Here is a 576716-nt window from a genome sequence, read left to right on the forward strand (position 1 = left end):
GGGAACCAAGGGGATAGTGGAGATTGGGATAGTGGAGTGGATTAGTCACTTAAGACTTACTCCTCCCAGCTGGGAGGGTCCAAAAAATATAACTTTGACCAATGCTTTGTGAAATAGATTTGTGAGGGTAGCACCTACATCTTTGAAGAGCCCTGTAATTGTTCTTCCCTGAACCTCAGATCTGACAGTGGGAACCACAGTCACTCAACTACAGATTTTAAATTGGATCACGAGGTGACAGGGTCCATGTGGCAGTACTCAACCATCAAAGACAGGGTGGCTGTAGCTACTGTAATGGACAGCAGAGGCAAAGCAGCAATCAGAATAGTCTGACTCATGTAGAGCTCTGGCATTGACTAATCACGGTGTTCCTAGAAGTGAAATTGATAGGAAACCTACGGCATTCCTATTTAATCTATATAAGCAGGAAACTTCTAGGTTGAATAGACAAAAGACTAATTTGAATTATAAAAAGAGAGAATCATGGCCCCACTCCTAGTACAAAAATCTGTATTAGGGTTCTCTGGAGGGAACCAACTAACGGAATATATATATATTATATATATATATATATATAATATATATATATATACACAATAAACTCATATATATATGAGTTTATTAAGTATTCACTCACATGATCACAGAGTCCCACAATAGGCTGTCTGCAGGCTGAGGAGCAAGGAAAGCCAGTCCAATTTCCAACACTGAAGACCTTGGAGTCCAATGCTCAAGGTCAGGAAGTATTCAGCATGGGAGAAAGATGTAGACTGGGAGGCTAGGTCAGCCTCTTTTTTCACATTTTTCTGCCTGCTTATATTCTAGCCATGCTGGAGCTAATTAGATTATGCCCACCCAGATATAGGGTGGGCCTGTCTTTCCCATCCCACTGACTCAAATGTTAATCTCCTTTGGCAACACCTTCACAGAAACACCCAGGATCAATACGTTGTATCGTTCAATCCAATCAAGTCGAACTCAGTATTAACCATCACAAGTTATTTTTGTTCCTCTAGAGAACCCTGACTGATGAGGGAACCCCCACCTACTTTCTTTTCTTATTTACATCAGTCACCTACTTTCTTATTTATGTCAGTTACTCTGTTTATTTACTGCTTTGGAAGAAAACTAAAGTAAAAGTAACCTAGAATTGAGTCCAAGTCATCATTCTCACTTATTGTCACCCCAGGCAAATTTCATGATCTGTTCTAAAACAGTTGGTTAGACTGTTGGTACCTGGAACATGTTCAAGTCAGAGATTCATCACCTAGAAGAATCATAATTTTGAAATTTTTGGTAGTTCAAAATGCAAATGAAATTAGATTTTTATAGTGATATAAATGTAGTTACCTAAATCCTCTCTAAAGATGTTCAGTAAGCATCAAATATGTCTAAATGTAAGTTAAAACTTGAGGTCTCATTTTTTAAATAAATATAATGATTTTGTCCATTTTTCCATACATGGATTTGTCATTATAGGAATCAAAACTTTCTGTGGCTCGTTATTACAAGTATCTTTACTAAGTAAATTCCTGTACCTTATATCATTTCCTCTAACTAACCAAACTTCTTTAGAATTTTTAAGTATTGATTTTATTTTAACCACTTGTTTTGGTAGTTATTAATATAAATACTTAAAGCTTTATAATACCTAACCATTTGATGCAGTAAATTTTGGATATTATTTAGATTAGCTATGAGTTTTTATAGCATATTATACATTTATCTTCTACATTCTGTTTAATTCCTTTATAATTCTCATTATGCGGAATAGAACATTAAAGTGCTTATTTCATTAAAATTATGAGGTTGCTTACAGGAGTGTGAAATAGGGAATCTGGATTGAACTTTCTGCTTAAGTTATAATAGTCCATAATGAAAGCTCCTCCAGCATTAAGCAATGTTATAGCATTGTTCTTCGTTGCCTAAATGACCATTAATCTGCTCTTCTTTAACTTTTAAAATATTTCTATCTTTGTTCTATGTCAGTGTTTTGTAACCAGAATAGAGGTAAGCCAATGTATACAGGTAACCTACAAGTTCTCAATGAGAACAGTTAAATTTCCTTCTCCATCTAAATTATGTTGAATATATGGACATACATGTATGTATGTACATATGTATGTAGATTTATATATGCATACATATGTACTCATGCCAAATAACCTGAGTGGTCATTATAAACAAGAACGTCCATGAGATTCCAGTGCTCACACTGCATATCAGTTTGAAATGAATTGTTTAAGAACTTCGGTTATATGATCTTTCATCATTCATGATGTGCTCCCTAAACAAACCAAATACAATTAATTCAACATTTTCTGTCCCAAGGGAGGTTTCATGGAAATTTGTATGGAGAAAAAATGGAGAGGGAACTCAGTCATCACATGGAGTGCAGTAGGAGCCATGTACCAAACTGAAAAGGCTGTAGTCATATCAGGTAGTGCCATTTTTATGCCTCAAGTACAGAGTTAGTTTGTGCAAAATAACATTACCATTAAATCCATTTAATGGTAATTTTATGTGTGCAATACTTCAAATATGTTTTGGGATAAGCTAAACCTATAAAGAGTGTATAACTAAATATGTATTTATTTGGACTTAAGAAACTATATAATAAAAGTAATTTAAGTCATTACTGGTGGTGAGAAGAATACTTTGCATCCTTCCAAGGGAATATTCACCTTTCTCAAGCATGAGAAATTCTGCTATAGTCTATGTGTACTCTCTGTGGTTTTGGGGTTTGTTACAGTGCTGGAGCAAGACACAAGAATCAATTTGTTCCAATCAGGAGTTAGCAAATATTTTTGTAAAGGGCAAAATAGTAAATATTTGGGGCGGTGCAAATCAGAGCCTCTGATGCAACTACTCACATCTAGCAAAAATGCAGCATAGACAATAAATAAATGAAAGGGCATACTTGTGTCCTAATAAGATTTTATTTACAAAAACAAGCACTTCACTAGATTGGATCTGTGAAGTAAACTTTGCTGACCCCTAAAACTAGCTGAGTGCATCAGGAGATGCACTAATAAAATATTTCAAAAGTCACCAGTTACCCCAGCTTCTACAAAGGATATCCTAGTACTATTAACACAGTATTCCAAAAGAAAACAAGCACAAAACTATCAAGTTGTTTCTTACTTTAACTTAGAAATGACTGATTATTTAAAGATGCTGAATAAAATCTACCAGAAGTAAAAGAGTTAATATTCTCAATACATATAAATGATAAGTAGCAGAGGTGATGGATATCCATATATGTATACATTCTATGAATATAACAAAATATCATATGTACTCCATAAATATCCACAAATATTAAGTATCAGTGAAAAAATTTTAAAAGATACATTTTATACACATCAAAAAATTAAGTGACATAAATTAGTCACCTTATTAAATATTTAAAAATAAACATTCACCACTCTTAAAGTCAGCATTTCATTTTTCTCCTTTAAACATAAATTTTCAGAAACCTTTATGGTTATGATCTTTATGAATGTAGCCATTTTTTTTGGATAAAAGCAATGTGCTAAGGTAACACATTTTAGTAATGAGAGCAAGCCACCTTTCTGATGTCAGCATCAATGTGTCTAATGCAGTCTAAGTAACCTGGTTCTGAACAATAGCTTCACATCTTTTGAACAATGATTACCTTTAGAACAATTAAATGTAACACAAATCAGGCACTTTCTCCTCTTGCCAACTCAAAGGTATTAATTGAAAAGCTATAAAGATAACCAAAGAAAGTACATATTATTTTTTAAAAAAGTTTTCATATTAAATATAATTAGTTGATACACTGTGAAAACCAGATAATTCAATTCTTTCGGCAAAACAGCAAGTCTTCTATGCAAAATACATTTACGGAATTATGAGGAAATCTTGATGGTTAAAGAATTTTAATGAGTGACATATGTTATTATTACTTAAGCAATTTTACAGCAAAGATAATTTGCTATATCTAATGGTGTACGTGATTGTGTTTTATTTTGTTTGTAAAATAGACACAAAGTAGTGAATCCTTTATATCAATGTATAATGGTTATTACTTCCACTCAGTTAAGTTTTGAGGTTTAGCTTTCCATTTTATTTTTTAAATTCTTTATAGACAATTGTAACTTTCTACTTTGCCATACTCATTTTTCTTCTTTATTTTCCCTACTGATACAATTTGGCTGTGTCTCCACCCAAATCTCTTCTTGAATTGTAGTTCCCTAAGTCTCCACGTGTCATGGGAGGGACCTGGTGGGAGGTAATTGAATCAGAGGATGGGTTCCCCCATGTTGTTCTCGTGATAGTGAGTGAGTTCTCACGAGTTTTTATGGCATTATTAGCTCTGGCATTTACCCTGCCGGCACTCATTGTCTTTCCCGCCACCCTGTGAAGAGGCGCCTTCCACCATGATTGTACGTATCCTGTGACCTCCCCAGTGATTTGGAACTGTGAGTCAATTAAACCTCTTTTCTTTGTAAATTACTCAGTCTTGGGTATTTCTTTTTTTTTTTTTTTTTTGCATGAGTTATTCTTTATTTAGTTTTAAATTATCTGTTTATTGATAACAATCTCTGTTTTATAGATGACCTAGTATTTTTCAGCTTCAAAGATGTGTGTTCTGTGGTCAGTTGTCCAAGTTAATGATCCCTCAGCGTTTGCAAAAGGTAAAAATAATAGGCACTCAGTTGCCTGCTCAGGATTCCAGCCTGCTCAGGATTCCCTTGTTCTTGATTTTTTTTTTTAACGGTCCATATTCAAACTTTTGTTCCTTGGAGTCCAATGCATATTTTCTCCCACTTACGTTTCAGTCTGACTTCCCAATATCCTTTATTCAAGGAGCTCCTGAAATCCTGCCCTGATTAATTAGAATTGAGATTAAAATTCTCTCTGGTTCTGCCCCACTGAAACATGCCATTCCAATGACAGCTTCCTTCAACCCTTTGTCCACAGATAATATTACATGTTTAGTCACTTGCTCTATATCTATATTTCTTCACTGTTCAATGTCCACACCCCTTATTTTTCAATGAGATATTTCTTTGCTAGATTTTAAGTTCTAAGAGGGCAAGGACTGTGTGTTAAACAAGTTCATTGCAGGTTAGAAGGCAAGCCCAGCAGGTAGGTGCTGAGTAATACTTTCCTGATGTTTTGACCAATCACATGTAAGCTCTTTTCATATAATTAGGATGAATCTAATTTTATTTTATTTTATTTTATTTTATTTTATTTTATTTTATTTTAATTATTATACTTTGAGTTCTAGGGTACATGTGCATAACGTGCAGGTTTGTTACATATGTATACTTGTGCCATGTTGCTGTGCTGCAACCATCAACTCGTCAGCACCCATCAATTCGTCATTTACATCAGGTATAACTCCCAATGCAATCCCTCCCTGCTCCCCCCTCCCCATGATAGGCCCCAGTGTGTGATGTTCCCCTTTCTGAGTCCAAGTGATCTCATTGTTCAGTTCCCACCTATGAGTGAGAACATGCGGTGTTTGGTTTTCTGTTCTTGTGATAGTTTGCTAAGAATGATGGTTTCCAGCTGCATCCATGTCCCTACAAAAGACACAAACTCATCCTTTTTGATGGCTGCATAGTATTCCATGGTGTATATGTGCCACATTTTCTTAATCCAGTCTGTCACTGATGGACTTTTGGGTTGATTCCAAGTCTTTGCTATTGTGAATAGTGCCACAATAAACATACGTGTGCATGTGTCTTTATAGCAGCATGATTTATAATCCTTTGGGTATATACCCAGTAATGGGATGGCTGGGTCATATGGTACATCTAGTTCTAGATCCTTGAGGAATCGCCATACAGTTTTCCATAATGGTTGAACTAGTTTACAATCCCACCAACAGTGTAAAAGTGTTCCTATTTCTCCACATCCTCTCCAGCACCTGTTGTTTCCTGACTTTTTAATGATTGCCATTCTAGCTGGTATGAGATGGTATCTCATTGTGGTTTTGATTTGCATTTCTCTGATGGCCAGTGATGATGAGCATTTTTTCATGTGTCTGTTGGCTGTATGAATGTCTTCTTTTGAGAAATGTCTGTTCATATCCTTTGCCCACTTTTTGATGGGGTTGTTTGTTTTTTTCTTGTAAATTTGTTTGAGTTCTTTGTAGGTTCTGGATATTAGCCCTTTGTCAGATGAGTAGATTGCAAAAATTTTCTCCCATTCTGTAGGTTGCCTGTTCACTCTGATGGTAGTTTATTTTGCTGGGCAGAAGCTCTTTAGTTTAACGAGATCCCATTGGTCAATTTTGGCTTTTGCTGCCGTTGCTTTTGGTGTTTTAGACATGAAGTCTTTGCCCATGCCTATGTCCTGAATGGTACTACCTAGGTTTTCCTCTAGGATTTTTATGGTATTAGGTCTAACATTTAAGTCTCTAATCCATCTTGAATTAATTTTCGTATAAAGAGTAAGGAAAGCAGCATGAGATTGGAATAAATACACCTACTGTTACCTTATTATGTTTATACTTTCATTCTTTCTTTCGCCTGTTAAATTATTTTTTATGTAGGTCATTGGCAAATATTTATAATTATTTTACATTAAATTAGCCATTAAAGGTATTTTGAGTTGATAATATGCTTGGCATTTTACACTTGATGCTTACATAGAAAGCAGTCACGTATAGAATGATGAATTTGCAAGAACATCTAGCCTTATTGGGGCAGGGCATGGAGGGTATCAAGCTTTTATTAACATTGGCTATAATTTGAAGTAAGTAACCTTAAAATAAGTAAATGTTCATTGAAAATATTCAGTAATACAGAAGTATTAATATATAAGTGAAAAGTACATTTTTCATACCTATCTCTCAAGCTTTTACACACTTGTTATCTGTCAGCACATCAATATATAAAATTTACATTCTGCACATGCAAGTGTAAATGTTTATATATGTATCTGTGTTGTATTTACATGTATAAAAATACATAGCAATATATTTCTTCTTACAAAATGAAATCTGACCTTGTATATTGCTCTTTTTTATTTTTTCCCCATTCATCAAACACAGTAGTGTGGGCATCCTTGTACAAAAGTACGTCTCATTTTTACATCAGCCAGTTACTCCAAATTGAAAATAACCTTTACTTTATTAAATTATCTCCCTATTGATAAAATATAAGGCATCTGTTTTTTTTTTTTTTCCCCTAAAAATGATGAAGTACAGAACACCTAAGTGGGGAAGTATCTATAGCTTTGAATTTTGCAAGCAGAATTTTTGAGTCAAAGTGTGTGCACATTCACATGTTGACTGACAGCAGAAAGTAGTTTGTCTTCCAATTTGCTTTCCACTAACTGTGTATATTTCACCACACTGCCACATTCACTATTCATTGCCTTTTTTTAAAAAGACAGTTTTTTGGAGAAATTTTGAATTGTATTGATTTCAGATACATTTTGTAATCACCAATGTAGTGTCACATTTTTACATGATTCTTGCTCTTATTTATTTATTCCTCTATGAATTACCTTCATTTCCTTTGTCTATTGCTCTATCATATTGTTTAGATATTGTTCTAGTTGATTTAATGTTGTTAATATATATTGACCATTAAGCCATAGTTTACTATGTTGGTTTTCTTTTTGCAACTATTGTGGCTGTGGTCAGCCACAAATGACTTTTAAAACAATTATATGTAGTTTTATTTGTCATTGTTTTGTTTCCAGGCCACATATCTTGATGAGAAAAGAGTCTCTCAAGTCAAGAAAATAAAAACATTTTATTAATTATATATTTTATTTCAATATTTTATATGTAATCATTGAAACCTATTTAATGAATTGAGTACATTTCCTTTTTTCATTTTTCTTTTTCTTTTGTATTTGTTATGACTGGCTTAAGCCACAACGATTAGACTTGTATCATATGTATACATTTATCTGACACATATTTGGTATGCTTTTGTTTTTGTGTGTTTTATTTAGTTCTTCAATAAAGATTTGTATTTTTCACAAAAAAAAACTTAAGTATTTTATGTTTGGAATAAATATACATATTTTGTAGTTATTTTCTCATGAAGGAATTTTTTTTTATTAATATTGTCTTACTAAGAATCACAAGAAAACTATTGGAGTGTGTTAGAATTTCAACCACTTCAAATAACAGTTTATTTGAGTATCTAATATTTTCTATGTATTAATCGAATAATCTACCATTTGCCAATGATAGAGTTTTTTTTTATTCCTTTAATTTAAATCTAGAGTTACTGATTTTATGACATTTGCAATGTACTTGATTAATTCTGGTATTTTTAAGTATTTTTAAGGAAAGTGTGAAATTCCTTTACATTTTAGAATATTTAGAATAAAATTCCTGAGAAAGCCATTTTAAAATAAACTCTGATTCTTTGGGGATGTCCCTTTTTAAGTGCTAATTGATTTTTTCTCTTTGTTTATAATCAGAATTATCTGATGTATTTCTCTTTTTTTATGAAGTAGACTTTATTTTGCTTTCAATTTCAATTTTTTGTGTGTGTGTTTAGAATATTACTGTAACTAAATTCAAGACTTATTTGGATGTCACCAGTTTTTCCATCAATATCCTCTCACTGATTTAGGATTTAATCTAGGCTATATCATTGCTTATAATTGCTCAATTTCCACAATGTCTTAATCTATGATTGTTTAGCTCTCCTTTCTGGTTTTCATGACCTTGAAAGTCTTGCGGCATACTGGGCAGGTGTCCTGTTGAAGGTCTCTAATGGAGCTGTGTTGTTTTTTTCTCCTGATTAGACCAGAATTATCAGTCATTTGAAATAATACCACAGAGGGAAGTGCCTTTTTCATCACATCATACCAGGGAGGTAATAATGTCCACATGGAATCCGTGATATTAACTTTCATCATTTTGTTGAGGTAGAATGTGCCAAGTTTCAGAGGCACCTTTTGTTTTTTTTCACTGCACTATTTTTTGAAAGATATCAGCAAACCTAGCCTAATCTCAATGGGGATGTGTAAAGAAAGGATAAGAGTTGATCTCCACCTCCCAGGAGCACAGTATCTCCATATGCTATTTACGATTCTGTTTTTTTGTTTTGTTTTGTTTTTGTTTGTTTTTTTAAAAAACACTTCTTTTTTATTAAAATAATTGGTTTTCAAATATTTATGATTTATTTCTCTTCCATTGACTGTTAACTTCACAAAATACCTCCAGAAATATTGATGAAGACAGCTATGCTTATTTGACCTATTGCAGGAAGAAAAACTATCACCTTGATAGATTACAAGTGTAGTATCTCAAGAAGGAGAAGCCAGAGGGAAAAGGAGATGTTTGTTAGGATCTTATACCTTCATGAGTGATTTTAAAGCTAGTCTTGTCAGGGGGAAAATTGGTTGAGATTCAACAGGGTCTAGGAAGTAGTTTTGGACTGATGGGCACCATGAAGCCAGGATCTTGCAATGAGTATTGATGAACATTTTTGTTAGTTTTGCTTAAAAACCTATTTCAGCTGGTTATTGGTCTTATTTTCAAAGAGCAAGTATTTTCTAGAACAAGTAATTGCTTTATTTTTGCTTGTTCTTGGTATTATTTAATAGAGGTACAAGGAAATATTCTGGTTGCAGTTTTATTTAACAAAGTGACCAGAAATTATGTTGATTTTAGTTCTTAATATTTTGTTGTTTTGCTAGCTTCTTTGCTGCTAAATGCAGATTTCATTTATCAGACTAAAACAATACATCTATGGCTACAAAATTTCTTTAGAGTATGATTTTGATATTATATGATTTGATATATAGTAAGATTCATTTTTAAATAATATCTAATTTTAGCTTTGATTTCCCCTTTAGCGCAAATAATAAAGCATTTTTATTTTCAAAGATTAATTTTGGCTATTTTTAATTTTAACTTCTAATTTTATTCTATTAATTCCATTAATATAGCATATATATTTTGCTTGCTTTTTTTTTTAACTAATATTGTAAATATGGGTATTTGGGAAAAAATCATATTCTATGTTTACTGGAAATTTTAAATATGTTATTTCATAAAATACTTCTATTCCTAATATAGGTTTGCTTTATATGGTTTGTGGCTTTTTTTTTTTTTTTTGGTACACACATGCTTACAAAGGCTCTATCTTAATGATAGATTATACCTCTTTGCTTTTTGTTCCAGCTATTCCTCTCCATTTCCATTCCACTTCTTTATCCCCTAGATCACCAAAAGAGGGACAAGTTCTTTAGGGTCTTAAGACTCTTAGGAAACAGTTCCTTTGCTTTTGGGCATTCAGCCTCTCATTTTTCCATCAGAAGTACTCACAGTTCTCCACAGAACACGCTGTAGTTTTTCAGAACAGCCAAGTCTCATTCTAATAAAAACAACAAAAATCAGATGTCTGGTTGCAGAGAAGTACCACAGTGACCAGATTTTCTATTACTATATGGAGTATTTTTACTTCGTATAATGAAGGGTCTCTAATCGCTTTTCTGATATTGGAGTCTGCTTTTTATTTGTTTAGTTATATATCTCATTCAAGAGATTTTTCTAGAATAAAAGAGCCTGTCTTAAAAATGTATTTTTTTTTTATTATACTTTAAGTTCTAGGGTACATGTGGATAACGTGCAGGTTTGTTACATATGTATACCTGTGCCATGTTGGCGTGCTGCACCCGTCAACTTGTCAGCACCCATCAACTCATCATTTACATCAGGTATAACTCCCAATGCAATCCCTCCCCACTCCCCCCTCCCCGTGATAGGCCCCGGTGTGTGATGTTCCCCTTCCCGAGTCCAAGTGATCTCATTGTTCAATTCCCACCTATGAGTGAGAACATGCGGTGTTTGGTTTTCCGTTCTTGCGACTGTTTGCTGAGAATGATGGTTTCCAGCTGCATCCATGTCCCTACAAAGGACACAAACTCATCCTTTTTTATGGTTGCATAGTATTCCATGGTGTATATGTGCCACATTTTCTTAATCCAGTCTGTCACTGATGGACATTTGGGTTGATCCTAAGTCTTTGCTATTGTGAATAGTGCCTATTTTAAAACAGATATCTGATATTTTCTCTGAAACATCTCAAGAGTTATTGGAAGTTCTACTGTCTTTCAAGATTTCAAAAATTCTTGGGACCACAGTAGACTTCAGTTTCAAAGTAACCAGTCACATACCTCCAGCAGTCTGTATATTTATTTCCCCAAGATTCTCCCATGCTCATGAGAGCAATTTAATATAGTAAGTGGTCAGCCATTAGAGGTAGATGGCACCTGTTTCGTCTTTATTGTTCTACAACTTACTGCCAGGCCTTGCACAATTTACTTAATTTATTTACAATTATATTTCTCTAAATACAAAATGAGAATAATACCAGGTTTGGCCTTGTGCCACTGTTGCCAGGATTAAATGAGATAAAATCTGGAATGAGATTTGCAAGAGCTTAGCACAGGGTGAGGACTCAAGTTAAGAGAGCTATTATTAGTAATGTAAGCTCAATCCTAAGATAATAAATTCATACCCGGCATATATATCTTGTTCCAGGATCATTACCTTTTTCCTGGGAAGAGATCACGATCATACCTAGAAGCAAAAGCCAAGAACCCATCGGTATCTGAGAAAGCACATGATAACAGAAGACAGGGTACAGGAAGCAGGTGCTAAGGGATCTACTTAATTCTGAAGGATGGCATGTGTCTGGCCTAGGGCTATTTTTAACAAGCTCAGCAAAACTACAGCAGATCATATTCTATAGCCTCTTAAAGGAACTGCCAGCACCTTTCAGGTTTCAGGACCAATGGGAACTCCGTGCAAAGGTATCTGTTCTCATTTCTGGAGAAATATGTACTTTAATTATGACTGGAATTCCTTGTCATATATTTTAATAATATCCCCACTGTCAGTCTATCCATAATAATTCAAACGGTGAAAATAGTCTCTACTACTAGATATTTGCCTTCTCTTTCACACTACTTCAATTTCTGAGAGTTAGTTGCTTCCTCACATCAGCAAGTTGAGTCAGCAGATAAGTGACCACGTGCGCATTGCAAAAGTACCTCTTTCCTGTAACAAACCACAGTTATCTCTAATTAAATGTATAGTAAGCACTTCAAACTCAACTCAACATCTCCAGGCATAATCTCTTGATTCCTATTATCCTCTGCCCTCAAACTTTGTCTTCCATTGTTACCCATCATAGAAAATGGCATCACCATTCATCTAGTTGCTCAGGGTTAGAACCTTGCAATCACATTTCATCCATCTTTCTCTCCTACCTCATAACTAATCCCTCAGTGAATAGCAGTCAGAGTAAAGGTAACAAGAGCTACCTTAAGCATATGTTCTTATTTCACCCTTCTCTCTACCTCCACCACCATTGAAGTCACACCATCATTTCTAACCTGGACAACTTCTGTAGCCTCCTAACTTGCCTCATTGCTTCCTCTATTGTATCTCTCAGTATATTCTGAACATACCAGCAATTATAGAATTTCTTGACTCCTCAGTGACTTCTAAATGGCAAATCAGATAGTGTTACTCTTGCTTAAAATCTTTCAGTGCTTTCCTATCACACGTTGAATGAAATTCTTATTATGGCTTATAAGAATTTTGGAACACGGTCTTATCTCTAGTTTCCTCTGTGTCATCATTTCTTAAGCTATTTAGCTTAAGAAGTGCTATTTCTTAAGCACTCTCAGCACACTGTTGTCTCAGGATATTTCCACTTGCTATTCCCCTGTCCCAAAATCCTATTCCTTACATGGCAGGCTCACTTAATTCACTTCATTTAGATTTCAGTTTACATATCCTCTTATCAGAGTATCTGCTTTTCTGCTTATATACCCATAACATTTTTTCCCTAAAACTGTGTCCGTTTCTCTCTATTCTATATTATACTATTTTATTTTCCTTCACAGCATTTATTACTTTTCAACATCTTATTTGATTTGATTTGATTTGATTTGATTTGATTATTATCTGCCCCTACCCATACTAAAATGTAAGCTCATTGAGAGTGGGGCTGGCTCTTTACTATCCACTTTGGAGTTCACAACATTTATAACACACCTTGAACTGGCCCCACTGTAGATACTCATCAAATAAATTTTCTGTTTATTACTCATTTTAGTTTTGTTTTCTCTTTGTAGTAATTAGTGTATGCTCTGCTAAGGGCCCTAATTAAAACTGTTATATGGAGCTGACACAGGGTTATTAGATATATTTTTGAAGCTTGTGTATTTCAGAATGCTAGGGACACCTCCTGTATTTGCATTATTAAGAAACTCTGCAACTGTACACATTGGCCCTACAAGGAACAAGATTGCTGCTTGCGCGGATCAACTGCTGCTTTGCTGCTGCATGCCGGGCAGGTGGGCAGGCGGGCGGGCAGGCGGGCGGGCAGGCGGGCGGGCGGGCGACGCTTGCCGCCGCCGCCGCCGCCTTGCCCGGCGCGCCGCCGCTTACTTCCGCCGCGGCGAGATCAGATCAGGTTTTCGATCGGATTTCAATCAGTCGAGTCAGATCGGATCAGATCGATCAAGCAGATGATCATACTAGAGGTCATGATTCTATTGAAAGCCATTGCCCCTTTCCCCAGCCCCTGCCTGCAAATAAGCAAGTATAATAAAAACATAACTTGGAACCAGTAAAATATGTGATTAATATGTAATAAACAGATTGTGTCAGCAGAACAATATCATGTCAGGTAGATGAGGTTAAATAATACGTGGAATTGAATTTATAAAATGTATTTGAAGTCATGAAAAGAAATGGCAATAACCGACAGCAAACTACACATGTTCACAGTATTTTCTTCTCTTAGTGTCTCAGGGATTTTATGAATTGGGGAAACTTCAGGAAGAGACAAATGCTCTGTATGTTTTCTTTCCTTCGTCTCCACGCAATGAGGTGGCAGAGATTTCAAATTGAAATGCACTTTGAAGTCATCAGGACAGAAGAGTCATCAATTTTAAGGTCTTTAATGCCCTGGACCATTTAATTTCCTCTTTCTTAGGCCTCTATCACTCATCTCAACTTTCTCCACCTTCACTATTCTGGCATTTCACCTTTGCTTTTTTCCTATTAAACCCACTAAAAGGCCCACAAATCATAGCCTCTGATGAGTCATTTATCTTTCATACTTCAGTTTCATCATCTATAAAATAAAAATACTAGCAATCTTTTATGTGTTTTACAAATATAGTATGGCATAAGGCAAATAATATATGTGGAAAATGATTGAAGATGCTATGAGACAATAAGAAAGTAAGGAAAGTGGAGGAAGCCCAATCACCTGAAGAGCTGTCACAAATAGAGGAAGAAGGTGAAGCAAGGGTCTAAAGAAAAAGATAAGCAGCAGATAGTGGAAATCAGGTGGTAGGGAAAGTGACTGCACCTAGTAACCTAAGGGAACAGTATAGAAATAAATGAAAAATCTTGTGAAATGTCAAGATAAATACATAATCTTTTGCTCATCAAACAGAGCTAAGCACTGTAATATGCTAAATATGTGTTATTATTTATATGCATTGGAAATTAGTTAGTAAAAGCATAAGCTGGCTTACTTACACTGAGTTAGGAATTAAAATTAAGTCATGATTGCTATGGCTGTGTTTGTGCTTAAGTGAAATTGCATTATGATTAGGTTAATAGAATAAGACGTTAAGTGCAAAATCCATTAAAGTCTTGAGCTCTCAACTCTTATCAAAGGAGTAAGGGAATGAGTTAAAAATAATAGGCAATTATAGCCTACCAACAACTACTCTTGGGAGATCTTTGTGTAAGAGCCAATAGTAGAGGTTGTTCAGAACAGGCAAATGGATGACTCAGAGTAGAAGCTGGTCTCATGGCCTGAGGCTTCCTTTTCATGTTTCTCAAGTCAGAAGTACTTTGCACACTTCTCTCAGTAAAATATATCCGAGGAAATCCCGAGGAAAATCAAAGCAGGCTGCAAATACTAGATTATGACATAAACAGATTTCTTGATTCGTTCAGAATTAGATGCTAGTGAGATTTCAGACTACTGCTCCCCTTCAGGGAGAAAATCACTAAATAAATTCCTCTCACTTACTTTGGGACTACTTCTTGTTGAAAAGTGTTACTCTAATGATCTTTGTGCACTGGCTTTGTTACCTAGGCTTCAGGGTGCAAAGCAGTAAATTCCAAGAAAGTAAAATGAAACTATTTGTCTATTTTATACGTTAATTAGATGAAAAAGCTGTATCTCTATAATGCCAGGAATCCACATTCCAAACTCATAGAAATTGGAGTCTTTTATTTTATTGACTGCTACCAGTACTTTTTTTTTCATTTTTGGATTTTTTTTTTTTTTTTTTAAGTTTGACACTAAACTCAAAGCCTGACATAAAGAGTGAAAATTGGCCACGCATGGTGGCTCACACCTGTAATTTCAATACTTTGGGAGGCTGAGGTGGAAGCTGAGGTGGAAGGATTAGTTGAGTCCAGGAGTTCCAGACCAGCCTGGACAATTTTTGTCTCTACAAAAATTACAAAACTTACCCAGGCATGGTGGTGCATACCTGTAATCCCAGCTACTCAGGAGGTTGAGGTGAGGGAATCTTTTGGGCCTAGGAAGTTGAGCCTGAAGTGAGCCATGATTGTGCCACTACACTCCAGCCTGGGTGAAATAGTAGGACTCTGCCTCTAAAAAAAGACGGAAAGTTGCAGAATCATATTTTGGGTTTTTTTTTTCTGCATAAAATAAAAGATTTATATAAATAGAACAAGATCAAATAATAAATATATAAGTTTTATTTGAAAATTTTATTTTGTATGGTTTATTGACACAAACCACATACCAGAATTTGTAGAAATAATCCAAGTGGTATAGAAACCAACTATGTTTTTATAGTCACGAGATGGTAAAGATTTTTCTATGTCAATTTAATGGATTTAATTTTTACAAAGAAGATATTATTTTATAGTATGAACTAGATTAAATCTTGGATTTCTATTTTGCTCTGTAATGTAAAACTGAATTAATATTTATTTCCACGGGTTCATTAAATCAGCAAATATTTGTGGAGTGCCTTCTAAATGACAGGCACTGTTCTAGGTAACGGGGTTAGGGAAGAAAACAAGATGAACAATACTTTTATCTTAACAGAGCATGTGTACTAGGAGTGAAAAACATTAAATTTAGATTAGATAGACAAATAGATAAAATTTAAATTAGATAGGTATAAAAGTTATGATGAAAATAAATAGGGAGATGGGCTAGAGTTTGTGGTGGGTTACTTTAGGTTGAGTGGCCAGACACTCTATTTTTGAGTCTGAATTATGAGATTTGGACAAACAATATTCTCAGCAGGGAGTGACAATGACAATGCCTGAAGATAAGAACTAGCTAGTTTTACAAAATAGGAGAAAAGTCAGTGAAACAAAGTAAGCAGAGTGAAGAATGGTATGACATGGCGCTAGGGTGTTGGTAGAAACTAAACCTCACAGAGCCTAATAGGACAACATAAGAGGTTAATTTTATTCTATATTCAGTGTTTTATCAATCATATATTGCTGGGAAGCAAACCAGTCCAAAACTTAGTAGCTTAAAAAACCATATTTGGCTGAGTTCAGTGCCTCACACTTGTAATCCCAACAATTTGGGAGACTGAGGCAAGAGGATCACTTGAGGCTAGCCTGGGCAATGTAGCAAGACTCCGTTTCTACAAAAAAATTAAAAAATTAGCCAGACACAGTGATACATGCTGTGGTCTCAGCTAGTGGGGAGGCTGAGGTGGTAGGAACTCCTGTGCTTAGGAATTTGAGGCTACAGTGATCTGTGAGTGTGCCGCTGCCCTCCCACCTGGGTGACAAAGTGAGATCTTGTCTCAAACAATATTGTTTAATTAAAACAAAAAACTATATTAATTTATTTTGCTCAAAAATTTGCAATTATCCATGCAACATCAGCTGAAGTGTTTCAACTGGGCCCTGAAAGATTCAAGATGGTTTACTCACAAGGCTATCAAGTTCTTATGGGTTATCAGATGACAGCTCAATCAAGCTGTAGTCCAGGCACCTACATTCTTCTTCACGTGAGCCTCCCCACAACAGGTCTCTTGGACTTGTACAAGCATAGTTGCTAGGTATTAAGAGCAAGCATCCTAAATGAACAAGGAAAATGTACAATGCTTCATGGCCTACTCTCAAAAGTCATAGAGCATTAATAATCACAACCTTCCCATATTCAAGGGAAAGGAATACGTCTTGATGGGAAGACCTTCAAAGTCATATTGTAAGAAAAAGAAAGTAGCTGGGCATGGTGGCTCACACCTGCAATCCCAGTACTTTTAGAGGCTGAGGCATCAGGATTTCTTGAAGCTGGGAATTCAAGATCAGTCTGAGCAACAAAGTGAGACCCTGTCTCTACAAAAATAAAAATTAAAAAATCAGCCAGGAGTGGATGCATGCCTGTGGTCCAAGCTACTTGAGAGGCTGAGGTAGGAGGATTGTTTGCACTCAGAAGTTTGAGCCACAGTGAGCTATGAATGTGCCACTGCACTCCAGCCCAGGAAACAGAGTGAGACCCCGTCAGAAAGAAAGATAGGAAAGAAGGAAGGAAGGAAGGAAGGAAGGAAGGAAGGAAGGAAGGAAGGAAGGAAGGCAGGCAGGAAGGCAGGCAGGAAGGAAGGAAGGAAGGAAGGAAGGAAGGAAGGAAGGAAGGAAGGAGAGGAAGAGAGGAAAGAGAGTAGAAAGAAAGAGAAAAATAATGAATAAAAAACAAATGTGACAGGAAATCTCTGAAAACTACAATCTGCCATAGTCTATCTTCAGGCCACAGTGATTTATATACCTCTCACATGTAAAATACAGTCATTCCCCCAAGACTAAAGGTCTCACTTCATAATTACATAAGCTCAAAGTTCAAAATCTTATCATATTAATCCAATTTAGGTAAAAAGTAATTTCCCTTGAGTGCAATTCCTCAATTACAGCTCAATGAGCACTCTTTTTTACAATGTGATTCATGTCACACATCTCACCTAAAAAAATATTTTTTCTCGTTCTCCAAATACCCAAAATAAAGTGGTGGGACAGGCATTGGAAAACTGCTGTAGACACTCCTACACAAAAGGGTGGGGAATGGGAAGGAATACAGTAGTCACTTGTCCATATCAATCCTGAAATGCCAGGCACATGCTGCCAATTCTTTGATTAGAGTTCAGTCCTACTCCCTGGAAATTGTTCTCTATGGCTCTTTGCTGCACTCCAATATCTCCTCATTCTGCCCTGAGTCCACCTTCCATTTTCCTAGGCCTTTTTACACCTATTTCCTACTTGTAAAGGGGGCTTAGCAATATTCCATTTTGTGCTGTTTCTTTCCCTTCTTCTTATAAGTTGATACAATTATTTTAATATTTGTGGGATTTCTGTGTATTTGTGTACAATTCATTCCATCAGACAAAAGCCAAAACCACAAATCTTGTCAAGACAGGCCATTCTCTTTCTTGACCTTGCCATGAGATTGCCTTGGGACACCATCCTTTAGATCCTTATAAGCCTTATTGTATCATGGGGGGAGACACTTAAAACACATTGTTATGCTCCTTAGAGGGGTGGTTTGAAAAATTATATAAAGAATCATCTTAGATCTCTCTGAGGTCTTAAGTGTGAGTTGTACAGTATAATTGATTTTCTCCCTTAAGCCAGTCCTTCATTTGCAATCTAGAAAGAGTAAGAAAGATAAACTGATTTATTTTCCAACTAAGAAAGTTCTGAATATTTTATATTTAAGACTTAATTTTTAGCTCATTCCTCTCTCTCTGACATTTTATCATAGGCAGTGAAAAGAATCCAGGTGACACTTCCAATTTTCTGCTTGAAAATTTCCTTAGTTTGATCGTCATGTTCATTTCTGTATTTCCCATTTTGCCTGCTACTTGAGGTAATAGTGTTGTCAAAGTTTCCATTGCTACTAAACATCTTCCAATCACATTTTCCTACTTTCCTTGAGCTGCCAGAAACAGCTTTCTCAATATTCTTTAGGCTTCTGGTAACACTTTTCCAAAGCTTTTCTGGCTTCCATCAATGGCCTATCTCAAAGCCAATGCTACATGTTTAAGGGTCTGTATAGCAACACCCCACTTTCCAGTACCAAAATTTATATCAGTTATCTGTTACTGGATTAAAAAAAAATCCCAAAACCTAGTGACTTAGAAGAAAAACAAAAATTTCCTTTGCTCATAATTCTGCAACTTGACCAAGTATGGTGAGGAAAGCCCACCTTTGTTCCACCTGTCAAGATGGCTGACTTTCTTGGCTGGCAAATTAATACTGGCTATAGCCTGAAAACTTAGCTGAAACTGGAGGCGCCAGATCTCTCCATATGGGCCTCTCCATAGGTTACATGAATTTATTCAGACATGGAGACTGGGTTAGACAGTGTCCTAAGGGGATCAGGTATGACTTTAACTAATTTCATTACCTGTAATGTCACTTCCACTGGAATCATAGGGCCATCCATATTTACAGGGAGGGGACATAGACTCCTACCTTCCAGTGGTAGGGATATCAAGTTACATTCACAGAAGTAAATGTAGGATGGGAGACTTTAAGTCTTCTTTGGAAAATAAAATTTGCTCAAATGAAAAGACATCAGATGGCTTTGAGCTAGATTAGTAATGTGATCTGATTTTTGTTGTAAAAGATTCCTCTGGTTTCTATGTGGAAGATAGATTAATGTGTATCAAGATGGAAATTGAGGATATCACTAAAGAGGCTATTGCCAAAGTTTAGGAAAGAGATAACGGCAACTTGAATGGAGAGAAGAAATAGAAACGGAGACAAGATTGGAGATAATGTTGTAGAGCTTCAATCAGTGGAAATAAATTAGATGCAGCAATTGAGAGAAAGAGAGTAATCAAAAATTACTTCTAAATTTTGCACTTGAGAAACTGTGTGAATTGTAATTCTATTCACTGAAATGAAGAAGGCTAGGGAAGAAACAAGTTTTAAGTCTGTTTTACAAGGAGATGAGATCAAGAGCTCGGCATTGTATGTGTTAAGTTTGAATTCTTTATTTAATATTCAAGTGGAGATGTTAAGTAGGCCATTATGTTTTATGTTCCTAGAATTCTAGGATTCAAGAGGAGATGTCAGGGATAGAAGTACAGGGTGGTGGAGTAGAAGGGGATAACTTTTGTTACCCATGTAAATGCCATGGGTAATGATGAAATAAAGCAATTTAGATAATTGATGTAGAACCTAATGGGTAGCCCAGGATCCTGAAACATGCTAATATTAGAAGACTGGGCACAGAAATAGGAGTCAGTGGAAAAGAACAAGAAAGGGAAACCAGTGGAAGTAGGGGCTATCCAAAATGCCTACTATTGTAGAAGCCAAGACAAGTGTTTTAACTACTATGACTCTGTAGTACAAACACTCCAAAACTTAGGTCATTTAAAAATAAATATTTTTCTGTGAATCAGCATTTGAGCCAGGCTCTTACTTTACTCTGCTCTAAGTGTAAGATGGGATAACTTGAAGGCAACAGGCTGAAATCATATAGAAACTTCCCCTCAAGTGCCTGGTGCCTGTGTTGTGAAGATTCACACTTCGAAGTTGGGCCAGCTGGAGTTTCTAAATCCTCCTCTCTATCACTAAGTAGTATTTCCATGTAATCACTCCAGAATGGTGGCTTTAGGGTAGCTGTACTTATTACATATCTGTTTAGGCTCCCGAGTTGTATGATCCCGAGACAGAGTCAGGTGGGTACATATCAGCCTTCATTACTTAGTCTTATAGGCCCTACAACATTGAGTCCACCACATTTTATGCGATAATGCAATTTAAAAGGTCCAAAGAAGCTGAGGAGAGGAAACAAAGATCCATCAATCAATGGAAGAAACATAGATCTCCATCTCTCAATATTACTTTGTTGGAATATGTTGGTGCAGTCATCTTTGGAAAATATAATCTGCTACAACTAACAAAGTAGATCAGGTAAGGTCAACAGTATTGGATTCCATTAAGATAGCTAGTAAGGTGAGCCTATTAGAATGAGTGCTGAATTTCCCAGCTGTTAGAGATCACTTACAACCCTAGCCTGACCAATGGAAAATAATGAAAACAGCATGGGGAAGAGTAAAAAGGAAGGGCAAGAATCATCTGCGATTATAAGAATAATGACTATAGATGACTTATTTTTTAAATTATAATTTAAGTTCTGGGGTATATGTGCACAATGGGCAGGTTTGTTACATAAGTGCCAATATGTCACATGTATCATATTGGTTTGCTGCACCCATCAATTTGTCATTTATATTCGGTATTTCTCCTAATGCTACCCCTCCCCTAGATCTCGACCCCTGACAGGCCCCAGTGTGTGATGTTCCCCCTCTGTGTCCATGTGTTCTCATTGTTGAACTCCCACTTATGAGTGAAAACATGCAGTGTTTGGTTTTCTCTTCTTGTGTATCATTCAGCACATAGGCATGGGCAAAGCCTTCATGACAAAAACACCAAAAGCAATGGCAACAAACGCCAAAATAGAAAAATGGGATCTAATTAAACTAAAGAGTGTCTGCACAGCAAAAGTAGATGACATTTAAGAAAGTTTTCTGTTGAAGGGAACTAAGAAATACAGCAGCAGATCAAAGATATATAAGTTAAAGGAAATTAATTTTTTAAAGAGGGAATATTTGCATGCTGATGGAAATCCTTTAAGAGAGAGATAATAAATTGCAAAGAAAAAAGGGAGTATGGTGGGCACAGAGTCTCAGAGTATTGCACAGCTTAAGATATTGGACTTTAATGAGAGAGGAAATCTATTTTTTTATTTAAAAAATTATTTGTCTTTTTTCCCTCAAGTTCATTAATTTGCCCAGAGAGTGGATTCTATTGATAGCCTCCTGAGGAAAGTAAGTTAGAGGTAAAAACAAAATTATGGTTTTGTGAATACAGTGGAAGAAAATACAGCCCAAGATATCAGCAACATTATTTTTGAGTCATGTATTTTTAAGTTTAAAATTAAGGTAACAGCCATCACAGGCAAGATCAGACAATTATTCCTTCATTTTAATCATATTTCTGGTTCTAATGATCTGAAAAAAAACTTTACTCTTCCCTAATTTAACTAATCTTTACTCTACTGTTTAGTTCTTGTATTTTTTTAAAAAAAAGATAGCTGAAAGAATACTAATTGTCAGGCAAATTAGATTTATAACAACAAAAAATTTGACATTTTTAGATACATCTCTTTTTGATCTAAATTATTAGGTTCTAAGAGAATGTATAAATTTTAGGTAATACTAAATTGATGTTTTTCAACACTTTATATTTTACTTCATATGCAATATACTTTTTACAATATTAATTTAATTAATCTTGTGGTTTATGTGTGAATGTTAAGTTTTATAAATCAACAATGTTTGCTACTTCTTTATCTTTTTCTTTTTTTCCCGTAGAATCATGAAAGCCTATAACAAATGCACGTGCTTAGTGATGGTACTAAAGACAATGTATCAATATACAGAGTTTTGTTTTTTATAATGATTATGTCATTTTGTTTGTTATGTTCAGACAAATTCCTTTTTTAGTTATTTGAAATCTGTTAAGTCATCTTATGCTGACAACAATATGTGATAGGTGCTATTTCTACAGTGATTTAAACTGAGATACAAAGGGCTTAACTAAGGTCAAACAGCTAATAATTTTGGATGCAAAGTCTATGCTATTAACCACTTATCTGAACTGTCTCTCTGATAATGATGAAGTTATTGATGATAATTGTAAAGAAAATGATGTTGAGAATTGTGTAGCTGAGCGTTAATTAAATAAATGAGGCTTAATTCTAAGAATAAAATACTTAAAGCAAGGTAAAAGAGAGTTATACAGAGGAAATTAGCTTGAAAAGTGAGCTAATGCCTCCAGAACACAGGGTGAGTGACAGGAGATGAGACTAAGTAACTAATTTCCTGAAATGAAGATATGAAATACAATCTTTCATGCTATTAATGGTGTATAGCTGATCAAAATTCGATTAAACAAAACCAAACTCTGAGTCTGAGTTCAAAGGCCAGAAAATATCAATGTCCCAGCTAAAGCAATCAGACAGGAGGTGTTTCCTCTCACTCAACCATTTTGTTTTATTAGGTCTTCAGTTGGTTGGATGAGGCCCACCCAAATTAGGGAAGGCAATCCACTTTACTCAGTCTACTCATTCAAATATTAATCTCTTCCAGGAATACCCTTGCAGACACGTACAGAATAATGTTTGGCCAACTGAATGACCACCCCTATGGTTCAGTTAAGCTGATACACAAAATTAACCATTACAATAATATGGTGACTTTACTAAAAATTCGACAGAAAAATTTTTGCTAATTATCATGCAAATATAAGACAGATGTTTGTAAATTCACAAATTTATTTTACCTACAGTTAAATGAATAGATCCTGTGCACAATCCAATGTACATACCTGTGAAACCACTATCCCAATGAAGAAAAAGAAAATTTTTGTCATTCCAGAGGGCTAACCCTCTTCCAGTCAACCTCCACACTCCTACATAACCACTTTTCTCCCTTCTATTATTACAGATATGTTTTCCTTCTTGAACTTCATGTAAAGGCACCATGCAATATGCAATTTTTGGTTAATGGCTTCTTTCATTTAATATAAGGTTTCTGAGATTCTTGTAGGTCATGCTATATATTAAATCATTCCTTTTTATTAGTGAATAATATTCCATTGTAAAGATAGGTGGCATTTAAAAAAATCTATTTATCGGTTGACAGACATTTAGGTTGTTGCCAGTTTGGGGCTATAATGAAGAACAGCTTCTGTGAACCTTTTGGTACTTGTCTTCTTGTACACATATGTTTACATTTATCTTGGGTACATAAATAGGACTGAAATTGCTAGATCATAACTTACACATATGTTTAAAAGGAAATACAAAGCAGCAAAATACTTAATTCATTTAAATTTCTACCAACAATTTATGACACTTAAAGACATTCTACATACAAAATTTGATGTCAACACTTTTAATGTTAGTCATCTGACCTAGGTAAAACAGTATCTCATTATAGTTAAATAATTATATTCTCAATAATCAAAATTGATGTGGTGATGTATTTGACTGACAAAAAGAACTTACAGTACTTGCAGTACCTAGTGGGAATTTCTTGAATTACTGATATGTTTTGGCTGTGTCCCCACACAAATCTCATCTCGAATCATAGCTCCCATAATTCTCATGTGTTGCGGGAGGGACCCAGTGGGAGACAATAGAAACATGGGGGTGGTTTCCTCCATACTGTTCTCATGATAGTCAATAAGTCTCATGAGATAAGATGGTTAAATAAGGGGAAACCCCTTTCACTTCACCCTCATTCCCTTCTTGCCTGCTGCTATGTAAGACATGTTTTTTTTATTTTCTGCCATGACCATGAGGCCTCTCCAGACATGTGGAACTGAGAGTCCACTAAATTAATTTTTCTTGACTTGGCAATGAGGACTCTTTTTTGGTTCCATATGAACGTTAAAGTAGTTTTTTTCCAAGTCTGTGAAGAAAGTCATTGGTAGCTTGATGGGGATGGCAATGAATCTATAAATTACCTTGGGCAGTATGGCCATTTTCATGATTGTGCTTCTTCCTATCCATGAGCATGGAATGTTCTTCCATTTGTTTGTGTCCTCTTTTATTTCATTGAGCAGTGGTTTGTAGTTCTCCTTGAAGAGGTCCTTCACATCCCTTGTAAGTTGGATTCTTAGGTATTTTATTCTCTTTGAAGCAATTGTGAATATGAGTTCACTCATGATTTCGCTCTCTGTCTGTTATTGGTGTATAAGAATGCTTGTGATTTTTGCACATTGATTTTGTATCCCAAGACTTTGCTGAAGTTGCTTATCAGCTTAAGGAGATTTTGGGCTGAGACGATGAGGTTTTCTAAATATACAATCATGTCAATCCTAAGTCAAAAGAACAAAGCTTGAGGCATCATGCTACTTGGCTTCAAAGTATACTACAAGGCTACAGCAACCAAAACAGCATGGTACTGGTACCAAAACAGAGATATAGACCAATGGAACAGAACAGAGCCCTCAGAAATAATACCACACATCTGCAACCATCTGATCTTTGACAAACCTGACAAAAACAAGAAATGGGGAAGGGAATCCCTATTTAATAAATAGTGCTGGGAAAACTGTTTAGCCATATGTAGAAAGCTGAAACTGGATCCCTTCCTGATATCTTATACAAAAATTAATTCAAGATGGATTAAAGACTTAAATATTAGACCTAAAACCATAAAAACCCTAGAAGAAAACCTAGGCAATACCATTCAGGACATAGGTATGGGTAAGGACTTTATGTCTAAATTACCAAAAGCAATGGCAACAAAAGCCAAAATTGACAAGTGGGATCTAATTAAACTAAAGAGCTTCTGCACAGCAAAAGAAACTACCATCAGAGTGAAAAGGCAACCTACAGAATGAGAGAAATTTTTTCAATCTACTCATCTGACAAAGAGCTAATATCCAGAATCTACAAAGAACTCAAACAAATTTACAAGAAAAAACAACTACATCAAAAAGTGGGCAAAGGATATGAACAGAGATTTCTCAAAAGAAGACATTTATGCAGCCAACAGACACATGAAAAAATGCTCATCATCACTGGCCATCAGAGAAATGCAAATCAAAACCCCAACAAGACATCTTCTCACACCAGTGAGAATGGTGATCATTAAAAAGTCAGGAAACAACAGGTGCTGGAGAGGATGTGGAGAAATAGGAATGCTTTTATACTGTTGGTGGGACTGTAAACTAGTTCAACCATTGTGGAAGACACTGTGGTGATTCCTCAAGGATCTAGAACTAGAAATACCATTTGACCCAGCCATCCCATTACTGGGTATATACCCAAAGGATTATAAATCATGCTGCTATAAAGACACATGCACACGTGTGTTTATTGCAGCACTTTTTACAATAGCAAAGACTTGGAACCAACCCAAATGTCCATCAATGATAGACTGGATTAAGAAAATTTGGCACATATAAACCATGGAATACCATGCAGCTATCAAAAAGTATGAGTTCATGTCCCTTGTAGGGACATGGATGCAGCTGGAAACTATCATTTTCAAAAAACTATTGCAAGGACAAAAAACCAAACACCACATGTTCTCACTCATAGGTGGGAATTGAAGAATGAGAACACTTGGACACAGGAAGGGGAACATCACATCCTGTTGCCTGTCATGAGGTGGGGGGAGAGGGAAGGAATAGCATTAGGAGATATACCTAATGTAAATGAAGAGTTAATGGGTGCAGCAAACCAACATGGCACATGAACCTGCACGTTGTGCACATGTACCCTAGAACTTAAAGTATAATTAAAAAGATATATTTTTCTTTATAAATTACCCAGTCTTAGGTATATATTTATCAGCAGCATGAGAGCAAACTAATACAATTATAAATTTAGGCCTCTTGAGTGAAGAATAGAGATCATGAAAATTTATACCATAAATATGAAATTAAGTGGATGAATTCATTGATAAATCAACATATTTGAGGACTTCAAAATAAGCAATAATTTATTTTTATCTACCTTCCCTCCTTCCTCCTTAGATTTTTTTCATCTTACTTTATTTGTAGAATTTGCCAGGATTTTTATGTTTGTCTCACCTCTGTGATTAGAAAAATTAAGTTTTTGAATTCCATTGTCCTTACTAATTGAAAGAAACTACTTTTGCAAGATTTTTCTTAGAGTTTAATCGGTACATCTGTCATGACTCAAAATAACCTTCTGATGACTTCTGATTAAAGGTGTCTTCAAAAAAAATATAAAAAAGCAGAACAAAACAAAACTAGAAAAACACACAAAAAAATGTGAAAGTGCGTCAACTTTTAAACAGGGATGGCACAATAGGGTCAGGATTCTGTCAGATAAGAGTAGGAAAAATCTGTATAAGCTTTAGATGATCTTTAGATTGATTTTCAGCTTTTCAAATGCTAGGCAAGTGTTTACACAAAAATTGTTCACTGGTCAGAATGAAACAATTCAGTGGAAAACAAATCAAAAAGATGACAAGATTCTTACCTGTGGTTATGTAAAATTAGGAAGGATTTTGCTATTGATTTACTCTAACATGCAATGTTTGACCTGTAGAGTGATGGGTGTTTTTGTTTTTTGTCTTGCTTTTTAGATGGGATTTTGCTCTTGTTATCAAGGCTGGAGTGCAATGGTCTGATCTTGGCTCACTGCAAACTCTGCCTCCTGGGTTCAAGCGATTCTCCTGCCCTAGCCTCCCGAGTAGCTGGGATTACAGGGCTGCCACCATGCTTGGCTAATTTTGTATTTTTAATAGACATAAGGTTTCACCGTATTCGTCAGGCTGGTCTCCTGACGTCAGGTGATCCACCCGCCTCGGCATCCCAAAGTGCTGGGATTACAGATGTGAACCACCATGCCCAGCTGATCTGCATAGTGTTTAATGTTAAAAATAATTCAAAATTTGAAATTGGAACATTTAACATAAAAATTCTGACCTGTTTTTCTGAAAAAAATCAGAAAGATTTGATAAGAATGCACTACATTCACACCAAGAGTCAACTGGTGAGACTGAGTAGCCACTTCTACCTGCAGATGAGCCACAGGCCCTTATTTGTACTTACCTTAAGCATGCCCTTTCCTCAGATTCTGTTCCATAAATTATTTATATATCTAGGAGACATTGTAGGAGGTAAGTGGATCATGAGGATGGTTTCCCCCAAGCTGTTCTCATGGTAGTGAGTGAGTTCTCATGGGATCTGATGGTTTTATAAATGTTTGACAGTTCCTCTTTCACACACTCTCTCTCACCTGTCACTATGTAAAATGTGCCTGCTTCCCCTTCTGCTATGATTATAAGTTTCCTGAGGCTTCCCCAGCCATGTGGAACTGTGAGTCAATTAAATCTCCTTTTTAAATAAATTACCCAGTCTCAGGGAAGTTCTTTACAACAGTGTGGAAAAAGATTAACACAGGAAATTGTTACCAGGAGTGGGGCATTGCTGTAAAGGTAACCTGCAAATGTGGAAGTTACTTTGGAACTGGGTAACAGTCAGAGAGAGGTTGGAACAGTTTGAAAGGCACAGAAGAAGACAGATGTGGGAAAGTTTGAAAATTCCTAGAGACTTGTTGAATAGTTTTCACCAAAATGCTGTTAATGATGTGGACAATGAAGTCCAGGCTGAGGTGGTTTCAGATGGCGATAAGGAACTTCTTGGGAACTGTAGCAAATGTCACTCTTGGTATTCTTTAGCAAAGAGACAGACCCTTCCCTAGAGATCTATGAAATTTTAACTTGAAAGAGATGCTCAGAAATTGGAACTTATGTTTGAAAGGGAAGCAGAGGGTAAAAGTTCAGAAAATTTTCAGAGTGATGATGTGATAGAAAAGAAAAACCCATTTTCAGAAAATAAATTGAAGCCAGCTTCTGAAATGTACATAAGTAATGAGGAACCACATGTTAATCACCAGGAATATAGGGAAAATGTCTCTAGGGCATGTCAGAGATCTTGATGGCAGCCCCTCCCATCACTGGCCCAGAGGCCTAGGGTTTAAAAATGGTTTCATGGGTCGGGCCCAGGGCCCTGCTGCTGTGTGCAGCCTCAGGACTTGGTACCCTGCATCCCAGCCACTCCACCTCCAGCCATGGCTAAAATGGTCCAACGTACAGCTTGGGCCATTGTTTCAGAAGGTTCAAGCCCCAAGCCTTGGAGGCTTCCATGTGGTATTGAGCCTAGAGGTGCACAGAAGTCAAGAATCGTGCTTTGGAAACCTCTGCCTAGATTTCAGAGAATTTATGGCAATGTCTGGATATCCAGGTAGAAATCTACAGAAATGGGAGAGCCCTCATGGAGAGCCTCTGCTATGGCAGTGTGGAAGAGAAATGTGGGGTTTGAGCCCCCATGCAGAGTCCCCACTGGGGCACTGCCTAGTGGAGCTGTGAAAAGAGGGCTACCACCCACCAGACCCCAGAACGGTAGATCCACCAACAGCTTGGATTGTGCACCTGGAAAAGCCACGGACACTAAACACTGAACATGAAAGCAGCCAGTGGGGAAAGGGGTGTGTGGCCTGCAAAGTCACAAGAATGGAGCTGCCCATGCCGTGGAAGCCCACCTCTTGTATCAGTGTGCCCTGAATATGAGATATAGAGTCAAAGGAGATTATTTCAGAGCTTTAAAATTTAATGACTATTCTGCTAGATTTTAGACCTCCTGGGACCTGTAGTCCCTTTGTTTTGGCCAGTTCAGTTTCTCCCATTTGGAATGGGAGCATTTTCCCAATGCCTGTATTCCCATTGTATCTGAGAAGTAATTTGCTTGCTTTCGATTTTATGGGCTCCTAGGTGGAATGGACCTGCCTTATATCAGATGAAACTTTGGACTTGGACTTTTGGGTTAGTGCTAGAATGAGTTATGACTTTGAGGGACTGTTGGGAAAGCATGATTGGTTTTGAAATGTAAAAAGAATGTGAGATTTGGAAGGGGCCTGGTGGAATGATATGGTTTGGCTCTATGTCCCCACCAAAATCTCATCTTGAATTGTAATCTCCATAATCCCCATATGTTAAGGAAAGGCCCTGGTGGGAAATGATTGGATCATGGGGGCAGTTCCCGCATACTGTTTTCATGATAGTGAGTGAGTTCTCATGAGATCTGATGGTTTTATAAGTGTTTGACAGTTCCTCCTTTACACACTCTCTCGCCTGCTACCGTGTAAGACATGCCTTCTTCCCCTTCTGCCATAATTGTAACTTTCCTGAGGCATCCCCAGCCATGCATAACTGTAAGTCAATTAAACCTCTTCTCTTTATAAGTTACCCAGTCTCAGGGAAGATCTTTATAGCCATATGAAAACTAATGGAGTCATATAGGCTTTTGTAAGACTCTCATCTAAAGTATATCCCTAATTTTACAGATATGAAAACATAGTCCTATAGATATTAATCATTACAATATTATTATTAAAACTAATACTTATATAATTATACTGTATGTCAATAACTATTCTGAAGGATTAATATGTATTATCTAAGTTAGCCCTCAAATTGACCCTAAGGATAGTAACTTTATTACCACTATTTTAAAGATGAAAAAACTGACTCATAAACAGCTCAGGTGACTTGTCCAAGGTCTTATATTGAGTTTCTAACAAATTGGTACTGGGACTCAGGTGTTAAAATTTTCATTCTACTAATTTTTCAGTGACATCCTAGATGCAGTTCTCTGATTATTGATTTAGCCCCCAGAAAAAGATTGGTACATTATGACCAGTCACTTAAGCAGAGGTAGAAAAATCATGAAACCTAGGGGAATATGTTATTCAATAATACAATTTAGAAAGAAAAAAATATTCTAGGGACAGATAAGCATACTGGTTTTTATTTGCTTGAAAAGTTCTCCCATATCCATCTTCTGATATCAGCAGTCTTATCTTGTTACAACAGGAATGTTTACATAAGTCAGACTTTTCAGATTCAGTAAATAGCCCATCTGTGATCGCATGACCCAGAAGCCACAGTCCTCTACTGGAATCAATTTTTAGGTGCTGTTGGAGAGCAGCTTTCTTCTGCTTCCTCCTAAGATCCTGAACGGGCAAACTTGAATGCGATGCTGACAATACTCAACTTTACCCCAAAGTAAAGAAACCCTATCTGCAAGATGTAAACAAAGAACTACAGAGAAAAATGAAAACCTGGGAAGGCAGAAGTGGGGTTCAGCGGTGTGGATGAAAGCTCCAGCTATGGAAACACTACTTCTCTTCAATTTTGCTTATGCTAGTTCATTTGGGAATTCAGCCATTTGTCATTGCCATCATACTTGTTAATACAGTAGAAAATCAGACAAGCTGAGACCCTTGGGAAAGCAGTTGGCAGTCCTAAAGTTAAACTGGTGTAATCATAAAAATCAAATTACCAGCCAAATACAGAGTCCTAGGAACATCTAGTTCAGGAGATTCAGGACTGAGATATAGATCCGGGAATTCAAAGTAGAATCACATAAATCCCAAATTCTGGGTAGGATACCTGGAAAAGGATGCAGCCCTTACGGCATTAACCAATATATTCCTGTGGTTTGAAATTACAGTTAACACTACCCTGAGACATTAATTACTAAACGGTGGAAGGGAAAGCCCACAGACATTTAAAATCAGAAAGACAAGAGGCTATTTTTATATCCACCTAGCAATGCCACAGCAAACCAATCCCAAGAGAACAAAGGAGCATTTGGAATTGCACAAAGCTACTACAATTCAATTAACTGTGAAGAGGAGTAGCCCTACCACTAAACATCTGTATGTACTTCTGGGAAATAGCTGAAGCAGGTAACAGCATGTTATATATTAACATATTAATGATTGTATATCATTTAAAAAATATGTAAACAAAAGGAACCGTCTTTGACTTCCAACCTGATTTTAAAAAGCAATTCTCAAGAGTATTATGAAATCCAATTTAAAATAAATATTAAACTTCCCTGAATTGGTTTCATTACATCAAACATTGTTTATAGATACGGCATAAAATTATTCCAGACTTAATTGCCTGTAAGCTCATGGAACGCTTCCAAACTTACCTCCTTTCATCTATTTTAGCTCTTCCCATACATAGGTTTCCTATTATCCTGACTTTACCTCTTACTGGCTTATTCTGGCTTTGCTTTTCCTTACTTTGGCCTATTTGAATTTATGGCCACTGTTTACTTTGGTTCCTTTCCTTATGGGTAGTAAATGCCAACTCTACAATACTGTTTCTATTGGGCCATCAATGGTTCTGACTTTTTTGCTAATTCGAGAGAGAAAACAGATTGAATAAATATGAATGTAGACCTACAGAAAAATCCAAGCACAATATAAAACTGCAAGTGAAGATTTGCTAATAAGACAACTTGTGCTGTTACAGACAATAGCTGGAGAAGTTGAGAAAGAAAAATCAAAAGCACACAAATGAGACTGTGCAGTGAAGAGGCCATAGAGACAATGATACTGTCTTTTTGTATCACAGTAAGCCAAAGAAGTAGAAATTCCAACTGAGCATCATTCATTTAAATTTATGATTTTTAAGAATTAATATAGATCATAAATTCATTCTTTCTAATGGTTCAAAATGCTTCTATTGGCATTTTAAATTGTGTTCCCTCTTGGAGGTTATTGGGGAAAAATGTGTCTACAAGCTTTTAATAGAACGAAGAGTGTATCTGTCAGCTCTACCCACGAATTTAGGCATTGGTGCCTCTGATCATCAATTTACTTTAGCTTTGCTCCTGACTCACAAGAATGTTAAGTACTCATGGGATTAAATTCTAGTCCCTTGGGGTTCTGTACACAAATAGGCTGATTTGGTCTAGTAATCAAATGAGATTTGTTTTACAAGAAGATACAAGCACAATTACTGAAACTAAACACAAATAAAAGAGGAGCTGGTTACCAAGACAAACAGAATGTCAATGTTTGAGAACAAGGAGTTAGAGACTATCTATAAAGTCATCTGGTATGAATTAGACAAATTTCTACCTATTTTCAGCAGAAAATCATTGGCTAATCTTCTTTTTAAACTCTAGTCATTTCATAAAATACATTGATACAACCCTGATTGAATGCCTACGTCTTTTTCACTCCCTATAAACAAACATACTACAGATTAATTCAACAGTATAAGATTCCCCAGCAGAGTTTATAACTGAGAGAAAAACAATATACCCCAAAAGGTGGGAGGATTATTGGAGAAATATAAACAAGTATTTTCATCCTAATCGGCTTTCCAATATCTTCTATTTTCCTTTTTTTTTAAAAAAATTCTTTTTGAGACAAGGTCTTGCCCTGTCACCCAGGCTGGAGTGCAGTGGTGCAATCTCGGCTCACTGCAACCTCACTGCTCAAGCAATCATCTCACCTCAGCCTCCCAAGTAGATGGGATTACAGATGTGTGCCACAATGCCCAGCTAATTCTTTTGTTTGTTGTTTTGTTTTGCTTTGTTTTTAGAAACGGGGTCTCAGTATGTTGCTCAGGCTGGTCTCGAACTCCTGGACTCAAATGATCTTCCACCTCAGCCTCCCAAACTGTTGGGTTTACAAGGCATGACCAACTGCACCCAGGAGAAAATTTTCTATTTTTCTAAACATATTTCTATTTTTCTAAACTGTCCACTCTAGGAACTGTTAGGATAAAAAAGATACAAGATTTACACATAAATCTCATAAGAAAACTAGATTATTTAGTGTAAATTTACATCATGTATTAGCTTAGTGCCATGCATATTGACGGGTTTTTAAAGTAATATACAACTTTATAATAGTGTTGTTTATAAATACAAAAAAAAACCAAACCATAAATAGTAATAAAATAATAGACTGAGAGCATCAAAGTGATATTTCCAAAGTAGAAACTAAGGATACCTAGAGGTGTTAATTATTATTAGTGTCTTCCTGAAATTCTTTTAGATTTGCTGCTGTTGTTAGGCATTTAAGATAATTTAGAAATTTCTAAATAATTATTTTTATACTTTGAAAATGTACAAAATCTATCTTAGAGCTTCATAAAGAGAGAAACTTTAAAGGATCACACCACTTTTTCTAAATCCCAACCAATAACTATACAAATATCTACAGATATTTTACTAGAAAATTTAAATCCTCATTTATTTCAGTCAGTTGTTCTTGCACAGTAATGGGTTAAATATTTTTATGTAATATACTTTAAAAGCCCACTTAACATTTTCTTTTAGATTATTTTAAAACAATTTAGGAAATCCCCAAAACTAAGGTTAGTTTGTGTGCTATTTAAATTTAACTTTATGTACCTTTTAATAAGTGATATGCTTGAATTTTTTCCAAAACATTACAAAGTATTAGAAAAGTTTCTAGACTTATGTATTTGAAATTCTGTATAACACAACTTTTTTTCAACAAATCGTTACTTTTGCACTCACTGTCAAAACTTCACTTTTACTTTGAAGAGACTGATTGTGTTTACTTTTTGGCAAAAATATTCTAGTTATTATATAACAAAATAAAACACTTACTGTAATAGAAATATAAGCAGGTAGGAAACATTCCCATTTGTAAATTAGCATCTTGTCTGTGAACTGAAAAAAAGAAAAAAAAAATTTTTGATTCATTTTTACCAGCAAACATCTGTGTGTTCAGATGACTGTCATAGTCTTGATCTATCTCATTACTAAGTATTGGAATTTTTTATGCTATTTAAGATTATGAAATCTATAAATCTCTTTAATGGGCAAAATCTGATGAAAGCAAATCAACTCTTTTTGATTGTGGAATACGCTGGCAGGCTACCTTCCTTGTTCCCCAAGGTCATGATGCTTGATTATCCAATAAATGGCCCAAGAACAAGCACCAGTGTCAATCCTTATAGTAAATATTTTAAGTACAAATCTGTTTCTTATTTTTTAGAAAAAAATAAATTGCTAAGATAATAGTTTTAAACCTCAATGGGTTTTCTTTGTGCATTAGCAAACTGAGAAATCATACTAAGCCAATGGGGTAAAAAATTACTAGAGAAGAAAGATGTTTAAAGATGTAAAGTCTGAGCAGAAAGAGGGAAAGAGAATAAAATAAATCTCAAATATAGGTGACATTCTCTTACTACGAGATTCAATACAACATTTAACTGCAGAATGAAAAATTGGTACATAAATTTTGGAAATGAAGTTTAAAATAAAAGTAGAAGGCAGGGATAATCGTAGTTGAGGGGGGAAAAACATGGTAGATATTTTACTTTTTAACTTGGATTCGATTTTGTCGGAATGAGTACTTCTATGTGCATATGCAAAATACAACACGCAATTTCATTTTATCCAGCAACAAGTTCTCTTTCACTTAGCATGATGCTTTGGAGATTCATCTGCATTGTTGGATATATTAATTTCCTATTGCTGTTGTAACAAAATATCACAAAATTACTGGCATAAAACAACACAAATTTATTTATATATATTTTTTACAGTTCTTGGTCAGAAATTTAAAATACTTTTGCTGAAATCAAGGTGTCAGGAGGCTGGTTTCTTCTGGAGGCTCCAGGGGAGTATCCATTACTTGCTCCCTTCAGATTTCAGATGCTTGTAGCATTCCTTGGCTCCTGGTTATGTCATTTTAATCATTGTTATCATTGTTTCTGTTGTCACATATTTCTCCACACCTTTTTCGTCTCTCTGATTTCCTGCCTCCCTCTTATAAGAACCCCTGTGATTACATCAGGCCCACCCAGATAATCCAGGATGATGTACCCAGCTAAAAATCATTAATCACATCTACAACTTTTAATTTTCCAGATAAGGTAACATCACAGGTTCTAGGGATTAAGACATGGACATCTTTGCAAAGAAGGGAGGGCATTACTCAGTCCACTGTGTTTCACATATCAGTAGTGATTTCCTTTTCATTGTTAAGTAATATGTATTATTGCATAGATTTATTTCTATTTATCCATTCACCTGTAGGTGAATGTTTACATTGGTTTTTGTTTGGGGTTATTATGAAAAAAGCTACTGTGAACATTAGTGCATAAGTCATTGTATGAACATGTTTGTAATTTTCTTAGGAAGACATCTAGGAATGAGATTCCTAGTTTGTAACGTAAGTATGTATTTAATTTTATATACAACAGTCAAACTCTTTTCCAAATTTCCTGTACCACTTTCCATTCCTTCCAGCAAAGTATAGGAGTTCCACTTGCTCAATATCCTCACCAGCAATTCAAATTCTCAAGTTCTGTTTTGCTTTGTTTTGTTTTTCTGTCATCTGTTCACAGTTCTTTTAGGTGTATGGTGGTATCTATCGGCTTTTTAACTGCATTTCTCTGAGGGAGCTCTCTGCACTTTATCATGCAAGATGATATACAAAGGAAGCCTGTCTGGAGAAAGCAGAATCAATAAAATGGAAACTAGAGATACAGAGAGAATAACCTCTGAGTTTCCTCTAATCATTCCTTCCTTTCTTCCCTCCCTCCCTCCTTTCTCTCTTCCTTTCCCTTCCTTTCCTCACCCTTCCTTCCCCTTCCTTCCTTCCTTCCTTCCTTCCTTCCCTTCCTTCCTTCCTTCCTTCCTTCCTCCTTCCCTCCCCTTCCTCACCTCCTCCCTCCTCCTCCCCTCCCTCCTCCCGCCATCCCTCCTCCTCCCTCCTCCTTCCCTCTCCATCCTTCTTTTCTTTCTTTTTCCTTTCTCTCTCTCTCTCTCTCTCTTTCTGTCTCTCTCTTTGTGCTTTGGTTTCCTCCGACCCGTGCCTTAGATTCTGAGGTCCATTAATTTACTGCCCTTGATTTTGTGAAATTGTTAGCTTCAATTCCTATAATGGACACAATTTTGTTTGTAAAAGCTAGTTTAGGGAGGTTTATAGATTTGCCCAAAGGTACATTTATTTCTATGTGATACCAACAACTATGCTTTTTCAACTTCACTAAGCCACCTCAAATAACTTTTCGGAGAATATTTATTTTGTCCTTCTTCATCTAATGTCTCTATTTTATACATTACATTAACTCATAATTCTTTCTTTTTAAGAAAAGGGTTCTGTTGTAGGAAAGGTAACACTTGAATAAAAGAAGAGATATTTAGAAACCAAGAAACAGAGGGATACAAATACCAAACATGTCCAAAAAGAGGAGATGGTAGGTTGAGGGTTACTCATGATCTAGAGGTGAACTTATAAAATTGTGTACCAGAATATTTTGAAAGCAAGCTAATTTTATCTATGATAAAATTATATCAAAGAAAGATTAGCATTTATATATTAAAACTGTATAAATAAAGAAGTATATATTAAACTCAGGAGGTATAGAAGCACAGGAGGCAAAGGTATAGATTGAAATGGCAGGTCTACATACCACTTCCTATGTGCTTCTTTTCCTTCCTTCCTTCCTTTTTTTCTTTTTTCATTTCCCTCCCTCCCTCCCTCCCTCCCTTCCTTCCTTCCTTCCTTCCTTCCTTCCTTCCTTCCTTCCTTCCTTCCTTCCTTCCTTCCTTCCTTCCTTCCTTCCTTCCTTTCTTTCTCTCTCTCTCTTTCTTTTCTTTCTTTCTCTCTTTCTTTTCTTTCTCTTTCTTTCTTTCTTTCTTTCTTTCTTTCTTTCTTTCTTTCTTTCTTTCTTTCTTTCTTTCTTTCTCTCTGTCTTTCTTTCTGTCTTTCTTTCTGTCTTTCTGTCTGTCTTTGTATTTCTTCCTTTTTCTTCTTTCTTTCTTTCTCTTTATTTTCTCTCTCTCTTTGTGCTTTGGTTTCCTGAGTAATAAAATGGAGATAATAGTACTAATTACCTCTTAGAGTTGTTTTGATTATTAAATTTGTTCGTATCTACCAAGTACTTAGAATAACATCTACTGCATACTAATTATTTTATATATGTTGAATAAATAAAGGTTTGTATAGGTAAACCTAACAGCGAATGGTGATGCAGGAAAAAATTTGAGGTCAAGGGCTCAGTCTTATTCAGTGATAAAAACAAACTAGGCATAGAACAACTATTTGTTGATGGTAGAATTTTTTTCAATAATTCTTTTTAAGAAACAAAGTAAATCATTTTCACTAATTTATTTTTTGAAAGTACTCACTTTAAAATTATTATTTTTGAAGTATTTGACCTTGATTATCCAAATGAATACTTTAGTTAAATGTATTAATATGCTATTTTGCTTCCTAACTTTCACCCCTAAAATATAATCATATTTTATCTTTGGATTTTAATCATGTGAACAACATCATTAATCACATAGACAGTAACAGGCTGTAAATTTTAAGAACTTTACTAATAATATAGATACAGATAAATTATTTCATAATCCAATATACTAAATATTTCCCCAAGTGGAATCTGGGAAGAAATTTGGAGCATATATCAATGCTTTCAAGCAAATGGATTAAGATAAAAAAATTTGAAATAATGCATTGTTGAATATAATTTTGAACTGAATTATGTTCATCTTTTCTTAATTTCATATTTTCTGTTCTTTCTTGTTTTCAATAAACATATTAATTTTACAATAAAATATGCATGTAAAAACATACACCAATGGATACACACTTGCGCCTACACATTAACTGGGCTGTTATTATGCTGAAAAATCATTAACCATCATTTCCTTAACAAATCCTACTTCCAATGAGCTAGTGAGACTTGATTCTATTGCAATCAGTCCGGTTGACAATCAGCTCTGCAAATTTGAATATCTGCTATTGTAACTTTGATTTTAGAGGCTCATATTTCCAGTCATTATTTATTTTCTTTATGCATATTTTTTTTAATTGAGGTATAGTTTACCATAAGTGAACGCTTTAACAAATTTATATATGTAATCATATGCCCTAATTAACCACCTGCCACATTTTAGATACATTTCTAGCTTTCCAGCAGGCCCCCAGCCAATAATAACACAACACTCCTGAGATAATGGTCGTGGAATTTTAATACACATTGCCTTTCTCTCTCTAAGTATCAAACAAACTTCTTACAGTGGCTCATGTTTAACTGCTTAATTGAATGACTGCCTTTTGAGGTAAGGCCAGACTTCATACTTCAAATGAATTCTGTATACTTCATGTAGCACATACGTAATTCACACTGTTCCAAACATATTCACTAATTTTATGACAATTTAACTTTATTTTTAATGCTCATGAAATATAACTGCCTCCCTTTTTTAAGGGTGTCCTCAGCTCCTAAAACACAACTGAGGGATGCTAACAGCCAGTTTTCAAACTAGCTTATCCCAAGGCTCTCCAAACTTGGTAACAATATATCTAGTTGATATCTGACTAGATGATAAAAAATAAGCAGGCTGAAATTTACAGGCATGATTTATATTAACTTGTATGTGATCTATAAAATAGTAGTCAATGTGCAAAAGAGAACCATTTCTGATAAACAGTCAAAGATGATCATGATAATAAAAGGATTTAAAACATAAATGAAAAAAGCTGAGGTGTAACTTAATAATAATTTTATAAATATGAAATATTATCAGAAGATGGAAAAATGTTTTTCACCTTTTTACTGAAGCCAGAACCAAAATAATGTTGATAATATAATAATAATCTGAATCTGAAACACAAGCACTTTAAATTTGAAATACTTAAAATATCCCTCACAGTGAGAATTGTTAAATATATAGAACCTCTCTCCAGAGAGCTATAAATGCAGAAAATATATCAATCTGTCAGAGATAATTTAGTTGTAGTACTTTCTGGAAACAGAATAATGACCTCCAGAGATGTCTTTTATGCCTGAGATATTTCAGCTCCTTTTTGATAACATGTGTTAAATTTTTTTTTATATACTTTAAGTTCTAGGGCACATGTGCACAATGTGCAGGTTTGTTACATATGTATACATGTGCCATGTTGGTGTGCTGCACCCATTAACTCGTCATTTACATTAGGTATATCTCCTAATGCTATCCCTCCCCTCTTCGCCCTCCCCACAATAGGCCCTGATGTGTGATATTCCCCTTCCTGTGTCCAAGTGATCTCATTGTTCAATTCCCACGTATGAGTGAAAACACAATTTTAAAAAAGTTTATCTTCAGCAAATTAATGTTTAAGAATCAGCTTACATATCTTTCTTTACCTTGTTAATAACCAATTCATAGAATATTTATATAAAACATATTTATAAGAAGTCACAATTAGAAAGATCAAAGTTTCAGATTTTGCAAAACAAAAGACATTCTTTTGTTTGGTATAAACTTAAAACCAACTTATTCTTCAAACAAAGTGTCACATGTACTCTTAAATTTAAGCAAAATCAAACTTGACAATATTTAGAAAAGTATATACAATACTATTGTTTTGCCTTACAAAGACATTTTACATAAAATAGCTAATTCCTAATCTAGTAGTAGAAAAATTGCTATAATGTTAATAGAAAATTGTGATTGTTTAAATATTAATGAGCTACATATTTTGTAGCTGCAGAGTAAGATAATCTTTATGATATGTGAAAGTATTTATTATTTCAATAATTATTTTGATTATAATAATGTTAGAAATTTGCTTTATGGAACATACTAAGAAGAAAGAAAATGAATGAATGAGAAAGTTTGTAAGGCAGATACATGAAATTTCTCTAAAAAATATATAACTTATTATACAAGAGTATTCTTATGCAAAGATACATTGTGTAGCTGTTGTCACCAGTTCTGAAAACAACCACAAGGCATCCTAAAAATGATGAAAACCAATTATGAAACGTTGCATCAAGGATTTGTATGGCAGAACTGAAAAATGTCAACAATGTAAGCAAAATTTTCAGACCGCATACACAAAAAGAAATAACATACACAGGCATCCCTACAGCCAGTGAAACCTATAACTATAGTAATTTCCTAGCGACATTCTATCAAAAACATGACTAAAGTTATCTCTAATAGAGAGGCCTTCTTGTAAACTCATCGACCCATCAGAAGTTTGGACTGAATATGTGCATTAGTGGAAATGAAATTAAGGATGACATTTTTATAATGGACCTCTAAAAACCAAAACTCTGTATCTATCCTTTTATTGTCTCTGGGGTTTGAGACATATATATTTTAAATTTAATAATATATATGAATACAGGAATACTTAGATGAATAATATTATTTATGACATTTCAATTGGAAATAAAAATAGCATGGCAGAATCCTGCTGGAGGTCTTTACCACTCCGTGAGGGAAAACTGTATATAGGTAGTAAATTCTAATAACCATAGGATTTTCATGTCCTGTCTTCGAATGACATATTTTTCCTGGATTATAGTCTTTAGTCCTTTCTTCTACTAAATATATCCAATACTGAGTGATTCAGTTTAGCACCGTAAAATTCTAGAACTAAATGTTTTTCACTAAACTTGTTGTATTCAGTCGGTGGAGAGTCACAAGAAATTATTACAAGTGGATTTTTAAAGAAGACTGACTCATGTTCAAAGTTAGCATCATTCAAATGGGTTAGAATGTTTCAGATACTCAAGGAAGATAATGAAATAACCTGAAGTCTTTAAAAGCAGTGTTTTTTTTTTTTTTTATGTTAGAAAAATCTGCAAGAATGATTTGATACTCAATGAGTCCCACAAGGTAGAAAAGTGGGTCCAAGGAACAACTAACACCCTTAGAACACAATATCCTCAAATTCTTGGTATAACATGGCCAATGACAGATGACTCCAAAGAAAATGTAAAAGCTTCATATTTCATGTAATATAATAATGCTAAACCACAGGGAAATCCTTTTCAACTAATGTTTATACAGTAATTCCTGGAAGCACAATTCTCACTCTATCCTGACTGTAGGTACAATTTTACTTTATAGGAACTTTCATCTTTTAAAATATTTTGTCTTAGTACTATTACAGTATCTCTCAATGGCTTAAGGTGCTGCTTTAATCTTTCTAGGTAATATTCTCTTCCCAAATGATGAATTTAACTCAGATCTACAAAAAACAATATAACCCAGAGACAAAATAACTATGAGAAATGCCAAAAAATTGAAAAACAAATGCAATTATAAACAAAGTATGAATTGCAAAAAATAAAATATGGTACAGAAAGTTGCATTTTTAGTCCTATAACAACATGATGAATTCCCTTCATTTTATGACAGATGATGACATTGTTAACTTCTACATAGACCCTAATACTGAAAATAAAGTTGTAATCATTGTCATTGAACAAAAGTCTAAATATTTTTACTACATGATAGAAGTATATAAAAATTAATTATTTCTTTTTATGCAATTTTTTTAGTCTTAAAATGTGTTTTAAACATTATATAATTTACAGTAATTAATTCACATTGACAAACTTGATATTTACATTTTTACTTGCCTTGCTTACCCTCAGATATTTATACCAATAAAAGATAGTTTTAAATTTATAACATTAAATGTAAACTTTCTGTTCACTAATCACAAAGAGCAACTGAGTTGAAATATTACTTATAGAATGCAAATTATGATATAATCCTCAATTTAATAAATCTACATATACTTAAATGTCAGTCAATATATGACAAAATGCATAAACCACCCAACTTACATATTTCATACAATAAAAGGTTATACAATTATTTTCAAAAATAAAAATGAATAAAAAATATAAAATCAAGATACTTGCATGGTTACCATTATATCCTAGGCCTTTATTTTTAATTTAAACTGGAAATTATATTTGACACAGAATAATTGCCTTTTAAAAAGTTGTCAAAAAACAGCCTATGAGCAAATGCTAACACCAAAATTCTGTCAGCTCTACGACTACCATCTCCACCCTACCAGCCACCCAATCTTAATTGGTGTGGACCCCAGGCATGGAAGTTTCTCAGATTGCATGATATGATGCTATTTCTGTGCTTAACAGTAATATGAGAGGAAAGTCTATATTAATAATATGAGCAGAGGTTTACTATTTGTTGATTTAGTCATTCAGTTCAATTCAGTTCATTTTTTTTTCTTGGTTGTAAAAGTAGTCTTCGTACTTTCAAACTGTTCAGCATAAACTTTTAAATCACAAACACACACTTCCTGAAAGAATTTTTATTCTTACATTAATCCTCATCTAGAAACTACAAATGTCAAAATTATTTCTACTTTGCTGAATCAGCTCAAGAATAAAGTTACATTTTTTTCTCCTCATATACTTGAAGTGTTCTAAAGATGTGTTGAATCCTTCAGTGTGTACATTTGCTATGATTTATAAAATCTGATTTACCTTTTAAATCTTTTTAGCATAATGAACTGACAAGTCATGTAATTTTCTGTTTCATAATTTAATGTCCCGGAAATATACACCCATCAATACTTTCAGAAAGCTAACTTTCCAAACAGGAATCGTGGCAAAGGGTAATTAAACTATTTACTTTTCTGTAGAAGCAACCAGGTTTATATAAACATTGGAAGTCCAGTTGAAATTTTTCAGTTGTTCTGACTGGAAATAAACACCTGTAGTTGCTCCTGATCCCATGATAAAATCTTTTTGTGAATGAGAATTGTATATTTTTATCAGAACCCTAATATAGACAAATGGCTTTTATCTTCGGCTATGTAAAAGTATATTATTGTTTATTGGTTTATTTGGTAAATGTTTATTGCTTCTTTAAATCCAAAAAGGAAACCATGGGTTTTTTTGTCTTTGAATTATGGAGCCATTTCATTATGATTGATGTTCAATTCCCAGTCTCTTTGTCCCTTTATTATCATCATAGCTTAGTAAGTGGCTGGAGAAGGAGAACCTGAAAGATATATATACATATATATATATATATATAGAGAGAGAGAGAGAGAGAGAGAATATATATATGTATATATTCTACTAAAATTACATCTCTCTATATATAAAGATAGGTACAGTGTTTCCTTAGCAAGTTTCTATCTTACAGCCTTCTCTGAACTATTGATTGTTAATTTCCTTTACTTATTCTGACTTCTGACTAAAGAAAATATCCTACTAACCACCCTACCCAAGTCTAGAATACCGAAGATGTTTCCATTGTATGTATTTGTTATCTATCATTGTGTGATAAATTTTCTAAAATATATTGGTTTAAAACAAAATGTTTATCATCTCACAGTTCTCTCAGGTTAGGAATCTTGTTTTGCTCAGTGTGGTGGTTCTGGCTCAACATCTCTCAGGAAATTGCACTCCAGTGTTGCAATTATCTCAGATCTCAACTGGGGAAAGATTTCTTCCAAACTCACATGCCTTTTGGATGACCTCAGGTCCTTGCTGGATCCTGGCTGAAAACATCAGTTCTTTGACATATGAGCACCTTAAAACACTGTAGCTTGATTCCCTCAGAACAAGTGAATGAGAGAATGAGAGTGTAAGACAAGGCACCCAAACCAGACCACAGTCTTTTGTAACCTAATCAGAAATGACAGCCCATCACTTTTGTAATATTTTGTTTATTAGAAACAAGTCATTAAATCAGCCACCCTCAAGGGGAAAGAATTACATAAGAGTATAAATACTAAGTGGTAGGGATCTTTAGGAGTCATCTTGGAGGCTGCTGACCGTACCCACGTTCCAAAAAAGAGAAAGGAGATTTTCACTTCATTCCCCAACTAAATGTCATCTTTGAATTAAAACTAAAAATTTACCTTATTTTGCTAGTTCCTGTATGTGCTCTATCTAGGTTCTAGGAAATGATGGAATATGCTTGGCTTTCATTCTAGAGTGAAGAGAACAGAAAAATATCAAAATACAACAATTTAAGTCCCATGAAGAAAAAATAAAATAAAACAGAGTGATAGAATAACACGATGGGCTGATGAAAGAGAGGCTAATTATTTTGATTAGGCAAGGTTTATATGAGAAAGTACTTTTAAGATGAGAACTGAATGATAACAAGGAATTAGCCTTATGTTTTCATAAGATTCAGGAGTAGAATCTTGCAGCAACGGGAAAAATAAAGCAAAGATTTAGGGCATGAAAATCCTTGATAGGCAAATTATAGGAGTTTCTTGAGACTGATATCAAGTTAAGAGAACCAGATCTTCTAGAACCTTGTATATCAGGGTAAGGATTTAGACTTAGTAGAAGTGCAGTGGAACACCACTGTGTATTCTGAATGGTTGAATACCTATTTATATCTATCTGTCTCTCTATCTATCTATCTATCTATCTATCTATCTATCTATCTATCTGAGACCATCTCACCTTGTCATTCAAACTGGAGTGCAGTGGCACAATCGTAGCTCACTGCAGCCTCAACTCCTAGGCTTCAGTGATCCTCCTGTCTCAGTCTACCAAGTGGCTAGGAATATAGTCATGCACCCCCATGCCCAGCTATTTTTAATTTTTGTTAGCAATGAGGTCTTGTTATGTTGCCCATGCTGGTCTTGCCTCAAGTGATCCACCCAGCCCAGCCTCCCCAGTAGCTGGGATCATGGGCACAAGCCACCACTCTCGCTAATATCAATATATATTTTTTAAAGACCATTCTAGGACTGTGTGGAAATGTATGGAACAGGGGCAAATGTGGCCATAAAAGATCGCATAGCTATTTCAATATTCCACATAAAAGATGAAGGTAGCTTGAACTAAGCAGTAAAGATAAACAGACAAATGGATATAAAATACATTTTGAAGGTAAAGCAGATAATATTTACTAATAAATTAGACCTGGGAAGATATGGTGAACATTTTTCATATTTTAGCCTATAACACATTTGAACATATTTCTATAATTTTGTAGTGTGCCAACTATGAGTCTCCTCTGATTAAAAGGAATCTGAAAATTCATTTTCCTATACCTCTCTGAAGGTTAAAAACAGGATTATAAAGTAGGTTATGCCTATCAGGCATACAGAAGACAGACTGGTACAAACCAGCAAAACCTGAGACAGCAAGTATAAATATGTCATCTTAAAAGCCAGGAGAGTGTGTGTCAAGAAGTAGGGAATGTCCAATTATATTGAATACTGCTGTGGTTTGAATACAAAGAGAATGAAGATGTGAATGTTCTTTGACAATGAAAAAGTCACAAGAGACAAGTGGACAGGTGTAATTGGAAGGCTGATTTTAGTCACATACGGCATGGAAGAGACGTTAGGAAGAGGAAATAGCAATTATAAAAATATACATTTTAGATTAAGTTTTGCTATTATAAGATCAGGAAAAATCAGTGGTAAACATGGGAAGTTAAAGGTTTATAATATACTTTTTAAAAGATGAGTAATATTAAAATCATGTTTCTATGCTGATAGGAATGATCTAGAAAAGCGGAAGATGCTGGTCATGCAAAAGAAAGAGGTTATATGCATTATGTATTTGTCAGCAACAATGTATTGAGTGATAATTATGTGTCAGTCACTGTTCTATAGATAGAAAATACGGAATTCACTTTCTATTTTTGGCTGAAAAAACAATAAGCAAGGAGTATTAAGTAAAATATATGGTGTATAAATTGATTAAAGAGAAAATAATGTTGGCAATTTTAAATAGAGTGACCAGGTAGAATCTCACTGAGAAAATGAGTAAAGGCCTGAAAAAAATATAAATTACATCATGTGGACACCTGAGAGAATAACTTTCCAGGAAGAGGGAAGAGCAATTATAGAAGTTCTAATTTAAGAACATGCTCAATTTTTTTTTTTTTAGGTTAATTATGATTTTCAATTGTTACGGGTGTATAGTAGGTGTGTATATTCATGGGGTAGATGTGATGTTCTGAGAAAGTCATACCATGTGTAATAATTACATCAGGGAGAAACATTAAGAAAGGCAATGTGGGTTCACACCTGTAATCCCAACATTTTGGGAGGCCGAGGCGGACGGATCACGAGGTGAGGAAATCGAGACCATCCTGGCTAATACGGTGAAACCCCGTCTCTACTAAAATTACAAAAAATTAGCCAGGCAAGGTGGCGGGCGCCTGTAGTCCCAGCTACTCACGAGGCTGAGGCAGGAGAATGGCTTGAACCCGGGAGGCGGAGCTTGCAGTGAGCCGAGATCGCGCCATTGAACTCCCGTCACTCCTGTCTAGGCAACAAAGGGAGACTCCGTCTCAAAAAAAAAAAAAAAAAGGCAATGTGGCTGAGGACAAATAAATCAGAACAAGGGCACAATATCAAAGAAGTAACAGGCCAGGCAAGGTGGCTCATACCTGTAACCCCAGTACTTTGGGAGGCTGAGGCAGGAGGATTGCTTGAATCAAGAAGTTTGAGGCTGCAGTGAGCCATCATTTGGCCTCTGCTCTCTAGCCTGGGTGGCAGGGTGAGACCCTGACTCAAAGAAACTTTAAAAAAAGAAAATCAGATCTCTGGGGCTTGGTAGATTATTTAAGAACTTGGAATGTACATTTGTGATAAATTTTTGGACTAAAAGCCCACTTGAAGCAAGCCCATGAGGGAATGGTAAGAGATAAACAGGAAACAGGGAGAAAAGACTACAATTTCAGGAAGTGTTACTTACAGAGATGGGGAAAATGTGAGGAGAGCTGGAAGAAAACATGAAATTAGTATGAGTTTTTAAATGGAAGAAATATCAAAATATGTGTGTGCTATTAGGAATAGCCCAGTAGCTCAAAGTCTTTTCCTATATCTCTGACCGTATCCTCTCAGTCTCTTTTTCTGTCTCCTTGATCAACTACTTAACTTCTTTTTTATTAATTTTTTTTAATTTTTGAATTTTGTTGGTACATGGTAGGTGTATTTATTTGTGGGGTACATAAGATATTTTGATAAGGCATGCAATGTGGCATAAGCATGTCATGGGGAATGGGGTTTCCATCCTCTCAAGTATTTATCCTTTGAGTTACAAGCAATCCAATTACACTTTTTAAGTTATTTTAAAATATACAGTTAAGTTATTACTGACTATAATCACCCTGTTGTGCTATCAAATTGTAGGTATTATTCATTCTTTCTGTTTTTGGTACCTATTAACCATTGCCACCTCCTTGCCACCCAGCTCCCTGGTACTCCTCCCAGCCTCTGGTAAAGATCCTTCTATACTCTATATCCATGAGTTTAATTTTTTTATACATATTTTTAGATTCTACAAATAATTGAGAACATGTCTTTCTGTGCCTGACTTATTTCACTTAACATAGATAGGAATGTAAATTAGTGCAACCACTATAGAGAACAGTTATGAGGTTCCTCAAAAAATTAAAAAGTGAAATAGCGTATGATTCAACTACTTAAAAGTGGCCCAGGTCTCAGTTCATGGACCTTTTTTCTTCTCTCTTTTTGCTAACATTTTAGGTGACTTGATCCAAACTCATGGTGTCTATATGATAATGGCTCCCAAATGTATATCCCCAGCCCTAACTCTTCCCTGAACTCTAGACTCATATATTTAATTTTGTTTTTAACAATACTACTTGGGTGTTTAAACAGTTTCCTTAAACATAACATTTCAAATACCGAATATCTAATGCATTCCCGTCCCCATCATAGTCATCCCCATTATTTAAGTAAATAATCATTCAACCCTTTCGGCTTCTTAGGCTTAAATATTTGGAATTATTCTTGAAGTTATCATTTCACAATATTCATCCTGTTCACCATTGAATAAATGTGGTGCTGCCTTCAGTATACACAACAATTTCAGTAGCTTCTTACTACTTCTTTTGATCCTCTTAGTCCCAACCACCACCTCTCACTGAAATTTTAATAAATTTTATATGGAAACCCTTTATTTGCTCTTAACTCTTTATAGTCTACTCTCAACCAATATTCAGATTAATCATATTAAGACATAAGGCATATAATTTTACTCCTCTTTGCAAAACTTTTATTCAGAATAAAAGTCAAATAATTTGCAAAGTCCTGAAAGACCTTGCATGCTCTAGAACCCTACTATCATTCTATCCTATCTCCTACTACTCTACTTTTCACCCACGCTCATCTCCTTGCTGATGTTGAAACAGTTCACATATCCATACAACACAGGGCCTTTACAGGGCCTTACATTTTGCTGTTTTTTTTTTTTTTTTTTTTTTTTTTTTCTGTCATGCTCTTTTTTCCAGATTTATGTATGGCTTATTTCTACGCTTCCTTTATCTCACTGCAAATCCCATCTTACTAGAGATGCATCTGTGACTACCCTACATAAAATATTAATTCTTCTTCTCTTGGCACTACATTTTTTCCTGCTTTATTAGTCTTTATAGCACTGGTCACCATACAAGTCACTATGTATTTACCTTTTGTTATTGTTGTTAATTCTCTGTCATTTGAATGTAAATTCTTTTTTTTTTTTTCCCTGTTCAAGTTACCTTCCCAGTGGTTAGAATAAAGCCTGACTTATGATAAGAAATCAACAAAAATAGATGAATAACTGAATAAATTTCTTAAAACACTCCCTCCATTACCTTGTCTTAGTTGAAAATTGGCCTTACAAATGGCTTATTGATAAACCAAATTACATTTATAGGTAGATGTCATTCTTGAATTATCTGCTGCATCTGGCACTAGTTTTCATTTTTCACTCGCGGAAGTCAAGAGTGACTTTCACGACTCCTTCCCAAGCTCTTGGTGTTCCTCAGAACTTTCTCTTCCCCCAAATTTCCAGTTGCCTTTGAGGGATCATCTTTCTCAGCTAGTCTGTTCAATGTTTATCCTCTTTATTGCTGTTCTAGTTTTAACTATGATAATTTTCCACTTTGCTTAAGTAAACTCTTTTATTCTCACAATCTCAACAATGTTATATTTCTATATGCTGATATTTTCTCCAAAATATTTTTCAAAATAACTCCAGTTTGGCTGATGAAACTACTTTTCAATTGTTAAGGATGAGCCTCAGAAATCAAGATTGTAGGAAATGGGACTCTGAAAGCTCCATTTTAACAAGATCTCCTGGTGCTTTGATGTGCACTAGGATATGAGAACCACTGATCTATATCTTCATATCTGGCCTCTTATTAGAGCTTCAAACACAAATATCCAACTGTTTACCTGACATTTCTACCAGTATGCACCTAACGCAGCTCAAATTACACATGTGTAATGCTAAACTCATTATCTCATCTACCCCTGAAATCTCTCCTCCTCTTAAACCCTTATCTTCAGAAAGCCAGTTTTCAAAGAGGGGTGTTACATAATGATAAAGGGATTAATATTTCAAGAAGACGTAATAATCCTTAATGTATATGTACATAACAACAGAGCATGCATACATGAGGCAAAACGGATACAACAACTGTAAGGAGAAATAGATGAATCTACTGTTATAGCTGGAAACATTTAACAATCCTCTATCAGAAGTGGACACATCCCCAGCAACTACACAATCATTAATTCCACAGTTGAAATAAAAATCAGTAGGTATCAAAACTCAACAGCACTGTCAATCAACTGTATATAATTGACATCGATAGACTACCTCATCGAACAATAGCAGGTTACACATTATTTTCAAGTTCACATAGAACATTCACCAAAATAGATCACGTTTTGGGCCATAAAATACACTTTAACAATTTAAAACAAATAAAAGTCATACAATGTCTGTTCTCAGACCACAATGAAATTAAGCTATCTCTCACATCAGTCAGAATGACTATTTTTAACATTAAAAATCCAAAAAATAACAGGTGCTGATGAGCTTGCAGAGAAATGGGAGCACTTATTAACTGCCAGCGGGAATGCAAACTCTTAGTCAGTCATTGTGAAAAGCAGTTTGGTGATTTCTCAAAGAACATAAAGCAGAATTACCATTTGACCCAGCAATTCCATTATTGCGTATATATTCCCAAAGGAATATAATTATTATTATACCATGAAGACACATGCATGCGTATGTTCATTACAGCACTATTCACAATAGCAAAGACAGAATCAACATGAATGCCCATCAATGCTAGGCTGGATTAAAAAAAAATGTTGTATATATATATATAACATGAAATACCACACAGCCATAAAAAGAATGAAATTGTGTCTTTTGCAGTGACGTAGATGGAACCGGAGACCATTATCCTAAGCCTACTAACACAAAACAGTAAACCAAACACAGCATGTTCTCACTTATAAGTGGAAGCTAAACATTGAGTACATATGGATAAAAAGAAGGGAACACCAGGGCCTCAGGGTGGAGGCTGGGAGGAGGCTAAGTATTGAAAAATCACCTATTAGACACTATACTTATCACCTGGGTGATGAAATAATTTTTTTCACCAAACCTCCACGACACACAGTTTACCTATATAGCAAACCTGCACATGCAAACCCGAACCTAAAAGTTTTTAATAAAGAATAATAAAAGAACATTATGAGTAACTTTGTGCCTACAAATTTAATTAAATGGAACAACTCTTTTAAGACATACACTTCCAAAGAAAAATTAGACAGTCTTGATAGACATATTATTTATTTTAAAAATGGAATCAGTAATTAATAACTTTCTAAAACAGAAAGTACTAGGCCCAAATGAATTCGCTAGTAAATTCTTACATATATGTAAGAAGATATTATGTCAATTATCTACAATATCTTTTTAAAGACAGGGATAAAGGAGTTAAAAAGAAATTATGTAGGCAGTGAGGGTAAGGAAGTGAGGGCAGTTACTAAGGGTAGTCCTCAGTAAGGTTTAACTTTTAATGAAAAGCAGCCCCCAAATCATTTTTTTTCTAACAAAGAGCACCTGTAATATCAAGCTGCAGACATAAAAAAGCTGGAAGCTTGCACAGGTAAATGCCTGCAGTTGTACCAATAGGAAAAAATGCACCTGGGACTAGGCGTGATCAATATGGTGACTCCCTCTTCTCTTTGTCAGCCACGTGTACAATAAGGAGCAGAAAAGATGACCTTGGCCAAGTGGAAAGCCCATTTGCTTAATAAGATTAAGGTGGGTGGACCAGCTTTCCCCAAGCTATGTAAATGTCACAACTGTTCAAACCAATCTGTACGCCCTATGTAAATCAGATATTGCCTCCTCAAGTCTGCCTATAAAATCTGCTGCAGTCTGCTGCGTTTTCCTTTTTCGGACATGTCTCTGTTGCAAAAGAGAGAGCTGCTCTCCTCTCTTCTTTCTTCGGCCTATTAAACTTTCCGGACCTTAACCCATTCCGTGTGTGTGTCAGTGTCATTAATATTCTTAGTGTGAGATGACAAACCCTGGGTATTTACCCAGACAATGATGCTGCTTAATTAGAGAAGAAAGAATACTTCATAACTCATTCTGTAAGTCTAGCATTACCCTCATACCAAAATCAAACAAAGACATTATTAGAAAACTACAGACCTGAGTCTTTCATGAACATAGATACAAAAATCTTTAACAAGCAAAATCAAATCCAACAATGGGCAAAAATAATTACACACCACCACCGAGTGGGATTTATCTCACATGCAAGGCTAGTTCAATGTTGGAAAATCAAGTAATGTAATCCATTACATCAACAAACTGAAGAACAAGAATCATATTATCTTAATAGACAGAGGGAAAAAAAGGATTGTAAATACCACACCCATTGAAGATAAACTCTCAGTACACCAGGAAAATTGAAAACTTTGTAAATTTGATGAAGAATGTCTACAAAATACCTACAGATAACATCCTACTTAAGGGTGAGAAACTTGAAACTTCACTGGTAAGATTAGGACAAGGGAAAGATACCCACTCTCACTGCTTTTCTATATTGTTCTGGAAGAAGGACAATCTTGTCACACAACAAGACAAGAAAAGGAAAGAAATGTTATACAGATTGGAAATAAATAACCCTCTATTTGTTTGAAGATGACATGATTGTCTGTGTATAAAATCTAAAAGAAAAGAGAAAAACGTAAATTCCTGGAACTAAAAAGCAACTGGAATAAGGTTGCAAGATACAAGATTAATATGTGAAAGCCAATTTCATTTCTTTACACCAACAGGTAATAACTGGAATTTGAAACGATAAAGTAGATTTCTCCAAAATATACGAATAACTCTTAAAGCTTCATATTAAACAAGTGAATAAGCTGATAAGAAAATGAGCAAAAGACAGCTTCAGCTGATGTAGTGCAGCTTTATCCTATTTGTGATCTTCCTTATTAATTCTGATTGAATCTTAACTGATGTAAATGACAACTAATTTTCATTTGTTGTATATTTCCTGTGTCTAACTCAGTGACTGGCAAATAATATATACTCAATACATTTGAAATTAATAAAAATGAAAGAGCAAATTAATTTTGGTACAGCATAGACATTTGTCAGGAATTAAACCACCAAGAGCGCTTGGAGAAAACTATGTACTACACACGCCAGTACCACTGCGAATATATATATGCTCTCTAACTTTGATGAAGTGCTAAAAATTGTTTGGAAAACTTTTTAACTGTCTCTTAACTGCTTCCTCTCCTATCCTGCTTAATGAAAATTTGCTTCATTTTTCTTATGCTCCTTAACAGTCTGCGGCATTTATATTTACCATGTAACTTAGCCTACTCTTTCATACACACAGAAACACACACAGACACACACACACACACGAAGAACTCTGAGCATGAAATGTCATATCTAAAAATATATACTTATATACGCAACTATACTTCTTTGCCTTGATTGTCAAAGAAAGAATTTTCTCTCTTTCAGCTGGAGACAGTGTTTCCCAACACCACTTCTGACACCAGATGTTTGCCTTTTCCATACTGAGCAATTCTTGAATTCTTCAGCACCAACTAGATATTCAACACTTCAATTTGATTCTAACATTACCTACAAATTCAGCTAATTGAAAATTTGAGGGTTCACACTATTTCCATTTATGTTCATTATCTAGAAGAGTTCACAAAATTCATAAAAACACATGATCTAGCCGGGCGCGGTGGCTCAAGCCTGTAATCCCAGCACTTTGGGAGGCCGAGATGGGCGGATCACGAGGTCAGGAGATCGAGACCATCCTGGCTAACACGGTGAAACCCCGTCTCTACTAAAAATACAAAAAACTAGCTGGGCGACGTAGCAGGCGCCTGCCACCTCGCCCGGCTAGTCGGGAGGCTGAGGCAGGAGAATGGCGTGAACCCGGGAGGCGGAGCTTGCAGTGAGCTGAGATCCGGCCACTGTACTCCAGCCTGGGCGGCAGAGCAAGACTCCGTCTCAAAAAAAAAAAAAAAAAAAAACACATGATCTATGTTTACTCTTTTATTATAAATGTTTCAACTCAGGAATAGCCAAATGGATGTGATGCACAGGGTGAGGTATAGGGTTGGGGGAGAGATTGTAGGTGCTGCTTCTATCCTTCTCAGGGCACATCACCCTTCCCGTACTTGCATGTTTTCACCAACCCAAAAGCTCCCAGGCTCCTGTCATTTACATTTTTCCTGTTTAAATAAAGATTTCATTATATAAATATAATTGATTAACCCTTGGCCATTGGTGATTGAACTCAATCACCAGTCCCTCTCTGCTCCCTGGAGCTTAGAGTATTGTGCTAAAAGTCCAAACCCTTTAATTTTGTCTTAGTCTTTTTGATGATCAGACCTCATCCTGAAGCTATCGAGGGAATCTTCCTGAATCTCATTAAAGTTAAAAAAGACAGTAAATGACAAGGGTTTTAGAAACTCTGTGCCAGAAAATTGAGACAAACACCGAACATTTATTTTTTTTTAAACTACACAGTCTAACCCTATATTCCAAAGCTCTTATTAGATTACATACTCTCATATTCTGTAAAATATTCTTCCTCAATTATACTTGTTTCAATATTTTCTGATAATTTTTTACCAAAATTATAAATCACAACCTTTTTACTATAAAAGTCACCCCATATTGTCATCTAACCATTATTGCCCTGTCCTCTTTTCTTCCATCAGCATAAACCTCTAAAAGGCATGTTCCACATTTACTCTTTTAACTTGTCTACCCCATACATTGCTCAATACTTTCCATTCCTGTAGCTCCAATAAACTGTCTCTTAGTGAAGTCATAAGCAACTCCTCAATATGATGGACTCATCTCAGGGAACACACAATTAATAATAGTAAAAAACTATTTTCAAAAAACAAAACAAAAACGTAAGAAACTATCTCCTATGCAGTTTATTGATACAATATTTGATCCAACTCTATGCTTGAAAAGGATGTGTGTATAGAATTATATTAGTATGTGATTGCAGGTATACAAATAGAGAGCTTTTGGAGCAAGAACAAATGTATTGTTAGTGCCAGTTTCATTTGGTTTTGTATCTTTCTTAGAAGTGATGAACTACCTTTATCACAGCAGCTCTTGCTCTAAAAAATAATATCACGGATACTTGGAGGTTTCAGATTTGCCTCATTTAAAAGCAGAGATGACTCATTCTATCAATGATCTCAAGTACTCTGATTTCTAGATCATGCCATTTACTGCATTTCCACATTTGTATCTGCTTCTAATAATGGGCAACTTCCTAAAATGTTTTTGAAAACACCACCTCATTTCCAAAGTCAATTTTTTCTTCTCATCTTTGGAGTAAAATGACTGATTAAGGAATGATGAAAACCCAAATTAAGAATTGGGAAAACAAATCTGAAAGTGTTGGCAACTTACCTAGTAGTCAAAGACATACAGTACTTGTGAGCAAAGGTATTAGCCAAAATTAGGTTTAGATAATTAATTCCTATGAAATCCTAAATACATCTTAACATATAAAGGGACCAGAGAAACAAAGTATTTGATGGAAATTCCAGCTATAAAAGCACCTGAATGTTAAAGATATCTGCAAATTTAATTCATATTTTTTTTTTTTTCCATTTACAGGTGCTCCACAAGTTAAGTAGAGGTTATGTCACAGTAAATCCATTGTAAGTTGAAAATATCAAAGTCAAAAGTCCAATTAATACACCTAACCTACTGAACATTGTAGCTTAGCCTAGCTCAGATCGTGTTCTGAACACGATCAGAACAATTAGCCTAGACTTGGGCAAAATCATCTGGCAACACACTACAGAAGGTTTTGATGTTTTGCAAAAGCAAAATATCTTTGGACCAAAAGGTTTTGCTTATTTTCCTTTGCTCGTAAAATTTAAAATTATTCTGCTTCTTTATGGCTTAAAACTTTAATGGTCATTGTTTCAAACAATCTCTAGAATAAATTGTTCATCTATTTTTAATTTTGCCTACATTGTTTTTTGTTTGACTTAGATGCATCATCTGGAGTAATTCAAAGGCTGCTTGACTTCTTAGCAGTATTACTACTGCTACAAACTCCTCATCCCTTCACTCTGCCCCCAACTGGATTAATTATTGTAATAAAAACTAAGAAAAATACGCGGAGCTCTTCGGGGGAAAAAAAAATGCATACATGTAGTTACTAGAAGCACTTTTTAGCATTAACTGGATTCTTGAATATTTAAGGTCAATATATACTGAGGCCTTTGGAATCCTGACCTGAAACTATATTTTCTTATTATCTTACTTTCCATAATTTCTGAAGTAAAATTGTCTTATAGTCTGCAAATTAACAAACATTGGTTCACATTTATCAATAAACCATACAAACATTTGTATATTTCTAAATAAACTGAAAGAAATTTATTCTATTATTTCTATTTATTTAGTAAATAGAAAGAATAAATTATACCCAAAACAAATTAAACAAGTTAGATGCATTACTTTTTAAACAAAAATAAAATATAACTCTAGTTTTATTTTTATTTTATTTTAGTTTTGCATTTCTAAGATTTGTTTTAATTGTGCTAATTGTGTTAAAATCAATTTATAATTGTATTAAAAGATACACAACGTAAAATGTATCATGTTAACCATTTTGAAATATAAAATTCAGTAGTAAAAACATTCACATTGCTGTGCACCCAATGTCTAGAACTTTTTCATTTGGAAAAACTGAAACTGTATTTTTATGAAAAAACAACCCCCCATTTATCCCTTCCTCCAGCCACTGGCAACCACCATTCTGTGTTCTTTTTTTAATTTGAGAGCTCTGTATACCTCATGTAATTGGAGTCATATAGTATTTGTATTTTCCGTGGCTATTTCATATGGCATGATACCCTCAAGATTTATTTATGTTGTCGGTAGCATGTATGAGAATTTCCTTCCTTTTTAGGCTGAATAATATTCCATTGTATGAAAATAATGCATTTGTTTATTCATTCATGCGTCAGTAGACGCTGGGCTAGCTTCCACCTTTTGGCTATTACGCATTATGCTGTTATAAACATCGGTGTGCAAACATTTCTTTCAGATCCTAGTTTTAGTTCTTTTAGATATATACACAGATGTAGAATTGCTGGATCATATGGTAATACTATTTTTAATTTTTTGAGGAACTGCTATATTATTTTTCATAGTAGCTGTACCATTTTACATTCCCACCACCAGTGCTTAAAGATACCAATTTCTCTACATCCTAGCCAGCACTTAATATTTTCCATTTATTTGATAGTAGTAATTCTAATGGATGTGAGGTGATATCTCATGGTAGTTTTTTTGTTTGTTTGTTTGTTTTTTTCTTGAGACAGACTTTCTCTCTTTTTGCCCAGGCTGGAGTGTAATGGCACCATCTCGGCTCACTGCAACCTCCGCCTCCCAGGTTCCAGCAATTCTCCTGCCTCAGCCTGCTGAGTAGCTGAGATTACAGGCATGCACCACCACATCCAGCTAATTTTGTATCTTTAGTAGAGATGGGATTTCACCATGTTGGTTAGGCTGGTTCAAACTCCTAACCTCAGGTGATCCACCCGCCTCCAACTCCTGAAGTGCTGAGGTTACAGGTGTAAGTCACCGCACCTGATCCATTGTAGTTTTGATTTGCATTTCCACAATTATTAGTGATGTTGAGGATTTTTGTGTGTACTTATTGTCCATTTGTATATCTCTTTAGAGAAAAGTCTATTCTAGTTATTTGCTTATTTTTTAAATGGGGTTGATTTTTTTTTTTCCTGTTGAATTCTAGGATTACTTTACATATTTTGGATATTAACCTCTTACCAGATGTATAATTTGCAACTATTTTCTCCCATTCTGTAGGTTGTTATCTTAATCAATTTTGTGTTACTATAACAGAATACCTGAGACTGTGTTATTTGTAAAGGAAAGAGTTTTATTTAGCTTATGGTTCTCCAATAAGGGTGCTTCAAGATTGGGTAGCTGCATCTGGATAGCTTCTGGTGAAAGCCTCATGCTGCATCACAACGTGGAGAAGAAGCAGAAGGGGAAATCGGCATATGTAAAAAGAGACCAAACATGAGAGGCACCCTCACTGTGTAACAGTCTGCTGTGTGATAACAAATCAAGTCTCATGAGAGCAAGAAAGTGCACCTGAAAAACAAAGAAACAAAGAAACAAACAAACAAAAACATTAATTATTCTTAATGTCCTAATCACATCTTAAGGGCACTGCCTCCCAACAGTACTACCTTGGGTACCAACACATGACATGCCTTTCAGTGGAGATAAACCATATTCACACCACAACATTCTCCCTCTGGCTTCCCTAAAACACACTCCCTTTTTACAATGCAAAATACAATCATTCCATCACAATAGTCCCCGAAGTCTTAACTTGTTCCAGCATCAACTGAAAAGGCCAAAGTCCAAAGTCTCATCTGAGACTCAAGGCAAACTTCTTCCAGCTGTAAGGCTCTAAAATCAAAAACAAGTTATCTGCTCCCAAGGTACAGTAGTGGAGCAGGAAGTGCGTACACATTCTCATTCTAAAAGGGAGAAATAGGAAGAACAGGGTAACTTTCTCAAAGCAAGCTAAAAGCCCATCAGGGAAGATATTAAATCTTAAGGTTAGAGAATAATGTTCATTGACTGCATGACCTACATCCTGAGCACACTGGTGCAGGGGTTGGACCCCCAAGGTCTCAGGCAGCCCCACCCCTCTAGCTTTGCTTGGTGCATTTTGCACAGCGGCTCTCATGGTTTGGAGTTTCATACCAATGCCTGTGTCTTTTCCAGGTAGGCATTGCACAATGTTAGTGACTTGACAGATTTTGAGCCCCATTTTAATGGCTCCACAGATATTCTTCTGGGAGGGAATCTCTGTAGTGTCTTTACCTGTGCAGCAGGTTTCTGTCCAGGCTTCCAGGCAGTCCATACATCCTTTGAAATGTAAGGTAATCCTACTATACCTCTGCTGTTCTAGCATTCTGTATACCTACAGAATTAGCACTATGTGGACCCCATCAAGATCTGCCACTTGCATATTCTGAAGCAGACGACAGAGCCATGGGTGGAACCACACCTGGGGCCACCAGAAAGATGGCTGTGTGGCTAAGGTGCACTGGGTAAGAATGCAGAAGCAGGGTTGTAAGGCAGCCATGGGCAGCAAACAGGGGAAGGGCATCCTGGACTTAATCCCCCAAACAATTCTGCCCTCACAGGCCTCTGGGTCTGTGATGGAAGCTGCAGACTTAAAGATCTCTGAGATGACCTTTGGGCCCGTTTCTGATTGTCTTGATGATTAGCAACTGGCTCCATTTTAGACATATTAATTGCCTTAGCAAGTGGTCTCTGGGCCACATAATTGATTTTCTCTCCTGAAAATGCTTTTTTATTCTACCACATAGTCAAATGCAAATTTTCCAAGTATTTCTTTTCTTCTTCTGTTTTCTTTAGCAGCTCTCTGTAAGCACTTAGAAGTAAACATGCACCATCCTGAGAATTTTGCTACTTAGAAATTTCTCCTACCAGATATGCTCTTCTGTCACTCTTAAGTTCAGTCTTCCACAAAGTCCTAGGGCATAGATACAATACAGCCAAGTTATTTGCTACTATGTAATAAGAATGATCTTTACTCCAGTTTCAATAAGATATCCATCATTTCCATATGCGAGCTCATCAAAATGGCCTTTCGTGTTTATATTTCTATCAGCATTCTGGCCAGACTATTTAACCAATCTCTAAGAAGTTCAAGACTTTACCTAGTCTTCTCATCTTTTGAGTCCTCACCAAAGTTGCCTTTAATGTTGTCTTCATTGCAATACAGGCTTTTTTTAGCCTGCTTCTCCAAATTCTTCCAGTCACTATCAATTATCCAGTTACAAATTTTATATTTTCAGGTATCTCTCTAACATTGTCCCTCTTCTCAGTATCAATTCTGTCTTACTCCATTTTGTGTTGCTATAATAGAATACCTGAGACAGTGTCATTTATAAAGGAAAGAGGTTTATTGAGCACGTGGTTCTCCAGGCTGGAAAGTTCAAGACTGGAGAGCTGCATCTAGAAGCTTCTGGTAAGGGCTTTGTACAGTATGAAAATATAGAGAAACAGAAGGGGGAGCAGGTGTTGTTAAGAGACCAGACATGAGAGACAGCCTCATTTTATAACAGCCTGGGTAACTAAACCAGTCTCAGGAGAGCAAGAATTTACTCTTGCAAAAAGGACATTAACCTCTCTTAATGATCTAATCACCTCTTAAAGGCACAATATCTCAACAATGTCTCACTGGGGACCAAGCATCAATGTGAGTTTTGGTGGGAACAAGCCATATTCAAATTATACCAGTTTACTTTTCACTCGATTAATTGTGTCCTTTGATGAATGAAAGTTTTTGATTTTCATCAAGGCCAATTTATCTAGTTCTTCTTTTTTGTTATCTGTATTTTTTAAGTCCTATCTGTAAAATAATTGCCAAACTCAATGTCATGATTTTTTTATTCATATTTTCCCTTAAGAGTTTTATATTTTAGCTCTTATGTTTAGGTATTTGATACATTTTGAGTTAAATTTTGTACACAGTGTAATATAAATATCCAACTTTTGCATGTAGATGTAAGTTTTCCCAAGCAAAATTGTTGAAAACACTGTTATTTTCCCATTGAATAATTTTGGCACACCTTCAAAAAATAACTGGATTATGAATTCAGGGGTTGATTTCTGGACTGTCTATTACTGCCAGTTAGTATTTATGCCTGTACCACACTGTTTTGATTACTGTAGTTTTGTAATAAATTCTGAAAGTAAGGCACATAAGACCTACAAGTGTGTTGTTTCTCAAGATTGTTTTGGCTCTTCAGGTCCCTTGAGATTCCATGCAAACTTTAGGAGGTATTTTTCTATTTCCGCAAAAAACACCACTGAAATTTTGATAAGGATTTTCACTAAATCTATGGATCATATTATGTAGTATTGACATTTTAACATTATTCTAATCAATGAAGATGGATTTCCATTTATTTATATCTTCTTTAATTTCTGTCAGCTTCATTTTGCAGTTTTTAGTGTACATGTCTTTAGCCCGTTTGGTTACATTTATTTCTAAGTAAATGAATCTTTTTTTTATATTTCCTTTTCAGATTCTTCATTATTAGTGAAAAATGATATGCAGCTAAATTTCATGTGTTGATTTTGTATTCTGCAACATTGCTGAATTTAAATTAGAACTGAGCCCTACTAGTTTTTTCCACATTTTTAGGATTTTCTGTGTGTAAGATAATGTCTTTAAAATAACTAATTTTAGTTTTATTTTTCCAATTTCAATGTATTTCATTTATTTATTTGTTGCCTAATTTCCCTGGTGAGGAGTCCATTGTTACATTAAATAGAGGGATGAAAGTGGGCATCCTTACATTGTTTGATTCTAAGTTTCTTTTTAAATTATAAACACAGAAATAAAAATGCTGAACATATTTGTTTGACTGATGTAATTGAATTTTATGTTCTAAAGGTATGTATTTTATGTTTATGTCAATTTGCAAAATAATTATAATTATCTTTATTGTGGGAATTTGGGATCAGTTACTCAATCAAATGATTGCTCAATTCTCTATTTTACTTTTCTCAATAGCAAAGGTATAACAGAAGGAGCTTGTGGAATGCTCATTAGGTTACAAACAGACTGGTAATTTAACAATTGACTACCAATAGAACAATAAAGCTACATAGGCTTTATTGTCTTGATACAGCACATAATTTTTGACTGAAGCAATAGACTTTTTTCATTTTTCTGAAAAGCTTATGTTCAAGATAATATTTGTGTAGCTCTGCAGGAATAGACATCATCTGCTGAGAGGCATTCATAAAAATAAATAATAGAGGAATTCCCTCCAGCCCTCATACACACTTTCTTTGAAAAGCAGTGACTATCACTGCATTTGGCTTTTTAAATTGGCACTGATTTCCTTTTTTGGCAAATGAAACTCAATTTTTCAAACAAGCCAACCTTCATTGTCTAATCCTAAATATACGGGCAGCTTTATCACTTACATTTGGCATGGAAGGCTATACAAATCTATTTGGCTAATTTAATTCACTAAAAGAGGTAATTTTCTAAATAACTTCTATTGGCCTAAAGAAGGTAAGATGCTGCCAGGTGGGTTTGTTCTCATTGGCACAATCATATCAGGACATAAATGGCATCCTCACTCTGGGTTTCTAGACACACAAACTATCTAACATACAACTAAGCAAAGGGATTTGTACTCTTTCTGTATTGCTGAGATTCTCTTAACCTTTGTTATATATGTTTTGATCTATATATGTGACCCTTGGACAACACAGGTTTGAACTGCAAGGGTCCACTTATATACAGATTATTTTTAATCAATATGTTTATTTATTAAGGTATGTATGAATACATAAAGTACACACAGATACTAGTCTATTTGTATGTTAATCATTTATGTTTTCAGTAAGGCTTCCAGTCAATAGTGGGCTATAGTAGTTAAGTTTGAGGAGTCAAATTTATGCATAAATTGTCAATTGCGTGAGAATTGGCACCCCAACCCCAACATTGTCCAATGGTCAACTGTATATAAATATATATAAATGTATAGTATATATAAACTATTTCTGTTATATTAATGATTAGGATTTTTAAATGTTTGTGTTTTGAAATATAACACATACACATAAAATGCATAAAATGAATCTATAATGAAACAAATTATCATAGCAAGCAACCATGTAATACTCATCCAAAAAAAGAAATAGACTCAACACATAGTCCTTTCTGTACAATCTTCACTCCAACCATCTTCCTCATCAAAGGTGACCACTACTCTGACATCTGATTCTAAAGTTCAAATTTGCCATTAGGAATCCTTAAATAAATTGGATAATATATTATGTATTCTTTGATATCTGACTTGTATAATTACTTACCTCTCAATAATACTTTTACTTGTCTGAGCAGGGTTATTGCTTGTTTTTCACTAGTTTAGTTTTTTTAAAAATTTGTTCAATTCTATTTATTGGAAATGATGTTATTTCATGCCTAACAAGTACTGGTGAGGTTGTGGAGAAAAGGGAACACTTATATACTCCTGGTGGAAATATCAATTAGTTCAGCCACTGTAGAAAGCTTTTGGAGATTTCTCCAAGAACTTAGAACAAGATTACCATCTGAGCCAGCAATTCCATTATTGGGTTTATACCCAAAGGAATGTAAATCATTCTACCATAAAGACACAAGCATGCATATGTCCATCACAGCACTACCTGCTTTTTCACAATAGCACTGCTATTTTACAATAGCAAAGACATGGAATCAACCTGAATACCCATTGGTGGTAGGCTGGATAAAGAAAATGTGGTACATATATACCATGGAATACTACACAGTCATTTAAAACAATGAGATCATGTCCTTTGCAAAATATGGATGAAGCTAGAGGCCATTATCCTAAGCCAACTAACATAGGAACAGAAAACCAAATATTGCATGTTCTCGCTTATAAGTGGGAGCTAAACACTGAGTAGGAACAACAGACATTAGGGTCTATTTGAGAGTGGAGGTTGGCAGGAGGAGGAAGATCAAGAAACTACCTATTGAGTACAATGCTTATTACTTGGGTGATGAAATAATCTGTACACCAAGCCCCTGTGACACACAATTTACCCATGTAACAAACTTCCACATATACATGCAAATCTAAAATAAAAGTTAAAAAAAAAAGAAACAGAAAATGGTATTTTTAAAGTTATTTCATTTTGATTTTTGTACCTGGTATATGCATATACATTTTATATTTGTGTGCTGAGCTTATGTTCAGTATTTTTCCTAAACTCAGTTCTTCATTTTAACAATTTATTTGGAGATTTGTCTCTACTTTCTGGTACATCATTATGCTGTCTGTAATGACACTTTTATTTCTCATTTTACAATATTTATTAATTTTTCTCATTTGTGCTTTTATTATATTGGGTTGGACCTCTAGTAAGATGTTGAATAGAAGTAATGATAAGATGTATCATTTTTTTCTTATTTTAAATAAAAGTAATTTAAAATCATACTGTAAAGTATGAGGTTAGCTACATACCATTGTACATACTCGATGTTACACTGAGAAAATATTCTTCAATTTCTGGTTTTCTAAATTTTTTTTTCATGACTAAGTGTTTAATTTGTTAAGGGAGTTGTATATGTTGAAATCAAATGATTTAATGTACTACTAAAAAACATGGGTCATTTTTCAAATGTTAAGCTCAACTTATATTTATGAGATAAACCCAAGTTGATTATGATATGCTGCTCTTCTTATATTTCATTGTATGTTTTGGTTAATATTTTAGATTTTTGCATCTGTATTCATGATTTAAATCGGCCTATATTTTTTGCCAGTGATAACATTCTTGACAGAATATGTTATCAACATTTGTTCCTATTTTTCCCAATCTTGGGAAGACTCGTGCAATACTGGCATTTATTCTTCCCTACATATTTGGTTGAATTAATTGGTCATAGCATCTGGAACTGTAATTATCTCTATAGGAAAGTTTTAGATTTTATATTAAATTATTCAGTAAATGTAGTAATATTTGATTATTTTATTTCACCTATGTCAAATTTAACAAGTTACATTTTTTCTAGGACTGTCCATATCATCTAAACATTTTAATGTGGAGTAAAATTGTTCATAATATTCTCTTGGTGTCTTCTAAATTTTAACAGTTTCTAATATTAGATAATCTCTCTTGTTTTCCTTCCCATCCTGCCTCCCTCCCTCCCTCCTTCCCTCCCTCCCTCCCTTCCTTCCTTCCTTCCTTCCTTCTTTCCTTCCTTCTTTCCTTCCTTCCTTCCTTCCCTCCTTCCCTCTAACTTTTACAAGGCATTTATCAATTACAAAGACTGTCAAAGATACAATTCTGGGGTTTATTGATCAACTTTTTATTTTTGCATTCTTAAGCTGTAATCTTATATTATTTCCTTGCAAATAACTTCTTTTGTCTTAATTTGCTCCTTTTAAAGCTTATTGAGAAGGACACTTAGATCATTGATTTTCAAATGTTCTTTTCTAAGATATCAATTTAAGCCTATAAATTTTCCACAAATTTTCATTCTGGTTTTTCTTTTATTTATAGGTTATATACAAGTATCTCAGTTATATACATCTAGTGACTCATAAGTGTGCATATAGATACAGAGGTAGAGATACAAAATTATGTATTTATGTCTAGCAGAAATATATCATGATCAAAGTATAGTCTGAATATAATTTCAATTTGTGTAAATGCCATTATGGAGTCTGAAGTTGTTGATTACAAACTAAAAATAAGTCAATTAGGACAAATTTTTAGTTAAATTCTTGAAATCTTTCATAGTTTTACAGTTTTTTTCTGTTTCTATAACCATTAGTAAGGAACGATAAACTTTCCACTATAATTATACATTTTTATTTTACTCTTTTCAGTGCTGTCATGTTTCAAGGTTTTACTATTGGCTGCATTAAAAATTCAAAATTTTAAATATTCCTAGTGAATTATGTCTTTTCTTCATGAGGTATATATTCTAATGTCTTGCTATGCATTCTGCATTAAAGTATACTTTTTTAGTTATAGTTACACTAATGTTCTTTGGGCTTATGTTTTCGTGTTCTAAATTGTACTACCCATTTATTTCAATCTCTCTCTCTATCTCTGTCTTTCTCGCTCTCCCCTTCCTCCCTCAGAAATTTCACTGTGTGAACCTAAGGGTGTGTGTTTTTTCACTTTTTTTTTTTTTTTTCATTCTCAAAGTCTCTGTGATTGGTTGATATTTCTGTTGTGGTCAATTTTGGAAAATTTGCAGAAATGGTATCTCTAAATATTGCTTCTTCCTCATTTTTTCTTTCTTCCCATATTGAAAATCAAATTACACATGTTTTTGTTCTTCTAATTGTGTTCTTTCTGTCTCTGAAATACTGCCCTGTGTTTAACATACTTCATCTCTTCTCACTTCATTCTGGAAATTTTCTTGTGATCTATTTCAAATAAACAAAATCTTTCTTTAGCTATATCTACTTTATGGTTGAACCAATCTATTAAATTCTTCATTTAGTTTCTTTTTTTTTTTTAAGTTCTAGAATATTCATTTTTTAAAAAGCCTCATGCTCTGCCAAATATTTCTAATTTATCATTTATCTCCTTGAATATAACAAGCAAAGTTGTTTAAACTCTTAAACACAGTTAGAGATCACTAGAAATCTGGGATTACCTAATTTAGTTTCAGACTTGAAATAATTTAAAACTAGGCATCAGTGTATGGGAGAGCTACACCGCTTGTTGTTTACTTAGGTTTTCTCTCTAGACTTGAGGGAGTTTCAAAAGCATTGCTCAGCTTCTCAAACACTGAGCTACCCTTTTAAGAATCAGCTTAAGCTATCTGAGAGAAATTAGCACAAATAACAACCATGAGCACGAAAACATACGTGTCCATAGAATTGTATCGTATCATTTTTACACGTATTCCTATAACATTAAATACCATTCTTGAACAAGCATGTCTCTTCCATCATGATCTTGACACATCGGATAGTGCCTTGTATATACTAACTACTCAATACATCTTATAAATTTAAAGTATTTGATAGAAGTATAAGAATTATCATTAAAATCTTTAGTGGCTATTTTTAACTGGCTATTTTAACCCTTAGCCTTCTTCAAAAATGCATATAAAACATAATTAAATGTAAATGTAAAATTATATTTTTTAAATAGATTCCAAGGCTTAAAAAAAACAATTTAACAACATCGTAAAGAAACTCATATTGTAAATTGTTTATAATAAAAATATTTCATGCATGTATCCAAATGCATCAGTAAAAAATAGTTATTTATAATTATATACAGATAATAGATATTTAAATACTAAATAAATAAATGTAATAATTATTAATAATTTTCCAATCTCTCTGTGACTTCATGAAGCTCTAGTAGTTACTCAAATTAGTGAAGTAATCAAGTTTAAGGGTTTTCGTATTCAAGTTCAGGGTCCCCTGTAGCCTTAGGCACTGTTCTTCTTAAGATACGTAGTCTTTCTCTACTTTCCCTGGAGTTAGAAGCAAATAGCAATTATCTTTGACAGTTTATACACTGCTGCTGTAATTTATAGTGGAATAATCTCTGATTGTGTTTTGTTCCATTTTAGTCACCAGTACACTGTTTAACTCCTTCAAATTATGTTCAAGATGTGATGTTCTTAATGGTTTAGGACTACTAGACAGAATTCTGTCTCTATCTGATGGGATGATACAGTCCCTGTTTAGAGATGTCGGTGCTCAGCTCCTTTTTTTTGTCTCTAGCCCTTTAAAAGAAATATATTATTTACTCTTTTCCTTTCAATGTTTAGGATCCCTTCTTTCCTTTTTTCCAAGCAGAGTTACTCATTACCGGTCCACCTTCTATTCTTCTATGTACAGTTCCACTCTTATCTTGTCTGAAGCTATTGTTTAAGCAGATAGTTGGATTTTTCTACCACTTACTTACATGTGAGTGTTTGTTGATGCTTTCCAACCCTCAAGATGAGCAGGGGAAAAAAATGGCCTTGGAAAACAATGCTAAGAGGCTGAGGAAAATATGCAGAAAATGTGCAGATTAAAATTTAGAGATATAATACAGGTACGTACGTTATCTTATTTATATAAACCTAACAGTCTGAAAAGAGAGAAAAAAGCCTTTATTTTATTCCTACTATGTTTCAGATCACATGGAAAATATGTTTATATTTATTAAGAATTATAATGTTTTAAGACAGATGTTTACAGATGAGGAAACTAAACTTGAGAGTAGTTAAGTTGGTTTGCCAAATGTCACATAGTAAGACAAATGGTCAGAATTTAAACCCAGGTCGTGTTGGCTTCTTAACTAGGCCTGTAGACTTCTATTTCATGCTTATACTTATGTTGAAGATATAAAAATATACGTATCTAAATCTATGTCTTTTCTCATTTTAGATTTTATATATGACTTCATTTGCACAGATTAAAGTCATTTTCCACTGGGCTAAATATTCAGAGCTGAATAATTTTTATAGGCAATGAATTAATGTATATGAAAACCTAATGAATATTAAGTATTACAATTAGGTAGAACTTTCATTTCTTATCCCTTTTCCTCTGCAAAGGGGAAAAAGGAGGGATTAAAAAATGCTTGATTCCCTCCTGATTTACTGTAACTGCCATTTAAAATAATGAGTTGCGCCAGAGTTCCCAAGTTGCTGTATAGATATTATTTAAATTGGACTATTGGACAAGCAGGAAGAGGAAGGCTAGTGTAGAGGAATGGGCTATTAAGAAATGATACTGATCATATTTATATTTTATAAACATTTGTTATTGACCAGGCACTTTGCAGAGAGCTTTGCATTTATTACCTAATTACTAATTTCATTGATCATTAAATCTTTTTTTTAACCCTATGAAATAGTATATAATACCTTTTTTATAAGTGATAAAACAAAATGGAGAATGCCTAAGAATAAGATTAGTACAGTGATAACATAGCGATTTTAAAATTTAATTTGGGTATCTTTCCAATTTTTGCTGTTCAAGCTTTACATCAGTGCTTCCCAAACATTAGGCAGCAAAAAATCATTGGGGGATCTTATTAAAATGCACATTCTAATTTTGTAGTTGGAGTGATTTGGATATGGTTTACTTGTCCCCACCAAAGCTCATATTGAAGTTTGGTCCCCATCGTGATGGTGTTGGGAGGTGGGGCCTAGAGGCTGGTGTTTGGGCTATGGGGATGAATTCCTCATGGGTAGCTTGGTGCTATTTTCCTGGGATTGAGTGATTCTGGCTCTCATGAGACAGGATTAGTTCTCTCAAGAGTGAATTGTTACAAAGCCAGGATACCTCTCAGGTTTTCACCTTTTTTCATGTGCCTGCTTCTCATCTTATCTTCTCAGCCATATTTTGATGTGGCACAAAAGCCCTCTCCAGAAGCCAAGCAGTCATCAGCATCATGCTTTTTGTCCAGCCAACAGAACTGCCAAATAAACCTCTTTTCTTCGTCAATTACCTAGCCACAGATATTCCTTTAAGCAACACAAATTAAGACAGTAGGTCTCAGGTGGCATCAGACATTCTGCACTCAAACAAGCTCCCACGAACCATCCTTTAAGATACAAGACTTTAGGTAACTGCTTTTCCATCAAGTTAAGTCCAATTCTTAAAGGCCTTTATATTGATTTTACATTCGTTAAAAATGAAGTATGTATTAATATTTAAATTCATTAAATAAATTTAGTAACCAGATACACACCTGTCACTTAATGATAGCAGGAGCTCTAGAAAAGATAGATAATTCTAAACTTTTGTACTTTATGACTACGAATTAGGGTCCATGTCCTATCAATGTCTCCAGAAACAAGCTCACCTTTTCTGGCTTTATACAAATGTTTTATAGAAATTGTCCCTGTCCAATTACCAGTTAGACTCTGAAAGAATAGATAATTCTAAACTTTGTACTTTATGACTACGAATTAGGGTCCATGTCCTATCAATGTCTCCAGAAACAAGCTCACCTTTTCTGGCTTTATACAAATGTTTTATAGAAATTGTCCCTGTCCCATTACCAGTGAGACACTGATCCATGAACTGTTGAGTTTGCTCTAGCCTTAAATTAGTTTTCTATAATCATAAATTTAGTGACTTTAAACACTACAAATTTATTGTTTTAGAATTCCATGGGTCAGAACTCCAGTGGACTCTAAGAGAGGTTCTGTTTGCTTGCTTGTTCAGATTGTTGGCAGAATGTTCCATCCAGCGGGTAGGACTGAGGTCTCTATTGCTGCTGGTTGTCAGTTGAGGCCGTTACTAGCTCCTGGAGATTGCTTGCACTTTTTAGCTCATGGCACCCTTCCTCTATTTTCAAAGTCAGCAACAGCTAATGGAATCTTTCTCATGCTTAAAGTATTTCCTGCCTCTTCTGTCATATCTCTCTAACTCTCTCTTGCACTCACCAGAAATAATTTGTTTCTAAGGATGTATATGAATAGATTGGGCCTATTTGAATAATTGAGGATAAGCTATCCATTTCGAAGTCTGTAATCTTCATCAGATATGCAGAATCCCTTTTTACCAAGAAAATTTACATTCGGGATTTCAGAATTCCCAGAATTATGATGTGCACCTATTTGGGGGACTATTATTCTAACACACAAACCTGTTGTGTAGGACAGGCTTATTTTAGCTAGATTTATTAGCTAAAATGAGAAAAACTAAGTGAAACGGAAGAAGAATGTATTAAAGTTTCTAAGATAGCCCTCGGAAATTCTAGGAGGGCCAGAAAACTGGATTTAGAGATTATGCAGCCAGAAGTAATATCTAAGCCAATCACTAAACTATTCACAGGCTTGATTCCAGAACAGGCATTGCACAACATGAATATGGGACTCTAAGCCCAGCCCTTCCGCAACAGTTGTTTCTCAGTCTCAGTGTCTATGCCAACCTCTGCCATATTTACTGGGTATGAATTCCTCAAAATGCCTGTTTCTTCTTTTTTTTGCCCTGCTGAACACTGAAATATTGTGGTGGTACATTTCACTGGGGAAAATGAGTAAATGTCTCCTAGCCACCAAGAAGGTGACAAATTAAATTTTCAATTTTTCTTTAGTATCAGTTTTGCCAAACACAGGGAAAAAATAATTTTTAAAAATTTCTGATCTATTAGTGTGACTCTACAACCTACATAATCCTTTGATTTAAATAAAGCTCTAAGAAAGCTAGTCCTCACTTGCCCATTCCTCCCCTTCAGCATAGAATAAGAATGCTTCTCCAAGCCTCCCAAAAGGCCTAGGGAGTCCACCTACACTATGTTAGTTAATACAGTAACATTCATAGTTGTATTTTTGTATTTTGAAAAGATTGTGACATTTAAAGACTCAATAACTCAGAGAATCATAAAAGTAAAACCTCAAATATTTCTTAAGAGTTCTCCTAATTCGGCAGCGGGGACAATTTAGGTTTCTTTGTTTATATTCGTGGAATTTTATATCAACTCAAGGTGTTTCTCTCTAGTCATAGGGCTCTGGAGCCTGGATTAAGTGACCCTAACAATAGCCTGTGTTATATACATTATTTTTAACTTACAAATCACATTAATACAGTAATTTTTGCTCGTGTCTACTATCTAGAAATTACTATGAACAATAGTGCACTGTCTGTCAGTATAGTTGGGGGATTGATTCCAGGATGCTACATAAACACAAAATTGGTGCATACTCAAATCCCGCAGTCCGGCCTGTGGAATATATATATACGAAAATTTTGGCACTATGTATAGGCAGGTTTGCATACCACAAAGGTTTTATTTGTTTGGTGGAAAAAATTTTTGAGTATAAGTGGACCTAGGTAGTTTAATTCTGTGTTGATTAAGGGTGATCCGTCTATTTATTACTGTCTTTATTTTACTGTAGAATAATAACTTGATTAATTGTTTAAATTGGGCAGACTTTGATCTGAATTATCTGTCTCATTTTCTACATCTCTCCTGTTGGGATGCTAACGTTTATCTCATGGAAGACTTTTTCAGAATTAAAAGGGATAAAATGTATATCACTTGGTTGCTATTAATACAGTATAAATTTAGAACCAAAAGTGGATTTAGTAATATTTAAAATAATTTAACAGTGACCCAGTTGGTCAACTGATGATTCAGATTTTGAAATGGAAAAGCCTAATGGCTGCTCACATTTAACCCAAGATTTCATTTAGAACAAGACAGACATTTTCATATAGAGTTGAGGTTACAAACTATGGGGGGGGGGGGGGAAGAAGGTTTTCCTGGAAAATCTAATTTTTCCTCTGAGAATTAAATCAGTGGCCCTAGCCATGAACTCTCTGGAATCATATGTAATATAAACTATAACTTAAAGGCTTTTCCATAAACAGCAAACCATGAAATCATGCCACAAGAATGACAGACTGATTTGGTCAAGCTATTCATCTTGCACATAGTTTATTCAATAGTAATGTTTGAGTTCATTGAGAAACATATCCATGAATTGGATGCTTGTATCTTGCTGCATACAAATTCATATTAGTCTCTGCACATGAAGTCAGAAGTTTGACTTGAATCCCCTTTCCTCCCAGTTACTAGTTATGGGCCTGTGCATTCATTTCATTAATAAGCAATTCCTTATTGAGGGACTGTACACCGTGTAAGGTAGGTGCAGGGTCTCTAGTTCACATGGCAGACACCAATCCCTTCTTCACAGAACTTTTAATCATGGTAATAGTAGTTGCTGAATGCTCGCCATTAAACAACCAATTACAAAATTATTTCACTAAAGTTTGAATGAGAGCTATTGAAAAAATATATTTTTTTCATACCAAATCAATTCCTAACTGCAAAGTTTTGAAAACAAAATTGATTCAAAAGAAATTTATGTCCTATGCCACTCACTGGAAAAAAAAAAAAAAGTACACATTGTATTAAGTTTAGAGATGGTTAAATGATGCCAAGTAAAAGAGGTTACTTTCTAGCATTTTCCAAGTGAGCCCTTTTATTAAACATCATTTGTAAGTTGAATGTTGCCTCTTTCAATTTCTTATAATTAGTTAGAATTTATTCGAAGCCACATCATCATATAATCTAAAATAATAACTTCACTGACCATGTGCCGTAATAATTGCTGTCTGGTTATCAACAGTGATCTATGATGATTGGGTTGATAGTGTTAATGCTGGTCTTTTAAAGTGAGTGCGTCAATATTAATATATTCCAAAAGAGTACCGGCCAATTAAACGTTCAGGGAATTTTATCCTAATTTGGTTGCTGTGCATTCCACTATGTTTTAATTTCTCAATTGTTAATAAATATAACCTAATCTTGTTGATCTACCTGTCATCAAATAGCACTGTAATTTCACATGCCAGAATTTAGCATCTTAAATAAATGTCTTTAAGATAACCATCTCAATAACTAAATACAAAATGTTTTCTGCAGGAATGAAATACTACTTACACTCCATCTGGAGTACTTTCATCAACTCAAATCTATCTTATTGCTTACAAAAATAATCATTATACCTGAAGTTTTTTTTAAGTTATCTGAAAACTTTTTTGTCATATTTTCATTCTTTATCACTTGTTGAGAAATTTTAGTAAGTTCCTGAATCAGAGAATCTCCTTCTTTCAAATTAAGTTGTTATTACAAAATCTAATCATTCATGTCATCACTCGTAGTGATTCAACACATTAAAACTATAGCTCTCTGGCACTAACATCAAGAATCATATGCTTCCCTTTAACACTATAGTATTTCTGTTGAAGCTGTTACAGTATTCCTGGAAATGGTTTAGCTTGTCTGTGTGATACATTTTCATTAAAAATATCTCATTTAGAATAAGTCATAGTGATTCAACTGATGTCTGCAAAAGACATTAACATACATAGTCAATAAGCATTAATATTATGTTTAATACAGAGTGTTTCACTCAATATATTGACATCACTTTGCGGACAAAAATATTCTGTTGATATTACAGGAAGTATTCACAATTATTTAATGTCACTTAAATATTTTGCATAATGCAAGATGTTAAACCTTTATTTTAAAAGAAAGTAACACTTGGCTTTTGTGATTTTCTTGAGCATTCAAAATGAAATGCTCTGACTTTAGAAAAAAATGTCCCTACCACTTCTATTTGACAGCATAGCCATATCTGAAAAATGATGTAAGATTCAGCAAGGTCCAAAAGAACAGAATTAGCTTTATAAGGACATGTTGGGAAAGTATTTTTTCCATGATAATATTGCACAAAACAAATACACATACTTATTAAGTCATTGAAACAGACATGAGAGAAAAGACAGTTAAAATAACTATCTGTCATAGTAATTATTAATGATGAAATCTTAGATGGGATTCTGTCCAATTAGTTTCTGTGACTCTCAAGTTCTGCATAAATTTGATAAAATTTGCTTGTTTGCATCGTGATTTTTCTGAGGCTCTCTTTCCTGGGCAAATCTCCAGATTGGCAAGCTCAAGCGGATTTTAAAATAGCCTTTCCATATATCACCCACACTTGTCCTGCTTGGGAATGGATTGACGTTTGAGCTTTGAGGGTTGTAACTAAGCTGCTTTACTCTGCAGAAAAGTTCATTTTACTTCAGCTGTTGCAGATACCGCCCTTACCTCCCACTAATTCAGTGTTTTCCAATTGTTTCAGCCTGCTTCCAACAGCTCAAGCACACCATTCGAGGTTCACAGTAAAAGAATGCCATGAAGAGTAACTTTTCCAAACTCATTCTTCACTCTTGACATGTTATATAACTTTCCTACATGGATAAAGTATAATAATACTTTTATTTTTCTTTCCAGTTCAGATAGGGAACTGCTATACTGTCCAATCTGATGTCTGTTTCTAACCTTTAAACATTTAATTTATTCTTATTAATGAGGTTTAATCTTTATAATCTAATTTGTAAAATAAATTAAAAATTTTTGAATGATCTCAATCAATCCATGTATTTTCTTTTCTAAGAGTAAAACTTTCTTAAAAAGCATAGAGAAGGTAGAAGAGGATCTCAAAATATAAATTAAAAGTACGAATCTAAAATCTGGCAGCACCTATCACATACAAAATGCAACTTAATATATTTCATTTGGGCATGACTAGTACTAATAGCAGACCATTAATGAGGTCTAGATCATAGACTCATAGAATGTTAGAATAGACCTAGAAAGAATCTATAAGCTGATCTAGGTCAAAACTCCTACCTCTTCGCTTTCAAGAAGAGGAAAATGATTCTCATAGAGCTAAATGCTTGGCTAAAGTCAGATAACTACTTACAGAGCAGAAATTAAACCCAGAGCCTCCTAATTTCTGTGCCATTGTACTTTTTCCTAAGAATAATAAGTGTAGCTTATGTAATCCTTTATTTACAGCAAAAGTAGCCCCACATACATGCCCTTTGACAGTGGATAAAGATCATCACCTTCATATTAAATAGCAAGTTTTATTACTTACACACTGATTAAGAGAAGGACTAAAGTACATGATTTTCCACTTGCTCACTAGGTTACACCCAATGATTTTTCATTGTTTTATTTCATAACCAAAACAAGAAAAGTGGTGAAATAGTATTTAGTTCATATAAGTTTCCAGCAAATATGTATGAAAATGGTTTAAGTGTATATTCCAATGAGTTAAACAATAGTTTCAGTGTTGATAATATGTTTGCTCTAGAGAAGAATATAGTAGTTGATAAGACCATTTTGTGAGCCAGAATAACTGAATTCAGACACCACAGTTTACTCATATGTTAATGAAAATAGATTAATGAAAGTACTGACCTCACAGGGATATCTGATGAAATGTGTTAATATGGCTATGTCGATATTTTTATCAACCACCATTACTATTTTTTCAAAGGTTTGTAGTAACAAACTGTTTTAAAAACAATGACTACATTATGTTCATGATAATCTGTTCTCTATGAAGGATACATTCTTTTAATAAAATATTTACTAGCAAATTGCATCTGAGGCATTTTTTGGTTGAAGTTAGAACCATAAGCAATAAGATTTCAACATTAAAAATGTATGGTATATAAATGACTTTATACTAAGCTCCAGCTAAAAATAATTGCTGATCAAGGTGTTAAAACTTAAAAATCTAAAGTAAAAAGTTTTCTCCCATATGTCCCCTATGGCTTACTGACATCATATTCTCCCTCACTTTACTTGTATGAAAAAAAAGTATATTGAACAAGATAATCTCTAAGAAATTTCCAGTCCTAAAGCTTTAATTGCATTTTTTGATTTTATGTCTCATTTTCAAAGGAAGCTTTTGCACTCTCAGAAATAGGTAACAAAGTAAATGTTTGCTAAAAAGTAAGCATTTCAGCTTTAAGTAATAGATAAATTTAAGTAATAGATAGATTTAAGTGTTTCAGGTTTAAGTAACAGATAGATCATCTTTTGGATTTTTCTAAATGTTAGGTTTCCAAAAAGAACACAGCGGCAATTTAGTATATAGAATAGCTTTGTTGAAAGTGAATGATAGGGTACCTGTGTAAACATTTAGTGAAATTAGAATCCTGAAAATTATTTTAGACAGATAAATTTAGACAGTAAATATGGGGTTAAATCACAGGAAACATTTCATAAGAAACAATGTTTACTCTAAGACCAGTATTTTCCGGAGCTTTTCATTTATGTTATAGAAGCCATTTCTCACCTCGTTAGTTGGAATTCTCCAGAGAAACAGAACCAGTAGTACGTATATATAGAGATAGCCTTATTTATTAGAGAGGAATTGGCTTACATGGTTGTGAAAGCTGAAAAGTTCCAAGATCTGTAGTCAGTAAGCTGGAGTTCCGGAAGAGTCAATGGTGTAGTCCCAGTCTGACTCCAAAGGACTAAGAACAAGTAGAGTTGATAATGTGTGTTTTAGTTCAGGGACCAGCAGGATTGAGAGCCAGGAAAGGATGATGTTTAGTTTGAGTCTGAAGGCAGAAAAAAAAGGCACATGTCCCGGTTCAAAGTAGTCAGGCAGGAGGACTTCCCCCGTTACTCAGCATTTTTGTTCTAGTAAGGCCTTCAACTGATTGGATGAGCCCCACCCACATTGTTGGGTGGGGGAAGGCAGCAAACTACTACACTCAGTCTACAAAAATGTTCATTTCATCCAGAAACAACCTCACAGACACATCCAAATTAACATTTAATCAAATGCCTTGGTGTGCCATGACCCAGGAAAGTTGAGACATAAAATTAACTATCACACTCACCTTCCTAAAAGTGACTGGGTATTATACTGGTGCACCCTTTCTCTCTCTCCACCTTGCAACCCATGGTTGAAGGTGCACAAAAAGCCCTGCTTTCTGACTTCAGGGAATGACAAACTGTCTCATCATTTGTGGTCCAAGTTCACAGGGGATCAGAACGAACTTAGTCTTCACCTGAAAGCACATCTTTGCAGCTCCTTCTCCTTCTCCACCTTGCTTCCATCACTCCCTTACTTGTTTCTCCTGAAAACACTATCTTAATAAGTCAATAGCGTAAAATTTCCTATTGCAGGTCTGCTTCTAGGGAACCAGACGTAAATAATAGCTTTGTAGCCTTTGGAAAAACTGTGGGAGAAGTCCAAGAAGGTAAAGAGTATTTATACTTTTTTCAACCTCTCCTCAGCAAATCTTCAGTTATCTATTTTTATAATTTAAACTTTAATTTTATATAAGTATATGAGTTTTACATATATACAGACTAATGTACATCAAAGTATATAGCAATTCTTACATAAATTAATATTCAATATTTTTGTTACAATTTGTAGTTATACCTATCCTCTACACTTTGTCTATATGATTTTTAAAAGTGGAAGGTCTTTATACAGCATTTAAAATGTGAGAACATGTAAACAAGCATCCAATGGAGAATCAAGGAGTGAGACTGGATCTATAAGGGAAAGAAATATAATATTCTTGATATTCTTTAAAATTGCCACTCAAAGTAGAATCTTCCAAGACTAAAGTCAACAGATCTTCTTTCCCATATCCTGTCTTCTGCTGTATCATGGTTAACTCATGTGGCCTCTCATCTATGATGAGATCTGGTATGAATCATAATAGTATGCTCATAGACATGCCCATGCTCATGGACATGCCTCTCGTATCTGTTATCTGCTTTGTTTCCTTTTTTCTTTTTGCTAAGGTAACTTTTTCCAAACCATGTCCTCAGTTGGCTAATATTTCATAATTAAGACCCTTCAGTTGGTTGACCATTATGTACGGATTTTGATTGCCTTTCTTCTGTATTTTCGCAATAAGCTAATTATCACTGCATGCACATGGGCTTATTGGCTACACAATCATTAGAGTAATATATTATAGTTAAATACTCTAACAATGTAATTATAGATGCACACAGATAGAAGATAGTATTTACAAAATGTGAATTATAAATCATTGAAAGAAACACATTCTGTTTAATTCTGAATGTAAACAAATGTAAACCAGACTGTTTAACCGTATCTGTGTATCCCATGCTTGATCTAAGGGTGTCTTGCACTACCTTATAATGAACCAGATAAAAAGTAGATTAGCATTCCCTTTTTGCTTTTCCTAATTTCATTTTATTTAATAAAAATTGCATGAACACTGAACTTATCTATTTACTCCCTTATAGTTGAAACAATCTAAAATAGTGAAAGAACCATGAATTACAGAAACCAGTAAGTACAACCATTAATTCAGAAGAGTTAGCTAAATATATGATAAAGTCCTCGGCCATTACAACTCTGAGTGTGATCCATGAACAGTAATTTCTCAAGATGCCCTAGAGGGGAGAAACTTTTTTTCATGTTCAAATAGATTAGGGAAATACTGTTTGTTATACCTACAATTTTAGACATCACACTTTGCATTGGTATATTAAATATTCTAAGCTGTTCTCATTTAAGCTGAAGCAAAGCTAATCTAAATGAGAAACAACAACAACAAAATCCTGTTTAATGTTATTTAACAAACCATTACAAACAATGGACTTTGGATATTATTTGTAACTAACACTTATTTATAAAACTTGAGTTCCATGTATCATATTTGGGGTAATAAAAGTTAATGTATTACATAAGAAAACAAAATTATTTAGGAGTTAGAGCATGGTTACTCATTTTTAAACAAAAGGATAAACAAATAATCAGTACTTGAATCTCCTTAATTTAAATAACTAACTTAATGAATAGAGCCTATTCTCAGATAGTTTTAATGATAGAAAAAGGCTTCGTCAAGCCATAAAGATTCTATTTTCACTACATATTTATCAATAAGAATTGAGGATTTCATATAGTGTACTATTTTCGTAAACTATTTTCATGAAACAAGGTAATGCTATTTATGGTTCTTAGATTATTTAAAATCGTGAAAATTTTTCAATTAACAGTAAATTCTGATGCCTTAAAAATACCTGTTTTATCAAAAAGAAGTTGGTAGAAGTGTCCTTGGAATGCTACAGGTTTCAGCCCATTTGAGCTTCTGTATAGACACTCCTTTTTATTAGGCCCCAGTCTCATTCCAGACACCAGCCCAACTTGAAATGCACCCCAAAAACTTGGATAGAGCCTGAAAACTCACCAACCAAGCCAAGTAATTATGCTGAACCCCCTTGGGCACTCCCTAATTGGATGTCCTGGGTCCTCCCAGTTCTTAGTCCTTTAATACCTGTTTTTCTCTTTCTCTTACTCCATTTAGTTTTTCAATTCATACAAAACGGTATCCAGGCCATCACCAATAATTCTATAAGACAAATGTCCCTTCTAACAACCCCACAATATCACCCCTCACCACAAAATCTTCCTTCAGCTTAATCTCTCCCACTCTAGGTTCTCATGCCGCCCCTAATCCCACTCGAAGCAGCCCTGAGAAACATCGCCCATTATCTCTCCATACCACCCCCCAAAATTTTCACTGCCCCAACACTTTACCACTATTTCATTTTATTTTTCTTATTAATATAAGAAGACAGGAATGTCAGGCCTCTGAGCCCAAGCTAAGCCATCATATCCCCTGTGACTTGCACGTATACATCCAGATGGCCTGTCTTGCCTTAACTGATGACATTCCACTACAAAATAAGTGAAAATGGCCTGTTCCTGCTTTAACTGATGACATTACCTTGTGAAATTCCTTCTCCTGGCTCATTCTGGCTCAAAAGCTCCCCCACTGAGCACCTTGTGACCCCCACCCCTGCCAGCCAGAGAATAACCCCTTTTGACTGTAATTTCCCACTACCCACCCAAATCCTATAAAATGGCCTCACCCCTATCTCCCTTCGCTGATTCTCTTTTTGGACTCAGGCTGCCTGCACCCAGGTGAAATAAACAGCCTTGCTGCTCACACAAAATCTATTTGGTGGTCTCTTCACATGGACGTGCGTGATGATATGACAGTTTTTTTTTTTTTTAGTTAATTATGTAATCGTGGAAAATTTACTTGACCTTGGACAATTTATCAAAATATATCAATCACACTTTCTTTATTCATCTCTAGAATTACTGTTAGGATCAAATAAAATATAAGAAAACATACTGAAAAGAATCAAAAAACATGGTATAATCGAAAAGATTTAAATTGTAACTTTTACTAGGAAGTATCTTAAATTCTGTTAATACTAGTGTTCACCTAGAAAACAAAATTTATTTATTCAAAATTTATTTATTGACTGGAGTGCCAAGTATGTGCCAGTACCTGTTCTAGAAGCTTTCCATATGTAATTAAGCAAGAAAGACAAATCTGTAGAATTATTATCTTGCTGGATACCACAATATAATACCTTTGCTTTTTCTGGCTGGTCATAAATCTTATGCTTTTTGCCAACTCCAAAATAAGAGAAAGTTTGCCAGAGGGATCTTAGTTGGTGAATACATTAGTCTTTTGTAACTAATTGCTGTAAAATTATTGTTATATCAGAGTCATGGGAACCAGAACAACTTCATCTTGAATAGAGGCTGGATAAAATGAGGCTGAGACCTGCTGGGTTGCATTCCCAGAAGGATGAGCATTCTTGGTGACAAAATGTTTACAGTTAAGGGAATAGATGAATAATGTTTGCTAAACAGACCCAGAACTTAACAAAGCCAGGAAATATCCTGATATCCCACATCTAAAGGACAAAAGCATTCCTTTTTTTTGTTTTTTGGAGTTGGAGTTGGAGTCTCGCACTGTTGCCCAGGCTGGAGTGCAGTGGTGCAATCTCGGCTCACTGCAAGCTCCACCTCCTGGGTTCACACCATTCTCCTACCTCAGCCTCCGGAGTAGCTGGGCTTGGTGACAGGCACCCGCCACCACACCCGGCTACTTTTTTTGTGTTTTTAGTAGAGACAGGGTTTCACCGTGTTAGCCAGGATGGTCTCGATGTCCTGACCTCGTGATTCGCCCACCTCGGCATCCCAAAGTCATGGGATTACAGGTGTGAGCCACCTCGCCCGGCCAACAAAAGCATTCTTAGTTTAAGAGTAAGTTTCTTGCCAAAGTCAACAGTTACACAAAGATTAATAATCTTTTGTCAGGAGTCCCTGTAGTGGAGCCCATTTCCCCCATGACTTTTTGCCTTTGTTTTTTATTTTATTTTATTTTTATTTTTATTTTCATTCAGTTGTTTTAGGGGGATAATGTGGTGTTTCATTGCATGGACAAGTTCTTCAGTGGTGATTTCTGAGATTTTGGTGCACCCATCACCTGAGCAGCATACTCTGTACCCAATGTGTAGTAGTTCATTTTTCACCCCCTGCCCATCTTCTCTCCAAGTCCCCAAAGTTCGTTACATAACTCCTATGCCTTTGCATCCTCATAGCTTAGCTCCCACTTTTAAGTGAGAACATAAAATGTTTGGTTTTCCATTCCTGAGTTACTTCACCTAGAATAATGGTCTCTAACATCTAGGTTGCTACAAATACCATTATTTTGTTCCTTTTTATGGCTGAGCAGTATTCCATGGCGATATATATATATATATCACATTTTCTTTATCCACTTCTTGTTGATGGACATTGACACTTGTTACATATTTTTGCAATTGCAAATGGTGCTGCTATAAATGTGTGTGTAAGTGTCTTTTTCATATAATGACTTCTTTCCCTCTGGGTAGATACCCAGTACTGGGATTGCTGGATCAAATGGTAGTTCTACTTTTAGTTCTTTAAGGAATCTCCATACTGCTTTACATAATGGTTGTATTAACTTATATTCTCACCAGCAGTGCATAAGTGTTCCTTTATTATTATTATTATTTTTAACCACATAATGCCAACATCTATTGTTTTTTGACTTTTTAACAATGGCCATTCTTGCAGGAGAAAAGTGGTATCCTATCGCAGTTTTAATTTGGATCTCCCTGATGATTAGTGATGTTGAGCATTTTTTCATGTGTTTGTTGGCGTTTGTATATATTCTTTTGAGAACTGTCTATTCATGTCCTTTGCTCACTTTTGGATGGGATTATTTGTTTTTTTTCTTGCTGATTTCTTTGAGTTTCTTGTAGTTTCTGGATATTAGTCCTTTGTCGGATATATAGCTTGCAAATATTTTCTCCCATTTTGTAGGCTGTCTGCTTAGTCTGCTGATTATTTCTTCGGCTTTTATTAGGTCACACCTATTCATTTTTTGGTATGCCTAATTTGCTTTTGGATTCTTGGTCATGAATTATTTGCCTAAATCAATATCTAGAAGGGTTTGATCCATCTTGTGTTGATTTTTGTACAAAGTAAGAGATGAGTACCCAGCTTACTTCTTCTCCATGTGGCTTGCCAATTATAACAGCACCATTTGTTGAATAGGGTGTCCTTTCCCCACTGCAAGTTTTTGTTTGCTTTGTCGAAGATCAGTTGACTGTAAATATTTGGCTTTATTTCTGGGTTCTCTATTCTGTTCAATTGGTCTATGTGCCTATTTTTATGCCAGAACCATGCTATTTTGGTGACTATGGCCTTGTAGTATAGTTTGAAGTAGGGTAGTGTGATGCCTCCAGATTTGTTCTTTTTATTTAGTCTTGCTTGGATATGTAGTTTATTTTAAGGTTCCATATAACTTTTAGGGTTGTGTTTTCTAGTTCTGTGTAGAATTGATATGAGAGTGGGGCAGGGATGTGCTGGACAGAAAAACGTGGGGTCTCTGGAGAGGGCTCTACTCTCAGGCTTGTGCCCATGGAATTAAGTGAGAACTCCTATTTTTGCACCCAAATGTTGCATTTTCCAAGACCACTCTGGCCTGCCATGCCCCATATTCCATGCCCATAGAAACCTGAGACCCTAGTGGGCAAAGACACAAGTAGCTGGACATCAAAAGGAGTGGAAGAGCACACTGACAAACACCAGTAGACACCAGCAGGCCATTGAGATGGAATGACGTTGAATTTGTCTGGGGGCAGTCAGAGGAAAGTCTGGCCACTGGGCAGCTTGATTCCAGAGGAAGACCACCTACCCATTCCATTCCCCTTCTGACTCCCAATCCACCTTACTGAGAGCTACCTCCACCACATAGAACCTGTACCCATCCTCCAAGCCCATGTGTGATCTGGTTTTTCTGGTACACTAGGGCAAGAACCCGGGACACAGAAAGCCCTGTGTCCTTGACACAAGGTAGAAGGTCTAATTGAGCTGATTAACACAAGCCACAAGATGACAAAACTGACACAGCACACTGTAACACCACTCACTAGGGCTTTGAGAGCTGTAAACACTCACCCTATATGTGGCTGTGGGGCCAGAGCCCCAAAATGCACCACAACCTGCCTGTCTGCATGCTCCACCTAGGGGGTTAAGCAGTGGGGCACCAAAGACGCGAGCCACACCCCTGTCACACACCCTGGGAGGAGGATAAGGGAACTCCTCCCATTTCAGAATGATGGTGGTATTTTTATGGGAATTGCATTGAATTTATAGACTGTTTTTGGCAGTAGGATCATTTTCACAATATTGATTCTACCCATCCATGATCATGGGATGTGTTTCCATTTGATTGTGTCATTGATGATTTCTTTCAGCAGTGTTTTGTAGTTTTCCTTGTAAAGATCATCCATCTTTCATCTTTCATTGGTTAGGTATATTCCTAAGTATTTTATTTTATTTTTTACAGCTGTTGTAAAAGGAATTGAGTTCTTGGTTTGATTCTCAGCTTGCTCACCCTTGGTGTATAGCAGCACTTCTGATTTGTGTACATTGATTTTCAGTCCTGGAACTTTACTGAATTCCTTTTTCCTCTCCATGAGCTTTTTGGATGAGTCTTTAGGGTTTTCTAGTTATACAATCACGTCATTGGCATACTGCGACAATTTGACTTCCTCTTTATCAATTTGGTTGCCTTTTATATCTTTCTCTTGTCTAATTGCTCTAGCTAGGAATTTCAGTACCATGATGAATAGAGGTGGTGAAAGTGGCCATCCTTGTCTTGTTCTAGTTCTTGGTTCTTTCAGCTTTTCCCAATTCAGTATCATGTTGGCTGTGGGTTTGTCATAGATAGCTTTTGTTATCTTGAGGTATGTTCCTTCTATGTCACTTTTGCTGAGTATTTTAATCATAAAGGATGCTGAATTTTGTCAAATGCTTTTTCTGCATCTATTGAGATGATCATATTATTTTTGTTTTTAATTCTGTGTATGTGATGTATCGTATTCATTGACTTGTGTATGTTAAACCATCCCTGCATCCCTGGTATGAAGCCAACTTGATCAGGTGGATTATCTTTTGATATGCTGTTGGATTCAGTTGACTAGTATTTTGTTGAGGATTTTTGCATCTGTGTTCACCAGGGATATTGATATGTAGTTTCTTTTCTTTTTTTCTTCTTCTTCTTCTTTTTTTTTTTTTTTTTAGATGTCCTTTCCTGGTTTTGGTATTAGAGTGATACTGGCTTTATAGAATGCTTTAGGGAAGATCCCCTTTTTCCTTTCTTTTGAAATAGTTTCTGTAAGATTGGCACCAATTCTTCTTTGAATGCCTGATAAAATTCAGCTGTGAATCCATCTGGTCCTGAACTTTTTTTTGTTTACCTTTTTAAATTACTGTTTCAATCACACTACTTGTTATTGTTCTGTTAAGAGTTTCTATTTATTCCTGATTTAATCCAGGAGGGTTGTATATTTCCAGGAAATTATCCATATCCTCTAGATTTTTTTAGTTTGTGTGCAAAAATAGTAACCTTCAAAGATCTTTTTTTTTTTTTTTATTTCTGTGAGGTAGTTCTATTTGTCATGTCAGTTGTTGCCTGAATACCATGGGGTTTTTTTCATTGTGTTGTTTTGTAGGCCCTGTGAGATTTATACATTAAACAGTTTCTATTTTGGTGTATTTTAAGATTTTGTTTCTAGAATAGAACTCCTTTTATTATTTCTTCAGTGCAGGCTTGGTAGTAGCATTTGTTTGTCTGAAAAATACTTTACCTTTTCTTCATTTTTGAAGCTTAGTTTTACCAGATACAAAATTGTTGGCTGACAATTATTTTGTTTCAGGAGGCTAAAGACAGAACCCAATACTTTCTGGCTTGTAGAGTTTCTGCTGAGAAATCTGCTGATAATCTAATATGTTTTCCTTTGTAAGTTACCTGATGCTTTTGTCTCACAGCTTTTAAGATGTTTTTTCCTTTACTTGACCTTAGATGACCTGATAACTATTTGCCTGAGTGATGATCTTTTTGTGATGAATTTCTCAAATGTTCTTTGAGCTTCTTGTATTTGGATGGCTAGATCTCTAGCAAGGCCAGGGAACTTTTCCTCAATTATTCCCTCAAAAATGTTTTCCAAAATTTTAGGTTTCTCTTCTTCCTCAGGAACTCAATTTTTCTTAGGTTTGGCTATTTAACATAATTCCAAATTCCTTAAAGGCTTTGTTCATTTTCTTTTTTTTTTATCTTTCTGTAATTATGTAAATTTGAAAGCCTTGTCTTCAAGCTCTGTCTTCTACTTGTTCAATGCTGTTGTTGAAGGTTTCCAGTGCATTTTTTATGTCTCTTAAGTGTGTCTTTCATCTCCAAAGTTGTGATTATTTTTCTTTCTAATATTTATTTCTCTAAAGAATTCCTCGTCCATATTCTGTATTTTTTAATTTTTTTTTAAGTTGTTTTTCACCTTTCTCTGGTATCTCTTTGAGGAGCTTAATATAAATCTTCTGAATTATTTATCTGACAATTCAAAGCTTTAGTTTTGCTTTGGATTCATTGCTGAGGTCTTTTTGGGGTGTTATAGAACCTTGTTTTGTCATATTACCAGAATTGCTTTTTTGATTCCTTCTCATTCGGGTAGACTATTTCAGTGGAAAGGTCTGGAACTCAAGGGATGCTGTTCAAATCTTTTTCCCACAGGTGGTTTCTTGTTGTGGTGCACTCCCCCTTCCACTAGGGATGGGACTTCCTGTGAGCCACACTGCAGTGATTGTTATTGCTCTTCTGGGTATAGTCACCCAATGGGGCCACCAGGCTCTGATCTGGTGCTGGGGAATGTCTGCAAAGTGGATTGTGATGTGATCTGTCTTCAGGTTTCCCAGATATGGCTACCAGCACTTGCTCTGGTGGAGGTGGGAGGGGAGTAAAGTAGACTCTGTGAGAGTCCTTGGTTGTAGACACATTTAGTGTGCTGGCTTTCTTGAATGCTTGTTATGCTAGCAGTGAAACTGTCACATGGACAGACACAGGACCACTGGTTAGCCGGGATGTTGCAGGTAGCGGAATTAGCTGTTGTTTCCTCCTTCCTGGGAACAGGGTTATTCTATATGAGTTTCTGTAAAGCCCTGAGTTGGTTGGCCTCCAGCCATGAGGCCTCCAATCTCTCAAGAGAGCACCAGAGATTTTTGCCTGTCTCATGGAATTTGCAGTGACCTGCCACTTCGTTCAAAGTATCTGTGATGTGAATTCTTTGGTTTTAACCAGCATTGTACCAAAAGTGGGTACATTCCTTCTCTGTCTAGAAGTAACCATTATTTTATTTCTTTACTGTGCTAATAAACTTGTTTTCACTTTACTTTGTGGACTGTCTCCAAATTACTTCTTGCATGAGATCAAGAACGCTGTGCTCTGCCTTTAGGTTTGGGGCATGTCTGTGTTAAATAGCATATAGCTCGATATTTTTCTTTAAATCCTGTCTGACAATCCATGTTTTACCATAGTAATGACATATTTAGATTTATTTTTATCATTTATTTTTGTATTCTCTGTTTGTTCCACTTTTCCTGTACTAAGAAAATACTAACAAAAGAAATTATTTTCATTATATTCCCAAAAAGTTAGAAATCAATAATTAAAAAAAAAAAAAAAAAAGAACGCTCTCTTGGGGTCTGGATTAGGAGACATTTCCAGTAACAGTTACATAATTAGTAGAAAGCACGCATTCAAATGATAGCCTTAAGTCCTATAAGTTGTGTGATATTGAAAAGTTACATTTTAATGTAAGTTTATACAATGGAAATAAACACATTCATTCAGCTAACACTTATTGAGTATCTACTAGGTTCTCAGTACTATTTCTCTCTCTCTCTATGTATATATATCAATCTTATATATATTCATATATTTATCTCATATATAGTCATATATATGATACATATATATCATTAGAAGGAAATAAAAATATTTCATGCCAAAATATAGCTGTTGATATAATGAGTACTTTAAATTAAAATCTCTTAGAGATTAACAAGTCCTGGAATAGGCTTTTTCCCTATCTACATAAAGATAAGAATGGACCTACCAAAGAGAACAATTATTCCTGTCCCCCTCTTTGTTATCTCATTATCCGTTACAGGAAAGAAAACCAGAAACGTAACTACATTTCAACAGAATCCTTTTCCAGAAACACCGTCTCTAAGATTTCCTTAATTCCATAGAGAATTATTTACAATTTTATTTCTGTTCCCTAGTAACCATTTATTGTACGTTAGTAGAATTCCTCTTTTTCACCCCCAAATTAACTCATTTTACCGGGATCCAAACCTTCATTCTATGCAAGATGGTAAATACTCCTCTGCACCTCATTGGGAAGTTGGTCTTCACTTCGTTCTGAAGTCTCCCATGTATGTGCCTTTAATAAATTTGTATGCTTTTTCTTGTATTAATTAATCTGCCTCATGTCAGTAATTTTCAGTGAATCTTTTTGAGACGGAGGTCTCGCCTCTGTCACCCAGGGCTGAGTGTTGTGGGTCTCATCTCAGCTCACTGCAGCTCCGGCCCCAGGTTCCCCGCCATTCTGGCCTCAGCCTCCCGAGTAGCCGGGACTACAGGCGCCCGCCACCTCGCCCGGCTAGTTTTTTTTTTGTATTTTTTAGTAGAGACGGGGTTTCACTGTGTTAGCCAGGATGGTCTCGATCTCCTGACCTCGTGATCCGCCCGTCTCGGCCTCCCAAAGTGCTGGGATTACATTCAGTGAATCTTAGAGGGCCAAGACCCTTGTCCTCCACACACTGGAGAAATGGACTGTGCCCCTTCCTTAGTGAAGTATATATTTCAATTCAGAACATACGCAAATCTTATGTTCCTGGTAGATATTTAGAGAAAGAATCAAGAAGGTGACTATAAGAAGACTACTTAGTACATTGCCTGGCATGAAGTTGATGTCCATTAAATGGTAACTAAAAAGAAATATTTATATAAAATAAATATGTTTTATTATCAAGATAAAAAATTACTTCTAATTTTCATATACTCTTAAAACGAATAATCCCACTAATCATGAATTTAAGATAGTATCTATGCATATTTTATTGAGGTTATTAGTGCAAAACAGGAAATATTTGGTGAGTTCATAAAAAAAAAAATTGTAACATTTTAAAGTTATACCACAATGGAATATTTCACCAAGGGAGGACTTTGTAAATGGCAACTTTTTCTCATTATGAAGTTGGCAGGTAATGATGACTGGACAGAATGCATGGTGAGATTACTAATCGGCAATAAAGCAGGCAGTGTAACATCAAATCCACTACCATTCCAATTCTGCAGAGCAAATTACTAAGAGGATGTGTTCCTGGTGGAAATTGGATGTGTATTGTTTAAGAAATTGAAAAAAGACCACTATGCAATTGTAGGCTGCTTATCACCAGCTCTCTGAAGGTAGGAGTAAAGCCCTCATTTCTAATATTTGCAAATTCCTGTGATGCTATTATTTTGTACTGTTCAATTATTTCATGCCTTGTTTATTCAACATTGCCAGAGAAGAAAGCAACATTATTACTGAAACATAAATACAACTAAGAATATATTTCACACTTATAGAAAGAAAAGGTATAATAAACACCCATTTGTTTATAACACAGAAAGAACAATGTTAACTTTCTGTCATATCTTCATCAGATAAGGATATCTTAGGTTTTGAAAACTGTGTTATAACATAAATAAAGAACATTCAGAGTAAGATTTTTTAAATTTTTTAATTTTTTATTTCAATGGATTTTGGGGGGAAAGGCAGTGTTCGGTTACATGAATAAGTTCTTTAGTTGTGATATCTGAAATTTTGCAGCACCTATCACCCAACAGCGTACACTGTACCCAATTGTAGCCTTTTATCTCTTGTCACCCCCTACCTTTTCCCCCGAGTATCCATTGGTTTTGTTTGTTCTTGTTTCTCCAGTTTTGTAGATGTGACCTTAGATTGTCTATTTTTGATCTTTCAGACTTTTTGATATAGGCATTTAATCCTGTGAACTTTCCTCTTAGCACTGCTTTTGCTGTATCCCAGTGTTGATAAGTTGTGTCACTATTGTCGTTCAGTTCAAAAAAAATTTTAAACTTCTATCTTGATTTCATTGTTGACCCAACCATCATCCAGGAGCAGGTTATTTAATTTCCATGTATTTGCAAGGTTTTGAGGGTCCTTTCAGAGTTTATTTCCAATTTTGTTCCACTGTGGTCTGAGGGAATACTTGATATAATTTTGATTTTTTTTTTTTTTAATTTGCTGGGACTTGTTTTGTGGCCTATCATATGGTCTGTCTTGGAGAGTGTTCCATGTACTGATGAGTAGAATGTGCATTCTGCAGTTGTTGGGTAGAATGTTCTGTAAATATCTGTTAAGTCCATTTGTTGTAGAGTACAATGTAGGTCCTTTGTTTCTTTGTTGACTTTCTGTCTTGATAACCTGACCAGTGCTCTCAGTGGAGTATTAAAGTCCCCCACTTTTACTGTTTTGCTGTTTAGCTCATTTCATCAGTCTAGTAGTAATCGTTCTGTAAATTTGGAAGCTCCAGTGTTAGTTGGATATATATTTCGATTTGTGACATTTTCCTGCTGGCCTAGTCCTTTTATCATTATATAATGTCCCCTTTTGTCATTTTTAACTGCTGTTGCTTTAAAGTTTGTTTTATCTGATAGAAAAAAACAGTTATTCCTGATCACTTTTGGTGTCCATCTTCATGAAGTATCTTTTTTCACCCACTTACATTAAGTTTATATGAGTCCTTACGTGTTAGTTGAGTCTCCTCAAGACAGCAGAAACTTGGTTGGTGAATTCGTATCCATTCTGTCATTCTGTATCTTTTAAGTGGAGCATTTAGGCCATTTACGTTTAATGTTAGTATTGAGATGTAAGGTACTATTCTATTTGTGTGTTATTTGTTGTCTGAATACCTTTTTTTTTTTTAATGTTGTTATTGTTATATAGGTCCTGTGAGATTTATGCTTTAAGGAGGTTCTATTTTAGTGTATTTTGAGGAGAATTTGTTTCAAGAGTTAGAGCTCTTTTTAGCAGTTCTTGTAGTGCTGGCTTGGTAGTGGCAACTTCTCTCAGCATTTGTTTATCTGAGAAAGACTGAATCTTTCCATCATTTATGAAGCTTAGTTGCACTGGATACAAAAGTTTTGGCTGATAATTGTTTTGTTTAAGGAGGATAACAGTAGGTCCCCATTCCATACTGGTTTGTAGGGTTTCTGCTGAGAAGTCTGCTTTTAATCTGACAGGTTTTCCTTCATGGGTTACCTCATGCTTTTGCCTCACATCTCTTAAGGTTCTTTCCTTCATCTTGACTTTAGATAACCTCATGACTATGTGCCCAGGTGAATTTTTTTTTTTTTTTTTTTTTTTTTGTGATGAATTTGCCAGGTGTTCTTTGAACTTCTTTTATCAGAGGTCTGGATCTCTGGCAAGGTTGGAGATGTTTTCCTCAATTATTCCCTCAAATACGTTTTCCAAATTTTTAGATTTCTCTTCTTTCTTGAGAACACCAATTATTCTTAGGTTTGGACATTTAACATTGTCCCAAACTTTTTGGAGGCTTTGTTCATTTTTTAAAAAAATTCTTTTGCCTTTGACTTTGATGATTTGAGTTAATTCAAATGCCTTGTCTTCAACCTCTGAATTTTTTTTTCTGCTGTTCAACTTGATTGCTTAGACTTTGCAGTGCATTTTGCATTTCTCTAAGTGTGTCCTTGATTTCCAGAGGGTGTACTGTTTTTTATTTATGCTATCTATCTCACTGAAGAATTTTCCTTTTATATCTTGTATCTTTTTAAAAATTTCTTTAAGTTGGACTTCATCTTTCTCTGGTGCCTCCTTGATTAGCTTAATAATTAACGTTATGAATTATTTTCTGGCAATTCAGAGATTTCATCTTAGTTTGGATCCATTCTTGGTGAGCTGCTATAATTTTCAGGGAGTATTAAATAACCTTGTTTTCAGGGGGTATGAAAGAACCAGAATTATTTTTTTGGTTCCTTCTTATTTGGGTAGACTATGTCAGTGGGAAGCTCTGGGATTCAAGGTCTGCTGTTCAGATTATTTTGTCCCTCAGGGTGCTCCCTTAATGTGGTGTTCTGCTCCTTCCCCTAGGAATGGGGCTTCCTGAGAGTTAAACTGTAGCGATTGTTTCCGCTCTTCTGGGTCTAGCCACCCAGTGGAGCTACTGGGCTCCAGGCTGGTACTGAGGAGTGTCTTTAAGGAGTTTTGTGATGTGATATATCTTCAGGTCTTGCAGCCATAGATACCAGCACCTGCTCTGGTGGAGGTAGCAGGGGAGTGAAGTGGAATTTGTGAGCTGCTGTGGTTGTATTTTTATTCGGTGTGCTGCTTTTGTTTTTTTTGGCCTCCAGCCAGGAGGTGGCACTTTCGAGACTGCATCAGCTGCAGCCCTATAAGGAAATGCAAACTTGCCCTAGGCACACCTGGTTAAGTAGTCAGGTTTCTTGGGCAGTGTGCAGGGCCATAGAGTTCCCAAGAGATTATGATTTTTGTCTTCAGCTACCAGGGTTGGTAGAGACAGATCACCAGGTGGGGGGAGAGATACGGGTATCTAAGCTCAGCCTGTCCTTGGGCGGGGCTTACTGCAGCTGCTGTAGGGGATGGGAGTGTGGTTCCCAGTCCAATGGAGTTATATTCCCAGGGTGATTATGGCTGCCTCTGCTGGGTCATACAGTTCACCAGGTACGTGGGGAAAAGCCAACAATCACAGGCTTCACTCTGCTGTCATGCAGCCTGCAGTCCTAAAGGGTGTACTCAGTCCCACTGTGCTTCCCCAACAGCACCAAGTCTATTTCCAGGTAGCCAGTGATCAGGGCTGAGAACTTGCCCCAATCCACAAGCCTCCCCGCTGAGAAAGCAAACAGACTCATAAGTTTTCTTCAGCATCTCAGGGAGCCTGCAGTGGTGATTAAGTTGCTTCAAAGGGTCTGTGGATTTTCTTAGCTTTCCTGGTATCTTCCTGCGGTAGTTCTTAGAGCAAAAGTTCATAATGTGAGTCTCCACACACTGGTCTGTCTCAGTGGGAGTTGCAAGTTAGTCCTTCCTCCTATCTGCCATCATGATTCTCTCTACTTCAGAATATAAATTTGCCCTGCAATTTATTTTAATCATGATAAACATTATAAGGTTAGGAAATATCCTTCATTACTTAGTGTAAACATAATTCAAAACTTTTAAAATATGATGTAACTTGAAATGTTGTTTGTCTTTACCTATGAGTTGAAAGTATAAGAAATAAAGCACTGTCAACAGCCAGGTACAGTGGCTCACATCCCAGCACTTTGGGAGGCTGAGGCAGGCAGATCACAATGTCAGGAGTTCAAGACCAGCCTGACCAATATGGTGAAACCCCGTCTCTACCAAAAATACAAAAATTAGCCAGGCTTGGTGGCACATGCCTGTAGTCCCAGTTACTCAGGAGGCTGAGGCAGGAGAATTGCTTGAACCCAAGAGGCGGAGAGTGCAGTGAGCCTAGATTGAGCCACTGCACTCCAGCCTGGGTGATGGAGTGAGACTTCATCTCAATTTAAAAAAAAAAAAAAAGAAAGAAAGAGAGAAAGAAAGAGAGAAAGAGAGAAAGAAAGAAAGAAAGAAAGAAAGAAAGAAAGAAAGAAAGAAAGAAAGAAAGAAGGAAAGAAAGAAGAAAGAAAGAAAGAACTGTCTACATTATACATTTATATTCTTGATTTTGGAGTATGCTTAAGCAATAAATTCTGACACCACTTACCTTGAGTTGAGCCAAACTTCACAGGTTAAGGATATAGATTTCCAAAAGAATGCCCTCACTACAGAGCTGGCTACTAATTTAAGGCTTCTACTACTCCTCAGCTTCAGTAATTCACAGAACTAAAGAAAGTGCTATTCTTATGATTAGAGTATTAGTATAGCAAAAATATACAAATCAGAACCAGTCAAAAGAAGAGATTAGTAGGGCAAGGTACGGAAGGATCTTAAATAAGGAACATCTTTTGCCTTTTCCCCAAGGAGTCAGGAGGAATCACCCTTCTGTCATATCTACATATGTAGATTATGTAGATTATTGCCAATAATATGTAGATTATTGCCATATGTAGATTATTGCCAATCAGGGAAGCTCATCTGAGATTTGTGCTCACAGTTTTTATTGGGGTTTTGTTAGGTAGACATGATTGATTCAATCATTTGTTATGAGATTGAACTGAGTCTTCAACCCCTCTCCTCTACCCAGAGGTTGTGTTATTATCACATGGTTCAAGGCTCCTAAACCTCTAATCATATTGTTGGTCTTTCTGGTATGTACAGCCTCTATTCTGAGCCATCTCATTAACACAAGCTTTCTATGGGCGCCCATGAATTACCTCCTCAGGAGAAATGTATCATCATCAAGTCTCACCAAGAATGATAAAGACATTCCGTTCACTAAAGATTTGCATCCTTTCCGAGGATTTAGAAGGTACTTCTTGGGAACTGGAGGCAAAGGCCAGCCAAATTCTTAATTACATAGGAGTTTATTTTGAAATTTTTATCCTATCAGTATGATCTAAAGTATATAAATTGTTATTTCATATTATCTTCACTATTGAGTATGGAGAAATTCAGAAATGTCCACTTATACAAAAGTTATTTCTAGTGGAAAAGCCCTGGCTATAAAGTCCACAGCACCATGTTTATGCTTCAGGTAGTAGAAAACAAAGGGCATAATGCTGAAGCCAGAGGCCACGGGTTTGAGCTCTAGTTCTGTTATATACTAATGGTGATTTTGGACTAATTGCAGCCTCTGGGTCTTAATTGGCTATTGTGAAATAGATACAGTAATAATTCTTATTCTAGCTGAATAACAAGTTGGTTGTAGTTTACAAAGAATAGCTAATGAAGATAAAAAGAAAACTATAAAACTATTTTTGTTTTTTAGAGATAGAGGCTTGCTCTGTCACCCATGCTGGGTGTGATCATAGTGCAGTGGTATGATCATAGCTCATATAAAACTCTTTATAGATGTTATTTTTAAGTCCTAGCTCTACCAGTCTTTACCTGGGTAACCTGATGTAACGAGTAAGGAACAAAGGGATACATAGATGTCTTATGACCACAATGTGCTGATGAGCTCATTTAAATTAACTTAATCCTTTAAAGAAACCTGACAAGAAGGTGTGATTATCTACATTTGGAAAGTTAAGAAAATTAAATTGGAAAAGATTAAGTACTTTGCTGAATTCACATAAGGAGTGACTATCAGACCTATTTAGGCTATACTATTCTATGTGACCTACCTAAACGGTGGACTGCAACTATATAATTCCTATGATAACTTCCAGCTGTAAAACACCGTGACATTTTCTTTTGAGAGATTACAGGTTGTGTGGTCAAAAAAGACTAGTGGCCATCTGACCTCAGCAGAAAAGAAGGCCAAGGTACTGGTAGTGGTTGTGATGTCTTTGAAAGCAAATAGTGCAATTGTTTCTCAATGGCAGATGATAGGTACTAGGTAAGAAGGTTATTTTAGCAGTTGATATAAGATATGTTATGTTATAGTGACAAAGCGCATTAAAATGTCAATGGCTTAACATAATAAAAATTGATTTCTTACTGATGCTACATACAGAACTATAAGGATTTCACTCAGACACCCAAGTGCCAAAATTGCAAAAAAGCTTAAGTTTTTGTGGGCAGGGAAGATAATACATCATGAAATAGCTTGTAAGGTTTCAGTTTGACTATTTTTTTTTTAGCTTTAAGGGGGCAACAAAGGACAATTCTATTATATGTTTAAAGGAAGGAAAGCTGGACATATTTAGAAAACACCTGTAATGAATACTGTTTCACCTACTTTCCATTTGTATAATATTCTGCAAGTTACAAATCACTGTATTCCACATTATTTCACTAATGATGACAATAATTTTGGTACTCAGAAACCAGTACACCAAAATATGAAGCATCTTTATCTTCCCAAGATTTGGACCCACCAAGGAATATAATAGTTTTCTTCCCTCTCTATAAGACCAAAGATATACCCACACGGGAACAGACCTTTTTTTGAGGTAATGACTATCTACAAGCATCTTTTAAATTCCAAAGAGAACTATTTACAAGTTAATTTATGTTCCCAGATCCATCATTTTCCCTAGTAATCGTTTATTGCCCTTCAGTGGAATTCCTCTTCTCCCCCTCCCATACATAACCTGCTTTTCTGTAACCTCATTCTGTCTGTAATCTCGATAGCGTATAAGCTTCTGTACCACATTGGGAAGTTGGGTCTTCATTCTGAATTCTCCCTTGTATACACATTAAATAAATATGTATGCCTTTTATATTATTAATTAATTTGCCTCATGTCCATGATTTTCAGTGAACCTTTATTTAGGGAGCTGAAAAACTTGGCCCCTGACAATAAAAAGCTACATTAGTAAGAGCTCAGAAATAAGCATACATGCAATATATACTTTTAGTAGGCTTGGAGTGCCTCGACTCAAATAAATTACATAAAAGTTTTGGCATTAGACTTTTGCAACCAAAGTAGTATTTTGAGGTAAAAAACTATCATAGTTATGTAAGAAATGCAAAGTTTGGGGATTTCAAACCATTTAGTTCAGGAACCGGAATAGACACAAAAATAGTGAAGCAACACAAGCAGTTGTCTATCTCTGCCACATACATATACACTTTATATATCCCATGTGAAAAATAAGTAGAAGAACCATATAATTTACTGCCCAAACTGGGACACTTTGGGAGTAAACAGGGATATTATTAATACTTACAATAAGGCAAGTATAAAGTAGGACTACCACACAAAACCAGGCATGTTTTATCGTCCTAAAAGAGTTCAGAAGGAAATTATCTTTAATGATTTAAAAATTAATTTTTCTTTCTATGTTGTAAATATATAACCATAACAGTTCAAGTTGAAAAAGGATTTATTTATCTACTTATTTATTTAACAAACGTGTGTGTACTTTATGTCAAGCACTGATCTACACTGGGGAGAGAAGTATTAATTTGCTTTAGATGAGACTTACAGAATGAAGTTACAGGTTTATAAACACAATTCTTAGTTAAGAAGCATTCAGCTGATATGTTTTGTGATACTGAAACATAGCAGATGATGATTTTTTAATTTTTGTAGAAATCTCAAAAACATTTCCCAAATATTAACTTATTTAGTTTAAAAGTCTAAACTATTTTCAGTATAAATTTGAAACTAAGTATATATGCATTGATATGTTTAAAATTAAAATAAATATAAGCAAATTACATTTTGCTTCATGATCCATGTCTCACTAAATACTGTTTGATTGCCTTAATCTATTGAATTTAAAAACAACCACCATGCAACAGAGGCAATTTCTTTAAAAAGCTTGATAATAGTACAGACATTTCATACACAAACTTAAAATGTAATAACATGAAGATTTTCAAGGTAGAATTTTCTAGCTCTACCATTGGTGGGGATCTTCTTTGACTCCCAAAGTTGGCATAACATTTAATTTAAAGTGAAAATATTTGAACTTGAGAAGATGCAGCAGAAATCTTATTGGAACTTCCCTTATCTGCTAAAGTATAAACTCCCCAAAACATAGCTGTTATTAACACTCCCCAGAGGGAGTTTCCTGCAAATTATCTGCCAAGAACATAATCCATTTATGTTACCATTAAACAACACTATAGAATCTCTCATACTCTCTCATTGGAGCCCTAAAATCTTTCCTTTCATTAAGTGGATATATAGAAACATTTACTTCCACCTATTCTATGACTTTTTCCATTATTAAGAGCTCCTTCACAAGCATATAAATCAACATTGCCTTTTCTCCTGTAAATATGTATATTGTCATTTAATTTGCAGGCCACCAACCACTGGACCCAAGTGAGAAGAGAAAAATATATATATTTTTTGCAACACATTCTTAGGTCTGTGATGTAATTTTATTTTTTTCCTTTGAAAAACTAATCTTTTCTCCTTAAATTATTTCTAAATGATTTCTAGAAAGGTTAATAAGCTGTACTATGGTCCAAATGTGTCTCGCCAATTCTTACCATAGGTTTTATATATTGACATGTGGAGACACAGTAATAAGGTTCATCTACAAACGAGGATAAAAGCCCTCATCAGACACTCAATCTGCCAACACCTTAGACTTCCCAGGCTTCAAAACTAGGAGAAATAAAATTTTATTGTTTACAAGCTAACAGTCTATGGTATTTTGTTATAGCTGCTCCCAAAAAATGAAGACAAGGTAGTATTGTTCAAGGTAGTGACTTTTTAAAATATTCATGTTACTTGATTTTAAAATTAAGAATATCAAATTTTTATTAAAAATAGTTGTGAGATTAAAAAGATTATATAATTTAAAAATGGCATGGCGTTTTGGAATGTACAGAGAGTTTAATGTAAATGTTTTGATGAATACATTATTCTAATCACTAATTCAGTTGTAGTTGTGAAGAGATTTAAAAAGTTATTCTACAAATATGGCAAAGATAAACTTAATTAGAATTACCACAGTTATTCCAGAAAAAATAAATAATATACAGAACCTAAAATATTCTGCAAAATAATCTAAAATAGCAGTAATAGCTTGACTACTCATCCAGAACATCATGCAATTGAGAAACTTGAAAGCAAGGGGCCTAGTCATTGAACACAAAACCACTTAGCTGGTGACAGTCCCACTGTCACTTGCAGCTAGCTCTGAGCTACATGTGAAATAGCAAATGAGAAAATTCACCTCAGTAGAGTAAGCAGACCCAAAAGTCCCTTTTTATCTGAAAATTATCTTTTAATGTTATCATAAGAGATATTCTGAAAGTATTTATTAATACTTACTCAGGTGGTCTGGATAGCCAATGATAAGCAATTAGAAGGGAGTATTTTTTTCTAGCAATAAGACATCCATAAAGTGTGACACAAAAGAGATATATGTCATGTCAGTCCAAAGCATTTGTAGTACACAACTGCACAAAATGTCAGGTAGAGAAGAGGTTAATTAAGCAAGGAAGAAAACAATAGGAAAGAGGGGAGGAGAAGAGGTATTTTTCAGTAACTTCTTGCAAAGAGGAAACAAAAGGAAGCTATAGATTTAGAGACTATGAACTTTAGAAAAAGCTACCAAAAGGATCTGATAAGAAAGATAATAGTATATCTGTCAAGGACAACAAATCCTGCCTTTCAAAGTTCTAATGACACAGGAGAGAATGAATCTGAGTGATAAGGCTCAATCTCCCTTTACAAATGCAGGACAAGGTAAACCACAGAGGAAATAACCAATGAAGATGAATAGAAACAGAAGAAAGTCACGTTCCTTTATCATTCAGTTTCCTTCAGGTTGCATTTTGCTATCAAATATTTTCATCCTTTAACCACCACTTTCCCTTTCACATGCCCTTGAGTAAAATGAGCATTTTATTTTCCCTGGCATCACTCCTTCTTCCTCATTCTTCTCATCTCTTTCTCCTTTTCTTTCAACTGTTATCTCATACAGAGATCCAATACCAGTCACCACTGTGTTTTAATGCAGTAAACCTTCAATTTTCTGTATGTAAATTCTGGAAAAAAATTGAAAATGTAAGTTAAAGTGTAATACATTTACAGAGAGTTTATTTTTCTTTTTCCTTTTTTTTTTTTTTTTTTTTTTTTTTGAGATGGAGTCTCACTGCAAGCTCCACTTCCCGGGTTGACGCCATTCTCCTACCTCAGCCTCCCGAGTAGCTGGGACTACAGACGCCCACCCCCTTGCCCAGCTAGTTTTTTTGTACTTTTTAGTAGAGACGGGGTTTCACCGTGTTTGCCAGGATGGTCTCGATCTCCTGACCTCGTGATCTGCCCGTCTCGGCCTCCCAAAGTGCTGGGATTACAGGCTTGAGCCACCGCGCCCAGCCGAGAGTTTATTTTTCATATGTAGCATTAACACAATCACAAAAGAAGTAGAAATCTATCATTCCAATTTTATCTTCATAAGGAAAGATTATGACTACTTTTCTCAACAGTAGTAAAACACTCAGTTGATACAAATGGGTGTGAGTTTTGGTTACATTACTTATGGTGGTCTGTCTTGTGTAACGTTTAAGGGGAATATGTAATATGTAATACTTTCCTGGATTTTAAATTAAGACTCATGAAAAATAATAGTGAATATAATTAGATTATCAAACACCAGCACACAATTAGAAAACTGTCTTTTTATATACAGAAAAATGTGTAATGTAAAATGCATGTATCATATCTGAAAATTTTATGATTTTTAAAAGTACAGATTTTATATCATAAAAGTAATAATAATAATAATGAAAACAATGCCAAGAAAAATAGCCAGAAATTTTGCCAAGTGCTTTATGATAGAACACAAGCAGAAATAATTAAGCTCAAATTCTCATCATGGTCAGTATTCTCTTAAGAAATAAGTTTTATTGGCCAGGTGTGGTAACTCACACCTGTAATCCCAGCAGTTTTGGAGGCCAAGGCTGTCAGATGAACTGAGTCTGGGAGTTTGAGACCAGTCTGGGCAACATGGTGAAACCCCATCTCTAAAAAAAAATACAAAAGGCCAGGTGCTGTGGCTCATGCCTGTAATCCCAGCACTTTGGGAGGTGGAGGTGGAGGTGGGCAGATCACCTGAGGTCAGGAGTTCAAGACCAGCCTGGTCAATAGGGTGAAACCCTATCTCTACTAAAAACTACAAAAATTAGCCGCGTGTGGTGGTGCACACCTCTAATTACAGCTACTAAGGAGGCCGAGGCAGGAGAATAACTCGAACCTAGGAGGTAGAGGTTGCAGTGAGCCTAGATGGTGCTACAGCATTTCAGCCTGGGCGACAGAGCAAGACCCTGTCTCCAAAACAAAACCAAAAAAAAAACCAAAACCAACCAAATAAACAAAACAAGAACAACAAAAATTAGCTGGGTGTGGTGTGGTGGCACACACCTGTAGTCCCAACTACATGGAAGACTGAGGTAGGAGGATTGCTTGAGCCCTGGAGTTGAGGCTGCAGTAAACCGTGATTGCACCACTGCACTCCAGCCTGGGTGACAAACAAAGCAAGGCCTTTTCTCAAAAAAAAAAAAAATTAAATTTATTGTAAAACATGCTTTTAAATCATGTAGTTAAAAAATTAACATATAGCACCTTGGCATAATTAGTATTTTGAGTTGAAAACATCTGGGAAAACCACAGAAGCAAATCTCTTTTACCTTATTCCACCCCACCCCTTCCCTTCTCCCCTGAAGAAGATCACAAAACCTAGAAAGAATTTTTTGAATTTCCCCTGAAGTAGTCATAAGATACTCATATGAGAGATGATCTCCCTGTACCCAAGGAAAAGAAACATTCTTCTATCTGAAGACAAAAGGTCACAGAGAAGAATCTGAATAACAGTCCTTGTTGCTGTAGGAACAGTGGACAACTTTCCCTTCCTCTCTGAAAGCTAGAGTCTGCGGAAATAATCTGACAATAGAGTAACAGGAGAAAAAGCATACAACGTTGTTAACGTACAAATGTGCATGGGAGCCATATAAAATACGAGAATCAAAGAAGGGCCAGATGAGGCTCAAATCCCCTCTTTATAGAGGAGAGGAAAATGGAGGATGTAGGCAATTTTTAGGAGATAGTAAATGATTTTCAAGGGAATTGATTGGGTCCAAAAGGAGACAATAATGTGTAAATAATTCTCTCTAGAAGTTGAATGGACGGAAGAATAGATTATAGCATCTGACAAAATCTATATAGGTGTGGTGACTTTTCTCAGTCTTCATTTCTGTGATATGTGTTTTATCTTTCCTGGCTAATAGAATCTCAAGGAAGTGATCGAAGGCAATTGTATTACTTAAGGAAGAGCTTCAGGTAAGGGAACTTTAGAGAGAGATTTCCCCTCTGTGTCTGGAGAGAAAAATAGATCAGAAGATCCTTGATTCTGAGGCTGTTTCTAAGGCCTTTTAAATTTCCTTTAATGTGAAATGCTCAGCATGCCAAAGTGCAAGACTATGGGGAATCATTTTCTGAGCTTCAGCACTGAGTTACCCCCAGGTTATTATCATTTGATTGATAAAGTTTAGGAAACACTACTCCAAATTATGAGAACTTGGCATTTGAGGAAACAGCAGAAGCAGAAAAGTCACTCTCAACTTCCTCTTGCCCTTCTCTCCTAAAACAATTAATAAAACCCAGAAAGTTTAGTCTTTGACCTTCTACCACTTTTCTCCCCTGGCAGGCTAGAAGATCTTCATAAGATAAATGTCCTCCCTAAACCTGGAGGAAAGGAACAGGAACATTCATATCCCTGAAGACACAGAAACACAAAGAAACATCTGAACAGACAGGCCTTGCTAAATTCCCCCCAGTTTGTTGCCATGAGATTGTACACTTGTGTTTTCCAATCATATTTCTCCATGACTATTCACTCTTCATCAAACTAAGTATAAAAATACACATTTACCTGTTTCTTTAGGTCTTTATTTCTTTATTAAGGCTCCTATGTCACATAAAATTTACACTTAATAAATTTGTGTCTTCAAGTCCAGGCACAGTGGTTGATGCCTGTAATCCCAGAACCTTGGGAGGCCAAGGCAAGTGGATTTCTTGAGCTCAGGAGTTCAAGCTACTAGGCAGGCCAAGATGAGAGGATGGCTTGAGCCCAGGGAGGCAGATGTTGCAGTGAGCCAAGATGACACCATTGCACTCCATCCTGGGTGACAGAGACAGATCCTGTCTAAAAAAGAGAAAAAAAAAAATTGTATGTTGTTTTTCTCTTGTTAATTTGTCTTTTGTTATAGAGACCATAGCTATGAACCTGAGATGGGAGGAAAAGATATATCTGTCCCTTTATGAGATAAAGCATTTTGTCCTATCATATATCTCATGACTCTTCACTCTTTATCAAACCTACTATGAAAAATACTTCTGTTTAACTGTTTCTTTGGGGGTCTTCATTTCTTTATGAAGGTTCTCCTCTCATGTAAAACTTATATTAAATAAATATGTATACTTTTCTCATGTTAATCCATCTTTTGTTACAGGGGCTATCATCACTTGATAGGTTCTTCCTGCCTTCTGCACAGACAAAATTAATCCACTGAGATGACAGCATTGCAGTAGAGAAAGAGTCAAATCGATGCAAGGCTGGCTCATTTTGGATTACTGAACTTACCACTCAAATCAGTCTCTCTGAAGGCTCAGAGGTTAGGGATTTTATAAATAATTTGGTGGATGGGGGCTAAAGAATGGATACTCCTGATTGGTAGGGGATAAAATTTAGAGGTGTGGAAAATAGTCCTCGTGCACTGGGTCTGCCTCTGCAGCCCATAGAACCAGTTGAGTTATGAGTAACAATTCTTGATGGGTGAGTCTGAAAAACATCTCAAAAAAGACCAGTCTTAGGTTTTGTAAAAGTGATGTTATCTGTAGGAGCAATTGGGGAAGTCATAAATCTTGTGACTTCTGGTCATATGACTCCTGAGCATTAAAGGACTATAGAAACTGCACCTACATCCTAGCAGAATTCTTGCCCCACCCACAGCCCTATTCTTGTGGCCTTCTGTTAGGTTTACATATGTGGTTTTGGTCCCTGAGCAAAAAGGAGGTTAGTTTTAGAGAGGGACTCTTATCATCCTTGCTTTCAAGTTAAACCAGAAACTAAATGTGCCTCAAAGTTGATTTGGCCTATGCCCAGGAAAGAACAAGGATAGCTTGGAAATCAGAAGCAAGATTAAGTGAACTGTGTCAGATTTCTCTAAGTGTCATAATTTTGTAAAGGTGGCCTCAGGGCCATTAAAATATGCCCCTTTCAGGTAGAATGGACTCTCTGTGACTAACTGAGGTGCTCAAAGTTAAAATAGAATAAGGTATCCATGGCTGGGTCAGGGAGCATTCTCTGTGTTCTCAGAAAGTTATTGTAGAAGTGTCATAGAACTTTGTTTGTTTGTTTGTTTGTTTTTTCCTACAATGAAGCCAGACCAGTTCCTCTTGTCAGTACTGAAATAGACTGTAGCTGGACATTCCACTACTGACTACCAACAAACTACCTGGTGCCAACTCATCAACCACTTGAAACCAACCAGTTAAGAGTGACAGGTGATTTAGGGCTACACAGTCATTCAATCAAGACTCTGCTTCTATTTCTCATTTCCCTGATTCCCATCCCCTGCTATTATTGCCTCTATAATCACTAACTCTCAAAACAACCCACCACCTGGCTGCTTTTGTTTTACATCACAGGTTGCATCTCCCCAATCTGCAGTTGTTTTATTTTCTTCCTTTTTTTGTTTAAGAAGATAAAGCTCTCCTTTTTTTCCTCTTTTTTTTTTTTTCTTTTACTTTTCTTTTTCTTTCTGCAGATCTCATGGTCTTTTTTTTTTAACAGGCTTTGACCATGAACCTAGGATGGGAAGAGAAAAAGACTATTTCCTCCCGTATAGTATTGAAGCATATCATCTCACAAATCCACTTGACTTTGGAAATGCTTAGAGCCACCAACTTAATTTCCCATTCACTGTCCATACATTCTATAGAAAACCTGATTATCAAAAATGTATAATCCACTGATACAGAACATATAGTCAGTCATCCCATGCAAAAGTGAGGTCTATTAAAGAGAGAGGTCCTAATGTCACTACAAAAAACATTGCTAGTCCCATGTACAAGTCAATACATTTTAAACATAATGTAAAAAAAGAATCAAGAAACATTAGATACTAGGGGAAAAAAATCAATAAAATGAATGTGAAGAATAAAAATGCAAAATGGAATAAATGACATTAGGAGACAGAGAAAAACTTTAGGATACAGAAGATAACATTAAAAAATTTCTAGATAGGCCGGGCGTGGTGGCTCAAGCCTGTAATTCCAGCACTTTGGGAGGCCGAGTTGGGCGGATCACGAGGTCAGGAGATCGAGACAATCCTGGCTAACCCAGTGAAACCCGTCTCTACTAAAAAATACAGAAAACTAGCCGGGCGAGGTGGCGGGCGCCTGTAGTCCCAGCTACTCCAGAGGCTGAGGCAGGAGAATGACATGAACCTGGGAGGCAGAGCTTGCAGTGAGCTGAGATTCAGCCACTGCACTCCAGCCTGGGTAACAGAGCGAGACTCCGTCTCAAAAAAAAAAAAAAAAAAAAAATTTCTAGATCATCATCTGAGAAAGATGGCAGATAGGAGAAAGGGCTAACATACAGTTCCCACTTGGATGGAAAGAACAGTATGTGGAAACTCACACTGTGAACTTTGGCTCCAAAAACCACCACAGAAACATACCAGGAAAACCAAAAGAATTCACAGATCCTTTGAAAGAAGCAGCACACCACTCCAAATTCCATGAAACAGGCAAAATAATGTGAGTTCCCAAAGTGTGAGAGGGCAAAACCTATCTCCAAAGAGACATCCCTGAGGAATCTGAAAACCAAATCACAGGAGAATAATTTAACCTTATCTAGAGCTGAAACTGATGTAGGGAGCCACATTGAATGTAAAAGTAGAAGAGGCAGTGGGAAGAGCCTTGTAGGCACTCAGTCTCCAGCTTGAGCCCAGGGAAGCCATCCCTGACTCTATCTCACAGGGCCTTGGGGCAAGGCAGTAAGTGGTTTTAGGGAGGGGTCACAGAATGAAAGAAGCTTTCAACTGAAATTTATAATAATTTTTACTGGGCACTAATTATGTTGAGCAGAATCTGGGGGGTGAATGGGAACTGCTGCAGATATGAGCACAGAGGTCAATAATGACATGTGGGAAGATGGAGAGGAACAAGTTCTGAAAGCCATGCTTGCTTTCTCAGTGGGGAAGCTTACAGCCTGAGGCAAGGTCTGAGAGGGATACTGTGGGAGCGAGACCTGCCTCACCAACTGCCTAGGGTCTGGGTGAGGCCTTTTGTTAGAGCTATCCCCTACTTCTCTGGTGAACTATTTGACACAGCAGAGGCAGCCACAATCCCCTCTGGAACATTACCCCATTGGCCCGAGAACCACCACCTCAACCCCCCATGGTGGCCATGAGAAACCCCACATAAAGAGAGTCTTAGCCCAGACCTGCCTAACCCTTTGCTCTACTTCCCAATAAGTTCCTCATCTTCGCCTGAGACCACCTCAGCCTGCACTTCATTGTCCACATTATTATCAGCATTTTGGCCAAAACCTTTCAACAAGTCTCTAGGAAGTTCCAAATGTTCCCAAATCTTTCTGTCTTCTTCTGAACTCTCAAACTGTTTCAAGTTCTGCCCATTACCCAGTTCCAAAGTTGCTTCCACATTTTCAGGTTATCTTTATAGCAATGCCCCACTCCTGGTAACAATTTTCTATGTTAGTCTGTTTTCATACTGGTATAAGGATACTACCTAGGACTGGGTAATTTATGAAGACAAGAGGTTTAACTGACTCACAGTTCCACATGGCTGCAGAGGCCTCAGGAAGCTTACAATCATGGCACAAGATGAAGGAAAAGCAAGGCACGTCTTAAATGATGGTGGAAGAGAGTGAGCATGCAGTGGAAACTGCCACTTTTAAGCCATCAGATCTCATGAGAACCACCACACTATCACGAGAACAACATAGTGGAGACTGCCCTTATGATCAAATCACCTCCCACCAGGTCACTCCATTGACACATGGGGATTACAATCTGAGATGAAATTTAGGTGGGGACACAGCACAAAACCATATCACTAGGGGAAGGAGGAGAGCAGCACATCAAGGAGTCACTCCTTGAGACAAAATAATCTGAACAGCAGATCTTGAGTTCCAGACCTCTTCACTGAAATAGTTTACTCAAATGAGAGGAAATCAGAAAAGTAATTCTGGTAATATGACCAAACAAGGTTCTATAACACCCAAAAAGATGACACTGTCTCTCCAACAATTGATCGAAATCTAGAATAAAACTCTGAATGACCAGTTAAAGAATTCAGAAGGTTAATTATTAAGCTACTCAAGGAGATACCAGAGAAAGGTGAAAAGCAATGAAAATAAATTCCAAAAAAAAAAACAAAAAAAAAAACAAGATATAGATAAAAAATGCTCAAGAGAAATAAATATCATAAACACAATCACAACTTATGGAAATGAAGGACACACTTAGAGAAATACAAAATGCACTGGAAACTTTCAACAATAGACTAGAACAAGAAGAAGAAAGGACTACAGAGCTTGAAGACAAAGCTTTTTAATAAACCCAATCAGAAAAAGAAAAAGAAAATGTGTCAAAACAAATAAAGCCTCAAAGAAATGTAGGATTATGTCAAATGACCAAACCTAAGAATAATTGTTGTTCCAGAGGAAGAAGAGACATCTAAAAGTTTTGAAAACATATTTCAGGGAATAATCAAGGGAAACTACGCTGTCCTTGCTAGAGATCTAGGCATCTCAATACAAGAAGCTCGAAGAACACCTGGGACATTCATCAGTCATCAAAATATCTAAAGTCAAGATGAAGGAAAGAATCTTAAGAGTTGTGAGGCAAAGCCTCAGGTAACCTATAAACAGAGATGATTTAACAAACACAAGTAAATGGATATGATACATCAAATAAACAGAATTAAAAGCAAAAACCTTATGATCTTCTCAATAGATGCAGAGAAAGCATTTGACAAAATCCAACATCACTTTATGGTTAAAATCCTCAGCAAAACTGGCATAGAAGGGAGATATTTTAAGGTAATAAAAGCTATCTATGACAAACCCACAGTCAACATTATACTGAACAGCGAAAAGTGGAAAGCATTCCTCATGAGAATTGTAACAAGACAAAGATGCCTACTTTCACCACTTCTATTTAACATAGTACCAGAAATCCTAGACAGAGCAATCAGACAAGAGAAATAAATGCGAGGCACCTAAATCAGTAAAGACGGAGTTAAGCTGTTGCTGCTTGACAATGAAATGACGCCATACACAGAAAACCCTAAAGACTCTTTCAAAAAGCTCCAAGATCTAACGAATAAATGCAGTAAAGTTTCAGGATACAAAATCAATGTACACTAATCAGTAGCACTGCTATACACCAACAATGACCAAGCTGAGAATCCAATTAAGAACTCAATCTCTTTTACAACAGCTGCAAACATCAAAACAAAACGGAACAAAAACATTTAGGAATATATCTAACAAATGAGGTGAAAGATCTCTACAAGTAAAACTACAAAACACTACTGAAAGAAATCATCAATGACACCAACAAATGTAAACACATCCTATGATCATGGATGGGTAGAATCAATATTATGGAAATGACCGTACTGCCAAAAGCAATATACAGATTCAATGCAATTTCCATCAAAATACCATAATCATTCTTCACAGAACTGGAGAAAACAATCTTAAAATTCAGATAAAACCTAAAAAGAGCCCACACAGCCAAAGCAAGATAAACAAAAAGAACAAATCTGGAGGCATCATATTATCCAACTTCATACTATACTATAAGGCTACAGTTACCAAAACAGTATGTTGCTCATTTCAAAATAGGCATGTAAATCAATGGAACCGAATAGAGAACCGAGAAACAAGACCAAATATTTACAGCTAACACATCTTTGACGAAGCAAACAAAAACATAAAGTGGGGAAAAGAAACCCTGTTCAACAAATGGTGCTGGGATAATTGGCAAGCCACACATAGAAGAATGAAACTGGATCCTCATCTTTCACCTTATACAAAAATCAATGCAAGATGGATCAAAGACTTACATCTAAGACATGAAACCCAAAAATTCTAGAAGATAACGTTGAAAAAAACTCTTCTAGATGTTTGTTTAGGCAAAGAATTCATGACCAGGAACTCAAAAGCAAACACAACAAAAACAATGAAAAACAGATTGAACTTAATTTAACTAAAAAGCGTATTCACAGCAAAAGAAAAAATCAGAAGAGTAAACATACAACCTGCAGAATGGAAAAAAAAAAAAAAAATTGCAAGCTATTCATCCCACAGTGCTTTAATATCCAGAATCTATGAGGAACTCAAACAAATCAGTAGGAAACAAACAAACAAATAATTTCATCCAAAAGTGGTCAAAGGACATGAATAGACAGTTCTCAAAGGAATATTTACAAATGGTCAACAAATATGAAAAAATACTCAACATCAGTAATTATCAAGGGAATGCAAATCAAAACCACAACGAGATACCACCTTACTCCTGCAAGAATGACCATAATTTGAAAATTAAAAAAATAGATGTTGGCATGGATATGGTGAAAAAGGAACATTTATACACTGTTGGTGGAAATGTAAACTAGTACAACTACTATGTAAAACAATATGGATATTCCTTTAAGAACTAAAAGTTGAACTACCATTTCATCCAAGAGCCCTACTACTGGGTATTTACCCAGAGGAAAAGAAGTCATTATATTAAAAAGACTCTTAGGGATTTGTTAATGTTCTCACTGTCTATTAAATATTCTTGTCCTAAAGTAAAACATCCATCAAACCCTTAGGAAATAGTTATGTGCTGTCCCCTAAAATAGACTTCTTTTTCCTTTCTCTTTTCTAATAATATTGGTATGATAATAAATGAACAATATCATTATCATATGTGTTTCTCCTTCCTGATGGAACTAGCTTAAATGCCCATCAACCAACGAGTAAATAAAGAAAATGTGGTATGTATATATAAGTGTGTGTGTGTGTGTGTGTGTGTACATACCATGGAATACTGCTCAGCCATAAAAAGCAACAAAATAATGGCATTCGCAGCAACCTGGATGGAGTTGGAGACCATTATTCTAAGTGAAGTAACTCAGAAATGGAAGTCCAAATATTGAATGTTCTCACTTATAAATGCGAGCTAAGCTATGCAGATGCCAAGGCACAAGAATAATATAATAAACTTTGGGGTCTTGGAGGGAAGAGCAGGAGGCAAGTGAGGAATAAAAGACTATTCCTTGGGTACAGTGTACACCGCTTGGGTGACAGGTGCACCAAAAATCTTAGAAATCAACACTAAAGAATTTATTCATGTTAAAAAAAAATCTTCTATTTCTATGCTGTAAATATAAGTTGTTATTTTATATTCTTATGCCTTGGCCTCTGCATCGCTTAGCTCCCACTTATAAGTGAGAACATTCAATAGTTGGATTTTCATTCCTGAGTTACTTCACTTAAAATAATGGTCTCCAACCATCCAGGTTACTGCAAATGCCATTATCACATTTTTTTATTACTTTAAATGATAACAAAAGCAACACACAAAAACACAAAGAACGCAGGTTTCTCCTTTGTGGAAGATGAGAATTCTTTCTAATAATGCTTTCTTCTATGTTAACTTTAAAACATTTTATCACTTTGATTAAATAGGTATACAAGTATAGTTTCTCAGGTGCCTGTGACCCTGTCTTTATTAAATGACCAAATCTTCTTGACAACTCTTTTAGCTTCCTAAGATCAGATTCTAAATTAAAACTAAACTAAAATAAAAATTTCATGTTATCACTCACAGCTAAAACTATCTTTGAGCCTTCCCAAAGGACACCAAGAAAATCACAAAGATGAATTTTATCTATTAAACTGGAAATGGAGTCTAGCAATAACTAGGTTTGTTTGGCCGACTCCTTATTTTTTAATTAGCTCAATATCATTGTAAGAGCTACACGAGAAGTGTCAAATCAAATAGCAACACCTCCTAGATTGAGTGTATTTTTTTAAAGTATTAATATTAGTATTCACAAATTGTATTATTTGGGGGAAGGGCTTAGAGATTTGTTTTTAACTGGTATTTGATTCTCTCTCTGTCCTTAGAATTCAGAAATACATACTTTTACTGAGTCTCATTATTTTTCATGGTAATATATTTATTTTTCTAGGTTGAATAAAAATCTGTCCTTTTTTAACAGGATACATTTGAGCAAATTAACTGTGCACCTAAGTTTATATTTGAAAATAAATCTCATTTATTCTCATTAAATAAACCTCATTTATTTTCAAATATGAACTTAGGTAGGACAAGCTTACTACTAAACAACAAGAATAAACATTGTGTGTGAAATCAACATCTACAAAGCTCTGTCCCCCAAGAAAACTGGCTTGGGTACTTGGCTTAAAGTGTCTTAAATACAAAAAAAAAAAAAAAAAAAAAAAGTTTCCCGGTACACTGAGAGCCCCAGATCTATAATATGTGTGAGTGTAGGGCCTAAATTTGCTAATATTTCATAACATACAAGGCTCATTATACATGTCTGGACTTGAGAGCAGGCAGGAAAAACTTTTTTTTTCTTATCCACTATCCTTGCAAACCCACCCTTTGTACCCATTGTCTCTTCACCTTTAGACAAAACCCTAGGCAGAACCCATAGTTCTTTCAGAAAATTTCAGGCAATAAAATGTCCTCACTTCATTATCAGGTAATTTGAAAAAAATGGTCTCTTTTTCTAGGTAACACAAGTCCAAATCTTAACCAAACTTCGAAACTTCTTGTTTTGTTTTGTTTTTGGACAGGATCTTGCTCTGTCACCTAGGTTGCATGGAGTGTATTGGCATAATCAAACTTCACTGCAGCCTCAGCTTCCTAGGCTCAGGCCATTCTCCTATCTCAGCTTCCTGAGTAGCGGGGACTACAGGTGCATGCCACCATATGCAGCTATTTTTTTTTTAAACTTCTTATGATTTTATATTACTCTATTTTCCGAGTTTAAGTCTATCTCAGAATGGAAAGCCTGCTATAGGGAGGAGGCATGATAGGCTTCTCTTTTTCTAGCTCTCTATACTGTCCACTGGCTAGATGCTATTTGGGGTCATTTCCATGTTTGGGGAATTGGTAATGAACAGTGGTAAATGATACAACTGGGTACAATCGTATGTCTGTCCTATGAATGCCGGTTCCAGAGATTCACAACTGCTGTCTTTTTCTCCAGTAGGACACTTTGCTTGATGAGTTTTTTGAAGATCCTCTATTTCCTAGGCAGCTATCACATATGTGTCCCTTTCATGGGAGCTGACTCCTTGAGCTGGCTGCTTGAGACTTCCTCCTTATCTTTCTGTCTTCTGAAGATATACTGTCCTTTTTTTGGTTGACCTCCCCCATCCAGAAAGTTTTCTCAAGATGCTCACATTCTTCTTATACAACAGGCATACCACCTTTGCTTGGCAAATGTAGAAAGAGTAGGATACCAGTGAAGGCTCAGTTGCTTGCTCTGCCAATAAAGAAAATTCGGCCAGATCCAGCTACTTACTTTTAGACTTTTCAGTCTCTCAAACTCAGGGAACATAAAACTCTCTAAATGTCTTTCTCAGAACCTTCTTTCTGAGATACATGTGAGAGGGAACATAGCCAGGAGGAGAGTTAACTCACATAGCACACTGACAGCTCTCTCCAAGAAACGATGTGCAGTTACAACCTCCTCAATGTCTTCTATATTGTACCCTGCAGGTGTGTGATTTGCCAGAGCATAACAATAGTTTACATGTCTTTAAATGTAATCAACCATTTTTTTTTTTTTTTTTTGTAAGATAGGAGCATATTTGACTTTTGAGGTCTTTGATCAAACTCTGAGACAACAAAATCATACTTAACTTTCTGTTACATCTGTCCCCTTCTATTCCTGTAAACCCAAATTAGCCTTAAGTAAATCTCATTCTTCCGTTTGCTACTTATAAATACTCTCAACAGGTTGCAACTCCCTCATAGTAGTAATTTTACTCTAGCAGCTCATGGTTCCATTTTTATGTCTAGGAGTCCTTGATGAACCTGGGACACATCTTTAATGTTGGGTTTAGGTTCTTAGAGGATCTTAGGTGAGTCTCTCTCAAGCAGACACTTTATTGACAAATGGACCAGTGAAAAGTGAAGAAAAGTTACCTCTTTCTTTTGAACTGCTTTCCCTAAGTATTTATTTGCGGACTTTTCCTTCTGCCTCCTGAATCTTTTCATGTAGGTTTTTCAGTCACTTAGTGGAATGTTCATTTCAATTTTAAATTGAAAAATTTCATTCAATTAGAACTTCTTTTGTCAACTCTCTAACCTATTTCAGGTCAGATAATCTTTAATGTGGAAACTTGGAGTGATTTTTTTAAATCTTTATTTTCTTGCTCTAATTTATTCCCTTTTTGATTACTGCTATTTTAGGCTCATCCAATGTTAGAAAATGAGCAGAGAAGGGTAAAGTGTATTTACCAAGCCACCCCGATAATTCTCTATAAAGAAATTTCCAGTGGGCTTTTCAACTTTCTTCCTTTCATAATTTCAGGGTGAGTAAAGATCAAAAGCTAGCTGAAATGACCAAACTTCTAACACGTCCTGTATAGTTGAGTTGGCACCTTACTTTGGGATAAGGGGATACTTTTACCTATCTTACTATTCTTGGCCTTGGAGTTCTCTGACTAAATTCTTAGACAATAAAAGAATGACAGCTACCATCTAACACCCTAGTAGATATTAGTGCTTATCACATGCCAAGAACTTTTCTGAACATTTTGTTAGCTCTTTTAATTCTCAACCTTACTGAAGGCCATATAATCACCCCATTTAAATGTAACCAAACTGAGATGGAGACATTAATCTAAGTTAATTGCAATGTTGAATTGAAACATTTATTTTCCTATGCTGAATCTAATGATAAGGAGGTCACCATATAATAATAAAAAGGAAAAAGAAAAATGGCCAACTGTGTGACTCATGACTGTAATCTCAACACTTTGGGAGGCCAAAGTGGGAGGATCGTTTCAGGCCAGGAAGTCAAGGCTACAGTGAGGTATAACTGTACCACTGCACTCCAGCCTGGGTGACAGAGTCAGACCCTATCAAAAACTACTACTAATAAGATATAACTATTGTGACCCCCATGGTCAAAAAAACTTAAAATTAGTAAAATGTAAAATATTTGAATTACCCTAATTAGCAAATTAGTTCTAAAACTCATAATAGTTAATTCGAGACCACACCTGTATTTCTTCTTCCTTAATTACGCTCCAGAAAGGAACACCCCAATTACAAGAAAGTATTTATGTGTGGGAAGAGAAGTGAGGGAAATGATATGGAGAGGGGCAGTGTTTAGACACAATGTATGAAGTAACTATTAGATCAACTTACAAGGAGGCAGCTTTAGGCTAAACTTAATTTTCTAAGACATAACCCCACCCAGAGTTGAGGAGCATCTATATATTGAACTGAATGATAAAAACACATAAGAAATATGAAGGTAAGAGTAGAGTATAAATTAATGTAATAGAAAACAGACAATAGAGAAAAATTAAAAATTAAAAATGTATTCCTTAAATAGATTAATAAATTTGGTGAATTCATCAAAAATAAAATAAGGAGAGAGAGAGAGAGAGAGAGACTTACCAATACCAGAGAAAAGGAGAAATAGTCTAAAGATATTGGAGGAAGAATAATGAGATAACATTTGAAATGATTCCAAAAAATTCAAGAACTTTCCCAAAATAAACATTAGGTCCATTTGACTTTATTGATGAACTCTAGCAAACATATAACAAGAAAATAATATAAATACTGAACAAATTATTTCAGAAAATAAAGGAGGAAAATTGTCCCAACTTCTCTTATAAAGCCAGAATACCTCAGATATCAAAGCCTAGTAAAAAATATTTCCAGTCTGGCATACCAGAATAGGCCACCCCAAAATAAGCCTCTTTGGAATAAGTATTGTTTCAAGCTAAAGGCAATTAAAAAGACACAGATGCAGGAATGTTTTCTGCCCTCCCTTTATTTGCCTACAAGTAGGACATATGTTTAGAAAGACAGAAGATATCCCTTCCTTCTTCTCTGTCAGGGAGGACAAAACCACTGAACACAACTTCAGACCCTTATTGATCTAAAGAGACGGCACCAGAGAAATACACATTTAATGAGCTTTATTAACTAGTCTTTATCTATCATGTGTCTGCCTTGCCACAATTTACTGCCCTTAGAATCTCGAAGTTTTTTTTTCTTTTATTTTGTCACTTCTGTAAAAATCCATTGTTCTCTGTTGAAGATGCTATATAAGTTGGAATTCAAAGCCATCTTTTTGAGAATGACTAATTTCCTGGGTATCTCCAATGTATATATGTAATATACATGTTAATAAACCTTTATTTTTCTCTTGTTATGTCTTTTGTAGTTATCCAACCCATCCCTCTAGCCTTTCTGCCTTACCTTATGTCATGCGCATCCGTGTGAAGAGACCACCAAACAGGCTTTGTTTGAGCAATAAAACTTTTTAATCACCTGGGTGCAGGCGGGCTGAGTCCGAAAAGAGGGTCAGCAAAGGGAGATAAGGGTGGGGCCGTTTTATAGGATCTGGGTAGATAAAGGAAAATTACAGTCAAAGGGGGGTTGTTCTGTAGCAGGCAGGAGTGGGGGTCTCAAGGTGCTCAGTGGGGGAGCTTTTTGAGCCAGGATGAGCCAGGAAAAGGAATTTCACAAGATAATATTATCACTTAAGGCAAGGACTGGTCATTTTCACTTCTTTTGTGGTGGAATGTCATCAGTGAAGGCAAGGCAGGGCATTTGCCCTTCTTTTGTGATTCTTCAGTTACTTCAGGTCATCTGGGCTCATACGTGCAAGTCACAGGGGATGTGATGGCTTGGCTTGGGCTCAGAGGCCTGACACCTTACAAGAAGGAAAAACCTAAGAAACTCTTGTGAAGGTCACATCCCAGTGACACAGGCTCAGTAAAAAATAAGATTAAATCAAAAGATAGTAGAATGCTTCCTGTCATCCCATCCTTTATACCATATCAACAGTGGATTACAGATGAAAGATGTGCAAGTCACAGACTCCATTTAAGAGGGAGTTCTGTAGGAAACGCAAAGGCAATAGGGGAAGCAAAAGCAAAAGTGCTAGGGAAATTTAAAGTTTCTGGTACCTGAGGTAAGAACAAACATTACATGTAGTCCAACTATTAGCCAGATTAACGTAAAACTTTGTACTAAAGGCCTATTTATTTTCATTCCTGTTACTCCATGCAACATGTCTGGTTCCAATAAATTACTACAAGATATGAGAAAAGGCAAGAAAAAACAGACTGAAGAGGGAAAACAAACGTCAGATATAACACAAATTTTAGAATTATCATACAAGGAATTTAAAATAATTATGATTAATATGCTAAGGGCTGTATCAAAAAAAGTAGACAAAATGCAAGAACAGTTACATAATGCAAAAAAATGCAAACTCTAAGAAAGAATTAAAATGAACTGATAGAAATCAAATCACACAAATCATAGACCTAAGTGCAAAATGCAAGACAATAAAACTCCCAGAAGAAAATATAGGTGACTTTTAGTTTGACGATGAGTTTTAACTACAACACCAAAAGCAAAACCCATACAAGTAAAATTTGATAATTTGGACTTTAATAAAATTAAAAATGTCTGCTTTGTGAACAACACTGTTAAGAGAATGAAAAAAAAGTTACAGACTGGGAGAAAGTATCTACAAAATATATAAATATATGAAATAATTCAAAATTCAAAAATAAAAAACAATGCAATTTTTAAAATGAGGAAGTTTTAAATAGACAACTTACCAAAGATGTACCAATGGCACATAAACATAAAAACATGTTCAACATCATTTGTATTTAGAGAATTTCAAATTAAAACAAGAGTGAATAAACTACACACTTATTGAAATAGCTAGAATTTGACAATGCTAAGATTGCAGAGCAAGGCTATAGAGCAACAAAACTATAGAGACATTAAAGGCGTCAGTGACTTCCAGGGGATTGTGGGGAGGATTAGATAGGTGAAACATGAACAATTTTTTAGAGCAGTGAACATATTTTATATAATATTGTAATGGTGGATATGACATTATGTGTTTCTCAAAACCCATTGAACTACAGCAAAAGGAGTCAATCTTAATATCTGCAAATTTTTGGAAAAGCATTTAGGAGGTCAGAGGATCTCAGGGAGGAAGGCAAACTGTGAAGTAATAATCTAACTATATTACAAATGTTTGAAACAACTGAACTAGACATTTGTATTTATAAAACTATTAATATCCTAGAGCATGATTTTCTCTGATCAGCTTATATGTATATAAATAAAAGGATTTCCATTGTTTTAATATGACACGAAAGGCTATACCTGACCTTTTTTTAGCTTTTAAGTTTGAGGGTACATGTCCAGGTTTGTTACATTGGTGAACTCGTGTCATGGGAGTTTGTTGTGAAAGGAATGAGGCACATCCCCCATATATCTCCCAACTTCCTGAGCCCAGCACAAACACATTCCTCCATATTTCTTTCAACTTCAGAAAAACATCACGGGAGATCTCTGATAAGGAATGCTAAATGTATAATGTTAACCAATTGTAATGCTGTAACCGGAGAGAATTACCTTGTCTCTGTAACTTTACATTATCCCAAGGTTTAACACGGGCTATAAAAAGCAAGCACTCTCATTGTTCGAGGCCCTCTTGTATGCTGTGGAATGGGACCCGTTCGAATCTCTGTAGTAAAGATCCGCCGCTTTTGGCTTTGACTCTGGACTCTGGTATATCTCTTTGGGAACAAACGGGTCTGGGCATAACATCTAGTTTCGCTCTTGATTTCCCTTGCTTTCTCCACCAGACCCCTGGTCAAAGGATCTACTAGATCGATCTACTGATAGGTGAGCCGCCTGCCTCCATTTGTCTGTCTGTGTTTGTTCTGAATCTGAATTCAGACTCACTTAGGTCTGAAACTGGAGTTGGCGCCGCCCCTGGCGGACGCGTATAGACAGCCAGCTGAGACCGGGTGGGAGATGTCCCCTGGCTCTCGCCTGGATCTAAATTAAGTATCTGCTGAGCCAATCAATGCATCCGAGCAGCTAACTCGACCTGGGCTACACGCGACTTGCAATTCAAGGCCGGCTGACGCGATCCGAGCAGCTAACTCCGACCCGGCTACGCTGAGCCAGCTTGTGATCTGCTACCGAGCCGCTATGACTCAGGCAATGGGAGCCGCCATGACCCAGCACCGAGCCGCTGGTATCTGTGCTACCGGAGCCGCCATGCATCTGTGCTGCCGGAGCTGCTGTGATCCCAGCAGCTGACTCTGACCCGACTGCCGGAGGCAAGTAGACTAGATATTAATAAGCCAGATTTCCTTTACAGGATTCTAACTCATATTCCTTTACAGGAAGAGACTCATGCAAATTAGTACAGGATGGGTAATACCCAGAGCACTCTCTATCTCTCCTACAAGTAATTTCTAAAGATGTAAGAGCAAGGGGCCAAGTGATCTTAGTTTGGAAAATCAGGAGGGAAAAGCTCATTACTTCCTATGTCAGCCCGAATTGGCCTGCTCTTTGATGGGTGGCCACCAAGGGATCGCCCACTTTGCTGTCATCACTAGGAGTAACGGGGTCCAAGATTTTCCTACCTGGGCGCAAGGGCCACTTGCAGGATCAAATCCATATATCCATATGGCAGGACCTTGCTGAGAACCCACCTCCCTGGCTGTCACCTTCCACTAGCCCCTGAACCTTGGGGAAGGCACCGGCTGCTTGGTCACTAAAACTAAGCAACCAACTGCCCCCCATCCTGTTCTACCTGATAGCGGGGACCCACGTTCACAGAACCCTCCGGCATTCCTCCGGCCCCAGGCCCCAGCCTCGACTGAGCTGCGGAAGGAAGGCGGACGGGAGGCCACGACGACTCCAGACCCACCCCTTGCTGAGCCAAGGAGGGAGAAGCGGATGGATGCAGCCAGCACACACGACCCCGAGAGGAAAGTAACTCTGAATGGGTGGGGCGGACTAGGGCACACTTCGCTGGCTAGCCCCCAGCCGCCTGACTCCACAGTGGCTCTACCCTTCGAAATAGGACCCCAGATGACACGGAATCCCCAGGCTCCAGTACTGGCCATTCTCTGCCAGTGATCTGTATAACTAGAAGACCCAGAGTGCTCGGTTTTCTGTGACAACCCCAAAGATTTAATGGCTCTCACTGGATAGTGTCATGTTCACCCACCAGCCCACTCTGGAATGATTGTCAGCAGCTCTCCAATCTTGTTCACAACGGAAGAGCGCAGAAAGAATACAGGTAGAAGCTAGAAAGCTGGTCCGGGACGACGTCAACCAACTGCCAACCCCGGCCCCCAAATGAGACTTTTCTCTGACCAGGCCGGCGGGGACTAAGGGCAGAAGGTAGGGGACGGCTACTTTATCGCCAGACTCTAATGCATGGCCTCCTCGGCAGCTGCTTGCAGCCCACTAATTTGGCTAAAGTATACTCTGTTCTGCAGGGAAAGACAGAGAGCCCAGCTACCTACTTAGGAAGATTAATGGAAGCTTTTAGACAGTACACCCCCATGACCCAGAGGCTCCAGGAAGTCAGGCAGCTGTTGTAATGTCTTTTGTAAATCAGGCAGCCCCACATTCAAAGGAAACTCCAGAAATTAGAAGACTTAGAGGGAAAGCGGATTCAGGACTCCTTCCGATAGCCCAGCGGGTTTACCAACAGAGATGCTCCAGAGGAAAGCTAAAATAAAGGCTACTGAAAAAATGACCAAGGTCCTGGCAGCAGTAGTACAGAAAGAGCATCTACAGCCAGAGAACACTCAACCTAGGCCTCCCCAGGCATAATACACTATATACAAAGACCAATGTGCCTACTGTAAGGAAGCTGGCCATTGGGTAAGAGACTGCTCCAAAAAGAAACAACAAGGACAGGGACCCCCTAGTTTACACCTGTGCTAGTCACCAAGACGAAGACTAGGAAGGTCGGGTTTGACTTCCTCCCCGAACCTAGGGTAACTTTGCAAGTGGAGGGCCCCTGTTCTTGGTTGATACGGGAGCACACAGCACTCAGTCCTAGTTAAAACTAATGGAAAATTATCCTCCAAGTCCTCGTGGGTACAAGGCCACAGGAGCAGAAATACCCATGGACAACACAAAGCACAGTAAACCTCGGAGCCAGGAATGTAACCCATCTCTTTTCTGGTCATCCCCTGAGAGCCCCTGTCCCTGCTGTTAGGGAGAGACTCAACTAAAAATGGGAGACACAGATCCATTTCCTCCTGAGGGGCCTGTCAAACCAACTTCCACAATCGCCCGCGGTCCGCCCTGACTATAACCCTAGAAGATGAGTGCCAGCCCACCAGGAGCAAGCGCTCTGACCAGGACATAGCAACCTGGCTCCAGCAATATCCAGAAGTTGGGCGGAAACGGGGGCTTAGGACTATAAAACACCCGCCTCTGCCTTGTTTGTTGAACTTAATGATTGTTCCCCGCGGCGGGTACGCTTAATACCAAGGCCCCTAGAGGCCAAGAAAGGAATTGCCCCTGCATATCCGCCGGCTCCCTTGACCAAGGGTCCTTCGCCCATGTCACAATTTCGCCCTGAATACTCCATTGTTGCTGGTACGAAAACCTAATAGTGGAGAATTACAGACCTGTACAAGACTTAAGAGAAATCAAGGGTTGTAGACATACATCCAACTGTGCCTAACCTGTATATCTCCTGAGTACCCTAAACCCTAAACATCAATGGTACACTGTTTTAGATTTTGGAAAGACGCTTTCTTCAGTTTGTTGTTTTAGCTCCCTCAGAGCCAAAAGCTCTTGCCTTTGGAGTGGGAATGACCTGGAAGGGGGCGTAACTGACATGGACCAGGCTGCCGAGGATTCAAAACTCTCCACTGTTCGATGAGGCCCTCCATGAAGACCTGGGTGAGTACTGACAAACACCCTGAAATAACTTTACTACAGTATTGATGACCTCCTGATTGCTGTTGAGACCCAAGAAGCTTGTATTCAAGGACCAAAAGTCTCTTACAAGCTCTGGGAAATCTAGGCTACTGGAGCCCGGCAAAGAAAAGCTCAAATCTGTAAGCCAGAAGTAACATATCTGGGGTACCTGCTAAAGTGAGCACAAGTTAACAGACGCTTGAAGTGACTGTTCTGGTGAGATCCCTCTAGGCCACAATCCACCCGCTGACAAGCCGAGGGTTCAGTCATGGATTTTGTAGACTATGGATACCTGGGTTCACAGAACTGCCCCTGTATCAGGCAACACGGGGCAGCAGCCATTTAATTGACAGACGAAGGCCAAGTCGGCTTTCCAACAGATCAAAACCGCCCTACTGTCTGCACCTGCACTGACCACCTGAAGTCACCAAGCCCTTCCACTTCTATACTTTGGATGAGAGTAAGGTGTCGCCAAGGCGGTAATAACCCAGAACTTAGGCCCCTGGTGGAGGCTGGCTGCCTACCTGTCACAGTTGTATTCCAGTGGAGCTGCCGGGTGGCCCCCTTATCTCCTAATGATTGCGCCAGCTCTGGAGGTATACAAGATGCTGATAAACTTGTCAGGTCAAGAATTGCGGGTCACACATGCCATCGAAGGTGTAATTTCAAACAGCTACTCTAGTCAGAGGTGGATAAGTAACGCCTGCAACGTACTACCTGCTGACTCATTTACTAACTTATCAGGATAACCTTCTGCCCCAATGACCTTAAACCCTGCCTCTGCTCCAACCCGGACCTGGATCGCCACACTCCATGATTGCACCGTAGATACTAGCCTGTGTGCAATGGAGTTCGAGCGGGATCTGCAGGACCCCACTCTCTGACACTGACCTCGTCTGTTCACTGATGGGGGCTTCTCACGCATCAAGGCCAGAGGTACGCTGGAGCTGCAGTGACTTCCAGAGACTGAGGTCTGGGCGAAATGCCCCCAGGGACATCGGCCCAGAAGGTCGAATCCGAAGGCCACCCCAAGCTCTGCCTTAGGGGCAGGAAAAGCCATGGCATATACAGACAGCCGACATGCTTTTGCTACGGTGCACACACATGGGGCCATTTTACAGGAGTGAGGCCACTAACGGCTGAAGGAAGAGATAAAACAAGAAGAGATCCAGCCTCTGTTGGCAGCGCTATGTAGCCGCAGTTAGCCATTGTGCACTGTCCAGGCGCATCTAGAAACCAACCCATTCCCAACTGCTCAAGGCGTCTCTGGGTAGACCAAACTGCAAGAAATGTGGCAAAGGCTCCCAGCCGCACTCCTTGCACTCCAGCTCCCTGACCCGGCCCCCGACTTAAGCATATTTCCCTGATTACACCAGAACAAGATTCCAGTGATCCTCCCCTGAAACAGGATCCAGAAGGGTGGTGGACTGATGGTCACCGACCCAAACCATCCGCCTGCAAAAAATTATAAGGAACACATCCACCAAAACCACCCACCTGGGTGCTCTCGGTATGATAGACCAGATCAGATGTTCTAAGCTCAAATTCAGATACAGCCGAGAATAGCAGCATCGTGCAAGTGCCGCAAAGTTCACCAGCTTAACGCCTACCCCCAATCCCAGACTGCAGTGGGGAACATGGCCTGAACTAGGCCCAGCATCTACTGGAAGTATTTGCCGAAATAAAAGCCAGGAGTACGGTATCGGTACTACTTGTCTTTTTAGATACTTTTTCAGGGAAGTGGACTGGAAGCATCTCTAAACCAAGAGGTTCACTCAGGTCGTAGCAAAAAGAAAATTCTCGAAGATATCCTTCCTGTGTGGCTTCCTGTCCAGATAGGGTCAGATAGTCATGGCCCGCCTTCACGCCAAGGTGTTTGCCTGTAGTCACCTCAAAAGCAACTGGAACCACATTTGAAGCAGGCCCCTAGAGTTCAGGACAGGTAGAGAATGAATCGGACCTAAAAAGAGACCTTAACTAAATTGATCTGAGGGAGACTGCTCACTGGGTGGTCCTTCTCCCTACGCCTGTTCCGGGCCCATAATAACTCCCTCTTACAGACTGGGCCTTTACCCTTACGAAATCAAGTGGCTAAGACCTCCACCCCTTCCAGCTTAAAAAGATGATCTGCTTAAGCTCCAAACAGAAAATGTCTCTGAATTCTCAAGTGTTCCCTACAAGCCTCTTTACAGAAGCACCTATCAAGAATCTGGCCCAAGCTGAAGGAACTTGAGGAGGAGACCAGTCCCCCACCGACACCTCCCCATCCATACCAGCTGGGAGACTGGGTTCAAGGTTTACACCCACAAGAGACCCTATGGCCCTTCCATCGTAGATCGGGATGGGAGAGACTTTCATATACATGGATAGCTAGGGAGACCCCTGAACTCCCGCTGCCACTGGACCATCACCAACATGGGGCTGTATACTACTCCCTCCCACATGCCTTAGCAGTCACCTTTATCTGTGGCGCGAGGCCTAGTGCACTGCCCTGGTCCACGTGGAATATCCAACGACAGGAACAGACTAACACAAGACTTTACGTCCTTCTCCTGGTTAAAATTGTTACAAGAAGGATCTAGAGCTTGGTTAAATCCTGGTAGGACTTCACAGCCTGTCTGGCTGCTTTCTGTGTGCTGCACCCCAGGCGTCTCAACACTAACTGCTGTCCCTCGCCATGGGGATCCTCTTGCGCTCCTCTGCCTGCTAACAACCTCCTGAAAACCTCTCATATGCCCCCATCCCACCCTGCCCAAAACCCCAGTCAGGAGAAGTTTCCCCTACTGCTTTCAGGAACTGGCTCCAGCCTTTGCAGTGTCACCGCAGTGCCCTAATAATTCCTACCTGCCAGGCATATACTTTTTCTGTGTAGCTGGACATTATCTAAGGACCCCATTTAGTCCTTTCTATACTAACTCTACTTCAGGGCCTTTCCTATTTAGTTCCCCGGTTGACTTTCATTTAACTACAGTCTTAGGGTATTAACTGCAACTGGACCTGCACTGCTATTCACCCCAGTCCCTAGACTAAGACCTGTGCATGAGCCATATTTTCCTCATTGCAGGAATCCTCACCGCATCCCTCATTGCGGCCGGGATGGCGGGGAGCTCCTAGGCCACACCTCCCCAGAAAGCAACAAGCTGTACCGTCACCGGTTGCTAAGTGGAGGAGCCAGCTGAGTCCTCAGACCTTCAGCTGCAGCTCACGTCCTAGCTCAGGTAACCTTGCAGAACCGGAGGGCCCTAGGACCTACCTGCTACTGCTGGGAAAAAGGTGGCACATGTGGAGCCAAAAGAAGACTGTTGTTTCTACATAAATGAATCAGGGCTTTGTAGAAGACCGGGTCCAACAGTTATAAAGTAGTTAGCACTGAAGTAAAAACACGGCACAGGCTGCAGACCAATGGTGGAATTCTATGTTTCTGTTCACCCTCTCCTTGGACCTCCCCTGCTAAGTCTAATATTTCTGCAAAACCGGGGACTTGTGTTGTTAATAGAATTTTGCAGTTTGTCAGGAGAAAGGTTTGACACTGCCCGCCTATGGTCCTCAGAGCCCAATACCAACCTGTAAACGCTGAAACAGAGTCAGATCTTATAAGACCCAAGATTGGCTCTAGAGTTACCTTGAAAAGAAGGGGGAAAGGAATGAGGCACATCCCCATATATCTCCCAACTTCCTAGCTTCAGCACAAAGCCACATTCTCCATATTTCTTTTTCAAACTTCAGAAAAACATCACCTGGGAGATCTCTGATAAGGAATGCTAAATGTATAATGTTAACCACCTGTAATGCTGTAAATCGAGAGAATTACCTTGTTCCCTGTAACTTTACATATCCTGTTTAACATCGGGCTATAAAAAGCAAGCACTCGCATTGTTCGAGGCCCTCTTGTATGCTGTGGAATGGAGGGACCAAGTTCGAACTTGTAGTAAAGATCCTTGCCGCTTGGCTTTGACTCTGGACTCTGGTGGTCTTCTTTGGAGAACAAACGGTCTGGGCATAACAGTTGCACATATTATTTCATCATCCAAGTATAAGCCTAGTAACCATTAGTTATTTTTCCTGATTCTCCCCATCCTCCCACCCTCCACCCTCTGGTAGGCCCCAGTGTCTGTTGTTACACTGTGTGTCCATGTGTTCTCACCATTTAGCTCTCATGTAAAAGTAAGAACATAGGGTATTTGGTTTTCTATTCCTGCGTTAGTTTGCTAAGGATAATGTCCTCCATCTCCATCCATATTCCTGTAAAAGACATGATCGTGTTCTTTTTTATGGCTACATAGTATTTCATGGTGTATATGACCACATTTTCTTTATCTGTCTACCATTGATGGGCATTTAGGTTGATTCAGTTTCTCTGCTATCGTGAATAGTGCTGCAATGAACATATGTGTGTATATGTCTTTATAATATAATGATTTATATTCCTTTGCATATATACTAAATAATGGGATTTGTGGGTTAAATAGTAGTTCTGTTTTCAGGTCTTCAAGGAATCACCACAGTGAGTGAGAAATCACCACACTGGAAATTAATAATGGCTGAACTAACTTATACTCTTAACAACAGTTTATAAGTATTCCCTTTTCTCTGCAACCTCACCAGCACCTGTTATATTTCAACATTTTAATAGTAGCTATTCTGACTGATGTGAGAAGGTGTCTCATTGTGGTTTTGATTTGTGTTTCTCTAGTGATCAATGGTGTTGAGCATTTTTCATATACTTCTTGGCTGCATGTATGTCTTCTTTTGAAAAGTGCCTGTTTATGTCCTTTGCCCACATTTTAATGGGGTTGCTTGTGTTTTGCTCATAAATTTCTTTAAGTTCCTTATAGATATTGGATATTAGACATTTCTCAGATGCATAGTTTGCAAAATTTTTGTCCCATGTTGCCTGTTTACTTGGTTGGTATCTTCTTTACTTTTGCAGAAGATCTTTAGCTTAATTATTAATAGATTCCATTCATCAATTCTTGCTTTTATTGCAATTTTCTTTGATATTTTCTTCATGAAATCTTTGCCTGTTCCTGCGACCAGACCAGCATTGCCTAGGTGTTTTCCAGGGTTTGTATAGTTTTGCACTTTACATTTATTCATCTTCAGGTAATTTTTGTATATAATGTAAGGAAGGGGTCCAGTTTCAGTCATCTACATGTGGCTAGCCTGCTATCTCAGCACAATTTGTTGTATAGGGAGTCCTTTCCCTATTGTTTGTTTTTGTTAACTTTGTTGAAGATCAGATAGCTGTAGGTGTGTGGCATTATTTCTGGGCTCTCCATTATGTTCCACTGGTCTATGGGTCGATTTTTGTAACTGTACTATGCTGTTTTGGTTACTATAGCCCTGTAGTATAGTTTGAAGTTGGGTAGTATGATGCCTCCAACTTCTTTTTTTTTTTTTTTTTTCTTAGGATTGCCTTGGCTATTTGGGCTCTTTGTTGGCTCCATGGCTCCATATTAATTGTAAAATAGATTTTTCTAGTTCTGAGAAAAAATGTCATTGATAGATGAATAGAAATAGCATTGAATCTATAAATTGCTTTGGGCAGTATGGCCATTGTAACAATATTGATTCTTCCTATCCATGAGCATGGAATGTGGGCTATATTTCTATTTGTTTGTTGCAGCTCTTACTTCTTTGAGCAGTTTTTTGTAGTACTAGTTGTAGAGATGGTTTACTTCCTTGGTTAACTGTATTCTTAGATACTTTATTCTTTTTGTGCCTATTGTGAATGGGAGTGCATTTTTGATTTGGCTGTCAGCTTGATTTTGTTGATGTATAGGAATGCTAGTGATTTTTGCACATTGATTTTGTATCTTGACATTTTGCTGAAGTTCTTTATCAGCTTAAGGAATGTTTGGACTGAGACTATGGAGTTTTCTAGATATAAGATGATGTCTGAAATCAGGGAAAGTTTGACTTTCTCTCTTCCTATTTGGATGCATCTATTTCTTTTTCTTGCCTCATTACTCTGGCCAAGATTTCCAATACTATGTTGAATAGGAGTGGTGAGAGAGATCCTGTGCTCTCTTGTGCTGGTCTTGTGCTGGATTTCAAGGGGAATGCTTCCAGCTTTTGCCAGTTCAGTGTGATGTTGCCTGTGGGTTTGTCATGCATAGCTCTTATTATTTTGAAGTGTGTTCCTTCAATAGCTAGTTATTGAGAGTTTTTAACGTGAATTGGTATTGAATTTTATCAAAGGGATTTTTTTTGCATCTTTTGGGATCATCATGTGGTTTTGTCTTTAGTTCTGTATGTGATTAATCACATGTATTGATTTGTGTACATTGAACCAACCTTGCATCACAGGGATAAAGATTACTTAATTGTGGTGGATAAGGTTTTTGATGCGCTGCTGAATTCTGTTGCCAGTATTTTTTTGAGGATTTTTTCATTTATGTTCATCAAGAGTATTGATCTGAAGTTTTCTTTTATTTGGTTACATCTCTGATAGTTGTTGGTATCAGGATGATGCTGACCTCATAGAATGTGTTAAGGAGGAGTCTGTCCTTCTCCAATTTTGGGAATAGCTTTAGTAGAAATATATCAGCTCTCTTTGTACACCTGGTGGAATTAGGCTGTAAATCTGTCTGTCCTGGACTTTGTTCAGTTGGTAGGTTATTTCTTACAGATTCAATTTTGGAGCTTGTTATTGATCTGTTCAGGAATTCAATTTCTCTCTGGCTCAGTCTTGGGAGCATGTGTGTGTGTCTGGGAATTCATCCATTTCTTCTAGTTTTCTAGTTTATGTTAAGACCGTGTTCATAATATTCTCTGATAGTTATTTGTATTTCTGTGGGATCAGTGGTAGTATTTCCTTTGTTGTTTCTAACTTTATTTACTTGGATTTTCTTTCTTTTCTTTAGTAGTCCAGTATATCTATTTTATTAGTATTTTTTTAAAAAACAACTCTTGGATTTGTTGATCTTCTGTATAGATTTTTGTGTCTCAATCTCCTTCACTTCAACTCTGATTTTGGTTATTTCTTGTCTTCTACTAACTTTGGGGTTGTTTTGCTCTTGGTTCTCCAGTACTTTTAGTGGTAATGTTTGGTTGTTAAATTGAGACCTTTCTAACTTTATGATGTGCACTGTATTAGTCTGTTCTAATGTTGCTGATAAAGACATACCTAAGACTGGGTAATTTACAAATAAAAACAGGTTTACTGGACTCACAGTTCCACGCAGGTGGGAAGGCCTCATAATCATGGCAGAAGGTAAAAGACACACCTTACATGGTGGCAGACAAAAGACAGCACTTGTGCAGGAAAACGCCCCTTTATAAAATCATCTGATCTTGTGAGACTTATTCACTATCATAAGAACAGTACCAAAAAAATCCACCTCATGATTCAATTACCTTCCACAAGATCCCTCCCATGACAAATGGAAATAGTGGGATCCACAATTCAAGATGAGATTTGGGTGGGAACAGAGCTGAACCATATCATTCTGCTCCCGGCCTCTCCCAAATCTCATGCCCTCACATTTCAAAACCAATCATGCCTTTCCAATAGTCTCTCAAAGTCTTAACACATTTCAGCATTAACTCAAATGATCACAGCCCAAAGTCTTATCTGAGACAAGGCAACTCCTTTCTGCCTATGAGCTTGCAAAATCAAAAGCAAGTTAGTTACTTCCTATTTACAATGGGGGTACAGGCATTGGGTAAATACAACCATTTCAAATGGGAGAAATTCACTAAAACAAAGGGCTACAGGCCCCATGCAAGTCCAACATACAGTGGAACAGTCAAATCTTAAAGCTCCAAAATGATCTCCTTTGACTCTACATCTCACATCTAGGTCACACTGATGCAAGAGGTGGGTTCCCATGGTCTTGGACAGCTCTGCCTCTGTGACTTTGTAGGGTACAGCCTCCCTTCTGGCTACTTTCATGGGCAGACATTGATTATCTGTGGCTTTTCCAAGCACACGGTGCATGCTGTCAGTGGATCTACCATTCTGGGGGCTAGAGGATGATGGATGTCTTCTCATGGCTCCAATAGGCAGTGCCCCAGCAGGGCCTCTGTGTGTGGGTTTCAACCCCACATTTCCCTTTTGCACAGACCTAGCAGAGGCTCTCCCTGAGGGCCCTACTCCTGCAGCAAATTTCTGCCTGGACATCTGGATGTTTCCATACATCCTCTGAAATCAAGGTGGTGGTTCCCAAACCTCAATTCTTGACTTCTGTGCACCTTCAGGCTCAAGACCACATGGGTCCTTCCATGTCTTTAAGCTTTCACCATCTGAAGCCATGACCTGAGATGTAATTTGACTCCTGTCAGCCATGGCTAGAGCAGCTGGGACAGAGGGCACCAAACCCCTAGGCTGCAAAAAGCAGGGGACCCTGGACCTGGCCCAAGAAACCATTTTATCCTCCTAGGACTCCAAGTCTGTGATGGGAGGGGCTGCCACAATGGTCTCTGACATGCACTGGAGACATTTTCCCCATTGTTTTGGCAATTAAAATTTGGCTTCTCAGTACTTATGCAATTTTTTGCAGCTAGTCTAAATTTCTTCTCAGAAAATGGATTTTTTTTTTCTATTGCATTGTCAGGCTGCAAATTTTCCAAACTTTTATGCTCTGTTTTCCTTTTAAAACTGAATGCTTTTAACAGCATCTAAGTCACCTCTTGAATGCTTTGCTGCTTAGAAATTTTTTCAACCAGATACTCTAAATCATCTCCCCAAGTTCAAAGTTCCATGAATTTCTAGGGCAGGGGCAAAATGCCTCTAGTCTCTTTGCTGAAATATAGAAGGAGTCGTGTTTACTCCAATTCCCAAAAAGTTCCTTATTTCCATCTGAGACCAACTGAGCCCAGATTTCTTTGTCCATATCACTGTCAGCATTTTGGTCAAAGCCATTCAACAAGTCTCTAGGAAGATCCAAACTTTTCCACATTTTCCTGTCTTCTTCTGAGCTCTCCAAACTGTTCAACCTCTGCCTGTTAACCAGTTCCAAAGTTACTTCCACATTTTCAGATATCTTTACAGCAGCACCCCACTCTACCGGTACCAATTAACTGTATTAATCTGTTCTCATGCTGCTGATAAAGACATACTGAAGACTGGGTAATTTATAAATATAAACAGATTTAATGAACTCACAGTTCCATGTGGCTGAGGAGACCTCACAATCATGGTGGAAGGCGAAAGGCACATCTTACATGGTGGCAAACAAGAGAGAGCATTTGTGCAGGGAAACTCCCCTTTATAAAACCATCAAATCCCGTGAGACTTATTCACTATCATGAGAACAGCACAAGAAAGACCTGCCCCTATGATTCAATTACCTCCCACCAGGTCCCTTCCACAACATATGAAAATAGCGGGCACTACAATTCAAGATGTGATTTGGGTAGGGACACAGTCAAACCATATTATGGGCATTTAGTGCTTTAAATTTCCTTTTAACAAAGCCTTAGCTGTGTCCCAGAGATTATGGTGTGTTGTGTCTTTGCCCTAATTAGTTTCAAAGAACTTCTTACATTCTGTCTTAATTTCATTATTTACCCAAAAGTCATTCAAGAGAAGGTTATTCAATTTCCATGTAATTGTACAGTTTTGAGTGAATGTCTTAGTCTTGATTTCTAATTTCATTTCATTACACTATGGTCCAAGAGGGTAGTTGTTATTATTTCAGTTGGTTTGCATTTGCTAAGGAGTGTTTTGTGTCCAATTATGTGATCAATTTTAGAAAATGTGCCATGTGGCAGTGAGAAGAATGTATATTCTGTTGCTTTTGGGTGGGGAGTTCTATTGATGTCTGTCAGGTCCATTTGATTCAGTCCTGGGTTCAGGTCCTGCATATCTCTGTTAATTTTCTGCCTGGATGATCTGTCTAATATTGTCAGTGGGGTGTTAAAATCTCCCATTGGAGACTAAGTCTTCTTGAAGATCGGTAAGAACTTGCTTTATGAATCTGGGTGCTCCTGTGTTGGTTTATAAATATTTAGGATACATTGGTCTTCTTGTTGAATTGAAACCATCACCATTATATAATGTTCTTCTTTGTCCTTTTTCATCTTTGTTGGTTTAAAGTCTATTTTGTCTGAAATTAGAATTGCGACCCTTGATTTTTTCTGTTTTTTTATTTGCTTGGTAGAGATTTCTTCATCCCTTTATATTGAACCCATTTGTGCCATTGCATGTGAGATATGTCTCATGAAGACAGCATACCAGTGGGTCATGGTTCTTTGTCCAGTTTGCCATTCTATGCCTTTCAATTGAGACATTTAGCTCATTTACATTCAATGTTAGTTTTGATATGTATGGATCTGATGCTAACTGGTTATTTTGCAGACTTGTTTGTGTGGTTGCATTATAGTGTAACAGTCTTCAATGTGTTTTTGTAGTGGCTGGTAATAGTTTTTCTTTATGTTGTATATTTAGTGTTTCCTTCTGGAGTTCTTTTTTTTATTATTTTTATTTTTTTGAGACAGAGTCTCACTCTGTTGCTCAAGCTGGAGTGCAGTGGCATGATCTCGGCTCACTGCAAGCTCCACCTCCCAGGTTCACGCCATTTTTCTGCCTCAGTCTCCCAAGTAGCTGAGACTGCAGGAACCCACCACCATGTCTGGTTAATTTTTGTGTGTGTATATTTTTAGTAGAGATGTGATTTCATTGTGTTAGCCAGGATGGTATCAATCTCCTGACCTTGTGATCCACGTGCCTCGGATTCCCAAAGTGCTGGGATTGCAGGCATGAGCCACCACACCCTGCACAGGAACTCTTATAAGACAGGTCTGCTGGTAATGATTTCCCTCAGTACTTGCATGTCTGAAAAGTTTTTTATTTATCCTTCACTTATGAAGCTTAGTTTGGCTGAATATGAAATTCTGAGTTGGAATTCATTTTATTTAAAAATGTTGAATATTGGTCCTCAATCTCTCCTAGCTTGTAGGGTTTCTGATGAGAGGTCCACTGTTCGTCTAGTGCACTTCCTTTTGTAGGTGATGTGGCCTTACTCTATAGCTGCTTTAACATTTTTTCTTTCATTTTGACCTTAGAGAATCTGATGATTATGTGCCTTGGGGATGATTGTTTTGTCTTGTAAAGTGTCTTACTGGGGCACTCTGCATTTCCTGAATTTGAATGTTGGCTTCTCTAGCTACATTGGGGAAATTTTTATGGATGATATTCTGAAATATGTTTTCCAAGTTGCTTACACCCTCCTCCTCTCTTTCAGGGACACAAATGAGTTGTAGATTTGGTCTCTTTACATAATCCCACATTTCTTAGAGGTTTTATTTGTTGCTTTTCACTGAATTTTTTTCCTAATTTTATCTCACTGTTTTATATCAGAAAGCCAGTCTTCAAGCTCTGACACTCTTTCCTCAGCTTGGTCTATTCCACTATTAATCCTTGTGACTGTATTATGGAATTCTTGTAGTGTTTCAGCTCTATCAGGTTAGTTATATTCTTTTCTATGCTGGCTGTTTTGCCTATCAGTTCCTGTATTGTTTCATTGTGATTCTTAGGCTTCCTTGGTTTGGATTTCAATATACTCCTCAATGATCTTTGTTCCTATCCATATTCCAAATTTTATTTCTGTCATTTCAGCCATCTCAGCCTGATTCAGAACCCATGATGCCTAGGTGGCATGGTCATTTGGAGCAAAGAAGACACTCTAACTTTTTGAGCAGTCAGAGTTCTTGCATTTGTTTGTTCTCATTTGTGGGCTGATGTTTCCTCAATCTTTAAAGATCCTGACCTTTAGATGATTTTTTTTTTTTTATCTTGTTTGATGACTTTGAGGGCTTGATTGTAGTATAAGGTGAATTTAGCCAGCTGGCTTCATTTCCAGAAGATTTTAGGGAGCCAACACTCAGGTCCCAATTTTAAACTGCATGCTCTTCCTCTGGTGGACTTCTATCAGGTTGTGACTTCTTTATCTGGTTCCTCGAGGTTAGGAATCCAAGGCACTGAGGGGAAGGGGGCAAGATGCTATTGGACCACTGGTCATTACACTCTAATAGTTAGTGTTAGCCAAAGCATTTCTTAGTGCAGTGGAAAGATCTGTCCTCGTTTGAACATCCCAGCAACAGTGACAGTGGCAGTGCTGCAGGGTGTATACTTGTCAGCTTCAGCAGGGCACTAGCAGATGCCAGGGTTTCTGCCTCATGCAACAGTTCACCACAATGGTGGAGGCAGAATGGCTAGGGGTGGAAGGGAAGAAGATATGGGCCCTGCTGGCAACTGTGCATGTGTTCACACTGGTAGTAGTGTTAGCATGGGGGCAAGGTGCTGGTGGGTACAAGTCTGTGTGTGTTATATGTGTGCCATAAGTAGGGCTGGTCACTCAGGGAGGGGGAGGGTCTGCTGTTCTCTGAGAGTAGTTTCATTCTTGTACCTCTCTTGGCACCAGAGTGGGCACTGATGGGGATGGATCTGGCTGGCTCTGTGCCTGCCAAGGATCTGACTGCAATGACAGTCCTCAGAGGGAAAGCTTCTTTTTTAAAAAAAAACAAAAAACAAAAAAACAAAACAAAACAAAACAAAAACAGACTTTGTGTTTTGTTTTGGTTGTTATTTTTAAATTGAAAGACAGATGAGGAATCATATTGAATTTAGTGCCTGCAATTTCTCGATCCAATAGTATCATAAATAAGATTAAAAGGACAAGATAAAGATTTTCAATTCACTGCACAGATACATAAAACTAGGTATTTAAAAAATTATGGAACATCATGTCAAATATAATCTGCAAGGAATAGTGATCACCATATTCTGCCTTGTCTACTTTTAGATGAAGTTGATAGTAAAATATGTCTAATAATGCCATCAACTTCTAAAAGATTAGAGTATTTTTTTTTTTTTTTTTTTTTAGACAGAGTCTCGCTCTGTTGCCCAGGCTGGAGTGCAGTGGCATGATCTTGGCTCACTGCAAGCTCTGCTTCCTGGATTCACGCAATTCTCCTGCCTCTGTCTCCTGAGTAGCTGGGACTACAGATGCCTGCTACCACGCCCAAGTAAATTTGTTTTTGTATTTTTAGTACTAACGGGTTTTCACCGTGTTAGCCAGCCTGGAGTAAGTATATTTAAACCATCATGGCTGTCTGCTTACTTGCTTTAAGATTTGAGCCTTAATCTTTTCCAAGAGTCACTGAGTGGTTCTCAGATTTAATTACAGCTGTCATTGTTAGACTTAAAACAGCCAACAAAGGGAAAACTTGGGAGATTTCAATATAACTCACTTGCTGATATATACTGTTTTTAGTACTCTGATTTGCATATCTAAAAAGAAAAAAATAAATCAACTCACATTTTAAAATGTATTTATAATAAGTGTGTTTTGCTTCCTTGAATATATACACGTACTATATTTAGGCTTACTAATATTCTAAATCCTTCCTTTATCAAGCAACTTCAAAATGTGAGTTCAAACCTAGAAAAGAGTTAAAGGATAATCCCAGTTAATACACTGCATTGGAAAAATTAACTCTATTAGATTTTAACAATTACAATTTTTGTTTGGGATTCATTATGTCATGTAGTTATCTTAAAAATAGCAATAATGATAACAACAACAACAGAACCAACAATGTAACAGCAACAAAACAACATAAGAGTTTGGTAACCAAAATATGATTGAAAGCATTTAAATATTTAAATAAATTTCTCATGAAAATGCTAGTAGTTGTTTTTTCCAATGCAGAACAATATTTTATAAAATTTCTCTTTGTCTATTTTTCTTACTCTTAACTCCTCTCATAAACAGGATAGAGTCAAAATTCTCTTTCTCTGAAAATAACATTTTCCCAATCCACCTTGTACAGACTCTTGTATCTCTTGCCCCTCTCTCTTTTCTCACACAGCCATAGCCTAACCCATTTCTTAGGTTTCTCTCTTTCTGTGTGTAGGGTGGCATTATTTTCTGACAGTCCAGAGGATGATGTTTGGCTTTCCTTGGCTGAATTAGGATCTCTTCTGGTTAATCAAATCAATTATTAGAAAACAAGTACTTCAAAGTTAGGATTCAATAGCTGTCAGCCATGCTTCTGGCCAGAGAAGGAAGATGGTATATTCAAAGTCCTGTTTGTAATGTATGAATTCAACGATAAGACCTCCCTTAGTGCTTCAACTGAATTCACTCCGTAAAGCCTCATGCTGACAGAAGATTTTCAATTAAGTTTCCCTTATTCATTCTTGTGTTTGCAGAATACCAAAGACCAGTAATTATTTGTGTAACTGATCATAAAACAATCTCTAATATGAGTACTAGGCTAGCTTCCAGGCAACATTTTGTAAACTAGAGTTATAAAAAAATCAATTAACTAAATTGCATTCAGCAAATTTTTAAATAATATTGAATAAAAGAAAATATAGAGTGTATCACATGCATTAAGCATTGAATTTCTTTAAATTGCCTGTGTATGTACGTGTGTGTGTTTGTGTATACTGGATCCCTCAGGTAAAATGTATTTCTCTCTTTTTTTTTTTTTTTTTTCTTTTTTTCTGAGACGGAGTCTTGCTCTGGAGTTGCCCAGGCTAGAGTGCAGTGGCTGGATCTCGCCACCTCGCCCGGCTAGTTTTTTAAATATTTTTTAGTAGAGATGGGGTTTCACCGTGTTAGCCAGGATGGTCTCGATCTCCTGACCTCGTGATCCACCCATCTCGGCCTCCCAAAATGCTGGGATTACAGGCTTGAGCCACCCCACCCGGCCCATTAAAATGTATTTCTTATGGTAGGTCATAGTCTAAAAAGTTTAAAAGGGTCTAGGGAGTCTCATGATTAGATGTGAATAAACAATATTTCCTATGCCAATGGGAATGTGTCTATATCTAACCTGACTTTGAAACACAGATACAAAAATTTTATCATTCCTGGCTACCTATGTCTATCTTGGGTTTAGTTTTTTTCTGAGTTTTATGGGTTGGCCTTTCTCTCGAAAAGAAAGATTCTTTCTCTCTCTTTGACAGATTTTACTTTTTTTTCCACAGCAAAATCGAGTGCACAGTACAGAGTTTCCCTGTATCCTTGCCCCTACATATGTACAGCCTCTCCCACTATCAACATCCCACACCAGAGTGATACATTTGCTGCAATCAATGAACCTACATTGCCACATTATTATTACCCTAAGTAAATGGTTTACTTTAGAGTAGATGCTTGATGTTGACCATAGCAACTACTCATCATTTATCTTCTCCATAGTTTTGCCTTCTCCAGAATGTCATATACTTGGAATTATACAGTACATGATTTTCCAGATTGGTGTCTTTTATTTAGTAATATGCATTTAAGTTTCCACCATGTTTTTCATGGATTGACAGCTCATTTATTTTTAGCATTGAATAATATTCTGTTGTCTGGGTATACCACAGTTTATTTATCCATTCACCTACTAAAGGGTATCTTGGCTGCTCCAAAGTTTTGATATCTATGAATGATACTTCTATAAACATACACATTCAGGTTTTTATGGAATATAAGTTTTCAACTCCTTTGGGTAAATACTAAGGAAAGTGATTACTAGATTCTATGGCAATAATACATTTAGTTGTTGTTTTTTTTTTTTTTTTTTAACTGGCAAATGGTCTTCCAAAGTGGCTGTAACATTTGTATTCCCACCAGCAATGAATGAGAGTTCTTGTTGCCCTATATCCTAACAAGCATTTGGTGTTGCTCTTTTGTATTTTGGCTATTCTAGTAGGTATATAATGGTATCTTCTTCTTTTAATAACCAGTTTCCTAATGACTTGTGACATTGGGCATCTTTCCATATTCTTATTTTACATCTTTACATCTTCCTTTTTTTTTTTGAGATGGAGTCTGGCTCTGTTGCCTCACTACAACCTCTGCTTCCCAGATTCAAGCAATTTTCCTGCCTTTGCCTCCTGAATAGCTGGAATTACAGGTGCATGCCCCCATGCCCAGCTAATGTTTTTTGTATTTTTAGTAGAGACTGGGTTTCACCATGTTGGTCAGGCTGGTCTTCAACTCCTGACCTGATGATCCTCCTCCCAAAACGCTATATCTTCTTTAGTGAGGTGTCTGTTCAGGTCTTTTGCCTACTTTTTAATTATTTTTTAAATTGTGTTTTAAGAGTTCTTTGTATATTTTGGATAACGGTACTTTATTAGATCTGTCTACTGCAAATATTTTCTCCCAGTCTGTGGCTTCTCTTCTCATTCTCTTCTTAGACATTTCTTTTGTTCCCAGTACAAATCATTTTCTCCAGAAGCAAAGATTCAGGCTAACCCTCAAGTTGCTAAAAGAGCCTAAGGATTTTTTTTCTTATTTTTAATTTGTGACCATAAGTTGTCTAGCATCGATGCCATTGGTGTCCAGATGTTTGTGGTTCTTCAAGCTATGCTGTAACCATCTGTTTCCTACCCTTGCCAGGTCCCCTACATGGATAGAACACTGTACAAGGCAGTTCTTTTATGGTAAAAACAGATCTGTCCTCTTTCTGTTGATGTATGGTTATAAATTCAACATATATACTTCAGGTACTCTATGCCCAACTGAATGATCTTTCAAAGTGAAGGGGCTGTAAGTTTATTCAATTTCATTCTTCTAATCACTGAACTTTGAATATACCCAGTGACAGAAAATAACCAGAATGGGCAGTGTGGAATTTATATCAGAAAATTCTATTTCTTTTAAAAAGAGGTTTGGAAATTCTATGAATTCACTTACCCATAGCATTATAACTTAACCCACAGGGATAGATAGGGGTACATTATCTCATTTGTTATCAAATTACTCTAATTATATTAAGTATTTAAATAATAAAGTTAAGCTATTATATCTTTTATATTATTTCTCCACCTTTAAAAATTGACTCTTTAAGTTATTTTGTGTATGCATGTTTTAAAATTATATTACCTCAAAAGCTTTTTGACAGCAGGCATAAAACAAATCAAAAGCTTTTTGACAGCAGGCATAAAACAAATCATAAATATGTAAATGTATCACAAACTAAAGAGGTATTTTTTAGTTGTTCTTACTTGATTTTGCCAGTTATTTGATAATTTTTAAAAATTTTGGCCAATAAGTTTTATTTTGTTAATGAAATAATTATGTTCATAATGAATTAAACAAATCTCTTTAATGTATCACAAGTAAAGTTATTACAATCATTGTAACTGACTTGGCCATGTGAAACCTGCATTTAATCAAAGTTTAACATATATTAACACAAATACTATTTATAAAATATTACTAATAATGTCTTGAGCATATTTAAATAGAGTGACAAGTTATGTCATGAGTTTAGAAAATGGTAATGGTATGTTAGGATGATATTATTTCGCTTAATATATTTAGATTTAAACTTTAGTATTTTTAAAATAAGTTATTATTATAAAATAAAATGCATTAATGAACCCCAGAGACTTTGAATTTTTATTTCCATATTTTAAGCACTGTGTCTGTAATCAGTAATAAAGAGGGAATAATAAATTGAAGACACATTTTATTTCTGAAATGTGTTTTCTACCACTGTTGTTTAACGTAATAATGAAAAAGAAACTCCAAAGAAACAGGCATGTGCTGAAATTGTTTGTATTTCCTATAAAACCATCATTGTTTAACTGTGATCAGGAAAAGTAAATCCCAGATTTGAAATATGTTGTCTTGACTAAAGCTCTTAAACATTTTTAGCTTGGTTAACTTTTTAGCTATAGGGAAATAAAATTCCAATTCCTTTAAATATATTTTTAAGAAATAAAGTTTACTACTTGCTACCACAGAAAGAAATTTACTATGTAGTATACAAGGAACAAGATGACAAGTTCCATATGTATAGTATAGTTAAGTTATAGTTTCTATGAATCTCATGCTGAAATGTTACTCTAGAGAGTCAAATCCTAAACCTAGAGTGTGGAATATTTTAAAGTATTTTCTAGAACTTATTTCTCAGATTTCAATCTCTTACCCAGTAATTGATTTCATAAGTCACACAGTGATAAGTGCCATTATATCAGCCAAGCAGAAATAAAAATAAAAACATTAAAAATCTAGTTTGGAACTCTTATATTGTGGTTCTTTCGCTTTTTTAAAATTTAAAGCAGCCACTTTTAATGCCACTAGTAAGATATTTACAGTCTTCAGACAATCTTAGGGAGTTACAAAGTTAAGACTGACCTGAGTATATAAAGAATTACATGGAATTTTTAAACTTTCTTTTCATAATTTGTTAGCTGAACTGTATTACATTTTGTTAAAACATTTTAGATTTTTCAGTTTCCACTAGTGTGCTTGTGACTCCAATAATACTGACCAGGGATGGTCTGAGTCACAGAAAAGGGAGATTTTCTTATATATAATAAACCAATTTGAGAGAAGAAGGGTAATTTGCTGTAAGTGTTAAAAGTGATTGAGAAATCAGTAAAGATCAAAAAATGAAAAGCCCATTTTTAGAAATGTTAGTATAATTTTATAATTGTTAATGACATAATAAACAATATGTTATAAAACTTATTACCAAAGAAAACCCTCAAAATAAATAAATGAACTGAAATGACAAACATGATTACAAAGCAAAAAGAGGGAGAAGTAAAATTAAAAGAAAAGAAACTACTTTGTGCATCTAGTGTTCTTTACACGTGTGTAAAACATTTTGTTCTTGTTTTCTGGTTGTTTTGTGGTTTTTCTTCTTTCCTGCCTTCTTTTTTATGAAAGTAATTTTCTCTGGAAGTATATTTTTATTTTCTGTTGTTTGTATTTTGTGTGTCTGTCAAGGTTTTTGGGTTGGAGGTTACCATGAGTCTTGCAAATAGCATCTTGTAACCCATTATTTCAAGCTGATTACAGCTAAACTGTGATTATATAAACAGACTAACAAACTAGCAAGAGAAAACTAATAAAAACTCTGCACTTGAACTTTATCTCCCTGTTTTTAACCTTTTGGTGTTTATTTTTATAGCTTGTTATACTGTCTTTATCATAAACAGTTTTTGTAGTAATTTTTTTTTTTTTTTTTTTTTGAGATGGAGTCTGACTCTGTCACCCAGGCTGGAGTGCGGTGGTGCAATCTTGGTTCATGGCAACTTCCGCTCCCCAAATTCAAACGATTACCTTGCGTCAGCCTCCAAAGTAGCTGGAAACACAGGTATGAGTCACCACACCTGGCTAATTTTTTTGTATTTTTAGTAAAGATGGGGTTTTACCATGTGTGCCAGACTGGTCTCGAACTCTTGATCTCAAATGATCTGCCCACCTTTTCCTCCCAAAGTGCTAGGATTACAGGTATGAGCCACCTCGCCCAGACTGCAGTTATTTTTTCCTAAGTTAATCTTTTAGTGTTCTTATTCAATATATGAGTCATTTATACACCACAAATACAATGCTATAGTATTCACTAGTTGTCTATGTACCAGTGACTTTTGGGTTTTCAAATTATTTCCTATTGCTCATTAACACCCTCTTCTTTCAGACTGAAGAACTTCTGGTAGCATTTCTTGTAGAACAAGTCTGGTGTTGATGAAATCCCTCAACTTTTGTTTATCTGGGAAAGCCTTTATTTTGTTGGATGTACTATTCTAGGATAAAAGTTGTTTTGTTTTGTTTTTCCTTCAACCCTTCAAATATTTCATGCCACTCTCTCCTGGCCTATTAGGTGTGCATTGAGAAGTCTGCTGTCACATATATGAAGCTCTTTTACATGTTATTTTATTTTTTCTTTTCTCTTGTTGCTTTTATAATCTTTTCCTTATCCTTGACCTTTGGGAATTTTCTTATTAAATGTCTTCAGATAGTCTTTTTTGAGTTAAATCTGCTTGGTGTTCTATAACTTTCTTGTACTTTAATATTAACAGCTTTCTCTAGCTTTGACATGTTCTGTGTTGTTATTTCTTTAAACTTTTTATCCCAATCTCTCTCTCTCTCTCTCTCTCTACCCCCTCTTGAAAGCCAATAATACTTAGATTTGCCCCTTTGAGACTGTTTTCTAGATCATGTAGTCATGCTTTATTATTTTTATTCTTTTTTTGTCTCCTCTGACTGTGTACTTTCAAATAGCTTGTCTTCAAGCTCACCATTCCTTCTTCTTGATTAATTCTGTTGTTGAGAGATTCTGATACATTTTTTAGTATGTCAGTTGAATTTTTCAACACTAAAATTTCTGCTTGATTTTTAGACATTATATCAATATCTTGTTAAATTTATCTCATAACATTCTGAACTTCTTCTCTATTTTATCTTTGATTTCACTGAGATTCCTCAAACAGAGATTTTGAATTCTCTCTGAAAAGTCATGTATCTCTGTCACTCTGGGATTGTTCACTGGTGCCTTATTTAGTTCATGTGGTGAGGTTGTTTTCCTGGGTGGTCTTGCTGCTTGTGGATGTTCGTTGATGTTTGGGCATTAAAGAATTAGGTATTTAGTCTGGTTGCAGTGGCTCATGCCTGTGTTCCCAGCACTTTGGGAGGCTGAGGCAGGCAGATCACCTGAGGTCAGGAATTCGAGACCAGTCTGACCAACATGGAGAAACCCCATCTCTACTAAAAATACCAAATTAGCTGGGCATGGTGGTGCATGCCTATAATCCCAGCCTCTTGGGAGGCTGAGGCAGGAGAATTACTTGAATCCCGGAGACGGAGGTTGTGGTGAGCCAAGATCGTGCCATTGCACTTCAGCCTGGGTAATAAGAGTGAAACTCTGTCTCACAAAAAAAAATAATAATAATTAGGTATTTATTGTAGTCTTCACAGTGTAGCTTTATTTGTACTTATCCTTCTTGAGAAGGTTTTCCAAGTATTCCAAGAGGAATGAGTGTTGTAATCTAAGTTTTTGGTCACTGCACCTACGTCTGCATTAGTGACTCCCCAATAATAGTAACACTATGACTCTTGAAGAATTGTAGAGGTACCTTGGTGGTCTTGGGTATGATCTGGGAAAATTCCCTGGATTACCAGACAGATTCTTTTGTTTTCTTCCTTTACTTTTCCCCAGACAAATGAAGTCTCTCTCCATTCTGAGCTGCCTGGAGTTGGGAGAGCGGTGATGCAAACACTCCTATGGGCACCACCACTGGGACTGCGGTGGGTCAGACCTGAAGCCAGCACAGCACCAGGACTCACTCAAGATCTCTGGTGACTATCACCTGGCTACTGCTAATGTTTATTCAAGGCCCAAGGGCTCTACAACCAGCTGATGGTGAATCCTGCCAGGCCTGTATCTCTACCTTCAGGACAGCGAGTTTCCCTCTGGCCCAATGTGCTTCTAGAAATACTGTCCAGGAAGTAAATCCTGGAGTTGGAGACTTAGAGGTCTGATCTGGTGGTCTTTCGTTTTACTGTTGCTAAGCTGGTAGCCAAGTTGTAAGACAAAGTCATTTTTACTCTTCCCTCTGCTTTTCTCAAGCAGAAGAATTCTCTCTCTGTGGCCATCACAGCCGGGAAGGCACTGCATCACAGCTGAAGCCAGCATGGTACTTTGCCTGAGACCCATAGCAGCTACTGCCTGGCTATCGCTGTTGTTTATTCAAGGCCCAAGGGCTCATTAGTAAACAAATGATGAATCCTGCAAGGACTGGGTTTTTCCTTTCAAGGCAGTAGTTTTCCTTCTCGTCCAGAGTGGGTCTAGACATGCCATTCGGAAACTAGGGCCTAAAATGAGGGCTTCAGGCCTCTATTTTTTTGCTTTATTTTGCTGTGGCTGAGCTAGTATCAAAGCTGCAAGGCAAAGTCTTCCTTACATTTCCTTCTTTTTTCCTCAAGTGGAAGGACTCTCTTCTGGAGCTCCAAACTGCGCTGCCTAAGGTTGAGGGAGGGTAGATGTAAGCTCTTCCTTGACTGCCCTAGCTGATGTCTTACTCAGGCACATGAACCCCAAGTCCACTGGTGCTGGGCCAAGCATAGCACCAGGATTTGCCCAGAAATTGCAGTTCTTGTGGCCTAGACTGCTTTCGGAGTTTATTTAGGACCCCAGATTGCTTTAGGTCCCCATGGTGGGGTTAGCCAGAATTTAGTTTCTCACAGCTGGGCTGGATGATTCCTCTCTGGCTAGTGCTGGTCTGATTGTTATCTCTGTGGCACCAACTGAATTTCTGTTCTCTATTGCTTTCCATTGTGACAGGGAAACACTAAATTCCAATGCAAATTTGCACATCATTGCTCCTTCCTTAGCTCAAGCACACAGATTCTCTCCCTATGCCACATGGCACTGCTGGGAGAGAGGGGAGGGACAGTGCAAGAAATTCAAGCCTATTTTTCCAGTGCTCTTCAGTGCCTCTTTGCTTGTTCTGATGTCAAAGTCAGGTGCTGTGATTGCAGACCTGATTTCTTATGAGGCTATTTTCTTGCACTAGTAGTTGTCCAGTTTGGTGATTTTAGTGGGGCAGGGGTGGGGGATCATCACTGGAGGGTTGTATCAGCCATTTTGTTCCACCTGAGAATATATATCCTAAAGAAGATTTTGTAGAAGGAATCATTATTGTAAACAGTGGGATAGAGGAAAAATTAATTTTCAGGTAAATAATACAATGAATCATTTTGAATTTTCACCTCTTCATAGGCATAAAAAAATAAAGTGTTGTATTAAAAAAAAAATTAAAAAGGAAGACCAGAAGCTATGATTTATTTATGTTTTATTTATTTTTTAAGAATCTATGCACTCTTGACTCTGGAAATTAATGTTTGATTTGTTTTTATACCTGGTTTCACACATAATTTAATATATTAGGCCATAGTGTGTATTTATTATATTCAAATAAATGAACCTATTAATTAAATGTCATATTAATCTGTCCACTATTCATGACAAAAGTGCTACAATTAAATAAGTGTTGAAGAAATCAACCTTCCAATGCAATGGAATAATTAACAATTATAATTTCTGGTGACATAGTCTTCTTTTTTTTTTTTTTTTTACATATTAAGACTTAAAATTTCGACCTTTTGTATCAAATTTTGGCACTTTTAAATCATAGATGTTTAAAACTATATTAAGATTCCTATATTATTTATATGATAAATAATATTTAAAATGTATGGCAAAAAATATACAAATGTCTTTTCAGTGTATGGGTTGTAATGACATATATGCAGTGTGCTATTTATAGAATTTAATAACTAATGATGTTTACTATGAAGACTCATTCATTATATTCAACAAGGAAGTTATATTTATAGACAACAGAATTTATCCTGGCTTCTGATTCTTTCAGTGACAAATGTAACTCAATTTTTAGTTAACAATTTTAATTTCTTCCTGAAAATTGTGTCACACACATATTTAGTAATTTTAATGGGAAAATATGATGCGGTCAATTCCAACCCGACATACTCAAATACTTCTTCACAGTTAAAGAAAAATATTATCAATTGAACAGTAAAAATATATTTACATAAGTAATAAACAACAACATGGAAGTAAATAATACAGTTTGAACATGAAATTTATTGAAGAAAGAAGAAAAAATTATATATCAAGTGGAGGTTGGTAGGAGTACAAATAACTATCTTTAGAGGGTAATAAAGAGTGATTAACTCTCTTGAAGATATCTAATATCAGAACCACATATACTTAGTAATAATAGAAATAACAATGACATTATTAGTTTCTCACAGGTTTTTAGTAGAAAAATTACTGAAAGCTAAGTTTTTAGATCTATGCTTCCTGTTAAGAGACATCACAATAAAAAGCAATTGAAAATATGATTCTAAAAAATTGCACAGACAAATGCCACATTCATAAGCATTACTGTAACTGTGAATTGACAATATGCTGCTATACATATTACTTCATTTCTACTATTGTGCTGGGAAGAGCAGAATAAGCCTGATTGTGAATTCAACGTAATTTTTCCCAAGTAAAGATTATAAGAAGGAGAAAGAAAAAAAGACAAACAAAAAGCTACTGAAACAAAACAAAAAAATATTGATAGCTCCAGGGAGTTCTTGATTCAATACAGATGTCTCTTAGGGATTGTTTCACACAGTGCTTCACAGAAATAGTTTGATGCATATTCTAAGAGGATCACTACATAATTTTTTGAACTTCAGATTGTTGTTATAGCGATATTCATAGATAGAAGTAAGAAATACAAGAAACATATAGTGTATGTTTAATAATTACACTGACTGACAAAGAAAGGAGTTTGCTCTTTGACATCCTTTTCCTTATCAAAGCAATGTGCATAATGAGATGGTTAGCTAGGGTATAATAAAAGATCTGGAAGAGATAAAGAATCTGCTCCAGGAATACAAATCAGTTTTGATCAAATAATTTCATCACCTGGCTGGAGTAGAGAGAGCAAATAGGTGGTAAATAAAACAAAAGAACAATTAAGTAACCTATCCAAGGTCATGTAGCTAATGGATGATAGATCTGAAATTTTAATTCAAGTTCTCTATCAATAACCTCTCTCTTTCAGAGGCCTGGTGCAGTGGCTCACTCGTATCCAGCACTTTGGGAGGCTGAGGCAGGCAGATTACCTGAGGTCAGGAGTTCCAAACCAGCCTGGCTAACATGGTGAAACTCCATCCCTACCAAATATACAAAATTAGCCAGGAGTGGTGGTGCATGCCTGTAATCTCAGCTACTTGGGAGGCTGAGGCAGGAGAATTGCTTGAACCTGGGAGGTGGAGGTTGCAGTGAGCCCACATCATGCCACTGCACTCTAGCCTGGACAACAGAGTGAGACTCTGTCTCAAATAAATAAATAAATAAATAAATAAAAATAACTTATCTCCTTCAGAGAAAGTGGCTACTCTATATGCCTATGCTTCCAAATCTATTAAATTGTGTGTATGAACAAACATGCACCACACACATTTGTATGCACACACACACACCAATTTAACAGTGAAAACCTATTTACATAAGTAATAATACTTTGGAAGTAAGTTGTGTGTGTATATATATACATACATAAACACATACATACACACATAGATACATTCACTTTTACTAAATCTTCCTGAAATTTAGGAATATTAATAAGTTTTCTCAATGTCACTAAATTAAAAAGTAGCAGACAAATTTGAGCTGAAATATTTTTAACTCCAAAGCCAGTGGCTCATGCTTTGCTCTTTCCTTAGTCTATACAAATATAAACAATTGAGGATTTCATATCATGAAAGTACATTCCCTCATTCTAAACAACCATTCCAACACGTAAAACTGGGCCTAAAGCGGGTGGGCCAGAAGAGTAGTTTTTATTTTTTAATTCTAAATCATTTTGAAATAAACTTTTCTATCGTTAAAGTGTCCTTGGAGATTACAGAGAATTTTACAAGAAAAGAAATTGAAGCTAGAAGTTATAAGGGAAAGGTAATTAAATGTACAGAGACCTGCCTTCTGCTTCTCTCCAAACATACTCATCTCAAGGAAAGCATTACCAACTATAGATAGATTTCCTTTTCTCTGTTTATGTAATAAAGTGAAAGTATGATTTTACATAAAAGCTAGAGTTGAAAGTTTCTAATCTAATATTAAATCAAAGATTAATTACAATCTCAATACTCATCAAGTATTTAATAAATTCAATTCAATTAAATTATTTAATCTGTGGATAGCACCAACATTTACTATTTTCATATCTAAGATTTTTCTCCTCATTAAAGGAATTCTAAAACTAAAAATATTTGAGATTTTAACAAATCAATTTTTTAGACTGAAAAAGAAAGACATTGGGCTACCCAGTCCTATTTATACTTTAAATAAGAGCAGTAGTTAGAAAAAGGTCAATTACCTTTATCTATTTTCATAAGCGCCAAAACCAAACATACTAATGGATATTGTGCAAACTTTTAATAAGCAATTAATTTAAAAATGCATTGTAAAACTGGAATGAGAAAAGAGAGAAAAATGGAGAGAGAGAAACAATTCAACCTAATCATTTATTTATAAGAATTTATAGTTAGGAAGTAATAAGAGAAATTAACAAAAGCATTTATAATAATATTTATTGCAATGTCATACATAATAGAAAAAAAAAAGAAAAAGAAATGAGATGCATCAAAAATAATCCAAAATAACAAATAGCTTAATAAAGAAGGGTGTTAAACCAAATTGTGTAGTTAATATAAACTATATTTCAGAAATAATGAAATACAGGCAGAAGTTAAGGAGTTTTCAAAAAGAGGGAACAAAAACCAGAATTAGTAAGTACATTTAAGCACAGAATTTTAAAATAAAATAATAATATACATAAAACTTTGGCAAATATAATTAGAACAACATGAGAAAATTAAATGAAGTAAAGAACTAAACATATAATAAAATCATGAGGGACATAAAGGTACTTTTATAAATTATAAAAGAATATAATACTCCTGGTAATTTTAAAAACTTACATTCTATTTAAATTTTTCTATAGCATAGAAGAACAAAAATTGACTTAATCCATTACGAAATACTAAAAACATAACAGAAAAAAGTCATTACGAAATATTAAAAACATAACAGAAAAAAAAGATTTCAAAAATAGCAAAGGAAACATATTAACTGAAATATGTAATGTATTAAAAGATCCATGAACCTGACCATGTAAAACCTAGTACCAGAATTCACAGATAGTTTTTAAATTAGAAAAATACAAAAGGCCTTTTAAAAAATAAACTATTATAATCTCAATGCTCATCAAGTATTTAATAAATTCAATACTCAGTCCAAGTATACAGTTTTAGAAATTGGTAAATAATTATGTGTATACAGATAATCATACAATTGGAAAATTAAAAATGACTATACTTTGATCTATTAGAAAATTTATTAAAGGGCTAGACTAACAACAAATGTAAATTATTAATAATATCTTTTATATATTACTAGTAGATTATATAATAGAGAGGCTCATTCATGCTAATAATAACACAATACAGATAATCACAATAAATACTTTTTAAAATTTTAATTTCCAAATATTTTTTGTCTATGGAAACAATTTACTTACATTCTGATTTTATTATGCAGCTTTACTAAGCTCACTTATACTTCTATTAGGATTTTTTAAAGGTTTTTAAGACTTTGTAGGGAGTTATTCTTTATTTCTAATCTTCTATTTCATCTTTTTGCTATTTCTGAGGGACGAAGTCCTCCAATAAATATACAATTAAAATAAACAATAAGAGTGATAAGAGCAGACATCCTCAATATGGCTATTATTACTCTTTAAGTTACTGTCACTTTATTTTATTTTATAAATATATTTTCTTATTTTATTTATTTATTTATTTATTTATTTATTAAATTTATTTATTTATTTTGAGACAGAGTCTCGCTCTGCGGCCCAGGCTGGAGTGCAGTGGCGCGATCTCTGCTCACTGCAAGTTCCGCCTTCCAGATTCACGCAATTCTCCTGCCTCAGTCTCCTGAGTAGCTGGGACTACAGGCGCCCGCCACCATGCCTAGCTATTTGTTTTGTACTTTTGGTAGAGACAGGGTTTCCCCTTGTTAGCCAGGATGGTCCCGATCTCCTGACCTCGTGATCTGCCCAGCTCGGCCTCCCAAAGTGCTAGGATTACAGGCGTGAGCCACCGCGCCCTGCCGGCATAGTTTATATATATTTTTGAGGCAGAGTCTCACTGTGTTGCCCAGGCTGGATTGTAATGCAACAATCACAGCTTACTGCAGCCTCAATCACTGGAGCTCAATTGATCCTCCACCTCAGCCTCTTGCATAGTTGAGACTACAGGTGCATACAGCCTTGCTGGCTAACACAATAAAAATTATTAGGTCTAAACTTTAGGTTGCTTCTAACTACAAATATTAAAAAAAAAAAAAAAAAAAAAGCTTGACCACTAAGGGAATGTATTAATGCACATAACCAGATATACTGTAGCAGGACAAGCCTCAGACAAAACTCCTCAGACACAGAGTTAAAGAGGAAGGGGTTTATTTGGTCGGGGGCGTCGCAAGACTTCTGTCTCAAGAGCAGAGCTCCCCAAGTGGGCAATTCCTATCCCTTTTAAGGCCTCACAACTCTAAGGGGGTGAGTGTGAGAGGGTTGATTGAGCAAGCAGCGGGTATGAGACTGGGGGCTGCATGCACCGGTAATTAGATCAGAACAAAACAAGATAGGGATTTTCACAGTGCATTTCTATACAATGTCCGTAATCTATAGATAACATAACCAATTAGGTCAGGGGTCGATCTTTAACTACCAGGCCCAGGGTGCGGTGCCGGGCTGTCTGCCTGTGGATTTCATTTCTGCCTTTTAGTTTTTACTTCTTATTTCTTTGGAGGCGGAGATTGGGCATAAGATGATATGAGGGGTGGTCTCCTCCCTTAATACCAATGAGAGCAACTTCTGAATCATTTGATTCACTGCTGAGTGATTTCACCAAGGACTCAAGTTGTTTCTGACTCTCTGCTCTGCCTCCCCAGAGTTGACTTTATATTTCCTTAGTCTTTGTGGTAATCGTGTGCTTGGAAAGCTCAGTGTATTATAAAAGACTGGCAAAGTGGTTTGTGCAGGTAAAAGAAAGCTAGTATGTACGTTCAGTTGTGCACATATAGTACACTTATTGATTGTTGCTCACTCTCTTAGCCAATGCAAGAATGTTTACCACCCAGGACTCCACTAAGGAAATGACAATAATACCCTCCACATTTCTGTGACCACTAAAATACTTTTACATATTTGAGAAATGATGGCAGTAACACCACCGTTGTGACACACTGATAATGCCACTTTGAATAGCAAAATTAACAAATTAGATTTAAAGGAAACATTTAGTACATCATATACAATATGTAGAAAATACATATCTTTTCTTTGCATATACACATGGTACATTCCAAAAACTATCTTTTCAAAGTAGCGACTCTAAGCTGTGGTAGTAATATTCTTTAGATGTTTTAAAAAATGTGGTGCATCATTTCATTTTCTTGTATGATTATATCTAAGCATTTCTATAATTACACTTCTTGAGAATTTTACTTTATTTTTAAAAGCTTTTTTTAATTTAAAAAACTTTAAAAAGCTTTTAAAAATAACTCAAAATATTTTTAAAACTTGTTTAACTTATTAACTTTTTAAAACTAACTTAAAAACATGTTGTTTTTAAAAACAAGATATTTTTTTAAATCTTTAAAAAATAAAGTTCACGGGTACATGTGCATGTTTGTTATAGGCATAAATTGTGTGTCATGAGCATTTGGTGTATAGATTACTTAATTACCCAGGCAATAAACATATCACCCAATAGGTAGTTTTCCAACCCTCTTCCTCCTCCTGTTCTGCACCCTCTGATAGGCCCCAGTGGATGTTGTTTCCTTCTTTGTATACATGTGTTCTTTATGTATAGTTCCCACTTATAGGTGAGAACATGTGGTACTTGGTTTTCTGTTCCTGTGTTAGTTTGCTTAGAATAAAGTCCTCCAGCTCCGTACATATTGCTGCAAAAGACATGAACTTGTTCTTTGTTCTTGTTCTTGTGCTGTGTAGTATTCCATGGTACATATGTACCACATTTTCTTTATCCAATCGACTGTTGATAGGCACCAAGTTGATTCCAATTCTTTACTCTTGTGAATATAGTGATGAATATGTGAGTGCATATGTCTTTTTGGTAGAACTATGTGCATCCTTTTGGGTATATATCCAGTAATATGCTTGCTAGGTCAAATGGCAATTCTGTTTTAAGTTCTTTGAGAAATTGCCACACTGTTTTCCATAATGACTGAATAAACATGCATTCTCACCAGTAGTGTATAAACATTTCCTTTTCTCTGCAACCTTGCCAGCATCTATTATCTTTTTTACTTTTTAGTAATAATCATTCTGAATGGTGTGAGATGGTGTCTCATCATGGTTTAGATTGCGTTTCTCTAATAATTAGTGATGTTGAGAATTTTTTTCACATGCTTGCTGGCCATGTATATGTCTTTTTTTAAAAAGTGTCACTTCATGTCCTTTATCCACATTTTAATGAGATTGCTTTTTGCTTGTTAATTTATTTACAGATTATATTAGACCTTTGTTGGATGCATAGTTTACAAATATTTTCTCTCATTCTGTATGTTTTCTGTATACTCTGTTGATAGTTTCTTTTATTCTGTGTAAGCCTTTAATTCTATTAAGTCCCATTAGTCAATTTTTGTTTTTGTCACAATTTCTTTGGGCATCTTTGTTATAAAATCTTCTTGCCAGTACCTATGTCCAGAATGCTACTTCTTAGCTTATGTTACAGATTTTGTTTTATACAAACATTTAAGACTTTAATTCATCTTGAATTGATTTATTTATATTTCAGTGTTCTGCATATGACTAGCCAGTTATTCCAGCACCACTGAATAGGGAGCCCTTTCCCCAGTGTTAGTTTTGGTCAACTTTGTGGAAGATCAGATGATTGTAGGTGTGCAGCATTAGTTCTAGGTTCTCTATTCTGTTCCATTTGTGTATTTGTCTGTTTTTGTACCAGTACCATACTGTTTTGGTTACTCTAGCCTTGTAGAATTGTTTGAAGTCAGGTAATGTGATGTCTCTAGTTTTGTTATTTCGTTTATAATTGCTTTGGCTATTTGGGCTCTTTTTTGGTTCCATATGAAATTTAAAATAGTTTTTTTTTTTTTTTTCTAATTCTGTGAAGAATGTGATTAGTAGTTTGATAGGAATAGCACTGAATCTGTAAATTTTCTTGCGTACTATGATCATTTTAACAATATTGATTCTTCCTATCCATGAACAGGGATTTTATTTATTTATTTATTTATTTGTGTAATCTGTGATTTATTTGAGTAGTGTTTGGTAATTGTTGTAGAGATCTTTCATTTCCCTTGTTAGCTGTATTCCTAGGTCTTTTATTGTTTTTGTGGCCATTGTGAATGGGAGTGCATTTTTGATTTGGCTCCCAGCTTGGATGTTGTTGGTGTACAGAAATGCTACTGCTTTTTATACAGTGGTTTTGTATTCTGGAACTTTGCTGCTGAAGTTGTTTAGTAGATATTGTCAATGAAAAGAGGCAAACTCTGTAAAAATCTTTGAAGAGATTTATTCTGAGGCAAATATGAGTGACCATGGCCCATGACACAGCCCTCAGGAGTTCCTGAGTACATGTTCCCAATGGCACATGGTTTAGAATACACTGGTTTGGTCCAGAAAAATTGGACATTTAAAGAATACATTGCCTCGGTCCAGAAAAACTGGACAACTCAATGCTGGGTGCAGGGGGTGGGTGTCTTCAGCTATAGGTTAATTGAAACACTTTCTGGTTGACAATTGGTTGAGATTGTTTAAGGACCTGGGATTAATAGAAAGGAAATGTTCAGGTTAAGATAAAATATTGTGGAAACCAAGGTTTCTTAGTCTTACAGTGGTCCTGCTTAGAGATAATAGATGACAAAAGTTTCCTATTTAGATCTTCAAAAGGTGATAGGCTTTTAGTTAATCTCTTTAGGATTGAGAGGGCCAGGAAGAAAAAGATCTAGCTATGTTAACAGAGATTCTTTACAGATGCAAATTTCCCTCCACAAAGGACAGCTTTGCAGGGCCATTTCACAATAGGGAAACAAAACTTGTCTTGGGGTAAAATATTTGGGTTTTCTTTCTTGTCTTGTAATGTTATGCCAGAGTCAGGTTGGAAAGTCAGTCACAATATATAGGGTTAAATAATACTCATCAGATAAGAATTTATGGTTTATAGGGCATGATTCCCCAGATCCCTTAGATAGGAATCTAAAACAGAAGAGATTGTTTGGGGTGATAGAAATATTCTATATCGTGATTATGGTAATGGTTAGGTTGATGTATACATTTGTCAAGACATACCAAATTTTATACGTAATTTTATGTAAATTACCCAAACAATTTTGATTAAAAATTTGTATTTAAAGTTAAATCTAAGCCTTATATTCTTAACCAGTAGTTTAAAACCGTTCAAAGTTAATAAATATACAAATTAACAAAATAAAACAAACAGCAATAGAATAAACTCAAAGACACAAACATAAGAACATAATTCAGAGAAATTTAAAAAAAAAAACATAATATAGAGGTCAGAAATGATAGAAATTGGCTCTTTGAGAAGACCAATAGATAGATAAGCCATTGGAAAATTAATTTAAGCAAAACCAGAAAAGACAAAGGGAACACAATTATAGATGCCACGAAGATTAATCAGTTAAGAAAATTTCAAGAATAAGTTTGTACCAACACATCTGAGAAGTCAGATTAAGTTAATAAATCTTTAGAAAAATACAATTTACAAATTCTTAACTTGAAAAGAAACTAAAATTCCAAATGATCATAATAAAATATCATAATCAGCTAAACATCTTCCTACAATGAAGATGCATGCCCAAATATGTTACAAGTGAGTTCTATCAACATTCAAGAAACAGTTTACTCCTCATTATACCAGACAGGTTTTTTGTTTGTTTTGTTTTGTTTAGAGACAGAGTCTTGCTCTGTCGCCCAGGCTAGAATGCAGTGGCACGATCTCAGCTCACTGTAACCTCCACCTCCTAGGTTCAAGGGATTCTCCTGCCTCAACCTCCTGAGTAGCTCGGATTACAGGCGCGCACCACCACGCCCAGCTAATTTTTGTATTTTTAGCAGAGACAGGATTTTGCCATGTTGACCAAACTGGTCTCAAACACCTGACCTCAGGTGATCCACTCGCCTCGGCCTCCCAAAGGCCTGAGATTACAGGCGTGAGCCACCACACCTGGCCACCAGACAAGTTTTAATCAGAGAACAAGAACAATTAGGAGCAACAGGGAATAAGGGATTTATTACAGAAATTAGACAAGGCCAGCTAAGTAATTTGGAGGACTCAGTATAAAATGAAAATACAGGGCTTATTGCATGACAAGAAAGAACAAAATTTTCTCCTTTTTTTCCCGTCTCTTTTTTTATTTTTCATGATGTTTTTATTTGCTATTTAAGGTCACACTGCCCTGAGCATGGAAATAGTGAGTGAGTGCAGACCTCAGCAGTCACAGAGCAGTCCCATGCCTTGATGCCTGAGGTGCATGTATCTAACTCAAACTCTCCCCACCTTTATGCACAAGGGTCTGCTGAGTCTAGAGGACAGCAGTAGTTGCTGGGCAGTGGCTAAGAAATCCACAGCTAGAAGTACTTCCAGGACTGCAGGACAAAATTTGAGCCAAGGCCCCAAGTACCTGTCTTAGGCTGCATTGTCCCATCAGATTTTGCTTACATGACAGAAAATTAAAGATAAAACTCTTAAAGGTTTTAAAATATCAACCACAGGGCATGGGCATCATTCTAAGTCTGTGTCCCAGTGTGATGATGCACTGACTGCAAGCCCAAGAAGCAGACCCCAGAGTCAGACCTTATGTGATTGTGGAAAAAATATCTTTTAAAGTCTATGAAAAGCTGTAGCATCCTCAAGATACCCCTGCATCTTGAGGTGGGCCTCAAGTCACTAAATTAGCACAGGTAGTAATTAGGAAATAACATACACAAGAAGTAGAGGAGAGTAAGGATCAATTGGAATTCACTTGGACAAACTGAGAGATACAAGAATACTCTGAAATCTCTATCTCTCAACACCTCCAATCTCCTGCAGAAGATACGCATGTCCTTAGCAACAAGTATCTAGCTCAGGAGTCAGAGAATCTGAAGAAGGATGACCCGAAAAACCTAGACGAGCTGAAGGCCCAATAAGATGAGCAAGTGAATCAATAAAAGTATGTGCAAATTGCAATGATGTCTTGTACCCTACTCCAGCCTTCAGAGGAGACTGGCTGCTACTCCATGTTCTCCTTTAACGTCCACATATTTCTCTCATGGTTCATCCTTTCACATTTTCATTTTATACTCAGTCCTCCAAATTACTTAGCTGGTCTTTTCTAATTCCTGTAATAAATCCCTTATTCCCTGTTGCCCCTAGAGCTGGAACCAGAAAGGGAAGGGAGTTCTGAGAAACATAGTTCCAGCTTAACTAAGTTGATACAGTACAATGACACTACATTAAATTACATTAACACTCTCAGGAAATAGGTGAAGAAAAAACATACCTTAATTTGTTTTCAAACTTAAACAAACATAGTATGAGAAAGGAAATTTATTAACATCTCACCCATGACTATTGGAGCAAGGATCTTATGGAAAATATTTACTAAACCAAAGAACATATAAAAAATTCCATTTTGGATTTATTTCATAAATACAATTTTGTTTAATATTAGAAAAGTAATAAAGCATATTAGCACAGCAAAGGAGGATGATATATATATTTCCAATACAATACCCACTCAAAAAAAAAAAAAAAAGGAAACGACACTCAGACCAAGAAGAGAAGCAAATTTCTTTAACCCATAGTGCACATAACTCTTAAGTGGAACATCAAGAGCTTCTAAGTTATTTGTAACATTCCATTTCTTATTCTGGGAGATTAGTACAAAAATACTTATTTCATTATTGTTTCATATTATATAACCTTATGATTTTATATCTCTGTGTGTATATCTCATAGAAAAAAAAACACATGAAAGAAAAGAAAAGATAAGAAGAATTAGAGACCTAGAGAATTCATTCAGAAGGTCTAATAACTAGCTAAATAAAGTTTTGGAAAATATAGAAAATAGAAAGTGAAGGACATTACCAAAGAAATAACAGAAAAAACTATCCAAGAACTTTTTAAGTACTCAGCTTGGAATTTCACACCACACATCAAGGCATACCATTAGTATTCAGAATACCAGAAAAAATGAGAAGAGCTAAAGAGTTTCAGAGAATAATGGGTCACAAAGATTCAGTCTGGCATCATATTTCTCACCAGCCTGATGAGTCTAAAAGCTACTGAAGCTGTGAGGGGAAAAAAATATAAAATCATAAAATATATTCAGACACATAAGAACCCAGGAAAATGTCCTCCCATATACCTTCTTTTTTTTTTTTTTTTTTTTTTTTTTTTTTTTTTTTTTTTTTTTTTTGAGACGGAGTCTCGCTCTGTCGCCCGGGCTGGAGTGCGGTGGCCGGATCTCAGCTCACTGCAAGCTCCGCCTCCCGGGTTCACGCCATTCTCCGGCCTCAGCCTCCCGAGTAGCTGGGACTACAGACGCCCGCCACCTCGCCCGGCTAGTTTTTTGTATTTCTTAATAGAGACGGGGTTTCACCATGTTAGCCAGGATGGTCTCGATCTCCTGACCTCGTGATCCGCCCGTCTCGGCCTCCCAAAGTGCTGGGATTACAGGCTTGAGCCACCGCGCCCGGCCCCATATACCTTCTTAAACATATTTACTGAACGATATGTTCCAAGGAAGCAAGGGAATATTAATTAACTAATCAATCAGTTCATCAAATGAAGACATGGGATCTAGGAAATAATGGATCCCATAAGGGAATAAGATAAGGCAAGGAACCAAAATGACAGCTGGGCAGCAGACTAGAAGCCACCAGTTGGGACTAAAGTTGGAACATGGATGCAAGAAGAAGTAAGTTTATAAAAAAAAAAAAAAGGACCTGATAAATGGATAACCTGAAAAAATAAAGACCTTAATAAATGAGTAATCTGAATAAACATTTTGGAATATCCCATCTATATGATATTCTCTCTCGATATATCATATATCATAAATATAGATATGCTATACCTGTACGATATGATATATATAGATATATATATGAATATGATATATAGAGATATATAGAGATATATAGAGATATCTAAATATATATAGATCCATGGAAACATCTGTATCTCTATATAGAGATTCCCTTGCTTCCTTGGAGCGTATCATTCATATATCTCTCTCTATATAGATTTCCTTGGGGCGTATCGTTCATATATCTCTCTATATTTATATCTCTTTATATGAACGATATGCTCCAAGGAAGCAAGGGAATATTAATTAGCTAATCAATCAGTTCATCGAATGAAGATACAGGATCTAGGAAACAATGGATCCCATTAGGGAAAAAGATGAGGCAAGGAACCAAAATGACAGCTAGGCAGTAGACATTTTCCTGGGTTCTGATGTGTCTGAATATATTTTATGATTTCATTATATTTTATGTATGAATATATATAGATATACATAAATCTGTAGATCTGTATTTATATATAAAAGAATAAATATACAAAGGATACCTATGTATCAATACAGAAAGGAATGTAGAAAAATGTTTTTATAGTAAGCAATTTAGATTTAAAGACTGCCTACATTTGCAGTTATCCTGTGAAAACTGACTTTTCTGAAATTGGGGGAAATGGTAAAAAAAATTCATCCTGCTATTGCTAAGGAAATAAATCCTCAGCCATGATAGCAGTGAGTTAATAAATAATTTTAACGTACAAATCAAAAATTAATAAGAAAAAGCAGTAAAAGCACATCATTTAACAATATGTATTGTATTTGAAAGCCAAGAGGGGATGCAAAAAATTAAAGTCATTGCCTATGGAGCGGGTTATTGGGAGAAGAAAACTTAAGGCTACAAATTTTCATTCAACTAATTAAGATATTTACCATCATCAAAATTAAGATTTTTAACATAATGAAAATAAAATGCCACTTTATTTAAAAAAAACACAAATCTATGTTTAAAAAAGACCAGCAACTTCAAGTTTAAAATATACAACTTAACACATTGAAATGTTCTCATTCTACATAGAGTAACAACTTAGAAAGTCCTCAAAAAATTGCTAAATATGTAACTAATCTGAAAAGCCAAAAGAACATTTCCTTGTATAAGAAATACACATCTCTTTAAGAAGGAAGTGTCCAGAAAGCCACAGCCAAAGCATGGTCAGATACTTTGTTAAAAGGCAAATGCTGGCCGGGCACAGTGCCTCAGGCCTGTAATCCCAGCACTTTGGGAGGCCGAGGTGGGTGGATCACCTGAGGTCGAGAGTTTGAGACCATCCTGACCAACATGGAGAAACCCCATATCTACTAAAAATACAAAATTAGCTGGGCTTGGTGGTGCATACCTGTAATCCCAGCTACTCGGGAGGCTGAGGCAGGAGAATTGGTCGAACCCGGGAGGCAGAGGCAGAGGTTGCAGTGAGCCCAGATCGTGTCACTGCACTCTAGTCTGGGCAACAAGAGTGAAACTCTATCACAGAAAAAAAAAAAAAAAAAAAAAAGGCAAATATTGAATTGCAACATGGAAGACAGAAAGAAACAGGCTGTCTCAAGTGCCCAAGATGTGCAGTAATTTGACCTTCACATATATGCTTCCCACTGTTCCCAATGTGTTATAAGGATTGTTTTCTGGACTGCCAATATGTTTATTATATTTCTGTGTAAACAATCTTTCATTGTTTCTTACAACAAATCTAGACAACTTAGCTTAGTATACAATGCTCACCATGACCTGGGACCTGCCTACCTCTCCAGACATAGTTTTTGCCATGATTCCTCTCATACCTTACATTCTGGCCATGCGAGGTGGCTTACATTTATCTAACTGTGTCAACTGGTTTACCTGTGGCCATCCTAATTCCTCTCTCTGGAATGCTAGCTCCTCAGGTTGTTCTTCAATGTACCCACCCTCTCCCTGCTAGGCTGTCTCTTACATTAAAACACAAAGTGTCATGTCTATAAAGAATTTTCTGACCCCATAGATAAAGCTAAGAACTTTGCTTTTTATCCTTTGTTTTGCCCTACACTAATATCTAACGGAAGACCAGGTGACTCTATATTAACGCCTTTTTTTTTTTTTTTTTTTGGTAGCCAAGTCTACTTTCGATTACTGGTCTGGAAGTTCCTTGAAGGTAGATACTACATCTTGATGTTTTCTACATCATCTCTGGTACTTCAAGCAGCACTTGGCATATAACAGACACTTAGTGTTTTAGTAATTCAGTGCACGTTGAATGAATGAATGAAAAATAAATGTTTCTTTAAAATGTCTTCTGCAGCTTGAGAAGTTGGCAACCTGTCAGTATGATAATATAGGCTGAGAAAATCATTGTTTCTGACTTAAGATATAAACCTTAAAAGCACAACAGAATAAATGTCATTGTTCTGCATCTCAACAGCATAATCACTGAAAGAGTGAACTTTATGAAAGTGATTGTGGTTGCTGTTACAGAATGACCAGATTAACGCAGGCAACTGCTAATGTCTAAATGTTTCCTCTCTACATTAATCCAACCTAAGTGATAAATGGAAAATATTTTACAGGGAAAAAAGACAAAATTTCAGACCAGGAATCCATACTCAATACTTTCTATGTTATATATATTCTTTTTCATTGATAAAAATGCAAAAGTCCCTGTAATACTGGTGAAATAAGTATAGCTTTCTTAAATAAGATAAAAAATCATTTTACTGATATGCCATGCATCTTGAACAGTGATAAATATAATTATCATATTTTATAATATCAATTAAATAAAACATTCCCTTTATTGTGGTAGCTGAAGAAAGTCTGTAGCTATTTTAAAACATCAAGCAGAATTTTCTTAGGACTTCTTTTTCAAACTGAACAGTATCAACAAAGGAACTACAACAGGCCCTTTTCTCCAAACTTACACTATAAGAAGCATTTCTTAGCCACAGGCCATCTGGAGAATTTGGAAACAGCAGCAAGGGAATAGAGGTTAATGAGAACACAGAGTACTTCCAGCTGACGTGTCAAAATTGGTATAACAAAAATAAACTAACAAAACTATTTTCTTGTTACCTACTTTCTTTTTATGCATTTCCTCCCTAGCTATATGTAAATTTACTTTCCTGATAAACTCTCCTGCCTCTCTTCTTCAGTTAAAACCTTATCATCCTCATAAATCTACCTTACCTTTAATACATTCTTTGTTCTCCAATACTCCCGCTTTCATTCAAAACTTCCAAAGAGTGAACAAAACTAGGCTATATGTCAATAATCTACCATTCCAAGTTTTGTAATCACAAACTAGTGCCACTTAGACAAGTACCCAAGGAGACAGATGCTCCAGACTTTATTCAATATTTTTCATAAAGACACCTATTTAACAGAACTTATTAATTCCTACATTTACACTAAAGTGCCATTAAAAAGCCATGAGGTTATACATTTATTCTTGAGATTTAGAAGGTATGACTTTATATCACTTAGATGTATTCCAATGAATACTATCTTCCATCTTCTATTTTTTCTTTTGAGACGAGTCTCATCTTGTTGTCCAGGTTGGAGTGCAGTGGCGCGATCTCAGCTCATTGAAACCTCAGCCTCCAGGGTTCAAGCGATTCTCCTGCCTCAGCCTTGTGAATAGATGGTATTACAGGCATGCACCACCAGGCCCGGCTAATTTTTGTATTTTTAGTAGGGACGGGGTTTCGCCATGTTGGCCATGCTGGTTTTGAACTCTTGACCACATGTGATCTGCCCGCCTGGACTTCCCAAAGTGCTGGCATTACAGGTGTGAGCTATTGCACCCGGCCTCTTCCATCATTTTCACTGATGATCTTCAAATGCAGAGTCATCAAAAAAGTATAAATTATTATTATTATACCACTTACTAATGCAAACAAATATGTAATATATCTTATAAGTGTAATTATTAAATCTGTGGTAGAAAGAATAAGTTCTTAAACCTATAAACACAAATATTCTTAACATACCCAGTAATTTTGATGTTACTAATTTTGGAAGTTGGATCTTACATGTCTTGATAATTGGGTTTTGTTTTATAGTAGTAGGTTCCAAAATCATATTTCTTAAGTTGAGTACCCAGCTCTGTCATTTATATTTATGTGATCTTCAGCCGTCAGCTGAGGTACTTAAACCTCAGTCTCCTCATCTGTAAAATATATACTTGTATTATATCATAAGATTTCTGTGAAGATAAAATGAAACCTGGTTTAGGAAACTAGCACAGTATCTGACATGCAGTGAGTGTGTAATAAATGGTGGTTACTATTATTTTCAAAGAGCCATAGAGAGATGTTATACAACTATAACATTCTTACTAAATACAGAAACTGTAAACAAGCATGGTTCCTACAAAAATGTCAACTCAGGGTTATACAGGGTTAGATACACTTCTATACTGCTTTTATTTGCCTGGCTTATGGATGAAAATGAATAGGGATGGCCTTAGACAAAACATTGAGGTCTCATACTCCCAGTTCTTTCTACGCATCTTGTTTTATGGCTTACCAAAACAGTTTTAATTTCTAACCCATTATTTTTCTTCTCAGTAGCGTTAACAAATGCACCTATGTTTTCTGAAGTCTATTTCTAAAAAAAAAAAACTATAGAAGGCAATACCTGGTACTTAAGTTTATCTATATGTTCATGTTACTTTCTTGTTCAGTTTCTTCCATTCTGACTGTATGTTTTTCATCTCCATTCTTTATATTTGCTTCATGAAATTTTAAATTATAAACTCAACCTACATACTCTTAGAAAACTGGATCATCTGACTACATAGGAAGCTGTTTTCCAATATTAAAAAAAATAATACCAGGACATGTGTTTGTTTTTCTTCCAAAGACATCCTTTCCTTTTTAATTTTTTACAGTTTATGTATTAACTATAAAGTTTCACTCTTTAGCAAATGAAGTCTGCTTAAGGATTTCCTATTAGGAATCTTTAAACCCCTTCTGGTCTTTGCTTGAACTAGCACTATTTAAATGATTGTCATATAATAAAATCTATGCTCAATAAGCAATTATTCAGACAACCATTTCTTTTGAGTTTTCCTTACTGCAGCTAATGTCAGAAAATTCAAAGTGTAGAGACTTATGGGGAAATAGAACTGCCATATTTATAAATGCATAGAGCCAGTTTTATAGAAAATCCCATGCAGACAGGGAGTCTTAGGGACTGAAGATGATTGGTTGCCCAAAGTGGTCAGAAAGAAGAGTCATTAGATAAATATTTCCCCTTTCAATTAGGCAACTGAATTCTAAAATGAGAAACAGAAAAGAGACTATGCCAACATTGTCTGAAGCTGGATAGAAAGAAGAAAGAATATAAAAGTAAGGAATGAGGACAAGTGAATGATATACAAGTTGACTTGGTTAAAAGCATAGTTTCAGGAAGACGTTGCATTGCATTATATACACAAAATAATTACCATGACATTGATTTAATGTGATAACCTAATTTTGTAATCCAATTCAGCAAACATTTATTGAAAGTTTATTATTGTATTACATACAATAATAAATAATACATCAAGGATTATACTATGTGCTGAGGATATAATTATGACATAATCCTCATCTTTACTATGACTATTATCTAATGGAATGACTCAGCTCAAATTTGATTTAATTTTTGAAGATTATAGTTTCTAAATTAATGATATGGCATATGAATTAAGCTAGACAAGTCAAAGAAGATTTCAAGACTTCAATTATCATGATCTAAGATAATTTGATAATATTATGAGAAAGGGTAAAAGAAATACGCATTCATTCAAAACTTTAAAATAATAAAAATAGAAATAATGTAAAAGCATAGTCATGTGTTAAAGAGTGATATTTTAGTCAACAACAAACTCCATATATGACACCATAAAATGTCATATATGATACTACAGTATGTTGTGTTACAATTGTCTACAGTATCCATTATAGTAACACGCTGTATAGGTTTGTAGACTAGGAGTAATAAGCTATACCATATAGCCTAGGTGTGTTGCAGGCTACAACACCTAAGTTTGTGTATGTGGACTCTATGGTGCCTGCATAACAAAATAATTTACCCATGCCTTTCTCAGAATGTATACCTAACTGTAAACACTGAATGCCTGTATATCTTAATCTGAAATACAGACAGCAAATGACATTCTAAGTATATAAGCGCTTAAAGATATCACAATGGGAAATGGTGACAAGTGTGACAAATATAACTAAACTTTTAAAAATCTAACATTTTTTAAACATTACTAAGAGGCAAGAAACAGAAAAATATTTGTCACAAATATTACAGACAAATGCTTAACATTAATTCATAATCAAGTTCAAAACAAAAAAATTGCAAAATTTATCTAATTTATAATTAGGAAGAGAAGCATGAAATTTCAAAAGACAATTCACTGGGTAAAAAATGAAATGACTGCTAAACATTTAAATATTCAATCGCCTAACTCAAGAAAGGCTAATTTAAAGAAAAATGCATTATTTCTCCTGTTGATTTACCAAAGCTTAAAAAACAGTTAACCATCATCAGACATGGAAAGAAGAGTCAACAGAAAGAAAGAATTAAAGATGATAGAAGAAAGGTAAATAATAACAATTACCTTTTTAGGAAAACAAAAAGTGGTTTGAGTGTTTTCTTTTCCACAAACATTGAGAAAGATGAAAAGATCTTCATGTAGAGATAGTGGTTGATGAAAATGAGGTGAAAATGAGAAAGCCTGGGCCAAGTGTCTTGATTTTGGCTAAATGAAAGGCAAGATTAACAGCTAGAAGAAAGAAGGATAGGCCGGGCGCAGTGGCTCACTCCTGTAATCCCACCACTTCGGGAGGCCAAGGCGGGCAGATCATGAGGTCAGGAGATCATGACCATCCAGGCTAACACGTGAAACCCCGTCTCTACTAAAAATACCAAAAATTAGCCGGGCGTGGTGGTGGGTGCCTGTAGTCCCAGCTACTCGGGAGGCTGAGGCAGGAGAATGGCTTGAACCCGGGAGGTGGAGCTTGCAGTGAGCCGAGATTGCGCCACTCCCCTCCAGCCTGGGTGACAGAGCAAAACTCTGTCAAAAGAAAAAAAAAAAAAGAAAAAAGAAAGAAAGAGAGAAAAGAGAGAGAGAGAGAGAAGAAATCAGAATAGGAAACACCCAGAGTAGTTAATGCAAAAAGCCTGCCAAAGAGCAGCAAGAATAAAAGTTATACTAGGACTTTGTAAATGATGGTGAGCCAAGCCTGTTAGAGTGTAAGACGTTTTTCGTTTTTCCCCACTCCCATCACCAACTTCCCACCAGTGGTTACTCTCTCAGTCTCCCACCAGCAGCCACTATGTTCATGTACTCATAGATGGAACGCTTAAGTGATTAGAGTTCAATAGTGTACTAGGGAAGGGCATCAATAAAATAATTTATCTTGTAGCCCATGGTTGGAAGAGTCTACTGAAGTGAAGAAAATGTGAATATTTGAAGAATAGGTGTTTGAACACTTGAAGGTTCTAGGAGAAATGAGAATGAAATAATTTCTAGAAGAAATAGTATAAGTTGCAAATTACGGAGCTAGAAATTCTGAAGGCAAGGTGATTCATGTTATCTTCAGTTTTAGAGATGAACTTACTAAAACTTGAACCGATCTCTGTTGAGTAGGTTTCCATCAGATTTGTGAGAGGCTGAAGTTCAAATATGCTGACATTTTTTATGGGCAAATATATAAAACTCCAAAGGTCTATGCTTTGACCTATAGAACTATAGTGGGATGCTAAGGAACTGGTCAAGTTCAAAACTTTGCCTAGTTACAAGGCCAACCAATATGTCATTTCTTCCGGGGGCTTTCAGTGTGTTAGTATTCCCACAGTTATCATGGACAGTTCCAAGTACAAACAATTCCCTGCCCTGCTTCCCCCTGCTTTCACTTTTCCAACCCAGATTACACACAGACTATCATTGAAATGACTCAACTTTTCTCAAATTACTCAAAGTTGTGTGCCCATTTTTCACCCTTGCAGTTTCACACTTTAATCTATCTTTAACACTCTAAAAGGATATCCACCCACTAATCAATGGATTATAAATTTACCTTTGATCTCGAATAGTTGTGTGTCCTTAGCAAAATAATTTTATTTTTCTGTACCTCAATTTTTGCCTGCAAAAATGAATACCGTACGTGTATTTGAATAACCCATGTGCAGGTACCTAACACACAGTAGAGGCCTAATAAATATTAGTGTCCTTTCTCCTTTTCCATCTCATCAGACCTTCACTGCTCAAAACTTCCCAGATTTTCTCCCCTGGTTACCTGTCTCCAACTCTTCCCTCAGACATACACAAGTCTCTTCTCAGATCTCAAACCTCCTTTTCTGGAAGCTTCTTCCTTTCCCACAAGTTACCCTTGGATCCCTCCCCATCATAAACATTTTCCTTTATTTCTTCTTTTCAGAGGTCAGAATCTGATCTCTGTTGAAAGCAAATGCCAAACTTTTCCCAATTTCTTATTTTCTCTCCATTCTAAAAGATTGCCAGTTACTCTGGTACTCACCATGCCAGACTTTCTTTGGGAGACACTTCATCAGGTCTAAAAGAGTTAGTACCTGTGGTTTCCTGTGGTTTACTTTGGCTCTCAGGTGCTTAGAGGTACGAATTGATGGGGGCTGAAAGAGCACATGGGGGTCATGATTTCACAGGAAGTCCTGCTGGTTTGTTGCTGTAAAATGGAGAAAAGCAGAAGTTCATAGTTTGAATGAATATGGATTACAAAAGAGCAAGGTACAGCCATACAGTTTTTAAAGATCAGCATTTAATTAACTTGGTGTGCAACTTTCAGGAATTTTAATTATTTATAAGGAAACAATTTCTCTATATAATGAAAAAATTTAAACACACATTCTAGACTAGTGCTGTCTAGTTGAAATATAATGTGAATTTCATATGTAATTTTAAACTTTTTAGTAGCCATATTGAAAAAAGTAAAATTAACTTCAATAATTTATTTAATACAATATATCAAAAAGTCATTTAATTAATCAAAAAGTTGAGATATTTTACATTGTATGTCTTGCACCAAGTCTTACAAGTGTGATGTATATTTCGTACTTACGGTATATCTCATTTCTGACTAGCTGCATTTTAATTGCTCAGTTGCTCCAGGTGGCTAGTGGCTACTCTAATGAATAGCACAGTTTTATACTTGACAAAAGAGTGTGTTTAGCCAGGCACAGTGGTGCATGCCTGAAATCCCAGCTACAGGAGGCTGAGGAAGGATGATGACTTGCCAGTTTGAGGCGGTAGTGCACTACGATCACACCTGTGAAAAGCCACTGCACTCTAATCTGGGCAACATAGTGAGATCCCAACTCTTAAAAAATATAGCACATTTATATTTCTCTGAATACCTACATTTCAAGGGAGTGATGATAGAGATAGGATAAAAAATTCCTATCTTGATGTAGATTAGAAAGATAAAATCATAGTACACTGATAATAACCAACCTCCCCAATCCCCCCAAAAAGATATCCATGCCCTAATTTCTGGAACCTGTGAATGTTATTTAATCTGACAACAAAAGGTTATGTAGATGTGATTACATTAAAGATCTTGAGTTGGAGACATTATCATGGATTAACAGAGTAGACTCTAAATGGAATCACATGCATTCTTATAAAAGGGAAGTAGAGGGATATTTTACGGCAGAGGAAGAAAAAAAGAAGGCAATGTGATGACCAAAGCCATGACTAGAGTGACACAGCTTTGAGCCAAAGAATGTCTGCAGCCATTAGAAGTTGAGAGAGGAAAGGAACAAAATCTCCCTTTGAGCCTCCAGACAGAATGTAGCCATCTTGATTTAAACCCAGTGGTACATACTTTGGACAATATTTTGAGCATGCAAAACCATGAGAGAATACATTTCTGTTGTTTTGAACCACAAAGTTGTGATAATTTGTTACAGCAGCAACAAGAAACTAATACACAAGTCAATTATAGTAATGACATTATATTTTCTTGTTTATCATCAATGTCTAAACAAATGTGATTCATCCTATCTCTAGAAACTGCCAATAACGTGTTCAACAAATATTAATGCTGAAAATGCCTTGCCAGATCTTTCATCTCAAGTGGTTTCATTGACTGCCCATATGCTGAAAATTTTAAAATTTATATTTCTGTATTTCAGAACTCCCCTGCACTGCAAATTAGTGTTTTCAAATATCTCCTGTGCATTGACACCTATTTGTTCCACAATCATAAAAATAAATGCTCAACATTGCTAAGCAACAGATAAAGGCAAATTAAAATTACAATGAGAAATAAATTTACACCAGTTGGAATAGTCATTATTAAAAAGACGAAAAATAACATGTCTCAGCCAGGTGTGTCTGCCTTGTCCCATAGCCTGTGAGTTTCAAATTGCTAAGCCTCCACTTAGTAGGGGCTATATGGAACGTAGGAAAGTATATGTACATGAAATATGTATAAGAAATAGAGGCTGAAGATGATATCACATATTTATGATGAATATTGACTACTAATTTGTTTCATTGATTGTTTGCCCATTTTGCGATAAACTCTTTTTAGCAACAATGAACCAAAAATATTTAATTCTAAAGAATAGGTGTTTAATAAAAAATTCAGTAATAACAATTGACAATGAACATAAAACTTGCACAAAGTATTTCTTGATATTTCTCATCTAGCATATGTGGGGCCATATAAATATTACAAACCCCATAAAAGCTAGGTAATAAATCTTCAGAAAAAAAATATCAGCATGAGTTTAACGATTAGTACTTTTAAAAGGAAAACCATGTCAGTATTAATAGATGTTGGTTTAATTCATATAGTCATGGAAAACAGGTTTCACTGAAATGTGACTTTTCATTTAGAATAAATGACTACTCAAAATTATTTTCCTTCTTTTTCAATCTCAGGTTTTCTTGTGTGCATGAAAACAGTATAGGGACAACTGTTTATGGAGTAGGGCTATTTTCAAAAAAACTTTGCAAACAGTTAAATGATGTGTGGTTCAAATTAGTCTCAACAGTTATTTCAAATACAAAGTTTTATTAAGCAAAATAGTAATTATATTTTCATGTAACTCATGGACTCAAACTTTTAGAAATTAATTTTTCTATGGTAAAACATGGGAGAATTATTGAACATTATTCTGAATAGTTAGAATTTCAACCTTGAAGACTGAAATGATATGCTTTTAGGGAAATAAAAATATAAATGCTTTATATTTTATTTTTTGCACTCTATCTGTTTTATGTTTTTCTGAATTTATGTTTCTAATGGCATTTGTTTAGACATTGATGACAAACAAGAAAATATAATGCCATTCCTATAATTGACTTGTGTATTAGTTTCCTGTTGCTTTTGTAACAAATTATCACAAACTTTGTGGTTAAAAACAACAAAAATGTATTTGCAGATCAAAAGTCACGATAGAGAATTAAGAAATGCATGAAATATAAATATATTTGGAATTAATTCCATTAAATCACAACAAGTTGTAATATTTTACCAGCCTAATATACCAAGCTGTATACTACAGCTTCTATACAGACACACAAACACATACACATTAAAATGAAGCTTTACACTTTCTCTCTTTGCTGCTTACCATCAGTTAAATTATAGAAATAGTTTAAACTTTACTAAACAACCTTGTAAGCCAATCTAAGTGTCCTACTATGGGATTGAAATGTGTTGTGAATGGTTTTTCTAAATTTGTTATTTATTTACTCATTTATTTAAATTTTTTTCTAGGCCTCTCATACCTAGTTCTTACTCAGTTACTTTTAAAAAACTTTTTTATGTTGGAAATCTAATAAAATTACCCAAAAATGTCAACATTGACACAGAAAGTTGAAATTATTGAAATTAAAAACTGGAAATAGAATAGTATTCCATGGTGTATGTGTACCACGTTTTCTATGTCCAGCCTATCATTGATGGGCATTTTCATTTATTCCATGTATTTGTTATCGTGAATAGTGTTGCAATGAACATACACATGCATGTGTCTTTATAAAAGAATAATTTATACTTCTTTGAGTATATACTCGGTAATGGAATTGTTGGGTCAAATGGTATTTCTGTTTTTAGGTCTTTGGGGAATTGCTGCGCTGTCTTGCACAATGGTTGAACTAATGTACACTCCCACCAACTGTGTAAAAGTGTTCTTTTTTCCCCACAACCTCACCAGCATTTGCAATTTTCTGACTTTTTAATAATAGGCATTTTGACTGGTGTGAGATGGTATCTCATTGTTGTTTTGATTTGCATTTCGAGGGTAGAGGGAGAAAGGAGGGAGAAGATAAGGAAAACTTACTAATGGGTACTAGCCTTAATATACGGGTAATAAAATAATCTGTTTACAACAATCCTCCATGACACAAGCTTACCTATGTAAAACACCTGTCCATCTACCCCTGAACTTAAAGGTTTGAAAAATATGACATTTATGTTTTATATTAATTGGAAATGTATGGAATACATAGACTAAATTCCGAGGAAGTTAAATGGAAAAAAAAAAAGAGTAACACTTTTCTCTATTGTAATGAACTGAAGGCTTATGTTCCCCCGGAATTTATAGGTTGAAAACCTAACCCCTAATGCAATGTTATGAAAAGATATAGGCCTTGGGGAAGTGTTTAGGTCATGAGGGTGAAGTCCTCATGAATAGTTAGTGTCCTTATAAAATAAACTTCAGAGAGCTCTCTAGCATTCTTTTTGTCGTGAGGATTCAATGAGTTGAGAGTCTGTAACCTCACCAGAGCCCAACTATGCTGGCACTCTTATCTCAGACTCCCAGCCTCTAGAACTGTGAAAAATACATTTCTATTGTTTTTAAGACACTGTCTATTTTTTTGTCATAGCAGACATCTACAGAATTGACTAAAACATCCACAGAAACAAACAAACAAAAATAGGAAATTTGATGATGAGAGTTCAGTGTACATAATTTATTTATGTATTTATTTACTCATTTATTTTTTAGAGCCAGGGTCTTCCTCTGTCACCCAGGCTACAGTGTAGGGGCACAATCATATCTCACTGTAACCTCAAACTTCTAAGCTCAGGTGATTCTCCCACCCTCCCCACCGAGCCTCTGTATTAGCAAGAACTCATAGGCATGTGCCACCATGCCCAGCTAATTTGTGGTTGTTTGTTGTTGTTGGAGAGGTGGGGTGTCACTATGTTGCCCCGCTAGTCAAGAACTCCTGGCTCAAGCAATCCTCCCTACTCAGCCTCCCAAAGCATTGGGATTACAAGTGTGAGATACTGTGCTGGCCCATAATTTACTTTTCAAAATCTATAATTGATCTACAGAACAACTTGTCTTCTGAGAGAAAGTTCTGAAGGTGCTTTTTTAAGAAATTGAATAAATTAATATTTTTTACACAAATAGAATGAAATTGAACCCTTTGTTTTTGCAGCATCTAAATTTCTCAAGATTTATAAAAGAACCATAGGATCACCTTATTTTATGGCTGTTGTTACATAAAAGTATTTGTTGAAGAAAGTTATTCTGAATAAAAGCAAAAAGACAGTGCCAGTTAAAATGTGTAGACTGAAATTTTTCAATATTTCAATACAAAAATAGAATGAAGAATATAATTAATTTAGTAGAATTAACCCTGAGCTTACTGAAACCTTAGGAAAAATATATAAGAATTTTATCAATTAAAAATATATATTTTTGGCCTGTAGAACTGTAACAATAGAAACAATAGCATCAATAAACTATTTCAAATTTATTAGCCTTAAAGTGCAACTATGAAGAAAACTATGAGGAGCATCTGAACATACATTCTTTAGTGACTTGATTTTAGGGACAGATATGGTTAATTGCCAAAAACATATGAATATGAATCAAAAATAATCTTTCCACCTAATTTTAAAAGTAATTTTTAATGTTTTGCTTCACTTTGGTATACACAGGTATACCTTTTTGTTACATAAATGATTTTATTTGTACAAAATAATATTTTTTTAATAGTTTTTTAATAAAGGATTTTTTATATGTTCAACAGCATAAAAATCAACAAAATCATTAATAAATAAATGTCAATATTATAAAGTTTTGATTATTTTATAATCTCTTTTCACTTTCATAAGTTTTCTGATTTGGACTAAAAAATTCATCCTATCCAAATCTGAAATCATAGAGCCATCTGGGGATCTTCCTTCTCCTTCCCTGTGCTGACTTCACATACACTTACTTACTATAGCCTACCAAGTTTTTCAGAATATTTTCTTCTTCATCTTTACCTCACTGGTTTAGTGTAGGCCTTCATCAAATCTTGTAAAAATCTGTGGTAACCTCCTAGTTCAATCCCTGTCTCTTCTCTACATACGCTCAACTCATTAGTCCTACTGCTATCACACAAATTTTCAAAAAGGAAAATCAGATTTTGTTATCCAAAGGTATCAATTTCCTCAATTAGGGGTGTTTTCTAACCATAGTCTAAATACCAAACACATTACATAAAATTGTAAAGTATTTTATTAATTAGTCTTTGCTTTTGTCTTCAACCATTTAGCTTGTTCTTCTTCATTCATCTCTGATCATATGTTCCTCCTCTTTGCCTTTGCACTTGATTTTTCTGCTCCCCAGAGTAAACACTTGCCTAAAGTACTTGGAAATTCTCTTGTTAGATTTCAAAACCTAGTTCAAGTGATATTCTTTTCTCTGTGAAGATTTTCTTGTCCATATTGCAAAGATGAAATTATACTTCTCTTTGTCCCACACTATATATGATGTGTGCATGTGTAATTATATGTCCGTGTGTAGTGGTAGTAGTAGCTCTTATTATACTAGATTTTAATTATTGTTTTGAGTCTGCCTTGCCTTCTGGACTTTGAGACACTGAATGCTGACTTTTAGTTTTATCCATTGAAAATGGACAAATGCCTATTCCAAAGAGATACTCAGAAAAAAAAAAAATCTTTGCTTCCTCAGTAGCTGGAAGGAAGAATGAAGGACATATACACTGACTGTTCAAATTTATCTGTATTTCAGCATATTATGTGTTTGTTGAGGATGTATAAACACACACAAAACCAATGCAAAATTTACACAAAATAAAAATGCAAAAACTGAACTGATAAAGAATGATAAAGAACTCACATGCCTTTTTTTTTTTTTTCAGATGTGTGTGTTTTTTTCTTTTGTTTTGTCTCCTAGATTTGGAAGTTTGCCCTCAACAATGTTGATCACTGAATCTGACAGAAACCCCTGCATCTGGTGTATTTAGTTAGAAAATCTCTGGATTATTTAATAATCTAGTTTTTCATTGGATTGTCATCACAAATGGCATAAACTTTACTGTATATCAAAAACATTTTGTATATTTAAATTGCAATTTATTTTGTATTAGTGTTGTTATAATAACTAGCATATTTAATTTCTCTGTCAGTTTCTATAACTGATGCAACTATATTATCTAAAACCTAATTTGGGGGATGAAATTTTAATATAAAGCATCAATTTACTTGTAATTGTCCAAAACCTTTTGTCTTATTTCCAATTGTTCATGAAATAGACTATAAGCATCCAATAAATTACACAATAAATTATTTTTCTTGAATTAAACATGTACACTTTCCAAACCTATACTTTCTGTGTCTTCTTCTGTTTGTCCAAGAAAGCTATTTTACAATTATGTCAGGTACAAGTATGGATTTAAAAGAATCTTAATTATATTTGCTAATTGGTAGTATATTAATTCTTAATTCTACCTTCTAACCTCATAAATAGTAGGTTCAGTTGTGTCTGTATGTCTGTGAGTGTGGGAGTTTTGGACTCATCCATGGCTGCATTAAATTTGATGATCATAAAAATGAAAATTGGTATTGGTGAAAATGACAATTATGGTGACAGACATAATTATCTGTTTTTTGATAAACAATATGATTTCATGGATACGTGTTATTAGATTCACATTATTGATCAAAGAACTAAATTTAAGAGCAGTGACTTGACCACATGCATTCTACATGGATAAGGATGGACATAAACAGGTCAAATTTAATGTTGTTTTCATTATGTATGAATATAATTCAGGAGTCTATTTGATTACATTTGAGACTTACAAAACTAAAATTAGTAGACTGATATGGTACCTTTTTCAGGATAATTTGTTTATGATTTTCAAGTAATATCTTGAGTACAAACTGTTTTTTTAATGATAAAGTAGAAAAATTTTGGCAAGGTGCTGTGGCTCATGCCTGTAATCCCAGCACTTTAGGAGGCTGAGGTCAGTGTTCGACACCAGCCTGGCCAAAGTGGCGAAATCCCATCTCTACTAAAAAGATAAGAATTAGCTGGGAATGGTGGTGTGAGCCTGTAATCCCAGCTACTCGGGAGGCTGAGGCAGGATAATCACTTAAACCTGGGAGGAGGAGGTTGCAGTGAGCTGAGATCATACAACTGCACTCCAACCTGGGCAACAGAGTGAGACTCTGTCTCAAAAATCAATCAGTCAATCAATCAATCAATTAATCAATCAATAGAAAAATATTCCAGCACTTTCAAATAGCTGATTTTCTCACTCTAAAATATAACGTAGTCAATTGAGCACTATTCATAAAGAGGACAACAATATACATCCAGAGAAGGAGATTATACATATTACCAACTCTTCTAAATTTAGAAACACATGCTGCATTTCCAGGCACATGGGCAAATTTGAGCAATTTGAGATTCTAAGAAATATGAAAGCAAAGTTTATTTTTTTTATGAACAGCAACATCAACCATGAGACCAGCATTTAAACTGAGAGAACAGAGATCCAGGAATTGTGAACATATGGAGGAAATTATTTACAACACTAATTATCTTATTAGTTGTCTTGCAAAATGAACATTTAAAATTGAAATGTTCTTCAGTAAACACTAAAATCAGGCCAATCTGCTTCTATTAGAAAGAAAGAGATATGTAAAATAGTCCAGAGTATGAACATTGTCCTGAATATTAAGAATTTGTAGCCAAAACTATTCCTTAAATGCATATTCCCCATTTTCTTTCTAAATGAGTTATAAAATCACATATGAGTTTTCTTTCAAATAATTTGCTTGAGAAACACTTTGTGGTTGGTACAAGTGCCAGCCCACTCTTACTGGCATAAAAATAGAGAAATACTCTATCTAAACTCTGGGCTTCATTTTACTGCATAAAGAGTTAATAGTTTTTCAGTGGAGAAACCAGTATCAATCGTATCATTAAATAATAGTTACCTACCTGCCAGGTAACTGTGATTTTTGGCATCGTAGGCATACAGTGATAGCTTGGCCAAATATTGTTTATATTACTGCCATTTAATTCCCAGAGGTACTCTTTGGCTTTCTAAATTGATCTGACATCTGTAGTTCTTCCAGGAATAAGGTTTAAAAATATAACAGTGATTCTGTGGATAGGTATATAGAAATATAGGAATCCAAGTATACATTTTTTTCCATTTGGGAATTATAATACATTCTCTAACTATTGTAAACTTTTCAAATATACGTATTTGCTCTTGATGTAAAGCAAAGTATAGTCAAATGATAAAAGTTCAAAGCACTAGATGATATTGCTAAAATTTTATGTATCTGAAAATTAGATTTTTTTAAAAGCAGCGTTTAAAGTCTATTCCTTCACACTGTGTTAAATATAAATTTCATGGATTTATTACTCTCCATTTAATCTCCTTATTGCTGTCTTAATTTAACTTGAAACTTCCGGTTTTGCATCACTTTCCTAGACTAGAACCATAATATTCATGTTGATGTTATCCCCAGTCTTTTAGAGACTGTCTAACAAATGAGTTTTATAATTATTATCATTTTTTTGGACTGCATTATTTTCTATTAATAGTTTCTCAATATTACTCTTCTCCATCAGGAGCTACTCAAAAGTATCAATTTTGTCTTTTTTCTTTTTGCTATTGTTATTGTTTTATGGATTGTTGGACTTGGTTACTTATCTGCTGTATACCAAATTTTCTCTTTAGCATACTTTTGTGTCAATGTAGTTATTTCTAATTTACCCAAAACTCTCAAATATATATATATATATATGTGTGTGTGTGTGTGTGTGTGTGTGTGTCTTATTTTGGGGGGCTTTATTTTAAACAACTCTAAAAGAAAATTATAATGTATGTTTTCCTCTTGTTACATTAATTCTCTTCTAAATTGAATACTGAGTGAATTTAAAACAGCATTTCTAAATGTTGTAATATATGTTGAAAGGCAGAAAAATTTTCAAGGACTAAATAACTTTATGAATCATTTGATTAAATGTCATTAAATAGGGATCTTTACTGCAAAACCTTAAAGAATATTTTACAGGCTAATGAACTTAATAAATCTCTAATAGATCTTCCAAACTCATTTGCCCAAATAATTTTTTTCTTGTCCAAGAATCATATAGATTACCATTTATCCAAAACCAGTTTAGGATGAATGTGGATTACATGTAAATCATTTCAGTATTATATTGTACATAACCTCTCTCTCTCTCTCTCTTTCTCTCTCATATTATCCTCCCATTCCAAAAGAAATACCTAGTATGTTCCTATTATTCTTCTAGGGGATAGGAATAGAGTGATAAAAAAGAGTAGAAAAAGTCACTGCTCTTAATACAGTATATGTCTAAAGGAAATAAAAATAATATACATGTAAAATAAATTCAAGTAGAGATGAGTACTATACCCCAAACACCATATAATACAGCAGATAAAATAGAGAGAACTGAGGTAATTATTTAGATCTCAGGGCAATTCTCTCTGAGATGTCACTTGAGCTCAGACCTCAATGAAAAGAGAAAGCCAGACATGTGACGATCAGAGTGCAGAGAATGCCAAGAAAAGAAGAAAGCAGGCACAAAACTCTAAGGATGGAAATAAGTTTAGTGCTTTCCAGGAATGTAGAGCATCAAGTGTGGTTAGAATAAAATCAGTGAGGAAAAAGAGATAGGCAGTGGAGAGTGAGGCAGTGACTAGATCATGGATAGACTAGTGTGGAGCTTTGATTTATTCAAAGTGCAATGAGAAGCCATTGGAGGGTTTTGAGCAGAGGAATGACATGAATTTTAAAAGATCACATTGGCAGCTGTGTGAAGAATGGCTAATTAGGGGGAAAAAAAGTTGAAACAGACAAACCATTAAATAGACTATTGCATTTTCCCAGAAAGGGAAGATTTCTTGGGCAAGAGTAGTAGCAAAGCAAATAAGCAGTATTTTGAAAAGAAATAACAGGATTTGCTGATGGATAGAATGTGGGTACTGTGAGGAAGAGAATAAATGATAATTCCTAGGCGAGATTAAACAACGGAGTCAATGTGACACTGATAATTAATATGAGAAAGACTGGAGGGGGAGGATGGAGAATAATACAAGGATGAGAAGATAATTATGCTTTGAGACCCAACAGGAGAAATGAAATAAACAACTAGTTAAATAAATGTGAAGCTAAGAAGAGACATAAAGCCTGGAGAGCGTTCACTAGAGATGATAGTATGAGTTGTGGGACTGGATAGGTTACTTAGAGAGACACAGTTGACAGAAAGAAAACGAAAACCCATGACCAAACCCTGGTAAATACATATATTTTGAAAATGTTAAGTTTATAAGTTTTAAACTTATAAATTTATAAATTATAGATTATAAATTATATAGATTATATAAATTTATATAATTTATATAGATTATATAAATTATATAAATTATATAGTTAAATTATATAACATACAAATTATATAAATATAACTTATATTTGTATAATTTATAAGTCATATTATATTAACTTATATTTGATATATTTATATATAATTTAAAATATAATATGTAAATATGATATAAATATGTTATATTTATATATTATATATTATGTAATATAAATAATATATAGAAATATGCTATAATATAGTTCTATAAATGATTATAAATTATATAAATTTATAATTTATAAATTTATAGCAATTATAAATGTGTAGCAATTTACAAATTATACATTTTTAAAAATTATTCTGTGCATTGAGCAATGAGCATATTTCAAGATGCTTCAGTATCCTCAGAATTTACAGACCACGGTTCTGGGGAAATGCAAGTATAAAGCTACTAGATTAGACCTAAATCATCAGATACTGGAATCATATTCTCAATCAAACAATATAACTCTGCGAAGGTAAAAATCTGGAGCCATATCATTCAGAAGCAATAAAACTGTTACATTTTCTACCTCCTTATTTTCTCAAAAGAACTACAATTCAATTTTTGATATCATATTAAGGCATAACGAGTTGATTTTCTGAGAGGATAATTGAAACATCATTAACACTTATTCAGACAGGGAAACTTTGAAAAGTGATTCAGGTCATTACTAAGCAAAACTTTACATTAGGAGCTCTATTAGAATAGACACTTCATTGCCATAGGATCTAGAGACTTCTTTTCAAATACTATCACTATTGCAATGTACGTAATATTTGATAAATTCCACCTGAAGACATGTTGCAGCAATTAAAACAACTGCACAGAAGCCCAGTAAGTTTACGATAATAAAATTCATCTGCATAGAAATATCTATCATCTATTTTTCTATCACTTAGTATGCCCATATATCATCTATAATCAATTAGCCAGTTTGTATGTTGTCCTCTAGATATAATCTACACTTTTTTTTATTTCTAGAAGCAAATGTATTTTCTTTTTTCATTTCTACAAGAAAATATCCTACTAATGTGATTACATTGTTCCCAAGACAACTGAAAAGCAAGATTAATGAAAGATTCTATTTAAATATCTGCTTAAATTAGGGTAGCTCTTGAGAAAACTGAAGATTGCATAATAAGAAAAAATAACATAAATATTTAGAGAGTTATTAAGAAATTAATTACTAGAGGTATAACAGTATGTATTATGGGTATGGCTATAAATATATTCTACGAATATGTTTTTACTAGGAAATAACTAGTTGGTTGTGTGTCAGCAGTTCTCATTTTTTAAAATACATGTAATTACATTCTGACTTTAGTACACTGTAGATGGTGATAGACTACACTACCCATAGCTGTGAGGATTTACAAGGGAAGGCTCTATTTCTAAAGCCAGGGAGTACTTCTAAATTGTGGCAATCTCTTACTTCCAGCCTAAGTTTGCTTTAGATTAGGTAACCTCAGTTTTCACTATTCTTTTGAACATGATGTAACATAGTGGTAGTGAAGAATAGGCGAGTGGAGGAAAATAGTAATAAAACTAAAACTGAACAGAAAAGGTCTGAATCATTGCAGCAGTCAAAGGGGAAGGAAATAAGCTATCACCAACAATTGGCTGGATTTGGTATGAAAGCATGGAACATTTGAAAATTAGCTGCTGTAATAAAATGGAAATTTCCTGTAGAGTTTTAAAAAGACACAAAGAAATGATTTTATAATTTCATCAACATTTTCAAATATACTTCTGTATCATTTGCACATTTCCACTTTTGTCCTCTTTAATGAAATGCATAATTATTTATTATTAAATATTTCTGATAGCTCAATTATATTAAAAAGTACTGAAAAACTGTTATGTCATTCTTAGTTATGAGCCAAACATTAATGCTTGTGCTTATAATTTTAAAATATTCTACCTGTATTTACTTTAGCATTTATAAATCAAGTGAGGTTAACACATTTCAAAGACTTTATTAGCCATAGCATCATCCAAAGTTACTTGTGGTTGTGAAGAATAATAAGTAATACTCCTGACCACAAACAGCTGGAAATTCGGTTTGGAAAAAAAATTAAAATTATATGGAAATGTAATCATTATATAATAAGAATTATATTACTGTTCAAAGAAATATTTTTAAATGTCATTAATAAATAGCAAAACTGTAAATATGTGAAAGCCACAAATCTTGACATATTTCACTTCTGTGGAAAGGTTTAGGTGGAAATGGAAATTAGGTTTAGGTGGAAATATGAAAGATATCTTTGTTTACCTCCAGAAATCTCAAAAATTTTAATACTTTTGTTATCCATGTTTATGGCTTTCTTTAATTATGAGACATCATAGTGAAATCCATGAAGAAAGAGTAAATTCTATTAAGAAAATGGTTTCAATAAATCCATTTTGAATTTAACTGATGGAAGCTTCAAATCGATTACATTCAACAACTATGCATTTTACGTCTACTATGTGCAAGGCAAAATGCTAGATTTTTTTGATAATGTTTTAAATATATTTCCTTATTTTACTAACTGATAGGATCAACCAAATATAGCCTTTTCAAACCGTAAAAAATATAAGGCTGCCAGACTGACTTAATCCAGAAAGGTCATTGATTTGTTACTCCCTATGAAAATGTTCAGCCTACTTTGCATACCAAACAGCTCCAAATTGAAAAGACATATTAATTCCACAGAAACTGCGTCAAAATGTGAGTATAATACAAACTGAAGTTCACCATCATTTTTTATGAAGACATATAGACAGAATGGCTGTAATTTATAAACTGGGTACCTATTCTAAAGTGTAAGACATTTTATTGAGAAAAGAATATAAGTATGAAAATATTTAAACTTACATAAAAAGAAACATAATCTCACGCTCCTAATTAATTTTACACTCTAGCACACTAAAACATATATGAATAATTCTTTTAAACAATTGAAATACTTATGTGTATGTTGTTAAGAATATTTCTGTTTCTTATAAATGTTTGTCTGTAGTCTTTCCCTGTCCAAAATGGTAGCAGCTTGCTACATGTGGATATTGAGATTGGAAAAGTGACTCAACCAAATTGAAATGTGCTATAAGTGTAAATTATGCCAAAATTTCATAGACTTAGTACAAATCAAAGAATAAAATAATCTTTCATTGAGGTAATTTATATTGATTATATGTTGAAATAATAATATTCTCAATGTATTGCTTAAATAAAATAGATTATTAAAATTAATCTTACCTCACTTATTTCCATTTTCTCATGTGACTGCTAAAAATGTATAAATTATATATGTGGCTCACATTATATTTTATTTGAACAATGTTGGACTATATGGTATTCACTTGCTACTTTTAATGATCAAATAATATTCTTAGATGGTAATTAATGACAGTATTATTAACATTCTAATATTGCATATTCTGGAGGCTTCAATTAAGTTATTCCAACTCTGGAAAATACCACAATGAATAAAAATATTTATAGGTTTCTATTTCTATCAAATTATTTTATGACAATAAAGTGGTAGAAATGTATCAAGCTAAAGGTCATAGATATCCTTACAGATCTTGTTACATATAACTACACTGCATTTTGTAGAAAGGTTATATACATTTATAATGCCTACAGCCAAAAAATTAGTATACTAGGTTCACCAAAACCATTCTGGAGTTAGTTGTATACAAAAAGAGAAAAAAATTCTCTCTTAGCGACTACAAAATTATCTCTCAAAGTTACTTTAGATTACATTTTTAGTTTTTACAGATGATGAATGTATATTTTTGTATTTACTAATGCATATTCTGTAATTTTTCTTCTCTTAGCCTTTGCCCGTTTATTTGAATTTTTATAAGTTTCTTATAAATCTAAACAAAATATGAGTACTTCAGTAAAAGAGCTGAGCATCTGTATTAGATCTGACAATTGTTGAATGCATACTCTTTTTCAATTTCTGTGCTAGTGTTAGTGACAGGAGACAGACAAATTCCTAGGCAGACAGTGACGGGTTCCTGGTGAAACCTGGCCTTTGAGTCAAGGACAGTTTAAAGCGTGAAAACTAAGCTGCCAGTTCCGGATAGAGTCCAAGACTGGAGTGAGAACTTCTATCCCCATCTTACCCACTCTCCTTTGATTGGTTTCTTCTGAATTATGTCTCTTAACCAATCAAATGGTGCTTTTTCCAAGACCACATATATTAATCCATTCTCATGCTGCTAATAAAGGTATACCTGAGACTGGGTAATTTGTAAAGAAAAAGAGGTTTAATAGACTCACAGTTCTACATGGCTGGGGAAGCCTCACAATCATGGTGGAAGGTGAAGGAGGAGCAAAGACATGTCTTACATGATGGCAGGCAATAGAACATGTGCACAGGAATTGTCCTTCCATCAGATCTCATGAGACTTATTCACTATCACAAGAATAGCATGGGGAAACTCACCTCCATGATTCAATTACCTCCAACTGGCCCTTGCATGACATGTGGGGATTACGTGAACTATAATTCAAGATAAGATTTGAGTGGGGACACAGCCAAACCATATCACCCAACATGGACAAATCAGCATGTACTCCCCCATTCAAAACCTATAATAACCCTGAACTCAGCCTCACAGATGACTGCCCACTTTTGCATTCCCTCTCATTACTGAGAACTTTCTTTCTGTCATTTAATAAAATTCTAGTCTGCCTTACTCTCTGGTGTCCTTGTACCTTATTCCTCTTGGTCGTGGGACAAGAACCCAGAACTCGCTAAACTATGGGTGTGAAACAGCTGTAATACTCCTGCTTGCAGAGTTGCCAGCAGTGAGAATAAAAGAGCTGTAACACTCCCTTTCACTCGCTGAGCTACAGGAGCGAAGAAGCCACTTAGCACCACTCCCTCTTGCTCACTGAACTACTGGAATGGAAAAAGCCATAACACTAGTAATTTTACATATTTATTTTGCATTTAATTTTCACCTTATCCTTCAACATAGATATTGCAAATCCCACTCAAGAAACTGAAATATCAGTTTAAATAAATTTACAAAGAATCAAAAATCTGTTAAGAGAAAAGGACTAGGCAGATTGTCTTCAAAGCCTTTATTCTTTCCGTTAAATAACTTGGTCCCTATATAATAAGTAATGACTTGTTTGTATCACACATGGTACATTTTCTGCTTTTTTCTGCCTTTTAAATATACATTTGCTATGTAAAAAAATACAAATAGGCAAACCAACAAAAACCCTCTATTGTGGCAGATTTTTTCTGAAACTTTTAATGTGGTAAAAGGGAAAAATTCTTGAAATATCAGAAAAACTGAGATTAAAAAGCTGGATTTGGGGAAATGATGATAAGAAAATAATGGGATTTACATTTGGATTTGGATAAAAGTCTATAATGTAGGCATTTGTGGAAAGATTTTACTGCATTCAGAAAATATTTGCTGAATATATAAAATAATCTAGCTGCCAAGGACATGAGGCAGAGTAACTTCCTACCCAAGTGACAAATAATTATAAGAACAAAACAAATGTTGCCTAAGTATGTCACAGAAAAATTCAGTTAAAAGTGGCATCTAATCTCTATAGATGAGAAAGAATTTATTTAGTAATCAAGGTGGTGAAGGATGTTCCAGGCAGAGGAAATGGCATGAACACATAGATATGAAAAGATTAGACATGTTTAAAAATGCTGAAAATCTCGGTTTTATTAATGTTTAGATTCCTGTGTTAATTGAGAGGAGATGTATTAGAATGAATCTTAATTATTATTTATTGAGGACCTTTTCCCCAACACTATGATAAGTGTTTTTCACATATTTCTTCAATTCTCCTAATTTCTTTATGATCCCATTTACGAACAAGGTCCTGTGCTTCAAAGACACAAATAACTTAAGTTCACACCCTTGCTAAATGGTTGTATCAGGTGTCAAACCCAACCCTTACTGACTACAGCATCCTATTCTTTAATTAACACGTTTTTAGTTGTGTGAGGAGGACCTTGTAGATGTTTTGATGTATTTTCTCGGGAAGGGACGGGTAACATTGAATTAAAATTAACTTTAAGACAAATATGATTAATGATGCTGCTTGTGGCCTGAAGACGGGAAGAAGCCAGTTAGAAGGCTACAGTGGGAGATCTGACAAGAATCAATGAGTATCCCAAACAGAAGCTAGATTGCACAAAACTGGGAGATTTCTAATCTACATAAGAATTAGAGTAATAACACCTGGAGACTCCCTACTTTTAATAAGTGAAAAAGAGAGAGAAATTACGAAAGACTACTGTTGTTTAGCTTGAAAAATCAATTGCTGGCCATTATGCTGTTAGTGTGAGAAGGGAAGTAGGAAAGAAAAAGTGAGTGAAGACAGTGAATTTAAATGTTTAGTTTTGAATTACCGGATCCTAGAGAATATAAAGCTAAAGATATAGAAAAGTCAGTTGAACATATAGATCTAACACTGAAATGAAAGATTAGAGAGGAAAGTGTATGTTTCTTCATTGGCCTGAGGCTGTCATTTAAAACTGCTGAAAGAGGGCTGGACATGGTGGCTCACAGCTGTAATCCCAGCACTTTGGGAGGCTGAGGCCAGGAGTTCAAGGCCAGCCTGACCAACATGGCAAAACCTCGTCTCTAATGAAAACACAAAAATTAGCCAGGCTTGGTGGCGCACACCTGTAATCCCTACTGGGGAGGGTGAGGCAGGAGAATCGCTTGAACTCAGGAGGCAGAGGTTGCAGTGAGCTGAGATCGTGCCACTGCACTCCAGCCTGGGTGACAGAAAAAGGCTCAATCTCAAAAACAAAAACAAAACAAAACAAACAAAACACTACTGAAAGAGAGAAGATTAAGCAATCAACTAGAATGTGACTGCAATAGAGATATGACAGGAGAGAAGACCTTAGAAATACCAAGTGAGGCTACAGTGGACCAGGAATGTGAAGATGCTACCTGAGACCAAAAAGGGATGGTAGGGGTGATGGGTATATAAGAAGAGAAGAAAGAAAAAAGGGACATCAAAAAGACATTACAGAAGAATCTTAAGAAGTAAAGAAAGGTCAAATGCCACAGAAAAATCAAGCAGATTGATGATGAAAAAGAGGCTATGGAATTTAATAATTAAGAGGTCTTGAATGACCTTAAGCAAAGCATATTGTGTCAACTGTCTGTGTGTGAGAAATTCAAATTTAAGTTGTGTTTCCACTTAAAATAGCAGTGACAATAACAATAGTAATCACTCTGAGAAAATTTCAGCCAGCTTTAAGGGGGTTAAAGAAGGCCTAAGTCTCAAAGCCAGGTCCTCTAACTTCAGACTCCACACTCTTTCATACTTATCATACTGTGCCTCTTTTGGTCAATGGAGCCCCAGTTATTTTGAACAGTGAGGGAGATGCTGATATTCAGCAGGACAAGCCTGATATTTGACACCTGGGGTTTAATGAATCTTGGATCTGCCATGCACAAGCTATGTGACGTTGTGAGCTTTGTTCCCTCATCTGAACCACAGAGAGAATAATAATATCCTCTTGAGGGTGGCTGGGAAAATTTAATGAGGAAGCAAGTGAGAAATGTGATAAGCAACTGTCATTAAAATAAATGTGTTTTTCCCCTTTAGTTTCTGTAAAAGAAATACTTTATATCTATTTTTAAAAGATGACAGGTTATTAGTAGCAGTTGTTTTCGGTTAGCTAGGCAAGTGAAAAAATACTGCTCAAACATGAGGATTTTTTTTTTTTTTAATAAAAGGAATTGGGCCATGTTCATAGCCAGAAAACAAACAAACAAACAAACAAACAAACAAAAATCAGTTTCTGTAATTGCCCTACATGTCACCATGAACAGGATTGTGTATTTCACATTTTAAATCTCAGTTTTTATAATATTATGTCTGAAATTTATAGCTGGTTCTGAAAATATATTCAATAATATTCTTAAAAGCCTGAATTTAGAAAGCTCTCAATGTACTCACTCCACAGTAAGAGGTACATAAATATTTTGCAGGGAAATACATAAACATTTTCGTATACTTGGAAATGATTACATTTTCATTTTCAACATCTTGTATAGAAAAAATAATTTCTTTAATAGTGATTTTATGGAAGCACTTAGAATTTTTATTAATAGTGTTGCCTAGTAGAAACAGGAAGAAGTAAGGTTAGCTAGGCGTGGTGGTGCATACCTGTAATTCTAGCTACTTGAGAAGCTGAGGCAGGAGAATTGTTTGAACCCGGGAGGTGGAGGTTGCAGTGAGCCGAGATCGTGCCATTGCACTCCAGCCTGGGCAACAGAGCAAGACTTTGTCTCAAACAACAACAACAAAAAAGAATTACATTTCCTGTTTTGTTCCCAAATAGCTTTGTTACTTCTGACAGGCCACCAAGTTTTCTTTCAGAGGTTATCTCAGATGAAAAAAATAGCTAAAATTATTAAATATTATGTTCTAGGCATTATGATTCCCATGTACTAAATAACTTAATCCTCTCAAGAAATGTGTGCAGGAACATTTTGTGGATAAGAAAACAGATACATAAGAGATTTTCTTAATTCACATTGCTAATAAATGTTAAGTGAGGATTAAAACCAAGAAGTTCCAGTACCAGAGTTTATTATGCCTTTGAGCATTGCTGTCCTTCCCTCTGGGATTCCATTGAATTCTGGAGATAAAGCAACTACAGAATGCATCAGCTGCTCTTCTTATTTCAAACATGAAGACAGTGAGGTATAGAAATGTTATAAGATACATCACGTTAGATCACAGTTAGATCTGGACTTGTCACCCAGATCCCACAACTTTCTAGTGCTTGTTTTACTACATTACCTTGACCTCTCTCTTCTGGGCATAAAATCACGATTTTATAAAACCAGTTTAATAGGGGTTAATCTTGTGACTGAAGTTGCTTAGTGGCATAAATGGGCAACATTATTATTGTACTTTGACATACATAGTAAAGTGTCATGGAATGGGTCTCAGATTTCCCAATACAAAATTGTTCTATATACTGAAAACCATCAAACGTTGTAAAAGAAATTAAAGAAAACACAAATAAAGGAAGAAATAGCCTGTTTTCATGGGTTAGAATAATTAATATTGTTAAAAGTCCCTATTACCCAAAGCAATCTGCAGATTCAATGTACTCATTATCAAAATTTCAGTATCATCTTTGACAGAACTAAAAATATCAATCTTAAAATGCTTATAAAACTACAAAAAAAAAAAAAAAAAAGAAAAACTGACTAGCCAAAGCAATCTTGAACAAAAAGAACAAGACTGGAGGCATTACATACTCTGATTTAAAAATCTCATTTAAAAATATATCTTAATTCTATTGTAATCAAAACACTATGGCACTGGCATTAAAAAAAAAAAAAAAAAAAAAAAAAAAAAAAAAAAAGATATATTAGCCAGTGGAACAGGATGAGAAACCCAGAGATAAACTCACACATTTACAGTCACTTGACTTTTGACAAAGGAGCCAAGAACATACAATAGGGAAAGGCCAGTCTCTTCAATAAGTGGTGTCCAGAAAACTGGTATACATATGAAAAGAATGAAATTGGATCCTTGCATCACACCATACACAAAAAGTAAACTCAGAATGGATTAAAGACTTAAAATAAGACCTGAAATTGTAAAATTATTAGAGAAAAAGTTCCATAACATTGGTCTAGGCAATGAATTTTTTGATATGACCTCAAAAGCTCAGGTAGTGAAAGTAAAAATACACAAATAGGATGGCATCAAATTAAAAAGCTCCTGCACGGTAAAAAAAAAAACAGACTGAAGAGATAGCCCACAGAATGGGCAAAAATATTTGCCTATCATAAATCTGATAAGAGATTAATATCCAAAATATACAAAGAATTCAAACAACTCCATAGCCAGAAAACAACCCACTTAAAGATGGGCAATGAACTTGAATAGACATTAATCAAAATAAGATGTACAAATAGCTAACAGGCTCATGAAAAAATGTTCAACTCACTAATCATCAAGGAAATGCAAATTAAAAACACAGTGGTCTATTACCTCACAGCTGTTAGAGCAGCCATTATCGAAAAGATGAAAGATAAGTGTTGGCAACGATATGGAGAAAACCATTGTACACTATTGATGAAAATGTATATTAATATAGCCACTGTAGAAAATGGCATGGAGATTTCTCAAAAATTCTAAAAATAGAATTGCATATAATCTGGTAATCTCATTTCTGGTTATATATCCAAAAATAACATTGAAATGACTGTGCCAAATCACTATGCTCATGTTCATTGCAGCACTAGTCAAAATAGCCAAGTAATTAAATCAAACTTAGTTTTCATCAATGGATGAATGGAAAAAGAAAATATTGTATACACAATGGAAGGCTCTTCAGACTTATAAAATAAGGAAATTCTGTCATTTGAGGCAATGTAGATGAACCTGGTGGACATTAATGTAAACAAAATAAGCCAAGCATAGACAGACAAATACTACATGATCTCACTTATATGTAGAACCCAAAAAGTCAGACTCATAGAAGTAGAGGATGGTAGTTACCAGAGACTGAAGGATGGAGGAAGGAATGCGGAAATGTTGGTCAGAGAGTATAAAGTTTCAGTTGGGAGAAACAAGTTTTTGAAATCTATTGCACAGCAGGGTGATCATAGTTAATAATAATGTATTTTATATTTCAAAATTTATAAGAGTAAATTTCAAGTGTCTAACTACAACAAATGGTATGTAAATGAAGTGCTAGATATGTGAATTTGTTTGATTTAATCATTGTACACATATATCAAAACATCACCTTGTACCCCCAAAATATATACAATTATAATCTGTCAATTAAAAATAACATTAATTTAAAAATTATTTCCATTATCTTGATAGTACTGTTCTTTTATGGGTTTCATCTGATTTTGAAAATTAGTAAGATCTTTTAATAAAAGGCTGTGGCAGAGATTATTTCCATGTGCTCTTCTAGTTACCCTTGTAATTAATGTTGATCACGCAACTGCCAATGTAAAGTAGACAGAAAAAATATTTTTAAAATGTCCTTTTCTAGCCATTTAAAACACCCTACTGACCCTACGGACCCTCTCGCCTGTCATGTTGACTTTGACAACCATTTTCTTCTGAGGGCATGGAAGAAGAAAGATGGAAATAGCTTAAATCCTGGAGTCAGTGCTTAGAAGAAAGACACCCAACAGAGACACCTGTTGCCTCGATGAGAAATAAACATTTCAAGTATTAAGCCACTGGTATTTGGGCTTTATTGAGCAACATGGATACTGGGCTTTGTTGAGCAACACAGATATGGGATTACAAAATGAAATGAGACCATTTTCACCGATAGTAAAAACCAGCAATTTGTTTAGCAAATCAATGACAAGTAGTTAGGAAGTTGCTAAAAGAGGCTGGGGAAATGAAGATACACATTTTGCACTAGCCAAACCTTTAGTAATATCATCTGTGGTAACTTGAAAAGCAGTTCTTATTTTACTAAATTTCATTTAAAGTTAGACTCTTGAATTCTAAAATCTCTATCATTTTTATCATAGTAAGTTATGATGGAGTTTTCACTTGGATATACAACTAAATCCTGGAAAGTAGATGTTCATCTATAAAATGGCAATTATAAGATTTATTTCTCAATGTTGAGGAAGATAAGAAAAAATTTGAAGGCACTTTGCACTATTAATATTGAGGTTGTCTTGAATAACTTGAAAGTAGGGAAAAATTGAGAAGGAAACTGTGTGAGAAAAATATATTTAATTCTACAAAGTATGATAACTCTAAAATATGTTTGTTTCAATAATATGAAATTGGTTAATAGAACCAGTACATCTAATTATACTTTCATTTTTTATCATTAGCAATTTATATAATTAACATGAAAATGTATAATTATTGATACGGTTTTGCTGTGTTCCCACCCAAATTTCATATTGAACTGTAGATGTCATGGGAGGGACCCAGTGGAAGGTAATTGAATCATGGGGATGGTTACTTCCATGCTGTTCTCATTATAGTGACTGAGTTCTCATGAGACCTGATTATTTTATAAGATGCTTTTCACCCCCTTCACTCTCCACTTCTCCTTGCTGCCACCATGTGAAGAAAGACGTATTTACTTCTCCTTCTGCCATGATTGAAAGTTTCCTGAAATCTGCTAGTCATGCTGAAGTGTGTTCCAAACCTCTTTCCTTTATAAATTACCCAGTCTTGGGTATGTCCTTATAGCAACATGAGAATGGACCAATACAATTGTTTATTCATTTTGTGTGTATATAAATAAACTACTACAAATTAGTGTTGGTTAAAAGCACAGATTTTGGAGTCCAAAATATCTGAGTTCAAATTAGTTTCTGATGAAATTTCACTCTGTAACTTAACCCCCCAAAGCTTCAATTATATCTAGATAATTTAAATAATGAAATTACTTCATTCGTTGGTCAAGTAATAGAGAATTATATGTTAATTACTTAGTATATTTTCTGAATCATAGTGTTAAAACAGTGGTAGCTATTTTGTTGTTGCATCAAACACTGTCGTAATTATTATCACCACTTTTATACATGCTCATATATCTTTCACCAAAGATGTTAATAACTGATGAGCAATCTACAAACGGACTTACCAGGATCCTTAAATTTAAAACAATGGAGTTATCAGAAATTTTTATATTACACTGAAACATTTCCCCCAAAATTATAGAATGACCCCATCTTTCAGTAGAATGGTTGGTTTTATTGAAAATGGTAGAGGATTTTAAGGTGGTTAAAACAAAATTATTTTAAAATCTAGTGTATTGGAAAGAAAAAAATCTGTTGCCTCATTCTTGTTATTTGCATGAATATGAAGTGTAAATAGCCTTTTTATTGGAAATGGTGAATATAAACATCACAACTACATAAAATAAAATCACCTTTAATATCTGATAAAGATTCACATAGTATTAGCCATCAGCAGTCTCTACATAATTCTCTATCTTCAATTAAGAGGTTAGATTTTAAAATATGAAACCCTTGTGCTATTCAGTGGGGTTACAGTTTAGTTCTTCATTTAATCTTGACAGATTGTGTCCTATTATTCTGAATGAGTGTTCATTAATTTGAAGCAAGAAGTTGATCAACTTTTTAAATTTTTTTTTTTAATAATGCAGGGGAAAACCATTTTGGCTCAATTTGTGATATCTTCTCCAGGATTTTTCATCTGGAGGGCTCCCCCAATTTTTAAATTGTATCATAATTTTATTTAAAAGTTTTATGGGAAATTTTCAAAGTGCCCAGAAACCTCATGAGTTAACAGAGTGTAATCTCAGGAAACCTGAGTAGCAATTGACAAGGAAATAATGTTGGGTAGGAAGCACTTTGCAACAGGCTATTATGGGTAGTGAGCTTCAATAATTTCATTGAAACTGGGTGCAGTGACTCACACCTGTAATCCTAGCACTGTGGAAGCCTGAGGTGGGTGAATCACTTGAGCCCAGGAGTTTGAAACCAGTGTGGGTACCATAATGAAACTCCATCTGTATAAAACGTACAAAAATTAGCAGGGCATGGTGGCACACACCTGTGGTCCCAGCTACTTGGGAGGCTGACGTGGGAGGATTGCTTGAGGCCGGTAGGGTGAGGTCGCAGTGAGTCAAAATTGCACCCCTGCACTCTAGCCCAGGGAACACAGTGAGACTCTGTCTCTGAATAAATAACTAAATAAACAAAAATAATGTCTTTGATACTCAGAAGAACTTTTGAACTACCCTGAATACAAGCCCCTGATTCCATGACTGTTTATACTGGATCGTATCAAAATTTAAGAGGGAACATATATTTATACATGTATGTGAATAGTATTCTTTCTCTCTGTTTTTCTCAAAAACACATAAATTATCTACATTTTAAATTGGGAGATAATTGTGTGGAAAAAAGATTCCTCCCTAAATTAAATTTTAATTATAACAATGCATAATTAATCAGAGCAAAAATATACAAACCACCTTAAAAAATCAAATGGATCTGAAGTCACAAGACCTGATTCTATCTTGACTGAATATATTAAGATAGGTGGGGAAAACACATGTTTTTAAGAAGAATTAGCTAGTCATAAAATAAATCTAAAATCATTGAGCACTTCCTACATTCCAGGCAATATTTGAACTTTTCAAATATCTTTCACTGAATTATCAAACAAATCCTATTTCAAAAATATGCTTATTAATATATTAAAAGTAGGACATAGAGGAACATGAACTCGTCTATGATTATACAATTAGTAAGTCCTGGAACCAATTTAGAAAAAGTGTTAAGAAAAAGTAGTTTTGAAAAACTACTCAGGGCTCATCCTAGCACAGTTCAGAGTAATATTTTCCTATCCAATGGATTTGGAGTGTTTTACTTCATAGGCAAAGCTATTCCTACTGTGGAAATGGTAGATCAGTTATCTGAATCTGTTACCATTAGACTTTTCTTTTTTTAACTAATGAAATCCATTTATTTGAAATCGATACTCACCAAGCAGTTTATAATTTGATTTTGCCATATACAAAAATAGGAACTCGTTACGTTGAAATAAATGTGTCGATTTGATAGTTAAGTGTCTCTTTATAAATTTATAACATGCCATTTTAAATTTACACACCATTATTTCTAACAGACATATTTTAATCATAATGTAACAGAATACCAGACCAACAGTGGCTATAACTCTGGTTAACTTTCCCGGATAACAAGAGGACGGAAGGTAGCGATCTGCTGGTGTTGGTTTCACAGCTTATATAACAATAACAGGATCAGAGTCTATGAAATTAATTGAGCTTTCTTCTCTTGGTCACAAGATGGTTACCTCAGCTCAAGGCATCATGTGAGCATTTAAGGGAAGAATTAAGAGGAAGGGTCTGTGTCTCTGATATCTGGATATGTTATCAGGGGAGAGAAAGCTTTTCCAGAAATTTCTCAGCAGATATTGGCCAAAATTGTATAACAGAGCTACTCCTACAAATACAAAGATTGAAACAGTGAATAACAGCAAGGCCAGCTTCTCCTAGCATCATGTGCACAACACATTTTTACCAATTTTGAAATTCTAAAAATGCAATTAAAAATTTCAGTGTCAACAGCCAATTGCCACCATGGTAGAAATGTTTGTCTTGTAATTATTCTGATATTCTATCAAATTCATTTCTTCATATCCAGGTATCTGTGGTCCCAGAATGGGTTGTTAAGAGTAAAACACACCAGAAATATGGGCAAGTCCACATTTGGTGAGCACCTTGATCAACTAAAATTTCATTTACATAAACACCAGTGAGTCCCATGGGAAAGAGTGATGTGTTACAGCACATCATCAAACATTCAGGAAAAAAGACCCTTAACCACCATAGCATAAATAGGTTGAGGAAGAAATTTCATTTGAGGCAGAAAATTCCTGGTACATGTTCCTAGACTTTAGATTTTGGTGGATACCAGGAAGAAGCAAAAATTTTGAGGGTAGAAGTGAGTAGTGACAAAATCTGTGATCCGATCATTCCCAGAAACAAGGGAGCTGTGATCAATCTAAAGAACCAATGACATGAAAAATCTCTGTGAATCAGGATCATTCCACTCTCCTCTTCATTCTAGTCCCAAACTGGGGTTTGCAATTTGCTGACAAATAATAGTTAATTTACTTGAATAAATCAACAGATAAATATAGCTAATGTATTCTCAAACCAAAAGTACAAATCTTCAAAGTACAGCTCAGTGGAGTGGCTTTGGAAACGTGGGGATCTTTGTCTTTCTGTAGTCCTGAGACATGCTCAGTGGAGGACAGTGAAAAAAAAGCCTTAAGTAATAAACGTATCTGGTTCTGGTCCAGCAACCTTGTGATGAACAGAGGGACACTCAGTGCAGATCCTCCTTCAAGGAAAAACGTGATGCTCCAGCTGTTGAAAGTGCTATTGGCAGAAGCCTACAGCTGTTGGCCCTTAAGGGGTTGTTTGAGCTGAAGAATTTCTCTCAATTCACACTCTTCCTGGGGGTACATCCAATGACTGTAAATGTTTTCATTTCAGTTCAACCTGGGACAGTTGTTACAGGTCCAAAGTTGGCGCTTTCCCTCTGCCTAATGTTTTTTTTTTGAGACGGACTTTTGTTCTGTCACCCAGGCTGGAGTGCACTGGCGTGATCTCGGCTCACTGCAAGCTCCGCCTCCCGGGTTCACACCATTCTCCTGCCTCAGCCTCCGGAGTAGCTGGAACTGCGGTCGCTCACCGCCTTGCACAGCTAATATTTTGTGTTTTTAGTAGAGACGGAGTTTCATCGTGTTAGCCAGAATGGTCTCGATTTCCTGACCTCATGATCTGCCCGCCTCGGCCTCCTGAAGTGCTGGGATTACAGGCGTGAGCCACCTCTGCCTAATCTTACTTCATTTCCTTTTCTTCCACAGACGCCAGTTCCAAGGCACTTACTAATAACTGTGTTGCACTGTAAATTTTGTCTCAGAGTTCTCTTCCTGTGAACTCAAATTGTGACACACCTCACTGAGGGACCCTTAATTTTTCTCATTTGAAAAATGGAAATAACAGCACCAGTCTCAGAGTTTGGGGTCTCATATTTTGTTTACAAATATAAGCAATAACTATTGCTCTGACGTTATTTTTCACTCATGTTTTGCTATTGCACCTGCAGCCTGATTAGGTGTAAGAGCATGTGGATAAATAAGCTACATACATAAAAATTAGCCTAATATCACATGAACAAATAGCTCAAAGTTTACATTGACATAGAGTAGATATCATTGTGGCATAATATCAAATGTATTTGTTTTGCTTTAATAATTCCAAATGAATACTAACACTTCTGTTTATATACCTTGGCATTTATAATAAGAAATTTTGTCAAGATTATGCTATTATGATATAAATTACTATTAAATATTTCTTCCAGAAATATTTTTGTTGCAATATATCCTATTAAGCATTTTATTATAGGACCACTATTTACTTTATTGTAATAGATACTTCAGTTGTTTTAAAATTTTATATTACAATTGTTTATCTAAAATGACATCTGAGAACATACATTTTTTTAAACATCTTATGAGATAATTTTAGATGTTCATGATGTATAAAATATTTCTCTTTTTAGAGGAGACAGGTAGGTCTTTGTGATCATTTAAGAGAGAGTTACTTCAGGTTCTTTGACGCTAACTACAATTACACAATTTTTACTGCAATTCTTTGTATCAAATATTACAAGCAGTAGAAAAATTCAAAGGTAAATTCATTAGTGAGTTAATATAACTATAGACAAAAACTATCTTTTGTATATGTGAAACCTTATTTCCAAAGCTATGAAGACATATAAAGAAAATGGATGACACTATGTTAATACATTGCAGAATACAAAATATAATCTGAAAGATGATATAGTTGAATAAACGAAAAGAAGACAGGATCAAATGAAAAACTATAGTCACTATAATAGCAAATCTTCAAACAAATATGGGTGTTTATTTTCTATAAAACTGCATGCGAAGCACTACAAGGAATACAAAGAGGGGTAAATTTACAATTTAGTATGCAAAGAAGAAAAGTGTACATCAATCGGGATATAGTAATGACAAGAAATAAAATATATGTTAAGTATAAAAATTATTGATAAATGTTAGCCAAGATCAAGAGAGGGAGACATCATATGTATTTGGTTGAAGAATTAGGAATGGAGAAAATAGCTTTCATTAATTGTATCTACAATTTCAACATTGTTGATATCAATATTTAGAATGGAAGAGAGGCAGAATGGGGAAGGCATATCAAACAGAAAAACAGCCATTGTTGAATGAAGATCATATAAATGTCTTACATCCTAAATTTAAGAATATATCCTAATTCAACAAATATGTTCACATTGGCCTGATTTGACACATAGACATTTTATAACAAAGGAACATGAAACGTAAAAGAATTATTTTTAAACGAATATTCCCACTAGCTCCAACGTCATTTAGGAGACATATTGCTAAAGGAGATGAGGAGAGGGAGGAAAAAGGTAGATTTCTAAACTGCAAAACAGTAATTTGTTAACATTCACTTTGTCTATTTCATCCTATTTAAGCCTATAATACTCCTTGTAAATTTGTGTGCTTGCAGCTTTGCAAGCTCAGTTTTTCCTCTGAGGCCTCAAATTCAAGTGAGAATACGATGGTCCTTCTAGAGGTTTTATTAACCTTGTCATCTACTAAACATTGAAATTCTTCCGAAATGTGACCCCTTTGGTTGACACAAAATGAATACCTGGATTATTTGTTTTCTTTTTTCTTATTTCTCATTATCCTTTCAATTCTATTTTTCCCACTGCCAGTCATCTTCTACCTAATAACTCCTTTCCTTGACATCTGTTATGGTCTTCAAGATCTACATAATAATCCAGTCTGCATGGACATGACACAGAACTCCTGAATTAGGTACTTTCTCTACATTATGATAAACCCTTTACATTCTCTTCCTTTCAAGTTCACTAAACTTCCGCTTGTTATTCCCAGTATCAACTCCTATTCCTCAATCCTGCCATTTCACATAGATCTTGAACCTCTAATTAGAATGGACTCATCAAAAACTTGGTTTCCACCATGGCATCTATCACAATTTCACATTCCCCCAGAGTTTTATTTCCCTTTCCCTGTTTCCAGGCCAGGCTAGACCATGAATTCTTGGGGAATAAAGACTTAAATGCATAAAGCCAAATTCCCCTAAAAACAATCATGATATTAATATTTTACTGGCAGCTCACTACTGCAAAACATTATTTAATTCACATACTTTTTTTTTCATTTTTTTTGCACACTCCCAAGAAAGCAATAACAATATTTATATATTCTTTTGAAATCTCCAATTTATACATTATTTAATAATTTCCAGTGTGAACTTCCTCAGGTAAATTTCTACCGAACTCAGTAGATTCCTTTTTTTCACATATATCTCTTGTTCTATCGTTTAGTCTCAGAGAAAAAAGTATCTCTTCTGAATTTCAATACTAACATTTATATTTTGAAAAGCTTGCCTTACTACTCTCTTCTTCCCTGCCAATGTCTGTCCCCCAAAACTGATGTTTACTCAAATGTTGAATATTCCACAGTAAATTCTATCAAATCAAAAATCGAATTCCCCTTGCCCTCCTTTCTTCTCAGGTACTTAACATAGTCAACCAAACTATGGTATTTTTCACTTGGTCTCACATCAGTTGTCTACTTGCACAGTATACATATTATGCTCCTGTTCCCCACCTTTTCTCAATCCTATCTGCCACGAGGACCAAAGAGGCAGGACTCATGACGTATCTTGACTTCAATATTGCAAATACTTCTGGATTAGTTTAATTGATCCCATTTTTATTTATCTTCCATATATTGTAGCCAAACTGTTCTTCCGAAAACAATGCAATATTACTTTCTTTGCTTCCATGAAAGCACTCTTGCCAAGTAGTCTCGATTCATTAGTCTGACCCTTAAGACTCTCCTTAACTAGTCGACTGTATTTTTACAATTTTAAGCTATTCCTCAAAATAGATTTTATACTTCATCGAAACAGAAATGATCCTCACAATATTATGGTGGACTTTTTTTTTTTTTTTTTTTGGCCCCATTTTAGCTCTTTATCACCTTTTGAAAATATTTCATGTTTCAGAAGGAAATCCAGCTTTATGATTCCAGCTTCCATTGCTGTCAGGAAGGGCACAGGCAATGTAAACCCAGTTCCCTAGTCAGATATACTGACTTAAAACGTCAGAAAAGAAAGATAGGTAAAGAAAGACACAAAGGCCGGGCACAGTGGCTCACGCCTATAATCCCAGTACTTTGGGAGGCCGAGGCGAGTGGATCATCTGAGGTCAGGAGTTCAAGAGTAGCCTGGCCAATATGGTGAAACCCCATCTCTACTAAAAATACAAAAATTAGCAGGGCGTGGTGTTGGGTGCAATTCCAGGCACTCAGGAAACTGAGGCAGCAGAGTCGCTTGAACCCAGGAGGTGGAGGTTGCAGTCAGCTGAGATTGCGCCACAGCACTCCAGCCTGGGCGACAGAGCGAGACAACATTCAAAGGCAAAAATTTGAACTTTTTTCCACAAAATTCTCAATTTAGTGTTCTGTGCCAATTACTTTTTATTTTAAAACCTCTTCCTCTTAATCTTCTCAATCTGGCTATTCACCCACAACCATATGAACGTATACTTTAAATATGACTTGGACTTCCTATGGAGTAATCAAATGTGCACTTTTAGATTTTAGGTCCTGTAAATTTTGCTGCAGAATTAATTACCTCTGACCAACTCTTTATTCTTAAATATGATCCTTTTTTGGTCTAAAATTTCATATTCTTAAACTTCCTTTCACCTGACTAGTCATTACCTGTCTGTCCCTTTGCATTCTCTCCTCACTAACCCTCCAAATATGGATATTTCCTGAAGCTCAAAGAAAAAATGATCCTCATCTCTACTAAAAAATACAAAAAAAAAAAAAAAAAGAAAGAAAGAAAAAAAAATTAGCCGGGTGTGGTGGTGGGTGCCTTTAGTCCCAGTTACTCGGGAGACTTGCGGCAGAAGAATGGCATGACCTGGGAGGTGGAGCTTGCAAGCCTGCAGTGAGCCGAGATCACGCCACTGCACTCCAGCCTGGGTGACAGAGTGAGACTCCGTCCCAAAATGAAAATGGAAAAAAAAAAAAAAAAAAGAAAAGAAAAAATGATGCTCTTTCTCTGTATTTCTTCTCTTGTTTTGATCCTCAATAATGGCTATATACTGATGATGCTAAAATATATTTATCTCTGCCTTCTTTTGTAAATTTTTGTTATATATCTCTAATCTTTTCGAGAATATTGATACTGAATATCTCACCATAGTCCTAAATTTTCTACAGCTAAAACTTAAAAAAGCCTTCTATCTCGACTTTCTGTTTTCTGTCAATAATACTATTATTCTTCCTATAGCACTACTTCAGAATATCTATCCTTTGGAATACTCTGTATAAGGCAGAGTCGTAACCAAATTGGAACATAAACTTTGTTAAATGGTTACATTGTTCAATGTCCAAGTAACTGAACAGCAAGTTAATAGACTACTAAACATTATCTTCTCAGTCAGAATTACTAAGGATAGAGTGATAAGAAAATTTAGCATCAGACATGACATCTCATCAATTAGTGAGTACAATAATTATATCCATGGCTAAATGAAAGAGAGAGAAAGGTCCATGTAAATTTACATTACCTCTGTTTAAAATTTCTTTTAATATTATAAAACACAATTAAAATAAAGCTTCAAACAATAAAAACATCCCTTTATCAAATTTTTGACATATCTAAGGTGCATAAGGCCTTGGACTCTAGCTTCCGTGATCCTCACAATGTAAAATTTATAACTTGTTTTAAAATTGCTTTCAGGAGGAGCATATAGATGAATTCAATAATAGCTTTGTTCATTTTATGATTATAATAACTTTTATAAAATACTTTGATTTGAGATTTGTGTTGTTGTGTAGCACAAACTGTACAGTATTGTATAAAAATATCTACTTTGGGTTTCTGTTACTGACATTCAAAATTCAACATAAGAGGAGGCAGAACAGATAAAAATGAAGAAGAATAAGAAAAGGTTCTCTGAATCGTTTGGGGGAGACATGAAGCCTATAGGGAGATAAATGGGGGATGTTTGACATTTAACAAAGAAGGTAGAACTTGAACAACGTTTATAGAAAAGTGGAGGCTCTAACCAAAGGATTAGTTTAGAAAGAGGAAGATATAAGCATATTTAGAAATAAAGGGATGAAGATAAATTGCCATTGCTACCAATAGAGAAAATAATTATAGCACTGAACCTCAAAGGATGTGGCATAGAATACTTTTTGGAATATATATATAGTGTCTTCTTCAGAAAAGAGGAAAAGCCTCACAATCATAAAAAGAAGTATAAGTTATATTCAGAATCACCTACTTACTAAGGCAGGATAGACACTTATTCATTTCAGAAAGAAATGGGTCAAAATTATCAGTACAAACATATTGTAGCATGTAAGTTTATTACATTTCTGACTCCAGTGACATAAATTATAGGAATTACAAATTTCTAAGAATGTATTAAAATATGTATGCGATATTGGCAACCTATGATATTTGCCTTACTGATTACATAGAACGTTTAGGACAGTAAAAGCAGAACAAGATAAAAACTAGCAATACATAAGAAAGAAATTATAAGACTGTCTCATATTTTCCTGCATTCTAATTATGTAAATATCCACTAATCAATAGAAACATAAATAATTTTTTATCAGGTAAAATGGTGACCCATGTCCATTTCTCTTATACCTATTAATGGGGTCAGGGCACAATCTTAAGAATATTGGAATCAGTCTCAACTTTTAATATTGAAAATAGAAAGAATAGGCTGGGCATGGTGGCATACACTTGTAATCCCAGCTACTTGGGAGGCCAAGGAGGGAGAATTGCTGGAGTCCAGGAGTTTGAGGCACAGGGACCTGTGATTGTGCCACTGCAACTCCAGCCTGGGTGACAGAGTACAACCCTGTCTCAAAAAGAAAGAAAGGAAGGAAGGAAGGAAGGAAGGAAGGAAGGAAGGAAGGAAGGAAGGAAATAAAAAAGATAAAAAGAAAAAGAAACAAATAGATTACATATAATGTAGAATACTTTAAAAATGAGAACTTTATTGTAATAAAATTAACAATTCAAAATGCAGTGCTATTCATACTAAGATTTTGTCTCCATGATGGAAGACTTCTGTGTAAAATGTAAAAACAAAACAAAACAAAACAAAAAAAATCAATGAGTAGTCATTGTAGTGGCCATGGCCACTACTACATGGCCATGGCCATTAACTATTGAAATAGTTCAGTGCTTAGGCTGAGCGTGGTGGCTCACACCGGTAATCCCAGCACTGTTGGAGGCCGAGGTGGATCACAAGGTCAGGAGATCGAGACCATCCTGGCTAACACCGTGAAACTTCATCTTTACTAAAAATACAAAAAATTATCTGGGCATGGTTGCACACTCCAGCTACGCAGGAGGCTGAGGCAGGAGAATCGCTTGAACCCAGGAGGCAGAGGTTGCAGTGAGCCTAGATCATGCCATTGCACTCCAGGCTGGGTGACACAGTGAGACTCCATCTTGAAAAATAAATAAATATATGAAACAGTTCCATGTTTAACTGAAAATATACAGTTCATGCAAATTAACTACACCAATGTCTTTCATTTTTATAACAAAAAATCTTCTCTCCTGCAAGCTGTATGATTGATTCACAGCTTCTGCCAAACAGCAGTAAGTTCACAGCCTCAGGTCCTTTTCCTGAGTTACCTTATCTCTTACATTGGAGTGTGTATTCTTTGTTTTATCTGAGGTTATATTTTCAATTTAAGAGTTTTCCTTTCGAAAACACATGGCAAGATGCCAGACAAGTAACTCAAGTGGTTTTTGGATGGCTGGAGTAATTTTAGTGTTTTGAAGTTTCTGAGTTTTCTATACGGGCTTCTCTGATTTTTATAATAAAACAATTTCACTAAAATGTGATAATATTTCTTAAAATTAGCAGGTAGCATCATTCATTGAATCAAAGAATGAAATCCTGAACTTATTTAATGAAATTAGTACAAAATACACCAAATAAATAAATACAATGTATATACCTATAATGGCATTTAAATATTCATCTTTTCAAACTATTTTCTGACCCAACATAGATTAACTCCCATATAAAATTATGGGCATGAAGACAATATGGCGATCATAAGATTGCTTGGGATCTTCAATGACCAAAATCTTTCTGTCTTTTTCTTTGAATTCTGATTCAAAGATCACTCAGGAATAACTTGACAATTTTTCAGTGGTATAAGGTTTCAGGAGGATTCTATACTTTGACGCTGTAGTAAAGCATCAGCTATGCAAGTGCTCTTAGCTGGGATGCTGTTAGGATGACATGTTGACCTTATCATCCAGAATCATAAGAGTTCCCAAGTCTGGCATCCATTAACTGATGGAAGTCTCATTGTGGCTACAGAAGCAATTGATTAGACTGTCTCATCTCCCTTTAGCTCTGAAATCTTGAAAATATATCTGACCTGTTCAGCTAGGCCTCTGTCCCCAGTGTCCTTTCTGATCTTAGCTAGAAAGAATTTAAGATGTTTGGTTCAACTTTATGAAAATTACTGTGAAATAACCCTCACTATTGGTCATTTATTGCTTGAGAAATGACTGTGTGCCAGAAACTGCTAGGTGCTAGAGGTACAGACATCACTAAGACAAGAATAAGTACAGCGTGCTCTGAAAGCATATAGCTAGGGCTCTTGCCCCAGGTTGAGAGGTCAGGGGAGAATTCATCACTAAGGCAGTGCCATATGAGATGGGATGAAAATAATAAGAGAGACTCACTAGGCACAGGGATAGAAGGAAGACAGGAATCTAGCGCCGCCGTCCCCCCACCAGCGCCCAAAAAAAAGCACTACGTGAAATAACCCTAAGGCAGGAAGAAAAAGAATCCATTCCAAAAATAAGAAGCAGGTGAGGGGACAAATCAGCCCCCAGAGATAACACTCTATTAGAAATTAGAAAGCACTTTAGGGATATAAGCATAGTATAGACATATTTATGCCAATTATTTTTAAAAGATAACTCTGGCTAAAATGTGATAATTTCATTAGATAAAACAAAAGAAGGAGAAGGACCAAAGATGAGGCCACTGTGGTATTCCTGAAGAGATCTCTGCCATTGGGAGACAGATATAAAGAAACTACTATTAAATAGGTCTTCCAGACTGGATCAGTTAGACCTGATGGCCAAAAGACAGGGGCTAAAGGTAAGAGAGTTATCAAGAATGGCTGGGTTTCTCACCTAGATTTTTCCTTAGTTTATTTGCTAGCTTTTAAGCCTAGGTATAAGCTGCATTAAGTGCTATTTTGGTAATTTTCCCCACACGCCAATCTTTTAGAAGTCAGATGACAGATATCCTCAGGCTGACTGCTTGAATGCTAACTTAGACCTTCAGCCGTTGCCTGTTTGTGGATTTTCAATTGCCTGCCTATTTTAACGCCTTATTTTCAATTTTCTGACATTGAGTGACTGCCTCAACTACTGCATTTATTCTTTTTTCTACCCTCTGTATTTTAGATTCTGTTTGTTTATTTTATACTGCTTCATTAAAAGAAATACCTTTTAAAAATACCTACAATAAAATAAAAAAATAAGAACTAAAGTAAAATCCAAAAACTGAGTGAAAGCTGGGCCAGATTTGTGCAGGTCAATAGAGTGTGAAGCTATTTTCATAAAAAGAGTTGCAAGTTTTAAATATTACATTGTGGTGGACAAAGCAAAAAATAAAATATGATTTATTGCCCAGTTCACATTATCTACAAAAGGAAATATGTCAATTATTGGAGGAAAGCTGTAGATTTCTTGGCACTTAGGAATGACCCATTTCTCTCAAAAAAGAGAGCCTAAAGGATGTTCTGATACAGCTCAACATCCCTGCACTAAATATAAAGCTGACTTTCATATACTGCTTCTTTCTCTTAGTCCTTTTCCACATTGTTATAAAGAACTACCTGTGAGTGGGTACTTTATAAAGAAAAGAGGTTAACTTTACTCACAGTTCCATAGGCTGCACAGGAAGCATGGCTAGGAGGCCTCAGGAACCTCACCGTCACGGTGGAAGATGAAGGGGAAACAAGGCACATCTTACAGGGTGGCAGGAAAGACAGAGAGAGAGAGAGAGAGAGAGAGAGAGAGAGTGGGAAACCGCCAAACACCTTTAAACCACCAGTTCTCATGAGAACTCACTCTTTACCATGAGGACGGCATGGAGGAAACCACCCCCATGATCCAATCACCTTCTACCAGGTCCCTCTACATGTGGGGATGACAATTCGAGATGACATTTGGATGAAGACACAAAGCCAAACAATATCATTTTTAAAGTATTTGTTAACATATTAGTATGAAGAGGTAGTGCAGAGTTATTCTAAAAATAATTCTCAGTGCTATCCAAATATATTATTTGATCCAGGAATAAGTTCTAGTTTATAGAAAACATATCTGCATTGAAATGGAGAAAGCAGAATAAAAGGGAGGAACATTTCACTTGGGAAGAATCTAATAAAGTGGGATAGATTTCTTACTATAAGCAATCTTCACCTTCAAGACTCTAACATGCTCACCTAAGGGAGTATTATCTCTGGTATGCACTACCCAATTCTTGGAGTATTGTGTATACTTCAGATATGCTAGAGAGAAAAAAAGACTGAGAAACACTGATATTGGGATATGGGTATAGGCTATGTCTCAAACACCCCTTTTTCCAACACACACACTCACACGTATGCAGACACACACACAAAATCTCTCACTCAGATGGAATTTTGATAAAAATTAGATGAAAGGTCGTTCAAGGTCATATATGTGAAATAGCATTAGTGACGTGATTAAGAGCACTGTCCCTAGACAGAGGTTGTCTAGACATAATCTTGGGCAAATTACCAAATCTCCCTATAAACCAGTTTTCTCATCATGAAAAGAAAAAATTAAATGTATAAAATACTTAGAAAATTAGCTGGCATGTAATATGTACTATTCATTGTGTGTTGATGTTGTTCTAGTTTTTTTTCTTTTTTTTTTTTTTTTGAGATGGAGGCTCACTCCATCACCCAGCCTGGGATGCAGTGGCACAGTCTTGGCTCACTGCAACTTCCACCTCCTGTGTTCAAGTAGTTCTTCTGCCTCTGCCTCCTGAGTAGCTGGGACTACAGGTGCATGCCACCACTCCCAGCTAATTTTTATATTTTTAGTAGATATGGGGTTTCACCATATTGCCCAGGCTGGTCTTGAACGCCTGACCTCGTGATCCGCCTGCCTCGGCCACCCAAAGTGCTAGGATTACAGGCGTGAGCCACTGCGCCCAGCCTCATTGTTTGTTTTTAAAACTACAAGAAACCTGGTGGGTAGTGTGGCTCATAACTATAATCCCAGTGCTTTGGGAGGCTGAGACAGGAGGATCACTTGAGGCCAGGAGTTTGACACCAGCCTGGGCAACATAGTGAAACTCTGTCTCTACAAAAATGAAAATAAAAATAAATTAGCCGGGCATTGGTGGTATGCTCCTGTAGTCCTAGCTACTTGGAAAGCTGAGGTGGGAAGATCCCCGGAACCCAGGAGTTTGAGCTATGATGATATCACTGCACCCTATCCTGGGTGACTCTAAAAATAAATAAATAGATAACATTTTTTAAAATTACAAGAAACCCTTTGTAAGAATTTGAAGGGCCATTTTTTTTTCTATATTGTTCATTATTATTATTTTTTAATTCAGCATACATTTATTACATATCTACTGTGTCAGGTCCCATAGTAGGATACATTAAGGTAACTGTGAGTATGATAGATTTTCAGCTGCCAACACCTAAGCTCCCTAAATATGTTGATGAAAAAAACTATTTAACCTTTAAATATTTTTTTCTCTCTCTCTCATTGGCTTTCTTCTTTTTCTTTCTCTTCATTTTAAAAACTTTTTTCATAACTCTTCAGATAAATACGATACATAAGACATAGTTTAGAAAACTTGCCTAGCCATATTGCTTGAATATACACAACTTTGCAGATTAACTGAAGATATAAAAATGCTCACTGTAGTGAGTGAAAATTTAGGAGCCACATCTAAGAGCCCACCTTTATGTAGAGGTTGGCTTTTAAGTACTGAGTTAGTGTCTCCAGATATGGACTTAATCCTAGAGCACATAGCTAAGTCTGTTCATTCATGAAGGAAGTTTTGCCTAGTCTATAGTTTGCCCCCATATTACTCTGCCTCATCCTGAAGGAGAATAGCATACAACCACTGATAACTTCCGTGGATCCAACAACTATGTATGTGTGTCACAGGGCAAATCTCCAAATCGGGATTCAGCCAGGCAGGCCATGCAGGTTCTTAGCTTCATGCAAGAAGGAATTCAAGAGCAAACAGGCAGAACAAAATGAAAGCAAGTTTGTTAAGAAGTAAAGGAATAGAAGGGTGGCTTCTCCATGAGCACAGCAGCCTCAAGGGCTGCTGGTTGGCTATTGTTTTGGTTATTTATTGATCATGTGCTAAACGAGGGGTGGATTATTTATGAGTTTTTCTGGGAAAGGGGTGGAGAGTTCCCGGAACTAAGGGATCATCTCGTTTTTAGACCAATGTAAGGTAAACTTCCTGGAGTTGCCATGGCATTTGTAAACTGCTATGGCTACTGTCGAAAGTGTCTTTAATATGCTAATGTATTCTAATTAGTGTATAATACACAGTGAAGATACCAGAAGTTGCTTCCATTGCCATTTTGGTGTTTCTTTGTGCCACACTTTGTTTAACCAGCAGGTTTTGTTTGTTTGTTTGTTTGTTTCTTTGAGACTGAGTCTCGCTCTGTCACCCAGGCTGGAGTGCAGTGGCGCGGTCTCAGTTCACTGCCAGCTCCGCCTCCCGGGTTCATGCCATTCTCCTGCCTCAGCCTCCCTAGTAACTGGGACTACCAGGTGCCTGCCGCCACACCCGGCTAATTTTTTGTGTTTTTAGCAGAGACTGGGTTTCACCGTGTTAGCCAGGATGGTCTCCATCTCCTGACCTCGTGATCTGCCTGCCTCGGCCTCCCAAAGTGCTGGGATTACAGGCGTGAGCCACTGCACCCTGCCAATCAGCAGGGTTTTTGTGACCTGTGACTTGTGAAATAAGTCTGCAGAGTTCCTATTTCAAGTGTATATTCCTGGTAACATTTGAACGTGACCAAAACTAATACTCCGTTTCAATTAACACAAGTCATACACTTAAGTATTCAGAGATTGAAATCAAGGTAAGTTATTCAAATGGTCTTATATTGGCATGCATATTCATTAAGCTCTCAAATTAAAATTATATACCATGAATATATGCATATCTGTTATGCATATCCTGAATGCATATTAAGAAGCTAAGATTTAAATATTGTATTTGGATTTTTGGGGGCAGAAAAGCAAATTGTGAACTAACTTTTTTCCTAAAATTATTTGTGACATTGTTTTCCCTGCTAAAGAAATGAAAATCCAAAAACACTCTGAGAATACATGTCATCATTATTTTTCTTAATCGAAAATATTCATTTTTATGTGAGAATTAAATTGTTAGTAGCTCTTAGGAAAACATTTTTACACACTGAGTATATGAAAAATTTTAGGATACGTAGGTAAACCCTTTAATGGGTTTGAAGAAAACATTCAGTTTATCAAAGGAAAATATTCAAGAAGTTATAATTAAATTTAAAAAATTAAAAAAACATAAAACTTTCTAAGATACTTATTCTGAAAGACAGCTTAGTAACAAATACTTTACAAAGTCATCTTTCAATTTTGCTCTAAAGTATTTATTAAAATATATTCTTAACATATTAAAGAAACATTGTTGGGATACAATCAGTACCTCATGTAGTTCAATATTTAAAAGTGCTTACAAATGTATATGCAGATCTCCATTTACTTATATCTTTAATACTAATGTAGATGGCAACATGGTAGCTATATGTTTAAACTAATAGGTATCTGATTATAATAACAAAAAATAGAACTTTAGTATAATTTCAGAAGTCAGATATTTTTGAAGAAAGGCAAATTTCATATCAGAGACATGCATATGATTTCCCAACTCAGAAGCAGTCTGCCACAGAGGTAAGAGTTGTTTCTGGACTTGCACAGACTGCTGTGAGTTGCAAATCTTTGATCTCAGTTTTGGGACAAGTTGCATAACTTGCTCCTGCATAATATACCTAAAAGGTTCAATAATCATTTTGGGGAAACTGACTAAACAATGAACAAACCTAAGAATCAGTTTTCTCATTTTCTCAAGGTACTTGGTAAAGCAGGTAAACATAAAGGTAAATAGTATGGTTGTTTATAATTGTTATTTACATTATTATTGTTTATTAGATATTAAGATTATGGCTTCACATTATTATTTGATGTTATAAATATTTGATGCTATCATAAATATTTGATGCTATCATAAATATTAATTAGAAGTCATAATCTTCATATCTAACAAACAATAATAATATAAATAACAGTTATAAATAACCACAACTCTTGCCAGGTCTTCCAATTGGTTAAGCAATGAAAATAGCTTAACCTAAATTTCTCCCTTTAACACTCATATAAATGCTAAAATAGTGCATTTTTAAAATAAAATAAAATATCAGAGACAGAATTTGAACTCTTTGAAGAATAAGTTTAAAATAACTTGTTCAAATTCTCCTAGAATATTTTAACACTGGTATTCTATTAAAACCTGCTTACTATAAAACTAATGTCAATGAGATCTACATTCATAATATTTATAAACAAATCAGTATTATTTTTAAATATTAGCATTAAAAAACAAAAGAAATTATAAGCAAAATAAACATTCACAAAAAATGTGAAGAAGGAATATGAAAACTCTAATTTCTAATAGATACCTTTAATTACGGTATTAATTATGATACATATACTATGTTTTTCCAGAGTGATATTTTAAAATTAAACTGACTGTATTTTATGTTTTACCTGTAAAAGTATAGTAACACTGTAATGCCAGATAGAGAGAGAGAGATAGATAGATAGATAGATAGATGATAGATAATAGATAAAATAGCACTTTGAATACTTCTTGGTTTCAAATTTGCAGAAAATATTGTAGGATGTTTTTCTTTTTTCAAAACTTTATTTTCCTAACAATAAGTACAAAATGTCCACCTTATTATATTCTCTGACATTTTGAGACTTCCAAAATAAATCAGTTATTTTAATTTAAAAATGTTTTAAATGTTACAAAATATTGTTCACATATATGCAATTACCTGTGTTTTCACATTTGTTCAAACAGATTTGTATTAATTTGTAAATTTTTTTTAGCAAACTAAAGATATTCCTCAATTTTTTTGATTTTCTAAATTAGCAATTGTCTCCTGGCAAACCATAAACTGTTTCAAGCATGTCACTTTCTGCTCAGTTACAGAGATATCTTTGTAAAGAGCATAATTTCTTAGAATGTGGAGATTAACACATGTGAGAGTCACTCAGGTAGTTATTATTTTATTTAAATGTAACTTCTCCATAGTTACATCATAATGTAGCCTCCATTCATCTGCTTAATAGTCTTAATATAATGTAATCTCAAGGTAACCGCTAACCTAAGAGCAACCTCTGCTGGCAAACAGAGGTTGAGCTGCAAGCAGTTTTACAGTAGGTTTACAATGCTTTTTCACCATGCCAGATTAACAAGTATATTTTGGAGAGGATTTTAACATTTTAATTTTATACAGCAGTGTGAAAAATTGTATAGTTTCAATTTAAAATTTAAAATGAAGGTAACCATAAGTGTTTTTAAGATTAAGCAAATATCAAAAATTCTATGTTTAAAGCTTGATTTTCGATTCTCAGCATTGGAGTTTGAGGGTCACATATAAATGGGGATAAGATCTCAGATTTCACAGAACTCTTCAGAATATTGAATAAGAAAATGTTATATCAAAAAGTTTACTATAAAATACAAAGTACTATATAAAAAGTACATTCTAAATTTTAAAGATGATTTCAATATAATGAACAAAATAGACATGATTAATACATTTTTTCTAGGTAAATATAATTGTAAATGAGAGGTCATATAGAAGGGACAGGAAAATACTTTTTTTTTAGAAGCATATAGATGAAATGTTACCTAGATACAACTTTCAAACATTACATCTATTAAATATATACTCACTCTTCCTGTGTTTATGTTACTAAAGCACACAGAGTTGAACCATAAAATGTGAGTTGCATACTAGTCCATAATTACTCAGTAAATATACGTAATTGCCTTGTCTTTTGGGTTAGGTGCTATGGAGGAATTTCATGTAAAGGCATACACATCTACCATGATAAAATTAGATCCACAAAAATAACACACTTGAACAATACTGAATAACTCAGATCCACAAACACTGTGTGATCATTTAACTATATAGCCTATATCCATTTGACTGCTGTATTTATTTTGTATAGAATAATCCCTCTACACTTCATCGGGACTTTTTCATATGGTCTAGAAAACAGGTAATATTTTATGTCTAGTAGTTTTTCAGTACAGAGCCACTTATATAACAGAACTCTCTATGATCTGACTCATACTTTCCAAATGTATTTCCTGCATGAATTTGTCATTCACGTTCATCTAGTCTACCAATTTTTTGGACAAACCTTAGCACTTTCTTCTTAATAGTAATAGTAGCTAACATGAAAGCCTAGTGCAATAGTTCTCAAAGTGTGGTCAAGATTCCTGGCAGTACTGAAACACATCCATGGGGTTTGTGAGGTCAAAACTATTTTTGTAACGCTAAAATGTAGTTTCCAATTTTCATAGTGTTGACTTTTGCACTCAATGTGCAAAAACAGTGATGGAGAAAACTGTTGGTCTCTGGGCACAAATCAAGGAAGTTGTACCATACTGTACTATTAGTCACTGTATTCTTCACTGTCACACACTCGTAGTTAAAAAAAAAAAAAAAAAAAAAAGCCAGATTCAGATTCACATAAGGATGGCCATGAAGCATTAAACATTGTACTAAATAACATCTGTTGAGTATGTCCTTTTTACTTTTCTATGTGATCAGATGGTAAGTGTGTATAAGTGCTTCTGCTGCACACTAAAGTATAATGATCATCATGAGAAGCAGCAGTTATTTAATTATGTGATTTTAGAGTTGAACTAGTTGCTTTTGCTTTTTACATGGAAAATCATTTTTACTTGAAAGAACAATTGACGGACTAACTACAATTATTCAGGGGATATTTGGCAGAAATGCTTTTAAAAATGAACAAAGTAAGCTTACACTTCAAAGAAAACAACTGACAGTGTTGTTAATAAAATTCAAGATTTCAGGCAAAAATAAGTATAGAAAACTTGCATCTGTCATCGTAAGCTTAAGATCTTTCTAATTGATGACTTCCCTAAGGCAGTTGTTGGTGACAATAAATGTGATTTTCTGATGTTGCACAATAAAATGTGTTTAACATTTGAAGATTGGGATAAATCAATTAATCAGCATTTTTCTAATAATCCTTATGTGATGATATAAAGTTACGCATCAGTAAGGATGCATTCAAAGAATATGATACATCACTGGATTTCAAGAGTTCAAAAAGTTCATTGACATGATTTCAGATTTTACCTTGCAGTTAAACATTAAGAAACTATCATATGCCAAGTTTTGGTGTAGCATCAAAAGAGAATAGCCAGAATTACATAAAAAGCTTTTGAAAATATCCATTCCTTTTCCAACTACGTATCTGTGTGAGGCCAGATTTTCTTTATATAGGTCTGCAAAAACAGCATTTCGTACCAGATTGCATGCAGAAGCAGATAGCATAATTTAGCTCTGTTTTATTAAGTCAAAGAGTACAGAGACCTGCAAAAATGTAAAACAATGCTATTTTCACCAATTAATATTTTTGTTTGTGAAACATAATCCCTTTTTCCTAAAAAAAATATTACTTAGTTTAGCTTGAAATGAGTTTGTTATTGTAAATTTAAATTAATAAAGAAATATTTTTAAATTATTATATTGTAAGTATTGATAACTATAATCTACATAAATCCTTCAGGGTGTACAATAATTTTTAAGTTATAAATGCTACCTAAAACCCCCAATTTTAGAACTATTGGTCTAATATGTGCTAGATATTAGTCTAATAAGTCTGCAGATACTGTTTAATTCTCAAAGCAACCTTGTGAATGAATAATACTATTTTTATGCTCTATAGATAACATGGAGGCATAGTAATTTGTCAGAGGTCTTATAGCTAAAACGGAGTAAAGACAGGATCTGAATGCTAGGTCCCATGCTTTTTAACACTTCCTGACTCCATGGTTTTCGTAATGTTTCCCATAAAAGGCCTACCTTATGGTCTAAGTACTCCATTGAACAACACTGTACCACAAATTGTAAAGTAATAAAACAGAATGCCTGAATTTGACTCCCAAGTTTACTCTGAAATTCCTTGAGGATCAGTAGCTTAAAAATGAGGAAATTAATGATGTTCTTGTGGCATGGTTCTTGCAACAAGGAAATTAAATAATACATATAAAATGTTTGCATTAACTGTATAGCATGCAAAAATTATTATTAATGCCTTTGCTTTATGTCCCATTTGCAGGCATTCCTCTCCACAGTCTTCTTAACTATCACTTTCCTCTCTGTTTCTTCTCTTTCTAAAGAATTACAGCACTTTTTTAGTGCACTCATTTACAACTCACTTTTCTTTTATGTGTGTCTCTTATTCTCTACTTAAATTACAGGCTCTGCTGGGCAGGGAACCTCTTATATCTAAGTCCATCCTCAGTTCCTTACCTCCAGCCCAATCTCCAGTAAGTTCCCAACAGACATTTTCATATGAAGTCTCAATCTATTGCTTAGGTTTAGGATTAGCACACACCAGGTCTTACTGATCTGGCCTAGCTTTTATTCAAGGAAGAAAGTCAGTGAGGATCTTCTGAGTTAAATAAAAGCCAAAGGTGAGTGATTTTAGAAAGGTGTCTATCTATCTGGATAAATTAAGGAAGACAAAATAAAGCCACAGTAAAAAGAAATGTGTTTATGAGTTATGCTTATAATGATATATCATGAAAACTTATCAATATGTACATTTTCTTGTTTTGACTCTTAGGCCCTTATTTATAGAGGCTGTAATTATTTTATGCATTGCCTTTGAGGTATGCAAACCTTGATGATCTGTCACCCAGACTGGAGTGCAGTGGCACAATCTTGGCTCACTGCAACATCCACCTCCTGGTTTCAAGTAATTCTCCTGCTTCAGCTTCTTGAGTAGCTGGGATTACAGGAGCCAGCCACCACGCCCAGCTAATTTTTGTATTTTTATTAGAAATGAGGTTTCACCATGTTGGCCAGGTTGGTCTTGACCTCCTGACCTCAGGTGATCCGCCTGCCAAAAGTGTTGAGATTACAGGCGTGAGCCACCGGGCCCGGCCACCCTTCCAATAAATTAAAAATGTTATTTCGATGTATTTGAAATAATCACCTTTTTTTCCTTACTTCACATTCTTTCACAAATCTTTACCTTTAAGTATCATCAGACCTCTTTCACTGGAACATTTAATTGTTCATCTTCAGTTCACTGATGCATCAGAGCGTCATTTCTGATAAAATAGCAGTTCACTTACTGTATCAAAATAAAATTATTGTGCAGTAATTTAATGACATAGCTCTTCCTTTTATGAGCTCTGAAAATATCTCATTAAGAGTTTCACAAATTACCACAATAACTTATGCTGACATGCTCATTTATTCTAATTTATGAATAAATCTGGCTGACAAGCCTGAGGAAATATTGCAGGGAATTCCTGGCCTCTGATATATGTCAGGCATCATTAGAGAATGGGGATTATTTGAGCACAACCACTTGACTATAAAAGCAAAATATTAGATTCCATCAAAGTTTCCACCAAAAAATGTACTTGTCATCTGACACTTGTCCACGTTACAATGTGAAGATGTTCTTACTTCCCACTCATCAAGAATCACAGTGATCTCCTCCATCTGCCAAATGCTTCACAACAAAAAACAGTCCTGTATTGTGGCATTTTTCTGTCTTTAGAATAGTATTATGTGATTTGTTTTACTTTTTAATTATGATAGGCCACTCTCAATGATTATCTTTTCAGTAAAGAAAAAATTAAATGTAGAAAATTGTTTGGAGATTTAGTCCAACACATTTTATAAAAAGTAAGTAGAAATTAATATTGTTGTGAAAGTGAATAATAGACAAAAACTTGTACTTCAATTTCTGGGATTTTTAAAAAGTTACTTTAATTGCCTAAGCAAATGAAGGTGAATGTTTAAAATATAATATGGGGTATATATTTTTATTGAATTAAATATCTATGAAAGGAATATTAATTAAATACTTAACAAAAACTAATAAAAAACTAATAAAATAATTTGTCTTTTAAGAGATTATGGTCCAATACATGTAGACTACATTGAAATTATTATTCACAAATTAATTGGGTGATTAATATTCACAAATCACCCAATTTGTTTCCACATTTTAGTAGATCTCTTCCTTTTAAAATGTATTTTTATTTTCTCCTATATAAATTTGTTTCAGAATTACAAAACAGCAGTGTGCATGATTAGCATGTCTACAGTAACATTCTCTATTTTTTTCCAGCTTCAAACACATTTTATATATTTATGGTGTAAAAAAGATTGTCTCTGATGTGGATCCTATGTTATAGTATGCTATGTAACATACAAAAGTGCTTTGGCCATTTTTAGATTCAAGTATTTAAAACTTATGAATCAAAATCTATTATTCGGTTTCTTTGTCTGTCCAGTGGCCTTCATGACATAGTTAAACTATTAAATATAACATATTATAAACATTAAAATAATATTGAAAATATATTATTTTTTCAGACAGGGTCTCATTCTTTCTTACTGAAGAACTTCTGTTAACAACATAGTTAAGTATGGTTCTTAAGTATCCCTCCTATCTCATCTCTGACTATGCTCATCTATCTTTACCATATTCTTGTCACACTGTACCTCTTTCCAGTTCTCCAAATAGTAAGCTCATTCCTACTGCTTGTACCTCAGCATATGCTGTTTCCTCTATCTGAAACTCTCTTCTCCCAGATCTTCAGAGGTAAAGCTTTCTCGTCATTCATGTCTCAGCTTAAGAGTCATATCCTCAGATATGCTTTTGCTGAACATCTTCCTAGATATAGACCAAATATGAAATCTCTTTTTATTACATTTTTCTGTTTTCTATCACAACCTGGAATAAACTTATTTTTCCACTTTTTTTTTTAATCTCCTTCTCTCCCCGCCCCCCCCAAAAAAAAGAAAAGAAAAGCAACAACATGAAAACATGACCTTTGTTTCCTTCATCAGAGTTACATCACTCAATATAGTACCTGACCTCTGGAATGTCTTCATTATTGGATAAATGAATGAATTAATAAATAAATGATTATATAATCCGGATATCTAAAAAAATTCTAGAACAAAAGACAGATAACAAAACAAAACATATTTTAAAACATGTTAAATGCTGTAAAAAATATTTTCTAATGGCCATAGAAACATTGAGAAGGAAACAATTTTCTGCAAGTGGAAACTTGGAGAAGCCTCACAAACGCATTAAATACATGAGTTGCACCTTATTACTAGGAAGATTGTATAATTTTTCAGCCATACCAAGATGCATCTAAAAGCAATAGGAGGAAAACAAACATAAACTGGGAAATAACAATTTGGGATGGGGGCAGTGTGGAAGAGAGCAGAGAAGTTGAAAAGGAGATAATTTCGGCACAGCAGAGCATAATACAATTTATAAAATGTGAACAAAGAAATATAGATTTTATCCTAGAGGCAGTAGGTTCTATTAAAACATGCGAATGGCAAGGTGACATTTAGAGTTTTAAGATGGAGCGTAAACATTTAATGTTTTGTAAAACTTCCCTAAGTTCCCATAAGCAGACTTAAGAGTGGAAAGAATGTAACAGAGTAGGAAAGCAGGGAAAGACTTGAGGAATGAGATGTTGAGGATGTGCTTGTGAAGTTACCTTTCTTCACAAGAAAACTGGCTGCACGGGTCATCTGGTCTTCCCCTACATTCAAGGGTCTGCAGACTGCATGCAAATACAAATGGGTTAAAACAAAGACTTGAAAAATTCTAAGGGATGCAGGGAGTAAAGGAGAGAGAATACAAAAAGAAAGTCTTCGGGTTCAAATGAGATAATCTCTAAGACAACGTTTTTAAAAGAAATGGCAAAGGAAAAATTATTCTGAAAAGACAGAGAACACATAGAAAGCCAGACTGCTCTAACTTGTTTTAGAACCTCTGGTGACAGATTGATGCATGCACTGATACATAAATACTCAATATGGTTTTATAGAACTATGAGTGTATATAATTTCTTTGCCTTTATCCAGAATGAAAGAAGACAACAAAGAAAATAAGCAAAAGCAAATGTAAATTCTCTATATTTTTAGTTCGATCAATGCAACATATGCAAATCTGACTTGTGAACTTGTGAATATAATGTTCTATTTTAAATATATTTTACCAAAAATTTTACTGGAATTGGTGAAGAAGAGCCATTAACAAAGAATATTTTCTTGTTAAGATTCAGGATAATTAAGCCATATAAGGGTAAAACAAAAATAAATAATGATCACGTTGGACCCTGTGCATTAGCTGGGGAAGCAGGACTCTTTATTACTGTCTTTCATACTCCTAAGGAATGGTAGCCTCTTTACAAGCAGAGTATAAAGTGATCCTCTCTCCTTCTTTTAAAATGTAGAGCTGTTCTGTTCTGCTCAAACAACTTTTGCAATAATGGCTTTACCAGTGAAAGTGAGGCATAATTCTTCTAATTGAAACTTGGAATGCTATAGATAGGCAGAAAGTAATTACCTATGATACAAACTGGCCAGGTTCCTGGGAATAACATCCATATCTTTATGAGAAATGCTATGAAATTATTCGAGACCATGAACATCAGGCCATCCATTTACATCTTATCTGCACTTCTCAGAGTTCTACAGGATGCATAAACAGGAGTAGAGTAAATACGAACAGCAAGGTAATCCTCCCATTATATTCAGCACCATTGAAATCCTACTGTGTCTAGTTTCACACTCCAGAACTTAAGAAGAAGGAAGTGAGCTCAGAACAGAATAAAAGAAATAAATGAAAGGTTAAAAAATAGGAAAATTCTAAGAAGGGTTAAAAGAACTTATATCATTTAGACTTGAGAAGGACTCTTGAAAGGGACATTATTAGTAGTCTTCAATGAAGAGTTGTTCCACAGATTGTGGTGACCAGATATTTCCCATTTTCATTGAAAACATAACAGAGAAAAATGAATTTTAATTGTTAAAACGGGGAGGGAAGAAAGAAGCTTTTGATAATGGAAAAGGCTGTTCAACACTAAGTGGGTTCCAAAGGATTTCAGAATATTGCAGTTATGGAAATCTTTTAAAAATAGACTTAACTACATGAGGTTTGCTGGTCAAGAGAAGGACAAGATGACTTATTAAGATGATTTCCATGACTGCAATTCAAAGACTATTACAAAGGAGGGCAGGATATCCATTAATCACTAAATAATAACTTCTCTTCTTGAAGTCATTTATTTAATTTGATTGTATAAAGGTTTTCATTATGTGAGAATGAGGGAAACAGTGCATTCTTCATTTCTATTTCACGAAACATACCCATGTAAAAGGTCATTTTATGTTGTCCTTCTCTTGACCTCAAGGCCTCATATATTTAAAAGTCTGTTTTTAAAAGTTTTCCACAATTGTAATCTTTTAAAATCCCTTAAACCCATTGAGTGTTGAACACTCTTATCCATTATCAAAAGCTTTGATTTCATGTGAAATGAAATCTCCAACATTATTTAGCAGAAATAAGCAAGGGAAAACTTTACATAGCTACTAACTTAACCCACCTCCAGCAGTGTGGGAAAGTTTTGGACTGAAAATATAGAGTAAGGCTTCTCAACTTTAGCCTGCATATAAATCACTAAAAGTTGTGTTAAAAATGCAGATCCAGGCCGGGCTTGGTGGCTCACGCCTGTAATCCCAGGACTTTGAGAAGCCGAGGCGGGCGGATCACGAGGTCAGGAGACGGAGACCATCCTGGCTAACATGGTGAAACCCTGTCTCCACTAAAAATACAAAAAATTAGCCAGGCTTGGTGGTGGGCGCCTGTAGTCCCAGGTACTCGGGAGGCTGACGCAGCAGAATGGCGTGAACCCAGGAGGCGGAGCTTGCAGTGAGCCGAGATAGCGCCACTTTACTCCAGCCTGGGAGACAGAGCGAAACCCTTCCCCCCATCCAAAATAATAATAATAATAATAATAATAATAATAAATAATTCACATTCATGGATCAAGCCCTAAGAGATTCTGATTCAGTTGGTCTGAAGTAGATCCAATAATTTGTATTTTCAGCAACATGCCACAGTGCAGATTAAGGACAATAATATCAGAAACAATGATCTAGAAACTTTAGTTCTGGGCCACATGTATATTTACTCAATATTTTTGTTCTAATACATCATATAGATAGGTAGATAGACATAATTAAATTATTCTATGAATATGAAGTCATAAAATCATCACAGAAAAATTGTTTATAAACAAAATTGTTCCTAAACCTCTTTTAAATCACTCCTAAAATACAGTAGAATATTGTGGCATATGAAAACTTGTATAGTGATGTAAACACAACGGATGGCTTAAGAATTATTTTGATATACCAAAGTACTAAAAGCAATTTTTTAAAAAAGCGTTAGAATTCTGAGATTGCATCAAGGTTAAAAGCTTCTGCATCCCACAAGAAACAATTAGCAGAGTGAAAAGACAACCTATGACTTGCGGCATGAGAGAAAATATTTGAAAACCATACATGTGGCTAGGTGCCCTGGCTCAGGCCTGTAATCCCAGGACTTAGGAAGCTGAGGTGGGCAGATCACTTGAGCTCACTAGTTCAAGACAAGCCTGAGCAATATGGCGAAATCCCCTTCTCTACAAAAAAATACAAAAATTAGCTGGGCGTGGTGGCATGCACCTGAAGTCCCAGCTGCTGGAGAGACTGAGATGACAGGATGACTTGAGCCTGGGAGGCAGAAGTTGTAGTGAACCGAGGTGGCGCCTCTGGACTCCAGACTAAGTGACAGAGACAGAACCTTCCCAAAATAAATAAATAAATAGAAAAGAAAAGAAAACCATACATCTGTTAAGAGGTTTGCTATAGTCTGAATGCTTGCATCGCCTTCAAATTCATATGTTGAAACTTCATCCCCAGTTTGATGGTATTAAGACTTGGGGCCTTTGAAAATTGATTAGGTCATGAGGACTCCGCCATCATGAATGAGATCAGTGCCCTTATGAAAGAGGTACTAGGGAGCTTGATTGTCCCTTTGCCTTTCCACTGCATGAGCATACAACTAAAAGCCGCCATGTATGAGGAATGAACCTACACCAGACACTGAATCTGCTGGTGTCTTGCTCTTAAACTTTCCAGCCACAAGAACTTCAGAAATACATTCCCATTTACAAATTACCTAGTCTAATGTATTTTGTTATGGTGGCCTAAACTAAGACAGTGTTAATATCTTGCATACACTGTAAGGAATTCAAACAACTCAATAGCAAAAAAAAAAAAAAAAAAAAAAAACCACATAATTTTTAAATGGGAAAACAGTTTCAATAAACATTTATCAAAAGAAAACATAGAAATGACCAATAGATATATGCAAACATGTTCGACATCACTAATTATCAAGGCAATGCACATCAAAAGCACAAGAAGATATCATCTCACACCTGTTAGGATGGCTATTCTCAAAAGATAAAAGATAAGTGTTGGTAAGGATGTATAGAAAAGTGAACATTTGTACACTGTTGATAGAAATGTAAATAGATACAGCTGTTACACAAAACAGTATGGAAGTTCCTCAAAAACTTAAAAAGAGAATTACCATGTATCTAGCAATTCCACTTCTGGGTATATTTTCAAAGGAAATAAAGTCAGTGTATTGAAGAGATATCTACACTCTCACTTTCATTGTGGCATTATTCACAATAGTCAAGATATGGAAACAATTTAAGTGTCTATTGACAATATATAGATGGATAAAGAAAATGTGTGTGTGTGTGTATGTGTACAAATATGTATATACACACACATTCACACAAATTTTCTTCATTCATATGTTGTGTATGTGCATATGTATGCAAATATATACAGAGAGAGAGAGAAAGAGTGAGTAATGCACTATACACATATTACCACATAATGATGTTTTGGTCACCAGTGAACCACATGTATGACAGTAGTCCCACAAAATTTTAATACCATACTTTTACTATACCTTTTATATATTTAGATATGTTTATATACACAAATACTTACACTTGTGTTACAATTGCCCACAGTATGCAGCACAGTAACATGCTGTACAAGTTTGTAGCATAGGAGCAATGGGCTATACCGTATACCCTAGATATGTAGTAAGCTATATCATCTAGGATGTGTAGGTACACTCTGATGTGCACATAAGGATGAAATCACCAAATGATGCATTTCTCAGAATGTACCCCTATTTCTAACTTATATGTACATATATACTATGTATAAACAGGCCACAGATATGTACACACATCACACACCTGTGCATACATTACACATATGCATGTATATCACCTATATTACTATATGTACATACAATACATATATATTAAAAATATATTACACACATATAATGGAATATTTTTCAGCCTTAAAAAAGAAGGAAATCCTACCATTTGCAACAGTATAGATGAAACTGGAGAGCATTATGCTACGTGAAAAAAGTCACACACAAGAAGATGAATGCTACATGATCTCACTTACATATGAAATATAAAAAAAGCTAAACACATAAAAGTAGAGAGTAGAATGGTGGTAGCAAGAGGCTAGGAATGGAAAGAAATGGGGAGATATTGGTCAAAGGATACAAAGTTTAAGTTATGCAAGATGAATAAGCTCTAGTGATCTAATGTACACCATGGTGACTATAATAAACAATACTTTATTGTATATTTTAAATGTGCTAATCTTCTTAAGTATCTTACCACACACACAAAATAATGGTAACTGAGAGGTGATGGATATATTAACTAGCTTAATTCTTGGAAGAAAGTTACACATATATAAAATATCATGTTGTACATTTTAAATATATATTATTTTTATTTGTCAATTATATTTCAACAAAACCAGGAGTAAAAAGGATTAGTATTCACACTATACTGCCATTAAATGAATTTGTAAATTTCTAACTATGAAAGTGGAATTGGTGGATAATTCTAAAATGACTATGCTTGCCAACAGAGTTTAATATTAATCCTATGTAACTGATCATGTTAATAGTTTCAAATATGTTTATATTAAATGCAATAATAATGTGGTAACACCTGAAACAGGGTCTGTTGCTTTGAAGATGCTCAATATGTTTTTTTCTAAATTTGAAAACAAAACCTAATTATAATGATTAGCAGTTTCTATTTTGTTTTGTTTTGTAAATGCTATGGATAACTTGATGACTAGGTTCAAAATTCTCCATCATTGCCCTCTCATCAAAATCTCATGTCACCGAGCATCTCTTTAATGCAGTCAAGGACTGGTCTTATAACGTATTAGGCTCTCATTACAGAGTTAGATTATAAAAGCAACTATTGATGAATTAGATACTTATTTGATGTGATTTGCCTGTAATGACATTTGACCATTTTCCACTCTGGGTCTCAGTGTTCTCAATTAGAGGGTTTGAACTATATGGACTCAAAATTTTGTTGTCAGCTTTAAATTTCTATGATTTGACACAATTTTTATACTCAAAATTTTGTTGCCAGCTTTAAATTTCTATGATTTGACATAATTTTTATATTCTTTTATGTTTTCTCCCAAGTTACAAACACCAGGTGACTACTTCCAGTGCCCAATCAGACAATTCGTTTTTTCATTCTGAACCACACTTCAAAAGGCAGTATGGAAAAGTGGTTAAGGTCATAGTTATTAAAATAATTAATACCTGGATATTCAAACTGACAATACAATTTGTTAACTCTATGATTTTGTGAGTAGTTATTCAGTCTTCTCAAAGTTATTTTTCTCAATTTAAATGGGTAAAATATTGCCTCCTTCTCACAGGTGTTGAAAAAATCAACCATTATAAAGAATTTATGATGCCTGTATTATAGTAAACACTCACTGATTGACAGATGTTAGTTTAATTATTTTATCTTAAAATGGTCATTGCTGCCTCTCCTGAAACTGACTTCTTCATAATTTTTGTTTATATGAGAATCAAAAACACCTTAGAACAAAATCATGAATATCTCTGTAAAATTTGAATGCCAGCAATTCATTAGTTAGGATCCTGTTTATGCTTGTTAACAATAAAGACTGTTGGATTAAATGGAAGTCTTTCTACTATTAAGAGAAATTACGCTTGTATTTTCCAAATATTTGAATTGCATACACCATATTTTTCCCATAGAAAGCAGGTTTTTAAAAAGCATTCATGTTTTGTCAATAGTGATTATCTCTTTTAAAGTAATTTTAACTAAGAAATAAATTTGCTAATAGCCTGGTCATGACCTTTTGTTAGCCCTTTTCTAATAAAATAGATTTGATTGTTTACATTAATAGTAACAAAATTATATTGCATGAATTATGAAAAAATTCAAACATAAAAACAGTGCAAGTCAGTGGTATTATATTTTTCATCTCAGGTTCATCAATTAATAACTTTTTAAATATAAAATTTATTACAAAAAAACTTCCCCCAAGAGTCTAGCACAAAATATTCTTATAAGTTAGTTAAAAGTTTAAAGATTGCTTTTCTAGCAAAAATATTTTTAAAAATCAGAATTATATGATGGAAATTTCTGTTCCAATATCCACAGATTCACTATTAGTTACAGAAATAATACATCAAATTAAAGACTCGTCAACAATAAATCTTAAAAACTTGTAAATTATGTCTATGACTTTTAAAATTTTTACTTTTTGTGGTTAAATAGTAGCTTCATATATTTATGGGGATACATAAGATATTTTGGCACAGGCATAAAAGACATAATTACTACATCATGAAAATTTGGGCATCCATCCCCTCTAGCATTTATCTTTGTGTAACAAGCAACTCATTTATATTATTTTAGTCATATCATCTGTCAATCCCACTGCTTGGTATATATACCCAAAAGAAAGGGAACGAGTATATCAAAGAGATATCTGCACTCCCACGTTTGCTGAAGCACTGTTCACAACAGCCAAGATTTAGAAGCAACCTAAGTGTCCCATTAATCGATGAATGGATAAAGAATATGTTGTACTTATACACAATTGAATACTACAAAAAAGAGTGAGATTCTGTCATTTGCAATGACATGGATGGAAGTGGAGGTCATTACGTTAAGTCAAGGAACTTGTAACTTTTAAGCATAAGTCAGCAACTAGCATAACTCTCTTTCTAAAGGCATTTACATTTAAAAAAAATTAGATAAAGATTAACCTCAATTTTTTTCTTTGCAAAATATAGCCATTTCTAATAGGGAGACGCATAATAGGAAATTCTCAACTTACCTTTCCCTCACCACTCCAGTTCAGGTTTAGAAATGTCCTTATAAGCAGGTATCTACAATTGATGATTTAGAAGAAATAATCAACTAAGTCCCAAAATTTGGAAGCCTTGAACTACAAGAGATTTTAATGGTCTGGAGAATTTATGGTTTCCTAGGTTAGTAACTTCATGCCAAAACTATTTCAAATATAAAGGGAAACAAATTCCTTTGCTTATTATAATAAACTACCCACACAATTTACACTTATTCATCTCTTTAATTATATACAAAAATATATGTATATGGTATGTGTTTTATATATATGTATATTCTTCCTCTATTTTGTGCCAACTGCTTGAAAATGTGTACTACAAATATCTGTTTTAATTTCTTAAAACAGATTTTTATCATCCTTCTTACATTTTCTGTTAATGTAGATTTAAATTAGTATTACTAACTCTAATAATATGAATGCATTATATTGATAGTGCTAATAGAATATAGACATGAAAATAGTATTCTGATTATATTCATGAATATAATGTATATCATTTTCTAACATTTGAAGAGTATCATTTAATATCTCCTTTTTTTTCTTTTTTGATATGGAGTCTTACTCTGTCACCAGGCTGGAGTGCAATGGTGCAAACTCAGCTCACTGCAACCTCCACCTCTCCAGTTCAAGTGATTCCCCTGTCTCAGCTTCCCGAGTAGCTAGGACTACAGGTGCGCACCACCACACCCAGCTAATTTTTTGTATTTTGGTAGAGATGGGGTTTACCACGTTGGCCAGGATGGTCTCGATCTCCTGACCTCATGATCCACCTGCCTTGGCCTCCCAAAGTGCTGGGATTACAGGTGTGAGCCACCATGCCCGGCCAATATATACATTTTAATTAAAGAGATTTATGACTGTATATGGATTATATTAGAACATTTATGTTTTCATTCTATTGTCTAAATTTTGTCTGTGACATTATTTTGGTGGGTTACAATTCTTTGTATAACATATTAATATCTCAATTATAAAACACCTTATGACCCTTTGTGCAACTCAGCCTATTTCTTCACAGAAAAAATATAGAAATAGAGGAAAACTTTATATTTTTGTCAATCCAGAAATGTCAGATGTGAAACTGGATCCCTAACTTTTCCTTGAAGAGGAAGTTCTGCTTCCGGGAAGGCATGGTTCAGGGATAAATAAGGATATCCCTGTTCTAGAAGGCAGGCTGTTCGCTGTTAGATACAAAGGATCCCACAAGAATGAAGGAGATAATTAAAGGGGGAAAAATTGATCTGTCATCAGGCTAAAGTAATGCTTCAGACCACCTGCTATTTAGATCCCACATTTATGCTCTGAGATTTAGCAGCCCTGAGTAGTATCTGTTTGTAGAGTTTATGTAACTGAGGGAGGAGACTTACTATCAGAAAACAGAAATGTGGGAATGCCTCAGAGCAGAAAAGATTCTGCCTTCAGTACATACACAAAATGGGAAGATAGCATTTAAATTAATACAGTCTTTGCTGTAGCAAGTTTTTCTTTTTCTCCATTCACAGGCTTCTATTTACCTGTATTTCCTCCCTTTGGCAATTTAGAATTTTTGTTCTTTTGTACAGAAATAAAACAATAAAAATAAAAACAAACTAGGATTCATGAAGTATTCATCCCTTGGAAATAAATGAGCATCACCTTATTGTATGCCTCCTAATGAATTCATCAACTTAGCTTACATTTCTACTGAAAATTGCAATACATCAACTTGAAAAATGCCCTTTATTTATGAAGTAAACTGTGTACATTACACACAGATTTAAAAAGGGGAGCAATTCCACAACCTCAAATTCAATGAAATTAGAGATCCCACCATATCTTGGTAGTCTGGAAGCAAATTGCAACCTATTTTGCAGAAGCTTTATGTTGGAATACAATAATAGCAAAGTGCTGAATCTTACCTTCAGGCCAACTTCAACATAGCATTTTAAAAATCATACTAAAAACGACAGTAACCTGAATAAATAGAATGTGTTTTCTTTGTAACATCTCAAAGTGTTTCTCAATTATCTCATTTATTCTCATGACATATTTCTATAGGGAGAGGAAATTAGTTTTGTATAATTGTAGTCTACAATTGACCAAACAACTTTCAGAAGATCCTGTGACATTCTGGCACTGAAAGCAATAGCCAACTGGCTGCATGCTTGGTAGGCCAACAATAGCTGGGCTCTCTAATAGACACCTTTCAGTTTGGAGAAGAGTTGGTTTATAGGGAAAGTAGAGTAGGTGATTGCCTAATACAATGTGTTTGAGGAATGCTTAGAATACGTTATATTATATATTACATATAATAATAATATTTTAACATGCACTCTGGTTTGATATAGGGTGCTTTCATATATCAAGGTTAATATATGAACATTTATATAAGTAATATGTAAACATATATATTATATTATTGGTATTAATATATGAAAGCACTGCCTATCAAAATATAACAAATGGGAAAGATGTCAAGCAAGATGGCCAAATAGAAGGCTCCACAGATCTCCCTCCTGGAAAGGACACAAATTTTACCACTATCTCCACATATCCAAAGCACATTTATAAGAACCAAAAATTAGATGAGCGCACACAGTACCTGATTTTAACTTCATATTGCTGAAAGAGGCACTGAAATTGTGTAGAAAAGGCAGTCCTGAATTATCAATGGCCTTCCATCTGCCAGCCTCCTGCTAATATCCCAGCAGTGACCACATGGTGTGCAGAGAGAATCTGTGAACTTGGCAGAGGGAGAGTGCAACAATTGTGAGACATTGCATTAAACTCAGTGCTGCCTTGCCATGGCAGAAAGCAAAATGAGGCTGAACTCAGCTGATGGCACCCCATGGAGTGGGTGGGTGCTTAAACCATCCCTAGTAAGAGGAGCATCGGCCATCTAAGCAATTGGAAGTTCCAGCAAGCATTGCCACTGAGGGCTGAAGTGCTCTGGCAGCTCTAAATAAATTTGAGAGACAATCTAAGCCACAAGAACTGCAACTTCCAGATGAGTCCTAGTGCTGAACTGGGCTCAGACCCAGTGCACTTGGGGTGCATGCAGTCTACTGAGACACTAGCTGGGGCAACTAAGGGAAGGTTCATGCCACCTCTTCCCCAACCCCAGGTTGCATAGCTTGTGGCTCCAAAAAAGATTCCTTCCTTCCACTTGAGGAGAGGAGAGGGAAGAGTTAACAAGAGTTTCTCTTGCATTTTGGATACCAGCTAAGCCACAACAGCATAGGGCACCAGAGTAATGAGGCCCCTTTCCAGACCTTGGCTCCTGGAAGACATTTCTAGACAACCTTGATGGGAACCAGACACAAGGGAACCAGCTACCTTAAAGGAAAGGGCCAATTCCAAGCAGGACACATCATCAACTGACTAAAGGACCTTTGGGCCCTGAATAGTGAACAGTAATACCCAGGTAGCAACACCAAAGGTCTTGGGTGAGCCTCTGAGATTTGCTGATTTCAGGTGGGACTCAGCACATTTCCATATGTGGTGGTTAAAGGAAGAGACTCTGCTTGACAAAAGTTGAAGGAGAAGTAAAGGGGACTTTGTCTTCCATGTTAAGTACCAGCTCAGCCACAAGGGAGTAGAGAACCAAGCGAGCTCCTGAGGTCCCTAATTCTAGGCCTTGCCTCTTGGGTGGCATTTCTAGACCTGTCCTGGGAAAGAAGGGAGTCCACTACTCTGAAGTGTGAGTCCCAGGTCAGGCAGCATTCACTGCAAGCTGACTAAAGAGTCTTTGGGCTCTAAGGAACACTGGTGGAAGCCTTGGAGAACCTCCCATGTCCCTATGCTCATGATGGCCATGGAGTGAAGCTCCTGTTCCTGTTGAAAGGGGAAGAAAAAGTGAGAAGAACCGCAGCTTGTGGTTTGAGTGCCAACTCAGCCATAGTAGAACACCAGGGAGACTTCTAAGATGTTTGACTTCAGTTCCTGACCCCCAGGTAGCACCTCCGGACCCATCCAGAACCTGGGTGAACTCACCACCCGAGAGAGAGAAAAAAAAAACAATCCTGGCTGGCTTCACCACCTGATGATTGTAGAGTCTCAGGGATTTGAACAAACACAGGTGGTAGTCAGGTAGTGGTTATAGCGAGCCTTGGGTGAGACCCAGTGCATAAGGCCTTAGCCGACATGATACCAGTTGTGGTGGTCACAGGAATGTTTGTGTCACCCCCCAACCCCTGCCAGCTTCAGATGGGTCAGAACAGAGGAAGAGACTCTATTTGTTTGGGGGAAAAAAGAGTGGAACTAAGAATCTCTGCCTAGTAATCTATGGAATTCTTCTGGACCTTATGCAAGACCATCAAGTTGGTACCTCTAGGAGTACACAAGAACCATAGTGTTACTGGGCTTGGGGTGCCCCCATAATGCAGATGCAGCTTAGATCTCAACACTCAAGTCTTTTCAAATGAGTTATTGGCCTTAAAGAAGAGGTAAAAAAAGAGATAGGGGTAGAAAGATTACTTCAAGGGAAAATAACAGAGAACTTCCCAAACCTAAAGAAAATATCAATATCCAAGTACAAGAAGGTCATAGAACACAAAGCATATTTAACCCAAAGAAAATTACATCAAGGCATTTAGTAATCGAACTCTCAAAGGTCAAGGATAAAGAAAGGATTCTAAAAACAGCATGAGAAAAGAAACAACATGCAATGGAGCTTCAATATAACAGATATCAGACTTTTCAGCAGAAACCTTACAGGCTAGGAGCGAGTAGTACGACATATTTAAAGTGCTGAAGGAAAAAATCTTTTATCCTATGTATTAGTCCGTTCTTGTATTGCTGTAAAGAACGACCTGAGACCGAGTAATTTATAATATAAACAGGTTTAATTGACTCACAGTTCTGCAGGCTGTACAAGAAGCATGGCTGGGGAGGCCTCAGGAAATTTACAATTATGGCAGAAGGTGAAGGGGAAGCAAGCACATCTTACATGGCCAGAGAATGACGAAGAGGGCGAGCGGGGAGATGCTACACACTTTTAAACAACCAAATCTTGTGAGAAGTCACTCATTATTACAAGAACAGCAAGAGAGAAGTCCACCCCATGATCCAATCACCTCCTACCAGGCCCCTCCTCCAACACTGGGGATTACAATTCAACATAAAATTTGGGTGGGGGCGCACATATCACCCTAGAATACTATATTCAGTGAAAATGTCCATCAAACATGATTGTTCCTACAATAAAGACATTTGCAGACAAACAAAACCTGAGGGATTTTATCAACATCAGAGCTGTCCTACAAGAAATGCTAAAGATAGTACTTTAATAAGGAAAATAAATGTTAGTGAGGAATAAATCATGTGAAGGTACAAAACTCACTGGTAATAGTAAGTACACAGAGAAACACAGTATATTGTAATATGGTAGCTGTATGTGTAAACTACTCTGAATAAAAAGATCAAAGAATGAACCATTCAAAACTAATAGCTACAACATTTGAAGACATAGTACAATAAGATATAAATAGAAACAACAAAAAGTTAAAAAGCAGGGGAACAGAGTTAAGGTGTAGAGTTTTTATTAATTTTCTTTTTGTTGGTTTATTTATGAAACAATGTTATCACCTTGAAATAATGAGTTATAAGATAGCATTTGCAAGTCTCATGGTAAACTCGAGTCAAAAAACATGCAACCAATACACACAAAAATTAATAAAAAGCAAGAAATTAAATTATACCACCAGAGGAACTCACCATTACTAAAAGGAAGACACAATGGAAAGAGGAGAGGACTACAAAACAACTAGAAAACAACAAGAAAGCAGGAGTAAGTCCTTATTTATCAATAATAACATTGAATGTAAGTGGACTAAACTTTTAATCAAAAGATATAGTGACTGAATGGATAAATAAATAAGACCCAATGATCTGTTCCTTATAAGAAATACATTTCAACTGAAAGGACTCACAGAAACTGAAAATAAAGAGTTGGAAAAAGTTATTCTATGCCAAGGGAAACCAAAAAAGAGCAGGAATAGCTATACTTACATTAGACAAAATAGATTTCAAGACAAAAACTATAAGAAGAGGCAAAGTACATCACTATATAATGATAAAGTGGTCAATTCAGCAAGAGGATATAACAGTTGTAAATATGGGATCAGGTGTGATGGCTCATGCCTTCAATTCTAGCACTTTGGGAGGTCGAGTTGGGCAAATCGCTTGAGCTCAGGAGTTTAAGACCAGCCTAGGAAACATGGTAAAACCACATCTCTATAAAATATTACCTGGGTGTGGTGATACATGCCTCTGGTCTCAGATATTTGGGGCAGAAGGATCGCTTGAGCCCAGGTGGTACAGGTTGTAGTGAGTGGTGATTGTGCCACAGCACTCCAGCCTGGGTGTCAGAGTAAGACACTGTCTCAATAAATAAATAAATAAATAAACAAACAAACAAACAATTGTAAATATATATGCTTCCAACATTGGAGCACTCAGATATATAAATCATATATTATTACAGCTAAAGTGATACCTCAGTACAAAAATAACTGGAGACTTCAACACTCCACTTTCAGCATTGGACAAATCTCAACAAACACTGTACTTAATCTGCACTATAGACCAAATGGACCTAAAATTTATTTACAAAACATTTAACTCAATAGCTACAGAATACAAATTCTTTTCCCCAGCACATGGATCATTCTCGAGGATAGACCATATGACCACATGTTAGGTCACAAAACTAGTCTTAAAACATTCAAAAAATTGAAATAATATAGAGCATCTTCTCTGACCACAATGGAGTAAAACTAGAAATCAATTAAAAGAGGAATTTTGGGAACTGTACAATCACATGGAAATTAATGTGCTCCTAAATGACCAGTGGGTCAATGAAGAAACTAAGAGGAAAATGGAAAAATTTCTTAAAACCAATGATAATGGAAAAGAAACAAAAACAAAAAACATACCAAAACCTATGGGATACAGTGAAAGCAGTACTAACAGGAAAGTTTATAGCTATAAGTGCTCATATCAAGAAAGAAGAAAAACTTCAAATAAACCATCTGATGATACATCTTAAAGAACAAGAAAAACAAAAGCAAACCCAACACAAAAGTAGTAGAAAAAAATGGAATAATAAAGATCAGAGCAGAAATAAACAAATAAATCTGAAATGAAGAAAACAATACAAAACAAAATTTTGGTTTTTCTAAAAGATAAACAAAATCTACAAACCTTAAGGCAAACTACAAACAAAGGAAAGAAGGTCCAAATAAATAAAATCAGAGATGCAAAAAGGAGACATTACAACAATACCACAGAAATTCATGTGATCATTAGTGGATACTATGAGCAACTGTATGCCAATAAATTGGAAAATCGAGAATAAATGGATAAATTCCTAGATGTATACAATCTATGAAGATTGGACCCTGAAACATTTAAAGAACAACTAATACAATCATACTCAAATTATTCTGAAAAACAGGAGGAGATAATACTTTCAAACTCATTCTGTGATGGCTGGTATTACTGTGATAGTGAAACCAGACACACACACACATCTAAAAGAGAGCGATAGGCCAATATAACTGATGAGTATTGATGCAAAACTCTCTACAAAATTCAAGAAGATCAAGTTCAACAATACATTAAATGATCATTCATCATGACCAAGTGGGATTTATTTGAGGCATTCAAGGATGGTTGAACATATGCAAATCAATTAATGTGATACACCATATCAACAGAATGAAGAACAAAAATCATATGAAAATTTCAATTGATGCTGAAAATGCATTTGATAAAATTCAACATCCTTTCATGATAAAAACCCTCAAAACATGAATATAGAAGGAACATATCTCAACATAATAAAAGCCATACAAGACAGACCCATGGCTATTATCATACTGAATGGAGAAAAACTTAAAGCCTTTTCTCTAAGATGGTGAACGCTATGAGGATACCTGCTTTCACCACTTTTATTCAGCATAGTACTGGAAGTGCTAGCTAGAGCAATCAGATGCAAAACAGATATAAAGGCCAAAATTGGAAAGAAAGGAGTCATATTATCTTTGTTTGCAGATGATATGATCTTATATTTGGAAAAGCCTAAAGACTCCATCAAAAAACTATTAGAACTCCTGTAGTCCCAGCTACTCGGGAGGCTGAGGCAGGAGAATGGCGTGAACCCAGGAGGCGGGGCTTGCAGTGAGCTGAGATCCGGCCACTGCACTCCAGCCTGGGCAACAGAGCCAGACTCCGTCTCAAAAAAAAAAAAACAAACAAACAAACAAAAAAAAACAAAAAAAAAACTATTAGAACTGATTAAAAAATTAAAATCCATAGCATATCTTTATGCCAACAGCAAGCAATCTGAAAAAGAAATTAAGAACATAATTTCACTTACAATGGCTGCAAATAAAATAAAATGCCTAGGAATTAAACAAAGAGGTGAAAGATCCCTACCATGAAAACTATAAAAAATGATGTAAAAAATTAAAGACACAAAAAATTGAAAGATATTTTATGTTCATGGTTTCGAAGAATCAATGTTGGTAAACTGTTTCTACTACCCAAAGCAATCTACTGATTTAATGCAATCCCTATAAAAATACTGATGCCATTCTTAACAGAAATAGGGAAAAAAAAACTATCATAAAATGTATATGGAACCATAAATACCCAGAATAGTCAAAGCTATTAAAAGCAAAAAGAACAAAACTGGAGAAATCACATCACCTGACTTCCAATTATAGTACTGAATGATAGTAACTAAAACAGCATGGTGCTGGCATAGAAACTGATGCATGGTTAGTAGAACAGAATAGAGAACACAGAGATATATCTATACATCTACAGGATACTCATTTTTTATCGAAGTCCCAAGAACAAACATTGGGGAAATGACTGTCTCTTCAATAAATGGTGCTGGGAAAACTTGATATCTATATGCAAAATAATGAAACTCGACCCTTATCTCGCATCATATACAAAAGCCAAATAGAAATGGAATAAATACTGCAATCTAAGATCTCAAAATATGAAACTACTAAAAGAAAACCTTGAGGAAATTTTTCAGCACATTGGACTTGGTAAAGATGTTTTGAGGAACACCCTACAAGCACAGGCAATCAAAGAAAACATGGAAAAATGGGATCACATCAAGTTATAAACTTCTGCACAGCAAAAGAAACAATCAACAAAGTGAAGAGGCACCCACAGAATGGGAGAAAATATTTCCAAACCACCCATCAGACAAGAGATTAATTAACAGAATACATAAGTAGCTCGAACAACACTATAGGAAAAAAAATCAATAATCTAATTTAAAAATGGGCAAAAGACCTGACTAGACATTTCTCAAAAGACATACAAATGGCCAATAGGTATATGAAAATATGCTTTATATTACTAATCATCATAGAAATGCAAATCAAAACTACAATGATATATCATCTCACCCAAGTTAAAATGGCTTTTATCCAAAGGTGAGGCAATAACAAATGCTGGAGAGGATGTGGAAAAAAGGGAACCCATGTACATTGTTGGTAGGAATGTAAATTAGTTAGCCGTTATGAAGAACAGTTTGGAGGTTCCTCAAAAAACTGAAAATAGAGCTACCAAACAATGCAGCAATCCCACTCCTAGGTATATATGCAAAAAAAAGGAAATCAGTATATCAAAGAGATATCTGCACTTACTTGTTTGTTGCTGCACTATTCACAGCGGTTAAGATTTGGAAGCAACCTAAGTGTCCATCAACAGATAAATGGATAAAGAAATGTGTTACATATACACAATGGTATATTATTAAGCCATAAAAGGAATGAGATCCTGTCATTTGCAACAACATAGACGGAACTGAAGGTCATTATATTAAGTGAAATAAGCCAAGCACAGAAAGACAGACTTGGCATGTTCTTACTTATTTGTGGATGCTAAAAATTAAAATAATTGAACTCATGGAGATAGAGAGTAGAAGGATGGCTACCAGAGGCTGCAAAGTGTAGTGGGGGTTTTGGGGAAATTGAGGATAGTTAATAGTTACAAAAGGTATTTAGAAAGAATGAACAAGACTGAGTATTTCCCAGCACAACCAAGTGACTACAGTCAAAAATAATTTAATTGTACATTTAAAAATAACTAAGAGAGTAATTGGATTGTTTGTAACACTAAGGATAAATGCTTGAGATGATGGATATCCCATTTATTCTGATGTGATTGTTACACATTCCATATTCATATCAAAATAGCTCATGCAACCCATCAATGTATACACCTACTATGCACCCACAAAAATGTTTAAAGTGCAATATATGGCAAAATTCTAATTATTAATAGCATTAAACTAATATTATCAATGCTAATCCATGAACACACCCACTATCAAAGCACAGTATGTTCTAATATATAAAATTTCACTGTTGGGATTTATGCAACAAAGTCTTACATACACTGTGTTACATTTAGTATTTCAGATATCACAGGTACTGCCTTACAAGTTACATGTTCATTTATAAATAATTATAAAGATCTCAGCATGATAACTTTATCAATAATTTTATTAATTATTAGTTTTCAATAGAAGAGAAAGACACCAATTAGTTTTGGATAGGGCAGAAAAAATTAAGATTTTCCTAAGATTTTCATAATTAAGCTGCCATTTATTCTAATATTGTAATAGGTCTGAACAAAGAGAACCAAAGACATTTAGGCAAAGGTGGGTCTTTGGAATTCAAGAGAAGTGGCAAGAAGGCATAGCAGAGAGTACAGTAAGGAAGGAACTTTTATCCAAAGAAAAGTTAATGAAAACATATTATAATAATTTTCAGTATTTCTGCATATCTTTAGAGCTTAAATGAGACTTCTGTAACTCTGAGTTTTGTAGGTTGTTCAGGTCTTATGCTTTGGTACTTAACTTATATCTAGAATTTCTCTCTGGTGAGCATGTGGAACCAAACACATGAGTAAATTCAAGAATATCTAAGCAATTTTGACTTACATTCCGGTCCAAAACAATGTCCGTGTATTTTGGAAGTTTGCCAGAACAGAGTGACATCTCCGGACAATGTAGACTGTGGTAGCTATGTGGTAGCCACCATTCAAGAGAAATTAGTTATGTAAACCAAGTTCACTATCATTAGGGATATCACAACTACTACAAGATTATTTTATGTATAGCAAAAAAAGATATTCAAATAGTCTTTGCTTTATTTAAACTCTATGGACTAAATAAGTGAAGGGCCAAAATACCCAAAATCACATCCATCTTTCCACTTAGTACAAGAAAAAATGTCATATTGCCATGAAAATTTACAAATGAAGACACTTATCTAGGAAAAATAAAAAACTTATCTCCTGTCTACCAGAAGCTAGTTAATTTTTTATCTCACTAAATACAATCTGATTTTTTCTGTTTGTTTTCTATGACTATTGCAAGATAGAACATTTCTTCACATGCCGTCGTCTTCCTCACACTAAATTCTCCTTAATATTTTTTCTCTTTCTCCACTCTTCATATATATATACACACACACACATATATATATATAGCCAAAGGAAACAAGCATAAATTAAGCCAGAAATCTCTTTAGGACTGCTCTCCAGAGACAAACTTTGTTTCTGCCTAAAGTCTTTAGTAAAATGATATACTTTAATTTTCAATATAGTCTTACTCCCAATCTCATAGTTATGTCCTACATTTTTATTTATCCCTGGGCTTGCATTCTGGCCCATCTCCTTGTTAGTAATCTCACTGAGAGAAAAGTATTTAGATACCTGAATATAATTTAACACACATAATGCAATAGGGATAAAAACTCAAAACCTGCTTCTTACAATAAATTATAAAAATAAGAATAAATTATTAAAAATGAAAATACCTAAATTAGTGCCTAACAAAGGAGGTGCTAAATGAATGGTGGCTTTCTCTGTTTTAGTTCAAGGGGAAAATAGCATGTGCTTTGAAAAATCAAGGTAATGAGACAGACAGTGTTTTAAGTTTAAAATGAGAATAATAATATTTAAATACCTGCTCTATCATTTAATAGCTATTGACCTCAAACAAGTCATTTAAAATCCCTGGATCTCAGTATTTTTCCATGTAAAACAAGGATAATACCTTTTTGTTTTCATTATGATATTATTATAAGAAAAAATTAAATGAGAGTATTTTAAAATATACAGCTTTATTATTGTTGCCTTATCATCTATTAATTAATCTACTAGGCATTTCTGAGGCTACAAACAGATAAAATAATAGAGCATTGGTCTCTGTTTTCAAGCTCTTAAAAGAAAGCATCAAAAAAAGATTTATTTGTGAGAAAAATGAGATAATCCAATGAGGTTAAACTGAGACTGTTAAAAAATGTATAAACTCTTGATCTCAGAGTAACAGTCAGCTAGGGTCATCTTTTCTGGCATATAAAATCTATTATAAAAGTGTATTAATAGCACAAAATGATAAACTCTCTGTAGCCTTTGAAAACGACTTTCTCAAAAAAGAAATGCTCTGCTTATACACATCTGTACTTCTTGTGGAAAGGCTGTTTTTCCCTCAGTTACATAAAAATCTAGAAGTTATCTTTTTCGCTTTGATATCTGCCTGTCAGTTTCTGGGACTCACTGTGCTGGAACACTATCTCAGACCATCAACAAATACTACATTTCCAGATCTTTAGCATTTATTGTTCCTGACATCTCTTGAGGCCACTGCCTGTACTTGCTTTCAGCCTCTGTGAATTAAACTGCCCAAACTTTCATTAGGAGTCAAACCAGAGGAAGTGGCATTCTATAGATATCATGAGGTCCCCATCTATCTAAACATCTGTGCTGAATTTTTTTTTGCCACATGGTCTTGCATTGATCATTAGCTGGGATAAATCCCAAAATACTGTGTTTTCTAATGAGAACCAGAACATGGCTTTGAACCCAGAGTAGATGAGATAACAGAAATGTTGCATAATTACAATGTATCTGCAGAATAAATTCATCTATGTTCATTTTTGGAAAGAAGACTATTCTTGTTTCTTTTATCATTTTCTTGTGCAGTGTGCAGCTTTATGAATCATAAAGCCAAAGATCATTTATTTCCATAATATAAATACATCATCTTATTTCAACAAAGATATCTTCTGGCTTACATATATACCATTGAAATTATATTATAATATATACATAAATCATGATTTGTTATATTATTACATACTTGCTTTAGGTTTATTGGCAAATTTCCTTTAAGTATTTTTGTAATATATTTATCTATTCAAATTACATGGTAGGATTCTTAGAATCATACACTTAGAAATCATGTGGACCATTCCCTATTATTTTACAGAAGAAAGTGAAGCTTATAACGAAGTGAATTACCCAAGATTACTCTTCTAGTTAGTAAAAACTTATTTTCTCATATTCAGTCAATAGATTTTTACTGCAAAATGCTGCCTGTCTCAGGAGAGGGATCATTTTTTAAATTATTTCCTGAGGTTATTTTTTCTATTCCCTATATTCTTCACCCTCTATCATGTCAGTAAGAAAAATAAGCATATTTTTGTTGTATATAGTCAAGATGTGGTTAAAAGAATGGTTTAAATACTGGAAGGAAATTAAAAATGTGAGATTAATAGGCAAAAATTCACATATAATTTTAATAAAAATCTGTTGAAGACAGATATGAGAAACTACATTTTGTATCAATGTTTATTCATAAATAGTAATCTATTTGCAACCTTCAATAACAATGTTTACTAAGCAAGTACCCTTATAAATGCTTTGATAATTTCACCTAGTATCAAGATAATTCTATTGCTTAGGGTTTATTTTTATCATTCTTTTAAAATTTTTATTTTTAACTATTGTGGTACATAATAGTTGTATATACTTATGGGGTACATGTGATGTTTTGATACAGAGATACAAAGTATTATGATCAAATCAGGGTAATTGGGGTATCTGTCATCTCAATCATTCGTCATTTCTGTGTGTTAGGAACATTCCAATCCCACTCTTTTAGTTATTTTAAGATGTACAAAAAATTATTGTTAACTATAGTCACCCTATTGTGCTACTGAATATGAAATCTTAATCATTCTATCTTACTGTATTTTTAAGCCTGTTAACCATCCCCACTTTATCCTTCTCTCCCCACTACTCTTCCTGATATGTGGTAACCATCACTGCATTCTATAGCTCTATGAGCTCAATTTATTTATTTTTTTTAGCTCTCACACATAAGTGAGAACATCCAGTATTTGTCTTTCTGTGACTGGCTTATTATACTTAACATAATGACCTCCAGTTTCATCCATGTTGTTGCAAATGACAGGTTCTGAGTCATTTTATGGCTGAATGGTATTCCATTATATTTATGTACCATATTTTCTTTGTTCATTCATCTGTTGATGAACACAGGTTACTTCCATATATTGGCTTTATGAATAGTGCTGGAATAAACATGGGAGCTCAGATATCTCTTGGATATACCGTTTCCTTTCTTTTGAAATTATACCCAGCACTGGGATTACTGGATCATATGTAGTTTTATCTTTAGTTTTTGAAGAATCTCCTTACTGTTCCCCATAGTGGCTGTAGAAATTTACCTTCTCACCAATAGTGTATGAAGGTTTCCCTTTCTGCACATCCTCACCAGCATTCAATATTGCCATCTTTTGGTTAAAAGCCTAGCAGGGGTAAGATGGTATCTCATTATAGGTTTGATTTGCATTCATCTGATAATTAGTAGTGTTGAACATTTTTTCATATACCCTTTGGCCATTTGTATGTCTTCTTTTCAGAAATGTCTATTCAGATCTTTTTCCCATTTTTTAAATTTGTTTTTTATTTTTAATTGTGGTAGGTGCGTAGTAGTTATATATATATGGGGCACAGGAGATGTTTTGATACAGTCTTGCAATATGAAATAAGCACATCATGGAGAATGGGGTATCTATCTCCTCAAGCCTTTATCCTTTGAGTTATGAACAATCAAATTATACTCTAAGTTATTTAAAAATGTACAATTAAGTTATTGTACACTGTTGATGGGAATGTAAATTAGTAAAATCACTATAGAGAACAGTTTGGAGGTTCTTTGAAAAATTAAAAATTGAGCTACTATATGATGCAGCAATTCCACTGCTGGGTAGATGCCGAAAACAAACAAACAAACAAAAGGAAATATGTATATCCAAAAGTTGTCCGCACTCCTATGTTTGTCGCAATACTGTTTATGATAGATGAGATTTGGAAGCAATCTAAGTGTCCATCAACAGATGAATGAATGAATAAATTGTGGTAAATTATTTTTTAGTTTTAATTTTTATAGATTTAGGGATACAAATGTAACATTGTTAAATGGATATATTGATTAGCGGCTTTTAGTTTACCCATCACCTCAATAGTGTCCATTATACCCAATAGCTAATTTTTCATCCCTCATCTCCCCGTCCATTATCCTGTGTTTTGGAGTTTCCAATGTCTATTATTCCATTCTGTAAGTCTATATGTACCCATTGTTAAGTTTTCACTTATAAGTGAGGACATGTAGTATTTGACTTTCTGTTTCTGCATGATTTCATTTAGGATAATGGCCTCCAGTTCCACCAATGTCAGTGCAAAAGACATAATTTAAATTTTTATAACTGAGTAATATTCTGTGGTATCTAAGTGTGTGTGTGTGTGTGTGTGTGTGTGTGTGTGTATATATATATATATATATGCAATTATTGCCATTACGTTTAATGGCAAAAGCTGCAATTTATTGCTATTATGCTCCAACTACGTTTATACCAGCCTATACTAACTTACATTACAATCAGCAGTTTCTGAGGGTTCCCCTTTCTCCATATCTTTGTCAGGATTTGTTTTTACCTTTCTTTTGAATAAAAGCATTTTAACTGGGGTAAGATAATATCTCATTGTAGTTTTGATTTGCATTTCTCTTCTTATTAGTGATATTGAACATTTTTTCATGTCCCTGTTGGCCATATATGTGTCTTCTTTTTTATTTGATTTTTTTATGTAATGAAAGATAGGGGCCCAGTTTCATTCCTCCACATACAGATATACAGTTTCTTCTGCAGTATTTATTTAAAAAAACAAATAAAAAACTGTCCTTTCCCTGATGTACATTTTTGGCACCTTTGTCAAAAATGAATTCCCTGTAAATGTAAGGATTTGTTTCTAGGTTCTCTTCTCTGTTCCACTAGTTTATGTGCCTTTTTCTACATCAGTACATGCTGTTTTTGTTACTATAGTTTAATAGTATAGTTTGAAGTCAGGTAATGTGATTCCTCCAGCTTTCTTCTTATAGCCCAAGATGGCTTTGACTATATTCTGGGTCTTTTGGGGTTCCGTATACATTTTAAAATTATTTTTATATTTATATGAAGAATTGACATTGGGATTTTAAGTGGTATTGCTTTGAATTTGTAGATTGCTTTATTTAACATGCACAGTTTAACAATATTGATTCATCTAGGACTATCTTTTCATTTTTTGTGTGTCTTCTTCCATTTCTTGCATCAATGTTTCCATCTTTATTATAGGGATCTTTAACTTCTTTGGTTAATTTTTAGGTTTTTTATTTTATTTTTAGCTGTTGTAAATGAACTTACTTGCTGGGTTTGTTTTTCAGATTGTTTGCTGTTGCCATACAGAAATGGTACTGATTTTTGTATGCTGATCTTGTTTACTGCATACAATTTTACCAAATTTATCAGTTCTAATGGTTTTTTTGGTAGAATCTAGGTTTTTCCAAATAAAAGATTATATTGTCTACAAAGATAATTTTATTCCTTCCTTTTTAATTTGGGTTTCTTTTATTTCTTTCTCTTGTCTGATTATGATGGATATGACTTCCAGAACTATGTTATTGATAAATAAAAGTGGCGAAAGTGTGATATCCTCATCTTTTTCCATATCTTACAGGATCTTCAGATTATTCCCCTGTTTATTATGACACTAGCTGTGGGTTTGTCATATATAGTTTTTATTGTGCTGAGATGTGTTTTTTCTATATCCAGTTTTTTTGAGAATTTTTTTATCATGAAGGGTTGTTGAATTTTTAGTATGCTTTTTGGCAGAAATTGAAATGATCACATTGTTTTTGTCTTTCATTCTGTTGATGTAACATATCACATTTACTGATTGTGTATGTTGAACCATCCTTGCATCCTTGGGATGAATACTACTTGGTCATGATGAAGGACCTATTTGATGTGTTGCTGAATTCAAACTGTTAGTGTTTCATTGAGAATTTTAGCATCAATATTCATCAGATATATTAATCTTTAGTTTTCTACTGTGTTGTGTCTTTTTCTGGTTTTAGTATCAGGGTAATATTAGTCTCACAGAATACATTTGGAAGTATTGCCTCCTCCTCAATGTTTTTGAATAGTCTGTGTATGATTAGTGTTAGTTCTTCTTTAAATGTTTGGCAGAATTCAGCAGTGAAGCCATCAAGTCCTGGGTTTTTCTTCGAGGGGAGACTTTTTAATTATTATTATTGCTTCAATCTCATTACCTGTTTTTGTTCTGTTTCAATTTTGAATTTCTCTGTGGTTTAATCTTGGTAGGTTGTATGTGTTTAGTAACTTATTTCTTTTCTTGAGGCTTTCCAGTTTATTAATATATAGTTACTCATAGTAGTCTCTAATGATCCCTTGAATTTCTGTGTTATCAAATGAAATGTCCCCTTACTCACCACAGATTTGAGTTATTTGGATCTTTTTTTTTTTTTCTTAGTCTGGTAAAAGTTTCTCAATAATTTTGTTTATCTTTCCAAGAAAACAACTTTTCATTTCATTGACTTTTTTGTATTTTTAGTCTTCATTTTGTTTATTTCTGCTCTGATCTTTATTATTTCTTTTCTTTTCAACTAATTTTGGATTTAGGTTCTCTTTCTTTCTGAGTTCTTTAAGATGCATCATTAGGTTATCTGAAGCTTTTTTTAATTTTACTTTTCTGATGTATAATAGATGTTTATCACTATGAACTTCCCTGTTAGTACTGCTTCTGCATTTCCATTTTCATTTGATTTAAAAGTTTTTTGAATTTTCTTCTTAATTTTTCATTGACCTTATTGTTGTTCAGGACCATTTTGTTTAATTTCCATGTGTTTTGTACTTTCCAAAGTACCTCTTGCTATTAATTTCTAGTTTTATTCTGTTGTGGTCAAAAATATATTTGATATAATTTTCTTTATTTTAATTTTTGAGACTTGTTCTGTGGCATAACATATAGTCTATCCTTGAAAATGTTCCCTGTGCTGAGGAGAAAAATTTATATTCTACAACTGTTATTTCTTTTTGCAGAAGAGGAAAATGAGTTGCTATATAACTTCACAATTAAAATGTATACGGCATTTTAATAGTATAAATATTTATTTTAATGAATTTTACATGTTTAAAATATTTAAGATATGTAGCACATGCATATCATATGTCCTGTAATTGCACGTTTGTCTTAATATGACTCTTTGTTCATGTGATCCCTATTTTTCTATATTCTAAGATCTTTGATGGAAATACGGAGGTATCTCAGAGGGTACCTAAGTAAAAGTTAGTCACATAATTAGCCTTCAATAAATATTAAAACAAAGAATAAATAATTAAATAACAAGCATTGGCTATAAATGGGGTAAAGAACAGTATTGCAATGGCTGATCAGTTTTCCTCCTTATAGAACTATTGTTCTCCCTAAAAACTTCCAGCTCCAATTTTTTTTATTTTTATTTTTTTTATTTACCTGTAACTCATCTTTAGTAAGCTTGGAAACAATCAATTTATAGAATTTTCATTTCAACTCCCCCACAAAAGATGAATTATTTTTGTGTTTCTCTTACTGCTTGTATTTTACCTCATTAAGAAATTGAAGACAGTCTGATTAGCTTTTATCTAAATTTACTGTCACCTAACTACCTCAGAGACCAATGGTTTAAATGAGATTGGAAAATATAATTAATGAAATTATCAGAAAATATTTCCAATAAATTACCACATCTCATTTACCTTTACAATTCCATAATCTGTCACAAACTTGGCTTACTTATCTACAAAAGCAGACTGATAATCTGTCATCCATATTTAGGAAAGACTATTTTCTTTAACTTTCTCACTGAAGTAATTACTTAGAAAATAATATTCTCCATCTGATCTTATGAAGGCACAAACATGAGAGTTTAGCTGAGGCAGAACCTAAGGACTTGAAAGTGTGTCTCTCTCATAACAGAAGGAACATACAGTATTGATGGTACCTCCAAAATCTTAAGATATATACATTAGGTAAAAAGTATGGAATGAGAAGCATTATTCATTTCTTATCTCAAAATGAAGAATATTATCTTGCTTATATTGTTAGTCTTTTACCTCCATAGAAAGCATCTGCTTTAACTTGCATTAGCACAGCAGGATGTAAGCAGACCTGGTAAGTTCTAGAGACTTGAATTCAAATTATTTCTTTATCTGAGGTACAAAATTAATTTTTCAGATCTCTAACGTGGGCACACTTAAAACATTTCAATACTATATTCTGTTAATAGAGTTGTCAACATTTGAAGAAAAATTGAGAACTCAAGGAATTATTATCGTTTTCTAGAGTTAATTAAATACAGTTTCTACTAACATTCATTTCCAGTTCTCACCAACCCTGAGTCTATGATTAGCAGAGATATGTCATAGCAGAATTGTATTCCTAACTCATACAGTGAAGGAACCACCAGTCTCCACTACAATACTATATTGTTTCTGTTTTCAGGTAAGACCATCTTAACTTCCATTTCTTTAGCAATGGATTTACTTTCTGCTTTGCTGACACTGCTGGATAAGAAAAAGCCACAGATATTAATAGCAGTGCAAACAATTGTCTGTATAATTTGGTTATTAAAATTGCTATGTTAAAGTAAAGATACTATAAAATAAATATTCTCTTTTACAAAACAAAATTCTTATTACAAAAATACAAAATCACTGTGTTTTAATCCTCTTAAAACATCTTTCTTTAATAACGATGCTTATGTTAAATTCACTGAAATAAAGCACATTTCATTAAAATTATATTGAGGCATTCTTGAAAGACACAGCACCACAGGCAATCCTAGGATGCCCTAGTGTCGGATTCTGTGAGTCAGTCTGCCACATATTTAACACTATAGAAATACGAGGTTGGTAAATGGAACTTTCATGAGTCAATAGCATAACCTTCCAATTATGTTCAAAAATACATGGAAATACATACGTAAAAGCAAAATTCTTCAAATTGCATTAATTTTAAAGTTTTTTTTTAAGTGTGCAGAAACAATTTCATTTTTACAAAGTGATTCAAAGGTACAGAAGACTGTAATATAAGCCAGCTGCCCTACCCTTGCTTCCATCTGTCAACTCTTTTCATAACTGAAAGTTCTGATGTAAACTGAAAGCAAGCATCAGACACAAATAAATGAACCGTTTTTCCTGTGTATTTTCTGTCATATCACACTGCAGTGTTTTGACTGCCACACAGATTGATGTAGCAGGTAAAATAATAAGGTACTGAGAGATAGCACTACAAGAGAACTGAACACAATTGAAGCATATATGGTAGCAACACTTGTCTCTAGCAGAACTACTCCAATGTTGTATTTTCCGTTTGCATAATACAAATATAATGGTTCTTGTAACTTTTTGTTTTCTTTTTGGAGTGCTATAATACTTCATGTTATGTTGCTTCTCTCCATGTTCTATCGTACATTCCATATAGATAATAGTACTTATATTTAGTGTAGACTTTTATAAAGTCTTCTTTATGTATTCCTCATTACAGTTTTCCTAACTCTGTGGAGGCTACATCCAATAAATATCCAAAACTATCCCTAATTGTGAATTTTTAAAACTTGTGGGATTCTAAAACAATCCCAACTCTAAAAATATGTGCTATTAACTATGATTGTTGTACAATAAATTTGAATTATGGATTCTGATATATCCAAATAAACATATGTACAACTTCATCAATACCATATTAGAGGATACATTCTAGAATTTCATTAATTGAATAGAATCACCTAGAGAAACTTAAGATTTTTCTAGTCCTCAGTTAAGAAATGAACTAATACTTATATGATATTTATCTATCAACCAAAATTAAAATTCCCTAGAATAAAAAAATCATGTGAGAATGCATATATTTATTCTGAAACATACATATGTGAAAGCAGAATTTAATCAATACCCTGGAGTATTGAGTTTAGTTCTCAAATTTAAATTGGTGAACTATGAGCTTTGCAGATATTTCCTAGGGAACAATTTCCAATTACCTTGGGTTACAATGGATATGTGAATGGAAACCTGGTGATTTTCTAGATTTCTTTGTTGTTTAGTTTTGAATTCACCCAGGGAATCGCTTAAGCCAACAATATAACCTTCAAGGGAAAAAATAGGTAGCATATGTCCAGTGTGCGTAGATTGAGGCAAGTTTCAAAAGAAGATGATGATGATGCTTTAATTTAAATATGGTGCTGAAGTATTATACACAAACTTACATCTATAATGCCATCCAAGTAAACAATAATAGATAAGTTAATGTTTAAAAATGAATAACTGCAGGGGATATCCATCCATCTATCTATCTACTCTAGCAGATCAGATATCAGCTTGTGCAGGGAATGGCTTTCTTCTACCTATTCTAAAAATTGCATATTCAAAAATATTATTAGTATATATATTTCTGATTTCAGGCCCTGTTTTTATTAATCTTTACAATCTACCTGAGAAACCAATTAATCCACATTCACTTTGGATGAATGAACTTAGATTTTTTGTTTTTTTTTTCCTGAGATAGAGTTTCACTCTATTGCTCAGGCTGGAGTACAGTGGTGTGATCTCGGCTCACTGCAACCTCTGTCTCCTGGTTTCAAGCAATTCTCCTGCCTCATCCTCCTGAGTAGCTGGGACTACAATCCCGTGCCTACATGCTTGGCTAATTTTTGTATTTTTAGTAGAGATGGGGTCTCACCATTTTGACCAGGCTTGTCTTAAACCACTGACCTCAAGTAATCCACCCACCTCTGCCTCCCAAAGTACTGGGATTACAGGCATGAGACACCATGCTCAGCCCACGAACTTAGATTTTACTTTTTTAAAATATGGTATATAATAGTTGTAAAAAATGTATGAAATAATGTGGTATTTTGATAAAAGCATACCATATGTAATGATCAAATCTTGGTAATTGTGATATCCTACATTTCAAGCATTTATTACTGCTTTGTGTTAAAGACATTTCAACTATATTCTTTTTGTTATTTTGAAATACACAATAAATTATTGTTGACTCTATGGTTCTATTGTGCTACCAAACACTAGATCTTATTCCTTCCATCTAGTTATTAACTATTCCCTTTTTATTCCTCCAAGCCCCCAGATACCAATTATGGAAGACTATATTAGCAGCAGTTATTTCTGTGGAAACAAAAGCATTGGTGAGCTAATATCCCTCTACTGGAACATTCACTAAATACTTGAGTCAGTCAGTGTTTTTACCAAAAAAAAGGTATAACACTCAAAAACCAGTAGGTAATTATTTCAAGCCATTTCTGCATTCCTATTTGCTTGGTTGTAGTCGCCCTATGCTTGCTGTAAGATTTTTTGTTTTCACAATTTATTATGTAATTTGGTTTGAATATTCTAGACCATTGTTTCCAAAAGTGTTCTTCCAAGATATCTAGGAAATTTTACTACCTGATTTTATGAGGGATTGGCTTCTCGAGATAATTATTCATTTAACAAAAGCTTGATGAGAATCAACAAATAAACCAGGCTTACAAAGATAAAGTAGTTGCCAGTGAAAATTTATCAATAATTTCTCAGACTAGTGGAGGAAGATTGGCATATAAGCAAATGAATTACAATATGGGTGATACTTACTGTGACCAAGGTACAAATTTAAGGCTTCAGAGTATCTATCTCTGCCTGTGAGTTAGAAAAAGCCTCCCAGGAGATATGGCATTTAAGAAAAGGCTCAAAAGTTGACTTTTCATAGTAAAGAAGGGGGAAGCAACTCTGAAAAGAAAAAAAAAAAAAATAAGCATGGCAAAAGGCAAAGTCTAAGAAAAAAGTATTGTGTTTGCAAATTGCTGAAAAAATGTGTTAATAATTGACATTTATAGGAGACAAGACAAAGGGTAAGACAGAATACAATAACTGGAGAGAAGTAAAAATCAAACATACTGGGTAGAGGCCTATTTGTCAGGCTAATGAATTCTGATTGCTCTTGAAGGCAAAGGTAAGCTAATGGGGAGTGTCAATTACCATTTTAAAAAGCAATAGAGAAGACTAATAAGGGGAGCTAACTGAAGACTAGGTACACCAAAGGGTAAGCAGTTAGAAAAGCTGCAGTGAGAGATTATGAATTTAACTCTGGCAGTGGCACTGCAGGTGGAGAGCAGCCAGGCCCAAATGACTGTCTCAGGGTGACAGCTCAGTCAAGAACAGGGGAAGCACATTATCGGCTTTTGTGTGTGGGTTCCTGTGTCCAAAAATCTTTCAAGATCCACCTGGTATGCGTAATATGTTTATAAAGCACTATTATTTAGACAATATAAAATTTCCATTTGCCTATACTCTCCTGCAAACATTATTCTAATTTCTGCATTTTCTTCTGGGTATGCTACAGAACTAGCAGCTCTTACAGCTGACAACTTCAATCTACCATGTTTAGAAAAACCTCAGTTAATCATGAGATTTTTTTCTTAGCTATATTACCTTGGACATCTGTAGGAGATACTCTTCCTTCTTTCAAATGAGTTCTAGACTAGGTCCCTTTATCATATTGCTTTTCAGTATAAATTTCAACGAGGATGAAACAGTTAGGGTTCCCTAATTTAGTTCCTAACTTGTTAGGAGTCCTTAAGTTCCTAAGGAGAGAAGGTAGCAGAAATCCAGATTTGTATGCAAATTTTCCCAGATAAAAAATCTGAGTGCCAAATGGTTTATAGGCAACTAGTTTTCAGCAGCACCAGACTCACAGCTGTTAGTAATGTTACATATTTAGTGAAGTAATTGACCTAGTATATAAATATTCAGGGTTTTTGAGGGTAATTGTCATTGCAAACACCCTGTGAAGTTGATAGCCAATGTGAGTTCATGGCAAGTTTGATGCACAGACCAGACCAAACAGATGTTATCAGAATAGAAAAAAAAAAATTATGTAATCACTTTCCTTTTTTTGGTGAGATGCAAAAGAACCCATGCAGAAGCTTATTTATCCTGTCGACACATTTTAACTGAGAGCCTCATCTTTACATTTACCAAGCTAAAATTTTGAACAAGATAGACATGGCCCATAACTCACTTGGGTATTACTTTACAATAGGGGTAACAGAGACAAAATAAACAAACCACTAATTAAAATTATTGCAACTTGTGAAATGGCTGTAAAGTGAAAGAGAAAGATCAATTAGATCACATTCCAGCATAGAGAACAGTGAGTCGAGGGAGGCAGACAGCAACATCTCAGGTGAACCTACTCTCTGCCTGTCAGACACTTCATTTCCCACATGATATTAAGCTCATTCAGAAGAAAGCTAATCTTATTCATTCATTCGAAAAATATTTATTGATTCTTATTGATCATTAAATTCTGAAAATTGGGAAAACTGACACCAATTGCTCTCAAATACTAAGTAGGTCCTCTAATATTTATGCTAATTCCACTAATTCCTCCTTTTTGATGCAGTACATTTATGGAAATGGAACAATTACACTTTCTTAACCCCTTTTCCATTTGCCCCAAGAATACTCACTAGTGGTGCTTGCAGCTGCAGCATTTACCCCAAGATAACTTTGTCACACAATATCTCACTTTTATTATTATTTGTGCAGCATTCTAGTATATCAACTTTGGAAACAAAAGACATCATTCTATTTATAGCATTCTGGTTTTGGTAGTGGGATTTACATTTACAAAATATAGTAATTCTCAATCGCTCTAAATGTCATATCCTAGAAAATGTAGCATTCCTATGCATGATGTTAATATCATTCTGTAGCAGTTGTTGGTTGGAGATTCACTTGATGAATCCGATTTTTCCAAAATAGACAATTGTGATGATTTAGACGATTCTGATGTTAGTTTTGTTTGGAAGTAACTCCAAGAACAGTTTGTATATTTTATTTTCAAACTGAACACCAGTCAGATTTGCTTCAGCCTCAAAGAGCATGTTTATGTAAAGTTAAATGAGCACTGGCAGTGAGCTGCACATTTTCTTACTAACCAGGGAAAGGGTTAACGGTTTCTTTTGTTGTTGTTGTAATGGTTATAAAAGGAAAACAAAGAAAGAATACAAACACTCACTGTGATGGTTAATTTTATGCATCAACTTGACTGAGCTAAAGGATGCCCAGATAGCTGGTAAAACATTACTTCTGAGTATATCTTCAAGAGTGTTTCTGGAAGAGATTAGCATTTGAATCAGTAGGCAGAGTAAAGATTGCTTTCATCAACACGGGTGAACATCATAAAATCTGTTGAGGGTCCAAACAGGAAAAAAGGGAGAAGGTCAAATTTGCTTACTGTTTGCATTGAGCTATCCATCTTCACCTGCCCTTGCACATTATTGTTCCTGGTTTATGGGTCTTTGGATTCAGGCAAGGACTTACACCATTACTTATGCACCCTTATGCTTTCACGCCTTTGACTCAGACCAGAATTTACACCATCAGTTACCCTCTGGTTATCAGGCTTTTAGACTTGCATTTGAGACTGAATTGCACCCCCAGCATTCCTGATTTTCCAAATTGCAGGCACTGTATCATGGGACTTCTCAATCTTCATAATCACTTGAGTCAATTCCCATAATCTCTCTCTCTCTCTCTCTCCCCCTGCCCCCGCCCCCCATTCTGGAAAACTTTGACAAAAACACTGACTTAAGTGCAACAACACCAGTAAATACATAATTTGAGAGCAGATTGAACAACAAAATAAAGCATGAAACATTGCTTCCACCTTACTTAAAAAGAAGTAACAAATTCATTGTTGTGAGAGAGTAACTTAATGCATCCAAAATTAGACAGTCTCCTTATTTAAACGTACTCCAGTTTTAGTAAAGTTAAAAATAAAATCAAATTTCAAAGTAAAACTAAGTTAAGTAAAAGTATTTTTCAAAAGTACTGAGTTTATTTTAAGATGTGGTTATAAGAATAACATTTTGTAGCATTATGCAAAGTAGACGCGTGTGATTACTGTCAAGAACCAAAGAGGAAGAACAATCTACCAGAATAAAGAAAGTACAATATTACTGAGTCCATTCATATTGATAACCTTTTTTGTATGCAGAAATTTATTAATTCACTGAAACAACAGAGTCAACATCTTCTTTTTGATATGTATTACTTATTAAAAGTAATACCACTGTTTATCCTCCTGTTCTTACAAATACAAGTTTTTCTGAAGTAAATCAATGTTCTATTTTCCTCTACTAAGATTAAGAACAATGGAGTTTAAAAATTATGGTTAAACACTTCCTTTTTCAGTTTACATAGTTTCCCACCTACTCTGAAGTCCTTCAGGTATCTAAGTGGATAACTCTCTACAAACAATTAACAAAGTGAAAATTAGAAGGCCAGAAATTAAATTGAATGTACTAAGATATGTTTCATAAATATTTCAAAAGGATAATTCATGAAACATAAAACAATGAATCCTAAGAAAGATAACGAATACATGTTTTTAGCATTCACTCAAAAGACAGAAGAAAAGAGTTGGACTGAAAAAATCTCTGAGCCTACTTGGTCAAAATATTGGGAAAATAAAATAAATAAGAAATAAGAAATAAATAAATAAGAAATAAGACAGTCTTTGTTAATGGATTTAGCTTCTGTGGCAATGAAGCAGCAAGAAATGAAGAAACAAGGAAAATAAAAAAATAATTTAAAAAAATGTTAAAAAATGATTATCAGTGCCCCGTATCTTGGTTTAATTAAACAATGAGAAATATAACTTTATTACTTGAAAATCGTAACATTTATATGACATAAGTATTTTATAACCAAGAATAAAAAGGATATTGTAGAGTAACTTTCTATAAAGAAATAAATTCTAAACCATTTTGTGATAAGTGATTAGTTTGTTATGAACCCAGAGTCTTACAACCACTAAGAACAAAATATGGAGAACTAGAAAATGTCACAGAGTGGCTAGAAGTGTGACTATCTGAACTTCACTGAAGGAAAGATAGATATTATTGAAGGAAAGATAAATACCTGTACTTCCTTCAGAAAGATGTCGGCCATGGGATAGATTTTGATTCTAACTGCCATACTATAAAGGAGGTAGCAATAACAGTTAGTTTAGGGAGATGATACCCTGATACTTTCTGTCAGAGAGGCCTTGGTTTAAATTTCAAACTCTCACACTCAAAGCTTTGTAACTTTTCCTAAGTCATCTGAATTCTGTCCTTAGTTTCATGATCTGTAAACAAAGCTATTAATACACATTGTATAGGTTTTATGAAGATTAAATGTAATAATATAGGTAAAGACAAAGGTCTTAGCACAGTATCATATGTCAGTTGGCATTCAACGAATATTAGTTATTATTCTTGCAAGGGTTTTAGTATGGTGTCAGTCCTGCATAATCAGTGTTCAGATACAGTACTTTAGTCTAACAGCACATTAATAATTTATACTAAGAAAAACAATGGGACTACGAGTTCTAACAAGAATGTGTTGCTTAAAGCAAAATGGCTAGATAAAAAGGCCAAGAAAAAAATTTAATGTCAACAGCAACAAAAGCTGTTTATATATTAATCACAGGCTTCAAATTGGGCCTGGGGGTATGCCAAAGGGTGATAGGTGAGTGTCAGGTCAGCAACATTAACATCAAGTGCCTAGATCCCTGCTCTTTTAGGCAAGACTGTGCTAAAATAAGGAATAGTAGACTGTGTGTCATAAGTATATGCTTTATGAGAATATATTCTATAGTCAATAATAACTTACTTGTACATTTTAAAATAACTTAAAAGAGTGTAATTGGATTGTTTGTAACTCAAAGAATAAATGCCTGAGTTGATGGATTCCCCATTCTCCATGATGTGCTTATTTCACATTGCAAGATTGTATCAAAACATCTCATGTACCCCATACATATATACCCACAAAAATTAAAAATAAGAAAAAATTGTTAATAAAGAATATATTCTGGAAATGTAGTTGATTCCAGAGTTTTAGGTAAAACAGAAACACAAAGAGTGCAGTAATGTAAATAAAGATGAGATCTCAAAAATCGTGTAGCTTTTCCTGTGTGTTTCAGGACATGCAGGTTATGCCCTCCTAAAAAGCAAACAGAAGCTCACTTAGATTTCCTGAAAAATCCTTCAATCTCTGACTCCTCAATTTCTGTATCTATAAGGCTGTTACTGCCTAGATAAGGATTACCAAAACTGATATACTAGCATCAAGCTGTACTGGAGTCACAAATTTTCCCAAACGTGGCCTTCAGAAACTGTCAGATTAATGTCAAAATACTGGCTTGAGAATCAGTATCTAGAAGGCCTTGTGGAAAGTGACCCTGGTTCCTAGCATAATATCTTCAAGAAGCTCCTGGATAAATCAGTATATTTGGACTTGGGTAAAATAACTTTATGACCCACTATTCACTGGCTAAATGTGCCAGTTATATTTCAGATTTTTGTGTGGAGTATCCAGGTCCACTAAGAAAGAAATCTCAACTGGAGTGCAGATGGAAAGATGGACAGAAATTATATACTTTTATTGTGAATTTAATAGAGATTTAAATTTACAATTAAAGTTGTAAATGCTATGAATTTTCTATGACTCACAAGAAAAAATGAATAATGTTGGTAGACTGATTCGTTGAAGGGCTTTGTATTTTAAGGATGCCGATCACCTATCTATTATAAGTTTTAAAAAACATTTTCTAATTTCTGTGCTTTATCTCTTCATGTTTGTGGAAGTTATGGTTTTGTTTGTCAATCATAAGCTTTAAATTTCATTAAATTTAAATTTAAATTCTTATTTTTTAGAGTTGTAACATTGCTATCTTATTTTTTGGGATTTATTTAAGTCTTCTATTCTTTCATCTTCGTTTCTTCCTTCCTCCTTCCTTCCTTCCTTCCTTCCTTCCTTCCTTCCTTTCTTTCTTTCTTTCTTTCTTTCTTTCTTTCTTTCTTTCTTTCTTTCTTTCTTTCTTTCTTTCTTTCTTTTTTTTTCTTTCTTTCTTTCTTTTCTTTTCTTTCTTTCTTTCTTTCTTTCTTTCTTTCTTTCTTTCTTTCTTTCTTTCTTTCTTTTCTTTTCTTTCTTTCCTTCCTTCCTTCCTTCCTTCCTTCCTTCCTTCCTTCCTTCCTTCCTTCCTTCCTTCCTTCCTTCCTTCCTTCCTTCCTTCTTTCCTTTGTTTCTTTCTTTCCTTCTTCTTTCTCTTTCTTTCTTTCTTTCTTTCTCTGTCTTTTCTTTCTTTCTTTCCTTCTCTCACTCTTTCTTTCTCCTCTTCCTGCCCTCCCCTCCTCCCTTCCTCCCTCCCTCCCTCCCTCCCTCCCTCCCTTCCTTCCTTCCCTTCCTTCCTTCCTTCTTCCTTCCTTCCTTCCTTCCTTCCTTCCCTCCTTCCTTCCTTCCTTCCTTCCTTCCTTCTTTCCTTCTTTCCTTCTTTCCTTCATCTTGCTCTATCATCCAGTCTGGTGCATGTAGTGACACGATCATAGCACACTCTAACCTCCAGCATCTGGAATTAGGCAACCTTCCTGCCTGACACCTGAGTAGATAGAACTAGAGATGTGTACCACCATAAGTGTCTAACTTTTTTATTTATCAAATTTTTGCTTAGAGACAAGGTCTCACCATGTTGCCCAAGCTGAATATTGTTATGTGTTTGAATCCATCTAGCAATTCATTCGGGGTATGATTTGAGACAATTTCCAAAAACCTTTTTCCCCAAAATGTATAGATATTTTCCCCAACACCTTTATTAAATATTCCATCTTTTTCTTTTCAGTTCATGAATCATCATATGTTATATTCAGCAATACAATATATAAGATTTTGGATTCTTTCCTTTACCTATTTGTCTGTCTACAGTGTTGTATTGGTATCTGTTTCAGCTACTGTAATTTTCAAGAATTTTTGATGTTTGGTCTTAAAGTATTACTCTTCTCCACACCAATACTTTTTTTTTTTCCCAAAAGTTTAACATATAAATCTTCCAAATAAATGAACTTTAAACGTAGCATGTAAACCCACTCCCATACCAATTCCTTTTGGAATCTGAGTTCTTCAGTTTCTTTGACTAATTGATGAAAATGAAGAAGTTAAATTCCTCACAGGAAGTGATAACTATCATGGGCTAGGTTCTCTAGGAAAGAGACTTGGAGACAGAGACAGCATGCACAAAGTTTATTAGGAAGATCTCTTTGAAAAAGAAGCTAAATGAAAGCTGTAGTGGTCAGAGGAAGAAGATGAGGTACTGCAGATCTAGTGACAGCCTCAGTCAACAGATAGAAAACTCTGGACTTGGAATGTCAAGTCAGTTTTGTCCTGCAATGGGCTGAAAAGATTAAGTTACTTCATCAGTTGGTCACTGAGTATAAGGGACTAGGAGAAGGACATAGTTTTGGGCAAAGAGGCTTTTTTTCACCTAAGGCAACTTCTAAAGTGGGTGACAACTTAAGGTGGTCTTTCCACAGCATTTGTGGCAGCTATGGCAATGACACTTAAAGAAGAATATAGATGATACATCATAGAGTTCACTATTCCACTTCACAGTATTGACTACACCACTTTAAACTACACGACTTCACAGTATTTCCTCTTTTCATTCAGATATTAGTATCTATTGATTCTGGTCTTTAATTTGACTGAAAGTAACAAATCATAATTTTCTTTAAAAAGGTCTTGTATATTTGGATAAAATTTAAGAATTCCAGTTTTTATTGCTATGGGAATATTCTTTTTTTAAACCTTAATTTTTTTTTCCACTAGACAGAAGAAAGTTGTTGATTTCTTCATACAAATCCAACAATTTTCTTTCACTCACTCTTCTATTTCTCTTTCTGTCGTTGTAGTTGCTGAATGCTTGATTCACATATTTTTAGTCTCTTCTTCTATAATGAAAATACTGAAAAACGTTTTATCTAGAACCCTGCTCAGACTTTACTTTATATGTTTTGATTAGCTGTATTCTTAAAATATTTTTTATTTTAAATATCCTGTAACTTTAGCTTTGCTTTCTCTTTAATTCAAGCTTACTTTGGAAGTTAAAAAATACTTAAATGGTTTTGTATTTTTCTAAGTATTTTATGTATCTATTGCATTTGAAGTGTATATTACATGAATTCTAATCTTAGGAAAATTTTTAGTTAACTTATCATAGTTGCCACAAAAATTAAAAAATAATGATGTGGGTTACACTCTTTGTTCAATTTTCTAGATGGCTTTTTTTTTACTCTCTTACATTAGGTGTGTGTTTGTTTTATTTTAGTAATTACACTTTTAATTTATAACTTTTTAATGTTCTCTGATTGCTTTTTTATAGCAGTTTTCTTATTTTACAAATATGACTCTAACATCTTAAAATATTTTTAAAAACATTTGATTTCATTCTTTGACACTTTTAAAATCTAACTTCATTTCTCTGTTAATTTTAGTAAATCTGTTCCTGCGAATTTTAGTGACTTATTGAGAAAATAAATGAAAAAAAAAAAACCATATAGAATGAAAACAAAAGATGAAAAACTAAATACAGAAATGACTATCCTTATACTGAACAGGAAAAATTGAAAGCATTCTTCTTGAGAACTAGAACAAGACAAGGATGCCCACTCTCACCACTTCTATCCAACATAGTAATGAAATTACTAGCCAGAGCAATCAGACAGGAGAAAGAAATAAAAGGCATCCAAATAGGAAAAGAAATCAAACTGTCTCTCTCCGTGGCTGATCTAATTCTAAACCTTGAAAACCCTAAATATTCTGCCAAAAAGCTCCTGGAACTGATAAATGACTTCAGTAAAGTTTCAGGATACAAAATAAATGTACAGCAATCAGTAGTATTTCTATATGCCAATAATGTTCAAGCTGAGGGCTAAATTAAGAATGCAATCCCATTTACAGTAGCCACAAAAAATACTGGAACTGCATCTAACCAAGGAAGTTAAAGATATCTACAAGGAAATCTACAAAACACTGCTAAAATAAACCACTAATAACACAAAAAAATAGAAAACATTCCATGCTCATGGATTTGAAGAATCAATGTCATTAAAATGGCCACAATGCCTAAAGTAATCTCCAGATTCAAGACTATTCTTACCAAACTACCAATGTCATTTTTCACAGAATTGAAAAAAACTATTCTAAAATTCCTATGGAACCCAACAAAGGTCCATATTGCCAAAGCAATCCTATGTAAAAAGAACAAAGCCAGAGGCATCACGTTACCTGACTTCAAACTATACTATAAGGCTACAGTAAACAAAACAGCATGGTACTGGTACAAAAACAGATGTATAGACCAATAGAACAGAATAGAGAACAAGAGAACCCAGAAATAATGCCACAAATCTATAGCCTTCTAATATACAACAAAGCCAACAAAAACAAGCAATGGAGAAAAGAATCCATATTTAATTAATGGGGCTTTCACCCTATATGAAAATAAACCCAGGATGGGTTAAAGATTTAAATATAAGACCTCAAACCACAATAATCCTAGAAGAAAATCCAGAAAACATCATTCTGGACATTGAGCTTGGGAGAGAATTCATGGTTAAGTTGTCAAAAGGAATTTCAAGATAAATAAATATTGGCAAGTGGGAACTAATTAAAGATATTCTGCACAGAAACAGAAACTATCAACAAACAGACAACACAGAGAAGGGGAGAAAATATTTGTAAACTACGTATCCAACAAATGTACAATATTCATAGTCTATAAGCAACTTACGCAATTGAACAAGCATAAAACAAATGTCCTTATTTAAAAATAAGTAAAAGACATGAACAGATGCTTCTCAAAAGATGACACATCAGCAGTCAACAATTGAAAAAATGGTCATCACCACTGATCATTAGAGAAATGCAGATCAAGACCACAATGAAATATTATCTCACACCAATCAGACTATTTTTTGACTATTATTAAAAAGTCAAAAAAACAACAGATGTCTGTGAGATTGCAGAGAAAAAGGACTGCTTTTACACTGTTGGTGGGAATGTAAATTAGTTCAGCCATTGTGGAAGACAGCGTGGCGATCTCTCAAAGACTTAAAGACAGAAATACCATTTGATCCAGCATTCCCATTACTGGTTTATACCTAAAGGAATATAAATTGTTCTATTATAAAAACACATGCACATCTATGTTCATTGCAGCACTATTCACAATAGCAAAGACATGAAATCAACTTGGTTCCCATCAATTGTGGACTGGATAAAGAAAATATAGCACATATATACCATGGAATACCACACAGCCATAAAAATGAATGAAATCATGTCCTTTGCAGCAACATGGATGCCACTGGAGGCCATTACTAAGTGAATTAATGTGAAAACAGAAAGCAAAATACCCCATATGCTCACTTATAAGTGGGAGCTATACACTGGATATTCATGAACATAAACATGCCAACAATAGACACTAGTGACTACTAGAGGAGGGAGGTAGCAGCTTTCTTGTTTTACAAATAGGATTCTAACATCCTCAAAATATGATAACTTTTTCTATTTCATCCATTAACTCTTCTGAAAACCTTATTTCTCTTTTAATTTTAGTAAATTTGTTGGAGGAATGCAGGGGCTGAAAAACTAACTGTTGGATACTATGCTCACTACCTGGGTGACAGGACCATTTGTACCCAAACCTTGGCATCACATAATATACTCAGCTAAAAAAATATGCACATGAACTCTCCTGAAACAAAAGTAAAAGTTTAAAAAATTAATTAATGGAAAATATAATCAGTATCAGTTAAAAACAAAAGGAAAAAAGAAATGGTTATATTTTTATAAACTACATGTTTTCATAAAAATCCTTTCCAGAGGGGGAAAAAAAAAGAATTGTGGTAATATTTAGGACAACTCTCAATATACTTTATTTCTTATAAGTATTACTATCATACCTTGAATATATGAGGATTTTATTTGTAATACTGGTTGATTTAGATCATAGAATGCTTTGATGGTTTTCTATGTTTCAGGTGAGAGAGGTTTAGATAAATTTATAGGGAATTTTTTGGTACTTTCCTTATAGTAAGTCCTTTTATAGCAACATTGCTTGTTTGCTTGAAACTGGCACCAGAGATCACAAGGACCTAGACATTTGAAACCAGTTTCTCATTTTAAAAAATGCTAGAAGGGTTTCATGCATTTGTTATGACCTCTGTATTGCTAGTTTCATGTAAACAGCCTCATCTAATCTAATATCAAGATTGGGGGTTAAAGTATCTGTTAGGGGAAAATTGAGTGGATTTCAATATAAAAGACATGAGTTTGTTGCAAAGAGAAAAGTTTCTGATTCCAAAGCCAAAAGGTGAAAGAGAGGTGATGTTTCCAAATCTCTACCAGGTGAGAAGAAAAATAAAATTGTATAAATAGACACTTGAAACTTTAGGAAAATAAATCTTATGTGACTTTTTTAAAAAGGCCAAAGCAGGAATAAAAGACCATGACCACTAAAGCAGAAACTACCCATGTATTAATGACAAGACTACAATAATGAGGTATTGATGATCAACCTTAGCATACATGCCTAGATTGTAAACCCTAGACCATATTTATGTTCATTTATGCATAGAAGAAATATGCAGTGTAAAAACATAATATGACCTTTAATTGGTGTAATGGTTAATAAGTGAGTCCAGAAAGACTTCATCAGCAATAGAAAGGGTAATTTTTTCCATCTTTAAAAGGTTGAATAATTTTGTCTTATTTGGTAAGTTATGTAACATATGGATTTTAAAAATATAACTGTTTAAAAAACAACATAAATAAATAAAAGCAATACAAACTAATTCTTTAATAATAGAATTAGACTTTGTGCTGGGAAATAAGGAGACAAATGAATAAGACCAGATCCTTTAATTCTGAAATTTGTGGCATTCACTTTTTATTTTTATGATTTTTATATTCGGTCTTTTACTAGATTGTGTTATTTACATCCTCTGCTAAGCTACAAAATCGTCTGGTCAGAGTCCATACTGTTGTAGCTATTACTGTTTTTACCATTCTACCTTATGTGAAATGTTGTATATACTGACTATTTTGTAAATATTTATAAATGAATAAATGTATGTATAAATGGATGAATGAACAACTAAAATTTTTAACATAATAGTTATGTGTAATATATACTGAAGACTATATTTATCTGATACAAAGATGACTACAAACCTTAACAGTTCATTATTTGAAGGAGAGAAATAATTATAATTAATTTTAAATGAATCAATACATGTGGACCAATTTATCAAACTCATTCAATAAGTTGTTTTAAATGTTGCATAAGATTACTTAATCCAAACATGATCACTACCCAGAAGACACTGAGGACAAACAGTACAAAACTGAAAAATCAAATTAACCAATCAATTTTTGTAAAACAGCAAAATGTGTTAAACTACATACTCTAACTCAGCTATGGGGAATAAATTTAACTGTAGGTCTTAGTATTTGAAGAGTCAAACAAACTATTTTAACTGTAAAAGTGAAGGGTTCTAGAATTATTACTCAGGAAAATAGATAATTATGATGAAATGGGAAGTCATTATTCTGTGATATGTTATTTCAGTCAGCATTAGCTTTCAAGAACCGGTCAGGAATGGCAGTGAATAGAATTAGGCAGAGTACTCAAGTCTCAGCCAAATGAATTGGGAAAAGAAGGGAAAACTCACTCATTCATTCATTATTTTAATCACTAGATAAGTATATAATGAATACTACATGCCAAGTTCTCCGCTATATGATGAATTTTAAAATATAGTCCTAGCCTTCTAGCCTCCATGGAGTTTACAGTCTAGTTATTCGAAGAATTAGAAATAGATGAAACAAAAGGATGATGCAATAGCATTATTGTTAGATAATGGAGAAATTGGAAGGAAACATTTAACTAGCCCAACAATTGCCAATTTTCTACTATTGTGAATGTACAATAGTCTGCATAAAGTCTAGGTTTGGGACTTCAAGTTGAAAAAACATAGAAACTTAACATATGTTCTTTAAAATGAAGAGATCGTTGTTCTATATGAAAGAATGTAACTCTATATAAAAGTCATTTGTATAATTAAATTAAAATACTGTTTTTTAATGAATGACAGAATTTGCCAGATTATAAGAAAATGGTGATTCTAATTATGGCACTATTAGATGGGTCCCTATTGTAACAATTAGAATTTGACTTTTTAAGTATACTGCCTTACTGAATTAATACCCTGGAACTAATATTGGAAAGTATCATCAGTATATTTTGTGAATAATACCAAGGAATATTACATTATATATTCCATATTGGAATCACATTTTTAGGTATTGCAAAAGTCATTGTGTGCAAAGTACACTTTTTAAAACTTAAATTGCACAATATTTTTATTCAAATATGTTCTGCTAGGCACTCAGAAGTATAGGTCTCAGAAGAAACTTTATTTCATTCCAGTTCCTTTATACATATTCAGCACATTTTCCAAATATCTCATGAATTGTCCCTAAATTTCTGATATTTTTCTCATTTACTTTCTCTGTTGTTGCTAATTACTCAATACTATTCATTCCATAACCAATGTTTAGGACCATTCCTTGGCTCCCAAACTTCCTCTAGCTACTATTTACAGCTGTTAGTACTTGATTTAAATTTTTGCATCACTCAACAAAAAGATATCTGGATCTACCAATCAGCTTCATACAACTTCTTAAAAAAAGTGTCCCTGCTCCTTCTCAGCACCTAAGTCAGTTCCAGTCAGTTCCTAACAATTCTCCATATAAAACGGAAAAATAATTAAACAGAATCCTTTATTTATTTAAATATTTATTTTTTTCTTTTTTAGAATATATGCAAAAGTGTATAATAATTACCTCAAAGTTTTTGTAATGTACTTTTCCTACTTGTTTTACAGCTATCACTTTTGAATTACAAACTTACAGTAGCAATGATCCAACAAGGGGTTACAAATCGCAGGATTTTTTAAATGGTCTTTCGGATTACAAAACAACTACCATCCAAAGAGATATTCTCAGAATTTTAAAATCTTCTAACTTAAAAACAAACAAACAAACAAATAATTTTAAATATTAAAAAAAGCCTTTAAACCAATGTTAGCTGATGCTATGGAAAATAATAGACAATGCTGCCTCTGTATTGATGGGAATGCACTTCAAAAGCACTATAATACAGTATTATTTATAATTTGTTACAATATAATGAGATTGCTCAACAAAAGTGTATCTTTCAGACAATTGACAAGTATCCATTTAAGAGCTAAAAGTGAAATTATTTAATAATCTCTGAGAGAATCTTTAAAAATATTATAAACTTCAATGGTTTCTTAATCAGCATCATTATAGTCCTCAATTATTATGCTAAGATTTAATGCAACAATTCTGTATTTGGCATTAAGGTAGGTATATAAGAATGATTTTCTTGTATATTTTAGAGCTCTCAAGTCAATAAATTTTTTGTTTTTGTGTTTGTTTTTTATAGTCATCTCTCCCCTTTCTTATTATCAGCCTGTCATCTCATTTTCTTTTTTTTGCTTGTAAAATATCTTACCCAACCCAATTTTCCTTTTTTTTTTTTCCCCCACATCGATCCTTTACTTAGGACTAACAACTTTGAGTGAATTATGGATTTTAGGTCATTTCATCCAAACAAATGAGCATTAAGTTTTATACATATAAATATAAATAAATGTTATAGCTAATACTATATAACATATAAACATTTATATCACATATATAGTCTATATAAGTTTACTCATCAGCACAATATGTGTGTGCATGTGTGTGTATGCAACTAGGATATAAAATTCTTTAAGGGCAATTTCCCACATATTTGGGTTTATGACTGGGTTTTAGACAGTTGAGTCAGCCAGAAAACGTGCTTGCTGATAAATAAAGTGTCACTGCAATAAACTAGAGCTATCAAGCTCCATCTAGTTCACCCTAATGAATGCTGTGAGATATGGAAAAATAAAATAATGAAAAAATTTGCTCCTAGCATTGATTATATTTAAAACCGAATTTCATAAATATAAGCAAACACATGTTATCCAAATGTGCAATTTAATCTTATGTTAAAATTGAAATACTGAAAGCTTTGGTTTCATGTTGACAATATTATTTTAACAGCATTATTTTAACTCAGATTCAATTCTACTTTATTTGTTTTTGTTATTCTGAAAAAAAAAAAATAAGCCATAAGCCAGTCACAGACTCCCTCACTCTGCTGATTACAAGCGGTTTCTCATATTTTTGTATTAGTAAATCGCTTTGGCCTGATTCAGTGCAGCATTATCCTTTATTAGAAAGTCGAATTTTATGCTATCAGATAGCATTTTAGGAAAGGGCCTCAGAGATCATTGGTCCATTCCCTTTATTTAGAGATTATAAAAGGATTTTAGAAAGATACTGCCTTTGAAAAAAAATCTCTTGTGTTCTGATTAAAGTTTATCCTTTTTTGCTCCACTTAAATAAGTTTCTTATGTCTTGTTCATATAAGCAATCCCATTGTTATATAAGGTCTGCTAACTGCTATTTTGCTTCAATCAGGTATTACCATGTTGTGGAGAGAAAAAAGAACACACGATTTTAAAAAATGTCATACATAGTAATGTTCATAACTTACATCTCTAAGTTATTGTTTTGTCATAAAAATGTTCTTCTTCACTATGACCAAATAATCCTCATCATATCTTATTTTTTCTTTGTTCCATTTTCTTTTCTATGTTATCGGCGTTGGAGGGATTCTGGAAAAAATCACCTTAGTTGGTATGTCTAAAAACAAAGGGATCTTTTAAAGTCATTTTCTCTGCCCACACAATTAATGCAAAGTATAACAAATAAAAAGGTGTATACGTGTGTCTGTGTGCATGCATGTAGGTGTGAGTATATATAATGTGTAAATACACAACATATACACATAATATATACTTACCATGACTATTATCTCATCATCCAGGGGCTAAGTATCTTGAGATATTTCTATTTTCTCTCTCTTTTATACTGTTTTGTTTTGTTTTGTCCTGTTTTGTTTTTTAACATGAATGCAGACATACATATGGCAATTGCAAGCCTGGCTACAGTCTTAAGAAAGAATTAACCTGAATTTGTTTTTTAGTTCTGATGTAACCAAGGACAGGCCTGCAGAGTCATTCTTAAAAAACTTATTTTTCTGTGTTCACCATTAAGACCTAACTTGATTCAGGAAGAAAGAGACAATGACTTTGAAGTAAAGGAAAATTTCGCCCATTTGAATTCTGGAAAATTGTAAACAGAAGAAGAAATATTTTGTTGTAAAAGACCATCAACAGCAAGGCTCCCCGGCAACTACCTATTTCAACAACTGGCAGGAGGGAACTTTGCAGTATATCTTATAAATAGTCAAGAGCAAAATGTGATCATGGAAAAGGAGGCTTTGGGATTTATCTTTCCAGGATGATTTAATTTCAAATATGGATTGGAAGTAAATTGAAAGCCAGAGGAATCACCATGATGTATATCATGATGTAGTGAGGGGACTTCTTTCAGACCACAGGATGGATCATGGTAGCTGATAGCTCAAGAAAACTGAAGAGAAGTTGAGTCAGCATTCAGCAGGCTGGGAGTCCCTGTATATGCATACCAAAAAAAAGATCACCTGAATTTACTTGTAGGATGTGTTGTAAGCAGGAAAAAAACAAAAACAAAAACAAAAACAAAAAATTGGCCTGGAGAGCAGTGTCTGTCTTTATGCACTGGAAAACCAGCAAGAAGTCCCTTTATCCTCAAATTTATAAAGTCATAAACACATCAATCTTCTTGCTCATATGTGATGATGGTAGTGTAAGGGAAGAAAATTTATTTGAGAAACTATTCTTTTAGTCCAAAAATAAACAAATACTAAAGTAAGGTTTACATATTTTAATTGTTTCTAATAGAATCATTAGAATAGTCACTCCCAACCCCTGCCCCTGCAAGGCACCCTATTCAGAGAATGGGATTCAGAAGAAAAATTCACAAATTAGATATTGCAAAAGTAAAGTAGTTACTTTTTTCTTTGTACATTCACATCATGGAATGAGTTATTCACAGATTTGACTCAGATGCATTTGTTTTCCTGAAATTACTATGAATAATATCTGCTTTAGACTGCCATGCCTTACATTTGTTAGGACATTAATGAAAGGATCAGAAATTTAACTCTATTGTCAACCAGCCTGCAATTTGTCTATCTAGATCTGAACTGTTCTTAAGTGCCCTCAAGCGAAAGCAGTCACTATCCCAAATGAAATAGAGACAGTATAAAGATACATGACCTCTATCTATCCTTCTACTATCATGAAGAATATGATACAACCTTATTTGATAGGAGGTCTAGAACAATTGGTGGTTTTATATTAACTTTGCATATAAAAGTTGGTGAAGTCACAAAATTGTTATTGTCATTGCTTAAAATGTATTTATTTATTTTTAGTTAAAACTTGAATGTTTTTTCATGTGTAGAGAATAGCTGTATTATAGAAGATAAACCCAAAGCAAAGAATCTTTTCCACAACTGAAAGTATAGTATATTTTTATGTGTTTCATCTTATCTTTATTAATATAAATTTTCCTGAATTATATATTCAGGATTTCTGATTTTTCATGGAGTCCATCTTCTAATAGCATTGGAAACTGAAGCTAGTTGCTGTAGGTTGATATCACAGGATAAACCCCCCTCTTTAAGAAGAGATTCAGGGCCAGGCATGGTGGCTCACACCTGTAATTCCAGTACTTTGGGAGGCTGAGGCAGGTGGATCACCTGAGGTCAGCAGTTTGAGACCAGCACGGTCAACATGGTGAAACCCTACTACATCTCTACTAAAGATAGAAAAAATTAGCCAGGCCTGATGGCAGGCACCTGTAATCCCAGCTACTCAGGAGGCTGAGGCAGGAGAATCACTTGAACCCAGGAGGCGGAGCTTGCAGTGAGCCAAGAGACTGTCAATGCACTCCAGCCTGGGCAACAGAGTGAGACTCTGTCTCAAAAAAAAAACAAAAACAAACAAACAAAAACAAAGAGGAGACTCATATACAATTATTCAAGGTAATCACTCACACTATGAAGTCTTGAAAGAACGTGAAAAAGAGAAATCTTCAAAGAAAGTATGGAGAATCATCTTAAATATTTTATTCAACTAACCAATATTTCATTACTTTGCTTATCTATGAGTTGTTCTGTAACTGAGCAGATCCTGTGTACTACAAATACTATTTTCTTTAGTGTGGTGATAGACAAATAATTTTCCATAACTTTGCATACAAACCTGGAAAATAGAGAGTCATGAAATAAAGACATTATAAAACATCTGATCAATGTTACAAAAAGAAAGTATAACAAAATATATTTGATACCCTCATTTTTGGAAAAGGTCCTGATTATTTTATCATTACTTTTAGCATAGCTTTAAAATCTTTTCAAAATATTGATAAATGTTTGCACTACTATAATTGTTTGGTTTTACTACCAGAACAGTAAAGCCATGAGATAAAGTAGTGCCATCCCTAGGCACGGAAAAAGTAGAAAACAGGGTATCTGGAATATTGATTCTGGAAATTAAGTACTTTTATTTCATTTGGAGTATATACAGACTACTGCATACTAATGAAAATCAGCTAAAATATTCTTACAAAACTTTGTTGTGTATAAAATGCTTTCAAATTTTCTGAAAGAAAACACAATATAAATATCCTGAATCGTAATAGTAATACATAGCATTTATTTCACGTTTAGTTCGTACAATTTTGATGCCCAGTTTAGAAATAGTAGGCTTAGCATGGTTAGTTAACTTATCATAGGTTGTTTAGTTTATGCCAATAAAACATTTGCAAAATTGCAAAATAATGTCATGATTTTCAATAATTTTTTTGTTATGGAAAAGAATAATTTTGTTTCATTCTTATAAACAATTTTTATGTTAACATGAAATGGGTTTACTTTTGTTAATATGAATTCATAAACACATTTTTGCAAACATCTGTATTGGGTTAATAAAAGCAGCTGGATCAATCAGGTAACCACTGGAAAATTTCTCATGGGGGTATACTCCTATGAGAATGAAAGTTAACAAGGAAATAACATCATTTTAATTTTTTTTTTTTTTTTTTTAGACAGAGTCTCGCTCTGTCGCCCAGGTTGGAGTGCAGTGGCCGGATCTCAGCTCACTGCAAGCTCCGCCTCCCGGGTTCACGCCATTCTCCTGCCTCAGCCTCCCAAGTAGCTGGGACTACAGGTGCCTGCCACCTCGCCCGGCTAGTTTTTTGTATTTTTTTTAGTAGAGACGGGGTTTCACCGTGTTAGCCAGAATGGTCTCGATCTCCTGACCTCGTGATCCGCCCGTCTCGGCCTCCCAAAGTGCTGCGATTACAGGCTTGAACCACCGCGCCCGGCCTTATTTTAATATTACTAAGAAAGTAGTTTTGACCTTGCAGTAGGTCCTCACAGAGACTCAGTGATGCCTAGATTATTATCCCCCTGGACTGGAAGATCTCTACAGTTTTTGTCAGTCCTGTAAACTTAAATATTAATTGATGATTTACATTTCTATGCAACTAGACTTTTCTTTGTGGGTATAATGAGAATTTTTTTTGGCATCTTGAATCAGCATTATAGTAGGAAGTCTGAAGGGAAGATAAAGAGAATTCCAAAAACTAGAGTAATAAGAAATATATAATAGTAATAACAGGATTTGAGAGTAGAATACATTCAAAGCCAATCTAAACAGAATCAGGCCCATGCTAGAAGATGAACTGAATACAGAGGACATAAGTGCGTGATTGGATATTGATTAGCCCAAAGTCACCAACAGAAGGCTGGCAGATGATTAAATATTTGTCAGTGTAAGTCCAGTCCTATGACATCCAGCCAAATGAGAACCATAGATATTTGCCGCAGCATCGTTGTTAGAAAACTGTTCTTAGTTTTCTTAGAAGATATGCTAAAATAATTGAAAATCAAGGTAAACCAACCACTTTAAAAATGATACTCCTGCTAAATATCCTGTACCTAGGATGAGATAACATGATTTGGAATAAAAAGTTCTTAATAGGAGACAGAAGTTCCGCATCTTCTACTAACTGCTTATAAAAGAATGCTAAAAAATGTAATCTCTTTAGACTTTGGTATGCTAAATAAAAGAGATGAACAGGATGATAGATAACACTTATTATTATTATTATTATTATTATTATTATTATTATTTTGAGATGGAGTCTCGCTCTGTCGCCCAGGCTGGAGTGCAGTGGCGCCATCTCCGCACTGCAAGCTCCGCCTCCAGGGTTCACGCCATTCTCCTGCCTCAGCCTCCTGTGTAGCTGGGACTACAGGTGCCCGCCACCACGCCCGGCTAATCGTTTTTATATTTCAGTAGAGACGGGATTTCACCGTGTTAGTCAGGATGGTCTCCATCTCCTGACCTTGTGATCTGCCCTCCTCGGCCTCCCAAAGCGCTGAGATGACAGGCGTGAGTCACCGGACCCAGCCAATGATAGATAACATTTTTAAAAGTCCAATACGCAATGTAACAAACAGTGGCAAGATCAATAGATATTATGAAATATCATTAATATTACTGAATGCAAGTAACAGCATGTATTAGATACTCTTTTGGTTGAAAGAGGTTCTGATTATTTAATCATTTTTGGCATAGCTTTAAAATATTTTCAAATTATATATTGAGAAATGTTTAAAATATTATAAAAATGGTTTGATTTTCCTTTTTGGAAATAACAGGAATGTGATCAGTTTAGAAAACTACTACTAGGAATTGGGGAGTGGGGATATAAAGTAGAACATATATTTTGGGCAAACAAAAAGGAAGAAGGAGAAGGAGAGGAGAAGAAAGAAGAGGAGGAGGAGGAGAAGAAGGAAGGGAGGAAGGAAGGAAGGAAGGAGGGAAGGAAGGAAGGAGGGAAGGAAGGAAAGAAGGAAGGGAGAAAGGAAGGAAGAAGGAAGAAGGAGAAGAAGGAGGAGGAGAAGAAGAAGAAGGATAAGAAGAGGGAGAGGGAGAGGAAGGAGAAGGAGAAGGAGAAGAAGAAGGAGGAGGGAGGAGGAGGAGAAGAAGAAGAAGAAGCGTAAGAGGAAGGAGGAGGCGGAGGAGGAGGAAGAGGAGGAGGCGGCGTGGCAGGAAGAAAGTAAAAACATCTCAACATTTCAAGGAATGAAAATCAGTCCCTTTAGAGAGACAGCAGGCACAAATACAGAAATAACCAAAGGAAGAAAAAGTGGATTTAATGATTAACTGGCTAACTAAGCAGGGAAGAGATCACATAAGAACTTGCATTTCTTGTGTCCAGGCAACAGTGACTCATCTCTTTAAGTCAATTCCTTGAATGTAATCAATGAAAGAGTTTTATTTTAAACAGTTATGGGTCTCAGTTCTAATTTTAAAAAATCCTTATCATGGGTATTTTAAATAAAAAATGTTCTAATGATTAATAAAATTCTGTATTACATATGGACAGTCTCTACTTTTAGCTTCATTTAATACATGGAAACTATACCCAAAGTCAATATTATCAGGTAATGCTATTTTCCCCAAGGAACAATGCCGTAATTGTTAATTATCCCTCTATCCAATAATATTTACTAAAATAAATTCAAGTTATGACCAATTATAGGAAGGTATGTTAAATAAATAAAAATAAAAGTCTGAGATTACTTAAAATATTAGATCAATATTCTATGGTATCGTATATGTATTATTTTTCCACATTTCCCCTGGGATTTGAAACCTTGGTATTTTACACTTCTGCCTTTGCATGCCCTCTTCTCTCCCTGAAATGCCAGTCTCATTCCATCAAATTAGCAGACTCCTATTTATTCACCAAAACATTTCTCAAATGTTCTAGTAAGCTTTCACTTGAAGCAAATCAGTCCTATAATACAAAAAAGATTTAACAGTTCAACCTCCCTACTAGCTATAAGAACTCTGGAACATTTCCTTGATAAATATCAAACAAATGCCAAAGACCATATAAATCTCAGTGGATTGTTGTGAAAATTTAACAAGACAGTAAACACAAAATGTCTAGTAAAAAATAAGCATCAAACTAAATAAGTTGCCTTCTCATTAATCCCCACTCACGATACATACACACATGACCCTTCCTCACAATTTCATTTATTAGCCTACACTCATTGACTACATATATCTGCCAATCAGTAGAGATTTTTAAATAATAGATTTTAAAATAGATACAAGAGACAGAAAAATAAGACCAAAAAAAAATTTAAAAAAAGAAAAGACAAAAATTCCTGCCCTCATAAAATAACATTTTAGTGAGAAAAGGCAGATAAATAAGTAAAGCATTTAATATGCTAAGTAGTGATAAAAATGGAACAAGGAAAAGGAATAGAAAATACAATTACATGGAAATTGAGTAAGCTGCTCCTGAATGACTTTTGGATAAATAATGAAATTAAAGCAGAAATCAAGAAGTTATTTGAAACTAGTAAGAGCCAAGACGCAATGTACCAGGATCTCTAGGACACAGCTAAAGTGGTATTACGAGGGAAATCTGTAGTACTAAATATCCACATCAAAAAGTTAGAAATATCTCAAGGTAACAACCTAACACCTCAACTATAAGAACTAGAAAACCACTTGCAAACAAATCCCAAAGCTAGCAGAAGACAAGAAATAACCAAAATCATAGCTGAACTGAAGGAGATAGGGGCACAAAAAAACCATTCAAAGGATCAACAAACCCAGGAGCTGCTTTTTTGCAAAAACTAATAAAATAGATGATATGGTTTGGCTGTGTCTCCACCCAGATCTCATCATGAATTCCCATGAGAGGGACCTGGTGGGAAGAAATTGAATCATGGAGGAAGGTTTTTTCTGTACTGTTCTCGTAACACTGAATAAGTCTCAGCAGATCTGATGGTTCTATGTGGTGGAGTTTCCCTGCACAAGCTCTCTCTTGTTGCCTGCTGCCGTCAGGTAAGATGTGACTTACTCCTCCTGGCCTTCCAACATGTTTGTTAGCCTTCCCCAGCCACGTGAAACTGTAAGTCCATTAAAACTTTTTCCTGTATAAATTACCCTGACTCAAATATGTCTTTATTAGTAGCATGAAAATAGAATAATATAATGACCATTAGCTAGACTTTTAAAAAAGAAGAAAAGAGAGAAGATTCAAATAAACACTATTAGAAATGATATGGAGAATATTACCACTGACCCCACAGAAATACAAACAACCACTGGAGAATATTATAAACACCTCTATGCCCATAAACTAGAGAATCTAGAAGAAGTGGATAAATTCCTGGACACATAAACCCTCTCAAGACTGAGGCAGGAAGAAATGTAATCCCTGAACAGACCAGTAATGAGTTCTGAAATTAAGGCAGTAATAAATAACTTACCAACCAAAAAAGCCCAGGGCGAAACAGATACACAGCTGAATTCTACCAGATGTACAAAGAAGAGCTGATATCATTCTTACTGAAACTATTTCAAAAAACTGAAAAGGAGGGACTACTCTCAAACTCATTCTACCAGGCCAGCATCACCCTGATACCAAAACCTGATAGACATACAATAACAACAACAAACAACTTCAGGCCAATATTCTTCATGAATATGGATACAAAAATCCTCAAAAAAAAATTGTCAAATAGAATCCAGCAGCACATCAAAAAGCTTATTCACTACACTCAAATAGGCTTCATCCCCAGGATACAAGGTTAGCTCAACATCCACAAATCAATAAATGTGATTCATTAAATAGATAGAAATAAAGACAAAAACCACATGATTATCTCATTAGATGCAGAAAATGATTTTGATATATTTCAACATCCCTTCTTGTTAAAACCTCTCAAGGAACTATGTATTGAAGGAATACACCTCAAAATAATAAGAGCTATGTATGACAAACAGATAGACAACCTCATATTGAATTGGCACAAGCTGGAAGCATGCCCCTTGAAAATTGGCACAAGACAAGGATGTATTCTCTCGCCATTCCTCTTCAACATAGTATTGGAAGTTCTGGCCAGGCAATCAGGCAAGAGAAAGTAACAAAGGGCATTCAGATAAGAAGAGAGAAAGTCAAACTATTTCTGTTTGCAGATGACATGATCCTATATCTGGAAAGCTCCACTGTCTCAGCCCTAAAAGCTTCTTAAGCTGATAAACAACTTCAGCAGTCTCAGGATACAAAATCAATGTTCAAAAATCACTAGCAATCTTATTCACCAACAACAGTCAAGCCAAGAGCAAAATCACAAGCAAACTCCCATTCACGACTGCCACAAAAAGAGTAAAATACCTATGAATACAGTTAACAAGGGAGGTGAAAGAACTGTACAAAGAGAGCTACAAATCACTGCTCAAAGAAATCAACAATCACACAAAAAATGGAAAAACATTCCATGCTCATGGATAGAAAGAACAACTACTGTTAAAATGGCCATATTGCCCAAAGCAATTTATAGATTCAATGCTATTCTCATTAAACTCTGATTGACATTCTTCACATAACTAGAGAAAACTATTTAGAGTTAACATGGAACCAAAAAATAAAAAATAAATAAAAGCCCAAATAGCCAAGGCAATCTTAAGCAAAAACAAAAAAGCTGGAGACATCCACTATTCAACTTCAAACTGTATTACTTGAGACTATACTACTTCAAACTTTGGCAATAGTAACCAAAACAGCATGGTAATGGTACAGGACAGACACAGAGGCCAATGGAACTGAATAGAGAACCCAGACATACGACCACACACTTACAACTATTGATTTCAACAAACCTGATAAAAGCAATGGGGAAAGGATTCCCTATTCAAAAAATGGTGCCAAACTAATGGAGTAGCCATATACAGAAGATTAAAACTAGGTCCCTTCTTTATACCATACACAAAAGTTAAATGAAAATGGCTTAAAGACTTAAATGTAAAACACAAAACTACAAGAACCCTGGAAGGCAACCAAAGCAATACTATCTTGGACATAGGAACAAACAAGATTTCATGACAATGATGCCAAAGCATTGCAACAAAAGCAAAAATTGACAAATGGGATCTAATTAAACTAAAGAGGTCCTGCACAGGAAAAGAAACTATCTACAGAGTAAGACAACCTACAAAATGAGAGAAAATTTTTGCAAACTATGCATCTGACAAAGGCCTAGAACTCAGCATCTATAATAATATAATAAACTTAAACAAATTTACAAGGGAAAAAATAATGCATTAAAAGTGGGCAAATGACAGAAACAGACACTTCTCAAAAGAAGACATACATGTGGCCAACAGTAATAAGAAAAAAGAGCTCAACATCATTGATCATTATAGAAATGCAAATAAAAACCACAATGAGATACCATCTCACACCAGTCAGAATGGCTATTACCAAAAAGTGAAAAAAAAATAACAGATGCTGGTGAGGTTGTGGAGAAAAAGAAACACTTATACATTGTTGGTGGGAGAGTAAATTAGTTCAACCATTGTGGAAGACAGTGAGGCGATTCCTCAAAGACCTAAAGACAGAAATACCATTTGACCCAGAAATACCATTACTGGGTATATATCCAAAGGAATATACATTGTTCTGTTATAAAGATACATGCATGCATATGCTTACTGCAGCACTATTTACAATAGCAAAGACATGGAGTGAGCCGAAATGCCCATCAGTGATAGACTGGATAAAGGAAATGTGGTACATATACACCATATAATACTATGCAGCCATAAAAAGAAATGAGATCATGTTGCTTTTATCAGGTTTGCGGGGACATGGAGGGAGCTGAAGGCCATTATCCTTAGCAAAGTAACACAGGAAAGGAAAACCAAATACTGCCTGTTCTCACTTATAAGTGGAAGCTAAATGATGATAACACATGAACACAGAGGGGAACAACACACACTGGGGTCTACTGGAGGGTAGAGGGTAGGAGGAGGGAAAGAGGATCAGGAAAAATAACAAATGGGTACTAGACTTAATACCTGGGTGATGAAATAATCTGCACAACAATTTCCCATGACACAAGTTTGCTTATGTAACAAACCTGCACACGTACCTCTGAATTTAAAATAAAAGCTTTTAGAAAATGTGGAGCTGCAGGAGGAAGCGGGAATTTACACAGGTAGGCCCAGGAAGACGTCATGTTTCAGTGGGTGACATTTGAGTGAAGATCTGAAGAGAGTTGGGAGGCCAGCAGAAGGCTGGTGGTATTTCTGGCAAAGGGAAGACCGAATACTCTTCCATCAGCATGTCACCACATTGCACATATGGAATTATAGATGTTTCCAACAAATGTCTCCAAGAAGGAAATGAGATGAACTGAAGCAGAAGCAATAATCTACATTATAAATGAATCATTAAACTATTATTTATATTACAGAGAACTGAAATCCAAACCATTTCTATGCCCTAAGACCAAAAAAAAAAAAAAAAAAAAAAAAAAAAATCAATGAAAAGAGACCACCATAAATTAAAAATCTGAAAGGCATCGAGATAGAAAAAAAGAACAAATAACAAGTTTGTTTCAGGTCCCTGCTCATCAGATAACAATGGAGCAATGTGATTAAATTTTACAGGAGAATGTTAAAAATCAGAAGTCATACTCAACCTATTTTCCATTTATGTATAAACTTGAAAGAGATCTTCAGTTGTGTATAGGATCAGAAATAATGCCACTTAAATGAAAAATAAAATATGTGAATCTTAAATGAAAAATAAAATATGTGAATCTATACTGCCAACAAATAAAAGGTAGATAATAATTTACAATGTAAGAATTTTTAAAATGTGAAATAGATTAACAGATTTTTTTTTTCTGTTTGAATGAGAAATCAATTATACAGTAATCAATTCTAAAACAAAATCAATTTCTGACCGTTTGTGCAGCCTAAAATATCAGGCTTAATCCTGCAACATTACCTTCAGCTGTTATTTTTCCTTGTACTGGGAAATATCTCTTGGCACATATCCTTCATCAAGAGTGCAGATGGGATCTTTTTCCTAAGTTAATAGAAGCTTAACACATGAAATGATGTATTTACCTTCAGACTCTTACTAAATAATATCTAAACTAGGCAATTCAGCTGATAGGCTCAGCAAAATATTAAACCACAGTTTTGTTTTGTTTTATTTGCCTCTCACAAAGTTATTACCAGCTAAAAACAACATAAAAGTCATTTTAATAGCTAAGTTTAATTAATGTTTTTCTTGCTAATTAAAATGCATATTGAATTACTTGACCCATCCTGTTCCTTTGATTTTAATTGGGAAATAATAATAAATCACTTAAAATGTAGTCTCACCTGTCATTTAGTTCCCTTTTTATGTCCTCTTGAATTTTAAGACCAGTTATATTTCTTCAGTAATTATGAAAGATTCAGTATGTAAACATATATGTAAAAATAGTGTATTTTAAAAGTATAGCAAAAATATTGTTATTTTTGATGTATACTTCCAGATAATTTTGAATATTTCAACATGTACATTTTTCAAAGTAAAAAATTTGTTTTCATAAATAGAAAACAAGACTACAAGTTTAAATAAGATTTTACAACTACACCTAAAATAATATTTTTGACGGTGTTAGGATTTTGAATATTTTTGCAAGTGCATTTTTTTTTTTTTTTTTTCATTTGGGGCAGTGTTATCCAGGCTAGAGGAGGGCAGTGACTAATCAAAGGCTCCATCATTGACCATTGTGCATTGCAGTCTCAACCTCCTGGCCACAAGCAATCCTCCTGCCACATCCATCCGAATTATGGGTCTTTTTATTTTTAAAACTTTATACTTCCTATATTTGTCAATTTTTTTCACAATTAGTATTCATTCTTATAATATCACAAATGCTCTAATGAAAGTAATATATATTTTGTCATGTTAGTGTTAGTTTACTTTTTCATCATTGGGCATAATTGGCATTTTGGAACATGCCATTAGAATCCTTCATAGGTACTTGCTTGGATCAGTTTTATACATATTTCTGCTTGAGTTGCAGCCTCCTAAAAGAGTAAATATGCTCCGCCCCTCACATTGGTAGGATTCAGTACTCAGAACGTAAGTACGAACACAGGGCCACATATCCTTGTGTCTTACTATTTAAAACCATAAATCAAAACAACAAACTGCGAAATAATACATACTCTACCCTTTTACATTAGCAAATCTAACTTCCTATTGACACATGTTTTCAAAAAATGTCAGGATATTATTTTTATAAGACTGACGTAAGTAACATATCAAAGACATATGTAGCTGTCACAGAGAATGCCTAGATTCTGTGTGGATAAGATGCTGAGGTAAGGATGCAAAAGTATACAGGCATATTATATATACATATATATTTCATAAATTATTACTATTTCATATATGTCTATTTTATAAAGCGCATTCTTTTTGCCTTCATTTCAGTAAAAGTATTCATGGTGGTAATAATAAAGATTCACACATAAAGATCTAAATAAATTAATAAAATTTATTTATAAGTATGAAATTTCAACAAATTTTAATAAAAATGAAATTCAAGGTAAATATAAAAGTTTTAAATTAAAGTTATTTTATATACTTGTTATTTTTTTAAAAATATTCAAAATAATCTACTAGAATAAATTAGAAAACTATAAAAATATTTAATAAAATTATGTAAATATAATGTTAAATTTAATTTTAAAAATTCTCATTTTAAGTCATTAAATATTTTTATAAAAATAGAACTATTCACAGACCTGTTATCAAATATCCATCCAGTTGTACCTTTTTTACATATTATATCTAAGACTACATTTATTCAGATTTAAGAGTGAGTAGCATGAATGGTTAAATATTGAAAAATGTTCCTCAGCCAGTATGTGCAACACTTGCAAAATTGAAAGATGCTTGTTTCTGGGTCAGGCGCAGTGGCTCACGCCTGTAATCCCAACACTTTGCGAGGCCAAGGCGGGCAGATCACGAGGTCAGGAGATCCAGACCATCCTGGCTACCGCGGTGAAACCCCGTCTCTACTAAAAAATACAAAAAATTATCCGGGCGTGGTGGTGGGCACTTGTAGTCCCAGCTACTCGGGAGGCTGAGGCAGGAGAATGGCTTGAACCCGGGAGGCAGAACTTGCAGTGAGCCGAGATGGCGCCACTGCACCCAGCCGGGGCAACAGAGTGAGATGCCGTCTCAAAATAAATAAATAAATAAGTAAATAAACAAATAAATAAATAAATAATAAAAAGATGCTTATTTCTGAGTACTCTAAGGATTAAATAAGAACACAAAGAGGTACAAAAAAAAAAAAAAGACACTCAATATCCCTTGGAAATGTTTTATTATGTAAGAGTCTAATGCATTTGTTAACTGAAAGGATTTAAAAAATTAATTTGTTTTTATTTTTAAGTGCTTCTTCCTCTCAGACTTTTTCTTTACTCAGAAATAGTACATATCTGACACTGGCAATTGTGGAACCCACAAATCTTCAAAGCATTTGTATACAATCACCTTTTGTTTTTCTTCTACATTTTTTTAAAATTATACTTTAGGTTCTAGGGTACATGTGCACAGTGTGCAGGTTTGTTACATATGAATACATGTATCATGTTGGTGTGCTGCACCAGTTAACTCATCATTTACATTAGGTATATCTCCTAATGCTATCCCTCCCCCCTCCCCCCACCCCACGACAAATCACCTTTTGTTATAATGTATGCCAAGATATGTAGTAAAGTTTTCCTAGGATCTGAATGATGTTAATCCTGAGAACAAATGTTTCAGATAATGAGTTGTACTGAGAATTGTCTGTGTGTTCTTTAATTATTTTTATTCAAGTTTCTCTGATTTGTGGAGCTTAGGGCAGGAGCTTTTTTGCACTGATCTAAGGCAGCACAAGTGGGAATCATGCCCTATCCACCTTATCTACATTACGGTTACTAAATGAACATCTTAGAGAACACTAAGTGCTTAATAACTTTTGAACTTGTTGAATTAACCTGAAATCCATTAATATAAAAATCGAGAAATTGCCAAAGACATACAAGTAGAGATCCTTGAACATGTACTATGATGTTTTTTTGAAACCACCAAATGAATGAGTAAATTGAGATAAGGAAGGTAATGAAGGATTTAAGACTGAGTAAAGCAACAGAACAAAAGGGGGTAAAACGTGGGACCTGTTTGAAATGTTCCCTCCCTTCTCTAGAGTATATGCTATGCATCTGAAAGTCTCTAGTCTTAAAACAGATAAAGTAAATAATTAAACTGGTAAGTTAAATATTGATAGCCCTTAACAACAGCAAGCCCAATTTTAAGTCTGAAAGGGAATCTATTTACACTACACGTGCAAAGCAGCTATCCTTTTGTGAATCTAAGAGCTCGTATCTTTCTTGCACTAGAAATGTCTTGATTTTTATAACCAGTGAGATTACTTAAAATAAGTGTACCAGTGAGATAATTTCTAAAATTTAGCCTAATAGTTCTTGAGTAAGGCAAAAGAAAAAAATATATATATTTTACTCCCAATTTGTTAAAGAAAGTGCCAGGTAATGTCACTCCACTGTGGTCATATCTCAAAATATATCTGCTTTTACTCTAAAATAAGACATGATCTATAAAATGTTTGTGCATCTCAAGATGATTTCACTGAAACCAGTGCAGAGTTTCAATAAGGTAATAAAACTTTTCAAAGACTCTTCTAAATATAATTCTTAACCTATAAGGTATTTTATATTCTCTGTAATAGAATGCCTGACGGAAATAGAACAGAAAAATATTTCCTCTTTCACCCCCAAAGACATGCAGTGGATCTGATTCTGTCTCAGTCTTAGTCAACAAATGTATTAATGGAAATACTATGGCTCAGTAATTTTCACATTGCTAAAGTTGACGAAAATAGCCTAAAGGTAAAAAAAAAAAAGAAGAAGAAGAAAAAGCTAGAAAGGTTTAGATTTTAGGAATTCACTGTGATCCTTGAATATTAGTCATTAAATCCATATTTTGATTACCCCTTTTTGAGACATATATTATGTGAACTATTTTTAACATATTTCTGTTTTATATCCCCATTCTAATAGTTTCAAAAAGTACTTTCTTTAGGAATAAGGTTTTATTTCATATTTAAAACTTTTAGTGACATATGATATAATATCATTTTTCCAATTGTATAAACTCACCTCAAACTTCAGTTAAATGATTTGTAAAAGTAACTTGTCAATTTTTCTCAATAATAAGAACATAATATTGCTTTTTCTAAAAATTCTAATAGTAATATGAGCTTAGAATGTTAGCATTAGAGTTTTCAGCTTATTTATATTTGATTTATGGCTTGTTCTGAAATATAGTCTTTCTCCTACAATGTGTATTTTCTGTAAAGTGGATTAGTCATATGTGACAAGTAAATAGGGAAACAATGTCAATATGAAGTGGAAATTGCACTGGCTCATACATGGCATTCCTTAGCATTTCAGTGCTTTGTGCCACCAAATAACCACTGAATGCAGCAAGCCACGAGAGGATATAATATTATATATGATGCCAGCTGACCCCAAAAATCTACCTGTTGGCTTGAATTAGATAACATTTCTGACTTGGAAGTTATTATTACATAGTTTGCCACCATTCTTGTATGTTGAATAAAATGGTGGCTCCCCAAATATATGCCCACATCCCAAATCTGAAAGTTTGTGAATATTGCCTTATTTGGAAAAAAGGGTCTTAACAGTTGTAGTTAATGATTGTAAAATATAGATATCATAATTACATTATCTGGATGAGTCCTCAGTCCAATGACAAGAGTCTTTGTAAGAGAAAGGGAGAGGGAGATTTGAGAGCAAGGAAAAGGAAAGGACACAAAGCATAAATTCCATAAATTCATAAAAAAATGAAAACAGAGATTGGAGTATTGCAGTCTCCAGCTATGAAATACTCACAGCTACCAGAAGCTGAAAGGGGTAAGAAAGAGAAGTTTTTCCTAGAGTTTCTTGGAGAAAGTGTTTCCCTGTTGACATGACTCCTTGATGTTAGACTTATGGCCAGACTAGTGAGAAAATAAATGTCTGTTGTTTAAGACTCCTAATTTGCGATACTTACTTAAAACATCCCTAGTTAACTAATATATCTTGTAACTTTCATTTTAATCTTTATAACAGAGCAATTTAACTGAAATTTTTCTTGTTCCTCTTTTCAAACATAATGATTGATATTTTTGGTAAATAAAGTTCAATATGTACTGTAATATTTATAATTGTTAGGAATTAAATATATATATTATACATTTAACTGCACCAGTATATTTATAAGGAATGTCATTTTGTTCATTTGTTTTTGTGCTCCAATTGCAAAGTTTTATAGATGCTGAGTCGCTTTGCCCATCACTAACTTTACTATAAGCATAGTCTTTTTACATGTGAGATTTTGGAAAACAGCTCAGTTTATTTTTAGAAATGCCTATTCTGTGATGTAACGGAAATGCTTCTATTTTATGTGTATAGATGTCTCTTTAAAAATGTAATTGCTTATAAAAACTGACAGCATAAGATGTCAGTGATTATTAAAAGCCTTTTTTGGTAATTTCTTGGGTATGTAACATTACAGAAATAAAAAATTGGAAGTGATCTTGGTTGTCATTTTGTCTAACCGCCAGACTAATGCAGGAAACCTGTCTATAATATTTAGGTTGCCATCCAATGTTTGTTTGAATATGTCTATTGAAGGGACAGTCACAACTTCACAATACAGATTATTCAAATTAGAGTTCATAACCATGTTTAGGTTTCTAAATTACTATTTGAAATATATTTAGTCCTCATTTCTTTTCTACTTTCATTTACAATTATATATTTTTTGAATTTGCATATTTAGATATATGTAAAATAATCTTTGTTCAGGTAAAATAAAAGTTGATAGGGTGACTAAGGGTTTAGTCAGGATAGATAGCTGAAGGCAGTTTTGGACTAGTGAAATTATAGAGAACTAGAAGCAATAACTTCCCTAAAGATATATTAGAAGTCACATATATGACCTCGATAAAACAGTACAAATGTTCAGCACCTGCAAATGAATAAAGTATGGCATATCCATGTAATGGAATATTATTCAGCAATATAAAGGTGATGGAATATGAGCAAGTCTTGAAACATTATGGTATGTAACAGAACCCAGTTGCAAAAAAATGCATTTCGTGGTTCTATTTATTTCTGAAGAACCCAGAATAGGCAAATCTATGGAAACAGACAGTACATTAGTGATTTCCAGAGACTGCTGGGAAAAGATCACGTGGAGTGACTGCTAATGGATTGGTTTTTGGAGGGGTGGTGATGAAAATTTTCTAGTATTAGTTCATTATGTTTGTGCAACTCTATGAATATACCAAAAACTACTGAATTACACATTTTTAAAAGGTGAATTTTACTATACATTAATTATCTCTAAAAAGAGCTGTTATGAAAACATACACATACACACACACACACACACAAAACCAAAACCAAAAAACAAATCAAGGTCCACATGGCGTCAGCGGCTATGAGAAAGGAAGCAGAGAAATGGCAAAGGGAAATTGGATAAACTTAAGAGCCGGAGAACCTACAAGTCAACTACAGGCACTCCTTAGAAACCTGGCCAGCTGATCAGCATATGGCAGTCAAAACTGGGACAGCGTTCTTCACAGTTCAACTCAAAGGTATGTGTAAGGAAACCATCTAAAGGCTGTTCTGAAAAAAGGTTGAAACCTATGGATCTTTGAAATCCACGGACTAGATATCCTTTCTAGAACAGTCTGACATTGAGAGAAGCTAAAGGATACAGAAGCTAAATTAAGAGAGTTCAGATAAATTGGGAAAGGGAAAGAGAATTAACCTTTCAAAAATATATGACTGTATTTTTTTTAAAAACACCTGTGAGAATAACAAAATTTTGCCAGGCATGGTAGTTTACACCTGTAATCCTGGCACTTTGGGAGGGTGAGGTAGTTGAATTGCCTGAGCTCAGGAGTTTGAGACCAGCCTGGGCAACATGGTGAAATTCAGTATCTACCAAACATACACACACACACACACACACACACACACACACACACACACACACAGAGCCCGGTGTGGTGGTGCACACCTGTGGTCCCAGCTACTCAGGAGATTGAAGTAGGAGGATCACTTGAGCCTGAGAAGCAGAGGTTGCAGTGAGCTGAGCTCTTACCACTGCACTCCAACCTGGAGGACAGAGTGAGACTCCATCCCCAAAAAAAGGAAAAAGAGAAAGAGAGAAAGAAAAGAAGAAAGAAAAAAAGAAAGAAAGAAAGCGAGAAAGTGAGGAAGGAAGGGGGGAATTTTTCTACTGCATATGAGCAGTAGAAAAAAATTGCAGTAGAAATTATGCAAATATAAAGGAAATAAGAATAAAAGACAGAATAATTTACCTACTTCAAATAAAGGGACACCCAATAAAGAATCTACCATCTATCAAACAGAAAAAAAAAAAAAAAAAAAAAAAAAAAACTTAGTATTTCAAAACAAGCTAAAGAAACTTAATAAAATTAAAGAACACTGCAAAACAAGCTTTAAAAACAGAAAACTCAGATATGAGGTGATTGAAGAAGAGAGGATTGCAAGAAAAATATATAATTTAAGAAATAATTCGAAGAAAAAAATCAGAATTATAAAGTAGATTAGAAGTTTTATTATTTCTGTTAAGAGGAATAGAAAACAGAAAGGAAGATATTGCTTTAATCAAAAATAAGAAACGACATAGATCCAAAGTATTTAATAGATATTGAGAGGTGAAAAACGCAAAGTAATGAAATGTAATATACAGTTAAAACTATGATTTAAAACTTTTTTTTTCTAAAATAAAAGAATAGTTGAAACAACACATTGAAAAGACAGACAACATACCAGGGAAAACTGACCCGGAAGAACAAAACAAAGCACACCGTTACAACCATTAGACTTTAACCACAGGAAACATTTTTTTCCTGAGAGGCAAAAAAGCAAGTGACTTAAGGAAAAAAGTCAGATTGTTACCAGATTTTTCAACCATAACATGCTCCCCAAAATAGAATAATATGTTTATGAATGAAAATGTGAGCCTAAAATTTTACTTACAACCAAGTATACTTTCAAGCATGTAGGCTACAAACTGTAATGAACAGGGAATATTATATTCAATGAGCCCTTCCCTTTAAACAAACTTCTCACAACAAAAATGACTGTAAATACATGAGCATAAGGATTTGTAGCAAATAATAAATATAACCTATACCAAAAATTAAATGGGGATTAAAAGGAAATTAAATCGTACATAATACATATACACTTTGAAAATGTGTAACTAACAAAAAATGATGTGGGGGAATACAGACTGCAAATGAAAAGTAAGTTCACAGATTGCCTTACTGGTGTTGACTTAGCTAAGTAACAGTATTTTAAATTAGGTGCTGCGGGGATTCATTATACTTTTCTCTCAGCTCTGGCATATTTTTGAAATTATTATAAAAGAGAAAACTTTGGAATTTCTAGTTTAGAAATCTTGCAGTAAGCCAGACAAGAAACAATAAACCTGGAAGCATAACAATAATGAGGAGAATAAAAAGGAGAAAATGGATTTACTACTAAATAGAATTGGCAGAAGACTGTGACCCGTGGAGATAAGAATAGTGGAGAAGCCAAAGATGACTCCATGGTTCCAGTGAGACGACTCGGTAGATTGTGGGTGTCACCATTGAGACAGGAGACACATGGGAAAGACAGGTAAAATGAACTTAGATGGGAGCATAGAAGAAGAAATATGGCACAGAGAAAGATGAGTTGTATCTAGAGAGATGAAATGTATCAAACATCAAGGTAAAACAAAATAATTACCTATAATGACATTTGAAATTCTAAGTCCAAACTAATATTAGAGCCTAATGAATAACTACAGAATTAACTCTTTTTTTCTTTCTCTCTTCTTTGGCTTCTGAAAAGTTTTCCTCCATAAATTAATCTCTGGTTCTCTCTCCTCTGCTCTTTCCATTTGAAAACTTTTATTGTTTTTAGCAAATGATTTGTACCTTGTTTTAAAAATTCAAATTAAAGGTGAAAAATGCTGAAAGCTGTTTAAAGAAAAAAACAGACCATTATCTTATGATTCTGTTCTTCAGAATTAGGAAATTTGAAGCTCTTTTAGTTGTTTCTCCTAGCGCTTACTTTTGTATTTCCAAATTACATGCAAATTCTACCAACTCAATGTTTATCAATTAATAAAGGATCTACTGTCTTTCCATTACAGTAAATAGAGATTTACCCCTTACACTCACCTTATAACCCAGTACAACAGTTACATTATTTTTTGTTTGTTTGTTTTGAGGTGGAGTCTCTCTCTTGTCACCTAGGCTGGAGTGCAGTGGCATGATCTTGGCTCACGGCAACCTCCACCTCCCAGGTTCAAGTGTTTCTCCTGTCTCAGCCTCCCAAGTAGCTGGGATTACAGGCTCCCACCACCATGCCTGGCTAACTTTTTATATTTTTATAGCGACTGGATTTCACTATGTTGGCCAGGCTGGTGTCAAACTCCTGACCCCATGATCCACTCGCCTTGGCCTACATTATTGTTAAAATCAGTATTTGGTTCATGCATTATTATGAGTAAGTAAATATTGTTACTTTTGAGCCAGTTAACATAATCAAAATTACATTTCCTTGTGTATGTAATGCATGTGTGTGCGTGTGCATGTCTGTCTGTGTTTTGTTTTTTTTTTTTTTTTTCCCTGGAGTTTGTGATTAATACTTTTCTCACATCATAGAGGAGTCTATTAATTAAAATTTATCTTCATGTAACTTCATTTAATAGAAGTAGAACAGTGCATTCAGCTACCCATCTGGTCAAACATCACATAGTCTCTCAGTTTCTCCCATTGCTGTCACAATACCTGGAGAAGAACATAGCTTTCAAAGGCTGCTGCACAGCTGTGGCCGTAATTCTAATTTCCTTCTCAGCACTGCACAGGGAGAGGCAGCACCTTGTAGAGCTTACAAGTATAGACTTTGAAGTAAATCCTAACTGTATTCAAATCTTAATTCTTAGGGGTATTATGACACATAAATGAATTAATACATAAAAAGTGTTTAGAGAAGTTAATTTACAAAGTTTGATGACATGTAGTATTTTAAAATAAAACTTTTCTCCCTGCATTGGATCTATAGCTTCTTCCTTCTTGGCTGACTCTACAGTTTCGATAGAACATATGCTCCAGGAGATTCTTGAGAAACGATGGGAGATAAACTGATGAGATATTGCATGTTGAAAATATACTTCTTCTACACTTACATTTGCTTCCAAACAAACTGCAATCATATAATTAAATTAAATTTTAATCATGTAATTACTCAATTAATTCATTGAGTGATTAAAGTGCTTTTAAACATCTCAGCAAAGTAAAATAAGGATTCCTAGCATCAGAAATTAGTAAGCTCTGCCACTGAAGATTCTCAGTGATTACTGAGACCAAGAAAAACAATTGCCACATGTAATGAGCTTATGGAACCTCACCCACACAAAATTCGTTACCTCCACTCTCTAAACAAGCCTGCCTAGAACTTACCATTTCTTAACTACTAAATCATGTCTCCAGGAATCGTAACCTGTTTTCATTACTTGTAATTCTCCCTGTTCATTATAGTTTGTAGATTTTATATATATGAAAATCAGTTTAATTATAAATAATATCTTTGGCTGTCACTTTACTGAGAAAATACACTCTAGCTGTCAGCCAATATCATACATTAACTTAAATCCTTACACTTAAAAAGGAGTAGAAAATCCTGAGACACCGAATATTTCAGGGAAACCACATTAAAACTGTAAATGAATAAAACCATCACCGTGAACAAAAGGAAGAAGTAACTACAGTTCACGAAAACAAAGCTAACAGAAGAAATAAAACTAATAGAAGAAAAAGACTAAAATATTAAAATAAGTGAATAAATTTAAAGTAAATATATAAAATAAGTAAATAAGTAAAAATATTGAGATAAATAATATTTATTTTGTATTTAATATTAATGTAAGGAAAATGATAAAAAAGGAAATAAGCTTTAAAGTAAAGCAAATAAATACACAAGTAAAAATGTTATGTAAAAATTTATTTAGTCTGGGCGCAGTGGCTCATGCCTGTAATCCCGGCACTTTGGGAGGCCGAGGCGGGCGGATCACGAGGTCAGGAGATCGAGACCATCCTGGCTAACACGGTGAAACCCCGTTTCTACTAAAAATACAAAAAATTAGCCAGGTGTGGTGGCGGGCACCTGTAGTCCCAGCTACTGGGGAGGCTGAGGCAGGAGAATGGTGTGAACCCGGGAGGCCGAGCTTGCAGTGAGTGGAGATCCTGCCACTGCACTCCAGCCGAGGCGACAGAGAGACTCCGTTTCAAAAAAAAAAAAAAAAATGGTTTAAAAGTAATATGATAAAGATTTCCACTGGAAAGTAAAAAAAAGAAAAAAAAAAGAATAAAATGTTTTTAAACAATTCTGTTTTTGGAACTCAAAATCATAATTGATATTCTCCCCTATGCACAACAAAACTGAATAACAATAACAAAAGTAGATTCTTAATAAACACACTGAATAACAGATGGGGCAGGTTTATAGATAAAATTACCAAACAAAGAACAAGCAAAAGTACTATTCTAAAGCAGAAATAAAATGCAAAGAGATAGGGCATGTATGTAACTGTCTTAATAACATCCCTTGTTTACAACATAAGATGGAGAGGAAAAAATATCAAAGAAGTAACAAATTAGAATCTATGAACTGAAGAATTAGAGTCTTTACACTGAAAAGTACCACCAAGTGGCAAAAGTAAATTAAGAAAATTATCCTGAAAAATATTCATATGAAAATGTTAAATACTGAATAGGAAAAAGTGTGAGTTTTCAGAAAAAAATACGTAGAATTGGTAATCATACTAATATTCACACCTGTTCACTCCCCATTACATAAATATTTACTTTCTGACAATATCATTCTTGCTAATCTGATTACTTTTTTTTTTTTGGTCAGTTTCCTCTTGTTAGAATATAAGATATTTGACAATAGGGTATGTATTGTTGATGTTTTTATACTATTATTATTATTACTCTTTTCCCAGCAGTAAGTGTTGTGTCCAATATGTATTAGGTGTTTAATAAGCATTTACTAAAGAAAAGAATTAACAAACAGTATGCTATTTTTTTTAATGGACAAGACACTTAACCACTCATACTCAGTTGCCTAACACAAAAAGAAAAAAAGCAGCTACATGAGATGGTTTCTGTGGTTCCTTACAGGTTACATTTTTGTGATCCAAGTGTGACTATTTATCTCCAAAAACTAATTTACAACATTAAATCTTAACTTCTCAATCTCTTTAATGGCTGCTCTGTAACAGTCAATATTTGTCTTATGGTTGTTACCCTGAATATAAACTCTGTTTCTATATTGGAACATTGCTGCTCTATGAATCTTGGTTGCAGGTAGATTGACCCCGATTCTAGAAGCCAAAAAGCCCAGATAAAGACAAACTAATGATCAGGACTCCCTTGTTTTTAGACCATGAGCAAGTGACCTAAGTACAACACTCAGATGCTCTTATTCAGACAACAGAGAATCCATTGCAATGGCAGGAGGTGCAGTGGTCTCCAGGAACAGAAGTGGCAGTGACAACAGCAGCTACATCCAGAGGCCACTGTTCCTACTAGCAGTAGAGCAAGCTGTGGCATCTAATGATCAGCAAAATTACAGCACAGAATGCTTTGCTGAACTTGTTTTGGTCACAGGACTGGATATTGCCTAACTTCCTTACTTATTTCCATTTTCTGTTTGTTTTGGTTTTTTGAGCTACCCAATACCTTTTAATTCGTTTATTTGCAGCTTACAACATCTCCATTCTGCTTGTAGGCTTCCAGCCAAAATTGCTGACTAATACCTGGCAACAGAATCATAAAGCATTCCTGAAACAGCCTCAGAAAATTCTTAGAAATATGTTTAGAAAAGTTATGATTCCTTAATTGTTAAAAATAATGGTGTCAAATTAATTATTTTCAGTAAAGATACATGTGATTAGTATTCAGCAAAACAAAACTATTAATGGTAGATTGTGAGCTTTCAGGCTGAAATTTCTCTGTATTTCAAATGTTTGTTGTGTGTATGTATATGCATATATATAACAGAAGCTATCATTTGTTGAACTTAAAACAAACGATTGATTATATCTACAAAAACTGCTGAAATGCTATATACGAACAATTAAATTAGAATGTTAAAAAGGTTAAAAATAAAAAGATGCACAAATATGTTAAGATAATATTAATAAAAAAGTAGTATCTGTATTAATGTCAAAATTAGAATTAAAAGCAAAATCATTCAATATGAAAACAGATTTTAAAAACATAAACCAGGAACAATGGTGAACCTTTAATCCCAGCTAGTTAGAACCTTCAGAATTGCTTAAGCCCAGGAGTTTGAGGCCAGGCAGGGCAATATAATGAGACCCCATCTCTTAAAAAATAAGAACACATAAAATATATTTTAATTCATACATTTGTGATACATATTTAAATTTTGGTGCTCGCATTAATCTTCATGATATATAATACCTTACTTCTTTTTCTTTGATTAAGTCTGGCCCAAAGTCCACATGGGCAAAAGTTGAGAAGGACACAGGCCAGACTATTAAAAATGGAATAGGATAACGCGGTCCTTATCCAAGTTTCTGGCACAGAGCTCCTAAAACCGTTGGGATTCCCTGAGTAACAGGAATGTCTTTTGTTATTCATAATGAACTCTTTCTGATGGCACCTAAGTGTATGCTAGTGAGATGAACTAGGATAGGGCCTCCAGATAGCCTCAGGATGGATGGGGCTAGCCTCCAGAAAGACCAAGTGATCAAAGTGTTGGTACTTTTAGTCCAACTCAATGACTTCTAGGAAAACTAGGAGAGGCTGGAGAGTAAGCTCTATAAAAACACTTGAGGCCGGGCACGGTGGCTCACGTGTGTAATCCCAGCACTTTTGGAGGCCGAGGTGGCAGATCACAAGGACAGGAGATGGAAAACATCCTGGCTAACACGGTGAAACCTCATCTGTACTAAAAATACAAAAAATTATCCAGGTGTGATGGCATGCACCTGCAGTCCCAGTTACTTGGGAGGCTGTGGCAGGAGAATCCCTTGAACCTGGGAGGTGGAGGTTGCAATGAGTTGAGATCATGCCATTGCACTCCAGCCTGGCAACAGAATGAGACACCATCTCAAAAAACAAACAAACAGACAAACAACACTTGAAAACCTAAATTTGATGAGCTTCCAGGCTGGTAAACACATCAAGGTGTTGTGAGTATGGTGCAATCAGAGAAAACATGGAAGCTCTATGCAAACTCCCACCCCCATCCCCATACCTTGCCCTACATATCTCTTCTATTTGATTCTTCTTGAGTGGCTTTCCTTATAATAAACCAATATGTTTATTAGTTTATTTACTAATAAGTAAAGGGTCTCCATACATTCTGTGAGCCCTCTTGACCAATTATCAAACCTTAGGGGAGGGATTTGGGGCACTCCAATTTATAGCCAGCCAGTCACATGTATGGGTGGCCCAAGGCTTGTAATTAGGGCCTAAAGTGGAGTTAGTCTTGTGGGAGTGAGTCCTAAAGCTGTAGAGCCAACAATTCAGTTTATTTCCAAATAGTTACTGTCAGAAATGAACTGAATTGTTGAAAACCGAGTTTCATCCAGAGAATAAAAAACTTCATTGTTGGTATTGGAAATCAACCCAGATAGAAATATCAATAGGAGACTTACATAGTTTACTGTAGTAATCTTACTATATATGTATGTAGGTATGTATTTATAATCATAAACATGTATTTGCTTTTTACTTTAGTTTTAAAATCTTTTAAATAGTGTGTACAAAAATATGGTAAATGTAGTTTCTGATTTCTTATCATCTTTGATGCCTTCTCTTTTCGTGTTGCTGTTATCCTATTTTAGTGCCTATTATCTGCTCGAGTTCCAATTACTTTGGTACTGCCTTACTAGGTATACAAAATGAAATAAAGTTCAGTAATGGTTAGTAAAATGATGCAACAAGTTTAGGTGAAATGTTAAAATGAGCAGTATCACTAAGCAGCTGAAAATGTGTTGAGATTCACTAAGTGCTATATAAAAGCAAACAAACAAGACTTCATTACACAGTTGGCTAAGCTCTGTAACTGATGGGCAATCCTCATTGCCTTGTGACATTCAGGCTTTCATTAGTGATTTCAGGCCAGCAGAGGAAACATAAAATTGAATGCATGTTGCCAAAGGTGAAGTTTTAAGAGTATGATTTTGAATTTATTGTTAAGAATCATATAAAATTAATCAATAGTAAATAGACTAGAAATGTCTTTACACAAAATGATAGAAGGCTGTAGTCCTAAATCCAGAAAGCTAAACATATTCTGAAAAAGAAAGTTGTTAAGTCCATCAAACTTATATTCTCAGGGTTATTTGTATAAAAGATAATGATGATTAAAGGAAAATACTATACACATAGTTCTCCATTATTTTCTCATAAATTTGTTGTTAAATAAGTTACATTAATGCTTTCTAGAGATGAGACGTACAGCAAGAACTACATATGTACTTGTACATGAAATAAAACCTTTAGTGACATCTCTGATAGCCCGAAATGCAATTCAAAATCCAAATATCTATATTATCATGAAGTAATCTCTCTGCAGGCAAAAGAAGCACATCATATGTCGTATTTCTAACCTTTTAGTAGGAAGAGACAGCCTTGAAAAACTAAACAGATTGCTCTGCAAAGGCTTCTGGACTTGATTTTTTTATTTTTTTAAAATCACAGAAAACTGTCATCTATCAGTAGAAAATCTCAACCAAGGAATTCATAGAACTTAGACTTGACTAGACTACAAAGCAATCCACAAGGCTCTCTTAGTCTAATTAAGAGTGGTGTAACAATATTTTAAAGACATTAATGGGATTTATAAAAGCTAGTTATCAGCTTTCTAAATTATATTTACAGCATTTTTTTCCAAATAAAATGTATCAGCATGTAATGTATAATATACATTTCTTTGGCATTATTTTATTATATAAATCTAGACTAATTTTTTTTTTAAGAGACAGAGTCGCACCCAGGCTGGAGCGTGATCTTAGCTCAGTGCAGAGTCAAACTCCTGGGTTCTGGTGATCCTCTGGCTTCAGGCTCCTGAGTAGCTGGGATTAGAGGGCAGGCATGAGAAATACAACCGGCCTCAATATTACCTTTGTAATATTCTAACTAAACCATATTTGAGAGGGAGGAATTTTAGTATTTTTGAAGATGAAAATAATTATAAAAACACATTATGTAAAAATGGTAAAAAAAATAATTTTAATAATGAAACAAAATTAGTAAAAATTAGTATACATTATTACTAATATTTAGTAAAAATTATTACTAATATTCTCAAATAAATGTGATCAAAAATTATAAGTTAAAATATATGTATTTTTTAACCACACAGCATTAAACTTTGACTAGTTTCCACATATAAATCTGTATTTGAATCAATGTGATTTTAAAACACACTTGGGATGCTCAGCTTTTCAGTTTCATTTGGTAAACTAAGTGGCCTAACTATAACCAAGAATCACTTTTAACACATCAAAATATAAAAACTGGAAAGGCCTAGAAGTTAAATCTTGTAATTTTAAATTAAGCATATTCAAAACCCACTGAAGGTAAGCAATTACCTAAAACTTACACAACTAGAAGGGGAGAAGGCACCTTTAGAATCTAGTCCCTTGACTACATCTCTATTTCCTCTCCATTCTTCTTTTGAGCCATCATTTTCAATTACATTAACGATGACAAAAATGTCCACAGGTGAAAAAATTAGAAACAAATTGTTGAATATCATGTAAACTAAGTTTTGTTTATTATTGTTTATAGTCTCATTCAAAAACAAAAACATGCATAAATTACAGGTTTATCAGATATTCTGAACTATCATAAACCATAGCATGGCACAGAAAAACATAAATAAACCAGACAGACACATATAACAGAAATTTAAACTCTGGAATCTAAAAGGTTAATTTCATGTTATCGTTTTATTAGCCTAGTCTTCTTAAATTTTAACATACTTCATTAAATATTCTCTTCCATTCATACATCTGGCCTTCTTCAGGTTAGTGGCACTCCTCATCAGTCCTGAAATTCAACAGTCTGTATTTAACCAATTTAAATCTACTCATTCTATTAAAATAAATAATCATTAACTCTGGAACTCCAAAGATAATGTGACTTGAAAGTTAAATATGCACTGAGGGAGAAGTACTTTCTTTTTCTTTTTTTAAACTTTTCTTATCAGAGATAATTTATTACTTACATGAGTTAAGACTGAGTACCCTCAAATATGCTTACTAATAAGGAACTGTTCACCTCATTTAGCAAATAGCCTTTCTCTTGTTCTATCTTATAGATCATCTCCTACTTTCAGCTCTTACCAACATTTCACTTAGTCATAAGAGCCATTGAAAGAACAGTCCTTTGAGGCAATAATGTAAGGTAAATCTCTTTCCAAATTAAAAGCAAAATAAGTGGTGTAGCTCAGTGAAAATGCTGACTCAGAGGGATAAGTGGTTTAGCACTAGCTTCGTCACCAGCAACAAAGTGTGTTCATATTTGCCTTATAGCAAAAAGGTCAGTGATTCTCAAGTAAACAGCTCCCTCCACTGGTCCAACCATCATTATAGGCTCTGAAGCATATAATGCTTCAGAACCCCTGGAGTTCTACTAGAACCTCATCTGTTTGCAATCCAGATGACAGAATGCTACCCAGAACTGTTTGAGAATTTTGAAAAACTAGATTTAAAAGGTGGATCAGCCAATAGCTAAAAGGTAGCAATCTCTGTAGAGCAGTAAGACCTCAATGGAAATGTAATTAGGTAAAAAAAAATACGTATAAATACCCGTCCTCCTTTCAGAGACACCAAGACCAATGACTGGAAAACACACTATGAAAAATATCTTGCAGCCCTCAGAGGATGTGATGAGACATAAAAGAGAGGAAAAATGATCTCCAAACTACTGTAAAAGTATAAAGGGTCTGTCTAGGTACTGGCCTTTGTTTTGCTAATTGGGTATTAAAGTTCAGGAATGATCGGAATTAGTTATAGTAGAGACTGAATACTTCTTTGCTCTTCTTTCGTAAAACATTTATCCTCTTCTAAAGAACATTATTAGTTCGAAGGGGTTCTCATTATTAACTTATCCAATATTTCTTTGTAGTAAATATAATCTAGTCCAACCTCTTTGTTTTACAGATGAGGAGGCTCACAAAGGTAAAATAGTTTACTAAAACGTTTCTTATCTGAGCCCTGGCCATATCACCAGATAAATGAGGTATCCCTTATAAGACAGTGGTTCCCAAAGCATTGTGCTTGCACTAGCAGCAGCAGCATCACCTGGCACTTGTTAGGAATACAAATTTTGGGGCCCCACCCCAGACCTGTCAATTCAGAAACTGACAGATGAAAGGGAAGCAATCTGTGTTGGTGGCACAATGTGGGCTCACTGCACCTCCGCCTCCAGTGTTCAAGCAATTCTCCTGCCTTGGCCTCCCGAGTAGCTAGAACTACAAGTGTGCACCACCACACCCGGGTAATTTTTGTATTTTTAGTAGAGATGGGGTTTCACCATATTTGCTGGGCTGGTCTCGCAATCTGTGTTTTAATAAGCCCTCCAGATGATTATGATGTCCATTAAAGTTTGAGAACCTCACTCTGACAAATGCTATCAATAATTTAAAGTTAATATATTTAATATAATTAACGAAAACAAAAAATTTTAACAGTGTTCTATGTACTAAATTTTAGTGATGATAAACAACTTGTGAGTTATATACAGATAGATTGTCCTTAGGCAATCAAAGGTGAACAAATTGTTCTCACCCATGCCTAATGCGCCCCTCCCAATATCTCATTCTACTTTGGCCAAAAATACCTGTTTATTGTTCAGTTTCACTCAGAAGATAATTTCTATTTGATTTTCTTTCTTCTACAATTTAACTAAATTCCAGATCAAATTAACTTTTCTTATTAGGGAAAATATTTCCCTAAGTATTAAAATATTTGTTAAAAATATTTTAACAAATTTCTGTTATATAAATAATTGGATACATATAATTTAGCTGGATCTCATGGTTTTTGAGATTCCTGTCACAGAGATAAAAATCCCTACTCGAAATCACTGAGAATGATAGTTCTCTGCCTTAGCTGCATCATTTAAAGCTGCTCTTTCTAACTAAAGAGTTTAGGAAAATACTGATGTTTGGATCCCTTTCATATGCCACCAAAAGGCTCTAATTTGTAATGGGAAGCATCCAGGACATCAGAATTTTTGAAAGTTCTCCAGGTTAGTCTAATATGAACTCAAAGCTGATGTGAAAGTTGAACGTGAACATTGCTGGTACTAAGATGAAGTCACTCCTGTCAGACCTGGAACAGGTACAGCTGGGAGGTCATGAAAGAAGCGGACTCATCTGTGTTTGAGATAAGAATTAACAAAAAGGCTTTTCTGAAGTCCACAAAAAGTTTCTATACATCCTATATGTGTTTCACATCTTACCTTAACTGCTTTTTCTGTATGTCCACATATATTTTTTCAACAAGGTTTATCTAAGAAATTTTTCAAGACAACAGTATTACAGATTAGATGCTCTCACAAGAACACTTGCCTAGCAACGGGTATGTTTACCAACTTGCTGACACCAGCTCTGGAAATGAGCTTCTGTGACCAACATACCTTTATTTGGAGCAGTTTATGAGGACTCCTTTTTGCCTTTAAAAATTTCTCATTACCTCAGATTATCTAGATACAACTATGATTTTTTCACAATCTGTGTATCCTGGATTACAATCCTCTGTCATTTATTCTCAAGTAAAATCATTTTTTGGCAGAGCCTCTCTCTTTCTGTTTTTATTTTAGGTTGACATTGAGAACAACTGGCATAGAATAATCTTTAATTTGGCATCCAGAGTTGTATTTAAAACAGCAAAAATCAACTTGCACCACCATCTTTACAACAAACTTACTATGTAAATATATCTGGTTTCAGTCTACTGAATTGGCTTACTGACTTTACCATTTCCATGGGAAAAGAAGAAAACTATGTTCAGAAGGATAGAAAATTGAGTGTTTGGAGGGCAATAATGAAGGGCAAGAAATTCTACCACTATGAACATAAATTAATTGCCTCAAATATATTATCCCAATCCTTCCCCAAGTTCAAAGCTGCCATATTGAAGTACAGCTTTTATAGATAAGAAGTTCATAAACCTCTGCCTCAGTCAACAATGGCATTTTGGGATTCTATGCAAGGTTTATTTGCTTGGCTAGACAGTTTCTTACAGTCACATTATGGTCCTTTAATGAAAATGCTGTTCTTGGCATATCAAACCCCAGTGGCAACTATTTGAGTAGATTTCTAATAGAATGTTAATATATTCTGACTTAGTACCCTTTGGGAAAAATATCAACATCTATGTCAGAAGTGTAAAATTAGTACTTTCAGATATGTATGATGTACTATATTCAACAAGAAAACAAAAAAGGAAAGGAAAAGTACAGAAAGACCAAAAAAAGCCATTAAAAAAAAATGGGGAGATACCATTTAAAATGTAACTTCTGACCGGGCGCGGTGGCTCACGTCTGTAATCCCAGCACTTTGGGAGGCTGAGGCGGGCGGATCATGGGGTCAAGAGATGGAGATCATCCTGGCCAACACGGTGAAACCCTGTCTCTACTAAAAATCCAAAAATTAGCCTGGCGTGGTGGCGGGCGCCTGTAGTCCCAGCTATTTGGGAGGCTGAGGCAGAACTGCTTGAACCCGGGAGGGCGGAGCTTTCAGTGAGCCTAGATCGCGCCACTGCACTCCGTCCTGGCGACAGAGCCAGACTCCGTCTCAAAAAAAAAAAAAAAAAAAAGAGAGAGAGAGAGAAAGAAAAAGAAACAAAACTAGAATGTTTAGCAACACTAGGCAGCAAATCGTCATAATACAGGAGAATGAAAGCCAGAAGCTAGGTCTCGAATGCTCACTCCTTTTAGGGCACACTCTCAAGTTTGCCACGGTTCCCATGAAGGCTGTTCACACATTTGTTAACTACCTGTCCCTTGTTACTGATGGGGTGCAAGACATACTACCTCAAAATATGTCACCTTGGCAATTGAATATTTTAAGAAATTTGAGAAAACATTAGCAACAGGAATGTCACCACCGCTCCTTGTGCCCTTCTTCCCTGAACGAGGTCATAAAACATAATAAGGGCATCCTGACTTTCTCCTGAAGCTGATCATAAAACTTTCGTGTTAGGAGTGCCTTCTCTATATCTGGAAGAAAGGTACATCCTTATGTCTCAAGACAAGAACACAGAGAAGAATCAGAACACACAGGTATTGCCAATCGGGATCTCCCACTCCCCATTGGTTTACTTACATTAGATCACACCCTCTATGATCTATCGTGTTTCTCCACAACTATCCACTGTTCCTTAAACCTACCATAAAAAACTCTTAGTTTTAACTATGTTGTGGGCTTTTCCTTTCCTCATGAAGACTTCCATGACATGCAAAACTAAATTGAATACATTTGTATGCATTTCTCTTGTTATTTTGTCTTTTATTATAGGGCTTTCAGCCATAAACATAAAATGAGTAGAAAAAAGATATTTTCCTCCCATAGATTAGCCTATGCTTCCGTGGGCCTCAGGTTTCACTGATGAGAGCATTAATGCTATGTGGAAGAATGAGTACAGAATGGGGAAAATCTAAAGTTAATTTTATTGGGCTATGGTAAAGATTTCTCCCTGTGAAGTCAACATGATAACCTTGACTTTGTTAAATGCCTTTTCTACTAAGTGATCTGAGTTCCATGAAAAAAACCAACCTTAAATAAATAGTACCCAGTTCAAATGCTCTTTAACAGTAAGTAGAGGAAGGGCAAGAAAAGAAAGAAAATAAAAAAGGGAAACATGTAAAGAAAGAATATTTTAATTAAAAGAAAAACTTGCCTGTATGTATAGATGGTTAATAAATCCCAAATGTCAATATGCATTTTAAATTATAATTCAGAAAGGACTAAATAAATCAGTTGATATATGTACATGCTGTGAAAGTTGTCACAATCAAAATGTAGTCACTAATGTTAAAAATAAAATAAAGAAAACTCTGACAAATAGAGCTGGAGAAGGCCAAAGGCCATGAACAGAAGGTTTTTTCCTTGTATTTTCAATAATAAAAACTATCACAAAAGACTGTAAAAGCGACAACCTTTTGGCACAATGCCATTACACTTTTAATGCCATTGTAATAACATTACAATGGCATAAAGGCCATCACAGCCTTATACAAAAAATACTCTGCAAGGACATCTGCCCGGCAACTGCTTGTCTAACAGACTGGCATCACCTTTGTTATTCATCTTTGTAGCCAAAAATAGTTATTTCAAAACAATTATGTCATTCTCTTCATTTTTTTTCTTTAAAAATCTTTTAACTTCCTTTACCTCTCTGAATACGCACATAGTTTACTCCAACACAGATATTCCCATTGCAATGCTTATACCCCAATAAACATCTTTTTCTTTTATAGTGCTTGTCTGTTATTCACATTGATACATATGGTGTCAGAAATGGGGACTGGAAAGGAGCACTCCTGCAAGGTATTTGTGATTTTTGGAACCCGTGTGCAGTAGTCACTGGGGTTGAGTTCTTCCCTTCTATGGCCTGCCTTTTCTGCCCTGGTGAGTCTTCTCTCTCATGGCACCTCTCTCTTTGTGGTAGAAGACTTTCAACATTGTTTGGGGTCTGATTTAGATAAGGATACCTTAATAAAATGATAAAAGACTTTTTGTCTTATTTGGTAAGTTTTTTTTTTTTGTTTTTTTTGTTTGTTTGTTTGTTTGTTTGCTTGTTTTTGCTTTTGTTTGTCCTGGTATAAAGATATATGTCTTTCTGGATTAAGTATTCTGATTTCTTCAGAATTTACATTTTGTCTGTGAGGCATGTCTTTTCTGATAAATTACTTTTGGTTGGTCTGCATGCCTAGTTGAATATTTTGTTTGATCTGCATGCCTGATTTAAAATTTCAGTGAATACTCATCTTAGTATCTTTGACTTTGTTTGACCCTTTCCCCTTGCTTGTTTCTGAAAATCTTTCCAGAGCAAAAATAAACATTCTAAGTGGCGGTTGCAAGATGGCTAACTAAAAGCCACTGGGGTTTGCCACCATGTAAAATATCAGTCTAAACTCCTGACATGTCTCTATAGAATTTATAAAATTTTCTTTGTTTCTGAGAGATTGATAAAAATCATATTGGGATTCCCAAACATTAAGGCATACCAAGATTTCTAGGACTCTAGCTGTCTACATAGTATGGGCCATTCTTCCGCGTATTTTTAAACTGATGGGTAAAATTACATCATGGAAAATTCAGAGCTAAAACGATCATTATTCCAAAAACCCATAACTCTAAGTAAACATGTATAGGCTTCTATGTTCTCTGCTATATACATTTTTTTTCTGCCTACTTTGAATCTACTGACTTTTCCACTGACATTCAGCTAGAACTCATTGCTTATGGCATTCCAGTCAAAATGTAAAAAAAAAAAAGAAGAAAAAAAAAAAGAAAAAAGTTTTTATGAGATTTCAAAATAATGGCTTTATAAATTGCAATAGCTCTATGGTTCAAAAATTAGTAATCTAAAAGGTAAAGAATCAAATAAATGTTTATAGAAATTAGGCATACAGATCAAACAGGTCAAAATCCTGACCTCAGAGCAATAATATATCTCTGACATAAAAATTTTGTATTTTCTACCATGCAGAGGCCAAAAAGAAAAAGCCCGTCTGCCCCTAGTCTTCCAAGAATATGGTAAAATTATTCTCTGCCTGAATTTGGTAGTCTAGCAAACCAAGGTAACAAACATAAAATACATTCATTACTAGTTCAAGGCTACTAGGCAATGTTGTTTTTCTTATACAATTCAGGAAAAAAAATCAAAATAAAATAAAATAAAAAACTAGTTAAAATGTAAACATTGAAAGAGGAAAGAAGGTGAAAGAGTATTTTTTTGTTTTTGCTTTTTTTTTTTTTTTTAAATTAAACTGTCATTTTACCCAAAATTTTGGCCCATAGCCATAATTAAACTACCTATCAGGGCATGTACAGTTTAGTCTTGTGAACAGGTCCTGATTGTAACAAAAACATTATTTTGGTTCAACTGTCTTTCATAAACCAGTGTGATTTTATTACTACTTCATGACTAAAATTCTAGAATGAAAGCTGTAAGGTCTTTATTTGTGTATGTACACATGTGTTTAGGTATAGTTATGCATATATACATGTAATATATCTTGTGTCTACAAAATAAATTCTGGCATAGTCAGCCAGAAATCCCTTAAGGAATTCTATTCCTATTGGCTTAGATAAATGGACTGCCATCTAAAATATAAAATAGTAATTAACTGAAATGATTTCCAGGTAATGTGACGTAAGTAAATTTTTAGTAAAGAAGCTGGCTTTAAAATCATTAGCAAATTAAAAAAAGAAATATCTTCAAAATTATCAGTATTTTTGACAGTTTCATACTTGTCTCAGATAGATATTTTAAGGTGTCAGGATTTGACACAAAAGTTAAAAAACTTTTATAAAACCCAGCCTAAAATGGAATGACCTTTGTTCGTGTAATGTTTGATAAGACTAAGTTAATATTGATGGTTTAATGAAAGTGACTGTATCTTCTGAGTTAACAATAAAATATCTATATATTTGAGGTTTTTACTTAGGTAAACACCTGGTATTCATAGGTTATGATGACTATTTTTGCCTAATATCTGTTTTAATAAGTAATCTAGGTAAACTGTTTTAAAAAAGTTAATAAAGTGGGTGATACAGTTTGGCTCTGTGTCCGTAGCCAAACCTTATCTTGAATTGCATTCCCCACGTGTTGAGGGAGGGACTTGGTGAGAGGTGACCGGATCATGGGGGCAGTTTCCCATGCTGTTATGGCAATAGTGAGTAAGTTCCCATAAGAGCTGATGGTTTTAAAGCATGGCGCTTGCTTGCTCTTTCTCTCTCCTGCTGCCATGTAAGGTGTGCCTTGCTTCCCCTTTGCCTTCCACCATGATTTTAAGTTTCATGAGGCCTCCCCAGCCATGTATAATTGTGAGTCAATTAAACCTTTTTTCACTATAAATTACCCAGTCTCAGATAGTATTTTTATAGCAGTGTGAAAACAGACTAATACATTAGGTAAATGTAGATGGGATAGACTTCTATAAATAAACTTATGTAATTTAAAATCTTAAAGTTATGTTAAATTATAGATACTCATTAAAGATGAGTCATTTTAAATAAGATAAAAAATAAACAAATTGCTGAACATAAATATAAATTTGTTCTTGGCTTCTTAAATTTTATAGAAAAGCTAAATATATTTGTATCTATTATTATACACAAATATTATGTTATGAGAAACATGTTTCTAAATGTTATAAAATAATTTCCATCTAAAAATACTGATATTTGGGCCAGGTGCAATGGCTCATGCCTGTAATCTCAGCACTTTGAGAGGCCAAGGCAGGTGGGTCCCCTGAGGCTAGGAGTTCAAGATCAGCTCAGCCAACATGGTGAAACCCCGTCTCCACAAAAAACACAAAAAAAAATTAGCTGGGCATGGTGGCAGGCACCTGTAAGCCCAACAGAGTGAGACTCCATCTCAAAAAAAACAAACAAACAAGCAAAAACCTGATATTTGATCTTAAAACCACTTGCTAAAAATTGAAGTTACTAATAGTTAAAAATCTAATTAATATATATATAATTCACTGCATAAAGTGTGCCTAAAAGTAACTTTTTTTCTTTTACTAAGAGAAAAATATAAGAAAGGCACGAATATGTGTTGTTTATTGAGGAAAAGTAATTTTGTGTGATTTAAATATTATTTAAATGTTTTTTCAAAAATACAGATTTAGGATGTAATCAGAAACAAGAAAGAAAGGAAGGAAAGGAACTAGTAAGTAGGAGAGAGAGATGTGAAGAAAATTGTGGATATGAAAGTACATTTTTGGTAAGAAAGGTGAAAAATAAAAGAGAACAGTTTCATGTGAGAAATAATTTTATTTGGCAAACTTTTGTCCTGAAGTACAGTGACTGGCTACTTAAAAAAGAGGAAGTAAAGGACAAAGCAGAAAGTCCAAATACGTCATGAATGGTCTGAGTAAGTCATGGTAAAGTTTATAAAGGAGAAATTTATGAAAGAAATGTTGTGTGTAATCAAGGTGGCTATAATTAGGATTATTCATAAGTCTTTCTAAAGATTGATCCTGGATATTAAAAATACATTAATATAAAACTAAAGTGTGGTTTCCTATGTTAGAAAAACAAGGTTTTCTTAAATTATTGTTTTGCTCTTAATAAAATGTAAAAGGTTAAGGTTTTAATTCTGATATTTAATTTTTTAACAGCCATCTTTTAAACTACAAGGAGTTTCTATTTTTGCAACACTTCTTCCTGAGACCTATTTAATTTCCCTAGTTTCAGTTGGAAATGCTGTCTTTTTCATTGAGAATGGTACTTTCATTTCTTGAGGTGAAATTCTTCTTGAAGCTTATCAGATTTCTATCTCATAAGTTCAGTTTTTGCTGTATCTTGCTGCACATGGTTTGCAAATCATACATCATTGCCTTTTGTTCTTTCTTTTCTTCAGACAGTATATCTTTTTGCTTGGTGGTGCTGACAACTCGCTTCTTCAATCTTTTCTTCAGTTCTGTTACATTTCATTTTCTCTGCTTCTACCTTTGCTGATATGGCCTGATGCTGAAATATTTATCTTGAAGTTCTAAAGAAGGAATTCTTCCTCCAGTATAACTTCTTTCTCTATTCTTGTCTTTTCAAAAATTTGACTGAACTTTCTCCGTAAACAGGGAACTTCCCATGCTTTTAGTAAAAGCCATGTATTACCCTGCTCAAGGTACTAGTTTTCTTTTTACATTCTTCTATAATATAGTTCAAACTCATAAGTCTGGACACCCTCTTACTGTGTCTCATTAAACTCAAGTGCCCTTTTCCTCAGATTCAACCTCCAGGTTTTCTAAATGGGCTTCCCATAACAAGAAACAATCTCATTATAGGAGGTTTTTCTTTACCTTTTTGGTTCAATCCATATAAATTTCTGTATTGCTTTTGAAGTTTTTAAAGTATTTTTCATTTGAAAGAATATTGTTTTACACTGACCTGTGGATCTGTTTTAATCAATTGTTTTGATAATTTTGTCATTTTTGATGGGCTTCCCCCAAATCAAAATTCTAAATTAAGTCTTTTTGACCAAGAATTAATTTTGGGATTTCCCAGTGGGCCCCTGGAGAGCATCAGAAAGTGTACCTCTCATCTTGTAGAGATGTTAAATAATTAGACTTATTTTGTGAGTTCTATTTGAAGCATTGCCAAATGATAAGTGACACTATCTTTCAGTGACATTTATGGGTATATTATTACTAAAAATGTTTAAAAATTTATAAAAACCAAATATGTTTCAGTCATAATTTTTGTTATATTAAATCTTTTCTAAACTTATATTTGTATGGATATGTTATTAATGTGAGTGTTCTAAAGATTATATGAAATTTATAAAAGTCTGATGGTCCTGATGTGACAATGTTATCATGATTATGGTCATCATAAAATGCTATATGTAATAGAAATAACTGAATTTCCTTGTCAGTTGGGAATTTTCATAAAACCTTTGACTATGGCTATTGAAAGATTTTATTATCTACTGTTTTGAATTCTTCTCCAAAAGTATTTGCAATCAGTTACAGCCCAAACTTACTTTTTATGAAAAGGATTTCTGCATGTATTCTTAAACACAAATTTCTGATAACCCTAAGGTTAATGAACTAAAAAAAATTGCCAGAACTCTAATAAATAAACTAAAGGGTTCATGAAACTACTAATCAAGATCAATTAAAACAAAACAATAACATGAAATTAAGTAATTGATGAAAGTTCCATTTTATGGCTTTTATTTAAAACATTGTTCATTCTTTACTTAAATACTTTGTTTTCCAGATTTAAGAAAACTTTGTCACATATGCTAATCCATAGTTTACAATAATTTGGTAAAGTATACTTTTGTGAACAAATATGGAAGCATTTGCTTTTTCTACCTATTTTATTCCTCCAAAATTCAGAAACTATTCATGAGTATTCCTATTTTTTATGACAGTGTGATCAGTTACATAATTTTAGTAAAAGTATGCTCTCTATTTATAATCAGGATACAATTGGAAGCACTGGTTATATTACCAAGACTTTGACTGAAATTGAATATTTAAAATGTGCATAAAATGCCTTATTCCAAGAGTCCCTAGCCTTACCATGAGTGAGTGAGTACAAATTGTCACTTCCTGGCAGGCTTAAGTACTTTAAGATTGTAAGTAAAATCCAAAGTCTGCCTTGGTTTGGCTTCCTAGCCTCAAGAGGTTTTAAAATCTGAAATTCCTATATAAAGACAGAAAAAGTTCTATTCCTAAAGAAAAAAATTATGATATACCTGCTATTGGATTGTAGCCCTGTGCATTGTTTTCAAGTTCTCATTATCTACCTGTAGTTTGGGCTAGACCCTGAACTCTCCTAATTTCCTATAACATTTGGCTACAACTCTGCAACTAAAAATAAACACTACTGTGTTCCTAAAGTTCGATAAGCTGAAACCAGATAAATTTTAAAGAACAACCCTCATGACTGATATATGGGCCATACAAAAAATAGTTCACCAAACCACTCAATGTCATGAACAAAGACATTCACAGTGACCCAGGAGAAGCTGACATTTTCATGATGTAGGAAGCTTTTTTTCAAGATATCAGAATATAATTTCCTATCAAAACAAGAATCTTACCCATCTTAATGCCAATCTTTTCCCTTGGTAGTATAATGATATAATTGAAATTTCACAATCAATAGCTTTTGCTGGTAACTTAACAGAACCTAGCCTGAAAATTCCTTTAATATCTTCTGGCTAAGAAAAGGTCTGTGCTATTGTTAACACTACATGCTGAACCTGGAAAAATTAGTCTTCAGAAGTTAAGAGCCATATACACACACACACACACACACAAAAATAATAATAATAATAATAATAATAAAGCCTACATGGTTACAACAGATCCCACCTAAGTTCCTGTGATCATTTGACTTTTTCAATTATTTGCCTTTAAGCCTAGGTCCATGGCTCAAAACCGTTACTCGAACTGAAGTTATCATATTATTATTAATTTTACTTTATATTTCTCCTTTTTTAAACTTTGTAACTATTACTTGTTAATTTTTTTTGCAGAAGTACAACTACTAACAAAATTATGATGGCCCAAAATAGTTGATGACAAATGACTATGAAACAGATAAAATTTAACTTAATAATGGATTCTAGGTAGACTTTGACTGAGAGTCATTCTCGTCTTGTTCAAGTTCATTTCTTGTTCAAGTGTGGTTAAAAGGGTTCTGATATTGATTCCTAGTCACCAATCACTCTTCCCAAATGTGAGATGAGACCAACAACCAGGACAGGACCATTTCAGCACCAAGGGATATCAAAACCTAACTACAAGATGATTGATCAGTGAAACATTCAAAGAAAGATTTTAATCAAAAGGGGAAATGTGAAAGTTGTCAGAATCAAAAGGAGATCATAAATGTTAAAACCCAGAAAAACAGCTGAGAAATGGCATGAAGAGAGGGTTCTCATGCTTGTATGATTGATAAACAAAAGTATCACAAAAGACTCTGCAAAAACTGCAACCCTGCACAAAGGCCGTTGCAACCTTATACAAAAGCTACTTCTGTAAGAACATCTTCCGAACAACTACCTGTCCCACCTTAGACTGGTGTCACCCTTTTTACTGATCTTTTTAACCAAGGATAATTATTTCAAAACAACTAATTCTCCTTATTTTGTTTTCCTTTAAAAACTTTGGTCTTCCTTTTCTTCCCTGAATACAAACAAAGTTTACTATGACATGCATATTTCCATTGCAATGGTAAAAAATATTTGGGAACATTTATTTCCAAATAAATAAAGATCTCTCTCTCTGTTATTTAGGGTGACAATGTGCTTAGATAGTAGCAATTATTTCCTCATATTATCATATTTTCTTTGTTCTTGCCTAGATATCAGGTGATTGACATTTTCCAGTGGCTTTGTTTCGTGTATTTTGTCTTTACAAATGCTCTGATGTGGTTGACTACAATTTTTGAAATATAATTTTGTTAACAATACAAAATCTGTCAGATATAAAAATCTAATCATTCTAATCTTGTTTTGATGAGTCTACAATTCACTGACTACATTTTCTTTAACTGACCTTCTTTGATCACTTCATGTATTATTCTCCTCCTCCCCAATTTGAATTAAAAAATTCTTCATATAGTTACATGAATGTCAGTTAATCTTCAAGTATAGAAAGATTAAAAAAAAAATCTCCCTGTCTTTTTTTCTCTCTCTCTCAAATGTACCAAAAAAAAAAAATTTTCTGAGATATATTTTGAAGCCATAGCTTTCACATCTTTTCATTGTTTCTTTCAACATTAATAGCCAAAGACCAAAATTAATAATATTCTAGATATTTAGAATTTATATTTATATGATGTCAGTGTTACTCTATCGTCTTTTTTATTTTTTATTTTGAACTGGGGATCCAAAATCAAAAGAAAGCCATTTGTTTATTCTAGTTAGTACCAGAGCATCTTCGCTCCATCAGAGAATAATTGGCAACCAAAATTGAAGCATTCTCAATTAAGATTATAGTGATAGATTGTCATAGCTTTTCTAGTTAGATAAAGAAAGTACAGGGCTTCAGAATTTCCAGAAAATTATGAATACACACATTGATGCACATTTATTTAGATCTCTAAGGACCTGAGCACATATTCATCTGTATACAAACGCATTTAGTTTGGGGACTTTCATCCTCAGCACTACTGACATTTCAAGCCAAATAATTCTCTTCTGTGCAAAGTAGGCTGTTTAGCAGTATCTCTTTAACTTTACCTTCACCTTTACCTACTAGATGCCATTAACACTCTTTATGACAATCTAGAATGTTTCCAGTCTTTGTCCAGTGTCCCTTGGAGACAGAAGTGATCCTTTGTTTAGAACCATTGATATTGTCCTTTCTAAATAAATAAGACTTCTCATCTCTAAGAAATAGATTTTGTACATAAACTTTAAACTAAACTTGAAAGAATATTGATATCTAGTAATATTATTTGAACTAGATTGTAAATCCGTATAATCTGTAAATATTTATGGAGCACCAACTGCATGCAAATTATATTCTTTTTTTGTACTATTTAAATTCAATGTAAGACACAGGGTCAAACGGGTAATGCCTTAAACAGACATGACATCATTTTAGGGAATTAGAAAGTTAATTGTGAACTACAAAATATTTACCACACTGAATGTAATTTGTCACTGTTTTTAAACTGCTCAACATATAAAAATTAAAGGCTTATTTTGGCTTAAATTTTCTATATTCCAAATATGAAGTTTCATGATAATGTTAGATATTTTATTTACTTTTATGTATAATTTGCATTCTGGTTTGTCTTATTAATACTGCTATACCTGAGAAATGCATACAAGTAATACACATTTTGATAGAGTTGAAAAAATTCCAAGATTAAATTTTCCTCTTGTAAGCTCTTCAAAGGAGGAGAAGTTGGTAGTGAGAGTGTTAAATTTTACCTGAGCACCATACTTCTAAAATACAGAGAAGGTTACTGTATTAATCTGTTTTCACACTGCTGATTAAGACATACCCAAGACGGGTCAATTTACAAAAGAAAGAAGTTTAATAGACTCACAGTTCCACATGGCTGGGGAGGCCTCACAATCATAGCAGAAGCAGAAAGTCATGTCTCACATGGTGGCAGACAAGGGAAGAATGAATTAAGCAAAAGAAGCTTCCCCTTATAAAACCGTCAGTTCTCATAAGACTTATTTACCACCATGAGAACCGTATGGGGGAAACCACTCCCATGATTCAATTATCTCCCCCTGGGTCCCTCCCACAACATGAAGGAATTATGGGAGCTACAATTCAGGATGAGATTTGGAGGGAACACAGCCAATCCATAGCAGTTACAAAATCCTCCCAACAATTTGTGTTCAGAAAAACTGTAAATGACCACTTTATAAGGCCTACCTCCACCATTCCTCAATTATTACCTTGTTTTGTAAGTGCCTAGTGATCTCCTTCCTCTTTGAGACATTTTTTATCAATTAAAGTTCTTCTGATTTCATAGCCAGAATAAAATTATATCCTTAATTGTCTTGTGCATTTTGTCTTTCAAAGTGGCTTTTTAAAATTATTTTGTGTTTATTTGTTTGCATGGTTTTTATTTTTGTTTTCATTTATTTGTATTCAGATATAGGAGAGTGGAGAAGTCAAGTAATCTCAGGAGATCCTGGCAGTCTCACAAATTATGCTTCAGCCATAAGTAGTCTCTTATCATTTAACAAGAACCCCAGATTATTCATATCCACATTCGAATTTGACTCGCATCATCCTTCTGGTAACCTATAGGCTGTTGCATTTTCTTGTGTCTTTTCATACTTCTACCTATAGTTAGCAAATGTCTCCTGTTAGAGTAATTTTAAAGATGAGTCTCATCATTTCATTAAGATATCAGGTTCTTTCATACTAGCTTTTGTATATGTTTCTTGGCCTAAAATGACCCACTCTCCTATCAAAATCCTACTCATTTATTGTAATCTGTCATTATATATGCCTGTCTCCACTAGAGCAAATATAGGGTAGAAGCTGAGACTCTTCCATTTTGTTTTGTTTTTTCACCTTAACAGTAGCACTCAGGAAAATTGTATGCAGTCCATATATATTGGTAATTACATGAACTGAATAAAGAAGATATAAAATAATAGAACTATTCATTTATTTATTGAAAAATAATTATGAAGGACTTACAGAGTAAACACTGTTTCTGGTGACAGGATTTCAAGATATACAAGTTCCTTGCACACAATTAGTGATCTCAGATCATGATATGTACTTTGAAGTAATATCAACTATAAAGTTGAAAATTAGAAAGTATCTGGTTTGCAAAACAGGTAGCCCCTCACAGGACAGGTTATTTGAGCTGATGCAAGACAAGGGAAGGGCCTGACCTGTATATATTGATCAGCTAGCAACAACGTGTTCTAAGCAGAAACAGGAAAAGCTTTGGAGTGTTCAACTGACATAATGTGGCTAGATTCTGCAAGCAATGGGAGGAGTAATATGAATGAAGAATGGAGAGGGAGATTTAAATTTTAAAATATCACTATTACTGCTCTGAGGAGGAGGAGAAATGAGTAGCAAGAGCCTGAATCAGTAGATCTGAAAATATAAAATGGTATTCCAAAAAAAAAAAAAAAAAAAAGAAAGAAAGAAAGAAATTCACTGAATAAAGCTAATAGCAGGTGAAGTTATAAGAAAATGTCATACTTGAAGACGGCCGAATAGGAACAGCTCCAGTCTCCAACTCCCAGCGCGAGCAACACAGAAGACCGGTGATTTCGGCATTTTCAACTGAGGTACTGGGTTCATCTCACTGGGGAGTGCCGGACGATCGGTGCTGGTCAGCTGCTGCAGCCCAACCAGCGAGAGCTGAAGCAGGGCGAGGCATTGCCTCACCTGGGAAGCGCAAGGGGGAAGGGAATCCCTTTTCCTAGCCAGGGGAACTGAGACACACAACACCTGGAAAATTGGGTAACTCCCACCCCAATACTGCGCTTTAAGCAAACAGGCACACCAGGAGATCATATCCCACACCTGGCCGGGAGGGTCCCACGCCCACGGAGCCTCCCTCATTGCTAGCACAGCAGTCTGTGATCTACCGGCAAGGCAGCAGCGAAGCTGGGGGAGGGGCGCCCGCCATTGCTGAGGCTTAAGTAGGTAAACAAAGCTGCTGGGAAGCTCGAACTGGGTGGAGCTCACAGCAGCTCAAGGAAACCTGCCTGTCTCTGTAGACTCCACCTCTGGGGACAGGACACAGTAAACAATAAACGCAGCAGAAGCCTCTGCAGACGCAAATGACTCTGTCTGACAGCTTTGAAGAGAGCAGTGGATCTCCCAACACGGAGGTTGAGATCTGAGAAGGGACAGACTCCCTGCTCAAGTGGGTCCCTGACCCCTGAGTAGCCTAACTGGGAGACATCCCCCACTAGGGGCAGTCTGACACCCCACACCTCACAGGGTGGAGTACACCCCTGAGAGGAAGCTTCCAAAGCAAGAATCAGACAGGTACACTCGCTGTTCAGAAATATTCTATCTTCTGCAGCCTCTGCTGCTGATACCCAGGCAAACAGGGTCTGGAGTGGACCTCAAGCAATCTCCAGCAGACCTACAGCTGAGGGTCCTGACTGTTAGAAGGAAAACTATCAAACAGGAAGGACACCTACACCAAAACCCCATCAGTACATCACCATCATCAAAGACCAGAGGCAGATAAAACCACAAAGATGGGGAAAAAGCAGGGCAGAAAAGCTGGAAATTCGAAAAATAAGAGTGCATCTCCCCCGGCAAAGGAGCGCAGCTCATCGCCAGCAACGGATCAAAGCTGGACGGAGAATGACTTTGACGAGATGAGAGAAGAAGGCTTCAGTCCATCAAATATCTCAGAGCTAAAGGAGGAATTATGTACCCAGCGCAAAGAAACTAAAAATCTTGAAAAAAAAGTGGAAGAATTGATGGCTAGAGTAATTAATGCAGAGAAGGTCATAAACGAAATGAAAGAGATGAAAACCATGACACGAGAAATACGTGACAAATGCACAAGCTTCAGTAACCGACTCGATCAACTGGAAGAAAGAGTATCAGCGATTGAGGATCAAATGAATGAAATGAAACGAGAGGAGAAACCAAAAGAAAAAAGAAGAAAAAGAAATGAACAAAGCCTGCAAGAAGTATGGGATTATGTAAAAAGACCAAATCTACGTCTGATTGGGGTGCCTGAAAGTGAGGGGGAAAATGGAACCAAGTTGGAAAACACTCTTCAGGATATCATCCAGGAGAACTTCCCCAACCTAGTAGGGCAGGCCAACATTCAAATCCAGGAAATACAGAGAACGCCACAAAGATACTCCTCGAGAAGAGCAACTCCAAGCACATAATTGCCAGATTCACCAAAGTTGAAATGAAGGAAAAAATCTTAAGGGCAGCCAGAGAGAAAGGTCGGGTTACCCACAAAGGGAAGCCCATCAGACTAACAGCAGATCTCTCGGCAGAAACTCTACAAGCCAGAAGAGAGTGGGGGCCAATATTCAACATTCTTAAAGAAAAGAATTTTAAACCCAGAATTTCATATCCAGCCAAACTAAGTTTCATAAGTGAAGGAGAAATAAAATCCTTTACAGATAAGCAAATGCTTAGAGATTTTGTCACTACTAGGCCTGCCTTACAAGAGACCCTGAAGGAAGCACTAAACATGGAAAGGAACAACCGGTACCAGCCATTGCAAAAACATGCCAAAATGTAAAGACCATCGAGGCTAGGAAGAAACTGCATCACCTAACGAGCAAAATAACCAGTTACTATCATAATGGCAGGATCAAGTTCACACATAACAATCTTAACCTTAAATGTAAATGGACTAAATGCCCCAATTAAAAGACACAGACTGGCAAACTGGATAAAGAATCAAGACCCATCAGTCTGCTGTATTCAGGAGACCCATCTCACACGCAGAGACATACATAGGCTCAAAATAAAGGGATGGAGGAAGATTTACCAAGCAAATGGAGAACAAAAAAAAGCGGGAGTTGCAATCCTAGTCTCTGATAAAACAGACTTTAAACCATCAAAGATCAAAAGAGACAAAGAAGACCATTACATAATGGTAAAGGGATCAATTCAACAGGAAGAGCTAACTATCCTAAATATATATGCACCCAATACAGGAGCACCCAGATTCATAAAGCAAGTCCTTAGAGACTGACAAAGAGACTTAGACTCCCATACAATAATAATGGGAGACTTCAACACTCCACTGTCAACATTAGACAGATCAACGAGACAGAAAGTTAACAAGGATATCCAGGAATTGAACTCATCTCTGCAGCAAGCAGACCTAATAGACATCTATAGAACTCTCCACCCCAAATCAACAGAATATACATTCTTCTCAGCACCACATCGTACTTACTCCAAAATTGACCATATAATTGGAAGTAAAGCACTCCTCAGCAAATGTACAAGAACAGAAATTATAACAAACTGTCTCTCAGACCACAGTGCAATCAAACTAGAACTCAGGACTAAGAAACTCAATCAAAACCGCTCAACTACATGGAAACTGAACAACCTGCTCCTGAATGACTACTGGGTACATAACGAAATGAAGGCAGAAATAAAGATGTTCTTTGAAACCAATGAGAACAAAGATACAACATACCAGAATCTCTGGGACACATTTAAAGCAGTGTGTAGAGGGAAATTTATAGCATTAAATGACCACAAGAGAAAGCAGGAAAGATCTAAAATTGACACCCTAACATCGCAATTAAAAGAACTAGAGAAGCAAGAGCAAACACATTCGAAAGCTAGCAGAAGGCAAGAAATAACTAAGATCAGAGCAGAACTGAAGGAGATAGAGACACAAAAAATCCTCCAAAAAATCAATGAATCCAGGAGTTGGTTTTTTGAAAAGATCAACAAAATTGACAGACCACTAGCAAGACTAATAAAGAAGAAAAGAGAGAAGAATCAAATCGATGCAATTAAAAATGATAAAGGGGATATCACCACCGACCCCACAGAAATACAAACTACCATCAGAGAAAACTATAAACACCTCTACGCAAATAAACTGGAAAATCTAGAAGAAATGGATAATTTCCTGGACACTTACACTCTTCCAAGACTAAACCAGGAAGAAGTTGAATCCCTGAATAGACCAACAGCAGGCTCTGAAATTGAGGCAATAATTAATAGCCTACCAACCAAAAAAAGTCCAGAACCAGATGGATTCACAGCTGAATTCTACCAGAGGTACAAGGAGGAGTTGGTACCATTCCTTCTGAAACTATTCCAATCAATAGAAAAAGAGGGAATCCTCCCTAACTCATTTTAGGAGGCCAACATCATCCTGATACCAAAGCCTGGCAGAGACACAACAAAAAAAGAGAATTTTAGACCAATATCCCTGATGAACATCGATGCAAAAATCCTCAATAAAATACTGGCAAACCGGATTCAGCAACACATCAAAAAGCTTATCCACCATGATCAAGTGGGCTTCATCCCTGGGATGCAAGGCTGGTTCAACATTCACAAATCAATAAACATAATCCAGCATATAAACAGAACCAAAGACAAGAACCACATGATTATCTCAATAGATGCAAAAAAGGCTTTGGACAAAATTCAACAGCCCTTCATGCTAAAAACGCTCAATAAATTCGGTATTGATGGAACGTACTTCAAAATAATAAGAGCTATTTATGACAAACCCACAGCCAATATCATACTGAATGGGCAAAAACTGGAAAAATTCCCTTTGAAAACTGGCACAAAACAGGGATGCCCTCTCTCACCACTCCTATTCAACATAGTGTTGGAAGTTCTGGCTAGGGCAATCAGGCAAGAGAAAGAAATCAAGGGTATTCAGTTAGGAAAAGAAGAAGTCAAATTGTCCCTGTTTGCAGATGACATGATTGTATATTTAGAAAACCCCATTGTCTCAGCCCAAAATCTCCTTAAGCTGATAAGCAACTTCAGCAAAGTCTCAGGATACAAAATTAATGTGCAAAAATCACAAGCATTCTTATACACCAATAACAGACAAACACAGAGCCAAATCATGAATGAACTTCCATTCACAATTGCTTCAAAGAGAATCAAATACCTAGGAATCCAACTTACAAGGGATGTAAAGGACCTCTTCAAGGAGAACTACAAACCACTGCTCAGTGAAATAAAAGAGGACACAAACAAATGGAAGAACATACCATGCTCATGGATAGGAAGAATCAATATCGTGAAAATGGCCATACTGCCCAAGGTAATTTATAGATTCAATGCCATCCCCATCAAGCTACCAATGAGTTTCTTCACAGAATTGGAAAAAACTGCTTTAAAGTTCATATGGAACCAAAAAAGAGCCCGCATCTCCAAGACAATCCTAAGTCAAAAGAACAAAGCTGGAGGCATCACGCTACCTGACTTCAAACTATACTACAAGGCTACAGTAACCAAAACAGCATGGTACTGGTACCAAAACAGAGATATAGATCAATGGAACAGAACAGAGTCCTCAGAAATAATGCCACACATCTACAGCCATCTGATCTTTGACAAACCTGAGAGAAACAAGAAATGGGGAAAGGATTCCCTATTTAATAAATGGTGCTGGGAAAATTGGCTAGCCATAAGGAGAAAGCTGAAACTGGATCCTTTCCTTACTCCATATACGAAAATTAATTCAAGATGGATTAGAGACTTAAATGTTAGACCTAATACCATAAAAATCCTAGAGGAAAACCTAGGTAGTACCATTCAGGACATAGGCATGGGCAAAGACTTCATGTCTAAAACACCAAAAGCAACGGCAGCAAAAGCCAAAATTGACAAATGGGATCTCATTAAAGTAAAGAGCTTCTGCACAGCAAAAGAAACTACCATCAGAGTGAACAGGCAACCTACAGAATGGGAGAAAATTTTTGCAATCTACTCATCTGACAAAGGGCTAATATCCAGAACCTACAAAGAACTCAAACAAATTTACAAGAAAAAAACAAACAACCCTATCAAAAAGTGGGCAAAGGATATGAACAGACATTTCTCAAAAGAAGACATTCATACAGCCAACAGACACATGAAAAAATGCTCATCATCACTGGCCATCAGAGAAATGCATATCAAAACCACAATGAGATACCATCTCACACCAGTTAGAATGGCAATCATTAAAAAGTCAGGAAACAACAAGTGCTGGAGAGGATGTGGAGAAATAGGAACGCTTTTACACTGTTGGTGGGATGGTAAACTAGTTCAACCATTATGGAAAACAGTATGGCGATTCCTCAAGGATCTAGAACTAGATGTACCATATGACCCAGCCATCCCATTACTGGGTATATACCCAAAGGATTATAAATTATGCTGCTATAAAGACACATGCACACGTATGTTTATTGCAGCACTATTCACAATAGCAAAGACTTGGTATCAACCCAAATGTCCATCAGTGACAGATTGGATTAAGAAAATGTGGCACATATACACCATGGAATACTATGCAGCCATAAAAAAGGATGAGTTTGTGTCCTTTGTAGGGACATGGATGCAGCTGGAAACCATCATTCTTAGCAAAGTATCACAAGAACTGAAAACCAAACACCGCATGTTCTCACTCATAGGTGGGAACTGAACAATGAGATCACTTGGACTCAGGAAGGGGAACATCACACACCGGGGCCTATCATGGGGAGGGGGGAGGGGGGAGGGATTGCATTGGGAGTTATACCTGATGTAAATGACGAGTTGATGGGTGCAGCACACCAACATGGCACAAGTATACATATGTAACAAACCTGCACGTTATGCACATGTACCCTACAACTTAAAGTATAATAATAATAAATAAATTAAAGAAAAAAAAAAAGAAAATGTCATACTTCACGTGTTGCTAGAAAGACTCTCTTAAGACACTAAGAGACTCCTTTAGTCCTATGCTTCTCACGTTTCAATATGCATAGGTGTTTTCCAGGTACAACATTAAACTGCAGATTCTAAGTGGGGCCTCAGAGTCGACATTGTTAACGAGCTCCCAGGTAATGCTAATGTTGCTGATCTGCAAAACACCTTTTTAGCAGAAATGTTTCAGACAATGGCATGTTAAGAAAAGAAGCAGAAAAACAAAATCGAAGGTTGTCATTATTGGGTTCAAGAATTCTCTACTGCAACATTAAAGTGTCAGACATGAGGGCATAGACACACTCAATTCGATTTATGAAGGCAATTGTTAAATACTGGTCAAATTTGTAATGATCATATTGCCTCAGATGTTACAAACTGGTATGATTCCTTAAGTCTAAAATTTTAAGAGACAAGGAGTAAAAAACTGCTTTGAAGACCTACTGGAGGCCGGGCGCGGTGGCTCAAGCCTGTAATCCCAGCACTTTGGGAGGCCGAGACGGGCGGATCACGAGGTCAGGAGATCGAGACCATCCTGGCTAACACGGTGAAACCCCGTCTCTACTAAAAAAAAAGTACAAAAAACTAGCCGGGCGAGGTGGCGGGTGCCTGTAGTCCCAGCTACTCGGGAGGCTGAGGCCGGAGAATGGCGTAAACCCGGGAGGCGGAGCTTGCAGTGAGCTGAGATCCGGCCACTGCACTCCAGCCTGGGCGACAGAGCAAGACTCTGTCTCAAAAAAAAAAAAAAAAAAAAAAGACCTACTGGTGGCTCAGTTTTCTTATGTCCTTTATAGTTTTGATTGGTGAAATCACTTATAAAATATTGCTATTGGCATTTCTTTTCTGACCTTTTTGGCAAAGACACATTAATTCTGTCCTTTAGTATGTTGCAGTGGGGTTCCTCAACTCTTGACATCTCTTCCTTTTTCTAAAAATTTATTTTTTGGCGCTTATTAAAACACTGATAGATTTGGGAAAATCCTCTGGAATGAGTAAAAGATAAACACTCCCATTTTTACTTAAAGGACTTTTAAAATATTTTTGAATGAGAAAAATGATAAAAGTGAACCAGGACTTGCATAAAACTTAGCACACTACGTTCCAACTCAGAAATTTTTTTTTTCAATCCAATATGTAGGTCCACTAAAATGACCTCCAGCTTGTCTGGAAACTTTTCAGAGACTTACATGGAAAAAGGATAAACAATTTTAAATACAATAATGTGTACCATCACTTGATATCACTGTCCAGCTCTGATGTATGCCCATAGAATTCACCTCAAGTCTGTGAACAAGCTGGATCAGATATGTCTTAGTTTTTTAAATTTTAAAATGATTGATCAATGAATTGAATAAATAAAAGTAAGTTAATCTTGTGATTGACAGACAAAATAAATTTCTAGATGATTGTCACACAGCCTTTTAGAAATTGATGCAAATTTGTGATTTGAAATTTGGGAGAAGTCAACAAATTGAAAAGCCTCGAGAAAAGAAAAAAAAATGTCTTGGAAGGAGAAAGTCAGCAAATAATAGGTAGTCTTATGACATATTAAAATTTGACAATATAATTTGAAATTAGAATATGCATTTTCTTTAACACTATGCATTTTCAGAAAAAAAGTAAATGCCAGTTTTCATTGTATTGAAATATATTTAAAACATGTTTCTAGTTTCAGCTTTCCTTTGCATCCCCCAATATTGTCATAATTGGCTAGAATTCCCTAAATATACAAAAAGAAATTTGAAAGGCCATTCTTAAGAATCCATTCCTTATGAGAATGGTGATGGGAAATCATCTCCTCATTTTTATAGGTTAATTAGTCAATACCTAAAATAATCAACTTCTTTTAAAATTGTCTAAAAACTAAGTGTTCTGATATTGAAGGTTATGAAACTTCTACATGTAAAATGGAAGAATTGGGGCACATATTGATATTTCTGAATAAAAACTCCTGCAGGTTCTAAAGCTTTACAGCTCACTCTTAAGTAATAGTAAGTCAATTTGAAACAACTGGGCAAAATACATAAAACAATGCCTTTTGAGATATTTGGAATTACGCAATTAAAGACGGTGATATTTTCAAGAAAGGGTTAAATTTTTTAAGATTTTCACTACATGGAATTATTAACTCAAAATAGATCGTGACTTAAATGACATAAACAAAAACTATAAAAATCCTAGAAGAGGCTGGACACGGTGGCTCATGCCTGTAATCCCCGGACTTTGGGGTGCCGAGGTGGGTGGATCATTTGAGGTCAGGTATTCAAGACCAGCCTGGCCAATATGGTGAAACCCCGTCTCCACTAAAAATACAAAAAATGAGCCAGGTGTGGTGCCGTGAACCTGTAATCCAAGCTAGCTGGATGGCTGAGGCAGGATATTTGCTGGAACCCTGGAGACAGAGGTTGCAGTGAGCTGAGAGGGTATCATTGCACTCCAGCCTGGGCAACAGAGCAATACACTGTCAAAAAAAAAGAAAAAAAAAATCCTAGAAGAAAAATTAGAAGAAAAAAAAAAAATCCTTGTGACTTTGAGTTAGGTAAAGATTTCTTATATACATTTCCAAGCTTAGGATTAATGAAATAACATATTGATAAATTGACTTTTTAAAATTTATTTTTATTTTTTGAGATAGCGTCTTGCCCTGTCACCCAGGCTGGAGTGCAGTAGAACGATCTTGGCTCACTGCAACCTCTGCCTCAAGGATTCAAGCAATTCTCCCGTCTCAGCCTCCCAAGTAGCTGGGATTACAGGCGCAGGCCACCACACCAAGCTAATTTTTGTATTTTAGTAGAGACGGGGTTTCACCATTTTGGCCAGGCTGGTCTTGAACTCCTCACCTCAAGTGATCTACCCTCCTCGGCCTCCCAAAGTGCTGGGATTACAGGCGCGAGCCACCGCACCCGGCCAATAATTTGAATTTTATCAAAATAAAAAACTTCTGCTCTTCATAAACAGCAGAAGGGAAATACAAGCCACAGACAAGAAGATAATATTTGTAAATCATATATCTGATAAAGGACTTGTGTCCAGAGCACATAAAATACTTTCGAAACTCAAAAATAAGAAAATAAACCCAATGTTTTAAAATAGTCAAAAGATTTGAACTTGCACTTCATCTAGAAGGTATACAAATAGCAAATAAGATCATGAGAAAACACTGACATAGAACAATCTATGGATATAAATTAGGCTTCTGAAAAAAAATATTCAACAACATTTGTAATCAAGGAAATGCATATTAAAACCATTATATACTGCATACATAATGGAAAATATAAAATTTAAATGACTGACAATATCAAGTGTTCTGAAGGAGGTAGAACAACTAGAATTCTCACAAATTGCTGGTGGGAATGTAAAATGGTACAATTAATTTAGAAAACAATTTGGCAATTTAATTAAATATTAACCATGGACTTACCTATAATATGATCCAACAATTCTGCTCTTAGATATTTGCCTGAGAATTAGCATATATGTTCATGTAGTGACTTGTACACAAATATTCAGAACAGCTTTATTTGTAATAGCCGCCAAATGGAAACAATCCAAATATTCAAAGCAGGTGAATATACAAACAAAGTTTGGTTTATCTCTTCTTTTTTTATTTTTTATAAAATGCCAGTTATGTGGAAGAAAATTTTAGTATATCTATACAAGGGAATATTACTCACCAATAAAAATAAATAAAGTGCAGATACATGCAACAACATGAATAAATCTCAAAGTAATTACGCTGTGTGAAAGACACTAGACAAACAAGATATTATACTTTATTATACCATTTATGTAAAGTTCTACAAAAAGCAAACTATTATAAGTGACCAAAAGAACAGTGGTTGCCTGGGAGCTAGGAGGGAGGGAGAAGCAGGAGGTATGGATTAAGAAGAGGCATGAAAAACTTTTTGGAGACATGAATATGTTCATTACCTAGATTGTAGTGATAGTTTTATGAGTGTATGTGTATGTCAAACTTAACACATTGTACACTTTATGTGCAGCCGATTAGATGTCAATTATATTCAATAAAACTGTTGAAAAAAAAGTAGTCTCTTTAGTGTATATTTATGGTTTCAATTTACAATGTTCTAAATATTCAATTTACTTCAAACATTGAATTTTTTTTTTTTTTTTTCACTTAGGGAAATGTAATTCCATCTCTCAAATAGTTTGAACTGATTTCTCATGGGGAGGCAGGCATAGTCAGCTTCTTTCTTTCTGACTCAACAGCTGCTGTTTTTGACATTTTCAAGGGTAGGTTTGGTGAGAGGTAAGAGATGTAAAAAATTCAGATTTGATTGCCACTATCATGTAATGGATTGGAAATTTCTAGGTCTGGCAAGTATTTAAAGCTGACTTCTCTCTGGAGATATTTTTGTTGGTTCTCTAGAGCTTCACTGCTCAATCTACAGACACGTGAGGCTACTATACACTTGAAATGTGATTATTGTAAGAGTAAAGTACACACTGATTTCAAAGGCTTAGTATGACACAATACTGCAAAATATCTCAACAAATATTTTTTAGTTTTGACTACAATGTTGAAATAGAAATATATAGTTTCTTAAATTGTACTTTAAGTTATAAAATATAAATAATTTAAATTGTTAAATTAATTTTACTTTTTTACTTTATAAAAGTGTGGCTTACAAAATTTTGAATTACATGTGTAATTCACAATATCTTTTCTACTGGACAGCTAAAGAGAATCTCCCTTTAGGTCTCGTGATATAATTCTCTTGGCTCTGACAGTGTTCTTTCTTTACCTGATCACTTCAAATACAGTCTTGGCTTACGCCACAATAATATACTTCATCGGACTCACTCCTAGTGTGCCCTTACCTTAGGAGGCAGAAGACCACAGTCTGACATTCCATCTGTGGGTTCCTCATATAGAACTCAGAATTTGGGATTGTTGTTGCAGTTAACGGTCCGTACTTCTCTTCAGGAAGAAGGACTTAATTAGCCACATAGTGGGTGGGCCACTCTTAGCTATCAACTGTTTCGGATTATTTCCTTCCATGACTAAGCAGTGTCCTAAGACTGATTAACATGGGGAAATTTGGCCAGGCACAGTGGCTCACGCCTGTAATCCCAGCACTTTGAGAGGCCCAGGGCGGTGGATTGCCTGACCTCAGGAGTTCGAGACCAGCCTGGGCAACACAGTGAAACCCTGTCTCTACTAAAATAAAGAAAAATTAACTGGGTGTGGCGGTGTGTGCCTGTAATCCCAGACACTCAGGAGGTTAAGGCAGAAGAATTGCTTGAACCCGGGAGGCGGAGGTTGCAGTGAGCTGAGATCTCACCACTGCACTCCAGCCTGGGTGACAGAACAAGACTCCATCTCCAAAAATAAACAAATAAAGAAATAAAGAACATGGGGACATAACAGACTTGCCCCCTTGTCCCAAGTCATGTAAATGCTGAAGAGCCATTCAACTTCCCAACTCAACTTCTTTCTCAACTCTCCCTTACGCAGCTGTTGATCCCAAGAGTACTCACTAATATATTTTTGCAAGGTAGCTAATCACTGTTCCAGTATCTGCTTCCTGGAGAATGCAATGTGCAATATTATAGCACATTTGACTCATGAAAAATGAGTGTAAGTTCTTTGCAGAAAAATTTGTTCACTCTGTTGACACTAGTCCTTTTATCTTTGTTGGTCCTGACTTAAGCACCACCAGCCTGTTAAGCCTCTCAATTACGAAGGACACACATCAAGCTCTCAAAGTAATCTCATTGAAATCCTTCTTATTAGGCTTGAGTTTAGGCAGACATTGTTCTCTTTGTAACTCAATGAGAAGATGGAATTCATAGTACAGCTCTCTCAAAAATAATCCTTTAAAAATGTTTTCTCTTTATATTACTGTCCTGTCTCTTCTTTATTTTCTTTGTGAGTCAGTCACAAGTTTTTGGTCATGATATTCTCACAATTCATTTTGCAATGTAGCATTTCTCTCTTTCCTGGTGACCTTTTTTTTTTTTTCTTTGTGCCTCAAGATAAAGTGAAGCAAGAAAGGAAGAGGAAAGAGTTCAATCAAATATTTAGTTACTGGTAAAAGCTCTGAGATTTCCATATGTCCTGGTCTTACAGCATAAGAATAATACAAGCTCAATAAAAATGCCACAAGACTGTAGTAGCTAATAAAAGTTTTAAAAATCTGCACTAATTCAAATTACTGTTTTAAACTAGCTTTTAACATGATTGATATGATTAAATCTGTTTTTCCTGTTGAGCATTATCTTTCCCTCTCTGGATTTTGGCTACATATATTTGATTTTATTATACTAACAGCAATTCCAAATCACTCAATATTGTTTATACATTTTTGCAAACAGTTTTGTTATCTTCCTAACCTTTTTATTGTCAGAGAGCTAAAGTAAATTTATTAAAATCTTTGAAATATTTTGCATGCATGCTACTTCTATACAATTATATATCTGCAATAATAGGTTTTAAAAAGCTAATGGACTTTGTTAAATATCTACTTTGTAAAATGAGCATTATAAATCATTATGAGGAGTAAAATGTACTTATTAAAATATTATTTCATAGATATATTACAATGAAAAATATTTTAAAAGATTGAATTTTACACTCAGCAACTTTTTGAAAATTAATATGATTCTCTACCCTTCAATTTTAATATTATTACAAAGCTTTTGTGACATATCAGTGTTTATTTATAATCTTTCCTTGATATGTGAGACATAAGATTAGTATTTTGGTTTGGGTTTTTTATTTTGCTTTCTAAACAACTGAGAGATCACATTGATTTAAAGTTTCTCATATTCTATTTAAATAACTGTATAGGAAATAACGGGTCCCTGAATTAGTCGTAGTGTTCTGAGGTGAGAAGTAGAAGACCAGCCCTATTTCTAGCAGAAAGATGATTTAAAATAAAGCTCCTTAATGATATGCTCTGGTATTTATTTTTGAAGTTAAACTTTTTATAACGTATGCCGAGAAAAATATGATAAATTTGCAACACAATTTGGATTTATATGTAACATGATTAGGGAGGTCAACTATAAAAATTTTGCTGATTTTCCAATGCAAAATTGACATTTTCTGTCTCACTGCCAGGAGAGCATGCACTTTAAGTTTCTTTTAAGACTGGCAATGATGAATTTGCAGCATCTGATTCATATACTCTCACAGGGTCCTTCTCAAAAGCACAGAAATTGTCTAGGCCAATGTCTATGTCTATGACAGGAACAGAAAGCCGACATGATCAAATCTCCACTACGGGCCTCACCAGCACGTTTCAAAGAAGTGAATCATCAGTTTCAGAAGTCATACTAGCAATTTAAAGTTATGATTAGTAGTAATATTATTTTGTTATTCAGTGTACAGGTAGATCAAACAACTTCCTAGTTCCCTTGTCCAGCTTATTCATTTATTTAAGAAGTCTTTACTGTGTGATATTAAACTTTATGAAACAAATAAAAGGTATAGATCTTGTTCTCCAGAAACCTATGGTTCCAGCATAAAGCAATATATGCACAGGAATGATTTCAAGTTATGTGAAGAATAGCTCCTTTTTGTACCTATGTTTGTGAACTCCAAGTGCATTGTTCTAGTTCCACTGGCTACAGCAGAGTAGGGCCCAAAATCTTTACATGGCACAGACTACACAACATGTATATATAGTTACTCAACAATGAGCTGTCACACCATGCTATTTCATAGCTTTATGTTTGTCTTGGGTTGAAATACATGGCCTTACTTCCAGACCTTGTTACATATGGCCTCCTTCAGACCTTGTTAACATACGACCTCCACCGTGAAATCATCTTCAAATCCTCTGAAAAGAACTAATTGATATCTGAGCTTTGGCTCAGTAATACCAGAGAAGGATCATAATGAAACAGAATATGTATGGGTTTTAGTACTGGACTGCTGTTGTTGATTCTATCTCTAAAACTTACCTGCTAGGCAGCCCTTAGACAAATTGTTTACCTGCATGAGCCTCAGCTTTCTCTTAAAATGGAACTAGTAACACCTATCTCATAGGACTTGGTGAACTAATATAGGAAAAACACAGTGCTTGGTACATAACAAACCACAGAATAACATAAAATATTATTATACAATTACAATATATATGCCTAAAGTATAATCAGGTGGTCAATAATACTATTTAATAACACCAATGATAAGAATAATAAGTAATCATATCTAGGCTTCTATCCTTTTTTTTTTAGCCTGTGATAAAACTAAAGACAACTGTCTTCAGTTTATTTCCTTAGTTCAGCTAAGCCTCTCATCTGTAGTAGACGTTCAATGGCTGTAAAATTAATGACTCAATAAATTAATTAAACAAAAGTTGAAATGATTATGTTTTGCTATACTGGGATGACTTTCCAAAATGTAATGTAAAAAGATTATTCTGAAAAGTAATGGGTAGGGAATATGGGGATGTAAATTGAAGTAGTGGCACTAGATTATAAGGAATGTAAAAATCTAGTGGTATGGGGGAGATAATACAGGTTTCTTTGAAGAATAATAGGGGTTAGATTATTACCCTTGTTCTTAGTGTTATGGTGACTCTCTGTTTTGTTACCCATTGTATAATAGATTCTTATGTACAGCGATACTCAATATTATTTTAAATAGAAAAATGACACACACTATAAAAGTGATATGAATTATGTACTCTTAACATAATAAGTCAGTGCAAAGTCTTGGCACCTTTGTCAAAAATCAATTGGCCATACATGCACAGGTTCATTTCTGGGCTCTCTATTCTGTCCCATTGGCCCATGTACATGATATTTTAATTACTGTAGTTTTACATTCTGTGCTATAGCTGTGTATAATTTGAAATCGGGTAGTGTGATACCTTCAGATTTGTTCTTTGCTCTCATGATTGACTTGGGTAGTCTGCGTTCAAATTTTTGAAATCAGGAACTGTGATACCTTCTCCTTTGCTCTTTTTGCTCATGATTGACTTGGCTATTCTGGGTTCCAATGTACAATTCTGTGAAAATTGTCACTGGAATTTTGATAGAGATTGCATTGAATCTGTAGAGCACTTTGGGTAGTATATATATTTTAACAATATTAATTTTTCTAATCCATGAACATAGAATATCTTTCCATTTATTTGTGTCCACTTCAACTTTGTAAAAATGTTTCATAGTTTCCAGTTTTCAGATATTTCACTTTCTTGCTTAAAGTTATTCCTAAGTATTTTGGTTGCTATTACAAATGGATTGTTTTCCTAATTTTTTTTTCAGATAGTTTGTTGTTAGTGTACAGAAATGCTACTATTTTTTGTTTGTTGATTTCATATCATGCAGTTTTACTGTATTTGTTTATAGGAAATGGATAGTCTCTTACATAAATAATGTTGGGAAAATTAGTATCCACATACAGAACAATAACATTGGACCTTTATCTTACACCACATTAAAACAAAATCAACTCATAATGGATTAAAGAATTAAATTTCTGATTTTAAGGACAGACACAGTAATAGTAATAGAAGAAAACATGGAACAAAAAGCTCCATAACTTTGGTCTACACAATAATTCTTTGTATTTGGACCCAAAATCACAGGCAAGAAAGCAAAAATGGACAAATGGAATCACTTCAAAACAAGAAGCTACAGAGCAAAGGAAGCAATTAACTGTGTACACAGACAACCTACATGTTGGGAGAAAATAGTTGGGATCCATTGAATAAGAAGTTAATATCCAAAATATGTAAGAAGTTCAAACAACTCAATAGCAAGAAAACAAAGCAAAGAAAAATACCAAAAATGGGCAAAGAATCTCAATAGACATTTCTCAAAAGAAGAGATAAAAACGGACAACAGATATATTTTAAAATGCTCAACATTGATGATCATTAGGCAAATGCAAACTAAAACCAAAATAAGATACCATCTCACACCTGTCAGAGCAGCTATTATCAAAAAAAGACAGAAGATAGCAAGTGTTGGCAAGGATGTTGAGAAAAGAGAATTGTTACAGATTTTTGGTGGGAATGCAAATTTGTATAGCCATTATAGAAAACTGAATGGGGATTCATCAAAAATTAAAACTAGAATCACCATATCATCCAGCAATCCCATTTCTTGATATTGAATCAAAAGATTTAAAATTATTTTGTGAAAGAGGTGTTTGCATTCCCAGTTTATTGCAAAACTTTTCATAATAGTCAACTTATGCAATCAACCTAAGTGTCCATCAACAGATGGATAAAGAAAATATGGTATATATTCACAGTGTAATACCATTCAGCCTTTAAAAAGAAGGAAATTCTATCAACACAAGAAGGAAATTCTTGCAACAACATGATGGAATTGGAGAACATTATGCTAAGTAAAACAAGCCAGGACAGAAAGACAAATACTGCAAGTTCTCATTTATATGTAGAATCAAAAACAAACTCATAAAACCTGAGAATAGAATGGTGTTACAGTGACTGGGGCAGGCAGTAATAGGGAGATGATGATCAAAGTGTACAAAATCTCAGGTGGAAGGAATATGCTTCTATTTAGATCTATTGCACTGCATGAGGATATAGTTAATAACAAAGTATTCCACTTTTCAAAAATGTTGACAGTATGAATTTTAAATGTTATGACAAAAATATTAAATATTTGAGATTATGGATATGTGAACTAGCTTGGTTAAATTACTGTGCTTTGCATTCATAAATTATAATATCACTTTATATCCCATAAATATATACCATTATAAATCGACAATATACCATAAAAAATAAAAATAAACATTTTGTCTTACCAGTAAGCTTTTTCTAGAAACTTGAAAGCCTTGCTGGCCAAGAAGAATCAATAGATCATGTTGGGAGGCCCATATGGCTAGGAGGTGAGAGTAGCCTCAAGTTGACAGCCAGCAAGAAGCTGAAGGACCTCATACCTACTGTGGCAAGAAAATAAATTCCTCTAACAGAATTATTTGTTAGAGGAGGATTTGTTGTCAGTTGCGCCTCCAGATGAGAATGCAGCCCAGCTGACATCTTTTGACTGAAGCCTTGAGAGACCCTGAGCAGGGAACCCAATTAAGTCACAACTGAACTCCTAAACCCAAGAAACTGTCAGATAATAAATAGCCAACTTATGGTTGATATAACCCCCAAAAAAATTAAAATTAAGATAATAAGGCTATATGGGAGAGCAGAAACGTCCATGAGGACACAAAAGATACAACTTATCCTTGCCTAGACTGATGTACTTGATGAGATTTAATCAGGATAATGCTGTTTTCTTGACTCCAATTACTTGCCATCCCCAACCAGATAAATAAGGACTCAATGTCCTGTCAACCCATGGCAATCTTTAAGAGGATACTGAACGTTTTTCATCTTTTTGTTGTTTCTGTGGTCTCTGTGAGTCTATGACTCTGTGTGACATAAGGCAAGTTATTTATTATCTACTTCAATTTCTCCAAATGTAAAATAGAAATATATAGGAGATAATAACATCTCTGACCTCACAGAATTTCTGTAAGAGTTACATGAGGTTGTCCATGCAAGACGCTTAGCATTCAGTAAGCACATGTCACACAATACGTATGCAACTGTTACTTTTTACTGTAATTAGTGAAACCCCATTCATATGTAGGGAAGATACCCTGCTTTAGCTCTACCTTTAGAAGTACAAAGTTATAACTTAATCATACATTTCGCTGAATTAGAAACCAGGGCACAGGAGTTCTGACTTTATATCTACCACTTATTAAGTGGCCTTGATTAGATCGCATAGCTTCTATGGGCTTCGGGTTCCTCACTTGTAAAATAAAGCCTTCAACTAAATGGTCTCTATAGTCCCTTATCGCACTGACAGTTTATAATCCAATGCACCATTAAGGGTAAGTGATATATGAAGAAAGTCAGTCTTGCCTATTCAGGGTGCTGCCCTCTCAGGAGAGCAGTGGTCAGTAAAGAAAAGGGATAGAAATGATAATTTGTGAAACGAAACAAAGGAAAAATGAAAGAAAGCAACAATTCATCTGAACATAAAGCAATGGGATAGAAAGACTTAATAGAATGGAATAGAAAGCCACGTTAAAAACTTATAAAGCAGAGGACACATATCTGTGTTTAAAGACAGAAGGAAGATATTGGTAAAGAAAAGGAGATAAAAATATATATCCTTCATATATGTTAATTTTCTAAATTAGAATTATTATTTGTTTTTCCACCATTTTCATCAGCTAAAGATTATGTTTTGTCAGTAGTAGTCTTTTGAGAATTTATCCCACTTGTTTTATCATTTCAGAAAGTCTCTCAACAAGATGTTAATTTTGTTCCCAATCTAGGAAAGTTAACTTAAAACTATAGGTGAAATTTAATGCTGTCTACAGTGCAATTTCTTTTGTTCCATAGAACTATTGTACAACCAGAAAAGTTTTAAAATCAAAACAACTTATGATCTTCTAGCTCTCTGTACTGCTCTGAATTTTAAACATCAATGAGGTACTTTCCCACGTTAGCTGAGTAAGACTCAGAAAGATGAAGCCACTTCACAAGTCACATAATTAGTGGCATCACAGAGATTCAAACCCAAATTTATCACTTTGGAAAACAATGCAAGTTCAGGAAGAGAACAAAAGAAAACCCAGGAGAAAGGATTCATTGTTAAAATTTCTAATTCAGGATACTATTAGTAACATGAGAAACAAAAGGAAATTATGGGCAGAGAGAAAATTGACTAAAACAAATTAAAATAACAGAAATTTAGAAGAAACAATTATGTCATTTTTAATCAAAGCCCTCTTTATATAATTTTATATTAATTTATATCCATTCCCTGTGTGTAATGCAATAAACTAGTCATTCTATTTGAGCTGCATCAGATTCACCAAGAGGGTTTATTAAAGGAGATTGCTGGACTTCTCCCTCAAGCAGTTCAGATTCAGTATGTCTGGGGGTGGAGCCTGAAAATTTTCATTTCAAATAGGTTCCCAGGTGATACTCCTGAGGTCCAGGGACCTCATTTTGACAATCAGTGTGTACGCTATTAAATCTGGATGTCCAGTTAAAATAGGACACTGTAAACTCTATCATATCATTTAAAGCAGTAGTGACTTTGTAAAACAAATCATTCAAAAGACATGCACAAAAAGAATAAAAATAAATCAAATTTAAAAAATGAAATGCTCAAAACCTATTTTTCATATCCTTTCAATGTTGCTCAGAAAGTCATTGCTGTAATTCATTTTTAAAGTTGAAATACCAAGCAGAATAAAGGATGTGGGAAGTTATTGCAGAAATTTCTTTCTTTTAATTTAACCTTTTAAAGTACAGTAGACTCAAGCATTAAAAAGGAATGGTGTTCACTGATTACAGGGCTTCAGGAAAAATACTTAACACGAGGAAATAGAAATCATTTAACAATGGAACACAACTGTCATTCACTGAACCCATGTGGGAGTATGTCTTTATATACAAAATTAGACTATACTGCTTGAAATATCTTCATATAATCACATGAATGATAAAATTCCTGGTTTTGCTCATGCCTAATCAAAATTAACATTGGAAGGAAATGAGAAGAAGGAGAAAAGAAAGAAGAGAAGAAGAAGGAACAGGAGGAGGAGGGTGAAAAGAAATAGGGGGATGAGGAAGAGGAGGAGGAAGAAAAAGAGAAGTTTAAGTTGTCTGGTATTATTTTCAACAATGTGTTGGTAGACTGGTAGTCTCACTAAGGGGCTCTCTGGCATCTATACAACACATCTTTTTATACTGCCTACCACTGTATTGTGGTTCAACCCTTCATCAACTAATAAGGTAGTTAATGTGTTCTCTACTATAAAAGTTTTATTCTCTTCTGGCATTTTCGGTCAACATTTCAGGGATTTAAAGTGAAAAAAAATTAATAAGTGATGAAGAAATCACCTCTCTGTTTCAGGTTAATTTTGAATTGTGAATTTCATAAGTGTACTTTAACACAACTAAGGCAAATGAGTCACTGAGACTTCCTTCCAACCCTTAATCCCATGCAGAGCACACAGAGAATTCCTTGGGTGTGAACTTGATTTCAAGATTACAAGAACTGTTCCTTATGCATTCTGGCTGGAGTTTCCTGTTTGTTTCAAACCATGGATTGAAGAAATGATGTGAGAGAGAGTGATAGTTCATTTTCTAAGTAAAAGTGGACTATTAGTTGGAGTAGATTTAAATCTACATAGCCTTTAAATGTGCAGATTATACATTGTAGGGCTTGTTGCTAAACTACTCTTCGTTCATTTTGGAAGAGATTAGTTCTTGAGGAGTGGAAAAGTAAAATGAGGATTAAAGGAATGGGGTAGAAAAAAGACAATCATTTTTTAAAAACTAACTGCATACCAGATATTGGTGAGCACTTCAAGTCTCTGAGCAACTCTAGAAAGACAAGATCAAGACAGGATAGCAAGAATATAGTAGAGGCAATATTCTCCCACTAAATGAAACACAAACCTAGAATAGTCCCAAAGACAATTTATTTTATTTTATTTTATTTTATTTTAGCAGACTCTCGCTCTGCTTCCCAGGCTGGAGTGCAGTGGTGCGATCTCAGCTCACCGCAACCTTTGCCTCCTAGGTTCAAGCAATTCTCTTGCCTCAGCCCCTTGAGTAGCTGGGACTACTGTTGCACAACCACACCCAGCTAATTTTTGTATTTTCAGTAGTGACGGGGTTTTACCATCTTTGCCAGGTTGGTCTCAAACTCCTGACCTCAGCTGATCAGCCCGCCTCAGTCTCCCAAAGTGCTGGAATTAAGGCATGAGTCACCGTGCCTGCCGGCAAAGACAACTTCTAAATGGAATACTCAAAATCACCTACTGCACGAATATCTGCTTCAGATAAACATTATAAATATCTTTTCATTTGAAATGATTTAATATAAACTAATGGTTAGCATTATCTCTCTCTCATCTCCAAAATTATTTTTAAAATATTTGGTAATTTTCCACTTATTGTTTCTAAAGAAGAAAATATGCTTTTATATTTAATGTGTGATTTAGCTTACTTTGAAAAAATTAGAAATGTATAGATAAATGATTGAATAGTATTAGCACTTTGGGCTTTTAAAGATAGTCATTTGCATTGAAATATTAATCCCTAAATTCTACTTTAAAGTCTGCAGGCATCATTAAAAAACAAACAAACAAAAATCCACAACTTTTCATTTCTTTTGCCAGTATTTCTTGGGGGCATACTTAATAATGGAAAAACACCTTTCATATTAAGAAACTTCTTTTTCCCCTTTTAAATGGGAGATCTGACAAGCAACATTAAATTAATGTCTTTGGATCAATTGCAAAATTATTGTTCCGCTATCCTGATATTTTGTAGCTATCTTCATAACTTTGCATTCCTTTTCATCAAATTTATACCAACTTAAGTCCTCCTCTCTAATCAACTTGCCACTAACTTAATATTTCTTGCTAAGGAACCACCCAACACACTGCTGTCTCTGGATAGCGGTTCTTGCTACACTTCTGTGAGAAAGAGCATCCTTTCTCTCTTTCTACATAGTACTCAGGACTTCCTTATTCCACAGATATTTCTAATCTCATCTCACATGATTCCACATTTATTTATTTATTTATATTTTCTTATTTCTCGAGACAGAGTCTTGCTCTCTCGCCCAGGCTGTAGTTCAGTGGCATGACCTCGGGTCACTGTAACCTCCGCCTCCCAGGTTCAAGCAATTATCTTGCCTCAGCCTCCCAAGTAGCTGGCATTACAAGCACATACCACCATATCCAGCTATTTTTTTAATATTATTAGTAGAGACAGGGTTTCACCATGTTTGCCAGGCTGGTCTCAAACTCCTGACCTCAAGTGATCCACCTTCCTTGGCCTCCCAAAGTGTTGGAATTACAGGCTTGAGCCACCATGCCCAGTCCACATTTATTTTTGATGAAAATCAGAAGAGAGAAGTAAAAGTGTGAAATAAATGGTAAGGCAGATACAAGTGGCTCTCCTTAGAAACATCCTGAATAGGACCCTAGATAACTGAGCCAAGACTTGTAGCCATTGCACACCATTCAAAGGATTACCTCACATTTCCTGGGTGTTGAAGTCAAGTTAGGTTTTCATTCTACACTGGTGTGTGTAGGTCTCTCATTCTAGCATGATGACACTAGTTGTGTCCTAGAGTTTGAGATTCCAGTCCAACTTCCCTCTTGTGAACATCTGCTCCCTTCTTTCAGTGAGTTTAATACTCAAAGAATATTACATGGGAAAGAAAGTCAAACACCTGTTTTAGGTAGGACCCCAGAGTTATGAAATCACACTCTATGAGGTTGAAGCTTAGAGTATTTTGAAAAATCAAGTTAGTATTTTCCAACGTATATTCCTCTCAAATGATATTCATAGGACCTTAAGTTAGTAGCTAAAGTGGTAGTCATTAAAGAATTTTGAACTGAGGCAAACTAACACAAGAGTTATCCTGATCTGATAGCTACTAGAGAGAATTGCGATGGTTAAATGAATGATTATGAAAGCCTGAACTATGCTGTCTCAGAATTAAATAACAAATATAGACTCTAGAGATATCACTGGAGATGGAAGCATTAAGATTTGAAAACTTTTTGTTATTGATGAAGATAAATGATGGGGAAAGTGGACCACGAAGAACAAGGATTCTAGTATGAGTGACTGGGAAACATAGTTTCCCTTAAGAGAAAAGAAGGTAGCATGTGTTGTATATGTATTTCAGGACTTGGGTGATCAGGGAAGGGCAATGGAATAGGTTAAGTTTTATATAGGTTAAATTTGAGTAGATATGAAGACAGCAAGAAAATATGTTCAGCAGTTAGACATGAAGAACTGGAAATAGTCTATTTATTTAAGTAATGAGCACGGAGAAGATATTGGAGGCCAGATGCATGGATATAATCAAAATTATAAAAGTATAAAGAGACAATAGGGCCAAGCATGATATCTCAGAGTACCTAAAATTAGGAAACAGAAACAGGAAGAATACAAATGTTGTTATTAGTCACTAATAATATAGATGGATCATCTTTTATATCAATTTGGCACGATAACAGGATTAGTACTTGCTAATTTATTATGACACTATTTATTATTCCATTTCTCTTACGTTAATAAAAAGTCACTATTATTTTGAAAACATTGCCAGCAATGTAATTCATTATCTGCTTATTCCAAAGATATTTACTCATAGGCATAAGGTTATGTGTTAGGCATTGGGAGCTATGTAGTTTAAAAGACATGGTGTTTGACTTCAAGGGACTTTTGTAGAAAAGTAGTCAAACATTCTTTTTTTTGTTTTTGAGATGGAGTCTTGCTCTTTTCGCCCAGGCTGTAGTGCAATGGCACGACCTAGGCTCACTGCAACCTCCACCTCCTGGGTTCAAGTGATTCTCCTGCCTCAGTCCCCCTGAGGGGGGACTAGCCTGTAGCTCAGATTATAGGCACCCACCACCACACCAGGCTAATTTTTGTATTTTTAGTGGAGGTGGGGTTTCACCATCTTGGCAAGGCTGGTATCGAACTCCTGACCTCAGGTGATCCACTTGCATCGGCCTCCCAAAGTGCTAGGATTACAGGTGTTGAGCCACCGTGCCTGGCCAGTCAAATATTCTATTATATATTAATAAAACACAATACTCTTTCAAAATAGTGATTATAACTTAAACTCCTTTTCATCGATACCCTTGAATAGTACTGTTAACTACTTTATCCACCAATTTTCACATTTATCCATCTCACTTGATCTTTATAACAATGCTGTTGAGAAAAACAGACAAGTATGTTTCTCCATCTGACAGCTTTTTCTGGCCTATCCACCCACATCTGTTATCTCTTAAGAGATTTTTCAGTCAGGGTAGGGTGTTGATGATGGAAAAATATGATGCAACTTCAACTCTCCTTCTATTTAGAAAATATTAAAAACCTGTGGCTTCCTTAGGAAGATTGATCTTGTCACTAAAGTTCAGTTAGGCCTTTTCCTCAAATACTGGTAATCAGGAATCCATGAGTTTATTTGCAGAGTCTGTTTTAAATTTTGTTGATTTAAAATTATGTAATAGAAGTATATTTTATTATTTTCTGCATTTAAAATGACAAATCCATTACATAACATTTTGAAACCACAAAATGTGATACAAAAAGACATCAACCATAATTACCATTTTAAAGAAAACTATCATTTTGGTGTTAAAACTTAAGATTTTGGTGTTCTCTAAATATCTATATTTAGGTCTATACCTATATATACATCTACATCTACTACATACAGCAATGTCATATTTTATATTCAAATATGTATCCTGCTTTTATCACTTAACATTATTTTTATCACTTAACAAAATCATTTTTCCTGTAAATGGAATCCAACAAATGAAATATAATTTACCTTGCCATGTCCTGTGGTAGGATTATATTTGAAGGTTTTTATCTGGGAAAGGTGAAAAATAATGTATGTAAGTCTTGTTTCTATAGTACTCTATGAAAACAAAAAGACCTTTAAGTAAAAGGGAGCTGGGGAAAGCGCCGAAGAGAAAATCCATAGCACTGCATAAACCCTTTATCTCTGAACCTGACCTGCTCACATTTTTACTAATGACTTGGATAAATATGATTGATAACTGTGTAGATGGCATAAAACTGGTAGAAGTAACAAATATGTTGCACGATGAAATCATAGTCCAAAAGGATCAAGCAGGTTGAAATGACTGGCTAAACCAAAGAAGGGTAAACTTTTAAAAGGATGAATATAAATTTTCACATTTTGGTTTTTTAAAAAATCATCAATATATGATATGAAATGTGAAATGAGTTTTTTTAAAAAATCACTAATATATGATATGAAATGTTAACAGAAAGTTCATGCAAAATACAAACAACAAGCTATAAGAGACAATAGCATAATCTGGCTGACAAAGAAGCTAACGCAACAATAAATATGACCAAAAAATACTATGACCAAACTGTAGAAGATGACGGCTCGTTTTCCTCTAAACTAGAAGTCAAAAATTGAGTTTGTTCATTTCTCTTCTCCATACCTTAAGAAGAATATATAAAATGGCTGCCGTTCAATAGAATGTACTCATGATGCAAGAAGTATCAAAATATAACATATAAAAGAAGGTTGAAAATATTAAAGATATTTAGTCAGGGCATAAGAATATTGAATTTTAAAAATTAATTTAATAGTTATATTAAAATATGTGGAGAGATTTAGGAAGATTTTTATTTGTCCTGATAGACATGTTTTGTGTTCCACAAAAGCAAAATTAGGACAAAAGAATTATTATTATGGAAAGATTAATTATGGCTCAATATAAGCAATTTGACTGATATGTAACAGTTTATAACAACCATAATAACATATAACATTTGAAAGTATTCAAAAATAAGATGAGCTGACTCAGTCTATCTCATGTGTTTAGGAATTTTTAGTCTCCAGACCTGTTCAATAAAAAATTAGATAACATACAATCATCTACATTCTTCCCCTGCAGAATCTCATATATTCACATTGGTTAGGTTGTCACTACTGATGAGTCTAATATTGATTTCAAGTCTTCTCTGTTTCCTAAATTCTAGACACAAAATATCAATATCTTCTTTGTTGTCTCTATACCAGTGGTTCTCAGTTGGGTGCAATTTTGTCCCTGTTTCAGGGAAGACTTGGAAAAATCTGAAGATATTTTTTGGTTGGCACAACTAAGAGAGGTACTACTGATATCTGGTGAGTAGAGTCCATAAACATTGCTAAGAATCCTAAATGTACAAAATAGCTCCTCACCCCCAAAAAGGAATTATCCATCTCAACGTGTCAATATGACCAAGATTGACAAACCCTGCTCTACATATAAGTCCAACAGGTAACAAACTCAGCATGACAAACTCCAAACACATTATCTCCACTCCACTCTCCTGCTTCTCCCTTAAAATCCCAAGCATCCCTTCAATAAAGCTTAGTTTCTATAACTTACTATGACTAATGCCACTATTAGGTAGCCAACTACATGAGTTAGAAATCTCAGAGTTATCCTTAAATCCTCACATTCCCTCACCTTTTAATGCCAAATTGTATTTATCTACTTGTATCTCTAAATCCACACCCCCCTTTTCATTACTGCTGCCGCTGGCAGTTTGGTCCCACATTTTCTACCAATAAGATTTTTATTTCGAATTCATCCTTTACATTGTTGCCGGGATTATATTTTTAAAACAAAAAAGCAATTGTCCCATTATCCCATGCAGAAACTATAGGCAAACCTCCATTGTACAGTGAATATATGTTCAAGCTTTGAATTGCCATAGAAGATGGAGTGGGAGTAACATTGTGTTTGTTACCATTTTTTAATGGAGTGTTACAACTTCTTCAGGGAAGATTAAAAATATAATAGTCCTTTGATGACAGCACAGAAAAGGAAACAAATATTTGACTAATGCCAGAGGCCAGGGTAAAATCACTAAACATACAGATGTTTAAATGTTAAGTATGAAGTTAAGAAAGACCACATGAAACATATTTGAGCATGCACCGCATTGCACTGGATATATTAAAAGTATACAAGTATTGAAATTATTTTTAATAAGGTAGAAAAAGAGGCATGTGCACAAAATAATGCACCCAAATCTTTTAAATTTGCCTTTGGAATTTGGATTGATTGATACTCAGTCATACACACAGGCACTCAGTCTTCCTCTCCACGTCTAAGCCGAATCCTTCCTAAGGAGACCATGCTGTTGGCAGCAAAAAAACAAAGTTAGGTGTTCCAGGGAAGCAAATCTGGGGTTCCAGCCAAATCTCCACAAAGCAGAGAGTTCTCTAAATAATAAAGAGTTGACTGTGATGGCAAAAGTCTTCTTGCAGGTGCAGATGCATGTATTTTCGAATATAAATAAACTCTTTCAGCTGCTTTCCCTATCCCACTATCACCACCTTATTCTCATAGTGTTCTGATCTCACTGGCATTCTTAACTCAGAGATCTCTTTACTCTAACTTAGTCCAGGTGTGGGGTGGAATATGAAAACGATGAAAATAAGGGAGGATATTGATAGAAATAAACACATAATAACAAAATAAAAATTGGAGAAAAGGGGGAATAAAGACCCTTCTGCTATAAAGGGCTTTATGTTGGCTTCAAGAGTATAATTGATGAATATGGTTTAGAGTTAATATCTGAAAACCAACCTTAATGTATACATTGCTGACATTTGGAGTAGTAAGTAAATGAAATGGAGCCCAGACATCAGTTAAGATATCTGTGTTATCACTGAATTAAAAAAAAAAAATTCCTGAACTTTGGTTGAAATTATTTTGTTTTCATCAGTCTCCTCCATTTCACATTTATCTTTGTAATTAACTAGTTTTGACATAATCTAATTTCTTACCAGAGCCTAAGAAACTGTTGCACAACACAAGTTTGGAACATTTCATTTCCAACCTGTCAAACAAAAAAATTTCTCCTTCACAGTTCTTTTTATTATAAAATCCAAATCAGTAATTGATCTACTTAAGTACTGTTTTAGGAAAAATTAAGCAGAGTAATTTCTCAAGCTCTCCAGTATGCTTATCAGTGGCAAATGAAACTTAAAAATACAGCCCACTGATTTGCACAGCTTCATTTTCTGATCTCTAGCCTAATGGTTATACAAATATAGATTTTTATTATTCTTCACAATGTTATGTAGATCATCAAATCAGACAGACAGCATCCTTTTCTTATGGGTGAATTTTCTGTAAGTCTCATAAACTCAATATATAATCTGTTTAGCCATATGTAACTTGCCCAATATTACAGTACTGACAAACAAAATCTAGAGGGATTCTCCACTTTTATCTTCCAGAAACATTTCAACATGAAAGATTGAAACAATTTAAAAATATATGTGAAAAGCAGAAAATTATTTATTTGAAAATGTAACAGTAAATATTAAAAGTTTCTCAAATTGATGTACAAAACTATAAATGTATTTCAGAATAATTTATCATAATGATTTGTACTCATGCTGAATAAATGAGTTCAGATTTGAAAACAGTTCATGAAAAAGTCTACAGCGAATCTAATTTAATCTCATCTAATATTGGAAATCCACCATAGCTGCTCTATAGTGAATCTAATTTCCTGTATATGAGATACCCATATAATAATCTCCCTGTGACACTGACTAAAAGATTCTGTATAGAAAGTAGCAATCAATGAGACTCCAGCAAACTTACCACCTTAAAAATCCATAAATATACCGGAACAGAAGATGACTTACAAAATGAGAAGAATGAGAGAAAAAACATGGAAAACTCACTAATTAGATGGTGCAAAATGATGGTTAAGTTACTGAAGTATAAATTAAAGGAAGAAACGTCAGTTTACATTTCTAAACTAAAAGGATAGAAGAGGTCCTTAACAAAAAGTAATGACTCAGAAATAAGGTAAAATGATGATCATTTAGTCAGACAATCTTTCTATTTAATGCTAGTGTATTCACAATATTACCTGCCATCAGGATGGTCAGGATTCAATACACAATAAGTGGGTGGTAATACGATTGTTACTCTTCAATATAGGACAAGGTTTACTGTTTTGCATTATTGATAAATCCGCTTAATATTTGGTACAAAACTTTGCACTTGAATAGTACATGCCTACAGGACAATGATGGTAGGTGTCTGAAATGTATACATAAAATCATGTACATACAAAATTATACTGTAAGGTGTGTACCTTTAATCCTTCTTCAGGATTCAACTGCCATTTTTTTTTTTCGTTGTTTCTGAGTGTGAATGGTCAAGTGTAGAAGGTGAAAAGGCCAGTGGAAAAAGTCAAGCAGAGAATTAAAAAAGAATAGCCAATTTAGATAAATTACAAAAACAGGGAAAATGATTTTAAAAACTACAAGTAAGAAGGCAAGGAAGCCTACAAAAGCCCCTCTTGTAGCTCTCTGCATGTGAAGTACACAGCGCTCTGCCCTGCAGAAAGAACTCATCGGCCGGGCGCGGTGGCTCAAGCCTGTAATCCCAGCACTTTGGGAGGCCGAGATGGGCGGATCACGAGGTCAGGAGATCGAGACCATCCTGACTAACACGGTGAAACCCTGTCTCTACTAAAAAATACAAAAAAACTAGCCGGGCGCGGTGGCGGCGCCTGTGGTCCCAGCTATTCGGGAGGCTGAGGCAGGAGAATGGCGTGAACCCGGGAGGCGGAGCTTGCAGTGAGCAGAGATCTGGCCACTGCACTCCAGCCTGGGCGGCAGAGCGAGACTCCGCCTCAAAAAAAAAAAAAAAAAAAAAAAAAAAAAAAAAAAAAAAAAAAAACTCATCAAAAGTGCATGGACTAGGTGCATAATGTGTCTGCAGTATTTATTGAGGGAGAGATTTCTGTAACAATCTCCTAATATCTAAATGACATGTATTAAAAGGTCAGTGGAGCACTTTTCTGTTTGCACCAAGATCAAGAGTGAAGACGTGGGCTTATACAGCAGCAGAAGTATTCAGGGAAGGGTTTCATAAAGAATCTCACAACAATGTGGGTAACTGACACGGGGATAGGTTAGCAAGAGAAGTTGTGACATGGCTTTTTTGAAAGTGCTTTGAAATTGTAGAGATTCTCCTTTCTTCCTGAAAATCACTTTTCAAGCTCCTCTTTAGCCCCCTAAGATTGTAAGCTTATGTGTTAAGGACCAATACAAAAATACAACTATAGAAGACTTAAAGGTTAGATTTAACCAGAAAATGCAAGTCAAATTATATAGTTTCCACTATGTTTATTAGACAGTAACAGGCCCAGAAAATTAGTTGGCACAACTCAAAATATTTCTGTAGCAGAAGGTACACTAGGAAATTTAATACCATCAATTAAAATTTCAACAATATTAATGTCAGGCAGCTTACTAATTCCTGACAAAAACACAGTTTCAGAGAACATCGGTCTCAGATATTAGAGATGTTTTCTTTAGTACACTCTTTAAGAATTCACATCAAATACCACAATACAACAAAAGCAAATGTTCTAAAATCTTTGGTGTAATTTTAATTAAATAATATAGTGCATGTCTCCCATAGAGAACTTTCTTAAAGTTACAAGATGTTCCCGTCAACTATTTAAAATAATTAAAATATGGGCTGAAAAATTCACTGAAAAGTTGCTTTTGAGCATCATTCTTGAATGAATTAGGACTCTTATTCTCTGCAAGCTCCCTTTGTCATAGGAAAAATCAATTTTATCAACTGCTATTCAATATAAAAGGCTAGAAAAAATTCTATGGAAATACAGAGAAGGGAAGAAATAATTCTAAGATATCCTCCTTAAAAATAAAAAAGTCAAACAGAAAATTCAGATCAGGTTTCTTAGTTTAAGTACTATATACGTGATTAGGATCCACAGGCATCACACATCCAGTGCATTTACCTTCATAATCAACCCACGTTAAAGCACATCCTACTTTGGCAAAACATTGTCACCTGCCATTTCTGTTCAGTCAACTTAGTATTATTTTTGCTTTTAATTTCAAGTGCCTTGAATGTGTTTCATATTTCAAATTACCTGAGAAAATGAAGTCTTCAAACCCTGAGTTGTTTTTACATCCTCACAGTTTCCAGCCATACGATGCCACAGGAAGCTCCATCTACTTTGAACCAGTGACTGCCAAAGTTTCGTGTCTCGTGTTAAACTTTTCATCCTCCCTTCAGCATCATTTTTCTAGTTGCCTATATCTGTGGTTGCCATTTAAAATATTACCAAAATTACCAAAGGAATTTGTTAAAAACAAAGTCAGTGACCTACTTCAGATTCTGGATCTAAATCTAGATTCATGTCTGGAAATTTGGGTTGTTAATGAGCCTTCTGCGAGTCCCTCAATTCCGAGGAGATTATCAAATTCTGTCACTTTCAGAATATACTTTATGAAATACCTATGAGCCTCGATGCTAACATTGAGCCCTAGGATAAATTCTTTTGGATCTCAATCTCCATATATTATTCAACTTAACCATCACAAAATCCTACACGGTGAGTATTACGGTTTCTATTTTACACATGAGGAAACTGAGGCTCAGATAAATTAAGTGTCATGTGGAGCTATGAGCACTGCCAGCACGCTGTGTAGACTGCATGGTGGAATGAAGAAAATAAAGTGTTGAGGAGTGAGACTTTTATTTGAATCCTGGCAGAGCCACTAAAACAACCTGATTTTGTCATTCATTGCCTTTGAGCCCCAGTCAGTCATAGTAAAATGGTAATTATAACGCTGACCTTCATAGGTGATAGCATACCATGGTCTCTCAAAAAACATTATTCCACTTCCATTTGCCATTTCAATTTATTTCTTGCTATTTCGTTAAATATTAATTCTGTCTTAAAATTTTTTTGGGCCTGTTTATCTCTGAACAGAAGTGCATTACCCCCTTCGAAAATATTATTAGTTGTTACATCATCATCTAAATATGATTATTTAGAAGGTACATCTGTCATGTAAAGCACCATAGTAAGCTGTTCAAATAAGTGAAAATTGAAAAGAATAAACCAATTTTCAAAATTAGGACAATATTAAACAGAAGCAAAACTACTAAATAAAATTATGATACAGCCATATATGATAATGTTATGCAGGTACTGACAATTATAATTTTTAAAGAGAATGATAAAATAATGGGTACAAAACAGGACATAGAATATATGTATAACCTAATTTCATATTAAAATGTGTGTACAAATGAATGTGTATATATAAGCAGATGTGCATGTAATTCTATCAAAAAATAGAAAAAAAATGCCAAGATGTTAATAGTAGCTATCTCTTAGTTGAATAATTATGGATAATTTTTGCTTCCTTCTTTGCTGTTTGTATTATGTATTTTCAGCAAAAAGCATTTTATAGTGAGAAAAAGTAAACATTACAAAATAAGTATAATTTATAAATAAAACAAAATAAATAAGGAATGCTGCAAACTATTAAAACAGGTCATGATATCATTTACTTCTTTTTTATCTTGAAATCCATAATATTTGTTACAAAGGTTTCTTTAGATTCTAACATGCCCCACACCATATAATGCTCAATAAAGATAAGGGTTCTCTCTGACTGCACACATTAGAAGTTTTTCTCTAACCATATTGGGCTTCCATGGGAATTCTACAAATAAAATATCTGCAACAGAAGGCTCTGAAACCAGAGAACAAACTGTTCTTAACTGTTTGGTGTAATTTCCCATTTATACAAGAATCAGCCTTCTCTAAGTAAAATTGCAATAGTCCCAATTCCAGCATTTAGCAAATATCTACTCCAGCCTAGTCACTCTACAAGGCCTTTCACTTTTATTATTCTTCTCTCTGTGACCTTGGGCAAGGAAGCTAAACTTTCCATGCCTCTATTTCTTACATAAAGTATTGTGCTAATAGTACCTACCTGATGATTGTCTTTTTGAGGATCAACTCAGTTAATATGCAGAAAGCCCATAAATAAATCCTCATAGCACTACTACAAAAAAAAATATATTATTTAACTGTAACAACTACATTTTAAACATTTATTTATTATTTTAAATAACTTTTATTTAAAGTTCAAGGGTACATTTTCAGGTTTGTTATCCAGGACAACAACTACTTTTAAAAGGCAGGTATACAATTGTCACAGATAGTAGATGAGGACACGAGGACTGAGAGTTTATTTCCTTTCAGCTCACACATGGCACTCAGTCAAATACCTCCTTTATCGATATCCAAGCCCATACAGCCTATACATAGTCATAAAGCCGTCATGCAACAGATACTACTCATCAATATTTACACACCTACTGTATGCAAGATAGACACTGAACAATGTTGGAAAAGACTCAGCTCTTGCCTTTCTTGAGCCTAGTGAGGAGGGCAGGCAGGTCTTCAAGCAGTAAGTGTGATGGTAAGGGTGAGATTATGAGGCCATAACAGTGAAGAGAAAGGTGCTAAATGCATTCTAGAGAGGTCAGGCAAAGCTACCTGGATGAAGCAACACTTCAGCAGAGATCTGAAGAATGAGTAGGAGTTAGCCAGCAAGCTGGTGAGGAACAACAATCAGTTGGCATTTGCTCCCTGGTGCTCTGTGCTGGAGCTCCAGAGCTGCCAACACTAACTTCATGCCAGGTGACAAATGATCTGAGTGCCCACAGCTGCAGCTGCCGCTTTATATGCTCTCCCTCCTACTTCCATCGTTAATGAGCCTGAGACTAGGAAAGAATACATCTTAGTAACCAAAAGCTCTTCTGTTAGCCTTTGGTCCAGAGACACAAGAGAAGCTTCTTCACTCCTGTTAACAATACAGCCACAGATCCTTTGTTATTTTCCTCTAGCACTTGCTAAAATAGCAGTTTGCAGCTACTAACTCATTTTTATACATCTTGGTGGCAGGTGGGGGTATGCTTATAAATACGCTCATTATAAAAAATGCATGATTTTTTCCCCCAGGAACAGCTCTAAAGCATATAAATGTGTCTAAGCTTCCTTAAGGTTAATTCTTACTGCTAGGAACTCTTCTGATTTGTTCTTTTAGTAGTTCTAACTTTGGAATATTCCACCTGCAGTTATACAACACCCTAGAGACACAGGTATGCTAGAAGATAGCTATTTCAGACGTAAATAGCTCTACCAAGTAAAGGCAAGTTTTGTGTCTTTATAGATATCTCCACATTTCAAATAATATTTTTAAAAAGACGTTTCATTTCTAACAGCTAATTAAGGAGAAGGAGCTTTCTCTTTCTGCTGTGATGTGTCAGGTATAACATTCTTGGTATATAGAACCACTAGAAAGATTTCCATTTTGTCCCTTAGAAGTTGCTATTATATGACTATATCTACTATTTTAATTAGTGTGAAAAAAATTATAATTTAATCTTTACTCAATTGTCAAAAAAAAAAAAAAAAATGGCAGGATCCAGGAGGGAGCTCACACCTCTAATCCCAGCACTTTGAGAGGCTGACACAGGCAGATTGCTTGAGCCCAGGAGTTCTACACCAGTCTGGACAACATAGCAAAACCCTATTTCTACAAAAATTACAAAAATTAGCTGGGCATGTTGGTGTGCACCTGCAGTCCCAGCTACTCTGGAGGCTAAGGTGGGAGGATCACCTGAGTCCAGGAGGTTGAGGTTGCAGTGAGCCATGATTGTGCCACTGCACTCTAGCCTGGGTGACAGAGTGAGACCCTACTTAAATATATATATAAACTTAAGTGCTTTGTGGCTGGCAGTATGTTTAGTATAATACAGAGATTCAAAGAAAGCATAGAATTTGTTTCCTGCCTTTAAGGAATTTACAGTATGGTCACACAGGCTAAAGAAAAATCATGTTAAACTGATTCAGTGTCACCGTTGATAAAAAATAGTGACATTAGAATACACAGAGGGAGATCTTTCCACTACACCCAGAAAAAGGAGTACAGTATGAATCTAGTAGCAGAAACACTTCCATTAATTGTATATATTTTGTTTTTGCATAATTTTGTATGTCCAGCCTTCCAAAGAAGACACAAAAGCATGTTGTTCAGGGCATTGTATTTGTATCTTTCAAAATGATCATTTAACAGTGATCATTCAGAAGAAATAACCATTTCTTCTGAAATAAGTTTTTAAAAACATAAGTTAGACAATATTGACCAAGCCAGCTCCATATACGAAGTCTATTTCTATTGTTTCAATACAACAGCCTTAAGTCAACCACTAGGGGGAAAAACCTGCAGTACACACTGCAGTATATTTCTCCAAAACTGAATGCCCAGCAGTATTTAGACAAGGTATTCTTTTTCTAATAGATTAATCTATTAGGGAAAGATTAATCTCCAGGTCAAGCCACACACTAGGGTTTTGAATAAGGTGAAAGTCTTGGGCCAGCCACCATGCCATACTACCTCCTCTCACAGGGATAAAAATAAAGCATTACCAGCAAGTCCAGCAGGATGGAGACCAGGCTAGTGTGGAAATTTGTCTTATTGACACTGTTGGGAGAAAACGCCTGACTTCACACAGATTAGCTCAAGCTGAAACTAAAAGCTTGCATCCTCAGTTGAACTGACACATAAACCCCATCGATATATATTTTTAAAGTGAGAAATTCCACTTTAGTGTATTTTTAGATGGGTGATACACAAGTAAATTAAGATATATAAATCGTTATCACAGCGGAAAGCTCTCTCTCGAGGATCAGGGGAAACTCCAGGGGTTTATTTTTGAAGTTGTTGGTTCAGTGACATTGTTTATTCGGCCCTTCTATTTACAAGTCATTATGCATTCATTTACAATTTAGTTGGGCAAATCACATTTATAAATTCCTTTAAAATGATTGTATCTTTTCACCCAGTATCACCCTTTCAAATGACAAAAACTTTTTTCTTCACTAGTTTCTCCACAAATTCCTGTCATTGTCCATAAAAAGTATAGATATCAGTACACAGGAACAAAAAAGAGGACCACTGCTGTTGGGGGGACAGGGGCTGTGACCCCTAGAAACTATCACAGTGTCCCCAAATACTATATAAGCAAATAGCTAAGGATTTCCCAAATGATCACTCTGCATATACAAAATTATAAAGAGGCTCTAGAGAGTTTCGCCTAAATCAAGTTGCAGAGAACCAAATATTAGAAGTGTTCTAATCAGGAGGTAAACATATGTTACAGGGAGCAAAGACATTCTTCAAACCCTCAACTCTTTTCCTGAATGTATTTGTTTAATGTGTGTTATATACTCACTATGTCTACTATAGGGATATGAAGAGGAACTGTTTAATTCTGCCTGAATAATCACACGGTTTATAATTATCTTAATAACCGTTTTAAAAATGTAAAGGCAAGTCTATTCATAAAAGAGGTTAAAAATAGAGTAAGATTAAATACTAATAGTGGAATTCCAGGGAACTCACTTAGAAGTACCTGAGCCATAAGTGGAATCGGCTGATACAATAGCTTCAAAGACTTGGTAAATTTTGAGGATTTTAGTAATTTAAGACCATCAGGAAAACTAAATGTGAATGATATAGAACCCTGACTATATTCCAATTTTACTAGTCATTAATTCATTCAGTAGATAAATATTTTTTCAAGTACTTTCTAGGCTCTGAGGATATAATACTGAAAAAGAGTGCTATGTCTTGAAACTTACATTCTAATATGGTAGACATGCAATACATAAACCATACAAATATCCTAAAACTTTGTGCTGGCTCTTGCTGTTACATAGAACATTCAATGTTTTAAGAATACTGAATGCCTACATTGTTAGTGGCACTGGGAATGAACTGACGATGAAATCCACAAATTTCAATCCCATGTTCAAGATCATCTTCAATATTACACAGCCTATTTGCATAATATTATCTATCTCTTACTCCTTACCTCTGAGACCAATAAAGAAAGCCACAGCCAACCCAAACCACATGTCTGACCCGAATACATCTCTTGCCCCGAACCTCTTCACACCTACAAAAATTGTTCTTGTAACCCATCTCTTTAGAAGGGGGCTCTCCAATCTGAAGGCCTTACTAATGCCCCTAAGTTAGATTTCTCCCTCAATTTAAATGCTACACACCTGTGCATGTCTCAATTTAATAGCATTTATTTTGTCTTTTACTGTGTACTCGTATTCATGAACATGCCTAACCTAGTCATTTGAATGGCAACTCTTTGAGGGCAGGGACTCTATAGTTTCTAACTTTTCTCAGTATATTAGGCTTTATTTAGCATGCTACCTTACCTAGTTCACTTGCAAGTCATATTTCTTGTATTGAATCGTGTTATATTTGCTTATGTGCAATGATAGAAGATAAAATTCAGTCACTGGTTCATGAACAACATCTGTTCAAGGGAATCTATACAAGTTTATAAGTAGTCTAACATTAATCTTAGAGTAATATTACTAAAGGTACACCCTCAGCCTTGATAATATCCAACTTAGCTCTGAATCTTTCAATTTTCTTGTTTCTAATGTAAACTCTTGGTCAGAACTCTCGAGTTTTCAAAACTGTTAACTCTTGTGAATTCCACATATAACCTGAACTTTAGGGAACCTATGTTTATATGTCTATGAATCCTATCTCCACATAATCATCTCAGCCAATAATTTATGTTCAAAATATAAAAACCAGCCTTTCCTCAGAATTTAAAAGCATAGAAAACTCAATGCACAACTGAATAGAATTCAACAAATTTAAAGTGTAACAGTGAAAACAAAATATTGTTTTTAATTCATATTTAATATTGTGGCAATAGATAATCTCCATACTAAGTTATCCAGACAGACATACAGTGTATGAAGGTTCAGAAATTAATCTATGTTCAACACATGCCTATTTGTAACCATACGATAATAATTCTGCATCTAGGTCACATATACATGTTATTGTGTGCGTATACACAACACACATTCACAAAACGTATTAGACCATACAAAATGTACACATTCATGACATGCATTTTTCATAACTAGTGTTTTTATAGCTACACAATGTTTTTTTCTGGCACACAGATTTGAAAACACTGATATATTACAGGTGTGCTTAAGTCTACACCTACAGGTAAAAGTCTACTCCACGGCAGTCAAACATTTTTTGCCATTGTCTTTTAAGTCATATCCAGTAACACTGCACAGTGATACAGGTTACGTTTACTTTCTTTTTCTCTAAAAAAGAAACATAAAAGAAAAGTATTTTTATACCATTATCATGTGTTTCTAAAGACTGTGACTCGGGTCACGCTTCTATTAATAAACAATGTTCTGTAAAGCTTTTATTATATCATTTTGGAAAAATGAAAGATTATGACTCCCAAGTCCCCATGATCCTGGTGAAAATGAAATGGGTGTATACACATAGGCGCAATCCAGGACACACAACGTTTGGTACACAAAGGACGATCAGACCAGTCCTACCCAGAACAATTCCATTGAGTAGTTTCTGTTGCACGTACCAGCTCGGCTGCCCAGGATCCATTCTGCCTTTAAATACTACAAAGCAATTTACACTCCAAGTGCCGCCAGCTTAAGTTCTTCCTTTTGCTCTCAGAAATGGAAATACTTGTACAATGAGTGATGCCTTGTTGCAGCTGCTTCGCGAGTCCAGAAACCCATCTCTGAGCCGCGCGGGATTAAGCCCTGCGGCTCCAAGCTCATTCTCCCCAGCGGCTGGCAACTGGCTGGTCGCTGGGAGGCGAGAACAGGCACCAGCGCGCCATCTGGAGGCGTTACGAAGCAGCTGCAGCAAATTTATAACAACTGGGTGGAACAAGGATGTCAGAAAATTCTGTTAAATAACCAAATGTTTTTTTCTCTTGTTAAATAATCAAACGGTTTTATTTACACATTCCTGTGGATTAAAAAAAGAGAAAATTGCAGGAAGATCTCATTCTGTTGCCTATGAATATTCTCTGTCTTTCATACTTCACAATAAAATAAAAAAATAGATTTCACGTATGTACAAACACCACTAGATGGCAAATTTTCTGCTTGTCGGTGACTCATCTCAAAGGAAGATAATTAACACTGACTGCTTTCAGAAGTTTCAGGATTTGTGTATTTAACTCAAAGGCAGCTTTCCAAAAGAGAAATCTATCCCTCTGAATTAACGCAATCCAACATGCTCTGCTATTTTGAAAAATTATGAACCTTACATCTGGAAATGTTCGGTCTGCTTCTTATCAATGCATTACACTGACTTCAGTATGATAACAAGGAAAAGCAGTTTCAGCTATACTTCATGTGATCAGGTGTTCATATGACTTTAATATTTCAAAAAAAAGTTATTTCAATTAATTTCCCACTATTAATCTCCATAAGCTTCTTTCCCTTAAAGAGAATAATTTGGTATACCTGGATGAGATATAAGCTTAATTAATTGAATAGAACATTTTAGGGCTTGTCTACCGCGATATGCATTTAGAAATATAATCATTAAATATTTCTTCATTCCCTGCAGGTGAGTGAACCCCACCCCGCCCTGATTCCGACTTCTATCACTGCATCATGATTTTGAATTTCACTTTTTAAAAATAAAAAATTCACTTTAAAATTATTTAATCAGAATCTTATATAGAGTGGTTTTGTTGTTGTTGTTGTTGTTGTTTTCAGGGAAATGTGAACCAGAGATTGATTATGTACTCTGTGAGGTCCCCTTGGGAAACAGAAATTCTTAATCACCTCATTCTCAAATCAGTTTTTGAGAATGTCTGGCAGAATAAACATAGAAGAAGTTTCCTTCATCAGTATTTCATCTCAAGTGTTTATTCCCATTTTTATAATAAATGAACATACTGTTTTTTCAAGTGCATACCACTAGACATATTCTGAAGAAAAGTAAAATTTTTATTTTAAATACAGACAGTATATACCAAATATTTATACTGTAATTTTTTGTGAGTTTGTTAAAGGTCTGAAAACAGATGTTCTGTTTTTAGATGAGATTAAAAGGAATGTTAATTCTTCGTGTCTCTATACCTTTGGCTTTTAGCACTGTGGAACTTGAAAACTATTTATTAAATAACTGACTCCTAAATTACATGACTTCTATGCTGAAGGATAGTTATAGACTTCTTAGAAAGTCCAGACTTCAAATGTATAGTTCAAGATAGCAAGCAGAATAAATAGCACTTGGAAACATATAAATAATAAACAAATATACAGTGACCACATATAGATGTGTCTAACCAAATAAAATTTACATGAACATTCAGATGTAACATGTAGATAAATCAGGGATAAATTTTCACACATAAACATCTTGACCATACAAAATCATTGTTTAAGTAAATATTCTCATTTTTTACAAAATATCAAGTAAATATTAATCATTGTTTAAGTAAATATTTTAAAAATTAAGAATAACTTTACTGAAAAAATTAAGAAAATTAAATATTTACATGTATAAGCAGAAAAAAGTGAGACATTAATGAGAGGAGTGAACATATGAATCTCATAGTCAAAGACACTGTGGCTATGCTCGTCAGAACCAAGAGCTGAAAATGATAGGAGCTGATGCTGCATGCAGAAGAGATGATTATGTGGTTAAGGGAGGAAGAAAAGTATTATGGTCACATGTTGTTTTCTGAAAGGTCTACACTTAGTTTTAAAACACTGAGAACGGGGAAAATATAGTAAAGGAATAAATCCCGAAATAGAAAGATACTAAGGAAGTAAAGGATATTATTTCAGTTTCCATAATTTAATATGTGTAACTCAAGAAAAGAAAAAGTTTAAGACAGAGTCACACCGCGAGGTCTAAAGAAATAAAATAATAGGGGGTTCTTAATGTTTGTCTCTTTCAATAAACTAGAATGAGGATCTGTATTAGATTTCTATTACTGTATAACAAATTACCAAAAATTTAGTGGACTAAAACAAAATACATTTATTAAATCGTGGTTTCTGCAGGTCAGCAGTCCAGACATGGCTGAGTCCTCTGCTCAATGTCTTATGAGACTATGATCAAGAGGCCAATTGGGCTGCGTTCTTATCCGGAGGCTTGACGGAATAATTTATTTCCAAATTTAGTCAGGTTGTTGAAGTATTTATTTCTCTATGGTTGTAGAACCCATGGTTGCTTGCTTCTTCAAGGATATCAGGAAAATGTGTCTTCATTTTCAGGAGGTTACCAATCTCTCTTTTAAGAAATTTCACCTGATTAAGCTAGGACCACCCCAAACAACCTCTCTTTTGGTTAACTCAGAATCATCTGATTAGGGAGTTGAATTACTTCTGTATAATTATTTCCCTTTTGCCATATTTTATTGAGTAGAAGGAAGTACCAGGTTCCATCCACACAAAACAACAGGGGATTAGGCAAGGGCATGACCCATTGGGGGTCACCTTAGGGTGTGTCCACAACAGGATCTATGTAAAGGCACATGATATTTCTTGCTTACCATTCCAAAGTTAATTGGGGTAGACTTGGGGAAGTGACAGTATGGGGTCATTTTGTGGTCTTTAGGGTCAAGCAGAGCATGAATTTATTTATCATAGGAGAACTATAAATGCATAGTTATATCTGTGATGAAAGAAGTGTAACAAGAACAACAAGAAGCCTGGAGGAGTCATCTGATGAAGAAGAAACATGGAAGTAAAAGATCAATGGAGTGAATTGAGGAATTATATCAGTCTTATGAGTAGGACTTGGGACAGTGAAGAACATTGGTGCAGATGAAGCTGCAACAGTTTTATGTGTTAGACATATTTATGTTGCCTGGATGTCTTCCCACAGGCCCTCATGCCTTCACAGCCATGTTCTGAGGTGGCTCAGCTTTATTAGATAAGTGTATATACCTGACTGAAAATAATACAAGAAGAGATTGTCCAGAAATTTGTGGTCTGTGTGGCCTTACTGAAAAAAAATTAACCTGTCCAGTTAGATTTTCAGGAATTTGAACTAACAGAAAAAAGAAGTTATCAGTTGCTAGAGAACATTGTAAATTAAAGGTCGTGAAATAACTGAACTGACTGCTAGCTAATATAAAAAAGAACTATTTAGCAGGAAAAAAAAGAGACGCAAAAGGAAGTAGAGATTAGAAGTAATAGTCATTCATTTAATTCAACCTCCAAAACATTCATACGTAGTTCCTATTATGTACTGGGCACTGTTTTGGGTGGCAATGATACCACAATGAATTAAAGTCCCTGTTGTGATAAAACTTATTGTTGTAGGAGGTGGTAGATTAGCACAAGTTAATAAATTATATGTTATCAGGTAGATAAACTGTAGGAATAAACAAGTTATGCAGTTCAAGAGTAATGAGGGAATTACTACTTGGGATAGCATGGTCAAGAATGCCTACATGACTATATGTCCTTTGAACAGAAACATAAATACAGTGAAGGTGCCAGCTAATATTTGTGGAAGGATGTTCTGGGCAGAGTGCATAGCAGCTTCAAGTGTCCTAAGATATGTAAGTTCTTTTTAATTTGAAGGAAGAGCAAGGTGGAAAATGTGGCTGGCACAGTGGGAGCAAAAGAGCAAATGATAAGGCATAGGTCAGATATGGGCTGAGTGAAATGATCATATAGGGCTTATGAACCTGTGTGAGGACTTTGGCTTTTACATAGACAGATAGGAAGCCAGTAGAGGGTTACTGGAAAATTGCATCATACTTAAATTTTTAGGAATCGCTCTTCCCTCTGTAAAGAACAGAAAGAAATTAAGGAAAGTGTTAGGGAGGCAACCATGCTGACCCCAAGAGAGACAGAAAAAAGACCTAATATCCTATTATGTTCCCCATGAAGTCTGGCTGTACTAGTTTCAATTCTTGATTTCTATGAGATAAAGACTGTAAATCTTTTAAATAAACAAACAAACAAAATCCCACCAACAACCCTTTTCTTAAACTAGTAGCATGGATCTCAATTCCTTGTCAAGTGAACACTATACTGTCCACATGATAGAAAGAAGCCAGTCCAGCTTACTGAGCAGCAGGTGTTGTGTTTTGATTGATTCATCCTATCGAGCTGAGTTGTATATGAAACGTCCCTGCATGGATTAATACTTGCTCAAAGCTTTAAGGAATGTTAAAAACTATTCAGCACTTGAATATTCTGGATTCCTGTTTATTTTGGCATCACAGTTAAAAGGTAGTAGAGTTTTTAAAACATGTTACCTTTTAGTAAATGATAGAGGGCGCTTGCATATGGGGAGTTAATGTCAACCTACTATATCATTGAAAGGAGTTATTTTTCCAGAGTATTGGTTTAACACAGAAAAAGGTCAGTTTCGAAAGATTATCTTATCTTTTCTGACACAAGTGTTCCAAAATTTCTAACTTAGTAAATATTATCATTCAATATCAATACAACATATTTAGGACATATAATTCATTTTTAATATGTTATAGATAGCTATTCTATTTGTTTTATACTACAGAATCTTTGAAACCAGATATTCTCCCCATTTTAGAAATAAAATAATTCAAACAAATAATTTATAAGAAGTCCCTTAATTTCCAACTTTGTATCCTTCTAACACACACACATACAGAAACACACACACGTTTGTATCACTTGTATATGTGTAGGCATATTTTGGCTATTTTTCATGACACTTCAATTGAAATATCACACAGTCAACTGTAATACATTTTAAGGTGAAAGTGGGAGACGTCAGCAGTTGCTTTTTCACTTTCTTAACCATATCAAACATTTCATCACTACCCTTTGAATAAAAATATCTAACTGAAACAAAAAGAAAATTAGTTTTAGGTCAGATTCTCCTTTGAAATTATTAAGGGTACAACATGAAATATGTACTTAAATATACAAGTGTCAAATATTTATCTTCTATTTATGTTTTTGGTAAATCTTTTTAGAAGGTACTTTATGATTTTTTGGGAGGTAGAGGTGAATTTGTAATATCATGGGTTCTACATTATTTGATAGCTTTACCATCATTAAAAACTAGTGAATGATACCTTCACCAAGACACATATGCTTATTATTTTTTTCTTGTTCATATTATTTAAAATATTTGCAAAATAATGACATTTGTAATAAATGTTTTCCTACTTACCAGTGTTTTAAAAAACCACGCCAACTGAAGTGCCAAATTCAGATCATTCATCGTGAAAGTATTTTGTCAAACATGGTGAAGAAAAAAATGACATGCATATGGAATAATACATTTATCTTTAGATGCCCAAATAAGAAAAAATCAATTTCAGTACTAAAAAGGCAGAGTTACAGTTATGGAAATCACTAAACATTGGTTGTTTAGCAACATAGAAATGTGAAGGGAGACTTAGATAGAATATAGTAGCTAAAAGCAGCTATAGATGCCTAAGCCTCAGTAGTGATATAAGGGAGGCAGCCAAATTCAAAGAAACTTTAGGTTTTTTTTTTTTTTTTAATTTAAATAAGTTACTTTGTGAATTTCTGACACTAAGAAATATATTCAGTGTTTCACTACACTCTTGTTCTATACTTAAGATGCATGACTGTACGTAAGATTTCCATTATTTGTGAATTCCAGCACATGATCATATTAAAGCCTTTTATCTATTCTCATATTTGGTGCTGAAAGCATTTTTCATCAGGCTCTTTATATTGAAATCAGCCTGATTTCAAAATATTCACTTTATATTCATGTTCTCAAATGGCTTTCAAAAATTCAAAAACCATGAGAAATTTGGTTTTACATGTAAATATTTACATATATGGTTTATGCTCTCTAATCTCTGTAGCTGATACCAGTACTGTTCTTCTATGATGTAGCTGGTTTAAAGTCGGTAGATTAAAAGGACACATACAGAACTTCAAATGTGCTCCCAAAGAGATATCCATGAAGACTAATGAAACTATTGTGGATGTTTCAGAAGTAACTCTCAAGCACTACAATGCTCTCTAACATTTTGTCACTTCAGTGCTTACAACATATTCTGTAGTTTCACGGCTTCAGTTATTTATCAAGTTAAATCAGTCTTTCTCTAGCTCAAACTCATATCTGGAAAACTAGTTCTGCATTTCTACCTGGCAGGTGAGTTTCTTTGCATAAATATAAACTTAAATAACTAGGAAGTTCGCTACCTTAGACTTTTAAACAAGTCATCAAGGGGTAAAACAAAAACAATTGACGGAAAGTAGAAGTTTTAATTTGCTTAACTTTCTTTTCAATCAGTTAGATTTGTCCAAAAATAAAATGGCCTGCTCTGAAATGCACTAAGCTCCAATACCTATGAAACAAGCCTGCACACCCTTCATGTGTACCCTGGAACTAAAAATAAAAGTTTATTTTAAAAATGTTCATAATCTTGATAACAACTTGCTGGGGGATAGTGAAGTAGATTCTAATATCACATAATTGGTCAAATTAGATTACCTTCCAAGTCCCTCTTAACCTTGAGATTTTATGATTCTATAAAATTATTATTTTATTCTCTCATAATATCATGTTTAAAAATATTTTTCTACCATTAAAGCTTATTTGATTTACCTTTTTCCATTATGTATAACACCTACCTTTATTTCCTGATGCGTTATTCAATAATCAATTTACTTCAACTTATACATTTGATTTATTTCTCTTCATCTTAGTCTTTTAAAACTTTTTCCCCCTGAGTAATTTTAATCTTAACATCTATAATTTATTAATTCCAAATAATTTTGAAAAATATCTCTAAAAGGAGACAATAACTTTGTGCCTAATTCAGCCTATAAATAAACATTTGTTCATGCTGAATAGTTTAAATCTGATTGTCTCAATATAGCTCACATAACCTTTGAGATTAAAACACTTGTTTACTTCAAAAGAAGCTGAAGTTTCATTTAGTAGATGCCTATAAAGTGCTTTAAAATGTTTTAGTGAAACAGGATATAAAAGATCAATTTTTAATTGAATATCTTGCAGCTTCTTCATACTTACAGCTTGTTAAATCTATGCTGATTCACTAAGTTTTATAAGATGCTATTAAAAAATTATCAATTGGTTTGGAACTTTTTCTACGACATAAAATGTTTCAAAAGTGTTTCTTCTATGGAGATACAGAAAGATCAACAGAAATAAACATACAACAAAAGTAAAAATATTAATTCATGTTTTATCATATTTTTATTTATTTAACTTCTACAGCCTATGTTCCCATTTATAAAATTGTGTGTAACTATATTTTCAATGGTTTCAACAGCGGTATATCAAAAGTTAAGCAAATGGTAAGGCAGTTAGGTTTTGATGGTTATCAAACATGTAATTTGTTGACCTAAACAGATTTTGCAATGAACAAAGAGAAAAAAAAATGTTTTTTTTTTTTTACCAAATGTTTTTACAATGCTTCACAAATGTTTTTACAATGCTTAATAACAGACAAACCGAATACGTAAATGACCTAAGTATGTTGTACATAATCATAGATTACTACAACTACATTTAGAGTTTGGAACTTTCTTGAGTGCCCACTTCATCGTACAACAAACAGTTCTCTAACCCTAGTTTAATTAGTAGTAAATCTTTTAAAACATGTATTTATTTTATTTAAAGTATCAGAATGAGCAAAATATATGCTAGACGAAAAAATAAAGTCTATCTTAGTTATTTTGATATCATTGTTCCCCTCTGAAAAATGACAGAATAGTTTAAAAAACTATATAAAATATTGTAATGTTTATAATTTAAAAACAAATCAGCAATGGAGACACAATATTTGTTGAACTAAAAATTACATCCTATATATTATTTTATGTAAATGATGTTTGGTTAAATAAAACTAGGGACATGTAAATGTCTGTGTGGAAAGCACTAAAAACTCACAACATAAAATCAAATATCCATCATAATCACTTACTCTACAATATTTTTATCTGGCCTGTAATATTTGTATGGGGAGTACTCACATTTAACACTAACAACCCATTCTAGCTATTCAATCTTCTGCAGCTCCCCAGTACCCTCAGGCCATACTAACATCTGCTCAGAGTAAACAAATTAATATATTCATAGCTCTCTTATCAAAATAACCTTGAAAATATTTCCAAAAAGTTAAAGAGATCTAGTAACTTTAGGAGTGATGTTGCCTAATGTCTTTCAGGATTACTCTAATATCCTCCAGCCCTGGGGCTCAAAGGGGATGTGTGTGATTTCACACTTGCCCACATAAAATATGGTGTACCCAGGAGTGATTCTCCTCAAATTGGGCAACCACCTGAAAAGGCCAAAAATATCTCTGTGACACATCAAACTACTGATGCAGTTTGGTTTTTCCTAAATCTGACTGATTCATTATGGAGATGTACTCCTTTGGCAACCCTGCCTGGATATACCACTTTGAAGGCCAATTTGGAGACCCAGTGAGTGAAACACCTATGACAAATGTTTCTTGTCCATTTATGTCTTCCTGTATGTAAAATTCACATGGAAGAATCTATTATCCTAGAAAATACTGGAAAGAGGTTTGGAACTCATGCCAGTGAGTCTGAAATGCTTTCTTTAAAAAGAATCCATTTTAATACATGGTGCTTTTTACTACTTTCTAGGTCCCTGTAGATACTTTACTAATCTTAATAATCTTCAAGAATGCTGAGTATTTTAAAGAACAAATGGAAACAATGTAAGTATGATATATACATATATATATATATATAAAATCTAAATTCACTTTATGCAGAACCAACACAGTTGCCATACTAAATTTAGTGTGTGTGTGTATATATATATCCCAAAAAATTCCACAGGCCTCTGGCTGTCTCTATGACCAACTCCATCCTTTCCTATCTTTTAATGTAGGTAATATGGACACTAACTTGTGGTATTATATGTCCATAATATGAACTAATGATGGTATAAATTATAGTATATACAAATTCACTAAATAAAGATGCAAAACATATATCCAGGCCTGTCTGTAAAAGGATTTTATGCATAAATTAAAAGAGAGTACTGTTTATTTGCAAAGGGTGAGTTGGAGTTCTTTGAATGATTTTAAAAATAGGGTCAAGATCATTCTACCTCTACAATTATAATAGCTAAATAACTTTGCTTGCCTTGGACAATGTATTGCATTCACTTCAGGAAGAAATGGCAAGAGATACAGAGATGATTCCCCAGGCTACCTTCTATTCACTTTGGGAGTTAGTGGAAGGCTGCCCTCTTTCCAACACAGTAGCAGATGAAAGGGATCTATTAAAAAGAATTGCGTTGGTTTACACTGCAGATTGAATGGAGCATTAAACGACTGCATTAGTATGACTGCAGTGGGGGTAATGGTCGCCTCTATAATGTTGTAATAACACTTTCACATACGTGTAATAATTGTTTCAGTGTCCTTATCTAATTTGTCACGAAATGATATCCAGCATCTCTCCGGAAAATGCCCCCCTCCCAACTCCCTGTGCCCTACAGTTTTATTCCCCCACCCCCCCACCCCTGGCAAATGTAAACAGATGAGGAAATATGTGTACTTTCAAATCGTCACCCATGTATCATGAAGGTGGGGGATTACTGCAAATCACTTGGAAACCGCTCCCCGGAGGCGTTTAGCGATACCGCCCACCAATACAGCTCAGATGTTCTTAATTTGATTACCCACCACCTTTTGGGCTGTAATTTTCCAAACAGGCATCTCTCTCATTTGCAAATACACGTTACAAATCAATCCACAGATACAGAATGCTGACTTCCCGACACTCAATTTCACAGGGTGTCTCTTGAAGAGCTGCCAGGTTGTGACCGATAATGGGGGAGAGGGAGAGGGGCACAGATCGAGCGAACGAGAGGCGGGGGGGGGGGGGGGGGGGGGGGGGGGGGGGGGGGGGGGGAGAGGGAGAGAGGGGAGAGAGAGAGAGAGAGAGAGAGAGAGAGAGAGAGAGAGAGGGAGAGAGAGATCACTTGCTTCCTTGCTTCCTAAGCCGGGATTTTGCCTGCGATGCGCGGAGAGAGGACTGCGGCGGCTGATTTACACAGTTGGCGCGGAGGAGGGGCCGGGGGTGCGGGGGGGACGCGCTGGCGGAGCTCCGGCGATGGGCTGATCTGGGGGCTCCCGAGCGCCGCTCCCTTGGTGCGCGATTTGGGGGCGGCTGATGGATTTGCATTCAGGTTCCAGCCCTGCGCTTCCTATATTGACTCCTTATACCCGACCTCGCGCTTCCGTTTAGGAGGAGACGTTGGTAAGTAACGTGTAATCCGATTTTAGTTATTTCCTAGGCCATTAAAGTGGCACTTTTAAAGCAGGTCAGTCTTAAAAGATGCCGCCGCCGCTGCCGCCGCGAGCGTCTCCTTGGCCTGAAACGTTCTGCGGTCCCCTCCCCCTCCCGCCCCCCTCCCCCGCACCTTCTCCCGCTGGAGAAGTGAGGGTGCTTGAATGGTGAGCGGTCAGGGGACTCACTCTCTGCCAACGGGCTCGCTTCACCTTCGTGCTTTGCCTGAGGTCTCCCAAATCCAAGTGGAATTTGGTGTGCACAGCCATACTGTGTATTTGTATCTTCTCTCCCTCTCTCCTTCTTTCCCCCCACCTTCGCCGTCTGACCAATGCTGGGATCTGAGATCTAGTCGCCCCCTTCCTGCCTCCTTTCCGCCTCTCCCCACCCTTTTCTTCTCTCATCTACACACCATCCACCCCCACTCCCACCCACCTAAAGGGCAAAGAGCAAAGACACCCTGGAAAAGCAAGGGCTAATTCCATCTTTTCGGATGGAAGGAGGCCTCGGGCAGGGATTGTGAGTGACAACCCTTCAGGAAGAGAGAAAGAGAGAAATCCAGAGACTGAGCTCAGGCTCTCGGGAACAACGAAGCTCTACACTGATCGAGAGCACTGAGATTTTAAATCAAAGGAACCTAGTCCTGGGACACTCACTCTGCCTGCCTGCCTGCCTGCCATCGAAGGCATAGGGAGCTGTGGTTGTGAGCTCCCTGTCACTGACATCGCAGCGCTAGGTGCGCGCCCGGCTCTCCCATTGGTATGCAGCGACCATTTCCCTGCAAATCTCAAAGGTGGAAACATTTAAACGGATTACAAGCGTGATTTGGTAGCCTTTCGGAAAGTTGGTGGCCAGAAGAGGAGAAGCTACAAGGCTACAGTATGATGGATACAATTCAGCCTCCCAGAGAGTTTGCCCCTCCCGCTGGGAAGCCCCTCGGAGCAAACCTCGGAGATCCTGAGCGCTCTGCACCATAGGTACTCGCCGCCATCCTTTCCTACTTTGCCTAATTGAAACCAGTATTTCTCGTATGTAGGATGTGCATTGTAGAGCACATCGAGTTTGGCCGCGGTGTCTTCTGTACGCTCACAGGTGCTAGGGGTTTGTTGCAGTTTTGAATTGGATCAGTTAGGTGTAAGGACGTTGGTGGAAGGAGGGGTATCGGAGACTAACATACCCTCGGACCTCTTTTCTGGGTGAAGACATCGTAAGTAACTCCAACAAATAGGCCAGGCGGCAGAGCGAAGGACCCCTCCCCCAGTGGATTGTTCGCTAGTGTTGTAAGAGGTAGAAGGAAAAACGCTTGAGCTTTTAATAATTTTCCATTTCTAAACAGACCATTGTGCGTTTCGCCTGACGACAGCAGATTAGAAAAGGATCTATAGACGGCTGAAAGCTCTTCAGAAAATGAATGATGCAGCATTTTAATTACTTGTTCTAGGGAAGATAGTTTGCTTCCATATTGAAATATTTAATCTCAGATCTGAAGAGATTAGTGAGCTGTAAGATCCAGCAGTGGGGAGGAGGAAGTGGGAAGGGGGCACAGCGGGGAGAAAGGGCTTCTTGTCCTCTCTCTGGACAAACAAATGGCTCTGGGCGCTCCCAACAGGACACGGAAAAAATCGGGGCCCCATGGCTCAATACCCCTAACTTTTGGAGACCTCCCTGTCTTTTAGACACGCTATCCTGAGCTAAAGGAAAGCAAAAAGATGAGATAGCCTTTAGGACATAGCCCAGGTCCAGAACTTAAGGGGTTTTAGTTCAAGAAGGAACAGAGACTTCATCGCCGAGACAATATTTACCGTCATCTGGAAGCTCAGGGCAGCCTCCGGGTTACCCATCGATTCCATCACATCATGGGTTCCGATAAGACCCGATAAATAGTCACCGCCTCTGCACATTGGGTACCCAAAGTGCTGGGCGGGGGATGGGGTGGGGGAGGGTGCGGGTGCAGGCAGCTGGTGAGGAAGGGGGAATTGCTCTGATTCTGAGCTTAGGCTATCGGTATTGGTTTACTTCTTGGCTGAGACCTATGGGAATAAATAGGGTGGGTCTGGAATTTTAAGGGTAGAATGTTAGAAAATTCTGCCCTCCTGCTTACTTAGTCTACGGTGGCATGTTTCTAAAATTAGCTACTGTGTGTCAGTGGACTCACGCGCGGTCATTTTAAATGCAAAATATTATGGAAATTGCCTTTGACTTTTAAGGAACACATTGTTAGGTGATTTACCTGTTGTAGAGCAGTAAGGTATTGATATGTAAGCTGTGCTTTGCTTTAAAATTTGCTTTTGTAAAGCGTCCTTTAAGGGGAAACCGTCTCTACCTACTAACTTTGAGCCCTTGGGCAATTGAGGTTCAGTTTAGTTCTTTTGCAACCAAAAAGTCCCTCCCTTCTCCCCCTCGGCAAGTTGGTGACAGGGTTGGTGTGTGCTGGTGGGGGCAGATGGGGAGCATCCACAGCACACGGGTCCTGTTAATTAGACTCCTTTGCTGCACACTTGGCTCTCCCCAGTTTCCTCACCAAGCTGCATTCCTTCCCAGCAGGCAGGACTGTAGTGCTGTCAGCTGAGCCTTAAAAAATTCCTCTGAGAGGGTTCCTGAACTATCATCTGGTAGTCCCTCTACAATACAATATCTTCCTTCAATCACCTCCATCCCCATTCCCACCACTCCCTAGGATACACTAGGGATCCACTTCCCGAAAATTTCACTGAGAAATATTTGAGTTTAAAAAATAAGAAAGAAAAAGAAAGAGCGGACAAAAACATTCAAATCCTTAAATCCACCCCAATCCCGCGAGGTCTTTTCCGGCGGCAGAATGTGAAATGTACCATTGTTACCCAAGTGGTCTGTATCTCCTTCCAGAGAATTGGCTTGTCTCTGTTTTTAAAAAGGCGAAAGAAAAGAAATGTTGTTGAATCCAGGGGATATCGAAGGCTTTGACCTGCAGCACAACAAAAGAATTCCTGGTGCAAAGGGATCGAAGCAAAATGCAGGAGAAACTCGGTCCAAGTCTTTCAGGCTGTCTGAGCTTTTATTCGGGACACCCAGGCAGAATCAGACAGATTTAGCTTTTCTGCTTTGGGGACCTGGATTTTCCCCCCATCCCCGTCATTTCAGGGAATGGCTGTCCTGTGAAAAAGATAATTCCGAAGGACAGTCTCACTTTTCAAACCACCTGCACTAGAGAGGGGGAGCTTTGGAAACTAGAGGAGCAGATGATCCAGGGGATGGTTTCCTTGAGAAGTTAAAGAAAGAAAGAAAGAAAGAAAGAAAGAAAGAAAGAAAGAAAGAAAGAAAGAAAGAAAGAAAGAAAATGCCTAAAATGCCTATCCCCCGCCCCCCTCCCCCATCTCCACCTTCCCCACCAAAGAAATGTTTCCCATAGGTTGGTCTCCTCCCACTTCGCTCTTGTTTCTTATTTTGCCAGTTTGTGTTCTCTATCCCTCTACTTATTTTTCCTACACACACACACACACACACACACACACACACACACTCACTCACTCACAACTGTATAGTCAGGGCTTCCTATCGCTCGCTCCCGAACCTATGCTAAGCGCGTTCCCTTTGGAGCTCATTTTCATGACGTGGAATACTGGGTTCAGGGTTATAGCACATATATATTTTTAAAGCCGGAGCGAGGGAAGTCTGAGATTCTGCACTGTGGTTGAGCCTTCCTTCCTCCCTGCCTCCCTCCCGCCCTTCCTCCCAGTGACCAGTGATGTGCTGTGGGTACCCAGAGAGAGCAGCCACCGCGGCGGCAGCGGCAGGGGCAGCAGAGCTGGAAGCCTGCTGCAGCCCCTTCTCCTCCCTCCTCTATTGAGTGTGCCAAGCGGCAGTTCTGCATCCTAAAGAAGCCCATTGAAGAGCCCATTGCATTCCCAGCACGTCTCAAGCTTGCTGCTCTTTTTTTTTTTTCCTCTTGGTCCCCCCGCCCAACCCCCTTTTATCCCCTTTTGCTTCAGCTTCAGCAAAGCAAAGGGAGTGGGAGGGAAAGAGAGAGAATCCTTAAACTCAAGCTTTTTTTTTTTCTTTTTCTTTTCATGGTTCACGGTTCCAGGCTAAAAAATAAATAAACAAACAAACAAATAAATAAATAAATTCCAAAAAAAAAAAAAAAGAAAGAAAAGAAAAGAAACCCAAAAAACTCTGGCAAAATAGGTAAGTCCAAGACATCTGGAGCCTTTTTTGCCTAAACCACAGGGACCTGAAAAACAAGAAAAATATTTAAGGTAGTGAAGAAGGAAGAACTTAAGTAGATTTTAATATTTCATAAGGGAGATGGAAGACTAATTGATACTGCAATGTAGGCTTTTCTGCCTTTTCTCTCTCCCTCTTTTTCATTTAATTGTTTTTAATTTTTCAGTATTGCATGTCTGAGGCAGACTTCTCTTTGTTTTCTCACGGTATCTCCTTTCTTTACAGCTGTGAACATTATATGCAAGTGTAATGTGAAGATTTATTTTTTCACTTTTCCTATAAATTATATCATTGTGTTTTAAGAAGAAGGTTGATGAAATATATCTTTCTGTGTGCTATCTGTGAGGAAAATATATGCTAGAAACTTTGGTTTATTTTTATTGATTAAAATCAGCTATTCAATTTTGATGGATATTTTAGTGACTCAGAAAGGAGAATATAATAAAACTGCATTATTAACATTTATTTATGTAAACATTTTCATATACTGATGTTATTAGGCAAGGAAAGCGATGCATAGAGGAAGACTCTATGTTATCAGAATAGTGCATTGCATTTGTTTCTTCTGATTGGAAAAGAATGATATCTTTTTTGAAATTTATTTCATGTGATAGGTCATTTATCAGCAGGTAAGAATAGAGGTTTCCACTCTCTCTTGACTTTAACTACCCGCCTCCCCTCTAACTAGTCACCTACTCTTCCAGCTTTTTAAAGGGTTCCTCAGTTGATCTTGAAGGCACAGATACACATTCCAAACTAAGCTTTGCGAATGTTTTAATTCAGACACTTTCAGACTCAGCATCCTCTAGCTGTCCCTATCTTTAGCTCTGACAATTGCATGGGCATGTTTTTTAGAAGGGCTAATGACTCCTACATGCTTTAAATAGTTAAATGATACAAATATATACAAATTACTTATTAAATTAAAGAAGATGACAGTATTCTATTCTTGGGCCAAAGGATGTGGACATATAGTGTACATACTGACTATACACTATTATAAAGCATGTTATGATCATTTCATAAAAATAAATGTTAAGTTTTCCTGAGTTGCTGATCATTTTACACATCTCAACATCTGATATTGAGCAACAGGCTCACACTTTATCATACTAATCAATATAATAATTTTGGAGTATGTCATGTATTTTTAATAGTCAAAACCTATAATTCAAAGAACATTTTTTTCCCATCAGAGTTCCAATCAGATTTATTATGAGTATCTTTGATGTCAACATGAGTTTTAACAGGCAAACAGGTGTAATGGCCACATTATTGCTATTATTACTGAATCTGCCTTTGCCTAAAAGGAAGTACGATGTACCAGTTCTATTGTTTGTTATACAGAGGCAATGCAGTCTGCTTTTGTTCATGCGATATGCCGTTTACCAAGTATGGCTTGGTTCAGGAAAATGTCACTGCATGGTTCAATATTTCAGAGTCTCCTAAGTTTAAAATATAGGACACACTCTAAACGTTAAGTGTATTGCTAGCTCATTTTGAGTGTCACTTCTACAATTGCTGAAGTTTTTATATAGCTCTTAAAATGCCCCACATGTAGGAGTCAATTAAAATAGTACATATGACTAAAAGCTAAAAATCTGCATTTTTATTTCTGTTGCAGTTTTGTAATCAACCACGAACGATGAAACCTTCCATAGCTGAGATGCTTCACAGAGGAAGGATGTTGTGGATCATTCTTCTAAGCACAATTGCTCTAGGATGGACTACCCCGATTCCCCTAATAGAGGACTCAGAGGAAATAGATGAGCCCTGTTTTGATCCATGCTACTGTGAAGTTAAAGAAAGCCTCTTTCATATACATTGTGACAGTAAAGGATTTACAAATATTAGTCAGATTACCGAGTTCTGGTCAAGACCTTTTAAACTGTATCTGCAGAGGAATTCTATGAGGAAATTATACACCAACAGTTTTCTTCATTTGAATAATGCTGTGTCTATTAATCTTGGGAACAATGCATTGCAGGACATTCAGACTGGAGCTTTCAATGGTCTTAAGATTTTAAAGAGACTATATCTACATGAAAACAAACTGGATGTCTTCAGAAATGACACCTTCCTTGGCTTGGAAAGTCTAGAATATCTGCAGGCAGATTACAATGTCATTAAACGTATTGAGAGTGGGGCATTTCGGAACCTAAGTAAATTGAGGGTTCTGATTTTAAATGATAATCTCATCCCCATGCTTCCAACCAATTTATTTAAGGCTGTCTCTTTAACCCATTTGGACCTACGTGGAAATAGGTTAAAGGTTCTTTTTTACCGAGGAATGCTAGATCACATTGGCAGAAGCCTGATGGAACTCCAGCTGGAAGAAAACCCTTGGAACTGTACATGTGAAATTGTACAACTGAAGAGTTGGCTGGAACGCATTCCTTATACTGCCCTTGTGGGAGACATTACCTGTGAGACCCCTTTCCATTTCCATGGAAAGGACCTACGAGAAATCAAGAAGACAGAACTCTGTCCTTTGTTGTCTGACTCTGAGGTAGAGGCTAGTTTGGGAATTCCACATTTGTCATCAAGTAAGGAGAATGCATGGCCTACTAAGCCTTCCTCAATGCTATCCTCTGTCCATTTTACTGCTTCTTCTGTTGAATACAAGTCTTCAAATAAACAGCCTAAGCCCACCAAACAGCCTCGAACACCAAGGCCACCCTCCACCTCCCAAGCTTTATATCCTGGTCCAAACCAGCCTCCCATTGCTCCTTATCAGACCAGACCACCAATCCCCATTATATGCCCCACTGGGTGTACCTGTAATTTGCACATCAATGACCTTGGCTTGACTGTCAACTGCAAAGAGCGAGGATTTAATAACATTTCTGAACTTCTTCCAAGGCCCTTGAATGCCAAGAAACTGTATCTGAGTAGCAATCTGATTCAGAAAATATACCGTTCTGATTTTTGGAATTTTTCTTCCTTGGATCTCTTGCATCTGGGGAACAATCGTATTTCCTATGTCCAAGATGGGGCCTTTATCAACTTGCCCAACTTAAAAAGCCTCTTTCTTAATGGCAACGATATAGAGAAGCTGACACCAGGCATGTTCCGAGGCCTACAGAGTTTGCACTACTTGTACTTTGAGTTCAATGTCATCCGGGAAATCCAGCCTGCAGCCTTCAGCCTCATGCCCAACTTGAAGCTGCTATTCCTCAATAATAACTTGCTGAGGACCCTGCCAACGGACGCTTTTGCAGGCACATCCCTGGCCCGGCTCAACCTGAGAAAGAACTACTTCCTCTATCTTCCCGTGGCTGGTGTCCTGGAACACTTGAACGCCATTGTCCAGATAGACCTCAATGAGAATCCTTGGGACTGCACTTGTGACCTGGTCCCCTTTAAACAGTGGATCGAAACCATCAGCTCAGTCAGTGTGGTTGGTGATGTGCTTTGCAGGAGCCCTGAGAACCTCACGCACCGTGATGTGCGCACTATTGAGCTGGAAGTTCTTTGCCCAGAGATGCTGCACGTTGCACCAGCTGGAGCATCCCCAGCCCAGCCTGGAGATTCCCACCTTATTGGGGCACCAACCAGTGCATCACCTTATGAGTTTTCTCCTCCTGGGGGCCCTGTGCCACTTTCTGTGTTAATTCTCAGTCTTCTGGTACTGTTTTTCTCAGCAGTCTTTGTTGCTGCAGGCCTCTTTGCCTACGTGCTCCGAAGGCGTCGAAAGAAGCTGCCCTTCAGAAGCAAGCGGCAGGAAGGTGTGGACCTTACTGGCATCCAAATGCAATGCCACCGGCTGTTTGAGGATGGTGGAGGTGGTGGTGGTGGAAGTGGGGGTGGAGGTCGACCAACTCTTTCCTCTCCAGAGAAGGCCCCTCCTGTAGGTCATGTGTATGAGTACATCCCCCACCCAGTTACCCAAATGTGCAACAACCCCATCTACAAGCCTCGTGAGGAGGAGGAGGTGGCTGTTTCATCAGCCCAAGAAGCAGGGAGTGCAGAACTTGGGGGTCCAGGGACACAACCACCGGGAATGGGTGAGGCTCTCCTAGGAAGTGAGCAGTTTGCTGAGACACCCAAGGAGAACCATAGTAACTACCGGACCTTGCTGGAAAAGGAGAAGGAGTGGGCCCTGGCAGTGTCCAGCTCCCAGCTTAACACCATAGTGACAGTGAATCACCATCACCCTCACCCTCACCACCCAGCAGTTGGTGGGGTTTCAGGAGTCGTTGGGGGAACTGGGGGAGACTTGGCAGGGTTCCGCCACCATGAGAAAAATGGTGGGGTGGTGCTGTTTCCTCCCGGGGGAGGCTGTGGTGGTGGCAGTATGCTACTAGACCGAGAGAGGCCACAGCCTGCCCCCTGCACAGTGGGATTTGTGGACTGTCTCTATGGAACAGTGCCCAAATTAAAGGAACTGCACGTGCACCCTCCTGGCATGCAATACCCAGACTTACAGCAGGACGCCAGGCTCAAAGAAACCCTTCTCTTCTCGGCTGGAAAGGGCTTCACAGACCACCAAACCCAAAAAAGTGATTACCTCGAGTTAAGGGCCAAACTTCAAACCAAGCCGGATTACCTCGAAGTCCTGGAGAAGACAACATATAGGTTCTAACAGAGAGAAGAAAATATATTAGTGCTTTTTTTTTTCCCCAAAAGAAAAGGAAAATAAAAGAAATATATCCCTTGCTCCCTTTACACTTGTCCCAATAACTCCATCCTCACGATCTTCCCTACCCTGAACAAAACTGAAACCGCATGATAACTAGAGAATACAGATGTATGCTCTCCCCTCTCAGATGTGATTTGGAGGAAGGGCCATACTCAGATCATTAATCAATGAAGTGCCTTCGCAGACTTTTGCCAGCAAATGTTATCATTATTTTTTTATACTGAAACTTGAGACTTTGACTGTGCCATGTATAAGGTATACCGGGGATCATTGTATGGATCCTAATTAAGTAAAATTCAATGTGTCTTTTTATTTTCAGTAACTATTTTTTTTTTTTTTTTAGTTGTAGTTTTGTTTTAAAGGGAGGGGGGAAACAAGTTGACATTTGTCATTTGTGGCTTTCTTTCTTCTCATCATGGCACAGATTCTGTACATGTATTAACAATGCAGTTTGCTGCATGCCTGGAAACTGCAAGACGGGGAGGGAGGGGGCGGGTCTTGCTCGAATGTTCTCACTCACTATCTTGTCTCTCATACACATATCCATCTGCAAACCGTGATCCCTAAACCTGCAGTTTCTTCCTGCTGGTGCAGGTACACACACACACACACACACACACACACACACACACACACACACACTCCGTACCATTCCCATTCAACCCAATCTGCTTAGTTCGGGTTTGATCCATTTTTCTCCTCTCCATAGTTCCACTACCCTTCACTGCTAGTGTACAGCTCACAGCATCTCTCCTATCACCCTGGGAAAAGTCACATTCTAGGCTGGATTCTACCGAAGTGGAGGCCTGGTGGTTTAACAGCCGAAGACACGCGCCTAGGGGTGAGCACCCTCTTTGTGACACTTCATCCTGATGCCAAGATTTTTTGGAGAACATCTGCACTTTCTTATATATATATATATAATATTTAAAAAAAGCAACTGGGTATATATCACTAACAGCTTTGTAGGAAGCACTTTTAATGTTTTCTCTCTCACACACAAAGATTCAAAAGAAATGTGCATATATTTATTCTGTAATTTCAGTGATTATGAATTGTAAAGGTAATGTTTAATCATTGTATAGTGATTATGCGTCTGGTATAGCTTTCCTAATAAAAAGTTTTTGAAAAACATAATACATTATATATAGAGGATACAAAGCTTGAACCTTAAACTCCAGCTATGCCATGCCTTTCGTGCTCCCGTTTTAAAAAATGATTTCTTTTACTTGTTACACAGAAAGTAATTTATTAACGGGTTTGATGCACTGTGATGTTGATAAATCTTATATCCCACCATCTCTATTCCAAACCAGGATACAATTGAGACTTAAAATCTGACTTACAGGTTTTTTTTTTTCCTTGACTTATGAATTTCAATCTTAGTAACCAATGATGCACGTTTCCTAGGCAAGATGCAAGGGGGAGAAAATAAAATAACTAGATCACTGAGAAGTACAGGATTAATTAGGAGAACGTAATCAAGGATCCGTACATCTTAAGATAATAGATGACATAAATAAATCGGAGAATAAAATTGCTATTGTTTTTAAAATATGTAGTCCAATGCACACCCTCATACACCCACACGCTTCCACATACACCCACACAACCCAGTAAATATCAAAGGCCTTGGCCTTGGAGCCAATTATATGGCCAGAATCCTGTGAAAGCTGTCACTTACATTTGACTACTATTTTCCAACCACTGACAACAACTGGCCCCAATAACGTTTGAACTAAGTCAGAGGATGCTGAATGAGTTTTTCGTCCTATGACATTAAAATTATGTAGAAAAATTAACCTGACAACAAGCCAAGTTTAGATCCATTTATATGTGAGCGAAACCAAAGAATACTGGATTTTTACGGCGCCGGTATCAAATTGGTGGAGGAAACTTAAGAAAACAGACCTATGAGGCAGGCACTTATCGAAGTAGGCCATTAGAGGGCAGCAGAGCTCCAGAGAGCCACAGACCCAGGACCTGCAGAACTGTGCAGTGAGGCCGGTGTTCTCCGCTAGTGTTTCCTCAAAGTGCCCATAGTAGGAATTATCATTACGTGTTGAATGTAATTCATCACAAGTCACTGATGCCTTATATCACATTTTTTTTCCACAAAAAGAGAATGAGTCTAGCAGTTTCTGAAGGTGTGTCACTACTATAGCATGAAGCCATTGTAGTAACAAAATGAAAGCCCCATGAATGTCTACAAGAGTATATTTATATTTCTCTTGATTAATTATATAGAAATGTCAGCATAGGTATGCATAAAAATAAAAAAAAGTATATCCATATAAAATTGCAGTTTTGGGGCACTTGACAAACTTTTATGCTTAATTGTTTGAATATATTTTGGAATTATTTTAGAAGGAAGAAGCCCGTGAACATCATTCACTTTATCTCTCTGTGTAATATTGAAGTGAAGCTCTTATGCAGAAGACTCAGGCCCACTATTAAATAGGTGTCATTCTTCTTTTTTGTTTTATCTTCTTCTTTTCTTTCTTGCTTTCTTTTTTACTTTCCCACAAATCACCTTTCTTCTAGTTATCCCACCTCCTTTATTCTTTCTAATTATCTGTCTCTTTTTTTTTAAGGTACATAAAACCAATATTACACTTTAAGTGTTTCAAAGCCCAATTTATAGAGTCTCTGAACTAGCAATTTATCATACTTCTGTTACTCCTAATCAAATGGTTTGGGGAATAATAGAAAGCATATGCATAGTAAAAACTTAAAAGTGCAAAGCTAGATGCTTCAGATAATAGTCCTCATTTCTTTAATGAACATGTACATATTCGTAACACAGCATATTATACAATTCAAGCTAAAGTACAATCTCAAAAAGACCCTGGTGCTTTCAGCATTTGAGAAATGAGCGTCCATAAACGATATCAAATTACAATATAACTTGATAATTATAATGATTATATTTTACTTGTGAAATACAGAAAGTAAGACTGTTTGGTCTTAAATATAGTTGGTACTTTCACCCTTGAATGAGAAATATATTTATTTATTTAGTAAAAATAAATGTATACGAGAACGGAATTTTGTATTTAAGGGAATAGTTTTTTGCTTTTATGGAATTTTCTACCCCCTGATTAGGACATTTATTTTTGCTGTGCATTAACATTACCTAAGTTAGCTTCAATTTATAATACCAGATCTGTTTTCATTAAACATGATGGATATGAATGTAGGTACTATGATTATAATATGTTTTATGTTTTTGCTGCAGTAAAATACTTATTTTTAAGAAAAAGAGTACTAATTCACTTCATTGTGATGACTAACTTAACTGAAGCAGACCCAGTTCTGACAGATATTTGCTATTATTCATTGCTATTTTTATTACTAAGTATAGTAATAATATTTAGAAATAATAAAAATATTGTAATATCTCTTAAAATATAAGAGGATTAGTGAGAAATAATTGGAAATTAACTATTAGTTTAATTCAATAACAATTTTAACATCATGTTATACATCATATGTGGTATTATTTATGTAGATGTTTTTATATTTTTATTTAGAATGCTATATTATTTTATCTAATTGCAAATACTTAAAAATAAGGATGATGAACACTAATTTTAACAAAGTTTAGAGAGAGAGAATCAAAAGGAAAATTTAATGACTGAGCTTGAAGATTTCTTTTTAAACGTGGCAGTATTACTTTAAACCCTTCATATTTGAAAAGAATATGTTTAGGTTTATGAAAATTTATAATGCAATTATAGAACAAAAGAACTTTAACTATCGCAACACATTATTTTGATTCACTTAGTGTAAATTCATTATTCGTACAGTCCTGTCCTTTTGCAATTACGTTGTCTAGGCCAATAAATGTTACACTTTTGTGAAATGGCTATGACAAAGGAAGCATTAATGAAATGCTACACAAAATTTGAGAAATACGACTATAACAAGTCAAGATAATGTGAGAGGAAATGGTAATCAATGGACACTCCATCTTAAGTGATGTGAGCTAGTTTCATTGGAACTTAGACATTTATAACTTAGCTCAAAATTTTCAACTGTGAATATTCAGGTGAACGGAACACAAATAAGTATCACTAAAATCACCGTATTCTCTTCAATATACTATGTTCTGTTTAATATACTATAGGCCTTTTAAAAGTAATAGGAGCAATAACACATGTGTAATTGGGCCATTGTGTGTGTGTGTGTGTGTGTGTGTTTGTGTATATATATATAGTACTATTATATATGTATATACATTGTATATACATGTATATAGTTTATATATGCTGAATTTTACTTCTATGTAAATTACACATTTTTTATTATATGTATAACAATTTCTGTTTTATGCATTTATTTTTCTTGCTTCTGTCTAACCACCATCCAAGAGAAGCTGGATTAAATTACGAGTCTTCACTTTTGGAATATTCACATGTAAAAAGTAACACTGTAATTAATATTTCTGAATTTAAAAGTTATGTTATCTTCCAATTTGTTTCATTTTGTGATTTAAATCATAGGGGATACGTCTCAGTGACATTGTGATTTATTTTAAGTCTTCAGAGTATAGGAACTAATTTCTTCATATAAGTATACAACATAAGTCTAATAAAAAGCAAGTACTTATTTTTCCATTTTTCTTTTTTTTTTTTTTTTTTTTTTTTTCTGAGACGGAGTCTCGCTCTGTTGCCCAGGCTGGAGTGCAGTGGCCGGATCTCAGCTCACTGCAAGCTCCGCCTCCCGGGTTTACGCCATTCTCCTGCCTCAGCCTCCCGAGTAGCTGGGACTACAGGCGCCCGCCACCTCGCCCGGCTAGTTTTTTGTATTTTTAGTAGAGACGGGGTTTCACCATGTTAGCCAGGATGGTCTCGATCTCCTGACCTTGTGATCCGCCCGTCTCGGCCTCCCAAAGTGCTGGGATTACAGGCTTGAGCCACCGCGCCCGGCCTATTTTTCCATTTTTCTATTTATAGAACAAATTTTACAGGTAAAAACAATTTTAGTAACTTCATTAATTAGACAAGACCTTTTAAATTTATCTAAGTCTGTAGGAAAAGTGAGATATTTAAGTTGAAATATAAAAGAAGGTCCAGTTTAAGACATCCAACATCCTGTTTTACTTTTAAAACATTATCCTGAAATTAAAATGTTTGATGATAGTAGTAATAATAATAAACAAATATTACCATCTTTAGTTTGCTTATAGGGAATCTGAATTGAAGGGACATATTTTTTTATATGGAGAAATCAAGTGTATAACAGGGGTTGGTAGTTGTGAAGAAGCAACATGTTATGGCCATCTTCTTTAATTTTGGTAATTTTTACTCCTGATAATACATATTATTGAAAAAATGTATTTTTTTCTATTGCACTTACATAGATGAACTTTTATATTAAAAATTCTAATAGAAAATAATTCTTGTGGTGGATTTCAAAGATACACAGCCCAAAGGCATCATAATAAATTTACAATTTGACTCAAACTAACTCCTATAGTACCATTAAACTTTAAAACACAATGAATGTTAGTAAAAAGAAGCCTTTCTTCTTCACCACCCAGTAACAGAAAGTCTCAGCATGCCTAATTAAATGTTTCTTTAGTATATTTAGTCTATCTACTTACCAGTAAGATGAGTAGTACAATGAATTGATGAGTTTGCAATGTATTAAGTTGTATCAAAACCAAACAAATTGTATTAAGAAGAATGTGCCATTGACTTAGATAAAAACAAACATGAATACTTTATTTTGATTCAATTATAACAATTGGGAGATTGTTCTCTTGATAATGCAAGGTACTCTATTACTTATATTACAATGTGTTATATGTGAAGACAGAGCTTTTGTATTTCTGATACATTTTGCTAAGAACTTGTAGGTTTACAGTCTTTTTGAATGACGAAACACTATATAATTACTTTTGGTAGCTTTGAAACAAGAGCATAACTTCCCCAAACCTGGGTGTGTCAAAGTCAACTCTGAAAAAAAAAAGATGTTGAAAGAAAGATGTCACTTGATTGTGTGGAGAGATGGAAAGAAGTTCTGTTCTTCCTGCAGAACTCATTGCTTTCACTATTCCTGACATCCCTGCTTCTACTTCTGTTTCTGACTCAGTGCCAAGATAATCTTATGACTAAGGGCGTATTCATTGAGCTCAAATCAGGTGTCAAAGCAAGATCAGGGATTGATGACATTTCTCATATCAAGTAACAAAATGCCCAATTCATTTATTGTTGTACCTAGGCTGAGAAGATAATTCAACATATATACCCTGATTGTGATATCATTCATAAGTCTGATGAAAAAAGTCAAAACCTATAGTAAAAATATAACTACTTCTGGAAATTGACAAAATCAGTTAAGTGTTTCAAAAACATGAAACTCATCTTGAAAATCTCAAAACCTTGCCTTTCTTTTTCTGCAATGCTCTTTATCTTTGCCGTGGCATCCAAAATATTGGCTTCATTAAAGCTACTAGAATTCGTATATTGTTCCTGCTTTTATTCACAGTGTAAACTTTTGACTATTCAAACGTTATGTGGCCACATATAATTCTAAGGTTTGTTTTTTTTTCTTCAGAATTCTGGTAAAACAATTTATCTTAAAATGCTTTTCTTTTTAGTATGTGGTAACAAACTTTATGATTAAAAACAAGTCCATCAAATATGTAAAGTATTAACAAATCTGTATTTTTTTTTTTTTTTTTTTTTTAGTAGAAAACCTTCAGGTCCATCTAAATCCAATCTTTTATGTGTATTAAATCCAATTGGAATTTTTTTTCCCCTACGCGTTCTCTGCTTAACCAAATTTGAATTCAAAATTGAAATCTGTCCCTCTGTTTCCTAGCTGACCCTTCATTTGTTGTTTTATTTTTTTCAGCTGGCAATTATAAAAGTAGGTAGAGAAAAATGTTAACTACAGGTATAAGTATGAAATCTGTCTGTGGAATAACCAGGTCCATGAATCTTTCCCTTATTCTTTAGGAAACCTTCTTCAACAAAGGTACAATGGAAAGATAGGGATAAAATGAAAATGTCCTATTTCTAAAGACCTTTTGATAAAGGCTTAATGGAGAAAGTTTGAACTGGGTTTTTGTATTAACCTGTAAGTGTGCTATCTTTGGAAGAGTTTAAATCCCACAGTTGATTTACTAAGCTACTTCAATTAGCATCTGTTAACAAATTCACTGAAAATCAAACCTTAATGGTAACTAAACAAATTATAATTAAACGTAAATATTAATGCAAAAAATCACTAGAATGAACTAAGATAATGATATTAAAACATTTAGATTAGTTCATGGTACAGATGTGTAAAATAAATGAGGTCTTTTTTCTTCTTTTAAATATTAATAGCTTCTTGTGTACAAACAAGAACTCCTCATTGCCTGCAAGTTAATTTTTGGGCTATTTTAACATAACTGTCCTTAGCCCATTACTAGAACGTATTTAAGGAATACAACCAATTATTAATATTTTAAAGAAAACTTTATTATGTATTAAAGTATTATAATCTATTATGTAACATATTTCAGAGCAATGGCTATTTCAGGGCAGAATATACATAGTTTAAAGTATTTTTGTCATCTGTAATATTGCTCCCCACATTTATTTTTATGATTTGAATTTTAGCAGTATAAATGATAATGGCATTGCATTTTAATTTGGATCACATACTCTTCTCTCTTTATAAATGTGGATAAAATAAGTGAACATTGCTCAAATGAATTCTGGATATATATATATATATATCTCCACACACACACACACACACACACACAAAATGCATATATATGTGGACACCATCTACTAACATCTTTATGAAACAAATGACAGTTTACATACTGCATTATTGCACAGATGTAGTTTTTAATAAAGGCTTAAATTTAAGGTTCAAAATAGGGAAAGATGTGGTGTGGAATGTTGAACAGTATATAAAACTGTAGTCGGTAATATTTTATTTGTTGAATGAATCAGGCTTGAGTTTGACACTTACTCACTTCTCATGTTAATTTAAACATGGCTACCCAGTTATGAGATACACCTTTCACTACTCCTATTCCATTTCAAAAATATATGTGAACATTTCCATAAATCATTGTGTCCTAACTCAAAACAGGTAGTATGGAGACATTGGTTCTGTGGAACTTTTCTTCAAATTGCAATCCGCCTTTCCTAACTGCAACATGCACAGATTCGCCCTTATATCCACTGCAAGGGACATCACAGAAAAATGGAAAGAAATGTAGCAAACAGAAAGTGAAGAGAGAGAGAAGATAATGTGCAATCAGCTGGGGAAAGACTTCTGAGGTAACTCTCTTATGCCTGCTCATCAGCCACCATTTTGAGAACTATTCCTCTCAGCAAATATCTTACCAAGCAAATACTTTATCTTTCAGAATATGCAGTTTGCTTATTCCCATGTTTGTACAAATTACTGTGGTTATTCTTTTATCTCCTGGAAATACACATCTTTCATGGGCATCAAAATTCAGTTTCAAATTCCCTTCATGCAGTAGGCTTCTATTGATACAGTAAACTAAATTTTGAGTGTTCTCTCAAATACTCCCGCACGCTATTTACTTTATGCTGATTTGAGTATGTTGGAATATTTTACCCTAAGTGTCCTTCAATCATTTCGCCTATCAGTGCCAAGAATTCTGGCTTTTCAATTATATTGTAAGCACTTGAGAGCACAGATTGTCTTCAATCTTTTGTACCCCAGTGTCTAGGACCATATTTTGCACAGGTATGGGCAATACATTCTGATCAAACTTCTGAGTTTCATGAATCTTATCCTGTTTCTGGAATAACCACATCACTACCTTTCTTCCCATTATTTCCAACACAGAGCCTGGGTAACAATAAACCCTAAATAAATATTTGTTGAATAAATGAATGGACGGAGTTTTAGATATGTGTGGGCTATAGATTCTTGCAAAAGTTGAAAGTCCTGTGTATGTAACCTAGAGAAATGATAAAAAGGAATAGAGTTTGGAGTGTAAGAGTAAGAGAGGTGGTAAGAAATGTTACAGTATGAGAAATAACTTCTTTTACTTTTCTTAAATTTGTTTATTGGAAATATACATGCTGACTAAATAAGCAATATACATGCTGACTAAAGAAGGCAGAGGAAAATGAGTAATACGAGCATATCTCCAAGGAGAAACTAGGGCAAAAAAGGAGGAGGGAAGGAAGGAAGGAAGGAAGGAAGGAAGGAAGGAAGGAAGGAAGGAAGGAAGGAAGGAAGGAAGGAAGGAAGGAAGGAAGGGAGGGAGGGAGAGGAGTAGCTATAAAATGTATTCATATGCTCCTCAGCAGTAGACAAAGCAGAGAAAGGAGCATGACCAATACTACGCAGATGCGGTGTTAGGAAGCTTTTGCTCATTTCCTTAAATGTTTACAAATAAGAGCAATAATTTAATGGGCTCTATTGATGTCTTCTTTGTTATCATTGCTTAACAACAGGTTCTACCACTTCACTCCAAATTTTACTAGAATGTTAATGCAGCCAAGATTATTAGAATAAAACAGGGCATACATAAAAGTATTATACATATTGCCTTCCTTTAAAAAGAAGAGCAGTTTAAATACCTTTTTATCTGTTCTATACAAGACAAATGTATAAGAATTCACACTTGGAGTGTCAGGATTTGACTAGCTATATTCCTTTCAGTTCTAACTCTGTTGTGGACAAAGGTGAGGTGTAATTAGATTATGAACAAAAGATTGCAGAGATACTCATACAAATTAATATATGAAATATATTTCTGCCTCGTGGGATCCAAATTTTAACGCATGTCAAACTACATTTTCACTTAGGTAATGTGAGGGCTTACAAAGAGAAGAAAATGTATCTTATTCTTATCAAACTTTGATTCTTGAAATGCTATGATCACATTCTCTTCTAGCTTACTGAAAATATATAATAATCAATCAGAGTTTAATTGATGGTAAATTTAACCCAAAAAGAAATATTTAAGGCAGTTATAAGAACAAAGACATACTTTATACAATAAACTGAAGGTAAATATTTTTATTAAAGATATGAATATCTATATAAAAATTCAGAGTGCTTTTTGGGTCTGAAAGTTTGGCATTTTAGTCCCACACCTTAGTTGTCTTGAATGTTTGACTTTGTGTTGACATTATATATCTACATCGTCATTTTATATTGTCCTTGAAATACACTTATGTTTGAATTCTAATCTTATTAGGGAAAAAATAATCCTAAACTTCATATTTTCATTTTAAATGCATTTAGATTCTAATTTAATTATTTTAGAAGTTATTTTGCAAAAGTACTGTGTTAAAGGCATTGCAAAATTTCAAACTATTGTCAAAGAAATTAATGGCTTGTAGGCCAGTATGTCTTAGAATGTGACCTAGTAATATTTTTCTTGTCAATAGAATCAGGGATGCAGGGCTAATACATTCTTCAGACATAAAATAGGTTTGTATAAAATTGACATCTAAAATATGATCACTTAGGATGATGTAATATATTGGAATTGTAAAGTAAAAAATATGTATATACATATAGATATGTGTACCAATATGCTACAAATTTTTATTACTATTTTCATTAATAAAAATGTTATGACAAAATATAAAAAGGTTAATATACAACATACAAAAGATATGAACATGAGACATAAATTAAGTTTCATATCTTAACCCCTGTAAAAGTCAGTACACCTTTTAATGTGAATTTTTCTGAATAATTAACTGTGTTGGACTGAGAGTATTCCTGGTGATAATAACTTCCAGGAAAAGCTTTTCCATGTCTTGAACATGTTCACAGTCAGGCTTAAGTTTTATTACAGCAATATAAATTACTATTATCTAAGAAACATAAAAAGACATTTGCACTGCATATTAAAACGTTCTTTTTTGTTTGATCGTTTACAATTCTGATTATAATATGATCAGAGTTGTTTTAAGTAGTTGATGATCTCCTATGATATGCATATTCCACTCGGAGTCAATATTTTGCATGAATTATGCTCCTATCTTAAAAGACCAACTTGCCAAAAACAAATGAGGAATAGAAAAATAAAAATTCAACAACCATGATTCTCTTTAAAGTGCTTACTAAAGGGATTTAGATTGCCTCTGCCTCCTGCTATTATCAAGTGAAGTGAAAACTAGACAGAAAAAATACTACTGTAGCCTGTAATCTCATCCTTTTGTCTACATTTGCCCAATAACGCTACTATGGTTGAATAAAAAGCTAAGTCGAAAAAAGAATCTCACAGATAACCACAGATAATAGGTCTCACTGCTAAATATCCAGTTTCCCATATGAAAACAGATGCAGGATACCAAAATGAGTAGAACTATGATGATTCAGTTTGGTTTTTCAATAGTTCCAGTTATCTACCACACTCTAGCATGCGTGGAATAAGGGCTAAACTGCAGAGGCATGTCTTCATAATCCAACTACCGCTTCATAAGAAAGGGAACAATGAAGATCTATGTTAAGAAAATGGAACCTCTGCTAATGACAATTCTTCAGGTTTACCCTTTTGAGTCTCAAACTCTGTAAGATATCATGGTGAAGGCAGTACTGACTATTTCAATAACCTCACAGGAAGACCTTTACTCATACCTTAAGAAAATTTCAGACCCTGCAATATCTCAAACCTTTAAAAATAAATTGTAGCTAAAGGCATAGAAGGCCTGTTATTACTCTCCTGGCATATTAGTTGAGGTTGATATTGATAAAGATTTCCTGAGAGTACACAGATAATGGAAAATACCTAATTACATATAAATATAGCAACTGAGTATAGCCTAGCAAATAAAGTGAGTTTAGCAACTAATTGATTTCCCCAGGCCCATATCTTAGCTAGTGACAGTAGAGTGTATGTGTGTGACATTTCCTGTTTGAGAGAATGGGTCATAAGGAAATTTTATGGGAAAGAGGTGGTTCAACAGCCTTGATATGTATAAAATGTTCAGTCATAATCAGCTTCTTTTCTCTCCTCCCAATGCATTTATCCCCAACCAACACACACACTGCTTCAACATACTCACACATTATGTACTTTGCTGACTGTTGTAAAATTTTTCACTTTCAAATTATTTCAATCTGATTTAAAATGATTATATACACTGTGGATAGGACTCCTGAATATCCCCCAGCTTTGCTTGTGGATATATTCGAAGGAAAAACAAAAAAACAAAAAACAACAACATGTGAAACTAAAGTAAGTCACGGGGTGTTTGATATATGAAATTAGAGAGAAGAATTTTTGCATATTGAGTCACTGATATTTTAAATTTTCATTCAGAATTTTGATATTAAAAATAGGCATAGATACAATAATTTTGACATTAAAAATTAGGCATAGACACAATAATAACTAAATCAGGTTGTTTTCTTCATGTAATCATGAATGTAATAAAACAACTCTTTGAGAATTGTTACCTTAGAATATTTTTAGACTGTGATCTAAAATTTGGAGACACTTCTAAATATTAATAATACCAAAAATGAGCTAGATTTTTTTTTTTTTTTTTTTGAGATGGAGTCTCGCTCTGTCGCCAGGCTGGAGTGCAGTAGCGTGATCCCTGCTCACAGTAACCACTGCCGCCCGGGTTCAAGCAATTCTTCTGCCTCAGTCTCCCGAGTAGCTGAGACTACAGGCGCCCGCCACCACGCCCAGCTAATTTTTGTACTTTTTAGTAGAGATGGGGTTTCACCATGTTGGCCAGAATGGTCTCGATCTCTTGACCTCGTGATCTGCCCGCCTCGGCCTCCCAAAGTACTGGGATTACAGGCGTGAGCCACCGCACCCGTTTGAGCTAGATTCTTTGTTTTTTAGTATGTGTATGTGGTAGAGGCCTTAAAGTTGTGTTTTAGGAAAAGTTTCAACTGAATTTGAAACTAACTAAAATTGTTATGGCTATGTATATGTAAATGCAGGGGTTCCTTGAATATGCAGATTTGCAAAACAGTTTCTATTAAAAAGGTTGATAAACAATTGAGCAAAGTAATAATAAATTTTGCATGTATCCATGTTTACGTTTAATGTCGTTAGCTTCTAGGAGTTTTGAATCAGATCAAATTTATGTCATGAATGGGATATCTGCAAAGCTTAGAACTCTGGCTTTAGTCTTGCTAAGTGCTGAATTCATCACATAGAGCACTCAGTAAATGTTATGCTTGAGAGACAACGAATCCTGGCAGGGCGCAGTGGCTCATGCCTGTAATCTCAGCACTTTGGGAGGTTGAGGTTGGCAGATCATGAGTACAGGATTTCAAGACCAGCCTGGGTCACATGGTGAAACCCAGTGTCCACTAAAAATACAAAAATTAGCTGGGCGTGGTGGTGCACTTCTGTAATCTCTGCTACTCGAGAGGCTGAGGCAGGTGAATCGCTTAAACCGGGAGGCTGAGGTTGCTGTGAGCCGAGATCGTGCCACTGCATTCCAGCTTGGGTGAGAGAGTGAGACTCAGTCTCAAAAAAAAAAAAAAAAAAAAAAAAGACAATGAATCCTGTTATATCTGAGGAGTCGCTGTTCAGCCATTAATGCCTACATAATCTGGAACAGGTTGTTTTAATGTTTCTGCTTTGTCAAAATCTTTTAAGATATATAGTCAGATTTATATTATTAATAATTTTATATGTAAAGAAATGGGCAAAGATAATACAGAGTTGTCTACATGCCTTTCAACCAGTCTCCAGGATCCCCCAATGTTATTAACTCATATAAAGATGATACGTTTGTAAAAACTAAGAAATTAACAACGATACAATACCATTAGCTAAACTATAGGATTTATAGTTGTCAGCACGTTTCTCTCTCTCTTTCTGTCTCTCTTTTTTTTTTTTTTTTCCTGTTTCAGGATACAATGCAGGATATCATATTGTATTTAGTAGAATTTGGTTTTACTGGTTTCTTTATTTCTGTATTCCAATCTAAAGATACTGGTAGCCTGGACTAGGGTAGTAGCACTGGAGACAGAAGGAAGTAGATGTAAAATACATTTTGAAGCCAGGAACAATAGGCTAGGTTACTGAATGGCTTTGAGTCATGAAGCAAAGGAAAGAATCAAAGATAATTTGTGGTTTCGAGGTTGAAGAACTTAGTGGATTGTAGATTATTTTATTCAGACAGGAAGACTTAAGGATGGGATGGGAGCATGTTTACTTGTTAAGATGTGAATATAAGCAATAATGCATGTAAAACATCTATATCAATGACTTCCACATACTGGCTGTTTAATAAATGCAGCTGTGATGAGACGGTCATTATCATTATTATTACTATCATTATTATTAACAAGGAATATCAATATTGCCTCAAATTTCAAGGAAACTTTCTGTGCAGGTGCCAGTGAGAGAGGCGTTTATGTTTGGAATGCTTTCAGAATCCTATCCAATAAGGATGTAAACTGGAGATGCCAGCCTTTGTTTGGGGTTGGAGAAGGATATGCTCATGACTTTCCCATCCTTCTCTATCCTGAATTGGGTCTTAACTCTAGACCCTTTAGTACCAGAGGCTTCACTGTAAGACGCCATGTTGAGAGGGTTCTATACAACTTGGGCTAAGACATAGGGGTATATAAAAGCATAAAATGTTAAGAAAATGGAAGAAGTTTTGAAAGGTGGAGAGAATAAAGATGAAATTAGTAAAGCAAATTGGGATCATAGTGAAAGGGCTTAAATGTAGGCTAAGAAGTTTGAAATTTATCCCAATAAAAGGAAGATCATACAATTTTGTAATATCAAGATCCTAATCAATGAGAAAGCTACAGCAAGATAACAGTGGAATTCTAATGTCAAAAACCTTATAAGCAAGATAATCTACATTCAGTTCATTCTAACTGTAGTGCTCTTGAAAGCAGTAAAATAGATCTCTTGGGGATTAAAGTGGTGAGTTTAACAAAGAGAGTCACTGTGGATTTTCATAGAAATACTTTCAGTAGATCCCCACTCTCGGAAAGGACCAGGGGTGCTATAAATTTCCAATTTTGATGTGCCATGCCTCCTGTGTTCATCTTCAACCATTTCCTTCAAGTCAGAGAGAATGAAAAGACGTAGGTGCCAAAAATGACGGATTGCCATTTATTTCCTATGTAGGATGGTAAAATATTTTAGAATCTGCCATATGTTTCACAAAGAGAAAAGTAGAAGTTAATTGCAGATGAGCTAAAAAAAAACAAACAAACAAACAAGTGGGGTATCTGCAAGGTAGGAAAGGGCAGCATCTATTCATAATGCCATGAGACCTTTTCTTTGTGTTATACACAGCCAGGTGACCCAGAGTTTGCTAACTGCATGATTTTACAAGTGTCAGCATGTACCTAGCTTTTATGCCAATAAAAAGATATTCTGATTGTAGTCATATAGCTTATATTTAATTTTGTGATGGGTTCATTTTACAAGTATCTTGAATGTCAAGGAGAAACAATAGGGCAGCTTCAATGTGATGCTAGATGTGAAAACAAGACATAACTTATATACGTATCAAGATACTAAAAATTGGTGTTCTTCTACCATTCAAGTGATTGAGGGTGGGTACATGTATGTTGGTAAGAGATCAAACACACGGGCAAAGATTCCTTTAAACTGTTAAGCATCCTTCATACTTTATTCGTATTTTCTCAGCAATATCATTATTGGGCATTACACTCATTACTTAAACTTGTTTCACTGTGTACACACAAGTCCTGAGACTTACTTAGATCTTTCAATACATGGTTGGTGAGTGGTACAGAGTACTGGAGCTGACTTCACTTACTCTTCTGTTTATGATCTCGTATTAAATTTGCCTTCTTCTATGGGGCCTTATGTCTTTTACTTACTTGATATGCTTAAGTTATTCTTCTGAGAAAATGCACATGCCAAGAAGTAAAGAATGATTTTTAAAAAGGCTTAAAGCATTCCCACAAAAAAGAAAATGTTATTAAGAAAATGAATATTTTTATTCAGATTTAGCATGGCAGAATCCAGGTCATGAATGGCATTTCTAGATTTTGTCCTTTAACTGCAGCCCTAGGAGATAGATGAAATCCCAATAAAGATTGACTTCACATAGGTAAATGATAGATAAGAGTATAGATGCTAAAAACAATCCTTACTCTTTTGTCAACCACAGAGTTATTTAATTTTGCTGGTGTTTTGAAATAATGGCTTTCTGCTTTGCTCTTCCTGTGTAAATACAGCCACTATAGTGCTAATTGGAGGACCTGCTATTTTTTATAATTTAAATGTTGTTAGAAAAAAAATGCCTTCTATAATTGTTTTGCCATTTAAAAATATCTTCAGAATTTCTTTGGATAAGCTTCTGTCAGCTTCTTCCTTAAAGTAAGAGAAGTAAATTGTAAAGGCTTAATTTTGAATGACTGACATTGCTGGCTGTGATACAGATGTCTCATTCTTAGTTATACTAGTTACGTTTCCACACAAGTATCTTTCCCTGTATTTTTATCTTCTCTTGGTTTGGGTGAGAAACTTAATCCTACCCCTTTAAATTGTAAACTTGCTATAAAGCAGGCAACACCGGGGAGGGAATTTTATGCAAAAAATAATGTAAAATGAAGCCTCTTAAATGATGCTGGAATGGCACCTTTAAGGCATGGTCTAGGAATGATGCAATGCCACTTAACAAGTTGGTCAGGTACTAACAAGAATATATAGCACCATATTTTGTACAATGTTATTGAACATCTACTGCTTCAAAGCAAGTGATTGTGAATATAAAAGCATATGATTTCAAGGAAATTACAGACTAGTTTCGGAAGCCATAACTTACACATGTAAACTTATTTTAAGCTATTAAAAACTATTAGTATAGTGAGAACATGCGGTGTTGGGTTTTTTGTCCTTGCAATAGTTTGCTGAATTGAACAATGAGAACACAGGAAGGGGAACATCACACACTGGGGCCTGTCGTGGGGTATGGGGAGGGAGGAGGAATAGCATTGGGAGATATGCCTAATGTAAATAATGAGTTAATGGGTGCAGCACACCAACATGGCAAATGTATACATATATAACAAACCTGTACGCTGTTCACATGCACCCTAGAACTTAAAGTATAATAATAAAAAAAACCTATTAGTATAGATATAATGTATGACAATAATTGAGAAGGAATTAAAATACTGTTTGACAGAAAGATATCTGTTATCCATTTGATGTTGTCAACACCCAGGATCAGCCCTGAGCAAGCACCTGTGAAATGCTGGATTATGGAAGTCATGATGCCACAGCTTCCTGTTCACAGTTCATTTTTGTTTCAGCCTGCATTAGCTGAAATCAACTATTAAGTGTATAAAATAGCAAAGTCTGGAAATTACTTGAAGGAAAAGAACAACCACAATTCTTTTTTTTTTTTTTTCTTTTTTGAGACAGTCTCGCTCTGTTGCCAGGCTGGAGTGCAATGGCATGACCTAGGCTCACTGCAGGTGAACCTCCCAGGTTCCCAGGTTCACGTGATTCTCCTGCCTCAGCCTCCTGAGTGTCTGGGACTACAGGCACCCACCACCATGCCCAGTTAATTTTTGTGTTTTTAGTAGAAATGAGGTTTCACCATATTGGTCACCTTGGCCTCCCAAAGTGCTGGGATTATAGGTGTGAACCACTGCACCTGGCTGATTAACCACAATTCTATGCTTAAAAGTCCTCAACTGAAGAATCACTTAATGGCATAGTTATAATTATTCAGACTATTGCAATATTTTTAAAAGGTTCTGGATTTAGAAAGTTGCTGACTTGTTCAAACAACTACCTCTGAAATTATTAAGCACTCCTTTTGCAAGTAAAAAATATCATATCATCACAATTTGATATATTCCTTTAAGCATATTGTATCAAAATAAACTTTGGCTTCTTGAACTTGATTGCGCTGCCATCTTTAGCTATCTCTGGATTGGTTCATAACTACAGTTTCCAGGCAGCCTCTTTATGAATGATAGAAAAGGCCCTGCTTACATTGCTGTGAGAGTGGCTGAGGTTATGCCGGTTGTATAGTTTGGGATTAGGTTTCTTCAGAATCCTCTAGGTTGTTATGAATGTTCTCTCCACTCTGCACATACTCTGTTAACTTTAATAAACAATTATGTATATCTGAAGTAAATCTGTAGAGTCAGCAATATTCTGACCCTCAGAACTTGGAAAGAGAAGAGGTTGTGCTCTTAAAGTAAATATCATAGTTATAATGCAATGTATTCATAATGGAGAATGTTAGTCATCTATAGAATAAGCTATGCAGTTATGTCTGTTGAAGAATTTGTTATATAGTAACATTTGGTCACAATAATTTAGTAGCAGTCTCAGAGATCCATGACAGGAACAAGATATCCTATCAATCCTATCAATTATAAATCCTAGATCTGTTTCTGAAATTATTCCTCTCCATCTCTAGGAAACCATTATTTAACTCACTATAATTTCTTCCTGAACTTTGGCAATAACTAATTATTTTAACTATATTTACTCTTAACCCCACATCCATAAACACCTTTTACACAGTAGCCAAAATGATAAGATAATTCTAATAAATTTCTTTCTTGCTTAAAGACCCTTTAACAACTCCTTCTGGTTCTTCTAAGAAAATTCAAAATCTAGTGGTTCCAAGATGGCTGAATAGGACCAGCTCCGGTCTGCAGCTCCCAGTATGATCAATGCAGCAGATGGACGATTTCTGCATTTTCAACTGAGGTACCTGGTTCATCTCACTGGGACTGGTTGAACAGTGGGAGCAGTGCATGGAGGGCAAACCAAAGCAGGGCAGGGCATCACCTCACCTGGGAAATACACAGGGTCAGGGGATTTCTTTTTCCAACTAAGGGGAGCTGTGACACTCTGTACCTGGAAAAACAGGACACTCTTGCCCAAATACTGCACTTTTCCCAAGGTCTTAGCAATTGGGAGACAAGAAGATTTTCTCCTGTGCCTGGCTTGGTGAGTCCCATGCCCATGGCGCCTTGCTCACTGCTAGTGCAGCAGTCTGAGGTCAGTCTATGAGGTGGTAGGCTAGTTGGGGCAGGGATGTCTGCCATTGCTGAGGCTTGAGTAGGTAAACAAAGTGACCGGAAAGCTCAAACTGAGAGGAGCCCACCACAGCTCAGCAAGGCCTACTGCCTCTATAGATTCCACCTCTGTGGCCATGGCATAACTGAACAAAAGGCAGCAGACAACTTCTGCAGACTTAAACGTCCCTGTCTGATAGCTCTGAAGAGAGCAGTAGTTCTCCCAGCACAGCCTTTGAGCACTGAGAATGGACAGACTGCCTCCTCAAGTGGGTCCCTGACCTCTGTGTAGCCTAACTGGGAGACACCTCCCAGTAGGGACAGACAGACACGTCATACAGGCAGGTGCCCCTCTGGTATGAAGCTTCCAGAGGAAGGATCAGGCAGCAATATTTACTATTCTTTAATATTTGCTTTTCTGCAGCCTCTGCTGGTGATACCCAGGCAAACAGGGTCTGGAGTGGACCTCCAGCAAACTCCAAAACACCTGAAGCTGAGGGATCTGACTGTCAGAAGAAAAACTAACAAAAGGAATAACATCAACATCAACAAAAAGGACCCATCTATAGGTCACCACATCAAAGACCGAAGATAGATAAAACCACAAAGATGGGGAGAAACCAGAGCAGAAAAGTTGAAAATTCTAAAAACCAGAGAACCTTTTCTCCTCTAGAGGACTACAGCTCCTCACCAGTAATAGGGCAAAACTGAATGGAGAATGACTTTGATGAGTTAACAGAAGTAGGCTTCAGAAGGATGGTAATAACAAACTTCTCCGAGCTAAAGGAGCATGTTCTAACCCATCGCAAGGAAGCTAAAAACCTTGAAAAAAGGATAGACAAATGGCTAACTAGAATAAACAGTGTAGAGAAGACCTTAAATAACTGGATGGAGCTGAAAACCATGACATGAGAACTTTGTGATGCATGCACAAGCTTCAACGGCTGATTCGATCAAGTGAAAGAAAGGGTATCAGTGATTGCAGATCAAATTAATGAATAAAGCAAGAAGACAAGATTAGAGAAAAAAGAGTGAAAAGAAATGAACAAGCCTCCAAGAAATATGGGACTATGTGAACAGACCAAATATATGTTTGATTGGTGTACCTGAAAGTTATGGGGTGAGTGGAACCAAGTGGGAAAACACTCTTCAGGATATTATCCAGGAAAACTTCCCCAACCTAGCAAGGCAGGCCAACATTCAAATTCAGGAAATACAGAGAACACCACAAAGGTACTCCTTGAGAAGAGCAACCCAAAGACAAATAATTGTCAGATTCACCAAGGTTGAAATGAAAGACAAAATGTTAAGGGTAGCCAGAGAGAAAGGTCGGGTTACTGACAATGGGAAGCCAATCAGACTAACAGCAGATCACTCGGCAGAAACCCTACAAGCCAGGAGACAGTGGAGCCAATATTCAACATTCTTAAAGAAAAGAATTTTCAACCCAGAATTTCATATCCAGCCAAACTAAGCTTCATAAGTAAAGGAGAAATAAAAGCCTTTACAAACAACCAAATGCTGAGAGATTTTGTCACCACTAGGCCTGCCTTACAAGAGTTCCTGAAGGAAGCAGTAAACATGGAAAGGAACAACCGGTACCAGCCACTGCAAAAACATGCCAAGCTGTAAAGACCATCAACGCTATGAAGAAACTGCATTAATTAATTGGCAAAACAACCAACTAACATCATAATGACAGGATCAAATTCACACTTAACAATATTAAACTTAAATGTATATAGGCTAAATGCCCCAATTTAAAGACACAGACTGGCAAATTGGATAAAGAGCCAAGAGCCATCAGTGTGCTGTATTCAGGAGACTCATCTCACATGCAGAGACACACATAGGCTCAAAATAAAGAGACAGAGGAATATCTACTAAGCAAATGGAAAGCAAAAAAAGAAAAAAAAAGCAGCAGTTGCAACCCTAGTCTCTGATAAAACAAACTTTAAATGAAGAAAGATCAAAAGAGACAAAGAAGGCCTTTACATAATGGTAAAGGGATCAATTCAGCAAGAAGAACTAACTATCCTAAATATATATGCACCCAATACAGGAGCACCCAGATTCATAAAGCAAGTCTTGAGAGACCTAAGAAGAGACTTAGACTTCCACACAATAATAATGGGAGACTTTAATACCCCACTGCCAATATTAGACAGATCAACGAGACAGAAAGTTAACAAGGATATCCAGGACTGGAACTCAACTCGTCACCAAGCATACATAATAGACATCTACAGAACTCTCCACTCCAGATCAACAGAGTGTACACTTTTCTCTGCACCACATCACTCTTATTCTAAAATTGATCACATAATTGGAAGTAAAGCCCTCGTCAGCAAATGTAAAAGAACAGAAATCACAACAAACTATCTCTCAGACTACAGTGCAATCAAATTAGAACACAGGATTAAGAAACTCAGTGAAAACTGCACAACTACATGGAAACTAAAAACATGCTCCTGAATGACTACTGGGTAAATAATGAAATGAAGGCAAAGATAAAGAAGTTCTTTGAAATCAATGAAAACAAAGACACAACATACCAGAATCTCTGGGACACATTCAAAGCAGTGTGTAGATGGAAATTTATAGCACTAAATGCACACAACAGAAAGCAAGAAAGATGTAAAATCGACACCCTAACATCACAATTAAAAGATCTAGAAAACAAGAGCAAACAAATTCAAAAGCTAGCAGAAGGCAAGAAATAACTAAGATCAGAGAAGAACTGAAGAAGATAGAGAAACACACACACACAAGCAAAAAAAAAAAAAAAGAAAAAGAAAAAAATCAGTGAATCGAGGAGCCGGTTTTTTGAAAATATCAACAAAATTCATAGACCACTAGCAAGACTAATAAAGAAGAAAAGAGAGAAGAATCAAATAGATGCAATAAAAAATGATAAAAGGGATATCACCACCGATCCCACAAAAACACAAACTACATTAGATAATACTATAAACACCTCTATGCACATAAACTGGAAAATCCAGAAGAAATGGACATATAAATTCCTGGACATATACACCCTCCCAAAACTAAACCAGGAAGAAGTTGAATCCCTGAATAGACCAATAACAGGCTCTGAAATTGAGGCAAACATTAATAGCCTACCAACCAAAAAAGTCCAGGACCAGACGGATTCACAGCCGAATTCTACCAGAAGTATGAAGAGGAGCTGGTACCATTCCTTCTGAAACTAATCCAGTCAATAGAAAAAGAGGGAATTCTCCCTAACTCATTTGATGAGGCCAGCATCATCCTGATACCAAAGCCTGGCAGAGACACAACAAAAAAAGAGAATTTTAGACCAATATCCCTGATGAACATTGATGCAAAATCCTCAATAAAATACTAGCAAACTGAATCCAACAACACATCAAAAGCTTATCCACCACAATCAAGTCGGCTTCATCCCTGGGATGCAAGGCTGGTTCAACATACACAAATCAATACACGTAATCCATCACGTAAACAGAAGCAACGACAAAAACCACATGATTATCTCAATAGATGCAGAAAAGGCCTTTGACAAAATTCAACAGCTCTTCATGCTAAAAGCTCTCAATAAACTAGATATCGATGACACGTATCTCAAAATAATAGCTATTTATGACAAACCCACAGGCAATATCATACTGAATGGGCAAAAACTGGAAGCTTTTCCTTTGAAAACTGGCACAAGACAAGGATTCTCTCTCACCACTCTTATTCAACATGGCGTTGAAAGTTCTGGCCAGGGCAATCAGGCAAGAGAAATAAATAAAGGGTATTCAATTAGGAAAAGAGGAAGTCAAATTGTCCCTGTTTGCAGGTGACATGATTGTGTATTTAAAAAATCCCATCATCTCAGCTTCTAACTTCCTTAAGCTGATAAGCAACTTCAGCAAAGTCTCAGGATACAAAATCAATGTGCACAAGTCACAAGCATTCCTATACACCAATAACAGACAGAGAGTCAAATCATGAGTGAACTCCCATTCACAACTGCTTCAAAAAGAATAAAGTACCTAGGAATCCAACTTACAAGGGATGTGAAGGACCTCTTCAAGGAGAACTACAAACCACTGTTCAACAAAATAAAAGAAGACACAAACAAATAGAAGAACATTCCATGCTCATGATTAGGAAGAATCATTATCGTGAAAATAGTCATACTGCGCAAGGTAATTTACAGATTCAATGCCATCCCCACCACGATACTAATGGAAAAAACTACTTTAAAGTTCATATGGAACCAAAAAAGAGCACGCATTTCCACGACAATCCTAAGCCAAAAGAACAAAGCTGGAGGCATCACGCTACATCACTTCAAACTATACTATGAGGCTACAGTAACCATAACAGCATGGTACTGGTACCAAAACAGAAATATAGACCAATGGAACAGAACAGAGACTTCAGAAGTAACACCACACATCTACAACCGTATGATATTTGACAAACCTGACAAAAACAAGAAATAGGGAAAGGATTCCCTATTTAACAAATGGTGCTGGAAAAACTGGCTAGTCATATGTAGAAAGCTGAAACTGAATTCAAGATGGATTAAAAACTTAAATGTTCGACCTAAAACCATAAAAACGCTAGGAGAAAACCTAAGCAATACCCTTCAGGACACAGGCATGGGTAAGGACGTCATGACTAAAACACCAAAAGCAATGACAACAAAAGCCAAAATAGACAAATGGGATGTAATTAAACTAAGGAGCTTCAGCAGGGCCAAAGAAATTACCATCAGAGTGAACAGGAAACCTACAGAATGGGAGAAAATTTTTGCAAACTACCCATCTGACAAAGGGCTAATGTACAGAATCTACAAAGAATTAAACAAATTTACAAGAAAAAAGCAACCCCACAAAAAGTGGGCAAAGGATATGAACAGACACTTCTCAAAAGAAGACATTTATGCAGCCAACAGACACATGAAAAAATGTTCATCATCACTGGTCATCAGAGAAATGCAAATCAAAACCACGATGAGATATGATCTCACACCAGTTAGAATGGCGATCAGTAAAAAGTCAGGAAACAACAGATGCTGGAGAGGATGTGGAGAAATAGTAATGCTTTTACACTGTTGGTGGGAGTGCAAATTATTTCAACCATTTTGGAAGACGGTGTGGCGATTCCTCAAGGATCTAGAACTAGAAATACCATATGACCCAGTCCATCATTGGGTATATACCCAAAAGATTGTAAATCATGCTACTATAAAGACACATGCTTGTGATTTTTGCACATTGATTTCGTACATATGTAACAAACCTGCACGTTGTGCACATATACCCTAGAACTTAAAGTATAATAATAAAAAAAAGAAACATGCACACATATGTTTATTGAGGCACTATTCACAATAGCAAAGACTTGGAATGAATCCAAATGTCCATCTATGAAAGACTGGATTAAGAAAATGTGGCACATATACACCACGGAATATTATGCAGCCATTCAAAAGTCTGCATTGGAAAGTTCATGTCCTTTGCAGGGACATGGATGAAGCTGGAAACCATCATTCTGAGCAAACTATCACAAACACAGAAAACCAAACACCGCATGTTCTCACTCATAAATGGGAGTTGAACAATGAGAACACACAGGCCCAGGGAGGGGAACATCACACACCAGGGCCTTTTGGGGGCCGCGAGGTTGGGGGAGGGAGAACATTAGGAGAATACCTAATGTAAATGACGAGTTGATGGGTGCAGCAAACCAACAAGGCACATGTATACCCATGTAACAAACCTGCATGTTGTGCACATGTACCCTAAAACTTAAAGTACAATAATAATAAAAAAGAAAGTTCAAAATCGTAATATAGACAGGAATACCCTGCAAGGTCTCTACCTCTCAACTACCCACCTCCCTACACACACACCTCAACCACTAATAACTCTTCTCTTATTCACTAAGTTCCAGTCACACCTGCTTTATGTTAATTACTTAAAATACTCTAGTGATTTCCCACCCGAGGAACTTGTTCCATGTTTCCCCTGCCTAAAAGTCTCTTCCTCTAGTCCTTGGTAGGGTCCATTTATTCATCCTTTAATACCGATCTCTAAAATCACTTCTATAGGGAAGCCTTCTCTAACTTCCCGAGGAAAACTGGGTCTTTTGTACTGTAGTCACATACCAGCATTTATTTTTTCTTCAGAGTAATAAAGACATTTGTAATTTCTTATTTGTGTGATTACTTCTTTAATGCATGACCCCCTCACTAAATTATAAATTCACTAAGAATAGAAACCATGTCTGCTTTGTTAATGTTTTCTCTTCACTGATTTGCTTAGTGCTTAGCACATGATTTGCGTTTAGCAAACATTTTAAAATGAATAAATCAATGAATAAGTGAAAGCTAAAACCTTATCAAGTGTATTGTAACCACTTTGAGGACGAACTGTTAAAACCAATAGCTAGCTAAAGAAAATTAGTGAGCAAGACCTTATAACTACTTTTCCAATACTGTCCCAGAGATGTTGATGCCTCATGAGGAAATAGCAGGTCAAGTATCCTGCCATGAAGCAGAATACATTATCTATATGGGGTTAGGAATTCAACAGCCAAAACAGTGAAAATGAGAAAAAGGGGGTTGAGTAGAACTGGAGAGGGGTCTGACAAAATTGTCTGCCAAAAGTACTGTTCATGGTGATGGGGGCCAGCAGTAATACATGGTGGCTTCTGAGCCTAAATTTAAAGCACAACCTGCATTAGAGATATTAAAGATGGAACGTAAATGCAGCATCATAGTAAATTTAAATTGAATGCCACCTGTGAGTCCAGAGAGGACACTGTTTAACCGTTCCAGGGAGGCAGGAAAATGTGGCATATGCAGTATAGTGTGTTGATTAAGAGACATGTTCTAGAGTTAAAATGCCAAGGTATTGAAACCCAGCACTGTGCTTACCAGCTGTGTGACCTCAGGCAAACCACTTACATAATATATAAGCATTAGTTTTCCTTTCTGTAAGTTGGGAATAATAATAGCACCAACTTTTAAAAGTTAGATATAAATTGTGAAATATTTATATGCAGGGGAGTTTAGCACAGTGAAATACACAAATTATATTTTGTAACTATAATATTAATGACAAGGCCCTAAATATAGTAACCTACTATGTTCAAAACATTGTAAAAAGAATTCACAAGAATAGATAAAGTGGGAGTGGAGGAGGAGAAATAATGAGATGAATGAGACTGAATTCCTCTCAGATAGGCATTTATTATTTAATAAGGGATATTTTCTGCTTAAAAAATATCAACAGCTATCTTGTTTGCATAGGACAAATTCTATTAGCAGATGGGTTTAGTAATTCAAGAAAGAAGAAAAATGAAAGACAGAGATTAACCTGTTAGAACCTAGATAATACATTAAACCTTTTAGAAATTTATTTTGGTAAAATACAATTAACAAAACTTACTAGAAGACAATTAGCAAAGCGATTAAGAGAAATGAAAAGTGAAATTCTTGTTTAAATAGAGATATTTCATATTAAAATGAAGTATTAATGCAAAATCTCTTATCATATAAAAGTGATTTATGTTTTTGCACTTACTAGTGTATATAATAGTACAATAACAACTGAATGATGCTCACCTCCTTTGAAAGATTCTGAATTACAATAATGGCATGTTTATGTAATGAAGTTTGACATTTCAAAAACAAAAACTGTCTTAGAGGAAAGAGAAGAAACATCGTGATAGAAATAAAATATTAATTCAGTTCACATATCCTATTACACATATATTCTAGGCAAGTAGTTGGGCATTTGCAACAAGCTATAACAGTAGCTACTGAAATAATAAAGAGTAAGAGTAAGTCCATATTTTCCTAGTACAGCACAAAATAATGATTTGGTAATGAAAAGCTATCTTGAGCAGTTTAAAGTATCTTGGAGTAGTATATGTTCCGAGCAACGCACAGGAGCAGGTTGTAAGCCAGCTTGCAGAACAGTCATAGTAAGAAGCTGTTACATAAGCAAGCCAAATAGTTCTGAGTTCTTGGTTGGAACGATACTGATGAGCCAATTACAATGGGATAGAATGAAGGAATGAATAATCTAGAGAGAGTGTGCCTGGAGTTGTGGGGGTATGTGTGTGTGTGTGTGTGTGTGTGTGTGTGTTTGTGTATGTGTGCACTTGTAAAATAAATAAATACATTTGGCAGAAAACAAAAGGTGGAAAATTCAATTGACTAATAAAAAACCAATGATAGCAAAAATATAAATAATAATAAGGAATATTGACCAAATAAAGTGGTCTTGCAAGTGTGATAATAATTTCCCACTTCTTGAAACTGCTGCAAATAATGGGCCAGAAGGATCTTATTTTACCGACATCCAAGACAGAGATGATAAAAATGATTTCAACTCGGGAAAACAATACAGATCTAGAAGCAAATCTACTGATTAAAGAAATGCCAACCTAATATTAATGTGTCTAAATGTTGCCAGTTAATAAGGTATTCTTAAGATGTCATAACATCAAAGCATAGATATACAATCTACATATAGAGGCCTTGTGAAAGTAAATTCTTGGGACCATTCTACTTTTCCTACCACTGAAGATGAGGATGGCACCTATTTCTCTAAAATCACAATGACCCCTCTAAATTCTGACTGGTAGTTACGGTCGTAATAAACAGTGTTCCACTGAGGGTTATTTATATGTGTTTGAGAAAATACAGCTACCAAATTAAAACTACACTATTTGAATCCCACATAAGCAACAATTCTACCCTAAATATTTCCAAGAGTTTGCATTTTTATATATATATATATATTTGGTCAAAGGCATATATTTTGCCTAATAACTTTATATTTGTTGATCATTATGCTACATTGCAGGACACTTCTTCAGGTAGCCCTGGAGTGACTCAATTTTCCCACATACTTGTTTGTAGTTCTTATGAATGACTAGATTGTTCTGAGAACGCAACCTCCTGAGATAAGAAGAAACTGAACAGAACAGCTTGGGCTCTGTTCCAGTACTTCCGAAAAACAGGATGTTTTTTCAGCACTTTAACCCAGTGATTCCAGGCTCCCAGTTGTATAAAACCAAGGGCAGGCTGCTTTCCAGGGTACCTCAGTTGCTGTGCTAGAAGAGCAGGGACAGAAGAGATTCTGTCCACCTGGGGCAGCTCTCCTAAGCCTAGGGCTATTCATCTTTCTTCATAAATTCCAGGCTTCTGGTGTTCTTTACTGCTTATCTGTGGGTAATCAATCAGTTGCACATAGCTTGTGTGTAGGTGTTCTGTCTCACTGGACTCAAACATGTTAGTAACCATTGCACAGTCAATCTGTTTTGTATACATCTTATCATCTTATCATTTGATGTCGTAACTGCCAAGCTTGCAGTACATATATATGTTGCAAGATCTTTTTAATACTGAAACATCACAAATTTAAATTTGTTTTGATATTCCAGATTACACTGAAACTTCTGTAAAGTTTTGTTTTATTTTCTTTTTAATGTAACTTGTTGTTAAACATTTATTTCAGATAAGTAATGGAAGTTTCATTTACCCCAAACAAAACCTAAGTAGCAATGGATTCTCTTTTCATAGAAAAATCTAAGGCAGAAACTAGTTACTGGAGAAGGGGCATATACTGCATGTAATAACAAAAATCAAAACATACTGATGCCCTCGCCACACTTCAGTAACACAGCAACAAGTAATGATCTTGGTTTCCTCAAACAAAAATGTTTAATACATTGCTCAGAAGGTATATTATATCTTTAGCATCACAGAACTCTGGTTAGATTATTTAAATAAGATTTCCGAGGTAAATGGGAGAGCAAAATCTGTCCCTTTACATATATGCTCACCAATGTTCCACCTGAAGAAAAATATACAGAATTTGGTTCTAACAAACTCTATGTCTAAATTAATTTTATTCATAGTACAAAATGTACTAAATCTTCAAATAGAATTTTAAAAATCTATTTTAAAATAGGTTAATTTAAGGAACCATATTAGTTATTCAGCCTCAGTAGAGCAGAGCTTCTGAAAGCAATGTGTTTTTCCTTCCTAACAAACTGCAGTCATTTATGGAATATTATGTCATGAGGTAGAGAGAGTGGGATGAAATAATAATTCTTTTTAAAGCCCAAAGTACTGAGGTATCACTATTTTCTCACATGCATATGTGTGTGTAAATATATATATATAATATGCATGTATGTGTAAAGTATGTAAATACGTGTGTGTGTGTGTGTGTGTGTGTGTGTATTCCCTACAGGGGATAGATTCTAGCATGAAAGTACTTTTCAGTTTTAATTTGTCTTTAATCTTTACTATGTAGCATAGCTAAAAAGTGCAAATATTTATAAAAGCTGTTCACTCTGAATTTGTTATCTACAAAGGGATAATTTACCCATGGAGTGAGACATTTTGAGACTTTGTTCTGATAATCTTGTTATGGTAAGCCTGTGAACATATCAACTAGCTCACCTGTCCCCATTGTTTGGAATGGCTATGGGTTGTCATAAAATATGCACATTTTATATGACTCCATTAAACAATGGCTTAATTATTTCTGATTGAAACAGGTCTCAGTATTGAGAAGAAGGATCAGGAGATGATAAAGAAAAGGGTTATTAAGCCATACAGGATTACACGTGCCAGTCTTAACAGACCAAAGGCTTTTCTGCAAGTAAAAGAAATGTCTGTCTTTCCCTGTTTCTCTGTCTCTCTCTCCCTCTGCCATTTTTGTCAATGTATGATTGGAACTTTAGGTAAGAATAATGCTGAAAATTATAGATGTGAATAACATTCCTGGGAAATTTACTTTATGGTGGAACAGTTTACCTCCACTGGCTGTAAAAATAATACATGGTTACATTTACCACCACAAAGAATATGAGACTGTATGATTATAAAAACAGTTTGTTTTTTATCAGGGTCATATGAAGGGTGAGACATACGAACTTCATCATACATTGTTTCCCTTGAAGTATGTATTGAGGATATAGACTTAAGAAAAGCTATAAAAATGTTTAGAGGAAACTTTAGTGTTGTAATGAGCCATAACTTCAAGTACTGTAAAAGGATATACAAAGCACAATGACTGTACATGGAGTACCTGGTGTTAGTGGTTTTCACAATGTAACAGGTGTTCAGAGACACCATGAAGGGATAACTCAATGTCTTTAATAAATTTTTTCAGTTAACTTGGATCAATTTTTGTCAGAGCCATTCTAGTCTTCTGAGCAATAAACAGGAGTTCTGCATTAGAAACTTGAAGGCCACTACCTGTTCTGCTGAAGCTGATATTAGAACAAGCGGTCTTTATTGCAATACCTGTTCATCTCTCAATTCTAAGAGCCATCCACCTGCTAGGTAAGTACTTCAGGGAAGAGTGTGAATGATGGGAGAAGACTAATAAATGGTTCTAGGCTAGAGGACAGTGGCGATTTTTTCCTGAACTAGCTGAGAAAACCGACGTGGTTTGTTTCAGATGGGTAAGTTCCACAGATTTGGGCAACTGAACCAATGTTGGAGAAAGTGTTGGGAACTGACAATGAACTTTACTAGAAAAGAAGAGCTTTCTTCAGATTGTACAAGAAAAATTAGACCAAAATGAACATTGAAAATGGGATGATATTTATAATTTGGTTTGAATGTGATGACATAACTGATAGTCTTAAAGAAAGCAGCATATGAAATGAAACAGAACTTTCAATTGAACAGCCTCTTTTTTTCGTAAATTATTTCCATAAATTTCTAATTAGATGTTAGTGATCAGCGTGGAAAAAAAGGAAAATTAGAGCTGTAGTGTGCTTTCTATCTGTCTTAAATTGTAAATTTTAAAAATTTATATTCCTGCTAGATCAATAATCTCTTAATCTGTGTCCTACCTCACATCCGTGTTGGAATGAGATAGGATAGATACTTTAGCTGAAAATATGTCATCTGACTTTAAAACACTTGTTTCAGGGAGTGGAAATTGACTTTTTGTGTGTGTGTGTGTGTGTTATGTGGTCATAAAATGTCAATTTGTATTACAAAATTTAGCACTGAACTAATTCAAAGCCATTTAGGCTCTCTAATAGGACTGTAGTGGCTCTCTGACTTCCCAGTAGCATCTGTGAAGATTGAAAATAATAGAAAAATTAACTTTAATGGCATAAGAGATTTTTGTGTTATCTGGTGCCTAAAAGCACAAGTGAATGTGTATTAAGGAAGAAGAAAGCATGGGTAATATACAACTCATAGGCCCTCAGACATAAGGAAATAAGTTTTTCAGTGCCTGTGGTCAGTAAAGTACATGGCAGGCCCACACTTACTGTATGCTGTGGATAACTTTAGAAGCCATAAAACAGAGAGGTGAGATGCATTCCAATGGTTTATTTGGAAACTGGATTGAGAATTATATAAAAGACTTAGCATAAAGATTCAAATTGTTGTACCAGTCTGTCCCATCCCCCAATTCTTACTTCCTTGTAAAGAAAAATATGAGAGGTATGAGAAGATACGTAATCCTTGTCATTCAGAGTTGCTACACAGGACCCGGGTTTTATCTCCTTTGATTTGCCAAGTGTCTCTCAAAAGAATTTACTTAATTCTTCTATGAAAATATTAGTTTTTCCCCACTTGTCTGCGATCTCCTGTGTTCTAAAGCTGTGCACATCCCAGAGTTTATCAGAATTTCTAGCATATAAAACACCTTAAATACACAGTCTAGGCTGGCACAGTGGCTCACACCTGTAATCTCAGTGCTTTGGGAGGCTGAGATCGGTGGATTGCTTGAGCCCAGCAGTTTAAGACCAGCCTGGGCAACATGGCGAAACTCTGTCTCTACAAAAAAATTCAAAAGTTAACTGGGTGTGGATGTGTGTGCCTGTAGTCCTAGCTACTCGGGTGGCTGAGGGGTGGGAGGATCTCTTGAGCCCGGAGATTGAGGCTGCAGCGAGCTGAGATTGCACCACTGCACTTCAACCTAAGCAAAGGAGTGAGACCATATCTCAAAATAAATAAATAAATAACAATTTTAAAAATACAAATATATCATATTTTTAAACAGAAAGTAGTTATGTTCCATAAAATTTGGACAAACATTGAGTTAGCAAATACTGAACTGCTGAACTGCTGCTCTTAGAGGAATTGTATATTATGTATAAAACAAAATAGATACATACACACATGCACAGATACACATACACCTCATATTTCACATAGATTACATGTGAAATCCTTAAATCCTAGAAAGAACGCATCCCAGTAGATTTTCTTTATTTTACAAAAGGGAAGCCAAGGTTCAGAAGTGTTAAGTGACTTGCCTGAGGTCACCCCACTTGTAAGTGCCAGGATTCAAAATCAGTCCCACTGGCCCCAGAGCTCAGACATCTTGTCCTACACTGCACTTTCCCCAGCCAGCTGCATACTATGGTCATCTCTGAAAGAGAGTTAAACCTAAGTAGAGTGCTGCCACTGTTAACCTCAGTTGACAACATGTGCTCATTTTTTGTCACTTTGCATGGATCCACAAATGACTCCCAAACCTCGAGTATTTCTTTGTGGGTCACAAATAAATTTAAGCCAGTAGGGGATTCAAAAATACAGAATCTGTGAATAATGAGGATTTACTGTACACACATCAATTGAATTCTGTCCTCAAAAGAAATATAGTATGTAATGTCTATTATTTATTTTTTACTGACAATTTGTAAACTTCAAGTGGTCTGAGAGGCAGTGTGACATAGTTGTTAGGCACACAAATCCTGAAGTCAGATTACTGGGCTTCAAAAGCCATCCTGACAGCTTCTATGAGACAATGGGCAAGAGATCACAAGAGAGGTAATATTGATCTTAGCTCATACGAATTTGGGAATACTAAGTAAATCAACCCATTACAATACAAAATATGTATAAAAGGCTTATAACTGTACAAGGAAAACTGTAATCATTCTAAGTCTTATATACATTTTAAGTACTGTTATCACTCATTAAAAAATAGTAGAATTTGCTAATACTTGAAAGGTGAAATGTAATTTTTAATACATTCTTTGAAAGATCACAGAAATAGAGTACCATTTTTATCTCATCATATCAAGAGTATCAAGAGTACATATTATGGACATGATTAACAATGATGGTTTATATTGTCTGTGATCACCTGACTGAAGTGTTTGTTACGTTTCTCCCCTCTAAAGTTAGTCTTTTCCCCTCTCTACATATTGTACGCTTTGGGAAGAAGTCACTATGTGCACCCCACACTTAAGAAAGACATAATAATGTTCCCTCTCCCATAGGGTGAAGTAGCCACATAATTTATTTAGAATTCTGCACAGAGAAATTTTATTTTCTACCCTAGTTGTTAGCTTATTCAATAATTTATTTACATCAGTATAGACTCATGGATATTTATTTTATTCTTTGAGTCATAATTCAATATTACTTTATTTTATTGCTCACATCTTTCACTTCACTCCCATGCCCTTTGAATCCCATATTAACATACTTTTTAGCACTTCCTTAAATTCCTAGCACTACAAGATATTCCTGCTTGAGGTTCATCTTGTATATTTCTTAACACAGTCCTAGCCCTCAAATCATAGTCACTTCACCAAGGAGCCTTGGTTCCTTTTAGTGGCAAGTAGTATTAGAAACCAATTCATTGACTTTGGGGTATCATTTCCTTAGGCTGTCTCAGCTGATAGAGTGAATAAATATATGTATGTATTTTAATCCATGTATGAACACATATCTATAATTATTGGGTATCTAACTATCTGTATCTATTAATTCTAATATAAATTCTTACTAATGACTCTAACCATAACCCATTAAATAATGAGTAATTATAGCCTCCTCCCTTTGCTAATTTGTAAATTTCCATTCCAATACTGATAAACCTGGCTTCCACCATCCACCATCCATTAACTTACTTATTGAATTCAAGTATGCATATACAGAACTATCGGATTGTTAACCCATGCCTTTATGGGAAATGATCAGTTAGAGTATAGTGCTTGTGTGCAGTTCCTTTTGCTTTTCATTCACTTCCAAAATTACTTAGGTCAGTACCTTTCCCCCACCTACTTCTGTGAGGATGTTTCATACATTTTTAATTAGATTATTTTGTGACAGTCTTCATTTTCCCCCGTGACTTTCTGATTTCCTAAATGAGTTTTTAAAAAATCGTACACATTTAGATTAACTCTTCATGTTGTAATTATATGGGAATTGAAAAGGGCATAATTTCATACTCACTGATACGTGTTGAATCGTGTCCCCCAACAAAACATGTTTCAGCCCTAAACCTCTAGTCCCTGAAAATGTAGTCTTACTTAGACATAAAGTCTTTACACAAATATAATCAAGTTAAAATAAGTACTTTTGTCCTTAAAAAATGGGAAATTTGGACATAGACATATATACAGAGAACATACGTGAAGGTGAAGGCAGAAATTAGGGTGATAGATCTACAAACCAAAGAATGGAAAGATTTCTAGCAAACTCAGAAGCCAGGAGAGAGGCACGGAATAGGTTCTCCCTCATGACACTCACAAGGAACCAACAGTGCCAATACCCTGATCTCAGACATCTAGCCTCCAGAACTTGAGAAAGTAAATTTCTATTGCTCTAAACTATCCTGTTTTCCTTCTTATTATTTTGTTTTTAATAGCAGCCCTAGTAAATGAATACATCTGCCATTACACTATTTCAGAATAGTTTTACCATGCCCCCAACACCCTGTGCTTTACCTATTTATCTCTCATTCCTTCGTCTGCACCTTTAGTAACCACTAATCTTTTTAATGTCTTATAGACTGTGAAATGTATCTTTAAGTAACTCTTTAGATAATCGTGGGCAACCATAGAAAGATAGAGAGAGATGAAGGCAGACAGGGAGAAAGAGAGAGAAAGAATAAAAGCATCTAGCTTTCAACTGTGACAATTAAGTATTTCTTAAATATTTTAGGAATAATTAAATTGCAGAACTATGCAGAACTAAGTAATATAAAAGTAGTACAAAAAGAACTGTCAAACCAAAGAATCCTTTCATTTGGCTGCACATGGAAGAAAGTAAAATAATAGGTATTGCTGACAAAATAGTAAAAACTTAAGTACAAAATAGATACAAAATATATCAATTACAAAACTTCATAATTGTTTAGGTCAAATAAAACAGAGTAATTACCCTATCTAAGTAATAATAAATTAATTGGATAGCTGAAGTTGTAGAAAACGAAAACATCTGTTATTACCTTTTACCTACATCTGCAGGGCGCATACAATTAGATGGAAGTTTATTAACGAAGAATATAATGTGCAAAGCCTAAAAAATGTAAATGTAAAAATGTAACGTTTATTTATAAATGTGGATTTGGAAGCAGCAAAACATGTCAAAATATATTAATAACTTCTCTTAAAGCACGCATATACATAATAGGGAATAAATAATAAGGGAAAAAGATAACCTTACAATGATTTTTAACTAAATGTTCACTTCTTTATGACTCGTTTTCATGAATTATTCATTGCAACATAGACAAACACATCTTAAAGTTTAGTTACCAACTGATCACTTTCTAGAGGTAAATATTGCTTCCAGTGAGTCATTATCTTCAGCAAACTAAAGCAGGAACAGAAAACAAAGCACTGCATGTTCTCACTTATAAGTGGGAGCTGAACAATGAGAACACATGGACACAGGGAGGGAACAACAGACGCTGGGGACTGTTGAGGGAGGGCAGGGGAATGGGGAGAGGGCATTAGGGAAGAGAGCTAATGCATGCTGGGCTTCATACCTAGGTGATGGGTTGTTAGGCATAGCAAACCACCATGGTACACGTTTACCTATGTAACAATCGTGTACATCCTGCATATGTACCCCAGAACTTAAAAAGAAAAAATTGCTTCCAGTGAAAACAAACTTAGAATAAAACAGAGGGAAATATGCTTTTGGTTTAATGATTCCACACAACTCATTGGGTTTTCACACACAGTTTACAATTTTGGGCTGGGAGTGGTGACTCACACCTGTAAACCCAGTACTTTGGGAGGATCACTTGAAGCCAGTAGTTGGAGACAAGCCTAGCCAACATGGTGAAACCCTGTCTCTACTAAAAATACAAAAATTATCCAGTCGTGATGGTGCACACCTGTAATTCCAGCTACTGGGGAGGCTAAGGCAGGAGGATTGCTTGAACCTGCGAGGCAGAAGTTGCAATGAGCTGAGATAGGCCACTGCATTCCAGCCTGGGTGACAGAGTGAGACTGCGTCTCAAAAAACAAACAAACAAAAATAATTTACTATTTTGTTAGGGAATGAGCAGGTTTTATTGCAATCACATAGAGATTTATTTTGTACTATAGTATAGAGCCTACTATATTACACCATAACTATGTGGGTATAGGTATGTGAAGAGGGGATGGGTATAATTTTTCTTCTCTGCTAGATAGTGAGATTTGAAAAAAGCCAGATGTTTGTAAACATAGTAGATGTTTGACAAACACATGCTTATAACATTATTTTTCTTCGTAATCCAAGATTATCGAACAAGTTAGAAGTGCAGAAAAATATACAGTGAAATATTTAAATAATTAGTAAGATTATAAACCAAAGTTAAGTGCTTCTATTTAATTTTTTAAAAATTTACACATGCCTATATATCTAAATGTAGCTATATATTTAAATACTTTGAATCAAATTCTTAGAGCCTTATTTTACTTAAATTATACATGCACATTTTGTAATTTTATTAAAATTTCTTAAATATACTTTTAATTATTATACCATATATACTCTTAGTTATGTAAAATATTTTTACTTTTTTTTTTTTTTTTTTTTTCAGAGACAAGTTTTACTATGTTGTCCAGGCTGGCCTCAAACTCCTGGGTTCCAATGATCCTCCCACCTCAGCCTCCTGAGTAGCTGGAACTACAGGAATACACAACCATGCCCAGCTTAATTAGTACTTTAAATTAAATGTTTAATATATATAATTTGATAACATGTATAGAGTCTATGACATTATTATAGACCTAGTAGGAGTTCCTGGTTGCTATGCTACATTACTTTTTGTAAGATATGTAAAGGCATACAAATATATTTTACAAATGGTAGGGCCAGAACTAGGGTAAACAAGGGGTCTCAGGCACAAAGTTTCAGGAGGTCCTCATTCTCCATTGCAAATGCTGACCCTGCCCTTTCATGAACCTGAGAGTGAATGTTTCATAAAAATTTGCACCATGTGTCTTGTTTGCTTCACCCTAGTCCCGACCCCGACAAATGATAATCCTAAGTTTTTATAGTATCCTAAAAATAAACTGCTTAAGATGTATTATCATAGTCAATATATTCTGTTCCTAAAATCTAAGCACTAAATTAACAGTTCGAAAGCATTCTTTGTAAATAATTATTTCTCATTTGAAAATAGTTTAAGATATTTAAATTATTTTTAAGATAATTTAAAGATTTTAAGATATTTCTGTGTATCTTTTTTTAACCTGTAGAGGTAAACAGCTTCTTCTACATTTTGGCATTGATTCTACCAAGTGTGTTCTTAATTTTAGGGCCTTCTGCTTGCACCCTCAATCGTGTAACCAGTAGCCAAATATCTTAAGTAGAATGATCAACACTCATTACCTTTACTTCTTAATCTGCCACTAATTTCTAAATGTGAGCAATACCTAGTTCTCAAAACCAACATAAAATGTGCTGACTTTATCTTTCCTCTCTGCAACACTGGTCTGTTGAAGGGTACCTCTTTCAATCCCATTCTTCTTGCCTGGCTTCTCTAACACAGTTCCATCAAGACTGTCTTTGTATTGCGAAGGCCACATCCTCTTAGTTTTTTGTTTGCTTTCCTGTTTGGTTTGTTTTGTGTTTGTTTCTTTTGCTTTTCTTGTAGCAGCAATAGACATAGAGTGATATTTGAAATTGTGAAGTGGTATATGGAAAGGTTTATTTTATTTATTATTATTATTATTATTTTTGCGGGGGGGAATACTTTATAGTGAAAAGTGGAAAAAGTAAAGAAAAACTAGATGAACTATGATTACAGAAAAATCTTTGGGAGGCTGAGGCAGGAGAATGGTGTGAACCCGGGAGGCAGAGCTTGCCGTGAGTCAAGATCACGCCAATGCACTCCAGCCTGGGTGATGAGAGACTCCGCCTCAAAAAAAAAAAAAAAAAAAAAAAAAAAAGAAAAAAAGAAAAAAAAGAATTACAGAAAAAAAGGGAGTATAGAATAAGAAGTGGATTTGGGAAAAGAAGTTCAGTTTTGGTGCAAGGAGAGGTTGGAATTCTGGGGACCTAGATTTAATGATTGGGTAGAAAATGGAAATCCTGAAACTGAGAAACTCCTGGTTGTTGATAACAGTTTATGATGATATGGAAAATGGGATATTTCACTTGACATATGTAAGTCACTGAGTTTCTGACCTTAGAGATTTCAATTTCAGGGAGGGAATAGGAGAAAAAAATCCAATGTAATGATTTAATGACAATGTATAATAAAAGGAAGCATTGAAGCATTGAATGTCAATCTATTACGTATGAGAAATTTGGTGGTAAAGAATTTTAACTGGTGTCTGAAAGGAAAGAAGGATTTTGTTCAGTAATTGTTAAAATGTGACCATGCTTATATATCTTGTTGCAGATAGACATTTGACTATGGGTGCATCAAAAATAATTGATTGATACAGCTGAGAGTTTCCCTAATATTGCTTACTTGGCTTCTTAGGGATTTCAATCAGCAATTAGATAACTTTTCCGTAGTGTTTAAAATCATATAGACTTAACATGATGAAGATAGGAAATGTGAAGTCAGTGGAATTAGGTGAGAGAACTTGTGGGAACATGAGAGTGGCAGGAAAGTATTCTGAGTTATCGCAGGTCTAAGTGATGGTCAGGTCAAGGAAGTGACCGTGCATGTGACTTGCGAATGTTTGGAGTAGGAGACTCCTAAGAACTGGAAAGTGAAGGTGCCACAAAAGGCATTAAAGTGAAGTAGTGTGATAAGTTTGAGTGGGTTTGGCTGTGACAAAGAATCAAAATAATAGCACATTCTTTCAGTTATAGAGTTTGACCTTTGATATTTTATGACGAATAACTAAATAATACTATGTACATCTGAATCATAAAATCATAAAATTTTAAAACTGAAATCGATATTTGAGATAGATTTGTTGAACTGTCATCATTTTACAATTATCATGAAGAAAATGTAGATAATCAAAGGTCAAATTGCAAATGAGTAACAAAGTTAAAGCTACATAGACATAAGTAACTAAGTATTTTACACGTGCAATTTATTTTAATTTCAATAGTTTTGGGGGTACAGGTTGTTATTGGTTTCATGCATAAGTTCTTCAGTGGTGATTTCTGAGATGCTGGTGAACCTGTCACCTGAGCAATGCACAGTGTATCAAATATGTAGTCTGTTTTCAACTGTCTTTGTCTGATTTTAGTGTCACGGTAATATTACCTTCATAAAATGAACCAGGAAGTATTCTCTCCTCTCTTTTTCCACATGAAATTTTGTTGAATTGCTGTTAATTCTTTTTTAAACATTTAATTGAATACTCCGGTAAAACCGTCTGGGTCTGGATATATTTTTATGAGATTTTTAAAATTGTAAACTCAATTTACTTAACAGTTATGGAGCTATTAACATTGCCTATTTCATGTTGGATGAATTGCAGTAGTTTGTGTTTATTGAGTCATTGAACTATTTCTTCCATGTTTTCTATGGGTGTAATATATAGTTTATGTGTGTAAAGTTGTTCATAATATTTTATTATTATTCTTTTGATGACTGCAAGGTCTATAGTTATATCCTGTTTCATCCCTGATGTTGATAATTTTTGTCTTCTCTAGATTTTTTTTTGCCAGTTTTTCTAGAGGTTTGTCAATTTTGTTTATCCTTGCAAAGAACCAGCTCTTTATTTCATTGATTTTTCTGTATTGCTATTTCTGTTTTCAGTTTAATTTCAATTTCTTTCAGTTTAATTTAGTTTAATTCTGCTCTTATCTTTACTAAGTTCTCCCTTCCTTTTGCTTTGGTTTTATATTAATCTTCTTCCAGGTTCTTGAGCTGAGAACTTAGATGATTAATTTCAAACTTTTCCTCTTTTCTAATAGCACTTGGTGCTATAGATTTCCTGCTCAGCACTGTTTTATCTATGTTCCTCAAATTTGGTATGTTGTACTGTTATTTTCAGTCAGATCAATGTATTTTTAAAATTTCCATTGGAACTTCTTCCTTGACTTATGGAAGAGTGCCTCTAAAACTGTCTGCCTTTTCCGGCACCTTTGCTTTACAATTTTTAGGAGTCCTCTGCTCCAAACATTCACAACTCACATGCACAGTCACTTCTTTGACTTGATTATCACTTGGACCTGCTTTTTTCCCATGATATGCAAATCAGAAGTGTAGAGGAACTTTGTTACATATTTGCGAGGTTTTAAGTTTATGTTCTTCACTGGGACTTAACTAATGTGAGCAGTCATGAAACCACATTTTTTTTTTTTTCCTGTGGTATTTGGCCATAGTAGAGTGGCTATTGTCTAAGAGTCTTCTTGTCTTGCTACACTGCCCCTTTCTAGGATATTTTTCTGTCAACCAAAAGTAAGTTGCTTATGCCTGTGATATGAAGGGGCTGAACATCAATATGTAAAAAGCTAATTGAGATGTTACATTGCTATACTGAGGAGAAAAATTATGTGCACTAAAATGAATTGTAATGGATCTTGAAACCCAGAAACTCATAGCTTTTGTCATCAAGTACTCAAATTCTTGAAGTACAAAGAGCATGAAAAGTACCAAAGAAATTAAGAAATCTGACAGCTAGCCATATAGCATGTATTTTACTGTAGGACAAAACATTTAAGTTTTTGTTCATTTTAAGAAAGTAGGTATAATATTGGTTTATCTTCATGATATATCAATGTCATTCTACAATTCTATAATTTTGTAATTTGCACTTGAGAAGAAATTAATATTTTTCCCATTGTGCTTAATGAAATAAAAATAAATGTATTCATATTTAGTTGGGAAAAGAGCAATGTGATTTAGAAACAATTCAATATTACTCAATAAAAATTTACAGATACATTTTCTACAATGTAAGTTTTAAATAAAATGCAATATTGCTAAACAGTGATATAATCTGTTAGAACAAATCAAAACTTGCCTGTTTTAAGTAACTATAGCTTTTACCTAGTAATACATTACCAACTAGCAAACAATTACCAATCCAATGAACCCTGGAGTGCAAAGATTAAAAAAAAAAATTCTATTGAAAGGACAAATTCCAGATACTCAACACATGAGATAAAACACTCTTCAGTTTCAGTAAGATATGATCCTTTTAAATTATATGTATCCCATTAAAAAGTGGGCAAAGTACATGAATAGGCAGCTGTCAAAAGAACATGTACAAATTGCCAACAAACATATGAAAAAAATATTCAATATCACTAATTATCGGAGAAATGCAGATTAAAACCACTATAAGATACCACCTTACTCCTGCAAGAATGGTCACAATTAAAAAATCAAAAAACAATAGATGATGGTGTGGATGTGGTGAAATGGGAACACTTCTACACTGCTGGCAGGAATGTAAACTAGTATAACCGATACGGAAAACAGCATGGATATTGCTTAAATAACTGAAAGTAGAACTACCATTTGATTCAGCAATCCCAGTGCTGAGCATCAAAGGAAAAGAAGTCATTATACGAAAAAGACAAGGTAAATTTCTCCAGTATCCCACTGTATCTACCTGCATAAACGATGGAACCATTATATATGTATATGCATACATATTGACTACTTATACATTTGTATATACTTTTTCTGAGACTTCAGGGAACCTTCTCAAATATGGGAATTAAAACTGTAGACTAAAATGTTTGTGAATGGTAATTTTATAATCTTCAGAACATATGAATAAACATGGAGCTAAAAGTCATTATCCAAGATTAAAAAATAAATAATATAATAAATATAACAATTCAATGCAATTTAATAAATAATGTTGTCTAAGCAATGGCAGCTCAAAATATAAATTTCTCTAAGATTACATCTTAAATATGTGGAGAAGCATTCATATTGGAACATGTACTCAATTTTTAATTAGTGTTTTGTCATAACTTTAATTGCATCACTTCAAGGTTTCTTTTCCTGTTACCGCTGAAGGATTCACTTTGCTAAAATGATTTTTCAATTTTGATGTTTTGAAAGAATTAGGGTCATGCTAATAAATTATTTAGCCAATCTTAAAATGGCACTACTGAAATATTCTGGTTGACTCTCTTTTTACTTCCCGGAAATATCTTTTCTTGAGATGCATTGACTCTTTCAGGCTATTAAGTTACATTTTAGTAAATGACTTCACAGAACATCAATTTCTATGCAACCCAGTGCAGATTGCTTCTCTTTACCATTTTTTAAAGAAAGATCAGAAAAAAATGGATAAATTAAATAAATGAAATATTTCTATTTCCCCTGGTAAATTTATTATGTGCATATTATACATAACAGATGTATTTTGTATTCTTAGTTTTTTTGCTTTAATTAATGTATTTGCCTTATAAAGGCACATACGAATCACGTGAGCAAAAGCTGATCCATAATTATGTGTACTATCTAATCATTTTTATGGCATTGATTATCATAGAATTTGTGTACTGGACAAAGATCAATTTAAAGTAAGTTCAGGATAATGCTGCCATTATATGGTTTATAATATGCTTATTAGGTGGAATCAATTTTATGTCAAGTCTTCACATTCAAAATATTTAAAGTACATACTGTAAAAACTTGATAAACTGTTCACCTGAAAATAAAATGATTATATTACATAGAGATTAGGAAATACAAGAATGAGGAGAGTGTATAGGCTAAGATAAAAGTCAAGAGTCAGGAAAAGGAAGGGGAAAAGAGATAAAGACGGTAGGTAGAACATAGAATATTATACACAAACAGATTTAAACATAAAAATATTTTGACAAAAAATTGTATTGTTACTTCTCAGTTATACCCTCTGTGTTTTACCTGTTTCTTTGGTATCTGTGATAAGGGTGTTAGAAGTCTGAAATCACTATTCTTACATGTGTAATACTCTCATCTCCTTATCTCCACCTTATTACCGTCTCATTCTTTGTCCGTAAGAAATATCTTGAAAAGCTGTTTTGTGCAAGGATGGAAATATATGTATGTGTGTATAAATACATTAAAAATTATATCACGTGTTCAGGAGATCAAGACCATCTGAAACAACATCATGAAACCCCATCTCTACTAAAAATACAAAAAATTAGTCAGACGTGGTGGCACATGCCTGTAATCCCAGCTACTAGGGAGGATGAGGCAGGGGAATCGCTTGAACCCGGGAGGGGGAGGTTGCAGTGAGCTGACATTGTGCCACTGCACTCCAGCTGGTGACAGAGCAAGACTACGTCTCACGAAAAAAAAAAAAAAAAAAATATATATATATATATATATATATATATATACACACACACCAAAAGTGACTATGATTTAGCAATTGCAGCATTCAGAGGAAAAAAATTATTGCTTCTTCTTTCAGTTTGTGAATCTAGTAACTCCTTTTATAAAGAAGTAGCCCAGAGTCAGTCAGATGGTTCTGAGGAAGGTCTGTCTAATGACTGTGCTATTATTCACTCTGGGAGATATGCTTTCATAGATAGTAAGCATAACAGTGTCACACAGATTTATTTGTGCTTCTGGCCTATGACAAAGCCACTGTGACCTCGGTGATGGTATCAGACTCCCATCTTGATCAGCTTCAGAGTTCTTAAAATACAAAGAATTACTCAATCTATTTTATATAGGAATTTCCCAGGGACATAGTTAAAATAGAAATTCTTGGGCCACTGACTTTAAGATTTAGATTTATTATTTCTGGGGCTGAGCTCAGAAGTCTGTGTTTGATGAGCATTTCAGGTGATTCGAATGTGGCTTCTTTAAGGACATCTATTTGGGTAAAATGTAAATAAGCTTTCTGCTAACAAACTGGGCAGTTGCTTCTCTGGTAATGCCTACCGAAGTACCAGAAATTTCAGGGTTTTGTCAGCATTTGTAATCAGTTCAGACAACTCTCTGTAACCATAATCAAAATCATTCAATAATTTAGAATTTCTGAAGATGACAGAAATAATTAGTTAAAACTTACTGAGAATATGGTATTTAATAATAACTGTATTATCCTAGCACTTTGGGAGGCTGAGATGGGCAGATCATGAGGTCAGCAGTTCAAGACCAGATCAGCCTGATCAAGATGGTGAAACCCCGTCTCTACCAAAAATACAAAAATTAGCCAGGCGTGGTGGTGCACGCCTGTAGTCCTAGCTACATGGGATGCTGAGGCAGAAAAATTGCTTCAACCTGGGAGGCGGAGACTGCAGTGATCCGAGATAGCACCATTGCACTCCAGCCTGGGTGACAGAGTGAAACTCCGTCAAAAAAAAAAAAAAAAAAAAAAAGACTGTATTGATTATACATTCAACATCAATAATTGTTTATAACAAAGCAATTGAGTATTATAATGGTATCCTTTGAACTCAGGTAATTGCTTGGCATTCTAAAATTATTATTTTTTTTCAAATTTGCAAGTCTGTTTTTTTCCAGTGACTAATGAAATAATGCAGCGCTGTTTGTTTGGGGATATTGTGTGCTCCTGTTTTGTTTGAAAGATATTAGCTCACCTTCAAAATGCTTGAAATATTTTCTTTTTATTTTTGGCAAATTCTATCATAAGTTGAATGATAGGAATACTAGCATTATTGCTGCGTAAGCTTGGGAAGGTAACATTGGAACTGCCAATGCCATATTTTTTGTTTCTTTCACTCCATTACCTGATGTAATGAACCAAAGTACTCATTCTTTGGTCTTTCCCTGTATTTATTCTTTTAAAAAAAAAAAATCGTAAAAAAGATGTCAGCAATGCATATTGTAATATCTGGAATTATAGAAAGCAGAGATTCATAAAGCTTTGGAAAATTCAAAGACTGATAGAAATTCAAGCTGGAAGAAAACAGTAAAAAATTACTTGTATGAGGGGTTGAGAGAAACAAAAATAGTTTCTCAAATGTTCTCATACTAGCAATCACCTGATATAGTTGATAAAACATGCAGATTCAGTTGATCTTAGGTGTGCCCTGAAATCTCCATGTTTGACAAGTATACAGGCCTTCTTATTAACAGGTAAGTTTAGTAAACACTGAAACTGCATTAATATTATATTAGCTTGGTAAATACATGTTTGTAAAAGTCTTCACAGCTTAATCAAGGAGAAGTTTATAACTCTGGACACCAAATATGGTTCTTATTCTCAGTACATCTCCAGAATCTATAAATTTTTTATTTTTTATTATTTATTTATTTGTTTGTTTGTTTGTTTGTTTTTGAGACGGAGTCTCGCTCTGTCACCAGGCTGGACTGCAGCGGCACGATGTCGGTTCACTGCAAGCTCCGCCTCCCGGGTTCAAGCAATTCTCCTGCCTCAGCCTCCCCAGTAGCTGGGACTACAGGCGCCCGCCACCACGCCCGGCTAATTTTTTTTTTCTATGTTTTAGTAGAGACGGGGTTTCACCGTGTTAGCCAGGACAATCTCGATCTCCTGACCTCGTGATCCACCCGTCTCGGCCTCCCAAAGTGCTGGGATTACAAGCGTAAGCCACCGCGCCCCGCCTCTATAAACTTTTTAAATTTAACTTTATTTAGAGTATAACTGACATGAAATAAAATGTACCCTTTTTAAGTATATATATCTTTGGATTGGTTTGGTCTCTGTAAAGATCTAGTAATGAAATAATTGGTATATAGTAATGTTTTGAGAAAATATCTTAGTCTTTTAAAAATTGGAAATAATTGTCTCTTTGATGTAAAACCACCATAGTAGCAGAAAGCCCCAGAGAATGCCTTTGGACACCTGTGACAACTTCTGGTGACTTAACTATTTTGATATTTATGAACGTCTTCATATCTGATTGCTTAGTTTGGAGTAAACAAATTATTTTCCGTGAGGCTTTTACATACTTTTCTTTCAATGTTGAGTTGAAACTCCATATTTGAAGATATTATACTTAAAAGTATAACATCCAATAATTACATCATAGTTATTCTAATCTTGAGGAATATATGGAAGTTCTAAAAATTCTGGAAAAGGAAATAAAGACTATTGTAATGAGCATATTTATAAATCAGTCAGCATACCTTTCTTTTATCTTATATTTGGAGAAAGTATGAGTACTTCTGCCAATACGACAGAATGCTAGGTATTATTGCCTTGTTATTTCTGAAAACTATGTAACTGCTAGACTTCAAAATTAATATTTTTTTGGGGGGGGGGTTAGGGGGAAGGAATTTCGCTCTTGTCACCCAGGCTGGAGTGCAGTGGCGCCATCTTGGCTCACTGCAATCTCTGCCTCCCGGGTTCAAGTGATTCTCCTGCCTCAGCCTCCTGAGTAGCTGGGATTACAGGCGCCTGCCACCATGCAAAGATAATTTTTGTATTTTTATTAGAGATGGAGTTTCACCATGTTGACCAGGCTGGCTGCCAACTCCTGACCTCAGGTGATCCACCCACCTCAGCCTTCCAAAGTGCTAGGATTATAGGTATGAGCCACTGCACCTGGTCACAGCCATTGAGAATATTAAAGATATTGGTCGGGTGTGGTGGCTCACGCCTGTAATCCCAGCACTTTGGGAAGCCGAGGCAGGCAGATCACAAGGTCAGGAGATTGAGACTATCCTGGCCAACATGGTGAAACCCCAACTCTACTAAAATACAAAAAAAAAAAAAAAATTGCCAGGTGTGGTGGCTTGCACCTGTAGTCCCAGCTACTAGAGAGGCTGAGGCAGGAGAATTGTTTAAATCTAGGAGGTGGAGGTTGCAGTGAACTGAGATCGTGCCACTGCACTCCAGTCTAGCGACAGAGTGAGAATGTCAAAAAAAAAAAAAAAAAAGAAAAGACGTTTTTGGGTATATGTTGTCAACTGAATAGGTAATAGAGGGTAGACAGTTCTATCAAGCATCATAAAATTTATATTTTTTCCCAACAAGCATATTCAAAACTAGAACACACTGCTAACAATCCTGTAATTCATGGTTTCATTTCATTTATATTTGCTTAACAAATAAAAATAACACCGATTACATTAATACAATTAGATATTCTTCACCTATTAGTATTGTTAACTATTGTATAGGTTCAGTAGTTACAAACATGCTCCAATCTGATGAACAATAATGCTCAGTAGATCTTGATTTTTTTAAAAAACTGTATGCTTCCCAGTTCTGTGCAATACTTGGAAGTAAGAAATGTATTTGGATTATTTATTTTGTCCTTGAATAAATGTCTATTAGGCATTCTGTAGTGTCATTTCATTTTATAGTCTTTTATTTTAAATATATTTTACCTGAATAGAAGTAATTATTTCTACAGGTCACTACAACTTTTCTTTCTAAGAGTTTTTTCTACTGTAGTCTTTAATAATGCTATTATGTTTATGTATTGATGAGGCTTTCAATCTATATTTCAATAATTATATGTATAGAACACTGCCATCTATTCCCTCTACTTTCTTCTCTTCATTGAAATAACTTTACATAAAATAACTACGATTTCTTAATGTTTATCTGTATGTAAATGTGACTGATTTTTTGAATACCAGGAATAAAGCAAAAAGTGAGTCTGATAAAATAAACTTACTAATAGAATGGGATGACAGTAAGGGAAAATATCACAATGAAAGAGAAAATTTTAAACAACAAATTATTTAACAGCCTTGAATTTGGGTTTTGTGTTGGTTGCGTTATATACTGATACTCTAAATATAAGTTCTTAAAAAATCATTTTTATTAATTAGCATGTATTTTCTTAGTCAAAATGACTGATGTGCCAGTGTCTCCAACTAGAGTCATTTGAAAGATTATACTTTTCATACAGTATTAATAGTACTGTTTAATTTTGGGTAAATAAACGTTTGGATAAATAAATATTTCGAATATTCCAAAAGCAAGTTGAAATCAAAGACCGCATAAGAGGTTCCAAGATGGCCGAATAAGAACAGCTCCAGTCTACAGCTCCCAGCATGAGCAACGCAGAAGACGGGTGATTTCTGCATTTGCAACTGAGGTACTGGGTTCACCTCACTGAGGCTTGTTGGACTGTGGATGCAGCCCACGGAGCATAAGCCAAAGCAGGGCGGGGCATCACCTCACCGGGGAAGCACAAGGGGTCAAGGAATTCCCTTTCCTAGCCAAGGGAAGCAATGACAGATGGTACCTGGAAAATCGAGACATTCCCACCCTAATACTGTGCTTTTCCAATGGTCTTAGCAAATGGCACACTAGGAGATTATATCCGACACCTGGCTCCGAGGGTCCCATGCCCACAGAGCCTCCCTCACTGCTAGCACAACAGTCTGAGATCGAACTACAAGCTGGCAGCAAGGCTGGGGGAGGGTGTCCACCATTGCTGAGGCTCGAGTAAATAAACAAAGTAGCCAGGAAGCTTGAACTGGGTGACGTCCACCACAGCTCAAGGAGGCCTGCCTGTCTCTGTAGACTACACCCCTGGAGGCAGGGCATAGCTGAACAAAAGGCAGCAGAAACATCTGCAGACTTAAACATCCCTGTCTGACAGCTTTGAAGAGAGAGTGGCTCTCCCAGAATGGTGTTTGAGCTCTGAGAACGGACAGACTGCCTCCTCAAGTTAGTCCCTGAACCCTGAGTAACCTAACTGGGAGGCACCTACCAGTAGGGGCTGACTGACACCTCATATGGCTGGGTGCCCCTCTAAGATGAAGCTTCCAGAGGAAGGATCAGGCAGCAACATTTGCCACTCTGCAATATTTGTTCTTCTGCAGCCTCTGCTGGTGATATTTAGGCAAACAGCATCTGGAGTGGACCTCCAGCAAACTCGAACAGACCTGCAACTGAGGGTCCTGACTGTTAGAAGGAAAACTAGCAAACAGAAAGGACATCCACACCAAAATCCCATCTGTACGTCACCATCATCAAAGACCAAAGGTAGATAAAACTGCAAAGATGAGGAGAAACCAGAGCAGAAAATCTGAAAATTCTAAAAATCAGAACACCTCTTCTCCTCCAAAGGAAAGTAGTTCCTTGCCAGCAATAGAACAAAGCTGAATGGAGAATGACTTTGATGAATTGAGAGAAGAAAGCTTCAGATAGTTGATAATAATAAACTTCTTCAAGCTAAAGGAGGATGTTTGAACCCATTGCAAAGATAAAAACCTTGAAAAAAGATTAGACAAATGGCTAATTAGATAAACGGCATAGAGAAGACCTCAAATGACCTAATGGAGCTGAAAACCATGGCATGAGAACTATGTGATGCATTAACAAGCTTCAGTAGCTGATCTGATCAAGTGGAAGAAAGGGTATCAGTGATTGAAGATCAAATGAATGAAATGAAGCGAGAAGAGAAGTTTAGAAAAAAAGAGTAAAAGAAATGAACAAAGCCTCCAGGAAATATGAGGCTATGTGAAAAGATGAAATCTACGTCTGATTGGTGTACCTGAAAGTGATGGGGAGAATGGAACCAAGTTGGAAAACACTCTTCAGGATATTATCCAGGAGAACCTCCCCAATCTAGCAAGGCAGACTATCATTCAAATTCAGAAAATACAGAGAACGCCACAAAGAAACTCCTTGAGAAAAGCAACTCCAAGACACATCATTGTCAGATTCACCAGGGTTGAAATGAAGGAAAAAATGTTAAGGGCAGCCAGAGAGAAAGGTTGGGTTACCCACACAAACGGAAGCCCATCAGACTAATAGCAGATCTCTCGGCAGAAACTCTACAAGCCAGAAGAGAGTGGAGGCCAATATTCAACATTCTCAAATAAAACAATTTTCAACCCAGAATTTCATATCCAACCAAACTAAGCTTCATAAGTGAAGGAGAAATAAAATCATTTACTGACAAGCAAATAATGAGATATTTTATCACCACCAGGCCTGTCTCACAAGAGTTCCTGAAGGAAGTGCTAAACATGGAAAGGAACAACCACTACCAGCCACTGCAAAAACATGCCAAATTGTAAAGACCATCGATACTAGGAAGAAACTGCATCAACTAACAAAAAAAAAAAAAAAAAAAAAAATAACCCACTAACATCATAATGACAGGATCAAATTCACACAAAATAATATTAACCTTAAATGTAAATGGGCTAAATGCTCCAATTAAAAGATACAGACTGGAAAACTGGATAGAGTTAAGACCCATCAGTGTGCTGTATTCAGGAGACCCATCTCACATGCAGACACACACGTAGGCTCAAAATAAAGGGATGGAGGAAGATCTACCAAGCAAATGGAATACAAAGAAAGCAGTCCTAGTCTCTGATAAAACAGACTTTATACCAACAGAGATCAAAAGAGACAAGGCTCTTACATAATGGTAAAGGGATCAATTCATCAGGAAGATCTAACTACCATAAATACATATGCACCCAATATAAGAACACTCTGATTCATAAAGCAAGTCTGTAGAGACCTACAAAGAGACTTAGACTCCCACAGAATAATAATGGGAGACTTTAACACACCACTGTCAACATTAAACTGATCAACGAGACAGAAAGTTAACAAGGATATCCAGGAATTAAACTCAGCTCTGCACCAACCGGACCTAATAGATATCTACAGAACTCTCCACCCCAAATCAACAGAATATGCATTCTTCTCAGCACCACACCACTTTTATTCCAAAATTGACCACATAGTTGGAAGTAAAGCACTCCTCAGCAAATGTAAAAGTACAGAAATTATAATAAAATGTCTCTCAGACCACAGTGCAATCAAACTAGAACTCAGAATTAAGAAACTCACTCAAAACCGCTCAACTACAGGGAAACTGAACAACCTACTCCTGAATGACTACTGGGTAAATAACAAAATGAAGGCAGAAATAAAAATGTTCTTTGAAACCAATGAGAACAAAGACACAATATATCAGAATCTCTGGGACACATTTAAAGCAGTGTGTAGAGGGAAATTTATAGCACTAAATGCCCACAAGAGAAAGTAGGAAATATCTAAAATTGACACCCTAGCATCACAATTATAAGAATGAGAGAAGCAAGAGCAAACACATTCAAAAGCTAGCAGAAGACAAGAAATAACTCAGATCAGAGCAGAACTGAAGGAGATAGAGACACAAAAAACCCTTCAAAAAATCAAAATGAATCCAGGAACTGGTTTTTTTGAAAAGATCAACAAAATTCACAGACCACTAGCAAGACTAATAAAGAAGAAAAGAGAGAAGAATCAAATAGATGTATTAAAAATGATAAAGAGGATATCACCACCGATCCAACAGAAACATAAACTACCATCAGAGAATACTATAAACACCTCTATGCAAATAAATTAGAAAATCTAGAAGAAATGGATAAATTCCTGGACACATACAGCCTCCCATGACTAAACCAGGAAGACGCTAAATCCCTGAATAGACCAATAACAGTCTCTGAAATTGAGGCAAACATTAATAGCCTACCAACAAAAAAAGTCCAGGACCAGACAGATTCACAGCCAAATTCTACCAGAGGTACAAAGAGAAGCTGGTACCATTCCTTCTAAAACTACTTCAATCAGCAGAAAAAGAGGGAACCCTGCCTAACTCATTTGATGAGGCCAACATCATCCTGATAACAAAGCCTAGCAGAGATACAACAGAAAAAGAGAATTGTAGATCAATATCCCTGATGAACATCGATACGAATACCCTCAATAAAATACTGGCAAACCAAACCCAGTAGCACATCAAAAAGCTTATCCACCACAATCAAGTCGGCTTCATCCCTGGGATGCAAGCCTGGTTCTACATACGACAATCAGTAATCGTAATCCATCATATAAACAGAACCAAAGACAAAAACCACATGATTATCTCAATAGATGCAGAAAAGGCCTTTGACAAAATTCAACAGCGCTTCATGCTAAATACTCTTAATAAACTACGTATTGATGGGATGTGTCTCAAAATAATAAGCGCTATTTATGACAAACCCACAGCCAATGTCATACTGAATGGGCTAAAACTGGAAGCATTCCCTTTGAAAACTGGCACAAGACAAGGATTCCCTCTCTCACGACTCCTATTCAACATAGTGTTGGAAGTTCTGGCCAGGGCAATCAGGCAGGAGAAAGAAGTAAAGGGTATTCAATTAGGAAAAGAGAAAGTCAAATTGTCCCTGTTTGCAGATGACATGATTGTATATTGAGAAAACCCCATCATCTTAGTCCAAAATCTCCTTAAGCTGATAAGCAACTTCAGCAAAGTCTCAGGATACAAAATCAATGTGCAAAAATCACAAGCATTCTTATACACCAATAACAGACAAACAAAGAGCCAAATCATGAGTGAACTCCCATTCACAATTGCTTCAAAGAGAATAAAATACCTAGGAATCCAACTTACAAGGAATGTAAAGGACTTCTTCAAGGAGAACTACAAAGCACTGCTCAATGAAATGAAAGAGGACACAAACAATTGGAAGAACATTCCACACTCATGGATAGGAAGAATCAATATCGTGAAAATGGCGACACTGCCCAAGGTAATTTATAGATTCAATGCCATCCTCATCAAGCTACCAATGATTTGGACAATCACAGAATTGGAAAAAGAAAAACTACTTTAAACTTCATATGGAACCAAAAAAGAGCCCACATTGCCACGACAATCCTAAGCCAAAAGAACAAAGCTGGAGTCATCACGCTGCCTGACTTCAAACTATACTACAATTCTACAGTAACCAAAACAGCATGGTACTGGTACCAAAACAGAGATATAGATCAATGGAACAGAACAGAGCCCTCAGAAATAATACCACACATCTACAACCATCTGATCTTTGACAAACCTGAGAAAAACAAGAAATGGGGAAAGGATTCCGTATTTAATAAATGGTGCTGGGAAAATTGGCTAGCCATATGTAGAAAGCTGAAACTAGATCCCTTCCTTACACCTTATACAAAAATTAATTCAAGATGGATTAAAGACTTAAATGTTATACCTAAAACCATAAAAACTCTAGAAGAAAACCTAGGCAATACCATTCAGGCCATAGGCATGGGCAAGAACTTCATGACTAAAACACCAGAACAATGGCAACAAAAGCCAAAATTCAGAAATGGGATCTAATTAAGCTAAAGAGCTTCTGCCCAGCAAAAGAAACTACCATCAGAGTTAATAGGCAACCTAAAGAATGGGAGAAAATGTTTACAATCTACTTATCTGACAAAGGGCTAATATCCAGAATCTACAAAGAACTTAAACAAATTTACAAGAAAAAAATCAAACAACCCCACCAAAAAGTGGGCAAAAGATATGAACAGACACTTCTCAAAAGAAGACATTTATGTAGCCAACAGGCACATGAAAAAATGCTAATCATCACTGGCCATCAGAGAAATGCAAATCAAAACCACAGTGAGATATCATCTCACACCAGTTAGAATGGCAATCATTAAACAGCCAGGAAACAACAGGTGCTCGAGAGGATGTGGAGAAATAGGAATGCTTTTACACTGTTGGTGGGACTGTAAACTAGTTCAACCATTGTGGAAGACAGTGTGGTGGTTCCTCAAGGATCTAGAACTAGATGTACCATATGACCCAGCCATCCCATTAATGGATATATGCCCAAATAATTATAAATCATGCTGCTATAAAGACACATGAACATGTATGTTGATTGCGGCACTATTTACAATAGCAAAGACTTGGAACCAACCCAAATGTCCATCAGTGATAGACTGGATTAAGAAAACATGGTACATATACACCGTGCAATACTATGCAACCATAAAAAAGGATGACTTCATGTCCTTTGTAGGGACATGGATGAAGCTGGAAACCATCATTCTGAGCAAGCTATCACAAGCACAGAAAACCAAACACTGCATGTTCTCACTCATAGGTGGGAACTGAATAATGAGAACACTTGGACACAGGGTGGGGAACATCACACACCAGGGCCTGTCATGGGTTGGGGACATGGGGGAGGGATAGCATTAGCAGATATACCTAATGTAAATGAAGAGTTAGTGGGTGCAGCACACCAACATGGCACATGTATACATATGTTACAAACCTGCACATTGTACACATGTACCCTGGAACTTAAAGTATAATAAAAAATAATAATAACAATAAAAAAAATCAAAGTCCACATAGAAAGCAACTAAGCTCTTAACCAAAACTAATATACATGGTCAAATTATTTCTTATCCGTGTTTTGCCATTTACCTTTATTTATTCTGAAGCTTAACCCCTACCCTCCCTCTCAATAGTCAAAGACAAAAAATAAATCCTCATTATTTTAATTTTTAAATTATTTTGCTCAGTACTACTCTTTAAAAAGAGACACAGGAGAGGTGTATTGTGAAAATGAGCAGTAAGATGTTTTGGCTTTTACAGCTGTAAGACAATGAAAGGTTAATAAGAAACTCTAAAGTCAACATAGTGAAAATTCCCCAATGTATTTAAAACTCTTAAGTTATGTAATGACTACAAAGTTCATGTTCAGAACAATTTAAGTAAATGTATGTGTGTATTTGTCCATTGATAATACTGTCAAGAAAATTCTGTTTGAGAATGTACACTATAATGTGAATAGGTTATAAAATCAAATAACAGATCTAGTTTTTTCTGTCTATAACTTTTGTCTTGAACCAAAAGTTTAATCTTTCTGAGCCTAAGTGTTTTCATTGGCACTGCTAGGAGATAGGTACTACTATTATCCTCATGTTATAAATTATAAAACAAGCATAGATGAATTAAACACTTTGTTAGAGATACAAAGACAAGAAATACTAGAATAAGAATTTGCTCAAGATTATATGATCAATGAATGTCAAAGTGAGACTCGTGTACAGAGCTCATTCTGATTTTAGTTTTTTTCTTTTGCACTAGGCAGCCTACCAAAGTGAATGCCTCATGAAGTTCAGCAGTAGTGAGAAGGAGAAGGCCCTGGAGACAATGACTGTATGTGTGTGTTTGTGCGTGTGGATATAAATACCTTTGTATTGTGTGCGTGTTGATATATACATTGTGTATGTGTGTGTGTATAGCAGATTTTCAAATTTAGTAACATGTACATGATGCATAATTCAAACATTACAGACGTCTTGTTCTTTCCCAGGAGACAACTACTATTATTAGTACCTTCCCAGAGACCATCTATACATTTACAGACATTTACATTTACAGTTATATGTATTACACACATTTACATTTACAGTTATATGTAAATGTATATGTGTAGACCATTTATATATTTACAAACATATGTATCTACACATTTACATACATATATACAGGGAGCATCTATACATTTACAGGCATATATGTATATACATTACATATATAACATAAATGATGTATACTATGCACACTATGTTGCTTCTAACCTTTTTCTCTTAGAGGTCATATAAGCTACTACATATCTGTCATTTTTCTAATTTATTTTTTAATATTCTGTTTTATATGTGTGCCATAACGTAACTAGTCACAAAATAATGAACTTACAAATTCTTTCAAATTTTTGCTGTTATAAACAAAAGTGCAGTGAGTATATAACATTTTAATGTATGTAATTATGTATGTAGAAAGAAGACCTATGGGTGGGATGTCTGAGTCAAAAAACATATACATTTTTAAATTTTAATGGATGTTCCAAAAGTGCCATTCACCAACTTCACAGCAATTTCCTACCCAGATGCACATATGAGAAGGGCTGTTTTCCGTACACTCTCCATCACAGTTTATCCAATCATTTTACTGCTCACAAGTGAAACATGATATGATGGCTTTAATTTTTATATCTCTTAATATTTATATCTCTTAGTCTGTTCACTTTCTAATTTTTTTTTCTGGGTAATGTCGGTTCGTATAACTTGCCATTTTACAAATTAGACTATTGATCTATTTATTATTGATTTGTAGGAACTTATGTTAATTCGAGAAAGCAAACTTTGGCATTTGATAAAAATGATCAAAATGCTCTCAATTTGTCATTAAAATTTCTCATTATTTAAGATGTTTTGAACCAAAAAAAGACTATTTAGATCTCTACGTATTTAATTTGTCAGAATCTTCTTTCTATAGCTTCTGAGTTTTAAATGTATTTAGATAAGGCTCCTATTCAGTGTTTGCTTTAAAAAAGAAGAAAATGAATAAGATAGTTTCTTTAATTTTCTTCTAGTATTTTACAGTTTCATTTTTTTAATGTTAAAACTTTTAATTCATCTAGGATTTATTTTGGTGATGTAAAAATCCAACATTATTTGTTTCTCCAAAACCTCCCAGTTTTTCCAACATTATTTGTTGAATAATATCTTTACGCAGATTTGAAATGCTAATTTTAAGGTGCAGAATTTTTTGATAGTATTTATTAAGATGTATAAGGCTTGGTGTGGTGGCTCACACCTGTAATCTCAGCACTTTGGGAGGCCGAGATGGGCAGATCACCTGAAGTCAGGAGTTTGAGACCAGACTGGCCAACATGTCGAAAACCCATCTCTACTAAAAATACAAAAAAATTAGCTAGGTGTGGCGGAGGACACCTGTAATCCCAGCCACTTGAGAGGATGAGGCAGGAAAGTCGCTTGAACCCAGGATGTGGAGGTTGCAGTGAATCAAGATCGTGCCACTGCACTCCAGTCTGGGTGATAAGAGCGAAACTCCGTCTCATTACCCTATTATTCATATTTGACGTATATCAAGAAGACACTGTAATACTTCATAATCCTTAACTTAACTTGGAAGCAGTAATGGATTGGTTGTAACATATTTAATTGTTTACCTAAGTGTCAATTGAATAGAATTTCTTTAAGTGAGATTTAGTTAATGATTAGGGCTAAAAAGAAAGGGTAAACAATTCCAGACAATAAGAGCGAAGGAACAACTGACCATAAGAAATCTTAAAATATGCCATGGTTATACATCTACTCCTTAGAAATAATCTATGTATTTTCAAAAATCATAGACTCTATTTAAATTTATCTAAATATAGCTTATATTAAAATTTCTAGAGATGGGTGAGAGTCTTAGATGTATTTAGTCTATACAAATACGTCTGGATATGCAACAATATTTATTATTTGCATGCACTCCTAATTGTGTTTGATTAATTAAAAAACTGCCAATTCCTTTCCATGTCTCCAGTCTCTATGGTTGAGAAAGAAATGAAATATGTCTTACTTGACAAAATCCCTCATCAGAAACTAGTCTTTATTATGACATGTGCTTTCTGCACGTGCACTCTCACAGTGAAGATAATGTATCCTTGTAAATAAAAATGACCTCATGAACTCTGGGACTTCACCCAGGTATTTCAGATAGTTGTAAGGTGCTTGTTAATGCCGACATTGTGCATGATTTTATTATTTTAAATATACGATAGTCCAAACTTCAAAGAAGTTATTCATGCTTCAATGCAAAGCGTGTGACCTTTGGAGACAGAAACCTCTGGCTCTTCAGCTGAATGTGGACATTAAACTTCCTCTTCTCCACCTGCAACTCTAGAACAATTTCTCCATTCATGTGTTTTCTTTATTTTTTATTTTTTGAGAATAAAGTAAAATAATGAGAAAACATTACAGCATATTATTTTATATAAAAGTTTAGAAACGTTAACTCACTTTTTTTTTTCCTCTCACTGGAAACCATTTTTATTACATAATACCGGATGTTTTACATTACTTACAAATTTTATTATAATAACTATTCCAACATATTAATATAATTTCAAAGTTTTTATTTCTTGAAATTATTTTCATGTTACTTGGTTTCTTATGTATTTTTTGTTTTTTTCTTCAAGAGCAAGATAGTTTGAGAGGGGTGGGGCAACATGGCGGAATAGAAGGCTCCGCTAATTGTCATCCCTTCCCACAAGGGCACCAATTAACAATAATCTACATGAATAAAGCACCTTCGTAAGAACCAAAAATCAGGTGAGTACTCACAGTACCTGGATTTAACTTCACTTCTCTGAAAGAGGCACTGAAAAGGTAGGAAAAATAATTTTGAATCGCCAACACCACTAATTTCCCATTCCTGGCAGCAGCAGCATGGTGTGGAGAGCATGGGGAGAGGGAGAGCCAGCAGTTATGAAGCATTGAACTAAGTGCAACCCTTTTTATAGCAGAAAACAAATCAACCCCATCTCATGTGGTGCTTACCCACAACAGGTGCATTTAAACCAGCCTTAGCCAGAGGGAAATTACTGATCCCAGTGGTGGGAATTTGAGTTTCTGCAAGCCTTGCCATTGGGCTAAAGGGCTCTAGGGCTCAAAAAAACCTTGAAAGGTAGTCTAGGCCACAAGGACTGCGACACCTAGGTGAGCCCTAGGGCTGAACTGGGCCCAGAGACAGTGGACTAAGGGAGGATGTGACCTACTGCAGCTGGGGTGGCTAAGGGAGTGGTGGTAGCATTCCTCCCCAACCCGAGGTTACAAAGCTGTGCCTCCAAAAGAGACCCCTTCATTCCACTGGAGGAGAGGAGAAAGAGGAGCAGGGAGGACTTTATCTTACATTTTGGAAACCACCTTAGCTGCCGCATAGGGTATTGGTTAGAGTCGTGAGGCTGTGTTTCTAGGTCCTAGCTTCCAGACATTATTCTAGACACAGCCTTGTCCAGAGGCGATTCCATTGCCTTGAGGGGAAGGATTCTGTCTTGGAAAGATTCATCACCTGCTAACTGAAGAGCCCTTGGGCCCTGAATAACCAGCAGTGATACACAGGTACTACGTCAATGGCCTTAGGTAAGACACTGAGACTCACTGGCCACAGATGAGACTCAACACATTCCCAGCTGTGGTGACTGTAGGGTGAGACTGTTTCCACTTCAGAAAAGTGAAGGGAATAGTAAAGGGGACTTTGTCTTGCACTTAGGTACCAGTTCAGCCACAGGGAGATAGAGCACCAACTGGGCTCTTGGGGTCCCCAATCAGAACTTGGCTCTTGCTTGGCATTTCTGGATCTGTTTTGGGCCAGTGGGGAGCCAACTTCCCTGAAGGGTGAGTCCCAGGCCAGAAAGCATTCACAACAGCTGACTTATCCCTCAGGCTTTAAAGAAACATTGGTGGTGGTGGTGGCTACCAGGTAAGGCTTCTCTCTCTTTGGAAATGGGAGAGAAGAGTGGGAAAGACTGCATCTTGTCATTTGAGTGCCAACTCGGCCACAGTACAATAGGATGCCAGGTGGGATTTCTAAAGTTTTCGACTACCTCTGCTCAGAGCCTGGGGGAACTCACTGCCCTGAAGGGAACGACACAGGCCTGGCTGCCCTTGTCACCAGCTGATTTTAGAGCCCCATGGCTTTGAGTGAACATAGGTGGTAGTCAGGGAGAGATAGCAGGCTTTTGGTCAGACCAAGTGCCAAGTTGGCTTCACAGTCCTAGGCATGGTGGACATGGGGGTTTTTGTGTCATTTCATCCCCAACTCCAGGTGGCTCAGAGAGTATAGAGAGACTGTTTGTTTGGGAGAAAGTAAATAAAGAGTACAAAAATCTCTGCCCGGTAATCCAGAGCATTCTGGATCTTGTTCAAGACCATCAAGTCAGTACCTCTATGAGTCTGCAAGAACCACAGGGCTACTGGATTTGGGGTCCCCCCTAAAGGAGATACAGCTTAGATTACAATATCTAAGTCCTTTCTTTTTTTTTCTTTCTTTTTTTTTTTTTTTTTAAGACTGAGTCTGGCTCTGTCGCCCAGGCTGGAGTGCAGTGGCCGTGATCTCAGCTCAGTGCATGGTCTCGACTCTCCTGACTCTCGTGATCCGCCCGTCTCGGCCTCCCAAAGTGCTGGGATTACAGGCTTGAGCCACCGCGCCCGGCCTAGTCCTTTCAAATATCTGCACATTTTTCCCAGGAAGCCCAGACTGAGAAGACAACATTAAATATATAACCCTTTAGTGCCTGTACAAGAGCAAGATAACTTTACAAATTGACGTAGAATGTCAAAATACTTGAAGTAATTGATTTTCAATCACTATGTAAATTTTCAAAATAAATGATCAACAAAAGCTAGAATCATATAACATTTACATTTTCAGTGGTTAAATAACTTTTTTGAATCTGCCCATTTTCCTTTCCGTTTCGAATGCTATTATTCCTGCATGTCTATGTTATATGATTCTTGGTCATCTGCCTTTGCGGGTTTCTCTGTTTTTCGGTTGCTCTTCTCAAAGTTATTTTGCTCTTAGTGGTATTCAAAAAGATATAGGCTCATGACATCTCAAAAACAATTAACTTGGGCTTGCTGCCGTTAATTTGAGGGTTGATGTTGTTATAATAATAGAACAGACATGGTCCCGATCAATAGCATGTCTTAATACTTTTCCTCTCCATTTTATAACTCGAAGTGATCAAAAAATACTAAAAATATTTTAATCTGATTTAAACGCAAATTGTTATTTCTTGCTTAATGTAGAAAATATTTAAATATTATTTATCGCTGAAAAACTCATGTAGAATGAGATACAATTTAAATTTGCATCTCCCCACACTCAGCTTTGTTTATGGTTTTTTGTTTTCCCTTATGTCCTGAGGCTAACCTTGAAACCAAGAAAATGACAATTTAAAGAAATGAATATACCATTTATTTGCATAATGGGTTTTCATCCTTGATATTTGAGGTTAGACTTTTGGGACAAGAGGTAGTTTCGTATGATTAAAATTTTCCTATTATATAGTCCCCATCAATAAATCCGATTTGATTATCTCTGTTCTTGCCATAATCTGCATGCTCAATCTTTCTTTCTATTATTATCCTAGTCACATCTGACCCACATCTGTGGTCTTTCTAATCCATAAAGTGTTCAAGCAATAGTAATCATCTTATTCAATATCTATTCCTGTCTGCATTCCTCAGTCATACTAACTGCAAAACTTGACATAAAGGTTAGCAGGCATCGGTGGGCATATTATCAGTATAGTGATAGAATAGAGAGAAAGGAAAGAGATTAGAGAGCTAGAAAGGATAACTGCATTCTTTTAAAGGACAGAGACATGGAAATAAGAATAGGAGGGGGGAGAAGAAGCTAAAGTGTCTGAGATTATTTTGTTTACCTCAGATAGGTGGATCTAAAATGATTATTTTAAAATGCTATTTGGAAATGTATGCAAATACAGATTACATACAAATAAGAATTTCATAATTTTAGACTCAAAATTTTATTTTGGTAGCCAAGAACAGGAAGAATTAAAAAGTAATATTTATCAGATATGAGAAAATTAGATCTCATGAAATGACAGAGCTTTCATTAAAATTGGTTTGTTACATAGATGAGAAAACTGAGGTGAATATCAAATGACTTGCTTAGACTCAAATTTAAGTATTCAGTAGCTAGGCAAGATCTCCTGTCTCCCAGACCAATGTTTAGTCTGCTGAATAAGATCACCAATTGCTATGGGTATGAAGTAGAGTAATGTTAACCATCCCAGGTTTATAATGGTTTCAGAAATAAAAACAGGGAAAAAGCAACAAACCAGTGAACCTTACAATTCCTTAAGTGTTATATATAATATGAAGAAAGCAATTAATATCCTGCTTATAGACTAATCATCCTCATTTAACAGATATTTATTGAGCACCTACTATGTCAAGATCTTTACATAATCTTCTTCTAAAATCAGTGTCAAAAGCTACTTACTTATTTTGTTTTTTCTTTTTTTAATTGCCTTTCCATTATTTTTAGTCAAAGATTAATATTTTATAAGTTTCATTATTTAATCTTTTTAATCCAAATCCAGGAAAAGTTCAACAATATTAGAAAATTAGTTATAATCTACTCTATTTTGGTTGGCTGTCTTTTTCTTAACTGATTAATCTTTTGATATTTCTAGTAGTTTGAGTGGTTTTGATTTGTTTTCATTTGGCCTATCAGATAATTTTTTATACACAATAGTACTCATTTTCCAAATATAGTCATGCACTGCATAACAACATTTCAGTCAACAATGGATCACATGTACAACGGTGTTCCCATAAAATTATGATAGAGCTGAAAAATTATTCTTACTTAGTGACATCATAGCTATTGCAAAGCATTATTCAAACATTTGCGATGGTGCTGGTATAAACAAACCTACTGTGCTGTCGGTCTTATGAAAATATATTACATGCAATTACCTACGGTTCATAATAATAATAAACATCTATGTTACTCGTTTATATATTTACCAGTCTATATTTTGTATACCAGTATACACCAGCCTATATTTTGTATACCAGTCTATATTTTGTATTTACCAGTATATATTTTGTATGCCAGTCTGTATTTTATATTTATAATAAAAAGTTTAGTGTAAACCAATATGCTACATTAGGCCAGCCACAGTCTCATATATTTTGTGTTTATTTTGTCTGTTGATTGCATCATTTTCTCTTGTATTTGATCAAATCTCATGTGGTTTTGCTCATCATGACCCCCAAGCATACAAAATCCACTGCTAATGTTGCCGGTAAGAAGCCACATTGAATCATTCACCTGAACAGGAATTAAAAGTGATTAAGGAATATGAAGGTAGAAAATCAATGACGGTTATTGCTCACCAATCATACATGTTCCTGCCTAACATAGCTATAATCTTGAAGAGCACACTAACAAAAACTTTTAAAGGATATGATTCATTAAAGGCAATGAGATAAATAAAAATTTAAAAGTGCTTATATTAGATTTGGAGAAACTTCTAATGACCTGAATCAAAGACCAGACACAGAAGGGTATCACCCTCAGCACAATGATCATCACAGCCAACGCAAAAAGTTTCTTTGCAACATGAAAAGAAAAGGCTGGACTTGACTTTGATGTTGAATTTACTGCTAGCTCTGAGTGGCTTAAATGATTGAAGAATCATTATTTTTACATAATGTGAAAATGAGTGGTAAGTCTATAAGTGCTGATGTGAAAGCAGCTGAAGAATTTTGGGAAACTCTACACAAGCTGATTGTGGAGAAAAATTACTTGCCAGAGCAAATCTTCAATATGAATGAAACCTCCCTATTCTGGAAACAGATGCCTGAAAGAACTTTCATCGATAATGAAGTGTCATCAATGCCAGGTGTGAAGGCTTTTAAGGACAGGAAAACAGCCTTGTTTGGGGGCAATATTGCAGGCTAAAAATTAAAACCCTCTGTCATCTGGCACCATAGGAACTCAGGGACCTTGAAGCATATTAATAAGTGCACACTGATAGTGAACTACAGAAACAGTATGAAGTTACAGACTACCCAGTTCCTCTTCCAAGATGCCCTCTAGAACTGTGATGCCACCCAAATGGAGAAGTGCTTTTTTTAAAATGACATACCTTTCAAAATTGTGCTTATTGTTCATAATGCTCCTGCACATCCTCCTTTTATAGGTGATCTTCTTCCTAATATTAAAGAGGTGCTTTTTTCCTCCAAACACCAGCTCTTTGGTCCAACCAATGGAGCAAGGAGTTATAGCAGCTTTTCTTCGTCTTTTTGATTTTAGTATTTTTATGGAAAATTGTATAGAAAGCAGATTCGGTTGGTCCAGTTGGAATGTGTGAATTATTGCTATGAATGTACATAGACATTTAGCTATTGCAGATGGACCAGTTCGTGGTAAATTATTACATTTGTATACAGTTTTGGAATTGAAATGTTTAAAATCATTTCTCTTAGTTTTTATTAGATAATTATAACTACCAAGAAAACTGTAATAGGTAAAAATCACCACCTTCTGAGATCTTAAAACACTAGAATATTAAATTGTCATTGCCCTCAGATTAACAACAAAGTAAAATATTTGAACAAAAGTGCACTTGTTTTTGTTTTTGTGTTTCTTTGTGTTTTGTTTTTTGCAATTATGTTGTATTTTCTTAATCTTTCTAAATTTCAACTTTTATTTTAGATACAGGGTGTACATATGCAGGTTTTTTTACAAGGGTGTATTGCATCCAGGTGGTGAACATACTACCTAATAGGTAGTGTTTCAGTCCATTGCCTCTTTCTTCCTTCTTCCCTGCAGTAGTCTGTAGTGTTTTTTATTCCCATGTTTATGTACATGTGTACTTAATGTTCAGCTCCTACTTATAAGTGAGAACATGCAGTATTTGGTTTTCTGTTCCTGCATTAATTTGCTTAGGATTATGGTCTCCAGCTGTAAATGGTATGATTTCATATTTTATGGCTGCTGAGTTATCCATAGTGTATATGTATCACATTTTCTTTTTCTTCTTTTTTTTTTTCGGAGATGGAGTCGCTCTGTCGCCCAGGCTGGAGTGCAGTAGTGCAATCTCAGCTTACTGCAAGCTACACCTCCTGGGTTCACGCCATTCTCCTGCCTCAGCCTCCTGAGTAGCTGGGACTATAGGCGCCCGCCACCACACCCAGCTAATTTTTTTGTATTTTTAGTAGAGACGGGATTTCACCATGTTAGCCAGGATGATCTCAATCTCCTGACCTCGCGATCCACCAGCCTCTGCCTCCCAAAGTTCTGGGATTACAGGTGTGAGCCACCACGCTGGGCCATATGTATCACATTTTCTTTATTCAATTCACCACTGATGGGCACCTAGGTTGATGCTATGTCTCTTTGCTGCTCTGAATATTGCAGCATTGAACGTAGAAGTGCGTGCATCTTCTGGATATAATGATATATTTTCTTTTGGGTATATACCCAGTAATGGGATTTCTGGGTTAAATGATGGCTCTGTCTTAAGTTCTTTGAGAAATCTCCAGACTGCTTTCAGCAGTGTCTGAACTAATTTATATTCCCACCAACAGTGTATAAGCATTCTCTTTCTCTGCAGCTTTGCCATCTTCTGTTTTTTAACTTTTTAAATAATAGCCATTCTGACTACTGTGAAATGACTTGTGGCTTTATTTGCATTTCTCTGATGATTAGTGATGGTGAGCATCTTTTTCATATAGTTGTTGACCATACAGCAGCTTTTAAGGTCTAACATCTGAGAAAAACATTGCCCAAGCTGTTGCTGCAACTGAGGGGGATACTGAGAAGATACTGATATAATTCTGGAAGGATTACATCTATAGGTACATCAAGAGCATTGCTCAGGCTTGGTGATGTCACCAAGGAGTACATGAATGGCGTCTGGAGGAAGACATTCGGGAGATTCATCCATGACTTCATGAACCCCCATGAAAATTCACAGCTAAGAATTTATGAAAATGTGTGCAGATCTCATCAAGCTTCCTAAAATTGTGAAAATATACCACAACATCAAAAGGTTTTCATTAACAAAGAATAATGTTTATGTTGTATTACCTGCTTAGAAACAAAGCTATAATGAAAAAGATAAGCAAACCAAGTAAACAATGAAAATACTTCTGAAAAGAGTGAGACTTCCTCAAGAAGATCCTCAGGCAGGTCCTTTAATAGGTATTCCAGAAGAAGTCACTGTTATCATAGGCGATGGCAGCTCCATGGGTGTTACTGTCCTTATAGACCTTCCAGTGGGACAAGATGTGGAGGTAGAAGACAATGAAATTGATGAATCTGATCATGTGTAGGCATAGAACAATGGGTGGGTTTGTGTTTCAGCTTTCAAACAAAAAGTTTTAAAGGTAAAAATAAAATTAAAAATAGTAAAAAGGCTGGTCCAAAGGTAGTGAGTTAATTCAATTGATTGTTCAGTCAGTTTCATGTCAAACTTTTTGTTCTATGCTTTTCCACCTTCTCACCACAGCACTTGAAAAAAAAAATTTGAAAAGTCATAGAGAAGCCAGGCATGGTGGCTCATGCCTGTAGTCCTAGCACTTTGGGAGGCCAAGGCAGATGGATCACTTGTGGTCAGGAGTCCAAGACCAGCCGAGTCAACATGGCGAAACCTTGTCATTACTAAAAATACAAAAATTAGCCAGGCATGTTTGTGATTGGGTGTAATCCCAGCTACTTGGGAGGCTGAGGCAGGAGAATCGCTTGAATCCAGAACATGAGGTTGCTAGAAAACTGGCTTTCTGAAATATGAAAGTCAGAAAAAAATAGGAAGAAAATAACAAAATGGAATGAACAACATCTCCAGGAAATATTACATTATGTAAAGAGACTGAATCTATGACTCATTAATGTCTCTGAAAGAGATGGAGATAATGAAATAAAATTGAAAAACAAATTTCAGAATACCATCTGTGACAACTTTCCCCAACCTTGCTAGAGGCCATCATTCAAATTCTGAAAATGCAGAGAACCCAAGTAAGATACTCTACAGGAAGATCATCCCCAAGACATATAATTATAAGATTCTCTAAGGTTGACATGAAATTAAAAATATTAAAGGCAACTAGAGAGAAAGGTCAGACTACCTACCAAGGGGAGCCCATCAGACAAACAGCAGACCTCTCAGCAGAAACTGTACAAGCCAGAAGAGATTTGGGGGCAAATATTCAACATTCTTAATTGAAAGACATTCCAACCAAGAATTTCACATCCAGACAAACTAGGCTTCATAAGCAAAAGACAAATAAGATCCTTTCAGAAAAGTAAACTCTGAGGGAATTTGTTACCACCAGACCTGCCTACAAGAACTCCTGAAAGAAGCACTCAATATGGAAAGGAAAGAGCGTTATGAGCCAGTACAAAAACACACTTAACTGTGCAGACCAGTGCCACTATAAAGCAAATGCACAAACAAGTCTGAATAATAACCAGCCAACATCATAATGACAGAATCAAATCTATACATATCAATATTAACATTGAATGGAAACAAGTTAAATGCCCCAGTTAAAAGGTACAGGATAGGCAGCCAAATATATGAAAAAGATGCTCACCATCACTAATCATCAGAGAAATGCAAATAAAGCCACAAGACATTTCACAGTAGTCAGAATGGCTATTATTAAAAAGTAAAAAAACAGAGGATGGCAAAGCTGCAGAGAAAGAGAATGCTTATACACTGTTGGTGGGAATGTAAATTAGTTCAGACACTGCTGAAAGCAGTCTGGAGATTTCTCAAAGAACTTAAGACAGATCCAAGACCCATTGATATTCTGTCTTCAAGATATCCATCTCATGTGCAATGACACCCTTAGTCTCGAAGCAAATGGTTGGAGAAAAATCTACCAAACAATGGAAAACAGAAAAAAAAATCATGGGTTACAATATTTATTTCAGCCAAAACAGTCTCTAAACCAGCAAAGATAAGAAAAGATCAAAGAAGGGCATTATATAATGGTGAAGAGTTCAATTCAACAAGTTCTCACTATTCTAAATGTATATGCACCTAAAACAGGAACACCTGGATTGATAAAGCAAGTTCTTAGAAACCTTCAAAGGGACATAGGCTCCCACACAACAATCCTGAGAGACATCAACACCCCTCTGAGTATTAGACAGATTATTAAAGCAGAAAATTAACAAAGATATTCAGTACCTGACTCAAAATTTGATCAAATGGACCTGATAGACATCTACAGTGCTCTCCATGCCATAACAACAGAATGTACATTATTCTCATTGCCATATGACACATATTATAAAATTGACCAAATATTTGGGCCTATAACACTCCTCAGCAAATGCAAAAGAATTCAAATAGTAACAATCACCCTTAAACATCATCACAATAAATTTAGAGCTCAAGACCAAGAACATCGCTTAAAACCATACAATTAAATGGAAATTGAATAATCCATTCTTGAATGACTTTTGGATAAATAATGAAATTAAGGCAGACATGAAGAAGCTCTTTAAAACTAATTGGAACAAAGATAAAACATACTAGAATATCTGGGACACAGTTAAGACAATATTAAGAGGGAAATCTGTAGCACTTAGTAGACATATCGAAAAGTTAGAAAGACCTCAATTTAATAACCTAACATCACAATTAAAAGAACTAGAGTACAAAGAGCAAACCAACCCCAAAGCTAGCAGAAGACAAGAAATAACCAAAATAAGAGCTGAACTGAAGGAGACTGAGATACAAAAAATTATTCATAAGATCAACGAATCCAGAAGTTGTTACTTTCAAAAAATTAATAAAATAGATAGACTGCAGCTAGCCTAATAAAGAAGAAATGGAAGAAGACCCAAATAAACACAATCAGAAATGACTAAGGGAATATTTATTTGACCCAACAGAAATACAAATAACCATCAGATATTATTACGAACACTTCTATGCACACAAAGTAGAAAATCTAGAAGAAACTGATAAATTTCTGGACACATACATTCTTCCAAGACTCAACCAGGAGTAAATTGAATCCAAGAACAGTTGAATAATGAGCTCTTAAATTGAATTAGTAACAAATATCCTACCAACAACAACAGCAATAAAGCATAGGGCCACAAGGATCCACAGCCATATTCTACCAGATGTACAAAGAAGAGCTGGTAGCACTCCTGCTGAAACTATTCCAAAAAAATTGAGTAGGAGGAACTCCTTCCTAACTCATTCTATGAGGTCAGCATTACCCTGATACCAAAATCTGGCAGAGACACAACAAAAACAGAAAACTTCAAGCCAACATCCCTGATGAACATCAAAGCGAAAATCCTCAACAAAATACTGGCAAACCAAATCCAGCAGCATATCAAAAAGCTTATCTACCACGATCAAGCAGACTTCATACCCAGGATGCAAGGCTAGTTCAACATATGCAAATCCATAAACATAATCCACCACATAAACAGAACTAAAGACTAAAACCACATTATTCAGTAGATGTAGAAAATGCTTTTGATAAAACTCAAACACCCTTTCATGTTAAAAGCTCTCAATAGACTTAGTATTAAAGGAATGTACCTCAAAATAATAAGAGCCATCGATGACAAATCCACAGTCAACATCATGCTGAATGGGCCAAAACTAGAAGCATTCCCCTTGAAAACCAGCACAAGGGAAGGATGCTCTCTCTCTCACCATGCTTATTCAACATAGTATTGGAAGTCCTGGCCAGTGCAAGAGAAAGAAATATAGGGCATCCAAATAGGAAGATAGGAAGTCAAAGTATCCCTGTTTGCAGATGACAAAGCCCTATATCTAGAAAATTTCATAGTCTTGGCACAAAATTCCTTAAGCTGATAAACAACTTCGAAATCTCAAGAAACAAAATAGATGCACAAAAATCACTACTATACTGGCATTCCTGTAAAACAACAACAGTCAAGCAAAGAGCCAAATCACAAATGAATTGGCATTCACAATTGCCACAAAAATAATGAAATACCTAGGAATACAGCTAACCAGGGAGATGAAATATCTCTACAAGAACTGCAAATCACTGTTCAAAGAAATCAGAGTGGTCACAAACCAGTAGAAACACATTCTATGCTCATGGATAGGAAGAATCAATATATTGTGAAAATGATTATGCTGCTCAAAGTAATTTATAGATTCAATGACATTCCCATAAACTACCATTAACATTAATCACAGAAGTAGGAGAAACTATTTTAAAATTCATATAAAACCAACAAAGGGCCGCTAACCAAGAAAATCCTAAGCAAAAAGAGTAAAGCTGGAGGCATCATGCTACCCAACTTCAAATTTTCTGCAGGGCTACAGTAAACAAAACAGCATGGTACTGGTATAAACACAGATACGTAGACCAATAGATCAGAATAGATAACTCATAAAAAAGGTCAAATACCTACAACCATCTCACCTTCAACAAAGCTGACAAAAATCAGCAACAGGGAAAGGATTCCTTCTTCAACAAATGGTGCAGGGAAAACTGGCTAGTCATATGCTGAAGATTGTAGTGGGACTCCTTCCTTACACCATATACAACAACCAACTCAAGATGGATTAAAAACTTTAATATATAACTCAGAACTGTACAAATCCTGCAATACAACCTAGGCAATATACCATTCTGGACATAGAAACAGACAAAATTTTGTGCTAAAGATGACAAAAGCAATTGCAACAAAAGCAAAAATTGAAAAATGGGATCAAAGTAAATGAAAGAGCTTCTGCACAGCAAAATAAACAAGGAGGAGCTGATACCATTCCTTCTGAAACTATTCCAATCAATAGAAAAAGAGGGAATCCTCCCAAACTCATTTTATGAGGCCAACATCATCCTGATAACAAAGCCTAGCAGAGACACACACACAAAAAGAAAATTTTAGACCAATATCCCTGATGAACATTGATGCAAAAATCCTCAATAAAATACTGGCAAACTGAATCCAGCAGCACATCAAAAAGCTTATCCACCATGATCAAGTGGGCTTCATCCCTGGGATGCAAGATTGGTTCAATATACTCAAATCAATAAACGTAATCCAGCATATAAACAGAACCAAAGACAAAAACCACATGATTATCTCAATAGATGCGGAAAAGGCCTTTGACAAAATTCAACAGTCCTTCATGCTAAAAAACTCTTAATAAATTTGATATTAATGGAACATATCTCAAAATAATAAGAGCTATTTATGACAAACCCACAGCCAATATCATACTGAATGAGCAAAAACTGGAAGCATTCCCTTTGAAAATGGGCACAAGACAGGGATGTCTTCTCTCACCACTCCTATTCAACATAGTGTTGGAAGTTCTGGCTAGGGCAATCAGGCAAGAGAAAGAAATAAAGGGTATTCAGTTAGGAAAAGAAGAAGTCAAATTGTCCCTGTTTGCAGATGACACGATTGTATATTTAGAAAACCCCATCATCTCAGCCCAAAATCTCCTTAAGCTGATAAGCAACTTCAGCAAAGTCTCAGGATACAAAATCAATGTGCAAAAATCACAAGCATTCTTATACACCAATATCGGACAAACAGAGAGCCAAATCAGGAATGAACTTCCATTCACAATAGCTTCAGGGAGAATAAAATACCTAGGAATCCAACTTACAAGGAATGTAAAGGATCTCTTCAAGGAGAACTACAAACCACTGCTCAGTGAAATAAAAGAGGATACAAACAAATGGAAGAACATACCATGCTCATGGATAGGAAGAATCAACATCGTGAAAATGGCCATACTGCCCAAGGTAATTTATAGATTCAATGCCATCCCCATCAAGCTACCAATGACTTTCTTCACAGAATTGGAAAAAACTGCTTTAAAGTTCATATGGAACCCAAACAGAGCCCGCATTGCCAAGACAATCCTAAGTCAAAAGAACAAAGCTGGAGGCAGCACGCTACCTGACTTTCAACTATACTATAAGGCTACAGTAACCAAAACAGCATGGTACTGGTAGCAAAACAGAGATATAGACCAATGGAACAGAACAGAGTCCTCAGAAATAATACGACACATCTACAGCCATCTGGTCTTTGACAAACCTGAAAAAAATAAGAAATGGGGAAAGGATTCCCTATTTAATAAATGGTGCTGGGAAAATTGGCTAGCCATAAGTAGAAAGCTGAAACTGGATCCTTTCCTTACTCCTTATACGAAAATTAATTCAAGATGGATTAGAGACTTAAATGTTAGACCTAATACCATAAAAACTCTAGAAGAAAACCTAGGTAATACCATTCAGGACATTGGCACGGGCAAGGACTTCATGTCTAAAACACCAAAGCAACGGCAACAAAAGCCAAAATTGACAAATGGGATCTCATTAAACTAAAGAGCTTCTGCACAGCAAAATAAACTACCATCAGAGTGAACAGGCAACCTACAGAATGGGAGAAAATTTTTGCAATCTACCCATCTGACAAAGGTTTATTATACAGAATCTATGAGAAACTTAACCAATTTCACAAGAATAAAAAGCAAACAATCCCATTAAAAAGTGAGCAAAGTACATAAGCAGGCACTTTTTCAAAAGAAGAGATACATACAACCGACAAGCAGATGAAAAACAGTTTGGTATCACTGATCATTAGGAAAACACAAATAATTACCACATTGAGACACCATCTCTCACCATTGAGAATGGCTATTATTGAAAAGGCAAAAACAGTAGGTGCTGGCAAGGTTGTGGAGGAAAATAAACACTTATACACTGTTAGTGTGGCTGTAAATTAGTTCAATCACTGTGGAAAACATTGTGACCATTTCTCAAAGACCTAAAAACAAAATAACCATTAGACCAAGAAATTCCATTACTGGGTATATACCCAAAGGAATCTAAATCATTCAACATAAACACACATGCAAGCATATGTTCTTTGCAGTCCTATTCACAATAACAAATACATGGAGTCAACCTAAATACCCATCAATGGTAGACTGGATAAAGAAAATGTGGTACATATGTACCGTGGAATACTATGCAGCCAGAAAAAATGAGGTCATGTACTTTGCAGGGATATGGATGAATCAGGAGGCCATTTTCTGTAGCAAACTAACACAGGAACAAAAGTCAAATACTGAATACTCTCACTTATAAGTGGGAGCTAAATAATGAGAACACATGGACACATAGAGAGGTACAACAGACACTGGGGGCTATAGAAGGGTGGAGTGGAGGAGGGAGATAGTGAGGAAAAATAACTAATGAATACTATGCTTAATTCCTGGGTAATGAAATATTCTGTACAACAAACCCCCATGACACAAATTTATCTAAATAACAAACCTGTAGATGTACCCCTGAACTTAAAATAAAAGTTAAAACATAGAAGAAAACTTATAGAATGAGGATATAAAGAAAGAAAATATTTTTGTATAGGTGTAGATTGTGTTTTAAACTAAGTGCTATTACAAAAGTTATCATTTAAAAAATGTTTATAAAGTAAAAGAGTTACAGTAAGCTGAGGTAAATTTATTACTGAAGAAAGATTAAAAAAAATAATTTAGTGTAGCCTAAGTGTACAGTGTTTGTAAAGTTTACAATAGTGTACAACAATGTCCTAGGCCTTCACATTCATTCACCACTAACTCACTAATTCACCCAGAACAACTTCCAGTCCTGCAAGCTCCATTTGTTGTAAGTGCCCTAGACACATGAGCATTTAAAAAAAATATTTTATACAATATTTTATTGTATCTTTTCTATGTTTAGATATACAAATATTTACTATTGTGTTAAAGTTGCCTATGCTATTCAGTATAGTAACATGATGTACAGGTTTGTAGCCTAAGAGCAATATACTATGCTATATAGCCTATATGTGCTATATTAGATTTTTGTAAGGCTATATGACCTAGGTTTGTGTAAGTACATTCTATGATGTCAACACAACAATGAAATCACCTTATGACACATTTTTCAGAATGTAGCCACATACATGAATTTAATTTAAACATAGATCTTCAAGTTATAGTTGGTTTATTTTTAGAAAATAATACAACCCTCTCCAAATCAACATTTTATTTGTTTGCAGCAAAAAGATAGTATTATCTACCTAAAATAGTTTTGCAATAATTAAATAAGAGAGTATGTGAACATGGTATGATATACAGAGGGTCAAACACTAGTCTATTTTTCATATTTAAAAAAGAGAGATGTAAAACACAAATTACTAATACTAGAAATGGAAGACAGGATGTCACTACAAATGCCATAGACATTAAACGCATAATAAGGGTATGTTATAACAATTGTATGCATATAAATTAGAATACTTAAATGCAATGCAACAAAACCACAAAATGCTTAACCACCCCCCGCCCCCACTGATGAAATACATAAGCAGAATAATTCTACACTTTTACTACTTAAGATATTGGATTGTAAATAATCATTCAAAAGGAAATTTTATAGTCCTAGATATTCAAACTGGTAAATTCTATCAATTGTTTATTCCAGAAAAATCATAGAAATAATTATTTCCTATTTTTTTTTATGAGACCAGCATGATCCTAATGGTGAAACCAAATAAATATAGTACAAGAAAATAAACCCCTTAAGAAACTTTTGAACTGAGACAATGGAATTTCCTAGATATCATTAAGCAAAGACAATTTGACTTCCTAACTTTTAGTTTGAATCCCTTATATTATTTCTCTTGCCTGATTGCCCTGGCTAGAAAGAACTTCCAGTACTATGTTGATTAGGGGTGGTGAGAGAAGGCATCCTCGTCTTGTACCAGTTTTCAAGGACGAATGCTTCCAGCTTTAGTCCATTCAGTATGGGATGTTGAGTGTCAGTTTGTCATAAATGTCTCTTATTATTTTCAGGTATGTTCCTTCAATATCTTGTTTATTGAGAGTTTTTAACATAAAGTTATGTTAAATTCTATCAAAGGCCTTTTCTGTATCTATTGAGATAATCATGTGATTTTTTTGTCTTTAGTTCTGTTTATGTGATGGATTAGGTTTATGGATTTGCATATGTTGAACCAGCCTTTCATCCTGGGTATGAAGCATACTTGATCATGATGGATTAGCTTTTTGATGTGATGCTGGATTCAGTTAGGCAATATTTTATTGAGGATTTTTTCATTTATGTTCATCAGGGATATTGGCCTGAAGTTTTATTTTTTGTTGTTATATCTCTGCCAGGTTTTGGTATCAGGATGATACTGGCCTCATAAAATGAGTTAGGGAGGAGTCCCTCTTTTTCAACTGTTCCTACAAAGAGAATAAAGTACCTAGGAATACGGCTGACAAGAAAAGCAAAGGACCTCTTTGAGGAGAACTACAAACCACTTCTCAGGGAAATCAGAGAGGACACAAACAAATGGCAAAACATTCCATGCTCATGAATAGGAGGAATCAATATTGTAAAAATGGCCATACTGTCCAAAGCAATTTATAGATTCAATGCTATTCCCATTAAACTACCATTGACATTCTTCACAGAATTAGAAAAAAAACCCTATTTTAGAATTCACATGTAAACAACAAAGAGCCCAGATAGCCAAGACAATTCTAAGCAAAAGAATAAAGCTGGAGGCATTACGCTACCCAACTTCAAGTTATTCTTCAAGCCTATAGTAACCAAAATAGCATGGGACTAGTACAAAAAACAGACACATAGACTAAAGGAAGAGAATAGAGAACTAAGGAATAAGACCACACAACTACAACATCTGATCTTTGACAAACCTGACAAAAACAAGCAATGGAGAAAGGATTCCTTATTTAATAAATGGTGCTGGAAGAACTGGCTAGCCATACACAGAAAACTGAAACTGGTCCCCTTCCTTATGCATTATCCAAAAAGTAAATTAAGATGGATTAAAGACTTCAATGTAAAACCAAAAACTGTTAGTACTTTAGAAGAAAACTTAGGCAATACCATTCAGGACATAGGCACAGGCAAAGATTTCATGATAAAAATAGCACAAGCGATTGCAACAAAAGAAAAAAATGACAGAAGAGATCTATTAAACTGAAGAGCTTCTGCACAGCAAAAGAAATTACTATCAGAACTAATAGCCTCCAGAATGGGAGAAAATTTTTGTCATCTATTCATCTGACAAAGGTCTAAAATCCAGTGTCTTTAAGAAACTTAAACACATTTATAAGAGAAAAACACACAATCTCTTTAAAAAGTGAGCAAAGGACATGAACAGACACTTCTCAAAAGAAGACATTTATGCAGCCAACAAACCTATGAAAAAAAGCTCAACATCACTGATCATAAGATAAATGAAAATCAAAACCACAATGAGATACCACCACATAGCAATTGGAATGGTTATTACTAAAAAGTCAAAAAATAACAGATGCTGGTGAGATTGTGGAGAAAAAGAAACACTTATACACTGGTGGTGGAAGAATAAATTAGTTCAACCATTGTGAAAGACAGTATGGCGATTCTTCAAAGATCTAAAGACAGAAGTACTATTTGACCCAGCAATCCCATTACAGGGCATATACCCAAGGGAATTTAAATTGTTCTATTATAAAGGTACATGCACATGTATGTTTATTACAGCCCTATTCACAATAGCAAAGACATGGAATCAACTCAAATACCCATAAATGGTAGATTGGATAAAGAAAATGTGGTACATATACATCATGGAATACTATACAGCCATAAAAATGAATAAGATCATGTCCTTTGCAGGGACATGAATGAAACTGAAAGCCATTATCCTCAGCAAACTATCCCAGGAACAGGAAACCAAACACTGCATGTTCTCACACTTAAGTGGGAGCTGAACAATGAGAACACATGGACACAATGAGGGAATAACACACACTGGGGCCTGTCAGCCGGGTGTGAAAACATCAGGAAAAATAGCCAAAGCATGTGGGCTTAATATTTCGGTGATGGGTTGATAGGTACAGCAAAGTACCACGGTACATGTTTTCCTATGCAACAAACCTGCACATCCTGCACATGTGCCCTGGAACTTAAAATAAAATACTTTTTAAATCAAATAAAATCAAATTATAATTTTGAAGAATAAAAGAAAATAAACTGAAGACTAGTATCTACTATGAACAGAGAATTAAATCCTCAATAAAATGTTGGACGTTTGCATCTATCAATGCACACGCTAAACAAATACAAAAACCTCAAACTCTACATAAAAGTGGAATTTATCTCAGGGATGCAAGACTGATCCAATATTCAAATGTCAATAAACCATAACATGATCATATAAAATGCATTTTATAATTCCGTATCTATTTATAACAAAAATCTCTCAACAAATTTGAAATAGAAGGAAACTTTCTCAACCTAAGTTTCTGCAGCTAACGTCACCCTAATGTTGAAAGATTAAATGTTTTCTATATTAGATAAATAACAAAGAAGAACATGTACTCTGATCATTCTTATTTGACATTGTTCTGGAAGTTCTGACGAGTATAGTAGATACAGGAATAAAAAGCTATATGGATGGGAAAAAAGGAATATAACTGCCTTATTTATAGATGATGTATTATCCACCTAGAAAATCCCAAAGAATCTGTGATGGTTAGTTTTATGTGTAAGCCTAGCTAGGCTAAATAGATTTGTAACTAACTTAAAAACTAATACAGATCTTATAGTAAAAGTGTTTTGTAGATGCGGTTAACATCTACAATCGGTTTACTTAAATTAAGGGAGATTACTCTTGATAATGTATATGGGCCTCATTCAATCATTTTAAAGGTGTTAAAAGCAAACTGAGGTTTCGCTGAGAAAAAAGATTTTCCTCAAGACTGCATCGTCAACTCCTGCCCCCAAATTTCCAGTCTGCTGGCCTGTCCTACAAATTTTGGAATTGTCACCTTCCATCATCACATGAGCCACTCCCATGGGTCTCTCTCTATATATTTTCTAGTTATTTTGTTTCTATGGAAAACTCTGAATGATGCAGAATCTAAAGCCAAACAAAACAAACAAGCAACAAACTCCTGGAACAAATCAGTGAGTTTATCAAGGGTAAAGCATACAGGATTAACAGACAAAAACTCAATACTAATTACAATAACTTTAAGAAATGAAAAACTAAGGCACAGATCTAAGAAAACATGTAAAACATATATTTGTATAAACTATGAAATAATAATGAAATGAAAGAAAACATAAATGCTTGGAGAGACATACTGTGTGCATGGATTGGATTTTTCATGTACTCAACATAGTATTTATGACAAATCTCCCCAAACTGACATAGAGATTTAGTGAAATTACAATTAGCATCCCAGCAGGATTTTTGTTAACATAAACAAACTGATTCTAAAATTTTTATGAATAAGCAAAGGAACATTTCTAGTGGGAATGCTAAATGTTAAAGCCATTTTGGAAAATAGTTTGACAATTTCTTCTAAACTGAAACAAACACCATAAAATCCAGGAGTTTCACTCCCAGATATTTATCTTAGACACATGAGAACTTACGTTAGCCCAAAAAATTTGAACACAAATATTAATAGAAATTCTGTTTATAATTGCCAAAACCTGATTCAACAGGTGAATGGATAAACTGTGGTACATTATTTACAATGGAATATTACTTAGCAATACAAAATAATAGAGTATTGGGATATGCAACAATTTGAATAAATCTCAAAGTTATTACATGCTGGGTAAAATATGCCAGTTTTATTTTTTTTAATTTTTTGAGGCAGAGTTTCACCGATAACGCAGGCTGGAGTGTAGCAGTGCTATCACGACTGTCTCACCGCAGCCTCTACCTCCTGGACTCAGGTGATCCTCCCACCTTGTCCTCCCAAAGTGTTAGGATTACAGGTGTAAGCCAAAATGGCAGTGTTAAAGGCTAGCTAGTGTACGATTTAATTTTATTTATTTATTTATTTATTTATTTATTTATTTATTTATTTATCTATTTATCGATCTATTTTGAGACGGAGTCTCCGCAGTGGCATGATCTCGGCTTACTTCAAGCTCCACCTCCCCAATTCCAGCCATTCTCTTGCCTCAGCCTCCCGAGTAGCTGGGACTACAGGCCCCCGCCACCACTCCCGCCTAATTTTTTGTATTTTTTAGTAGAGACGGGGTTTCACCATCTTAGCCAGGATAGTCTCTATCTCCTGACCTCGTGATCCGCCCTCCTCGGCTTCCCAAAGTGCTGGGATTACAGGCGTGAGCCACAGCTCCCGGCCTGTACGATTTAATTTAAGTGGCATTCCTGAACATACAAAACTATAAAGATTGAAAACAGATCGGCATTGGTCAAGGTTTAGGGCTAGGGAGAGATTTAATGACAAAGGAGCAGCACTAAAGAGTTTTGGGGGGTTGATAGAATTGTTCTTATCTTGATTGCAGTTGTGGTTACAGAAATCTATACCTGTGCTAAACTCAGAAAAGCATATACCAATAAAATGAAATTTTCGTGAGTGTTAATTTTGAAAATACGAAATACTGTAACAATGCTATCTTCTGGCACGTACAATCACCTTCTTACTCATTTCTCTACATAACTCTTACCGTGTTCTAACACACTATATTATATACTTATTTAATAGTTTAATTGTTGGTTGTCTATTACTTTCCCATTAGAATCCAGGCTCAAAGTATAAGAACAGAGATATTTTTGTCCTTATACTTTTTTTTCTTCCTACTGGGCCTGAATCAGTAGGGCATTGCAAACAGCAGGATCTCAGTAAATAGTTGAAAGAGTATGAAGTCATTTTAGAGCTTATTTAAAGAATGTTAAAATATTTATATTTTAATTCAGAAAACATGTTTCATAATTAGTTGAAAACTGAACTTTGTGTTCAAATATTTTCATCAAATATAATTGCAATAAAACAGGTAATTTATTGGAGGAAAAGTTATTATTGTACCTTGATCCTCTTATCACAGTGAACTTTGTGTTGTAAGCCAACTTGTGTTCTATCTTTGCTTCTTTTCTTAGTAGGAAGTTAGTTATAAAAATTACAAATGTCTTTTCAAAATGTTATATTGTATTAAAATGCATGAACTTAAAATATTTAATTGTAATTTAGTGTACCAACAATCATAGCAAGACAATTGTTTTTTTTTTTTCTCTTAGGCATATATAATTTTCTGAATTATGCTGGTCAATATTTGATTGTTTTTCATAGACAATCAAATAAACAAGGTTGAAGACACATTACCTTACAAATTATTTTGTTCTTATAAAAAATATACTGCCAATTATAATTAAATAAGTCTAGTTAGGTTAGTCTTCAGGTTTTAGGCTTAATGCAATAATTTTATTTAGAGTTTCCATTCCTTTATTATTAAAGAACAGAAAAGAAAGTTATTTCCTTCTTCATATTTAAAGCATGGTCCATGTTCATTACTTTACAATCAGTGAAAAGCTTTACCATATCTGTTGGTTGCTATGAGAAAGGCATTGTTTACTGACTAGCATAATATTTCACTTTTATCCACTTGGTATGATATAGAAATTTCTCTCATCACAATAAGATAACTTAGAAATATTTTACTAACTAGTATTAAAACTTTGAAAACTTCACTAGTAAGCTTATTTTCTTAACATTAAGCTCTCCAGCATCAGTTTGCAAATCTACCTCTGAATTTCCAGGCAATTTTGGTTATTCAGCTATAATTTATTCTTTCTCACTTTCTGGAAAGCATTTCTTAATATTTTTGAACAAATTCAGTTCTATTTAATCCTTGCCACCAAGCATCAGGCTTTATACATAGCAGCTATTTCCCAAATGAAAGAAGAAATGCAATATGTACGTTCATCATTCCATAGCTTCCTTTTGCTCTCTTCCTAAAACCATATTTTGTGATCATACTAGGTTACAGTGTAAGAATACTATACTACTACTAATAAAATGTTATGAAAAATAACTATTTTTATTAGTTTATTACAATTTGTCAAGAATTGTCAGAATTTTGTTTAATTTGTTATTATCTCTTACATGTTCATAAAATTTTTATGGTATATTTTAGAATGTCTGTTTGTAACTATGGAATAAATAAGAATTATCTGTAACAGGTTGATGTATCCAGGTGTACCCTAGGACTTCTGATGCCCTGGCACAGTGGTTCTGCAAGTGTGGTTGAGGGATTTCTAGGGTCTCAAGAACCAATCAGGAACTCCTCAGTTCAAAACTGTTTTCATAATAACACAAAGATATTATTTGCTTTTTTTATTCTCAATTTTTCATAAGTGTATACAATGTGTAATATCACAATAAGTTAATAACAGGAATAAATATGAGAAGACAGCTATTGTTTAGTAAGCCAAATATTAAAGAGATTTGCCAAAATGCAAAACAATAAAAACTTTCTCATTTTTTTGTTTTTGAAAACATTTTTCAAGAAAATATTTATTTTAATGTGTGATGGGCTATTATCAATGCTTTTAAATGACATAATATTTTAAATTCTCATTTTAATGTCAAATATGGTAAATGTTGATTTATAATATCCACATAAGTAAAACCTCTTTAGATACTTCACTACCTTTTAAGGGTATAGTGAAGTCCTGAAAGTAAGATATTTGAGGACCACTGATCCAGCTAATACAGGAAGCAAGCATAGGAGATCAGAGTAATACATATATAAAAAATTATATACCTAACTTCTTAATATCTCTAATATAAACTTGGTTTCTGTAATCTGGAGACAACAATAGAGGCTAAACTCAGAGCATGTTGTGAAATTTTCATTAAATGATTCGTGTAGTCTGTAATAAATTGTCTAAAACAAAGTAGGGGCTCAGTAAATATTCTTGAAAATGAACTTCCTAAAAGCTCTGGATTTCAGTTTATACTTGAATTCTCAAGTAATTGCTTAGAAATATAATAATCTATCTTGTTTGTTATAAATAAAACACTACATATGTTAATGAAGTGGAGCACATTTAAAAATTAAGAAATATCCTACTTGGGGAGTATCCTACTTCTGCACAGAAGAGGATTTAGTAGTTTCTTTTCATTTAGTTGAACTATGACACCACCACAATGCTCCAATAATTGTAATCATATTGAGCTAAGATAGTAGAATTCTGCATTCTAAAGTAGTAAAAAATGGTTTTGAATCAGAATTTGTATGCATTTTTATTTCTTTCATTTCAAATATGAATTACCGCTTGAAAATATTTTATTACTATTTAATTTTTGCAAAGAGAAGGTAGCAGCAAAATATTTTCTCAAGTAGTTGAATGCATTGACATTGGAAGATATGTATCAAATGCAAACTATTTTATTTCAATACAGTGTTAAGTTAAACTTTCTGACAATAATAAATGATTTTTAGCTGCAATTCAAAGTTATCAGATGAAAAGAATGCTGTAACAGGTGAACATGTGCCTTGTTCATATCATATCTTTATCATTTTACTTAAACCTATGGAAAATTAAAGGAAGTCTTAGATAACACATATGATAACTTAAAGGAAGGTTTAGAATATATGTCTGTTATTTCTTATTTCACATTACACTTTGATCTATGTTGTTGTGTATTCTGAGTTTAGTAATATTACAGGCTTTGAAGAAATATTAACATTCCCCAAATTTCTACCTATATAATAGAGCGTGGCTGTGGAAACACCAGAAAATCTCAGTGTTACATTTCGGTATCATTTTACCAGCTTAAAAATTTGTTTAAATGGGATTATATTGATTTTTCTCGTTAACACAGAAAGAATCAGTATCTTTATAACATTGAGTCTTTTGATATAGAAACAAAGTATAATTTTGGATTAGAATATCATATTCACTTATTCCTATTTGCTAGAATTGTGATTTTTGGGAACCTGATACCAAGGGACTCCAATGATGAATATGTTACTTGGTTCCCAGGGTAACCCTGACAACTCTACTGTGAAATTAAAATTTGACTGTGCTCCTGAACATCGCCATGGTAGCCACTTATTTTTCTCCTCTTTTTGTTTTCTAATTTTTAAAATTCCAACTTTTGTTTTATATGCAGGGAGTACATGTGCAGGGTTGTTACACGAGAATATTGCATAATGCTGAAGTTTACGGAACATATCCCATCACACAGGTAGTGAGCATAGTACCTAATAGGTACTTTTTTGACCCACATCTCTCTCCCTCCCTCCCCCTTCTAGGAGACTGCAGTGTCTATTGTTCCCATGTTTATGTCTATGTGTGTTCAATATTTAGCTCCACTTTTATGTGAGAACATGTGATATTTGCTTTTCTGTTCCTGTGTTAATCACCCCCAGTTATGGGGCCTTCTTGAAGGCCAGAACCTAAGTCCTAGTAGGACCTTTTGTGTTTCTCCAAATCTGCCTCCAGCTTGGCAAGATTTACAAACAGTATTACCAATTATTCACTCGTTTTACAACTCTTGAGAGTGTCTTTAATCATGGGATAGGGTCCATGAGAGCCCATGGCTTCCCAGAACTTTGGAAGCCTAGATACAGATGCATTTGATCATGATACAGACGACGATCTGATGACCAACAGTAGCCAGGAAAACAAATATTAAGTGAACACTCCGTATTCCTTATCTACACCTATTTGTTTTAGTTTTATGTTGTTTATATGTTTTATTGAGTAGTTTTAGTTTCCTTTGGCTTATCATTGTTTAACGTAATAAAAATATAAGTATGCTATACAATTTACACAGTGTACAATATTGTCTAACATTACATTTTGTTATATTTTAATGTGAATAAAATATTGCATCATATGTGTATTGTAAATATTTTTTTAATTTTTATCTAACTTTTTATATTATTTAACTAGTGCCTTTACACTTTTGTAAGATGTGTGTACTGGAATAAAAATTAGACTACAGTATTCCAAATGCACCACACACACACACAAATCAACACAAAAAGCATATCCTCCTGGATGAGGAGGGAATATAATTCTGAGGGATTTCTGGGCACCCTATTTTTACAAGTAGTTTCAAGTTCTCTGGAATCTGGATTTAGTACAGGTAAATTTGACAGACAAAGCAAATTGGGCCAGTCTTCCAGCAAAAGTGATCTGACAGCTGAAGAGGTGTTCCAAAGAGCAGATTGGTATTTGGATGCAGAGCTAGAAAAGAAAATGGGACCAGGCGGTGAGTGGAAACAGCGGTTTTGTGATATGGAGAATAAATGGTTAAATCGTATTTTTTGGACATTTTGTGTGTGTTGAGGAAAATAATTCTCTCATTAATCTCTAATCTTCAAAAGTTCTGAAGTTGGAATTCTCAGTGCTTTTGTGTATGTGTAATTGTGTGTGTATATATATGATGTTGTGTATGATTATATGAGTATGTATGCGTGTGTGTATTAAATACAACTCTATGCTGCTGCCACCACCAAGGTAGCTTAGCTTATTCAGGTTACACAGTGTATATTAAAGATGTATATTTAATAAAATTTACCATCAAAAAAGACTACCATATTCATATTTTCTTATATGTCTTTGAGAATAGTACTAATGTTTTCTTAAGTTAGGTCCTACAGGTTGTTGCACTTTATTTTGAATTTGGTTTTTTAATGAAAAATCTTTTCTAAATATTTATATTCCCATTATATTTTCTAAAATTACTATTAATATTTTATTAGCATTGTAGTCAACTATCACTATTAATTTTTTTGTTTCTGTTTTCTTTGATTTCTTTGTATTTTCCAGTATATATTAATTTCATCTACAGTTAACATCTCAGTAGAATCTTTTCCCATGCTAATAACTTTGTTTTCTTTCTTCTCTCTAACTGCTGAGATTAGTAGGTCTAATTAACAGTGTTTAACTGTGGTGACAATGTCCTGGATAATTTTTATTTTCCAGGACATGTTTTTTGTAGCAACATGTTGAAAGTCTCAAATTTCCAATGGATTTGCAATTTAGAGGGCTGGATTTTATTACTGTTTCTTCTTTTTACTCTACTTTTAGCAGACTTATATAGATATAACTGACATATAATAGACCATATATTTAGTATACAATTTAATAAGTTTTGATGAATACATATACCCATGAATATATCCACCAAAACCAAAAAAATGAATACTCCTATCACCTCCACAAATTCCTTATATACTTCGATAATCTTTCACTCTTTCTCCTACCCTTCTCCTTAGCACACTTTGCTCTAGCAAAAATTGATCTACTTTCTCTCACTAAAGATTAGCTTTCATCTTCTAGTATTTTATATAAATGCAGTCCTACTCTATATATTCATTTTTGTTTAATCCATGCTGTGAATGTACTGGGAAGGAAAAATTCTATTTTCTCTATTCATTTTAAATTATTCACTGGAGGCCCTGTACATTTGATTAAGAAAGGACAGATTGACAAGAGAAAAACCAAAAAAAAAAGTATTAACATGCATTATGGTAGTATTAAAAGATGAGTAATTGAAAGGATTGGCTAGAACTTGGCCTTACATACCAACTTAACAAAAGAATGGCAAGTTTTTAGAGAAAAGGGAGTTTATGATTTCGAGGGCAACAAACTGTGGGAAGATAAATATTAATATATGCGGTGATGGAATGGAAACTGATTAGGTTACCTATGAAGGTCCATACGGCCCTGACTTTCTGTTCTTTTTATGACCATAAAACTTCCCTGAGCTAGGATATTTATGGCACTCCTCATTTTTCAGAAGTTTCTGCTTTTAGTAAGATAAGGGAAGCTCTGAGAAAACTTTTTTCTGTATCTGCTGATTCTCATTTGCCTGTAGCTTAAAATAATTGTTATGCCAACATGGCATATTTTAGCACGGTGATTTTGATCCCCTACAAGTCCATTCAGTTTTTTCTTCTTTTTTTCATTAAGATGTATTCCATTGTATGGATATAACACAATGTGTTATCAATTCACTTTTTGATGGATATTTAGGTTGTTTCTAGTATTTAACTATTACAAACAAAACTGGTACAAACATTTATTTACAAGTATTTATAGAAATCTATGCTTTCATTTCCTTTGGGTAAGTATCTAGGAGTAGAATGGCTTGGTAACATGGTACGTGATATTTAAAGTTTTAAAAAATTCTAAACTATCTCCCCATGATTGTACAGAGTTCAATTCTTCCACATCCTTACTATCATCATTTATGATGTTTTTTTTTTAATTTTATACATTCTAAAAGGTTTGTGTTAGTATGTCATTGTAGCTTTAATTTGCAGCTTTTTAATGACCAGTGATGTCAAGCATCTTGTCATGTCCTTATTTGCTGTAATAAATCTTGGAAACATCACTTCAGTATCAAGGGAAATGGAGAGGAGTCAACTTACAAGATCAAAGAGATCAGTTATGAGGCCATAAGAATGCAGGCATGAAGTAATGCATATCTGAGTTAAACAAAAAGGATAAAAGGGCTTTAGTGCAAAAAACAGAATAGATACAGAAGATATTATCACATTTTGTTACACTTTCTGTCTGAAGTACACAATTCTTATTTGGATTGTTTTATATAAAATGTATTTATGAAATAGCAATTTCATGTTATTTATAAATTTTGTTATAGTACCTTTCAGGCTCGTGTGAGCTTAGAAACTCACTCACTTTAAGTATAGCTCTTCTAATGGTTATGGAACCCCCAATTTTATTATGACATAATATACCTTTCATATTGCCCATAAACTTATCACCAGATACATTTTTAATTGCTTATATGTGGACACTTGAATTCTTCCTGATTCTCTCATTCACCCCACTTAAAAATGTTGCTTAAATGGAATTGATGTTATTCATAAATGGCTTGATGAATCCAACAAAGATACTTTTCTGATATCATATTATCCCAAATTATTTTAATATTCTCAAAATAATATATTCCAGATTTTTTCCTCGTTAAATCAGTTTGAATAAAAATCACTGAAATACTCCTAAACAGTTACGAAATGTTAAGCCGGATCAATATGCGAAGTCAATAGTATTTAATTCATAGATTCAGTTTTAGTTCTTTCTTTGAAGGAAAACATATGTACTCATTTTGACAGCACCATCTCTGTATCTTTCTACCACGATGAATGATTAGCATTTTTTCTCTGATTTTGAAGTAATCTGAGATACAGCTAATCCAGAATATGAGACTTAATCCCATACTATGGAAGCTAGGCACTCTTGTATATCTTCAGCTATATTGAGATTTATTCTTCCACCATACTATTTTAGTGAGAAAATTATTTTATTTGCCAGAGAAGATAATCCCCTATAAAAGGAATAAAGTAGTGTCTGTCATATGATATTACATATAATATTATTTCACCATTTGCCAAAAAGAATAATACTTTATTCATTTTTCAGTCCAAATGTAGTTTATGAGTTTTAGTAATTTTCACAAGCTTCTAATTTAGACCTTATGACTCCACATAGTTATCTTAAAAACTCATGTGACTCATCTATGTGTTTTTGTTTTTACCTTTTATTTCTATCATTTAAATATGCACTTTGTAAACTTTAAGTTCAGTGAGACTTGTCCTTGCAATCACTCTTTTTATCTTCTCATTTTCTTCTTCATTAATAGCTTATGATTTCTATGTAAAAATTTTGTTTATGAGAAATTCCCAATAATATTGAATCATATTCTCTGAAGTATCATAAATGGAATCAACAAGTTAATGACACAAAATATTGTATAGTCATTCATTAATCTTAATCCTCTTGTAAGATGATAATTACAGCTGATCAAAATCAGATGCTTGCTTTTCAAGCAAAGTAAGAATGTTTTCAGAAGAAAGTTGGTGTAGGTAATTGAGTATAATTTCAGCCAATTAATTATCTGCAATTGGAGAGCAATAGAGAGCTTCATACTTTAAATATGCAGAATATTATCCCTTACGGATTTGAGGGAGAGATAGACACTTATTTGAATATTTCATTGGTTTAAGTAATTTGATGGGAGCGTCATTTAATTAGATAAGAAGACACATCTCAATATGATGTCTATTTTTCTTCATTTTCTTTTCTTTCCTTTCTTTTTCTTTCCTTTTGTTTGTTTTGCTTTTTCTCTTCTGTTTTACTCTTTTATTTTTTCTCATTTAACAAGAATGCAACAGAAAATTGTTTTAATTTTCAGGAATGAAATAAAACTATTGAATAATAGTTCAAAATCAAGTGAGGTATAATAAATAGTAGACCATTATTTCTTCTATTATGTACCTCAATTCCCAGACTTCTCAAAATATTATCACACCAATAAAGCAGAATGAAAAAGTTGTTTTTGTAGGCTGACACAATGAACATAAAAAGGCATTTTTAAAAAAGTTTTGATTTTAGATTTTGTTTTCTTTTATATCTAAAGAAAAAGTTCAATTGAATTTTCACATTAAACACTTTCAAATTTTCACATTTATGAATGTTATAGTCCTGCTGAATAAGAATTTCATCAATTTAAAAATGTTTATATAATGTTCTCTGTTATTGAGCAGTAGCACAAATACTAAGCTACACACAACAGCCCATGCTCACATATAGATCCTAACTGATTAAAATTTAGGTAAATAAACAACTAGATTGTAATTGCAGATACAACCAAATAAACTGATCATTACTTCACAATATCATAATTGTTAGCATGCTGTTATCTTACATTTTAACTATTATTTATCTTCAACTTCAACTTACTTATGGAGTGTTAGGAAATACAATTCTTATCAATAGACCCAGTTTTAAAGTTGCATGATTTTAGCATACTTCCTTTAATTGCTTATGAAGTACAGGCACTTTAGAAACACAAAGATAATTAGGTCACATTAGTGTATAGTCCTTCTCAAATAAAGATGTGATCCAGCTCCAGAGACAAATTTGTAAATTTCTGCCTGTATTCCAAGGTTAAGGAAAATTAGCTTTATATCAAACATATATATATTTAAATAAACACCTTAATTAACAAGTAGAAGTGGAAAAAATGAAGTGAGGCAGGGGATTGAGAAGCAGACTGAAGGGACATGACAATGACGTGAAATGAGCTGTTTATGGAACTGCTAATCCCCCTGAACTACTGATTGATACAGGCCTATAGCGTTTCTTGTTTGTAAGCTTCCTCCTCAATGGAGGTATATTTGTGTTAACTGATGCTGCTCTGAGTTTCTGATGACCTGCAAGGTTAAAAGCTAAACCTTTTCATGGTCCTTCACCTGGATTGTGGCTTAAGTGTCTCTAAGTAAGCTTTTAGACATGATAGTTGCCCAGGTGACTGGAGGCAGTCACTGGAAATTGCCAAGGACAAACTGTTCTGTTTAACTGGGTGTTGTGAAAAGGACTGTTTCCCTATGAGGATATCACTAATTTAAAATAAATGTGTATTGTTACATGATAAATAAATTGTGTGACATTTTAACATTCTAAAGAGACTTTGAGAAATTAGAGTGTATTTTGAACATCATTATGTGAACTGAATAATTTTTCATTCTCCAATATTTTGAGGAGATGTTCTAGTAATTCTTTGTTTCCTTTATTGTTTATATTCAGGCAATATGGATGCTTACTGAGATCATAAACCTAATTTTTGCATGGCTTTTTTTTTCTTTAATCAGGGACCAGACTTCATCTCTTAGTATCAACAAAACATTCAGAAAATGGGTAGAAACTAAAGGATGCTAGGTAGTGCCAGACACAGCTATGATAATGCCCTGAAAATGATCTTGTTAGGATTCTATCAGCACTGCTAGACCCACAACTTCGCTGCTTTCCAGTGAATTATCTCTGGCAGTTAATGTTGCTGCTGAGAGCAAGGAAAACAAACTCTATGCTCCCTTTTATCATGAGAGACAGTCCTTATTTCCCATGTCTGGGATCTTTCCATTAATAGGAAAGATTTTTGAGATTTTATAACTATAATTTTCATTTAGCCAATCTCTATTGAAGATAAAAGAGAATATCTTGAACAAACTTCAGTGTTTCCTGAGCTTGATGTTTCACTACAATCATGACATTAACTAATAATAATGTACAAGAGGCATTATACAAAATTTAAAACTAATCAAAGATGTCCTTTTTAACACCTTCTTAAATATTTTATCTTATCTTTTCTTATGGTGACATTTGGCAGTCAGCCTTTTATGTTTTATTACTTTGTGTTTATTATCTATGATTCAATGGGTTTTGTGTCTATAAATAACCTAGAATATATTCATATACAGACAATGATTTTATTATTCCCTCAGAATAGTGTTGCTTTATTTATCATCAAATAGAATAGTTTCGAGGGTTAGACGTGGTGGCTCAAACCTCTAATCCTAGCACTTTAGGAGACCGAAGCGGGTGGATCACTTGAGGTCAGGAGTTCGAGACCAGCCTGGCCAACATGGAGAAACCCAGTCTGTACTAAAAATACAAAAATTAGCTGAGCGTGGTGGCGGGCGCCTGTAATCCCAGCTACTCGGGAGGGTGAGAAGAATAACTTGCACCGGGGAGGCAGAGGTTGTAGTGAGCTGCTATCACGCCACTGCACTCCAGCCTGGGTGATAGAGCAACACTCTGTCTCAAACAACAACAACAACAAAACAAAATAAACAGCAACAGCAATAAAAAAGAATAGCTTCATTTTTGCAAGACTGATTTTTCTTTACTAATCTACCAACAGCTATTCATTATCTACTTTATTTTCAGAGTTGGACATGGTTTAAAGAAAAATAAAATGTTCCATGATATATTAGGAGAAAATATAATTGTAGAAAGTTTTACAAATTATACATCAGAGTAGAATTAAACCAAAGTTCTGTACAACTTTGAAATAGGTGTATTATTCTCAGTCTCATCAAACCATTGGTAAAACCGGAATTATGGGTTATATTTAGCATAATTTTGTTAAGATTAAAAGTTATTTAGGTAAGACATTTATCACGTAATGTTCATAGCTAAATCCACATATATAAAACCATTAGGGAATGAAACAAAATTACCTAATATTAAATGTATTTTTAAAATTTTATAGAAATTCTGAGAATAGGAAAAGCTTAACAGCTGAAATGATCAGAAGCTTCATGCAAGATCTAACATGAAGTCACCTATCTAATGAAAGATGTTAAATAGGTATTGAGGATGGTTACTTTAGAAATAGTAGCACTGAAAAGGTCTTGAAATAATTTAGGAGCAAGTTGAGAGAAAGAATACTGAATACTGAATTTGGTTTCAGAACTGTGGACTTTGAAACATAGACGCACATTCAAGTGAAACTGTGTGGCATTTTGTTAGGCCTATTGTGGCTTAGGTCAGAAGATGATACTAGACAAAATGTACAATAGAAAGTCTGGGACCTAGTAGTTTAGATGAGAAGAAAAATTAGAAAAGCAAATTTAGTAGTTTTCAGTATACAAATAATAATTAAAGAAAACATTCTCTGAGGGAAAGGATTTTAAGAAAATGCAGAGGTCTAAAGTAATTTTCAATTCAATAAACCATATTATTTTTGTTATTCTTTTAAGACATGCTCAATATTCCCTTTACAATTATGAAAAATATTCCACTTTTAAAAGGCAAACGTTGTTTCCTTGAAATCATATCTGAAAAACACAAATATAAATCTAATTTCATTTTAGCTAATATACTGGTAAAAAGAAATGCTTCATTTATGAATCAGCTAGCTATATCTTTTCTAATGGAATTTTTCTATCCCAAATACTTTATCCATTTGGTATAACCAATCCTTGAGAAGCAGTAAAGTATCTTTATTTTCCGGTAATGTACACTTTCTAAAAATATCCTGGTTAAAGTAAAAAATATAAAGTAAAAAACAAAAGTAAAGATAAATTGTAGATAAAAGAAAATGTAATGTTTTTCATAACCTTAAGTTATAATTGAAAATGTATTTATAGGCCGGGCACGGTGGCTAACGCTTGTAATCCCAGCACTTTGAGAGGCCGAGGCAGGCGGATTGCAAGGTCAGGAGATCGAGACCATCCCGGCTAACATGGTGCAACTCCGTCTCTACTAAAAATCCAAAAAAAATTAGCTGGGCATGGTGGCAGGCACCTGCAGTCTCAGCTAATCGCGAGGCTGAGGCAGGAGAATGGCATGAACCCGGGAGGCGGAGCTTGCAGTGAGCCGAGATCAAGCTCTGCACTCCAGCCTGGGTGACAGAGGCAAGACTCCATTTCAAAAAAAAAAAAAAGAAAAGAAAAAATACATATGTATATATATACACATATATACATATTTATTTATAAATTGTTGATTGCCAGTTCATGACAGAAAGTTATATCTGATGCAGATGAATTCATTTTCTTACAGATTATTAATCAGTAATCAATTATGATTAGAGATAGTCATATCAGTTGCTTTCCCTTTAGGACAAGTTGTGTATTCAAGATGTAAGTACTGTAAGGATCGATATAATCAAATGTTTTATTCAGTAGTAATTTTTTCTCTAAATTGCACAAATAATTTTATGTTTATGCTGTACACCTAAATATATTTTAAATCACCAAAAAGCTAAGATGGACTCATTTATTATTATTATTTTAGTTATACCATGTATCTTAATATCTTTACCTATTTTCAAGTTTAATCCAAATTCTTAATATTTCTTTTTCTGATATTGAAGATACTTGCCTTAACATATTATTTTAATTATTTTTCTCATCTCATAAACTTAATATATACATTCTCATAAATTTCTTTTCTAGTATTCTTTTTTCTGTTTTTCAAAAATGCCTGTTTTAAGGAAGGAGAAAATAAGACAAAAAGGGTAATGGATAGTATTTACCTTTATATCTCAAATACTTGCACGCGCGCGTGCACACACACACACACACACACACACTGAACCTCCTTGGGTATACAGTTGAATTGTTGTCGCTCAAATTTATTCATCTTTCACTTTGGAAACCAGAGAGCAAGAAACACGATGTAGTCCTGATAGTGAGTAATAGAGTTAGTCTTCCGGTTTTAAACTTTTATGTTTCCAGAGATCTAAAACATGTTAAAAGATCCCAAATTGTATCTTTCTTATTTTAATACCATAATATGTATTTCTGGGAATTCATGCATATTTTTTCACATTTCAAACCATGATCAGTTTACTTAAATTTATTGAGCCATAGATCGAGGAGAATTTTTTCAGATTTAATCACACCTAAATATATTTTTCTTTTTTCAAATAGTACTACTTGGATTATCCCAATTAAATGTCCTAACTATATGAAACCTCTACTTTGTGATCACTGATATTAAAACTTGCTCTTTTTTTCCATTTAAAAAATATGAGAAAAATTCAATGAAATATTCAAATATGGTAGTGTCACAAAGATTACTCCACAGTTGCTAGGCAGCATTGGGTAGCTCAATTTATAATTGCTTAGAATATTTTTTCATCTGCTGATGTCTAGAAGTCTAGACTGGAATATAAAGGTAGTTTGTAGTGTCAGTATACAGGAGAACGTGTAGGAAAATAAAAAATTGAAAACAGGAAGATTGAGTATTCTACTAACTGTACTTAGATTAAGCAAGATAAGCAGAAATTTAATTGTAAAATGCCATGATTTTGATCATAAAATTGATTATACTGAACTACCTCCCTGAATAGACCCTTTGTTGGTCTGTCCTCACACTGCTCATAGAGACATACCCTGAGACACAGTAATTTATAAAGGTATGAGGTTTAATGGCTCACAATTCCACATGGCTGGGGAGGCCTCACAATCATGGCTGAAGGCAAATGAGGAGCAAAGTAATGTCTTACATGGTGACAGAAAGAGTGCTTGTGCAGGGGAAATTCCATTTATCAAACCATCAGATCTCGTGAGACTTATTCACTACTATGAAACCAGTATGGTGGAAACTGCCTCCATGATTCAATAGTCTCCACCACGCCCTGCCCTTAAAACATGGGCATTATCACAATTCAACGTGAGGTTTGGGTGGGGACATAGCCAAACCACTTCTGACCCATCTTTCTTTAGGCCTATATTGAAAGGACAAATGGATGAAACTTATTGCCTTAAATACTGTAACAAGGAGAAGTGATATCCTTCACTTTCCTGTACCCTATACCCAAAGACCCATGAGATAAATATATTTACACTCTCAATATAAGAAACTTATATTTTTTATGTGAGTTTTGTGGACAACTGGTTTGATTTTATTTATGAACACTGGAAATTACATAACTAAGTCTGACTCATTTCGCAGAGACTACTAGAGAGCATAAAACAAAATTTGTTATGATCTGTTCAAATACTGAGGAAATTACATCATCAATATTTGTGTTATCATCAATTCTGGTTTCTTCTAATCATATTTCATGTTTTCTATCATCTTTCTTTTTTTCTCTCTCTCCTGCTTTTCTCAGACACTCATTTCAAATGTTAATCTATTTTATGGTGGTGTTTATATTTAAGCAAACTCTAAGTTCTTTTTGTTATTCACTGAGGTAATCATATGTAAACAAGAAGAACTTGCTAACACATTGAGTAATGTTTGGAACACTAAAAGAGTGTTATTAAGATGGTTGGCAAATATACACAAATATTTATAAAACAGAAAAAGGGAGATAAGAGGAATCTAATGTACCATAATGGGGTTTCAGAGATAGAAACTGCTGTTAGCTAGGGTAAATCAAGTGGGGTGGAAGAGTTCAAAGAAGTCTTCATTATAGTGAGGGCATTAGACCTGACCTTTAAGGAGTCTAGACTTTAAATCAGTGCTGGGCTATATGAAATATAATGATTGTATGTCTATTGAGGTTTCAAGTGAAATTACTTCTAAAATTTTAAACTTCCATTTCTTATAATAGCAGCCTGTCCAAATATTTTATGTTAAGTAAAAAAAATAAATTTCCCTTCACTGATTTGATAGGGTAACTTTCCTAACATCAGCAGATTTTAGGAAGGTTTATTTTGTTCAGGTTTACTAAGTAACTCTGTCTAACATTTACCAATTTACATGTCAGGCATGCCATTCACTATGAGAAATGAAAACATGATTTTAAAAAACCATTAAAAATCACATAGTGAATTACAGAATATTTCATGTGTATTATCTTAAAGAAATACTTCGATTACAATAACTCAAGTGAATAAAATATGAACTTATAGGGAAAAAAAACAAACACAGGCAAAACTTCAAAACCCAAAACCCCATGATCTTATCCTGTTACAATTATTGTACAAGTATAAAATAAGGAGAAAATAAGAAGCATCCGTGTTTTTCTTATTTATTCATACAGAACATCAGATCTCAGAAATTAAGAGGATAAAGTATCAAAATAAAAAAGTAAAAAACAAAAATCAGTAACCATCTGCAAAAGCAAAGACTTTCATTCTGGAAAGCACTGTGACTGCCGGTGATAATCATATCGATCTTATTTGATCTTTATACACTTTACTTTTTAAAATACATTATCAAATGTGTTATATTTAAATACACTATCAAATGTATCAAAAGACAAGAAAACGTAATCTCAGGATAGGAAGAACTGCATTTGTGGCTTAAACTCAATGAACTATTTACACAAAGATAAAATTTAAATAAACATACAATAACTATTTATGTTGTTTTATTTTTAGTTTTAGAAATGAAGATGTAAACTTTTTTGGTGTCCAACAAATTCCTTTGTACTTATTAAAGGCTGTAACCAAAAACAAAATAAAATGAAAATGCCATAAACAAAGCAGCGTGAGAGAAGGAAAGAATTGGATTTGAGATGTTTATGTTCTAAGTCTTTAGGATATTAGAGTTAAATATTACTGTATTTTAACTACTGTTTGTCTCTCTCTCATCCACTTAATTGTGTATTGAGCAAAGTATTGTCATTTTTGCTATTTAAACTTTGTGTCTAAAACAATGTCTGATAAAAAGTTGCTAAATATTGATGAATAAATAAATTTTAGGTACAAAATCTATCTCATAGCAATTAGCTTTCAGAACTGAAAGTCTCTTGGAAATCATAATGTATTTGTGAAAAAAAATTGCACTTACTCTATAAAGTATTTGAAAACCAAAAAAAAAAAAAAAAAAAACAGATTTTCTTTCTCACTTCAATTTACTTAATTAAATATTTATTCTAATTTAGAGAAATAAGGGATGCCTTTAAGCTATATTTGACTTTTATGAGGGACTTTGTGGTGTCATTAACATGACAAGTAAGTGGCAAGTTCTAAAGAAAGAAAAGCATGATTTAAACAAGAATTTCTAGAAGTTGTCTCTCTGCTTATTTTATGATTCTTTATAAAATCAGACTCCAAGGCTGAAATCAAGCTGTTTCCATTTTATCTTGAACAAAAATGATCTACCAAAATATTTTAACTGCATTGATAATGATATTATTTACCTACTCTATTTACCTGAACTAAATTACCTGCCTAATACTTGTTTGACTTTTCCTTTTTTTAAGAGAAAATATTTAACTTTCGGTTAACCTTTTTTACATTTTACATTTTGGGTACCTTTCACCCCACAATAAATGGTAGTTGCCCAGGAAAAAGCAAAGCTATGTAAATTTACATCCATAAAATTGAATATATATATAAAAGTAATAAAGCAATAATTTTTATTTTGAATAACTCATTTATGTGGGAAATTAAAAATTAATGTTGTTACATAGTCTTATTAAATATCTTTTCAGTATCGCTATGCATAATTTAATTAATTTATGCAGTTTTTCTTTAAATTGTGATGATCAATTTACTTAATCAAACAGTTGGTAAATTTATTTCTACTACTCTGGTTGCTCAGATGTGCATGCAGTCTTTAATGGGTCTAAACCAGATAGATGAGCAAAAAATTCCACTCAGAAGTTAGTGAATCCAAATTTCTTATCTTTTACATTATATTGGATGATGACATCTGACCTCACATTCTAAATCAGAGTATATAGCTACTAGACTATAATATCTATGAAAAAATAATTTATATCTGAATATCTAGCTATAAAGAAACCTCCATGATCAGATTATTTCACTGATAAATTCTAACAAATATTTAAGAAGGAAATAATGGCAATACTTTATAAATATTGAAGAGAAGGAAGAATATAGACGAAGAGGAAGCACTTCCCTGTTTATTGTATGAAGTAAGTTTTACACAGATATCAAACCAGACTAAGTAATTAGAGACCAATATCCTCATGAACACAGACACATGAAAGCCCAAGAAAATACTAGAAAATCAAACCAACCATATGTATTATGAAAATATAATACATATGACCATGTATAATTTGTTCTATAAATGGAAGACTTTTTCTAATATTAGTAAACTAATCAAGAAAATTCACCAGTTTAACAGAAAGAAAAGCAACTGGATCATCTCAATACAAGCTGAAAAGCTTTAAGTAAAAATTAGCATCCATTTAGGCAAACAAGAAAGGTAATGTTTTCAACCTGATCAAGAGTATCTATAAAGAAAAACCTTATAAATAACATTATTTAAAATGGTGCATGATTGCAGAGTTCCTCTGTGATCAGGAACAAGGCAAGAATGATTTGTCACATCAACCTTATTTAACATTGTTTTGGAGGTCTCAGTGCAATAAAACAAGGAAAAGAAATAACAGGTGCAAACATTTTAAAAACGGAAATAAAACTTACTCTATAAGCAGACAACGTGGTCATTGTTGTAAAAGTCTCAATGATTATCAATAAAGATACAAGAACTCTGTGAGTTTAGCAAAATTTCAGGATAAAAGATCAATATACAAAATTCATTCATATATCTATAATTAACCATTAAAATTAAAATTTAATATAAGACTTTTTTACACTAGCGTCATGAAACATAGAAACATTAAGGTATACCTTTTAGAAAATACAAACAAGATCTGCATGCTGAGAACTTCTGAATAAAGAAGTCAAAGAGAGCCTAAATATATGGGAAGATATGCCATGTTATTGGATTGAAAGACTCAATACTATTATGAAGTAATATCTCTAAACTTATCTATACATTCAAGGCAATCACAAGTACAATCTCAGCAGAAATTCTTGGTAGAAATGTCCAAACTGATTCTAAAATGTATATAAAGAAAGAGAACTCAAATAAAAAAAGCAATTTTGAAAAAGAACAAATCTAGAGGGTGAACTCTACCCGTTTTCAAGAATTACTCTAAAACAGTAGGTAGTGTAGCATTTGAGAAATGCAAGACATAGATCGTTGAAAAAGAATAGAGTACAGAAATGGATCCACACTTATATAGACAATATATTTTCAATATAGGTATGAAAATTATTCAATGAAGAAAGAATAAATTGGTTTCTAATGAATGGCACTGGAAAAACTGTACAACCATATGCAAAAAAATAAATCTTGCCAGATTTTGCACAGTATTTAAAAATTAAGTCACCATGGGTTAGGCAAAGATTTTGTAGATATGACACTGAGGCAATGAACCAATAACAGCAACAAAAATTAAACTTTAAAAATTAAGAAAATCAAAACTAAGTTACATGAAATTAAAATTTCACATGGTCTTTGCAAATTAAATATATTATAAATAGACAAAGTTATATATAATGACATACACATTATACAATCACATTTTTTTTATATATAAGCTGTAGAATCACAGTTTTTTTTTTTTTTTTTTTGAGGTGGAGTCTCACTCTGTCACCTAGGCGGGAGTGCAGTGGCGTGATCTCCGCCCACTGCAAACTCCACCTCCTGGGTTCACGCCATTCTCCTGCCTCAGCCACCCGAGTAGCTGGGACTACAGGCACCCACCACCACGTCTGGCTAGTTTTTTGTATTTTTAATAGAGACAGGGTTTCACCATGTTAGCGAGGATGGTCTCAATCTCCTGACCTTGTGATCTACTAGCCTTGGCCTCCCAAAGTGCTGGGATTACAGGTGTGAGCCACCGCACCTGGCCTGTATAATCACACTTATAGTATATACAATCCATATATAGTCAGCTACGTAAATGTGTTTTAAATGCATAAATGTATTTATTTAACTACATACATGAGTATGTTATATAGTTATATATTAGGTATTTGAAATTATATAACAGATTATATATTACATATATGATTATTATATTTATTACATATATTCTGTATTATACAATAACATTACATCAAGTATGTCACATATATAATTATGTATACCTATATGCACATTTTTCTTTGTGTCCTTATTATACGTGTACATCAATGATTGAAAAGTTCCTTTCATTTAAAGTTTCAAATTTTTACATGTAAAGCAATATATATGCATATTTTAATAAACAGCATAGGAGAATGGCGTAAACCTGGGAGGCAGAGCTTGCAGTGAGCTGAGACCTGGCCACTGCACTCCAGCCTGGGCAACAGAGCGAGACTCCATCTCAAAAAAAATAAATAAATAAAATAAACAGCACAATTTTATTTCTCACAATTCTAGAGCCTGGAAGTTAGAGATCAGGGTGGCAGCACGGTCAGGCTCTGGTGAGGACTCTTCCGAGTTGCAGACTGCAGACTTCAGGTTGTATGCTCACCTGGCAGAGATCAGGGGAGTGCTCCATTTATGCTCACCTGGCAGAGATCAGGGGAGTGCTCCATTTTTGTTTTGTTTTTTTTTTTTTTAATAAAGTCAGTAATCCTAATCATAAAAGCTCCACCCTCAGGTCCTAATTAACTCCCATCTCCTAATACCGTTACATTGAGGGTTAGAATGTCAACATGTGCATTTTGGGGAGAAAAACATTGTCTATTGCAACTCCCAAGATTTTGTTACAAAAACAGCAGTGATTTTGTACATTCTTGGTCTGTCCTGTGTTTCCTTCCTTAGTCTCTGTCTTTGTCTCTGTCTCTGTCTCTTTCTCTCTTGTTTCTCTCTGTGCCTCTCTGTTGTACTTTTCAAACTGAGGTTGTGAGCTCCAATGTTATAAAGTGCCCTGTACAGAGGCTTACATGCCAGAGAACCGAGGGAGTGCCTAGGCCAACAGACAGGGAGGAACTCAGGTAGCGAGAAATTCAGTCCACACTGAATCCTGCCAATACTCACATGAACTGAAGCTCCCCCAGTGCAGGTTCATTTGAGACCACAGTCCCAGCCTCCTCAGAGAACCTGAGCCAGAGACACCCAGCTAAGCTGGTGCCCAGATTCCGGGTCACACAAATTGTGAAATATTAAGTAGTTGTTGTTTAAAGATGCTAAGCTTTGGGGTGATGTTGTCAAAGAAGAGCAGATCACTAACCTCATCTCCCAGGGCCCAGGATCCTTCCTTTCAAGTCCTGCTCCCCACCCTCAGAATCTCTACAGCCACACTGCCCCCCTTTCTCCCTTCTTCTGCCAGACTCACTTTCAATTGTGAGTGTCTGTGCCAGGGGTGGCTTCTCTTTGACACTGTTTCCAGAGTTGTGCAAGATGACTCTCTACTGTCATTTTGATCATGACATAAACGTCATCTCAGTGAGGCATTTGTGTCTCCTCCCAAGCAGTGACTCCTTAACCCTCTCTCCCAACATAATCTTCGTTTTTACGTATAAATCAATAGTTTAGTCTTACTGTTTCTATTTAATATTTACTTCCTCATTAGTTTTATATCTTTATTGTTTTCTTCTGAATTCTAGAAGGGCATCTATGTTTTTCTTTTGTATCTTCTGATTTAAATTTGCCAGTATGAAAACTAAAGACAACCACAACAATATTCTTCAAAGAAGATGAATATACCAATTTAATAAAAGAAAACACCATAAAAAGGTAAAACCAAGATAGCAAATTTGGGAGGTGGAAAAGTTTGTTTGTTTGTTTATTTGCTTTGAGACAGAGTCTCACTCTGTTACCCAGGCTGGAGTGCAGTGGCGTGATCTCAGCTCACTGCAACATCTGCCTTCCGGGTTCAAGCGATTCTCCTGCCTCAGCCTCCTGAGTAGCTGGGACTACAGGTGTGTGTCACCACGCCTGGCTAATTTTTTGTATTTTTAGTAGAGACGGGGTTTCACCATGTTAGCCAGGATGGTCTCGATCTCCTGACCTCATAATCCACCCGTCTCGGCCTCCCAATGTGCTGGGATTACAGGCATGAGCCACCATGCCTGGTCTGAAAAAGTTCTTTTAAATATGGGTCAAAGGTCTCACTTCTAGAGTGATGGTCAAAAATGTTGTTTTTACTTTGATAATGTTTTTACTTTGATTCTCAAAGAAATATTGATTTTATAGTAAATATCTATACAAACTGAATCCCAATAATAGTTGAAGTTTCTTTCTTAGTATTTAAGTGTAGGAATATTTATCCATTCTCTTAATATATTTTTCTAAATAATTTAGTCAGAAATTGCTAGACCATGTTAAAAAGTTGAAAAAAACATTTAAAAGGTTGATATTCAATTCAGGTTCTTAATTCTGAATTTTAATGCTACCAGCAATTTGATCCATGTTTTGTTATTTTTTATTTTATAAAATTTATTTATTATTTATTTATTTTTTGAGACGGACTTTCGTTCTTGTTGTCCAGGCTAGAGTGCAGCAGTGCGGTCTCAGCTCACTGCAATCTCCAACTCCTGGGTTCAAGCAATTCTCTTGCCTCAGCCTCCTAAGTAGCTGGGATTACAGACACGTGCCACTACACCCACTAATTTTTGTATTTTTAGTAGAGACAGGGTTTTGCCATGTTCACCATGGTGTCTCGAACTCCTGACCTCAAGTGATCCGCCCGCCTCAGCCTCCCAAAGTACTGGGATTACAGGTGTGAGCCATCACACCCGGCCCTTTATTTTTTATTTTAATTTTATATACATATGCATTTTTATTGTCTTAAATACAAATAGTTTGCATGAAGAATTTTAATTCCTACATATATACATAAATAAGCATGGGTTAGCATTTCTCCTGTAGTATACCTTCCGGCATTAAAACTTCACAGAATGTACATATCACATTGTATCACCAAAAATCTGCCTCAATACATTTTAATCAGCTAATATGCCATCACTAATATGTTTACTGTATAAGGCAAACTAAGGAGGATACTATACTATCCATGCTTTTATGGGCACACTTTATTTAGCATGGTTGGATAATTAATATAAATCTGATAGTGAAATTACATTGAGATATCTTTTGTAGGATAGTGGGGCCTGAGGTAAATAGTATAATACTCATGCCAGGAAGTGGTTACGTTTTTGCCTTTGCTAGGCCTTTATTGTGGAATGTTGTGTCAATCTAGTTAGGAGCTAAACAGGGTTTGGATAGTGTTGTTTCTATGAGTACCCTAATGAACTGCAGGCTCAAATATCTACAGAATCACCTTAAGTTTGAAACAAGGGTGGCCGTAAGGATGGTTGGCTTGCAGAGTGTGTTTTTCTCGATATCTGCTGACTCTTGGCTTTAGGTCATATATTTTCCTCTGTGCCTCAGAGAAGATCTCTTTCCATGCTCTTGACCATTCCCTTAACAGTAGACTGCTGTTCTCTGTTTCTCAATGCTCTTTACCTGGTTTGATAAGGGTGTTGTTCTCGCTTCCAGTTTGGACTCCATTATAGCAGGTGCTGTGTCCCTGGGTCTCAAGGGCATGGTCTTCTCAGTGATTTTGTCCCAACCCAGGGGCAGGGAGACCCTCCTAGTGGTCCAGGTCCAAAATATATTTCTACCCATTCTCCAAGAGAAATTTTTTTTCTTTGTTTGTTTGTTTATTTCTATTTCATTCCCCTAGCTTCAGGTCTCCATCTGTGTCCCAAGGACACCAGATTTGTTATCTTTTCCCAGCATCCTAAGGCCTTTGCTCTGTGGGGGAGCAGGTGAGATATTGTACTTTTCATTCTTTTCCACTAAAACTGTCTCATAAGGGAGGGCTTCTCAAAACTCTCCACCCAGTCTGCAGTTCTATGCATGAGAACTCGTGAGTGGGTGCAAATTCCCCTGTGCCTTTGGGTCCCAGAGTTCCCACACTTTCATGATTGCCCACACTCAGCCTTTAGCAATTCATTACAGATTTCAGTGGCATTCTCCTTACTGGCTTGCATGGCATTGATGCCCATCTGCCTCAAGTACACAAGAGCTGATGTCCTGTAACTCTTTGGGTTCTTCTGGATTTATTCAGATTTTGAGTTAATAGTTTTACAGTAACTCCAACTGTCAAATGGGTTCAAGAAAAGTTGTATCTTTGAAGAGTATTCACCTGTGTTCTTATAAATGTGGTCGCCTTATGTCCTTTCCAACTTTCTAAATTTTGTGCAGCAGGCAGAATCTAGACATTTTGAAGCATAAATAAACTACTTTTTGAAAAATCTTGTTGCCAAATTAACCTATCAAAAAAGTAGAAAGTCCTAACAATTCTGTATTTGTGAAAGATGCTGATATATTATTTCCATTAAAGCATGTCTTGATGTGGTGAGTTTTCAGTCTTGTGTCAGCAATCTAGTTCCTATCCAAAGCACAGTATTAGATGTTTCTAGGATCTTTTTTTGAGTAAGAGTGAAACAATTCATTAGGTTCATGTATTACATTACAAGTGACATGTAACATGGATTTTTTTCTCAATTAGGATTTCTTTTTTTTTTTGGAGACGGAGTCTCAATTTGTTGCCCCAGGCTGGAGTGCAGTGGCGCGATCTCAGCTCACTGCAACCTCTGCTTCCTGGGTTCAAGCAATTCTCCTGCCTCAGCGTCCCAAGTAGCTGGGATTACAGGTGTGCACCACCATTCCCTGCCAATTTTTGTACTTTTAGTAGAGACATGGTTTCACCATGTTGACTAGGCTTGTCTCGAACTTCTGACCCCAAGTAATCCACCCACCGCTGTCTCCTAACGTGCTGGGATTATAGGGGTGAATCACCAAGTCCAGCCAGGATTTCTTTTAATATAATTTGAGTACTACAGTGCAAACCTAAAATGAACCCCAACTATTAGTCTGACATCATATTGTAGCTATAGATCTTCGCATATTCTGGGGAAAATAATTACAATGCTAGTATTGTTACACTTGTCTTGTATATTCTGAAAACATCAAAGAAGTTTATTAACAACATACAATGTCTTCACGATGGCTTATTCTCTCATTTTAATAGAACACTTTTCCATTTTTTTCATCAAGAGTTTAATAAATTGAGACTTTTGCACCCAGTAGAAGGGCACATATTCTTTATGAGGTAGTGATTGTAGAAAGGGAATATTATTCATTCGTTTATTCTCCCTAATGCAGATACGGCATTATGTAACATACTGATAGGTTAGAATGGTCATAAAAATCTCAAAATGTGGTAAATATGAATTTTAGAGCTGGACAATGTTTCTTCATTCTGTTGGTTGCCATTGGCTTAGAAAACATTTGAGTTAAATGAGCAATTGAGACCACATTTTGTGCCCAAAAACTTATGTTTCTATAAATAATTGCTTATATGGATGAATACAAAAAGGGGTTTTGGAAGATGATTGCTGTAATCTTGATTGAAGAATTAAAAAGGTCCACGTCTTGGAGATGCTTACTCAGAGAGACTGCTTCGTTACTTTTGAAACATTTATACTTGAATTGATTTCAAATGTACTTTTAGTAACTGCTATTTAAGTAAAAATATTATTCCATTTAGATTTTATGTGTGAAGAAAAGAGAAAGTAAGTGTTTAATCCCTGTTTCATCGATAACTTACTATCTTTGTTAAAACCTTCACAGAATTAGAATTAAAAATTAGTTTGAATCTGGTGAACACCCAGGTCTATGAAGTTTTACCAGTTAACTTTAATAGTATAGCAATAACCTTAGAGAAATTTGGAAAAAAAAAAAAAAAAAAAAAAAAAAAAAAACAAGTTTCTAAGCTGGTTTTAGAATTCTCAATTTATTTGTCAAAGAAATATGGCCATGAGTTTCTATCAAATATTTAATTAAAAGTAGGTAAGCCTCACAGTGCTCTTAGGAGAGCAGATTAATTTCATAGTTGCCTCACTTTATTTTTATTTATGTTTACTGTTATTTGTGAAACTTCTATTTCAGGAATGTATAAGTTAATAACCATTACAGAGAAATAATGTCCAGTTTAAATTTCTTACTGTCCCTAGTCTTTTTAGAATTTTCTAATATGTGAACAAATATATTATATCCCAAAAGTGATATTTTCTGTAATAAATTTCCTAGAATAAAATATGGAAGTAGGATGAAGAAAATTATTAACAAGTTGAATATTTTAGGACTGGAATCTTTCAGGAAGGAAATGTATTTTCAATTATATTTATAATATTTATAGTGATAATTATAAATATTATTCTCAGACATTCATTTTTATTAGTTTAATTTTTGTGTATTTCATAGCATGGATAATACTACACAGAAGAAAAATTTTACATATCAAGTGACTGAAATTTACTAGGTAGCAATTTGTTTTGTCAATTTTTTTGAGTGAAGATTAAAGAATGTTTTTTAAATATAACTTGAAGGAGTTCTCCAAGAATTTACATTTGAAATGAACCAGCTCTTCTCCATCTATCTTAGTCTATCTGGGTTTCTGTAACAAAATACCATAAACTTGATGGTTTGCAAACAATAGAAATTTAATTCTCACAATTATGAGGGTTGAGAGATCCAAGATCAACATGCTGCCAGATTTGACGTCTGGAAAGGACCCGTATCCTGGGTTTATAGATGGTGCTTTCATGTTGTGCCTTCACAAGGTGGAAGGGGCATAAGCTCTTTTGGGGGCTTTTTTATAGAAAAACACTATTTTCATTCACAAGAGCTGCATCTCAGTGACCTAATTACCTCCCAAAAGCCCCAACTCCTAATAGCATAATCTTTAAGGTAGGAATTTCAGCATATGAATTTGGAGGGGACATAAACCTTTGGACCATAACACCATCCAAGTCCACAGTTCCCATTTCAAAAATGAAGTTTTGACAACACAAATAAAACTTTTGTCATCAAACAGCAAAGCATGAGTGAAACTCCTTTTCATTTTCTGTTTCATTTTACAATTATCTATAATGATATTATAGTCCTTTTAAGGTTTTTGGGTTTTATTATTTCTTCTTAGTCTTTCATGTTTATGCAGTGTATCTATGCAAATAGTTTCCTGATTCATAAAAATACTTGGCAAGTTACATAATGGAAGGTTAAAGAAGGTAATAGATAATGCATATCATACAACTAAGAACCTCTAGATCCATAGTAGATGCACTTAATATTTTATTGTTAGAATTCATAATTCAATGGCCAATATCTTGTTCTATGTTATTAGATGAGTATGAAACAAGCTACTCTAATGAAAAGATTCAAATGTTCACTGGCTAAAAGAAGATAGATTATTTATTTTTCATTTACTATTCAGAAGAAGGTGAACGATCTAGGGTAGACAGGTAGCTATGTTCCACAAGGATGTCATGGAATCTTATGAGACTTCTAACTTTTTACTCCACTGCCTCCTAGGAAATACGTGGTCAAAGCTGACTTACAGAAATGCATATGTGTTTGGTTCATAGAATGAAGTAAAGGATGAGGGAGAGAAAGGTGTTTCTTGAAAAAAAAAAAATGTACTGTGGAAGTCACACGCATGAAATCAGCTTACATCCCATTGACAGGAATTTAGCTACATACACAAAATTAGCAGCATGAACAGTTTAATGGCATAGTCTGGACAGTCACATACCCTATTAAATGTAGGTGGTTCTATCACTAAAAGAAAGAAAAGAGAGAAAATGAAAAATTAGCTCTGGTAATGGTCAGATTACAATAAACCATGTTTTTAACAAGGCCATATTGTAGCTGCAAAAATTGACTTTTGAGTGTGTTGCTGTTTTATTACCAATGATATCCCCAGCATGACTTTTTTTCCTCCAACGTCCTGAACAAAGATTATGATGCCTGGCAACTGTATTACTGAATTGCTCTTACTTCTGGACATTATTCAATTCAAAGCTAGCCTTCCTTTCTTTAGCCTCTATAGTCACACAGCACAAGTCTAAATCCTATAATAAGCCCCTTCCACTTCCTGTTACTAAGACACCCTGCTCTTCCTTGTTTGACCACATTTGTGTTCCTTATAGACTTTGACTGGCGAGCTTTGGTAAGGGAGAATTGATATGGGTATACACGTGGCAGTCACTGCTATATTCTACTCCATATAAAACATCCTGAAAAGCATTTTGATTTAAGTGAAGGCAGGGAAATCATTGTCCTTACTCTCTCTGCATTTCCAGTCTCATATGACTAATTGAAGCAATCATGGATAGCTTTAATATGAGACAAACTAAGACAGCACTATACTACAAGCGTGACACACATTGTTATGAAGGGAAAAGCAGGGGAGATGAAATGGTAAATAGGAAAGGCATAGGGTTTTAAATATAAGGTTAAGAAATTTGGTTCTCTACCTCTAGGCATTAAGTATCATTGGACTACTGCCCTGGGAATATAATGAATTGAATTATTTTATGGTGAGAGGTGGGTGGATTTCCTTTAGAGAAAAGAGAAAAGTTGAATAACTGGAGTTTGGGAAACCAGTTAGGAAACAATTACAATAATGTAATTATTATACCAATAGCAGTAAAGTAAATAGAATTACATATTAGACATTGAGGAAAAGCACTTGCAGAATTAAGTGTCAATGTATAATGCTTAACAGAAAGGAATTAAGAGTCTTGCACTCACGTTGCTTAGGGAGAAATAGAGATATCAATTGAAATAGAGATAAATAAAGAATGGTCTTGATGGAAATGGTAAAGAGTTCCACTTTAGACTGCTGAAGATATCTGGAAATTTGGGCATGAAGCTTGTAAGAATTGTTACATCTAGAGATACATGTAAAAAGTCATCTGTGCTATTTATTAGCAAATGTGTGCTATTATTTATTTATCTATGCATCTGTGCGTAAGACTGGAATACCAGCACTTGTATATGTCCTATTTTCTGAAAGCTCTTCACATAACTCTCCATCTTTTGGTCTTTCTAATGGTGCTGGTGTCTTGCCCCGACTGTCTTCTCCTTCTTCTTCTAAAGTCCTTTGTATCCAATATTTTTTATGACCTAGGCAGGAACCTTGGCTTGCCTTTTTATATTTGTGTTCTATTGCATTCTTTTCTGTCTTCTAGGGGGAAGAACTCAAACAAATTAACTCCTAGAGGCTTCTTCCATTCCTTCTTCTCTTACCATGTGGCTGTTTCCTTTTTAGTTTTTTCACAGGCCTCTAAAAGAAGCAGAACATTTTTTATTATTTAATAATTTTAAGTATCTCTAAATTATTACTGTGAAAATTCGATTTTGTCTTTTTGTTGCATCCTGGTGGCAAGTAACATATGAAACTAGTATATTAAATCATACAACTTTTAACCTAAAGTGCATATTTGATGTCCATGATTTAACTACCATACGTTTGAAATTCTGACATGTACATTTCAAAGACATAGTACATAATACTCCATAAAGACAGTAGTTGAACAATCTGTTCTAATTACACTAGGTGTCAATTACCAGTTATGATTCATTTTGGTGTTCTCAACTTATCCTGCCTACTGACTATCTAACTCAATTTGGGGATCATTTTGGGGATTATTTTGCTTGTAAAATTTTTAAGTTTCTGTACAATTTTATGCTAATAATTGAAATTTTAAGAATTTATATTTGTTTTTAAATAAAATAATATGCTTTAAGTTAAAATGCCTTTCTTATTACTATATGTAACTTCCTTATGCTTATAATTGAATGTGTTTATTTTGTGATTTTTGTCTGAATTTACCTTCTAAGCATTTTTTGAACACCTTATTGTACTGATTGAGGTTCACTGTTGGAACCAGAGCTAGGGTGGCAGAAGTAATTACTTAAAGCAAAGGCCAGTTTGTCTCACACGAGAGGGAGATAAGGATATGAAATGGAAGATATGCAAATTCAAAATCACACAAAATTTTTAACTGGAGAAAACAAAAAATGTTACTTAAAATATTTCTATATGTAAAGGAACATGTAAAGTTGGACTAATTGAAACTTGACAGAGGTTTACCCTTTCAATTCAAAGATGCGGTAAGCTGGGAAGAATCTTTGCTCTCACTTTTAAAAGAAGAAATAAAAAGACAAGTTGTTAACCATTTCTCTTGAATCTATCAGATAACTAAAATGAAAGGGAAAACAACTGATCTGAAATATAAGATTTATCAATGTTGTTGCATAAATCAGTAGTTTATAACTTTTCATTGATGAGTAGTTTGCTATTGTATGGATATGCCAGAGTTTACAGACACTTTGGTTGTTTCCAGTTAGGGGAAATTATCAATAAAGCTGTTATACAAATTGATATACAAAATTTATAATCAGCTTGTCTATATTTACTTCTTGGAGTTTTGATTTAGATTATATTTTATATGTAGATCTAATAGTGGCAAATTGGCAGCTTAATACTGAGTTTTGCAATCTATGAATATAGCATACCTCTCAATTTTTAAAATCTTTAACTTTTTCATCAACAGTTTTTGATGCTACTCTAATTGACAATCTTGTTACCTATCAACTTACATCTCTGTCTATATCTATGTTTTAGTTTCATTTTCCAGTTGTTCCTTGCTGTTATTTAGGATTATGATTGAACTTTGTATGTTGACCTTATATCCTGTGACCTTGCTTTGCTTGCCTATTGGTTCTAGGAGCTTTGGGTTGATTTAGTGAGATTTTATACATATAAAATAATGTGGCGTATGAACAGAGAGTAAATCCCTCAAAAGTTTTGTTATATTTTTCCTACTTAGATCATTCTAGACTGATTTTAAACTTATTGTTACATAACTGATTTTATATACTGAAATTTCTCCTTTATATAGCTACTGAGTCTTACAGCAATCCATGCATAATCTTTTAAAATTTTCTTTTTAGACTCATGTTTAGTGTATTTCAAAACCTAATTGCTCTACTTTATGCAAACACATTATTTTAATATATATTTTGTTGAAAATGTAGTGTCCAGATGGTATGCAAAGCTGAGACTCTAATAATTTCAGAGTCAAGTTGAGGTCAATAATAATAAGCAATATTAGCTCATATAATTCTCTTAGTGATTTTATAGTTAGTATTTTTCCCACAATTTCTCAGGTAAACATAGTACAGTCAGCATTTATGTCCAAATCGCTTATATCAAATCCATTGCTTTTAAACATTATACTAGCTTAAACCAGTAGCGTAATTAATTTTATAAATTTTACTATATGAAATGAGAGGGGTTTACAATATGATTTTTTTATAATTCAATGAGTGCTATGTATGGTAAATAAATAGAAAAATATGTTGATTTTATATCTAAATTACTTATCTGTACACCTCTACTTTATGTCTTATACTTAAGGATTTGGTCACTTTTTCAACCTTAAGATCGAAGACAAGACACAGGGAATAATTTTTATTTAATAATTACTTTTTACAAAATATTACCTTCTAATTGTTATATCCTGCAAATTTTTTATAGATTCTGTCTTTCAAATATGTTTCTACTTTCCAGTGAAGATCTAAATTGCACACAATGAGACAAAATAGTTATTATAACAACGTCTAAATATAAAAGAAATATAATTTTGAAAAGAGAAAAAAAAGAAAGCTTCTTTTATGTTCTTAAGATACTAATAGTTCACAGCTTTGAGAAATCAAAGACTATCTGACAGTACAATTACTAATTAACTTACATTCCCAGAGAGAAAGACTTATGTAAACTACTTTCAGGGTTAAGGCTTTTAACAATTGCATGTTGAGCAGAAGATTATTAAACACTGATAGGCTGGTGAGGGTGCAATAAAACTTTATGAGTAGTTCAATATATACCTAAGCAACTTGCCTTGATCATTATTTTAGCAGGCTTATCCAAGTCTGGTACAACACAGCAAACAGAACAGGCTATGAAATAAGGTAAGTCTATAGCTCATTTTTTTGTTATTTTTATGTTTTCAACTAATTATATTTTTTCTTAATTTGTGTTAGCAGTATTCCCATCTGTCTGCACTAGGTTAAAATAGCAACATCATATATTTTAAGTTGCCATTTAAAACATGCAGTACCTTGTATTAAACAGGAAAACACATTTCTAATTTGTTTTAAACACAGGATTTTTTTTTTTTTTTTTGGCCCAACTCTTCACTATAACTTTTGTAAGACTTAGGTGGAATCATAGCAACTTTTGTTTAATGACTCTATATGAAAGAAAATAAGTATTGATTGAGATTTTGAAAAATAGATGAATAATAAAGTGTGCTGACATATATTCTAAGAAAATCTATATAGAACAGAATGCTACATTTATAAAACATTTAATGTTTCCTAGTTGACTTTTTAAAGATCATTCTTCAAGTCGTTATACAATAAAGTATTGTTCATCTTCATAATAAATATGCAGAGAAAGGGTATCAATATATAATTTCCAAGAAGAGTTGTTTAAAATTACTGTAATCCAAAATTACAGGGATCGTATTTTTATCACAGTAATTTTAAGCAATTGTTTTAAATTTTGTTTTGATTTTTCTAGACAAAGGAGAGTTTGACTCATGACAAAAATGCATTTCTTAAGATTTCCCTTGTCAAAAAAAGAAAACACAATTCTCATTACTGACTTCTTGGTAGCAAAGTAGGTTATCACTTCAAATGAGATTTACACTTACTTAAAGTTGAACACTAAATTTAACTTTGTCAATTCTCAATGTAATATCAAGCAACTGGGCTTCATTTTTCAAACAGCTTTATATGTTACCTGTTGCTCTGTTTAGTTTACATTCATTTTCTTTGAAGATTACTGATGCAGTAATAAGTTTACATATCTGTAACAGAAAATTATATACTAAGAATGAATGCTAATCTGCAGATATTCATTTATAAGCTATAGTAAAAAATTAAGTTTTTGCTTACTTAATATTAGTCTCTGACTACTTTTATAATTTTTGCTAACAAGAATGTAACAATCTAATTGAGGAAATTGACATATACATAAATAATTGCAATGAACATTTCCTATGCTATGGTAAATGAAGAAAGGCTAGATTAACTGTGCCGCAGAGTAGTAAGGAACTCACCATGACATTTGAATTGAGAAAAATTTAGAATTCACCTAGAAGAGTGGATGGGCAGGGATTGAAACTGAACTGCAGATATGAAGGCAATGTGCTATCTAAAAATTATGCTGTGGTACTGGGAATAAAATGAAGGCATAATTCTAAAAATTCTTTGAAGATAAAGTCAAATGGACTTACTGAATGATTGAATGTTGTAAAACCTATGGAAGACGGAAAAAAAAGATGTTTAGGTTGGGAAAACTGGGTACTTGAGTTGACACAGTTACAGAACAGGGGCCATTGTGAGACCAAAAAAAAAAAAACATGGTTTTAAACCCAGTAATTTATTAAAGCATTTACTATAGAAATTCTAAGTTCTACTTTGGTATATGTCTTTGAATTAAGATTTATATTAAAATCATGGAATACGGGTAATCCATGGAAACCTGAGAACTAAGAAAAATAAGATATATGTGGTCAAAATTAAATTAAACAAATATACTTTCAGATAATTATTGTAGATGTGTTCTTTCCAGTCTACATTTGGGTATCTTCTATATGCTACCTCAAAAGTATAATGCCACCTAATAATAAATACATATTTTTGATATGAGAGTTTTGTATATCTAATTTGCTGCTGTTTGATGGAGGAACTTAGTGATAATTCAAAAGATTTTTAAACAGACTAGCAACTCGCAAATATATACTGTTCTATCAAATATATGTATTTATGTTCTTTTTGACAGTATCATTGTGGAAAGTAGTGTTGGAATTAGAGAGACGAGAGTTCAAGAAAAAAACTGAAGTTTTTAACTTTGAAATATAACTTATTCTCTCTTAAGCTTAAAGTTCCTAATTCGTAAAATATGAATAACTATTTCCTTCATAAAATTGTTGTGAGAATTGAGAAACAGTGCAAATGGAAGCCTTTGCCTTGCAAAATGCTCTAAATGAGAAGGCAATGCACACCTACTTGAATATACTTTTTCCATCTATATTTTCATCTCAGCATACTACTACTGTAATGCACATCAGTAATTCATTCCTTTTAGTTTAAATTGCATGTATTGCTTACATTTTATATGAGGATAAGTTACAAGTTATTAAGTACATGCTTAATATATTATTAAGTGGGTGCTTAATTTAGGATGTTATGTAAGTGCTGTCTGCCACTCTGCATTGTACTTACTAAAAAAAAGAATGCATGTAATTTCATGAGAATTATTGGTGGTTTATTATAGTTATATATTTTACATTTTAAATATATATTATTTTCTCTTTTTAGATGGCAAGAAAGAAATTTAGTGGATTAGAAATCTCTCTGATTGTCCTCTTTGGTTTGTAGCATAATACTTTATGCCCTATCTGTTGTTTTAGAAAGTAAATCAGAAGACACTCATAGTTAGCTGTAAGTGTGCATTAAAGGTCTACATTTTATCGCAGCTAGGAGGAAGTTATCTGTTTAAATAGTGTTCTCAAAAATAATCAGGTGCAGAGCTGCTCACCCAGCAAAACCATAGCCTGTCACCGGCCCTCATCTCAACATCCAATGACCAAGCGAGTTCTACTTCATGTCGCTGAACACATGAGAACCACGTTCCCGGATATCAACTCTGTCTCCCACAGCTCACTCTTTTCGGGATGTTAACACCAGAGTGCAGAACGCAAACGTTGAAGGAATGGTTTTTCATTATATATCATTCCGAAGGTAGAAAAACGGTTTTGGTTCCCGTGCCTCTCGATCAGGTAAGAACAGGACGAGCAAGATATTCTGTTCTGGTTGATTCTGGTTTAAGGAGAGGAGGTTAAAGAAACGCTGGGTGGAGGATAGCGAAAAGCGACTGGATAGTCGAATGGTCTTTCTGAAGATTTTAATTCTAATTTAGAGCTGATATATACTTAAACGCTTTGAATCCTCTATTATTCTCTTGAGCAAACCAGCCTTGTAAAAGATGTTACATGATTTCTAGGACTAGAGAAGCAGCACTCATTCCTGCAGTCTTTGTTTTGTCACCTGAAACCTCTGAGAGAGCTTCTACTCTATTACAGCCAAATAGATTTTAATGGTATCCACCATGGTTCACTATATGGAGCTGGCAGGATTCACCACCTCTAAGGCCCCGTTTCATTCAAATTCATTAGTCCGACTCTTTATGCATTTCACCCATTTTCTCTAAATTCTCTCACCTCTCTCTTTTATGCTTTCTTCTCAGAACAGACAACGAATCTGTTTTGCCGCTCATAAAATACAAGGTTGTAAATAATATACGAAGTACTGCCACCCTTTTAAACTCCACACCCGGTTGTTTGTAAATACTTTATTTCAGCAGAAAAGTCAGGATCTACACTGCCAAATTCTAGGCTGATTGGATCTTTTTCTTCCTTTGATGACTAGTGCTGAATTTGTGGTCTTTTAAACGCAAATTCTAATTTGAAAATTTCATTTGAGGTGAATCATGTATTATGGTTTCAGCATCAGAGTATTTGAAATCTGAGAAAACTAATCTAATGGCCAAGTGTTTATTTTATTGAGTTTTTCTCCCTCCCCAGAAATTATAGATCACTCTAAACTCCAACTTACATTCCTATCACTTATAAATCCTCTGATTCCAGGAAAACGTCCAAGTTCCCAAAGAATGATCCTGCCTAATGTGGAGAAGAAACTGCATTCCGCAGAATAATCTTCTAAATAGAGGTCTGGAAAATAAAAGTCTTTATTTATTTTAAATGGTAATAAATACAGCCTTATTATATTTTTAAAGATAACTTGTCTTAATATGATCAATCTACTAATAAAGAGCTGTGAATACAAATTAGGGCTACATTTCATTTTCAACAAAGGCCTCTATTAAAACGATAGATAAGAAGCTACTGAGTTTATTTCTTCTTATTCTGCTCCATTGAATGGAAGTAAGCTATTCAACTATATCAACAATTGACATGACTCTGGAGAATCTTTCAGTGGAAATTTTTCATCCTAACGATTTATTGAAGAGGAGTAATTTTGAGAAGGATGGGAGAAATCACTTAAGAGATGATATGTCCCAATAGAGTATCGAATACTTCAGTATTGGTGAAGGAGTCTATACCATTAAAGTCGATACCCCATTTTATGTGAAAAATTATCGTTTTAATTGAAATTAGCCAAAGAAGAGAAATGGAGAAAATTAGTGTGTCCACCTGGATAACCCATGTAAACTGGCTTAAATTGAATCTTCCTTATCTCGCACAGACCGTAAACCCGTGGGAATAAAGGTCTGCGGCGGCAATAAGTGACATATGCTAATGGTCCTCAGAATTGGTTCTTTATGGACTCTGAGTGATATCAAATCCGAAGATGTCTCAACATTCATGGAGAAAACAAGGGTAATATCAGTATCCAGAATTCATGCATATCTCCCGTATAATTTTAAATCCATCCAGAGGTTACTATGTTCACCACGCAAAATGGAATTGCTACATGTTGTTTCTTTCATAATATCACTGCCTACTGTCCTAAATGGTTTTGACCAGCTACAGCTCATGTACCACACAGAGGCTGACTCTATACTGATTGCAAAACATTTTAATGTGGTAAAAGAAGAGGCAGTGTAATTATAAATTCCCACTCTTTCTCCACTCCACCTTACCACACAAATTTTAATTGGAACAAAACGAGAAAAATTTATTTGTTCACCATTCCTCTCCCAGCATCATAGTAAGTATATACTTTTCACCATGTCAAATTCTGAGAGATGATTTCTCCCCTAGAGTATTTGGCAACAGTAGGCCCTATAGCCACCTTCCACTGATAGAATAGCCAGATGTAACATGGCATTTACTGCAGATAATTGAGGAAAGTGGGGCTTAGATATTCTCTTTACTTAACCTTTTTAGGTGGAGCTTGCAGTGGGCTGTAGATTGCTTCACCACCTGCCTGGCGGTGGTTTCTGGTGACTCCATCTGAAAAGAGAGAGAGAGAGAAAAAGAGAGAAAGAAGGAAAGAAAGAAGGAAAGAAAGAAGGAAAGAAATGATTGAAGTTGAACATATAATTCTATGAGGAAATCAGCCATGGCTCTCTAAAGGCCCAGAGAGGGAAACAACATTTAAAAGCATTTAGCTCTTATAGTTTCAGAGCTGCCTACTATTAGTCTTTACTGTCAACTTAAACTGTACATAGATTTCATAGGGATTGCTGATGAAAATGTTTCAGGTAATAATTATATTTCCAGTGGAAGCAAACAAGCTAAAACTTTGAAGCCAAGAGAGATGGCGTGCCGGTGATTTAAAATGATAACTTACAGCTCTAAAAAGTTTAACTGAGAGACCTTAAAACTGAATTTTATGCATTTTCTTGACATTTTTAACTTTCGCTAGGGAAAGTGCAACTTAATGTCGATCTTTGCAAAACAGATTATCATTTATGGTACCTTTGGTCTATAAAGTTCTGACTCTATATGGAAGCTTAGAGTGTTTTTTAAGGCTAAATTAATACTCCAATGTCACTTTGCTAGTTTTATAAGGGCAAACTGGAATTAATAGTAGGTATGCATGTCTACCGTGAGCCTCAAGGTTTCACTAACCTAGTAGTAGTCATCAATTGTTCTTTAAATTCCATATCATAATTCTTTTCTATGTGGATGAATTTTTCATATTACTTTCTCTTATTATACAAAATGGATTTAAAAAGTAAATAATAAAGGAATGAAAAAAATGAAATCACCTGAAAAACGCAAATCTTAGATACTTGGCCTCCTTTCTGCTTGAGATGCCTGTGTTCTTCAAATACAACCTTTTATCTCAATCTCGGTCACCTCCAGGGTTTTTTTGTTGTTGCTGTGCTTGCTTACATTTATATTCCTTAGTCAATACTTTTCATTAAATACCTTAAATATTCTTTAAAATACTTCAAATGTTAATTTTCCAACATCTTAAGTGATCAACTACATAAATAATTTTCATCTTAAATATATACACTTACTCTTTTAAGTATGAGAAGCATTCCATCTGACTAAATATTATTTGTTCCAAATGTAGTGATAGAGATTGAAGTTGGTTAAAGTACTGATTTTCAAAAATTTCCTTAATTAAAAAAAAGATTTATCTTGAATTTTCATATACATGAGGATATATCATGATTGTTAAATATTTGAAAATTGGTTATATTAAACTTCTACTGTATAAATTATTGTATACTAGAAATGGCATGTTTATTGTATATTAGAAAGGGCGCCTACGAAAATAATGATGATAGGACCATAGAATAACTGTCTCTATCCACCTGATCATCATGTTTGCCAAATTCCGCAAAGTGCATTTTCACTAGGGCCAAGTAATAAAATTCCACAGAATGGTTAGCTTAAACAATAGCAATTATTTTCTCACAATCTAGGAGGCTAGAAGTCCAAGATCAAGGTGTCATCATCAAGGCTGGTTTCTAGTGAGGCCTCTCTTTCTCGCTTGTAGACAGCTGCCTTCTCATTTTGTCCTCACAATGAGTATTTCCTTTCGTGCAGAGAGAGAGATCTCTGTTGTCTTTTCCTTCTCTTAAAAGGACACCAGTCCTAATGAATTGGGGCTCCACCCTTATATTTTTATTTAAACTTAATTAATCCCTGAAAGGACCTATCTCCAAATACCTTCACATTGGGGGTTAGAGCTTCAACATATGAATTTTGGGGTCATAATACAATGAATATACATATCTATGTATTGTATACACATATGTTACTACATATAAAATTATTACATTTAATATATATAATCACATAATTGTATATCATATATGATGAAATATGTTACAATATGATAAATTTATTATACTTTTATTTGCTAGAGTTTAACTGTGTCAAATGAAGCCAAAAGGAAAATAATTAGATAAGAAACTAAAAATAATGAGACCTGAAAAATAGGAAGAACAACTAAACATAAATAACAAGTATCAAAATCTTCACAAGATAAACTAAAATTACCAATATTTTTAAAGCAACAACAGGGATATATGTTTTTAATTAATATATTGGTGTGTATATGTAGTAGGTTAAATAATGTTTTTCAAAAATTCATATCTACTTGGAGTCGTTGGATATGACCTTATCTGGAAATACAGTTTTCCAGAAAAAATTAGTTAAGATATAGTCGTGGTGAATTAAGTTGGGCCCTGGGCTGAATGACTAATATCCTTATAAGAGGAAGGAACCACACACAGAAACAGACAGGGAAGAAAGCCATGTGAAATGGAAGCAGAAATTGGAAAAATACACCTATAAACCAAGGAACGCCAAGGATTGCCAGGAGTTACTAGGAGCTAGAGAGAGACAAGGGAGAATTATTTTGTGAAGCCTTTGGAGGCAGCATGGCTGCGCTGACACCTTGAGTTAGGACTTGCAGCCTCCAGTACGGTAAGAGAGTAAATTTTTGTTGCTTTAAGCCACCTTTTCCAAGGTTTTTATGAAAGACATAGGAAAATAATATGGTATTTTTCAGGAAATGAATGTAAGCCTATTTTACTCTATATTTTTTAATTATTTAAATTGTGATTATAGTGTGCTTATTTCTTTCATTTTATTTTTTAAACTTAACACCTTTATGTGTTTATATATGTATTTATGTAAATGTATTTAGACTTTTATATACAAATCTTTCGTAGAGACTGCTGTAAATAATATTTTTTTGTACAATTGTCTCTTTGTATTGCTAGGAGTATTTCTTCAGGTTAGATAATCGGAGATAAAATTGCCTGATCAAAAGTTGCACACACTTTAGGCTCTGATAAGTAATTAGATCCAATTGTACCCCAATTTACAATATATATGTGTGTATGTGTGTTTGGGTATAAATATATAAATGTATACCCAAACACACACATATATGTATATAAGGTGTTTAGAGAGATTTTATATATATAAATATATTATATGTAATTATATATGTATATAATAATATATGTATTTTTATTATACATAAACATAAAAATATGTGTATTTTTATTTAAATATATATTTTATATATAATATATACTTTAATATATAAATGAATATATAAAATCTATATTTTATATATAATAAATATACATATATTCCATATACTTAGCTATTTAAATATTATATAAAATATATAAATATATAGTACATATACTATATATATTATATATGTGTGTGTGTCTGTATCTGATACCATTTTAATTTGAGGATGAAATAGCAGAAAGGTTAGTGCACACTTTCAGCTGATTAAAATGGAGGTTTTTAAGAACTTATTTTCATGGAAAGTAAGCAAAGGGGAAAATCCTACAATTTTTCGAATTATAAAAGTGTGTCACACTATTAAATTTACATAGTAAGAAGACTTGTAATCATACTGCTGTTCATGCATAGCGTCAATATTTAGCTAAACTATTTATATATAAACATTTATAATTTTTCTTTCACTTCACATAGTATTTCATATGGATAATAAAATTACTGAGAATTCAGTATTTTGCTTTATTAATTGAATGCAATTGCAGCAACTACTTGTGATACCGGCACATAAACTAGTTAAGATAGTTTAATTAAATATTGAACTAGTAAGTAGGTAGAATTAAATCCCTTACAGATTTTAAGTGGCTTTAAATTCAGGGCCATATTTTCATCCTTCTAGTTTAAATTTCAGCTTGATAGATAATTAGTACAAAATAAATATTTCAGTTCTTCCATATGAATACCATGACAACAGAATAAATTATAATCGTTTGGAGATCAGGTTCCTTTAAAATACGTGAGCTTACAAAAATTTGTATAGATACGTGATTTTAATAATCACATCTCAGGTCATAAATTTCTGACAGGGTGTAATTAATTCAATTTATTAAATGTATTTCTTCCAGGTAAAAGAAACAAAAGAGCAACTGCTATTTTACCATATTATACATTTGAAAAAATTAGATTATTTAAAAACATTCATTCATTGGAAAAATAGAGACTGGGACATCTGATAATAGTACTAATGATATAATTCCTTTTAAAATATTTTATCAGGGAATTTGTGCACAGAGAGGCTGCTGCTGGAGGCCATGGAATGACTCTCTTATTCCTTGGTGCTTCTTCGTTGATAATCATGGTTATAATGTTCAAGAAAGGACAACAACAAGTATTGGTAAGAAGTCCTTTACCGTGTTGATTCAATATGATATATTGTAAGTGAAGCAAAAATGTGCCTTAATTTTTTCTTTGGAAAAATACCTTAAATAGAATCAAATAAGAAATATGTTCCTGAGAATGTTCAAATTTCTTATTTTTGCATGATTGTAACAAATTTAAAAAGTACTCATTTGTGGTAAATACAGTAACATAAATATATTTAATAATTGTTAACATTATAAATCAAGTCACTCATGGCAGCTTTTTTTATTCTTTAAGGACTTGAAGCCAAATTAAACAGGATACCTTCACCTACACTATTTGGAAATGACATCAACAGTGTTCTCTTCACAACTCAAAATCAGACACCCAATCGTTTCCGGTTCAAGGTTCGGTTTTTAAGGTTTCCAAAGAAGATTTAATACTAAAAGACATTTGATGGGCCGGGTGCGGTGGCTCATGCCTGTAATCCCAGCACTTTGGGAAGCCGAGGCGGGCGGATCACGAGGTCAGGAGAACGAGCCCATCCTGGCTAACGCGATGAAACCCTGTCTCTACTAAAAATACAAAAGATTAGCCGGGCGTGGTGGTGGGCGCCTGTAGTCCCAGCTACTCGGAAGGCTGAGGCAGGAGAATGGCAAGAATCCGGGAGGTGGCGCTTGCAGTGAGACATTTGATGAACACACCTTTCATCCTACAAATATATTTTCTCTCTTGAGAAATGTTTATTCCAAGGCGAAGGATTAATTAAACTGCACTTTTCTCAAATTGTTTACTCAAATATAACATACAAATAATAATAGTGGGCTCTGTACTTATTTTTGAAGGATTTAAATAATATCATTTATGCAAAATATTTAGCTCAGTGCCTTGAAGAAAATAAGCATTCTCAAGAAACATTTAAAATTTATTATTATTTAAACTACAGGCTATGATAGAAGATTAATCTAAAATTTAATTTGAGAAAAGTGTTAGTGTTGTATACATGCAACATAATACTTTCTTTCATTGATTATAAATTTTATTCATGATTTTAAAAAGTACGATTCTTCTTTTTTTTTTAAGAATGTAGTTTACTAGTATAAATATTTTGGATTTGGAAGTAAAAACAGCACCAAATTATTTGTACATCACCTTTTTAGCAATAATTTCACGGAAACCAAATTTTTCTGTTTCTCAGTGATTCAATTTTATTTCAGTACTTCTTTTTAGTTTCTCTAAAAATTTTTAAACAAAATTTCTTATCTTTATGGATAAGATAAGTTTCTTATCTTTATATAGTTATATAAGGACCCAAACATTGAAAAGCATTGAGAATGATTGACTTCACAAAGGTCTAGTATTTAGTGTCTTGATTTACTAGTATACAGTGATTGATTACTAGCATTCAGTAATCAATATTTGGTAATACTGTCATTTTTATATCAGTCAGTAAAAATCTGTACTTAATTTTATACACAATACTTCATAACCAGCTAAATCTATGTATTTCTTTAATATTTATACACTTTGTGCATAGCCACTCAAAAATGTTAAAATTAAGATTCTGAATAGATTAATACTCTTCTATGAAACTAATCACCACGTTATTTTTTGTTCAGAACTTGCATTTAATCGTTCAGAAATGGAATATTAAATAAAAGTCTAGAATCAAGTAATGTTAACTTGCTTAAATCTTTCCAGATTACTGATCCAAATAATAGAAGATATGAAGTCCCTCATCAGTACGTAAAAGAGTTTACTGGACCCACAGTTTCTGATACACTGTATGATGTGAACGTTACCGAAAACCCATTTAGCATCCAAGTTATTAGGAAAAGCAATGCTAAAATTTTGTAAGTATATTATTTTACAATTATATGAGTTTATTCTGTTATTATAGAATTGGAAAGTCTTAATTTCAAGACATTTTTGGTAGAAATAAATTTCCTCCCAAAAGAGGGTAAGTGGATAGGTTTATAAAGATTACAGTGATAAAAGAGTTTGGTTTCTTGTGGATGAAAGATGCTGGAGCATAAATCAGAATCTACAAATAAAGGTTGAACAAAGATGAAGGTGGAGAGCTTCACTAATGCAACTCTAGTCTTGCATATATTTGTACATACATAGAGTAGCTCTTGTGTCTTTCCCCCATATTTATCATATTTTGTTGCCAATTTGTAGAATCAGACAGTTACTATTCAAAGATGAAAGAGGAGTTAGTTATCATATTAATATTAAAATAGTTTATATATATGTAGAATCCAATATAGACTGAACACCTTCATTATGATTGTATGAGGTGTGTAGGTGCAAGAGATTTAGTAATTTCCTATGAATGGTTTCAAGATAAATGCCCTTGTATCCCCAAGAATTGCTAATAAAGCAATTGTCAAGATTAAATCTCAGCAATTACTCTTACTAAATGTATTTTAGTACTTTTGTTAATGACTTTGTGTTAAATCATAAAAATATTAAATACCATGTGAAATAAGCCAGACACAGAAAGACAAATACTATATGATCTTCCTTATAAGTGAAATCTAAAACATGTTGAAATCATAGAAGCGGAAAGTAGAATTATGGTTTCCAGAGGCTGGGAGTGGAGGAGAATGGGAAAATGTTGATCAAATGATTAGACAGAAACAACATGTTTTTGAGACCAATCAACATGGTGACTATAGCTAATAATAAAATAATAATTTAATGTATGTTGCAAAAGTACTAAGAGACTACTATAAATTCTAAATGTTTGTAGTAAAAAGTATGTAGGGTGATGGATACGTTAATTAGTTTTATCATCAAATCATGTGTATCAAAACATCACATTGTATCCCATTAATACAGACCTCCCTCAGTATCCATGGAGACTGCTTTCAGGACAACCCCCGCTCCCCCACTGTGTATACCAAAATCCATGAATGCTCAAATTCCTTATATAAAATTGTGTAGTATTTGTATATAACCTACGCACATCCTCTTGTATACTTAAATCATTTCTAAATTACTTATGATAATGAATGCAATGTATATTATATGTAAATAATTGTTATACTAAATTGTTTAGTGAAGAATGATAATAAAAATATGTCTGTGTGTATTTAGTATAGATACACCATTCTTTTTTTTTTCCCCCCTCAAATAATTTCCATCCCTGGTTGGTTGAATCCATGAATTCAGAACTCACAGATATGGAGGGCTGACTGTATATACAATAACTAATTGTCAATAAAAATAAAAGCATACAAATCTTACACGTCATTTAGCATTTCTTGTAGTACCTATTTCATCTGCATAAAACATAAAACTTTTTTAGGGGAAAAATGCTTTCAAACTTAATTTTTAAGGGTGGAAGCCAGTAAAATACTGTATTTTAAAATCTAGTACCCAGAGCAAGCAGAACTGGGTTTGAAACTTGGCTCTCCTGCCAACCAGTTTGTGGTCCCTAAAAACATCAACTAATTATCCCAGTTTGTGTCATCTGTGAAATGTGATTGATAATGGTACTTATGCTTTAAACTTGTGATGAAAAGTAAAGGAAGAAATGGATGTGAAAGATATTGGCAAAAATTGTGTCGATGCAGTGAACAAATTTTTTTTATGGTGTAATTTGTGTGTTTCTAAGAAGTGACCAAAGCTAACCACAGGTGTGTTTAAAATGAAATATTCTGGATAATGTTAACATAAACCTGTATCTGGTAGAACTATATATATATATTTATTTCTTTATTTATTTATATATGATTAATATATGATTATTTCTTTATTTCTTTTATATGATTATTTCTTTATTTCTTTTACGGTGCAGGTTTGACACCAGCATTGGTCCCTTAGTGTACTCTGACCAGTACTTACAGATCTCAACCCGTCTTCCAAGTGATTACATTTATGGTATTGGGGAACAGGTTCATAAGAGATTTCGTCATGATTTATCCTGGAAAACATGGCCAATTTTTACTCGAGATCAACTTCCCGGTGATGTAAGAAACTATTTTTCTTGTTATAAATATAATCATTATAGTGCAGCAGATGATAATCTTAGCATATTTGAAAACATCGTTTATTTTAACTGATCAACTAAACTATTTGAATGTCACTGATACCAATACAAAAGCTTGTTGCTGTATTGTTTAGCTTGAGAGTGACAATTGATAGGTTTTAAATGGACTCAGTGACTAACAGATTTTGTGAAGCTTTTCACGGGATTTGCAGTTTATAAATGGTTTATTTTTACTTTCATGATCATATTTTATTATTCCTTTTCAAATCACCCTTGTACTTATATCCATCAATGGCTAGCCATTGCACTAGAATAATTCTGTTTTACATGTCTTCATACAATATAATGTCTGCCTAGCTACCAGATACTATCTCGTGCATCCCTGTCCTTCTTATTGTTCTATAATATATGATCATTTTCCATAACTTCAAATCTTTGCACAGTTTGTTTTTTTTCTGATAAGTACAGAAACCTGATGTTCTTCATCACTCATATTATATCATTCAGCTCTCAACCGAAATTTGATCTTGTAAGAACTTCTCCCAAACTCTCCAATAAGGACTTAGTCTTTATCTTTATACTTGACTTAGTATAATAATCATATTAGTGTGTTACTCCTGTATATGTTTGTTTCTATGTTTTTTGCTCAAAAATGTGAGATTTTTGAGAGCAAACATCATACCTTTAAAAAATATTTTTGATTCATGATTGACTTTGGTCAAATGTTTGTCAGTTATTTCTTTTTAATTGGCAATGCTGTTTCTATATCAAAAATAAACCAGTGAGTAGTTGTTTTAAAGAGTTTCATTTGGCCGGGCGCGGTGGCTCAAGCCTGTAATCCCAGCACTTTGGGAGGCCGAGACGGGCGGATCACAAGGTCAGGAGATCGAGACCATCCTGGCTAACAGGGTGAAACCCCGTCTCTACTAAAAAATACAAAAAGCTAGCCGGGCGAGGTGGCGGGCGCCTGTAGTCTCAGCTACTCGGGAGGCTGAGGCAGGAGAATGGCATGAACCCGGGAGGCGGAGCTTGCAGTGAGCTGAGATCCGGCCACTGCACTCCAGCCTGGGCGACAGAGCGAGACTCCATGTCAAAAAAAAAAAAAAAAAAAAAAGAGTTTCATTTGGTACAGAATTTCTAATGAATTTTACTAATTTCTGTTTACAGCAGAGTGAGATTAATTAATTAACACCAGAGAGAGAATGTCAGAGCTAATTTACATACATTCTTTCCTTTAAAAATCCATATCCACTTAGTCAGGAAGTCTTTTTCCTTTCACCATATCAGTGTATTTCCAGTTTGTCTCTATCATGTAAGCTCCTCATCAGCTCTCAAGAAACAGACTACTAAATTTTTATGAGGGTACATATCATTTTGGAAGCTCCTGCAGTACCTTGGGCGTACATGAGGCCTAATTGATAAACATGCCATTACCTTATCATGACTAAATTATTATTTTAATTTTTTATTTTATTTATTTATTTTTGAGATGGAGTCTAGCTCTGTCACCTAGGCTGGAACGCAGTGGCATGATCTGGACTCACTGCAACCTCTGCCTCTTGGGTTCAAGCGATTCTTCCGCCTGAGCCTCCCAAGTAGCTGGGATTACAGGTGCATGTCACCGCGCCTAGCTAATTTTTCGTATTTTTAGTAGAGGCAACATTTCACCAGTTAGCCGGGATGGTCTTGATCTCCTGACCTCGTGATCCTCCCACCTGGGCATACGCTATTAAAACTAATGTAATTATAATAAAACAGGACAGTTAAGTAGTATATTAATAGTATATGTTATGTATTTTATACATTACTATATTAATAATGTTAAAAAGTTTGAAGTTTTGTTTTACCTATAATGTTTCATTGGTATGTATAGTGAAGACAATTAGTATAGAAACATGGGAAATAAATTATAGTAACAAATTAATTCATGAAGAGCATATAAAATATATAATCTTTTTGTTTTAAATATATTTGAAAATTTTATTTTCACATTCTTGCCTTATAGAATAATAATAATTTATATGGCCATCAAACATTCTTTATGTGTATTGAAGATACATCTGGAAAGTCATTTGGTGTTTTCTTAATGAATAGCAATGCAATGGGTAAGAATAATTTATTTGATAATATATTTATAGATTTCACTTGAAATGTTTTAAATGCTCTCTTTATTTCAATCATGCATATTGTATGTCAGAGCAAACTCTATTATAGTTAATATTAACGTATGAAATTGTTATAAGTAGATTTTGAAATTAAAGAGAAAATCAATTTTTGCATGCCCATCTATTATGGGGAGAGTATGCTATGTTGTGGCATTCAGGCACTTTATTTTCCTTTCAGAGGAGTACCGAAACACATCCATGCCAATGGGTATTTTCATTCTCTCAATCTCATTTGTCTAGATAAGTAAACATACCACTACAAATGAAAATAAAAAAGATGTCCATGGAAATAGAAGAGTAATTTTTTTAGTTCATCATGATTCATATAATGTAGTATTTTAGTTTTTAATATTATGAGTATAATATCTCTTTAATAGGTGAATTGATGATAACAAAAAATTGAAGAAATTAATCACATTTCAGCAAGATCAGTTTATTACATGGTTATCCAGTTACTGTGTCTTATATTTAGAAAAGTTAAATTAAAACTTTTGACACTTTGTCCTTTAGAAGTTAATATGTGATAATATGACCTTTCAGAGAATCTTCAATTTAAATGACTAATTAAAAACGCAGTTTTAGAGAAACATCTTTTGGTGTCAGAGAATTAATCCTTTGCAACTAACCCTTTGCAACGCAATATCCAGGGGGAGCTTTTGCCACCATCTGTGAAAGAAAATAGCTGGGAGATTTTATTATAAGCCTCAGACATGTTGGCGTTTCACTTTTTCCCTATGTTATTTCTGCATTCAATATTTCATTATTTCTTAATTATTTCAAAATATTGTAAAATAATGTAGTTAATACAAATTAATTTAAATGGAATTTGCAATTCATTACTATAAGCCCTTTCACAATTTACATATAAGTTTCCCAATTTTATTTTGTAGAGATTTTTATCCAGCCTACTCCAATAGTAACATATAGAGTTACTGGTGGCATTCTGGATTTTTACATCTTTCTAGGAGATACACCGGAACAAGTAGTTCAACAGTATCAACAGGTGTGTTTCAGGTCTATTTTATAAAATTTTTTCTGCATACTTTTATTTCATCTAATATGACCACATATTTAGATGACTTTATTTTACATATTAGGGGCCTCTTAGCTAAATGTTTTTGAAAATCTTAACATATTTAAGATGCAGCTGGGTGGTTTTTGCTTTTCCCAATGAACTCTATATGTACTCAAGTTTCTATGTTTCTGAATTCAAAATTTCTTACTTCTAGGCAGCTGAGTTCAAGAATTGGATTTCATTGAGATTTTGAATATTAAATATTTACTTATTCATGACTTTATATGATGGAGTAAAGCAAAAGGAACGATCTTATTTAACACTGAGAATAGGCAATAAATGTAGAGGTCATATATCCTTTTGGTCAAAATCCTAGAGGTAACTGAGTTGTGGGAAAACCGATGAATTTAGAAATTCCTATTTCTGTAGTGGCCCAAGCAAGTTCAGTGCAAGAGAATATCAGTGTCACACTACAACGGATGATATAATTTTGCACATGGAAATTTGGATGTAACTGGTGTTATTTTTTTTCCACTAAAAACTGAGTACTATGTTATATGTGATGCATAATCATACTTAACATAAAAATTTTTCTTTGGTTTAGGCATATATATATATATATATATATATAGGATCCATGATTTCTAGGTAACAATCAAGAAATTACTCATGTTGGGTTATTGTTTTCTATTCAAATGAAATAATAATAAATTCATAGTAGGTAAACTCCAGGAAAATTGACTCCTGTCCTGGGGCCTTCAGAGGGTTGAGTTTGAAACCTAGTCTGAAACTGTACATCTCAAGTTACTGTCTAAGCAACTCTTATTTATATATTAAGTAACATCTTGTATACCAGAGCTCAATATGGGCTTTAGAGAGCTGGGGAATCCAGGACCTATACTGAAGATGATTCTAAAACTTGCACGTAATTTCTCTCTTCTAACTGTTGATATATATGATTCCTGGTGTTATAATGGAAAAGAAAATTATTTTCATTGGTATAAGATTTAAAGATTATGCCTATTTTAAAAATCTTATTTTCTTGATATACCTTTTAACATAAAATTCCCATTTGCAAAAATGATCTCAAAGGATGATTACTATAAAAAACTTTTAAAATTAGGATCCAAAAATCTGAAATGAGAGTAGCTAGGGTTTTTTGCTGTTTAATCATTTACAATGTGTAATCATTCCCAAATTTATGTTTATAAATGTAAAATTTAGAAAAGAAACACACAACATTTACAGTCTCTCTAATATAAAATCATAATTACAGTTCTAGGCTGGTCTACCTATAGACTTCGTGTGTGGTTATCACATGAACAAGAGGGAGAAACACTACTCTTTGACATTTCAACTGTCAAACATCAGTTGGCATAGCTATCTCCCACATGTTGAGTAAAGTCGGCAGAATGTCAAACTATTTCAAAAAAAGTATTGTTACATATATGCTGATTCTTCACATATATATGAGAAGAAATTTATGTCAGCATATATGTTGATTCTTCACACATATATAAGAAGAAATTTCAATAACATGTCTAAATCCTTAATTTTATGGGACATATGGTGTTTAGGAGTATGGTATAAAAAATACTAATTCTTGAAAGCTTTATTTGATATAAGGTTTATCTGATACCAAGTTTGAAATAGGTTTAGTATTTCATTTGAATAGAAAACCATAACCCAACATGAGTAATTTCTTGATTGTTACCTAGAAATCATGGATCCTATACATATATATATATATATATATATATATATATATATATGCCTAAACCAAAGAAAAATTTTTATGTCAAGTATGATTATGCATCACATATAACCTAATACTCAGTTTTTAGTGGAAAAAAATAACACCAGTTACATCCAGATTTCCATGTGCAAAATTATATCATCCGTTGTAGTGTGACACTGATATTCTCTTGCACTGAACTTGCTTGGGCCACTACAGAAATAGGAAGAGATGGCAATCCATTTGCCCCCAGGAGGAAGAAATGAAGCTGAGGCACTGCATGTGAATAAGAAAGAGTCTATGCAATAACTGGGTGGGAGGATTGCAGAACATATATTTTATTAACACTTTTGCAAACCAGGAGATAGATAAGTGCCAAAATGTAGGGAAACAGAAATTCTGTACTTTCAAACATTTTTTCTGTTTTTCTTATATGGTGACTTGTAATAGAAAATAGGATGGTGGTGGAAAATTTTCCCTTTTATCATCATTTATTTGTTGTTTTTATTGTATTCTCTTATTTAACTTTCTGCAATACTTGAAACATATCTCGGCAAATGCTCCTTTTTGGTATGCTGCACTTTCTAATTTTTAAGCACAAACTAAAACATGAAGTATAAGACTTAAACTTGTTAAAAATTTCATAACACATTCAAATAGAATAGGAAATTGTTTAGAATCCAGGTAACACTAATTGTTTGTTTAAATTATATAAACTTAAATGAATATTAGAGATATAAGAAAATAAAAGGCACATTAACCTTGGTTATTAATGCTAACTATATTTTTTTCTACTCAAACTAATTATATTCTCATTTACTTTAAGCTTGTTGGACTACCAGCAATGCCAGCATATTGGAGTCTTGGATTCCAACTAAGTCGCTGGAATTATAAATCACTAGATGTAGTGAAAGAAGTGGTAAGGAGAAACCGAGAAGCTGGCATACCATTTGTAAGTAGAATGACGGGTTCGTGGGAATATATAACTTGAGTTAAATATTGTCACATAATAATACCTATAGGAAATTGTCACGAATATCTACTATATACATTATATAATATAATTACAAGGCTACCTTTTAACTGTAAAGTATATTTTATCTCATATGTAATGCCCTTGCCTCCTGAAAGTACAAATATATGCTTTTGAAGAACCGATTGTTAGTTATACTAGAACAGAATACATATTCCACTGTAAACAAAACCATTTTTAGTTTTAAAAATAAAACTTAATTTTAGAATCTATATATTTTCAAAAAATGCTGAAATGTGTAAGTTTTTGATTTTTGTGCATTGAAATCTACGTATATAAAAACAATGCATATCTAGTCATTATCACTGAAAAATATGAATAATCACTTAATGCTTTTGTACTTAATAATTAGAAAAACCAGTTTTACAAACAATACAATTGCTTCTTTAGTGAAATGCAAACGATGGATGTTCATTTATTTTTTAAAGATTATGTTTATAATACACATTCATTGGAGTTAAAGATTGACCTGACTGAGAGCTCTTTCAGTACTATGTATTGAAATACAATCTTCTAACTTTCAGGATACACAGGTCACTGATATTGACTACATGGAAGACAAGAAAGACTTTACTTATGATCAAGTTGCATTTAACGGACTCCCTCAATTTGTGCAAGATTTGCATAACTATGGGCAGAAATATGTCATCATCTTGGTAATAATCAATTATACATTAATACATTTTTAGTGTCTACACATGTGTAAGTTAACAGATTTTTGCATAGTTTCTTCTTTCTATTATTAGGATCCTGCAATTTCCATAGGTCGACGTGCCGATGGAACAACATATGCATCCTATGAGAGGGGAAACGCACAACATGTGTGGATAAATGAGTCAGATGGAAGTACACCAATTATTGGAGAGGTAAAATATATTTATTAAAATTGTGTCACTCAAATTTTCTTCTCTGAAACGATGAAGTTTCTGTGGACGTGCGTGTGTGTGTGTGTGTGTGCGCGCGCGCGCACGTGTGTGTGTATATCTGCTTTCAAGTCTGAATTTTGTATTTTAATTGTGGAGGAAAACATTAGACAAAGAAAATAATCAAAGAATTTATAAAACAGTTCTTATAAGAAGTCATGTAAAATGTAAAGATATACCAGATAAATTTCTCCATGGCTTGATCTTAGTAGATTGTATGTGTTTAGGAATTTATGCATTTCTTCTAGGTTTTCCAATTTATTGACATATAGCTTCTCATAGTAGCCTCTAAAAATTACTTGCATTTCTGTGTTATCTGTTGTAATGTGTCCTTTTCAATCACTGATTTTATTTATTTGGGCCTTGCTTTTTTTGTTAGTCTAGCTAAAGGTTATTTGATTTTGTTTATATTTTCAAAAAAACAACTTTTCATTTTGTTCCTCTTTTATACTTTTTTTTTTTTTTTCAGTTTCATGTATTACTTCTCCGATCATTATTTTTTCTTTTCTTCTACTAATTTTGGGTTAGGTTTGCTCTTGATTTTCTAGTTCTTTAAGACGCATGATTAGGTTGTTTATTTAAAGTTTTTCAACTTTTTTAATGTAGGTACTTACTGCTATAATTTTTCCCCTTAGCATTGCTTTCATTTTATCCCATATATTTAGTACGTTGTGTTTCCATTATCAGCTGTTTTAAGACATTTGTAAAATTTTTTCCTAAATTTATTCATTGACCCAATGTTTATTCAGGAGCATATTGTTTAATTTTCATGTCTTTATGTAGCTTCCAAAGTTATTCTTGTTATTTATTTCTAATTTTATTCCATTGTGGTGGAAGAAAATACTTGATATGATTTCAATTAAAATATTTTAAGTCTTGTTTTTGACCTGACATATGGTCTACCCTTGAGAATAATTCCTGTGCTTAAGAGAAGAATGTCTGTAGCCATTGGATACAATATTCTGTAAAAATCTATCAGGTCCATTTAATTTATAATAAAGATTAAAGACAATGTTTCTTTGTTAGTTTTCTGTCTGTCTGGATGGTCTGTACAATGTTGAACACGGGGTGTCAAAGTCTCCAGCCCTATTACATTGAGTTCTATTGATCTATTTAGTTATTTGTTTTATACATCTGGGTGCTCCAGTGTTTGATGCATATATATATATGCACATATATATGTGTGCTATATGTGTGATATATATACATTCATTGCTGAATTGATCCTGTTATTATATAATTATGCTCTTTTTCTCTTAATTTTTTGTCTGAAAATCTATTTTGTCTGATATCAGTATAGCTATTCATGCTCTTTTATGGTTTCATTTGCATGGAATATCTCTTTTCATTTCTTTATTTTCAGTCTGTGCATCTTTATAGGTGAAGTGTGTTTATTGTGAGCAATAGATCATTAGATCTTGTTTTCTAATCCATTCAGCTGTTCTATATCTTTTTATTGGAGATTTAGTTCATTAACATTCATCGTTATCATTGATAAGTAAAGGCTTACTCCTGCTATTTTTACATGTTTTATGGTTGTCTCTATCTTCTTTCCTTTCTTCTGTCTTCCTTTTAGTGAAGGCAATTTTATTAGGTGGTGTGTTTTAATTTCTTACTTTCTATTTTCTGTGTATATGTTGTAGTTATTTTGATTTGAAGTTACCAGGATGCTTGCAAATAGTATCTTACAACTCACTATTTTAAGCTGATGACAACTTAACACTGATTGCATAAACAAACTTACAAGCAGAGAGAAAACTAATAAAATCTCTACACTTTAACTTCATCCTCCTCCTTTTTAAACTTTCAGTTTCCATTTATATTTTATTATACAGTCTGTCTTGAAAGGTTGTAGTTATTTTTTATAAATATGACTTTTAATCTTTTTATTCAAAATACAAGTAGTTTACATACCACAAATGTATTGTTTTAATATTCTGTGTTTTCTGTGTACTTACTATTCCCAGACAGTTTTGTATCATAATTTCTTTTTTTAATCCTTAACATCTGTTTTTGTTTGTTTGTTTGTTTGTTTGTTTGTTTCCATTCTCCTGGCTCAGCCTCCAGAGTAGCTGGGACTACAGGTGCCCGCCACCACATCCGGCTAATTTTTTTTTTTTTTTTTTTAATTTTTAGCAGAGATGGGGTTTCACTGTGTTAGCCAGGATGGTCTGGGTCTCCTGACCTCATGATCCGCCCGCCTTGGCCTCCCAAAATGCTAGGATTACAGGCATGAGCCACTATGCCCGGCCTTAACATTCTTTTCTTTCAGACTAAAAGAATTCTCTTGAGCATATCTTATAGGATTTGTCTTGTGTTGATGAAATCCCTCAGCTTTTGCTTGAGAAAGGCTACATTTCTTTTCCATGTTTGAAGGATATTTTCACTGGATATTTTAAAAATATATATACTTTGCTAAAAATATATATATTTTTTTCCTACAGCATTTTAAATATGTCATGCAACTCTCTCTCCTGGCCTGTAAAGTTACACCGAAAAGTCTGCTGCCAGATATATTGGAGCTCCTTTGTAGGTTATTTGTCTCCTTTATCCTGCTGCTTTTTGCATTCTTTCTTTATCCTTGACCGTTGGGAATTTAATTATCAAATGTCTCGAGGTAGTCTCTTTTGGGTTAAATCTTCTTGGTGTTCTGTATCTTTCTGTAAGTTTGGGATTTTCCTATCATTTTCGCTTTTAATATACTTTCTACCTCTCTCTCTCTCTACTTCCTCTTTAAGGCCAATAACTCAGATTTGCACTCTTGAGAATATTTTCTACATCTTGTAGCCATGTTTCATTTTTCTTTATTCTTTTGCTCTTTTGTCTCCTCTGACTGTGTATTTTCAAATAGCTTGTCTTCGAGCTCACTTATTCTTTCTTCTGCTTGATCAATTCTACTACTAAAAGACTGATGCATTCTTCAGTATGTCCATTGCAATTTTCAGCTCGAGTTTCTGCTTGATTCTTTTAAATTATTTTAATCTTTTCAATCTTTTCATTAAATTTATCTGATAGAACCCTGAACTCCTCCATGTTATCCTGGATTTCGCTGAATTTCCCCAAAACAGCATTTTAAATTTTCTGTCTGAAAGTTGACATATCTCTGTCTCTCCAGGATTGGTCTCTGGTACCTTATTTAGTTCATTTTGTGAGTTCATGTTTTCCTGGATGGTCTTTATGCTTGTGGATGTTTGTCATTGTCTGGGCATTGAAGAGTTAGGTATTTATTGTAGTCTTCAGAGTGTAGGCTTGTTTTTGCCCATCCTTATTGATAGGCTTTCCAGGTATTCTAAGGGACTTGGGTTTTGTGATCTAAGTCTTTGTTAACTGCAGCTGTATCTGCTTTAGGAGACACCTAAAGCCCAATAATGCCATGACTCTTGCAGACTCATAGTCTATGGCTAGGGCTGTTCTAAATGCTCCATCTATGGGTGTCAGCTGATTTCTGCCCCTTCGTACTTTCCGCTGTGGCAGGCCAACACTGAGTTCCAATGCAAAAGAGCACAATCGCTTTGCTGTCCCTTCCCAATGTGCACAGATTCTCCCTCCATGCACCATGGACACTGTTGGGGAATGTGAGAGGGGTGGTGCATGCATTCCAAGACTCTCTTTCCTACCCTCTTCAATGAGTCTTCCCTTGATATGATGCTAAAATCAGGTACTGTGATCACTCATGTGAATTTGGTTCTTAAGAAGGTGCTTTGTCGTGTGTGGGAGTAGTTGTTCAATTTGGTGCTTCTGCAGGGGAACGGTCATTGGAGGCTTCTTTTCAGCCATCTTTTTCTGTCTCTCTGCTGTAAGCTTCATTCTTATCACATTCATCCAACTTAAAGTTTCTGGTGAAAGTCTTTTAAATAATTATGAACTCCTTCTGCAAAAAAAGAAAACTCACGCAGTTTCTTACCCTTAATTGATATTTCACAGAATACATGTTAATACCAGCTTTGTTCCTTATGGACAGATCAGACAGCCAATTTGAAATATTTGGATACAAAACAATATAATTTAGCTCAATTTATTTGAAATTAAATTCTGCTTGCCTAATGTTATTATTGTAAGTAATAAGTAAAATAATATAAAATAATTTCAAGAAGCATAAATCAGAAAAAGACAGCATAATACACACAGTGTTTAACAGCATGGACTCAGATGTAAGAGTGTTTGGGCTTAAATTGCTGCTATACCTGTTATTAGTGGTTTGACTTTGAACAACTTACTTAACTTCTCTGCATTACTTCTGTAATCTGCAAAATGACTTTAATTATAGTACCTACCTCATCTGTAAGTGGTGATAAAAATAGTACCTGCTTTCAAAAATTCTAATGAAGATTATATATTAGTAATTATGAGAGTACTTGAAATAGTGCCCAGTATGTATCATATTCATGTTTATTCATAAAAAATAAACATAAAGACACTTAAAAATTTCTTGGAGGCATATGCCTTTGGAAATAAGCTAATGTGCTTTATTTTATGGGATATAAAATATATTATATAGAATATTTATTGTGTATTTATTAAGCTATCCTACAAGGATGCTCAAAAACAAATTTACAGTTAAAATAGCAGCCTTATGCCATGTTCTGATAATTTTTTCTTCCTAAATGCTTCATATTTCACTTTCTTTTTACTGCTCTTCTTTAAATGCGTTTTAAATAGTCATGATATTCTTGTAAATTTAGATAATGTATGAGTCATATATACCGAAAGAAGTAGAATAACTTTAATTTTTTACTATTCTCAACTTCTTTACTTTGAAATTCCATTGATTTATTGTTCTCTTTTTTTATGTATATATGTGAATGATCTATTCTTCTAGGTATGGCCAGGATTAACAGTATACCCTGATTTCACTAATCCAAACTGCATTGATTGGTGGGCAAATGAATGCAGTATTTTCCATCAAGAAGTGCAATATGATGGACTTTGGATTGTAAGTAGCTATTTTAAACCAACAATTTTGGTCAATAACTGTAGAATTATTTATCTGTAAAAATTACTAAGTCAGCAAAATATATTTTTTCTGATGTATTCAACATGAAATTTAAAGCTACTATAATGTTTTTTCCTAGAATATATAGGTATACCCATCATGTGCATAAGTAAGAAAAAAATGCCAATTAAGGTTTTTCTTTTTTAGCAATACACTTTATAGAATACATTTTACTTCTGTATCCAAGGTTTTTTTCCTTTATGTGTAATAATTTACCCAAAAATTAGTTAATAAGATTTGGTGATAAACCTGTTGCTTATCAATTAGCAAAACATTTATTAAAGTTTTTAACAGTCAAGCAACAGCAGCAATATGATCTGAATAAGCCCCTGTCCTTTAGAGTCTTCTCTTTAGTAAGCTATAGAACAGAACAAATAAAAATTGGCAATAGGTTAAGTATTACTGTATTTAAAAAAAGCAACAAAGAGAATCCTAGTTTGCTCATAAACTTATTAAAGAAAAATACAGTCATGCATGGTGGCTTATGCATCTAATCCCAGCACTTTGGGAGGCTGAGGTGGGCAGATCAGTTGAGGTCAGGAGTTCGAGACCAACCTGACCAACATGGTGAAACCCCGTCTTTACTAAAAATACAAAAATTAACCGGGCTTGGGGGCACATGCTTGTAATCCCAGCTACACTGGAGACTGAGGCAGAAGGATCGCTTGAACTCGGGAGGTGGAGGTTGCAGTGATCCGAGATGGTGCCACTGCATTCCACCCTGGGCAACAAGAGTAAAACTCTGTCTCAAAAAAGAAAAAAAAAAATACAAGTGTTTAAGAGTTTCTTTAATGAAGCTGTATATCTGTAGTTATTGAAGGCCTGCTGCTAGGCATGGAAACTAAATTACAACTGAGTATAATTTTGAAAAAATACATAATGGACACACTAGTGATGGCTATATTTTCTTTGGTGTTTTAGGTTCACATCATCTCTATTTTCCTTAGGTGCTCATTATTGATTCAGTCGTTATTCTAATTATTCCCTTATTTATTAAATCAATCAATCATTTAGTTAGCAAGTATTTATTTTGCACCATATGTCTGTCAGACATGTTGTTGGGACTACAAAGATGGAAAAATTATGTTTTCTGCTGACAATATGGATTTGGGTAAAGGGTTAGCATAATTTTCAGAACTCCTATGATGACAGTAACAAATAGAAGATGAAAAGGCTTCAGTTATTTAACATAAAATCACTGATATCACACCACTAATAACCAGCAATTGGTAGAAATAAAAAAAAATACTGTTATCTTGAGCTTTATTTTAAGTTCTAGTTCTTGTATTATTTAACTGATACTGAAAGTTTCTTAAGTCTTTTATTTTTTTCCTAGTTAGGAGCCACTTTGATTACAGCAAAGTTACAAGTATAAATAATACTGTAGGAATAGTGAGACAGAGCCTGATTGTGTTATAGAAAGACAGAATATTGCATTTCTTGCATTCATTGAAAACTGAAATTCCTGATTGACCTCCAAAGTGTGGGAGAGAAGGTTATCTGAGAAAGGCAGAGTATTTCCAACACTGATACAGAAGCATTGTAACTAAGCCTTAAACACACAAACAAAAAAACACAACATAAAAAGCAGTGCAATTTGAAAGATCAATGAACTTCAGTGAACTAATACATATCATGGATAAACAGTGGATATTTTACTTCTAGCTATTAGTTAAATACTTGCCATATCACACTGCTAAGCAGTTTATCTAATTATTTCACTTTCTTTGGATTATTGTTTCTGATCCAGCTAAAACAAGTTGTTATTCAACTGATAAAGTTTTAGATTTATGTCAAGTATAAAAATAGTTTTATAATTTACTAGATTTGTAGTTTAGTTCCATGCTAATATTTGTGAATTTTAAGTTTAAATATTAAAATCACTTTGGGAAATGATGTGAGCTTCATTGTCATTGAAATATTGTTTTTGTGTATAAAATATAATAAATTTGAATTCTCTTTTTTATGAGAGATAATTCCCTAATAGTTGAGAAACAAAAGCCTACTGTACTTAGTATACTTAAGGCCAAAGCTATGATTTCAAAACAAAAGTGTTAGTCAATATTTTAAAAATTAAAATATCATTTCCATTTTTTGAATACATATGCATGTTTTGATATCATGTTATTTTGGTTCTACTCTTAAAAATCTAATAAGAAAAATTATTCAATGAAAAAACTGAATAATTTAATGCATAGTATTTGGAAACATAAATTTTATAAAGAAGATGTGTCCAAATAATTTTATATATCCAAATAGCTAGAAGTGTATTTGGTTATATTCTTTCTACATTTCATGTAATTCTTATAAAAATGAAATTCTTTTACAATTTTTTTTAAAAAAACAGGGCTATATTTATCTAGATTTAGTTTAAATGTGAGTATAAAATGCCATCAGAATACTATCACAATTTTCAAGCAATTTTAAAGAAGCTTGAGGTACATTCTCAGAAACAAAGTTGACAATTTTCTTTTCTTTTTTTTTTTTTTTTTTTGAGACTCAGTCTTGCTCTGTCACCCAGGCTGTAGTACAGTGGCACTATCTTGGCTCACTACAACGTCCGTCCCCTAGGTTCAAAAGATTCTCCCTGCCTCAGCCTCCTGAGGAGCTGGGATTACAGGTGCACTTCACCACGCCCGGCTAATTTTTGTATTTTTAGTAGAGACAAGGTTTTACCATGTTGGCCAGGCTGGTAGGTAACGCCTCAGCCTCAAAAAATAGTTTTTAATAGACTTAACATGATTTGAATGACACCTACATAACTTTAGATGTGCTTATTACTATCAGTCTACTGAGGCTTTTGCCTCATGACTACAATGTTCCAAATCTACTTGTTGTAATATTAAAAATGTTAATTTAATGCACTGGTATCTAATATTAACTAACTATATTTTCACTTAAATCATTTGGATATGTTAGAGAATTAAAGTGCTTTTATAATTTTCAAAATGCCACTTAAAAATACACTACAATAGATAAATTCTTTTAAATATGTGTAGTAAGTTTAATTTAATACAGTCTTGCTATATAGACATACTTTAGACATATTTAAGGAAGGTTACTAAAATATTAAATGGCATGTTTTATGTAAAATATGGTTAAAATTATGAAAAATGTTATTTTTTTTGACTCAGCAGGCTAAAAATGTATATTATTGGTTCAAAAAACTATTTTCCCTTTTATTGTGAGTTGGCAAAATAATCACATTCTGATTCAATCATGTAAAAATGGTCGTAAAATAAAACTTTTAAATATTTTTGTCAATTATTTTCAGTAAAACCAATTAATTTTTTTTCTAAAAAAATTTGTTCATCCTTAAATTACATAATAATGTTTACTTTCAGTGATGAAAGATTTTGTGAAATTTATGGCAAATTTACACATATGTAGCTCAAATAGAAATGATATTAATATCATAGTTGAGTGTTTTGCCCTTGTAATTCCTCAACTATATGATATACCTGGATGTTAAAATTGTTTAGAAAAAGACTCTTAAAATTTAAAATAATGCAGCTCACTATTCCCAAATTATACATTTCAGCAGCAGTTTTTTAAAACTTGAATTTTATTGATGGAATCATGAAGAAAAATGTAGTTTACCTACATTTATTTGCTGTATATACCATTATTAATTTCTACTGGACATAGGAAACAAAATTGAATATAACATTCCAGACAATTTCAAAAAAATAACTCAATGTAGCTTTAAGTATTTTGTACTTCGGAATAACTATATTAATTTCTCTCATTTCTGCTTACTCTGAAAACATTTGGGAAGTGGAAATATATACCATTTAAATCTGTCATGATAACAAATCTATTGTTTTTTCCCTTGAGCACCATTAATTTATCATTTCAATTCCATGTATCAAATTTCCTTAGCTTCTTTTTATATCCACAGTCTAGACACTTTTATGAGAATATTTTGAGAATAACAGAATTGAATAATCATATTGAGTGGGCTTCGGTCAGAAGAACTCAATATTTAGGGAAGCTTTTGCAAACTAAATCACTCTAGTTGTAGTTATAATTTTATGAAAGAAATGTCTAACTATAATACAAATGATTCACCATTACATTTTTAAAATTATTTTATTAGTGTCTTTAAGTGACACCATCAGTCTCAGATCTTTTCTAATCTGTTGATAAATATTATCTATTTGGGGAGTCTCAGAAAGCAGTATAAAAGTTAGGTTTAACGATTGCAAAGTTAATATAGGAGTGTTAAGGTTAAAGGGAGGATTGAAAGCTGAAATAAGAGGGGAAGGATTCAAAAAGGTGAAAAGCAGTGAGTCTTAAAATATAGGCATGATGTAGATGGGGAAAAGGAAATGTAATTAAGAAAATCTACTTTTTCTGAGTGAAGTAAAATTACCAGAGAGACAAGGATGTGACTGAATGTGATGCCTTTATATGAAAGGAGACAATTTATTATAGAGATGTGAAAAACAAGGCTTATAGAAGTCCTCGACACAGTTTGCAGAGAAGAAAGACAAAACACGTATTTCTTGAGTATATGTTTGGTAATATATGATTTTATAAAATTTATTTTTTTTAGTGCAAAGACTTAACTGGTTTATGGTCACACAGCTAGTAGGTAGTGGGACAAGATTGGGGCCTGTGTTAAAATGGCTAGAAAATCCATGAACATAATATCCCACCACTATTTCTTCAAGAGCTGTTTAGGTCTTGGTTCTCAGAGTGTGATCGTGCTGACCTAGGTTTCCCTGAGTGTTTCAGAGATTCTGTGAGGCCATAACTATTTTAATTAAAACACTAAAGTCTATTTGCCTTTTTAAAACTTTCATTCTTTTATGAGTGTATAGGAGCTGTTGGTAGGCAAATTTTGCCTCTAGCAATGTGCTTAGCGCATCATAGAAACTAGATAAAGGTTAAATGAAACAAAATACATTGAATCAATGGATATGCAAAGAATGTGTATAATAATGGACTCATAATGAGAAGACTAACAGCTATTTGGAAATGACTTAATACTTATAAGTAATATCATATATATATATATATATAAAATCAAAACTAGATACATGAACTACATTTTGATTGTTTAAAATCTCTCTATCCCATCTAAGATACTTATCTGATACAGGCATTCTGTTTATTTTTAGGTTGTTAGCTTATATTTATCTTCTAGGAATTAATGAGCATTATGGTTATCTTATATAAAACATTTTCAAAGAACTAGAGAGTTTCTGCTAATAGGATTTATAATTATGTAAAATCTGCGGTTCTTCATTTTGTATCCATTCAGGACATGAATGAAGTTTCCAGCTTTATTCAAGGTTCAACAAAAGGATGCAATGCCAACAAATTGAATTATCCACCTTTTACTCCTGGTAAAATTTATTTGGTTATCTAATTACTGTTTTAATTTAGAATAATTTTCTGTTTTGCTGGTAATTTCTAGCATATATTTCTAAATTACAATTTTTGGTATAGTTTTAAAACCATAAAATCAACTTGTTTATTTTTTCTTCAGCCAAATATTCTCTGCCTAAGATTGTATTAAAATAGACTAATCTATTATAAGGCTTTAAAATGGGTCCATAAATATATGATGTACAATATAGTTGGGTGTAGGTATATTTCTATATTGTTAAAGGCTATTTTGTTATTGAAGTTAGAAAACAGAGTATTTACCAATGTAAATATAAATCTAATAGTTAATCCAAGTTTAGCAAGAGTGAAAGATGAGGACCTAATTGGAACGTAGTTTAGGTTTAACTGAATTGTCCTTTTTCATCATTTTCGACCAAATATGGAATTTCATAGCACAAATGAAATGGGATATAACATTTATGATGGAAAATATATATTATAATGTTTATAATGGAAAAATATAAGAAATGTTTCTTATGTATTTTCTCAAAGATATTCTTGACAAACTCATGTATTCCAAAACAATTTGCATGGATGCTGTGCAGAACTGGGGGAAACAGTATGATGTTCATAGCCTCTATGGATACAGCATGGCTATAGCTACAGAGCAGTAAGTGAAATTGCATTCAAATACTTCTTTCATATTTATTTTTTTTTAAAGTTTTTGATAATTTATCAATGTATTAATAGGAAATAGTAAAGTTAAGAAAAAGAAAGATAACATTTTATGCCTGCTGAAAAGTTACGGCATTCATAATATCAGTTCTCTTACTAATATTCGTGAATTTGGGACTCATTTATTAAGAATGACGTGGTAGGCTGGGTGCGGGGGCTCACGCCTGTAACCCTAGCACATTGGGAGGCCGAGGCAGGCAGAGCACCTGAAGTCAGAAGTTTGAGAACAGTCTGGCCAACATGGTGAAACCCCATCTCTATTAAAAATACAAATCTACCGGGAGAGGTGGCAGGCTCCTGTAATCCCAGTTACTTGGGAGACTGAGGCAGAAGAATAGTTTGAACCCGGGAGGCGGAGGTTGCAGCGAGCCGAAATCGTGCCACTACACTGCAGCCTGGGCGACAGAGCTAGACTCAGTCTCAAAAAAAAAAAAAAAAAAAAAAATTGACTATTTGTATGTATAATATATTATATATATATATATATATATTTAACTGAGACCCTTTATTTTAACTCCTAGATTTAAATTATCCTTTTATCCTTCCAAATTTTACCATTTCTGAATATAACTGTGTTTTAAGCTTGAATCTCACAACTGACCTGGGAAAATATTGCCCCAGGAACAGGTCTTTAACTATTTTTCAAAAAGAATGATTTTAATTAAAACATAGTTTTCTAATTAATATCCTTCTAAGTAATATTCTAGTACATTTTTAATAAAATATGATATTAAACAAAAGAAGAAAACAATAATATGTTCATTATCTGCTAATTTTCAAGCATCGTTTATGGTCCTGTGATATTATAGTCAATAAACCCAATACTGTTTTCAATATACTTACGATTTTCTCATAATTAAACAGTTATGATTGAGTGTTTATTCAAATTTATATTTTTCTGGTCCTAAATCATACTGATACTCAAACTCTTAAACACTGTCTTCATGGTGTTAATTTACTTTGTAAACTCAATAGAGTATTACATGTAGCGGTGTTTAACTTAATATATCCTAGGAAAGAAAAAATAGGCTATGTTTCAATATAATAAAGATTATAACATGGAAAAGCACTTGATAATATAGTTACCCATTTCCTAATTGCTTCCAATTATGAAAACATTATAAATAATAGTTGTGTAACATGAGTGATGCTTGTAGTTGTGGACAGTGGTTAACTTCTAGAAACAAACAAACAAACAAAACCCTCTTAAATACTTTTTATCCCTACCTTGTCTGCTAATATTTGAAGATGTAGAAATGAATATATAATTGGAGTCACCACACTACAAAAAGTGTATTGGGTTCAAGTTCAGGTATAATATTTTCTATTTATAAGGGAATTCAATTAGTTTAAATCATATATTTCAAAAACAAATGCTGAGTGGATACCAAATGCACATGTTTATTTAATTTGGTAAAGGATGATTGGAGTCATTCAAAATTTAGTGATTTCTGAAAGTTCCCTTTCACTATATTTTACCAGAATATATTTAAATAAGTAAATATTAGTAGTGACATACAAAATTGATATGTAATTTTGACATAATTATTATAAATATTATGACATAATGCATTAGTCCATTTTCATGCCACTGATAAGGCATACCTGAGACTGGGCAATTTACAAAAGATTTACTGGACTTACAGTTCCACATGGTCGGGGGGCCTCACAATCATGGCAGAAGACAAGGAGGAGCAAGTAACATCTTATGTGGATGGCAGCAGGCAAAGAGAGAGTTTGTGCAGGGAAGTTCCCATTTCTTTAAAACCATCAGATCTCATGGGACTCATTAACTATCACAAGAACAGTGCAGGAAAGACCTGCCCCCATAATGCAATCACCTCCCATCAGGTTTCTCCCACAACATGTGGGAACTGTGGAAGTTACAATTCAAGATGAGATTTGGGTGGGGACACAGCCAAACTATATCACATGGCTTGGAATTATGAAATTTTATAATCTAAATGCCAACATTATTTTTTAAAATAATTTTTATTAATTAATTTGGTTTTATTTTTAGAGCTGTACAAAAAGTTTTCCCTAATAAGAGAGGCTTCATTCTTACCCGCTCAACATTTGCTGGATCTGGAAGACATGCTGCACATTGGTTAGGAGACAATACTGCTTCATGGGAACAAATGGAATGGTCTATAACTGGAATGCTGGAGTTCAGTTTGTTTGGAATACCTTTGGTAAGACAGTTGCATACAGTATTCCTCATAAAAGCAACAATTATGTTAATTTTTAATGTAATCTTAATGAATTTTAGTAAAATGATCAAAAGGTATGTTACAGAAATAATTCAGCATTTTATTTTTATTGAGTTTATGAAGAAAATAAGAATACAGATGGCATCTGTAATTTTCATACCATTAAAGTGAGAATGTAGTACTAATAAAATTCAGTGAAATCAGGATAATTGAGGAAAACAAATATAAATATAAACGCAGCATAGAAAAGCTTATATAAAAGATATAAAGAAAAAATAAGGTGGTGAAGAAAAGTTCAAATATATTGGTTATAAAAATAAATGTCAGAAGTCTAAGTGTATTTAAAATACTAGATTACCAGTTTAGATTTTGAAAGATAATCTTTTGTTTAGAATATAAAACATAAGAACAGAAAAAAATGTTTAAAATTTCAAAAGTGGAGAAAATGTGTACTAGGAATTGCGAACATAAAATATCTGAGAAGTCTAACTCTATCAAACAAAAAAAAAGTAGTATCCAATGTTGATATTCAAGACTAAAGAGAGACACTACGTAACAAAAATAAGGTAGAAAGTATTATAAAACTGTAGTGATTTGTTTTTGTTCACATGCACAAATAAAACAAACACCAAAAACCCAATCAATAAAAGTAACACCCCCTCCACACACAATCTTGTGTTTGAAAATTGAAAAATAGGCTGGACAAGGTGGCTCACTTCTATAATCCAGCACTTTGGGAAGCCGAGGTAGGTGGATTACTTGAGGTCAGGAGTTTGAGACCAGCCTGGCAAACATGGTGAAACCCTGTCTCTACCCAAAATACAAAAAGCTGGGCATGATGGCAGGCACCTGTAGTCCTAGCTACTCAGGAAACTGAGGCAGGAGAACCGTTTGAACCTGGGAGGTGGAGGTTGCACAGAGCCAAGATTGGGACTCACATTTTTGAGACCCTGTCTGAAAAAAAAATTGAAAAACATATTATCAAATTCATTCATGAGTCAAAGATAAACTGAATAGAATTAAACAAACAAACAAAAAAAAACCTTAGAAAATTAACTTTTAACAATTTTACTTATTAAATCTTGGGAAATTTCAGCTGTTAGTATTTGAAGAAAAACCTACTGATTTAAATACTTAAAAAGAAAGAAATGCTTAACAATTAGTGAAGTGCATGAATTTAAAAAGTGGAAAAAGAAAAACAATAAACCTAAAGAAAGATATAAGTAATTAAGCTGAGAGAAAAAATTAATGCAATGTAAGCAAAATCTCTAGAGGAAAAATTTTAAAATACAAAGGCAGTTCTTCAAAACTTTTAATAAAATAGACTAATTTATAGCATATTTGTTAAAAAGGAAGGAAAAACAGGCAATATTCAAATGTATTTTAGTATAAGGTGTCATTTATTATAACAACCAATTAATAAACCATAACCAACAGTCAATATTAAAACTAAATGTAGGACTTTTTGAGAAAATGTAAGTGATAGCTAAGTAAATTAAATATATACCCTGTTCAATAATAAGAAGACTCAATATATTAGGAATAGGCATTCTCTACAAAATGTTATCAAAGTTTTGTGGAATTCCAATTTAAACAATAAAAGGGATTTTGGGAAACATAAAAGGTGACTCTAAACTTCATATGGAAAACAATACATTTTAAAGAAGTAGAGAAAAAGAATGAGGATTAGTTCTAACCAGATAAAGCTACAATTATTAACACAACGATACTGGACTGTGAATATGCAAATAGATTAACACGGCAATATAAGACACAGGCCCATGCATATATAATTTGTTAAATGACAGCACTGAAGGAAAGTATCAACTATTTACATGGACTATTGACTCAGTATTTAAGAAACAATATACACCCCAATCAGACGTAGATTTGGTCTTTTCAAAAGAAGACATTCATACAGCCAACAGACACATGAAAAAATGCTCATCATCACTGGCCATCAGAGAAATGCAAATCAAAACCACAATGAGATACCATCTCACACCAGTTAGAATGGCAATCATTAAAAAGTCAGGAAACAACAGGTGCTGGAGAGGATGTGGAGAAATAGGAATACTTTTACACTGTTGGTGGGATTGTAAACTAGTTCAACCATTATGGAAAACAGTATGGCGATTCCTCAAGGATCTAGAACTAGATGTACCATATGACCCAGCCATCCCATTACTGGGTATATACCCAAAGGACTATAAATCATGCTGCTATAAAGACACATGCACACGTATGTTTATTGCGGCACTATTCACAATAGCAAAGACTTGGAATCAACCCAAATGTCCATCAGTGACAGATTGGATTAAGAAAATGTGGCACATATACACCATGGAATACTATGCAGCCACAAAAAGGATGAGTTTGTGTCCTTGTAGGGACATGGATGCAGCTGGAAACCATCATTCTTAGCAAACTATCACAAGAACAGAAAACCAAACACTGCATGTTCTTACTCATAGGTGGGAACTGAACAACGAGATCACTTGGACTCGGGAAGGGGAACATCACACACTGGGGCTTACCACGGGGAGGGGGGAGGGGGGAGGGATTGCACTGGGAGTTATACCTGATGTAAATGACGAGTTGATGGGTGCTGACGAGTTGATGGGCGCAGCACAGCAACATGGCACAAGTATACATATGTAACAAACCTGCACGTTATGCACATGTACCCTAGAACTTAAAGTATAATGAAAAAAAAAAAAAAGAAAGAAACAATATAAAATGTGTCGATTTCTCACATCGTGCACAATAAACAGTTCCAGATAGATTTAGGGACCTATGTGTGTAAAATAAACTTTATCCATTTCAGAAGAAAATATAGAAAGATAAATTTATGACATCAGGTTAGAGAAATAATTACTTAAGCAGAATACAAGGAGAACAAATCTTATGGGAAACACGTATAAATTTGACTACAGCAAAATGAAAACTTCTGTTCCTCAAAAGACCATTTGAAAAGTTAAAAATTAAAGCAACTCACCACGAAATGTTATTTTCAATTCACATAGTTGATAAATGATATTCAGTTTGAAGTCCTACCTTAAATCTATAAAAATTAAGAACAATAGAAAAGAAGTAAAAGATATAAACAGGCAATTCTACAGAAAGAGGAATCTATCGGGACCCAATAAAAATATGAAAAAGTTCTCAACTTCCCTGTAATCAGAGAAATGCAAGTAAAAACCATGGTGAGATATATTTTATGAAGAAAGATGATAAAAATTTGTCTGAAAAATATCAAGAATTGGCAAGAAAATGAATAAGGGGAACCTTCATGTGCTATTATAGTGCTTGCAAATGGTTACAAACAGTTCTGATTATACAATGCACATTATAAATAAAAAAGAAAAATAATCCTGTGTATGTACACCATAGAGTAAGAACACATTTTTTACATATTCACAAGGATATCTATACAGGGTGAGTACCCCCTATCCAAAATATGTGGGACCAGAAAGTTTTCAGATTTCAGGTATTTTCAGATAATTTAGTGTTTACATATATGCAACAAAATGTCTTAAAGGAGCAAATTTATGTTTCGTATACACCTTACACACATAGTGTGAAGGTAATTTTATATGATTTTGTTGAGGAAACAGTTTTGACTGCAACCTGTCATTTGAGGTCAGGTATGGAACTTTCCACTTCTGGCATTATGTTGGCACTCAAAATGTTTTTTTTTTTTTTTGAAGCATTTCAGATTTTGAATTTCTGGATTAGGAATGTTCAGCCTATATATAAATTTCACAGAAGAATTTTTATACTCATGAGTTCCCATACATTGGAGAACTAGAGCAACATTAATACACCTGAATCTCACACAAAAAGGAAATTTCATTACAATGCATACAACATGTCATTTATACAGTTAAGAAAGCATGCAAAACAATGCTATATAGTGTTTATAGATACATATATACTTACACGGAAAAAATAAAGAAATATTTGTAAATGGTAAACACTAAATTCAGGATAATATTTTCTGGAGAGTCCTTGAATAAGGATAATGCGGTCTTATATGGGTACACATTGTGCAAAGCAGCTCAATTTTATTTGGAATAATTAATTTCAAAGCTCAACATGAACACATGGTCACAGTTTGTTATTATTTTATTCCTACAGTTACATATTATACTATAAATAGGAAAAATCAGATCGAAGAAGGTTAGTTTGGGATTAAGAAGCAACATATTTTAATACAATAATTTCATCTTTTACAATGAATTAATGAGAACATCAAAATAGAAAATGAGTAAAATGTAAATACAAAAGGCAAAGAAAATGCATAAAGGGACAATGAAGGAAACTTGTAAAATAATGCAACTAGAGACAAGGATGGAGCAAAAGTGGAAAATAAATTAGTTTAAGGAAGTGCATATAAAAGGAGTAAAGCAAATTGTAAATATCGCACATTAATCAGTTGAGGCATACAGTGTGATGCTCTAGCCAAATTTGAGAATCTTAATATTATAAATAGTAAATATATTTGTTATTTAGGTTGGAGCAGATATCTGTGGATTTGTGGCTGAAACCACGGAAGAGCTTTGCAGAAGATGGATGCAACTTGGGGCATTTTATCCATTTTCCAGAAACCATAATGCTGATGGATATGAAGTAAGTGCCTCTTGTTCTCCATGTTGTGAAATAAAACACAACCATAGTTTTTATTAATCTCCTTAAATTAAATCTATACAGTATATGGTCTGAAAGATTGCAGCATAATTTATAAAGGATTGTTAGAAGTCCCTTTCTCAAGTCCTATACATATTTTGTATATTCTTACATTTAAAAAAAAGGGTTAAATAAGGAAATCATGAAATGAAATGTAGTCACAGCACAAATATCTTAGTTGAGACTAACGCATACACTGTACAAATGTATTAGATTACCAGTATTTTAAATTAGAGCCAAAGCTTTTAGAGTATGAATTCTTGGATTCTAACAATGTAAGTTCCAGATAACTTTTATATGAAGAAAAGTTATAATATACTGTAATGGATTTCGAGTTTTTGTTTAATTCATATGAAACAAGAATTTAAAGATACCCACAAAACAATTACAGTCCAGTGTCTTTCAATAATAAATAGAACTGGAATGAATACATAGGGACAAAAACAAAACTAACACTTTTAGAACACAGTTTTGGACTGGTAGGAGCAGAAGTGCAAGACAGTACAAAGCTAGTCTACCAGCCCTGGGAACTCAGGATACTGTTGGCTCATCATGATAAGCATGTTTTTCAGAGAGAATAATAAAATTCAGTTAAACCATTATGTCAATTAAGTACATACTGGTTAAGAAACCATTCAATGTTTACACACTGGTTGCATACAGGGCTTATATTGTGTTTGAGAAGAGACCCAACTACTGAGCTCAGCCTGGAGGGAGGCATGATCAAAAAGAATTAAAAGGTACAAATTGGAGATTAGTTTCTTCTTAATACACCTAAATGATATTTTCAGGAAATGTGCATCCGTGGGAGATTTTGATAGAAATTGCATGACACTCCATGTTCATAGAAATTGCATGACACTCCATGTTCATTTGTGTTCTCCAAAATGCTGATGATAAGACAGAAACAAATTTTGAAATTTATTGGTCAAATAATGTGAATGACAAAGAGAGTGAGCACGAGAAAGTGGGGAGAGCCTGCAGACCATGGTTCAGGTCTGAACTTGATGAAGGTGAAGGGAAGGTGGTTTGGGAGGGAGAATTCTGAATTGCAGTCTAGTTCTAACCAAGTTTCAGTCAGGCGAGTGGGGAGTCCTTAAGGGAAAGCTGACCATTGACCTTTCTTGCATCTCCCAGGAATGAGTCTGCATCGTGTTCTTACTATACTCATTCAAGGCTGGGAGCAGCATCGAGAAACATGGTTTTCAGTGCAAACTTAATAGTGGATTCAGGGAGACAGTAGTTGAGGTCTTCAGTTAATATCGTTACCAAAAGCAGGAGACCTAAACCGGCTTGTCCATATCAGTGTTACTTGGCTGAAGGAGTCACTTACCTAGCCTGAGCTCAGTAGAGAGACTGCACTTCAAATTGTAAGTCTACAGGCTGTCCAGGTAGCTCTGTTCCCTGTGTTCCTGAGCCAGCAACCTACCTGTGATAATTCTAATAGCAATGGCACAAGACAGTAAGTCCTTAGGCAAGTCTATTTCAAGCCTCTGCTTTAATGTATCACATATAATAACATCCTATTGGCCAGAGTGGATTGCATGACTGAGCGCCAAGTCAAAGCGTGGGTAGGTACACTCTACCTTCACTGATAGGGATTACAACATTCCATGATAAAGGCTGTGGGTACAAGGAAGCATGAAACATTGATGCCAATAATTCATTCTACCACAATTACAAGATAAAAATTCTCTTTTGTTAAAAAATATTTATTTTTTCTGTGGCAATACTTCAAATATGTTGAATTGTCCACTTCAAAACTAAGTTTAATTAAAACATATAACAAAACCTAGACATATTCATTCAAACACTTTGATGATGAAATTGGAATAATTGCAATTTCTCATAAACAAGCTGAAATTTTTGTAGTTTGCTTTAAAAAGCAGATTAAAATGCTTCTACTTTAATTTTCACTCGTATTTTAGCTTTCTTATTTTAATTTCTCTTTCTATCTCACAGCATCAGGATCCTGCATTTTTTGGGCAGAATTCGCTTTTGGTTAAATCATCAAGGCACTATTTAACTATTCGCTACACCTTATTACCCTTCCTCTACACTCTGTTTTATAAAGCCCATGTGTTTGGAGAAACAGTAGCAAGACCAGTTCTTCATGAGTGAGTACTACGTACAATAATTATAATAATACTTTTTAAGTATTTTCAAACTTATACAGAAAAGATTAATAGAGATAAATCAAGATATAAGTTAAATTTCTGATGCTTGTTTTTACATTTGTATAGATGATTTGAAGAGCTATATAATGATACTAGTAAATATAATTAATTGGATAATATTTAGGTAGAAATTAGAGAATTAAATAGAACTTACAAGGAAAAGATATAAAACATGTTAGGATATTACATCAGTAAGAAAGATTAAGCATAATATTATTAAAAATATATCAACTAAATATTGAAACAATAAACTAAACATAGATCAAGAGTACAGTATAGTACTTACTAAAAAGGGAAATTGTGTTTATCTTTGCATATATCTTTGACCGGAGTGGGGCCTTTCTGTGATGAATGACTTAAAGATCCTTTTAAATTCAGGTAAAAACTAGAGTTTACCATGAAAAAGCTCTAAGTGAAGAAAGTAGAATATGAAAGATTTCCTATACTTTATGAATCTATCTTATAGGAGAAAATAATTAAACAGAAGAGTTTTTGTATAAATAAAAGGTAACCTTGTCATCTATGATAGATTTTTCTGAGTACGAGATACATTTATTTTCTCCTTCTCTTTTCTTCCTTCCTTCTTCCCTTCCCTCCCTGCTTTCTACTTTCCTTCCCTTTGTTCCCGCCCCTTCCTCCTATCCTCCCTCCCCTCCTTCTTTCTTTCATTTCTTCCTTTTCCTTTCTCCCTCTTCTACTCCCCGCTTCTTCCTTCTTCCCTTCCTCCCTTCCTTCTTGAATGTCAGATGAATAATAAAGGATGTAAGAACTATGGATTCAAAATGTCATCTGAAACAAGCACAATTCAAGATAATAACAATTCCCAGGAAAAAAAAACTGAAAAGATAAACTGAACCAGGAATTGGCTAAATTTATTTTTTCATTATTATACTTTAAACATTGTCATTGTTCTTAGGTTTTATGAAGATACGAACAGCTGGATTGAGGACACTGAGTTTTTGTGGGGCCCCGCATTACTTATTACTCCTGTTTTAAAACAGGTAGGCTCTACAGGTTTAATAACCTTATTGTTTAAACTGAAGTTTGTACAACTAAATTGAGCCTACATTACAAAACATCTGAATAATAGATGATACTCAGTGGATTGTTTCAAGCTGACAAATATCAAGTTGGAATTCTATGATGTGAAACAAATTTCAAAAAGTTATAAAAATATTAAATAGATCTATGCTTACCAAATATGTAATATCTAACTGGGGACAGGAAAATTATATGAAGTTATTGTTCTCCTGAAAAAAAAAAAAAAAACTATATTATAGAATCAAAATCAAATCATAATAACAAAGGGCTCTCATTTAAGTAGATATATACATTGAAATTGTGCTCAATCGTAAATAAAGAGGAACTGGAAAACTTGCTGTTCAGATGAAAATGTTAGAGAAACACTGGAGTGAGTTGGTAATTATTACCTATTTTTAAAAGGTGTATGTGTCCATGGACGTAAACAGAAATAAACATATTCACATTCACAATGACCATGTGGTTTATAACAGTACACATATATGCATACATTATTTTAATTGCTATCTAAATTAATTATTTCTTTACCTCTTTGCTTTTATAAGTTTTATAATATATTATCTAAAGCTAATAAAATAGCATTTTGATTATTATGTATAGGAAATATCGGAGTGTAACAACATAAAGTTTTTTTCCCTTGACTATGAAAACCCAACTTAATATTTGACAAGATCCTCTCTGTTAAAAATTGAAATTAAAAAAATACATATTATTTTTCTTTATTTTAGGGAGCAGATACCGTGAGTGCCTACATCCCTGATGCTGTTTGGTATGATTACGAATCTGTAAGTAATCTTAACATACTAATGGACTCACAAGTATATTTTTAAACATTTCTACATAGAAACTTAATTCCATAGAAACTTAACTATATAGCATACATATTTTTAGAATTTCTGTTATTAACTATAAAAAATAATATTTTCAAACTTTAGAAATATGTCAAAATTTTTATAAGTATACCCTTTTTTGCGCATGAGCTAGACTCTAATATGAAGTTATATTATTTAGCATAAATAGATATTATTTATTTTTAAATTTTGGAAATAAAAGTTAGCAGTAATTTAGGAAGGAGTGGCAACTTATTTTAATGCTTTTTCTTATTTTACATATTTATCTTATTGCCAGAAGACTTGAGTACTGAGCTAATCTTACATATTTGTTTTTATATGGTATATTCAAATATTTGAAAAAGGCTTTTATTTCAACCTTGAAAAGGCAAAATAACAGCACTCATATACACCATCCATTTTTTTCAACTAAACAAGACTTTTTGAGCACTATTTATTTTAAATGATATTATTTCGTAAATAACTTACATTGGCTAAGTATACCCTTATTTTTACAGGAATAATGATTTTAAGAAAATCCTTCCTAAAGACATAGTTAACTTTAAACCATAACAAAGAATAAAAAAGCTAATTAAAGTACTGTTAATTATTGTAGAAAGAAAATGAGTCTCTTTATGTTGTTTTTTTATTTTTTATTTTTGAGAAAGTGAACTTTCTTTTCCTCTGCTTTGTTCAGCAAACTGGGGGGGGGAAAAAAAAAAAAAACTCTCCTAAAGTTAGAAAACAATATATTGTATTTATTCGGATGACATAAATTGCTCATAATAAAAATTGTTTCTATGCATACCTTTTAATTCTTGTGAAATAGAGTTTAAAGTCTTCAATAATATTAAGAATATTTGTAATCTTCCAATTATTAGGGTGCAAAAAGGCCATGGAGGAAACAACGTGTTGATATGTATCTTCCAGCAGACAAAATAGGATTACATCTTAGAGGAGGTTATATCATCCCCATTCAAGAACCAGATGTAACAACAACAGCAAGGTAAAATGAAAAATCATTAACTGAAATCTAAAATAAAATTCAAATTCTAATATTTCATATTTGTGTTAAGAATCAGAGATAATATTTAGCTTCTTCACCTGCAGATATGTGACACACAGAGGTAATACTGAACTATAACCATTGTAGTTATAAAAAGAATGAAATTATTTATATTATTATAAATATCTTGATTTTCAAAATTTCTAATTTACTTAGAAGTTAACTTTCTGTATCAAAAATTTACTCACATTAGCATAATTAAAGATAATATTTGATTCTTAATAAATATACAAAATGTGAATGTTTGTTATATAATTGAGTAAAGTATTTGTTAATTTTTACATATTTGAATTTCCATACATAAATAAATCCCAATGTATTTTTTTCTGCTAAAATGCTTTAAGTTCATAAATGAATGGGATATTTCATGTTAGGTAAAGAGCAAGAGAGAAACTAAATTGCTCACTAAGTGTAAATCTCAGAAATATTTTCTAAAAGTAAAAGAAACTTGAAAATACTGGTGCTCCATTTCGCATCATTCATTCTGAGTACAAAGAGCACAGAAAGTGCCGTATTGAATTCACATACTTTTCCCTATTCTGCCACAACCCAACAGGAAGTTACTCTTTATTCCTTACCCTACTGAATTTTCTTCATAACATTAAGAATATCTGAAATTATGTTATTTATTATTTTCTTTTATGTAGTATGTTAGCGATACGCATTAGTAATTAGTAATTTAACTGTTTTGGCATTCTAGAATGTAACTGATTCACGAGTATGTTCTCAAAAAATTGTTATACATGAGAGCTGTAATGACCAACAGCAACATATAACTTGGTAAATGCATACTGGAAGGAATACATCCTATACAGTCCAGGACATGCCTGGACTGTATAGCCTTGGAGATAATATTTTATGGTAAAATGTAACTTAAAAACAAACATATTTCTTGACTACATCTCATTTCTCCTGTTGTAATAATTTCATTTATAATATTCTTACAGATTCCACTAAACATTTTTTAAATTTTAATCTTTTTTTAATTTTTTTGCTCATAAGAAGTAGACATTGAAATTTAGGGTTATACAGGTTGAGTTGAGCCTTAATATGACACATTTAATTTTTCTTATTTGAATGAAAATATTACATTGTTTCAATTTTGCAAGTATCTCAGCCTTCAAAAAATCCATTATTGCATTTACTACATTTATTCTTTTGACTCATTTTCTACATGTATAAAGTACTTCTGTAATCACATAAGAACATTGATATCAGTAAATTATTAATACATATAAATACAAATTTATTGATGTCAATTTTCTTACTGAATTCAGGACCCATAAAACAGACAGGTTGAAGTGGACTTATTTATAGGATATTGTATTATTACGCATTTATTTTGAATCATATATGCATCTAATTTTTCTTAATAGCCGTAAGAATCCTCTAGGACTTATAGTTGCATTAGATGAAAACAACTCAGCCAAAGGAGACTTTTTCTGGGATGATGGAGAAACTAAAGGTAAGTCTGAAAGCGATATGCTTTAAATGTTCATTCTGATAACTGGAAGTTTTGGCCTTATTGATATAGGTTTTTTCATTTTTAAAATATCACAATTTTTATTTTTAATTCCTAAATTTTTATCTGTTGAAGGTTTTTAGGTTACTTTAAACATTTTACCATTGTTATTTGCTTTATCTATATTTAACTAAAATATCTAGTTTTGTGCTTTTGTTTGTTGTAAGTCTTTGACAAGACTTTTTAATCTATCTTTATCTTTTAGATTAAAATAGTCAATAAATTCTCAGGTATACAAATTGCATTATATTTTCAACTGTTTTGAAGTAAGATAGTGATTATAACTAAAATTTTGTCACTGTAAACAGAAAATAAAACCAATATTTAAAGATTTCGTTATTTAATGTCAAATTATTTGAGGTAAGAATGTCATTGTATCAATTGTTTACAATTTATTTTCCTTATTATCTTTCATTGTATTTCTTGAGCTCCAACCTTGAGAATTCAGTATACCAAAGGAAATATTTAAAAGTAATTTTATGCTATGGTATTTCTAATTATGCCATAGTAAGTTTGCCTATTTGTATTTAACTGTTCACTTACAATTTTCCTTATAAATATTTAGAAACCTTTTAGAAAAATCTCATTTCTTCCAATAGAGGGCTGTTAGGTATGTGTTTTATATATGAGTACAAAAGATTATAATTTATCTTCTATTTTAATTAACTACTTCTTAGGTGTATTAAGGAATATCCTTGTACAAATTTTAAAGAGTTACAGATAAATATAAGAAGGACAACAAGAAAAAAAAGAGTATCCTAAATGCCTTTAAATGTATATGAAACATGTGAATATTTATGTATTTTTGAAAATGTATGTATTTAAAAATTACCACAGGATTCTGTAATTCTCTCCTAAGACTTATATTCACCCTCAGTTAACATTCATTTAAACAAATTACATTTATTTATGGCCTTATATCAATGCATTAGCAATCAAACTTATTCGAAGGAAAGATCTGTTCTCTGGGTGATTTTCTCAATGCAAGCTGTGAATTACTTATATCATTAACAGCTACTAATCATAAATGTCCTCTGTCTTTCAATTATTATTATTCTTTACCAGTAGTCCTTTCCTTGATAAATGTAGTCTTTTATACCATCTACCTGACTTCCAAATTTATATCTCCAAATCAGTCTTCTATGTACTTCTCTATTTGTTTGTCTAATAAAAATCTAAAACATAATCTTCCAAGATAGAACTTGGATCTTACCACCATTTATCTGTTCCACCTATGGTGTTCCCTTTGTCAGTTGATGGTAACTTCATTGCTCCAGATGCCAACACCTTGGAATGGGCTATTCTCTCTCACAACCTAAGGATTTCATTGGTTCTACTTTGATCTGAATCTTCTCATCAGTTCCACCACTATCACCACCATCATTCATGTTAATTTAGGACAATAGCTTCCTAATTGCCCTGTAGCTGTTTTCAATCCCTTTTTAAATTTTATTACAATCCAGCAGATAATCATTTAAAAAGGTGATTCCAGTAATTGCATCTCTTCTCAAAACCCTCTAATGATCCTCCATTTTACTCAATTAGGAGACAGTGTTTTATGGAGACCTAGAGAGCTTATGGTTTGTGCTTTAACATTTGCATATGTGCACACACACACCCCAAACGCGAACCCACGCATCTATTATCCTGTATTGCTTTCTATTTCTCAATTTCAGCACACCAACCTTCTTGCTCTTTCTTAAAATACCCTGAGGTGTAAACACACTAGGGTGAGCCCTTCCGTGAGATTAGATTCCAAACCTATTCTCTGGCTTATGTAGTAAGCCAAAAAACTTCCTGCATGGAAGTTTTATAAAAGTGGATTCCAGCTGAACTTACATTATTTGTAGTTATCAATCAAACAATGTCGTTGAGATGATACCTCCATTGATAGCATGTGTGGTACAATTATAAGATTATTCCTATTACTCAAATTATATAAATATTCCAAATACATACTGTCTACTGATAAAGATGCATATGAATAGCTTACTTTCATATAGGTAAGTAGCTAAGAATATGAATAATATAATTCAGTCAGTTATCTAATATGATACCTATGTAGCTATGTGCATTTAAAAAGTGAAAGAAAACCAGAATTCTGATTAATGGATTTGTAAGCAAACATGGAGACAGTAAAGTGATCTTCAGTTCAGGTTCTGAATATAATTTTATTTCCTAAGACTAAAATTTTAAGCAAATTAATGTTGTGGAAAGTATATTATATGAATCCTAGGATTCCCTTTATATTTTAACACTTTATGACAAACTACTTCAGTCCTTATCTTCAGTTTTTCTTTTAAAGAGGTATGTTGAATAAAAGTTTTATTATATATGGTACAGAATCATTGTATTCATCCATCTTCCTCATTAAAGTTTATTTCAATTATAGATTAAGGTTTATTTCAGTCTTCAACGTGTCTCCAGATTTATTTTTTCCTTGAATACAAAAATAATAGAAAAAAATAAACATAAAGATGCAAAATATATTATAGTATGCCATGTCTTCCTAAGAAAAATTTATTGTTATGAGGTTTACAAGGGAGAGAATATCATTCAAAACAATACATTTTTAATTATATATTATATACTGTAAGTTTGGCTTTCTCTTAATTTCCAGAAATATCTTGGTAGTCTTTGAAAAAGTAAACAAGGCAAATATGCATTCATTACCTCTACTCGCTGTGAAAATAAAATACCATTATTATATTAGTTAGAGGAAATTAAAACATATACAGAGAAAATGTTTGAGATGCTTCATTAATAAACAGAATCTAATTTGTTCAAATTTCTTAAGTGTTATATAAGTGTAAAACCAGAGCAGAGAATTTAACATTACATTTTGTACTGATCATGATATATTTCATTTCAGATACCATACAAAATGGCAGCTACATATTATATACATTTTCAGTTTCTAATGTAAGTATTCTCTTTGTACTTATAGCTAAATGTATAATTTGTTCATGCCTAGGTTATTCTTTTATGGTGAATATTTTGGAAAAGGTGTTCACATTTGCCTACAGATTTTAATGGAATGTAATAAAATAAGTTTTTCATTTAAATTGTTATATTTAAATTGTTAAATTATAAACAAATTATCTTAAAATTTTATAAAGTTTGTGATCATGTAATTGATGCAAAGAAACCTTTAGAGTTCTTAACATGTTATGTTTGGTTTTAGGCAACATGCCCTAGGAAAACAATTTCAACATATTTGAAAATATTTTAATGAATTAGTCACAGTAATAATTGGTGTGGATTTTGGTTTATTAAATTTTGAATAGTTAATAGAAATGATTTTTTTCATAGATGTTGGTTTTTTCATACATTCTCTTTTGGCAAAGTTAAATTATTCTTCATCAATGTTAGGACTAGAATAAGAATGAGTCTATATGTGTTGCATATGAGTAATTAAGGTTGTCTCTGAAAGTAAAATTTTCTGGCATATATATATAAATTAAAATAGCTATTAATGAGTATATTTCTATGTGCTACTTAGATGAGGAGAGCTGGAAGGAATAGAGATGTAGATGATGACCTTTCTTTCCTGTGTCGTATCGGTATTGTTATTTCAGGTTTGGGTTTGTATCTGATGACCTAATATATAATATCATATACTATTTTTCCCAGAACACATTAGATATTGTGTGCACACATTCATCATATCAGGAAGGAACTACCTTAGCATTTCAGACTGTAAAAATCCTTGGGTTGACAGACATTGTTACAGAAGTTACAGTGGCAGAAAATAATCAACCAATGAGCGCTCATTCCAATTTCACTTATGATGCTTCTAACCAGGTAATTGCAATCTTTTAAAATATTTTAGCTATCATATAATCTCACATTTAACATTATATAACCATTCGGGCACTTATATTTCTCCTCTCAGTGTGTCTCCCTTCCTTCTCTTCATTGCTTCCTTCCTCCCTTCATTTTTTCTTCACTTTTTCTGAATAATATTCCAATTTACGTCAATCCAATTTGTATTTAGATATCAACATGAAGGGAACTCCTTGCAATTTCTCTCTCCCTATTTTATTTTCTCATGCATACTAGTTATATGGGCCTTGCTAATATTTTCCATAAAATTCTTCTAATCTGAACTCTAACCTACCTATTGCACACAAAAGAAATTCCAAATGTTTTAGCTGCTTTAGACTCTTTAATATATTGGTTCAGTTCATTTCTTTAGTCTTTCTCCTGTTTCTTTTTTAGTGAGGTGTCATTGTCCTCAAAATATATCTTGTACTCTTCTGACTTCAATTTTGCGTTTACACTTTTCTTCTCCTGTAGAAAGCCTTCCTTGTGTTGTGATTTTTGTTTCTTTTGATAGTTGTAGTATAGAGGGAAAAAGAATAACAAAATTGGATGCAGTGTTATTGGATGCACAGATTCCAGCTCTGCTATCTCTGCTTCTAAACACATTAAATAAATCTCTCATTATTTTAGTTTTCTCATTTGCAAAATGTAATATTTCAATTATAATGTTGCTTTGGGTAGTAGATTGATGTATTAAAAAAGAGACTGTAATATTTAAAAACATGAAAGCAATTATTTTTGTCATTTACCTTTTCTCCATTTATATAATACCAAATTATTAGTAATATTGCCATAAATAATTTCTGAATTGTTTAAGATATAGAACATTGTCTTATAATATTTTTGTCTAACTCATAAGACCTCTGGCCCAGGGCTTTTCAATTATTTATTTTCAGAAAATATGTACTGATTAATTATTTTTTATTTAGTAGGTATATTATGATTTATATTTCATAGCACTATAAGAACAAATTGATATAAATTAAGCAATACAAGCTTATTGTGAACTTTATGACTGTAATAGAGATTAAAAGAGGGAATAATAAAAAATAATTATATTGGTTAGGTATACAATATAAAGGTCTGTCTGTGGCTATTTGTATGTCTACTTTTATGTTTATAAATATATATACATAAACACTAGTAGTATACCTTTATAATTCTGCTGTGCATAGATTGATCTTTATATGAACTTTCATTACTCAAAGTAAAGTTTTGCAACTATGTTTGGTAGATATCAAAAAGTAAGTTATGCAGATGAAAATCTGGGTGTGGGATAAATTTGCTCACATTATTCCCAAAGTATATAAGAAATAATCAAACATGATTTTGAAATCCCAATTATAGACATAATTGTATGTGTGTGCACATACATATGTACATATATGTAGATATACATAAATACACACATATATATTGCATATATATAATTCTATTTTTAAAGTATTTTATCAAAACTACTAATGATTTAATTTGAAGAATTGCTGTAATTGCCACATTTCATAAAATGTAAATTTTTTTTTTAAATCATCCGATGACCAGATACAGTGTTTAAAAGTTTTGTTTGTTTGTGTGTTTTGTTTGTTTGTCTTCAAAGGTTCTCCTAATTGCAGATCTCAACCTTAACCTTGGAGGAAACTTTCGTGTTCAATGGAATCAAATTTTCTCAGAAAATGAAACATTTAATTGTTATCCAGATGCAGATTTGGCAACTGAAGAAAAGTGCATACAACGTGGCTGTGTATGGAAAACGGTAATAATAATTTTAATTATTACTCATGATATGGTTTTCACATAAACATTTCAATGAAAATTTTACATGTTATAATTTTAAATCTTCAGCATATAAACTAAATTCAATTAGATAATCATGTGGAATGTGAAGTTAGCGTCTCTGACAGGCAGTTCACTTTTATTTTAATTAATTATCCAAAGACATATCTTAGTAAATGCCAGGCTGAATTGATGCCTAAATTGCTTTCCAGGCACTTCGGATAGTGTAACTTTACGTGATAAAATAATACTGTCTGTTACACTTTACTTGATGTTGACTGTAGCGGATTTGCTCATTTGGATAAGATATGCCAGTAGTGGATACTATTTCAAAATCATTGTCTCAAGTTATTAAGATATATAATGTTGAGTAGAGGGCTAGTTCTCTTCCACTAAGGATGGTAATCTCTGGCCAGTTATTTTGACTTTCATTTTAACAAAATAATGATGGCTGAGGGTGGCAGGTGTTTTTACCAATGTCACAGGAAGGACATTGTAAAACATTCCCTCTTGCTATGCCTGTTTTTCAAATTCTGAACTTTTCATTACATCATTGAGTTTTGTCAACAGCTACATTTATTTAATATAACTAAATAATTAAATGCGTTTGTTATATCGCTGGGATGAGTCAAGACATATCTGTCAGCAATTTTCCAGAGACATTTACATTTATATAAAGAGATGCATAGAATCTCTGCCTCCAGAGAAATTATCCCGATTTCTCTGCATTAATTGTTAAAACAGCATAATCTGTATCACTAGTGAAGAATAGGGAAGAATATAAGGAGAGAAAAAGTGAAGAGGAGAAACGATTTTAAAATCAACAGAAATCAAATGGTGAAGTTCATTTCTCTGAACCTTCTCTTTAAGTTGCCTCTCTTCAGCCAGATTCACATCCATTCCCCTTTACATTCAAAGTATGCTAACTTTATCAAAACAAAAATGAAGGACAGGTGGGAACAATTCATCTTACTAAAGCATAAATAGCTTCTAAACATGAACATGTGAAATTTTATCTTTCCCATTACATACTTTTAATGTGATATATATATAATGTTAAATCTATATAATGTTATATATAATGCTAATGTTATATATATATAAAACTATATATAACTATATATATATATATACACACACACACATATCACAGTTTTTTTATCTGCTCATTGATTGATGAACATTTGGTTTGGTTCCACATTTTTGCAATTGCAAATTGTGCTGCTATAAACATGCACTTGCAAGTATCTTTTTTGTATAATTACTTCTTTTCCTCTGGGTGGATACTCAGTAGTGGGATTGCTGGAACAAATGGTGGTATTGCTTTTAATTCTTTAAGGAATCTCCACACTCTTTTCCATAGTGGTTGTACTAGTTTACATTCCCACCATCAGTGTAGAAGTGTCCCCTTTTCACTGAATCCATGCCAACATCTATTATTTTTTGATTTTTTGATTATGGCCATTCTTTCAGTAGGAACGTGGTATCACATTGTTGTTTTGATTTGCATTTACCTGATCATTAGTGATGCCGATCATTTGTTCATATGTTTGTTGGCCATTTGTTCATATTTTCTTTTGAGAATTGTCTATTCATGCCCTTAGCTCACTTTTTGAAGGGATTGCTTGTTTGTTTTTCCTGGGAAATTGTTTGAACTTGTTGTAGATTCTGGATATTCGTTCTTTGTCAGATGTGTAGATGGTGAAGATTTTCTCCCACTCTGTGGGTTGTCTGTTTACTCTGCTGACTGTTCCTTTTGCATTGCAAAAGTTCTTTAGTTTAATTAAGTCCCAGCTGTTTATATTTGTTTTCATTGCATTTGCTTTTGTTTCTTGGTCATCAAATCCTTGCCTGAGCCAATGTCTACAGTGTTATCTTCTAGAATTTGTGTAGTTTCTGGTCTTAGATTTAAGTCTTTAATCCGCCTTGAGTGGATTTTTGTATAAGGTGAGAGTTGAAAATCTAGTTTTATTCTCCTGCATGTGGCTTGCCAATTATTATGGCACCATTTGTTGAATAGGATGTCCTTTCCCCACTTTATGTTTTTGTCTGCTTTGTCAAAGATCAGGTGGCTGTAGATATCAGGGTTTATTTCTGGGTTCTCTATTCTGTTCCATTGGTCTGTGTGATTATTTTTATATAGTACCATGCTATTTTGGTGACTATGGCTTTATAATATAGTTTGAAATTAGGCAATATGATGCCTCCAGATTTGTTCTTTTTGCTTATTCTCACTTTGACTATGCATGGTCTTTTTTGATTCCATATGAATTTTAGGATTGTTTTTTCTAGTTCAGTGAAGAATAATGATGGTGTTTTGATGGGAATTGTATTGAATCTGCATATTGTTTCAGCAGTATGGTCATTTTCACAATATTCTTTCTAACCATCAATGAGCATGGGATGTGTTTCCATTTGTTTGTGTCATATATGATTTCTTTCAGCAGTGTTTGTAGTTTTCCTTGTAGTGGTCTTTCACTTCCTTGGTTAGGTATACTCCTAAGTATTTTATCTTATTTTATTTTATTTTATTTTATTTATGGAGCTATTGTAAAACGGGTTGAGTTCTTGATTTGATTCTCAGCTTGGTTCTTTTTAGTTTATAGAAGAGCTATCGATTTCTGCACACTAATTTTGTATCCGAAAATTTTGCTGAACTATTTTATCAGTTCTAGGAGCTTTTTGGAGGAGGCTTTACGGTTTTCTAGGTAAATGATCATATCATCAGCAAATAGCGACAGTTTGACTTCCCTTTACTGATTTAGATGCCCTTTCTTTCTTTCTCTTGTCTGATTGCTCTTGCTAGGACTTCCAGTACTATGCTGAAAATAAGTGAGAATGGCCATCTCTGTCTTGTTCCAGTTCTTAGAGAGAATGCTTTCAATTTTTCCCCATTCAGTATTATGTTGGCTGTGGGTTTGTCACATGGTTTTTATTACATTGAGGTATGACCCTTGTTTGCTGATTTTACTGAGAGTTTTAATCCAAAATGGAATGCTGTAATAGGATCCTGTGATTTTTATTTTTAATTCTGTTTATGTGGTGTATCACATTCATTGACTTGCATATGTTAAACCATCTCTGTATCCCTAGTATGAAACCCACTTGATCATGTTGGGCTATCTTTGTGATATGTTGTTGAATTTGGTTAGCTAGCATTTCGTTAAGGATTCTTGCATCTATGTTCCTCAGGGATATTGGTCTGTAGTTTACTTTTTTGGTTATGTCTTTTTCTGGTTTTGGTATTAGGGTGATACTGACTTTATAGAACAATTTAGGGGAGGTTCCCCCTTTTTCTGTCTTGTGGAATAATGTCGATAGGATTGGTACCAATTATTCTTTGAATAACTGGTAAAATTCTGCTATGACTACATGTGATCCTGGACATTTTTTTTGTTGGTAATTGTTTACTATCATTTTAGTCTCACTTCTTGTTATTGGTCTGCTCAGGTTATCTAATTCTTCCTGATTTAAGGTTGTGTCTTTCCAGGAATGTATCCATCTCTTCTAGGTTATCTAATTTGTGTGTAAAGGTGTTCATAGTAGCCTTGAATGATCTTTTGTATTTCTGTGATGTCAGTTGTAGTATCTCCCATTTCATTTGTAACTGAGCTTATTTGGACTTTCTCTCTCTTTTTCTTGATCAATCTTGCTAATGATTGGTCAATTTTATTTATCTTTTCAAAGAACTAGACTTTTGTTTCAGTTGTCTTTTGTATTTTTTTGTTTGTTTCAATTTCACTTAGTAATGTTCTGATCTTGGTTATTTCCTTTCTTCTTCTGAGTTTTGGTTTGGTTTGTTCTTGTTTCTCTAGTTCCTTGAGGTGTGACCTTAGATTGTCTATGTGTGCTCTTTTAGACTTTTTGGTGTAGGCATTTAGGGCTATGAACTTTCTTATTAGTACTGTCGTTGCTGTATCCAAGAGCTTTTGATAGGCTGTGTCACTATCGTCATTCAGTTAAAAGACTTTTTAAATTTTCATCTTGATTTTATTTTTAACCCAATGATCATTCAGGAGCAGATTATTTAATTTCCATGTATTTTCATGGTTTTGAAGGTTCCTTTCAGAGTTGTTTCCAGTATTATTTTACTGTGGTCTGAGAGAGTGCTTGATATAATTTCAATTTTCTTAAATTTATTGAGGCTCATTTTGTGGCCTGTCATATGGTCTATCTTGGAGAAAGTTCCATGTGCTGATGAATAGAATGCATCTTCTGTGGTTGTTGGGTAGAATGTTCTGTAAATATCTGTTAAGTCCATTTTTTCCAGGGTATGGTTTAAATCCATTGCTACTTTGTTGACTTTCCATCTTGATGATCTTTCTAGTAGTATCAGTGGAGTATTGAAGTCTTCCACTATTACTGTGTTGCTGATTCCCTCAATTCTTAGGTCTACTGGCAATTGTTTTATAAATTTGGGAGCTCCAGTGTTAGGTGCATATATATTTAGGACTGTGATATTTTCCTGTTGGATAAGGCTTTTTATCATTGTATAATGTCCATCTTAGCCTTTTTAACTGCTGTTGCTTTAAAGTTTGTTTTGTCTGATATAAAAAAATAGATACTTCTGCTGGCTTTTGGTGTTCATTTACATGGAATGTTTTTGTTCCCATCCCTTTATCTTGAGTTTATGTGAGTCCTTATGTGTTAGGTGAGTCTCTTGGAGGCAGCAGATGGTTGGTGAATAGTTATCCATTCTGTTATTCTGTGTCCTTAAAGTGGAGCATTTAGACCATTTACTTTCAATGTCAGTATTGAGATGTGAAGTACCATTCCATTCATTGTGCTATTTTTTGCCTGTATACCTTGTGTTTTTAAATTATGTTTTATAGGTCCTGTGAGATTTATGCTTTAAAGAGATTCTGTTTTGATGTATTTTTAGGATTTGTTTCAAGATTTAGAGCTCCCTTTAGCATTTACCGTAGTACTGATTCTGGTAGTAGTCAATTCTCTCAGCATTTGTCTGTCTGAAAAAAGGTTATATCTTTCCTTCATTTGTGAACCTAAGTGTCCCTGGATACAAAAGTCTTGGCTGATAATTGTTTTGTTTAAGGAGGCTGAAGATAGAGCCCCAATCCCTTCTAGCTTGTAGGGTTTCTGCTGAGAAACATGCTGTTTTCTTTTTTTTTTTTTTTTTTTTTTTTGAGACAGAGTGTCGCTCTGCCGCCCAGGCTGGAGTGCAGTGGCCGGATCTCAGCTCACTGCAAGCTCCGCCTCCCGGGTTCTCGCCATTCTCCTGCCTCAGCCTCCGGAGTAGCTGGGACTACAGGCGTCCGCCACCTCGCCCGGCTAGTTTTTTGTATTTTTTAGTAGAGACGGGGTTTCACCGTGTTAGCCAGGATGGTCTCGATCTCCTGACCTCGTGATCCGCCCGTCTCGGCCTCCCAAAGTGCTGGGATTACAGGCTTGAGCCACCGCGCCTGGCCTGAAACATGCTGTTTTCTTTTGTAGGTTACCTGGTGCTTTTGCCTCATAGCTCTTAAGATTTTTTCCTTTTCCTTCATCTTAACTTTACATAACCTGACAACAATGTGTCTAGGCAATGATATTTTCACAGTGAATATCCCAGGTATTCTTTGAGCTCTCTTTTATTTGGATGTCTAGGTCTCTAGCAAGGCCAGAGAAGTTTTCCTTGATTATTCCTTCAAATATGTTTTCCAAATTTTTAGATTTCCCTTCTTCCTCAGTAACAATAACTATTCTTAGGTTTGGTCATTTAACATAATCCCATACTTCTTGGAGGCTGTGTTCATATTGTCTTATTCTTTTTTTCTTTGTCTTTATTGGACTGAGTTAATTCAAAAACCTCATCTTCAAGCTTTGAAGTTCTTTCCTCTGCCTGTATGATTCTACTGCTGAGACTTTCATTTCTTTGTTTAAGTCCATGTGGTAGGATGATATCATCAACAAAATAAGCTTGAATAGATGAGAAGTATTCAAAGACTAAACCCTGGGCGATTACAAACTTCAGCCAAGGAGGAAATGACAAAGGAGTCTTAGAAAGAACAGCTCAAGTATAGGGTTGGAAATAACCTGCTGGGTCCTGGAAGCCAATTGAACAAAGCATTTAGAATGGAAGAAATGATCAACTATGCCAGTTGTTTGTTAGTAAGATAAGGACTGGAAACTGACATGTGGATTTGGCAACATGGAAGTCTTTGGTAACTTTGGCATGCAAACATTAGATGTAGTACTAGGGGTAAAAGCCTGGTTAGAGTGAGTTCAAGAGAAAATCATGGGACACATTAGAGATAGTGAGTATGATGAACACTTCTATGTTTTGCTGTAAATAAAGCAGAAAAAATAGAACAGTAGTCAGAGAAACTACTGAAGTGACATTTACTTCAAAAAAATGAGATGAATAAAATCAGTTTATGCTGTTAAAAATAACATAATGAATGCAATATTTTTGATGCAAGAGAGGGTGGAGATTTGAGGGAGAAATATTTTTATAGGTAAGGAGGCCTGGGATAGGGTACACAGATGAAATTGTTCACTTTAGATAGAAGCCAGGCAGTACGCCCTCAAGAAAGTGAGTCAAACAGAGTATCTCAATTTAGTCAGCTTAGGCCTCTTTCTTTTAAAGAGCTTTTAGGAGGACTTATACAATTTCTTTAAAAGGAAATTGGAAATGTAGATAAATATATTTCTCTGCAAAATATAATAATAATCAAGGAAGATAGGGAGAATGGATTGTGGTAAGGAAACTAGCCATCAATGCCACAGTTTATAATTTTTTTTCTTAGGTTTTGTCTCTCACTTCTATGTAAACCAATCAACTATGATTCTTGGCCAGGGTTCCTATTTCAAATCCAGGTCAGGATGTAATTGACCGGTATAGCAGTAAGTTAAAAAAAGAAGGATTGAGAGTTTCATTATAAGTAAAAGGACTCTACCACTTGCCCTTTAGAGGCATGTCATAATGCCATTTTTATACACAATAATCAATAATCAATATGAAGAGTAAGAACAAACATGGAATCAAAATGTATTAGTAATATACTTGCTTTTGCAGACAACACAATTTAATGCTATTTTTTGAGTTAAAAAAGTACGACATTTGATCCTTCTGCTCTACCGTTCTTTCTGTAGAGCGTAAATGCAAATATTTTGTATAAAATTTTAGTACATGGGATCCCAAATTACATATAATATATTTTGTGTTATGACTGTTATTTCATTTTTTTATTAATGAAACTTGTAAACCATACAATGTGTGACTAAACATCAATATAATTTTAAAGAGTCGAATATTACAAGGCTTATAATTTCTGGCAATGAGCATGCATTGTGTTTTTAGGATTCTTCTCTATCCAAAGCACCTGAGTGTTACTTTCCCAGACAAGATAACTCTTATTCAGTCACGTCAACTAACTATTCATCAATGGGTGTAACAGCTGACCTCCAACTAAATACTGCAAATGCTAGAATAAAGTTACCTTCTGACCCCATCTCAACTCTTCGTGTGGAGGTGAAATATCACAAAAATGATATGTTGCAGTTTAAGGTATGCTTGATATAAACTACTTCAAAGCTAGTTTTGATTTTGGGTAATTTTGGAGATTTTGGATAATTCTGCGATTTGATATTTAATGTAGTATTAAAGGTTATTAACAGTTTTGATAATATTTTGATTCTATAAAAATATTTTTTCCTACACAACTCATAGCTAGGTGCCCAAGAAATGAAACTGATCATTCTTGCTAACTTTGGGATTAATACAATGATGATTTAAAAACTACATTTAAATTCTTGCAATATACATAAGTCATTTATTATCAAACTATGCTGATAGTGTCATTAAAATAAACAAAATTGGATGCCTACTCTTTTTACTATTTTTAAGTTGTGGCCTTAATTTTCTGGCCAATGTAATAAGACATACCAAAGCAATAATTTCATTCAACTTTTAGAGATAGCATATTTTTGTAACTTAAGAATCCCAAGGGATTCCATTAAGATAGTATTAGAAATTTTAAATATCAACACAATAACTAGATGTAAAATGTATTTCCAAAGATATTTTCTCGTACATTGTTGCTCACTATTTAGAAGCAGAAATGGTAACAAATCTCATTAGCAAACTCAAATGAAAAAATCAAATAATAAATCATCAAAAATTATAGGACTAAATGGACTATCTATAAGGAGAAAAACTATTAAAAATGTTCATATTAAGTATTTTAAAATTATAAATGAGTCAATTATCTTTTAAATGTTAATTCACGAACTCAATCGCTGCTTTTAAAGTATTTTCATATAAATCTTAGTGAAATATCTTTTGAGACTTCATAAAATAACTTGTAAGTTTGTCTGAAAAAACAAACACCGTGCAATGGTTAAAATTCAGCAAGGGGTAAAGAACAAAAATTCATATAATTAAAACAGTGTAGAACTGGAGATAGAATTGCCTGATTGTTTATTGAAACGAGATGGCACAAAAGCATTGAAGATTGTGTGTGTGTGTGATGGCGCAAAAGCATAGAAGATTGTGTGTGTGTGTGTGTGAGAGAGAGATGGCACAAAAGCATAGAAGATTGTGTGTGTGTGTGTGTGTGATGACACAAAAGCATAGTAGATACGTGTGTGTGAAGAAAGGTTTGCAAATTAATAATGAAGAAGTAGGTTATTTAATAATTTATATAGAAAAGTGTCTGTTTTTTTTATCATATACTAAAATAAAATTTAGAATGAGTTGCATGTGAAAACTAAACATAGCCTAAAACAAATTTAACTGCATATTTATTTTGTATCTGGCTAGCACAGGCCTTTCAAGCCACAGATAAAAAGGCATAAATGACATAGGTAAAAATCTACACATTTTCTTACATACAAATAAAACATGTTTTCACATGGAAAACCACTATACACAATTAGAAGACAAAAAATGGGTAAATATCTGATAAATATGTGACTTAAGGAAAGCAATTTCAACTCATGTAATCAAGAAAAAATATCAAAACCTCTCATAAGAAGACATTTAACAGAAGAAACTAAAATATCAAGATAATTACACTCATTAAAAATTCTAGGAACAAAATGCAATTTAAAGTACAGTGGAACATAAATGCTAATAATGTAGAAAAAGATGAAATCTCATAAGAAATGAAATAAATAACAATGAAAAATAAATGCTTTTAATTTAACATAAATTAGCACTAGAGTACACATTTTGGTGAGAATATTAATCAGTAAACAAATTCTGGAAAGCAGTTTGTCAATAGTTATCAAAGACCCTAAAACGGTAAGTATACTCAGTCCCTAGAGGTATTTAAGAAATGTGCTGAAGAAATAAAAACACAAATAAACATAAATTAGCATTAGGGTTTATTGTATAATCATAGGTATGACAAAAAATATTGAAACAACTTCTGTTTTTAACCATGAAATAATGTTGGTATACCCATACTATAGAATATTTAGCTCTAAAATTTCTGTTTTGATCTTATTGTATAGAAAACAAATCACAAAACAATTTTTAAAGGTTCAAAAATGCAGTACTCAGTTTGGTCCCATTATAAATGTGTATATGAAATTCTATATTGATATGGTTATATGGACCATGAATGTAGAGTTAGAAATTATATGGAGAAAATATCTAAATATTCTTAGTTGAGCCATTATTTAAATTATTTCATGACATGTACATGCTATGTCAGCAATCAGAGTAAACTTTTTACTACTTATCTGCAATAGATTTACGATCCCCAAAATAAGAGATATGAAGTTCCAGTACCGTTAAACATTCCAGACGCCCCAATAAGTACTTATGAAAACAGACTTTATGATGTTGAAATCAAGGAAAATCCTTTTGGCATCCAGATTCGACGCAGAAGCAGTGGAAGAGTTATGTAAGTGATTGAATGATTTGATATAAAGGATATTTTAATTTCAGCTTAGGATCGGAAAAGTAAAATGATTAACAACCTTCACTGTCCTAGAGTAGCATCACACAAAAAAAATTTAAGTTGTGTTAAATAACTTTGCCCATTTTAATATTTCTAGCCAAACATAGTCCATGGGACTATTTTAAAGGATTGACCCACAATTTTATCTACACTTTAGAGGTGTTCAATTTCACTATTAGTATCAGACTCATTCTTCTAATCAAGTTGGGAACCAAAACCAAAACCTCTTTTAAAAAGCATGATGAGTGTTGGCAAAAATAAGTATTTGGAAACAAATGAAGTAAATATTTATTAAAACTGTTGAAATAGTTTATTGGTGCTTGAATCTGATAGAATTAATAATTTATCTGCCATGTATTAGTGAAAATAAGTTACAACACATAAGTCTAGATATATTTTTATGTTACAATGAATAAATTTAATTTTAAAATTATGGTCTTTATTCAAAATATCTAGAAACTATAATATATTGAAATATACTTTTATGTAATTTAAGTTTGCCATGCCATTCCTTAGATGATGTTATCAGGATGTTTTCTGGTATTGTCAGGATATGTACAAATAAATAATGACTAAAACTATATCTGGATCATTTTAATAATTTTGTTGTTATGACAATATTTTTGTTCAAAAACATGTGAAGTTAAGTCATTTTATAAAAATATCTTGGTGCAAGGGCATTATTCATTGTCATTTGGCAAGCATTATTCTCAATTAGTTTTCCAAAATAATAAATATAAAAAGTTAAAATATGCCCAGATTACTTGTAATACTTACGTTTCCTCTCCTTGCCAATGTTACTTTCCATCCTCCTTTATGTTCTTGCAAATGAGTTGAATAATATGTTTCTTGAAACACATTACTTCATACACAGCTATTTTTATGAACATAAAATAAAGGAAGAAAAACACAATTGGGAGTAGTAATTGGCAAGAGTTCAACATTTAAATATCCATTAAACTTAAAATTCATTATAATATTGATTTATTTTTATTCTACATGTAGAAAAAAGTGTATTGTGATTAACTCAAGGGAGCAAGAAAATTGAGAACTTTTAATTTCTAGGTCACACATTACTGAGTCATTGATGATTTCATATTAATTTTATTTTTAAAAGGAATACTTGTCTAAAGAAGGACATGTACAATCATATTATTTATGATTTCCCTATAAGTGTACGAAACATATTTTACATATTCCTTAATTTAACTAAAAGAAAAAATGTATTAGAATAGTTATCTATTTCCATTTGGTACCTGGGTATAATTAGGAATATAGAAAAAATATTGATTTTTTGATAATTTAAGAAAGAATTACCATTATCATTTGTGATACTATTTTGCATATATTTTGACAGACATAGCTTTATTTTCTTTTGTTTTCAGTTGGGATTCTTCGCTGCCTGGATTTGCTTTTAATGATCAGTTCATTCAAATATCGACTCGCCTGCCATCAGAATACATATATGGTTTTGGGGAAGTGGAACATACAGCATTTAAGCGAGATCTGAACTGGCATACTTGGGGAATGTTCACAAGAGACCAACCCCCTGGTGTAGGTACCAACATGTGACCACTCCATGAGGCAACTAAGACCATGAGTAGCATCCAAGCCACTTCTTTATAGGCCTGTGCTTTAGGATTGAAGTAATGACTAAGGCATTAGTTAGCAATCTCCAGAGCAGCTATAGCAATTTTCTGAGAAAGAAACCCAAAAAGTCACCAGAAATTACAGGTGGAAGCAGAGGAGTGGATGGATAACAATTTGCTTGACTACTGTGAGAAGCCAGGCTTTGACTCAATACCTTAACTGTTTCAAATGCATAGAAAGGATATGCTGATTCTGTATTCCCAGTCAAGTTTACCTTTACTCCAGTATAGAAAATATCTGCCTAACGGTTTCCTTGATTGTTTTTTACTTCTCAGATACTGATTTGATCTTTTTTCCCTTTATAAACCACAGTTGTGGCCAAACTGCAAATTACATCTTTACAATGTGTTTTTATGTACTCATGACACTTTTTCCAAAGATTTGTCTTGTTAATACAACACATTTTATGAATATTTAATGTACTGTACAACAAATAATATTATCTATAATATTCCAAACATATCATAAAAATATATTTTAACAAAAATTTTTCTATTTGTATTTTTCACACGTGATGTGTACTTAAAAGGATATACTCAGTAGCATACTATAAGTTTGCATCCTATTGTAAGCATTTTTTATTGTTAGGTGCTCAAAGAGCTTGCATTTATAACATAATACTCCAAAGTTAGGTTATTGAAGGCTGTTTTCTATTAACACTAACTTGAAAGAATACATTTTACCAAAACTGATTTCTTAAAATCCCTTCAGCATTTGTACAGATATTATTAGATTAATATACTTTTGATTATTGATATCTAAAATTACTTTCACTAGTAATTTTGTATATTACTGAAAATAAATTACTACAAAATCACTTTCAATGGTAATTTTATATATTAAGAATCAAAAGTATATAATCTAATAATATCTGACTATGATTACAGTATCAATGAATTAAATATTTTATAAATATAAAAATGTAAATGTTCTATAAATATAAAATATATAAACAAGATATTTTCTGGACAGTTTAATTGTATTCATCACTTTTATCATTTCTAGGGCATTTTACTATGGAAAAAATACCAGTTTATAGATAAGTTAAACATATAACTTATGTTTATTAGAAGTTATTAGATTTCTACATATAACTTATGTTTATTAGAAGTTATTTATTCTATTAGAAATTAATAGAAATTAATTTCTATTAATATACAAATATTATATAAAAATATTTGTAAACTACTCTAAAGCAGGAAAAATTTAAACAATTATTTTCTAGGGAGACACATTTATTTTAACTGAAGCATGGTTTAAGGTTCGGGAAAAGAGGAATTTAAATACCACAGCTTGATTATATAATAAATTGTAAAATAACATTGATTAAATTCACATGCTATTGTTACTTAAAATATATTGTGCTTAATTTTTATATTTCAGTACAAACTTAATTCCTATGGATTTCATCCCTATTACATGGCTCTGGAAGAGGAGGGCAATGCTCACGGTGTTCTCTTACTCAACAGCAATGCAATGGGTAAAAACATCATTTGTTGAATATCTCTTATTTTATGTGACTTTTTAATAAACTAATATATGTAGATAAAAATGGAATCTTACTTTGAATTTCCAGATGTTACATTCCAGCCAACTCCTGCTCTAACTTACCGCACAGTTGGAGGAATCTTGGATTTTTATATGTTTTTGGGCCCAACTCCAGAAGTTTCAACAAAGCAATACCATGAAGTATGGTTGCATATTTCTTTAAACAAAATTAAAAATGTTTATAGCATCAAGTAATTCTCTTAGTTCACACGTGAATTTTTTTTTAAAGGTAATTGGCCATCCAGTCATGCCACCTTATTGGGCTTTGGGATTCCAATTATGTCGTTATGGATATGCAAATACTTCAGAGATTCGGGAATTATATGACGCTATGGTGGCTGCGAACATCTCCTATGTATGTATATTAATTTTAAAACAATGTTAAATATGTAATATGTAAAAGTAGAATGAAATAATTAAACATGTATACTTTAAAATTAATTTAAGCATTATACTTTAAACTAATTAGACATGCTTCGTTTTTTTACTAGCACCTTATGTATTGGGTATGAGATTTATATACAGTGTCTTTGTCAGACAGATAAAACAGAGGAAGAAATACCATTCCTTTTCCCTTTCCCTCCCTAATTATATCATGCTGTGTTGTGCTAAACAAGTCACTGTGCACTTGCTTTCCTCTCACAAACTCTGGGTTGCACAGGCAGTCACTATGTTCTCTTCATGTTAAGAGTTCACAGAAATGTGTATTGTCAACAAGATAAGAATCTGTATCATCAACCGGAGAACAAGTTGGATGTGGAAATAATTTTTTTTTTGCCCTGGAATAGATAATAGTTGTAATATATAATACAGATTCACTCAATATTCAGGAAGCTAAATATTCCAAAGTATCCACAAATGATCAATCTCTAAATTTTGTCATTATTTAGCAAAATTAAGGAACCTTCGGTTGCTGCTGGTAATACCTAAACATTAAAATATAGAAGACTTGATATATAAGAGTTTATTCTAAGAACAATCAGAAAAACCTCATTATAAGACATTGGTATTTATAGTAGGGTCCAATATAGGGTTCCTGAATAACTAGCATGGGAAATTAATTATGTATGTTGACCATATACAAACATGCAAGTGGAAATTTATTATTTAAAAGGAGGTATACATTATTGACCATACTTTCTATGGTACCTCGAAGAAGAAATTGAGATAATGTCAAATAATATAAAATAATTAACAAATTTTGTATTTAGGCTTAAATTGAATATTCCATGATATAATGTAAATATTTGTTGGTTTAAACATACTTGCAATTACCTATCTTACAGCAATTCTTGTTTATATAAGCAGGGCTATTATCCTAAAAATGACTTTGATGGATATTACAAGAATCAGATCATAGTAATTGATGTAATTGGTAATACTCCTTTTGCCAATATTAGAATTATTTGAAATTATCCAACATTTGCTGTATAGTTCCCAGAAACAGCAACACTTCTTTCTGTATATACTGTACAAAATTCCTATTTGTCATGTAACCTAATTTCATAGCATCATAAATACTATTGCCCAGTGTCTGTTTCCTTTGAAAATTACATAATATATATCAATTTAGAACAGTTTTTACCTCTAAATCAAAATTACTAAATGAACTGTCAACAAAACAGAACATTTATAGAAAGTTGTTCTTAGAATACCTCATATCTTTACATGCTACTTTTATTCCTTGAACAGTAAACCACTTAATTCTTTTTAAGAGCTAGTGAGGAGGAACTCAAACTTTCATTTTGCTGTTACTTTTATAGGTATAATAAAATATGATACATTTACTATTTTGTATTTTTTGCCATACTGTGATGATTTTTTGTGTATTTCAGGATGTTCAGTACACAGACATTGATTACATGGAAAGGCAGCTAGACTTTACAATTGGTGAAGCATTCCAGGACCTTCCTCAGTTTGTTGACAAAATAAGAGGAGAAGGAATGAGATACATTATTATCCTGGTCAGTACTTGGAGTTTATCTGGGTCTTATTTCTTGTTTCTATTAATTCTCCTAAAATGAGGAGGAGGAAGGTGTTTCAAAAATAGAAAGTATATAACTTTGGATAATACTCCCAAATCTAAAACTCTTTTCCTTTAGCACTTCATTTTATTTGCATGGGTTGTGATCAGCTACCTTTTTATTTCGGTATATCCCTAGAGGTTTAAATCCAAAACTGAGTTAAAGGCAAGCTGTTTTCTAGTTATCATCCAAGCTACAAATAGGTCTCTATTTATGGGAGTTATCAAAATGTAATGGTAGAGTTTCTATTTTTATATAATTATTAAGTCATTCTCTGGTATTGCTTCTGATGTTTTTTGTATTTAAAAATTTGCCTTCAGATTGGTGATTCAGTGAGGATAATTTTTTATCACTAACATAGGAAGTAAGCTAGGTAGCCAGATAGCTCACCATAGAAATAAAAACAAAAACCTCTACTAATCTTGCTTGAAATGATAGCTAATGCATTTCTGACAGTCCTTAGAATTTCCTTCTAAGAAATTTGGAGGGCAATCTAGCTAGAACACTGATGTTTATATCATTTGTCATTTCATGTGAGAGCACATTATTATGATAATGTAGTAATGAAAACTTATGCTTCATAACCACTGTCCAAGTAGTTATGCTTTTTTTCATGTGTACTTTGTTTATATTTCATTTTAATTTTAGGATCCAGCAATTTCAGGAAATGAAACAAGGACTTACCCTGCATTTGAAAGAGGACAGCAGAATGATGTCTTTGTCAAATGGCCAAACACCAGTGATATTTGTTGGGCAAAGGTACTAAATCGATATCTTGAAATGGAATAAATACAAAAATTATATTTCAATGAAAGTTTCCATTTAATTAGTAAAAGTTAAAAACGTTCATGAGAGCTATACAGAAATGTAATGATTTAATAACTAATAAAATAATGTGTAGTCTTTGGTTCATTCCAAATTATTAGACACAAAGAAAGAATTCATATAAATCACATATCCAAATATGATTTGTTTAATTTTTAAGATGCATTTTATTATATTTCTTGGTACCACTTGTAATTTATTATAAAACTACCATTAGTAAGATGGCTACTCATTATTCTGTACTACAAGATATTTAAATGTTCACTTCTCTTAAAAACATATTGTTAATAGTAGCAACAACATGTTTTGACAGCTATACTTATAGTTAAAACTTAGATCATGAAGTATAATTCACTGTATTTTACATAAGCAATTATATTCAGACCTGATATATTAATATATTACAAAAATATTTTGATTTGACTTTTATATAAAGCAATCAAGAAAAAATCTCATAGTAATAACTAGAATGAACAACAATGATAAAATCCTCAAAAAATCTATGATGAGAGACACAGTTAAATGAAATGTGAGAGGCTTTTTGAATCTTGGATTGATATTAAGACATTAGTGATTAAATCTGTGAAATGCAAACATGTTCGGTAAATGTTTGTTGTACTGTATCAACATTAATTTCCTGGTTTTGATAAGTTCACTATTGTTATATTACATGTTAACATTAGAGAAAGCTGAGTGAAGAGTATAGACAGGGCTGGGCACAGTGGCACATGCATGTAATGCTTGCAGTTAGAGTGGCTGAGGTAGGAGGATCTCTTGAGCCCAGGAGTTCGAGGTCAGCCTGGGCAACACAGGGAGACCTTGTCTCTACAAAATAATTAAAAATTAGCTAGGCATAGTGGTGCATGCCTGTAGCCCCAGCTACTTGAGAGGCATATTAGTCCAGAAGGTTTTTTTTTAAACTCCCTACTTTCTCCTCATTCTGTATTTCTACACATTTTGTCAGATTTCTACCCTTTCTCCCCTTCCTTTAGAGCACTATTCTCTGTCAGTAGCTAATCTCTTGTAAATAATTTCTTTTTGATGGATTATTTATATATTTATATAGGACTTTCTAACTTCTACAATATAGATTCAAATTTCCAGAGCTTTTGGCAAACTGAATTTGAGCTCTGTTTTGTGTGTTTCTGATTGGAGGAGAAGGAAGAAAAAATGTTGGTAGGCAATGAGGTCAGGCTGAGAATAGTGATGAAGGGAGAGGAGGATTTAGTACTAATTCTGAAAGTCAATGGGATGTTTGACTCAGCATGACATTATTCAATCAGATCTTTTCTTCCTTTCAAACAAAAAAAAAAACCTGCTTTTAGTTTTTAACCCTGGAGTAATTCTAGATGTAGTTCAAATATACTATATTAAATTAAATTTAGCATATATTTTTCATATTCTTTTTTGACCAGAACATTTTGGTTATATGTATTATTTTCAAAATCACTAACTACCATAAAGGTTGACATTTCTATTTTGTATTTGCCATATTAAAGGGTAGACTAACATGGAAAATGGGAATAGTTTGCAAATGATATGTATGCCAATAATAATGATATTTGAAGGGATTACAGATCTGAAGACTTTGGGTTAATAATATGCCTCTAATACTCCATTACACTTCATTTACATAGGAATCATATCATGCTGACTACGTTTTGATCTGCTTTTCCGTGTCTTGTCTCTTGTAGGTTTGGCCAGATTTGCCCAATATAACAATAGATAAAACTCTAACTGAAGATGAAGCTGTTAATGTAAGTTTTACTTTGACTAACTATATAATGAAAAGAAATTCAAAACTTAGACTTCATTATTTTAATCATTAACTCAATTTGAATTCTTTTCTTTAAAAATAGATGACCATTTTAAGTTATCTATATCAGACCATATTTAGATCAAATTTTACCTAATTTTCCTCAATAACAAAGTATAAGTCAGCCTATTAAGCAATTTTATATTTTGCTTTATTTAATCCAAGCATTCCTTCTTTTATTTTAAAAATTATGCCCTGGCATGGTGACTCATGCCTATAATCCCAGCACTTTGGGAGGCCAAGGCAGGTGGATCATGAGATCAGGTGTTTGAGACCATCCTGGCTAACATGGTGAAACCCCATCTCTACTAAAAATACAAAAAAAAAAAAAAAAAAAAAAAAATTAACCAGTTGTGGTGGCAGGAGCCTGTAGTCTCAGCTACTTGGGAGACTGAGGCAGGAAAATGGTGTTAACCTGGGAGGTGGAGCTTGCAGTGAGCCTAGATCACGCCACTATACTCCAGCCTGGGCAACCAAAAAAAAAAAAGAAAAAAAAAAAAAGTTATTACAGTAATAACACTTAACATGAGACCTACCATCTTAATAAATGTTTATGCATATAATAAATCATTGTAAAATATGGGGGCAATTTTGTGCTGCAGATCTCTAGAATTTATTTACCTTGCATAATTGAGATTTTATGCCTGTTTCTTAGCAAGCCCTTATTTCCCTCCACTTACAGTCCTGGGCAACTATCATTCTACCCTATGTTTTATGAGTTTAACTGTTTTAGATACTTCATGTAAGTTGAGTCATACAACATTTGTCTTTCTGTTACTGGTTTATTTTACTCAGTATAATATCCTAAACATTCATTCTTGAAAGCAAAAGGAATAACTAAGATATTAAATGCAAATGATAACTAAAAGGGAACAGGAGTGGCTATAGTTATATCAGAGAAAATAAATTTTAAGTCAATGACTGTCACAAAAGACAAAAGAGGTCATTATAGAATGACAAAAGGGTCAATTCATTAGGAAAATACAATGATTATAAATACATGCACCCAACATTAAAACACTTAAATATTTAAAGCAAACATTAACAGAACTGAAATGAGAAATAGCAATGTAATAATGTTTGAAGACTTTGTTACCACACTTTCAATAATAAATAGAACAACCAGAGAGCAAATCAACAATGAAACAGCAGTCTTTAACAACATTGTAGGCAAAATGGACTTAACAGACATACATAGAACTTTCCACTCAAAAGCAGCCATATATACATTCTTCTCAAGTGCCCATAGAACATTTTCTAAGAGCAATCACAGGTTAAGTCATAAGCCTTAAAAATTGTAAGAAGATAGAAAACATACCATTTATCTTTTCCAGTCACAATGAAATTAAACTAGAAATCAGAAAAAGAGAGGAAATAAGTTAATTCGCAAATACGTGGAAATTAAACAACACACTTTTGAACATCCAGTGGAACAAAGAAAAGATCAAAAGAGAATTAGAAAATTTCTTCAGACAAACAAAAATAAAAATACAACATAGCAAAAATATTTCTGGGATGCAGCAAAAGCAGTACTAAGAGGGAAGTGTATGACAAGAAACACCCACATTAAAAATAATAAAAACCTCTAATAAATAACCTAGCATTACCTCTCAATGAAGTAGAAAAAGAATAAACTTAAAGTTAGCAGAGGGAAGAGAATAAGGATTAGAGGAGTAAAAATTAAAAGAAAAATACAAAATGAATAGAAAAATGTCAACAAAACTAAGAGTTGGTGATCCTTCTTTTAGCCGGATGAATTTATAATCATTAAATTATACAAGTTTAGGTAAGTGTAAAAAATTTGGGAGCTTAAAACTTACCCCAAACTACTTCTAAAACAGAGTCAAATACTTGAACCTACTAAACTTTGTCATTGAGGAAAAAGTGTTATTTCAACTTGAGTTCTGCCCACTATTCTTGAGTAATATTGTGTACCACTAGAGAGAAAAGCATCAATTTTTATATAGGTATTAGAGGACAGTGTCAATTTATGTAGAATGGCTTATGCAGAATCTTTTCGGATTCTCTTCTACAAAAGGTATCAAGAGTGTTGGATTACATGTACCTGACTGATTTTCTGGATATAATCAATGCTTTTATTTAAGGGATAGAAGCAGCCACCTAATAGAATAAGTTAAACTAAAAAAAAAAAAAAAAATGAATTATGTAAAGAGCAGAAAAGTGAAAATTAATAAACAAGATCTGGCGCTACCATTTGTTGTTAATTATCATAAGGGAGATTCTTGCATAGAAAATATTCAATATAATCCCACCAAGCCTTCTGCCCTTATGAGTAAAATGTAATTAATGGGTAAGATGATAAAAGTAAGTCCCTTTCTACTCTTAAAAATATTCATCAGAGACCAGGCACAGTGGCTCATGCCTGTAATCCCAGCACTTTGGGAGGCCGAGGCGTGTGGATCACCTGAGGTCAGGAGTTTGAGACCAGCCTGACCAACATGGTGAAACCCCGTCTTTACTAAAAATACAAAAAATTAGACAGGTGTGGTCGGGGGCATCTGTAATCCCAGCTACTCTGGAGGCTGAGGCAGGATAATCGCTTGAGCGTGGGAGACAGAGGTTGCAGTGAGCTGAGGTCATGCCATTGCACTCTAGCCTGGGCAACAAGAGCAAAACTCTATCTTAAAAAAAAAAAAAAAAAAAAAAAAAAAAAATCCATCATACATATTTTGTAAATCTCTATATTCCCCACTCTGTGCATTTCCTTTATGTCCTCCGATATCCTGTTCATGGAGAAGACTGTTAAGGCAATTACAACAGAATCTTAACATGTGCCAAAAAAGCATCCAGGTTGTCATGTCATGTTTTTGAGACATATCCAATTAACTTAGCTGCAGGTCAATCTTTTGCTAAGGCACGGTTACTCTGACACTGGAACTTACATGTTTCAACTGGCAAGTAGGGAATATTCTTAATAGAGACTGGAATAAAACACCTCTTCTCTGCTGGAATGAAAAGGATTAGAAGTGAAAGATGAAAAAGAAGCAGTTGATTAGGGTGGTGAGATGGTTCTGGGAAGTGAGGAAGCTGTATAAAAACAGGCTTTACTATGGCCCTTTGCTCTTTCATTGTGCTCCATAAAGGTAAACCTGAAGTATGGGCTCTACAGTAATAGTGAAAAAAAAGTTTCCCCATTACTCTAGGAAGCACTAAAAAGATGCTTTTGTGGGTTCTGAACTGTTCCGTTATAATTCACATAGGATCCCAAGACGGCTCTATTCTCTCCACTGACGTCCCTCTTTATTAAAGTGATGAGGAAGAAACCACATACATTTATGTAATTAAGGTTGATGTCAGTTGCCTTCATTATCAGTCATACATGACTTGTGAATCTGCCAGATACATTTAGATTTATATGTATAGAATCTCTCTTAAGACTTTCCAAATGTGAGTCTAAATTTTGGTTTTACAGGCTTCCAGAGCTCATGTAGCTTTTCCAGATTTCTTCAGGACTTCCACAGCAGAGTGGTGGGCCAGAGAAATTGTGGACTTTTACAATGAAAAGATGAAGTTTGATGGTTTGTGGATTGTAAGTAAACTTTGAACAATCTACGTTTTAAGTTATTTGTTGTACAGTGATTATGCAAAATTCATACTTGGCTCAAATAATGTCAATAAAATATTTTATTTGAAAACTAGTCCACTTTTTTCCCCCATAGAATTTTCTTATGCAAAGGACTGCTACAGTTTTAAAAATTAAATTTATGTGTATGGATGCTATTTCCTGGACTTTTTCAATTTGCAAAATTCAAAAAGCAAAATATCCTCTTATTATATATATTAATAAATACTTGTAAACATTTATTTTACTTTTACCTAATATAGGAATAAGTCTCAGGCTTAAATAACCATTAGTCCTTTGTATAAGAAATAAAAATTTCTTAAATTTGGTAACATTGTCTTTTAAAGTTTCTTTTTTGATGTAACCTTAAAATGTTAGTAGTAAAATTTTTATTAATGTATTTTTGAGATAGCAAAAAATAACTTACTTTGCTACAAGTAAGTGCTTAATACAGAAAATGTGATGTAATATATTTCTGTTTCTGGAGGTGAAATTTTTTAATTTGTTGATTTTTCCAGGGTAAAGCGTTAATTTACTTATTTTTGAAATTGAAGAAAGCTTTATACAGCTGTCACCATGTGGAAATTTTGTGGCTATAAGATCTTATAAAGCATATATTTTGTTAAAAAATTCATGGAACATCTATGTTTATTACATGTATCAATTGGTATACTAAAAGGGATTCTCTTAAGTATATTCCTGAGAATGACATCTGGATCCAGAGAAAATTATCTGTTTTCAGGTGGAGGCAATCCATTTTAAATGGTAGCTTGCTTATTTATTTAGATCATGATTCTTTTATATATGACTACTGAGATTCTGAGATATGTGCTCAATGGTGATACTTCTTGAAATTATCTGCATTTGTAAACTATTAATATATCTTGTAGTTTTAGCAGTAAAAGCAATTGGTATCAGGCTCAGGGCAGGAGTGGAGGGGAAGGAGATGATAAGGCACATACTATTATAAAGCTAGGTCTTAAAAATATGAAAATAAACCTTTTTATAGGTATAATGAATAATACAGAGAAAATAGAACATTTTATTTTTCAAAAGGAAACTGAAAAAAGCGAATGAGATAAACTAATATAATTGAGATGTTTTATAATTTTGTTTGTTTAGGATAGTGAGTATATGTAACATTGTTCAAATATGCCAACCTACTTACTTTTTGAACTAGCTCTTTTCAGAATATATGTTGTAAATTTATTTTTTGTTTACCTTTCTCTGTCGTCTTTTTTTTAAGGATATGAATGAGCCATCAAGTTTTGTAAATGGAACAACTATTAATCAATGCAGAAATGACAAACTAAATTATCCACCTTATTTCCCAGGTACAATATTGTTGGTATGCCTTTGATACTATCATATTGTTATTATTTAATAGGTATATAATATAAACATATATATATGTTAGATATATAGAGAATGTAGGGACTAGGATTTACACACCCAATTTTCACTACCCACCCACACACTGGACCACACCTTAACCCATTACCAATATTGTTTAACACTATTTTGAGAAAAAAAAAATCTACAAATATATGTTATCTACTCAAGCACAATTCTAAATTTGTTTGAATTTGTTATTTTGGCTGGCTTAATAATTTTCCCAAATTCAAAAATGTTAAATACTCTTTAAGATAAACAAATGAAATTATTTTGAAAGGATTTTTTTAAGTGTTTCTTTACTAAGGATAAGGGAAAGAATACTAACACTTCTCTGTTTACCTTTGACATAGAAGGAAATGAAGATTAATGTGATGTTTCATATTCATCATCATTCTCTTATGCAGGCAGAAAACGTCGCAAACTATTAGCATATAAAGTGATGGCAAAACTCTGGAAAAAAATCTTAAACTCAGAAAAAGTGAATCGAAAGGCAGTGTTATAACATTTGCCTAGCCCTTAAATTCTGGGCTTTATGATACCAAGTGAATTTTTAATAAGACTCTAATCAGTGCTTTCCATCTAAATGCACTAGAAAGAGTAGACATTGAGGAGTGTACTTATTTTCCAGGTTTTTATTAATTCATGTAATTCAGTTACAATTTCAGACCATTTAAGTTTATAATTAACTCATACAAAGTATACACATGGTTAAAATATAAATAGCTATTATAAAACACTGATTAATATCTTTGCCAAAGAATACATAATTATGAGTTACACGTTTCATTGTAGGGAACTGTATAACACATTAATATTTTTTCACTGATTCTTTCCAGAACTCACAAAAAGAACCGATGGATTACATTTCAGAACAATGTGCATGGAAACTGAGCAGATTCTTAGTGATGGAACATCAGTTTTGCATTACGATGTTCACAATCTCTATGGATGGTCACAAATGAAACCTACTTATGAGTAAGCAATGTTCTGAATTATCCCCTCGGACTCTTCTATTCTTTGGATCTTATATTTAATGCTATCATTTTAACCATCCCAACAATCTTCTCTTGTATCCCTTTACTTTCCAATTGTTCTCTGTAACTTCTTCCTTCATAGAATTTAGAAAAATTGTGTTTCTTTCTATCTAATTTATCTAAATATCTTTATTGTTATTATTCTAATTTTTATACTATCCTAAAATAAATCCTAGACCATTTGTCTTTTGTTCCTCATTATGTACCCATTATAGTGCCTGGCAAATTGTACGTGCTCAATAAATAATACTAATAATGTTAGTAAATGAGTTAATAACATATAATTTGATGTCATTAACACATAAAGCACCAAACGTTTGCCTAAATTTGTTAGTTGAATTCATTATCAGGCCAGGCACAGTGTCTCACACCTGTAATCCCAGCACTTTGGGAGGCCGAGGCAGGCAGATCACTTGAGACCAGGAGTTCAAGACCAGCCTGGCCAACATGGTGAAACTCCATCTCTGCTAAAAATACGAAAAATTAGCCAGGAGTGGTGGTGCAGAGCTGTGGTCCCAGTTACTCGGGAGGCTGAGGCACAAGAATCGCTTGAACCTGGGCAGCATAGGTTGCAGTGAGCCGAGATTGTGCCATTGCACTCCAGCATGGCAACAGAGTAAGACTCTGTTTCAAAATAAAAATAAAAACACAAAATAAATAAATTTATTATTGGTAAATAAGAGCATTTTTAATGATCTTGAACTTCTGAAATATTAATGATCATACTAATTATCTGCATTTTAAACAAACATTTATGTAAGGCCAATGATGATGGAATACAGACCATTCACTGAAAATCAATTCTTTATCAGCACTTTCCAACACAAGTTTTGCAACAATTGAAATTTTCTGGCCAGGCACAGTAGCTTATGCTTGTAATCCCAACACTTTGGTGGGCTGAGACAGGAGGATCACTTGGGCCTAGGAAGTTGAGGCTGCAGTGAGCTGTGCTCCTACCACTGCATTCCAGCCTGGGCAACAAAACAAGAACCTGGCTGAAAAAATAAATAAATACATAGAAATCTTCTATAATCCTGGGTGCCAATGTGGTACTCACCAGCCATACATGGCCATTGAACAATATGTCTAGTATGACTCAGGAATAGAATTTAAAATTTATTTAATTTTAATTAAGTAATATAAAATAATTACATATGAAATAATAATTAGTGGCTACCATATTAGACACCACAGTTGTAGATCCCTGGCTTTTAACTACATATTATAATCACTTGGAGATTTTCTTCTTAAGTTTTAGATTTTTTTTTAAAGTGTCACGTGCACATAGTAGGTGTGCATATATATTGGGTAAGTGATATACTTTGATACAAACATGCAACACACAATAATCACGTCATGGAAAACAGAAGTATTTATCCCCTCAAGCATTTATCCTTTGTGTTACAAACAATCCCATTAAACTTTTAGTTTTTTTTTTTATACAATTAAACTATTATTGACTATCATCCTGTTGTGCTATCAAATACTATATATTATTCATTCTTTCTAACTATATATACATATATGTATATATAGTACCCATTAACCATCCCTGCTGTATTAGTCTATTATCCCTCTTCCATAAAGATACTACCTGAGACTGGGTAATTTAAAGATGTTTATTTAAAAACTGGGCAATTTAAAGAGGTTGAATTGACTCACAGTTCTGCGTGGCTGGAGAGTCTTCAGGAAACGTACAATCATGGCAGAATGTGAAGGGGAAGCAAGGTGCATCTTACATGACTTTAGGAGACAGAGATAGTGACAGGAGAACTGCCATACTTTAAAAGCATCAGCTCCCATGAGAACTCACTCACTATTACAAGAACAGCATAGGGGAAACCACCCCCATGATGCAATCACCTCCCACCAGGTTGCTCCCTTGGCAGGTGGGGATTGCAATCCCTGATGAGATTTGGTGGAATCACAAAGCCAAACCATAACACTTGCTTTCCCCTCACCCCCACACAACCCTTCGTAGCTTCTGGTAACCATCCTTCTACTGTCTATATACATGAGTTCAGTGTTGTGTGTTTTTAAAATTTTTGCACCCACAGTAAGTGAGAACAGGTGAAGTTTGTCTCTCTGTGTCTGACTTAATTCATTTAACATTTAATGACTTCCAGTTTCATACATGTCATTGCCAGTGACACAATTTTATTCTTTTTTATAGCTGCATTACTCCATTGTATATATGTACCGTATTTACTTTATCTAATCGTCTGTTGATGGACACTAAAGTTGCTTCCGAACTTGACTATTGTGAACAGTGCTGTAATAAACATAGGACGGCAGATATCATTTTGATATATCTTTCTTTTGGATGCATATTCAGCAGCAGGACTGCTGGATTATATAGTAGCTGTATTTTTAGTTCTTTGGGAAACTTCAAACTGCTCTTCACAATGGTCGTATGAATTTACATTCTCACCAACAGTGAAAGAGCTTTTCCTTTTCTCCACAGCTTCCACAGCATTTGTTACTGGCTGTCTTTTGGATAAAAGCCGTTTTAACTAGGGTGAGATGATATCTCATTGTAGTTGTGATTTGCATTTCTCTGATGATCAATGATGTTGAGCACCTTTTCATATGCCTGTTTTCCATTTGTATATCTTCTTTAGAGAAATGCCTATTCAAATATTTTGCCCATTTTTAAATCAGAATATTAATAGTTTTTCCTATAGAGTTGTTTGAGCTCCTTATATATTCTGGTCATTAATCCCTTGTCAAATGAGTATTTTGCAAATATTTTCTCCCATTCTGTGGTTTATCTTTTCACTTTGTTGACTGTTTCATTAAGTCTTTATTTTTAATCTGTTCAGTCACTCTGTGTCTTTTGATTGGAGTGTTTAGTCCATTTATATTCAATTTCATTACTGATAAGTGAGGACATAACTCCCATCATTTGTTATTTGTTTTCTGGTTGTTTAATGGTCTTCTCATTCCTCTTTCATTTCTTCCTATTTCCTTTTTCTCTAGTGTTATTTGATTTCTTGTTTTTTTATATTTTGCATATCTGTTGTATTTTTTTCACTTGCAATTACCAGAAGGCTTGTGATTTTAAAATAAATTATTATTTAATTGTTCTCTTTTATAACCTAAGCATCTGAATATTTAAAATTTTTCCAGGCAGTTCTAATGAGCACGCAGGGTTGAAAACTTCTGTTCTAACAAATAACTGAAGTTGATAAAAGAATAAAAAGCATTTTGAAGTAAAGAGTATGGATAACATTTCTCACTTAGTAAAACCTACTTATCTTATTTCTAGCAATTAACTCTTAATCAACTCAGAATAGATGAATGTATTACCAAAAATTCACTTGTTCACCAAATCCAAAAATAAAACACTAAGTTATTTTAAGAGTGAACAAACTGGCATTTAACAATGCCTTTTTATTGGGGCAAATATTACTTTTGATTAGTCCTTCTGGAACACAATATTGGGGCATAATTATTGACAGCGAAATTTACTTTAACTAAAACTGTAGACATTAAAAAGAACAAAATATTTAAAATTGATGATCTCATTGGCAAAAATTATGTGCTTTGAGTTGAAACTACGTAGCTTAACAAAAATTGAAAAAAATAATTCCTCTCCACAGAAGACAGGAAATAAGTATACTTCTGAAGCACATTTCAGAGTCAAACATGGTTCCTGACACATTGTGGATGCTTAGTAAATTTAAATAAATTCATCATTATCCTGTTATAATCACAGGTATCAAAGTTGTTTTGATAAGTTCAAGGTAGATACAGGTAAATTTCCAAATTGTCCATATGCAGAGATATTTAAAACATATGTAAGGTCCCTTTCCACTTTTAAGTAAAATTATGAGGAGGAAGTCAGCACAATCTTCCATAGAATATCCTTGAAAATGAAATCAATAGACATATACTTATTAGTGCTAATTTTGCTCTTGTTCATAAAATTTTTCAGTGCAAGTTTCAACCACATTACTTAAATTGAGCAGATTAATTGGATTAAGTATTAAGTAGCCTAATTTATACAGTCTTTAATTTTTCATGTTTCAGATACTTTCTTAATATTTTAATTTTTTCAGTTACAAAAAAGTGTTGAACTCAGAAAATTTTAGAGACTAATTATTAATCACATGTATAAAGACCTTGACAAATGTAAAAGAATACTATAAATAAGGTACATGTTACATGTAAACACATTATGAAGAGTAAAGTCTTTCTGTTTATCATTGAGGAAAACTGAACAAATTATAAACACACTTTTTTTTTCTCAAGTTATACAGACCACAGCATTTTGGTTTTTAGTGACATATTTTCTGTCTTACAAACTGCCACATATTTGACATTTAGTTATTTCTTGACATACTGTGCTCTTTCACTTAACATGAAACAAACAAGAAACCCAACAAAAGAAGAGATTGCATGGATTCAGAAATGGGATTTAATCAGCTTGAGAAACTGCAAATAGTTTTACAGAAAGAATCATGGACACCAATGGCAAATAGAAAAAACTTCATATAGAAATCCCACACCAAAAGTTTTGAGTCTTCAGTTGCTCTTGTCTCTTGTAATTTAAAATTCAATGTTGTACTGAAATAAAGCCTATTCTTCAAATGTAGAAAGAAATACATTTAAAAATCTACTTTAAATTATGGGTTTAAATTTCAGACAAATATTCAAGGATTATGTAACTACACGTATGTTTTCATTTTTACCAATAGCTTTAAAGATGTTAGGGATTAGTACACACTATTCATTAGAGGGGACTTGGAAAATTAAATGTCTTTGACTCTCTCTGAATGCTTAGGTTGTGTTTAAATATATAATTTTTAAATAAGTGCCCAAGAGTTTTATAATCATAGAATGGAATGGAAAAAGTCAATAGTTATAAATTATTTTTGCAGATATTCCTATAAACGGGGATAATTTGCAACTTGGAAAATTACATTGCTTTGCTATATTTAATGTAACTTTCTGGAAAAAATAAGAGTGTCTTTTTGAAGTGGGGGAATTGTAAACTATAGGAGGTGGTCTCTTGTATTTTTTTTTTAATAAAAACTAGTCTATGAAAAACAAACACAGTATAACTCACCTCTTCACTAACGTAGAAGTTACTTTAGTTATAGCTGTAACTTTCTATTAATCAGCTGTACATCTCCAGACCAGATAGTAAATGCATGTCTTCTAGACATTAGATTCTGAATGATATAGATGAATGGAACATTGATACAGTTTGTATATCAAAATGTAAAATTTGAGATATGAATCGATAAAACTCTTTCCATTATATAGTCTTTCACATTGTCTTCTTACTAAAGGAAATTTCAAATTTCATTAATTTATTATACACTAAAACACGATGAAAATATTTTAACCTACAAAATACTTGTTATCCAATTTCAAAATTAAAACAGATATTACATTTTCTGATCTAATGGTGACTATTTGAAATGTGAATTGGGAAAATATATATTTCTAATAAATACTAAATACATAATACTAAATATATTGCCTTCAAAAATAATTCAATAATATATCCTTGATTTTTCAAAGAGTTGTTTTCATAAAATTGAGGATAACAATTCTGTAATAATTTCGTTTCTCTACTATACACCAGTCTATATTCTAAAATAATTTAACACCATCCAGTCATGAGATAGAAGTGTTTGGAAAATGTTTATAAATTGATTTCATCAGTAATTAAAGATAATAGTCAAGTTAATTAATTTAACATTTTCTTTTAGAAACTATGACTAAAATAAAGATACTCATTTATTGTTGGAAGCTTAAAAATATGTTTAAAATTTTTAAATTTAATATTCTCTTCACATATTTCATTTTTGTAATATACATGTAGAGTTTCTAAATTGTTTTACTTCTATAAAAAACTGTTTTATAATAATCAAAGATATATTCTAATTTTTAAAATATATTTCAAGAAAATGCTCATGTAGGCAATAATAAACACACAACAAAAATATCTCTTTCCTATAAGCTGAACTCTCCAATGTCAAGTGGTAACAAAGAACAAGCTCTCTGGCTTAAAGGTGTTTCTCAAGAATAACTTAAACTAAGTTAATTGTGACTGAGCAATTTGTAAAATTGAAACAATGTTGGAAATAATTATAATATATTTACCGTGTTTGAAATTTGTATCTTTAGTGGTGCCAAATAAATATTCTGTGTGAGGGTTTACAGAGGAGATTCCTCTTATATAAGAGGTTAGAATACCCTTAAGAGAAAATTATTAAGAAAATACTTCATATATTTTATAGTTTTAATTTACAATTAACAATAGTAAATATGGAGCACATTGTGATGTTTTCATACATTATACAGTGTGAAATGATCAAATAAGGCTAATTAGCTTATTTATCTTCTCAGATATTTATCATTTATTTGTAGTGAGAAAATTTAAAATTCTTTTAGCTATTCTGAAATATACAATATATTATGGTCACTTTGCTAAATTTATTCTTCCTATCTAACTATAACTTTGTACCCATTGTGTGAAACTACTTTATGTAGTATCCTTATCAATCAGAAACCTGAGAAAGCATATATTCAGCTGTTAATTTAAAGCATCAGTAAATAATTTTTGCAAGTGTAAGGTATATAATAGACAAAAAAAAAAGAAATTCTTCAGAAACGTAATTTTCTTGCATATGAACATATTAAGAATTTGTGACAAACCTGTCCTTGTAAATAATTTTTATATTAAACAAAATTTTGTTTGCAAACTAAACTCCAAAAATACATTTTCATATAAATTTATAGAATTATCACCAATTATTACTCTTCATATTATATATTTATTTCTTATTAAATTTCAAAAAATGCATGTAGTGTATATTTAAAAGATTAATATTCCTAAATGGCACTTTTATATTTGTTATGAAAAAATAAAGCAGTGAAGATCATTTTCTTTTTTTGGTCTTCTAAAAGAGTGACAATTTAGAAGTAGAAAGTTTTAAGTTGACTAACATAATATTGCCTTTATTAGCAAACGATGGTTTCATATATTATGTCTGTTTAATACATGTTTAGTTTCCTGTACTTTTGACTTGAGACATTTGTTAATTCCAAAATTTCTTGAGCTTACATGCCAAGAATTGTAGTAGATATAAGGGATGCAAGGAAGACTAAAGTATCGTGCTTGATTTTAGGAATCTCACGGTGTCATGGAAGGGGCTTTATATATATACAAACACTGGGATCCAGCAGTAACAAGGAAGTGATTCAATGCTGTTGATAATGTGTTAGTGCCCAGTAAAGTCTGCCTGATTATGTCTTTGTGGTATCTTCTTCTAAGATAGTTCTGTAGCTCTAATTCATGTTCAAATTATTTGAGTAATATAAAAATAAAATTTTTATTTCCAACTAATATTAGAGTAAAATGTTATTAATACTCTTATAATGTAATCTCAGTGTTCAGTCAGAGAGAAAGACAGAGGGAAAAAAAGGGAGATAGAGGAAAATAGATGCAGATGATATAAAATAATTATTGCTTTTTTTCTAAAACTAGAACATATTTTAACATGCATGTCATGAAATTAATTATCCAAAGACTGAGAAGGGAAATAAATCATATGATTTCATTTACACAACCCATTCTGTTGAGAAGATCTTACTTCCAATAGATTCTACACTTGAAATAGATCAATTAGTTTTAGTTTTAAGACCCAAGAATACTTTGTTCTCATCAAATTAACCCTTTAAAGCAAAGAGTATGATAGTAGGCATTCTCTGCACAGTAATATGTACATTAAGTGTTGATATGTTACAGTTGAGAAGGATTGGAGCAACGAATAATTAGAGCATAGGCCTTTATTAAAAATACATTAAAGTAAAATAAAACCTTGATGTGATGAATTTGTTGATTTCATTCAATTAATAGTTGATTTAACTTGTATTCATTGAAGGAATATGTAAAGGCCTCTTAATACCTGCATGTCACTCTGGTAAATGTTGGAAGGGAAAAAGATGTCCTTTATGCTTCTGAGGATTTTATAGTTTAATGAGAGAAGACAAACTTGTCAACAGCCAGTTGTAATAAGAGACAATATAAGCACCACGAATCACTATTTTTTTTACAAAGTAGTCATAAGTAGATATATTTGGAGAAAATATCTCGTGTAAAAACTCAAAAATACTTCTCCACTATATTAGTGCATTGCAGAGGACAACGGGAAAAAGAGGGATTGTAATTTCTCGTTCCACATATCCTACTGGTGGACGATGGGGAGGACATTGGCTTGGAGACAACTATGCACGATGGGACAACATGGACAAATCAATCATTGGTAAGTGAAAGTCACCATCTTTATTATTATTTTGTATTTTCTATTAGATATTCACCTTTGCTGATGCTAGGTCATAAAATTTGTAAGTCCTCAGAATTTTGTTCTTCACATCATACTTTATGGCATAGAGCATCAGAAAAAGACAGTGGGCCAGGAAGCTGGATGAGGGTGCTGTGCAGAAACTAATGATCTCCAACTAGTTTATTTTGAGGAAATACTGTCATTGTTTTTGGCCTCAGATTCCTTGCCGAAAAGGGCAGGAGCTGGCAAAGATAACATCTACAGTCAATAAAGAAAAATGACTAGAAATTCTAGATTTCATGGCTATTACTGAAAAGTCAAAAAATAACAGATGCTGTCAAGGTTGTTGAGAAAAGCTGACACATATACTGTTGGTGGTATTGTGAATTAATTAAACCATTGTGAAAAGCGGTGTGACGATTCCTCAAAGAGCTAAAAACAGAATGACCATTCAACCCAAAAATCCCATTAGTGGTTATATACCCAGAGGAATAGAAATTATCCTATCACAAAGACATGCACAGGAAGGTTCATTACAATACTATTCACAAAAGACATTCTTCATCAAAGACATGCAATTCACCAATTCACTATTCACCAAAGACATAGAATCAGCCTAAATGCCCATGAATGGTAGACTGAATAAAGAAAATGTGGTACCTATACACCATGGAATACTATACAGCCATAAAAAACGAGATCATGGCCTTTGCAGGGACCTGGATGGAGCTGGAGGCCATTATCTTAAGCAAACTAACACAGGAACAGAAAACAAAATACCACATGTTCTCACTTATAACTGGGAACTAAACACTGTGTACATATGGACACAAAGAAGGGAACAACAGACACCAGGGCCTATATGAAGTTGGAGTGTGAGAGGAGGGTGAGGATTGAGTAACAATCTGTCAAGTACTATGCTTAGTATCTGGGTGACAAAATAATCGGTACACAAAACCCCTGTGACAAGCAAATTACTAAATAATACACTTGCAAATGTACTTCTGAAACTAAAATTTAAAGGATTCTAGATTCTAGGGAATACAAATCACTGATAGATGCTAAAAAATGAAACATTTCGAAGCAAATTTGAAAAGAAATTTGTGACAATAATCGAATAAGTGCTAAATAAGACATTATCATTTTAATAGGGAAATAGATACTTTTGTGCTCTATGTTTAGTCTTAAAATTTGTTCACTGTTGATAAATAAATTCAAGGAAAGCAATTAATTCTTAGAAATATTCCTTTAAAATAAGAACTCAGAAATCACATTCATTCTATTTTACAGAATTGATTACTCCTTAGAGGATTTTGTTTAATAAGGATGATTCAATTTGTTTCAAATGATAGTCTGAAATAAATTTAACCTATAGTTCAATAAGACCTATAGTTAAATGGCTGCAGAAATAGCATCTTTATTTTCAAAAATGAAACTGTGGACACCACTTCCTTCTCACAGTATAATGTGTTTATAATGTATTTGTTCTCTGAATATGTCGCCTGGCAAGTGTCAAGGAAGCTTATAGTATCTCATTTTTGTAAATATCACTAATGCTACAAAGTCAAAATGTATTAGCATTATGAGAAGCATTATGAGATAATTACATTCATAATCTGAAAAATGTTTCACGTTTGGATGTTGATATTAAAAAGAGAACATCTTCATAAGTAGAAATAAAAACCAATATTAAAATACATGAAATAATAACTTTCTAAGATATATTTTCTAACTTTTGTAGGTATGATGGAATTTAGTCTCTTTGGAATATCATATGTAAGTAGTTTTATTCCTTTTATCTTCATAAATTATAAATATTCATAAACTATTCAAATTTAACTAAATATAGCAATGTATTTTAGACTGGAGCAGACATCTGTGGTTTCTTCAACAACTCAGATTATCATCTCTGTACCCGCTGGATGCAACTTGGAGCATTTTATCCATACTCAAGGAATCACAACATTGCAAATACTAGGGTATGTAATTACTACATTTACTTTCAATATTTTCTTACTTGGGCTACTCTTCATTATACTTTAGTGTACATGGCCTATTTAGCTGGCATATTTATTGATGTTATATATAATTTTGGAGTAGTGAGGAAATTCTCTGGAGGAACTTTTTTTGAGTAACTGGAGAGCAACAGACACCAGGGCCTATATGAAGTTGGAGTGTGAGTAACAATCCTCACCCTCCTCTAAAAATTATGGAAAATTATGAACAGTTAGAGCCAATATCTAAATAAGCACTAAATTTCATGATGCTGATTTTCAGTGAAGAAATGCAGAGAAATGATAAATTAGCAAAATGCACATGATGGAAAGGTTAAAGACAGAGCTGGGCTTTAAAAGATGTGTTCTGCCTATAGTAAATAAATGGCAGAGCTCATGATGTGCTATGAAATCCATATGGCCCCCCTACTGGAAAGGTGGGTAGAAATACAGTAGGATTTATTTTAGAAAATGCTGAAATACAAGGATTGTAGGCAGAATGGAACCACATTTTGAAAGAATTTGAAAGTTGGACAATAGAGACATAACTTGATGACACAGTAATATCTCAACAGGAAAATCTGCTGTCAATAATGCAATTTAGAAAGCTGTAATACTGGGAAAGTAGAGCATGAATCAATGAAAGCTTGGACAGAGATGCTTTATTGAGAGTATACCATTTCATATTTACCAAGTCCTTGCTCCAATGATTTATATATTCTAAAAAGGGATATAAATAATAGACCATTATATATGTAATAGGTCAGATACAAATAAATGTCTATAAGGGAAAAATATATTAAGCTAAAGTGATGGAATTTTACAGAGATTCTGCTTTAGGAAAAGTGCTCAGAAACATATTAAATGAAGAAATACTAGAGCAGAGATGGGTGTGGGGAACAATAACCAATATAAATATATGGAGAATTCCACATGGAAGGAACAAAGTAAAATACCCAAAGATTGTAATGTGGTTGGAGTGTTTGAGGAAAATTCAAATGCAGAAGGAGGAAATGACTGAGGAAGTATTTCTAAATAAAAATCTAGAGGACAGAAACCTCTACTTAAGTTTAACTATGAGTTGGTACAAATGAACTGTTGAAATGTATTACTCGAATTGTATGGTTTATAATTAGATGCTTGTGTATCAACATGTTAAAACTAAAATTATATCAATGAGGTCAATAAGCAACAGATAATGATTTTTGCCATTTTTCTTCTTCTTTTACTTTGGAAATATCAGTAATAAGATCACATATAGTTTAATTGTTCTTGGATCATTTTTACTTTCAAGGTTTTCTGTATTCTAATACTGCATATAACAGCTATGACAGTAAATTTTCATTCAAACTTTCTTGCTCCTGAAAATACAGAAAAATTGGAATCATCATCGATATGACACAACTATAAAGGGCCCCAGTCATGCTGATGTCAATGAAAAACATTTAAATGTTACCTCGAGCTTTGTGTTAGCCTTGTTTATTCCCCTGGTGCAAATCAAAATATAAAATAGTAATAACTTTTCTTGTCTATTATTTTTAAACTAATATGTGCAAGAATTTTTTTGTAGACTTTCAACCTTCCACTCTAAATCTTAGACTAAAAATTTTCATCTTTTGAGCTGGAGTGTGCATTCCAGAGAATACTCAGGCATGTTCTTTCCTTTCATTCAAATTTCTTCTCTTCTATCAGTTTAGTACCACAATCTGTTCATTTCTCCTGAGGACCCACAATGTACGTGGTCACCATCATTTGCTCTGCTTGTCTGTGTTTATTTCAATTCACTTTGGATAACGTATCATTCCATTTCTCTCCTATACTTATCACTCTAACACTGACTATCACCTAATTGACAATATATTTGTCATCTATTAAAATGTGAACTTTTCTCTGGATATGTTCACTTAAACTAAATCAAGCCATGGACTTAATTTGAATTTATCTTATTAAAATATTGTGTACCTATTCTCTTTATCATGTGACAGAAATATTATTGCATAATATTTTGGGGAGAAAGTACATAGCACATGACAATAAATTAATATCATTTCTTTTTAGTTCTTCAAATATGAATATTATGATTTAAACAAAGACAAAAGTTTATAACTATGTTATTTTGCATTGTTTCAGAGACAAGATCCCGCTTCCTGGAATGAAACTTTTGCTGAAATGTCAAAGAATATTCTAAATATTAGATACACCTTATTGCCCTATTTCTACACACAAATGCATGAAATTCATGCTCATGGTGGCACTGTTATTCGACCCCTTTTGCATGAGTAAGTACAAAGTTTGTTTTCTCTTATCACAGAGAGATACTTTTCATTTAATTTGTCCAATGATCTCTTATAGTGCAATATAAAACATTTTAGATTGTTAACTTTTCCATTGTTACATTAGCATGCATTTTTGATTAATAAAGCATTTACACAAATATGTCCATTAATAGTCTAGCATAAACCATTGAAGAATGAACCACATTCATTAGTTATTAAAAATTAATAATTCTATTTCAGAATAATTACTGTATACTAGGTATTGTTCTACATGCTTTGTATATGTGTTTACATTGAGTATTCTCAACATTTGTAGGGAGATAAGTAATGCCCCACATGATTTAATTAATCAAGGTTTACTGCAGTTATGTAATCTACTATATACAGATGTCTGACTGGAGACCATCTCACCTTTTCCTTGATGTATCCCAATAAGATATACAAGAACAGTGTCAATATTAGCCTTATAAATTTGTTTTGGATTAACCTCTTAAAGCTCAAACTTATATATGACCAAACCTTAAAAATTATATTTCATGGAACATATTTGCAAAAATTTTTACCCACTTTAAGTTGAATACAGCAAATTCTTATTGTAGATATCACAAAAAGCAAAACATGCAATCAAATATAAAAACAAAAAAACCTGAATAATCACAGTATATTTAACTTTTTGAGCACCCTATATTACTAACATAATTGAATGAGCTGATTTGTTAGATTTCACTATTGATAAGCGCATTTTAAAAAGGCAAATATTTACCTAAATTAAAAAAAAAATACCCAAAGTAAATTTACCAAATAAGTTAATTGGTATGCCTTCTCTTTTGATGACAGGATAAGTGATCCAGTTTTCCTAAAACAACAACAAAAGATTCTTTCTGGATTCAAATTATGTTCTGGTTGCTTTATTAATTTGTCATCTACCATAATCCCTTCTTTATTTCTGATAACATTTTATTGATCTCCTTTTTATTTACAGACTTTACCCTTTTTGCTATTCCTATTTACCTCCCAGGATAATCGGCGTATCAGCTCTGGGTTGAGTCACTAGACAGAAATATTATTATTAACTATACAGACTGTTGTCCTGTTGAGAATACCTGAGTTCCTACTTTCATGAATTTATGGAGGAGTAAGCCCAGCTTTCCAATTCAGCATTAATCTCAGCTTTTAATAAGGCAAAACAAAACCACAGCAAAAGAACAAACAAATTTTAAGAAATAACTTTTCTTTTTCATTTCAATTGGAGAAGAAATGTTAACATTTAACAGTGGCTCTTAAAACATTAAAAAAAAAAAAAAAAAAAAAAAAAAACACTTTTGTTTTTCCTAGCCATTTATATCTCAAATTCAGAAATCCATTAACATGTTACAGAGCCTTTAGGAACATGTAAATCTACTATTCAGAGAGTTTATTAAGTAGGATAAGCAAACTATTTTTAAAATTAATGAATTAAAATTATTATAATATGTCTCACAATTTTCTTCGAGTGTTTTTAATATGCTTTTTAACTTGTTGATCATATACTAGACAAAGTTAATATTTGTACCTCTATTAGTTCTCTTCCAAAGTAATTTCTCATTTAGTTGATGTTACATGTCCATCACAATTCTCTATTTTCTCAGGAAATTTAGTCATAGTCTAGATTTACTCATAAAGTATTATGCTGCTGCACATTGTACTATTACAATCCAACTGATACATTTTTAAATTTTTTTGTCATTTTGTTTTTATTTTAATCCAGAAAAGTCTATAATACAAAATATGATTTGAATAATGATTTTATGGTATTCAGGAGAAAGTTATTTGTTTTAATTTAATTATTTGTGATAATTTTGTCAAGGTTCTTTGATGAAAAACCAACCTGGGATATATTCAAGCAGTTCTTATGGGGTCCAGCGTTTATGGTTACCCCAGTACTGGAACCTGTAAGTCCTACCACATATTTTTGTTTACAAAATTTTATTTGGTTTATATACAATTAATGGCTATTTATTTACATTCCAGTATGTTCAAATTGTAAATGCCTACGTCCCCAATGCTCGGTGGTTTGACTACCATACAGTAAGTATTTAAGGTATTCTGGGGAATTGACTAAACAGAAATGGGTAATTGTTTGGTCCCAGCCTTTTCATTAATGGTGTGTTGGATTTACTTTCCACTTAAAAAGAGTGGAAAGTAACATTTCTGGTAAATTATAACTGAACTGGATTAACCCACAGTGAAAGAGAGTTAATTTATTCTGCTGCACTTTGTTGTGTAGTCATTGATTTATTTTAGCAAATAAACATGGTAATTACACATTACACACAAAAAGATAATTGCCTTTTATTGGATATGTAAAATGATCATTAAAGTTAGTGCAGTCCTTCCAAGAATAATGTACATAAGTCAAGGAGAGCTTTTGTGACCTTTCAAAAATCCACACACTTTAGGCATGTGAGCTCCACAAAAACAACACTATAAATGACTTTCAAAGCTATCATAAAGACTTATATTTAACTAGATTCTAAAGATATACTTTTAAAAAATAAATTCCACTGTGTATATTTAAGGTATACAACATCATGTTATGAGATACATATATATATAGAGAGAGAGAGAGAGAGAGAGTAAAATGGTTACGACAGTGAAACAAATTAAGATTTTCTGAATAAATGTTAATTTTTAAATTCAAAAGTGTATCATTTGATTTTTTTAAATGTATATCCTCAAGTACCAATGTTGCTGATGATTCCACTTCCTGCTCCACCTGTTCTTCTTTCCATCCCTTTCATTTCCAGCACGAAGATATTGGTGTCAGAGGACAATTTTATACATTTAATGCTCCTTTTGAGACAATAAACCTACATGTACGTGGTGGTCACATCCTACCATGTCAAGAGCCAGCTCAAAACACATTTTACAGGTAAGTGAACTGTTTACAAAGCTCAGGTTAAATTATGAGATACAACATGCTAGCATTGTTAAGAAATAGAAAAGGTTTGAAATTTTACCCCATTGCCAAGCTTCTACATTGCCTCAGTACTATGATTGCCAGGTCAGAGACAAAGGTGTTTGTGGTTTATGACATAGCAAGAAACAGGAACTTTATCTTAGCATCAGGTTTTCTTATCCACCAAGTCCCATGGGGATGACATGGAGAGGCCCAGGCAGGCGTTGCACATGTAGGAGGTCTATGTCACAAACAAGAAATCCCAAGTTTAGGAAAACAGTGTCTTTAATAAGACTACAAACAAATCTGTCCATTATTTGTTTTGAAAAAAAGATTATCTTTTTTATATTGGACAGTAAGAAGAAATATTAAGAATTTTTTTTAAACCCTGCCATTCAATGCTATTCACTTTTAAAACATCCCTGAAAAGACAGCTCAGAAGACAGGCTGTCAGTGCCTCTGCATACGACATACAAAAATGCAAGAGACCCATGGAAAACTGTCTTCCAACAGGATATTTCCTCTTAAAGTAAGAAAGCTTCCCAGATCAAAATATAAACTAAACCTTTATGATCTATCTATAATATGCAGAAGTAATGACAAATTAATGTCTTATATTTTGAATGATTGCCTCAACAAGGTTTTACCCTACTTTTCTGCTTCTGACATGTGGAAGATCTAGTATTATGAAGATCATTTTATGAAAACATGAAATATTGATGAACTTTTTTTTAAAGACTTATTTTTTAGAGCAATTTTATAGAGCAAAATTGAGAAGGTCCAGAGATTTCCCATTTACCCTCTGCTGTCTCACATGCATAGCCTGTCTCATTTTCAACACCCCCCGTAAGAGTAGCACATTTGTTACAGTCGTTGAACCTACACTAACACTTATCACCAAAGACTATAATTTACATTAGGGTTCACTGTTGATGTTGTAGATTCTCTGGGTTTAAACAAATGTATGACGACCTGCAGCCACCACTGGTGTCATTTAGAATTGTTTTACTCCCCTAAACATCCTTTATTTGCCACCTATTCATCGCTGTTTCAACCCATGGGAACCACTGGTATTTTACTATCTCTATAAAATTGTATTTTCCAGAATGTCATATAGTTGGAATCATACAGTATGTAACCATTCAATTTGACTTTTTTCACTTAGCTATATGCATTTAAGGTTCCTCCATGAGATACCTGGGTTGTATCTCATTTCTTTTTAGCACTGAATAATATTCCATTTGATGAACCTTTTTATAAACTTTAAGTCAGTATCGCTTGGAGGTGTCCCTTTCTTTTCCATTAATTTTCTGTTTCCCTTTCTTTGCCTCTCTTTGTCTGTCTTGTGATATATTTCCTGACTCATTATAGTCCATGAAAATGTAGACATTCACGGGCAGTATCACTACTCCATCAAACTACTAAGTGTCCTGCCATCCAAGAGGAACCAGACCTGCTTTTTTCTCTTTTCTTTCCTTTTTTTTTTCTTTTCTCTTTTCCTTTTTCTTTTCTTTTCTTGTCCTCTCCTCTCCTCTGCCTTTCTTCCTTCCTTCCTTCCTTCCTTCCTTCCTTCCTTCCTTCCTTTCTTTCTTTCTTTCTTTCTTTCTTTCTTTCTTTCTTTCTTTCTTTCTTTCTTTCTTTTCTTTCTTTCTTTCTCTTTCTTTCTTTTTTTCTTTCTTTCTTTTCTTTCTTTCCCTTTCTCTCTCTCTCTCCTTCCTTCCTTCCTTTCTCTCTCTCTCTTTTTTTCTTTCCTTCTTTCTTTCTTTCCTTCCTTCCTTCCTTCCTTCCTTCCTTTCTTTCTTTCTTTCTTTCTTTCTTTCTTTCTTTCTTTCTTTCTTTCTTTCTTTCTTTCTTTCTTTCTTTCCTTCCTTCCTTCCTTCTTTCTTTCCCTTCATTCCTTCTTTCCTTCCTTCCTTCCTCTTTCTTTCCTTCTTTCTCTCTTTCCTTCTTTCTCTCTTTCCTTCTTTCTCTCTTTCTTTCTTTCTCTCTTTCTTTCTTTCTCTCTTTCTTTCTTTCTCTTTCTTTCTTTCTCTCTCTTTCTTTCTTCTTTCTTTCTCTTTTTCTTTCTTTCTTTTTTCTTTCTCTCTCTTTTTTTTTTTTTTTGACTGACTCTTGCTCTGTTGCTCAGGTTGGAGTGCACTATCTCAGCTCACTACAACCTCCAACTCCCGGGTTCCAGTGATTCTCCTGCCACAGCCTCCTGAGTATTTGGGATTACAGGTGCCTCCCACCATGCCTGGCTAATTTTTTTGTTTTTAGTAGAGACAGAGTTTCATCATGTTGGCGAGGCTGGTCTGGAACTCCAGACCTGTTTCTTAATGACCTTGTCCTATATAAATATGAAGCCTATCCCAGATTTTCTATCTAGCACCATTTTTATAAGTGATTGTCTGGCCAGGCCCTTCTCTGAGCACCTCTACCTGGATTTCTCTATCATTCAGCAATAGGTCCAATTTACCAGGGACAATGGATCTGCTCTGTGTTCTCAGACTGACGTAGGTGTAAACTTCTTATTCCAATCAATCTTTATTTCCCTTGCAAAATTCCTTGCTTCAACATTCAAGTTCTAGAGGACGCTGTCTCTGTTTTTCTTCTCTTTTTGTGCTGTATCATCTCTTGGTCATCTATATGCTGACAGCCCCAGTTGGCATGAACAGAATATTCTAATCTCCTTGACCTACCCCGGTCCGTTTCTACTAATATTCTATCCTGATATCAGTTAAACAGGAGATACATCATTGTACCTGAAAAGTGAGGGCTTCATGGAGGAGACCATTCATAACTTGTGCCTTGAATAAACCTTATTTTTTTTTATGAGAGAGAAGACAGATCATTGTACAGTATAAAAAGTTGTAAAACTCTTTCTAATCACAAGTTTTAGTATATGTCGGGAAATTGCAGGTTAAGCCATATTTTTGATGTTTCTAAATTATTTTTAAACCCTAGTGACTGTGAACTGAAATTCATATACATATTCATGCTAAGATATGTTAATATATTTCACTGAAAAATATCAAATTACTGTGGAGATTTGAACTCTAGAGATTCTGGAAATTTTAGGAGACTTCCATGGCCATATATTCTTTAGCATTTGTGATTGGAAAAGGCAGACAGCTAAAACATTTGATCTGATAAATTATTTCAAACAATATGAGGCTGCTAAATCAAGTTGCTTCTCAAAGATTGCTGGAGATTTAACATGGAAGCAAGTATTTAGTTCACAAATAGACCTATGTAGAAACATGCTTGAAAGGTATTGTCTATTACAAGGATGTAACTTAGAACTTGGAGACTACTTTATACATTCTTATTAATTTTAACCAGTGATAACTCAGTTATTTATGTACAGAAATCTGAGGAAGGCTTAAGTCATAAAAGATTTAAAAATGCTATTAAAATTGTTTCATGTTTAATGCTTAATGACAGGATTACCCAAGAGAGGCATGAGGAAATATATTAATAAACTTAACGTGGTTTTAATTACTTTCAATGAGGTCACTTTTGATTTGTTACATTATGTTAACTCTTGAGATCAAAAGGCATGCATGATATTTCCTATTAAATACGAATAATTTTTTTTTTTTTTTTTTTTTTTTTTTATGGAGTCACGTCCTGTCACCAGGCTGGAGTGCAGTAGTGCAATCTTGGCTTACTGGAACCTCCACCTCCTGGGTTCAAGCAGTTTCCCTGCCTCAGCCTCCCAAGTAACTGGGGCTACAGGCACCCGCCACCACGCCTGGCTAATTTTTTGTACTTCAGTAGAGATGGGGTTTCACCATGTTGGGTAGGATGGTCTCGAACTCCTGACCTCATGATCCGCCTGCCTCGGTCTCCCAAAGTGCTGGGATCACAGATGTGAACCACTGCACCCAGTTAAATACAAAAAAAATTTATTGTTTTATATAATTTCTGTTAACGAATTTAGAAAAATGGGAATGCTTTAATTTTCTCGGTCTAAGTCATTTGCACACTCCTTAATGCTTGTGTTCCTGTAGATCCTTATGTGCATATCATATCATACCTAGACATATGCTATCCTACAAACATGGGTAAAATTATATATTTCTTTCTTATAGTCGACAAAAATACATGAAGCTCATTGTTGCTGCAGATGATAATCAGACGGCACAGGGTTCTCTGTTTTGGGATGATGGAGAGAGTATAGGTGAGTGCTCTATTTAGTAGATAAATTTAATTGATGACATATTTTATCACATTACTTTTATGTTTTCTATTATTTTTCTTTGGAAGCTGAGTACAAAGCTATTAATATTATTCAAGGCTAAAAGATTTTACTAAATTCACTGAATCAAGTTAAATAGATAAACAATGTCACAAACATTTAAAGACTTTTCTTATCCTAAATTAGTCAATCCCTATGGTAAGTGCCTAGGTAAGAAATTTGTGTGGTCAGGAATTACGTATCTATTATCTTTGTACTTTCAGAAGCTAGCACAGTGCTATTCACATAATAGACACTTGGCATATATATAAAGTTAACTTAGCTGAATAACCACATTATTATATGTGCAAAATATTGATGCTGTAGGGACAAAAAGGAGTGATACTTTTCCTCATTTACCATAAAGGTCAGAGCCAACACCTCTATAATAACAAAACACAAGTTAACAAGAGAAAAGCATAACAAGCATATGTAATCCTTCAGAAGAAAGGCACAAAGACACAGAGAACGCTCTCAGACTGTATTCTGAGTTTCAGTGAAACAGGAACTGCCATGTAGAAATGTGATTGGACAAAAAGGGTATAAGCTAATGGAAACAGATTGAGTGAGGAAATCTAGCAAGGCCTGTCCACATTCTTGTTGGATTATTAATTTTAGCATTTCTTCCTGTCAGGTATGGGGTGAGACCCCTCTGGAAGGAGGTTGTTAATTTCCTCATGGCCAGCTGTTACAGAAAAGCAGGGAAAGAGAGTAACATTTCTAAGCTTTATAGCTAGCTTTGGGGGAAAAGGGTTCTAGTTTCTATGACTCGCCTTTGGGAAAAGGAATTCTAGTTTCTATGACTAGAGAATAAGGGGCAAGAGACAGGAAGGCAGGAGAAGGTCAGGGAGAAACTTTGCTTCCACTGTTGCTTCTGGGACCTTTATTTTAAGAAATCACTTTCTGAGCCCCCAAAATGCACAAGCGGTGCCTCTACAACAAGGAGGTAGTCCAGAAACCAATTTCAAGTAAATTTGATTTTTGTGTTTTTATGTCTGTTTTTGCTTCTTTGTTTTTGTTATTAGTATTTAGCATTTTTTTTACATGAGGAGATATATTTTACGTTAGATCTAGGCTTATTCCATTCATAACTGTTCCTCCAGACCATACTAAACTTCTAAACTCCTAGCCATGTGAAATCCGTTAGCTGTTGTTATCAGAAACACCTGGGACAGCTTGCTAAGAATGCAGATTATAGGACTCATTCAAGTTTCATTAATTTTAGGAGAAACTCAGAAATCTCCCATAGGAGATTTTTATGCTGTATGTAAACACTGATAGAGGATAGGTTTACTGACTGCCATTTAATAGTGTTAGTACTACTAGATGAGCGTTCTGAACATTTTCTTGACACAAACTTTAATCATAAAAACTGACATCTGTGTGAAGTTGATAGTTCTCTACAATTTAATATTACAATTTGAATAACTTATCCAAAGATAATAGTTTTCTCATTAATAGCAAAGACATGCATTTTTTATCTTTTAAGATGAATCATAGTTAATATTCTGCAACCATAAGAAATATTCCATTAGTAAATAAGTATAATAAAGTTGATAGAAGAATTGTATGCTAGAGAGCAAGATTCTTGGGAAAAATAAATCCCTCTTTATAACATTTTGTGACTTAGAAAGTGAAGATACCAACATGAGTTAGTCCTTTGCTTTTAGAGCTCTGACCTTCATTACTGCAACAACTGAGGGTCTATGAAGTTTTCGGCCTTTCCCTTTGTGTCCAACAGGAAATTTGCCTTCAATTTCCCAAGGGTGTAAAGTTTAGGTCTGCAACTTGGGATCTTTGAATCTCATAATTAACAAATTAAGTCAATTCATTTTATCCGTTAGGTAGACAAAACTTCTCTTAGAATTTTCTCCAGCTCTTCCTATCAAACTAAGGCATAGACGAAAACATTTGGTGTGGACTTTACCCTATTCAAGTTTCATGGCAAACTTTTTGTAATCACTGGAAAGTCCCTGAGCATAATTCAAATATTTCTCTATGATCTCCTCATGCAAGTATAAAAAATAGCTTTTTGCCAATTGGGTCTACTTATTTTGTTACGTTTCACAATATCAGTATACTTGGTTTAATTAAGTATAGATATTTTTAAATAGTTCCTTGAAATTTCTTGAGTTAACAGCAATAATCATATATACCAAATGCTTATTCTCTGGATTTGTTAGATCAGAATCTCCAAAGAGGTTTTCTCTCGCAGCAAACACAACAATCTAATTGATGGGCATCCTATCTGAAATGATTTCTTTCTTTTAAACAAATATGTTCAAATTTTGTGATATATTATAATGTGGTAACAAATTATCGTGAAATAAAGGTAAATCAAAATGAACTTCTGAAACCTAACATTAAGTAAATTTTGACATTCTTGATTAATAAAGTTAGAGCTTAGTAAAATGTTAATTTTTCTACTTATCTTAATGAAATAGCCATGTGTGTGTCCCTGATTAAGATCATATGTGAGATACTTCTTCCTCTTATTAAAAACAACAAAGCTACCCATATCTTCCTAATAGCTGTCACCTTTGCTTTTTTAACTCAGAATTCTATACTTAAAAGTTTGTTCATGAAAACTTAAGCTGTAATTTTATATTGAAAATAAGAACTAAAATGGTTAAGGAATATTGACACTAATATGTCTTGTAATACGTATTAAATTAGCCATACACACATTAGCATATATAAAAAAGTTTTAGGCAGAATATCCATTTTAGTATAGGTAAAATCAATAGCAAATTAATTTTAGTGGGTTAATGAATACAGTCCTGATATGTATAAGGAGAAAAGAGAATTAAAATATATTGCTCTTTCAATGTTACCCCAATATTGTTTTATTTATTTGACTCTACTTTGCTCTTTCTATCTTATGTATGCTTATTTGTGTTTTTACATAGGAATACAATCTTAGAAGCCAAGGAAAACTGGGCTTGATTCCAGACCTTGACAGTAATTAGCTTTCATGGTTTTTTTTTTTTTTTTTTTTTTTTTTTACCTTTGGCAATTTATTTCACTGCTTTGAAAGCCACTTTATTCTTCTATACAGCGGGAATAATAATAACATACCTTTCAGAGTAAATGTGATAAAGTATTTAGAATTTGATAAATAGCATTTAACAAGTTTTAGCTCTAGGATTATCATTAAAATGGGTTTTAAATACAGCAAGATTATACTTCAAACTGGTGATGGTGGCTCATGACTATAATCTCAGTTCTTTGGGAGGCTAAGGCAGAAGGATCATTTGAGTCTAGGAGTTCAAAACAAACCTGGGCAACATAGGGAGAACCTGTCTCTACAAAGATAAAAAAATTAAAAAGCCAGGCATGGTAGTGAATGCCTGTAGTACCAGACACTCAGGAGGCTGAGGTGGGAGTATTGCTTGAGCCCAGGAGGTCCAGGCTGTAGTGAGCCATGATTGTGTCACTGCACTTCAGCTGGAACGATAAAGCCAGACTTTGTCTCAAAAAATAAAAACTAAAAAATAATGATTATACCTTAAAGATGTTGCTATAAACCTATATTTTGTCAGTTTAATTTTAGTTGACCTGTAACAATCTCTTAACAATTGAATTTGTTTTTTCAAATGACACTAGAATGTGTTGCTACCATGTCTTTTTTTCCTTTATATTATTTTGTCAGTCACTAAGGTGGCAAGTAAGTGTCCGTTGATATCATCACTGAATTCTGTTTATTCTTGGACTACTTGTGCACTTCTTGCCACCTTCCCAGTGTTGTATGTGAAAGTGATTTTCAACTTGTTACTGCTTTATCATTACCCCTACACACACATATACCACCTAGCTTGTCTTCTTAGGACCTTACCTGGTGACTCATCCTTCATTTCCAGGGCTTCTTGAATTGTATCTGAATTACTTAAATAGGCTTAGAGAAAAAATAGATACACCTTGATACTATTTGCTACTTTTTATACTGGGAAAGAGAAGCAAAGTATACAGGTATTTACTATGGTTCTTCTTTGGAAATAACAATATATCACTTTTTTTTTTCTCTCTCTCTCTCTACAGACACCTATGAAAGAGACCTATATTTATCTGTACAATTTAATTTAAACCAGGTATGTAAGATTATTTATATGCAATTCTGTTAAAGAATATTTGAAGTTCACAGCTGGGTGGGGTGGCTCATGCCTGTAATCCTAGTTCATAGGGAGGCTGACATGGGAGAATTGCGTGAGGTCAGGGATTCAAGATCTCTCTGGGCAACACAGTGGGACTCCATCTCTATAAAAACATTAGCCAGGTATGGTGACATGCAACTGTAGTCCCAGCTACATAGGAGGCTGAGGCTAGAGGGTCACTGGAATTTAGGAGTTCGAGATCGCAGTGAGTCATGACTGCACCATTGCACTTCAGCCTGGCAGTAAAGAATTCACCTCCCCTTCTCTTGTATATTTGATGACTGAATCCATACTTTCTGAGCCTAGGTGGCAGAGGGAGACCCTGTCTCAATAAATGGATACACAGGAAAAAAGGAAGAATATTTGAAGTTTTTTCATGTTTATTATATAAAATACCTTATATCACATACACAGATAAACAATTTATTATACTATGAAATATACTTTTGTGTATTTCTTTTTAGATTGAATTGCTTTTGCAAATGAAGTGTTTATGTTATTCCTTTTTCTTTATCTTACAGACCACCTTAACAAGCACTATATTGAAAAGAGGTTACATAAATAAAAGTGAAACAAGGCTTGGGTCCATTCATGTATGGGGGAAAAGTATCACTCCTGTCAATGTGGTTACTCTAAGGTATAATGGAAATCAAAATTCGCTTCCTTTTGAGGAAGACAATACCAAGACGGTAAGTAACATAAAAAGATATTTTTCAAAAACGTACGTATTTAAAGCATCTACGTGGACTTCCTATATCTCTCATCCATAAGAAACATAATTATGAGTCAATTACAACATTCTTCATATATTCCTTTTCATTGGGCCTCCATGTTTATTTCCTTATTATTATCCTTAATAAACTGTCATACAAATCAATCTAATGACATCTATTTTATTATTATTATGATACAATCAAAGCAAAATTAAATTAAAACTTAAAATAACTGTTATCCCTATATAATAAAGTGCCTCAAAAAATACATTTTAAAAATAAGATATCTGATCTGCATTTAAGCATTGAATATGTCTTGAAAATGTATTTGAAAATTCTTGCAAACTTAATGAAACTGTCAGCACCCATTAATACAGGAATGTGATACATATGATACAGATACTACACAAGGAGTCAGGATTCTTGTGTTAAAGCATCATTGCTGCCAGTATTTAGCTCTTTACCTTGAACAAAAAACTTTAGGCCTTTTGTTGTATCTAACTGAATTTAAAAATAAAATCAAATAAATGATCAATCTCTTAAGCTCCTTCCAGTTCTAAATTCTGTGAATCTATGGCTTGCAAAGGTGAATTTCAAACACATATTCTAGAAAACAGCTAACTGTTTTAAGTGTTCATTTTAAGTTTAGGCCTACTTATGCACTTATGCACTACTAAAATTGTGTAAATGTGTGTGTACCCACCCTTTCTGTTTAAACTTGGGTAAAAACAAAGAGCCATTAATCAGTCACTTTAAATGAACTTAACTTCTAAAATAGTCAGTTGTTTGACTAACTTGAACCTAAAAAAGAAAAAAAAAAAAGTCCGTCTTGGACGCAGTCTTAGATCCTTGTAGGTGTCAGAGAATGCCAGAGTTAAACAGCACCTGAAAGTCTGTTCCATCTTTTTGAAACTTAACACCCATCCTACTGCTATTGCTGTTTTGTTGACAAGTGGGGTTTTCCTTTAATATGGAACTATGTTTTTCTTACTGCTTTTGCAGTACAACTCGCTGTTTTGCTTAAAACTATATCAAGGATGGGAAATATAAAATATAATTTCCCAACTTTGATATATTTAATGTGTCCTTCCCCAGTAAAATAAAAGTTAATATCTTAGTGCCTTACACTCATATTTTTATTTTTAAAATTTGATTTGTTTATAAAATTCCAGAATACCTGATTTAGTCCAGTAGTCTTATGTGACTGACAAAGAAATTAGGTCCCCAAAGAAGTAAAATTAATTCCCCAAAATAACTACTCAATCAATCACAATTAGAAATCACTTTTTTTGGACGGTCCAATGTTCAATCAGATAAATAAAAGATGGTTTGGCTTAAATAATGTCTTGCTTTTTATTTACAGATTACAATGATGAAAATTAAGCTCACAACTTTTATGGTAAAAATAAAGTAAATAAACAATGCCAAATAAGATAATTTAATATTTTGGGGTGTTATTTCAAGGTCGTTTTGATCAAATATGTAGCGTAAAAACAAACCATTAAAAATCACTTTTTCTACTCTCTTTAAAAACATTCACAAAGAATTTTAAGCATTGAGAACAAATATTTGAGTTTCATTACCTCAGTGATGACGAAATATACGTTTACTTTAACCAACAACTCTGAGCAGTTCCTTCTAAGTGTGTTTAAATAAACTCAATATTTGTGAGCAATTACTGTTTTCCAAGCCTTCATAGATACATAGGAAAGGAAGAGAGGATGATCAATTTCTTTCTCTACCCTGCTTGCCCTTTAATTTATGACAGAGATTATTTAATTGCTCTAGCAATATAATTTTTAAAACATTTTTGTAACAACAATTATGTCCAACTGATTTTTGTAAAAAGTATTAAAAGCTATGTGGTGTATTTTTGCTTTCTACATTTAAGTTAAAAAAAATAGTTTAGATCTGTTTTAAACCTGTCTAACGAATACTCAATTCTTTAACTATTACTTTTTAAATTCATTTATCAAGTGTGGTAAATTACTCCAGATATGCTGTGTTTTAAGGAAGATTAAATTTTATAAAGTCCTTATGAAAAGGCCTGGTATGTGGTAGGCAGTAAAGGATTCACCTCCCCTCCTCTTGCGTATTTGATGACTGAATCCAAACTTGCTGAGCTAAAGCACAGAAAATCTTGTCAGTTCATTGGACAAAAAGCAGCAATGGTAAAGTCTTCTGAAATCATCATATCATAAAACTATGACAGAAGATCATTTTACTACAGCAACTTAATAATCTCCATGATAGAGATATAATAATCTCTCTACAGTCTACTTCAGATTATCTCCAGTGAAATAAAGTAACACATGCAAAATTGAATCATTGGCAATAAATTAAGCATCATAAAATATTTTTTGATTGAGGTAAAATAACACTTTTAAATCTAAACTTTGACTGAAAATGTCTGGATAATACTTGAAAAAGGGATGCATTGAGATTCATGTAGTGCAGTTATAAATAACTCCATATTTAGAAATTATGTGAAAAGAGTAAAGTCATAGAAATCAATAAAATTGACCAAGAGTTACAGGTTTTTCAGTATCTTTTGACAGCAACTCCACCTTTCTGAGATTTATTTTAACCTTAGGTAAAATGGGTAGATTGGGTGAAATTGTTGCTGAAATGGTTGCAAACTTTCCTAGAGTAAAACTTTCTCAAGATATAAAAGAAAATAAAGGTATATACTATTTATTAGAAAACTTGTTTTTGAAATATCATTCATTAAAATAAGAAAAATGTGGTTCTGATTAAACAAGTAATTATCATTTTACTTTTTTAGATATTAAAGATTGATCTGACCCAGAACAATGTTACTCTAGAAGAACCAATAGAAATCAACTGGTCATGAAGATCACCAGCAATTTTAGTTGTCAATGGGAAAAAACACCAGGATTTAAGTTTCACAGCGCTTACAACTTTCCCTCTTCACTTGGTTCTTGTACTGTACAAAATATGGCTTTCATAATACCGAAAAGCTATTTCATTAATGATAATGCTAATTTTATTATAGTAATGTGACTTGGATTCAATGTTAAGGCATATTTAACAAAATTCTAATAGCCCTATTTATCCTCTTTAAGCATCAGCTACAATTGTAAACTAGTTACTAAACATGTATGTAAATAGCTAAGATATAATTTAAACATGATTTTTAAATTAAATAAATTTTTATGTAATTATAAATTATATACTATATTTTTCTCAACGTTTAGCAGATTTAAGATATGTAACAACAATTACACAAGATTTAATTATTTCTTAGTATGTATATTTCATTAGAAAAAGAGAATAAACATATGTAAGTGTATAAAATGTGTATTTTGTCTTTATTTTCCTAATGGAAATTGTCTTAACTTGCACTACTATAACAATTTATCGTAGACTGGGTGGCTTAAACAACAAACGTTTATTTCTTACAGTTCTGGAAGCTGGGATGCCTGAGATCAAGACATTAGCAGATCCATTGCTGATGGTGGCAGTCTTTATGGCTTACAGACAATTATCTTTTTGTAACCTCATATGGCAAACAGAGAGGAAGCAAACTCTCTCGCGTCTCTTTTTATAAGAGCACTAACCTCACCATAAGAACTCCACTTTCATGATGTAAGTGACTCCCAAAAGTCCCATTTCCAAATACCATCACACTGGATATTAGGCTTTCAATGTATGGATTTTGGAGTACACAAACGTCAGTCTAGAGATTCAAATTTCCTTAGCTTAGTTTGCTTTATATAGAAGAGAAATAAATAAAGGGCATTCAAATTGGAAAGGAGGAAGTCTAATTGTCTCCGTTTGCTGATGACAAGATCATGTGTGTGTGTACATATATATATATACACACACACACACATAAATACTGCACCAAAAACTATTAAAATTAATAAATGAATTCAGGTAAGGTGCAGGATACAAAATCAACATACAAAATTTAGTAGAATATCTATATGCCAATAGTGAACTATCTGAAAAAAGAAAACTATCCCATTTACAATAGTCACACACACACATAAAAATCACATCACCACCACCAACAAAAAAATATATGGGAATAAGTTTACTCAAGCGGGGAAAAAATATGTATAAGGAACACCAGAAAACATTGATGAAAAAATTGAGGAAGCACAAATAAGTGGAAAGATAACCCATGCTTATAAATTGAATATGAAAATACGTTAAAATATTTGTACTACCCAAAGTGATCTACAGATTTGATGCAATCCCTATCAAAATACCAATAACTGTCATCACAGAAATAGATAAAGCATTCCTAAAAGTTGTAGTGAACCACAAAAGACCCAGAATAACCAAAGCAATCTTGAGCAGAAAGAATAAAGCTGGAAGCATTATACTACCTGACTTCAAAATAAACTACAATGCTGTAGTAACCAAAACAGCATGGTACTAACTAACTAAAAAAAAAAAAAAAAAAAAAAAAAAAAAAAAAAAAATACACATAGACCAATGGACCAGAATAAAGTCCAGAAATAAATTTGTGCATTTAGAGTCAACTGATTTTTGGCAAAGGTGCCAAGAACACACATTGAGGAAAAGATACTTTCTTCAGTAAACAGTGATGGGAACACTGGATAGCCACAGGCAGAAGAAAAAAAAAAACAAACAAACAGATCCACATCTCTCAGCATATATAAAAATGAACTCAATTAAAGACTTAAAGAGTTGAACTATGAAAATACTTGAAGGAAACATAGGAAAAACACTTCATGACATTGATCTGAGTGAGAAATTTTGGATAGAACCTTCAAAGCACAGCCAACAGGAGCAAAAAGAGGCAAACATAATTATATCAAATTAAAAGTTATCTTTATAGCAGAGAAAGCAATAGTAAAGTGAAAAGATATTCCCCAGAATGAGGGAAAATATTTGCAAACTGTGCATCCAACAAGAGGTGCATGTCCAAAATATACAAAGAATTCGAACAACTCAATACCAAAAACAACAAATAATCCAATTTACAAATGAGCAAAAGGCCTAAATACACATTTCTTAGAAGAATACATACAAATGGCCAGCAGATATATCACAAAATGTCCAACATCACTAATCATCAGGAAAATGCAAATGAAAACCACAAAGAGTATTATTTCACCTGAGTTAGAATGTCTCTTATAAAAAAGACAAAAAAAAAAAAAAAAAAAAAAAAAAAAAAAAAATCCTGGCAAGGAAACAGAATAAAGGGACATTTTACGTTGTTGGTGGGAATATAAATTAGTATAGCAATTATGGAAAACAGTATGAAAGGTCCTTAAAAAATAGAACTATAAAATGATTTGGAAAATTTCACTACTGGGTATCCAAAAGCATTGAAATCAGTGTGTTGAAAAGATATCTGTACCCCTTTGTTTATGGCATCCCTATTCACAATAATCAAGAGAATGAATCAACCAATATGATCATAATGGAGGAGTGGCTAAGAAAAGGTGGTATATATATGCAATGGAATATGATTCAGCTATGAAAAAGAATGAAACCCTGTCATTTGTGAAAACATGAATGAACCTGGAGGCCATAATGTTAAATAAAATAAATCAGACAGGGAAAGACAAGTACTTGATAATCTTACTTATTAAGAGAATACAAAAAAAAAAAAAAAGCTTATCTCATAAAAATGAAGAGTACAATAGTGGTTATCAGAGGCTAGGAATGGGAGAAATGAAGGGGGTATGAAGGGAGATAGGTCAACAGGTACAAGGTTACATTAGATAGGAAGAATAATTTCTAGTGTGCTATCAGGTAGTAGAGTGAATATAGCCAGTGATAATCAACTGCATGTTTCAAGGTTGCTAGAAAAGAAGATCTTGAAAGTTACAGCCACGGCCGGGCGCGGTGGCTCAAGCCTTTAATTCCAGCACTTTGGGAGGCCGAGACGGGCGGATCACAAGGTCAGGAGATCGAGACCATCCTGGCTAACACAGTGAAACCCCGTCTCTACTAAAAAATACAAAAAAATAGCCGGGCGAGGTGGCGGGCGCCTGTAGCCCCAGCTACTCCGGAGGCTGAGGCAGGAGAATGGCGCAAACCCGGGAGGCGGAGCTTGCAGTGAGCTGAGATCCGGCCACTGCACTCCAGCCTGAGCGACAGCGCCAGACTCAGTCTCAAAAAAAAAAAAAAGAAAGTTACAGCCACAAAGAAATAAAAGTTTGAGGTGATGAATATACTAACTACCCTGACTGGATCACTATACAATGTATATATGTATTGAAATATCTCTCTGTACCCCATAAACATGTACAATTATTATGTGTGAATTATAAACACAATTTTAAATATAAATTGACCATAAGTTAATGGATTTATTTAAAAACTCTCAATTCTATTCGATGGATCAGTATGTCCACCTTTATCCCAGTACCACATTATTTTGATTACTCTGGCATCATGGTTAACTTTTGAAATCAGCAAGTACAAGTCCACTAATAATTTTCTTTTCCAAAATAGTTTTGCCTATTCTGTGTCTCTTGATTTTTTTAAGAATTTGAGAATCAACTTGTAAAATTCTATAAAAATAGTAGGTGGGATTTGATAGAGTATGTTTTGATTTTTAGCTCAGTAGGGGGAGTACTGCCATCTTAATAATATTAGGCATTTCCTTCTAATCATAATTTTAACAGACTTCCACAAGCGTAATTTTATATTTTGCCTTTATTCTCATTTAGCTCAAAGTATTTTTTTTTAACTTTTATTTTATGTTCGGTGGTACATGTGCAAGTTTGTTATTTAGGTAACCTCATGTCATGGGGGTTTGTTGCATAGATTATTTCATTATCCAGATATTAGACTTAGTACTCAGTAGTTATTTTTTCTCATTCTCTCATCTCCTCCCTCCTTACACCTTCCACCCTCAAGATGGCCTCAGAGTCTGTCATTCCCTTCTTGGTATTCATGAGTTCTCATCATTTAGCTCCCACTTAGAAGTGAGAACATGCGGTGTTTGGTTTTCTGTTCCCGCATTAGTTTGCTAAGTATAATAGCCTCTAGCTCCATACATGTTCCTGAAAAAGACATAATCTCATTCATGAAAAATTGAATCAAACTGAATTACAGACATAAATCTAAGACCTGAAATAATAAAACTATGAAAAGAAAATATTGGGGAAATTCCCTAGGACTTTGGACATAGATTTCTTGAGCAATATCCCACAAGCACAGGCAATCAAAGCAAAAAATAGACAAATGGGATCACATCAAGTTAGAAAAATTCTGCACAGCAAACAGTCAATAAAGAGATAATTCATTGAATGGGACAATATATTTGCAAACTATCCATTTGACAAGGGATTAATAGCAAGGTTATATAAGAATCTCAAACAATAGGAAA

General features: G+C 34.5%; 2 protein-coding genes and 2 long non-coding RNA genes across 10 annotated transcripts; 2 read left to right on the plus strand and 2 right to left on the minus strand.

Annotated features, from left to right (window-relative positions):
- Window positions 1–16696: 16696 nt before the first annotated feature.
- Window positions 16697–342331, minus strand: LOC103882213. 6 transcript variants are annotated; one of them, XR_004182239.1, is made up of 7 exons: window positions 341342–342330; window positions 244882–244976; window positions 242454–242588; window positions 163234–163398; window positions 75815–75995; window positions 34007–34069; window positions 16697–17082 (listed from the first exon to the last, which is right to left on the minus strand). It is a non-coding gene; the product is annotated as an uncharacterized LOC103882213 (long non-coding RNA). The 6 variants fall into 6 exon arrangements; XR_004182237.1 differs by lacking the exons at window positions 16697–17082; window positions 34007–34069 and adding an exon at window positions 57413–57651 and having other exon boundaries at window positions 341342–342328; XR_004182238.1 differs by lacking the exons at window positions 16697–17082; window positions 34007–34069; window positions 341342–342330 and adding exons at window positions 57413–57651; window positions 314308–314623.
- LOC116273809 lies at window positions 95577–101251 on the minus strand. The gene is made up of 2 exons (XR_004182241.1): window positions 101106–101251; window positions 95577–98223 (listed from the first exon to the last, which is right to left on the minus strand). It is a non-coding gene; the product is annotated as an uncharacterized LOC116273809 (long non-coding RNA).
- A 9183-nt stretch (window positions 342332–351514) lies between the features above and the next one.
- On the plus strand, window positions 351515–362007 carry SLITRK3 (SLIT and NTRK like family member 3). 2 transcript variants are annotated; one of them, XM_003894874.4, is made up of 2 exons: window positions 351515–351995; window positions 357853–362007. In XM_003894874.4, exon 2 carries the CDS (start codon window positions 357874–357876, stop codon window positions 360811–360813), a length of 2940 nt encoding a protein of 979 aa, XP_003894923.1. In that variant the 5' UTR covers window positions 351515–351995; window positions 357853–357873; the 3' UTR covers window positions 360814–362007. The 2 variants fall into 2 exon arrangements, with proteins under 2 accessions (XP_003894923.1, XP_003894922.1); XM_003894873.4 differs by lacking the exon at window positions 351515–351995 and adding an exon at window positions 352117–353002.
- A 117056-nt stretch (window positions 362008–479063) lies between these two features.
- SI (sucrase-isomaltase) lies at window positions 479064–572687 on the plus strand. The gene is made up of 46 exons (XM_031662933.1): window positions 479064–479096; window positions 479845–479962; window positions 480226–480335; window positions 481630–481781; window positions 483734–483905; window positions 485931–486030; window positions 486981–487093; window positions 489667–489792; window positions 490398–490529; window positions 490620–490739; window positions 495616–495729; window positions 501059–501143; window positions 501679–501796; window positions 503882–504053; window positions 508587–508703; window positions 510723–510877; window positions 511854–511938; window positions 512707–512763; window positions 513690–513814; window positions 515251–515339; window positions 518269–518318; window positions 519030–519200; window positions 520819–520974; window positions 528295–528501; window positions 530691–530845; window positions 532288–532456; window positions 533936–534032; window positions 534129–534241; window positions 534330–534455; window positions 535936–536064; window positions 536773–536883; window positions 538644–538706; window positions 542199–542315; window positions 543595–543682; window positions 544580–544718; window positions 552926–553059; window positions 554822–554856; window positions 554943–555059; window positions 557205–557353; window positions 559197–559281; window positions 559361–559417; window positions 560137–560261; window positions 564365–564453; window positions 568549–568598; window positions 569183–569350; window positions 572160–572687. Exons 1-46 carry the CDS (start codon window positions 479064–479066, stop codon window positions 572226–572228), a joined length of 5262 nt encoding a protein of 1753 aa, XP_031518793.1. The 3' UTR covers window positions 572229–572687.
- The last annotated feature ends 4029 nt before the right edge of the window (window positions 572688–576716 follow it).

The sequence above is a fragment of the Papio anubis genome, chromosome 2 (assembly GCF_008728515.1).
Source record: "Papio anubis isolate 15944 chromosome 2, Panubis1.0, whole genome shotgun sequence".
Classification (NCBI taxonomy): Eukaryota; Metazoa; Chordata; class Mammalia; order Primates; family Cercopithecidae; genus Papio; species Papio anubis.

Coding starts and splice junctions, on each gene's coding strand:
- SLITRK3 (XM_003894874.4), top strand. CDS start 357,874: ATGAAACCTTCCATAGCTGAGATGCTTCACAGAGGAAGGATGTTGTGG.
- SI (XM_031662933.1), top strand. CDS start 479,064: ATGGAGGTTTTTAAGAACTTATTTTCATGGAAA. Junction 508,704..510,722: donor ATAATGCTGATGGATATGAA/GTAAGTGCCTCT, acceptor TCTATCTCACAG/CATCAGGATCCTGCATTTTT. Junction 559,282..559,360: donor TTACCCCAGTACTGGAACCT/GTAAGTCCTACC, acceptor TTTACATTCCAG/TATGTTCAAATTGTAAATGC.